We start from the raw sequence: 576716 nt of genomic DNA on the forward strand, positions 1-576716 counted from the left end.
CCAGATATGCCGCCTGCTTTCCAGAAGGGATGATTAAGTATCTACGGGGAGTCGGGCTGGGTTTATAAATAAACCTGAGCAGTGCTCACCCCACCCGAGCATTCAGCATGTAGGCATTTCCTGCTCGGCCCCAGGTCTATATGCATGAAAGAGCCAAGGACCTTTGGGATAGGGGCTGGGGGTGGGGGGCAGCTAGGGGGTAGCTTACAGGAAAAGGAAAGGAAAATTCAACTGCAACAGCCCAGCTGGGGATGGTTGTGGGGTGGGAGGGGTGGCTCAGCCATGTGGAGGACTTGTCACTTAGAATGCCTTCTGCGCCAGCCCTTGGGGACCAGGGCCTGAGCCCTGCTGGGAGTGGGCTGCTGTAGGCAAGGGGAGGGGTCAAGTCTAAGAAAACTGTTAGGATAACACCAGTGTAAGGCTCACTGTGGCTCCCTTGGTTACCAGGGGTACCTCAGTGGGGGAGAAGCCACTTTGCTGGCTTGGGGTCACATTGCCCAAGATGCAGCAAGGGGACTGGTGAGTACATTTGAGGTGCCCCTGTGATGACAGTGAACTGGGGGGCTTCGTAGGAAAAGAGGTCAGGAAAAGCAGAGGAAGCGGAGACAGAGAAGCACTGCTTTGACAACCTTTCACTGAATCCTTGTTTTAGCACCTGCACCGGGGTCATGTGGAGGCAACCCAAGTGACATGCAGACAGAATTATTGCAGCAACCAGAGACACAGAGCTCCGAGAGCTCCAGCCAAGGGCTCAGAAAGGCCTCATAGTAGGACTTTTAAGATGGGCTCAAGGGGACAGGTTTTAAACCTTAGGCGATTCCTGGCTGGAGGAAGGGGTGCATTTTGGAGCAAACTTATAATAGAGAGCACAGATTTAAAGTGCTTATATAGAGTTCCCATCATGGCTCAGTGGGAACGAACGTGACTAGTATCCATGAGGACACAGGTTCGATCCCTGGCCTCGATCAGTGGGTTAAGGATCCAGTGTTGCCGTGAGCTGTGGTGTAGGTCACAGATCTGGCGTGGCTGTGGCTGTGGCGTAGGCCGGCAACTGGAGCTCCAGTTCGACCCCTAGTCTGGAAACATCCATATGCCACAGGTGCAGCCCTAAAAAGACAATCAATAAATAAATAACATTGAAAAATTAAGTGCTTATGAATCCCCTTGGGATCTTATTATAGTACAGATTCTGATTCTGTAGGACTTGAGTGGTAGGGGTCGGCCTGAGGTGAGATCCTGTGTTTCTAACCAGCTCTGAGGTGATGCTGATGAGTCTGGTCCATGGTCCCATTAGAAGACCCTTCAAAGGGCTCAGCAGGTGTGGGAAACATGAGCAGTTCAGCTTGTGGCTCTTGGCGAGGCTTCAAGAACCATCCTGAATTGCCTGCCACATGTATGTGAGTATGTATTTTTCTGGAGAGCGGGTCCATGGGTCCATGGCTGCCATCAGATTAGCAAACACATCCGTGAGCTCCAAGCAGTCAGGTACCACTGAACTTACCCGAAGTAAAGAGGGCTGGTCTTCACCCCCGACCTGCTGAATGGCAATCTGTAATTTTAACTACGTCAAGCTGTATTTTTTTTTTTTTTTTTTTTTGTCTTTTTGTCTTTTGTTGTTGTTGTTGCTATTTCTTGGGCCGCTCCCGCGGCATATGGAAGTTCCCAGGCTAGGGGTCGAATCGGAGCTGTAGCCACCGGCCTACGCCAGAGCCACAGCAACGCGATATCCGAGCCGCGTCTGCAACCTACACCACAGCTCACGGCAACGCCGGATCCTTAACCCACTGAGCAAGGGCAGGGACCGAACCCGAAACCTCATGGTTCCTAGTCGGATTCGTTAACCACTGCGCCACGACGAGAACTTCCGTCAAGCTGTATTTTGTCTAAGCTCTCCTCCCTCCCCCAGACAATTGCCAGTCTGTGTTTGGGCACCCTTGGGCTGATGATTCGAGGGTGTGCTGGCTCGGCTGGATCACTCACAGGAGAAAGGCACAGGCAGAAAAAAGGAAAGGAAGAAAGGGAGAGAGAGAGTAAAAAAAGAGAGAGGACAAAGAAGGAAACTTGAATCACAGGAAGAACCCCACGCTGAGTTCCCGCTCTGGCACAATGGGATTGTCGGTGCTTCTGGAGTGCCAGGCCCCACACAGCCGGCTAAAGCTTCTGGTGAAGCTTGGATCTGATCCCTGGCCCAGGGTCTCCCTAGGCCACAGGGAAGCAAAAAAAAAAAAAAACCAGGCCATATCAGAACACTAGGGCCAGAGGTCTGGCTCTGTCTCCTTTTAGCTGTGTGCCTTTGTCCAAGTCACTTGACCTCTCTGGGCCTCTTCTGTAATGTGTAATTACTAAGACAGCTGTTTCTAACGTTGTCACGAGACTTGTATGAAATAATAAGCCAAAGGTGCTTCGTAAGCGACGTGTAAAGAGCTGTGTCACTCGAAGGGGCTGAGTAAGCTAGAGTGTCCAGTTTGGGGGTGCACAGCCAGTCCCAGGCAGCCCCTGGGCCCTGCCTAAGCCTCCACTCCTATTTCTTGCTAGGAAATTTGGTGGGGCACCCCTGTTGTACCATGCAGTCAAGTCTAGATTTCCCAAGCTTTTTTTTTTTCACCTCTAGCTTCTTGTCTGCCTGTGTGCAAAGAAGCTTTAGCGAGGGCTGACCAAGACCAGGGGTCAGAGAGGAACATCCCCAGGTCAAGTTAGGGTGTCATCTTCCCACACAGCATCCAGCTTTCACTGGAAGTTCATATTCTGACGGGTCCTTGTCTGCCTCAAAACCTCGTGTTGCCCCTGGACTCATTCTCTGCTTCTAGAACCTTCCCCTCCAAAGCTCCAGCCCCCCTGCAGACCCTGGCCCAGGCTGGATCCCAGCATCTGGAACAGTGTCTTTCATCTAGTGTGGGTTCTCCAGAAATATTTGAACCGATGAACAGCCCATGATTCTCAGCTCGTTTCTCACAGATATCTAATGACAGGAGGCTAGGGACATGAAAAGAGAAGGAAGACTTTTGGCTTACCGAGCTCCCCACTTCTTCTACTGGGGGCAGAGATTGTGGCCAGTCTGGGGGACCAGTGCCTGGGCTACCACCAAACAGTGGTTTTTGGGGGGCCTTGCAAATCCCTCTTTGGGGATGAGCTGTTTCTCCCTTGGGATTGCAAAACATTGCATGCCGAAAAAGGGAAACTTTGGCTGCCAAAAAAAGCTTCTTCTTGGTTCAGAGTTTCGGCTGGCTCCCTGGTGGATCCCCAGGTTGCAAAGCACTAGCTCCATTCAAAAGCGCTTCCTGTGTTTCCTGCAAAATGGGACCCCGAGAAAGAGAAAGCGGGACTGAGAATCTAAATGTATTTGTCCAGGGGAGAGAGAAAAGTTGGGGGAAGTGGTTTTGCAAAGTGCACTCGACTCTTCTGGCTTTAGAGTTAAGGACTTAAAAGACAAAACTTTATGAGATAATTCAACTCTGCAACTTATTTACTTCTCAAAAACATAGCCAAGGTAGTGAGAGAACTTTCCATTGTTCTCCTTGGCGCTATTTCTAACGTGGCAGGCACGCAGGAGGAGGCGAGGCCGTCCTGGGCAGGGACTTTTGTCCTGAATCCCCCACTTCAGCCCCTGGACAAATAAGTGATAATGAATGAATTATCACATATTCATTCACTAGGAGCTCGACAGATATGTGATAATGAATGAATGAAGGGAAATTAACTGAAAGGTGCCACAGAAATCCCAGAGTTTCAAATCCCTGCCCTGCTTATGTTAAAATAGGGAAAAGAAAGTTTGCCAGGAGTTCCCGTCGTGGCTCAGTGGTTAACGAATCTGACTAAGAACCATGAGGTTGCGGGTTTGATCCCTGGCCTTGCTCAGTGGGTTAAGGATCCGGCATTGCTGTGAGCTGTGGTGTAGGTTGCAGACGCGGCTTGGATCCTGCGTGGCTGTGGCTGTGGCACAGGCCGGTGGCTACAGCTCTGATGAGACCCCTAGCCTGGGAACCTCCATATGCTGAAGGTGCAGCCCTAGAAAAGACAAAAAAAGACACAGGCACAAAAAAAAAAGCCAAAAAAAAAAAAAAGAAAGAAAGAAAGAAATTTCCCCAGGCTTTCAGTGTGTTCATAAAATCAATGCATCCATAAGCCTCGTGTGTGTGTGTGTGTGTGTGTGTTTTGTGGGAAATGCCTGGTCGTGGATCTTAACATTTTCCATTGAGACTGCCAACTATTTTTTCTCTAGAAGAAACAGTTCTTTGTTCCCAGAAATGTTACTGAGGCAGTAGAAGTAGGCACCCATTGTAAACAGGCACTCATGCCCCGGATGAAGGGAAGAAAGAAGTTTTGGTGGCCAGAGAGATAGGCTGCCCCTCTGAACACCCCTTGTAATGCAGAGCTGGATGCAGGGAGGAAATGGACCAAACAGACATTTGCTAAAGGACCAAGAGATTGCCCAACAGAAGAGGAATTGAGACTCTTTCGAGTCCAAAAGTATTAGACACTTTCTGAGTCTGAAGAGGTTCCAAGTGGATGGGTGGCCTGAGTTCCAAGTTCACACTGAGAAGTCAGGGGGTGAGGGCTGAATGGGAAGACCTTCTAGACCACCCCCGCCCTCCATGTGGATGCAGTAGTCATGTTTTGAAAGCCATGGCCAAATCTGCCAGTTCAAACTGATGATGCTGCAACCTTGGGAGTCCAAGGGTGGCATCGTGGGCAAGACTAGAGGTGGCATCTTTAGAGCAAGGAGCAGGGAACAGCTTTGGGTCGTGGGCACTCAGCTATCCACTGTTAGTTCTCGGGGCAGTGATGGAATCAATGGCATCCAGAGCTCTGGCCACTGATGGGTCGGACAGGTCACCCAACTCTTAATTTGCTTGGAAATTGAGCAGTAGGGCTTGTCAGCTGGACCAAAGAGTTCTCCATGGTTCTTGGGAGAGGTGAAGAGGTTGGGAGGGGGCACTTCAGTGGAAACTCTAAGTTTACCTCCTAATCTGGACAATTTGGGGCTCTAGGGATTAATTGAACCAAAAGAGACCTGTACCATTTGTGCCCTGGGATGACAAAAAACACTGTATCAATCACACACACACACACACACACACACACACAAAATTTCTTTATTGTGGACAGTTAATTCCTCCAGCCCACCACGTGCCCACTTTCTTTTCCCCCCTCTACTCCCAACGCAGTTAGGATATACCTGTATTTCCAAATTACGACGCGTTTTTCTCTTATACAATTTAGATTTCCTGATGATGAGAGACATTCATCGTAAATATTTACTGAAAGCCTTCTAGAACATGTGTGGCCGTTTATGATGTGTGCTTTACGAGTCATTAAACCATGTGAGTCTTTCGAGGGGGCCGCACTGTGGGTGAGTTGGAGACCCGCATCCTCGTTTCATAGGTGGGGAGACTGAGGCTTCGAAGCTGACCTTCTCAAGGACACGGGGTCGGGCAAGCAGACGTCCAGTTCTAGCTGGGCTAGAAGTCCACACCTTCCCCGTGCAAGGTCAGTCTTCTTTACGCTCCCACCGTCCTTTCCTTCTGGTCATTTTCCTTTCCCTTCATCCTAAGGCTCCCCTTTCAAGAGCGCCTCCATCCACCGTGGATGTGGAAGGCTTGCTGGAAGGGAAGGAAACTATCAGGGGACGGAGAGCAGCTAACAGGGATGTCCTCTGATGTGCCCTGGGTCTCTCTTCCAATGACTTCATCGCCACCTCCTTTCAGCCCCTGCCCCATGGCCACTCTCTGGACTGTGTCATCTCCCTAACTTCTCCATTTCATGGTATTCATCTTAGTAATCCATTTCTTTGACCACAGCCTTCCGCTTCCTTCCCCTTCAGAGACTGTCTATCACTGTGTCAGCTCCTCACCGTCTCTTGACCCTTACCTGGCTTCCTTTCCCTCCCCAGCCCAGCCTGGGCATGGGGGGGGGGGGTGTCACACTGTCACCAGCCTACGGATCCTCTTATTTCTGCCATTCTGTCCCCCCACTTACCAGTGCCCAAGGCAGGACCATCTGATATCTAATCCCCACCATGCCCAGGCTGTCAGGCTTGCTGGAAGTCTCGTCCTCCACCATGGCCATGCCAACGATGCTTTCACGTGTCCCTGGTAGTTTCTTTCTGCTCTGCTCCGCGGTGGCGCTCTAAACCCCCACCACTCCATCATATCTCCTGCTCTAATCTCAGGCTTCAGCGCTCCCGGGAGACAAATTACTCCTCAGGGAAAGCAGAGACTGGGAGATGAGCCCTCCCTCAATTCTAGCTTCCCTGCCCCTATCAAAACCTAACTCCATCTACATTTTATTACGTCTCTTCTCTTCCACCTTAGAGGAAGAGCTGGTTCCTCTGGTTGAAATTCACCTATCAACCCACGCCCTTGATTCTCTGGCAGCTCTTTCCAGAACCCGGCACTCCCCATGAGTGCTCTGTCTCTTCCATCTCCCTCTTGGCAAGCATCCCTTCTTTTCTTCCAACTGACATGTTCAAGTCTTCTTCGTTGCTAAAAAAAAAATAAAGTACATCCCTCCTGGCACTCCCTTCCCTTCCTTGCCTTAATCCTGGAGATCTACTTGTGGCCTCTAGGGTCTCCATCAATTCTACAATGAATCCCTTAACGGTGGCCACTGGCTTTCTACATCTGTTGCCCAACTGCCATTCGGATGGTGACGACCTCCTCATTACTTAACAAAAGATTCTTCACAGCTTCGGAATCCATTGTGAAACCACCATCTACCCACTCCCTCTTTCAGGAAATCCTGCCTTCTTTTGCCTCTGGGGCTCCGTTCTTTTCTTATGTTACCTACCCTCTTGCTGCTGCTGCTGCTTTTTTTTTTTTTTTTCTTTTTTTCCACATTGCATTCATTGGTTTCCCTTCTTTGCTCATCTCTAAAGACTGTTCTTCTCTAAGAGATCGTACCTCTGTTCTCATTCTTCATGAATGTTGGAGGGTTGGTGGCCCATCGCCTGGTGCTGGCTTGGAGATTTGCCCTGTACAGTGATGCAAAGGAATCCAAGTAATTGCCAACATTTAAAAAGGAGGAGAGTTTTCATTTAAAAATGTGGATATCTGGCCTGTCTTGGTAGAATCAGAACTGGCAGCATTAAGCCCAGTGTTCCCATGGCAACACTCCAAGGGAGAAGATTGGCAGCTCTCCCTTTGAATGAAGCCTAGGTCTGCAGGTTCACCGGAGAATCCCTTTCTCTCGCTCCTACAATTTCTCTGTTACTTATTGCTTGCTTCCTTCACTCACTTATCCTATTTGCCTGGCTCCTGTCACAGTTGACTCTGGTGCCCTGGCTCTGGACACTTTTTCCCATGGACTCCCACACTTATATTTCGTAACCCAGCTAATTACTCCTTAGATCAGATCTAGACTTGTGTTTCTATCTGCCCACAGGGCATTTTCTTGGATGCCACTCAACTTCAGGAAGCTCACTTTCCCTTCTCTCCACCTCTCCTTCCCCTCCTTCTCTTCCTTTCTTTCTTTCTTTTTTTTTTTCCTTCTTTCATCCAAGATGTAGTATGTCCCTGCGTCAGATGCAGAATTTCTTCCTCCGAGGGCCTTGGGGAGTCGGTTTGGCTGGAAGATGGGGTAAAGGACTGGTGTTGAGGTTGTATTTGCATTCGAGGCACGTGGTTTTCCCTTGGTTTATTCATCAGAGGAGGCTTCAGGCAGGGAGTCTATGGAAATTTTTGAGAAAGGATTTTTTAAATTTCCCCACCTGCTCCTGGATGCCATTTCTGTGTGGCTCCTCTTCCAGGTGCCATGCTAAGTGCAAGGCAATCCTGATCTATTGTCCCTGGAATCCCCATTCTATTCCCATATCTGTTTCTCCTACCAAGAATTCCCATGCTGGAGTTCCCTGGTGGCTCAGTGGGTTAAGGATCTGGTGTTGCCACTGCTGTGGATATGGCCCTGGAATTTCCACATGCTGTGGATACAGCCAAAAAAATTTTTTAGGCGTTCCCTTTGTGGCTCAGTGGGTTAAGGACCTGACATTGTCTCCGTGAGGGTGTGGGTTTGCCCCTGGGCTTGGTCAGTGGGTTAAGGATCTGTCTTTGCCACAAGCTGTGGCATAGGTTGCAGATGTGGCTGGGATCTGACGTTGCCGTGGCTGTGGCATAGGACTCAGCTGCAGCTCCGATTCAACCTGAGCCTGGGAACTGCCTTAGGCAACAGGCGCAGCTATCAAAGGGAGGAAAAAAGAAAACAGAAGAAGAATTCCCAGGGGAACTCCCGCCTCATCCAGGGGCCCAAACTAGAAAGCAGAGACCCATTCTTAGATTTTCCTCTTTGCCCCCTTCCACATCCAGCTGGTCCCCAAGATCCATCGTTTGTGCTTCTGAAGCATCTTTTGCATTCACTTCCTCCTCTTTGTCCTAGATGACTCTGCCTCTGTCTGAGTTCTGTCAAAACAGTTTAATGTGATTTCCTGCCAAGAGAGCCTCTACCAATCCAGTCCATCCATTGCGCTGATGGCAAGTGTTTCTATCCCAAACCACCCATCCGACCTGCTGGAAACATTTCAGCAGCTCTCCCGAACTACTTGACGGCCTTAGAATGGCCATCAGGAGGCCTGACCTGGGCCTAGCGTAGCATGAGCCACACCTCTGAATCAATCTTTTCAAATACCCTAGATGGTCGGGATGCCAATTGGCTCCTCTTTCCCAGAATATGGCCCTTGCATGCATGAGTTCCTTTGCTTAGAAAGGGAGCTGGGCCTTTTCCAAGAAGTCTTTCCAGACTCATTAAGACACACAGTCCTCTGTGTTCTTTCAAAACATTACACTATCCTTTTCACAACACTTGATGGCACGGTGGTTTGTTTGTTTTTTTTTTTTTCTTTTTAGGGCCACACCCGCAGCATATGGAAATTCCCAGGCTAGAGGTCAAATCGGAGTTATAGCTGCTGACCTGTGCCACAGCCACAGCAGCTTGGGATCTGAACCGTGTCTGTGACCTACACCACACCTCACGGCAACACCAGATCCTTAACCCACTGAGCGAGGCCAGGGATCAAACCCGCATCCTCATGGATACTAGCAGGATTCCTTTCTACTGCACCACATTGGGAACTCCAGCATCCTGTATTTCAAAGGTCATTTATACGTATGTCTTCTGCACCACACTCTGAACAAGGATAGGTGGGATCTACTTTTTTTTTTTGGTCGTTTTGTCTTTTAGGGCTGCACAGTTGGCATATCGAGGTTCCCAGGCAAGGGGCAAGGGGTTGAATCAGATCTGACGCCTCTGGCCTACACCAGAGCCACAGCAACGCGGGATCTGAGCCGTGTCTGCGACCTACACCACAGCTCACGGCAACCCCAGATCCGTAACCCACTGAGCAAGATCAGGGATCGAACCCACGTCCTCGTGGATACTAGTCAGGTTAGTTAACCACTGAGCCACAATGGGAACTCCACATTTTTTTTTGACTTTATCTTAGCACTTGGAAAAAAAGGCTTGACATCTGTTCATCCATCCATTCATTCAACAACAAGCAGTAATTAAGTGCCTAGTCTGTGTTGAACACAGACTCTGTATTAGGCGCATGTTTGCTGCATGAATGGAGAGCCAGCAGATGGTTAAACCTCAACTCCATAAAAGGGTCGAGATCAGAAAAAACAAGTCTGTATTTTGATTGTATTTCGACTGGGTCTGAGCCACACTGGTCATCTACCCAGTGGATTCACCTTTCCCACCGACTCACCTTGTTGCCTTGACTGCGTGTGTAGCTATCAAGGGCCTTCATGAGCAGAAGGGAAATGACAAATCTTTGAATCTCTTTAGTGTTCTGATTTTCATTTGTGTCCGTTCCTTCTTCTCTTAGGCAGCTGCAGAGAAAGGAAACATCTCAGTTCTGGAAATTCCCCCTTGGGTGGGGGCTCCGGCTTCCTGCCCGCAGGCCCAGCATGCGCATGATTTCACTTCATACCTCTAATAACTCTGCGGGATGAGCAAATTGAGGAGGATTGACCATAACTTTATGTAGGGAGGCTGTGTGACCTGCCAAGGTGACGTGCAAGCAGGTGGAGGGACAAGGACTGCGAGGCAGGTCTTCGGTGTCTATGGCCAGCTCGGTCTGGGACTCTCCAGTACGGCTTTGCTGGGCATCTTGGCAAGAAAGTGGGTCTGGACACCCAACTTTGAAACCAGTGTGGTCTCCAGTGGGGTCTGCTCTTACATCTTGGCCAAAACCACATCCTCTTTATTCCCGTCTCTCGGATATGTTTTGCAATGGAATCCTTATCTTCTCTGCTCTGGACCAAACATGAAGACACTGGCTCCCGTTCTGGTCAACAGCTTCCGCAGCTCAGTTTTTCTGATAGTTGTTTTTTTTTCTAGTTCTCCATTTTTGTATCTCTCATTTTATTTTCATCTGTTGGGGACTTGTCATCACCCAAACCGGCAGTTTCAGTGACATCAGACGTTCCATTCTGAATGATGACCCTGATTTTTTCCAGGGGTGACATTAGTTTCTACACCTTCTAGGAAACATGAAGTCAGAAAGCCCCCTTCCCCATTATTAGCAGCCTGCTAAACAAGCAGGTCCTCTACCTTGCTGGGGGCTTCTGGGTTCTTAGCTGAGTTCTTGCAGAAATCAAAAAGCAGCTCTGGGAGTTCCCCTTGTGGCTCAGTGGGTTACAAACCAACTAGTATCCATGAGGATGCAGGTTCGATCCTCAGCCTCGCTCAGCGAGTTAAGGATCCAGCATTGCCATGAGCTGTGGTATAGGTCACAGATGTGGCTCGGAACCCACGTTGCTGTGGCTGTGGTTAGGCTGGCAGCTGCACCTCCAATTCGACCTCTGTCCTAGAAACTTCCACATGCCATGGGTACAGCCCTAAAAAGACAAAAAAGAAAAAAAAAAAAGGCAATGAGATCCTGCTGTGTGGCCCTGGGAACCATATTTGGTCACTTGTGATGGAGCCTGATGGAGGAGCATGTGAGAAAAAGAATGTCTCTATGTATGTGTGACTGGGTCGCTTTGCTGTACAGGGGAAAATGGACAGAACCCTGTAAACCATCTATAATGGAAAAAATAAAAATTACTTAAAAGAAAACCCCAAAACCCCAAAAAAGCAGCTCTGACTCTAGACCCACAACTTTGCTTGTGGCCTTTTCCCCCAGTTGACCAGCAGCGTTCAGGTTACCGACACCCTGTCAGTTCAAGAGACCATCCTGCCACCAATGGGTCCAGCCCCAGAGGAGAGGGCTGGTGGACATGAGCATGGCAAGTCTGGATTCAGAATGGAAAGACACCAAAGAGATCATGGCACCCATGCCTCTTTTGCAGACTGAGTCTCCTGAGGCACAGAGAAAGCAGTCACTTGCTCAAGGTCACACAGCACATCAATGACCAAGGCTTAGGGTGAAACTTAGGTCTCTGATCATTTTCTGGGAAGAAGTCTTTGCTCTACCACAAGGTCTTAGAGCAGCAGGGGCTTCTGGTGAGTGATTTGCAAAATCTCTAAGCATGGCTTCCTGATCAATCTCTTGTAGGCATTCCCACTTCATGCCTTTAAACTTGAACAAGTTGCCTGGAGGGGATCCGATCACTGGGTCACAGGCTGGCCCCACAGAGCCCTTTGCAGACATGGTCTTAGCTCTCCAAAGCCTTGCTGAGGGATGTTGAGGCAGGGTCTATTGGTCATTCCCCTGCCTGTCCCCCAGATTGCAGGGACCCCCCCATCCCGACATCCCTCACAAAGTGAAGAACTCTCTAAGGCGACCACATGATCTGTTCCCAAGGAAGAGCCATCTTCAAGTCCCCTTTCCCGTTGTGATTGTTGCAATGACAATTATAGCCCCTTAGAGGAAGGTTGTATTTTGTAGTTGATTAAGCTCATTTGCATATTATCTCATTTCTGGTCGAGATACCAGCCTGCTCTAAGAGACACTCTATTTTCCCAGTTTACAGCTGAGACTTTAAGGTTCAGAGAATTTGAACACCTGGGCCAGGAGTTCCTGTGGGGGCTCAGGGGGTTACGAACCCAACTAGTATCTGTGAGGATGAGGGTTCGATCCCTGGCCTTGCTCAGTGGGTTAAAGATCTGGCATTGCCACAAGCTGCACAGATGTGGCTCACATCTGGCATTGCTGTGGCTGGGAGGTAGGTCGCAGCTGCAGCTCTGATTTGATTCCTAGGCCAGGAACTTCCATATGCCACAGGAGCAGCCCTAAAAAGAAAAGAAAAAACAAAAACAAAACTCCACCTTGGCCAGGGCAGTGGAGGTAGAAAACGACAGAACCAAAGCTCTAAATCTGGGGTTTTGTTTTTGTTTTTGTTTTTTTTCTATATGGAAACAATTAAATTGATCTGTAATAGCACCTTCAACAGCTTTACCTCTTTAGATCCTTACAGCAATCCTGTGACGTCTCCTGTATTGAGGTTCAGTGCTTAAGTGGCCGGATCACCAATTCAGGGCACCTCCCACTGCCCGGCCTTGCCTCCCATGCCCAGGCCCCAGTGCCATGGACAAATTCCCAACTGTGCCCCAGGGAGCCCCACAGGCAGATGATCAAGGTCAGGCCAGCCACTGGGACCTGCTTGGCGCCCAGATCTCTCTCTCCCAACTGACGGCAGTGAAGCCTTTCAGAGGGAAGCTTGGGCTTTCCCATCTGAGCAGAGGGAAGGTTCTTATCACACTCATTTCTTCAGGGCACCCCCTGTCCCTGGAGGGAAGACAAGGCAAGAAATGAGAAGCAGTGTTGATTAGATAGCAGGGACCTTGTGAGAAGGGTTGGTGGTAGGTTTTAGTCATTCTTTCACTCACTCACTCACTCATTCCTTCCTCCTCCTTTAAAACATCGTGCTAGCTAGCTGCTCAGGATATCAGGAACTGATAAAAGGAGTTGAGTTTTGGTTCAACAGAGTGAGTCGAAAACTAGGAGGCACTCTGTGCTCTTCCATCTACTTTACCCTCTCTCCTTGTCGTCTTAATTGGCCTTGCTCTTCTTTGGCTTCTCAAGATGCTTTTCCTGGGTACCACAAGGCTCCCACCTGGGCTTTCAGTGGACAGCCTCACAGCTCTAATCCCTGTCCACCCTGATGCCAGAGCCTGAAACGCCAATCCCACTGTGTCTCTTCCCAGTTGAGAATCCTCTCAGGGCCCCCTCCTTGTCCCAAACTCCAAGTCCCACAGTGCAGTGTGCCCACCTGGAGTTTGATCACAGCTTGGTCCCTTCCTCTCTCTCCAGCTTCAACTCTCCTCCCTCACCACCTGGTTATTAGGGGACCCAGAAAGGCCAAGCAGTTTGCAGAGACCCCATCTCTCCTTCCCCCGCAACGAGAACACACTTCTGGGTCTTTGTATGAATGGTTTCCTCTTCCTGGAGGATCTTACCCTTCTACTTCCCCAAACCAACCTCTATTCATCCTGCAAAACCCAGCTCAGAGGCCCTTTCCTCCTGGAAGCCAAGGCTGGAAAAGATGCTTTACTTTGGCATTTCTAGAGCATCAGTGTTCACCCCAAATAAGAGTTCATGCCCTATTGCAATTCCTGGTTTTTCCTGTCTCCCCCATTTATCTGTGGGTTCCTGGACCCCTACACACAGAGAATGCCTAGAGCAGGAAGGCTCTTAATTACATTCTAATTCTAATGAATGAACACAGGAGACATTTCAAAGAAAGGAGCTATTTATCTTTTCTACTCCAAAGCAGCTTGCAAAATGCACCCACCCTCGTGGGTGGCTGGATTTCAGAAGGCAGGAATGTGTCTGGGTCTGTTTTTCAGAAGAACAAATGGGTCGCTTTCAAGCCCACAGAGGCTGCAAAGAGCAGGAGCAGCTTAGTCATTGTAACTGGGAAAGTCCACAAGCTTTTGTGTGGCTTTTGCCTGTAGCAAAGGTCCTTGTGTGGATTTCAAGAGGAAAACCATAAACCATTTGACCTATCCCTCTTGCTAGCCAGTGTTTCTTATTTTCTGCTCCACGGTCAAGGGTTCAGTCCAGAATCTTTCTCCTCCTCTTCCCACTCAGGGGCAGACCGCCAAAGCTGGAGCTTGGAGAAGGCGCCCTGAACACAGGTGCCTCCTTGCCCCTGGGCACTGGGATCCAGGTACCTGCCCGTGATTAAGCCCCTTGGAATCTGCAGGGAACCACTGAACTCAGCTGACTTCCCTCATTGCTGCCCTGCCATGGAGTCACTCTCATTGCAGACAAGTGTTGGTGCTAGGGGTGGAGCGAAGGAGGATGTCGTCACAGCTACTGTTTTCAAGAACCTGCAATAGGTAGGTCTTTGCTGCTGGACACTTTACATACTGATTCATGAAGCTGTCTAGAACCTCCCATGGGGCAGATACTGGGTCTGCATTAACTCCTTGGACGGGCATGGCTCCAGCCTTGGTGAAGCTCATTTTTATTTATTTATTTTTTAATTGAAGTACAGTTGACTTACAATATTGTGTTGATTTCAGGTGTACAGGAAAATGATTTGTTATATATGTAATATATATGTTATGTCTAATACATATGTACAGTTTCAAGTGTACAGCAAAATGATTGGGAGATATATATCTATATCTATATCTATATATATACCTAAATGGAAAAGAATTTGAAAAAGTGTACGTGTATGTAAATACACACACATACACACACACACACTTACACACACCCCCATAACAGTGAGAATTACAGGCCCTTTGGACTAGCTAATGGGCAAGGTGTCTGGATCCCAGATTTTTTTCTTTTTTTTAATTATTTATATATATATTTTTTTCTACTGTACAGCATAGTGACCCAGTTACACATACATGTATACATTCTTTTTTCTCACATTATGTGTTCCATCATAAGCGACTAGACAGAGTTCCCAGTGCTACCCAGCAGGATCCCATGGCTGATCCATCCCAAAGACAACATTCTGCATCTATTTACCCCAAGCTCCCAGTCTCTCCCACTCCCTCCCCTTCCCCCTTCACAATCACAAGTCTATTCTCCAAGTCCATGGTTTTCTTTTCTGTGGAAAGATTCCTTTGTGCTGTGTAGTAGATTCCAGATATAAGTGATATCATACCGTATTTGTCTTTCTCTTTCTGACTTACTTCACTCAGGATGAGAGCCCCTAGTTCCATCCATGTTGCTGCAAATGGCATTATTTTGTTCTTTTTTGTGGCCGAGTAGTATTCCATTGTGTATATATACACCACATCTTCCTAATCCAATCATCCATCAGTGGACATTTAGGTTGATTTCATGTCTTGGCTCTTGTGAATAGTGCTGCAACGAACATGTGGGTGCATGTGTCTTTTTTAAGTAGAGTTTTGTCCAGATATATGCCCAAGAGTGGGATTGCTGGGTCATACGGTAGTTCTTAGTATAGTTTTCTAAGACACCTCCATACTGTTCTCCATAGTGGTTGTACCAGCTTACATTCCCATCAACAGTGCAGGAGGGTTCCCTTTTCTCCACACCCCCTCCAGCATTTGTTATTTGTGGACTTATTAGTGATGGCCATTCTGACTGGTGTGAGGTGGTATCTCATGGTAGTTTTGACTTGCATTTCTCTAATAATCAGTCATGTTGAGCATTGTTTCAAGTGCTTGTTGGCCATCTGTACATCTTCCTGGGAGAAATGTCTGTTCAGATCCTTTGCCCACCTTTCAATTGGGTTGTTGGCTTTTTTGCTGTTGAGTTGTATAAGTTGTTTGTATATTTTAGAGATGAGGCCCTTGTCAGTTGCATCATTTGAAACTATTTTCTCCCATTCTGTAAGTTGTCTTTTTGTTTTCTTTTGGGTTTCCTTTGCTGTGCAAAAGCTTGTCAGTTTGATTAGGTCCCATTTGTTTATTTTTGCTTTTATTTCTGTTGCTTTGGGAGACTGACCTGAGAAAACATTTGAAAGGTTGATGTCAGAGAGTGTTTTGCCTATGTTCTCTTCCAGGAGTTTGATGGTGTCTTTTCTTGGGTTTAAGACTTTAAGCCATTTTGAGTTTATTTTTGTTCATGGTGTGAGGGTGTGTTCTAGTTTCATTGCTTTGCATGCAGCTGTCCAGGTTTCCCAGCAATACTTACTGAAAAGACTGTCTTTTTCCCATTTTATATTCTTGCCTCCTTTGTCAAAGATTAATTGACCAAAGGTATCTGGATTTATTTCTGGGTTCTCTATTCTTTTCCATTGGTCTGTCTGTCTGTTTTGATACCAGTACCACACTGTCTTGATGACTATGGCTTTGTAACATTGCCTGAAGTTTTGGATCCCAGACTTTCTTAATGTGTCCTTGAATCTCCGCCCTGAGGGAGAGTTTCATGCACCTAGAATGAACTCCATCTTTGTTTCTCTGTTCATCCATTCATTCAGCTAGTAGGTATATTTAAAAAAAAAAAATACATACACTCTTTCAGATTCTTTTCCATTTAGTTTATTACAAGATAGTGAATATAGGATTTCCTGCTGTGATACAGTGGAAATGAATCCAACTAGCAGCCATGAGGATGAGGGTTCGACCCCTGGCCTTGTTCGGTGGGTTATGGATCCAGCGTTGCCATGAGCTGTGGTGTAGGTTGCAGATGCAGCTTAGATCCCACATTGCTGAGACTGGGGCATGGGCCAGCAGCTACAGCTCCTATTCAGTTCCTAGCCTGGGACCTTCCATATGCTGTGGGTGCAGCCCTTAAAATAATAATTTAAAAAAAGATACTGAATATAGTTTCCTCTTGCTATCCAGTAAATTCCTTTTTTTTTTTTAATCTAAAGCTCACATTTTTTGTTTTGCTTTGTTTTGTTTTTGATGGTTTGTTTTTTGGCCTCAACTGGGGCATGCGGAAGTTCCTGGGCTGAAGATCGAACTTGAACCACAGCAGTGAAAATGCCAAGTCCTAAAACTCACTTTTAATGTTCCCTATCGCCCTATGAGCTAGGAGATAGTACTTATCCCTGCCTTTTTGCAAAGGAGAAAACTGAGGACTGAGGAGGTAAAGTGACATGTCCAAGGTCATACAGTCAGCTGAAATCAGACCCAAAGTCAGAGTTCTGGGTTTCTGACTCCTATTTGTGTCTGCAATTTACCCCACAGCTCACGGCAATGCCAGATCCTTAACCCCCTGAGCAAGGCCAGGGACCGAACCCACAGCCTCATGGTTCCTAGTCGGATTCGTTAACCACTGCACCAGGACGGGAACTCCTAAAAGAATATTATCTTTATTAAGACCAACAAAGACTCAGACTGTATAATGCCACTTATATGTGCCATCTAAAAAATAATACAAATGAATCTATATACACAACAGATACAAACTCACAGACATAGAAAAGAAATTTCTGGTGACCAAAGAGGAGAAGGAGGGATTAATTAGGAGTATGGGATGAGCAGATACAAACTATCATACAAGAAATAGATAGGCAGTGTTCCCGTTGTGGCTCAGTGGGTTAAGAACATAAAGCTATCTCTCTGAGGAGGTGGGTTCAATCCCTGACCTCTCTCAGTGGGTTAAGGACCCAGCACTGCCACGAGCTGTGGTGTAGGTCACAGATGTAGCTTGGGTCTGGCGTGGCTGTGGCTGTGACATAGGCCTGCACCTGCAGTTATGATTCGACCCCTGGCCTGGGAACTTACATAGGCTGCTTTTTATGGTGTGGCCATAAAAAGAGAAAAAAAAAAAAAAGATAAGCAACAGGGATTTACTGTATAGCACAGGGAACTATATTCAATATCTCATAATAACCTAGAATGGAATGTAATCTGAAAATATATATATAAGTGAATTACTTTACTGTGCATCTGAAACTAACACAATATTATAAATCAACTATACTTCAAAAAAAAATACAAAATGGGAATACATTTGCACGACATTGTGAATCAACTATATTTTAATAAAAACATTTTAAAAAGTAAGGGGTTCCCTTCATGAGTCAGCAGTAACAAACCCGTCTACAATCTATGAAGATGCAGGTTCGATCCCTGGCCTTGCTCAGTGGGCTAAGGATCCAGCGTTACCATGAGCTGTGGTGTAGGTCACAGACTGGGCTTGGATCTGGCCTTGCTATGGCTGTGGCGTAGGCTGGCAGCTGTAGCTCAGATTCAACCCCTAGCTGGGGAATTTCCATATGCCACATGCACAGTCCCCAAAAAGACCCAAAAAAATTCTTTTTAATTAAAAAAGAAAAAGGAATGGTTTTCCGTACTAGTGCTTCACTGTTGTTTAATGCCCAGTCTCGGATACCCATGGACTAGAGTGTTGCATCTCACACATTTCTCACTCTGGGGCTGTCAAGCAGGTGATTCTCACTTATTAACACATCATGGGGCTCCATGGAGCTGAGGCCCAACCACGAGGACAGACACATTTTGCTGAGGGCAGCTGGGGTAGAACCAGATGCCCGGGAGCCGTGCCAGGGCGAGCTGCCCAGGCAGAGCTCTGGAGAGAGTGGGCCGAGGCCGGGTGTTCTTGGGGCCCTGGAATCGCAGTGATGGGTGGTGGGGAAGCCCCAGGGAAGAGCTGGCTCCCTCCCATCTCAGAGCCTGGCTGTGGCTCTGGGCAGACCCCGGTGGGGTGGGGAAGAGAGAATGGAAGAGAGAATTGACTGCTGTCCCCGAGGAGAGAAAGCCATGCTGGTGGCCCCCCGGGGTGGTGGAACAGAGGTCCTTGTGTGAAGCTGGGCAGAGGCCTGGGGGCTGGAGGACTTCCTCTTCTGAGGGCAAGGCGGCCTCTATTTGCTGCCCTTTTCACAAAAGAGAAGGGAAACTTCTCAGGAAACCACATGAGATGTGCTGATGGTGGGCAGAGGAGGTGATGAAAGGGCCCCGGGGGTGGTGAGTGGGAGAAGGGTCAGAGTCCAGGGTAGGGACCCCACCGGCCAGGACCACGCCTCCTTTCAATCTTGCAGCTTCATCATCACTGACTGACACGTGAGGAGATGAGGCTCAGAGAAGCTAACCATCCATGGAGTTTGCACAGAGAAAGTGGGAGAACCAGAAGGCAGTCCGCATCCTCCGACTCCAAGTTGGGGGTGCAGACCTGGTCTGCCGGTGGCCCACGTGACCCGGCCCTCCCTCTGCAGGGGAGACAAGGCTGCTGCCTCCAGCAAGTCCGAGTTCACAGTCAACCGCATTCCCCAGACCTCCTGCTCTGCCCCGTTGTCTTCATCAGCCGCCTAATTCTGGGAGGGCACCCTCGTCCCTGTGAACTGGAGCTTGGCACTTGCCATCCGCCTCTGCATGGATGAAATCCTGGGCCCCTGCCGCTGCCGACCCGCAGCACCTGCTGAGCAGAGCTCAGGGTGGAGACCAGGACGGAGGCCCTCTGAGCTCTGGGTAAAGCTCTTCAGATTGTTAGAGATTTTTAGGAGAAGATTTTATGAGCCCAGTTCTTGCATCTCCTCGTATCTAGAAAAACACTAACATCCTTCGTGCTCTCGGACGCCTGTGACTAGCAGTGACCTTCATGAGACCAGCAGCAAACACCTGAGACATGTCTGCTGGCTGCGTGCCCCTCCCCCTTCCCCTTTATCTCCTATCCTGGGGCTCCCCCTTTCCTCTTTGGGGTGGCTCAGAACGCGAGGTATCTGGTTTCGTGTAAATCTGATTTGGGGTGTTGTTTTCCCGACTGCCTTCCCTTTGTGGCAAAAACTCCTGCGTGTCCTAGCTCCCCCCTCACCTCCTCGGAGCGGTTTCTCAGGGCTCCCTGGGATGCTGTCTCCCGGGCGTAAGGCCTGGTTTTGCCCCCAGTAAAACTTAACTCGCAACTTTCAGGTTGTCCTTTTTTTTTTCCTCTTAGTCGACATCCCCCTTTCAGGAAACAAAGTCTGCTCGCGGCCTGAAGTCACTTTGGCCTCCCTTGGATCCCATCCAGCATCCAGACCCTCAGAGCCCCTGCGGGGGTGGGAGTGGGGGCTTCCTGCCTTCCGCTGGGTGGGGAGCCGGCCTAAAGAGCCAGCGGGATGACTTCAGGCGGGTGGGCTCGGGGGGGAGTGGAGGGGGGCAGTGTGGCTCCCTGCCCGCTGGGCAGCTCCACGTGATGGGCTGGAAAGAGGCCTTGGCAGTGACCTTGCTTCAGGGCTGGGGGGACAGGCCTGTCAATGGGGAGCCACTCAACAGAGCTGGGACTTTCCCAGTGTCCGTGTCTGGGAGGAAATTCCAGGCTTGCTTTCTTTTTCTTTTCCTCTTTTATGTTTTCTTTTTTCTCTTTCTTTCTTTCTGTCTTTCTCCTTCTTTCTTTCTCTCTCTCTTTCTTTCCCTTCCTTCCTTCCTTTCGTTTGAAATTGCTGCTGCCTATGGGGCTCCTGGGGGCCAGGCAGGGGCTCTGGGCTGGGTGGAGCATCCCCTGACCACACACCAGCCCCCAGCCATGCAAGGGTTCAAGAGAGCCATGCAGTCTTTGGTGCTGGCAGCCTGCTCACCAGGCCAGCTGTCTCCAGGCCTTTTGGAGAGGGGCCTGCAGGGGAAGCTGGCCAGGGTGAGGGAGGAAAGGCCTGGCCTGGGCTCCAGCTTCTTTGGGGATTAGTGAGGACAGAGCCTCAGGGCAGGGAGTTTCAGGAAGGTTGTTACCCCTCGGTCACCGGCTCTGTGGCTGTGATAAGTGAGCGGATGTGTCTGGCCCTGGTGTTGCCTCACTTTATCCCCTGGGAGGTCCCCCTGCAGAGAACCTCGCTATGGAGTTTGGAATACATGACCTAAGAAGATAAAGTCCCACAGTGCTGGTCCTATGACCTCCCCCGGGGACACCCCCGATCGTATTTTGCATCCCTCTGGTGGCAGCACCCAACCCAGCCAACTACTCGGTGCACCCAGGGGCTCCAGTCGTAGAATAAAAGCATGGTCCTTTACTGACTTAGCTGTAAGCATGTTAGCACCAGCTCCTTTATTTATGGGGGAGGAAGCAGAGTCCCAGGGTGTGGGGGTGTGGGGGGCAAAGTCTCCAAGTTTGTAGGTGGCAGGGGTGGACCCCAGGACACCCTCAGTAGTGGGTCTGCTGCATGGGGAGACACGGTGCTGGAAGCCTGTGCAGGGCACCTCTAACCAGGCTGGGAAGCAGAGGGGGGAGCAGGAACCTAGGGAGGGCTGGGAAGCGGGAGCAGAACCAGAGCCCCCAGAGCCAGCAGTCCCCAGGGCCGTCGAAAGGGGAGGGCCTCGCATAGACAGAGCAGCCCCTGTGTGGGGAACTGAACAGATTCTGATTCAGATGAGGGGGCCAAGGCGCCCTTCTGGGACAGTGTGGGCCTGTTGCCACCAATCCCGCACGGAGGTCTTTCCAAGGCAGGGCTCCCCGCCCCACAGGTTGAGGGAGAATGAGCTGGACTCGGTTCCCAGTGCCGGGTACGTGGCTGAGAGAGGCAACGATACATAAGGAAGGAAAGAGACGATCACGATTTATTGATTTATTTATTTTTATGGCCGCACTTGTGGCCTATGGAAGGCCCCGGGCTAGGGGCTTGAAGCCCAACTGCATCTGCGACCTACGCCATAGCTCGTAGCAACCCCCGGATCCTTAACCCACTGAGCGAGGCGAGGGATCAAACCGGCATCCTCATGGATACTAGTCCGATTCTTAACCCACTGAGCCACAATGGGAACTCCCCAAAGATGAGCACAATGTATTAATTTATTTTACTTCTTCCAATACCTTCAAGCAATCCGCTTTGCATACTGCGAAAGCGAAGCTTGGGCAGAAAAGGTATTTGATAGCATTATTGTTCAGGTGTTTGTTATTGTTTTTGTTTGTACAAGGTAGCTTGTTGGGGGCGTGCAGATGGATCCAGGGTCATAAAGTTGTTCCCCAAGACCTGAAGTATCTGTCTTCTTCTTCTTTTTTGTTTTGTTTTGTTTTGTTTTTTAGGGCCACACGGGCAGCGTATAGCAGTTCCCAGGCTAGGGGTATAAGCTGCAGCTGCCATCCTACGCCACAGATCTGAGCCTTGTCTGTGACCCCCACCACAGCTCACGGCAACGCCGGATCCTTAATCCACTGAGCGAAGCCAGGGATCGAACCTGAATCCTCATGGATACTAGTCAGGTTCCTTTCTGATGAGCCACGACGGGACCTCCTGCTTGCATTCCGTTGGATGCATTTCAATTCAGTGTTCGTTTCGTGAGTGTCAGCAAGATGTCCCGCATGGTACTGGCCTCTGGGTAGAAGCGGGAGGGGGGGGGGTCTATTAGATAAGGAATGAAGAGAAGAAGGAACAAGGGAACTGTGGAGGCTTCAGGATGAAGAGTGGGACTCAAGTTTATCGACCTGTGTCACAGGTCTGCAGCATTTTATACTGGATATTTCATTTAATCCTTGAGAGGCCCCCATCAAATACTCTGCTGTTGTTAAAAGTACTATTGTGGATACAACTAGAGATTCTCAGACTAAGTGAAGTAAGTCAGAAAGAGAAGACAAATACCATATGATACCACGTGTATGGGGAATAGAAAATATGGCAAAAGGAGTTCCCCTTTGTGGCTCAGTGGGTTAAGAACCCGACCAGTATCCATGAGGATGCGGGGTCAATCCCTGGCCTCCCTTCATGGGTTAAAGATCCGGTGTTGCAACAACCCAGATCCTGTGCTGCTGTGGCTGTGGTGTAGGCTGGCAGTTGTAGCTCCAGTTCGGCCTCTAGCCTGGGAACTTCCATATGCCACAGGTGCCACCCAAAAAGAAATAAAATAAAATATGGCACACATTGAACCTATCTTCAAAACAGAAACAGACTCACAGGCATAGATAACAGCCTTGTGGTTGCCAAGAGGGTGGGGGGAGGGAGTGGGATGGACTGGGAATTTGGGGTTAATAGATGCAAACTATTCCATTTAGAATGGATAAGAAATGAGGTCTTACTCTACAGCACAGGGAACTCTATCCAGTCTCTTGGGATGGACCATGATGGAAAATAATATATATATTTGACTGGGTCTCCTCACTGTACAGCAGAAATTGGCCCAACATTGTAAATCAACGATACTTTAATTTAAAAAAATACTCAGACTTCCCGTCCTGGTGCAGCGGAAACGCATCCGACTAGGAAGCATGAGGTTGCAGGTTCGATCCCTGGCCTTGCTCAGTGGGTTAAGGATGCAGCAATGCCATGAGCTGCGGTGTAGGTTGCAGACACAGCTCAGATCTGGCATGGCTGTGGCTGTGGTGTAGGCCAGCAGCAGCAGCTCGGAATGGACCTGTAGCCTGGGAACTTCTGTATGCCTCGGGTACAGCCCTAAAAAGACAAAAAAGACAAAATTAATACATAAATAAATAATAAAAAATACCAGTGTGATCAGTGACATATCTGAGATATAGTCCTGGGACTGTGTGAAGGAAAATTCCAGAGCTCTCCCCGCCCCCGCCACACTCCCTCCCAGGATGTTCCACAGAAAAGCCCTTAATGGATCCCCACAGACCCCAAGGTCCATTCTCTCTCAGTGCCAGCAACCTCAAAACCACACATCGATAGCAGTCTTTCAATGGGTTGAGTATTGGCCGTGGACACAGGCACAGTGGAAGGAGCTGGACTCTACCCCAGGGAACAGAAGCCGGAGGACTGAGTGTAGGAGCACCCAGCCTCAGGCTGTGGTTTTTACGCCCAACCTCAGAAACCTGGCTTCAATTGGAATCCTAGATTTTTTCTCCCCCCTTTTGATTTTATCATGCACTTTCCAAGGCCTTAGCAACCTTTCATTCAAGACACACATCTCTTCATGCACTTTTCTGTTCCTTCCAACTTGCTGGGTGTGGCTTGGTTTGCTTAGTTTCAGATGCCTGAGACTACTTAAAATAATCAGGTCACCAGGAGTATATTCAACCTCAAACCAGATGATTGGGTCTGTAGGATGGAACCTCGTTTTTACACTGGTGATTCATGCACTTCGCTAAAACTGGGGGGTTGGGGCCTTTGGCCTCCGGTGTAATTTAGTTCCTATATTGTCTCACATCTTGGAGATCATTCGTTGCGATTGAGTTGGGTCTTATAAAAAGCAGGTGGAAAAATGAGCCCTTGATGTTGAGTCTTTCATTCACTCACTCACTTATTTGGCTGGGATTTTACTGAGTGCCTATAATGCTCTTGGCTTTACGGTGATGAATAAGGTAAGGTCCCTGGCTGCCAGGTGCTCAGGGCCCCTCCCACAACAACCTGTTATACTCCAGCATTACAGTGGCTGTGGTGAAAGTTTGTATAGCCCGGAGCGTCTGGATTTGCTTTTTCCTTCTTTTTCTTTTCCTTTTTAAGGCTGAACCTGCAGCCTTATGGAAGTCGAATCAGAGCTGAAGGTGCCATCCTACGCCACAGCCACAGCAATGAGGGATCCGAGCCACATCTGTGACCTACACTGCAGCAATGCCAGATCCTTAACCCACTGAGCTAGACCAGGGATTGAACCTATATCCTTATGAACACTATGTCGGGTTCTTAACCCACTGAGCCAGGGGATTTTCCAGGGAGGGAAACTTCAGTTTTGAATTTTCAGGATCTGGAGACTGGTTCTTCTTTGCCGTGTAAGAGGGGTTTACCTGGACATCTGCTTCTTTCTTTTGGATCCAGGAAGACCTCAGGGTATCACCATACCTCTAGCTAGCCAGAAACAGGTGGGGAGTTAGGACAGGTGTGCGTGTGAGTCAGGAGTGGGCATTGTCCTTTTTGAACTGAAATGTGACTTTGAATGTAAATCCCTTTGGCTTTAGCACAGGAGGGGGACCAGTTGCTTTCAGCACCGGGTATAGCAGACGTCCTGCTTCGGCTTTGACGGTAACCTTGGGGCTATCTGGTTCACAGTCTGCTCCAGCTGTTCGATGCTGTGATTTTAGGTCTCAGCAGGGACCCTCCTTCCCCAGCCTGCCCACCTCCTCCGCCCCCATCCCCTTCATGCCAGAGTCTGATACTCAGGAATTTCTGGAAAAAGGGTGACTCATCGTAGTGGTCATGTACCCATAACTAAGAGAAACAGTGACTGTTATTAAGGAGGAGCCCCTTACAGGTTTCATGAAGATGACAAGGCAAAAACGAATTTCTCCTCCACCCACCATCCTCAACCCAGCCAAGGGCACGCCGGCCAAATGCAGAGGGGAGGGGACTCACCCCTCCGCAGGCTCCAAGAGTACCATGTAGGTGTGTGTATGTGTGTGTCGAGGCCACGTGGAGATACCCATGACACTACTGTGGCCCTAGAGCCCCGTAGGAGGCAGAGAAACAAGAGTCCCTTAGGGGCCGGTCCTCTGGGTGGGCAGGTACCTGTTTCCAAGTACCTCGTTGACCATTGAAATGAACTTTCAGACCCACACACGCTTCTCCACTGCCTACAATGGGTTTGTCACTATTTGCTTTCCCTTTGTCCAACCCACACACTTAGTCCCCAACTGGGAAGTGACAGACAAGCTCGTGGATGGGAAAGTAAAGATGAGTCACTTTCCGAATTTTGATACATGACATACCTGGGGTGCATCCAGGCTCTGCGACTTCTGTTTTGTGTGTTTGTTTGTTTTACGGCCACGTCTGCCTCATAGGGAAGTTTCCGGGCTAGGGGTCAAATCAGAGCTGCAGCTGCCTGCCCACCCCACAGCCCCAGCAACGCCAGATCCGAGCCGCCTCTGTGAGCTACACCACAGCTCACGGCAGTGACAGATCCTTAACCCACTGAGCAGGATCAGGGATCAAACCTGCGTCCTCATAGAGACAACATCAGGTCCTTAACCTGCTGAGCCACAACGGGAATGCCTGTGACTTCTATTTTTAATCAGTTTATTAAGAGTGCTGCGAGACTGAACTTACTTTCTGGAATTTTAACCTTTTCATCTGCAAGAAAGGACCTGTCACTTTTCCGGGTGGCAAGAAAGAAGAAGAGGGGGTTCATCCTGCCTGATGGGAAAACATTATTGCGATGTGTTGCCTTTTATACAACTCGGTGCACCCCCAGAATACACTTCCATCCTGTGTCCCAAGCCTGACCCTTCCATGAAATTCCAGTTTTTCAGAATTAGCTGCAGGCTTTCTAAAAATGCAGCTTTCTGGAGTTCCCTGGTGGTACAGTGGGTTAATGATCTGGCATTGTCCTTCTGTGGCTCTGGTTACTGCTGTGGCATGAGTTTGATCCCTGGCCCTGGGAACTCTCACATGCTGTGGGCGTGGCCAAAAAATATATATATATATACAGCTTTCTGGGCTCCCCCTCCTATCACTAGATCTATGTATTGGATCTAAGATTCATTAGATCTATATATTAGTCAGGGAAGGCTAACTTTGCACCAAACCACTGGCTGAACATGATAAAAATGTGTTTTTCATGATGCAATCCAGTATGGGTCAGCAGTTCCCGTTGTGGCTCAGTGGTAATGAACCCGACTAGCATCCATGAGGACGCAGATTCCATTCCTGGCCTCACTCAGTGGGTTAAGAATCTGGTGTTGCTGTGAGCTGCGGTGTAGGTCACAGATGTGGCTCAGATACTGCATTGCTGTGGCTGTGGTGTAGGTGGGCAGCGACAGCTCTGATTTGACTCCTAGCCTGGGAACTTCCATATGCTGCCGCTGTGGCTCTAATAAGACAAAAAAAAAAAAAAAAAAAAACCCAAAAAAACAAGCAACTGCAAAGTCTGGGTCAGAGGAGGAGAGGTCTCTGTTTCACTTTGTCATTCTGGGATCACATCTAGTAGCTCCACCCTTCCCTATGACCTCGGTCCCTAAGTAGGTCTTCTGTGCTCACACCACAAAAAAGAGAATGACATGGGGGAGGGGTGGAGGTGGGGAAGGCACACTTGATCTTAACTGCTGCCACAAAGAGGTAACCATGTCACTTCCGCTCACAGCCAGCCGGCGAGAACTAGTCTCATGACCCCATACAGGGGTCTTTGAAATATAGTCCAGTCCTGTGCCCAGAAGGCAAAAGGGAACCTGGGGGAGTCTCAGTCATGACCTTGGGTGGGGACATAAAGCTGTGTTTCTTATAAGCATCCTTGGTCCCTCAGACAGAAATGGCTTGGAGCCCACTTTCATGAGAAATACCTGTCTATGGGCACCTATGCGGGTTATAGCACGTGGGTGCGGATCCACTCTCAGTGCATGAAGACTGGCTCGTAGTGGCAGAAATGTGAATCCTCGAAGCAAACAGCCATGGGTGCCCTTGTGTTTTTAGGAGGGGGGGTCTTGTCTGCAGCCATAGCGGCCCCAGTTGCCGTGCAAGCCCACAATGCCACACACCTGAGGGACTGAAAGTCCCCATACCTCTCTCTGGGACTCAGGCTCTTCATCTATAAAGTGAGAATGGGGACACGTTACAGCAAATAAGCTGGTTGAAGTGCTCAGTGCCCAGGCTGACACACAGTAGGTGCGCAACCAATGCTAAAAGTCTTCCGCAGTGTCTTTTTAAAAATAAAAAATAAATAAATAAAAGTCTTCCGTGGAGGGTGGCTAAAGGGTAAAGATTGCAGCTATAGGATTGATAATTTGTGGAGATATAATATATGCCATGGAGAGCATCAGCAGCAACGCTCTGCAGCACGCCTGAGAGTTGCTAAAAAAGCAGGTCTTCGCAGATCCAGCTGTGGTGCCGTGGGTTAAGGATCCAGAGGTGACTCTGAAGTGGTATGAGTGTTATCCTTGGCCCAGGGCTGTAGGTGAAAGATCCAGCATTGCCATAGCTGCGGTGTAGGTCACAGCGGCCCCTTGAGTTCGATCCCTGGCTTGGGAACTTCCACATGCCGCAGGTGCAGCCCCACCCGCCCCCATTTTTAAGGAGATCCTAAAAGTTCTCATGACAGAACCAAAAATACGTGTAGCTGTGTGAGGGGATGGCTGTGAACTAGACTTTGGGGATAATCACGTCACAATATACACATATATCAAAGCATGTTGTACAGCTTAAACTAGTACAAGGTTATATGACAATTATATCTCAATAAAATGGGGAGACCTTGGAGTGAAAGTTAGAATTATGGAAAACGTATATCCATCACCATGAGCCCGATAGGTTTCCAAGACTGTGCTGATGGGATTAGTGGTGGTATTAATGAATGAATATAATTGGGGACATTCTACCAGGAAACATGCCAGTATTTGGAAGATGTACATAATTCAGGGAGGAAATACTTTCCAAATGTCTAATGTTTTTTAAAAAAAATTCTACTTGGGCGTTCCCATCGTGGCTCAGCGTAAATGAACCCAACTAGCATCCATGAGGATGGGGGTTCTATCCCTAGCCTCGCTCAGTGGGTTAAGGATCCTGCGTTGCTTTGGCTGTGGCATCGGCCAGCAGCTGTAGCTCCGATGTGACCCCTAGCCTGGAAACTTCCACATGCCTTGTCCCTAAAAAACAAAATTAAACAAAATATATATTCTACTTGGTGAATGTATGGATCATAGTTAAACACATCCGGGAAAGAAGGTTTGGTCTATTCTAAACTGCGGAGATGTTTTTATTTATTTTGCTATGCCATGTTAGAAGGAAAAATGAACCAAGTTATAGACCCAGAGAAGCAGATGCTGAAAGGATCGATTTGGTCCCTAGAAACCAGATAGACATTCCTCACTCTTCAGTCTTGTTTCTAAACTAGTTCATCTCAGGACAGGAGCAGTATTGGAAACCCAGCCTTAAAATAATTACATGATACTTCCAAAATGTGGGAAAACATGTTTCATAGATAAGATTCCGGCCATCTGTCCACAAAGAAAATAAGACTACGAGTTCCCGCTGTGGCACCGTGGGTTAAGAATCTGACTGCAGTGGCTCAGGTCTCTGCAAAGGCAAGGAGACTTGAATCGCCTGCCCAGGAACATCCATAGGCTGCATGTGCAGCCTTAAAAAAAACAAAAGCAAACAAAAAAAACCAAAATGAAGTTGTTTTTTAAAGTTAATGTTAAATTTATGTTAATATTTCTTAAAAGGGTCTGTGGTAACAGGGCAGATGTCCAAAGTGTGTTTGAATTTCTTGCACTTTTTGCATTTTTTTCCATGAACACTTTTTCTTGTGTTTCTTGAATTTCTTTTATTTATTTTTTGATTATTTTGTAGCTGTTAACCCTTTGAGCTCTGGAGTCAGGCAGAGCTAGGTTCAAATCCTTACCCTACAGCTTACCAGCCTGGAAAAATAGGAAGAAAGGACGAGAAGACAGGTTACTTAACTTTTCTTGATCTCAATTTTCTTATTTTTACAGTACAAATTGGTAAGAGGTTTGCATGAGGCTCCTTTGAGGACTCCGTGAGATAAATTCTTGTAAAGCAGTTAGCACTGTGCCCGACCCCTAGGAAATACGCAATACATGTCTTATGGCTGTTTTATTAAACCATCATCACCTTTCCTCACAGGTATTCCTCCTGGTTTCTAGCTGAAGGAAGAGCTCCTCGATAATTTATTATTATTATTATTTTGCTTTTTAGGGTCACATTGGGGGCATGTGGAAATTCCCAGGCTAGGGGTCTAATCGGAGCTGTAGCCACCGGCCTACACCACAGCCACAGCAACGCCAGATCCGAGCCGCGTCTTCGACCTACACCACAGCTCAGGCAATGCCGAATCCTTAATACTGAGCAAGGCCAAGGATCGAACCTGAGTCCTCATGGGTACTAGTCAGGCTCATTACCGCTGAGCCACAATGCGAACTTCCAGATTTTGACTGCTATATTAATAGTCAAACAGCATAAAAAGACAAGAGTCATCTAAGAATAATCGAATACTTAATGTGAGAAAAAGAATATGTATTTCTATGTGTGACTGGGTCATCCTGTTCTACAATCGAAAATTGACGGAACACTGTTTACAGAAAAGACGAAGCTATCTCAAAACCTACAATAGTGCATAGTCAAGGTGTGCTATAAATAGAACTCGTCTTCTCGTCCGCATCCAAAATGCTCAATATCTCTCACTTTGTGGTATCAATTATTAAGTTGAATGATGTCATCGGAACCAAAAAAAGTCTGTACTTTAAATGTATTTTCCAAATGGATAATCAGTTTTTCCCCAGCTCTGTGTAGCTCTCATTGACAAATAAAATCATAAGAAAATTCTTATAGAACTACCATTTGACCCAGCAATCCCACTCCTGGGCATCTATCCAGAGAAAACCACGACTCTCAAAGACACAATGTACTCCAATGTTCATTGCAGCACCATTTGCAATAGCCAAGACATGGAAATAACCTAAACGTCCATTGACAGAGGAGCGGATCCAGAAGATGTGGTACATATACACAATGGACTATTACTCAGCCATCAAAAAGAACGAAATACTGGCATTTTTTGCAACATGGTTGGACCTAGAAACTATCATGCTAAGTGAAGTCAGCCATACAATGAGACACCAACATCAAACGCTTTCACTGACATGTGGAATCTGAAAAAAGGACAGACTGAACTTCTTTGCAGAACAGATGCTGACTCACAGACATTGAAAAACTTATGGTCTCCGGAGGAGACAGTTTGGGGGGTGGGGGGATGTGCCTGGGCTGTGGGATGGAAATCCTGTGAAATCAGATTGTTATGATCATTACACAACTACAGATGTGATAAATTCATCTGAGTAATAAAAAAAATGAAAAATAAATAAATAAAAATTTAAAATAAATAAATAAAAGAAAATTCTTAAAAAGTATTTAGTTGAGGACTGGACACTCAGATTCCAGGAGAATGATGGGACTCATAGACCAGGGATGGAGGAGACCTTTGCTACAGACTAGGAACTTTTCATCCCCTGGACTTTACTAGAAATGCAGACTCTCAGGCCCCACCCTAGATGTACGGACACAGAATCCACGATCTCACAAGGCCGGGGGGCAATTCCATCATTTAGTAAGATGCGGGATGAAGTCATCTCGAGCCTGCTTGGCCTGAGTCCCTGCATTTGAGAGATACAGTGAAGGCAGAGTGAGAGAGGGGTGGGAGCCAGCTCGGATGGCCTGGAAAACAGGTGATGATAGTCATACCCCGTGCCTTCATGACCCTTCTCTGCTGTCCTTGACCTCCTACTTAAGAGCCCCATTGGGAAGATCCCTCTCCTACATTCCACACCCGGGTGTTTGGACCGCATCCTGCCAGGACCTCTCTCACACTGTTTCATAGAAAAGACGCCTCCGAGTTCCCGCTGTGGCTCGGTGGTTAAGAACTCAATGAGTATCCATGAGGATGTGAACTTGATCCTGGCCTTGCTCAGTGGGTTGAGGATCTGGCGTTGCCCGGAGCTGTGGTGTAGATCTCAGAGCGGGCTCAGATCTGGCGTTGCTGTGGTTGTGGTGTAGGCCAGCAGGTGCAGCTCCGATTCAACCCCTAACCTGGGAACTTTCACATGCTGCAAGTGGGGCCATAAAAAGAAAGAATTAAAAAAAAAAAAAAAAAAAGGAAAAGATGTCTCCTCTGGGCATTTCTGAGGCTGAGGGATAGTCAAGGACAGACATGGGCTCCTAGAAGTTGGCCGTGGGGTGTTGGAACTTTTATGGCCTAATTGGTGATGCTGGGAGTTTTAGAGAAGAGGGTGGCTTAAAATTTTGTTATTATGTATAGGGGGGTGCAGGTTGTTATGGGGATGGATGATGATAAACAGATTGAAAAAAATGTTGAAATAATGGGGGAAAACCCACAGCATATATTCTTTGAGTTGTGTATGAAAAGTCACAGCTGGCAACCAGGGGGCTGGAAGATAGCATCAGTCAGCCACTGCAATAATAATACATTTATGGTCTCTCTCTCTCTCATGGCATCTAAATCCCGATCGTTAAAATAAAACCAAACAAAATAGCAAGCTTTTATTTGTTACAGAGCTTTACAATGTATATAACATTTTTAAGGCATTTGTTTATTAACAAATATTTATCGTGCATATGCTGTGTATCAGAAACTGGGCCAGAGACTGGGATGATAACGGGGAATAAAGGAGAGATAGGTGCATCTCTAGATGGAATTTACCCTGAAGTGGATTTGGGAAGTTTTATTGAGCATTTACTATGTGCCAGTCACTAGACTAACGCAAAAGCCCCGAAGAATCCTCAAAACAAGTCTCTGAAGTTGGTGCCTTAATTATCTCCTTTATACAGATAAGGTTGATGAGAACACACAAGGCTCAGAAGTTCAGATGACTTGCTCAAAGAGATTTAGGGAGTTTGTTTGTTTGGCTGCACTGGTGGCATGCAGAAACTTCCGGGCCAGGCATTGAACCCATGCCACCACCGCAACCAGAGCCAGAGCATTAATAACGCGGCATCCTTAACTGCTAGGCCACCAGGGAACTCCTTTAGGGAGTTGTTGGTGGGCCTAGTAAGAACCAGAGCTCTTGACTCTGAGATGCTCATCCATCATGAGCTTGATCTTGTACCTATTCTGATAATGGCAATAGAGCTGAGCCTTGAAGACTAAGCAGGGTTTTGGAGGCCAAGAACATTCCAAGAAGCAGAGCTTGAGTAAGTTGGAGAAAATGATGAAAAGACAGTGCCCTTTGGGGAAGGGATTGTTTCTGGGATAAAGAGCTGAGACCTGCAAGTGAAGGCTGCCTTTGGAAAATGAGGCATTGCCCTTGTTGGCCAAAGGAAGGTTGGAAAGGGATTTCAATGCCATTCTGAGGAGTTATTCCTTTATCCTTGAGGCAACAGGGGAACTCCAATACACAGGAGAGTGATGAGGCCAGAGTTCTGGTTAGATAAGGTCACCCCCCCAGGAAGATGTCATACGAATGTGGCACAGCTGGGGAGGGACGGTGAGCAATACAAAAAAAAAAACGATGAAAAAATTGTTTAGAAAGCCGTTGCTATACCCACCCACAGCCTCCCCACCCTGTTGGATAGTAAGTCCGTCACTGCTTCTCAAAGTTTAATATCATTTGAATCCCAGAAAACATGTGAAAGTGCAGATTTCAACGGAACAGTTCTGGGCTGGAGCGTAAGATTCTGCATTTCTAACAAGACTCCAGGGGAGGTAGAGGCTACTTCTCTGGGGACCACAGTGTGAAGCGAGATATACGGAATAATGACCACGTACAAGGGTCCACGGAGTCCCTACTCCATGCTGGCAGCTTTGCCGACCCCTTTGAATTATATGCTCATCATGTCCTTTTAACCAAGAGACAGGACTGTTGTCCTGACGTTACTGATAAAGGAACTGGATCACAGAGGGGGCAGGTGGCTTCTTCGATGTCACACAGACATTGTAACCTGGTCTCTCGGAATGTTTTCTGCCCTATAGAACATACACAATGCAGTCAGAGAGCCCAGAAACGTCTCATTAAATTTCGATTCTTTCTGCAGAAACCCTGTCTCCAACAGAGTAACCGCAAGAAAGAGTCAGTCATTACTCATACCCAGAAAGGAAGGAAGAAGCAGTTTTCTCTTCTTATCTTAGGAACACGAGGGATGACTTTCAGGAAGTGTCTGCCTGATATCAGGTGAGGTTAGAGACGTCCACGAGATCCTTTCCGGTGAAGCAAGCCTCTTGGTGTGATGCAGCGTCTTGGAGCAAGTGGGCTTGGGGCATGGGGAGATGCAGCCCTGATGGGCCACGGAGGGCGGAGGGACGGGGGGCCCTTTTTCTCTTGTGTAAATACTTGTGGTTGAGAACAAGGTCTGGCAGGCAGCCCGCAAACATCTCATTTTCTATTGTGGGGGAATTTCAGGATGCAGGGAGCACTCCAGTTGTGTTAAATAATCTGCTCTTGCAACATCCATGTCTGGGTTTTCCCGCTTCCTCTGGCCAGATCTGGAAAGTGAATTAAAGGATCACAGAAGGAGGCAGTATTTAGGGTCCAGGCTGAAAAATTCCGTGGAAGCAGCAAGAGGCAGCGACGGGGAAGGGTTCCAACTGCCCCCCACCCCACCCTACCCCCGTCATGATTTGTGCTGTCCTTATTTGTGCTGGCTTGGGCAGGAGGCCCACTGAAGTTGCCACAGGGAAGTGCTTGAGAATTGGCTTCGAAAGCCCAGGAGCTGGGGCGGTGGGGCGGTAGGGCAGGCCGTCCTCTGTGAACAATTAGCCTCAGCATCACCCAGTGATTCTTCTCTCTCTCTTTCTTTCGGCTGCGCCCGTGGCATATGGAAGTTCCCAGGGCAAATCACGGCCCCGCCACAGCAGCGACCCAACCCAAGGTGCTGTGCTACAGGGATAACCCCAGTTCCTTAGTCTACTGCACCACGGGGACGTGTTCAAGCCTCACGCTGGACCTGGTGAATCAGAATCTGGGGAGACAGGGTGAGTCTCATTTTTAACAAATTTTCTAGGTGACTCCTTCCCACTTTGAAGTTCGGGAACTACTCTTAAGCCCCATTAGCAAAATGGGGAATGTGGACCACATGGAAAATAATACAGGTTCCTGAGTCAGATAAACCCAGATTTGTGCCCTATCCTTGTAGCATCACTTGACCTCAGTGACTCCAGCTCTCAATGGGTTTATGGTGTCCTCCGTGGAGGGCTTGTGAGGGTCACATAAGACACTGGGGCTGCAATCGCCTGCTTTGTGTCAGGTGTCAAGTGGATACTTGTGGACTTAAATTTGGCATCTCCCAGTGCCCCCTGCCCAAGTCTTATTTCTTTCTGAAATATTCTCAGAGGTTCCTCTACCCGAGACATCTGCTGTTGGTGAGCAGAAGGCTATGCGAGGTGGGGGGACTCAGATAATGTCGTAAGATTTATTCCCATCATATTTGACAGTTAATAGGTTTTGAGATGAATGTGAAAATCAGGAAGGACCCCAGCAGCCTGGGACATCTGCTGACTCTTATAAGCATTTTAACAGGGATAGGAAAAGTAGTGACTTTACTCCATAAATTTCTTTTTCTTTCTTTTTTTTTTTTTTCTGTCTTTTTGTCTTTTTAGGGCTGTACTCACGGCATATGGAGGTTCCCAGGCTAAGGGGACTAATCAGAGCGACAGTTGCCGGCCTACACCACAGCCGCAGCAATGCCAGATCTGAGCCATGTCTGCGACTTACACCACAGCTTATGGCAACGCTGGATCCTTAACCCACAGAGTGAGGCCAGGGGTTGAACCAGAAACCTCATGTTTCCTAGTCGGATTTGTTTCCACTGCACCATGACAGGAACTTTTTTTTTTTTTTTTGTCTTTTTGTCTTTTGAGGGCCATACCCGCAGCATATGGAGGTTCCCAGGCTAGGGATCTAATTGGAGCTACAGCTGCCGGCTCTGCCACAGCCACAGCAACGCCAGATTGTACTCCATAAATTTCAATGCCAACAAAAACACCTGGATCATCCCACAATCTGACAGAACTAATAGAAAAGTGAAGGTGACCTTGGACTGCATTACTAGAAGCATAAGCTTTGGAATCAGTGAGAGGCTCAGCTGTCTCTCTCTGCTGGTCAGAACAGCCTTAAGATCTTCCCACACTGTGGGCGTGGGGGAGAGAGGGGCTTATTGTAGCCGAAATGCTGCCTTTGTCCATCGGCACCAATGACGTCTTGGAGACAGAGTTTTGGGTGAAGCAGAAAGAACAGCTTTCTTGCTTTACCAGGCAAAGGAGGCCACAGCGGTTAACACCTCATAAAACTGGGTCCTCCCTGGAGAGGGGAGAGAAGGGGGGGGGTTATAGGATTATTTTGAATAAACGGGGCTGTGGATAAGGATCAGGATGCCTGCATCCTTCTCCCTCCATAGGTCATTTCAAAGTCATCAAGGCCGGAGTCAGGTGTCCAGTGACCCTTTCTGATGGTCTTCAGGGATCTGGCACCTGGACCATCTCTCTGCAGTGCAGACGGCTCATAAAAAGAAGGAGCGTTCGGGAAGGTTCCAATTACAAAAGCAAACGCTAGGTGCAGTATAACTCGAAGTAGAAAGGAACCTTTAGTGAAAGGAAACTGAAGCAGGGGAGAAATCATTCGGGAAAAGCGGGTTAGTCGGCGGGCCAAGGCCAGGCGGGCATAGCATCGTGGAGCCTGTTTTATTTTATTTTTTTGTCTTTTTGCCTTTTCTTGGGCCGCTCCTGCGGCATATGGAGGTTCCCAGGCTAGGGGTTGAATCGGAGCTGTAGCCGCCAGCCTACGCCAGAGCCACAGCAGCGCAGGATCCGAGCCGCGTATGCGACCCACACCACAGCTCACGGCAACGCCGGATCGTTAACCCACTGAGCAAGGGCAGGGATCGAACCCGCAACCTCATGGTTCCTAGTCGGATTCGTTAACCACTGCGCCACCACAGGAACTCCGTGGAGCCTGTTTTAACTAGTGTTGAGCTGCCACACGATTTCCTCATCATCAACTCTGGAGTCAGCCTTTTGAGAGTGAGGGGAGGCCTGGGAGGCTAAAGGAGAAGCCCTTTCGTTCAAAACACAAGGACTCCGGGGCTTGGCCCCGGTTTCAGTCTCTTTAGAGGAGAGGACCTCGAATCGTGAACGGAGCCAAGACCGCGTGTTTGGGACGTTGTTTAGACCGTAGAGTGACTTCACCTAAATCAAAAACACACAGCGATTTGTTATGTCCTGAAAGGACAACTTGGAGAAGTGGGCAGAAGGCACAGAATTAGGAAAAATGGGTCGGAAACTGCCAAGACACAGACGGATTCAGCCCCTTTTACAGAAGAGCCTCGCTGCGCGCAGCGCGTCCCGAGCTCCTCCACCGCGTGAGCGGAGCCCTTTTAGATCCTCTCTCCTGCAAGTCTTGCCAAGCAGCCGTTCTTTTGGCCATTTTTTCAGAGAAGCAAACAGGTTCAGATAGAGGAAGGGACTTGGCAACGTCACCCAGAACAGAAGGGTGGAGGCGAGACCTAAACCGCCAAGCTCTGAGGACTTACTCTGCTCCGCTGTGCGGGACCGTCTCTCTGACACGCAGAGGAGCCTGAAGACGGAAGGTGTTGCCTGAAAAGTAGTGAGTTCCCCGTCATTGAAGGGGACCATCTCTCAAGGATCCTGTGGAGGAGATTCAATAAAAGCCGTGCTGTTGATTCCAGGAGTGAAGATTTTAGACTTTAGAATCCTGTGCCATCCTAGTAATTCATTTGCTATTTCCCAGACCTTCTATAGTTTAAGTGCTTATCATGGGGCCAGACATCTGTGGTGAGGGCCTAACAAGTGACAGCTTTTTTTTTTTTCCTATTTATGTATGTATGTATTTATTTACTTGCTTTTTAGGGCTGCACCTGCCACATATGGAAGTTCCGAGGCTAGGAGTCCAACTGGAGCTGCATCTGCCAGCCTACATCACAGCCACAGCAACTTGGGATCTAAGTCGCATCTGTGACCTATACCACAGTGCATGACAACGCCAGATCCTTAACCCAGTGAGCAAGGCAAGGGATTGAACCCATATCCTCATGGATACTAGTCAGGTTCATTTCCGCTGAGCCATAATGGGAACTCCTGACAGCTTTTAAAATGGGCTGGAATCCCTTTCAATGTCCTCAAAGGTTCCTAAGTAGTTGTCCCTGGCTTGTCACACATGGGTCAATCCTTCCTTCCTCCGTCCTTGGAGCTTTCTTAGAATCAGCTTTTGGTTTTAAGTATCTGCTCCCAAATGCTTTCTACCTCCCAAGAGCTCACCTTTCATTCTCAAACTTGGTACAGAGGCCTGGCCAGGATTTCCAGTGAGCATGGAAGAGGAACACCCATGGAAGCTGCATGTGTCTTTCTCTCTTGGAGCAGAAAGAGTGTAGCTTTGGGTTTGAATCTAGTGCCTTGCCCGGCTTGATGAAGATACTATCTAAATCGCTCAACCTTTTGGAGCTTTAGTTTGCCAATTATCAACACCTCACAAAACTAGGCAGAATCTGGAAGGTCTTGCATGTGCATAGGACTGCACACATGTACAGGAAAAACCTGAAAATATCCTAAGCTCTCACCTCTGGCTGACCTTCAGGCACGGAGCAAGCAGGAAGTGAAGAGTAAGGTGGAGTTGTAAACACCCTAGCTGACATTGAAGGGCACCCTGGCACACGTCCAGAGCCCTTTGGCAAAGACTGGCACACGTCCAGAGCCCTTTGGCAAAGACTGAGAGCATTGACTTCTCTGTCCAATCACTATCTAACTACTAAGCTAACGGAGAAGAGATTTCAGTGGCTGTAAATAACAAAACTGTAGGCTTTGTGAAATTAGTTTGGAAAGGTCACTAAACAAGCAAGAAAATGACATGACAACAATGCTTTGGGAGAGGGAGCACCTAATTTTCAGAGTGGCCACATTACATTATTTTAATTTGTCCATTTTCCAACAGAAAAAAAAAAGAGATATGAAAAGAAATAAGAACATGGGAGAAAAAAAAAAGAAGTCAATAAACACTGTGCTTGAGGAAGCCCAGATGTTGGATTTAGCAGACAAATACTTTAGGTATTTTAAATATGTTTTAAAAAACTAAATGAAATCATATCTAAAGAACTAAAGGAAAGTATGAGAATGGTGTCTCTAAATAGAGAATCAATGAAGATGTAGAAATTATTAGAAATAACCAAATAGAATTTCTGAAGTTGAAAACTTCAATACCTGAAACGAAAAGTTCCCTAGAGAAATTCAATGGCAAATCTGAGCAGGCTGGGGAAAGAATTAAGAAACACAAAAGTAGGTATAATTGAAATTAGCCAGTCTGAGGAACAAAAGGAAAAAAGAAAATCAACAAAGCTTTGAGACTTGTGGGACATCCCAAACTGTACCAACATATGCATAACAGGACTCACAAAGAGACTGGGCAGAGAGAATGAGAGAGGGAGGAGTGTTTTAATAAATAATGGCCTGAAAATCCCCCAATTTGATGGAAACCATTGATATACCTACAGAAAAAGCTCAACCATCTTCAAATAGAAAAAAACCGAAAGACGCATCATAAGCAAACTGTCAAAATCCAAAGACAATGAGATCATTTGAAAGCAGCAAGAAAGAAGCAACTCATCCCAGGAAAAGATCCCCAGTAAGATTAACAGCTGACAGATTATCAAAAATGACATAGACCGGAAGGTAGTGCTACGGTTTACTCAAAATCCTGAAAACAAAACCTGTCAACCAGTTCTACACTGGACAAAACTATTCTTTAAAAGTGAAGGAGAAATTAAGACATTCTCAGATAAAAACTGAGAGATTTTGCTGCTAGCAAACCTGTCTTACAAGAAATACGAAAGAGAGTCCTTCAGGCTGAAATAAGACACTAGGCAGAAACTAAAATTCACATGACAAAATAAAGAACATCGGTAAAAGTAACTACACAGATCAATAAAAAAGAGAGTAACAACATTTGTGTATGTGTGTGTGTTTTGTTTGTATTTTTCTTTTCTATTTTTCTCCCATCTGACTTAGGAGACAAACTATGTAAAGCAATTAATAAGAAATATGTGTTGGAGTTCCCATCATGGCGCAGTGGTTAACGAATCTGACTAGGAACCATGAGGTTTCGGGTTCGATCTCTGGCCTCGCTCAGTGGGTTAAGGACCTGGCATGTCCATGAGCTGTGGTGTAGATCTCAGAAGCAGGTCAGATCTGGCGTTGCTGTGGCTCTGGCGTAGGCCGGTGGCAACAGCTCCGATTCGATCCCTAGCCTGGGACCCTTCACATGCCTCAGATGCGGCCCAAGAAAAGACAAAAAGACACACACACACACAAAAAAAAGAAAGAAATATGTGTCAATGGACATATAATGCATGTAGAAGCGATTTGTTTGACAATAATAGGAAAAAAAGAAGGGTTAAAGAATGAAGTTATATAGAAAAAAATTTTTATATACTATTGAAATTAAGTTAATATTAACCCAAACTCGATTGTTATAAATTAAGATGTTAATTACAATTCCCAAAGCATGCACTAAGAAAATAAATTTTAAAAAGGATAGTGAAAGACAAGATGAGAAAATCTGAGTTACACTAGAAAATGCCCTTTGAACAGAAAGGAAGGTATAGAGGCACAGGAAAATAAAAAAGACGTGAGACATGGAAAACGAAGAACAAAATGGCAGATGTAAATCCTATCTCATCAATAATTACATTCAGGGTGGATAGAGGATACGCCCTAATTAAAAGGCTGAGTTGAGCAGCATGGATTGGAAGAACGTGACCCTCAAAGAAGATATAGAAAGAAATATGCAAAAGCTGCGGGAGCACGTGAAAGTTGCTCAGCCTCACTAGTCATCAGGGAAATGCAAATCAAAACCTCAGTGATCAACCCCTGCAGACACACAAGGATGGCGATGATCAAACAGATGGGTGATTGTGAGGGTTGGTGAGAATGTGGAGAAGTTGGAACCTTCATTTGTTACTGGCCCGATGGTGCAGCCACGAGAGAAAACACTTCCCCAGAAAGTCAGAAAGAGAGTTACTTTATGACCCTGCAAGGCTACTCTGGGGAGCTTTCCGAGACAATGGAAAGCATATGTTTAAACAGAAACTTGTACACAAATGTTCATAGCATCGCTATTCCCGTTGGCCAAAACGTAGACACAAACCACATGTTCATCCACTGAGAAACTGGAGAAACCAAATATTGCAAAGCCATTCGAAGGTTAGTGTTCTGCCGTCAAGAGGAATAAAGTACGGATACATATTCTAGGGTGGATGAATCTTGAAAACATTATGCTAACTGAGAGACGCCCATTACAAAATACCTCATATTGCACGTGAAATGCACAAAAGAGGAAAATCAATAGAGCCAGCATTTAGATTCGTGGTTGCCCCGGGCTGGGAACAGGGAGCGTATAATGGATATGGGATTACTTTTTGGAGTGATGAAAATATGCTGGAATTAAATAATGGTGGTGGTTGCGCAACTTTTAAATATACTAAAGCCATTGAATTGTACAGTTTCAAGGGGTGAACGGTATTGTGGAAATTTGATCTCAAAGTTTTTAAAAGCTTTGAGATAATGCATGTAGATCCCTGAATATCACTTGGCACACAAATGGAAGTTGGTGAACATTTTTTTTTTTTCTTGTTCTTTTTCAGCTCCCAGCGTGGTCCTGAAAAAGTCCGTCTGGACCGCTTACCACTGTGAATCTCTGCCTGGTGGTGTCAGCGTATTGGACTTGACTTCCCGGTCAAGAATGATCTCAGTTTCTGGAAAGTCTGATGTCTCTTTGAGCTCAGACTCCCTTTCATGACTTACAGGCAAATCTCAGCTCCTCTGAGCTAGAAATCATTCGAAGATTCTGTGAATAATCACCATCCCTCAACCAGCATGTCTGAGGGTACGGCACCCAGAGGAGGGGGGATGTGTCCAGGCCAGGCCCAGAACCAGGCACCCTCCTGGGCCCTGAGCCTCTGCATCAACTTCCTTGGCTGTCATTTCTCTGCCAGGATCCCTCGGGGCCCTGTCCACAGGAGATAGAGGTGGTCTGACCAGAGGCCAAGCGATGCTGCAGCAGTCCATGAGGTCTGGGCTTTGAAAATGTGTGTGTGTTGGTGCAAAAAGAGGGGGGAAATGAGTGTTACTGAAAACCGACGGGTTCCCCGGATGAGGAAGGACACCTGCTTTTCCACGTGGGAAAGGATTTTTAGGCTGCTGCTGTTGAAGAATTTCCCATCTCCAGGCCTCCCCAGGAAGGGAAGGCTTGGAAATAAAGAGCTCATTTCTTTCAGGGCCACACCAGTGGAATTTGGAGGTTACCAGGCTAGGGGTCCCGGCAACGCTGGATCCTTACCTCACCGAGCAAGGCCGGGGATCAAACCCACATCCTCCTGGATACAAGTGGGGTTCATTTCTGCTGCACCACGACAGGGACTCCAAGAGCTTGTTTCTTGATGTTAGAAAGTGGAAAGGGAACTTCCTGACTCAGCGATTACTTTTACTGGAGAAGCATTTCAGTTTCCATGAGTGGGTGTAAGGGCGGGGAAGGAAGGACCTCAAGGGACAGAGGCCCTCGGAGGCGGAGGAAGGGGCTCCGGGCACAGGATGGACCCCGTAAGGTGGGCGCAGGTGGGCTCGAGGGTGAGCGTTGACCCAAGAAAGGAGCCTGAGATTTACTGTTCAGTTGCGTGCTCTCCTGTGTGGCCATTCCTCAAACCTCGGCCCAGGTGTGGGTTAGGGAGTTGGGGATGGAGGCTGAGGGCACTTTTGGGGGTGCGGGAGAAGTGAGGAGGAGCGATCCGAGGTGAGGGAGGGAAAGCTCAGAGCAGTATTTCAGGCTGAGGAGTGAAAAAAATGTAACGGAGCCGGACCCTGAGTGGCCTTCCCAGAATGGACGCGCCCCCCCCCCCCACTCCCGTCCGCCACCTGCCTTTTTATCTATAGAAAAACCTTCGTCAAAGAACCAATTTAATCAGAAGAGTGAAAAAAAATACAGAGGAAAAAAGAAAACAGTAGGAGTAATTCAGACATTCAACAAACTCAAGGACCTTGAAGTTAGTGCTTCAAAGACTGTAGTTGCTGCGGCTCTGGCGTAGGCCGGTGGCTGCAGTTCTGATTAGACCCCTAGCCTGGGAACCTCCATGTGCTGCAGGTGCAGCCCTAAAAAAGGACAAAAGACAAAAAAAAAAAAAAATAGAGGGTAGACAGCAAACCGGGGACCACACAGCGAGGTTGCACAGAGACAGAGAGACAGAGACAGAGAGACAGGGCTCAGACCTGGGGTTCTGCCTTTTTTGGGGTGAGGGTGGGGTGCCCGGAGTTTTGCAGGTTCATCTTTATTGGTGAATTTAAAACAGAAGAGAAGGAATTAAAGCATGGAAGGGAAAAGAGGGGTCCCTAAGAGGTCAGGGAGCTAGGTCAGCCAGGACTTGCTAAAAGGGGAACTTTATCGGTGGGGTGGCCCCGCCCTTTATCTAGTTGTGTAGCTGGCCATGTGCTTATTTGAAACAGACGACTTTGAAGCGGATGCCTCAGTCATCAAAAGTTTTATGTCAACCCCTCACATTCCAGTCAAAAGCTAAGGGTCAGGTGCTCGTGCTACAATCTCCAGCTACTGGTTTAGAGACATTACATGTGGTTCGGTGTAGGTCGTGGATGGGCTCAGATCAGGTGTTGCCATGGCTGCGGTGTAGGCCGGTGGTGGCAGCTCTGATTCGGATGCCACAGGTGCGGCCATAAAAAGGAAAGAAAAAAAAAAACAAAAACGAAAGCAAGGAATTCCTGTCGTGGCTCTGTGGTTAACAAATCTGACTAGGAACCATGAGGTTCGATCCCTGGGTTAAGGATCTGGCATTGCTGCGAGCTGTGGTGTGGGTCACAGATGTGGCTCAGATCCTGCGTTGCTGTGGCTTTGGTGTATGTAGGCTGGCAACTACAGCTCTGATTTGACCCCTAGTCTGGGAACTTCCATATGCTGTGGGTGCTGCCCTAAAAAATAAAAATAAAAGAAAGGCCCTCTGCTGGGTCCTTGGAACCTTCCACAGTCTGTCCGTAACCCACTCCTCCAGCCCTATTTCCAGCCCCTCTCCCCATGCTTCATCCAGGCCAGCTGACCTCCCTCCCCATCAAAGCACCACGCTTACCCCGAGACTGGATGCTGACTTCATCATCCCTTCAAGCCTTCCTCACTCGCAAAGGCTCAAGTGGAAGAGCTTCCTCCTCCAGGAAGTCTTCCCTGACCAGGCAAAAATTCAGTGCCCCCCCACCCCGCTTCACGTGCTCATTAGTCACCCACAGAATTATCTCTCTGTGGTTCTGTTTTTGCCTGAATTTGCATATGATCTTGCCCCCAGCATGAGAGCTCTAGCGGGCAGACACTGCGTTTCCACAGTTTGTTCTTGGCATTCAGTAGCTTGAAAGGAAAAAATCAGATGTTCCTATTATGGCTCAGCGGAAACAAACCCAAGTATCCATGAGGATGTGGGTTTGATCCCTGACCTTGCTCAATGGCTTAAAGATCAGTGTTGCAGCAAGCTGTGGCATAGGTTGCAGCTGCTGCTCAGATCCTGTGTTGCTGTGGCTGTGGTGTAGGCCGGCAGCTATAGCTCCCATTCGACCCCTACCTAGCCTGGGAAATTCCATATGCTATGACCACGGTCCTTAGAAAAAAAAATAAAGAAGAAGAAAGAAAAAGAACAAGAAAGTGTGTGACTTAGAGTACTCTGTTGGCCCAGCAGGTTAAGGATTATGTTGTTAGTGCAGCAGCTCGGGTTGCTTCTGTGGCGCGGGTTCGATCCCTGGCCTGGCAATTTCCACATGCTGCAGGTGCAGCCAAATAAAAAATTGAAAGAAGACCCCAAGGGCTGGGGACACTGGGCAGAGCTAACAGTGGAGCCCTGAGTGCCTCCGGGTGCCCCCCCAGGAACACGGTGGTGGGAAAGGCCATTCTTTGCCTCCCCTGGGAGAAATGGACCAGGCCTCCCTCTACAGACAGCAGCCGCCGCCGCTCCCCACAAGGCTTGTTAACATGGTCATTTAATAAACAGTTGAGAAGTTAAGGGTCTGGGGTCCAGATCTGAATCTAGGGGTCTAGCGCTGCCTCCAGCTTTTACCAAGGGTGTGACCTCTGTACACACGTGAATTTCAGGGCCTGCTTTTCACCACAGAGCTTTAAAATAGGAGTAAAGGCAGCCCCCATCTCATCTCCTTGTGACTATTGCAGCCGAAACCCACCTCTGCACACCGGCGCCAATGACGTCTCAGAGACAGAGTTTTGGGTGAAGCAGAAAGAACAGCTTTATTGCTTTACCCGGCAAAGGAGGCCACAGCCGGCTGATGCCTCATAACTGTGTCCTCCTGGAGAGAGGAGAGCAGGAGGGGGAGGTGGTTATAGGATTATTTTGGAAAAAAAAGGCTGTGGATAAGGATCAGGGTGCCTGCATTCCTCTCACTCCATAGATCATTTCAAAGTCATCAGGGCAGGAGTCAGGTGTCCAGTGACAGTTTCTTGGTGGTCTCAGGGTTCTGGCACCTTGACCTTCTCTCTGCAGTGAAGATGGCTCACAAATGTAGGGGTGTCAGGGAGGGTTTCGATTACAAAAGCAAGCACTAGGTGCAATGTAACTCTAACTAGAAAGTAACCATTGGTCGTAAAGTCAGTGGGCCAAGTCTGGGCATAGCAGCATCCAGACTGTTTGAACTGGTTTTTAGCTGTATCAATATTTCCTAATCATTAACTCTTGAGTCAGACTTTTGAGACTGAGGGGAGGCCTGGGAGACCAAAGGAAAAGCCTGTTACTTTATTTATTTATTTATTTATTTATTTGTCTTCTTGTCTTTTTAGGGCCGCACTCACAGCATATGGAGGTTCCCAGGCTGGGGGTCGAATCGGAGCTGCATCTGCCAGTCCACATCACAGCCACAGCAACTTGGAATCCGAGCTGTGTCTGCAACCTACACCACAGCCCACGGCAATGCCGGATCCTTAACCCACTGAATAAGGCCAGGGATCGAATCCGAAACCTCATGGGTCCTAGTCGGATACCTCTCCACTGTGTCAGGACGGGAACTCCAAAAGCCAGTTACTTTAAAACACAAGGACTTGGGGGCTTGTATACCGTTTCAATATGGGCTGGGCAGCTGCAATGCTGCTCCAGTGAGCACTCAATAAGTATGAACTTTGCCTGTTAGATCCCACATTGAGCGTTTTGACCTGCAGATTCAGGCTGTGTTACGTGGAAAGAAAGATCAGACTCCAGCCCCATCTCCAGCACCTCCAGCTCAGTCCTTAGGAACTTAGTCTCCCTCTCTGGGCATCTGTTTGATCATCTTTGAAATAAAGAAAATCACAGGAGTTCCTGTTGTGGCTCAGCAGAAAAGAATCAGACTAGTGTCTATGAGGATGTGGGTTCCATCCCTGGCTTCACTCAGTAGATGGGGGATCCGGCATTGCCGTGAGCTGTGGTGTAGGCTGGCGGCTCTGATTCCACCCCTAGCCTGGGAACTTCCATATGCCACGGGTGTGGCCCTAAAATGAAAAAAAAAAAAATTCATACCCTGCATACAGGGTTAAGGTTAAGTCTGAAATGGTGCTTACGAGGTGCAGAGAACCCCTGGCATATATGGCAGTCACATATGGGGCTCATGGGGGTGTTCCTATCCTCTCCCATCTAAGTTTCCCCCCTTCTGTATGGCAGAGGGGTTGGGCAGAGATAGCGGCAACTGGAGGAAAGAAATACAGAGGGGACATGCAGGGCGTAAAGGATCCTGAAAATTCAAGTTGTGTCTTTAGAGGTTGATGTGGGGCTGCTGCTACCTGCTGCATTGAGCTGGAATGGCATCAGACAGAGCTCTGATGCCACCTTGTGTTGGAAGATGCTGGTGACAGATTCATGCCTGCTTCTGGACGCTCCTATTTCATTGATATATTTGACCATGCCGATGCCTTGTCATCTTGATTGCTGCAGTTTTATACTAAATCCTGAAATCAGGTTCTAAAAGTATCTACCTTTCATAATTGTTTCGAATGTTATAGGCGATTTTCATTTTCAAATACATTACAGTTTATCAGTTTCTACAAAAAAAGCCGGCTATAATTTTGAGTGTAATGGATTGAATTTGTACATCTATTTGGAGAGAATTAGTGTTAAAGCTTCTATTTTACACACATGGTATATCTTCTTCATTTATTTAGGTTGTTTTGCATTTCTTTTTGTAGTTTCCTGTAGTTTTCAGTGTCATTGTCTTCCATATATTTGCTAAAATTTATCATTGGGTATTTTATGCCTTTAGATGCTATTTTAAATGATTTTTCTTTTATCTCATCTTCCATGTATTTGTTGCTGGTATACAGGATCTTTACATATTAATATTTTCTCCTGAATCCTTGCTAAACTCACTTATTAATTCTCATTTTTTATAGATTCCTTAGGATTTTATATATTCAAATTATGTTATCTGAGAATAAAGCTAGCTTTGTTTCTTCCTTTTCAATCTGTATGCTTTTCGTGAGCTTATTTTGCTGTATTATTCTGGCTAGGATAGCTAATGCAACATCTTATAAAAGAACAGATATCCTTGCTCTGGTCCGAGTCCTAGTTTTTGATGGACAAACTATTTTGCTTATTACTATTATATATTTTGTGGTTTGTAGGGTGTTTTTTTTTTTGTTTGTTTGTTTGTTTGTTTTTGGCTGCTCTGCAGCATCTGGAGTTCCCTGGTCAGGGCTCAGATCCAAGCTGCCCACAGTTGTGCCTCCGGTTACTGCTGTGGCCGTGCCAGACCCTTAACCCACTGTGCTGGGCCAGGCATCAACCTTGCATTCTGGCACCACCAATCCTGTTGCGTCACAGCAGAAACTCCTACCTGTAGATTTTTAAACTATTATTACCCTTTATCAGACTGAGAGGTTCCATTTTATTCTGAGTTTATGGATACCTTTTTTTAAATCATGAATTGGTGTTGAATTCATCAAATGATTTTCCCATCTATTTTGAGGTGATCTTTCTCCTTTTTTCAATGTGGGGGAAATAATGTATTTTTATTGTATTTATTTATTTGTTTACTTACTTATTTATTAAGGCCACGTGCAGCATATGGAAGTTCCCAGACCCAGGGATTGAACCCAAGCCTCAGTTGGAACCTGCACTGCAGCTGTGGTACTGCCAGAACTCTTAACCCACCGTGCCAGGCTGTAGATTGAACCCCTGCCCCCACAGTAATCCTAGCCACTGCAGTCAGAGTCTTAACCCACTGCACCACAGCAGGAACGCCTTAATTTATTTTTAAATGTTGAAACTTGCTTGCATTACAAGGATAAATCTCACTTGATTGGGATATGGTTATCTTTTTTATATATTGCTAGATTCTATTGGTCTTTTTTGAGATTTTTGTGTCTATGTTCATGGGTAATTTTGGTCTGGAATTTTCATGGTTTATAGGATTCTTTTGCATATGGAGGGTCCCAGGCTAGAGGTCCAATTGAAGCTATAGCTTCTGGCCTACACCACAGCCACAGCAACATCGGATCCGAGATGCATCTGTGAACTACACCACAGCTCACGGCAACACCAGATCCTTAACCCACTGAGCAAGGCCAGGGATTGAACCCACAACCTTATGGTTCCAAGTCAGATTCATTTCTGCTGTGCCACGATGGGAACTCCTGGTTTATGGGATTCTTAGCAGCGTTTGGTATTAAGGTTTCAGTCAGCTCTTGAAATGAAGTGGGAATTGTTTCTCTTTATTTCCTGAAATAATCTGAGGAATATTGTGATAGAAGCTTTGGACAATTAACTTAAACTCTCTTGGGTTTTTTCTTCCCATTGTACAGTGGAGTTGATACTGTGTGGTGCGGTGAAGAATAGATGAGATGATATCTGAAAAACTGCCTCATGATGCACTTAGTATGCCCTCAACACATGATAGGTGTCTTATCAATAAATATGATTACATCACTAGGAGGACTGGAAACTTAGCACACGGTGATTCTTGAAGTCCTTTCTTCGGTGAAATTCCAACTCTTTTCTCTCGAAGGACTTAAATTTGAACCATTGTGTCGCATTGGCAGAGCTTTTCAAAATTGGTTTTAGCGGTTATCTCATTTGATGCCACCAGAGCCTCCAAAAGTAACATCATTGATCTCATTTCTCCCTTAAAGAGATTAAGAAACTGAGGTTTGAACAACTTCCCTAAAGCAACATCGTGACCGAGAACAAGCCTGACCCCCCGTTGAATCTATTCCTTGAGCCGTAAACTGTGTGCTCTGTTGCCTGTGCTTAGCCTCGCTGGCTCTGCACCTTTTGCAAAAGAAATGTTTCTTGTAGCCTGAGATGGATACAGGAGCCCATTCTCTCCCACCTTTAAAGGAACTGCTACACTTTTTTTTTTTTTTTTTTTTTTTTACAAAAGTAATGAGACCTGAGGTCCTAATTCTCAAATATGGAAAAATACTTTTCCATTAAACTGCTGCAAAATGGAGAATAACATTTGTCCTTTTGGAGGCTTGTAGGAATAGTGTGACCGGACTGGCATGGACTGCTGCAAGAACAGAGGACTCCAGCACCAAGAAAAAGTTTTATTGATTCCAGCTCCCCCCAGCCACACCCACTCCCTGTTTAGTATAAAAGAAGCCTGAATTCTAACTAGGGTCAGATGGCTCTTTGAGACAGTAGTCCACTGTCTTCTTGGGGTGCTGGCTTTTTGAATAAAGTCCTTCTTCTTTGTCCCACCACGCAGTCTCTCAATTGATTGGCCTGTCATGTGGCGCGCAGTAAGGGCTCAGACTGGGTAACATGGTGGGTTGGTGACCATCACACATTCTGCAGGATGACAACAGGGGCACCGCTCTCCCAGCTTCCTGGCCTCGCAAGGACCACTGTCACACTGCCTGGGGATCCCTTTAGGAGAAAGCACCTTCAAAGCTTTCCAATTGGTAGGGTCAAGTCAAGCGATCAGCTGGCTTCTTCATCCAGCCGTGTAGCCTTAAGGAGGTTTCTCACCTCATTGTATCTCTGACTCCCTATTTGGAAAACAAAGCTGGGAACCACAACACCAGCCATCATTTTCTGGGCCCCTAGTATGTGCCAGGGGGTGTCCTGCATAGCCGCACACACGATTGATTCAGTCCTCCTAAAAATGCCGCAAGATGGAGTTCCCATTGCGGCTCAGGTGTAATGAATCTGACTGGTATCCATGAGGATGCAGGTTCAATCCCATTCAGTGGGTTAAATGATTCAGTGTTGCTGTGAGCTGTGGGGTAGGTCACAGACATACATGGCTTGGATCTGGCATGGCTGTGGCTGTGGTGTAGGTCGGCAGCTGTAGTTCCAATTCGACACCTAGCCTGGGAACCTCCATATGCCACTGGTACGGCCCTAAAAAGACACAAACACACACACACACACAACCCACTGCAAGATAAGTATATGAGTGAGAAAACAGAGGCCAAAGAGATGAAATAATTTACCCAAGGTCAAGAAAGATCCAGATCCAGAATTCAAACCTAGGAATAACCGACCCTCCTTTTCATATTAAAAGTGATCTAACTGGTACACTTTTAAAATGTGCGGTTCATTATAAGTGAGTTGTATCGCAATAAAACTTCTTTTTTTAAGCGGCATCCAGAATTAGATATAAAAGTTTAAGAGAGGGACAACGATAACAAAAAGTAATTACATTCACAGGAATATATATATACGCCCAAATTCATCCAGCTATACACTTAGGGTTTGAGAATTTTATTGCGTATAAAATATGCCAGAGTAAAGAACTGCTACATTTTTTTTTTTACAAAAGTAATTAGACCTAAAGTCATAATTCTCAAATAGCACCTGGCTCTCTTACTGGCAGAAAAATAACACTAGACTGCATCTAAAATAAATCATTCTCTCAACTCCGTCTCACCCTTGAAAAATTGCATTTTTTTTCTTATTATAAAAGCAATACATGTTCATGGTAGGAAAATTGGAAAATACAGATGAGTAAGAAATATAAAAGTAAAAGACAGCCTTGGTGCTACATTCAGATATAACAAGATTTTATACTGTGGCATATTTCTTTCCACTACTTCTCAGGGTCTATAGGTTTATTTACATGTATATATAATTATATGATATATGGAGAGTTTCAGAAAATGGGGTCTTACTCTAAAAATTCTTTTATAACCTTTTTTAGGGTTTTTTTTTTTCCCTAGCACTGCTCTTATTTTTATGTATTTATTTTTTTATTTTTGGTTGCATCTGGGGCATGGAGAAGTTCCCAGGCCAGGAACTGAACCCAAACCATAGCATTGACAACACTAAGTCCTTAACTCCTAGGCCACCAGGGAACTCCTATAACTTGCTTTTCACATGGAAAGGCTTACTGTACCAATGAATGAATGGTCATCTAAACTAAGCGTTTTAAGAGGTCCCATCACGGCTCAGCGGTTAACGAATCCAACTGAGAACCATGAGGTTGCAGGTTCGATCCCTGGCCTTGCTCAGAGGGTTAAGGATCTGGCGTTGCCGTGAGCTGTGGTGTAGGTCGCAGACACGGCTTGGATTCCAAGTTGCTGTGGCTGTGGTGTAGGCCGGCGGCTACAGCTCCGATTGGACTCCTAGCCCGGGAACCTCCATATGCCGTGGGAGCAGCCCTAGAAAAGGCAAAAGGACGGAAAAAAAAAAAAAAAAGAAAGAAAGAAAAGAAGCGTTTTAAAATTCAGTTCCATAGTCTTGGGGTCCTTTGGGAGTGTCTCACGTGCTGGGGGCCAGGGTAGGGGAGAAGACGAGGGTCTGGGAGAGGCTGGAAGGAGACCAAGCAAGTGATGTCCCTGCATTTGCCACTTACTCGACGGAGCAGCTTTTTTTTTTTTTTTTAAGTTATTGAAATATCGCCTTCCCTCAGCATCCATGGGGGATTTGTTCTAGTACCAATAAAAAAGAAAAAAAAAAAAAACGCAGATGCTCAAGTTCCTTCGAGTTGGCCGTCTGCATCCTTGGAGTGGATGCGGAGTCTGTGAAAGCGGCAGGGCATCTGGGAGACGGCGTTCCCGTGTAAGAGCTCATTGGAAAAGGCCTTCCCTTGCCAAAAACAATGTTTGAAAAAGGAACTCACGGTTGTAACCTCATCCTTATTTCTGCTTCATTTTTTTTTTCCAAGGTGAAAATAGCTTTATTGCTTTATGATTATAAGAATAACACCTACACGTTTTATTCAAGATTCAAACAGTTCAAAAACATAGAAATAGGGGGTTATTGCTAAAATTTTCATGTTATCTACTGCATTTGTTTTTTCTTTTCTGCTTAGCACTTTTTATAACGTGCTTAGGAAATCTTTGCCTTCTTAAATATCACAAACATGTTTTCGTATAAAATCTCAGTGGCTTTAATCCTCCCATGTAGATATGCAGTCCATCTGAAATTGATTTTGTGTGCCATGCGAGATACTGGGGGACAAAATATATTTTTCAATATGGCTATCCAACTGACCCGGAATGATTCATTAAAATAATGATCTTTTCTTCACTACATTGGAAATGAACCCTGCACAAAGAAACACTGCACAGCCATGAGCATGAACAATTTCAAACTATATTCAGCAGTTTGGATGGATCTCACAAATGTAAAGTTAAATAAAACAGACACAAAAGGGGCAGACAATGTGACCCTTTGCCTGTCATAAATCAGGCACCTCAATATGTGTAGGATCATTGGTGATCTGTATTTTGTCCCATTCATCAGTTTGTGCAAATACCTCGTCTATTTTTTTTTTTTTTAAAGGCTGCACCTGCAGCTTATGGAAGTTCCTGGGGTTAGGGGTTGAAGTGGAGCTGCAGCTGCAGGCCTGCACCACAGCCACAGCAACACTGGATCTGAGCAGCATCTACAACTTATGCCACAGCTTGCAGCAACACTGGATCCTTAACCCACTGAGCAAGGCCAGGGATTGAACCTTCATCCTCACCGACACTAAGTCAGGTTCTTAACCCACTGAGCCACAACAGGGACTCCCACAATGTCTTAAGTATTCAAACTTCCAAATAGGTCCTACTACCCAATAATATACGCCCTCTTGCTTCCTTGTTCTCCAAGACTGCCTCAGAGAAGGCACTCAGTTCTTTCCACTTTCATATACGTTTTGGTATCACATTATCAATTACCACACAAAAACCTGCTGGGATTTTGTTTGAGATTGCTCTTGTCTGTTTTTTGATCTTTCAAATGAACTTCATGCTGCCAAGATTAAAAAAAAAAATCCCTTTGAAGTTTTGATTTGGATTTTATTAATCCCATAATTTAATTTGTGGTATATTGAATTCTTTTTTGATTATTTCATGGCTATGAATATTGATTTCCCCACAGACCCTTGGTAACTTTTGGAGAAGGTATCTGTCACGTCATTCCTTTGTTTTTGCGTAAGTTTAAGGCAGCCCTTAACCAAATAACATCCAATGTGTATTTCTTGACTAGGCCTCATAACCTGTTGCAAAAATGACCTTATCAGATGCTTTTCTTGAATATTCTCAGGTGAATGCTCCTTAGCTTCTGATTTAATTCATTTGAATAAATCATTCAAGTGTCTATGAATTTACCTAGCAAAGCCACTAGCATAGTCTAGACTTAAATAGGTATTGACACACTCTACAAGTGGTGGCATCTGTTCAGGATTTAGGCATCTTCCTTTTCCACGGGAAGCTTTCAGGCCAATAAAGGTAGTAAACACAAAACCAATTATTTAAAATGTTGTCTCTTTAGTGCTGTAATTTTAGAGCCATAGGAGGAATTAACTCTAGCTGAGAAACCACACTGATGCATCCTAGTGAAGTTGGCGGTGGAGCTGGGTCTTGAAGCATGAGTAGGAGTTCTCTAGGAAGTAGAGTCCAGAGTGGGGGAGATCCTAGGGAAAACTCTGGATGCAAGGGGAAAAAAGAGAACTTGGGAATTCATCCTGAGGCAGAATTCTAACTCAAGTAGTCAGTGTAGGAGCATGAAAAGATGATGTCACATAGATGTTACCGGAATCCATCCCACGTCTAAGAAGCATGAGTGGTCCAGCATGGTTGAGGCATAAAGGGATGGACTAAGAGATAGATGAAGCTGAATGTTTATGGTAGGGACAGACTATGAAAGACTTTTTAATACATACTGGCATTTTAAAAATATTTTATTTTATTTTAAAATTTTTATTTATTTATTTATTTTATGGCAGTACCCGCAGCATATGGAAGTTCCTGGGGCAGGGATTGAATCTGAGCCACAGCTATGACCCACAACGCAGCCATAACAATGCCAGACCCTTTAACCCATTGCACCAGGCTGGGTATCAAACCCACATCTCTGGGGCAACCCAAGCTGCTGCAGGTCAGATTCTTAACCCACGGTGCCATGGTGGGAACTTTAGCTAGCAATTAAAAATTTAAAGAAAAAATTTTTTCTTTTTAGGGCTGCATCTGAGGCCTGTGGAAGTTCCCAGGTTAGGAGTCAAATCAGAGCTGCAGCTGCTGGCCTGCACCACAGCCACAGCAACGCCAGATCCAAGCGGTATCTGTGACCTGCACCACAAGTCGGGCAATGCTGGGCCCTTAACCCATTAAGGAAGGCCAGGGATCGAACCTGAGTACTCAGGGACACTGTGTTAAGTTTATTACCTGGAGTTCCCGTCGTGGTGCAGTGGTTAACGAATCCAACTAAGAACCATGAGGTTGCGGGTTCGATCCGTGCCCTTGCTCAGTGGGTTAAGGATCCGGTGTTGCCGTGAGCTGTGGTGTAGGCTGCAGACGCGGCTCGGATCCCGTGTTGCTGTGGCTCTGGTGTAGGCCAGTGGCTACAGCTCCGATTCGACCCCTAGCCTGGGAACCTCCATATGCCATGGAAGCGGCCCAAGAAATGGCAAAAAGACAAAAAAAAAAAAAAGTTTATTACCTGCTGAGCCACAACAGGAAATCCCTGAATTTTATTTTTTAGGATAGTTAATTTAAGAGAGTGTCGTGATCAGATCTGTGTTTGAAAAATATTGCTCCTGTAATGTTTGTTCTTTATCCCTGACCCCAAACGTCTTTCCTCATTTCCTTCTCCCCTCTGAAACCATGTACAAGCCTCTGAATCTTTGTGCTTTAAAGTAAAAGGCTTTTCCTTGAACCTCCCAGGCTGCGCCTCAGTCTCAAAAGGCTGACTCGAGAGTTAATGATTAGGAAATACTGTGACAGCTAAAAACTGGCTAAAACGGCCTCCATGATGCTATGCCCGGCCTTGTCCTGGACTTACTCTATCCTGTTTTTCACAAATGATTTCTTCTTTGCTTCATTGCTTTCTCTTCCTAATGGTTCCTTTCTAGAGTTAATAGTGCACTGGGGTTTGCTTTTGTAATTGGAACCTTCCCGAATGCCCCTACCTTTTATGAGCCGTCTGCACTGCAGAGAGATGGTCCAGGTGCCAGATCCCCAAAGACCATCAGAAAGGGTCACTGGACACCTGACTCCGGCCTTGATGACTTTGAAATGACTTATGGAGGGAGAAGGATGCAGGCACCCCGATCCTTATCCACAGCCCCATTTATTCAAGATAATCCTATAACCCCCCTCCTCTCCCCTCTCCAGGGAGGACCCAGTTTTATGAGGCGTTAGCCGCTGTGGCCTCCTTTGCCTGGTAAAGCAAGAAAGCTGTTCTTTCTGCTTCACCCAAGACTCTGTCTCCGAGACGTTATTGGTGCCCATGGACAGATGCCAGTTTTGGGTTCCCCCTTCCCTGCCCCTCTCCTCTTCTTCATCCTTCTCTGAGAGCAACTTTTTTTATTATTAACCTTATATTGTACTGTTATTGTAAGGTGTCCATTCGCTACAAATCTAGAAATATGTGTGGCCATCCTTGCTCTTAAGGGCCCTCCATCCTCTCCTTTCCGCAAGAGGGAACTCATTCTCTTCAGCATCTGGGCATCTCTCCTGCAGTTTGGGGACAACCTGGACCCCAGACATGGACCCTCCACTCAGAGCTTCCCTGGGTATTAACATCAGGACAAGGATGCTTAACCTGGGGCAGTTCTCACCCTACCAGAGATTTGAGATGGTAAATGCGTGGTCTCCCACCCAGTTCCCGCATCTCCATCCAGAGAGTATTTGGTGGAAGGAATTAATCACGGGCTGTTTGAAGGTTTGGGGTGGTTTTCTTGCTTCAGCCATTAAAGCAACAGTTTATCTTTTTTTTTCTTTTTTTGTCTTTTTAGGGCAGCACCTTCAGCATATGGAAGTTCCCAGGCTAGGGGCTAAAGTAGAGCTGTAGCTGCCAGCCTCCGCCACAGTTCATGGCAACACTGGATCTTTAACCCACTGAGCAAGGCCAGGGATCGAACCCGAGTCCTCACGGATACTAGCAGGTTCATTATTGCTGAGCCACAAGAGGGTCTCCAATATTTTATCTGTTTCTTTTTTTTTTTGGCAGGACCTCCAGGAATAAGAGTGGAACAAAAATTTTCTGAATCTCTTCTAGGGAACCATGTGATGGGGGGAAAATACAAATGAGCTACCTAGTCAGGCATCGATTGTGAAAGCTGCAAGTCGTCTGGCTCGAATGCAGACAGACCAGCCTGATGGCTCACAGAGGCTGAACAGGACTGAAAACCAGGTCAGGAACCATCGCACGAGAAGACGGAAAGGTCAGTGACCAATGATGAAATGTCCCCGTGGCTGATAGATGCGCATCACGGAACTGGCAAGTACCAGCCCCAGGGCTCCATCCTTTCTGGAACTGCAGCATCCCATCTGTTTGCTTTTATACCTTAATGTCCCCCAAAGTGGCTCCCTCCAAATGATGGAGAACCCATATTTATTGTTTTAATTAAAGTGAATAGGTTTGAGGATTTCAAGAGAAAATTTAAGATATCCAAGGGGGTTACAAAATCAGAGCAGGAAAGCTTACACCAGAGAGAATTAGGGTCATGTAACTCATTCTATGTTCCTGAATTTATGCATTAAAACAGCACTCGAGGGCAGGGGAGGGAGGAAGGGAAAAGGGGTCCAGCAAGGGTATAAACTTGCTTGTCGATTATTTTACTTAGAGGGGGAAAAAATGGAAGCAAGAAAAGAATTAAAAAAAAAAAAAGGATGGGAGTTTCTGTGCAGTACTAAAAAGACAAAAATAAAAATGGAATTAAATTTTAAAAAAGGAAAGACGAGTTCTCCTCGTGGCTCAGCATCCAGGATGATGCAGGTTTGATCCCTGGCCTCGCTCAGTGGGTTAAGGATCCCATGTTGCCGTGAGCTGTGGTGTAGGCCACAGACATGGCTCGGATCCCCCATTGCTGTGGCTGTGGTGTAGGGTGGCAGCTGTAGCTCTGATTCCACCCCTAGCCTGGGAACCACCACATGCTGGGTGTGGCTCTAAAAAAAATTTTTTTTAAAAAAAGGACATAAAAAAAGGAAAGAAGAAACTTTGAAGCTCTTTTCTTTGTTTCCAAATGGATTCCTTTAGATGCAATATGTCATTCTAAATGCACCTGACTATAGCTGTGGATTTAGGTAACTCTCTTTTCCCTTTCTGACCTTTATCACAGGTGCAAAAATTCTGAGCGTGAGGGATAAATACGCATGCGCTCAGCCAGGAAAGGAAAGAAGACCCAAGGAAACATTGCAGAACAGAGTAAGCAACTCTTCTTTTCTCCTGTAGATTTTTACGCCTGACCCACGTCCACCTTCACCCCATCCCCTGTCCTCCCCTTCCCACCAATCAAGAAGCAGTGTGCTGAAGAGTATAGGCGTGGGGGTCAAAATTGCATTTGAAAATATTTACATCTGGGAGTTTCCGCTGTGGCTCAGCAGGTTAAGAACCTGACATAGCCTTTATGAGAGTTCATTCCCTGATCTCCCTCGGTGGGTTAAGGATCTGGCATTATTGTGACTGTGGCGTAGCCCTGCTGCTGCAGCTCCGATTCGACCCCGAGCCTGGGAACTTCCATGTGGCACAGGTGTGGCCTTAAAATGAAAAATAAGTAAAAGAAAAACACTTAAAAGTTATGCTATAGCAAATATGTGAATCAATTGTGTGATGCTGAGCGTGTCCCCTTTCTTCTCCCCACCTTGCATTTATTCCATAAAATGGGAATACTCATCTCAGGAGGCTCTGTATCAAAAGCTTCGAGGTAGAAACAAACAAAAAAAAGAGTCCTGTTGTTGGCTCAGCACTTTAAGAACCCGGTTAGTATCCATGAGGATTCGGGTTGAATCCCTGGTCTCGCTCAGTGGGTTAAGGATCCAGCTTTGCCACAAGCTGCAGCGTAGGTCACAGATGCAGCTTGGATCTGGCATTGCTGTGGCCGTGGCTGTGGCCAGCAGCTGCAGCTCCGATTTGACCCCTAGCCTGGGAACGTCCCCATGCCACAAGTTCAGCCCTAAAAAAAAAAAAAAAAAAAAAAAAAAAAAAAGGGAAGAAAAAGCTTTGGAAAGATACTAAATGACGATGCAGACAAATGAACCTTTTCAACTGCACCCTGGGGAACAAACAGAAAGAAGGTCTGTTCTGGTCAGTTGTGAGTCTTGGCATCGGGGGAAGAGCTGCAGGAGAGGCGGCATCCTCTTCGTGAGCCTAGAATGACCTTGAAGGATCATTCAGAGCCCAGAAACCCTGTCTTGGCTTTGGATCCTCCAGGCTGGCTTGCATGGCAGCAGAACACGCAAAAGGTCTCGACCATACCCTTGGAGTGAAAAGCTTGGGTTTCTTCGCACTTTTAGAAGCCAGATCCCTCTGTTTCTTTCAGTTACGATAGAAACGGAGAGAAATCAACTTGAAGTTCAAGCTAAATTCAAAGTGGGATCTTATGCAAGAGTCATTGGTATGTCCACCTGTGTGCTCATTCCTCAAGCCTCTACTTTGCGGAGGGGTGGGGACCGTGGGTTTCTTCCAGTGGGGTTTTAAATAAGATTCTCAGGGCTTGGTCCTCAAGCCTTTGCGTTAGACAAGACAAGGGGGAAAGGAATTGATGGCAGAGAAAACAGTATGGTTTGGGAGCTCATCGTCTTTGGGAGGGAGCTGGAAGTCATAACCAAAATGAAGTTTGGGAACTACTTTCTCATTTATGTGTCGCCTCCGACTCCCCAGTTAGACGCCTAATTAAGAGCTGGACAGTTAGGCCAACTGTTGAAATGTGTCATGAGGGAGTTGGGGATTAGCACACGGTGTGGGAAGAGGCACGTCTAGTCTTTAGAAAAATATGGTCAGAAGGGTCCTTGCAGCATGTCTTTTAGAGCCTAGGGCTCGGAAATGAGATCCCCAGTGCCCTCTGGGCATTTCTGACCCCCTCTGAACAGGGGGCCAGTGGGGAATGCTCCCATTTTAACGTTGTCATCTTCAGCGTTTCTGCTCCCTCGGTGCCCCAAAGGTCTTCTCTGCGATGCCCCACTTTCCTCTTAGATCTTCCTGCACCCCCTTGTGCAACTAGCTCTCAGAGCGGTGGTTCCCTCGACGGATGGTAAGTCCAGGTAGAAAGAGTTCCCATCAGCCGTCCCTCCCCGAGTGGGATTAGCTCAATCTGATGGGTTCCTAGGAGGATGGAGACATACACCCCCCCACCCCCCAATTGTAGCTATTCACCTTGGAGACCGGCCGTGGTCACGGGTAGGACATGGGTACCACCCAGCACAAGATCCACACTCTTTCCTAGAATGTGGCAGCTCCAGGTGGGCAGCAAGAAACGTCGGCCTGCGGAAAACAACTGCCTGCGGAGATGACCCACCTACAAGGATTAACCGCCCTCGGTCCTGGACTCGACCCCCTCCTCTTGACCTTCCCCGTCTCCTTCTTCATTGTTCCTGCCACACGTTCCCGCCGTGGACTCCAGCCACAGATGCCCACCACAGATCCTTTATGAGCCGAGCGTCTCCTCACAGTCGAGGCTGGCGTCATCTTGAGCTCCGCCCGTGCCCCTCTGATGCCTTCGTAAAGCGCTCTTGCTTTACCAACGTGGCCTTGAACCTTCCTCCCTCGGCAAACCTAACAGCCACCAGGGCTGCTTTAGAGCGCTATGGAAAGATGAGTAGGAAGGCACCCCTGGGAGCTCTTCCTCCATGCCCTGGGTACAGATGCCGCCTGTCAGTTTGCTGCAGATAGCAAACGCTTCTGTGTAACTGTAAGAGAATGACTCCCTTTCTTTTTTTTCTTTTTTTTTTGTCTTTTTGCTATTTCTTGGGCCGATCCTGCGGCATATGGAGGTTCCCAGGCTGGGGGTCTAATCGGAGCTGTGGCCGCCAGCCTACACCAGAGCCACAGCAACGCAGGATCCGAGCCGCGTCTGCAACCTACACCACAGCTCACGGCAACACCGGATCGTTAACCCACTGAGCAAGGGCAGGGACCGAACCCGCAACCTCATGGTTCCTAGTCGGATTCGTTAACCACTGCGCCACGACGGGAACTCCCCTGACTCCCTTTCTTGTTCCCTGTTCCAGTTTCACCACCTATTTGGGAGTGACTATCTCACGAAAGAGATCAAGCTGCAAAGGCAGACCTAGCTTGCTCTGCGCTGGGGACTTGGAACAGAGCCGGGGTGAAAGAGTCATGAGCCCGCGTGCCAGTGTGTGGATAGGGAAGATCTCAGGGCTCTTGCTGTTACCCAGAGACATCTTTGGCTCTGGATGCAAAGGGTCACTGCTGGGGGGTTGCCTGAGGAAGCTGTTATAAAAGCTTCTTCCATACTCGCTTCCTATTAGCTACATCCTTGCCATTTCCATGGCAACTAGGAAGCATCTTGGGTTTCAGTGAACTATTGCTTGAGGGGATATGGGGGGACAGCTGGACGGAACAGGTAGAGGTTGAGATGTTTAAATCTACCCATTTTATCCTTTCCCCAGGCTCTCACAGGGCTGTCCTCCAAAGCAGGTGCAGGAATGTAAGGATCATTATTCACTTCGTAGCCTTGAGGCCACAGAGGCCCATCCTCAGAGTCACAAACACCTGAGCTAGAAACATTCTGTGGCTCAGCTTCCTCTTGTGACCTAGTCTTTCCCTTCAGCTCCTCTCCTCTCTGCCCATCTTTCTTCTTTCTCCTTCTCTTCCTTTAGCTTCTTCCCCAAGCCTCTGGCGGAGACCAAGCCTCGTGCCAGAGTCAGGGGGAAGGCATCGCCGGGCGATGTGGAGGGAGGGGAAACGAAGCACAGAGGTTAAGAGCAAAGTCTGCTTTCTAGCCACATGACCTTGAACTTCAGCTTCTTCCTCAGTAAAATAGAGATAATTCCTCCTTCTTAGGAATGTCATGAAAATTATGTGGCTTAATGTACACGTGGCACTCAAACAGTGCCTGTCACACAGATGGGCCCCGGTAAGTAGGGTGACCCACACACTTCTGGGTCTAGGACAGTCTCATTTTAAGCCCACTCTGCCAGCATTGCTATTAACAGCGCCCTTTTCCCATTTCGAAAGTATCCAGGGTTTGGATGCTAAATGGGGTTCCTCTGCCTATAGCACCAGCTATTTTGCCACGGAGCAGTGACCCCTAATTTTGAGGATGTATAGGATTGGATGCCACAGGCTAGGAAGTAAGGCAGGTAAGTGCCTCCACAATTAGCCAATTCATGTTAATCCATTTTATCTATGGAGATTAAAAAAAAACTGTAACATGGCTGTTTCGCTGTTCTGCACCCCCTCCCACCTCTATGGTAAAAGATGCAAAGGACCAATAAGGATGCATTCCCTCGGGGTCCCACCGGGGATGCTCGTTCAGAAAGCAAGTTTTGAAAGCCCGACCCTGAGAGCTGCTTTCTGCTCCTTCTCTGGACAGGTAACTGAGGTCAGGGTGCCAGGATCACCAAGGGCAGCCAGCAAGGCTGTGAATTCCTTAGAGACATGAAATACGCAAACGCTATTGGGAAAATGGAGCCAACAGACCTGCTTGACATGGGGCTGGAACAAATCTTTCTGTGAAAAATGCAATTATCTGCAAAGCGCAATAAAGCAAAGGGCGAGAAAACAAAGTATGCCTATACAAAGAAAGAAAGATAGGTAGAGAGATAGGTAAGACAGACAGACAGACAATGATCTGAAGTACACAAGGACCTCAGGGCCAGGGTTTCAAGTCCTTGTTACATTTTGCTAATATTCACAGTATTTCAAACTCTCCACCAACAAAAAAAAAAGAGTATGATTTGTTGATGGCACCCATGACGGTTAGCATTTTTTTAGCAATAAAATACTTTTAATTAAGGTATGCACTTTTTTGTCTTTGAGACATCATGCTATTGCAAACTTTTTTCAATTTTACTTTCAATTTTTTTTAAATTGCTGTTTCCCCAATGTATTTTTTTTTCCTACTGTACAGCAAGGTGACCCAGTTACACAGACAAGGACACGTTCTTTTTTCTCCCATGCTCATGCTCCATCATAAGTGACTAGACAGAGTTCCCAGGGCTACACAGCAAGTATTGAAAACTTCATAGACTGTAGAATAGTGCAAACTTTTATACGCACCGGCAAACCAAAAAAATTTGCATGATCCAACTTTAGTGCAAAATTTGCTTTATTGCAGTAGTCTGGAACAGAACCCCAAATATCTCTGAGGAATACATGTCTCTATTTATCCATCTGAAACCAAGCAGGCCCCTGTGGGCTCCTGGGCACACAGCCTTTCTGGGTCCCCCCTTTCTTGTTTGGGGGAATAAACTTCAGCCTCCATGACCTTCCCTGAGTTCCCCAAGGACCAGTTCAAACAGTTGCTGATCAGGGAAGGGAGGGGAGGCAGAGACCTGAGAAGAGCAATTAAGAAACAATAGTGCAGCTTTGGGGCAGGGTCCTGGTCCCTCCTCAAGGAATATGCATAACAATATCTTTGAGTTCTTCCCCCGAACTAGAACCCCCAACAAATGGAAGATGTTAATGAAGCCTTCTTTATTCTGGAAAGAAGACCATCGGACCCCTGAGCCCCAACTTTGAAAACAATGCAAGCTTGCCTCTGCCCTGATCCTTATCTGCAGGCCTATTTTTCACTCCCCAAACTCTAAAACCACCTCCAAAATCTCTAATGAGGGTGCAGTCTTTAAGGCATTAACCTGCCGTGACCCTCCTTTGGCAAAGCCGTAAAGCTATTTTTTTCTCCCTCTGCAAAAACTCTGTCCCCCCGTGTTTCTATGAGGGACCAGTGAGCAGAAGCGGGAGTTCCGGCAATACATCCATCCATCTCTCTCCCTATGTTAACCATCAACATTAGAAATACTGCTTGTTTCAAAGCTTTGCAATAAACTACGAGGAAAAAGAATCTGAAAAAAAAAATACATATGTATGTATAACTGAATCACATTGCTATACCCCTGAAACTAAAAAACATTCTAAATAATACACTTCAAAAAAAATAATACTGCCTCTCATTCTAACAGATTGAGCCCTGGAGTCAAATTCCAGTTCCTCCACTCACTAGATGTGTAACTTTGGGCAAGTTCCTTAAATTTTCTGTGCCTTGGTCTCCTCATCTGTAAAATGGGGGTGATACTATGTTTTCTCTGTAGGTTTGTTGTAAGGATTAAAAGCATTCATCTCACCCTCAGAGCATGTGCTTGGCATACAGGGGGAGCTAGAATAATTATTGCTATTGGTTGCATATTAGTTCCTTATTTTTCTTGTGGGGAGGGGGAGGATTCTGACTTTTTCGTCCCATTCCTTTGGATGTCTTAGTGTAATTTTATATATTTTTTTATTTTTATTTTTTTGCTTTTTAGGGCTGCACCTGCAGCATATGGAAGTTTCCAGGCTAGAAGTCAAATCGGAGCTACAGCTGCTGGCCAACGCCGCAGCCTCAGCAATTTGGGCTCTAAGGTGCATTTTCAACCCATAGCACAGCTCACGGCCACGCCAGATCCTTAACCCACTGAGCAAGGTCAGGGATTGAACCTGTGTCCTCATACATACTAGTCAGATTCGTTTCCACTGCGCCACAATAGGAACTCCTAATTTTAAATTAAAAGCCACTTCTTCACAGGTTCTTTGGAAGCATCCCCTGACAGCACAGGTCCAACCAACTTGCATTCATCATGTTGTTATGTTATGGCAGCTGCCAGCAGCCCAAGGCCAGAGTGTATCAGCTCCAGCGGCTCTTTCACCCATCGAGAAACCAAGCGAGCACTCGGAGAGTTGGAGAACTCAGGTTTATTACGCCGGGGGGCTCAGAGGAGATCTCTCTCCGAAGTCTGAACCCCGAAGAGGGGTTTCACAAGGCTTTTATGGGCTAGTTCTTCCGGGTCCATGCTTGGAGGACTGGAGTGAGAACTGGCGATGTAATAGACATAGGAGTGAGTTTTACAGAAGCCAATGTGTAGGGGAGGGGTGGTTAGAGGTAGTTGATTGGTTAGGGGTAGTTTGGCTGGATTTTGCTTAGTCATCATGGCTGGGGCATCTCCTTTTGACCTTTTTGTCGGGTCATTTTCCCTCACAGTTACACAGATGGGACCGATCAGGAAAACAGAACTCAGCACAGACGAGGATGGGATGGCCCCTATTCCTGTTGCGTTCTTGGGAAAAGTGGTCATGGCACAGCTATTGGAATCTGACCATGGTTTGAATTCTGGATCTTCTGATTTTTAACCACACATCTTTGGGTAAACTTATCTAACCTCTCTGAGCTTCAGTTTACTGATACATAAAACAGGAGTTCCCCGGTAGCTCAGGGGGTTAAGGGTCTGGCTTTGTCCCTGCAGCAGCTCAGGTTGCTGCTGTGGCACAGGTTCGATTCCTGACCCTGGAATTTCTGTGTGCCACTGGCATGGCCAAAAAAATATATATAGAGAGAGAGTTGCATGGCTGGTGTTTGGGTGAATGGGGGCAAAAGCTCCTGGCACAATTTCTGGCATGCAGCAGCTCTTCCATAAGTGCTGATTCCTTTATTCAACTGTAAGCTCCTTGGAGGGAGGGAGGCTGTGTTTATTAATTGTCTTACTCCCCAGCACTCAGTGTGGTGCCTGCAACAAAGCAGTCAGTAAATAGTAAGCAAATTCAGAAAGAATAGATTTTTTCATGTGACATGCCTCCTTCGGCACAAATACATTAACTTGCTGCTTGCTTTATCATGGCTAATCACTGCTGGAGATGAAGGCTTTGGGGACTTAATGATTTTTGAAAACTATATTGAAGGTTAAATTATGAGTCAAGCCATGTCTCGAAACAGCTGGAAGCCATTTCTTCCCGTTTCAACAGTTGCTCCACCTTATCTGTCACATTTAGTCCAAGCCTGTAAAACCCACCCCCTCAAGTTCTTCCCAATCTGGGGTGTGGACCTCGTTGTGCCTTTTTACAGGAGTTCCCTGGAAAGGGAGCAAAGACAGAGAACACAGTTTAAGGCTGAAGTGACTCAGGACTTGTGTTTCAGAGGGAATTAACTAGAAGGTGGGGAGGGGGTGTCCTGGGCACCAATCCCTTCACTTCCTAAATTCTAATTTACTCACCATCAGTGAAGAATGGGAAAGGGAGACTCATCTAGAAATCAGCCCTCCATCCAGCCTATCCACTGCCTGTCTGCTCAGGAGCCCCGTCCTCCCTTAGACTCTATGAAGGGGTATCTCTTGGGGTGGGGGGGGGTGTCACTGGCACAGATGACTGCTGAGGAGGCTACAATAGTCTCCGGCTGCTCCAGGGGGCTGTTCCCTGCAAATGCCTCAGCAGCGACTTTTGTCTTCTGTTTCTTGGGCACCTAGGATGCCTGTCTCCCTTTAAGGCATTCCTGATGGGGTGGGGTTTGGTTAATGGAATTGAGCAGCAGTTCCATTATGCCCGGAGGGAGGGGTCTGGAGGTTCCCTGATGTCTTTCCTGAATTGTAAGCTCTTCAAGGGTGGGGCTTTGTTTTATGCTGTTTTACTATAATTATTCTAGTTGATTTATATACATGTTATACCCCAGGCTCTCGGACATAGTTCCCTGTGCTATACAGTAGGAGCTCGCTGCTTACCCATTCTAATTGTAATCGTTTGCATCTACTAACCCCAAACTCCCAGTCCATCCCACTCCCCGTCCCCCGCCCCGACCTGGGCAACCACAAGTCTGTTCTCCATGTCCCCGAGTGTGTTTCTGTTTTGTACAGAAGTTCTTTTGTGCCTATTTTATTTTAGGCATTTCCCGCAGCAGGTGGAAATTCCCAGGCCAGGTATTGAACCCAAACAACAGAAGTGACTCAAGCCGCTGGAGTGACAATGCCAGATCTTTAACCCGTGGCACCACAAGAAAACTCCTGTGCCTTATTTTATCTTATTTTATTGTTTAATTTATTTTTTCTTTTTCAGCTGCACCCATGGCAAATGGAAATTTCCAGGCCAGGGATCGAATCTGAGCCACAGCTACAGCAATGCTGGATGGTTAACCTGCTAAGCACATGGGAACAGTGACATGTGAAGAATTTTTTTTTTTTTTTTCTTTTTACCACGCCTGAGGCATGTGCAAGTTCCCAGGCCTGGGACTGAACCTGTGCCACAACAGTGACGGGAGCCACAGCACTGACAATGCCAGATCCTTAACCCACTTCCCTCCTTATGCTGTTTCAAATCTTTAAAAACCAAGACTAGGCCAGATCATATACAAGTGTAATTGTGTAGCCCTTCTCTGTGGAGGAGAACCCAGCAGCAAGCCTGGAGCAGACTTCTCTCACGGGAAGTGGCCACATTCCTTTGGGAAGGTTGTGACAGGACCTGGAGTGTGTGTTGTTGGAGGGGGGTCTTGTTGGAGGGCTTCTGGGGACTTTCAGAAGCCATCTCCCTCCTTGTTATGCAGGGGCCTGGAGGTGTGGACAGGTCTGTAAGGAGATCCTGCAGCCCCGCAGGGTGGATGGGGGTGGAGCTGGTCACTCTGAACCCAGAAGCCTGTGATGAAGTCAGCAGGGTGGAGCGTGGTGGCCCTCACCAAGCTCCCAGGCTGGAAGAAAGGGCCACGCGGACTGGTCAGGGAGGCCTAGATGAAGCTAGTTGAGTCTAGAAGCTTCTTAGCTCCTGACATCCCTGACAAGGTGTAACCAACCTAGGAACAGCTGTGTTTATGAACTAGCAGAACTATAGCCTTGGCCTAAGCATGGGTCCCCTTTGGCACCTGGGCAATGATCTAGGCCAGTGTGGGCAACATCATCTCTGCCAGGGCAGGTGAGAGTCTCTGGACCTACATCGAGACTATTCTTCAGCAGTGCCCCCTTGTGGTGAGGAGGAGCAATTGCACCTGTAGTCTGCACACCCCATCCATAGACTCATTAAGCTCTGGAGTTCTTGAATAAGTGGTGGGAGTGGGGAATGAGGATGAAGAAAAATGAAATACCATCAAGAAGGAGGGAGAGTCTGGACGTCATGCTGATGAGGAGACATGGATTGAGTGATTCCCTTCACAACCAAAACATGTGTCTGTCATGGTACCCCAAACTGGCAAAACAGGGCACACGTGTTACGGTGCCCAGCACTTTGCATGTGGTTGGGTTTCAGGACATGTTTGTTGAATGAAGAGGATGCATGGATGGATGGATGGATGGATGGATGGATGAGGGAATGGCATTAATGCTGGTTGAAATCCACACACTGAGAGAAACCTCAGATACTACTCCAATGCATCCCTCGTGATCTGGCCCGTAATTGTTGCCCTCCTTTCACAGATGGGCCCATATAGGGTAGCACATGATGGAAACAGTCTTTGAACTCGGACCTGACGGCCAAAGCCGTGCTGGTCCTGGGCCAGATGGGATGCTGCCGCCTCAGGCACTGAGGGGTAAAGGGATGACGTGGCTGTGAGTACAGTTCGTGGAGCCCTGGGAAAGCAACTTAATGGAAACCACGTCAACAAAGAGTCTGGACAAGTGAGAAATTCTGGTTTGCTCCTGAGAGTTACGGTCTGGTGTGAGGATTATGGAGCAAAAGCATCACCAGCAAAACCTGTGGGGGGAATAGAAGGAGGAGGGAATAAAGGAGAGAGAGCGTAAATGGAAAGGTATTTGGAAGGAGAGCTAGATAAAAAAAAGAATAGGCAGAGGTGTGGGAAAAGAAGAACCCTGGAGGAAAACAGACACATTTAGATTATTACAGAGAGAAATAGGAAGTGCATGTGGGCGCTTTTGCAACCGAGTCCTATTGAAACCACCTGCATTTCCTTCTATCACACTTGACTGAGGGTGTCCCCGGCTGGGAAGGACACCCCGGCCCTCCAGGACATGTCTACAGCAAGTAATACCTCTCCGGAGTACAACTCAAGTTCCTGGAGTACAACTGCAACGCCAGAAGCAGACCGGCTTTGCCCTAATGGCTCTGACATAATTGCTAGCAGGTTCTGGTCCATGTTGGCAAGAGATACAAGAGTGAAATTGGGAAGCTTGCCTCCCCCCCTTTTCTATCTTCCTTTCTTCCTTCCTTTTTTCTTTTCCCTCCCTCTCTCTCTCTCCCTTTCTATCTTTTTTTGGTGGGGGGGGGGGACTGAGGTCCTTTTTGCATCATCAGAGAATATGCGATTGTCGGAAACGCACTGGTGCAAAAGCACTGGTTGGACTGAGCCCAGGGAGTGTGGGGGCCAGGATGCTGGGTGTCCAGTGTAGCCAAGAGCCTGGCACCTGGGAGTCGATCAGCGGACATTTGAATAAAAGGGTGAATACAGAGCCATGAGGTTGCAGGTTCGATCCCTGGCCTTGCTCAGTGGGTTAAGGATCCAGCGTTGCCATGAGCTGTGCTGTAGGTTGCAGACACAGCTCAGATCTGGCATTGCTGTGGCTGTGCGGTAGGCCAGCGACTAGAGCCCCAGTTTAACCCCTAGCCTGGGAATTTCCATATGCCGTGGATGTGGCCCTAAAAATCAAGAAAAAAAAAAAAAGGCTGAACACTCACTGAAGCCCTGTTTCTTTGAGGACATGATTTTATTTTTCTAAATAGTTTTATTTTATTTATTTTTTGTTTTTATTTACTTATTTCCTTTTTAGGGCAACACCTGCATTACGTGGAAGTTCCCAAGCTAGGGGTTGAATCAGAGCTGCAGCTGCCAGCTGCGTGAGGTCAGGGATCAAACCTGCATCCTCATGGATGCTACATCGGATTCCTAAGCCACTGAGCCGCAATGGGAACTCCTAAATGGTTCTAACTCTATCAAACTCTCTGCTAACCCTTGAGGATCCAATGCACGACAGGACACGTTCTGTATCCCCAAAGAGCTTATAGGTAGTGGAGCAATTCTCCTGTTTGCAGAGAAGAGAAAATGACATAAAGAGGGAAGCAGACACGAGGGGCCTCCCTTTGTTACTTTTTAAAGAAATTCTTCCTCCTGGTGTTGGGTACCGTTGCTTCCGTGGAAGACCACAAGGCCCAGGGACACATTTGGAAAATCAGGAAGAATGATGGTTTCCTTTGGTTTGGTTTTTTCCTTTTTTGGCCATCATGGCTCCACCCCCTCTGCTCTTGGCATATAGAGTTCCTGGGCCAAGGATCAGATCTGAGTCGCAGCTGCAGCAACAGCAGGTCCTTTCCCGCGGTGCCAGGCCAGGGATTAAGCCTTGGTCCTAGCGCTCCCAAGATGCTGCCAATCCTGTTGTGCCACAGTAGGAACTCTGGTTTGTTTTAAGTTTCATTCATTAGTTCAACAAATAGCCATTGAATCTCTGTCACAGTTAAGGAGCTGGGTTTGTTGTCAGGAAACTGGGGTGACAAAGGCAGCCCCAAGTTGCCATCTTCCAGGGAGCTCCTATTCTAGCTGGGGAGGCAGACGCTGTAGGTGAAACCAGCCCTCTTCACACTGGCACTGGCACCGATTAAGCCTCAGAGACAAGAGTATTGGGTGAAGCAGAAATAACAGCTTTTTTGTTGTTGTTGTTGTTTTGCATTTTCTAGGGCTGCATCTGCAGCATGTGGAGGTTCCCAGGCTAGGGGTCGAATCAGAGCTGTAGCTGCCTGCCTACACCACCGCCACAGCAATGCAGGATCCAAGCAGCATCTGCAACCTACACCACAGCTCACGGCAACGCCAGATCCTTAACCCACTGAGCGAGGCCAGGGATCGAACCTGCATCCTCATAGTTCCTGGTCAGATTCATTAACCACTGAGCCATGACAGGAACTCCAGAAAGAACCGCTTTCTTGCTTTGCCCAGCAAAGGAGGCCACAGCGGGCTGATGCCTCAAAACCGTGTCCTCCCTGGAGAGGGGAGAGCAGGGGGGTTTATAGGTTTAGCTTGAATAAATAGGGCTGTGGATAAGGATCAGGGCGCCTGCATTCTTCTCCCTCCACAGATCATTTCAAAGTCATCAAGGCCAGAGTTAGGTGGTTTCTGGTGGTGACAGTTTCTGGTGGTCTTTGGGGTTCTGGCACCTTGACTGTCTCTCCTCAGTGCAGACGGCTCACGAAAGGGAAGGGCGTTAGGGGGGTTTCAAAGGAAAAGCACACAGCAGGTGCAATATTAACTCTAACTGCAGGGGAACCATTAATAAAAGGAAGCAATGAAGCAAAGAAGAAATCATTTGTGAAAAGTGGGTTAGTGTAAGTCCGTGGGCCAAGGCCGGGCATAACATCTCGGAGGCTGTTTTAACCCCTTTTTCGCTGTATCAATATTTCCCCATCATTATCTCTCGAGTCCGCCTTTTGAGACTAAAGAGAGGCCTGAGAGGCCAAAGGAAAAGGCTTTTACTTCAAAACACAAGGATTTAGGGGCTGGTACTTGGTTTCAACACAACAAGAGAGACTTAAATAATAAGAGAAATATCAGGACTTTCCACCCTGACAGGTGCAGGAACATTGACAGAGCTTTAGCGTTTGCTCAGAGGTGGGAAAGTCCATAAATCTTCTCCAGGCTGCTCTCCTTTCCTGGCCACACACTCGGATGCCCCCCAACTTCTCGGTTTCGCCCGCCGTCTTTACCACCCCTTAAGAGGCATTCTGACATAGCCCACCCGTTCTGGATGCTCAGAATTCCATCCAAATCCTGAAGAGATGAATTAACCTCCACACTCCTCAGGGGTCTCGCTGTCAGATAAACATCATAACACCTGCAGGGCTGCTGGATGTCAAGATAAAAATGGATGGGATTACTCTTTCTTCTGAAGCAAAGGAAGATGCTTTATGAGGCTCAAAGTAGACACGAGGCTTCAGTAGGCAGAGATAAAGGGCAGATCCTTGGGCTCTGGTGAACCCACAAGGTGGGGAAGCTCGGAATCCCAGCACTTTCAGGGAGACCTTCAAGCAACACAGATGAAGAGATAAATGACCCTAACAGAGGGTCCCCATGCATCTCGGGGGGAAAAGCCCTACACCCTGTCCACAGGGCCTACCTGACTCCCAGCTCATGACTATAGATGTTGCCTGGCTTGTCTGATCTCATGTTGGGTGGTTTCTTTATTTTCGCTTTTTAGGGCTGCACCCCTGGCATAAGGAAGTTCCCAGGCTAGGGACTGAATTGGAGCTGCAGCTGCCAGCCTACACCACAGCTCATGGCAACGCCGGATCCCTGACCCCCTGAGGTCAAGGATGGAACCCCCAGGCTCATGGATACGAGTCGAGTTCGTTGATCGCTGAGCCATGGCAGGAACTCAGCTCGCAGGTTGAAACCGTGATTCCCGACTGCACACTCCCCATTTTGCGTGGGGACAGAGTGGGTGGTATGGGGGCCAAAGAAAGAGTACACGTCCATAGGTCCCCTGGGTTTCCTTTTGACAAAAGTAATAATAATAATGGTGCTAATCTTGGCAACGACAGTGACTGAGCTTTTTTCTTTTTTATTTTTATTTTTGTCTTTTTTGCTATTTCTTGGGCCGCTCCCGCGGCATATGGAGGTTCCCAGGCCAGGGGCTGAATCGGAGCTGTAGCCACCGGCCTACGCCAGAGCCACAGCAACGCGGGATCCGAGCCGCGTCTGCAACCTACACCACAGCTCACGGCAACGCCGGATCGTTAACCCACTGAGCAAGGGCAGGGACCGAACCCGTAACCTCATGGTTCCTAGTCGGATTCATTAACCACTGCGCCACGACGGGAACTCCATGACTGAGCTTTTTAAAGCTCCTTCTTAGTGCTTTGCCCATTTCAATGCATCAGAGCCTCCCATCTGCCCTAGGAGGTGAGTGCTGGGCCCACCCCCATTGTACAGATGAGCAAACCAAGGTTTAGACAGGCTAAAGGCTTTGCTTTAAGTCACAGAGCTCGTGAGTGGTGGAGCCAGGATTTAAACTCACAGCTGTCTGACCCCAGAGCCTGACCCCAGGGTTCCACACCTCAGCAGGCACGTGGGTGGCAGCAGGATCCAGTAACCCTGGCCTCCCCCTGGAAGCTCATTCCCACACCACCACTGGGCCCGAGGCAACTTCCTTAACCTCTTGAAGCCTTCATCTCCCAGTCTGTGAAATGGGCAGAGTAGCCTCACTGAACGAAACGAGAGGTTGGCTCCCGGTACACGTGGATTCCCGTCCCTCCACGGACATCCCATCGGTACAGAGAACTGAGTGGGACCTTTCAATGCCGCCCCCTTGATGTTCTGAATCCAGAGCTTTCTCTGTCTTGTGCAGAGACCCCTGGCCCTGCCCACTCCCTGGGGACAACCATTCGTTCCCACACGGACCCCTGTACATGGAGGACAGGGAGGGACCCAAGAAAGCAGCAGCCGTGCAAGATGGGTCAGCGGCCAGTTTAACAAGCCAGGAATTTACAGAAGAGGCTTGTCTTGGGCGCAGCGAGAAGAGGAGATCTCTGCGCCCGCCCACCAGCATCTTCAAAGTCTATATAGAGAGGTTAACCGGGCTCCGTGGCGCACGGCATCCAGATGGTCTCAGCACCACATTACTCGCTCACGCCTGTGTCCTTAAAGCCACTCCTGCTGTGGGCGTAGAGGGCCGTATGTGGGATCCAAGGACAGGGGAGGGGTGGGGAACCTCTCCTTGCCCCGGGCCAGTTGGAGAGTCAACCCGCAGTCACATCCTGTCAATTACCTCCTCCAACAACCACACAACAATATCTGCTACTTACGGGTGTCCTCCCACATTGCTTTAGCAAAGCACCCAGACCAAATGAGCAGGCAATAAATCTTTGCGAACTGAATGCATGATCAGACCCGGAAAACGGAGACGCGTCTATATGTGTATACATTTATATTTGTATATAAAGGCAGTTACCTCTTTCAACCTCCTTCCATGGAAGATCTGGAAAACTCGGCCTCTCTGTTGGCTTCTCTGTGGCCCTTTGACTGCCCTGTGCAAGGACACACAAGGTCTGCAGGGACCTCCCCAGGGTAGCCGTCTGGCCAAATCCTGTATCTTCCTCCAGACTCCATCCCTGGCCCATCCTTTCTGGCTGCTGTCCCCAGCCCTCTTTGATTTCATTTTCCCTGGAGCCAACGATGCTTGCCATGGCCAGTCCACACGGCACTGCCACCCAGCCTCCCTGCGCCGTAGCTCCGTGAAGCATCATTGGAGGGAGCTTGGTGAGAGTAATGGCAGAGTGGAAAGCGAGGCAGAAGGTAGCTGAGCCCCTGGGCTGAGAACGTCTGGGACTTGTCAGACTGAGTAAACTGCGCCTTGTATCTCTTTATACTTCAAGGGAAAAGTTAATTGCAGGAGCCGAGCTCTGCTGGAGGAGAAAGATAAGATGGCCACTTCAATCACTCCCGGGGTCAAGGAGACCTCCCCGATGACACATGCACAGCAAGACTCCTAGGGGTCAGAAAGGGAGGGGGCGCCAGGCCATAATAAGTCCCGATACCATCCCGGCACCCTTTGCTCTGAATCCATCTTTTTTTGTTGTTGTTGTTGCTATTTCTTTGGGCTGCTCCCATGGCATATAGAGGTTCCCAGGCTAGGGGTAGAATCGGAGCTGCAGCCGCTGGCCTACGCCAGAGCCACAGCAACTCGGGATTCGAGCCGCTTCTGCGAGCGACACCACAGCTCACGGCAACCTCAGATCCCTAACCCACTGAGCAAGGGCAGGGATCCAACCCGCAACCTCATGGTTCCTAGTCAGATTCGTTAACCACTGCGCCACGACGGGAACTCCAACTCTGAATCCATCTTTGCCAAAAGATGCGCACACGTATTGGGGAGGGTCCAGTGTCCAGTCGGGTGGGAGAATTAAAACCAGATAATTGGCTAAAGGGGAACAAAGACCCAGAAGAACTGTCCTACATACATGATTGCAGTCACCTCTCTGGTGTGTCCCTCTCTCAGGGGACAACCCCCCCCCCCTTTAGGGTGTGTATTACTGCTTTGCTTCTGACTTAAACGGCTTCTCTGTGTAGTAGTACGTCTCGATTCTGCGCTCCCACATGTACTGTGACTCAATACACTTTATACCTGCTTTCACAGCCTTTGCCTCCTTCAAACAGTCTTGCTTTCAAGAGGAGGCAAGAATCAGGGCAATTCTGCTTTTAGCCTCTAGCTAGTCTAGTGGCTCAGATGCCTGGTTTTCAACAAGGCTGCCTGGGTTCAATTCCTGAGCAGAAAATTAAGATCTCCCTCCAGCCATCACTCGCTGCTCTCTCTCCGAGATCGAAAGGACGTGACATCTGGAGTCAAGAAAGTGGGATCTGAGCCCAGATCCTTCTGTTATCTTCTCAGAGTCCTTCGACTCTGACCCTCAGTTTCCTTCTTCCTCCCATGGAAACAATGACCCCTCCTCTGCTTAAAAGAAGTCAGATAGGAAGATGCCTGCATAAGAGCTTCCCATCAAAGGGTGACACAGATCTAAGACATTATTAGTGCCTGGCCCTCAAGAGGAGAAGCTCCTTGGGTGCAGGGCTATGCTTCCTACATCTTGCCTATTCCCTTGAAGCACCGAATTTGGGCTTGGAGATGTCAAAAGCTGTGTAAGGAATTGTAGGGGGACACACATGTATGCAGAGAAGATGCACATGATTATAAACATAAATGTGTTGCTTTTCTTTCTTTTTTTTTTTTTTTTTTGTCTTTTTGCCATTTCTTTGGGCCGCTCCTGCGGCATATGGAGGTTCCCAGGCTAGGGGTCCAATCAGAGCCGTAGCCCCTGGCCTACGCCAGAGCCACAGCAATGCGGGATCCGAGCTGCGTCTGCAACCTACACCACAGCTCACGGCAATGCCAGATTGTTAACCCACTGAGCAAGGCCAGGGACCGAACCTGCAACCTCATGGTTCCTAGTCGGATTCGTTAACCACTGCGCCACGACGGGAACTCTTTTTTTTTTTTTTTTTTTTTTTTTTTTTTGCTTTCTTTCCCCCCAACCCTGTTCACCTCTTTCTTATTCCTCATTCATTGCTTTTATGTCATGTTGTCTTATGAAAGGGCTAGGGAACAAATAAATGGAATTAAAGTGAATACAGGAGATACAGAAAAGTCATCAAATGCAAATAGATACCCAGGTCAAGTGTGAACCCCTTTTACAAAGAGCCGACGGATGAATAGAGAGGGGAGCAGGGTGGAGGGGTGGGTACTGATGTAAGAAGGTGGGTGGGTGGGTGAGAGGGTTGATGAGTCAAGGAGATTGTGAAATAAGCAAGTGATGAAGATATAATCGAAGATCACCACCACCCATGATAATCAGAAGCAGTTGTAACCACAAGGGGGAGAAGAAGTTCCACTCGGCAGCCAGGCAGGACCGGCTTCTTTGGCCCTGTGTTTCTTTGGCTGGTCTTGGGCAGCATGCTGGCTCACTTAAGGCCAAAGCGGTGCGAATAAAGTTTTTGTTGAAAGCGGGCCTGTGGCTTGTTGATTTCAGGGCATTTCATTGTCCTTAGGTGGGAAGCACCCTTGGCTCTGGGGAAGATGGAGAGGCAGAGAAAAACAAACAGCCATGGTTTCTTTCTACAACGTCCTCCCCCGGGGAAAGGAGGGCAGAGGGAGACTCTGAGAGGAGGCAGCGTAAAGATAATAACAGGAAATAAAGAAGACCCAGAGAAGAAAGACAGGAGGGGGGCTGGGGTGGGCTTTCACACCCGGGGGAGAAGGGAAACGACATAAAATCAGAGCAGAACTCAGGGCCTCTGCCTGCTGGGTACCTGCTTCTACCCAAGGGGTTGGTTTGAACCAGACCTGCTTCATTTACATGAGAGGAGATTTTTGTGTCTTTAAACAGGTTAAAAAATGAGCGTGCTCCGGGGAGTTCCTGTTGTGGCGCAGGGGAAACGAACCAACTAGTATCCATGAGGATGCGGGTTCGATCCCTGGCCTCGCTCAGTGGGTTAAGGATCCAGCATTGCCACAAGTTATGGTGTAGGTCACAGACACGGCTCAGATCCTGAGTTGCTGTGGCTGTGGTGTAGGCCAGCGGCTGCAGCTCTGATTTGACCCCTAGCCTGGGAACTTCCGTATGCCATGGGTGTGGCCATAAAAAGGAGGAAAAAAAAAAAAAATGAGTGTGGTCCAGGAGAATTCCTCTGCTTACCTGGAAGGGAAAGGCCATAGGTGACTAAGGGAATACAGGTAGATATGTCTCCTTGAAAGCAAACTAAAGAAGAGAAAGCAGCCCCTTTCAGGGCCAGAACTCATATTAGAAATGAATTTTTGGTTATCCAAAAATTGACTGAGGGCAAGGAAGGGTTCAGAGGCCTTCTTGTGATGGTTTTCCTTATTTGACACTGGAAAACATTTATTAAACCCCTACTGTTTTGTTATTTCCTTACGCTATCATTATCCTACCTAAATAGGAATGTGGAGAGAAGCTTATATGGGAAGTGTCAAGGTCAGCTGTCCATGCAGAGTCAGGGAGGGTGAAGATGGAATAACCTCTTACCAGGTAGGTAACTAACACGCAGTTCACACCTGACCTTGGCTTTCAAAGGTGCCCCTGTTTTTGTAGAGTATGAAGTTAAGGAGAACTTAGTCAACAGCCCTTGAAGTCAGGATTTTCCAGCCAGATCACCCCAGCTGATATTCTCTGCGTGCACAGACTCCTGAATGCATGGGCTCTGCCTCCTGTGAAGTCTCCCCTGAGTGCTGGGGACACTGCGGACGGACTTGGGAGGCAGAAGGTGCCTTCTCTGGGAACAAGGCACAGGGGAGGCCCCAGGTTCCCTGAGGTCAGAGGTGGGTCCCTGATGTTGCATCTCAGAGAAGCAGTGTCAGATTCAGAGATAAGGGAATTCATCCAGTGTTCATTTATTCACAAACTCTCAGATCACTGAGCCCCTGCCATGTCCCTCATGGTGGGGGACAACTCCAACAAACCAGGCAGCATCTCTGGGCTGGGCTGGGGGGGGGGGCAAGGTAGGGGGAGTGGTTCCAGTAGGGGCAACGCAGAATTCACAGAGACGAGATGAATTTGCAAAACAGGATTAGGGCTGAGAAGAAAAGGAAGCAGGTGAGGGCCCAGTGAGGGGGGTGGAGGGTGGACAGGGGGAGGCCAACCAAGCCCCTCTGACTGGTGATATATGAGAAGAAGCCAGCCCTGGGGAAGTCTTTCCAGGCAGAGGGACATGCAAGAGGAAAAAAAAACTCCAGCTTGACCTGCCTGATGTCTGGTGGTGCGAGAGGAGGAGCTCCCGGGACATGGCTGGTTCTGGGTGAGGTCTCTGTTCAGCCCCCTGTAACCCCCTAAAGGAGGGGAGGCTTTCAGGCCCCACCCTTAGAGATTCTGATTCAGAGGGATGTGGGGGTGGGAACAATGGAGCGGGAATCCGCAGGTTTAACAAGTGTTGGGCCATTGGAATTCACCTGGCCCTGTCATCACGCTGCTCCAGCAGATGGTGACATGGGGTTAATGACCAGAATCCCAGATTCAAACTCATTTTTATCCCATTAACTAGGCATTTATGATTTGGTCCAGGCCCATGTCAAATTGCATCAGCAGAGAAAGCCGGAGTGGGAGGAGGCCTTAGCGATGATCCAGCACAAATGAAGAACAGAGATGCTGTGTGGTTCTCCGAAGGCCACACAGCAAGCCACCTCTGCTCCAGGGCTGAGCGCGGCCTCCCTCCCCAGGTCCACTCTGGGTGCCCTGGCCTCTGTAGTTTTCTCCTGGAAGAAAACAAATAAAGCGAATCTCAATAAGTGACTTTATGTCCAGATTTACTTAATATCCCTGCCTGGACTACCTTTCCTGACCAGGCATTTGCTAAATGTACACTGAGGTTACTAAATGGGAATAATTGCTGTGTGAGGTGTTTACTTATAAATCAACCAACAGCAGAAAAAAAAAAAAAAAAGCTTTGGTTTACTATTATGGATCTTTAACCTTTCTTGAGGTCAATGTCTTGCCAGGAGAAAAAGTGGTGTACTGAGGCCCCTGTAAGTTTGAAATAATAATTAATAATGCTGTCTGCATATTAGAAAGAAATACATCATTTTTTAAATTAGGGAGCGGTGGTGGCAATAACATGTATCTAGCCCATATTAAGCAGCATTCAATTCAATTAGCATTCAAGCTGATGATAGCTCTCAGCTTCCTAACCCTCCTGCCTGTTACAATTTGCAGGAGACGGGAGGCGGGGGGGGGGGTGCGGGCGGGGGGGCGAGGGGGGCACATTTTGAACCCTCACCTTTCTCAGGCTCCAGGTTCCAGGCCCTGAACAGGCCCCAGGTTCCCCAGAAGGTCAGAAGAAGCGCCCCTTCCTTGCATCTCAGAAAAGCAGCCTCAGTGTCAAAGAAAGTGAATTCTTCCATGCATTCATTTATTCACTCATCAGTGAACAAGGTACCACAGCAAAATTCTGGGCACATTGTCTATTAGTGCTTTCAATGATTTTAGTTGCAAATGAATTTATGTGGACTTTTTTTTTAGTGTTTAACCATGCACTTAATATTTTGCCTGCATCAAAAAAGGCCATCTTTACATAAAATTAAGGCTGAACCTGAAAATCTGGACCAAATAGACCCAATCTAAACCCAATCCCCAGGAGTTCCCGTCGTGGCGCAGTGGTTAACAAATCCGACTAGGAACCATGAGGTTGCGGTTCGGTCCCTGCCCTTGCTCAGTGGGTTAACGATCCGGCGTTGCCGTGAGCTGTGGTGTAGGTTGCAGACGCGGCTTGGATCCCGCGTTGCTCTGGCTCTGGTGTAGGCCGGTGGCTACAGCTCCGATTCAACCCCTAGCCTGGGAACCTCCATATGCTGTGGGAGAGGCCCAAGAAATAGCAACAACAACAACAACAAAAGACAAAAAATAAAAAAAATAAATTAAAAAAAAAATAAATAAACCCAATCCCCAAGGACCCCTACACAGACCACAGAGCTAAGGGATTGGAACAGGTATGTAAATCTGATTGAAGAGGGAAATTCTTAACCAACTGAACACCATAAAAGCTTTTTTAAGGATCCTGGACTATCTTTTGTTTGTATATAAACCGTACTGCTAATTGCAAATGAGCCTTATCTAGTTAAAGGAGTCTTTAACAAGAGCCACGTAGCAACATTTTATTAGCCATCAGGAGTTCCCTCTGTGGCTCAGAGGTTAAAGAACCCAACTAAGATCCATGAGGATATGGGTTTGATCCCCGGCCTGACTCGGTGGGCTAAGGGCCCGGCATTGCCATGAGCTGTGAAGTAGGTCGAAGACTCGGCTTGGATCTGGTATGGCTGTGGCTGTGGTGTAGGACGGCAGCTGTAGCTCCGATTTGACCCCTAGTCTGGGAACTTCCATAGGCCTCAGCCCTAAAAAAATACATTTTTTCATGTGCAGCCCTAAAAAGCAAAAAAACCCTCCAACCCCCCAAAACCCCACAAAAAACAATTATTAGCCATCGGGTTGAAGGAAACTGAACAGCAGTACTTCTTGAAGGATAGTCTGTATCTTAGATGTTTCATAGTCAAAGCTGGGGCCCTGACAGTATGCACAATTGAGATCTGGCAGAAGCATTTGTTATTGGGATCATGGACCATATCTTCTAGACTCAAACATTCCTGGATTTGATTATCAGCTCTGGCATTTTTTAGCTGTGAGACCTAGGGCAAGGTAGCTCTCCTGTGTGGACTAAGCTTTCTCATCTGTGAAATGGGCTGGAAAGTACAACTCTCTCACTGCTACAGATGATACCCACAGAGTGTCGAGCACCGAGTAGGGTGCTCAGTGACGAAGTCCGCCATCGTGGCCATTCTCCCCTGATCCTCCCATCCGATCCCCAAATGCCCAGGCCCTTGGGGACGTGGGTCTCTCTGCCTGTGGGAGGAAGTCATTGAGAAGACATGACTGCTGGATGACTCATCAGCTGGACCCAGAAAATTAGAGACTCCATGCTCTGTCCTTGGAAGACATGTGTCACCCACATTCCCACACTAGATGCTATTTTAAGGGAGTTGATGGGAGTAAGATGGTGAGACTGAATCCATTTAAAGCCTCGACATGAAATTTGAGATTTGGCAGGGATTTGGCAGGTGGATGTGGCGATCCACTCAGCTTGCAGCCCCTCCAGACAAGCCTGGTATGCAAGTTCCCCCACTTATTAAACTGTCACCCACCCGTCAGAAGTGGCTGCCTCTTTCCTTGGTCTCTCTTTGCCATCTATGTACAGGGGCCATTTGAGAACCAACAACTGGCGAGCCAGCCAGAACGCCAGAGACATGTCTCTTGGGAACGAAATATCCGTGGGAAAAATCTGGATACCCAGGGAAATGCCAGCTGCTTTAACATGCTTGCCTGATGAACGGCATGTATGGCCATGGGCCATAGAAGAGAAATGGATGGTAGGCTGGTCCCTACTGTGGGCAGTGCGCTGGTCTCGGATGCCCAGCTAGAGGCAGAAGCTGGAAGAAGAGCTAAGGTCAGAGAAGGACATGCAAGTGTCCACGGCTCTGCTGGCTTTGGATCTGGCAGACAGGGTAGAAGAGCAGAATAATAAGCTGGAGACGCGGAGTTCCTTTTTTGGAAACCTAGGGGCGTGCAGGCTGCCACAGGTTAAGGTCTGAGCACTTGTGATAGAGTCTGATTAGGTTAAGAGGCAGATGGAAAGTGAGGACACAAAAGGGGAAGATTTACCATGATTGACAATGAACCAGAGTCCCCAGACCCCTAATGCAAAGGAAAAACTTAAATAATCATCACCCCAGATTTATGACCCTAGAGAAATGAACCCCAAAACTCCTAGGAGAAAACTTGCATTCTTTCACCGTCCCTTCAAGCTGTAAATCTCATCATGTGTAGGAAATGTAAGCACTGCCCACAACTGGCTGAGATTGGAAAAGAAAAAAAAAAAAAAAAAAAGCAGGGGGAAAGAGGCTTTCAAGAGTACCGATGGCTGTCAAAAGTCCCTTGCCCAAAATCTAGTCCACAGCCTCTGTAAGATTACTTGTCAAGGGAAAACCAATTTTAAGTCTTCTCCACAAATATTAGTAAAAAGCTTTAGCTATTTGAAAGTGTAATCTAACTTGTTCTGTCAGGATTCAACACATTTATAAACTAGTGGGTTTTATGTTGCTCTGTCATGGCCAAAGTTTTGAAATGAGAAACAAACCAAAAAAAACTATGGGGTCATACTTGTGTGTTTATGTGTATCTATGGATATAGATTATGGATACGTGATTTTTTTGGTTGTTTTTGGTACCTCAGGGTTGTATTGCCAAAATTCATTTGTAAAAGAGCCCTATTTAATTGGCTTAATGAAAAGCAGTCTTTAATAGCAATAGTACATTTATGTAAAAATTAAAACAATTTTTATTCCTCTGCTAGTTTTTTTTTTTTTTTTTTTGTCTTTTCTAGGGCTGCACTTGTGGCACATGGAGGTTCCCCCAGGCTAGGGGTCTAATCGGAGCTGTAGCTGCCAGCCACAGCCACAGCCACAGCAATGTCAGGTCTGAGCCGCATCTGAGACTTACATCCCAGCTCATGGCAGTGGAGGATCCTTAACCCACTGAGCGAGGCCAGGGATCGAACCTGCAACCTCATGGTTTGTAGTCAGATTCATTAACCACTGAGCCACGACGGGAACTCCTCATTTTGTTTTTTTCATTTCAAAATTTTCTTGGGCAAATGCAAAGATAATACTGATAAAATTGTGAGAGGTTTTCCTTTCCCTTTTAAATAATATGCCTAGTAAACAAAGATTCTGTGGTTTATCAAAATAACATCCTGGGCTTCATGTTTTTATCATGCCTTTTTTTTCTTTGTTTTGCTTTTTAGGGCCGCACCCGCAGCATGTGGAGGTTCCCAGGCTAGGGGTCTCATCAGAGCTGTAGCCACCGGCCTGCACCACAGCCACAGCAATGCCAGATCTGAGCCGCATCTGCGACCTACACCACAGGTCAAGGCAGCGCCGGATCCTTAACCCACTGAGCGAGGCCAGGGATCGAAACTGCTGAGTCACCCCGGGAAACTCCTATCATGCCTTTGATTACTTAAGAAACAGAGGCTTCTCTGTTAAAATAGCTAAGCAACTCTGTAACTTTCTGCATTTGCCTTTGAAGTCTTTGTCACTTAGAGTAAATAGATAACTAAGTATTGTTTCACAGGGGACTATGATTTTATTTAAGCCAGTGTTTTAAAACCTTTTGATATTTTTGACAAACTTTCATGAAATTCTAAATGAATTCTTATTGACCTTGAACTCACTTCAGGATTTTCCAGAGTTTCTGGAATATCTGAAAAGATGTGTTCTTTCTCTTTATAAAAGGGAGATATTAAGCTTTTAATAAAATTAGGATTTTTTTTTCTTTCTTTTTTTGCTTTTTAGGGCCGGACCCGCAGCACATGGAAGTTCCCAGGCTAGGGGTGGAATCTGAGCCACAGCTGCCAACCTACACCACAGCCACAGCAACGCCAGATCCGAGCTGCATCTGTGACCTACACCACAGCTCACGGCAACGCCGGATCCTTAACCCACTGAGCCAGGCCAGGGATTGAACCTTCGTGTTCATGGATCCTACTCAGATTCGTTTCCTCAGACCCTTACTGTTTTACTCTGATGCTTTTGCAAAAGTGTTCCTGCAAAAGTGTTTCATCTTGGAAACACTTTCATTCATGGAAAGACTGTGACAAGTACAGGTTTCTGATAAGTAAGACCGAATTGCTTTCATGCAGAAGAAGCAATAGTTGACCTTTCAAGACCTTCCCCAAGACTCCCTGCAGAGTCCCACAATATGTCACAGAGGGTCGCAGACCTGTTCCTGTTCTCCTTTCCCACATCAGCAAAAGGGACCCACTCTGTCGATGATACAATGGTAGCATGTGAAGATCTGCCTCTGCTGCCCAGCTCGCTGTAGACTAGATTTCCTGGAACATTCGTAAAGAAGAAGATGGGGTGCGTGGTGAATCCATAGAAAATTCGAGCCCCAGGAGGTCCCACTGTGGTGTAACAGGATTGGTGGCGGTGTCTCTGCAGTGCCAGGATGCAGGTTCCATCCCCAGCCTGGATCTGGTGTTGCTGCCGCTGCAACGTAGGTTGAGACTATGGCTTGGATCTGATCTAAGGCCCAGGAACCCATATACGGTGGGGGTGGCTGAAAAAAGAAAAAAAGAAAAGAAAATCAGGACCTAGGCACTGCCATGAGGTTTTTGGGAGTCATTTGGGCAAGTAAGATGTGTTACCCCAGAATTTGTGATCAATGAGGTGCAAGCCTATCCAACTGCTGGAACTCGAGCCTTTGTAGGGATCTGAGGGGTTTAGAGGACTTTTATTCCCCACCTGTGCCCTCTACTGCCTGTTGAAGTATGGGACTAAGGACCAGAGCATCAAGCCACCTTTGGGGAGATGAAAATACTAGGGAAGCAGATGAAAGGTCTGGGCATCTCCCGAGCAGGGCTGCCATCCGAGCTAGATGTGTCTGTGACTCCAGGAGGGATGGGCTGAGCACTGTGGCAAAGACAACAGAAGGAGAAAGAACCCGTAGGATTCTGGCTCCAGCTCTGGGAAGGGGCTGAACCCTGAGATACTGGGGTCTGGAGAGTGACAGCTCCTAGGAGGGTACAGGGCTCCTCCGGGGAGATGAAAGGAAGAGCAGCTCATGGTAAGAACTTCCCTTCCTATCAAGGGCCGGATGAGAATATGTTCATGTCTACGCCTCGGTCTTGGCTCAAACCCCCACTCTAAGGGACACATACATTTGGGGTGCACCCTGTCCACTCTGCCTCTTGAAAAGTGAGTGCTCCCAGGCCCTGTAGAGAATGTACATCCTCCTCCTGATGCACCTATGGCCTGGAGGGAGGGAGTGGAAGAAATTTCCCCTGTGATGCTTTGGCCCATAGATGCCTTGAAACAAGAAAGAACCACCAGAGCCCCATCCCGCCTGGGAGAGCATCACCTGTGGGATTCGCAGTGCGATGTCCCCACCCAGACAGGTGGTTGCCTGGCACTGCGGGGGAAGGGACCCTTCGGTCTCCACTGGGACCGTGTCCTCTGTGAGCTGGGCCTGTGGAAACACACTCTAACAGGAATGAACATGCACCCTTGAGGGGAGAAGGGGGGGTCCTGGTTGGGCCCATCCTGCCCCCAGTCCATCTCCTCACACCCGATAGTGCTGCCTCGCCCAGATGTATGGGGAGCACAGCCAGGTCAGGTGCCTAAAGCGGCAGCCTCCTTGCTCCTCGAGGCCACGGGACACATGCCGGTTCCCCCCGGTACCATCACTTGGCCACTGTCTTTGTCTCCTCCCTTGGCCTGGCGGACACTTACTGGCCCTCCCCAAGTTCACCCAGCAAGCCTTGAATGGGGGCCCCCAAAGCCTGTTCTTGCTGAACACCGACCCATCTCTGCGCAGAAAAGCTGTTCTCCGACACAGGATGGCCTTGGACTCCATCACTGCCTCGCCGGGAGGCACCTGTACCGGTAGCCAGACAGACTGTGTTGAGTTCATGCCTGGTGGGTCTTCTGTCTCCTAACATGCTGTCTTTAATAAATCACAGAGGACAGAAGTGCATGTCCTGAGTGTCCAACCCCCAGCCTAGGGGGTGTGCATCAGTGGTTCTGATCAGGGGGCTCTTGGTGGAAAAACTTGATTGGGCAACAATTGTCTTAACCTGTGCTTTCTCTTGGACGCGCCTGTATTGTTGCCGCAGCATCTGCCTCCAATGCAGCCAGATAGCCGTCTAATGAGCCCCGTGCTTGTGAAACCCCTGCTGGCCGCTCGGGGCACGTCTCCCTGTGAGCTTGTTAGAGTGGGTCACGAGGGGTGGCGTGCTGGGGGAGGTCAAGGAGAAGACGTAAGCAGGGCAATCAGAGTTTCCTCGTCTCTTCCTCTGTCCTTGGAATGTGCCTCCTCGAGCTAGAAGCCACCCAAGGAAGCAGACTTGAGAGAGTCAGGTGGTGTTGAGACCCTCTGGGTGGTTTAGGTGCCTGAGTCCAGTTAAAGCCTCTGTCTCTAACGTCTAAGATTTGGCGGCAGGTGCAGAGACCTCCCGCGGCGCCCAAGACAAGCCTCGTGTGTAAGTTCTCTTGTTTATTACACCTGCCCCCGACCAGCCTGGAGCGGCCGCCTCTTTCTTTGGTCTCTCCCCGGCTCTCTGCGTACAGGGCCAGTTTGTAGAGGAATGCTGCCTCCAGCTTTCTCGAACCCTGAGTTATCAAGGGTGGGAAAGCGGTTCCATTTCTCTTCATTTTCCCAAAACCAATACCGTGTCTGGTACGGAGTTAGAGATACACACACTCGTTGAGCAGGCCGAAGAGCCAAGGACAACAGAGATGCAGCAGGGAAGTTTTCCTGTACGAGGAGGGCCTGAAGCTGTGAAAAAAGTGGACCTAGGCTGTGGCTTGGTGGAGAGGAAGAAGAGGGCGGCTTCATGTTCGTGAAAGAAGGAGCTGGTACGTGTTGGTTACATGTCTGTGAGTATGTGGGCATATGTGATGGGGGAGAAGCGGGTAGAAATGCTTGTCTTCTTCCTAAATTTGGAAAGGAGTGTGTTGGCTTTTTTTTTTTTTTTAGTCTTTTTGCCATTTCTTGGGCCGCTCCCGTGGCATGTGGAGGTTCCCAGGCTAGGGGTCGAATCGGAGCTGTTGCTGCTGGCCTATGCCAGAGCCACAGCAACACGGGATCCTAGCCGCGTCTGCAACCTACACCACAGCTCACGGCAATGTTGGATCCTTAACCCACTGAGCAAGGCCAGGGATCGATCCCTCAACCTCATGGTTCCTAGTGGGATCTGTTAACCACTGTGCCATGATGGGAACTTCTGGCTTTGGTTTTGAGCCTGTATTTTGGAGGCAAATAAGGCCGAGTTCAAGTCCCAGCTCTGGCATTTATTAGCTTTGTGACTTTACTCTTGAGACCCTCCATTTCCTCATGTGTAGTGTGTATACTGGGGGTAATAACGCACACCTGTCAAGGTGCTTGCACGCATTAAATGAAATAAGACATCTTCACCAGGTCCTGACACACGATAAATTCTTAATCAATTTTGGCATCCCTGTTATGAAAATCCTGTCCCCATCTAGGCAGCCCTAAGGCAGGGGGCTGGGGCCTCTGGGATGACACATGCATGAGGTTGACTGGCCCCTGTCATGTGTGCTTATTCGGGACACTTCAGCTCTTTTAGCTCCCAGGACCAAGAAACCACCAATTTAATGCCACAGGTTGCCAGAATATGCATCTGGATGCCGTTCCCTGTTTGGATCTGATCTAGTGAGAGGGCAGATGGGATAGAGAAATATTTTAGAGAAGACACAAACCAAGAGGGACATTCCCTAGGCTGCCTGCCTCTTTCTCAACCACCTTTGAGGAGCATTATTAAAGCTGGGCATGCCCTGGGGATACCACGTTGGCTCAACAAGCCACCTTCATGTGGCTCTGCCCCAGCTTGGCAGTGTGCACAGGGTTGGCCACTGAAACTCTCTGTTCTTTTCCTCCTGAAGGGGATTTAGCATCATTCATTCTGTAGGTTCCAGCCATTTGATCCCTGGCACAGGGCAAGCCACACCCACCTGCTAGCAGGGGCTGAGCTCCAGTGGATTTTCAGGAAAAGGGAGGTAGGTGGCTGAAAGCCCAATGCTTCCTCCCACCTATAGCCCCAGCTGTGCTTCCATCTGGCAAATCCTGGGGAAGAACACACACACACACACACACAGAGCCACTGGGACACACACACACACACACACACAGAGCCACTGGGACACACACACACACACACACACACACACACACACACACACACAGCCTAAGCCCAAAGGGAAGGCAGCCAGCCCTACCTGGAACCCCAGCTGTCTTTCTCTTTCAGATGCAGAATCTCCTGATAGCTCTGTGGGGGTGGCAGCTACTTGTTGCTCTTTCTCTGGTCTCCAAGGGGGGCTGGCTCTTCTCTCTCCAAGGGGCAGGCACCTCATTCCCCGGAAAGGCCCCTTCCCGCCGGCAGCAGAGGCACGCTGGATTTCCTTGGCTCCCTTCCTTCCCCGGCTTCCAGCAGTCTCCTGACCCCAGGCTGACTCTGACCTGGGAGCAGACTTTGGTGCAGACGAATGCTGCCTCCACCCCCAGACCTGGCTCCCCGGGGGGGTGGGGGGTGGAGGCCCATCAAGGGCCTTCTTGCCATCTAGGGGCCGGGTGTCACGTCCTCACCTCCCAGGGCTGGTTCGCCACCTTGGGAGAGAAGACCCCCACCCCAGCTCCCTCCAAAAAAAGCCCAGGAAGAAACTTTTGCCGGATCCCCCGCCCCCGCCCGGCAGCCCTTCCCCTCCCCCTCCCCGCCTGCCCTCTCCCCCCGACAGCAGCCCGGTGGAGGAGCGGGTGGGGGAGGCTGGCTCGTTCGGTGCCTTCTGGATCCTCGCCGTTCCTCGGGGAGGCGGGGAGAGCCGAGTCCCGTCCGAGCCCCCAGCATCCTTCCCAGCCTCCAGGTCCTTGCCTCCGCGGCCGCGCTGCCTCCTCTCCGAGGCGAGAGAGCCGAGGCCGCCGGCATTTGGAATTCTGCCCAAAAAAAGGGGGCCTGGAGGAGGAGAAGGAGGAGGAGGAGGAGGAGAGGAGGGACGGAGGCTGGCGGCGAGAAACGGAATCCGGAGTCCAAAACAGCACGGGGAGAGGACCGGAGCGGCGGCGGCGGCGGCGGCGGCGGCTCGGAGGCTCCGCCGCTGCGCCCGCCCGCAGTGCATCAGCGCGGCTGCCCTGACATCCTCAGGATGGTTAACACGGGGCATTATGCACTGGTTAACAGGCTCCGAGCTGCCGAGCGACTTGTTTTAAGCATTTTCTCCCTCGCTCTCGCTTTTAATCTTGTCTCTAGTGGCGTGTGTAGGGGGGAGGACTTTATTTCCATTGGCTAAGCTCTCCCTTCCCACCCACATCTCTTCCACATCACCTTGGTGTCTCCCTAAATAAAACCAGCCCTCCTTATCGCCTGGAAAAAATCAGGAGCTAGAGTTTGAATGGGTTTTATATAAACACTCACCCCTGGCAGCGTGCGGCTGGGCTCTCAGGATAAACTCACGGCGGCGGCGGCGGCGCCTGGCCTGATGCTTGCTTTTCCTTCCCTCCCTTGAACGTCAAGGTTTGAGCAGAGCCCGAGGACTTGGGGACTCTTGCCTGAAATCTCATCAACCTGAAGCCCGTTGCGGAATTGCACAGGGTCCCCATGGACCTCAAGGACAGCCCCAGCGAGGGGAGTCTGCAGCCCTCCAGCCTCCAGATCTTCGCCAACACCTCCACCCTCCACGGCATCCGCCACATCTTCGTGTACGGACCGCTGACCATCCGGCGCGTGCTCTGGGCCGTGGCCTTCGTGGGCTCCCTGGGCCTGCTGCTGGTGGAGAGCTCCGAGAGGGTGTCTTACTACTTCTCCTACCAGCATGTCACCAAGGTGGACGAGGTGGTGGCGCAAAGCCTGGTCTTCCCGGCGGTGACCCTCTGTAACCTCAACGGCTTCCGCTTCTCCAGGCTCACCACCAATGACCTGTACCACGCCGGGGAGCTGCTGGCCCTGCTGGATGTCAACCTGCAGATCCCGGACCCGCACCTGGCTGACCCCACGGTGCTGGAGGCCCTGCGGCAGAAGGCCAACTTCAAGCATTATAAGCCCAAGCAGTTCAGCATGCTGGAGTTCCTGCACCGCGTGGGCCATGACCTGAAGGATATGATGCTCTACTGCAAGTTCAAAGGGCAGGAGTGTGGCCACCAGGACTTCACCACCGTGAGTACTTGGTTTTCAGTTCACTTTTGTGCTTGGTTCTTCGGCGAAGCGCCGCGCTGGTGGTCTCCGGCTTGGTTCGGGATCTCTCTGTGCTTTGGAGCAGGGGAGAGGGCAGCGCCTGCGTCGAAGGCCAAGAGGACAGTTGGCCCGAGTTGTTGGAACTGCTTGGAGAGGTCTGCCTGCTGGGATGGAGCGCTGTGGGCTGGGGGCCTGCCACCCCTCCTGTGCTGAGTTGCCTTCTGCCCTCAGGAGGGAGGAGGCCCGAGCTGCCGGTGGTCCAGGGCACTTGGTGTCTGAGCTGTGTGATTGGAACAGCTTGTCATTGACGAGGTGGCATTTTTTTCCCTTTCTCTCTCTCTGCTCGGAAGTGGCATCAGGCGCTGCATCCTGTGGGCTGGGCTGGAGCTTAGAGCTGCCAGAGAAGGGGGTGTGGGGCCCCAGCCAGCCTGGATGGTTCCAGGGGCTTTGCGAGCTTGCTGGAGCAGGTGATGCTGCAAAGGTGTGGAAGTCTCTTTGCTTCCTTCTCTTGTGTGGATTCTGAGCTCCGTGCGGGGAGAGGAGAGGCCGGGGGAACCCCGGGGGTCTGTCTGGTCTGGCTGGCAGGTCAAAAGCCAAGAGAGGTCCAGGGTGTTTGGACCAAAGAGGAGGTGGAGGCCTGTGCGTAGGATGGTCAGTGAGATGCCCGTGAGGGTGAAACGTGGCAGGCTGGCTGGTCTGGGAGTTTCAGCTGGAAACTCAAAGGCTTGGTTTGCCGTCTCTATGATGATTGCTTAACAACGTGGATGCCAGAGAAGTGGTGTGGGGAGGGGGGCAAGCAGCTGTGAGATGGGAAAGCCGCGAGGAGGAGGAGTGTGGAGCTGAGGAAAGAGGAAAAGCAGAGGGGGAGGCGGCTCTTGTTCCGGATGGGGCTTCCTGGAGGGGGCAGAGAAAGGATGGGCGGAGAGCTGTAGCTGCCAGGGTGCTGGGTCCAATTAGTGGGCTGCTGGCATAACCGGTCAGATTGTAGCTGCTGAGACCTCCACGCTTTCAAGCAGGTCTGCGTCATGAGGGGCTCAGGACCCTCCAGAGGCCCAGCGTGGCTGCTTCTCCCACGGCTGCCTTAGGGAGACTTGAGAGCTTTTGAGGCTCAGAGCCTTGAGCCAGATGGCAATTGTGTAAGTTTGATAGGGCAGGTACTGCAACTGCAAAGACACTGGACTCTGTCGTCAGCCCCTGTCTGGGGCCCTCTGCCTAATTAAGACATGCCCTGCCTTTCTCCAAGGTGCCTGCCCTCCCCGCCTGCTCTCAGATCCACTGCTTCCCAGCCTCTTGCTCTGAGTTTCTTTTAATGCTACAGCCAGTCTCTGCCCACAGCCTCTGTGCTTGCTCTTGGCTCTCTCTGATTCTGGAAGAGCCCAGATTGCCTGGGGGGTGGGGGTGGGGGGCGGTGTGTGCCTTGCCTCTCTCGGATCCTGTAGAGCTGCTTCCTGGGGGAATTGTTGTGTTTTATCTGTTTGAAACACTGTGGGAAAGAGCCCAGCAAAATCCGCGGTGGTGTAGGTTTGCTCAAGAGGAAGCAGGTCTGAACTGGGGGAAGGGACCGGCGGTCCTGGGAGCCCTTCTTCAGGGAGCAGACAGGATCCCCGAACACGTCACTCCCAGATGATGTTTTAGGTGGCTTGAGGAGAGATGGGGAAAATGCCTCCTTCTTGGAGGCTGAAACCGTCCCTGTGTTCCACCCCGTGCTTTCTAGCGCCGTGGCAACGCTCAGCTTCACCACTGCACCAAGCAGCCTGGAAACACGCTCAGCTGTTCCTGTGTCTGCCTGAACACACAGGGACACACAGACAGCAGAGAGAGGGAGGGTGGCACCAAGAGCAGCTGAGGTCGGTAGCAGACCCAGGACCGAGTTCTCAGGCATCCTCAGAAGCACATGTCCACCGAGCGGCTTCCTCTCAATTCATGACCAAGTCCCATGTCAAAGTCAAGGTTTTTGGACCCCGGGCTGCTGTTTTGTACTTAGCCCATCCTTTGGGTCTCTGGCGATTCCAAGAGGCCGAAGGTCAGGCCTTAAAACCCGTTGGCCTCTGCAGGTTGTCTGTTAAATAGCGAAGCTGCTTATGGGTACAGCTGACTCCTTAGTGTCACGTCGTCATCTGCCGCCCTCACCGAGTCCCAGACGGATGTGGCCGAATGTCCCTCCCTCGGTATGACCTCCCCGAAAACTGGAAAGGGGATGAGTCTCAGGGCTGGAGTGTCCCGCCGTTCAGGGGCGTGTCAGAAAGGGCACCCACTGCAGGGAACCTCAAGCAGCCTCCAGGTGGAGATGGAGTTTTTTCACCCATCCATCACAACGGGCAGTCATGCTGCCAGGCGGGACGGGATGCCAAGTTGGATCCAAGACCTTGCAGTGAGGGCTGATCCTTCCCACTCGCCCTTGTCTCCCTGGCCCGCTGGCCCGCCCTGCAGGTGTGTGTGTCCTTGGCCTGGGGTGTGCCGAGGAGAGCGAGCCAGAGCCTCGCAGGTGGTTATCGGAGAAGGCCGTTCACCTGCTTTCCTTCGCATTCATTCTCTCTGCCGCACAGCCTTCTCCCTTTGGCTCACTGACTGGGCCCTTCCTGGGTTTGTCCTATGCCGGGTGGCTTTTCCTATGTGCCGCAGTTGACTTATTAGAGAAGGGAGGCATCGGGGAGGGTATGGCCCAGGTGGATCCTTTTTTTCCATTTTTCTTTTTCTGTAAAGCACACTTGGCCAAGTGCCATCTCCAGGGCCAAGGCTTTTGCTTGCGCTTCCTCCGTGCCAGTCCTTAGCTGGCGGGCCGTGACGTGGAGGATCCCCTTTCATTAGGGACTGAGCCATGATGCTCGCAGAGGGAAAGGCTGCCGGTGGAGGCTAGACGTCCCAGATGCCAGATGTGGAACCTGGACCCCCATGTAAACAGGTGCGCTCCAAGCTCGGGCAGGTGCATTCTTAGCTCTCACCTGGGACCATCTGACTTCAGATGGACACAAACTTTGCCTTCCTGGGAAAGCAGAAGAGGGCTTTATTCTACCTCCGTGGACATCGCCTGGCTGCCCTCAAGTGGGAAAAAGGGAGTGGGGATGAGAGCCCTGGACAAGAGACGTGTCTCTGGCCATGACGGGATGAGCTGATGTTAATTAGGAGCAGGGAGACGTGTTTGAATTCCAGCTCCATCGTTTCCTGCCTCATTGCCTCGGTCCTCTTCTCTCCCTTCTCTCGGCGTTGACTTGCTCATGTAGTATGTGATAGGAACACGCGACTTTCTTTTTTAAGATTTTATTTTTTTCTAGTTGATACACATGACTTTCAAGGAGAATGGATCATGTGGGGCAAATATATGTGAAAGTCCTTTTGTACTTATGACAACTCTGCAGACTTAGCAGGGGTTGTTATCGAGACTAGTGGGGGAGTTCCCTTCATGGCTCAGCAGTTAACAAACCTGACTAGGATCCACGAGGATGTGGGTTCGATCCCTGGCGTCGCTCAGTGGGTTAAGGATTTGATGTTGCTGCGAGCTGTGGTGTAGGTTGCAGAGGCAGCTCCGATCCTGTGTTGCTGTGGCTGTGGCGTAGGCTAGTAGCTGTACTTCTGATTCAGCTCCTAGACCGGAAACCTCCATATGCTGAGAGTGTAGTCCTAAAAAGCAAAAAAAAACAAAACAACAACAACAAAAAAAAAAACCCAACAAACTAGTGGGAGGGTTATTATTGTCTAGCCTACCTGCCCTGCAGCCCAGCAGAAGAGTCAGTTGGCAAATGATGCTGCCAGCATAGAGCAGGGAGGGAGTGAGCTGCTGCCCTCTCTGTCTGGAGCCCAGGATTATGCAGAGATGGGCTCTCCTAGCATGGAGGTCATAGCTGGGTCCAAGAGCTAATGACTATGGACAGGTGGCAGCCGCATTGTTTGTGATGAGCACATGACTGTTTCACGTTGTTTTTCTGCTCATGGCCTTGGCGGTCATTTGCCTCCAAGTTCAAGAAGGCAAATGACCCTTTAGTTTGCATTTTTAACCTGATGGCCTTAGTTGTATGTGTGTATGTACTTTAAACTTGAGATTTCTTAGGAAAGGCATAGTTTTCTTTTCTTACTGAAAGAAAGGACTCTCTCTCCACAATGGGACTTTGTTGGAGGCAACTCTATGAATCTTGAATAATTCCAAGGATTCTAAGGGAATTCCATATCACTCACAGAGCGGTGGAGGGAAAGGTTTAGGATGCTCACCTATTTGGTGGGTCCATAGCTCGTCTTATTTTGTCTGATCACCTGAGCAGCAGGTGTGTGAAGAAGGTGGACTCTGGCGAAGAGACCTGAGTTAGAATTCTACCTGAACCCCCTCTTGGCTGTGTAATCTTGGGCAGATTTCTTAGCCTTACTTTCCCCATCTCTAAAGAGGACTGATAACACCTGCCACTCAGGGTCGTTAGACTGATCCAGGAGGCCAAGGAGGCCAAGAGCTAGTGCATGGCATATGACCTGGGGTGCAAAGGCGGGCCCCTTGGTTTGCTTCACTTCATGTCCTGAAAGTGTGTTAACTGAGCCTTGGTTAGAGTCTGTGTCCCGAGGGTGTGTTAACTGAGCCTTGCTTAGATTCTGTGTCCTGAGGGTGTGTTAACTGAGCCTTTGTTAGATTCTGTGTCCCGAGGGTGTGTTAACTGAGCCTTGCTTAGATTCTGTGTCCTGAGGGTGTGTTAACTGAGCCTTAGTTAGAGTCTGGCCCTCTTGATTCCTGGCCAGTGCTTTTCCCACGCTTCCACACATGACTCAGACTTGAGAGCTCAGACAACTGCTGTGTTGGTGGGCTTCTTAATTCTCGTGTCAGACTTTCCCTTTTCTCAGTGCTGCCATATCGGTTCAGCTGCCTGCACATCCTCTCCTTCCCCACCATCTCCGCATGTCCAGCTCAGGCTACTAACCTCCGCCCAGGAAGCTTGTGCTGTCCCCACCCTTGACAGGAGTCAAGGGGCCTGGGTCCCAGGCAGACAGCTTTTATCACTGTGCATCCTGCTGGTGTCCGCAATCCATCTCTTTGTTAATCAAACAGAACACCCACTATACAGCCGTGACCGTGACCGAGCTGGACCAGATCCTTGCCCTCAGGAAGCTCATTAACCATTTTCCACCCCTCTGGGTGGGGGCGGGAGGACTTGTTGAGAGCAGGGATCTTGTCTCATCAGACACATCCTCTGCATCAGTCATGCTGAATGCAGGACCTGCCCATAGGAAACACCCAGGAAAGACTTTTTTTTTGTCTTCTTAGGGCCACATCCGAGGCATATGGAGGTTCTCAGGCCAGGAGTCGAATCAGAGCTGTAGCTGCCGGCCTGCACCGCAGCCACAGCAATGCCAGATCCAAGCCGTGTCTGCAGCCTACACCACAGCTCACGGCAACACGGGATCCTTAACCCACTGAGCGAGGCCAGGGATCGAACCTGCGTTCTCATGGATACTAGTCAGGTTTGTTACTGCTGAGCCATGATGGGAACTCCCAGGAAAGGTTCTTTGATTAGATAGTTACTTGTTTCCTGCACAGCCCCAGCATCCCTTTGCTCATTCTTGCTTATTTCCTTACCTCTCACCACACCTCGCTCTTTATTTAAATCCTACTCATCCTTTAAAACCCGGCACTAGCATCCTTGTGGCCTTCCCTGGAAAACCACTGCCAACCCTTCTCCGCAGCCCGTAGTCGAATCCCTTCCTCCCCTGGCTTCTAAACAGCTTTCGCTTACTCCTCTGATAGAACAATCAGGACACCTTCCCCTGCATTAGAATCATGAGATGTTTAGGCTAAAGGGGAACCTAGAGATGATTTAATTCACTATCTGAATCCTTTGACCACTGATCATTTTTATATATTGCCATCTCTCCCCCCTGTAAGATACGATGTCTTCCCTAACTTGACCTTCTCAGAACTTAGAACTGCTCAGCCCATGCTAAGTTCTCGAAATGTGTCATCAGCGAGTTAAGCGGGTGTGACGTTTTTCGAATGTAAGGTGATGCTCGCGGATGTCAACGGAAACAGCCGTTTCTAGGGGCCTCCCTTTTCAGGGTGGGTACCTGGCCTTCCGCCTGCCTTGGGACGACTCGCCTCGTTATTATTATTTTCACGACACACTTTCTGATCATAGAAAACAGTCCATGATCACTGGAGAAAACTTGGGAAGGGTGGAAGAGGATAAAGAAGGAGAAATGTATGTATACATGCATGTGTGACTTGGTCCCCTTGCTGTACAGCGGGGAGAAAGAATAATAATAAAGAAAAAAAAAAGGAAATACAAGAAAAGAAAAAGAAAAATTGCCCACAATAGCATCTGAGATATAATTACGTGCATTATTTTGGTATTTGGAGAGCAGAGCCATTTGGCCACCCCGGGCTCCTGTGTTTGTACAGCTGATGCCTTGTCTGGTACACAGCACACAGTGTCAGCTTGCTGCCTCCTTCTGGAGTCCCCCTGGGTGGTGTCCAGGGTAGTAGAAATTCCCTCAAACGTCCATTTAGAGTAAACCTAACGTCCAAAGGTACGTCTCCTTGGGTCCAAGCACTACCCCTTTGGAGGGATGTATTTTGTCTCATCTGCCGGACGCATCAGGGGTAATTTGTGAGAGGCGGGTGGTAACTCCCCCCCACCCCTCCCTCGGCCTCCTTGGATTTTAGGTTCACAGTTGAACACCAGTCACTCTTTTCTGGTGGCACTTTGTTGGCAGTCCCCCTGTGCAGCAGAAGCCATCTCGGTCCTACTGCTGGTTTTAGGTTTGCTGTGATGAACCAGAGATGGGTCTGTCGACACCCAATTAGATCTTCTGACTGAGGCCTGACCCTGTTCCTGGATGGGGCCCAACCCCTCATGACCATGAGGGCTGTGGCCCATGGGTGTAGACCCCGACTCTCCCCCACCTGGGAAGTTCCTAAGCTCTATGTCAGGATGGCTCCTGGTACCAGCGTCTGGTTGGGCTCATCTAGTTTGCAGAATGTTAGGTCTTGGCTCCCGGGAGGTAAAGCTTTCAGGGATGGGTGGACCTCTCTCTGATGGGATGCAGGGCCAGGACACTGCCTGGGGCTGCCTCGCCTAGTGACCCGCACTATCTACTTGCAGAGATACCCTGAGGGAGCAGCCAGCCACGAGCTCATGCCCAGATGTCATGTGTCTGCACCTCTGTCCCTGGAAGTTCTTAGGCTTCCAAAACTGCCAAAGGAAGACATCTACAAGCTTACGGAATTGGGAATTGGTCCCCCCCACCACCACCCCTTCTCTGCAGTCGCTCCCTTTTCCCCTTGACTGAAAGCCCTTCCCATAATGAAGAAGTGAATTCTAGACACTTTTCTATAACTTTTCTGAATCCTGGTTTGCTATGGATTTCTAGAATCGGATCTGTTATGGAATCCCATCAAAAAATTCCCCAGTGGGAGTTCCCATCATGGAGCAGCATGACTAGGAACCAGGAGGTTGCAGGTTCCATCCCTGGCCTCGCTCAGTGGGTTAAGGATCCGGTGTTGCCTTGAGCTGTGGTGTAGGTCGCGGACGCCGCTTGGATCCTGCGTTGCTGTGTCTGTGGTGTAGGCCGGTGGCTTCAGCTCTGATTTGCCTGGAAACCTCCATCTGTTGTGGCTGCAGCCCTAAAAAGATGAAAACAAACAAACAGACACACAAAAAATCCCCAATGACTGAATTGGTAGCTTCTTTCTTTCTTTCTTTTCTTGAATTGGTAGCTGTTAGGACCAAGTTTGCTGTCAGAGGTGTTGTTCCCAAGGAGCAGGGTACCAAGTGTCCCATTTTCTCCATCAGAACAAAAATATGCCCCCTCGGTGCAGAGACAGCTAAAGGGCGCTGCGTGTTGTCTCTTCTGTCTGAGTGTTTACGTTTGATGGAGCCAAGTGGCCACATCAGACTTGGCCCGCAGGGCTGCTTGACCCATGATCTATTGCAACCTGAAACAAGGGCCTCCATCACCCCTGCACATTTGAAGTTCCACACCACAGATTTAAAACCAGTCTGTACAGACAGGGCTTGGCGATTGCTGGAAGCCTGTGACAGGAGCTTGTTTATCAAGATGGGCTTTATTTTGGGAACAGCATTCTGGAAAGTATCATCCTTTGGATGCTAAAGCATCTCTCTGCTTATTTTCTCATGACTCAGGTCCATTCTCTATTGATTACTTCACTGGCCATGGAAATTTATGCTCAGGAGAAAGAAACCCTAAAGGACAGAAGGAGCGTTTTAGCCAAGGGTTTATTGACTGCTGTGGAGGGACTGGCCCAACCTGGGCAAGGTGACCGGCGTCTATGGGCCTCAGTTTCTTAACTTCTAACAAGAAGGGTTGAACTCGTGATGCCCAAGGACCTGCAGTAGAACACAGACAAAATTTATTTTCTGATCTCCCATTTGTTCGCTGAAACTACAACTTCAACTTATGCTTGGGGGCAGGGAGTTGATGTTATTTTGTAACCAGCTCTATTTACTTATCTATCTGTTTGTGTTATGTAGACAGAGCTGCAGGGTGGAAGCAAAAATACCCTGATACACTGAGGGGCTGTAGTGGGATGAGGAAGGCATAGAACCCTACTGTCCAAACTCTGTCCTTGAGCCCTGTGTGTCTGGCCTCAGTTCCTCAGTTGGAATTTCCGTCGTGCTGGTCCTGCAGTTGTGAGTGGGGCAGGGTGTCGGTGTACAAAGTAGCAAGGCCGTCTGTGAAAGAGGCTGTGGCTGTTCCATCCAGACTCTCTTTCCTGCTGCTGGGGCTACAGCTCCTGATCACAGCTCACATCTGCCCTGAGAACAAGGAGGATGCCCTTGCGTCCTTCGTTGGTGGGTCCTGCCTCTCCCGGAGATACCTGAGAAGTTATGCACCTCCCCACCGCCTGGGGGCAGCCAGGAGCCTGCGGCTGACAGATGCGGGAGTCAAAATGCCAGGCGTCTTGCCTCAAGAGCCAACAAATTGTGGTATAGTTTATACTCCAGAGCTTCCCATGGGATCAGGCTGAGCCAGGCTCCTCCCGAAACCACGTCTTTGCTTCCCTTTTCTCCCTGCCCTATCCTGCGTGCCTCACTCCCTTCTAGGCTTTGCCCCAGATCAGTCCCCCAACAAATCACCTGGATGAGAGACCCCATCTCAGGCTCTCCTGGGGAACTCAACCTGTGTATGAATTTGTTTTAGTTTCTCTCTCTGTTTGATACCATGGAGCCAGGCATATGGACCTATGTCTGGCTTAGGAAGAAGGAAATAACCTGTTTCAAAGATCTTAGACGCCTCACTCTTTCTGGGTGTGCCCTCCCCTGGGGCTGGAGACGATGTCCAAGGGAGACTTTTCATAGTTCAGATGAGCAGCTCTCGGATTAAGATGTTCTCTTCCAGGCTCAGCTGGTTTGTTCCTCTTTGGCGCTTTTTTCTTTCTTTCTTTCTTTTTTTTTTTTTGGTCTTTTTTCTATTTCTTTGGGCCGCTCCCACGGCATATGGAGGTTCCCAGGCTAGGGGTCAAATCGGAGCTGTAGCTGCTGGCCTACACCAGAGCCACAGCAACGCGGGATCCGAGCCACGTCTGTGACCTACATCACAGCTCACGGCAACGCCAGATCCTTAACCCACTGAGCAAGGGCAGGGACCGAACCCGCAACCTCATGGTTCCTAGTCGGATTCGTTAACCACTGTGCCATGATGGGAACTCCTGGCGCTTTTTTCAATCCCACAAAAGTCCTTGCCCAAGTTGCCCATGTCCTGAGAGCTGAGCTAGGAATAGCTGAGCTATTTTCCCAGCTGCTGTGCCTCCCACCCCCCACCCCACCCGCCCTGGCTACTCACATTCTAGCTCATACCTTGACCAGCACCTGCCTTCTCTGGAAGCATCCTTTTCGCACCCTCCTCCCAGCCACTGCCCCTGCCATTTCTTCCTGGATGGGCCTCCGTCTGGCTTCACGCCACGGGGAGGAGGTGACTGCCTTTGATGTTGGCAGTGGCTGGGGCTCATCTATAAAGCAGGAGGCAAGTGAGAGATGTACGGCTGACCAGGGGTGATGCTCCTCATATGTCACAGAAACCATGAGTGATGAGGAGCCCAGGGACGAACTGAGACTATTTAGCCTGAAAAGGGAAGTGGGTGACTCGCGGCAGGGTGATTGCCGTCTTCACACACGAAAAGGTCTTTGCACGGAGTTCCCATCGTGGCTCAGCGGTAATAAGCCTGATTAGTATCCGTGAGGACGCAGGTTCAATCCCTGGCCTCGCTCAGTGGCTTAAGGATCTGGAGTTGCTGTAAACTGTGCTGTAGGTCGCAGATGTGGCTCAGATCCTGCACTGCTGTGGCTGTGGTGTAGGCCTGCAGCTACAGCTCTGATGTGACTCCTAGCCTTGGAAATTCCATATGCCGAGGGCGGGGCCCTAAAGAAGAAAAGGAAAGTTTTTGCAGGGGAGGTGGGGGATGAAACTTTCTCTGCACGAGGCCAGAGGGCAGCGCTGGCACCCATGGGGGGTGGAGTGGGCAGTCGTTCAGCTGTTTGGAACAAGCCAGCCTGGGAGCCCTTGTGCCCTGTCATCAGATCTAGCTGAGGCCACACAGCTGCTTATTGGCGATGCTGCGGGGGTGGATCAATGTCAGGTAAAGAGTTGGTTGTAACGACCTCTATAGTTCCTTCCAGCTCTGAGAGTCTTTGATTTATTTCCTTTTGGAACATATACTTGGGGGGCAGAGGTGAGGGCCATTGATGGATGGCATTGGAGGGAACCGGTAATAGATGCAAGCCAGCACCGGCAGCCTGCAGAACCACCCTGTCTCCCAACACCTTGTAGCCTTGAGGCCGAGCATTTCTGAAGCAGGGAATAAGACTGGTGCTGCCAGAGAATCCTTGGAGACAGAAGATCCTCAGCTCATCCAGAGAGAGTGCAGGATGCGTGTGGGTGGTGGTTGCCAGGGCGTGGAGTGGCTGTTAAATGACCTACCCTCCCCAAAGGAGGTATGCAGCTCCTTGAGAAGCCACTCCCCAAGGAATCGGTCATAAATTTGAAGCGCTTCAGTCCTAGAGAGCAAATCTTGGATGCGCTTGGACCTGGGCTGGTTCCTAATGAGGGCTGGCGAGGCTAAGCCGGTACAGGGGTTAGGGGAGGTCACTCTGGGGTGGGTGGGGCTAGAGAGAGACCCAGTTATAGGGACTGGGAAGAAGACTGATCTGGCTGGGAGAACGTCCTGCCCAGGAGCTCCAGGGCATTATAGCAGGCGTGGAGGGAACTAGAGGCTGTGGCACCAGAGCTGATTACAGAATGAGATCGTTGAGCCGGTCATGGAATTCAGTATCAGACAGGTGTACGTTCCAGCCTTGCATAACTGATTTTTTTTTTTTGATTAATAAGAAATGTGTATGTGGTCTTCATCCTTGGTTCCTGGTACAAGAGTTTGAAAAGCCCTTGGAATTTCCTGAGGGATTGGGTGAAAGAATCATCTCCTGTTATACTAACGAGGCTCTTTCAAGCAGCCCTGAGTTTATGCTAAGAAGTGACTCTTTTTATATAGTTAAATTGTGTTGATTTTAAAAATGTTATTTTTTATTGAGGGATAGCTGATTTACAATGATGTGTTATTTCGTGTGTGTGTGTGTGTGTGTGTGTGTGTGTGTTTGTTTTGGGGGGTTTTTTGGGTTGCACCTGCGGCATGCCAAAGTTCCAGGGCCAGGGATTGAACCCAAGCCACTGCAGTGACAAGGCTGGATCCTTAACCTGCTGTGCCACAAGAGAACTACTACCATGGTGTGTTAATTTCTGCTGTATAGCAAAGCGATCCGGCTCCACACACACAGACACACACACACACACGTGTGTGTGTGTCTGTGTGTGTGTATCCAATCTTTTTAGGCATATTCTTTTCCATATCCCAGGATACTGGATATAGTTTCCTGTGCTCTCCGGTAGGACTTGGTTGTTTATCCGTCCTCTGTATGATAGTTTGCATCTGCTAACCTCACACTCCCACTCCATCCCTCCCCCGCCCCCCTTGGCAGCCACAAGTCTGTCCTCTCTGTCTGCGAGTCCATCTCCGTTTCGTAGGTAAGTGCATTTGAGTCATTTCTGATAAGGAGGTGACTGTTGATGGGCCCCTGGATGGTGTCAGGATGGGGGCTGGTTGCCACCAACCACGTGATTACAGAGGGCTGGACATTGAGTTAATCACCACCAGCCATGGACGACTGAGTCCATCTTGCCTCTAGAATGGAACCTCTGCATAAGAACCTCTAAATGAAGGGATGTGGGGAAGGTCTGGGTGGGTGACCAGGTGGAGGTGCGGGGAGGCCACATACCCAAAGGAGGCGTGGAAGCTCTGTGCCCCTTACCCTAGACCTTGCCCCAAGCACCTCTTCCAGTGGCTGTTCCTGAGCTGTGTCCTTTCTAATAACCCAGCAATAGTAACAAAACGCTTCCTAAGTTCTGTGAGCCATCTAGCCAATTATCACACCCGAGGAGGGGGTCACGGGGACCCTGGGATATAGGCAGTTGGCCAGAGGAACAGGTGGCTTGGCCTTGAGATTAGTGTCTGAAATGGGGGCCAGTCTTGTGGGACTGAACCTTTAAATCTAGGGGGTCTGCGCTAACTCTGGGTAGTCAGTGTCAGAATGGCTTGGTGTGAGGGGAAAAGCCACGCGGTCGGTGTCAGAAGTGAATTGATTTTAATCATGACCTTGTGCGTATGACTTGACTCGCCCTCAGTTTCGTCGCCTATGAAGTCACAATCATACTGGTACTTACTGCGTAGGATGGGGTACAGCTGTTGAGTGAAATGGTACAGGTGAAACTTTTTTTGCCTCTGACAGATGTAGAGGGTCAGTATTTTGTTGCTGCCGTTGCTTTTCTTATTACTAAGATGAGCTGGTGATAAAAACACAGACAGGGCATCTGAGAGTGAAGGATGTTTTTGAAAATCCGTATCGACAGCAGCAAATCCCAAGAGTATGGAGATGAGGCTTCAATCAAGCCAGGCACCCAGCTCCTGCTAGAAGCTACGGTAGACACCCCAAGGATGTCAAAAAATGGAATCCCTTCCATTCGATTAAACCTGTTAATAGGAGTTCCCTTCGTGGCTCAGCGGTTAACGAACCTGACTAGGATCCATGAGGAGGCGGGTTCGATCCCTGGCATCGCTCGGCAGGTTCAGGATCCAGCATTGCCGTGAGCTGTGGGGTAGGTCGCAGACGAGGCTCAGATCCTGTGTTACTGTAGCAGTGGCCCTAGCCTGGGAACCTCCGTAGGCCACATGTGCAGCCCTAAAACAAACAAACAAACAAACAAAAAAGCAAAAACCTGTGCATAATTGCTAATGGTTTCTGAGAGCATGCTCAGATATATTTCAGGTGCTCTTTATCTGGAGTAACCCATTCAGACTCCGCAGCAGCCCTATGAAATATGAAGTATTGTGACTCTGTTTTTTGATATGGAACAAACGGAGGCTCAGGAAGCTTAAAATGACAAGCCTGACATGACTTAGCTGAGAATTGTTGGAAGTGGGATTTGAACCAGGTACTCGGGTTCTAGGTCCTCCAGGTTGTCTTTGTCAGATGCTCTTTGGTCCTCCCAGGAACTCTGAAAGCAGCCTAGGTAACCGTGTATTGGTTTCTTCGTTGAACACAGTGAAGGCTCGGAGAAGATTAGGGATGGATGCCAGGTCTCTCATCAAGAAAGTGGCACTTTGAGGATCAGAGGTCATGCTTTCTGATGCCCTTTGGAGGTTCTCTTTGAAGACAGCAAGCTTATTTGTGAAGGGCTGAGCTGAGCGAAGTCTCGTTATTCCTCAGTAAGTCTCCAGCCCAAAGGATCTGAAGTTTAGGCGGAAGGTCCCTCAATTTATCTGTATCCTTCCCTGGGAGCCAGGAGCCTGGCAGTTATCAGAGCCACACTGGCACAGGAAAATGGGCTGCTGCGGAAGCCCCGACTTGAAGCCGTGGCGCTCAGCTCTCCTGCTAGCCCTGTAGCGCACACCTGCGCCCCTCACCTTTTGCAGGTAAACAGAGACGAGGCAGAGGCAGCCCAGCTCTGTGTCTGGAGGCCGGATGAGGGTTCTATGCTGTAAGAGACTATTCCAGTTTTCCAGAATAAGATCTTCCAGCTGGAGTTCCAGCCTTAGAGACGGAAGAGCAGCACAGATGCAGTCACATGACTGGTTCCATCCCAGACTGTTTCCCCTGATAAACGTGCAGGTGGGTTCTGGGCTGATGACACGCATCTTGGTGTCGCTGGCCTTGCTGGTGGCACACCCGGGGCCTTGCGCATCAACTTTGTGAGTTCACCGTTCCCTTTTTAGGGGAAGGTGGGTTTTGCATCCCACTGCCATGGTCTCTGCCCGCCGCAAGCGCTGCAATTCTAAAAGCTGGACCTATGCCTGTGTTTGTCTTGACCTCCCAGCCCTGCAGATCTGCCTCAGGTCCTTTGCTCTCTCCTGCCCCGTCTCTGGGCTCAGGCACGCACAGGTGGAAGGGCCAAGCAATTCCATAGCACCCTCTTCGGGAAGATTGAGAAGTCTCTTCTCGCCAGGGTGACACTTGCTATCTCTCCAAATTGCCACCTGGGGTGGTCTGACATTAGGAGATGAGCATCTGTTGTCAGATATGAATGGATTCTGCCTTGCTGGCTCCTTCTGCCTCTACGTCCCTATTTTATTTTATTCTTTTTTTTTTTTTTTCTTTTAAGGGCTGCGTATGTGGCATATGGAAGTTCCTGGGCTAGGGGGTCAAATCAGAGCTGTAGCTGCTGGCCCACAGCCACGGCACCACCGGGTCCGAGTCGCCTCTTTTACTGATGCGCAGCTCTCGGCAAAGCTGGATCCTTAACCCACTGAGGGAGGCCAGGGATCGAACCTGCATCCTCACTGACGCTATGTTGGGTTCTTAACCTGCTGAGCCACAGCAGGAACTCTCGCTTCCCCATTTTAAATCCGACTCTGGGTGGCAGACACGATAACTTTATCAGAAACAGTTAGGTTGAAGCAACTGGGTGCGGAGAGCTTCAACTTCTGCCTCTGAATCAGTGACTTGAATTTGAACGTCCAGCCCACGTGTGCTCTGATCGCCACATTGACAGGGGACCTCCTAGCACTGCGGCCGAGAGCTGGGGCTCCGGCGTGAGACTCTCTCTTTTCAAACTCTGTACTCATATGCCAGTGAGATGACCTTAGACCAGATATTCAGTTCGATTTGGGGTACATTAATTTATCAACGATGTGGCCCAGGAGGACCTCAGCCTCTGTAAGTTTGTGCTTCCCCCTGTCCCTCTTGCCGTCTTCATCCACAACAACATTGAACTTTGGGCTTGTAAGTCAGCACTGCATTTCTCTGTTAACCTCTTTCTTTCTTTCTTTTTTTCTTTTTTGGTCACCCCATGACATAGGAAGTTCCCAGGCCAGGGATCAGATCCAAGCTGGAGTTGCAACCTAAGCCACAGCTGCAGCCACACCAGATCCTTAACCCACTGCACCCGGCCGGGGATTGAACCTGCACCCCAAGATGCTGCTGATCCCGGTGCGCCACAGGGGGAGCTCCTGTTTCCCCATTTCTATTCGTAGAACTGGGAGCTTTCTCTTGGGATGGTCTAGACTGCCTTCTCTTTTTGTTTTCTCCTTTCCCACCAGTTATGGAAATTGAGGGGCCTTTTTCTGGAGCAGGAGCGATGGGGAAGAGGTTTTAGCCTGACCACCACGGTGATGTAGGGAATTTCAGGTCCTGCTTTCTCCCTGGTGGCCCTGAGAGGTGTCCATCCCCCTCTTTATGGAGTGTGAGGCAGCAGCCGGTGAGAGAGAAGCTTCCCCATGAACTGGACCTAACCGTGTCTTCGAGAGTTTGGGGCCAAGGCTGCTTCTGCCTTCCCGGAATGATTTCTTAGCAGAACACCTTTCTCCCCCTGGGCCTGTCAGCTATTTCAGGGACATTCTAAGTGGCTATTAACAAATGCTGAATTATGGCTGCAAACCTCTGGGAGCTCCAGTGACATTCCCATGAATCACAAGTGAGCCGCGTGCCATCAGGGGTGCCACGATGGGCTGGGATGAAGCAAACGGGGCCCCTCCTTCTCCCTGCAACAGTGAGGCAAGAAGGCTGCCCCTTTGGAGCCTGTGGTCTCAGGCAATGTACCCCCGAGAAGCAGGACCGCTGTTCCGTTGCTGTGGGGCGGACAGATGCTCTGGCTTTATAGAGCAGCGTTATTTCAGCCTCCTGTCTGGAGGAATTTACCAACAGTCAGCCCATCCAGGGATAGGCGGGCCAAGCTCAGGGTCATGAATTGCTCGGCTCCTTGGTTCAACAGTCATCTTCGGAGTGCTGCCTGAGCTCTGGGCTAAGTGCTAAAGAAATGGAAATGAACAAGGCCCAGTTCGGGAGGTCAAGGTGCTCCCAGCCTGGAGGGGAGGCTGAGCAGTAAACAGATGACGTTGGGAAACGACCAAATTCTGCACCAGGCAACAGTGGGTTCCAGTAGTCTTCCCAAAGGACATGATATGTATACTTGTTTTTTCTTTGTTCCTTTTGATGCAATTTTAAACATATACATATTGTAAGACTAGAGCAGAGGCTTCCTCTGTAACCTTTCTCCTGTGGTCCCAGCGAAGTCGTCTTTGGCCGAAGGATCCCATCCCAGGAGCTTTTTGTTGTCCAATCTCCAGAATCTCCTTTATTTGGGAACTACTTCTTGGTTTCTGCCTGACTTTCATGACCTTGACATTTTTTTTTAGAATTCAAGGCCAGTCATTTTGCGGAATGATTTTCAGTGTGGGTTTGTCTGATGTTCTGTCTTTTTTTTTTTTTTTTGGTCTTTGTTTTGCTATTTCTTGGGCTGCTCCCGTGGCATATGGAGGTTCCCAGACTAGGGGTTGAATCGGAGCTGTAGCCACCGGCCTACGCCAGAGCCACAGCAACGCTGGATCCGAGCTGCATCTGCAACCTACACCACAGCTCACGGCAATGCTGAATCCTTAACCCACTGAGCAAGGGCAGGGACCGAACCCGCAACCTCATGCTTCCTAGTCGGATTTGTTAACCACTGCGCCACCACGGGAACTCCTGATATTCCGTGTTGATTAGACGCAGATAATGACTTTTGGGCTGAATTTCACAGAAAGGATGCAAGAATCTTCTCAGTGCGTCTATCTGGAGGCCCACGATATTTATTTGTCCTGATACCTAACGTGTGAACTTCTGTCACTTGATGAACATGGTTCTTCCAGGGAGATGCTCTGAGACCATGTAACCCCCCCCCCCCCCTTCTCATCCCTCTTTCACCCTCTGGTTTTATCGTCCACTGATGTTTCTTGCCTGAATTATGACAATGATGCTTTGCCGAATGGGGATTGTCTAATTCCATCTTTCCGCTGACATTTAGTAGCTGGTTTTCTGAAAGACAGAAGAGCTTTCTCTTTCCCCTTTTTATTAGTTTAGTTATTTATATCAGAGTAGATTCCAATGTCTGTTTTGTTCAATGGGTTATCATCTGTCGATATCATTATTTATTTGAAAACTCAAACTCCCCCGCCTTTGGAACCCCTTCAAGCTGACATTTGTGTCCTTTTGACATTTCCTGGAATCCCTTGAGCACTTTTAAAGTTTCTGGCCCAGCTAGAAGTTCACCTCCCCACCCCACCCCCTCAGTCCTGTAACTAGCTATTTCTCTAGCGAATCCTGGTTCCTTTGAGTGGGAAATGCTATTTAGTACCCAGATCTGGGTGCTAGGAGTGCTCAGTGCGACTAGGCTCTCTCTGCTCTGTGCCCTCCCAGGGGACAGGGGTAACTTATTTACGTGCATGGTCTCATTTACTTATTTGCTCCATTCTCGTGAATGGAGACCCTCCAGACTGCCGCTCTGCGTGGATGCCTCCTCACAAGAGCCCAGTCCCTAGGGGGCTGCCTTCCTGCCTCTCCCCACTGCTGTGTGCTCTGGCTGCTGCCAGGCTGCCTTCCACTCTTATTCAAATTGCCTCAATTGTTCCCCAAACATTTTAGAGCTTGCTAACTTAAAAAAATTCAGGATTCATTGATGATATAATCAAGATGCATGCTTTGCATTTTGTTATTCTGTCTCTTTAATCAAAATACTCCCTTGCAGCATAACACACACATATAGTTTTTTTTTACAGTAACTTTATTGATATACACTCCTCTTTTTTCCTTTTTTTAAATTATAGTCGATTTATAATGTGCCAATTTCTGGTGTACAGCAAAGTGACTCAGTCATATACATGTATACATTCTTTTTCTCCTGTTATCTTCCATTGTATTTTATCGCAAGAGATGGGATATCATTCCCTGTGCTATGCAGTAGGACCTCATTCTTATCCATTCTAAATGTAATAGTTTGCATCTCCTAACTCCAAACTCCCAGCCCATCCTACTCCCTCCCCTCTCCCCGTTGGTAACCACAGGTCTGTTCTTCATGACCATGGAAGCAACTTAAATGTCCATTGATGAATGAATTAAGAAGATATGGTACATATACACAGTGGAATACCACTCAGCCATAAAAAAGAACAAAATAATGCCATTTGCAGCAACATGGATGCAACTAGAGATTCTCATACTAGGTGAAGTAACTCAGAAAGAGAAAGACAAATACCATACGATATCACTCATATGTGGAATCTAAACCATGGCCCAATGAACCTATTGACAGAACAGAGATAGATTCGTAGACATGGATATACAGTTCTTATACCCTACAATTTATCCATATAAAATGTAAAAGTCGGGGAGTTCCCATTGTGGCTCAGCAGTTTATGAACCCAGTTAGTATCCATGAGAATGTGGGTTCCATCCCTGGCCTCGCTCCATGGGTTAAGGATCTGGTGTTGCCGTGAGCTGTGGTGTAGGTTGCAGACGCGGCTCGGATTCCACATGGCTGTGGCTGTGGTGTAGGCTATCGCTGCTGACACCTGGCCTGAGAAACTCCACATGCCGTGGGTGCGGCCCTAAAAAAAAGAAAAAAATCTAAAGCGTAAAAGTCAGTAGACTTAGTGCATTCACAGTGTTGTGAATTATAGAACCTTTTCATCACCCCAAAGAGACTGTATCCTGTCACCGCCCCACCCCCTATGTCGCCCAAACTCCATCAATCTAGTTTCAGGTAGTCACTATGCTACTTTGTGTCTCTATAGATTTGTTCATTCTGAACCTTTCCTACTAATGCAGTCACACACTATATGTGTGTGTGTGTGTGTGTGTGTGTGTGTGTGTGTGTGTGACAGAATTCTTTAGTTATAATGTTTTCAAGGTCCACCCATGTTGTAGCCTGGATCAGCACTTCATTTTTCTTTTATTCCCCTAAATATTCCGTTACATGGATATGTTACATTTTATTTATCTTTTCATCAGTGGATGGACATTTGAGCTCTTTCCATTTTTTGACTATGATGGATAATGCTGCTATTCACACTTCCTTTATTATTGACTTTTGGAAGAAAACAGACCCATACAAAGCAGCTCTGAACAATTATCCCACGCTATGAATCTGTCTGCCTAGTTCCTTGTGGTTTCCCTTAACCTGCTCCTCCCTCCTCTGTATTTCTTATGAACTTGGGGTTGGATTGAAAGAGCTGATGAGATTCAGGTTAATGTTTTTGGCAGGAGAACTCCATGGATGAAGCTGTGTGTACTTGGTTTTGCTTTATAGCAGGAGGGGCTGACTTTGAGACGGTCCCACTCTTAGCGATGCTAGTTTTGATCCCTTGGTTAAGGGAGCCATGCTGGGTCTCTCCATTGCCTCATCTCCCATCATCAAAGCATCCGCTGTCATCCGTGGGATGATATTTTGGTACCCTGTAAATGTTCGATTTACCGTACTATTTGAACCTGCGTTAGCAGTTTCATTAGAGTTTGCGACACTGTGATGTCTCAATTCTTTTGACATTTATTGGCTGACATTCTTTTGTAAAGAAGAGCTTTCATCAACTGGAGATCAACTGGAGTTCCTCCTGTGAAGGCGGGATAAATGCATATTCTTGTCCTTTAATTACCAGTTTCCAGAGGATAGAGTTGGTGTGATAACTGCCCTGATAACTGGGTGGGAGGGGAGAAGGCAGGTTGGTAGGACTCTATGTAGCCGTCGTCAAGGCAGCCACAGACTCCTTCCTGATCCTCTGATATCCTATGGGGATGCTCATCTTTTAGACATGGTTCTCCCTGGTCCTGGGCAGGCCTAGGGCAGAGGGAGCAGGCACGAAGGTTTGGGAAGCATGTCTGTGACAACACGGACCACATGGCATAAGGCAGATCGTAAAATGCCAACTGCAGGGAGCCTAATTATTTGGCCTGACTCTTGGTATCGCCTCAGTTCCCTGGAGCCTCCCTAGGAGACGCCCAATGCTTGTGCTGCCTTGTACCTGCCTCTGGGGAATTCACGCAGCATCACTCTTCAGTGGGACCAGAGGAGGTGGGGTGGGAAAGGGAAGGGAGTCTCATGTGTGCGTTCCGTTTAATTAAACTACCTGGATAAATGAGGAGAGCGCATCATTTGCTGAGTACTTGCTATACCAGGTGGTCCTGGAGGCACCTGCCAGGACTGCACTGCATCCTCCCAGGGATGTGATGAGGGAGGTACCCTTCCTCCTCATATTGTGTTATGAGGACTGAGGTGCACGAGATGAAAGAAATTGCCAAAGTCTCTAGGTTCCTGGTCCCGTTCATTCCCCTATTCCGCCTTCCCAGGCAGTGCATGAAGAGCTTCTGTTGGGAGGGGGCAGAATGGCCATGGGGCAGTGGAGGCAACTCTGAATTCTTCCTCCAGCCTGCATGTGCCTGGATAACTGGATAATCCCACAGCTCTCTGGCTTTGAGCCTGGACGGAGGGGCTTCTGGGTGCAAAGGGAGTAGAGCAGGGTGGGGTCTTCCAGAGGGGAGAAGCACCCAGTGAACCCAAGCACCACTGTCCCCATGAACCCTTGGCCCCATAGCTGTGTCCCCAAACCTGCACCCCTCGGCTGATGTTCCACACACCGGGGCGGCGTTTGCTCCCCACAGTCTGCTGTCTGCCTTGCCTGCCCAGGGCTGCTAGTGGTCTGGCATGGTAATGAGCCCAGAGGAATAACACAGAACATGGGTAATGATGATTTTGCTTGATGGATTTAAAGCTACCTTCCTGGGAAAACGTAATTTCAGCTGTTTGCTGGGAGAGCATCTCACGCCAAACAGCATGCAGTGACCAAGGTGTCAGTGGTGGAAGACCAAGCAAATATCCATGCCGTGTAGTTCCTTCAACCTGCTGTTGGCTATTCATTCATTCATTCATTCGGTCATTCATTTTGCCACAGGCCTGCTTGGGACCAGGATGGATAAGCATATCCCCTATTCTCAGTAGAACCTCATATTTTTTAGAGGGATGTGGATACATTAACATAGACTTTTAGTTAGAACCATCACGAGAGAATTATCTATACTGTGCATAGAGGGTGGGGGTGGAGGAGGGGGTGATTTATTCCAACTTGGGGGGACTAGGATGGCTTCATGAAGGAGGTAGCATTTTGTGTCATTTTTTAATTTTTAAGATTTTTAGTAGAGTATAGTTGATTTACAGTGTTATGTCAATTTCTGCTGTGCAGTGTAATGACCCAGTCATACATAGATATACATTCTTTTTCTCATAGTGGCTTCCATCATGGTCCATCCCAAGAGACTGGATATAGTTCCCTGTGCTGTGCAGTAGGACCTCATTGCTTATCTATTCTAAATGTAATAGTTTGCTTAAGCCAACCCCAAACTCTCCATCCATCCCACTTCCTCGCCCTCCTTCTCGGCAACCACGAGTCTGTTCTCTAAGTCTGTTAATCTGTTCTGTAGGTAGGTTCATTGGTGCCCTATTTTAGATTCTACATATGGGTGATATCATATAGTATTTGTCTTTCTCTTTTTGACTTAACTTCACTTAGTATGAGAATCTCTAGTTGCATCCATGTTGCTGCAAATGGCATTATTTTGTTCTTTTTTATGGCTGAGTAGTATTCCACTGTGTGTATGTACCATATCTTCTTAATCCACTCATCAACAGACATTTAGGTTGTTTCCATGTCTTGGCTATTGTGAATAGTGCTGCAGTGACTATAGGGATGCATGTATCTTTTTGACTTATCGTCTGGACACATGCCCAGGAGTGGGATTCCTGGATCATATGGTATTTTAGTGAGGCCCTCAAGAGGAATAAAAGGAGCAGTGAGTACATCCCAGGGCCTGGAAACTGTGCCAGTGAGATTACCTATAAAATATAAGCTTGGATAGAGTCAGGAGCAGGAGAGAATGCTGCAGAGTTGGTCCTTCACTGGCTGTGAGGGACCCCAAATGTTGTAGGTCGGGGAGCTCTTGAGAGTTCTGAGTGACATGGTCATTTTTACTTTAAAGAAAAAAAAAAGCTTGGGCCACGCCCACAGCCTGTGGAAGTTCCCAGACCAGGGATCAAACTTGCGCCCCAGCAGTGACAACGCTGGATCCTTAACCCACTGAGCCACAAGGGAACTCTACATTTTGCTTTCTTAAGAGTCATGTTTGGCAGCATCCTGGTTGAGGACGGTTTAGCGAAGAAAGATGTTGCAAAGGCATGCTTTCTGTGTAATTGTCTTGTTATTGTTGCTATTAAAAAAAAATAAGAGTCGTGGAGTTCCTGTCATGGCTCAGTGGTAATGAACCTGAGTAGGATCCATGAGGATGCGGGTTTGATCCCTGGCCTTGCTGAGTGGGTTAAGGATCTGGCATTGCGGTGAGCTGTGGTGTAGCTTGCAGCTGTGGTGTAGCTTGCAGCTGTGGCTGGGATCTGGTGTTGCTGTGGCTTTGGGGTAGGCTGGCAGCTGTAGCTCTGACTTGACCTCTAGCCTGGGAACTTCCATATGGCATGAGTGTGGCCCTAAAAAGCAAATTAAATAAACAAGTCAGGCCTTTATTGGGCTCTTATCGTTTTAATCATTCCTTCGTGGCGCTCACGTCCTTTGGTGTGAATTACTGACTGTGGCATGGAAATACTATTTCAGGCTGTGAAAAACATCCGCATCACATACTAAGAAGTATTAAGGCATTAAGGGAAGATTTAGGCCTGTGATTCACCTTGGCCGCACAGTGGAATTTCCTGCGGAGCTTTAAAACATGCCAATGTCTGGGTTCCAACTCAGAGGTGTCTGGGTTGAAGGCTGGACATCAGGATTTTTCAAAGCTCACCCGATCAATTCGAATGCTTAGCCAAGGTGAACAACTACCAGCAAGAGAAGCGACAGCCTGGGAAGCTGGCTTGCTGGTTGGTCTTCTTCCACAGAGACGCGAGCCCGAGCCTTGGTCCTTAGCCACGTTGTGTCTGCAGCTCACCGTCTGTGCCCGCCGTGTTCCTCCTGCTCGCAGTGTTCGGTGGCCAGTGGGCAGTCCTGCTTGGCCATGTGACTGCTTGGCCGTGCAAGAGCGTTCTTAGCTTAGAGCAGCCAGGCCGAGGCTCTGCTGGCCAGGACTTGAAGTTGTAAGGTTTTGCTCTTAGAATTAGGCATTGAGGGCTTTCCAACTTCCCCAGCAGGAAGAACCTTTATCTTGGGCAGCGTATCCCATTTGGCTTCCGAGCCCTGATAAGCTTATCTGTGGGGTCTTGGACTTCACTGTGGGGCTTCCCAGTCTTTCCGGGATGCCTGTGGTTGGCTAGAGCTGTCCAGTAGATTGCGATTGCCAAGTTCAGGGTGCTGATCTTTTGGTTAGAGTGAAGGGTATAGACTGGGGCTCCAGAAGGTATTGCCTGGGCGTGGGGTGGGGGTACTGGGGTTCAGAGTAAGGATGGGAGCTGGGCTTCAGCTGCCCTTTCTCAGGAATGCCTGGCTGCCCATCAGAGTGGTCAGAAGCAAGCCTTCCTTGCTGGGGTCCGACTGAATTCATCTTGTTGTCTCTGTGAGGATGTGGTGAATAAAGACGTGGCTTCTGGGGCACATGGTTCCAGCAGACACTAAGAAAAGGGTCAGGTCACTCGCTGACTGAGAACCTCCCCATGTCTCATCACAGGGCTCAGGGCAGGGTCCACCTCTTAGCTTTCATGACGGTGCCATCTCTACCGTGGCAGCGCTCACCTGCCTGTTTCTCTTTCCCTCCTTGTGCGGTTTCTGTGGCTCATGCTGTGACCTCGATTACTGTCTCGGAGGATGTCACAGCTGTCTAACCTGCCCCTAGGGATCTGATGAGAGTGTCTGATCTGATGACATGGCTGGACGGGGCCTTTTTTGGATCTGGAGGCCCTCCTTCAGGCCATTGGCACTTGGGGACCGATGTTGGCCGGGGAGTGGGGCTGGGCGGGTCACAGGAGGAACGGACCGCTTCTAAAATCCCAACTGGAAATAAATCTTCATTTGCAAGTCCCACCTCTGGCGCCAACTACAGCTGCATCCTAGGAAGCCTCAGGTCGATCCCGGCTTCCGGGAGGCCTTTCAGATGGAGCCTGGGATGCTCTGGACTCTGTCTGCTGGAAGAAGGGCAGGCCTGTCCATCATCAGTTTCCTTGACCTTGGCTGCGGTGAGTCTCCCCATCATAGATACAAAGAAGGAGCATTGGCTTCAGAATCAGAGGGTCAGCTCCTAGAAGCTGATTCCAGCACCCACCAGCTGCGTGAACTTGGTAAATTGCTCTGAGGCTCAGTGATTTCAGAGCTTCTCAATCTTGGCACTACTGATGTTTAGAGCCTGTTACTTGTTTGTGTTGGGGGCTGCCCTGCCCATCAGAGGATGTTTAGCCGTATTTCTGTCCCCTAGTACCTCTCCCGGAGTTCCCGTCATGGCTCAGTGGGTTAAGGACCTGATGTTGTCTCTGTGAGGATGCGGGTTTGATCCCTGGCCTTGCTGTGGGCTGGTGTTGCTGTGGGCTGTGGCATGGGTCACAGATGCAGCTCCCATTTGACCCCTAGCCTGGGAACTTCCATATGCTGCAAGTGCGGCTGTAAAAAGAAAAAATAAAAGCAGAAGTAATACCTCTCTCCTCCGGCCAAGTTTTGACCGCTGGAAATATCTCCAGACATTGCACAGTGTCACTGTCTCCTGTGGGGCAGAATTGTCTCTGGTTGAGAACTCCTGGTTTGGGAGTTCTCAGCGTGGCTCAGCGGTAACCAGTCTGACTAGTATCCATGAGGATGAGGGTTTGATCCCTGGCCTCACTCAGTGGGTTAAGGATCTGGTGTTGCCGTGAGCTGCGGTGCAGGTCACAGACGTGGCTCGGATCTGGCGTTGCTGTGGCTGTGCTGTCGGCCAGCATCTATAGCTCCGATTCAGCCCCTAGCCTGGCAACTTCTCTATGCTGCAGGTGTGGCCCTAAAAAGCCAAAAAAAAAAAAAAAAAAAAAAAAGAAAAAAGAGAGAGGGAGAACTCCTGGTCCTGATTTATTGGTAAATTGGGGTGAATCCCCTCTGGATCAAAGGTTTGTCCTCAGATGTAGATAAGTGTGGGTGTCAAGAGCTAGCCCTTGGCACACAGCAGGTGGCCCTTAGGGAGCATGATGAGACCCGGGAGGCTGTGGGTTCTTTTGGCCACTTTGTGGGAACAGCTTCCCTTGCTGATGCCAGGCCTTGCGAGGTTCCCCAAACCAGGTGGGCACAGGCTCACTGGCACTTCTGGTCCCCTGGCCTGTGGCCATGCATGTGGGCGTCAGCCTCCCCGGCTTCTGTCCCACAGCCCAGAGCCAGAGTTGCTCCCTGTGGCATAGATGGATATTTGGTTGCAGCCAACAGGGCTGGGCCTCCAGGGCTCGCTTTCAGGGGCCTAGGGATTCCCAGGCAAAGACTGCTCCCAGCAGGATCTTCTTTAGGAGCAGGGAGGGGAAAGAACTAACCGTTTCTGAGCATGACCATGGCATCACCCCATCTCTTCGGAGAGATTCTTCTCTCCTGCACCAGGAAGAGTAGAAAACCACCGAGAGAAAAGCAAGATCCTTAGAGACAGAGCCCTGAATTCGTGTCCTCTTGTTGCCTCTAAACTGAGAAACTATATCAGTATCTCTATTTATTTATTTATTTATTTTTTGTCTTTTTGCCATTTCTTGGGCCGCTCCCGCGGCATATGGAGGTTCCCAGGCTAGGGGTCGAATCGGAGCTGTAGCTGCCGGCCTACGCCGGAGTCACAGCAACGCAGGATCCGAGCCATGTCTGCAACCTACACCACAGCTCCCGGCAACGCCGGATCCTTAACCCACTGAGCAAGGGCAGGGACCGAACCCGCAACCTCATGGTTCCTAGTCGGATTCGTTAACCACTGCGCCACAACGGGAACTCCAGTATCTCTATTTAATATCTCTATATCTCACATACACATTTATGTCACATATATAATACATATATATATATCATATATGTGATGTATATGATAGAGTTAGCATGAACATTTAATTACATCAGATAATGGATGCCCAGCCCAGGGTCTGGCATATAATAAGTCATAACGATTTGGTGGTTCTCTTCTCCGTTTTTAAAAAAATTACACTTTGGAGTTCCCCTCGTGGCGCAGTGGTTAATGAATCCGGCTAGGAACCATGAGGTTGTGGGTTTGATCCCTGGCCTTGCTCACTGGGTTAAGGATCCAGCGTTGCTGTGAGCCGTAGTGTAGGTTGCAGACGCAGCTCGGATCTGGCACTGCTGTGGCTGTGGTGTAGGCTGGTGGCTATAGCTCTGATTCGACCCCTAGCCTGGGAACCTCCATATGCCATGGGAGCGGCCTAGAAAAGGCAAAAAGACAAAATAAATCAATAAATAAATATAAACAAACAAATATTACGCTTGTTAAACTCCAGTGAATTTACATACAATATGGTCCTCGTTTCAGGGGTACAGCTTCAGAGCCTTTTCCCTTGTAGATTCTGTGTTGTGTGTAGTGCTGTCTATCTGTTCACCCCATACTCCTAATTTATCCCCCCTCTCCCCTCCCCGCTTTGGTAACCGTAAGTTTGGTTTCTGTCTGTGAGTCTGTTTCTGTTTTGCAAGGAAGCGCATTTGTATTATTCTCTTTTCCCTTCATGTAAGTGATCTCAGTTCATTCTGTCAATGAAACAGGGAGGCAGGTATTAAATTGGGGTGGCCCCCATCAGGCCCCTGATGGCTTAGATTGGGGCCTGGGTCTAGAAACCCTGTGTTTCTAGGGTTCCCAAGGGCCCCCACCCAGCTAATGAGACCAGTGAGGCTGGGCTTCCAGGATGGGTGGGGAAGGCTTGACTGCTTTTCCTGGAGCCCTCGGAGTTTATAGAGAACATCCATGGGCACGCTCATCATCTGTGCACAGCAGCAGGGCAGGCAGGGCGGAGAGGAAAGTCAAGTTCAAGGAAGTTAAGGGGCTTTTTTCCAAAGTCACCCTCTGGCATGTTGCACAGTCAGGATCTCCACAGAGGTGGACCCGATGTGCCATTCCTCACCTGGCTTATGATGTCTGCCCCCCCTACAGAAAGTATGAGGCTCCTCCTTCCTCAGAGACCGCCCCCCAGCCTCAGGCTTCGAGGGTGCAGGGTGGGGTACTTCACATTCCAGAACAGCATCCACAGTTGGCACGAAAGTTCCCAGATGACCCCGCTGGAGAGCCAGGGGGCCTAAATCTGTCGAGAGAGGAGAGGAGAAGCTGGAGCCAAGGTAATTCACCCAAGGGCTGGCACTCAGATTCTCCGACACTCATCTCCAGATGCTCAGACTCTCGAGGGGCTTTGTCTTCACCTGGTCCCGTTGAGCAGTGGTCCTTTCATGGGAAAGGCATACAGGGCCACAGACGGAAGCATTTCTCCCTTGTTTTTTTTGGAGAGGGGAGAATATGACATATTTCTATGAGATCTAGCAACAGAATTCAGGCTTGGGAGTTGCCACTGGCTAGCAGTTCCTGCTGACCACTGCCTGTGCTGTCAGAGGCCCACAGGCTGGCTGGACCCCCAGGGACACTGGATGACCAGGCTGCGCTGAGTCAGAGCTGGCCGAGCTCGGGTCCTGGTGGCTGAGCTGGGGGCAGAGACCTTTCTGTGGCTATTTATAGGTCCTGATGTTCAAAGGGGAGGGAGCTCTATCAGTGTGAGACAGTAGAGCCAGGGGTGGGGGTGGGGGGTGGGGCTGGCGATTTATTTCTGGAAAGGACGACTGACTCAGAATGGATGTCTCTAAGCAGTGGTCCCTCCCCAGCTTCTCTCCCTCCCACCCCTATTATTTAGCACGGGTACGAGGCCCGGTCCAAAACTCCGCTCTCAGCACATCACTGCTGGGCTCTCTTCAAGGAGCGGTCCCCACTGCCCCTTCCCCACTGCCTGGGTTTCCAGGCTCAGCTTCCAAAGCTTCCGAATCCATGCCCTAAATCCTGCTCACACATGCAATCCACTCTTTCCTGAAGGCTCTCTTTCCCCACTGGCTCCTCAGCTCTGCTCATCCTGCGCCTTCTGTGCGCTTGTTCAAAGTCTGCTCATCTCCTTACATCTGATTCAATGCAACTTCCTCCCCTGAGGCTTTCCTGGCATCTCCCTTCTCCCATCTCCCCCCATTGGGTCCATGTTCTCCCTCCGTGGAACATCTTGGCACTTTTTCTTCTCCTAGCATGTGCATCAGATTGGCCTTAGAACATATTGATTTGTAAGCATCTCTTCCGCTGACACCCATCTCTTATTCCATAAAGCATTTATTTCGTTTGTTTGTTTTTTTCTTTTTAGGGCCACACACACGGCATATGGAGGTTCCCAGGCGAGGGGTCAAATCGGAGCTGTAGCTGCAGGCCCATGCCCCAGCCACAGCAACTTGGGATCTGAGCCGAGTCGGCGACCTACAGCTCACGGCAACGCCAGATCTGCAACCCCATGAGCGAGGCCAGGGATCGAACCTGCGTCCTCATGGATGCTAGTCAGATTCGTTAACCACTGACCCATGACAGGATCTCCTCGTAAAGCAGTTATTAAACATCTACCATCTGCTGGGCAGTTCTCATGCATGCACTTGTTATACAGGTAATAACCAGTAATACAGTCCCTGGCCCTCCCGGAGCTTGCGTCCTGCTGGGAAAACAAGCATTCTAGCAAGTTCATTGTGGAGTGACAGTCACCGTGGAGGGACTTCCAAAGTTTAGAGGTAATTGTTCACTCTGTTTGAGGACACGAATAGACACAAAAGCATCCCAGAGGCCAAAGGCATTTTTCGGACGGGGACTGTGTCTTTCTTGTCTGTTCCCTGCAGCATCCGGGACAGAGTTGATGCTTAGGACATGGGCGTTGCTTTGGGAAGAGGCAGGTCTAGGCTCTGGTCTCTCCAGGCTCCGTTGAGCCCTGGCTCCTACCTCCCACTGCAGTTATCCAGTTTCGTAAGGGTTTGCACGTCCATCTCCACACAAGCCGTGAGCCCCTGGGAGGGCAGTGGTTGAATCTAATTCATCCCTGCATTGTCTTCAGAGCCTGCCCGGAGGAAGGGTTTAATGGAGCTTTGCTGGATGTAGTCACAGGTAGCAATGACTGTCCCCAACGGATCCTACCTTGGAAAGAAGCGGAGAGGCTCAGGTAGATCGGTCCGTTTTCCTCAGGTCTCTAATTTGGTCCTTTTACAATGTGCGAATGACTGAATCGCCCAACCCCATAGACAGCCTGCAGGGTGCAGAGCCACCCTCAAAATGACAAGGTGCAAATTCCTACAGTGGCTTTATTATCACCCAGCTGGGCCCACCTGGCTGTTGGATGACAGAGCTTCCTGCTGCCCTGGGCCAGCTGCCTTGTTACTTGCAGTGCTCTCAGCTCCTCAGGCCCCCTTAGGAGGCAGGAAATGGTGTGTCTGGAAGGTGACAGCTAGTGTTAGCCTTCATTCTGCACTTGGTTCTCTCGTAACCCATCTTCTAGATTTCAAGGAAGCATTGATCTGGAGGTGGGGGCGGCGGGGGGGTGGGTCCAGAAAAGGTGAGTGTTGCTTTGGCTGGGTACTAGTATGCCCTGTTTTAAGTATTCAATATAGGTGTTCAATAGAAGGGTTTTGTGGCCAAGGAAACTTGAGGAAAATCTGGGTGAAACAGAACTGCCTCCATACCTTTACTGCAGGACTTATCAGCACCTTTACTGTGGCTGACATGTACTGTGAATCTCTGGTAGGATGTACAGTAAGTAGTGATATTCCCACCCAGCCAAGAACCTTTTAACACTCCAGAGCAAACTTTTGGGAATTACCCATCCCAGATTAATCATGAACCTGTTAGAACAGGTTCCCAGCCAAAGCTCCCCAGGAAGTACCAGTGAATCCCCAGACCACTCTCTCTGCTGACACATTCCCACCCCCAGCTCTCGCTTTCAGCAAAACTAGAAAGAAGCCAGGGTTCCCATTCTGGCTCAGCGAGTTAAGAATCCAACATAGTGTCCATGAAGATGCTGGTTTGATCTCTGGCTTTGATCGGTGGGTTAAGGTTCGGGCGTTGCTGCAAGCGGCAGCGTAGGTCACAGATGCGGCTCGGATCTGATGTAGCCATGACTGTGGTGTAGGCCGGCAGCTGTAGCTCTGATTCGACCCCTAGCCTGGGAACTTCCATATGCCACGGGTGCCGCCCTAAAAAGAAAATAAACAAAAGACAAGAAAGAAGCCAACTCTGACCCTTTTGCTTCTGCAGGGCATCAGGTACATGCTCCGTCCAGAGGGCTCCGGGTGCTATGAGTAATAACCTGTTATCTGGCCCTCAGTTCTAGCGCTGGAATTACCCCACTCCTGGGAGGTCGCCAGGCAGGGACTATTATCCACCCCTCCCATTTACCAGTGAGGAAACTGAGGCTCTGAGAGGGGAAGTGACTTGTCTGAGGTCCTGCAATGCACAAGCAAGCCCTTCCTCTGCTAATGGCATTGACAGCGTGTGCTTTGCAGCGACAGCGGCTGGCATGCCGTATGTGGCCATTGGCCATCACGGAGGAGGCCGAAAGAGGCTGAGCATCCCCCTGGCTCCCTTACAAGGCCAGCGCCCCCCTGCTGCTGCCAGGGCCCATGAGGCTCCCCGTGCCAGGGGTCCCTGGGAGCTAGAGAACTGGGCTTGTGGATAGGGATGAGGGGTGGTCCTTGCAGGGGGTGCTTTGATCAGACTGAGTGACTCTACCCCTCACCCCTGCACCGACTCCAACAGTTGGGATGGTTTTCATGAACTCACAGCCACAGTCTGAGCCTCTTTCCATTCATTTCCTTCTTTCCCTCCTTCTCTCTTTCTTCTGTTCTCTCTGGAACATTTACTAAACGTGTACAAGTGTGAGGCAGTGCGTGAGGCATACAGTGTGTTGCTGATCCTCTTCCTTGTAGGATCCGTTCATGGCTCAGTGTGCACTTCCTGCCTGGGGCCCTCCTTCATTTAATTCTTACAACCACCCTGTGAGCTAGTATCTAACTATAACCCTTTCTAAAGAAATCCGAGGTTCAGAGAGGTTGCGTAGCTTCCCCATGGTCACACAGCTAGAAGGAGGCAGCCGGAATGTGGATCTAGGATGGCTGGTCTCCTTTGCCCAAAGCCTGGGATGCTCAGCACAAGACCCCCTCTGAGCTTGTAGAGCCTCGGGTCTGCACTTTGCACACCCCGCCCTTCCTCCTTCAGCCTGCTCCTTTCCTTGAATGGGACAGCTTCCCGCATTCGTTCTGGAGTCCATCTGTCCCTTCACCTGGAGGACACAGGTGACATCTGACTCCTCCTTGGAGTCGTTAGCCTCGTCTAGGTAGAGAAAGAGCAGAGGAGGCAGAGGTGCCTGGCTGACCCCTGGGAGGGGAAGGAACGTATCCAGGCTGAGAAGGGTCTCTGCCCGCCCCCCCATATCTTTCTTCTTGATTCTAGCTGCTTATTTGTGGAGTGAGATTGGTTGCTATATGACTGGTTTGGGAAGGGGGTGAGTTTCACGGTCTGGAGAGAAAAAGGGGGTTGCATTCCCAACCAAACTGAAACTGCTGGCTCTGGGGACCCACGCTGGCTGGCCCTGGCAGTTCGGTTGGCTCAGAGCAAATTCGAGATGGTTCCAGCTGGAGGGGAGCCTCAGCAATCATCTCTCTCTCTTTCTTCATCTCTCTCTCTCTCTTTCTCTTTTTTTTTTTTTGTCTTTACGGAGTTCAGAATGAAGCTAAAGAGAGATAAGCAGACCTGAGAGTTAGAGACCGACTCAGTGAGACAGAGAGATGGGAGATAAGGAGATTGGGAAGCTGAGATCCTGTGATAGTCAGGCCTCATTTGGAGTCGGAGAAGCCCTGATTCTGACCCCTCTTTGATGTGCTTCTCCATCACACACCGACACCCAGCGTCTGGGGTTTTGTCTTGCACCAACCAGTCTCCCAGTCCCCGGACCCCAGCTGGGTGTCCTTCCATTCAATTCAGTTCTGACACTAACTACCAGAGAAATGCTGGACCCCCGCCTGCTGGGTTAAGGGCTGCGTCCCAGCTGTCCCCCACTTTGCATCCCAAGTCCTGGCCTTTCGTACGTCTGACCAGCTGGAAATTGGGGTTCCCCCCATCCCTTGTTTGGCTTTGCTACGTTGCTGGAGTGGCTCACAGAACTCAGGGGAGCACTTTCCTTACCATCATTGGTTAAGTATAAAGGATGCAGCTCAGGAACAGCTGGATGGGAGAGATGCACAGACCGAGGTATGGGGGGGAGGGGTGAACTGTGCCCTCCTGGGCGCCCCCCCCCGCAACGTCAACGTGTTCACCCACCCAGAAGGCTCCCACCTCTGGGTGCCGGCTCTACTGCCCGCTTACCTGAGGATGTGGGGCACCCAGTCCCAGCTGCAGCCTACTGTTGGGTGTAGGGCAGTGGGCTGCCTTCTGCATGTTTGTCTGGGGTTTGGGGGTGGCTGGCAGCTCTAACCCTGAGCCCCATGTCTCCCTGGCTAGGCTGTAACCACAGCGAACTTCATTGCTGGCTCTCATTGCCGCTGTCTGGCCAGTGCTTTGGGAACCACTGTCCTTTTGATGGTCTGGGGCCAAGGTTCTCCCCGTGGAGGGGCTCTGCCTGTCCCCAGGGCCTCCGGTCCTCCCCCAGGTCCTCCGCGTCCCTCCACGAGACAACGGAGGAGACACACACCAGCTCTCGGGTGTGCCAGTCCAGAGCTGACCCACTTCTCCTGCCTTCACACTCTGCTGAGCAGAAAACTCCAGCCCAGGGCCCCACTCTGGCACAGCGGGGCTGGGACACATGGTCCAGCTGGGAGCCCAAGAGGAAGAAATGTCCAGGGGCCGCTGACGCCTCTGTCACATCCTCCCCGCTCTTGGCAGCCAAGGGTTCCAGTATCTCAGCTCCCACCTGTCTCCTCAGCACCCAGCTGCCTCCCCGCCCTTCCCACCACATCTGGGTGCCTGTGGCCCATCGGGGACATCTAGGCGTGCGATCCCAGCTCCGCAGCCTGCTGAGTGAGGAGCCGGAAGCCAATCCCACGATCTTGCCGGCCTCAGTTTCCTGCTCGGTCAGATGGCGATAATTGTCTGTACAGATCACTTGCTCACTTATTAAATCACATGGGAGAGGAGCCGAGGTGTTGGCGGCAGAGACCCCTCGAGAGCAGCCTGGCTCTGTCACTTGAGCATCATTTCTGGCTGCTTCTCTGATCTCCTGGACGTTCCGTGAGCTACCCGATGTCCTTGAACACCTTCCTTGATGGATGACACCAGCTCGAGAGGCTTCTGCTGAGCTGGTGTTGCCCCCAGGGCTGCATTTAGACCTCTAGTTGTCTCCTGATCCAGGACAAGGTCATGGTGTTTCAGCATCCGCACCTACTGTAATTCAAAGCAAACCAATATAATGCACATCTGCTCGCACACACAACCGGGACAGGTGCTGGGCTCCTGGGATCTACTAACGGCAGGGAAGGCTGGTGCTCAGCAGACCTCGGCCGAACAGAGGAGGTAGATGAGGGCCAGACATGTGCTGTGGTGTGTCAGGCATACCGTGGTGAGGCCACATAAGGCTCCCTGGGGGCTCTGAGGAACAAGAGAGCACATCTGCTCTAGGACTCAAGGAAGGCTTCACAGAGGAAGCGACTAAAATAGGAACGGAGGGTGTTTCCCAGGACAGGGAAGGAACATCATTTAAAGCAGAGGAGGCGCCAGACGCAGATGTGGCCACGGTGCGAGGGACCAGGACATATTCCTGAAAGAACCGTGGGGGTAATGGGAGTGTAGACGGTGAGCTGGAGAGGATTTGGACCTGAGGCTGCATAGGCAGACGAAGAACAGATCAAGGCGGAGCTTTGACCACAGCGTGGAGAGGGCTGAGTTGGGAGACATGGAGAATCCATTGAAAGACGGTAACTAGGGAAGTGGTATCGCCAGACTGGGCTTTAGAAAGATCTCTCTAGCAGCACGAAGGAGTATGGATTGGAAAGGTCAACAGACCACTTATGAGACTCTTGTAGTAATCTGGATTTTTAAAATGCTGTTGTGCAGATCAATGATGCCGAGGTGCGTGAAGCAGCTTTTAAACCGCTTAGAAAGTGTTTTAAATATTAGAGTAACAGCAGGCGATCCCACCCAGTGGGCTTCTGCGAGGTTTCAGGCCTTGCAGGAAGCACTTGCCATGCGTTCTTGCTTGGACTTCACTCTGTGCCTCAACTTCCTCTCCTGCAAAATGGTGAGAAAAATAATACCAACTTCACCAAACGGTTGTGACGTCGACGTGACTTGTTATGTGGATATCATACAGAGAGCGTCTATAGAGAGCTTTGGTCAAGCCTTCTGGAAAGGCTGTGGTGACAGCCATCCTAGGAGGCTGTCCCAGGAGGTAGGCTGTCATGGTTCCATCTCACCGATGGGGGCGCCGAGGCTCGCAAGACCACGCAGGTTTGAGGGGCCAGCCCCAGGGTTCAGACCTAGACTGCCGTCGCTGCTGGCTCCAGGCTTTCAGCCCATACATGACCCGTGTGGTCCTTGTCATGGTCATGATGACTTCAGAATCTCGTGAGAAGCAGGTGCGTGACCAAGGTGACTCTCAGAGACGTCCCCATTGTTGAGCAAAGGATGCCTGCCACGAGCTGGCTGCCATTTCCACACGTCCACCCCCTCCCACTCCTGGAGGGTCAAGGGTGGGAGGTTCCCACTGGGTTTCTGGATCATGGCACCAGTTTGGCTTGAGCTCAGTAGCTCCATCTAGGTTGCAGGGCCACTGAGCCCGCCTAGAATCCCACCCAGGCAGCTGTGAGTTTTCTCTCCTTTTCCAGGGCCAGCAGGCTGTCTCTTAACAGGCAGGGTTGTCCACTCAGAGCTTCCCATCTCCCCTGGGGGGGGGGGACCGCATTCCAGGGGATTCTAGATTCTTCTCAGAGCTTGGGGGAGACATCACCTGCCAGCTTGAAGCCATGGGAACCCTGGAAGCCCAGAGAAATGTTCACTGGGGGGCAGTGAAGCCAGGCTCCATGAATTTTTGATGGATTCCCCTCCTGAAGATATCAGCGTGCCCTTGAAGGTGGATAATTGAAATTCAGATTTGGATATTCTATTACTCGGCGATATTCTTTATGAGGCTGCTTTGCGCTTCCCGGTGACTTGGTTGCAGCTTTAGTGACTCCATTATGGAGAAATATATTGATTTGTCAGGGTGGTGTCAGGGGCGCTGCTCTGATGAAAATTGATTTATCTCTCTCCGAGCAGCTTGTGTTTTTAATTCGTCTCTGCCTCCAACAAGGCGTGGGGAGGGGGGGGTGTGTATAAGGAGGGCGCCTCCCCTGTTGGGACTCTGTTTACCACGCCACACTGTAAAGAAAGCGCAGGCTGCAGCCCTGGCTCCGCTCTTATGTTCTGTGCCAAGGAGATGCAAGAGCTCCTCCTTTGCCTCGGCTGGTGCTGGAACATTTGTGTTCATTCTTCCCCTCCCATGACACCGTCGCCCCATGGTGGGGAGTGATGGATGGGGCCCGTAACTCCCCCCAGCATGGAAGAATGGCTGTCTCTCTCTCTCTAGACGAGAAGCAAGTCGATATTGAAGCAGCAAGTGGAACCTGAGAGGTTTGCATTTGCATTCCGATGAACGGCAGGGAATAACTTTTAATTGTGAGATGCTCTCTCTCTCTTTTTTCTTTTTGGTCTTTTGTCTCTTTAGGGCCGCGCCCGTGGCATATGGAGTTTCCCAGGCTAGGGGTCTAATTGGAGCTGTAACCACTGGCCTACACCACAACCACAGCCACAGCAACGCGGGATCTGAGCCGCATCTGCGACCTACACCACCGCTCACGGCAGTGTGGGATCCTTAGCCCACTGAGTGAGGCCAGGGATCAAACTCAAAAACTCATGGTTACTAGTCGTGTTCGTTAACCACTGAGCCATGACGGGAACTCCCTGGGAGACATCTCTTGATGTTCGCTGGCTCTTCCCTTCATTCATCCCAGCTGGTGTGGTGGAATCCAGATGCCTGGCTGAGGCCCTCTCCTCTCCTGCTTTCTGACTGCTTGTGCTGGGCAGTGATCTCATCTCTCTGAAAGTCGGTCTCCTTAATCATAATTAGAAGACAGTCATACTCAATGGGTAGGATTGGTGGGAGGAGGAAAGGAAATAATGCATGCAAATTCCTTGCACATTGCCTGGCCCCACATCCTAAAAGTAAGAGTTGAAAGTCAATAAGTAAAATAAATAAAATTAAATGGAATCATTATGTGTTAGGCATCTGCTCTGTGACCATGTTGAGTTTGATGAGACGGGTGGCAGATGGTTCCTGCACCAAAGGAGCTCAGTCTACTGCATTAAGAAGATGTGGCCCATATACACAATGAAATACTACTCAGCCATTAAAAGAACGAACTGATGCCATCTGTGGCAACACGGATGCAACTAGAGATTCTCATACTAATGAAGTAAATCAGAAAGAGAAAGGCAAATAGCATATGATATCACTTACCTGTGGCATCTAAAATTCGGCACCAATGAACCTATCTGCAAAACAGAGGCAGACTCACAGACAGAGAGAACAGACTTGTGGTTGCCAAGGGGGGCGGGACGATGGACGGGGAGTTTGGGGTTAGTAGACGCAAATTATTCCATTTAGAGCGGATCAGCAATGAGGTCCTGCTGGACAGCACGAGGAGCTCTATCCAGTCTTTAGGGACAGAACATGATGGAAGATCATAGAAGAACGGGAACGCGTGCGTGAGTGTGACTGGGTCACTTTGCTGTACAGCAGAAATGGGCACAACATGGTAACTCAACTCAAAACAAATTTAAGAGAATAAAACGTGAGTGTGCAGTGCTTCGAAGGGTATATGGGACATAATAGAAATTAAGTAAATGTTAAAAAAAAAAAAAAGGCAAAGAGCTCAATCTCGTGATAGAAATGTGCGGGTCGAGGTGACCTACCTCCGCGAAAGTGCGGAGAGGAACCTCACATCGAGAGGGAGAGGAGAAGGTTCGGAGGGGACTTCCTCGAGGGGGAGATAACCGAGCTCGTTTTGAGGTCGGAATAAAAGTTGGCGAAGTGAAGAAGACAACCAGGGTTGAAGGCAGGGGCAATAGGATGTGAAGAGACCCTTATCATACAAACAAGCCATTGGATGTTGGGATAGTCCAGAAGGCTTGGAACCAAGAGTACGCGAGAGTGTGGTGACAGGAGATGCCTCCAGGATGGTAATTGCAGCCTTCGTGGTAAACGGTCTTGAGCTAAGCAGAGACGCTTTGACACGTGCGTTGATGTCCCAAGGACTCGAAGGTGGCATTACAGGCGTTTCCTCAGGGAAAAGCATGATCAGATCGATACTTTGGAAAGTAGCAGCCACGTGGATGATGGATTGGAGGCTCCTTTACTTGATGGAACCTGTTACAGGAACATCTACTCGGAAGCCTCTGTAATAATCCAGGTGTGAAGAGAGGAAGGGCCACACTAAGGGTGTGATGGGTGAGAATAAGTCAGAGAAGGAGAGACAGGAGGGAGGGGGCATTGCTGGGTTGAAGCTGGTTATGGGGGCTGTCGTGAGAGCGGAAGCCAAGTCACCCTGCAGTGGCTGGCAGGACAGTGGGTGTATTAGTTTCCTGGGGGTGCCTTCACAAAGTACTGTGTACTGGGTGGCTTAAAACAACAGAAACTGGGAGTTCCCGCTGTGGCTCAGTGGGTTAAGGACCTGACTAGTATCCATGAGGATGTGGGTTTGATTCCCCCCGGCCCTCGCTCAGTGGGTTAAGGATCTGGCATTGCCATGAGCTTCAGTGTAGGTTTCAGACACAGCTCAGATCTGGTGTCTCTGTGGCTCTGGTGTAGGCCAGTGCCTACAGCTCCAATTTGACCCCTAGCCTGGAAACTTCCGTATGCCATGGGAGCAGCCCTAAAACAACGGAAATTCATTGTCTGAGTTCTAGAGGCTAGAAGTCCAAAATCAAAGGGTTGGAGGGGCCATGTGTCCTCTGTAATCTGTGGGGAAGAACCCCCCCTTTTTTTTTTTTGGTCTTTTTGCCTTTTCTAGGGCCGCTCCTGCAGCATATGGAGGTTCCCAGACTAGGGGTCTAATCAAAGCTGTAGCCACCAGCCTACACAAGAGCCATAGTAACTCGGGATCCGAGCCGCATCTGTGACCTGCACCACAGCTCACGGCAACGCCGGATCCTTAACCCACTGAGCAAGGGCAGGGACCGAACCCGCAACCTCATGGTTCCTAGTTGGATTAGTTAACCACTGCGCCATGACGGGAACTCCAGAACCCTTCCTTGTCTCTGCTAGCTTCTGGAGTTTGCCAGAAATCCTCGGCATGCCTTGGCTTGTGGGAGCATCAACACAGTCTCTGCCTCCATTGTCACATGGCCGTCTTCTCCCTGTGTATATCTCCTGTTCTTTTAAGGACATCAGCCGTATCGGACTAGGGTCCCACTCTGCTCCAGGATGACCTTGGTCTTCACTTCAACATCTGCCATGGCCCTATTTTCAAATAAAGTCACAGCTGAGGCATTGGGGTTAGAACGTGAACATATCTGGGGGGAGATGCAGTTCCGCTCATAACAGTGCACCTTCTGTCCCCCCACATTCACGTCCTTTCACGAGAAGGACATTTGCCCTCCCCCAACACCCCCCCCCCAAAGTCTTAAGCAGTCCAGCATTAACTCTAAGTCCAAAATCTCATCGAAGTGAAAAATGTATACACACACAGTTCTGTGTCAGATTCCTACCGAGCTGAAAAATGAGGAGGAGCAGGTGGCAGATAGGAGGTAGAGGAAGGAAGACCGAGGAGTTCAGTTTTGGATGTTGAGTTAATAGCTCTCCTGGGACACCAGTGGAAGCTGGGGATTGCACATTCCTATAGGTGGTTGGATTCTACCTATTTTTGCCGGTAGTTGGATACTGTATATTCTTGTGGGCAGTTGGGTATCCCATATATACATAGTTTTAATTTAGGGCTGCATCTGCAGCCATATGGAAGTTCCCAGGCTAGGGGTCAAATTGGAGCTGCAGCTGCCAGCCTACACCACAGCCACACAGGATCCAAGCAACGTCTATGACCTATGCTGCAGCTTGTGGCCATGCAGATCCTTAACCCACTGAGCGAGTCCAGGGATTGAACCCACATCTTCATGGATACTAGTCAGGTTCTTAACCCACTGGGAACTCCTCACATAATCCTCTAGGTTGTTTGGTATCACATATATATTTTTTTCTTTTCTTTTTCTTTTTTTTTAGGGCTATGGAGTTTCCCAGGCTAGGGGTCAAATTGGAGCTATAGCTGCTGGCCTATGCCACAGCCACAGCAACGCCAGATCCGAGCCGCGTCTGTCTGTGACCTACACCACAGCTCGTGGCAATGCTGGATCCTTAACCCCCCGAGCGAGGCCAGGGATCGAACCTGCATCCTCATGGATACTAGTTAGACTCATTTCCACTGAGCTGTGACGGGAACTCCTGGGTATCACATATTCTTGGAGGTAGTTGGGGGCCACATACTCCTGTAGATAGCCGGGTACCATGTATTACTGTAGGTGGTTGGGTATCACGTTGCATGAAGTTGGGTACCTCATATTTCCTGTAGGCGGGTGGGTACCATACAATATTGTAGGCAGTTGAGTATCTCACATTCTTGTAGGTGGATGGGTACTGCATGTTCTTGTAACTTCATTATCCATTTCTCCAATTATCATCTGAGAGGGCCCTAAGAAACCTTATGACAAAAACAATAATTGCTCTAGGGGCAGGAGAGCTCAGGAAATCATGTGGGGCAAAAGCACGTTCTTCTGTTCTAGGTGGATCTAGAGAAGAAAGACAGACAGGTGGAAGGCTGATGGGTCATGGCAGTGAAGGCAGGAGGCATCACTTTCCCCGTTCATTAGATATAGTTCTTTTTTTTTTTTTTTTTTTTTTTTTTTGGTCTTTTTGCCTTTTCTAGGGCTGCTCCTGCAGCATATGGAGGTTCCCAGGCTAGGGGTCGAATTGGAGCTGCAGCCACCAGCCTACGCCAGAGCCACAGCAACGCGGGATCCGAGCCGCATCTGCAACCTACACCACAGCTCACGGCAACGCCGGATCGTTAACCCACTGAGCAAGGGCAGGGACCGAACCCGCAACCTCATGGTTCCTAGTCGGATTCGTCAACCACTGCGCCACGACGGGAACTCCCTCATTAGATATAGTTCTTAGTGCTCACTTTATGCCAGGTACCCTGGGGGACTTCAGCTGCCACAAATCCCGTCCTCAAGGAGCTTCTTGTCATGATGGGATTTGTGTCCGGACAGGAACTTATGGTCCACAAACAATAGGTAAAAGGTAAAAAATATTGACCACCAGGAGGGTAATAAATTGCTGTGAAAATTCACAGAAAGTGGAAGTGATCTTTCCCAGAAGTGTGTGTGTGTGTGTGTGTAAGAGGGGAATTCAAAGAGTTACTGGTCCCAGAGCTGGGCTTTGAAGAATGGGTCATATCTGGGCATGTGGAGATGAGGTCAGGGCAGCTGCCCTTGTAGGCACACAGGAGAAAGGATAACGAGATTAGCTAAGTCTTACCCTGGGGATGTAAGACATTTAAGTATAAAAGTCGAACTGCCTATATTTTGGTATAAAAAAATCAGGCTAACAAAGCAGTGTTTTTATGTTCATTATCTTACTCGATACTCACAATAACGTTATGTAGAAGAGGCTCTGGTTACTCCCATTTTCAGATGAGAAAACAGAGGCTCCGGAGGATTGGGTAGCATGTTAAGCTCGCGCCGTTAGTGAAAGGCAGAGCTGGGACTCGAACCCATGTTCTGCGACTCCAAAGCCCCTCCTTCTGCTGTGTCTGCTTTGCTCCTTTTCTCTCTGCCTTCAAACATCCTGATTCAAACGCGCTTCCTTAGTAAAACTAGCCCAGAAGGATTTCTGCAGGGTTGATGTGGGGGCCAAGGTGAGGGATGCAGACGGGGGCAGCTTATAGGCTGAAACCTTTTCTGATTCCAAGCAAAACATCTCTCCTGCCACAGCTCCTTTGTCCCCCAATGAAAGCCATGCAATGGGCAAGAACAATTTTCTGCCTACGAAGGCAGAAGGTCAGGCCCATAGAAGGTCACCTGGCTGTCAGCACAGTGGACCCGGCCAGGGCAGCACTGATGCCTGTCCATGCTCAAGGTCACTTTCGGCTGCCCTCGAATTTGGGGCTTGGACGGCAGAGCCTTGGAGTGCCCACTCCCTGGATTGGAGCCACACAGTCTCGCCGTCTCACAAAGGACCTGCTGAGAAGACGCAGCATTCAGAGAAGGAAGCAGCTCAGATGGCTGGAGCACGGTGCCCAGGGGGCCTCAGCCTCCGGGTCAGACAGGTCTGCTCTGTTTCCCGATGCTGACCAGCATCCTCTCCGGGACAGAGGATCTGGCCTGGGACCCATGAGCAGTCATCACAAACCCTTCCCACATCCAGGAACATGGCCAGATGCGCATCCTGCTGCCAGCTGCCAGGAACCTGGTCTGTAGGTCTAAAGGGCAGGAGTGCTTTATGACTGCATTGCATCAGCCTTGATGGAATCTTCTGAAAGAAGCCGAGGTGTAGGAAGCTGTAGGAAATGGGTCCTTGTCTGCTGAAGACTTCACCATACTAAATAATAATAATAATAATAATAATAATAATTTTAAAAAGGAAAAAGAGAAAAGTATACTGCTAACAATAAAAGCATTCCTCTATGAGTTTTTACTGTGTCCCTGACCCTATCCTGAACCTCTTTATATTCATTAGCTCATTTAATTCCTTGGTCCCTTATGAAGTGGATGCTATTAGTATTCCCATCTTATAGATAGGAACTGAGGGTTAAAAGAGATTAAATAAACTGTTTGTGGTGGTGGTGGGGATTCGAACCCAGGACTGCCTGGTTGTGGGAGCGTATACTCTTTCTCACCATAACACTTGCTCAGCTTAACTCAGGGAGGCCCCAGCCTGCAGCCAAAGGAAGGGTCCCGAAGCCTGATGGGAACCCTCCCAGGTCCCGGCTAAGACGTTGTGTTGGAGGGTGTCATTCAAGGGCACTGCGGAGCTGTCTTTCCTTCCAAGGCCCAGGCAGAGTAATGGCCTTGAAGCCGATGGGAGACGTGCCCCTTGCTGTTGTTTATCTAACCTGCCCCGGAGTCTGCTCCTCCCCCTGTGTTCTCAATCTTGGTTAATGATGACGTTATCCAGTTCGATCTGATCTCCAAAACCAGAAACCTCAGAGTCATCCTTAATGCCTCCCTCTTTTGAGGGCCCCTCCCCCACGCAATCCATCACCAGTCCTGCAAATTCTAACCCTCATCTCTGGAATCCAGCCTTTCCACTGTCAGAGCACAGGACTTGAACATCTTCTGTAGAGATGATTGCAGTCACTCATCTTTAGCTAAAGCTTTTTGATTAGGGTTCTTCCCAAAGTGGATCTAAATTCCTTGGGTCTCCTCTTTGCCACTCCACGCCCCTCCCCCCAAGTTTCAGGTACTCCTGTTCCCCGAAAATGATGTGCCCTACCACAACTCTGTCTTTCACAGGCTGTTCTATGTCAAAAGTTTTTCTTCTATTGCAACACTGGGAAAACTCCTATTCATCCCTCAAAGCCCCAACCATGTGCCACTTCCTCTGGGAGCCCTCTGGATTCCTTGACTCCTGGGAAATGCTCCTCACTCCCTCCCCTGTGCTCTGACTTCTCTTACTTAGGTGTTTGGCTAACATAGACTGGGCTCTTCCAGAATATGTCTGCTGGCATCTCTCTTCCACCAGAGAAGGACGTGGGGGTCCTTATTCACAGGACCTCATTTATTTTTTTTCTCTACCACCTCTAGTTTAGTGCCTTGGCTATAACATATCTTAAGTACAGGGTTGTTGAATAAATGGATGAAAAAGCCTGATAGATTGATGGGTCACATTGTATTCAATTGAGAGAGAGAGAGAGAGACACAGACAGACACACACGCACACACTGCAAAAGGTATTAGAATAGCGTTTCCTGAAATTGGCTTAGTAAATGAAGAACGCTGGTTGCTGCCGAGGGGTCCGTGTCCCCCACCAAATCACTCCGGGGAAAATACCGCCTTGCAGGTGAGACGCATAACAGTGATCATGGGCTTGTGGGTGACGTCTTTTAAGTCCCACCGAAAGCAGGTGGTGGAGGGAGAGGGGGAGGGGGCAGAGCTATTTCAGAGCCTTCATGAAAGCTGCTTGCTAAGAAATAAAATAAAATGTCACCACCAGCATCACAGCCACCCCCCAACTGGAGCGTAAGATGCCTTAAACACCTTAGCAGACAAACTCTCCCATGGGAGCACTCATCCTGCCTTACTGGCCCACACTGGCATGTAAATCGCTGATGCAAGGCCTTTGCTCAAAACAGGCGTATCTCTAAAGAGGATAGAGAAGCCTCATGTCAGAGAGCGCAAAGCCCACCCTGAGCCCTGGTAAGCTCCCAGCTCTGAGCTAGGGCTCCTCGGGGCCTTCCTTAATCATCATAGCCACCCGAGCAGGGAGACAGTGTTGTTCCCATTATGCAGATCAGAAAACAGAGGCTCAGAGAGGGAAAGCCATTTGTCTGATGACACACAGCCTGGGAGAACAAGGATTCAAAGCCGGGTTACTGTGACTCTAGAATTGGCTTTCTACTTCATGTGCTGGATCACGTGGCAGGAAGGGGCTCAGGGCCTCCAAGTCAAACAGCTTATGCTGTGACTTTGCCAAGAGTCATCTGTTCGCTCAACACTCCCTTGTGCCAAGTGGTCTGGCACCGACCTCATGTCGCTCCACTTCCGACTTGCGGGATGTCCAGCCCTTCTTGGGTTCGTGTCTCTAGTTCTGGTCTTCAAAATCCACGTGGGATGAATCCCTTCAGCTTTCTCCCCATTGTCTCTTGCAAAATTGTTCTGTGTGCATGCAACATATTTTTTTGTGTGTGTCTTTTTGCCATTTCTTGGGCCGCTCCTGCGGCATGTGGAGGTTCCCAGGCTAGGGGTCGAATCAGAGCTGTAGCTGCCGGCCTATGCCACAGCCACAGCAACATGGGATCTGAGCCGTGTCTGCAAACTACACCACAGCTCAAGTCAATGCCGGATCGTTAACCCACTGAGCAAGGGCAGGGATTGAACCTGCAACCTCATGGTTCCTAGTCGGATTCGTTAACCACTGCACCATGACGGGAACTCCCTACAAGCAACATATTTTCATGCATTTACCTGTGTGCACTACTTGAGTGATAGTAACATAAACACAGATCCTTGAAGAAAGAGTATTGTCCCGATGACTCTGAAATACGGTATTTACAACTGTTAAATTCTGGATGTCACGTTCTGCAGGGAACACTGTCCAGATGAGAGAAACCGAGATAGCATAGGTAGGGCAGTTCTGAGAACAAAGCCGTGTGCGGACTATTTAAAGGAATCAGAAACATTCAGCCTGGAGAGACGTGCACACATCGGAGTTGCTCCAAGTGAGATCCCGTCAAAGTTAAGGAGAGAAAGATTTCTAACTGGTGGATTAATCCATTAGTGAAAAACAATTTGAGCCGTCAATGAATGGCCTTTGTATATTCCACATGTCTCAGGAATCTGCTGTTCTCTAGCCTCCGCCCTAGAGCCTTGTATGAAAGGGCTTCTTTGGGTAGCAGGAAGCTTCCAGTCACAGCAAGAGCCCAAGCAGGGGTTGCATGGTTGCCCATCATGGGCCCTGTGAAGTGGCTTTCAGTACCAAATGGATAATTGGCCAAGATGCATTCCAGTGTATTGCAATTCAGTATGCTCAAGAGAAGAGGGGTCGTCTCTTTTGAACCATTCAAAATACCCCATGTGGGAGACACTGTGTGCTGTAATTGTTGATGGATTGGCCAGTGCAGCACATGACTGCTGTCCACGAGCAGCATAGCCAGGGCGTGTACTGGGGTGGCCACGCTGGTGCCCCAAGAGAACTGAAGGCGAAGAGAGCTGCCATGAAAGTGGAATAGATTTGGCGCAAATGAATGTGCTGACCCACAAGGGGACTGGCCTCTGGAATGAGCCTGTGCGGGGACACGCTCTCTGTCCTAAGTGGCTCCTTGAAGTCTCTTAGGTGCCTGATTCTACAAGGCGATAATCACAGGGCTACGATGCGTTTATCAGACACAGCCCTGAGCTATCACTTCAGAGTTGGACAGAATTATTCAGATCGTCCTGATAACTGTTGGGTTTTGCCGTCTTCACTTGCTGTCCTTCTTCTTCTTTTTTTTCCCCCCAAGATTTTTATCTTTTTCCATTAGAGTTGATGCACAGTGTTTTGTCAATTTCTACAGAAAAGTGACCCAGTCACACACACACATACATATATTCTTTTTCTCACGCTCTCACGCTCCATCACAAGGGATTAGAAACAGTTCCTTGGGCTGTACAGCAGGATCTCACTGCGTATCCACTCCAAATGCAATCGTTTGCATGTACTTATCCCAGCCTCCCAGTCCATCCCACTCCCTCCCCCGCCTCTTCGGCAACCCTCCATGTCCATGAGTTTCTTTTCTGTGGGAAGGTTCGTGGGTGCCGCATATTAGATTCCAGATATAAGCGAAAGCATATGGTAGCTGTCCTGCTTCTTAAACCCTGTCCTCTTACTTCGGTTCATGGCTCTCAGCCATTCCCTGTGTTTCCCCATGCGCTCTGGGGAATGGTGTTGACTGGCCTTGTACCACCCCTCTTTGGATTCTAGGTGGAACATGTCACCCACTTCTGAGGATGCCGGTTTCCTGTTTGCTTTTTGTTTTTGTTTTTACTCCAATGAGCCTCACTGTCCTCAACGCAGAAACACTATTCTGGGAAAAAGAACACTGCTTATGTGCCAGGCACTGGGCTACTTGTATTCTACACTAAACACCTCACTCACTTTTAGCCCCCCACCCAAAACCTTTCCTGCATGAGAATCTAAGAACTTGGGAGAATTGCCTAAAATACACAGCAACCAGGTGTCAATGTCAGGTTCAATCTGTGTGTGTGTGTGTGTGTCCTGACTCCAAACCCCATGCTCTTCCTACTCCTTGGGAGGAAGGCACAGCCCCAGTGCAGGTGTCAATGTCAGGTTCAACCCGTGTGTGTGTGTCCTGACTCCAAACCCATGCTCTTCCTACTCCTTGGGAGGAAAGCACAGCCCCAGTGCAGGTGTCAATGTCAGGTTCAATCCGTGTATGTGTGTGTGTCTCCTGACTCCAAACCCCATGCTCTTCCTACTCCTTGGGAGGAAGGCACAGCCCCAGTGCAGCGGCAAGCCTCTCGCTGGCTGAATTTAGAGCAAACAGAACATACTCTCTTCCCAAGTGGCGAATGCCCGGTGGGCCTCCTTTTGCTGAGAGCCAAGGGCTGTTCTGAGTGCAGCCATTTAAAGCACTGTTCCCAAACCTGGCACCAGGTTTGTTTCATTCAACTTGGTGCAGGCAAGAAGGAGCAGACAGCTTGGACAGCTGCACTGCCAATTTCTTCTTGATCTGAGAGCATCTGCCCAAGGGAACAGTGTGTTCTGAGGAGCCCCACGAACAAGCATCACAGCCGAATGAGAAATTCCACTTTTAGACTATCTTTCAGTGTCTCCTCCGGGGTCCTAGTTCCTTGCCCGTAGTCAGTGCTCAACAAATAGATGACGAAGGAAAGTCTGGAGCCTCAGTCTCCTCATTTTTTTTTTTTTTTTGTCTTTTCTAGGGCTGCTCCCATGGCATATGGAGGTTCCCAGGCTAGGGGTTGAATTGGGGCTGTAGCCACGGGCCTATGCCACAGCCACAGCCACGCCAGATCCAAGCTGCATCTGCGACCTACACCACAACTCACGGCAATGCCGGATCCTTAACCCACTGAGCAAGGGCAGGGACCGAACCCGCAACCTCATGGTTCCTAGTCAGATTCGTTAACCACTGCGCCACGACGGGAACTCCTCCTCATCTTTTTAAATGATACGGAATGACATCTTACCGGCAGGTGGCGAGCGTCCAGGTGGCGAGCTTATTGTGCTCTTATGGGATGGATGCTTAGTGAATGTTTGACGATACTGTTCTGGGTTCACCCCACCACTCTTGCACCCCTCACCATGGCCAGAAGCAGGTGTGCCTGTCCTGGGGTCAGGGGAACAGATTGCTCACTCGAGCCAAGGGGTCACCAACCACTGGGCACTTAGGGCCTGTTGCTCAGAGCCCAGGTGAAGGTTGCACTGCCAAGATGCTGTGAGTCTGGGTACCACTGATGGTCAGAAAGCTATCTGGCTTGTTTAGGAAGTTTGTTTCTTTCCGATGCCTCCCACACTTTCCCCTTCCCCAGTCCCTCGACCCTGCAGCTGATGTGGGACATAGAGACAGGCTAGAACGCAACCTCACGTTTAGAGAGCACGGTTGCCCAGCCGTAACACTGCGTAGAAACATGATGAAGTCTTGTCCTGTCGAATGTCTCGTGTTCTTTCAGCAGCATTGAAGCTGGGGGTGTCTTCCCCCAGCATCCCCACAGACAAGAGCTTATGGTGTCTCATAGACTGAGGACATTGCTTTTAGGAGGCTTCAGGGAGCATTGCTTCTCAGCCTGTTACAAGGTCTTGTCTTGTAAATACCCAGAGGACCAGGGCAGGGTCATTTTCACACGCAGGCTTCACTGCCGAGTCCACGAGTTAATATATAATGCATTCAGTGTTGCGGAAGCATCGGATCTGTGGCTGGTTTGAGCTGACAATGACACTGACCAGGAGTAAATTCCTCTATTTACTCCGCTCTCTTGGCCGCCCTATGAGCACGCATGCACGTGTGGGCTGAAAGATCACTTCTTGTTCAGGGGGTGTCTTGCATCAGAAAACTTACAGGAGGAGTTCCCGTTGTGGCTCAGAGGAAATGCATCTGACTAGCATCCGCGAGATGCAGGTTCGATCCCTGGCCTCGCTCAGTGGTTAAGGATCCAGTGTTGCCGTGAGCTGTGGGGTAGGTCGCAGACATTGCTTAGATCCTGCATTGCTGTGGCTGTGGTGTAGGCTGGAGCTATAGCTCCCATTTGACCCCTAGCCTGGGACCCTCCATATGCTGCGGGTGTGGCCCTAAAAAGATTAAAAAAAAAAAAAAAAAAAAAAAAGAGAGAGAGAAAGAAAGAAAACTTACAAGAAAGTTTGGGGGAGGGGTGGAAGCTTAAAAAGGACCATCATTTTGGAGTTCCATTGTGGCTCAGTGGTTAACAAATCCAACTAGGAACCATGAGGTTGCAGGTTCGATCCCTGGCCTTGCTCAGTGGGTTAAGGACCCAGCGTTGCCGTGGGCTGTGGTGTAGGCCAGTGGCTACAGGTCCAATTCGACCCTTAGCCTGGGAACCTCCATATACCACAGGAAGCGGCCCTAGAAAAGACAAAAAAAAAAAAAAAAGACCATCATTTTAATTTATTTTTATTTTTTGTTATCGAATTTATCACGGATAATATTTTTGTTAATGGAGATAGCAGGCTGGGCTGCGTGTGTGCCCAGTGTGTTTTAATTGATCTACTTTACACTCTGACCTTGTGAGGTTAAAGTTATAGCACCATTTTAACAATGAAAAAAACCCGAGGCTCCGAGTTTATTCAGAAGTTGCTCAGTTTCACAAATTTAGACTATGGAAGAGCTGGTATTCAAATTCTGGTCTTTTCCATTCTGAATACATTATTCTTCCCACCCAAACGAGTGCCTGTCTTGAAAGGCAACTTCATAACAATAATGGTTATTTTGAGAAATTACATTTAGTTACTAATATCTTTAAGAAAGTCTTTTATTTTTTCTAGTTCCCAGGAGCAGTGTTTCCATATGGATATGCATTTTAATGGTGTTATAATCATTACATAGGAATACTTTTGTGTTCTGTTCTCTTGTCTTCATATTGCATGATATGCTTTTCCCGATGCTGCTAAATAATCTTTAAAATTAACATTTATAAACAAGCAAAATAATCCATTCAGTTAATTTCCCATCATTTACTAAAACATCCTCCTGTTATGAGCCATTTTGCCTTTGCTCACATTTTGCTTTTATGAGTAATGCTGCAGCAAAGACATTCCTGCGTCGACCGCCTCTCCAAGCACAGTATTTTGTAGAGGAAGAAACAGGGGATTGGACTCAGGCAGCCTGGGTCTGAATGCAGTTTCTCCCTCCTGATAGTGCTGTGGCATCAGATAAGTCATGAGCCCTTGTTCTGCGTTCCTCGTCTATAAAACGGGAATAAGGGTATGCGTGGAATTAGCAGCACAATGACTATAAACATTGCCCCGACTCATGGCAGATAAGTAATCATATGTCATTTTAGCCCCACTCTCCTCTTTGGAAAACTCCATGGGTAGAAGGTCAGAGTACATATGCTTTTGTGAGTTTGGGAACCTCCCTACTGCAGAATTCCTGTTCAACAGAGTTAGAAGAATTTATGCTGCCACCTGCATGTAGGAAAGTACCGTTTCACCGCAAGCTCACAAGCAATTGGTTTTATTATTTTGGGTGCCCATGGTTTTGCAAGACTAACGAGTCAGCACTAAAAATCAGCTCTGTGCTCTTTACTTGGGAAGATACCGAACTCTGTACTCAGAGTAATGAGTCCTAAAGTTTCTGAAGGGCAAAGCCTGATTCGTGACCAGCAAGGCATATATGTAAGTCCTTCATGACTAATCAAATCCTCTTGAACAAAGTGACTGAAGGGATAGGAAGAATGTATTCTTGACAGGAAACATTATCTGTCCTGAGCACGGGGGCCTGATAGGCATTGCACAAAACCTTCTTAACTGATGATTTTTTTTTTTTTTTTTTAAAGGAGGGCTTGTCATCAGATAAGGAAGCTTAGCAAGATCCTCTCCCAAATTGGATTTGACATATGCCTGGCACTCGGACAGCTGAGCTTTCCCTCCCCAGGCAGTTCTCTGCAGCGACAGCCCAGGGCACAGGGCTTTGCCCGCCCTGCTGCTGACACAGCTGCTAATCCCAGGCTAATGAGTGGTCCTCAGGCAGTGAGGCCGGGCGAGCAGGCAGGGGAGTAGCGGGCAAGCCGAGCTGCTGAAGCCATGGGCTGGGAAGAGCTGTTGTTTCCTAGGGCAGCTGGAGAATGCTGCTTTCCTGGAGATGTTCCTGGCTATGAATTGGACTCGTGCTCTGGATCCTGCCGTGTTCTGGGCGATGTCTTAGACAGGATGCTGGGGGGCGAGGGAGAAGAGGTTGCTGAGGCTGATTTGATACTATGTTCATTCGTTTAGGCGATAAACGCACATGGAAAGATAAGTCCTCTTAGGGGACTGTCTCCTAAGGATATCTCTTCAGGGTTGTTCTTGATTTTCATTCATTTTAATTTGATTTTACTCGGGCCAAAGACTGAAAAAGACTGGGGCCTAAGGGTACATTGGGGTGATTTACTTTGGATGTTATAGTTCTCCTAGGATGGCTTCGAAGACATAAGCCAACATGTAAATTAAAAAAAATACTATCTCACCCATCATACACACCATAAGCTGACACATCCTCTTAGTCTTAAATCTATATAATATCAGGATATATATAAGATAGATAGATAGATGGAATTTTTTTTTTTTTTTAATGTTGGAACATCTGGATTCCTGTCTAATCCATGGCAGTTCTGTGATCTAGGATATGCCTCTTAATGCATCTGAGTTTTCATTTCTCAACTTAAAAAATGAGAATAAAGAATAAAAGTATTTAAACATCTTGGGTCCCAAAGAGGAAGACTTAGTGGCTCGTGCACACAAGAAAAGATGCAGGTTTATAGAGCAATGAGATTCCATTTAAAACCTGTTAAATGACAGATATGGGGTGTGTGTGTGTGTGTAACATTACCAAGTGTCGGGAAGGATGTTAATCCATAAGAACTTTTATTCATTGTGGATGAAAATGTAAATTGGCAAAGCTACTTATTTTGTGGTCATGTAAATGAACAGTTACATGGTCAAGAAAGGTGATTCTCATACCCTAAGAACCGGAAGTTTGACACTTAGCTCTGTCCTGGAACTTACATGTGCATAGGAGACGTGCATAGGAATTCGTATGATGGCATTGTTTATACACATGCAAAAGTATAAACAGCCCAATGGTGATAAACAGCAGAAGGCAAAAATAATTTGGGGATATTTCTACAATGGTATAGGACCCAGAAGAGAAACTGAATGAACTGGAGCCAGCTTTGAGGAGCTCCCATTGACCACATTTGAGACAATTTGAGCAGCAAAACTTTCACAAATGGTAGTGAGTGATAAACCTTGCAAAAATAGGTGTACATGAATACATATGCATAATACATAGATGATGGATAAATCAGTTCAATACATAGATTAGGCGTATCAATACATACATACATGCATATAGGGGAAGGAGGTCCTTGTTTACATTACAACGCTGAGGGCTGCTGCTGGAGCTTGGGAATCATTGTTTTGCAATCATCATGGTAAAGATGAGTCAGAGAAGAGTCATCAGCGGTCACTAGATCTAGGAGGGCATTTGCTGAGAGCAAGATATCGACATGAGTAAGTGTCTTCCATATACTGATTATTAGTTGAAAAGGAGAAAAATACGTATATACTGAAAAAGCTGGCAGTGCCTGGACTGAATGATCAAAATTAGCAGCACCAATAAGGAACAGATGGACATTGTGTTTTTTCCAGATGTGATATCCTAAGAGAGTGTGTGGCCTTAATCTAATCAGGAAGAAATAAAACACAACCCAAATGGATAACTTTCTACACAAAGATAAAAGGGCTATCTTCTCCAAAAATAGTTTTGTCCTAGGAGTTCCTTTCGTGGCTCAGCAGTTAACGAACCTGACTAGGATCCATGAGGATGTGAGTTCAATCCCTGGCCTTGCTCAGCGGGTTAAGGATCTGGCGTTGCTGTGAGCTGTGGTGTAAGGCCACAGATGTGGCTTGGATCCCACGTTGCTGTGGCTGTGGGCTGGCAGCTGTAGCTCCAATTCAACCCCTAGCCTGGGAACTTCCATGTGCCGTGGGTGCAGCCCCAAAATAGAAAAAAAAAAAATTATTGTCCTAAAAGACAAAGAAAGGCTGTGGAAACATTCCAGATTATCTAAGACTGGAGCAACTTGACAACCAGATAAGATTTCGTAGTGGAAGAGAGAAAGATGCTATCAAGGACCTTTATAGATAAGCTGACACAATTGAAATATAAATGGTTAAAAGTAGAGCATAAATGTAAATTATGAATTCGATAATTGCAGTGATTATATAAGAAAGTATTCCTCCTCCTGGAAATACACACTTAAGTATTTAGGAGTAAAGGTCTAAGATGTATATAAGTTACTCAAATGTTTCAGAAAATAATTATACACACACACATACATGCAGAGGAAATGGGGAGAAATATTAGCAAAGGTGAATCTTTATAAAGGATATTTGGGTGTTTGTACTGTTTTATTTTTTATAACTCTTGTTATTGTATAATAATTATTGATAAATGTCCACACAAATATGTGAAAGGTGCAGCTAAACCAATATTTAAAGGGCCAAATGGTAGCTTTGAATGTTTATATTATGAAGAGAAATGTACAATTAAGATTGAAACTTCTACCATAGGAGGCCAGAAAGAAAAACAAGCAAATTAACCTAAAGCAGATGGAAGGAAATAATACAGATAAGAGCAGAAATCAAAGAAAAAATTTTTAAAAATCATAAAAAATCACACATGTTGACAAAGTCAAAGATAAAGATTAATAAATTTGATAAACTGTACAAGACTAAAAAAAAAATTACCAATAATATCATAACAGGAATTGAGTGACTGTCACTGTATATCCTATAGACTTTAAAAGGATAAGAAGGAGATATTATGAAAAACCTCATGACAACAAATGCTACCATTCAGATGAAATGGACAAATTTTTGGAAAAACTCAATTGATCAAAAAATCAAAACTAATACAAGAGGATACTAGAATTCTGAATAGCTCTGTATCTATGAAAGATTGTATTTTAAATTAAAATCTTCCAACAAACTGTAGACCTCAGCGGTTTCACAGGTGACTTTTATCAAATATTTAAGAGAGAAAGAGTATCATCTTACACAAACCCTTCCAGAAAATAGAGGAAGAAGAAACATGCCTTAACCCATTTTATGAGTTAAAACTTGCCATCGAATCATGACAAAGACATTACAAGAAAACATTCTCTCTAGCACAGTTGCAAAAATCCTTAACAAAATATTAATAAAACTTTAGAAATATATAAAAAGCACACACTATATCATGATCCGTTGACGTTTATCCCAGAAATCCAAGTTTGATGCAACATTCAAACATTAATCAGTGTAACCTACCAAATAAATAGGTTAAAGGAGAAAAACCATATGATCATCTTAATAAATAGGGAAAAAAGCATTTAACAAGTTCCAACACTCATTCAAAACAAAAATTGTCAGCAAACTAGATGAGATCATCTAGCAAATCAGAACACTCAGTCTGGTAAAGGGCATCTACCAAATACCTACGGTTAATACTTAATGGTGAAGCACTCAGTGCTTTCCCCCAAAGGTCAGAAAAGAGGCAAGAAGGCTGAATCTTCCATTAGATATCATATGAAAGCTCGTTCAATGAGGCAAGACAAATAAAATGTGTAAAGATTCAAAAGGAAGAATTTTATACTACTTGTATTTACTTATTTCTATTTGTAAACAAAAGTGTATATAATTTCTGTGAATTTAAAAAATTTGGGAGTTCCCGTCATGGCTCAGTGGTTAACGAATCTGACTAGGAACCATGAGGTTGTGGGTTCGATCCCTGGCCTCCCTCAGTGGGCTAAGGATCTGGCGTTGCCGTGAGCTATGGTGTAGATCGCAGACTCGGCTCAGATCCCGAGTTGCTGTGGCTTTGGCGTGGGCCGGCGGCTACAGCTCTGATTCGACCCCTAGCCTGGGAAGCTCCATATGCCATGGGAAGTGGCCCTAGAAAAGGCAAAAAGACCAAAAAAAAAAAAAAAATAAAGTTTTTTTGGATTCACTGGAATTCCATTGTGGCTCAGCCGGCTAAGAACCTGACTAGTATCCATGAGGATTCAGGTTTGAGCCCTGGTCTTGCTCAGTGGGTTAGGGATCTGGCATTTCTGTGAGCTGTGGTGTGGACAGGCAGCTGCAGCTCCAGTTCAACACCTAGCCTGGGAACTTCCATATACTGATGGTGTAGCCCTAAAAAGACAAAAGACAAAAAAAAATTTTTTTTGGATTCATAGATAGCATAATATTTCACAGGAAAATCATAAAGAGTTAACAAAGAAAACTCCCAGAACTACTGAAGTGGATTGACTAGTATTTCAGGATACATGGTGCATAAACAAAAATCAATTGTGCATCTATATACTGGCAGGAAAAAATTGGGAAATACAATTTTATTCACAATATCTTAACAATTATAGTTAGCAATACATTTAAGAAAAGATATATGCATTCTTTCTACTGGAAACTATACAGCATTGCTAAGAAAATTTTAAAAAGAGGTTAGAAATGGGAGGATATACTGTATCTGTGTGGTGGAAAATCCAATATTGTCAAGATGTGATCCATAGTTCAACATAATTAAAACCACAATTCCAAAAGGCTTTTTAGAAATAGAAATAGATAGGCTAATTTTAAAATTATGTGGAAATGCAAATGATCTCAAATAGCCAAAACACTCTTAAAAAGGGAGAACGAAGCTGGAAAACTCATACTACTTGCCTTCAAGATTTAATATAAAGCTACAGTAATTAACACAGTTTGATCTCAGTTTGATGTTGGCATAAGGATGGACACATAGATTAATGCAGCCTGCCTGAGAGTACATATGCATACTTGTATATGGTGAATTAATTTTTGGAAAAAAAAAACCCAACAAATTAATTCAGGGGAGAAAGGAAAGTCCTTTCAACAGATGGTGCTAAAACGACAGAATAACCTGTATGGTGAAAAAAATGAGCTCAATCCCTTACCTCACACCATACAAAATTTAATATTTGATAGATTTGAGACCTAAGTATAGAATTTAAAATTAAAAACCTTTTATCTTATTTTATTTTATTGTCTTTTTAGGGCCCCACCTGAGGCACATGGAGGTTGCCAGGCTAGGGGTCTAAATGGAGCTGTAGCTGCCGACTTACACCACAGCCACAGCAATGCCAGATCTGAGCCACGTCTGCAACCTACACCACAGCTCATGGCAATGCTGCATCCTTAACCCACTGAGCGAGGCCTGGGATCGAACCCGCAACCTCATGATTCCTAGTTGGATGCGTTTCCGCTGCGCCATGATGGGAATTCCTAAAAACCTTTTAGAGGATTTGAAGGGTAGACAAAGATTTCTAAGACAAAATTCCAAAAACATCACTCATGAAAGAAAAACAAACCAAAGCTCTGGTCAACACAATATATATCGTTATGAAAAATGAATACATAGACGTGGAGAACACTTTCCAAAGCATATTTCCGACAAAGAGCTTCTCTTCGGAATATAGAAAGAAACTCTTTCAAGTCAATAATGACATGACAACTCAATAAAAAAGACACGGTTCCTGAACCCCGAAACCCACTTCACAGCAGGGGCCGATGCGGATGGGGAGCAACCGGAATGCCTGTGCACCAGGGAGTGAGAGTGAAATGGCACAGCCACCTTGGGAACCACGGTCAGAATTTTTCATACAGTTTCATACCTCCTCCCTGACTCAGCAATTCCCCTCTTGCATCCAAGAGAAAGGCAAACAAAGATCCACGGAAAGGTGGAATAGAAATGTTCAAAGCAACTTGATTCATGATAGGCAAGAACTGCCAACAGCCCATGTGTTCACGACCAGGAGCACGAATCAACAAGCCGGGCTGTATCCATGCAATAGAATTCTCCTTCGCACTGGAAGGAAGCCATCTGTAGATGCAGCATGGGTGAATCTCAGGGGTAGGATGCTCCTTGCCCCCCAAAGGACACAAATGCCTATATACTCTATGACTGTAGACTCTTACATGCAATTATAGGAGGCGGTTGTAAACGAGGGTCAAAACAGTGGTTTTCTAGGGTGCAGGGATGATGGAAGAGAAAAAAGACTTGGGGAAAGGAGGATATTTTCTGTAGAGATGAGTGTTCTATATCTTGGTAGGAATAGTGATACATGATGGGTCTATTTTTAAAAAGTGGATGGTTACGCTTTTGCATTCAAATGTATGTAAAATTTATTTTAAAATAGCATTATAAGATATAATGGAGGGAGCCTGAGGGAAAGTGAGGTGTCAGTACAAGTGAAGCAAGAAGGACGGGATATTGATCATCGGACCTGGGTGATAGGTACATGGGAGTTCATTGTACTATTCTGTTTCCTTGTTTACATTTGAACTTTTCCAAAGCAAGCTGTGTGAGAGGCACCATGCGGTATCACTTATACTGAGCTTGAAAACATAGAAATAGAAATATACATTATTTATAGGTTCACCCTTTTGTGGTAAATGTTTTTAAAAAAGCTTGGAGATCATGACACCTGATTTGAGATTAGTGGTCACCATTAGATGTCACAAAAAGAGGGATTCAGAGACCTTTATAATATTCTGTTTAGTCATTCAGTCATCCTCTGTGCACGTGTAGACTGAAGTAGTTCATAAAAAGTGTGGGAACCAGAGTTCCCATTGTGGCTCAGTGGGTTAAGAACCCGCCATAGGATCCATGAAGATGTGGGTTCGATCCCTGGCCTCGCTCACCGGGTTAAGGACTCAGTGTTGCCTTGAGCTGTGGTGTAGGTCACAGATGCAGCTCAGATCTGGTGTGGCTGTGGCTGTGGCCTAGGCTGGCAGCTGCATCTCCAATTCGACCCCTGGCCCAGGAACTTCCCTGTGCCTCAGGTGCAGCCCTTAAAAGAAAAAAAAAAATGCAAGAACCATCAAGGACCTTTGCCACTAGGCTAATATTGAGACTGGAGAACGGGGTGCTTGTTACCGTGAAAGCTGTAATAATGATCTCTGCCCTGCTGCTCAGCTCTTGGGTGAGGACTCCATAAAATGTTAAATGGAAAAGGTGCTGTGAAAACTGTCAAGGACAGCCAGATGCAGAGACTTTGGGGGGGAAAGCTAGAGGGGCTTCCAGACCTCTGTGTAAGCACACACTTCGTTACTGGCTTGTGGGTTCCTTGAAGGAGGGGTGGTGCGTTACAGGCCTGTGAGTCTCTGGTACTTAAAATAATGCCTGGTATATTTGGGATGCTCCACCGCTATTGATGGGAGGAATGAATGGATGCGTCGCTCATCCCCTTGACCTATACAGGACTGTGGCGGACATCGAGGAGAGGTTAGGGTTGTCTTCATAAGTAATAACAAGGGCTGATGTTACTAACGTTTCAGGCGTCTTATAGGGTTTTGTTAGAATTAATGCATTTAATCCTCACAGCAGCTCTATGCAGTTGGTCCTGTTGTTATCAACTCCATTGTACCATTGATGACATGGCCAGACACAATGATTTCTTATCCAAGGTCACATGACTAGAAGACAAGGGATTTAACCCCAGAGCCCTTAGATTTGACTGGGAGACCCTTAGGCTTCTTCGGATCCATTGAGTTAGGAGGCAGAATCCCAGCTCCCAGGTGATACGGAGACAGCAGTGGGTAGAAAAGCCCAGGAGCGCTCTCTTTCAGGCAAGAGGGGCTTTCAACTTAGAGGGAAAGGTGGGCAGAGGGGCCACTCAAAAAAACAGGTGATCTTGGATTCTGGGGGCCCTCTGCCCTCTTGCGGGTGAGTCTTGCGCATGCTCTCTTCTGAGTCATGAGTTCCCATCATTGTTGAGGTGTCTTTTCGGAGTGCTCAGCCATCGTGGAGGACTGGAGCCCTTTTGGGCTGAAGCGGACCACGTCTGGAGATAACCGCTCTGGATCAACAGAGCCTGCCCTGCGCCTGTTGCCAAGCAGAATGAATACAATCAATGTGTTTTAATAATGAATGAGTGATTAATAGCAACTGCTTTGGAGACTTAGGATGCCAGGAGCCTTACCATACCATGGAGCCGAGTATAAATGATGCCGGAATGCATAATCGGGACGTTAGCATCTGTTACAAACTGCATTATAAACCAGGCTCCGTAATGCCGCTTATCCACACCTCCCTGACATGTTATTATAACACCTCTCTTGAGAATGGATTGGGGGGGAATGTAATACCTATTCATCACTGAACTGATAAAAAAAAAAAAAAAAAAAAAAGCAGCAGCAGCAGCATGTTAAACTAAGGTAATGTTATGCACGCCTTCTCCTTCTTCCTGCCCTGGCTTTGAATTTGCACTTCGGCGGCCCTGTGATGCCAGTGCTCCCTGTCCCAAGCATGAGAAAGCGTGGTCCAGCCAGAGGAACCTTGTAAGATGGGTAGCAACTATCTGGGAACTTGAATCTGCTAATGGTCCCCCCCCCCCAAATGCCGTCCAGGCCCCTCGAAGGCATGCCTGTGTGAGTTGGCTCCCACGTGCCCCACCAGCCACACGTCCCATGCATCCTACCTCCCAGTCTGCACTTCAGGTCACATTGAACTGTTTGCCATCCCTGGGAGATGCCAAGCTCTTTTTTTTTTGGCTGTAGCTGCTGCTCTTGCTATCACATCATCCTCCCGGCTCTGCCAGGCTAATCTCCTGCTCATCCTCTAAATCTCAGCTTACTGTCACTTCCTCCACCAAGCTTGCCTGCCCTCCCTTATCCCGTTTTCCCCATCAGCGCAGATATGACCCAGCAGCTATGGAAATCACTTACGCACCAAGTTCTTGGTCCACCGAGAGCTCTCAGAGAGCTTTCTTACCCACCTGTCTTCCCAGAAGTCGACTCAGGATGGGGCACGGCGTGGGCGTGTCACAAAGGAAGGATGGAGCTTTCAGCTGATGGAGGCCAAGCTTCCAGGAGCGTTTAGAGGCATCCATCTACAGTCTCACCCTTATGGGACCCTTATGAGTGCTCTGTCTACACCGCGAGCACCACTGGTGCCCTCTTCTAGGTCTTGGGGAATAGAGTAGCCATCAAAGCCACCTGAATCCTGCTTTTGTGGAGCTGCCGTTTGGGTGAGGGACTCCTGGGGGACAGACCTCACCAGCCTGTGAGCAGTTTGTCTCCCAGTGCCCTCTCCTTGGCACATCTCATCCTTCAGCTCCAGCTCAAGTACCATGATCTTTAGGGAGTTGTCCATATTGGCTCTGGGCAAAGGGAGAGTATTTCCCTGAATCGCAGATGCACCTTTCCCCACGTTTTACCCTTTCTTGTTTTCTTTCATTGGGAACTTGTGCAGCTGATGTCTGAACCGCGACGTGTTCATTTCCTGTGATCTGGTTTCCTTTTTTCTGCCAGCTGTGGTTAAGTCAGGAGGTGCCTCGGCCGGTGAGGGAGGCAGGAAGTACCTGGGGAGGAGGGGGGGCGCTCCATGTGCTTTGTTCCCCCAGCGGATACGCGGCTCCCCTCACCTCATTGTGTCTGGTCACATATTTTTCTCCCTTGCTGGACTGTGAATTCCTCAAGGGCAGCCACGTCTTATTCAACCACCATTTTTCTTTAGCTTCGAGCCTATGCCTGACACCCAGTAAGCACTCATTTCTCTTGGGGACCAAAGGCGGGCATGACATCATGGGGAGAGCGCTCCTGCTCGCCACGTGATCAGATCCGGTAACTCTTTCTTAGGTATCCTTTCAAGTTCACCTCCAGAACCACCTCTGGAGTGGAGAGCCCAGCACGGGCCCACCACGTATTAGCGAGGTGATCTGTAGGTGTTAATTCTGGGGTCTCAGATGCCTGCCCTGCAAAACGGAACTAACAGGGCCCATCTCCTGTGGTTTTTTTTTGGGGGAAGACAAAGCGAGCAAGGCCTTGTGTCATTTCCCACCAAGTGGGTGGCTTAAAAACAGCAGAAATGTATTCTTTCACAGTTCTGGAGGCCAGCAGTCAGAAATCGAGGTGTCAGCAGGGCCATGTTCCCTCCCGAGCTTCTAGAGGAGGATCGTTCATTATCTCTTGTGGCTTCTGGTAGCCCCGGATGTTTCTTGGCTTCGGATAGCGTGCCTCCAATCTCTGCCTTACCTTTTCATAGCCCTTGTCTCTCTCTCGGGAGCCCCAGTCACATTGGATTTGGGGGCTCCCCATTCCAGTTGGACCACCTTTGCTGAGCTAATTCCATCTGTAATGAGCCTACTTCTCAATAAGTTCATTCTGAGTGGGTGGAGGTTAGGACTTCACCCTATTTGGGAAACACTATTCAATCCATAACACATAGAGTATTTTCTTTTTTTTTTTTTTTGTCTTTTTGCCATTTCTTGGGCCGTTCCCACGGCATATGGAGGTTCCCGGGCTCGGGGTCGAATCAGAGCTGTAGCCGCCAGCCTATACCAGAGCCACAGCAACGCAGGATCTGAGCCGCGTCTGCAACCTACACCACAGCTCACGGCAACGCCGGAACCTTGACCCACTGAGCAAGGGCAGGGACCGAACCCGCAACCTCATAGTTCCTAGTCGGATTCGTTAACCACTGCGCCACGACGGGAACTCCTAGTATTTTCTTTTTAAAAAAGTTTTCAATTAGACTTGATGTACATTGTCCTGTCCATTTCTACTGTATGGCAAAGCGACCCAGTCATACGTCTATACACACTCTCTTTCTGGTGTTATCTTTCATCATGTTTCATCACAGGCGATTGGACATAGTTCCCTGTGTTGTACAGCAGGACAATTTTCTAGTAAATAATCACATCCCGCCACTTTCCCCTCCACCCCCAATGACGCCAGCTCAGCCTACTCTTCCTGCGTCCCACTTTGGTCCCTGCCTCTCTGAAGGGCATTGCTAGGTGTCTTTTGAGGAAAGCAGGTCCTCCTTCCTAATCAGACTGAAAGCTTTCAGCAGGTAAAAAGGTAAAAGATGTCCTTATAGCATCTTAAGGGCTGCTTGCCGTATCTTGAGGTCTCCATCAGGGTTTATGGCTGGCTTGGTGACAAGGAAGCAGAAATATCCAGAAATATCCATCACATTTTCTTCCACACTGTTCTTTCTAAAATTCTGCCTCTGGGTCCTTGGAGGGGTGTTGTCATTCTGACTTCAACTAGCCTCATCCTGCGTGCGCGCTGCCAAGAGAAAATGAGTTTAGAGAGCTTGCGTGAGCTCGGTGGTCTTTCTTCTCCAGCCTGACAACCTTCACCCTCACCAAGGCTGCCCTGATCGCTCATCTGGGCAGCGGTGCCTGTCCTGATCCCTTTAAATCCAGTCTTTGCACTGCTCTCAGGGGATCTTTTCCAAAACTGGATTTTAAAAAAATTTAAAGTATATTTGTTTTACAATACTGTAAATTAATTTCAGGCTTCCAGCCTAGCGATTCATTTATACATATCTTTTTTTTTTCAGAATCTTTACCCTCGTACATTACTGCAAAATGATGAGTATAGTTCACTCTGCTCTATAGGAGGTCCTGGTTGGTTATCTAGTTGATATATGGTAGTGTGTATATGTTAATCCCGAACTCCTAGTTTGTCTCTCCCCCACCCCTTTCCCCATCAGAAGTTTGTTTTCTGTGTCTGAGAGTCTCTTTTTGCAAGACATGAATACGATGGCGTCATTTTCATGAAGACTTGGTCAAGCATCCTTCTTGTGTTTTTTTGTTTTGTTTTTTGTCTTTTTGCCTTTTCTAGGGCTGCTCCTGCAGCATATGAAGGTTCCCAGGTTAGGGGTTGAATCGGAGCTGTAGCTGCCGGCCTATACCACAGCCACAGCAACATGGGATCCGAGCTGCCCGTCTGCAACCTGTACCACAGCTCACAGCAACACTGGATCCTTAACCCACTGAGCAAGGGCAGGGACCGAACCCGCAACCTCATGGTTCCTAGTTGGATTTGTTAACCACTGTGCCACTATGGGAACTCCCTGTTTTTGGGGGGTTTTTTGGTGTTTTTTTAGGGCTAGAGACTGCAAGTGCCTAGTATTCTTCCCAGGCACAATAATTGCTGGATAAATCCTTGTGGAATGTTGAATGGATGTAGCTGAAAGAGGTTTAGGTGTGGAGTAGAAAAACTCAAGTTCAAGGAGTTCCCGCTGGGGCATAGTGGGTTAAGAATCTGATTGCAGTGGCCTGGGTTGCTGTGGAGGCACAGGTTTGACCCCTAGCCCGACGCAGTGGGTTAAAGGATCTGGCATTGCCACAGCTGCAGGGTGGGTTGCAGCTGACTCAGATTTAGTTCCTGGCCTGGGAACTTCCATATGCTGCAGGTGTCACCATTATAAAAAAAAAAGTGAAGGAAAGAAAGAAAAAAGGAAGGAAGGAAAGAGGAAGGCAGAAAGAAAAAGAAAAACTCAGCTTCAAACCCTGGATCTTCCATGCATTCGATTTTTGACCTTGGGAAAAGCATCTAATTTTTCTGAGCTTCAGTTTGCCCATCTATAAAATAAGGGTAGCAAATGCAGATTGGATTCAGGGTGGACCAAAACAGTGCAGGCAAAGGACCTAGTACCATTTGCAACACATAGTAGATGTTTCCAAAGCATCTGCTTCCTTCCTCCCCTCCTAGCTGATGCCTCATCTCTCACGAACCACCTCTCCCCCCATCTCTAACGGCTTCCTCCCATTATCTGCACTTCTTTTCTAACTCTGTGTCTTGTTTGTCCCCTTCTCCCCAAGTCTTCCTTTGATGGGGTTCCCACCGTTTTCATTTTTTTTGTGATTAAAATAAAGCACCGAGGAAAACTAATTAATATTGCAGAGGTGAAGGATGCAGTGTTGCCAGTCCCAGCTCTCCGCTGAGTGCAAACCACTTACAATGAAACCCGCCAGCTTGGCTATTTAGAAGGAAAAGGATTTATTTATCATCAAGAGGGAATACAACCCTTTTATAATGCAACCACCAGCCTGTCTTTGATGGCACTGCCAGCTTCAAACCCCAGGTGCCTGCAAAAAGGCCAAGAGGAGAGTGGATTCGTGCTGAGAAGACTGACAGCGTAGAATCCTTTGGTCCAAGCTGGTCCTGTCCATTGTGCCGCCTGGGGCTCCGGAGCTCTGTCCACCTGGCCATATCTTGACCCTCCTCCCCCTGATGGCACCTGGGTTTGGTCACCGCCAGTAGAAAAGAGCCCTGGAGTAGGAGCCAGGGAGCGGCGGGACTGGAGGAACCCTGTGATCCGTCTATGTTATGATCCTGTTTTATATATGGTGAAACTGAGGATCCAGAGTGGGACATGAGATGAGGAGTTGTTGGAGGCTACATAGCCTGGCTTACACCCAGGACCCTGAACAAGCGGGTGTGCTTTCGTCCAGGAGATTTCTTTGTTGATCTCACTGCACAGAGCTGCTTAATCCTGCAGAGCCATGGTTGCATTGAACTGTGGGCTTTTGCATATCACGGCATGAGCATCTCCAAAGCAGGGACCCTGTGGCTTTTCATTCTCTGCACTCGCGAAGCCTAGAACAATACTTTGCACACAGCAGGGATTTAATATTTAGTAAATTAATTGACTAATGCATAGAGTCGAAGACACCCCGATTTCCTCTCGTGTGCCTTGTGGTAAAGTGGGTCCAGTGGAGGAATTCCAGTCAGATGGAACCCGGACTCATGGACTTTGGGGGTAACTTGCAAGGTTGAGCTAAAGCACCTTCCCTTTAGCAATTGCTTCATGATGCCAAGTCATGCCGAGCCCACAGTGGCACCCCTCGAACTGCAGCCGCCTGGCTGACTACAGCTGTCTGCCTTGGTTTCTCCATTTATTATTGTCGTCGGCTTGATGGGGACCTTGTGAGGATCACGCTGGATCCTGTGCCTGCGAGGAGGCAGTGCAGTGCAGTGGTTAGAGGTGTCTGTGTGGCATGCCGCCTGCCTGGCTCTGACGTCTGCGAGTTGACCCTCTGGCCAAACGTGTTACCCACTGAGGCCAAATGACAGCGAAGGTCACAGGTTAGCACGTGGCAGAGGCAGGCTTGATGGCAAGTCCCTGTTCTCCATACTCCGTTTATTTTATTTTACTTTATTGTTTCATTTTTTTTGGCTCTTTAGGGCTGTACCTTTAGCAGCTGGAAGTTCCCAAGCTAGGGGTCAAATCGGAGCTACAGCTGCCGGCCTACACCACAGCCACAGCAATGCCAGATCCGAGCTGCATCTTCGATCTACACCACAGCTCATAGCAACACCAGATCGTTAACCCACTGAGCAAGGCCAGGGATTGAACCCACAACCTCATGGTTCCTAGACAGATTCGTTAACCACTGAGCCACGACGGGAACTCCAATACTCAGTGACTTTTATTTTTGATTTTGATTTTTGTCTTTTTAGGGCTGCACCTGCGGCATATGGAGGTTCCCAGACTAGGGGTCGAGTCGGAGCCACAGCTATTGGCCTACACCACAGCCACAGCAATGCTGGATCCTTAACCCACTGAGCGAGGCCGGGAATCAAACCCACAAACTCATGCTTCCTGGTCGGATTCGTTTCTGCTGCGCCACCAGGGGAGCTCCTCCTCGGTGGTTTTTATTCCACTCCAACCCACTGTTGGAATCGAGCGCCCTCCGTTTCCCGAGGCTGCATCTCAGTCCCACCCACCTCCCAGGGAACATTCAGATTCTTCTTTCCTTCTTCCTGCTTTTTCCGAGAGCCTTCTGCGCTTTGTTCTTCTTCCTCCTGTGATACCTGCTCTGGGGAACAGCATTGCTATCATATGCTTCCACGTGTCTCATGTTTGACATCAAAAAGCGACCTTCCTGGGGAAAGGGAGGCCACCTTTGTGGTCTTGTACAGGCTGGGTGCTCCAGGGATCCACCAGCAGGGGTGCTTCAGGCTGGCCAATGGCAGGAGGTTCCCCTCACGTGCCCCAATGTCTGGAGGACCCTCAGGTTCGTCCTATGTGGGAGAGACTGCCTGACTTTGTCCCTTTGAGGAGGCTCCACTAAGTGATGGGAAGCAGCTCTCAGTCTGTAGCAGTGACAGCCTGGGACTCACTGGGATTGCCCTGAACCCAGAGGTGGCAGCTCAGAGTCCTCTAAGTCAAGGTAAATGCAGGTTAAGCACATAAAGGATCCTGGCTATCTGGCAGCCCTTCTCCATAAGGCATTAGTTCTTGCATTGACCTAGTCAACAAATATTTAAAGGACATTACGTAACGCTCCAGGTCCTGTACCCAGGATGGGGCCATAGCGTGAGCGAGACCCTCCTACCTCTGGGAGCTTAGAGTCTAGCTAGACAGGAGCAAGGGAGGAGCCGGTGCGGCCGGGGCCAGTCCCATAGGGCTCTGGGGGGCTTGAGGCAGGTCACCAACCCAGCGTTTCCTGTCTGCAGAGAGAGAGGGCAGAGGTAAGAGCTCCCAAGGGCAATGTCGAGGTGACAAGTCCTAAACCGGTTCCAGGAAATGAGGGATTGGTCAGATAGGTAACAGGAGTCGGATCACGGAGCCCAAGAAGCGTAGCTCAGGTGTGGGGCACGGGGGAAGGTGAGCCCCAGAAAACCAAGTGAAGGCGTCATGGTTGGGGTGAATGACAAGTCTGCTCATTGGTGTGTGGAGTCAGGCGGGAGAAGGCTCACAGCAGCGGTTCCTAAGAGAGAATTTATGGGACAAACATCTCTCTCTTAACAGGGCTCAACGAATAAATTGTGGTAGTCTCGGATAGCGAGAGTTTCGGCAGGGAAAAGCAATAAGCCAGAGCTGCACATGTCAAACGTGGGTGAATCATGCAAACATATGTTACACGAAAAACAGCAAGCTGCAGAAAAATATTCTTATTTTATGATACCATTTACATAAAATTTGAAAACATGCAAACTGATTCTGGATGTTGTTCAGGGATAAATAAACATGTGGTAAAAGTCTGAAGTCGTTAGTGGGGGTGATGAAGTCTAAATTCCAGATTAGGGTGACTTCGGTAGTTCGGCGGGAGGTGTGGTCCTGAACGGGCCTGCGATCTGGGGCCGAGGGGCCGGGGGGCTTCGGCTGTATTGGCAATGCCTTATTTCCTGGGTGGTAGATGCATGGCTGCTCCTCAGGTTCTGATGTATGCCTTTTTAATGTGTCTCAACTATGGCGTAATGAAGTTTATTTAAAAAGCTGAAGTGAGGCAAATGATGTGGATTAGCAAAGGAGGGTCTGCTTTCTACCCTTACTGCCTCTGGGGGGTCGGGCATCAGGCTTAGGGGTCTTCCCCAAAGTCTTGCTCAGAGGTGCAGAACCACAAAGTCAGCTACGGGTCCACGAAGCTCCGGCGCTGCCCTCCTTTGGTGCAATGCAATGACTTTGAAGGGAAAAATAGCCTTGGCACTTAATGCCCTCCTGGGTACTTAAGTTATTCTTCAGTCCCTTGATGTCCTCCCTATGGGGGAAAGCTGTCATGTGATCCCAGGAGCTGGGGCCCCATCAGTCCCCAGTGGGGCTGCTTCTCACTGCCCCTCACTGGCCACTCATCTGGCCAGTGTTCCCCTGCTTGTCCATAGACGACTCTGACCCTCCTCATTTTTTTACCTGAGACCTTCTCTGTTGTGTTGTTTCGTGGCCCCCAGACCAAAAGGTTTAACACTTTTTTTTTTTTTTTTTTTTTTTGGTCTTTTTGCCTTTTCTAGGGCTGCTCCCACGGCATATGGAGGTTCCCAGGCTAGGGGTCTAATCGGAGCTGTAGCTGCCAGCCTACACCAGAGCCACAGCAACGCGGGATCCGAGCCTCGTCTGCAACCTACACCACAGCTCACAGCAACGCCAGATCCTCAACCCACTGAGCAAGGCCAGGGACCGAACCCGCAACCTCATGGTTCCTAGTCGGGTTCGTTAACCACTGAGCCAAGACGGGAACTCCAGGTTTAACTCCTTTGCTCACTGCACAGGGCATGACCTTGTTTTGGGGTCCTGGTACCCGAGACCCACCCTCAAGCCTGGAATAGCACAGCTCCTCCCTGACTTTTCCCTTTATGTCCCCACCATCGCCCACATCGCCGCAGTGTACCGTCGAGCCGCCCGCAACCTCCTGCCCCATGGAAGGAGAGAACAGGAACCCCACATGAGCTCTCTTTTCCCTCAAAAAAGAAGTGTACCTCTGTGGTCTCTACAGATGAAGAAACAGGCCCCAATAAAAGCCTGGTTCAGGGTCACACAGCTAACAAGGGGCAGAGCTGGGATCCCAGCCTATGTTCATCGGACCCCAAAGCGCCCCCACACTCTTTCCTTTCTGTTCATAGCCTGTGGACATTGATCAGAAAGCTCTCAATGGGCTTTAACCTCTCCCACTTTGACTTAGTCATGGACTGGCTCCAGTGAACAATCTCGAGCCTGTTCTACTACACTCCTTCCCTCGTCGGCTTCTTTTGGGGACGCCTTTCACCGAGAAAGAGACGTGTGGACCTGGGATCCTTTGTCCCCCTTCCCTACAATAGCGTTTCTCAGAGCACGATTCCCCCACTCCCTGATTCTCAGCTGTGTAATCGGAGGATGCCAGACCACTTCTAACTATGGCTGCTCATCTGCAGGCTCCAGCCACAATTTTTTTTTTAATTACTCAGTAAATTTTATTACATTGAGTTGCACAGTGATCATCACAACCCGATTTTATAGCATTTCCATCCAGCAAACTGGGGGTTTGCTATATGGGGGTTTCCATATAGCAAACCCCCGGCCCATCCCCAGCCCCCACAACCTGTCTCATTTGGAAACCATAAGTTTTTCAAAGTCTGTGAGTCAGTATCTGTGCTGCGAAGAAGTTCATTGTGTCCTTTTTTAGGATTCCACATGGAAGTGATAGCATTTGATGTTGGTGTCTCACCGTCTGACTGACCTCACTTAGCATGTTCATTTCTAGGTCCATCCATGTTGCTGCAAATGCCATTGTTTCTTGCTTTTTAATGGCTGAGTAATATTCCATTGTGTATATGTACCACATCTTCCTTATCCACTCTTCTGTTGATGGACATTTAGGTTGTTTCCATGTCTTGGCTATTGTATAAAGTTCCAGCCCCAGTTCTTATACAGGCACCAGCCCTGATCCCCACCTGGCAGGGACTGAGGGGAATTGCTTGAAGCCATTTAGGTTTGGCCCACTCTGGCTCTCTCTTTACATAAACTACCTCTCCTGGATGTGGACTATCAGGTCCTCATAAAGTCTCTAAGGAGTTCAGACCTACTGCATCAGGTGAAAAGACAAACTCAAGCCAAAAGATGTCAGGTCTATTTCAAACTGCTGGCAGTTTGGGCAAGGGCTGGATGATGAATTACCAAGGCGGTCCTGATCTTCAGGATTGGGAATTGGTATCCTACTGTAGAGCATTCTTGGGTAGAACATTTGAGGGTTGAGGGGCTCGCAGGCATCTCTGCATCTGTCCTTAGTGGGGAAGACTGGGGACCAGGCTGGGAAGTATCAGGTTGGCTTCTGCAGCAAATCAAGCTCCTGGCTCTTGGCTTCTGGTCCTGTGTTCACCTATCACCTGACTGCCTTTTCTTCTCAAAGAAAATAGAGCCTGTATCCTTCCCTTTGACCTAGAGGGATGGGGAGGTAGCCAGTGCCTCCCAGCTGAGTCTGAAGGTTTTCTTGGAGCCTCTTGGAGCAAAAGTGGGCAGAAGTGGGCATGGATCAGGAAAAATCAGTTCAGAGGGCAGAGCCCTCATCAGTTTGGAGAGCCCCTGCTCTCTCAGGCTGAGTACCTGGGGTGCAGCCAGCATGGGGAATGTGCATGTGGAGAGTAGGACATCGCTCAGGCTTTGCAGGAGGTAGGAGTGTCTTAGCCCATCTCCTTTCTCCTTATCTTTGGGTCACCATATAAAGAAACAAAACAGAGACTCCTCCCAGGTGTGAGCTGGACCAGGGTATGGGAGAAAAGTGGGCACTTGGCTGCAACTCTACCCTCTTGAGCACCTCCTTGCCCCCACACCACAGGTCAGAAGGCCTGACTCTGAGTCCTTATATCCTATAGCCTCCCACCCATCAGAACACCAATTACCTTGGGCAAGTCACTTTCCCTTGGAAATAGAATGGACACTGTCCTTCTCAGCCGGCTCTCTCCTCCTAGGGGGCATTTGGGGACATGTTTGGTTGTCACAGGGATGCTAAGGCTCCTTGACAGGTAGGAGAGTCCCACACCTGGAGGAATGGGTCCCACCTAAAATGCCAGCAGAGCCCTCAGTGAGAAACACCATTTGCTTCGGTGGAGACCTTTCCAGCTATGAGCTGGTCTGTCTGTGATGCTGTGATATGGGGTGTACGCCAGTGCTGTGACATAGCTCTGGTTGGAGCTCCGCTCAAGTTCACTGTCCTGGGGGAAAGGGCAGACCTGAGAGCTACCGGATGTCAAGGGCTGAATGGCCTGGGACAGCGGCCATGACTTCTCGGCTCTTCAGGACTGAACATTAGAGAGCCATCTGGCCGGATCACCCCAGAGCTGTGAGATAAAGGTGGAGGCCACGGGGCAGCTGAGAAAGAGATGAGCAGGTCTGAAGAGCTGTAAGATCAGAGTGCGGCTGAGGGGATGAAACGAGCCATTGAAAGCGGTTTGCTGTGATCTGCTCTGCGGCAAATGGAGGCTGGGGGCCTGGGGCTGAGGAGGGAGTCAAGGGAGGCATATTTTAAGGTGTAGAATCAATACTGCATCTGTCCCTTTTAAATTCAGTTCCTTCTTCTAATAAATCAAGTGGAGCTGGGGTGTAGGGGCTTGTCGGTCTGCAAAGACCCTTTGGCTCATCAATTTCCATAGCAAAGGCAGGCGGTTTGAGGGATGCAGAAAATTACTGAGCCCTTTTTAACATCTGTACACATCTGGCTGTCACCTTGATCTTTAGAAAGCCCTGGGAATTGAGTGGGGGGAGCTACCCGTAAGGCAGTGCATGATTGCTCTGTTTGGCATGTTCGCACATGCCTTTGTGTGCCCTCCATGAGGGCAGGCGTGGTCGCTGCCCTCCTCACTGTATTTCAGCACCAAGGACAGTGCCCTGCAGCGCGCTGGTCCTTCATTTATTGGCTGTGTTGAAAGGATGTCTGCAGACGGTGTGTTTGGGCTGCTGGGAGAAGGAGAAGCATGTCCCCTTCCACTTCTGCCTTCAAACCCTTCCTGTTGGAGGAGACAGGCATGAGGAATGAGTACAGGTTTGCGGTGAAGCTGTTCTGTACGGTAAGCCCAGCTCCATCACTTTACCAACTCCGTGATCTGGGTTTAACTTTTCTAAGCCTCGTCTGAAATCTGTAGCAGTAGTGATGATGCGATGGGAGAGGATTTAGTGTGCTAACGCATGAAGCGCTTCGCACGGGGCCAGGAACACAGCAAGTGCTCAGTAAGTGGAAGCCGTAGGGGACACGGTCAGTAACATTGACAAGGTGTATTCCTGCACGGAGCTGCATGTATCCCCCAGATCAGAGACTCTCTGCCGTTTGTTCAGGAACTGGCCTGTGACAGACAGCATTTTCCTCAGTCCAAGGCAAAAGAGCAGAAGATGGATAATGCATGAAGCTGAATTTATTCCATTTAAAGGACAATCCTTTTATGTGAGATTTTCTTCTTTAGTATTTTTTTTTTTGGTGTAAAAATATCTTTGTCTTCTGATATGAGGATGAGATTAGGAGGCCAAATAAAAGTTTGGCTGATGCTGGTCCTCCACTTAAAGAAAAGATTAGGTACATGAAATCCCAGTGCCTATAGACCACCAGCATCACTGCTTCTGATGTGTGTTTTTTTTTTTTTTTTTTGTCTTTTTGCTATTTCTTGGGCCGCTCCCACGGCATATGGAGATTCCCAGGCGGGGTCTAATCAGAGCCATAGCCACTGGCCTACGCCAGAGCCACAGCAACATGGGATCCGAGCCATGTCTGCAACCTACACCACAGCTCACGGCAACACCAGATTGTCAACCCACTGAGCAAGGCCAGGGATCGAACCCACAACCTCATGGTTCCTAGTCGGATTTGTTAACCACTGAGCCATGACGGGAACTCCTGATGTTGTTTTTATCTCTAGGATGTGGAGGGGAGTGAGAATGTAGGGGGCAGGGGGAGGAGAAGGGGCAAAGGCCTTTGTTGGCTTGGGCCTTGAGAAGACTCCCTAAGGCAGCGGAAGAACTTGAACACAGCCTTAAGGATTTATGTTGGGAGATAAATGTGTGTGAACCTCTTGCGTAGAGAGTACAGTTTGAGCAAAGGCTCAGGGGCAGACATGAGCCGGGTGTGACAAGGGGTTGAAATGGAGAGTTTGGGTCATGGAGAAGCAAACAAGGACCAGAATGCCACTGGGGTTTCTTAAGTAGCAGTGTGCTATTAGGAAAGTAGTAGGCTTAAGTAGGGAAGATAACTAATTTATCGAGATCCTCTGCTTATTTCTAATATTCACTGCTACCCTGGGACTACCCCTCAATTATACAGAAAAATAAGGATGCCTATAGAGGTAAAAGAAGGCATCAGAAGTCCTATAACTAGCGAGTGGCAGAACCAAGGATGCAACATGAGTGTTCAGATTCAAGAAGTTTTGAGAACTAGTGGTTGAATTTAGGTGGAAAGGGACACAGTACATCCTGATAAGTGAAGTGTTAGGGCTTTGAGGGCTGAGAGTAGGTGCTTGAGTGGGAGTTAAATGATGCCTTCCCTCCCTACAGGAAGAACTTTGATGCAGTGAGTTCCAGATGCCATTCTTAGCCCTGGCCAATGGTTCATCTGAGGTAGAGAGATAATGGCTTGGGCATGTACCATGCCCAGCATGGAGCCTAAATACACAGACAGGAATCCCTGTCTTCCCACTGTCATAGCCGAGGATTGGCTTTCAGACTTTATTGTGTATCAATAAGGACCCCCCCCCCCAACCCCAGGATCTGATTTTGTAGGTCTGGGATACCTGGAGGAAGACTGGATTTTTAACAAGGGGCCTCAGTGCAGTTGGTCGCTGGACCACATTTAGAAAAGTTTTGCTCCTGAAGAAGGGATGCCTCTCTTACTGGGTTCAACGCCACAATTCAAGTAGCTGATGCATGGGAGGGCTAAGCAAAGCCTTCCCTAAGTACAAGACATTGAGACAATATTCTCAGAGGAGGGAAAGATGCTCACTTGGGGATGGGAGGACCTCTGGTGAACAGGAGCTACAGAGAATGTGGTTCTTCCAGTTGATTCTGAATAAAACCCTATAAAGGCTGTCAGCCAAACCCGCCCCATCACTGCCATCACCAAAAGGGAGCAGCTGCGAGGCTGAATGAGCTCTGGCCAAGCCACAAAGGACCTGCTTTGCTGCTAATGCATCTGATCTTGATAGTAAGCCAGACTCTTCCCATCGCTGCAATTCAGTCTGTGTATCTGGAAATAAGGAGTTTGGAGTCGATGAGCCCTCCAGTGCCCAGGCTCCCTGATGCACTTGCTAACCCTCAGTGTCTCCTTCTACTGCCCATGAGTAAAAGACCCTCCCAGCCTTGCTTTCAAGGGGGCTGCTTATCCTTCCCTTCATCTATACCTCTCAGGCTAATATCCTTTTAGGGGGTTAGCCTGGGACCTCACTGTCACAGAGGAGGCGGTTACAGTGATTTGACCAAGATCATCCAGTTGGAAAGTGAGAAAAGCAGGCCCTATGTGGTCTCTGGAGCCAGCTTGTCATCATTGAGTTTGTTGCCCTTTTTCTTCCCATGGGGCTGTTGGTGAGGATGTTTTTGGAGGGCTTTGGATCTTGAGCCAGGAGGGTTGGGCTGCTGTTCCATACGACGGGGGAATCACAGCACACAGGGCCATCAAGTTGCATAACTCTGGGGGCACAACTGCCATCATGCTCTATGAGAATAGCGCCCCTGGGAGTTGTGCGGTCAACAGTGGGAGCCTGATGGGGGTGCCTTCGGACAGGGATAAGCCTTCCCTACCTTGTCCTACATGCAAGAAGTTGGAGATGTCCTCGGAGATTCTGGCAGAGGGGAAGATGCTTTTCAGTTCTGTCGGGGGTCAGAGACCAGGGCCTTTCCGAAGAGTGCAGCCTCCCCCATCCCTCTCCCAAATGGATGCTGCCCTTGCTGTCACCCAGGCCTGGAAGTGACCTGACAAGCAGAAGAGCAGGGGGTGGAACACTCCATGTGTCAGTTGATGCCCAGCATGCCTTGCAGAACCCAGAGAGCATCTCCTTAAATTGTGCCATAGGTGGCTCACCCTGGTCCTGGCCCTGTGACATTGAAACAACCCATCCGGGCATCAGCTCTATGGTAGATATTGGGGTACAAAAATCAATAAAACTTGGTCTTATTTACAAGCTGGAGAGACCAACAGGAAGCTCAGTGATTCTGCTTGGTCATGAGATTTCTTCCACGGGGACACAGGAGGTCCATTGGGGCAACCGGGGAGGCATCTGGTCTACCTGGGGAGACCAGTAAGACTTCCCTGCGAAGAGGTGGTCTTGGAGTTGAGACTTAAAAGGTGAGGAGGACTTTGAAGGGGGTGAGGGAGGAAGGAAGGGGCATTCTGGGCAGTGGGGACCGCATGGACGGAGCCCCAGAGGCAAGAGAGATGAGTGTTTAGAAAAACCACCCCATGGCTTAGTAGGACCAAGATGAAAATTACATGGGCTGAGAGGAGGGGATGGAGTGGGAAGTGGCGAGAGAGCTGGGCAGGATGGAGCCTGTGTTCCATGCAAAGCGGTAAGATTTTCTGTCTTGAAAACCGTGGGGACCTGCTGAAGAATTTTGAGCAGGAAAGTGACATGAGCAGAATTGCATTTTAGCAACAGGACTCAGGTAGAAATGTGGGGAATTGACTAAAGGGAAGAGAAGGCAAGGACTGAGGGTATGGCTAGGAGGTCATGGCAAGAGTTCCGGTTCTAGGGAGGCCCTGGGATGGAAGGGAGTCCTGATGGCCTGTCCTAACTCAATTCCCTGGACCCTGGGCACGGGGAAGGGGGGGTGGAATGGCAATTGGCCTCATGCCCTTTGCATGTCTGGGTATCTCTGGCAGGCAGCCAGGGCAGCTGCCATGATTGGGGTCCAGAAGGTAGGGGGTGGGAACCTGAAGGGGACTTTTCCTGGGAGCCTCTCATAGAAGCCGGTTCTCCCCAGGATGGGAACAGAGGGTCAGGTCTGGAGCAGAGGACGGCTGCCTGGTCCACTCGGGGGAGGAGCCCAGAGGCTGCTCTGGGAACTTTCTCCCAGTACTGAGCCCCTCCAGTCCCAGGGGCTGCTCCCCCCGCCACCCTCCCCACCCTGGTTCCATAGACCCTTCCCCATGTTTCTATGGCAATCCCTTCCCTTTGCTTTCTTCTCCCGCTTCTCAGATTGTCTCCCAGCTCCTCCAGGGGTGCTAGGGAAGGGAGCTAATTATCTTACTATAAATACCAGCCAGGAGGAGCTCCTCGGGCCCCAGATCTGGCTTCTCTTTCTCAGTGCCTCTGTGGTGGGTTGGGCAGTAGTGAGGGGGAGGGGTCTACGCAGGAATCCAGCCATATGTTTCTTGGCTGTGCCTTTAATGAATGAATGGGTGGAGTAGGAAGAAGTTAACAGCAGCATCACGGGCATCCAGCAAGTGCCAGCACAGGGCTAGGCTCCGGGAAGTTGGGGCTGGATCAGAGCCTGGCTCTGCTTTCAAGGAACTCCTTGTCTAGGGAGGAAGGTCAGCCTGCAATAAATAGTGATGATGGGACATGTGTCACCGAGGCAGCAGGGAGGAGCCATAAGTCTGCCTGCGGTAGAAATGGAGGGCTTTGCAGAGGAGGGGGGCTTTGTGCTGAACCCTGAAAGAATTAGCAAGACAGAGAGGGCCAGACAGAAGGTGTGGGGCAGTAGAAACAGAGGTGTGACTGTATCCTCAGGGGAGTAGAGCTGGCCCCTAGAGGAAGGAAGGATTTGGGTCTCAAAATTCAACTGGGGAGTTCCTGCTGTGACGCAGTGGGATTGGCGGTGTCTTGGGTGTGCCATGATGCAGGTTCGATCCTTGGCCCGGCACACGGGGTTAAGGATCAGGCATTGCCACAGCTGTGGCTTAGATGGCAGCTATGGCTCTCATCTGATCCCTGTCCCAGGGAACTCCATATGCCATGGGGAGGCCAAAAAAGGAAAAAAGAAGAAGTGTATGGCTCTGTAAGTCCTTGGGCACAGTGTCCTTGGGTCTCTGGGAGCCATAGAAGGCTTTTGGGCAGCCAGATGGCCTGATCAGATGTGTGCTTAGGAAAGATCATTCCAGAGAGAGGCTGGGTTGCCTTCCCCCTGGTCACTTAGCTTCGTTATCTCAAAAAGGCATGCTTCAGGGGCTGGAGCTCAAAAGGAGGTGATGGCAGTGGGCAAGGAATTACAATGAGGACGCAATTAACATCTCACAAACAGAACTGAAAGGCAAACACCTCACTGGAAGAGCAGAATTATGCACAAGGGGGGAGGGAGAAAAAAAAAAATCCTTCCCCTAATAGCTCTCCGACTTTCATTAGTTCTGACAATGAAGGCTGCATCGCTGTGTGTTCCATGGCAACCGTTTCCAGGAAGAGCAGTGCCAAGAGCAGCGCCGGTTCTGAAGACTTTCAATCAGTCCGAAAGCCTAGCCAGACAAAACATCGCAGTGCTGGCTTCACAGCCTCCATGGGCGCCTAAGGGGAAGGGTATGACGTGGTTATAGGGTGACTTGAGTGCAGGGCATGGGAGCAAAAGACGCCTCCTTCTGGGGCTGGATCACAGGGGAGGTGCCCAGGGCCAGAGGTCTGCCAACTCTGGACTCCGGGCCAGTGGCTCCAGAAGATGGATGAGGCAGGGGTGGCAAAGCAACATTGGTGGGTTCCTCCGCTCCCGTCCTGCCACCTAAGAAATACTCAGCTCTTTCTGCAGTGTGTGCGCACTGGGTCGCGGCTGGTAGAGGGCAAGACTGAGGTTCTGGAGGCTTGGATCTAAATCCCAGCCATTCTCTTACTAGCTGGGCAGTCTCCCTTACCAGCATCCTTGGCATCTGGGGTTCGGCTCCTGCATCCCTGCCTTGTCAGAAGGATAAATGGCATAACCGTGGGAAATGCTGGCTCCAGAGTTGCTCCTCCGAGTAGGTGCCTATCTTGTACCCTCGTCCTGTTCCAGGTTCAAGGTCAAGGGGGTGCTCTGGGCAATCAAAGCAGCTGGCACACTAGACCCGAGCTGGGTCCCCTGCTCCTTCCTCCCCGACTCTCCCTGCCTGTTCAGGTTTCCCTTGGTTGCCCCTCCTACTCCGCCTCTCTCACTCTGACTGTAGTACAAGGATGGTGACAGGGTGGGAGAAAGGCAAGTGGGTTTATGCTTGGCCTCAGAGAGTCGGAAGGAGGATGAGCTGGTTTGGTGCCTTGGGCCCTGGCTCAGCCCCAGACAGAGTGTGTGGGTTGGGGACAGTGGAAGCACAAACATGGGATGACAACTTCTAAACACTGGGTGCCCTCAAAGCCTGGCAAAGCTCCGCTCTAGGCCCTTAGCATGCGTCAGTGAACAAAATAGACTCAGATCTCTGCTCTCCAGGAGATTCCCCATTCCAGGGGGTGGAGAGAGAGAGTGTGTGTGTGGGGGAACAGAATGGGACTGGCCATATGCAACAGACCCAATGAAAAGTAGAGATGAAAAGTTAGAAAGTGCTAGGAACAAAAACCAGGGGGGCAGGGAGAAGGATTGGAAGTGGTAGGGCATGAGGCAGTTGGTGATTTTAGTTTTTAATTTTTTTTTGTTTTTTAAAATTGTTTTTATTTTTTCCATTATAGTTGGTTTACAGTGTTCTGTCAATTTTCTACTGTACAGCAAAGTGACCTAGTCACACAACATATATGCATTCTTTTTCTCACATTATCATGCTCCATCATAAGTGACTAGATATAGTTCCCAGTGCTATACAGCAGAATCTCATTGCTTACCCATTCCAAAGGCTATAGTTTGCTCCCATGAACCCCAGATCCCCAGTCCATCCCACTCCCTCCCCCTCAGCAACCACAAGTCTGTTCTCCAAGTCCCTGAATTTCTTTTCTGTGAAAAGGTTTATTTGTGCCATATATTAGATTCCAGGTATAAGTGATACGGTATTTGTCTTTCTCTTTCTGACCTCACTTAGTATGAGAGTTTCTAGTTCCATCCAAGTTGCTGCAAGTAGCATTATTTTGCTCTTTTTAATGGCTGAGTAGTATTCCATTGTCTATATGTACCACATCTTCTTAATCCATTCCTCTGTTGATGGACATTCAGGTTGTTTCTACGTCTTGGCTAGTGTGAATAGTGCTGCAGTGAACATACCAGTTCATGTGTCTTTTTCAGGGAAAGTTTTGTCCAGAGGCAGGTTGTGATTTTAAATGGGGGGATGTATTAGACCTTGTTGAGTAGACGGTGTGGCATTTGAGCAAAGACTTGAGGGAGGTAAGAATGTTTCGAGGAAGAGTATACTAGGGCAGGGAACAGCCAGTGCAAAGGCTCAGAGGATGTGTGACTGGCATATTTGAGAAATGGCAAAAATACCAGTGTGGCTGAGAGGACAGGAACAAGAGATGTCACACAGCAATGAGGGCTAGAATGGGTGGCCTGGAGTGACTTCTTTCTCTGGTGCCCTGAGTATGTCAGGAGTTGGGAGGGCCTAGTGGTGACCAACCCTCTGCTCTCTCCCACTCCCTCCTCCCATCAGCCAGAATGTTTCTTTTCTTTTCTTTTTTTAGTTATTCCATGTATTGGAGTTCAGTGTAATATTTTATTCAAATAAAGGCGTTTGCAACTTACAAAGGACCCCAAACTCACTAATGGGCTCTTATACCAATGGGGAAATGGAGCCTCAGAAAGGGCAAGTAACTTGCCCAAGGCCACACAGCAAATGCAGTGGGAGAAATAGGAGTCAAACCTAGGGCATCTGGAAAAGGCACTTTGTAGTATCTGTGTCAGAGCCGTGGGGGTCTGGGGCATTGGCCGGGGCCTGAGACATGAGATCACAACACCTGGGTCCCCATGGACTCCTCTCTGGCTCTCCTGAGCCTGTGGGACTTTGCCCACGCTCTTGCCTTCTCTTTGTGCAAATACACAAGGTCCTCCCCAGTTCAGCGTCCACCTCCTCTGTAAAGCCACCCCTTGCTTTCCTGAGTTGGCAGTGCATCCTTTTGTGAAATTTGGTAGCACTCTGAACTATAGCGGCTCTGAAACGAGTCGTGCTGTCTTTTTAAGCCTGTGTTTCTTGTTGTCTAAGTACGGAGGCAAGTATCTTTTTCATAGGGTTTAGGCTCAGATGGGATCTCCTAATATATGTAATACCTTAGGACATGGGCTGGCACAGGAGAGGTGGTCAACGAATGTTTATTAAGCAAATAAATCATGACCGCCTTCGGGGAAGTCCTCGTCCATATGCACCTGCTCGCCCTCTCCCTAAAGAAAAGACACTGGCGCACAGTGATCAACAGTCTGGGCTTTGGCATAAAGAAGACCCAGGTTCAAATCAAATTGTTGAATATACTAGAACCTCAGGATCTGCATCTATTAAATGGTCACGGTGACGGCATTTGGGGATTCTTAGGGGGACTGACTTGCTTATAATGCTCTGTAGCCCACGCCTGGCCATGGAGCCCTCGTGGAGGTAGAGGGACCCCAGGCAGTGGTTCCCACACTTGAGTGTGTATCACGAGCCCTCGGAGGGCGTGTTAAAATACCGATTGCTGGTTCCCGTCCTCCAGAAGTTCTGCTTCAGTAGCTCTGGGGTGGGGCCTGAGAGACTGCGTCTCGAACAGTCCCCAGGTGACGTGATGCTCCTGGGGGGTGAGATGGTCCTCAAGAGCCAGGTCTTAGACCGAGACGAGAGCTGCGGGAAGAGAAGGGACTATGAGAGCCGGGATAGCTGCGTCGGGAAGGGAGGGGACTGAGGACCAGGTATGGGCTTGATGTGCAGACAGTCGGCTGTGTACCCAGAAGGGGGCCTCTTCTCTGGGCCGGGGAGTCAGCCGACTTCCCACACCTGCGTGACCAGCTGCTCTCCCTCGTGCTCCGTCACATGCACTGACATGCATTGTCCAATGAAGCAGCGGCCCCCTTTTCTGTCTCACTCCTACTTCTTCCAGTCGGGTAACTTCTGGCCCCCCGGATACATCAAAAAGGAGTGAGTTATAAGACGCTAATGGAAGTGAGCAAGAAAACAGAAACCCGGAGAGAGATGAAGCCAAAACCAGTGTTTCTAGGTTGGGAACTCTCCATCATTTCTCAGAGAGAGCAGTCATCCTGAGAGCATTCCAGGTCCCAAGACATACACACATATATATTTATTGTCTTATTGGCTTTTCTAGGGCTGCTCCCGTGGCATATGGAGGTTCCCAGGCTAGGGGTTGAATTGGAGCTGTAGCCTCCAGCCTACGCCAGAGCCACAGCAACGCGGGATCCGCACCGTGTCTGCAACCTACACCACAGCTCACAGCAACGCCGGATCCTTAACCCACTGAGCGAGGCCAGGGACCGAACCCGTAACCTCATGCTTCCTAGTCAGATTCATTAACCACTGAGCCACGATGGGAACTCCTCCCAAGACTTTTAAATGGTTCCATGATAATGAACAGGTTCTCTATTGGCTATACAATAAAAACCAGACTTCAGCCTGGCATTCAGACCTTATATATATGACTTGGGCCCGTCCTGTACGAATCAACCATTAAATATCTAACCTTCCCTACTCCTTGTATTTTCTTCTTTCTTATGTTTTTACTTTTCACTTTTTTTTTGAAGGGCTGCACCTGCAGTATATGGAAGTTCTCGGGCTAGGGGTTGACTTGAGCCGCAGCTGCCAGCCCACCCCACAGCCACAGCCACAGCCACACCGGGTGCTCGCTGTGTCTGAGGCCTGTGCCAAAGCTTGTGGAAATGCCAGATCCTTAACCCACTGAGTGAGGCCGCAGATCAAATCCACACCCTCACAGCCACTGTGCTGTGTTCTTAACCCGCTGAGCTGCAATAGGAACTCCTCTTCTTATGTTTTTGTTCTTCTGTTCCTTCCAGCTGAATTATCCTCCCTCCAATAAGCCCCTAACCTCTATCCCTATTTTTCTTAGTGTTTTAAATCAGGGGTCAGCACACTACAGCCTGTGGGCCACGATATAGCCCAGTGCCTGTTTTTGTCAATAAAGTTTTATTGGAACACGAGCACGCCCATTCATTTCAGTGTCGTCTGAGGCTGCTCTTGTGCCGCAAGGACAGAGCTGAGTGATTGCAACAGAGACCATCCAGTCTGCAGAGTCTAAAATATTTGCTGTCTGGCTCTTTATGGAAAAAGTGTGCTGACCCCTGTTCGAAAAGCAATGTCCTTTTCGCCATGAAACCTTAATGGATCCCTTGACCAAGTGACATTCTTCTCACTTTCCCCCCGAAGCCTCCTTGTCCTTTGCTCTGTGATTACATTGCTTATCGTAATGGTTTTCCACTTGTATTTTTTTTCATTGAATCTGTAAGTCTGCAATGCTGTGTCTTCGCCAGGGCACACAAAGCTTGCAGTCGCAGCCATTCCCTAAAATCATTTGTAAAGTCCCCAGAGTAGGAAGCCACCTAAGTGTCCCAGAGTAGAAAAAGGGCCAAATAAACTCTGGTGTAGCCACAGGAAGTGTTGCTATGTAGCAAGTGAAATCCATTTCTTTCTTTCTTTCTTTTTTTGTTTGTCTTTTTTGTCTTTTTAGGGCCACACCTGCAGCATATGGAAGTTCCCAGGCTAGGGGTCCAAGTGGAGCTACAGCTGCCGGCCTACACCGCAGCCACAGCAACAGCAATGTGGGATCTGAGCCATGTCTGCGATCTACACCACAGCTCATGGCAACGCCAGATCCTTAACCCCCTGGGTGAGACCAGGGATTGAACCTGCAACCTCATGGTTCCTAGTCGGATTGGTTTCTGCTGCACCACGACCGAAACTCCTGAAATCCATTTCTTAAGGATATATAACGGCCAGAGAGGTCCATCACATAAAAAGTTTCTAGAAGAGATTCTGACAGTATCTATAATATAATCCTAGTCTGTAAATAAGTAAATAAATATGCAGGTGAATTAATTAAAAAGGCTAGAAGGAAATACATAGCATTTTTATTCCTCTCTGGGTAGAGGATTATGGGTGACTTTCATGTTGTTATATTATTTTATATGTTTTTCATGATAAGGATGTATTACTTTTGGAGCTGGGGAAACATACACGTTATTAACACACTAGCAGCTGGCTCTCTTCTGGCTTCACCACTTTCTAACACGGTGGCCTCCAAAATTCCTCTAGCTTCAGTCCCTTCATCTCTAAAATATGGGCAAGGGTGGCTTTCTTTGCAGGGTTGTGTAATTGAATTGTTGATACAATCCAGCAGTCTCCAAAGTGCCCTTCTCCCCAGCGGGCCCCAGCAGCTGGGCCGAGGTGGGGAGTTGGGGGTGCGTGGTGGGGACTTGTCTGGGAGCTCCCACGAGTCGGAGTTGGCACCTTGAGATGGAAGTGGAGCTGTGATGGAGCAGAGCAGCGCTGAGGCTGCCTGAAAGTTCAGCAACAGCGCACACATTCGCAGCCCAGCCCCAGGATGGCTGCCGAGAAGGGGGCCTCGGCCCTGAAACCCCCAGCTCCATTTCGGCCCAATGCCACAGTGCCTTTATGGTCCCATTTGACCTTGAACTAGCCGTCCCAACCTGAGGGGCCCAGGGCCTGCCTGTCCACACCTCTTACCCTGTGCTGTTTCCTCCCGTCTCTCGTCAGTCAGTGCTTGTCATGTTCTTTTTCCTTCGAAGTCACACCTTCACACTTCCACTGAGGCTTATTACGTTTTTTTCTTAGCCCGACTCTTTCTGCTCCTTCCTTTCTCCCTGACTTGCTGAAAGATGTCTTTGCTTGAGCATACACGGAATGGCTTATCTATTCCTTTCTCCCTTGTCTCTCTCCCCTTTTTCTCGCATAGATGTTTTTATTATGATTTAACCCCCCTCTACCCCGACTCTCGAGTAAGTGAGGGGAGGCAAGAATAGATGACGGGGATGAGGTGAGAGGTGGGCGAATTGGGCTCAGGAGGTGGCAGTGAGGATGGAGGGCGGTGGATGAGTGGGGATGGAAAGAGACTCCGGAGGGGTACGGAGGGGGAAGATGAGGCCCAGAAAAGGGCCGTGACCCTCCCCAGGAGACCGAGGGACAGCTCAGGGAGTCTCGGTCTGCACTCCTGCAGTTCTAGGGTATATCCCAACACCTGGTTCTGCCCCTTGTCTGCTGTTCCCCTCCCTGCACCCCAACTCCCTACTCTATGGGCTCCCCAGGGATTTGGAGATGTTAACCTCATCTCAAGCCACCACCCAGGGTGGTGCATTTAGCGAGAGTCTCTGCACACTCAAGAAGCCAAGAGGGGACCCATGCACTTCTGGACTTGGCAGAAGTGGGTCACACCTGTCTTTGGCTTCAGAACTTGGCATTTTGAGGAGTCCACAGAGGACTGGGCCATAGGGTGGAGGGGGGTATGTTTTGGACTGGGGGCCATTGGGGTAACAGTCACTAAGTCAGTCTATTACCAGCTCTATAGAAATGAAACGGCAAATTGCCTCTGCGGTGCTGTCCCTAAGCTTTGCGGGCCGTCAGAGTCCCTAGGGTGAGAGAGGGTGCTGGGTGAGACCATGCACTAGCACAAGAGGAGATAAGAACTTCCCGAGCAGGAACCATCTCGCCTTGTGAACTGCTTGTCAGTGCTTGACTGGGGGTGTTGGGTCTCATTGACCTTGTCTCCTGTGGGATGCGAAGGTGCGTGGCCCTCTATCCTGGGAGCAGGTGTCCCAGGCCTGAAGTCACCGTGCCACATAGGACTCTGGAGTCCACATAAGACTATGGAGCTTTTCCCGAGTGCCTGCTTTCTTGCTAGAAGCTCTGCCTTGATGTGGCTGCAGAGAGCTTAAACCCTGGCTCCAATTTCTGACTTAACCTCTCTCTTTGGATCCGGTGAGTTCACCTCTGAGTTTCTAGAAGGTACCATAGGATAGGCCACTGTGACTCAAGAAGGAGGGAGAATCACACACCTGCATGAGTAGAGGCTTGAAAGGTCTCAAGCAGAAGATTCCTTGACTCTTCCCACAACCTGGTGGTCTCTCTAGGGAAGCTCCTGGCATCTCCTTGCTCGGAGTCCCATTGGGACTGAGTGAGGGCTGCTGGGAGCTGGAAGATCACCTCTCAAGGGGTCCTCCCTTTCCCCCACGGGTCAGGTTGAAGTCCACATTCACTTGTCCACCAGCTTCACGTCAGTAGGGCTTGTGAACTCTCACGGAGCAATTTATGCCAACCCCGGGTAGAAATGGCTTTGCACAGCTACCCCGTCTAAAGCTTAGCGTTTCCAAAATTATGTCCAAGGGACACAAGTGTCAGATCCCTTTTTCTGCGGCTCAGTCACCACACCTCTTGTGGGTGCAAATCCTGTTAATTAAATGTCACTCTAGCCACTGAAAAAAAAAAGCGGGAGGTTGAATCTCAGAGATTCAATAATTTTACCCACGGTCCAACAGAGGGTTGATGCCATGCTGGGCTTCCGCCTAAACCTTACTTCCAAGTCCCTGATTTTCCCTTTCTTTTTTGGTCTTTTTAGGGCCACACCCGCAGGATGTGGAAGTTCTCAGGCTAGGGGTCGAATCGGAGCTGTAGCCGCCCGCCTATGCTTCAGCCACAGCAATGCTGATCTGAGCCTTGTCTGCCATCTGCAGCACAGCTCACGGCAAGGCCAGATCCTTAACCCACGGAGCGAGGCCGGGGATCGAACCCGTGTCCTCATTGGATACGAGTCGGGTTCATTACTGCTGAGTCATGATGGGAACTCCCTGATTTCCCTACTTTTGAAGCTGCCCTGTGTCCTCATATCATTCTGCAAAATGCTCACCCAGCTTTGGCTTGAGGATCCACTATGTTGGAAAACTCCTTCCCTCCCCCGATGGCCTGAAAGTGACTGAATGAGGGGGAAAAATGTCCTGCTTCAGCCTATTAACGAGCGGCTAATTGACCTTCTTTGTCCTTCCTTTCCTCCCTTCTCTTCTCACTCGACTTTGGGTGCTTCTGCCTCGCACTGGATGGAGAGACTCCTTGGCTATACTCAGGAAGGGTCCAGCTTGAGGATGCTCCAGGCCCGCACAAAGGAGGCCTAGACTGGGAGCTCCCTTCTCCTTCCCTGAGCCAACCAGGGATATGTCCTGACAATTTATTTTTCCGAAACCAGGGTCTAGATGGTTCGCATTGGCCAGTTTCAAACGATGGGATAAACATTCCCAGCCTGGGGGATTTCAAGCTACCAAGGCGACATCACTGAAAGCAGAGTTGGAAAGAGATGAACAGAATCTGTCCCCCTGAGCCAGGAGGAGCCCGTGGCAGTCATCCCAGTGTCCTTGCCTTTGGCTCTGGGGGGCCCCCGCTGGAGCTCAGCTCACAGATCTGTTATTCACTGTTTTTGTCTCCTTCCTCTTTCGCCTGTGTGCGGAAAGACTCTGACAGTGATCAAATTCTTGCTGCCCAGCTGGACCCTGCCTGGACTTCCCAGCTCTGAGCCGTGGAAGACAATGATCTCTCGGTCCCCTGAGGACCCACCAGATAGAGAGGCAGCCCTTGGCCACACCATACCAGGCCTGGCGATGTGGGCACCGGTATGCAAAAAGGCCTAGCCTTTGCCCTTGGACAGCTAAGGGTCCATGGTCAAGCAGCAGTGAACATTCTCGTGCAAAGTCACCCTAAGAATAATGACAGAGCCCAGTTAGAGGTTTCAACCATTTGGCATCACCTCTTTATTTTATGGGAAAAAGTTAGGGCCCAGAGAGGGTTAGTAGCTTGCTGAACATCCCAAAGCTATTTAAGAGCAGGGCTGGGATTGGGATGCATCTTTCTTGCTAACTAGCGGATCGTTCTCTTGCTGAAGAATAGGGTTTGGGAAGCTCCTCTAGGTTCTCAAACCATCTCTCTCCCTCCTGCCAAGGTGACCGACACATCCCGGTTTGGTAGGGTTTTCCTAACGTTAGCGCTGCTAGTTCGTCTCGCATCCCCAGCTGGGTTTACCTGTAGCCTCTTTCTTTCTTTTTTTTTTGTCTTTTTTTGCTATTTCTTGGGCCGCTCCCGTGGCATATGGAGGTTCCCAGGCTAGGGGTCGAATTGGAGCTGCAGCTGCCAGCCTATGCCAGAGCCACAGCAACGCGGGATCCAAGCCGTGTCTGCAACCTACTCCACAGCTCACGGGCAACGCCGGATCCTTAACCCGCTGAGCAAGGGCAGGGACCGAACCCGCAACCTCATGGTTCCTAGTCGGATTCGTTAACCACTGCGCCACGACGGGAACTCCTGTAACCTCTTTCTTATTCTTCTTTTATGAATGCTTTTACTTCTTGGTCTTCTTTTTGAAACAAATAGATGTATTCCATGGTAAAAGCAAGCAATCTATGCATTTGTTAGAGAAGTGCAACAATGGAGAAGTAGGTAAGAGCGGAATGCCTTTAGGAGTTCCCGTTGTGGCTCAGGGGTAATGAACCCAACTGGTATCCATGAGGACGATGCAGGTTGGATCCCTGGCCTCGCTCAGTGGGTTAAGGATCCAGCATTGCCCTGAGCTGTGGTGTAGGTCACAGACACAGCTCGGATCTGGATTTGCTGTGGTTGTGGTGTAGGCGGGCAACTACAGATTCGATTTGACCCCTAGCCTGGGAACTTCCACATGCTGTGGGTGTGGCCCTGAAAAGACCAAAACAAAACAAAACAAACAAAAAAAGAACAAAAGAGCAGAATGTCTTCAGATACACCCACCTCTTGAACTAACAACTGACCATTCAATCTTGAAGATAATTTCATCTCTGTCTTGATATTCCTATGTCATACTGTGTATTAATTATGCATATTCTAGTAAAAATGTGACCATATCAATCATATTATTTTTTAATCTGGGTTTTCATTTGACAGCATATCACGAGCATTTCCACATTAGTCATTTCGAGATCACCTCATCCTTCATAATGGTAGCCTATAATTCTACCGTGTGGAGGTCCCCTAATTTATTTAATCAATTTGATTTTTAAGAACAGGTAGGATATATCCTTTTTTTTTTTCAAAATTGCAAACAGCACTTTATTTATCCAGGAATCTTCTTTGGCTAATTTTTAAGAAATCAATTATTAGGTCAGAGTGCATCCATCCTAACAGCTGTCACATAGTCAGCTCTCTAAAATGCCTGTTCAATTTACCTTCCCACTGACAGCCACTGAGGCTGCTAAGTTTCCACATTCCTGCTAGGCCTGCGTATAACTAATATAAATCACCTACCTACCAATCTGATGGGTCGAAAGAACACTATTTAAAAAAAAAAAAAACAGGGAGTTCCCATCTTGGTGCAGTGGAAATGAATCTAAGAACCATGAGGTTGCAGGTTCGATCCCTGGCCTCGCTCAGTGGGTTAAGGATCCGGTGTTGCCGTGAGTTGAGGTGTAGGTCACAGACGTGGCTCAGATCCCGCGTTTCTGTGGCTCTGGTGTAGGCAGGCGGCTACAGCTCCAATTAGACCCCTAGCCTGGGAACCTCCATGTGCTGTGGGTGCGGTCCTAAAAAGACCAAAAAAAAAAAAAAAAATCGTTTTCTTTAAATTTCATGCAGGGTGACAGTCTCTTCACACGTCGATTGACCATTTGTATTTCTTTTCTCACCGTCTTCTCTCTGAAGCCCATACGTGTGTTGTGTTGGCTCAGGTCTCTGTATCGCCAGTTATCACTACGAAGATCAGAGAGCAAGCGATGTTGGCTCTAGTATTTATTTTACCCGAGAAACCATCAGTAGTTTCCTACCAACTACTAGGTTTGGGGTTGTGGGGAGTTCAACATGAAGAAATCGAATGCAAAGTTCCTCCTCTGGAAGGTACTGAGAAAACGGGAGACAGATGTGCCCACCTGACGGAAAGGAAGAGAGAATGTGGCGGGTCGTTGCGGTGGCCTGAGGACGGTGCTGGCCAGCCAGCCGGTTCTAGATGGAAATGCTGGTGCTGTCACTTGTAGTTCTTTTGGCATTGAGGATAGACATCTAGCCTGTCTCAGCGCTGGGGCTTGATAAATACCTCTCCCTGTAACCGAGAAGGTGAAGACATCGTGATTGGTTTCTGGGAGATCTTGCCAACCTTCTCTCTTTCGAGTTCCCTGGAAATTTTTACCTAAGCAGGCACCAGCACCTCTACCTCCACCTGAAGGTAGAGATTTGGCCATTACCCAGACGCCTAGAATTCTGCAGACCATTGCAATGTCGCCAAGCATAATGATCAGTGGGGTACCAGCCAGCCCCCTGATTCTATGACTCAGCTGTCGCTTTCAAGAGGAGCCAGAGATGATGGCAGCATAATTGTGGGGGCCAGGGTGCCTCTCCTCCAGGTGCTTGTGGGCTGAAAAGCCTTTGTGAAAATGTCTTAGCAGCCTACAGGCAAGGATTTCACCTGCTGGGCCAGGTTGGCTCTCCACTCAGCCATGGCCCCTTCACACTTAGCTGCATCCTGGTTCCCAGTCCAGGCCGCACGTTCGAATCCCCTAGGGAGCTCTAAAAAGTTATGGATACCAGGCCCCACCCCAAGAGGTTCTGATTCAGTCAACCTGGCATGAGGCCCAGGCAACAGTGCTTGGTAAGAACTCCCTGGGCGATGCTTATGTGCAGCCAGGGCTGGGGACCGCTTGCCTGTACAAATCCCTGGGGGGCTTTTCACAGAGATGGATGACTTCATTACCTGGTGGTTCAGAACGGTGGCCTGTGTTGGTCACAGCATTGTCGCCCTGGTTTGTCATCTCCTTAACTCCTTCCAGGGTAGCGATTGGAACTTCGAACCTGAGCTGTTCATCTCCTTCAGCCAGGCTTGCTGTCGTCTTGGTCCTTCTGTGGTTAAGAGCCTGGACTGTGGTCTCAGATTTCTTGGGCTCAAACACCAGTTCTGAAATCTGGCCCCTACAGGACCATAGGGAAAATATTAACCTCTCGGTGCCTTTGTGTCCTCACCTAAAGTTGCAGGAAATACTAATTCTCTCTCAAGGGTATTGGTGGATTAGATAAGCTTCTTATATGCAAATTACTTACAAGAGCGGCTGTCAATAGCGAGCAGTCAGCAAACATTATTACTCTTACCCCTTGGGGGAGGGAACCGTAATTGCGAAGAGCAACTCCTACTCCATATTGGACCTGTTTCTTTTCCTTTAACCTTTTTTTCTTTTTTTTTTTTTTTTTTTTTTTTTTTGTCTTTTGGTCTTTTGTTGTTGTTGCTACTTCTTGGGCCGCTCCCGCGGCATATGGAGGTTCCCAGGCTAGGGGTTGAATCAGAGCTGTAGCCACCGGCCTACACCAGAGGCACAGCAACGAAGGATCCGAGCCGCGTCTGCAACCTACACCACAGCTCACGGCAACGCCGGATCGTTAACCCACTGAGCAAGGGCAGGGACCGAACCCGCAACCTCATGGTTCCTAGTCGGATTCGTTAACCACTGCGCCACGACGGGAACTCCTCCTTTAACCTTTTTATTCTATTGCTTTTGCTACAAGTTCTCGCTAAAGGGATCTTGCCTGTAAGCTTAAATTATACAAAATAGCCCATCTCTGGGAACCCTGTCTCCCATGTATTGAGCATTGAGCTAAAAGGTCTTCGTTTAGCTCCCAGGAAACATCCTGACCAGGTCCACCTGGGAATGGCTGCAGGAAGAAATGAACACATCCTCTCCAGAGTCTGGCCAGGACCAGGAAATGTTTGTCTTCACCATGCCCCCCTCCCTTAGTATAAAAAAAAAAGCCTGAATTCGGATTCAGGAAAGATGGTTCTTTGGGACACCAGTCTTCCACCTTCTCGATCTACTGGCTTCCCAAACAAAGTTGCCACTCCTTGTCCTAACGCTGCGTCTCTCAGTAGTAGAGCGGTGAGCAGTGGGAGCTTGGATTCCGTAACAGAACTTTTCAGAGTCACACCAAGCAGTTCTCTTTAGAATTCTCAATGCCAGAGTTCCCGTCGTGGCGAAGTGGTTAATGAATCCAACTAGGAACCATGAGGTTGCGGGTTTGGTCCCTGCCCTTGCTCAGTGGGTTAAGGATCCGGCATTGCCATGAGCTGTGGTGTAGGTTGCAGACGTGGCTCGGATCCCGCGTTGCTGTGGCTCTGGTGTAGGCTGGCAGCTACAGCTCCGATTCGACCCCTAGCCTGAGAACCTCCATATGCCGCAGGAGTGGCCCAAGAAATAGCTAAAAAAAAAAAAGGCAAAGAATTCTCAATGCCAACTGCCTTTTTTTCGCCTTTCACCGTATCTTTCCTCCTCTTCTTGTTCCCATTCTTTCTCTCTTAATTGCCTCCCTCCCTCTTTCTAAGCAATGATCAGGACTGCGGGTGACACCCACCTTCCAGTGACTGTGAGTAGCCTGTAAGACCAACCCCCAGAGGCTCAGGGATGCATCCCACATGGGCAGCCTCTAGAAACTCCGTCTCCCTGGAAGATGATGTGTACAGAATAGACTCAAATCTATGCTAAATATGAAAAGAAATATAAGGTCCCTATAGAGTTTAGAAAGCTATTATAGTCAGGTGAGATGTGAGAAGTCTTCCTAGACAAGAAGACAATTGAATTAGGCTTTGAGAAAAAAAATAGGGTTTGGCCATGCATAGGTGGGTAGAGGTGTACACACACCTGTGTGCGTGTGCACGTGCATGCGTGTGTAAATGTCCATAGCACCGGGGGCTTTTGTACAGGGGTTTCTCATGGCTACTGGAGGCATGGTGGGAGTGGGAGTCGTCTACCTTGACGTGTGGAAAAGTGGAAAGAGCATTGGCTTTGGAATCAGGCAGACGTTGGTTCTATGACAGGCGTTTTCAGATGACCCTCCCAAGTACCTTGTGGGGTTTCCGTTTCTAGCCATGCACATGCACGCTCACACACACACATCCACCCTCTCACTAGCCATCACATCGCTTGTCAATTCTCATTTCCAAATAGCTCCTGAATTTTTACCTTCCTCTCCCTTCCACTGCTATTGCCAGGCACTCACCCGAATGCTAACCTGCAGCCAGAGTCCATCACCACGTTGGGCTTTGTTCTGCTCGATTCCTCATCTCCAGTTGCCTCCTGCCTGCAATTTTCATTCTGTTGTGTTATTCTTCTCTTGCAGGCACTGCGTGGCCACAAGCATCTCCCTCTTTTCCTTCCTTCCTTTCTTTTTTTGTCTTTTCAGGACCACACCCGCAGCATATAGAGGTTCCCAGGCTAGGGGTCAAATCAGATCTGCAGCTGCCAGCCTACACCACAGTCACAGTAGCGTGGGATCCGAGTCGCCTCTGTGACCTACACCATAGCTCACGGCACCGCCAGATCCTTAAACTCCCCCACCCCCCGCGGCGAGGCCAGGGATCGAACCTGTGTCCTCACACATACTTGTCAGGTTCGTTACCACTGAGCCACGATAGGAACGCCTCACAAGCGTCTTTCGAAAACACATATCTAATCACAGGTTTCCCCTGCTGAAACTCCAATAATGATTTACCCTGTGGCCAGAATAGCATCACATCCAGCCACCCAACAGGTGCTGCCGACTTCTGCTGCCTCAGTCCTGTTTTCTTAATCGTCCTCTCGTTGGGATTCAGCAGCAGCCAGCTTTTTTGAAACTCCGTCCCCTGTCCAGATCTGTCCCATGCTGGCTTCTCTGCTTGCAATGCGCTTTCTTCACATTTCCTCCAGAAGAAGTTTTCATTCAATTTTCTTTCAAGACTCAGTGTCGACTTCCCATCCCCTGGGGCGTTCTCTCTGACTTGCCTTAGAATATTAACGAAGTCACATGTCCAGCCCTCCTGGGATTCAGTCACCTGTCTAGGTGAGGCTTTGTGAGGACCACGTCCGTGACCTGCCTGTCTTGCCACTTCCCGGTGGCCTCAGGTCCAGGTCCGAGGCCTGACACGAGGTGCTCAGTGGAAACTTAATGAGTCAAAGAAGGAATTGATAAGTGCATAGGTAGTTTTGCTAATAACAAGAAATTCATCCGTACCGTCTATGGAGAAGAAAAAATGAGCCAACTATTACACATTGATTATCTGCCTAATCACTCTTGGGCGTTTTCTCCCGGGGTGTTTAAATGATTCATCATTGTATTCAAAAGTTTGAAATCCTTTGGAGTAGGTTTTCACAAGGATGGGTGGTTCAAAACTCCACGACATGAGAGGATCTCAGCTGAACCTGGGAGAACCTCAGTATATGCTGCGATTTTTGCAACGTGAGGATCAGATGACAGATCAAAGACATTCGCGGGGGCCTCATAGGATGCCGAATCGGTAAGTACTTTGGTAGAGGAATTGAAATAAAGGAGTGAAAAATGTAGCTCCATTTTGGCTCGATCAATATGCTCGCACAGTCCAGGCCTTGATCTGTATGGTTAAAAAGCAAACTTCAATATAGTAAATTTGAAGAGCTAATTGGCTTTATTTGATGATTCACCAGTCGGGCGAATTCCATCTAATAGTAGAAGGATGCTTCAATGGGTTGTCGTAGGTTGGGTCGGTGGTTTTTCTCTTAAACTCTCCCCCACTCCCATTCCCCCCTTTCGTCAGACTCTCAGGCTAACTGGGGATGTGATCAAAATTTAGGGCGCTGGCTACCCGTCTGCAGCTTTGTGATCTTTGGCGTAGGATCCACGGGTCATGCTGTTTTTGCTAAAACCCTGTGCTGTTCTTAGGCCATGACTTCAGGTTCACAATTTTTAAGTCCGTCATTCTCTTTGATTCTTTTGTGACAGTCTAGTCGTGGGGAGATCATTTCCCTGACACTGGCTGCAAACACGCATTTAAAGCTTTTGAGAGGATCCAATGTGTGTGTGTGTGTGTGTTGGGGGTGGGTGTCATTGTGATAACTGTAAACAGGATGATTCTCAGAGTTGGGAGGGCACTTTGGAGCCATAATCCCCAAGATCCAAACCAGTCAAAGAAAGATCCCCTTGAGGGAGTCACCCTTTACGCCAAGTGTCTTGCTTAATGATGCTGCATAACTGAGGTTCAGCTTCTCCAGAAGTGTCAACCCAGGATTAGCAGGTGGTGTTGGCAGAAGCGCAGATACATCCTTGTGCAGCTAAAAGGTAATCACGGGCTATCCTATGATCAAGAACAACTTTGACCGGCAGTTCCTTTCGTGGCTCAGCCATAATGAACCCCACGAGTATCCACGAGGACTCGGGTTTGATCCCTGGCCTCTCTCAGTCGGTTTAGGATCCGGCGTTGCCGTGAGCTGTGGTATATAGGTCACAAACGTGGTTCGGATCCTGAGTTGCTGTGGCTCTGGCATAGGCCGGCGGCTAAAGCTCCGATTGGACTCCTAGCCTGGGAACTTCCATATGCCACAGTTGGGGCCCTAAAAAGACAAAAAAAAAAAAAAAAAAAAGCAATTTTGACCAGAGAGTCTAAAGATCTTTACTGGGTAATGAGGTCTGCTGTACGGCACAGGGAACTATATCCAATCTCTTATGACGGAACATGATGGAAGATAATATGAGATAAATTATATATATGCATGTATATGTGCATACATATACACACACACACAAACACATATATATATATATATATATGACCAGGCCACCTTGCTGCACAGCAGAAATTGACACAACATTGTAAATCAACTATAGCAGAAATTGACACAACATTGTAAATCAACTATAATTTAAAAAAAAATTAAAAAGATCTTTGCTGGGCAGCAAGCAAATGCTTTAGCAGTGGATTCTGTAATACATTCAGAAGTTAGGGAGAGACTTCGAATCCTATTTTCATTTGCATTTACCCCTAACTGGGGAAAGATGGCCTTGCCGAAGGAATCCATTCCCGAATCAGGAATGCCTTCTGGAGGGTCCTTTCTAGAACAGTTAGGGGCATAGTTATATAACCTAAGAGGTGTAGCCTGGCTGCGCCCCATCAGAGACATAGACCAGACTCACCGAGAGCACGTGGAGGTACTGTTCATAGACCCAGTCACAGGGATTGCTGTGTTTACCTGTTTGCACCCCGGGGTCCGTCAGGTTTTTCGTGCATTGCAAGGAGCATCTCCTAGCGTGAAGTCGTCCTCCTCAATTCCACACGTGACTCTTTTTAGCCAATGGCCTTGGAGATATGGATGAGGGTGTTACCATCCTAGGCCACCGTAAAGGAAGGAAGGAAAAGAAGGAAAGCTTTTAATGTTTCACCAAAGTAGGAAGTCTTGATCCATTGCTTTGGGTGGAAGCAATCCACAGCGGTATCAGCTATTTCTCCTCCTTGTCAAATTTGATTGTGAGGGCTCTTGATACAAGACCAGGTGTCGGCTGTGAGCTATGCATCCCCACTTGAAGGCACTGAGGTTTGGCTGCAGTCTGGGTGGGGCCTGGTACATTCTCCCCCAGGAGCTTTAAGGGCCTTCTTTTTTTTTTCTTCTTCTTTTTTTCTTTTTAGGGCCACACCTGCTGCAAATAGAAGTTCCCAAGCTAGGCGTTGAATCAGAGCTGTAGCCACTGGCCTACGCCACAGCACAGCAGTGCAGGATCCGAGCTTCGGCTGTGACCTACACCACAGCTCACGGCAACCCTGGATCCTTTAACCCACTGAGCGAGGCCAGGGATGGAACCCGCATCCTCAAGGAGATTAGTCAGGTTCCTTACCTCTGACCCACAATGGGAACTCCTACGGGCAGTCTTTGTTTTTAGTGATTCCAGATCAGAAAGATGGGAGACAATTGGGAATGCTCGTTTGGTGAGTCAGAGCCAGATGTTTGAGGAAACTAGAAGTATTCAGGATCTAGTCCAGTTTACACATGGATAACAAAACCTCAAAGATAATTAATGGGACAAGAATCTAATATCCACAGTGGTGCAAACATAATTTTTTTCTCTACAATTACCCTCATTTCTTACCATAGATAATCACAGTAAAGCTAATTTGTTTATATTAAATTTGGCCTGATTATTTATGTAAGCACAGCAAGAGAAGTGATTGACCATGTAAGTTCCCTTCAGGACTGCTTTGCTGAAACATTTCTTTTCTTTTCTTTTTTTTTTTTTTTTGTATTTTTGCCTCTTCTAGGGCTGCTCCTGTGGCCTATGGAGGGTCCCAGGCTAGGGGTCGAATCGGGGCTGTAGCCACCGGCCTATGCCACAGCTGCAGCAATGCCAGATCCGAGCCATGTCTGTGACCTACACCACAGCTCACGGCAACACTGGATCCTTAACCCACTGAGCAAGGCCAGGGATCGAACCCACACCCTCGTGGTTCCTAGTCAGATTTGTTAACCACTGAGCCACAACGGGAACTCCTGCTGAACATTTCATAAGGAATCTCAGACTTTACCTGCAATACTCTTTCAGTCAAAGCCTTGGCAATATAGCTAGTATTTCCAATTTTGTTCAATTACAAGGAACATGAAAATAAGAATATTCACTGAGAGCTTCTGAATTCTGGAGGGACCAAATAGGGAGAAAAAGTGAGCTTTTCATATTCACAAAAATACACCTTTTTTTTTTCCCTTTCTTTTTAGGGCAGCACCCTTGGCATATGGAGGTTCCCAGGCTAGGAGTCCAACTGGAGCTGTAGCTGCCGACCTACAGCACAGCCACAGCAACTTGAGATCCGAGCCACGTCTGTAAGCTACACCCCAGCTCATGGCAACACCAGATCCTTAACCCACTGAGCGAGGCCAGGGACCGAACCTGCGTCCTCATGGATGCTAATCAGATTCATTTCTGCTGAGCCACGACAAAAACTCCACACAAAAATATATCTTACTAGAGGGATGGAGTGGGAAGTTGGGGTTAGCAGATGAAAGCTATTATACACGGAGAAGATAAGCCACAAGGTCTTACTCTACAGCACAGAGAGCTACATTCAATCTTCTATGATAAAACCTTAATAGAAAAGAACATATATCTAAAATTCTTTTTTATATCTTCTTTCCCATTTTATATATATATATAACTGAATGACTTTGCTCTGCAGCAGAATTTAACACAACCTCTGTAAATCCCCTCTACTTCCATTAAAAAATAAAAATGAAATGAAATTTAAAAAAAATGTGTATCTTAGACTAAGTTGGTGGTGGTTTAAGAGAAAAGATTTCATTAAATCGGGGAAAAAGGCATTAGAGAACCACAAATATTTTAAACACCAAGCCATGAAAATTATAATCACCCTTATCCATCAGTGCATTCAGTCCCGTGGTATTGATTCTTATTGTGCTTGAGTCCAGTTTTTCCATCAGTTCTCTCGACCTTGCCTAAATGACCGAGGGCAGGGGGACAGTGATCATGCTAAAAAGTTGGCAAGCTATTCCTTAAGGCTTACGTGGTTTGCCCAGTGAAGTAGGTTCCGCCCTTGCTGGAGATTGTGGAATATGTGCCCCACGTGGAAAGCACATCTTCTAACAGCGTTTTTGCTGCCACAAGAGCATCGGCCTTGTGACAGGGAAGGGCTTCCACTCATGTGCAAGACATACATCCAATGTCAAAACATATTAATAACCCATCCTAAGTGGCAGTGGAGTGAATTCCAGCTACAGGTGTTCAAAGGGTCTTCAGAAGGACGCGGTCTGAGGCTTCTAGGGACAAAAGCAGTTGGTTTTATGTGCACTAAGGTGGGTGGAGGAAGGCAAGACCCAAAACATGAGGTTTGCCGGGGAGCTGGGAAGAACCAGGGAGCCAGCTCAGGCCTCCCATAGCCCCGACTGTTCATTTAGTTTATAGCCATTGTTTGTGCATCTTAATTTCTCTGATTCAAGAACAAGCGATTGCCGGAGTTCCTGCAGGGGCGCAGCAGAAACGCATCTGACTAGGAACCATGAGGTTGTGGGTTCGATCTCTGGCCTTGCTCAGTGGGTTAAGGATCCGGCGTTGCCGTGAGCTGTGGTGTAGGTCGCAGACATGGCTCGGATCTGGCGTTGCTGTGGCCATGGTGTAGGCCGGCAGCAACAGCTCCGATTAGACCCCTAGCCTGGGAACCTCCATGTACTGCGGGTGGGGCCCTAAAAAGGCCAAAAAAAAAAAAAAATAGGGCAAACTAAGAACACCAGGATGGCAAAAGACTGGCAATGAGAGTGTTTGCCTAAGCAGAATGGATTTCATCCACAGCTGCCAGGATGCTTATAGATTTTGTCGCTGCTGCTTTTGCATCAAGGTGAGCTGGGGTTTTTCCCTGGTACTCAGTTTTCATCTTTTTAATGTGACCCTCAATGTTGACAACAGCAATTTCAGAAGTAAAGGAATAGCAGTAAGAAGACTGTTTACTTATTGCTCATTTTTGACTTGGTCCCAGAGGACGTCGTACCACGTGTAAAAACAATAACTAGCATTACAAGTGATGACATGATGCCTGGACATAGCAGATTGCTAAGAATTTCTCAGAATTTCTAGAATATTTGTGTTAATAACATACCTTTATACAAATAGAATCAAAACTATATTGACAATGTTCTCATGCAATTTAACATATACCAAATAAGCCTAATTAGTTAATTACCTCCCTTCTTGTAAGGATAGAAAACAAACCTTTGCAGGAAGAGGGATCTTTTGAAATGTTCCAGGAGCCCTCGGGAACATTTCAAAGTTAGTTTGTGGTCCAAAGACTTGATTTAGAATTTGATTTTAGAAAGTTTGTCAAGGTTTTTTGTCTTTTTTTTTTTTTTTTTGCTATTTCTTTGGGCCGCTCCCTCGGCATATGGAGGTTCCCAGGCTAGGGGTTGAATCGGAGCTGCAGCCCCCGGCCTAAGCCAGAGCCACAGCAACGCGGGATCCGAGCCGCATCTGCAACCTACACAACAGCTCATGGCAACGCCGGATCATTAACCCACTGAGCAAGGGCAGGGACCGAACCCGCAACCGCATGGTTCTTAGTCGGATTCGTCAACCACTGCGCCACGACTGGAACTCCTGTCAAGGTTTTAAAACTCTTGCCTATATAGGATCATAGATCATTTTGAAACTTAATACTTAATTATCTACTAACAAAATGTAGTTCATTCAGTATTAAGAAGATTCCATATTTCTTAATTAATCGAAGACCTGATGAAATAACAAATGTAGGAAATTATTTTGATAAAACACAGAACCTGTTTTCTAGGTTAAGAGGTAAAGAAAATCTTTGTTTACAGTTTTTATTAAAAGCAGACCAGCAATCCAAAAAAAAGGTTTTGTTGTTGTTGTTTTTTTTGTTTTAGCAGATGAAAGCCAAGTTTTAGATTTACATAAGTTTATTACTGATATTTAAAAACTTATTTTTTTGTAGTTCCCATCATGGCTCAGCAGTTAACAAACCCAACTAGCATCCATGAGGACTTGGGTTCGATCCCTGGCCTTGCTCAGTGGGTTAAGGATCTGGCATTGCCGTGAGCTGTGGTGTAGGTCGAAGATGTGGCTCGGATGTCAAGTTGTTGTGGCTGTAGTCCAGAGGCTATAGCTTCAACTAGACCCCTAGCCTGGGAAAAAAATAAAAAATATGCTGCAGGTGCAGCCCTAAAAAGACAAAAAATGAAAATAATAATAATAAATAAAAGCTTATTTTTAACACCTCTGCAATGTTTATTTAGTTTAGCCATCTTGATTACATGAGATAAACTTCTCGCTTTCTCTTCTGTTTCGTATACATTTAGTTTGTCCTTCATAACCAGAAGTTCTAGTTTAAACAAAATTACTCTCATTTCCCTTAACAAAAAAGCATCCCCATACTTCATACCTCTCCTTAGCCAAAGATCTGTTCTTTCTTTGCAAACAATTGTTTACCTTACTATTTTCTAGTAGCTTTAACAGCATATATTAAACCTAAAAACTTTAATTTCTAGTAAAAAATAAAGAAGTAAATAATAATGGGCTTTTTTTATATTAGTATCGTGTGGCTTGGCAAATTTATATGTACTTGAAATAATTTTTAGAAACATGCATTCTCAGAAAAAATTTCTCAATTTTTTAACCAAATGTGTTTACTAATATATCCAACTATCTAGTTCCTCTGTATTAAGTCAAGAGTACATAACCTCTGGAGTTTCCATCGTGGCTCAGCAAAAACAATCTGACCAGCATCCATGAGGACATAGGTTTGATCCCTGACCTCATTTAGTGGCTTAAGGATCCAGCGTTGCCATGAGCTGTGGTGTAGGTCACAGATGCAGCTCAGATCCTGCATTGCTTTGGCGGGCGGCTACAGCTCCGAGTGGACCCCTAACCTGGGAACTTCCATATGCTGCAGGTGTGGACTTAAAAAGATTAAAAAAAAAAAAAGAATAGCTAATCTTTGTTCAGTAATTTATGTGCCAGCATTTTATCTTATTTGAAAATAATCTGATATTTAATAAATTCTGTCATTTAATTTAGCAAAATTCTGTAAGTCTCAGGTTACCAAAGAGACTTTGGGGACTGTTTTAAAATCCACATGTCATAAAACATAATTTGCCAAAGAGTTCACCTAAAAATTCTTGTCAATTTACATCTATCATTTGCTTTTAATAATTATGTTTAGATCACCCGTGAAAATTTCATGGGACATTACATAAAATGAGACATCATTCTAAGTTATTTTTGCCGACACATTTTGTAACAGAGATAACATAAACTTATTTGACTAATAAACAAACCCAAGTAGGAGTTCCCATCTTGTGGCGCAGTGGAAACGGATCCAACTAGGAACCATGAGGTTGCGGATTCGATCCCTGGCCTCGCTCAGTGGGTTAAGGATCCGGCGTTGCCGTGAGCTGGGGTGTAGGTCGCAGATGTGGCTCAGATCCCGCATTGCTGTGGCTGTGGTGTAGCCTGGCGGCTATAGCTCCGATTAGACCCCTAGCCTGGGTACCTCCATATGCTGTGGGTGCAGCCCTAAAAAGACAGAAACAAAAAAAACCAAAAAAAACACAAGTAGAACAAAAGGTTTTTATATGCATTATATTCAGTGCCACTAACTCTAAAGTCTGTTTTAATTAACTTAACAAATTTAACCTTACTTTTTTTATGAAAGATTATCTCAGATCACATGAACTTGAAAAACATTCTGGTTAGTTTTTTTAATGTCCAGTCTTTACAATTGCAAGCATTCAAAACAGCTAAATAGAGCTCTTTTACAAATTAATTTTAGCAGTATCATCTTAATTCTGGGGACAGAATTAAGAACTGGGGTTTTTCTACCCACACACCCCCACATGGTTACACACACACGTATGTAAATATATGTACGTGCATATGTATGTAAAGAGACACACAACATATAGACGGAATCTGAGACCTTATAGTTACTAATATTTGTGGAGAAGATTTGTAAGATCTCCATTAGCCCAATTTCTAAATACTACCTTTTTTTCAAAATTTTTCTTCTGAAGATTTTCATTTCAAAGAATGGCCCTTAGGAAGCCTCCATCTCAGAGGCACAGATTAAGTGCAAAACACTTCTGTTTCCAATGCCCCCATCTTTTCAAGCCTTTTATAAGGAATAGGCCAGGTTTGGGGACTCGGAAAAAAAAGTGAGTGAACTTTGAACGTCAAGAGACACACGTTTAGCTCTGCAGAGAACGGCAAGACCAAGAAGGGTTCCAAATCTCCCCACCCCGAACACCACATAACTGGGGGGCAGCTTTTGTTTTAGGTTACTTTTCTCTCTTTAATTTTTCAATAGCTTTTTGCAACACATCTTTCACTGCAGCTCTTGGACTTTTGAAAACTTTTGGTGGCTGCTGCCTGCTGATGAAAATATGTGTTCCATTCTGTTTGTTTGATTAGGGAGCCCTTGCTTATCTAATTGGAACATTCCTTATAATGACCATTGTAATTTTAGGTTGTTTTTAATAAAATGTGGCCATTTTGCTAGATGCCTACAGTTTCGGAGACTACGGTTCTTGAACATAAAATAAGCAGGTGTGCGGGAAAAGGGCACTGTCACCTCTTTGGTTCCCCCTTTTCTGTTAGCGAGGACGTTGGCTTTCTCAGAGCCAAACAAATGCCTAGCAGGGACTTGCCGTGGAGTTGGAAGGTAGTAGGTGCTCTAACAGCTTTTAAATGCTTGGTTCTTACCAAGCTTTTTTTTTTTTTAGCATCTGAGAAACGCAATTAGTCTTTATTTAATATCCACCTGAGGCTTCTCCTTAGACCCAATCTACTTCAAAGCAGACTCAGTCCTATCGCCGGACACAGGTTGATTCTTAAGTTGGACCCAGTCCAACATCAACTGTTAATTGCGAAGAATTCCCATGGAACGTTAGATGGGGGGAAAGGACCAAACAAGAAGACCCCAAAGAATGGAAATGCCAGACTGATTCCAAATGAGCAGAGAACTGCTGCTGGTACCAGCAATTCCCACGTGGAATGTGGGGAAGACGTCCAAGCACATGCGGGAACTACAGCCGTTCTCAAGGTGGAATCTGGGGACAGAATTAAGAACTGGGGTTTTTCTACCCAGGAAATTGTGGTCTGAAAAGTTAGGCTCTGGACAGGATCATCTACCAACTCAGGATGAACTTGCCTGTAAAGGAAAGCCAATTGGATCGGGAGCTTGAAAGCACAGAGAGCTGAGCTCCAGCAGAGAGGAACCCACCAATGACCCTCAGAAATCGAGAGAAAGACGGTGAAGGCAGAAGATTCGCAAGGCTCCACACCTGTGTTTCTTGTTGTCCCTGACTGTTGTTGGAAGTTTGCCTTGGATCCCACCACTGCCACCAAGTCTGTTTGAAAAGCAAACAAGTAAATTCCAAGATCGGATTGACTTTATTCAATGATCCATGAATGAGGCATCATCCATCTAGTACAGAGAAAGGCATTCGGAGGGGCTGTACAAATGGAAGATTTTCATAGAGTAGGGCAAGGGAGCTATTAGCAAAAGATAAGAAAGTATTATTTTTAGGCCAGTGCATCTTCATTTTGGGGGAGGGGTGGGCAGTGGGGCGTGGGGGGAAGCCGCCCCTCAACAGGCAGGGTGAGGGTTTTATCATGCAAATTGCCCCTTCTTCCTTGGGGGGAAGGAAAGGGCCTATGTGACCTATTTTAACTCATTGGAGCTGACCAGAAAATTCTAGACTTGCTGGTGAAGATTATATTCCTGGGAAAGGTCAAAACTACTATTAGATGAGGTATTAAATCTAGATTTGATATTATGGGTTTTGGCACAAGTGATGCCATTTGGGTCCTGTGGTTTTTCTTTTTAACAGTCTTATTTTTTGGCCATCCCTGCAGCCTGCAGAAGTTCCTGAGCTAGGGATAGAACCTGTGCCACAGCAGTGACAAGGCCAGATCCTTAACCCACTGAGCCACCAGGGAACTCCTCCCTTTAGCAGCATTACTGATGCTTGGTTATTCCAAAGCAAAGTCTTCACTTTGTAGACTCTTGCAGTCATGGATTTTACTTGATCACGTGTAGACACTATCTGAATTGGGTTCCACCACCTTGTGATGCCCTGCCTTTGGAAGGCATTGTTTATCAACCACATCACTCCTTCCTACCTGACACCCTGAATGTGGCTTCAGAATCTTATCTTGCATGGAATTCCAGGTAGCTAGTCCCAGTTTACCAGAGTAAATAAATTCTCATGGAATGAAATCTATTTTTCCTATCCTTCTACCAGATCTTGAGGTATTTTTAAAGAGAAGTCTGGATCTGGGAGAGATGAAAGCTTCATGCAAAGGTAACAGTGGGTCTGTTTTTTCCCTGAGGTCCAGCCTCTAAGTGCCTGCTTCAAGCTTGCTCTTGAGTGTCTCATGAATTGCAAAACGAAACCTTTGGATGCCCTCTAAATTATTTTTCTTTCTCCATCTTTACAATGCAGTAATTTCATTATGCCTCTTAGTTATGCTTCCATTTGATGCTTCCATTTCCCTTACCTGCACATTTACTTCACTGGGAAATAGCATTGATTGTAAATCAATCGATATTTGGTATATGTCCCCCTTCAATCTTACTATGATACCTTCTATCCACTCTATTCCCAATACTTAAATAAAGTATAAATTAACTGTACTCCTAGGTACTTATCCAGGGTAACAAACACACATGTCCACAGAAGGAACAGGACAACATTCATGGAAGGTTTGTTCACAGTGGCTCAACCTTGGAAATGACCCAAATGTCTATCCACAAGTTAATTGACAAACATATTGCGTATTTATACAATGGAATACTAATCAGCTAAAAAAAGAAAAGAAAAGGCAATCTACTGATACGTTAGAAATGGATGAATCTCAAAAACAATGTGTTGAGTGAAAGGAGCCAGACCCGAGAACATTGTATAGTTCTGTGGATATCAACTCTCAGAGCAATTGACTAAATAAACAAATCTAAGATGAAAAGGCAAGAACATTCTGCATCTTAGGGTGGGGAGTTGGTGGGGTTTGACTGGGAGGGGGCACGAAGGAACTTTCTAGGAATGTGGAAGTGTCTTCAGATAAGAATGTGGTTTTTGTGAGTTCCCTGGTGGTCTAGTGGTTAGGATTCAGTGCCTTCACTGCTGCAGCCAGGGTTGAATCCCAGCTCTGGGAACTGAGACTCCACATCAAGCCACTGTAGACTGTGGCCAAAAAAATAAAAAATAAAAAAAAATATGGGCTTCACTTGTCAAAGCAATACAGCTAAGATTTATACATTTCATTGTAGCACATTTTACCTTAAAAAAGGAAAATAGAACTGTAAGAATAATAAGTGGGAGAGTAGAGAGTGGGTAGAAATCTCGATGATCCAAGGGTGGCAAAGTGTTGATAACTGTTGAATCGGGGTAATGGGTACATAAGGGTTCATTATACTGCTTTGCTTCCTTTTATTTTATTATTTTATTTTTTTGTCTTTTTAGGGCCACACCCGAGGCATGTGGAGGTTCCCAGGCTAGGGGTCGAATCAGAGCTACAGCTGCCGGCCTACGCCAAAGCCACAGCAATGTCAGATCTGAGCCGTGTCTGCGATCTACACCACAGCTCATGGCAACGCCGGATCCTTAACCCACTGAGCAAGGCCAGGGATCGAACCTGTGTCCTCATGGATGCTACTCAGATTCATTTCCGCTGAGCCGCAATGGGAACTCCCTGCTTCCTTTTTATATGTTTGAAAATTTCCACAATAAAATATTATTTCAAATAAGTCAATTGATATCTCTTTGTAGCTTGAAGCCCTCTAATGACTTCTTACTGGACAGAGAAAAAAAGCCTAAGCTATATCGCTGTAGTTCCTATGGTCGTGCGCCATCTAACTGCTGATCACTTGGAATCTTCTTCCTCTTTCTTCTCTCACTGGGCTGCATTCCCCTGGACTGTCCGAGAGAAACGTAAGCAGGCTGGGATCTTCCCCGGTGCAGCCCTTTCGGAGCTCTCCTCCCAATTTTCTATGTGATTATTTCTTCTCAATCCTTTAGGTCATCAAGAGATGCTCCCAGCTGACACATTTTGCTTTCTTCTTGTTGGTCTCCTCGGTAGAAGCCTGACTCTATGAAAGCAGGCCTGATGCCTCTCTTAGCCATGGTTGTATACCGAGTTCTGAAAACAGTGCCTTATTTTCTGTTTTGTAAGTTTCTACGCACCAGTGAGCGTTGTCCTTCAATCACCTCGTCGTCTTGAAGCCCTGGAGTGAAGTATGTCCTTTCCCATTGCTCTGATTAGCACCATGGACAGCAGTAATTTACAGGCTCTGGGACTGAGGATGCGAAATTGGAGCAGATGTCAAGTAGGACATGATGGCTATTTGGGGCATGTGTGGGGGTCTCTCTGGCAAATGTGTGAACGGAAACGCTGGGCGATTTCTCAGAAAGATAAGTCCTTGTGTGAGATGCTGCTAGTGTGGGCTGAGCAGCCCCTCCTGGTGCTGAACATAATCCAGGAAGAAATGATCTCTCTTCCTACCTTCCCACGTTGCTTGGAAGGAGCACTGACTTGGGAGCCCAGGGGTGCAAATTTTGCCCAAGCTCTGCACCAACAGGCTTCATGGTTCCAGGCAAATAACAGCCCCTGATCTTCGGTACCCGCAAGCTTAAAAAGGGTACTTCGTGGGTATCAATATTCCTAAGTGCAGTCGCGCTGTAGATCATAGATGCCTTGAGCGAAGAAAATTAAGAGCAGGGGGGTAAGGGAAGAGTGAAGTGCAAACACTGTGAGAAGCAGAGGATAGAGAAGCAATGGAAATCGTTTGGCTAATCGATCCATTATCCACCATTAGGAACTGGATGGGAGAGCACCTGAGATTATTTACAGGGCTAGTATTCTGTGGCGGGAGCAACGGGTTTGCTACTTTTTCTCCTGGGCAGGGCTGCCGCATGTATCACGTTTGCTCTTCTCTGAGTCCTTTGCCCTTGTTGTCCCTGGTCTCCGAGGTGGATGAAAATAAACGCTTGAGGGATGGAGGTCTTGTAGGTTCTTGGGTCCTTGTCAGAGACTGATACAGGAGGGAGTTTTGTCTTTTTGCCATTTCTTGGGCCACACCCACGGCACATGGAGGTTCCCAGGCTAGGGCTCGAATCCGAGCTGTAGCTGCCAGCCTACACCAGAGCCACAGCAATGCGGGATCCAAGCCACGTCTGCAACCTACACCACAGCTCACGGCAACACCGGATCCTTAACCCACTGAGCAAGGGCAGGGATCGAACGTGCAACCTCACGGTTCCTAGTGGGATTCGTTAACCCCTGAGCCACGACGGGAACTCCAGGAGGGAGTTTTATAGAGAGAAGAGCACATCCACAGCATCCATTTGATCTGTTACACTTAACTTTAACTCACTTGCGTTTCTGGACCTTAAAGGTAGATCTCTTCCAGTGCTGAGGTCTGCGTATGCTTCAGCAGACAGGCTCTGGAACCCGACAGCCTGGAGTGGAATCATTCCAGTCTTCCCACCTTTATGCTCTTTGACCTTGAACCGGTTACTTAACCTCTCGTTGTCTCAATTTCCTTCTTTTATTAACTCCTTCGCAGTTAAAGGTTAGCTATTGCACAGGGCCATTGGGCAGATTGGGTGGGATGATGCATGTCAAATGTTTAGTGCACGGTCTGGCATACCGTACTCCGTACACGCCACCTATTATTAATATCGCTAATACGGTGGGATGTTGCCCAAATGGCGGTAATCAAGGCTTTGGCTCTGGCTTATAAACTGGGGAATCTTTTACTCCCCTTCAAATGCTGTGTTTATCATCCAGAGTAACACAAACCATAAGAAACCACCGCCACCCAGCTTTGCACATTTAGAGCCCATAATGGCATGATGCTCCACCCAGCTACGGCCTGGGAGGCTATTTCCACTGTCTTCAGTGAGGAGTTCTTAGAGGGCCTGGTTTTTATGAGGGTGTAAAATGCCTTGTGGACACATTAAACTTAATATATGATTATAATAACAATGGAGCCTCCCGTCTGAGATAGAGGCAGCAACCCGGGGAGAATGAAATTTGGAGGCATAAAGCATGGGAAGGAAATGTAATTTTGCAGGGGTCGAGCTGTGGTTGAGACACGAAGGGAAGGGGAATACGGGGCCGGGAGGGTGGCGAACACTCGGGAAGCGTAAGCACCACCGAGGAGTCTTACCCATCCCAGCCTGGGTCTGGGGCATGAGAACTAAGAGTAAAATTGGAATCGATGAGGGAGAGGAAGATGGAGGGAAGGAGAGGGAAGAAGAGAGAGGGGATAGGAAAGTGAGATTATACATAGGGTCATAGAGGCTTCCATGCCTGTCCGCTTGCATCTCTCACAAGCGTCCTAGCTTAATAAATCTATTTCTTGGGCGTTCCCGTCGTGGTGCAGTGGTTAACGAATCCCACTAGGAGCCATGAGGTTGCAGGTTCGGTCCCTGCCCTGGCTCAGTGGGTTAACGATCCGGCGTTGCCGTGAGCTGTGGTGTAGGTTGCAGACGCGGCTCGGATCCCGCGTTGCTGTGGCTCTGGCGTAGGCCAGTGGCTGCAGCTCCGATTCAACCCCTAGCCTGGGAACCTCCATATGCGTGAGAGCGGCCCAAGAAATGGCAAAAAGACCAAAAAAAATCTATTTCTTGCCTAAAAAACAAGACGGTGATACCAAGGGCTGGAGAAGCAGTTGTCTTGGGTATAGTCACAGAACGCATCTATAGGGATGATGGCAAGGTGTTAGGTACCTTATCCCCGTGGTCCAACGTGCGTGACATATGGTCTAAAGCTTGAATTTAGAATCCATGCAGTCACCGTTATTCTCTGTGTAGACACAGGCTTACCACGAATAGGCTTTTCAGAGACGGGATTTTTAGAGGATTCTGGTGGCAAGATACGCCAGTAGCAGGTGTATTATTAATAAGCGGGGATGTCTCAGTGTTTTGGTCCTGGCGATGATAAAAGTGGAGATAGGGGAGGGTGCTAAGTACCACATGTAGAGACAGTAGTAGGCTTTCAAATGTTCATGGCCCAGAGGCAGTGAGTTCTGGAAGGATCCGTAGGAGTTTGTCAGCCAAAAGGCTGGGTCCCGCATTTTTCCCTTGGTAATGACGCCTGGCTTTTGCACAGAAGCATTTGTTGCCAGCCAAGGAATGAATAAGTGAACGGATGAATGAATGAATGAATGATGAATGAGAACCAGAGCAGGACCTATTAGCCCAATCCTGTTCTCTTAATCCTGACAAAAATATATTCACATCACCAGGAGCCAAAAGTTTCTCAGGGCACAGTGTTATTCAAATTTAATGTAGGCTTCCAGCCATGGAAGGAATAATCAACACACACACACACACACACACACACACACACACACACACACACACACACACGTACGTTTGTGCCCACAGCCTATTTAGAAAATACTGAATATTTTAAAATTCATCGTGAGGATTCCAAACGTTCTATAGATTAAATTGCCTCTCTCATTCCTTTTAGCTTGGAAGGAAGACAGACACCTTAACCTCTAGGGAATGATCTTCCAATTTGTTCATTTATTAATTTACCAAGTATTCGCTGAGGTGCTCATTAAGTGTGAGGCATTGTGTCAGGTTCAGGAAATCTGAAAATGAAGGAGGCATGAACCTGCCCGTTCACCAGGCACCCAGCTTTTTAACAAGAGCGGAGCTGCACCATCTGAAAGCGACGGATAATCTGCCCTTACGTATACAGATCTGTGCGGCGAATAAGGTGACTTCACATATCCTGGCCACTCGGACCCTCAGATCATCAGTGCCCTTTTACAGGTGAGGAAATTGAGTCAGACAGAGGGTGGTCTTGAAAAACCCAAAGATGCACAGCTAATAAGTGGCAGAGCAAGACCCACCCAAGCGTTCCAATAGCAGATCCTGTGCGTTTCCCACTACGCCGTGAGTGCTGCCAGCTGCCAAGCTCTGGCGCCCGTGTAATGTTTGGATTCACTAGAGGGGGGATGAGCCAAGGGGATTAGAGAGAAGTCACACGTCGCCAGGTTGCTTGATGCCATGCAGCCTCTCTGAGAAAGGGATTAGTCGTGATGTTGCTAGCATGAAGCAAAATTCCTCTCCTCTGCTGTTCTTGGGAATTTGGCTTTTCTGGATAAAGTGACCTACACCGGAGAGTAGGGAGGTGATCACACATAATGAATCTGAAGTTGGGGAGCGTGTCTTTCCCCGAATCCGCAGCAGCAGAAAGAAGGCTTGCTTCCCGGGAATAGATACCCCATCTGCGAGCCCCAGTCCCATCTTATCTCAACCGGGCATCCGCGCATCTTACAGGCTACCCTCCCCTGGGAACAGTGAGGAGGAGCCGGGAGGAGGAGTACTATACGCCTTCTCGTGTACGTGACCTTGAACACAACTCCCACCTGCTCCCATGTTATCTGGAAGTTCCCTGAGGTTGAGGAGATGGCGTCTTCTCGAGACTTCTCTTCTTCTTGACCAAAGACATAGTACGTGCTCAATAAAAATATTTTATGTTTAACGTAATGGGAACTAACAATAGATTTATTTTAGGAGGATTAAAATCCCTAAGTGGGGGTTCCCATTGTGGCTCAGCAGGTTACAAACCCGACTAGTATCCATGAGGATATGGGTTTGATCCCCGGCCTCACTCAGTGGATCGTGAGCTGTGGTGTAGGTCGCAGATGTGGCTTGGATGCCACGTTGCTGTGGCTGTGGTGTAGGCGACCCCTAGCCTGGGAACGTCCATATACTACAGGTGTGGCCCTTAAAAAACAACAACCCCTAAGTGGAGAGTTCCCGCTGGGGCACAATGGGATCGGCAGTGTCTCTGGAGCCCTGGGATGCAGGTTTGTTTGACCTTTGGCCTGGAACAGTGGATTAAGCATCCTGCGTTGCTGCAGGTGTGGTGTAGGTGGCAACTACATCTGAGATCTGGTCCCTGGCCCAGGAACTCCATACGCTGCAGGGTGGCCAAAAAAAAAGCTTCCTAAGTGGGTAGAAATTTGCCAACCCAGGATAAATCCACAGGCCCCCAGCCCTCTGAGCTCTGTGGTTCTGGTATTTCGATTGGTGCAGCCGAGGAGCCTTGGGAATGACCACGTCAGCCCTCAGATCCAGGGAGGCAGGCCATCTGGCAGCTCCGCTGTATCTACATGTGCTGTAGACCTGGCCTCTTCACTGCAGCAGACCTGATCTGTGCAGGCCTCAAAAGTTGTGGAAAAATAGCTCCGTTTTCTGCCCTTTCCCGATCGGGCTACAAGTAATGTCTTGCCATTTACATGTTCCCTGCGCTTCACGTACTCTCTTGTCTCGCGAGAAGAGGAGCTGGGTTACCTGTCTCTGTTGTCTTTCTGGGTCTGGGTTTTGCTTCCCAGGGCTCAGGCACAGGGACAAGTTGCCGTGTTCCGTTTGGGGATGGGGGTCCAGCGTATAGTCACGGGGCGGCAAAATCCTTTCGGCCACTTTGGCTTCCTTGGTAGACGTCTACCGGATTCTAGTCTGGTTCAGACACTTTCCATAGGTGCTAAAGACTCGGATCGTTGGGGTCTTGACTCCGCTCGCACAGTTCAGCAGGAAACAGGCAGCCAAACAGAAAATTCACTGCATGAAAAGCGTGTGCTGTGTGCTCTTTAAAGGTTCAAAACGAACACAGAGGAGAAAATAGTTCTTTTCATGGAGCTGGTTTTCTGGAGATTATCAGCCTGGGGATCCTGGAAGAGACTCTACTGTGTTTTGAAGGGGGAGTAGAATTGATCAGATGAATAAAGGCAGAGGGAGGGGCTTCTGGTTGGGCGGAACTGTGTGTTTCATGACATTTGGGTATGACATAGGACGGCTGGGTGAAGGACGGACCGTTCGGGGTTGTGTGGCTGTCTGGTCCGACTCAGGGTCGGGGAGAAGGACAGTATTAACAAGGCACGAGTCCTGCTGGGGGGTGTGGTCTCGTCGTGCCAGGAGTGGGGGGCCAGGGAGAGGTGGGAAGCAGACAAGGATGATGGGGAGAAGGGAGGACTGGAGAAGGGTGGGATGCATAACAGCGAGAGGGTCCTCCGGCAGTGCATCTGTCTGCGGGGTGCAGAGGCCAAAAGCTCAGGCCATCTGGATCTTAGGTCCAGCCAAGGATGGCTCTCCCACCACCCTGAAGTTTCTTCTGGCCAAGGCTATTGCCAATGAAAATATTTACCCTGGCATTTCTCTAAATAGCTTTCATCTCTTGGAACGTCACAGCACACGATGCACCCATTAGAAGGGACAATTACAACCACAGAGTCTTTTTCTAGAGTTACTTAAGTTGTGTTGAGTTATTATGTAGGAATAGAGCCCCCAAGTGCATTGGAAATGGACTTTGTAAAAATGTATTGAAAAAACAGAATTGTGGGGAGTTCCCACTGTGGCTCAGTGGGTTAAGAACCTAACTACTATCCATGAGGACAGAAGTTCGATCCCTGGCCTTCCTCAGTAGGTTAAGGATCTGGTGTTGCCGTGAGCTACGTGTAGGTCACAGATGTGACTTGGCTGTGGTGTAGGCTGGCAGCTGCAGCTCTGATTTGACCGCTAGCCTGGAAACATCCATATGCGGCAGGTGCAGCCCTAAAAAAAGAAAAAAAAAAATAGAATTGTGTCCATTGTGTTGCTGGTCAAGATAGTACCAACATGCCATCTCTTCTTTTTTTCTTTTAATATTAATCCATAATTTGTTTAGGCATAGAATCCTAGACTGATTATAATTTATCTTATAATTTTGAAGACATTTTCACGTTGCTTTCTTGCTTCTGAAGGAGCAGCTGAGATATCCAAGACCATTTTTGATAGGTGATCCTTAGATGTGGCATAGATTTTAAGAGAAAAAATTATTGAGGTATAGTTTATTTGCAACATCGTGCTGCTTTTATGCATACAGCACAGCCATTCCGTTATATATATATACATATACATATATATATTTTTTTCTTTTTCAGAATCTTTTCCCTTACAGGTTATTACAAAATTGAGTGTAGTTCTCTGTGCTATGTAGTGGGTCCTTGTTGGTTATCTGTTTTATATATAGTGGTGTGTATATGCTAATCCTGACCTCCTTATTTCTCCCTCTCTCCTCCCCTCTTTCCTCTTTGGTTATGAGAAGTTTGTTTTCTATGTCTGTGAGTCTCTTTCTGTTTTGGAAATAAGTTGATTTGTGAGTGTATATACATGCATATGTATATGTAGAGGTATATATATTTTATATATGTGTGTGTGTATATATGTATGTATGTATATATTTTAGATTGCACATACAAGGGATACCATGATATTTGTCATTTAGTATGGTAATCTCTCCATCCATGTTGCCACAAATGGCATTATTTCATTCTTTTTTATGGCCGCGTCGTCCATTGTATATATATGTACCATATATTCTTTATCCATTCTTCTGTCCATAGACATTTGGGTTGCTCATGTCTTGGCTATTGTGAATTGTGCTTCAGGGATCATTGGGGTGCCTGAATCTTTCTAAATTATGGTTTTCTCTGGATGCATGTGCAGGCGTGGGATTGCTGGATCGTATGGTAGCTCTCTTCCCATCTCTTAACTGCGCAGCGTCTTGGTAGAAGAGTGCTTTCCCATACAGCATCTTCTCTTCACCCCCAGCCTCCACGACCATGCTTGTGAGCTGGAAGGAAAAGGATGGATGCTCCAGGTTTACGGATGATGGAATTGAGATGGAGCAGTTAAGCAATGTGCCCAAAGTCAGAGCTGGGACTTAGGTATAGGTCTTTGGATTTCACATCTGTGTACTTTACAAGTAAAGGGGGTTATGAGATGATGGGGGGATGGGCAGGCTTAGCAGCAGTAACTGAAGTCAGTGATGGGAAAAAGAAAAAAATCTATTGAGAATCTGGAATGTATTCCACTGCTATCTCTTCTTGGAAGCTGGTGAGGAGGCTTAAGCCTAAAGAGGAGACATAATGGGCTTGAATTCATGAACCTCGTTAAGTTTTGGGTTTACTTTTGTGACCCAAGCCAGAGAAGTATGTAGAAAAATAACATAGCAAGTTTAGGAGAGAGGATGGCAAGAGACCTCAAAATCGTGATATTGGGGAACAGCTAAGGGAACGAGGAAGATCTATCAAGGAGGAGAGCAAGCTCAGGACAGATAAATAGTTAGACACGCTGTTATGTGGCCTTGAGGAGAATCCACAGATCAAGTGTGGACACTTCTGATGGATGGAATCTGAAAAGGCTTTCTAGGAATGACAGCCACCTAAAACTGGAACTGCTGCATTGGCACATGGTGAGTTTCCTGTCTTTGGAGGGGTTCAAAGACTTAGTAGGAATACTGTATAAGATTTAAGCGTTACTTAAGGTTGAGAAATGGTTCTAGGAAGAACCTGGAAAATCCCAGATGCTCATCCATCGTTCATTGATTCCCTAGACTATAAACTCACTCCAAATCGGGACCATGCTTGTTTTTTAAACTTTATCTTCTGTACCTAGACTATTACCTGACACTTAAGAGCTTCCGACTCAGAGCAGACTTGAGATCTAAGCTCAGAAATGGGGTGTCATCACTTTTGATGCTTTCTATTGTCTGGGAAGTCAGCCAGGCCAGTCTAGATTCATAGAGGATGGGAAAATCAACCTCACTTCATTTTTTTTTTTTTTGTCTTTTTGCCATTTCTAGGGCTGCTCCTGCGGCATATAGAGGTTCCCAGGCTAGGGGTCTAATCGGAGCAGTAGCTGCCAGCCTACACCAGAGCCAAAGCAACACGGTATCCGAGCGGCATCTGCAACCTACACCACTGCTCACGGCAATGCTGGATCCTTAACCTACTGAGCAAGGCCAAGGATCGAACCTGCAACCTCATGGTTCCTAGTCGGATTCGTTAACCACTGAGCCATGCTCACCTCTTGGTTGAAAGAGCTACAAGGTCTCATTGCCAAGGTCTTGGATATAGGCAGTGGTGGGAAACTGGAGCCATTCTGACAATCTGTCTACCCAGGTCTTGCTTTAAGAGAGGCTATGAAGGTCTTCTGAGATGCTCACTTAGGCAACCAACCAATTTGCCGCAGATTGAGCAGAGGTCCTGCAGCCTGCACCTCGCGACTCCACGTTCTGTGGCCGTGCACTTTTGCAGCCAACTTCTCAGGAAAGACTGCAGCACGGTGAACCCAAGGTGGCGTTCCCGGGCCAGTCTCAGAAAATAGAAATAAGATGCGGGGGGCCTCAGGTCTCCAATAAGATTACCTCCTGGTCTTCATATAAGGGTGTTTGCTTATCTAGAATGAGTCGCTAGAGAACCTGTTTGGGCGTCTGACAGCTCAGAGCAGCTGCAGCTGATGTCCCAGTTTGCTTTGCTCTGGGCAGGGAGATGTGCTTTAGAGACAGGACTCCACGAGTGTGGTTGTGAAGAGGCAGCAGGGTGATGAGCATGGCCACACCCACTTGGAGGCTGGTTGCTGATGGTGGCTGGGACAGGGCCATGCAGGATCTCAGGTTCTTGTCTTTTATTTATTTATTTTTTGTCTTTTTATGGCCACACCCATGGCATATAGAGGTTCCTAGGTTAGGGGCCAAATCGGAGCTGTAGCCACCAGCCTATACCACAGCCACAGCAACTTGGAATCCGAGCCGTGTCTGCGACCTACACCACAGCTCATGGCAACACCGGATCCTTAACCCACTGAGCAAGGCCAAGGATCGAACCTGCAACCTCATGGTTCTTAGTCGGAGTCGTTAACCACTGAGCCACGACGGGAACTCCGGGATCTCAGGTTCGAAAAGAAAAGTGCAAAGGATGCCCGCCTGCCTTCACCCTCACCCAAGTCTCATTAACTGCTTTCCATCCAAGCGCTCGGCACCTGCGGAGACGCTTCCCCTTGTCTGACTTCCTGCCCAGCGAGGAGCTCCCTAAGGGCAGGGGCTGCCGTTATGTTCATCTTTGGACCTTACCGTGCATCGCAGAGTAGATGCTGAATAAATGAAAGAGAACGACTCCAAGTAATGGTCTCCCAGAGGCATTAGGACGGTGGGAAGACCAGAAAATGAGCAGTGGCTCAAGAGGAAGTCGGGTCTCCGTTGGCAGGACGTTCTGGTCAAGCAGGACTCACCTGCTCCCAAGTCTCCATAAAGCCACCTGGCCACCTGTGCTCCGGACAGCGTGCCTCCCACCTGGAGGCTTGCGAAAGGCCCAGCCCTCCGGGGCCTCCCCGAGGGGAAGCCACATGCGGAATCGGACAGATGGCTCCGATTTCCCTGTGTCTCTTCCAGGCTCCCCTCGGCCACAAGGTCTTGTCCTCTCCCTTCGAGGAGGTGCAGGTCAGCTGCGGGAACTGGGATCACAGCTCACCCCCCTCCCCCTTGGACCCCGTCAGGAAGGCTCGGCCCCTTTGGAAATGACCTTCTTCCCCCCACCCCCTCTCTGCCTCTGAACCCGTCACATCCTATTTGCAGCCCTGGCGGTTAAGGATGGAAATTTGACTTTTTAATTTTATTATTCTTGTTCTTCCTTCCTGCTTCATTAGAACCATGTCGTTGGCCTCAAATACTGGATGTAAACCACGCTTGGAGGCCCATCTGGAAGCCTGGATCCTCTGGGGATATAATTATGCTAAGCGACACTTAGCAGGGAGAGTGCGATTTTGTTTACCTGGGTGTCTCCGCTGGCAGCACATCCCTTGGTTCTCCCCGAGGAGGAGGACTGGCTGCTGCCGTCCCTTTAGGCTTCTCCTTCTTGGGGTGTGTGCAGATGGCCCACTTTCGTGTTGCCTGAGCTGTTGTGATAATTTATCGCATCTTTGTGTGGCTGTGGCGGGGAGGCTACGCATGCCTTTGGAATAGTAAAAGGTTACCTGTGACCAAAGAGAAAAAGCAGCCGTGGATGACGGTGAGATTTCTCGCTGTGTGCCTCTCTCCACCTGGGACTCAGAGCTTGACCCACTTTTTTTTTTCTTTTTGTCTTTTTAGGGCTGCCCTCACTGCATACGGAAGTTCCCAGGCTAGGGGTCGAATCAGAGCTGCAGCTGCCAACCTCCACCATAGCCACAGCGACACTGGACCCAAGCCACATCTGTGACCTACACTGCAGTTCTAGGCAACGCCAGATCCGTAACCTACTGAGCGAGGCTAGGGATTGAACCTGCATCCTCATGGATACTAGCTGGGTTCTTAACCCACTGAGCCACGGTGGGAACTCTAGCTTGACCCACGTTTGCTTTCACAATGGGACCGGGGAAGGAGCCACGCCTGGGGCGAGGACTTTGGGCTCTTGGTTCCACAGGGCTCCTAGCATCATGCCAGGACTCTGACTGCACTCAGGCTGTGGCCCATTCTGCTTAAAGCGTCTTAATTCTGGGGAGCCGCGCTTTTCTCTTCTGTGGAAGGAAACCAAGAGCCCTCGCCCTGCTTAGCTCCCAAATGCTTGGGAGAAATCACTGAGTGAGTGAAGGTGAAAGCATTTTGTGTTCATTCAAACCCTTGCCGGAGGCCCCCTCCGTGCATGGATTAACAGGGTTCTTATTCTTGCGGGGACTGCGACCTCGCAAACCGTAAATTATGAAGCACTCAACAAATGCAAGGCAGTAAAGTGTGTATGTTTGAATTTGCTTGGCATCTGCTGGATTGGGAAAATTCTCGCCAAGCAGAGAATGCCCAGGTATACCCTCCTGGCTGTACAGCCTCCAACTCCCCTTATCCGTGTTCCCGATCATGTTACTGCTCCCCTGCCCCCCTCCCTGAATCCTGCACCCTCCCACCCTGATCCCCAGCCCCCCTCACCTTCTGTGCTCTCCTCTGCATCCTCCCTTCAGCCCCGTCAACACTGCCTTTATCACATAGCATTATAATAACCTTCTGAAAAACAGTATTGTTTATTACAGCAAAGCACACATATAGAAAAAAAAATAGATAAACCGTAAGTCTGTAGCTTCATGCATTTTCACAAGAGAAGGTAGACACATGAACCACCCAGGTCAAGGAATCCAGTGGCACCAGCATCTCAGGAGCCCCCACCCACCCACCGCTGCCATCCATTCCCTCCCTTCTCCCAAAAAGTCACCCCTCTCCTAATTTCTACCACCATGGAGTTCTTTTTAGATTTCTTTAAGCTTTTTCTATCTGGAATTGTCTGCTCTGCAGCTCTGTGTTCTTTTGTGTTTGACCCTGGTTGCTCATCCTTGTTTGTGAGAAGGGTCCCTGTTGCTGCACATAACTGCACTTCGTTGGCATTCCCATATAGTGTTCTGTTACCTGGATGTGTTCGCATGAATTTGATCTCGTGTTGCTGGGCACTTATACTGTTTCCAGTTTGAGGCTCTTATGCTTAAAGCTGCTGTAAACATTCTGGTCCATATCTTAAAAAAAAAAAAAAAAATTTGGTGAATTCTTTTTTTTTTTTTTGTATTTTCTAGGGCTGCACCCACGGCATATGGAGGTTCCCAGGCTAGGGGTTGAACTGGAGCTGTAGCCGCTGGCCTACGCCACAGACACAGCAACTTGGGATCCAAGCTGTGTCTGTGACCTACACCACAGCTCACAGCAACGCCGGATCCTTAACCCACTGAGTGAGGCCAGGGATCGAACCCGCAACCTCATGGTTCCTAGTCAGATTCGTTAACCACTGAGCCACGATGGAAATTCCGATTTGCTGAGTTCTGATTGGTATAAATAAAGGGCACATATTTCAAGTGCACAGTTTGACGAGCGTTGACACCAATGATTCATGTATATAAATCAGCATATATATGGTGAAAACATCACTGAGCTCAGGAGAGTGGACAGATGCACAGTCCCATCCCCTCAAAGTTTCCTCATGCCCTTTTGTCATCCCTGCCTCCCGTCCATCCCAGAGACCCCTCCATGGCCAGGCAACGGCTCTTCTGCTATCTCTTTATACTAATTAGCATTTTCTTGATTGTTTTGTAGATGGAATCTGTACACTGTATACTGCTTTTTGGTTTGGGAGTCTAGACTATTGCCCTTAGCCTAATTATCTTTAGATGTATACCTGCTGATATGTGCATGTTTGTGTGTTCATAGGTGGTCCTTTTTTATTGCTGAGTAGAATTCCGTTGTCTGGATAGATCACAGTTGGCTTGCCATTCACACGTTGAAGCCTATTTGGATTATTTCCAGTTTGGGGCTGTTAAAGCCGCTATGAATATTCCTGTGCACGTCTTGCGGGGGTGCGGGGGACATACACTTCCATTTGTACTAGGTAAATACATAGGAGTGACATGGCTGGGCCATAGAATAGGTGCATGTATAAATCTTCAGAAACTCCTAATTGGTTGCAGAGTGGTTGTACCATTTTACGTGCCCATCAGCGGCATAGGGGAGTTCCAGTGGCTCCCCATCCTCCCCAACACTTGCTGTGGTTGGTCTTCCAGATTTAAGCTGTTCTGATGAGCATGCAGTCGACGCTCACTGTGATTTGACCTGATCCTTCTTTCATGCTAATAATGTTGAATACATTTTCATGCCTTTTCATGAACATTCGGACATATGTCTGTGGAGCATATGCCCAAGAGAATCATTCTTTGGTCACAAGGGACAGGATCAGATCTGTGTTGAAAAGAGATGCTCCAGAAGGTGAACTAGAGGAAGCCAGGCGACCCCTCAGGAGATTGCAGTATTTATTTATTTTTTCTTCTGCTTATTCCTTTTTGTCCTGCGTTCCAACTAAATTATAAGCTCCTAAAAAGCAATAAAAAGCCTCCTGATTCTTTATTTTCTCCCTAGTTCCTCACACTGAGTGTTTTCCCCACGTGGAGGTGAGAAGGACTCACCTGCTTTGATGATCCCCCGTGTGCTCTGGATGTCTCCACGGGTTACATGGTTTTTGTCTTTGGCACTTTAGGAGGAAAGGTAATATCTCCATGTCACAGCTGAGATGCTGAGGCTCAGGGAAATGAGCAAGTCCCCAGAGTCTCAGAGCCACGAATCAGGGGAGCAGGAGCTCATAATAGCTCTGTCTGATGTCAGAGTCCTCATTCTTTCTCGCAGGTGCCTCGTCTGCCTTTGCCTGCACTGCCTCTCAGGGCTCCGGGGAGACACAGCTGAGTGATTGAAGAGAAGTGCATCCGAGGGCTCTGCTGAGAGCCTCTCCTCCTGCGTCAGGACTGTTGGCTCCACGCTCAGAGGCTCTCCCAGGACCTCCATCCAGTCTCCTCTTGTGCCCCCGACCCATGATGCTGGGGACAGAATTTTGAATAGTCGCATTGGTACCCTAAAGTACCAATGGAACCCTAAAGGATGCCTCGTAAATGCCACTCCCCATTGCCCACGACCAGCTCTTGGGTGGTGAATGCCGTCCTTTGACTACAGAATACCTTAAGTGCCCTTCCTCACTTTGCAGCCTCCCATTCTGCCCCCTGCTCCCAATCGTCAGAGCCTAGCTTCATGCTGCACACACAGTAGCCCCACTTTTGTCCCTGTTTTGGTCTCTGATTTCCCACTTCCCCGGTAGCTCCAGCTGCCTCTTGGAAAGACCAGCATTCGAATCTCAGCCCTGCCACGTAGCAGTTATGTGCCCTTGTGCAGATTGCTTAATCTCTCGGATACTCTGTTCTATCAGAGCAAAATGATGAAAACAGTAGTAGTTGCCCACCTTGGATAATTGTGGCAATTGCACAGTGAGTAGCTGATGGTTATGTTATGTTATGTTATGTTTTGGTTCCGGTTGCTACGTCATTCGGTGGTTCGGTCCCAATCCTAGTCATCTTCCTCAGTTGTGGCAGGGATCCACTGATTCTAGAAGGATGAGGGGTGTGGGGGAGGCAGGAGGTGAGGAAATTGGATGTTATTCCTGAAGCAGATCCAGGTTCATGGTTCTCACCGGCAGCCCCATGTGATGAAAGAAACTTAGGCTGCAGATGGTGGCTCCGCACCATGCCTCTGGGCAAGTTATCTTATTCTTTTTTTTTTTTTTTCCAAGGGGAAATTTTGATGAGGTGCAACATATTTGTACAAGGCCTTTAAACATCTCCCAGATTGCTCATTAGTTACAAGAGAAAAATATGTAACTATTCAGTAGAAAAATCAGACACCTTGACTGGGTGATCAAAATGATCACTAGTGAGGGGCAGATGGAGGTTGTGTCTCTAGATGAGATGCCCTGAGAAGGATCTAGTATCACCTCTGCAGTTCTCTGGCTGGGACAATATAACCTCGATCTAATTATGAGGACACGACAGACAAACACCAAATGAGGAATATTCTATTAAAAAGCTGGGGAGGGAGTTCCCATTGTGGATCAGTGGAAACAAGTCTAACTAGCATCCATGAGGGCGTAGGTTCGATCCCTGACCTCATTCAGTGGGTTAAGGATCCTGGGATTGCTGTGAGCTGTGGTGTAGATCGCAGACCCAATTCAGATCCTGTGTTGCTATGGCTCAAGTTATCTTATTCTAAGTCTTGGGTTTCACCTTGTGATGGGTATGCTTGCTATTAAATGGGAACACAAGTTCTGGAATCAATGACAACAATCGATGCTACGTGGCTCCCCGGCAGCCCTTGACCAATGTTCGTTGGACCGCCTCTCCTTACTGGACACCCTTGGATAACATCAAATATGCATGGGTACACCAGTAGCAATGGAAATTCTTCTTCGCCAATTTGTATGGCTTTTATTTCTTTTCCTTCTCTGATTGCCATGGCTGGGACTTGAATAACAGTGGTGAAGGTAGACATCTTTGTCTTGATCCTGACAGGACTATATCCTATGGTATCTTGATCCTGTATGTGGAATCTAAAATATGGCACAAATGATCCTATCCACAAAACGAAAACATATCATGGACATGGAGAGCAGACTTGTGGTTGCCAAGGGGAAGGAAGTGGGATGGACAGGGAGTTTGGGGTTGGTGGATGTGAGCGATTACATTTAGAATGGATAAAACAATTAGGTCCTGCTGTACAGCAGAGGGAACTCTATCCAATCTCTTGGGGCAGAACATGATGGAAGATAGTATGAGAAAAAGAATGGGAGTTCCCGTCATGGCGCAGTGGTTAACGAATCCGACTAGGAACCATGAGGTTGCGGGTTCGGTCCCTGCCCTTGCTCAGTGGGTTGACAATCTGGCGTTGCCGTGAGCTGTGGTGTAGGTTGCAGACGCAGCTCAGATCTCGTGTTGCTGTGGCTCTGGTGTAGGCCGGTGGCTATGGCTCCGATTAGACCCCTAGCCTGGGACCCTCCATATGCCGCGGGAGCGGCCCAAGAAATAGCAAAAAGACAAAAAAAAAAAAAAAAAGAAAAAGAATGTATATCTATGTACGACTCAGTCCCTCTGCTGTACAGCAGAAATTGACACGGCAGTGTAAATCAACTCTACTCTAAACAAAAGAAACAGCAGGGGCAAAACAAAATACAAAAAAATAAATCTAGAAACATTCTAAAATTTTTGCATGGATAATGGTGACCCATATGCTAGGTACTCAAGGATATGGAATGGATGGATGATGGGTGGGTGAACAAAGATGGCTGCAAGTGGTGATGAAAGGGGGGCAAAGATTGTGAAGAGCAAGGCAGAAAGGTACATGAAATCCTTGTTAGCCAATTAAAACGTGAACTCTGTCTTGGGCTGGTATGCAGATGCTCGTTAGAAGCCCGCACAGCTTTCATGCCAAAGGCGATGTGTTGAAATGCTGCCGTCTTCTTTTCCAGGCTCCTTGCAGGTGGACGCTGGTGGTGGAGCATCCTTGGGGAGGGAGGGAGTAGGTGTGTGAGGCTTGGAATTTGGGGGCCAACCATGCTCTGGGCCATGCAGCCCGATGCAGTGGAACAAGAGCGTGTGTATCACTGCTTTTGTGAACGTGTGGGGAACCTTCAGTTTTTCTGGGCCTCTCCTGTTGCATCTGAAGAATGGGGTGATCAGCTCTGCCTCACAGGGTCAAATTTGTGGGGTATCTCAGTGGACTCGGGATGCCTTAACAAACAAACCGTAGACGGGATAGCTTAACAGAAATTTACCGCCCACAGTTCTAGAAGCTGGAAGCATAAGATCGAGGCTGATTCATTTTCGGGTGAGAGCCCTGTTCTGGGCTTTCAGATGGCTGTCTTTTTGCTGTGTCATCACATCGCTGGGAGAGAGAAAAAAAAAACCTCTCTCTCTAGCCTCTTCTTAACAGGCCACAGTCCCATCAAGGTTAGGGCCCCACCCTTATGACCTCACTTAACCTTAATTTCTCCCTAAAATCCCTCCCTATCTCCAGATAGAGTCAGGTTTAGGTTCTGGCTTCAGCATGTAACATTTTGGTGGGATGCAATGCAGTGCATAGCACAGGGAATAAATGGGATGATTGATACAAATAAGCTTCCTGAACTACGAGGAGGAGCTATACTCATTCGATCGTGGTAGGTGTCCCCTTTTTTAAAGTTTTGGTGTCAGGGGACCTTCCTCGGGGTACCCATTTAGTCGTGTAGCCATGGTTTCGTGAGTTCCTACTTTGGGCTGGGCCCCATTCGAGACCCAGGGTGACAGCAATAGTGAAAACAGACAAAAATCCTTATCATCATAAAGCCTACCTTCTAGAATGCAGGCAGTAGGAGTTCCCATCATAGTGCATCAGAAATGAATCCAGCTAGGAACCATGAGGTTGCGGGTTCGATCCCTGGCCTCGCTCAGTGGGTTAAGGATCTGGCATTGCTGTGAGCTGTGGTGTAGGTCACAGAAGTGGCTTGGATCCTGCATTGCTGTGGCTGTGGCGTAGGCTGGCAGCGGTAGCTCTGATTGGACCTCTAGTCTGGGAACCTCCATATGCTGCAGGCGCAGCCCTAAAAAGCAAAACAAACAAACAAACACACGGACAAGTATATAATTTAGGAGATGAGGAAGAGTAGTATGGAGAATCACAGAGCAAGGACAGGGGTTGAGCATAGTTGGGAATGGTTTATATTTTAAGTAGGGGGAGCTGCTCAGAGACTGCCTCGCTGGACCAGAGACTTTAGTGGGAGGAGGGAAGGGAGTGAGCGCGTCACTCTCTGGGAAGAGGATTCTAGGCAAAGGGCAGAGCCTGTGCAAAGTCCCCGAAGGAGGAGAGAACTGGGTGTGTTTGGGGAGGAGCCGTGAGAGCTATAGAGCCAGCACTGAGGGTGATGGAGGGAGGGAGGGAGGGAGGAGCAGGAGGAGGCGGAGGTGGAGTCAGATTCAGCCCAGGAAGACTCGCTCTCTGGTGGTGAAGACACAGGACCATGGGAGCAGTAGAAACAGGAGAACATCCTTAAGGAGCGGGGGAGACTGCCTTTATTCCCTGAAGATCTCGTCTCGCCTCTGGGAACGCCTGTGGGAGCCTGTGCTCATCCGCTCCCAAACTCCTTTCAAATTTTTTTTTTTTCTCCATTTAGGGCCGCACCCGCAGCATATGGAGGTTCCCAGGCTAGGGGTCCAATTGGAGCTGTAGCCACCGGTCTATGCCAGAGCCACAGCAATGCAGAAACCGAGCTGCATCTGCATCCTACACCACAGCTCACGGCCACGCCGGCTCCTGAACCCACTGAGCGAGGCCAGGGATCAAACCCGCAACCTCATGGTTTCTTGTTGGATTTGTTAACCACTGAGCCACAAAGGGAACTCCCTCCTTTCAATATTTTTGTGACTTCAGACATCTCCCGCACCCCAGCGTGAAGCTCTGGTTAGTGGCTGCTGGTAGAAAAATGCTCCTAGTAGCGTATGTAAATGAGAGCACATCCATGCATTATTAAAAGAACAAATCCATCGCTGGAAGCAGATGTGTGTGGAGCAAGGTTAACTCGACGCAATGCCTTCATGTACCAAGGGGACTGGACCATCCCTGAGTGCAGGGCTCCTGTTGAAGACACGTCTGTGTCGGCCACGGCTGCTAACGTAGTTCTGAGAACAGCATAGATTCTGAAAATATGTTTGCTGAAAATATAGAATTTCTCGAAGAGGCATAGATGAGGAATGCAAAGAAAGGAAAGGGGATGCTCTTGAGTGGGAGTGTGGCGGCAGGTGTCCAGCCTTGCTAAGGCACAGGGCCTGGGTCCAGCCTCGGTCCCCGTGGAGGTGGAGGGGGCTGTAGGCACCTGTGCCCAAAGGCACTCTCTCAACCGAAAAGATCCCTCATTTAATGCCGAAGGACAATAGATTCTACCATGGGAGCTTTCGTCCTTTGAATTTCTCTCCTTCTTCTATTTTGAAAGCCAACGCCCACAGGCACACCAAATTCGGCATCAGTGACCCTGCTTCGTTATTTTCAGGCTGGATCAACTCACCTCCAAATTTCATTGATGTTGTCTATAAAGTGGATTATAGTAGCCACCCCCCACCTCTCTGTTTGTAATCGTGAATGGTCTCATGGATATTAAAAAAAAAAAGGAATATACGGAATGGTAGTTTTATTATTCCCATTTTAAAGGCATGACATTAAGAGACCTGGTGTCTTGTGTCCAAAGATGCACCTGCTTTTTTTTTTTTTTGGCCTTTTTTTTTTTTTTTAGGGTTGCAGCCGAGGCATAGGGAGGTTCCCAAGCTAGGGGTTAAATCAGAGCTACAGCTGCTGGCCTGTGCCTCAGCCATAGCAACTCGAGATCTGAGCTGCATCTGCGACCTACACCACGGCTCACAGCAACACCAGATCCAAGACCCACTGAGCGATGCCAGGGATTGAACTCACATCCTCATGGATACTGGTTGGATTTGTTTCTGCTACTCCCCAATGGGCAGCCCTGCGCCTGTTTTATGAATCCAGTCAGTGAGTGACTGTCACAGGGCTGCTATGGGGGCAGGTGTAAAGGGCAGCAGCAGTGCATAGAGAGAGGCAGAGGTGGTGACAAAGTACACATCCCCCAGCAAGACAATGGCGGGTGTGGACATGACAGACCTTGAAGCTCAAACTCACGACCCCCTCTCCCCTTAAATGGAAATCAGGGGTGCCTCCCCTCTCGGCACTTGCAGTACATGGAAGAAGCAGAGGGGTCCCTAGAAGGCTACAGATAACGTGCTTGGGTTGGTCCAGGGAAGGAAAGACAGAGTCCGAATCATCGAAGTCAGGGAAGGGAGCTTCCTTCAAAGAGGTGGACTCTGAATGCACCGAGGCGGAAGGGTATCCATCTGTAAAAGCCCGGCCAGTGATGCTGTGGTACCCACAGCCATGTGACTGTGGCAAGGGGGTCTGGAAAGATGCTGAGACTCCCTGGCCTCGCTCAGTGGGTCAAGGATCTGGCATTGCTGGGAGCTGTGATATAGGTCGCAGATAACTGGGAAAGCAAGAAATGATGCTTCAAAGCATTCCTTCCATGGGAAATGTGGGTGTGTTGAGGTATTTGAGGCTGGGGGTAAATTTTGCTGATCCCTGGTTCTGTCAGGAGTGCTTTTTGGTCAATAGGAGGGGAGTAGGAAGCTGGGTGGAGGCAGGGTATAAAAATGCCCCGTTTTCCGGGGCTGGACTACAGAGTCACTGTCTATTTTTGCTTTATCATTTTCAGCACCAGGTATCGTTAATATTTTCAAGGTCCTTATTAATATTTCAGGGTAGTGCTTTCATTTACCCCCTTAAACATGTATTTAGAGGGAAGTGCCACATTCCCGGGTAATTTTATTAAATCCAGAGGCCAATTTTCTCTTCATAACAGTTGGCTGCTTTGATTTTTACGAAGAAAATCAATAGGAAGAAAGAGGTGGCTGAAATAGAAATTTGCTTTATGGCAAAACATCCAGGAACTCATCTATTCATTTTTAAATGGGAGAATAGCTCCAGCTATAAAAATAATCACCCCTTATGTATGTATAAGCACATTATCTGTTTAAATTAAAACAGAATGGCATCGGGCCTCTGCTTTTCCACTGCGGTTCTTGGAACCTGTTCTGGTGTATGTAGTCTGTGAAAAAAAAAAAAAAAACCATCAGATGGCACCTGCACCACTGAGCCTTCGCTGTCTGTGCATCCCAGCTCAACCATCAACTCGCTCCGTGACGTTGAACAGATTGCTCTCTGTCTCCAAGGCCTCAGTTTCCTCATCTGTAAATGAGGCAGATTAGCCAAAAGGATCTCTGAGATCCCATCTGCCTCTGGCATTTGAGGAGTTGATTGAAGCGGACAGACCCTTGGCTGCGAGTTGCAGGAGCCGCGGACGGAGTAAAAAGGACATTTTTATTTGGTTCACAGATAGCACATTGAGAAGCAACAACATTAATTAAAAGAACTACTTTTATTGAGTTAGCACTGAGTAGGAAAACAATGAAATGATTGTTTTTGGAAACCTTTCCAACCTAAGATGAAAACAAACCCAAGATAACAATGAGCCTCCCCGGATTCCAGCCACAGTTGCAGTAGGAGTGAAACCCCTCCGTCTGGGAGGGCTGCTCCCCACGCTCCATCATTTCCAAAGCAGAGCACGGATCATCTCTGCAGGCCAAGCCTGTCTCCTGCTCCCCAAACCGCCAGACATTTACAGAAGCTAAATTAACTTCATGCATGGCTAGCGGCTGCACCATCTAACTGCTGCAGGGCTCCTGGTTCTCATTAAGGCTTCAGGGCAGGCGTGCTGCTGTTAGGAAGACATGCCTTGATGTCCAGGCCGTGGGTGGAGGTGGCTGAGGGAAGAGGACTACCTTCCACGTCTCTGCAGAAAATTCCTGCACGCCAGGAGCCCTCACGCATCAGCCTTTGCATAGGCTGTGTCTAACCTTCAGAATTCTGTGCCATCAAGCCCGCCGTGCCCATTTCACAGATGAGGAAAGCGAGGCTGAGACGTGATGGCTCTTAGACACTGTTGTACTGATTGTATGACAGGCAGGATCCCAGTAAAGACAGCACCGGGAGTTCCCACTGTGGCTCAGTGGGTTAAGAACCTGACATTTTCTCTGTGAGGATGCGGGTACGATCCCTGGCCTCGCTCAGTGAGTTAGGGATCTGGTGTTGCTGTGAGCTGTGATATAAGTAGCAGATGAGGCTCAGATCTGGTGTGGCTGTGGCTGCAGCTCCCATTCGACCCCTGGCCCAGGAACTTCCATACGCCACAGGGGCAGCCCTGGGGAAAAAAAATGAAAAAGACAGCATCATCATTTTCTATTTATAAGAATTTGTATATGTGCCGAAGCTCTTTTAGATCCGCAGTTTCGTTTGGTCTTCACACCATCTTGTTGACATTTTTATTCACATTTTATGGATAAAGAAACTGAGAGGCTAAATGCCCAAGGCCATGGCCGAATGATTAGCAAGTCAGCCCTAAAACTGTAATCTGACTTCTCACCTCCTGCCACTTTGGCTTCATGCTGTTTCACTTACAATTAACTGTGGGGAACTAAAGGGCATTTAGGAAGAAAAGCATTTTCCTGTAACATACATTTTTAGGGTTTGGAGAGGCCCTTAGAGACCATGCAGAGGAGGGGCTCCGTGGAGCCAGGGTCCCCGCTGAATGTTTACACAAGTTTGGGTGTGAAATGTGCATGAGAGCCTCATTTTGAACCACAAAGTCCACTGGGCTGGACGATCAGTGAAGGGAGGGTTCTTGACTTGCCAGGGCCCAGGGCTAACTGGGCACTCAGCAGGGTCCCGGCACCCAGCAGGGGCTCAGTAAGTGTTGATGAAATTAATCCGATTCTCAGAAGGTTCTGTGATGCCATAGGAAACTACCAGTGCATGCAAGGGGCGGCGATGGATCTCAGAAATGTTCTATGCTGCTGTCTTGTCTTCCACAGACCGGATGGATCCCAGGGGCCCCAAAGGAGCCAAGGCACTAGCCTTGGGTGCCCTTGGGGCAGAGCAGGATCTAGGGGCTGGTCTCAGTCTCCTCTGAGAGGCTTTACCCCCTGAACAGGGCTGCCGCCTCCCAGGGTCTCCTGCAGTGAGAACCAAGTGCTGTCCACGCAGCAAGTCCCTGGAGGCCCGGCTGAGCGTGGCTTCTATTCCGAAGTCATTTTCCTCCCTGCAAAGGGAGGTGCTGAAGTGCCTGAGAACAGAGATTCTCTTAAAGTAGGTTAAACACTCCCCCACTCCCCAGCCTCATTTACCCTGTTCATTTGCTCAGCAGACTGTGGCTTCGCAGAGGGTATTCTGGTAAATCAGTAAATCGCAGCCCCAGCCAGGTGTGAATGACTCTAAACGGCAGACGACTGGGGTCTGAGCTCAAGCTCCTGGTGTATGAAGGAGGCCCTGCCTGGGTCTGGAGGGGACTCAAACCCACCCTGCACGCACCGCCCCCCTCCCTGGTTGTGAGTGGTCTCTCAGGGTCACTGCAGGTCCAGCCTGCTAGGAAACAGGCGGTGGACGCCTAGAGCAGAATTTCTGGGAAATGAGGAGTTTCTCTGCCTGCTCCAGCCATTTCTCTTCTGTCGGGAGCCCTAATGAGCTTTTCGTGCCAGGAGGGGAAAGCAAATGGAAGGAAAGCGGCCTGGAGCTGTGAATGCTGTGAACGGTCACCTGCTGCAGGAACCCCCTGCCCCTGGGCCCACCATTCCGCCCAAGGTTGGGCCCAAGAGGAAGAAAGGAAAGGAAAAAACAAAGTCCTTTTAAGTATACAGAGGGAAATGCATACAATCCGTTTGTGCCAGCATGAGGGATCCGGAATTAACCCCTTCAGCCTCATTAGCTGCTAAGTAGGGCTGAGATGACCTGCCATCGGTGGCAGGGGGAGGGGTTGGAGGCTGCTTCTGTAAGGGGGAGTCTTTGGTGCTTTGCTCCTCAGTGAAACCAGAAGAACAGCCAGTGGGTCCCGGGCAGCCCAGCGCTGCAGAATTTCCGGCTCTTGACATACCAAGCCTGAGGTCTTTGGAACCTCTCTCTAAAAGCCCATGGAGGGGCTGGCTGATTAGAGGTAAAGTTTAAGGCAGGGCTTGGGTTCAAGTCGATTAGTCTCCCTCTGCTTCAGGTTCCCTGTCTGTGGAATGAGGATAGGAGCACCTGCCTCATAGGCTGTCCTGAGGTTCAGCGAGATGCTATCTATATTACAGGGATAACATAAATTACAGGAACCGCTGTGTTTTTTGTCTTCCATCCTCCTGGACCCCTTCTGCCCATATTTACTTACTAAAGAAGTGGTCTTGGCGTTCCCGTCGTGGCTCAGTGGAAACCAACATATCTGACTAGCCTCCATGAGGACACAGGTTTGATCCCTGGCCTCAGCTCGCTCAGTGGGTTCAGGATCCAGCATTGCCGTGAGCTGTGGTGTAGGCACAGATGTGGCTCCGATCTGGCGTTGCTGTGGCTGTGGTGTAGGCCAGTGGCTACAGTTCTGATTCATCCCCTAGCCTGGGTACCTCTATGGGCCGCGAGTGTGGCCCCAAAAAGACAAAAGACAGAATAAAAAAGAAAAAGAAAAAAGAAACGGTCTTTACAATCTACCAACTCATATCGTGAAGTTTGGCAGGGGTTCAGAATTGGGGCGTGGGGGGGTGCGAAAGAGAGACGGAGACAGTATGGGATTCACATCCCCAGTAACCAAGAATGACTCAGCAAAGAGCAATAGAAGCAGAAGGGGAAGGGGGCAAGGATAGAGCAGAGGGCTCAGTCAAAGGTAGACTTTGGGCTGAGGAGCTGGCTTCAGGTGTGGACAGAGAGGCCGCAGGGAAGCTCTGAGGTGTTGCCGATGAGGGGAAGGGAAGGTAAGAAGAGATATTTAACAGGAGTCGCTGTGGATCGTTAATTCACCACGTCGCTTTATATCAAGACATCTGTAAAGATTGTCATTTTTTTTTTTTTAGTTCTGTTGGCTGCTGGGCTGGGTTTTCTCTCCTGGGATCACACACCACAGACCAGAGGATATGGAGCCCTGGGTTCCACAGAGTATCTCTCACAGTGCTTTGCACACAGATATGGAATAAATGGTAGTTATTGAAAGATACATGTGGTTGCCAAGGAGGAAGGAGGGAGGGCGAGGGATGGACTGGGAGTGTGGGGGCAGCAGATGCAGACTGTTACATTTAGAAGAGATAGACAAGGAGGTCCTACTGTACAGCACAGGGAACTCTATCCAGCCTGGGATAGACCATGACGGAGAGGAAGAGTTTGAAAAGAATGTATGTATATATATGTATAACTAAGTCACTTTGCTCTCCAGCAGAAATTAGCACCCTCTTGTAAATCAGCTATACTTCAAAACGTTACAAAAGCAAAAAGAAAACAAAAAAGATACAGACAATTTCACGGGTGGATTATCTATATCACAGAGACTAACCATTTTACTTCCTGGTAATCCCTTCCTCGGGGAGTGCTCTTGGCTCTGCGTAGGTTGTGTAGGTGGGGTGGGAGGGGATGCCTGAACTTAGGAGATTGGTGTCTGAGGTCCTGCCATGGGAGTGGCCAGTGCTGGAGGGGTGGTGACAGGGAGCAGGTCTGTTGTCCGAATGTCTCGGCTGAAGTTTGCACAGAATGCTGGGAACTTGAAGTGAGGAAGAAGCAATCCAAAAATAGGTTAGCATTGGGCACAGCGGAAACCAACCAGAGAGAGAGAGACCTCTTCCTTACGATGCCCAGAGGAAGCGGGTCTCAATCCTGGGTGCACAGTAGAACCACTTGGGGTTGTTTAAACATAGTAATACTTGCCTCCTTCCAGATCAGTTGACTTAGGAGTTTCTGGGACTGGACCTAGGCATCAGTATTTTGGAAGGATCTCCCCCCAGTAACATAATACTGTGAATCTTTGCTCTAAGGAGTTGCAAACTCAACCCTGATCCTACCTGCTACCATCCCAGGCTTCTGATCCAAGTTTAGAAGAAGGGAGAGACATGCAGAAACAGGGGCTTTAAGGAAGCAAGAATTTCTTACCTCAGGGGGACGTGGGATCCATGGCTTCAGAACGACTTACCTAGTCACCAGCAAAGCTCAATTCAGAGGAAAGGGATTGACAAGAATTAGATTAGGGGGTAGGACCTCCTTGTGTGTCTAAGCCAGATGCTGCTAGATGCAGATCTAGGGCAGAAGACTCATTGACTAGTGACTAGTGACAGACTAGACACAACTGCCGTATAAATTTTCTAAAGAGGTTGAAGTCTAGTACTTATGTAAGGGTGCAAAGCCCAAGGTGATGGGGTGGATGTGGTGGGGTGGAGGTGAGTGGGGTAAAGGTGATTGGGGGAGGTGATGAAGAGGAATGATAGGGTAGAGATAGTGGTGTCTGGATGGTGGGGTGAAGTGATGGGGTAGAGGTGGTGAGGGGAGGCCGATGGCAACCATAGGGGTGTTGATGAAGATGGTGGATGTGGTAGGGAGTGAGTGGGGAAGGTGGCCTTGATATTTGTGTTGGGGACAATAATGGGTAGGCGTGAAGGTGATGATGGCGCTACTGGGGGATAATAGTTTGCTGGTGATGGTATTGGTAGTAGAGTGATGACAACTCTGTTAGTTTTCTACTGCTATGTAACAAATTCCCACGACTTAGAGACTTAACGTAATGCCCACTTTGTATCAGTTTCTGTGGTCCCGGAGTCTCAGTGGGCCCCACTGTGTCCTCTGCTAAGCATCTCGCAGTGCAGAAATCAAGGTGCCAGGAGAGCTTCATCTGTCCTGGGACTCTAGGGAAGAGCGTATGTCTAAGTGTCTTTGATTCGTGGGCCAATTTCAGTTGCTTAAGGATGTCGGACTGTGGTCCCATTTCCTGCTGGCCCCTGGCCAAGACTGCTGTTTGCTCCCAGACGCCCTAGGCTCCCCTTCTCATGCTTTCCATGGCATCCCCTCCAGTAACAGCAGGCTGAGGTCCTCTCTTGCTTCCAGTCTCTCTGACTATCTCTCTGCCTCCAGCTGGACAAAGTTCTCTGCTTTTAAGCGTGCTTGGAATTTGAGTGGGTGGTCCTGGATGCTCTCCTACATTGAGGGCTGTAACCCTCCTTGCATCAGCAAGACCCCCTTTGCCAAGTAACATGTGCATAGGCTCTGGGAATCAGAACCCGGACTCATGGGCGGAGTGTTCTGTGGTGATGGTGATGCTGGTGAGTGTGGTGACGTCGTGCAGTGGCCCTCTCTCACTGCTGACAAAGCTGTCCCCACCCCACAGCTCGATCACGTTCTCATGGGCTCAGGGGCTTGGCCGGCCTGCACCTGCAGGTGGCACAGCGCTAGAGGATGTGACTCACTACGGAGGACGGGGCTACGGGGTGTTGGGTAGGGAAACCCTGCGGGAAGGGCTGAGCATGGTGGCCCGGCCGTACCTTTGACCTTTACGAATCTTCTTGTCCTTGACCTTGACCCCCAAAGGTTGTTTGTTATACATCCCCCCCCCAAATATTCTGTAAAAGGCAGAGATTGCTTTCATTCTATCGTTTGTCCCAGCTCTGAGCTAAGAGCTTGCTCTTAGCAGAGGTAAGAGGATGGGAAAGTTATAGTGTTGCGGGCTGCTATGCCCCAGGCGTTTTTATATTTGTCATCTAAATAAAATAAATACAAGCAGTGCAGCAGTGTGCCTACTTTACCTCTGGGGAAACTGAGTCACAGATAGGTTTGGTTACTTGGAAAGTGTACCCGGCGAGCGAGCTGCCAAGCCAAGTTATAAGCCCAGGGCAGGGTGCTGGCTTCCACTGTCCGTCCTCAGGGAGCCCAGCCCCAGCCGACTGCTGGAGAAAGAGACCTGTGTTTGCGGAGGGTCCCCTCATCCCCTGACTTTTCCCAGTGCCCATCTGGGGCTGAAAGGTGGGCAGCAGGCTCCAAGAGAGCTTTGTTCCTCTGTAACCAGGTCTGTCAGGGCATGTATTTGTTTTAGCCTGCTTCAGATAAGCTGTCTCCAGGTTTAATACATGAAACCAACATCGTGTTTAGCTGGGGGTCCTGGGAGGGAGGTGGAAGGGAGGCTTAATCACTCAATCTGATTCCCGCAGAAGGCTCTGTGTGTACGTGAGAGACCCTGCCTCTGGCAGTTGCCACTGCTGCAGCTGCCACTCAGAGGGCCAGCCTCCCCTCGTCGCCGGAGGGCATGCCAAACAGTTGATTCCTCTCTGAGGCTCTGGCACCCCTCCCCTATCCACAGGATCCAGTCTAGCTCCTGTGTCCAGTGTGCTCCCCATTTCCCCCCCACCCCCCGCCATCACCTTCAGGCATCAAACAGACCCCCCCCCCCATATGTCACAGCTAAAAGGTATGTTAAAACTGTCTTTTCTAGGGAGTTTCCTGGTGGCTCAGGGGGCTAAGGATCCAGCTTTGTCACCGCTATGACAATCCCTGGTGGGTTCAACCCTTGGCCCAGGAACTTCTGCTTGCTGTGGGTGTGGCCACCCCCCTCCCATTCAAAAACAGCCACAAACCAAAATAAAAACAGAAACAAAACTGTCTTTTCTAGTGAGTGGCTTAAAATCTGTTAAACATTATTATTATGGTCATATTGTTAAATAAAGCCTGAGCCTGGACCCGAAGGCTTCCCTCCTGACTCCCGGTATGCTGCTCTTTGCTTTAAGTGGGGTGACTTCCCTGATAAGGGGGGAGGGACAGGGGTGGCCAGTTGAACCTGGAGAAACCTAGAGAGGAGGCGAAAGGGAGGCAATGTGAAGAACTCATGGCCTTGGGGACATCGCAACGGATGCTCCATAGGCTGAGCCCAAGGCCCAGAGCTCGTAAAGTGATTCTGTGCAGCTTGGGTGGGAGGGCAGGTGGGGATAAGGTCTATGGAAGCTACTTCCCTACCTCACCCATCCCAGAGGCCAGCTCAGCCACACTCTTGAATGAGCATCCAGGGCCGTGGTTCTCCAGGGCAGCCTGATCCAGAGCTGATGACACTTGAAGATCTAGAATGTCAAAGCAGTTAGAGCAAAGAGGCCGTCAGGGAGACCGAAGCCATCCACTCACTCATTCATTCAACAACTATTTCACAAGCCAGGTGTACCTTGTCTCTTGGCCCCGGACCCCTGGACACTGGCAAATAGGGCAAAATACACTGATAAAAATAATGCCCTTGGTGGAGTTCCAGTCGTGGCTCAGCGGAAACGAATCTGACGGGTATCCAAGAGGACGTGGGTTTGATCCCTGGCCTCGCTCAGTGGGTTGAGGATCTGGCGTTGCCGTGAGCTGGGGTGGGGGTTGTGGGCATGGGGCTCAGATCTGGTGTTGCTGTGGCTGTGATGTAGGATGGCAGCTGCGGCTCCAGTTGGACCCCGAGCCTGGGAATTTCCATGTGCCGTGGCCCTAAAAAAAAGACAAAAAAATAATGACCTTGGTCACGAGAACGGCAATGATGCTGATATCATTAATGCAGTAGATTAAATGTGACCACAAACTCTTTGCAACATTCTCCCCCCCATCCCTGGCTTTGCGACTAGCTTGTTTTGACCAAAGCAGGTGGCAGGAGTGACACATTCTGGAAATGAGGTCTTAACTGTCCTTGTGACTTCCGGTTCACCCTTTTGCTACCTGGAGACCATACCATCAAGAAGATGGAAATGAATGATCACAGCGGGGGGGGGGGGGGCAGCCGTTCCAACTGAGCCCAGACCCCAGGTAACCCTCAGTTGAATGCAGGACCTAGAACAAGACTAGGTTAGCACTGCCTAGCCGGTCTGCAGAGTCATGACAAATAATGAACCGCCGTTTCCTTAAGCCACGGTGTTTTGAGGCGGTTTATGGCACAGCAGTAGATAACTGAGACAATGAGGTGCATTTCAGGTTTTCCTTTTTTTCTGATAAACTTCTTGATAAGTGTCTCAGGCTCTGTAACTGCAGAAAAGCACTTCCAATTTTTACATGCCCCTGGTCCAATCTTCCATTCATTTAAAAGTAATTTATAGGCACGCTGCAAATATTCCAACACTCAGGAAGATAGAAAGCAGAAGTCAACGTTGTCTTCCACACCTGGGTCCCCAATCTGTTTCCTCAAAGGTAAAAAGCTGTTTCTTCTAGATCCTTCCAGCAAAGATAGATTAGCTATCTCCTTGCAGAGTAATAGTTACGCTAGTATAGTTAACGCCTAGCTCCCTTTTTGTTTGCAGCAACTGTATCATATGCACTATTTTGCACTTTGGTGCATTTTGTCTGTTTTTGGAGCTTTTTGCTTGTGATTTATCTCAATCACCTTCCCGTCACCTGGTACCTGTTTCACAGTGTCTCCCTGTAAAGATGAATTTACGATGCATTGCTCCCAGTTTTGAATGCACACATAAACACATCTTGATGTACTTTTGCTTAAATATCCACAGATACGGCTTACATATTCTAGATCAATGGCATGCTCATTTTACATTTTGATAGAACTCCATTTACTTCAGAACTCTAAGGTGGAAAGGGTTTTTGTGCCCATTTATAACAATATCTGCCTTTGTGTATGCTTACAAATGCATTCTCTCACTGGAGCCCCACGCTAGCATGTGAGTTGGTCATCTTTCCATTTTCTGGAAAGAGAAACCGGGGAGTTCCCATTGTGACTCAGTGGTTAACGAACCTGACTAGTACCCATGAGAACTCGGGTTCGATCCCTGGCCTCGCTCAGTAGGTTAAGGATCAGTCATTGCTGTGAGCTGTGGTGTAGGTTGCAGACGTGGCTTGGATCTGGCATTGCTGTGGCTGTGGTGTAGGCCAGCAGCTGTAGCTCCGATTTGACCCCCTAGCCTGGGAACTTCCATATGCTGTGGGTGCAGCCCTAAAAAAGACCAAAAAAAGAAAAAAAAAGTGAAACTGAATCTTAGAGAGGTTGAGCACATACCCAAGGTCACACAAGTACTAAAAAAAATTCTTTTAAACTTAAAAGCATTAACCTGGAGTTCCCATCGTGGCGCAGTGGAAACAAATCCAACTAGGAACCATGAGGTTGCGGGTTCGATCCCTGGCCTTGCTCAGTGGGTTAAGGATCCGGTGTTGCCGTGATCTGCGGTGTAGGTCGCAGACATGGCTCGGATCCCGCATTGCTGTGGCTGTGGCGTAGGCCGGCAGCTACAGCTCCGATTAGACCACTAGCCTGGGGACCTCCATATGCTGCGAGTGTGGCCCTAAAAAGGACAAAAGACAAAAAAAAAAAAAAAAAAGAAAGAAAGAAAGAAAAAGAAAAAGAAAAAGCGTTAACCTTCCCTAGGTTGGGGAAAGGTTGGCAGAACCCACACCGAACTGGGAAAACCTCATTACCGAGGAGTACAGAGCGTTACTTGTCTCGTCCATTTGGTCCTCTGATGATGGAGAGCTGATCAGTCCAAAACCTGAGATTCTGACACCACGAAGATGGGGGCTCCTTGCAGGCGGGTGGGAGCAGCAGGCTCTCAGAGGCAGGGAGAGGATGCTTCATTGAAGAGCCCTGCCCCTAGGCCCCCAGAAGGGGAGATGAGCCATGCGTGTCTGGCCAGATGGCGCCCCACCGGGACCACGTGATGTTCCTTGGCCTGGATGCTGGCTGGGGCTGTGGAAGGTGCTTCCCCTGAGAGATGCGACTGGGAGCTCAGGTCGTCCATAGCGGACAGGACTGTGATAAAGGTTTAAACTGGAGTTTCTGTCACCTTCCCCTTTGGGAATCAGAGCCTTCCTGTCACCCCAGCTCCAGCCCTGCTTTAACTGGGTAAAGAACAGCAGTATTCTTTCCAGGGGGATCCAGGGTGGAGGGGATGGCTGTGGGGATATGAAAATTCCTAATGCTGAGTACCTGCCTGGTGCCCAGCATTCTATACCCATCGTCCCCCTGAAGCCTCACATCAAGCATAAGGAGCCATTCTCATCCCATTTCAGAGGCAGGGAAGCTGAGGCTCAAGGTCTGGACCAGTTGGCAGCTGGGTTGTTGTATTGTCAGCCCCGGCTGCTCTAATAGATGCCCGAGACCTGATGACCTAAACAACACACATCAGCTTCTCACAGCTCTGTTTTTTTTTTTTTTTTTTTTTTTTTTGTCTTTTCTAGGGCCGCATCCACAGCATATGGAGGCTAGGGGTCGAATCAGAGCTGTAGCCACTGGCCTACACCAGAGCCACAGCAATGCGGGATCCGAGCCGTGTTTGCGACCCACACCACAGCTCACGGCAACACCGGATCCTTAACCCACTGAGCGAGGCCAGGGATCGAACCTGCAACCTCATGGTTCCTAGTCAGATTCGTTAACCACTGAGCCACGACGGGAACTCCAGCTTCTCACAGTTCTGGAGGCTGGGAAGTCCAGGATCAAGGGGTTGGCAGATTCAGTGTCTGGGGAGGGTCTGCTTCTTGGCTTTTGATGACCTTTTTCTCCCATGTCCTCACACGGGGGAGACCTCACCTCTCTGTGTCTCTTGTATACGGACACCAATCCCACCCTGAGGGCTCCGCCCTCATGACCTCATGACCCCCCCAAAGGCTCCATCTCCAAATCATTACCTTGGGGATGAGGCTTCAACAGGTGAATTCGGGGGGATACAAGCATTCAGTCCAGAGCAGGCGTCCTGGGACTCTGGGCTTGAAATTGTTAACCCCTGCCTGCCTGGGGCCATATTTGGTGCTGAGGAGCAGAGCAGACCAGAGCCTGTACCTGAGTATCTTTGGACCGGAAAACAGCCAACACCTGACAAAAGGTGGCCATATTTAGGGCATCCTTCCTTGCCCCACCCACCACCCTCCTTCTGCTCAGAGAGGTTAGGTCACATATCTGATGTCTCTAGCTTTGGGGGTTAGAGGCCAAAATTGGATCCAAAGCCTGAAATGTTCTGCCTGATGAGCCGAGCAGAGCGGCGTGCTGCCGGAGCTCCGCCTCTGGCTGGACGCCCTCCGCTCACACCTGGGGCTTTGCCACTTGATAGCCGTAGTGACCTTGGCCAAACTAACCCCCCTGTTCTTGGAAAGAGGATAAGGACAGTACCTACCTCGTTGGATTATTGAGAGCAGAGCATAGGTTAATTCACATGAAGAGCCAAGAACAGTGCTTGGCACAGGTGGGACCCCGATAAATGGAGATTCCTTTCACAACGCCATCGCGCCTGGCAGGGGTGAAGCAAGACCAGCTCTGGCAGGGGAGACAGGGAGGGAAGAGCACCTTCAGGTCACGGATTCTTCTCTCTGAGTGACGACTGTCCCAAGTGCCATAAGTGGAGAGCTGGCATTTTCTCCACGATGAACCTGCCTAGGGTCCCTCTGGCAATAATGCCCTCAGCTCCGCTTATTCAGCAGGGCCAGACGCTGAGGGTGACAAGGACAAAGAGAGCAATAAGCCCTCTACCCTGGAGGATTTCTGATCTCTGGGAGTAAACAGGGGTTAGACACTCCCTGCCTGGACAGTACGTGGGCTGGGGGTGGCAGCAGGTGGCAGTGGGACAGAGACACCAGGGGCCACAAGGTGTGAAGCCCAGTTTTGCTCCAGTGGCTCTGGATTGGGGTAGAGCCATGTGCACAGGCTTTGCAGCCAGAGAGGCCTCCTCAAATCCTGACACATGTGACCTTGGCAGGTGCGTGACTAGGCCTTGGGGAGCCCCCGTTTTCTCTTCTTCCATAAAGAGGTCCCTCCTTGCAGAGCAGCTGGCTCAGAATAGGCCCTGGGTGGCATCTCCTCCTGCCCTGGGACTGTCCTCTCCTCGTCCCAGCACAGCTTTTCATTCCCTCCTAACCTCCGTGCTGCTCCATGGGGCAGCCGGGTGCCAGGCACTGGGAGGCACTGGGGATGTGGTAATGATTCAAATAGACACAGCTTCTCTCTTCAGGGATCATCCTGACATTGAACTTGAAGTCCAAGGGTGGTGATTTACAGAGAGCGGTGTTAGGAACACAGCGGCGTACGTGGCCCAAGAAGGGTAGCCAAGGCCTGGCATGGTCCTTGAAGAGAGTGGACTGGCGGGGGGGGGGGCGGCAAACATTCTGGCTCTATAGTTTGTGTTCTGATGGAACCCTGAGGCCAACTCTCTCCTCGCCCCAGGGCAGCTTCTCCATCCCAGCTCCTGGTTGAACAGAGACCCCTCTAATAAGCTTTCCCTCTGGTTACCCCCAGGGTCCCACTGCCAGTTGGCCCAGTCTGTCGCGCCTCCTGCATCTCCAAGCTCATCTGATTCCATCAAATCCGATTTTCTCCCTTTCCATCAGAACCCCTGCCCCCTCGGGTTTTGAGCCAGGTTGTCACATGATCAGTTGTTTCCAGGAGGGCGCCCCCTCCCACTGCTTCCAGAAACAGGAGGGCTGCTTCCTCTCTTCTGCCGAGCCAGGTGGGGGAAAGGCAGCAGGGAGGAAGGATTGCCCTGGGAAAATGGTGCCATTTCGTTGCCATGGCAACGGTTGCTAGGTGTCACCAGGAAGCAGCACTAGAGGTTGACCATCCGGGAGAAGCCTAGGCTCTGAGCAGGACCTATACTCTTTCTCTGCGCTGAGTTCGTCTGCCTCAGTCACTCCTTTCTTCATTCATTCATTCAATAAACATTTGTTGATTACCTTTAAGACTAGGAACTTTCCAAGTCTGGGAATTCATAAATTAGTCCCCGAGGAGCTCAGACAGTGGGGGAGAAAAATGCAAATAGAGGATAATATTGGACTGCGTAAGGGCTTTATTGAAAGTGTATACAGGCCAGTTCCCGTTGTGGCTCAGCAGTAATGACTCCAACTAGTATCCATGAAGTTGATGGTTCAATTCCTGGCCTCCCTCAGAGGGTGGGTTAAGGATCTGGCATTGCTGTGAGCTGTGGTGTAGACAGATCGCAGATATGGCTTGGATCTGATGTTGCTGTGGCTGTGGCGTAGGCCGGCAGCTGCAGTTCCGATTTGACCCCTAGCCTGGGAACATCTGTATGCCACAGGTACGGTCCTAAAACAGATGAAAAAAAAGTGTATACAGGGCACTAAGACAGCTGGGGCAGGGCACCAAATCCTCCTGGAAGCTGAGTGGGCTCATCAGGCCAAGGTCCGTAACGGAGTCGACACTGGTGCCAACTCGTTAAGGAGGGTCGGTAACCAGGGGAGGGCTGCTCTGCCTCCGGAAATACCTGTCCTGGGATGTGCCACAGCACGGGAATCTGGGGGCAAGAGTCGTCTCGAATATCTGTGGTTTGGGGCCTGCACGAGGGAGGCGCAGGAGGGAAGGCTGGGCGTGCTCAGCGGGGGTTGGGTTACCAGGTGTCTAAGCCAGGGGAACCGCATCCTTCAGACTGGGAGGGATACCGCTGTGGGAATTGAAGGGAGCAAACAGCAGGTGACACTGGAGGCAGAGAGGTACAGTGGGAGGGGGCCACGTGGACGGGTGGGGCCTGCAGGCTGTCCTTGGTACAGTGCTCAGGTTTTTGCCATCGCTTGAATGCAATGGGTTGAAGGAAATGAGAGGAAAAGTCTGGACTGAATTCCAGATTCCTGGCTTGGGGCTGGGCTGGTGCAAACACCTGACATAAGGGGAGAGAGCCAAGTGGGAGGTGGGAGGCCCAGCAGAGCAGAGGTGGGGCGTTGGGTATCAACTCATACTGGTGTCTGCGGGATGCACGGCGGAAGATGCTGGCAGATGGCTTCCGACCTGCGATGGCTGAGCTCGGCCCAGGTGTGCACGAGGCCTGGGGCCAGGACCTTGGGCCACAGAGCTTGTCAGGAGTCAGAGGATGGAGACTGAGAGAAGGGCTCAGAGAAGGGGAGTGGTGTCATAGGAGCCAGGCGGAAGTGAGCCGTGGGGTCAGCTGCCGAAAAGGCTGGTAACAGGAGGACTAAAAGGAGGGCATTTAATTTGGTGATCAGAGAGCCCCTGGGCGACGGCTGCCAGCTGGCGAGGTTTCAGGGAAGCCCTGGAGGCAGAGGCTGGAGTGGGGCCACCGTGGTGTTAACCTCTCTTTGGAGGAGCTGACCACAAAGGGAAGGAGGGCCGGTCTCGGGAGGAGGGCAGGGCAAGAGGATTTCTGATCTGCGGGAAACTATAATAGGTTTGTGGGTGCGAGCGGAGCCTGCGCTGGAGGGGAGGTTAAAACACAGGGCTGCGGATAAGGGTGGAGAAGTGGCAGTGCTGCCTGCCACCCAGGTGCCATGCTGTGAGTTCACATGCCGCGCAGAGCAGAGGGAGTCAGTCTTGCCTTGGAGAGGGATCCGGGGCACTGGGTATGGATCCTGGGAGGGGGATGGAAGGGGAACAGGTATGAGGGGACAGTGAGTGTGAAAACAGAAGGGACTCCGGGGTGTGTGTGTGTGTGTGTGTCCCTGTGTGTGTGTATCTGTTTGTGTGCGTGTAAGTGCCTAACAGGAAGCGTCACGATATCCCTCTGGGACTAGATTATGGTGAATTGTTGGAGCTCAGATTGTTTCAAAATGTTCAGGTTTGGACTGAGCGTTGTGGATGAGCGGCAACAAATTCAACTAGTATCCGTGAGAACGAGGGTTCGATCCCTGGCCTTGCTCAGTGGATTAAGGATCTGGTGTTGCCGTGAGCTCTGGTTCAGGTTGCAGATGTGCCTGGATCCCAGGTTGCTGTGGCTGTGGTGTAGGCCAGATTGGACCCCTAGCCTGGGACTTTCCATATGCCATGTGTGTGGCCCTCAAAAGCCAAAAAAAAAAAAAAAAAAAAATTCAGGTTTTTGGAATCACTTGAATAAAGTGAGTTATGTGGGGTGGTGTGTGTGTGTGCGTGTGTTTATGCTCCAGTCCACTGGTGTGTGTCTGGGTGTCTCTATGTGTATCTGTGTATGTGTGTTTGTATTTGTGGAGGTGTGTGTGTGTGTATGCATGTGTCTGTGTGTTGTATGTGCTGTGGAGGTGTGTGTTGTGTTTCTGTGGGTGTGTTTATGCATGTGTTTGTGCCTGAGTCCTTGTGTGTTTATATGTGTCTATGTGTATATCCATGTGTCTTGGCGTGTCTGCATCCGTGTGAGTGTGTGTCTGTAGTAGTGTGTCTGTGTGTATATATATCCTTGTGTGTCTGCTGGTCTGTGAGGGTGTGTCTGTGTGTGTCTTCTTTTATGTATACATCTAATTGTGTATGCGCTTGTGCATGTGTCTCGCTGCAGGTGTGTCACTCTGTGTCTCTCTGTGTGTTTGTATGGGTCTCTGTGTGTTGGAATGAGGTCACAGTTAGAAAGACACTAAGATATTATCAAGGCCAGTGTCACCCCAGTTATTCAAAAAGAGGGACTAGTTCCAGAGACATGGAGAAACATCCTCCAGGTCACAGAGAGCAAAAGTCACGGTTGGATCTTGGTCTGCGGATGAATTTTGCACATCTTAAGCTCACCGGTTAGGGACCCAGGGCTGAGGTCATGGGAAAGGGAGGCCCCCAGAGGCCCTGCAGCCTCCTGGCACCACAGGGGCTGTGCCTTTCTCTCTTAGGGCTTACTCGAATTATAGAATAAATTGTCCCCGAGTCTGAACCTGTGTCACCTGGGGACCATTCTCATCTGGCCTGGGAAATGCCCGTCCCAAAAGGAATGACCAATTGATCAGTGCCCCAGAGCCTGGCCCTCTGCCCTCTAGCCCAGCAGCTGAGGGCTACCTCCCGCCTGCCCACCTGCCCAAGGAACAAATCAGGTACCTGGAGCCTCCTCGAAACGGTGCTCAAAGCTCCTGGGAGCCAAGCCCTCTCCAGCCAGCCAGTCAGCCACAGTGGGTTTACGATGCTGCTGCCGCCGCCGGACTTTCATTTCCGCCTGGATGTTTCATTTGCCATCTAATTTGGTGTCAAATCAAGGTGATTTATAGGGAGCGAGCCTGCATTTCGTGTGACATTCTCATCAAGAACGCTAGCTGCTTGTGTACCTCCCATTACCGCCTTAACCTCACTCAGCGGATAGCTGTGGATTCAGAAATACGGCTGAGGCATCTGAAAGCCCTCGCCCACCCTAGCCCCTGCATTCGGGTCATGTCCATGGCCAGGGGCAAGAGCAGATCTAAAATCCTCAAGGCTGTTTCTAAACATCTAGCAGGGAGGTCCCCTGCTGCACTGGAAGCCAGCTTGTACTTGGGGTAAATGGTATTTACTTCCCTAGGGGAGCACCGTCAGCCCATAGAAATATAACGGGAGCCTTGTGTGTAATTTACAATTTCCTAATAGCTGCATTTAAAAGAATGAAAGGGACAGGTAGAACTAGTTTTAATAATGCATTTTAGTTAGCCATTGTATCCAAAATATGATCATTTCGACTTGTAATAAATATAGAAATTATGAGTGAGATGTTTGAGATATTGAACGTTCTTTTTGTGTGAAAGCCTTGGAAAATGTATTTGACCTTCACGCCCTTTCACACCAGCCACATCACAAGTGCTCAACAGCCTCATGTGGCTGGCAGCTCACAGTTTGGAGCGCCCAGCCCTGGTGAGTCTTTCTGGGGCAGCCGGCCATGGGGAACGAGGTTGTTCTGGATGATTCTGCGCTGGGGGCGCTGGATCTCAGTATTTCCCTCTGTGGATCGGGGAGTGTGGGGGGGCGGGTACTCCATCTTCTTGGGACTTCCAAGGGCTGTCTTCAGGGTCTCTCAAAGACAAGTGCCCGAACACTCCTAGCTTTAGAGTCTTCTGCTGAGAAATCATAAAACACGGTTACAGGAGTGTAGACGGTGTTAACTATTTGCATGTAGTGAGTTACTGTGTCAAACACCCTCAAATAGTACCGTGCGTTTATGTAACCTCATTGGAAATCAAGAGCCTAAATCTGCATAGGAGGCCCCACCCTAAGGTCCCTCCTACTCGTCTTCTGCCCTGTCCACTACGGACAGGCTCTTAATTTATGGAAAAGAGATAGGTCTGTTCTTTGCAAACTGTAAAGGGTAGTACACAGGCTTGGGGTGGGGCTGGGGGCTTCACATTTGGCTAAGATAGAACCCAGGGTGCTGGAGGTTTGCTTCTGGGCTGATAATGAGGCCAGGTCAGTGCCGCCGTGCTCCTAGAGCCCTCGGGGGTTTCTGGAACTCTCGAAGCGTGGAGGAATGGACAGAGGGGCCTCCAAAACGGGGACTGAGTGCAGGTGTGCAGGGAGGGGAAGTCGTCCACTTGTCGCCAGAGCAAATTTCTAACTCGCTGTGGTTCCTCAGGTCCATTCTTCCACACTTTGGAGGAACCATCAAGGCAGCCAGGGTCTAAGCCCCAGCTTGGCTGAGTCTCTCTGTCTCTCTGTCTCTGTCTGTCTGTCTGTCTGTCTGTCTCTTTCTCTCTCTCTCTCACACACACACACTTCAGCTTGTTGATCCTTCCCCCCTTCCCACCTGATCACCGTGTGGTTTATGGAGAGCTGCTGCCTGCGAGTCACTTACAAGGCGAGACGACCCTCTTGTCCTAGAATCACCGTAAGATTCAGAGGGACAGAGAGGACAAACGAATTTCTTCTCGGGGGATCTTCTTGTCTTGGCTTCAGTCTTTATTCTTGACAAGATGCCAGTTGGTGCCACAGGAAGATTATGAGATTGGGCAGAAAGAGTCTCCGGTTCAAGGCTTGGCTTCCTATTGAACTTCTACTTTATGGTTCTCAGTCTCTCTGTTCTGATGCCGTGTCAGCTCCATGGGGAGAGGAGCCCTGCCAAGCACGGTGCCTGGCACGTATTCGTGGCATAAACCTGGGAGGATCATGAAATGTATGTGTCTGTAAAATGGACAGAGTGATAACACCAGCCTCATTTGATTGTCCCGAGAGCTGAATGAGGAAACATCACACACACACACACACACTCTCTCTCTCTCTCTCTCTCTCTCTCTCTCTCTCTCTCTCTCTCTCTCTCTCTCTCTCTCTCTCCCCCCATCCCCGCTTCTCCAGCCCCATCCAGCTAAAAGAAGAATGAATAGATTGACTATTTAGAAACTTCAGTTCAAAGGAATAGGGTGGTTGAAACTGAACCAAGGTCACGGAGCGTGGTAAATACAGACGTGGGAGAAGAATTTAGGTCTTAGACCATGTGGTCTCATCTTTCTTATCCTGTCTTTCAGTTCACTAACTGTTTTCGTGTGTGTGCGCGTGTGCGCGCATGCACATGCATTGGGAGGTTTCCTACGTGAGACACAGCAATTACCTTTTCAGTGGGCATTTATCCAGGCGTTACCATCGGGCGTTTCAGCATCCACAGACTCTCTGTGGGTACTTTTGGCAGCAGCCCCTGAAGAGGGGAAGGAAGGAAAAGATAGAGAAGCAGCGATGCCGGCCCTCAGACAGGCGTGGTCTAGAAGGAGGTCAGGATGCAGTTTCAAAGTCCCCCCTTTGGGGAAGAGGAGCTGGTGCAGCATGTGGCAAAGTGTACTGGGCTCTGGTTCCAGCTCTGCCATGGATTCCCCTCTCTCTGGGCCTGAGTGTCCTTCTGTGTGAAGGTTGACCCTGGATGCCAGAAGACATCTCCAGGCCCTTGAAGCACTACCTGGAGTTTAAGTGGAAACAACCGCATCCCAGGACTTTCCAGCCTAGAACATGGCTACCTGCTGTTTCTGCCGGAGTGCGCGGTGTTGCGCGCTGGGCTAGCAGTCGAGGGCAGGGAACGCGTGTCCGCTTCATAAGCACATCCACCGCCCCCAGGACGAGTCATTTAGCAGCAGCAAAGATGCTGAAGCTTGAGTTTGGCTTCAGCCCCGATGGGGCTCCTCTTCCAAACTTGGAGCTGCCCTTTTTGATGAAGGTGTGGGAGAAGGAGCTCCGGGCTTAGGTCAGGAATCTGGAGCGCCAAGGCTGGTCTTGGAGCTGATTACTCTGATTTTTGTCTGGGCTCCAGTTTCCTTCCCATGAGACAATGCCATTTGCTTTATCTCTGAGTCCTTAGCCCAGTGGCCTTCTGTATCCTCTCCCTTCAGGAAGGCAAGTTCAAACCAGCTGGGGGGTATCAGGCTGGAGGCCCACTTCCATGGGCAGCCTGTTTACCTCTGCAAAACATCAGCACCCACTGGTCAGGCTTTTTTTAGCTGCTGGCAATAAGTAGAGATCCCTCCTATAGGGCAGACCTTGGGCAAATCACAAGCTATTCAGACATGTATTTGTAGAGCAAACAAAAATGATGAAAGAAAAGCAACCAAGCAAAAACGCACTTATTGAGTTGCTATTATATGCTGAGTTCTAAAAGCTTGCCCTTGGTGATCTCCACGGGGCTATCTTCTTTTAACTTTTAGTTCCTGGCTCAGAAGTGAATATATATGGCTTTTTATAGCTGCACCTGCAGCATATGGAGGTTCCCAGGCTAGGGGCTGAAGCGGAGCTGCAGCTGCCAGCCTACACCACAGCCACAGCAATGCAGGATCTGAGCCATGTCTGCAACCTATACCACAGCTCATGGCAACACCGGATCCTTAACCCACTGGGTGAGGCCAGGGATCGAACCCACATCCTCATGGATACTCATCAGGTCTGCAACCAACTGAGCCACAGTGGGAACTCCCACAGGACGAATACCTTAAGAAGGGCTCCCATCTATGAAAAAACCTAAAAAGATGATTTTTAGCCCCATTGTCAAATGAGAAGCCTGAAGGTCAGGGTCAGAATTTAAAACTCAAATTCAATGATGTCATTTCCCAGCTTAAAACATATCAGCGCCCTCCCGCTGAGCCTCAGGTGAATCTACGCTCTGTGTCACCTTCGCTCCTGCCCTCAGCCCTGCCCGCAGCCTTGCTTTCTGCACCGCAGACACCCTGGCTTCTGCCAGAGCTGCACACATGCCACGTTCGTTCTGTCTCATGAACCCTATACGTGCTGAGTCTTCCTCCGGGAAAGCTCTCTCCAGCTCTTCAGCTGCATGGCTCCTTCAGATCCGGAGGATTTCAGCTTAAATGCCATCTCCTCCCAGAAGCCTCTTAGGAGACTCCTAAGTAATCCCCTCCTATCAATTGGTCTTTATCAAAGCATCATTTGCATCCCTCAAACAAATTTCATGATTTAAATTTCTTATGCAGTTGCTTTCATTTTTTTTCTTTTTATTTATTTAGTCTTTTTAGGGCCACACCTATGGAAGTTCCCAGGCCAGGGGTCAAATCAGAGCTGTAGCTGCCAGCCTACACCACCGCCACAGCAATGCCCAATCCTTAACCCACTGAGTGAAGCCAGGGATCAAACCCGCATCCTCGGGGATACTAGTCGGGTTCGTGACCACTGAGCCATGATGGGAACCCCCATTTTTTTTCTTTTTAAAAGTGTCTGTCTATCCCACTTGACTGTAAGCTCCAGGAGGGCAGAGCTGTAATTTATTCATCTGGAGATGCAGAGGTTAACACAGTGCATGCACGTGTGGAAAACCGGCATGTTTGAAGGGCCCCAGTGATGTCAAGATGACTAAGAGGAAGGTGGTTGATTCGAAAATCTCATGATCTGGAGTTCCCGTGGTGGCGCAGGGGTTAACGAATCCGACTAGGAACCATGAGGTTGCGGGTTCGGTCCCTGCCCTTGCTCAGTGGGTTAAGGATCCGGCGTTGCCGTGAGCTGTGGTGTAGGTCGCAGAGGTGGCTCGGATCCCGCTTTGCTGTGGCTGTGGTGTAGGCTGGCAGCTACAGCTCTGATTCGACCCCTAGCCTGGGAACCTCCATATGCCGAGGCAGTGGCCCAAGAAATGGCAAAAAGACAAAACAAAAACAAAACAAAACAAACAAAGGAAAATCTCATGATCTAGTCCCAGAGGGATGCACACAGAGATGAGCACAGTTGTGGTCCAGCTTTTCTCTAGCAGATGTGCATGGGCGATGCTCCAGGATCAGAAGACACAGTGGCTGACTCTAGATGTGGGCCAAAGTCAGGGAAGCCTTCCCAAGGGAGCTGATGTTTTAGGAGCACCTTGAAGGCTAAGCAGGGATTTATCAGGTCAAGTCTTTCTAGGCAGGGGGTCAGGATGAACGATGACCCAAGGCTGCTGTGGGCAAGCAAAAAAGAGGCATTTAGAGTGAAGTGAGTGTCTGCATCTGACACGTGCACAGGAGCTCTTCGGGGCAACTTCAGGAGACGAGGCCGAAGAAGTGGCTTTTCCTGAGCTCGGAAGACTCACTGTCATCTTGAAGGTAGTTGGGAAAGAGTAAAGGGTGTAACAGGAAGAAATGATGGGCTTTGAATGTAACATTAGGGATAAATTAGGAGTTTGGGATTAGCATGTCCGCACTGCTATATATAAAACAGGTAATTGGAATTTCCGTTGTGATTCAGCGGATTAAAGACTCCGTGTGGTCTCCGTGAGGATGTGGTTCGATCCCCGGCCTCACTGAGTGGGTTAAGAATCCGGTGTTGCCACGAGCTGCAGCGTAGGTTGCAGACGTGGCTTGCATCCAGTGTTGCTGTGGCTGTGGTGCAGGCCTGCAGCTCCAGCTGCCCTGATGGGATCCCTAGCCAGGGAACTTCCATATGCCGCAGGTGCAGGTGTAAAAAGAAAAAAAAAAAAAGATAATCAACAAGAATCTATTGTATAGCACAGGGAATTCTACTCAATATTCTGTAGTAACCTATATGGGAAAAGAATCGGGAAAAGAATGGATCTGTGTGTATGTATAGATGAATCACTTTCTCATATAACTGAAACTAACACAACTAAGTCAACTATACTCCAATAAAGTTCAATAAAATTAAAAAAATTAAAAAACATACAAATATTAAAAACACTTTAAAATGATAAAAATAACACCTAGCCACTGTAGAAGAATTTGAAGATAATAAAAAACATCAAGAAATAGGCGAGCTAGGAGTTTCCGTCGTGGCGCAGTGGTTAATGAATCCGACTAGGAACCATGAGGTTGCGGGTTCGGTCCCTGCCCTTGCTCAGTGGGTTAACGATCGGTGTTGCTGTGAGCTGTGGTGTAGGTTGCAGACGCGGCTCGGATCCCACATTGCTGTGGCTCTGGCGTAGGCCAGTGGCTACAGCTCCGACTCGACCCCTAGCCTGGGAACCTCCGTATGCCACGGGACCGGCCCAAGAAATGGCAAAAAGTCAAAAAAAAAAAAAAAAGAAAAGAAAAAAAAGAAAAGAAAAAGAAATAGGCGAGCTATAGCCTGCGTGCCGGGGGGGTACACAGGCAGTGCTGGGGGAAGGGTTGGAGCTGGCTGGGGAGGCAGAGGAGCCCTTTAAGAGGGAAGAGGGAGGGGTGATGAGGGCTGACCCTGGACAGAACAGGTGGCGGTTGAAAGGAGGCAACCAGTGGAAGATGAAGGGGGCCGATGTGGGGACCAGTTGGAGGTAGGTCTTGGGGAGAGGAAGGGATTGAATGATGAACCTGTTTTTGACCTGATTGTGTAAATAAATGATGGACCCTATCATAAAGGCAAGTCCCTTAGGCGAGAATGGGAAGGGGGTTGTGGGAGAGGTGAGGGGGCCCTTGTTACGCACCCCGTCCCCTGAAAAGGGAGTGAGCATCATATTTTTCGGCATCATTCGCGGACATGGATATGTGATGCCTCCTCCAGACACCTGCTGTGGTCCAATAGCATATCATGGGGACGTAATTCCTGGTAGAAGGGTGACCTGGGAACTCTGCCTTCCTAACCCCCTTCCTTCTCTGTGCTGCCAAACTTAGGGTTAGCTGCAAAGCAAGGGGTCAGTCTTATGTGGAGACATGTGCCAAATGCCACAGGGACCTGACAGGCCATCCATGTGATCAGAAGGGACCCCAGCAATCACCTAGCCCCCTCCCCGTATCCAGGAAGATGCAGGAAGCTCATGCCTTCCCTAGGTCTGGCACTCAATTAGTCTTCATTGCAACCCCAATGTGACAGGTATTCCTCCTTTTCCCACTTTCCAGAGGAGGTAACAGAGCCTAGGAGAGATGAAGTATTTTGTGGAAGTTCACGGAAAAGACCATGACTGGATTCAAAGTTGATCTTTCTGACTCTCCGGGTCATGTCCAGTCTCCCCCAGGACACTAGCTCTCCCTCAGAGGAGGGAACCAAAGTCAAGAGAGATGGATAATGGCTCGTCTGAAGCAATTCAAGGCAGGACAGACCAGATCTCTTAACTCCCCCTGCTTCCTGGGCTTTCAATGTCTATTATGTGTCTGCTTCTTCGCTGAATGAGTTGGTAGGAGGGAGTGGTGGCTGCAGAACCCTAAGAGCCGGTGACTCTATCCATGGAGAGCTATTCCCCTGCCCCCCCCCTTGGGAGGTGGCTTTGAAGATGGTGACAAAATGACAGGCAGAGACGGGCATCTTCCTTCCTTTCTTGTCTGCCTTCTCCCACACTGCGGTTCTCCTCTTAGCCGGGCATCTGGGCTGAGAGTGAGAGAAAATGGGCTCAGTGAACGTTCACACAGAGTTCTGCCTCAATTATTAACCTGAGCGGGAAGGCTCGGGAGAAGGTGGTCTTTCAGGAGGGTGCATGTTCGCGCCCCGAGACCACAATTGCTAGCTTCTCTCTGTCTCCCACCGGGTCAGGCGGGAGGTGGGCAGTTGCATCTTGACTGCAGGGAGATGCGGTTGCCATGGATATGGGCAGGAAAAGGGAGGCCAAGGAGGGCTGCCAGTTGGGCCAGGTGCCAGTGATACAGAAACAAAACCCACAGGCTTTGGGGCCAATGGCTGCTTAAGGCGAGGATGCATTAATTCTGGGGGAGTCTGACTCTCGGTGACAGAGATCAGACGGCCGTGCAAGGGAAGAGCCGGGTTCTTGGACCCAGAGGGGTGTGGATTCAGCCTACAGCACTGATTACGTCCAGCCGTGGGAACCCTGTGCAGTAACGTAAGCTCTGGAAGCTTCCTCACCTGTAGATGCTGAGGAAGATGGGGTCAGAAGAGTAAATAAAGGAAACAGGCAAAGCATCGTGCTTTGCTTGAGTTTTCACTTAAGGGGGATGATGGTGCTGCTGATGCTGATGCGGATGATGGTGAAGAAGACGCCCGTGAATTCGGATCACAGCCTGCCTTTCTCTTGGGTGTCTTTGGAAAATCACATCTCTTTGATTCTCCCTAAAGCTTTCGGCAGCGGTAGTCGAGAGCTGGGTGGGGAAGAGGAAGACGAATGACACACACGCTTAGCTCCCATTCTGCGCCACCTACTACACTGGGCTCACTGGCAGACGTTTTTCTTCATTTGATTCTCAGAAGAATCGTTTGAAATGTGTCTTAAAGTCCATATCTTATAAATGAGAAAAACGAAGGTCAGAGCAGTTAGCTTGCATGCTCACAATCTTACAGTGATGACCTGGAAGAGAGAGCTAGAATCTGATCCCAGGGCTCCAGGGCTGATTCGTTTTATCCATTGTTTCTCATGAACTCATTGGGGGCAGTGGTTCAAGTCCTGTCAACGTCTTTTGCACTGGAATACTCTCGGATGACACCTGCCCTTCTACCATCCCAGCAAGCGGGCCTGAGCAGAAGACCCAACCATCATCTCATCTTGAACTGGATTGACTGCCGTAGGCGTCATTCATTCCTTTATTTATTGTTATTCGCAAATGCACCACTGCTCATTGAACCAGACACAACTTTTGACCCTGAGGCTGGGAAGAAGGAAGAAGCAGTGAGACGAATGATACTTAACAGCAGCCTGTCGGAGTGTGCTTTGATAGTTGCACGTCACGTAGGCTGTATGTAGACGTGTCTCTCCATGTCCAGTAGGAGAAAGAAACTGTATCAGTTTTTAAAAACCAATAGACTCACAACCAAAGAATTATTAAATGGGGGTAACTTAAAAAGGCAGATAGAGAGTCAGAAGTTATCACAGGCAGACCAATTACAGGAAGCAGCCGCCACCCCTAGGACTAGGGGAGGAAAATGAAGGTGTTGGAATAATTCAAACTTAGCTTGGAGAGGGGATCCTTCAGAGCTGAGACTCAGCCCTCTGAGAAGGGAGACCTTCCCGCCTGGTGCTGGTGGCTCTGAGCATGAAAGAAGGGACACACATGTTGGGACTTCTGGGGAGGGACCACTGTCCAGCTGGTGCTGGTGCTTCTGAGGGAAGCACAACGAAGCCTGTTCTGAAATTTCGGGGAGGAACTGAAACCTGGACGACAAGCCAGACTGGGATGCTCCTGATAGGAAGAGAAAGCAGACAGGACCCCTAGAGGCTGCTCCTTCCCCCTCCCACCCGGCAGCCTGTCTCTAGTTCCCCGTTTGGGCAAAATCCAACAGGGATCCAGCTTGCAAGGCAGAAATGGGGTTTGGAGCCTCCTGTCATAAGGCGATGTGCGGAAGGGTGGATGTGAAGGTGAGAGAGAGTCATGCACAAGAGCAGAGACCCAGAAGCTTGCGAAGGCTTCCTGGAGGGTGTGACGTCATTGTCAGGAGAGAGTGCGCCTTTTAAAGAATGGGAGTGGGACTGAGCTAGAGAGCCAGGGTACATGCCAGGCAGAGGGGAGGAGGTGGGAGCGGTGGACGAGGAGCGTGCCGTGGGGAGTCTCATTCTGCTGCTCTCTGGGTCTCAAGCTTTGGAGGTTAGGACGTCAGGGTTGGACTTTGAGTTAAAGATAGAGAAAATGGCCTAATTCATCCTTTTGCCCAGTTTTATCCTCCCAGCAGTCCTGTGATTGAGACTATTGTCTCCATGTTACAAATGAGGAAATTAAGACTCAGAGAAAATTTCCCTGCCAGGCTGCGCAGCCGCAGAGGTATGAGCATAGTGCATCCTGGCGGTGTCAGAGGTCTCACCTGCATGGCCACAGGGGGCAGCCCTACACCGAGATCCCCCAGCTAGTAGGCAGGCTGGTTACGGGAAGTGTGGGGTCCTTGTACTCATCCAGGGCCTCTTTTATTCCTCTCCTGCTAGAAAAAGTCTGTATACTAAAAGTTGAAATTACACATACAGATCAACTCCTCCAGGGAGCAATATTTGACATCGCATCTCAAGAAGCCCCATTTCTTTTGTTTGGCCCTATTCCTTTGGGAAGCGTGGATCAAATGGGCCCATGTCAGCATCAATAAAACTTTCCAGTAGTTAGAGAACCACCGGCTTCCCAACTCCAAAATCAGCGGGTGCCTGGAACCAGAATATTACCCAGCTCCTTCTCAGTGGGTTCAGGGGCAAGGAGACCACGAGATGCCCCTGGATCTTATGGGGCCAGCTACGGATTTCTCAGCTTGCCTGGGAGTTTACAACATTCGGTCATTGGTGCTTGTTATAGCTAATTTCACACTTTGCTGTCACTTGTTATTAGGTGAGAAAAAAATACAGGCCTGCTGGCAAATCCTCATTTAAGGAGAGAGAGAACACACACTGGCTCTGGCATCATTTGGGGAAAGAAGCAATTATTGAGTCCAGGTTGCTGCATGTTAACTCATGACTTAGGGGTCCAAGGAGGAATGGGGCAGAGTGGCTGGGAAATTGCTTTGGCCCCAAAGCATGGTGTGACTTCCCGTGGTTTCCTTTGATTCTATCGAGGTGGCACCACCCAGGGTCCTTTAGAGATCGTTACAAGTGGGTAACACCAGAAAGAGCATTATCCAAATTCCTTGATGAATCGGTGGATAATTTACCACACAGCTCTCCTTATACTTTGGGAAACTTACCCACAGATCCTTCCTGGAAGTTGATACTAGAAAGCCGTCTACAAGTCGCTAGAGCAGTTTGAGCCCTGCAGTTGTGCTGAACTCTGAGGCTGCCGCGTCGGCCGGCTCTGTAATAAACTCACGGTCATAGGATGAAGGATTCACAATGCAGGAAGGAGCTAAGGTGATGAGAGCCTCGTGTGATAAATGCCTTGAGTTTAGGCCCCTGTTCTGGGCTCTAGAGATACACAGACATATAAGGAACACTCGCTGTTCTCTGGGGTCCCCTCATCTGGTTGGGAATCAGGTTGCACATCGAAAAAGATCAGTCACCATGGAAAGCAGATAAATGCTCAGGGAGAGGCAGAGACACGAAATCCCTCTGGAACGGAAGAGGCCCTTCCAAAGCATCTAGTCAGACTCGATTCTTTTCAGAGGCGGGAAACTGAGGATCAGAGAGCGGTGTGACCACACAAATGGCCAGGGAGGGGCAGAACGGGCTGGACTGAAATAGCACGCTTCCTGCTCCCCTGTTTCCGGTACGCAATGCCAAACACATCCAGACGCCTCCTCTCAATGGATCTGTGTCGTCAAGCTCATTTTACACGGGCAGAGCCCGTAGCTCAGAGATGGGAAAGGGCGTGATGAATTTTCACCTCGGGTAAGCAGGACTGGAGCTTGAACTCAGAGTCTGGGTGACCCTAAAACCATGTTTTTGCCCCTGTGTCTGGCTGATGGCTCCAGAAATCAAGGACAGCCCCCGAAGAAGAGGTGATGCTTGTACTGTCCTTTGAAGGAGACGTAATAACAGACAGGGGGCCACGGGAGCGGGGAGGAAGTGGCGGTGGCATTCAAGGGTGGGGCGTGGGGGCAGTTGGCATGCGCTAGGGACTCGCGGGGAGAGTCTTGAGTCTGTGGGTGTCAGGACCTTGGACCGAGTTGAGACATTTTTTTCTCAAAGGGCCACCTACTTCAATCATCATGTTGGACAGGAGCCAGAGAGTCCCAACCTCCCCAAGTAGGGAGGGAGCGCCTCCTGTAACCCAGCCCCTTGGTACCGGATTGGCCGCTAGCCTATGAGTGAAATTTCATCCCCTAACTCCCTGCATTACCATGGTGGGTAGTGGTAGATCTTTGGGGTGCTTGAAGATGGGTAGCATGATGGGCTAAGATTAGGGATTTTATCCAGATCCTCAAACTTGGCTATATTTTGACATCATATGAGGATATTTCGAAAAATCCCGATGTCCTAGACCCACCCCAGGGAGTCAGGACAAGGATTTGCCTTGGTATCAGGTGATTTTAATGTACAGCTAAGGTTTCAATCCACTGCTTGTTTATCCCCCCTCCCGTAAGCTCCTTGGGCATCATTCTTTTTTTTCTCTTTCTTTCTTTCTTTTTTTTTGTCTTTTTAGGGCCACACCTGCAGCATATGGAAGTTCCCAGGCTAAGGGTCGAATTGGAGCTGCAGCCGCCAGCCTATGCCACAGCCACGGCAACATGGGATCCGAGCTGCATCTGTTACCTACACAGCATCTTGCAGCAATGCTGGATCCTTAACCCACTGAGCGAGGCCGGGGATTGAACCCACATCTTCGTGGATACTGTGTCGGGTTCTTAACTTGCTGAGCCACGACAGGATCCCACATCTTTCTGTCTCATACACAGAGCTCACCCCCCTTGAGGCCTGTCTGTCCCCAGGTTTGCCACCTCCAATTATGTGTTTATTCACGACAATTCAACCATGTGGCCATCAATACCCTAAAGGCTAAGCATAGGGATGTCGCCAGTCATGTGCCGGTAGATATTTAACCAGCTTTCTGGAAGGAAACAAAGGCCCGATTTGTGGTGGTTTTCCATTTTTCTGTTCTAAGTACTCCCCCTGTGACCCATTTTGTGGTCACTGAATTGGAGTTGGGAATGATACATGCAGCTGGCTCTTTTAGACCAGTGTGGGCTGGCTTCAGCACAGCCCTGGGTAGAGCAATAAGTGGGATTCACCCCACATCCTTAAGGTAGGCAGAGCCTAGCTGGGAGAAGAGGCACACCCCGCATGCGGAGGGCTGGGCGGACAGAGGAGAATTCTTCTGGGGAGTCGGTGAAGCTGAGCTTCAACGAATGAATAGGTGACCCGAGACAGACTTTAGAAATCAATTTCCCCAGTGGTCCCCACTTTAGTTTTTCTCTGAAGCCCCACAACGTCATTGACCGTCGATCAGAGCCTCTGACCAGGCTGAGCTAACTGATGTTTCACGTTGAGGAAGACTCACGCTGCCCAAGGGACGTCACTATTCATTTAGTCTGCGGGGCATGAGATCAGTAATATACACAGTTCCATTTGCCTTCCTAAAGTTCTGCGGAGAGCTCGTGGGCCCCTAATTCAGAACCCCTGGCCTGGTCCACCCGGATCCCAGGAGATCATGAGAAACTGCATCCCAGAGACCCAGAGGGCCTGGTGCTCGGGGGCTCGGGGCTGGAAGGAGAAGCCTGGCTGCTTTCCTCCCAGAGCTGTGTTCTTACGACTCCGCCGCGAGGCAGATCTTAAAAGATCGGACACCTCCCGGACAACATTTTATTAATACACTAATATGAGGAACATCAGTTCATTTGCTTCGAACAAAAGGTTCCGTGCAGAAAGGAAATCCAATCTCGCGTCTAAATTGCTCCTAATAAGCCCACAATTGGCAGCCCCAGCAATGATCCTCTCAGGCTGTAATTGTGTGAAAAAATGGATGCATTCCCATAACTGAGAGGAAAGACCAAATCTGCCCCCACTGGGTCGTGGTTAATAATCTCATTAAGTTATTAGTGAAATTAGCAGAGCTTCCTTCCTTGGTTGGCAGGGACTATCAGGTCGGGGGGTGGCTTTGGGGAACATCGGGGAAGCCAGGGGCCCAATGCCTTAGAGAATTCTTCCCTGCAGGATGACTGTCCCCTGAAGGCCAGACCCCAGGGAATGGCTCTGAGCACCCCCACTTGTGCTAACTCTTATTCCACACAGAGGAGGAGGCAGCCCACTTAGGATCACTTAGGAATGTGTGTGTGTGTGTGTGTGTGTGTGTGTGTGTGTGTACATACGTGTAGCCTGGTGGCAGTATGGACTGGAAAATCTGGAGCTGATGATTCCTTTGAGAGGCAGGGTGGTGTCTTGAGAGGAAAGAGTACCGGGCTGGGAGTTAGGAACTCTGAGACTCTGTCCTGGATGACCCTGCGTGAATTGCTTTCCCTCTCTGATGTCTTGTCTTTGTCAGGAGAGCAGAGGCGGGATTTGAGTAAGCTGAACCTGTGAGGGTCCTTCCAGCTCCATCTTTCTGGTCTTTGCAGTGGCTACTTGAGAATTCAATCAAGAGGAAAAAAAATGTATTTTTTTTTCCGCCCTGTAGCAACACCAAGCTTTGCACTGTTAACTCAGGAAAACACAGAAAACTGTTTCCAGGATAGTGGCCAACCTAGTTAACCCATCACACATCAGCCATGTGGCTTAGAAGCTATTTGAGTTGAAATCTAGTGAATCCTACACTTCCAGAAGAACGTTCCTTTTTTAAAAAAAAAATAGTGAGTAGTAGTTGATTTACAATATTGTGTTAGTTTCTGCTGTGTGTGTGTGTGTGTATAAATATAATTTTGCATATTCTTTTCCATAATGGTTTGTCACAGGATGTTGAATGTAGTTCCCTGTGCCCTATAGTAGGGCTTGTTGTTTCTCCATTCTGTATACACTAGTTTGCATCTGCTAATCTCAAACTCTCAGCAGAACTACATTCTTTTTCCCCACTCTGTTTTTCCATAATGACCTAGAAATTTGGGCTTAGGATTTTGGATAGAGTTCTTGTCTTTGAACTAATAATTAAGCGAGGACTATTATTCCTTGTTCATTTACCTGAAGAAGGATTATGTGTATTTAACGCTTTGAGCGAGATCTTCCTGTTCCAGCTATTTGCTCCTAAAATTCTCCAGGTAAGACGAATCACTCCCTCCTTGGTAAACCCAAAGCTCTTGGACCAGGCTTCTCCTATGTTTTTGTCCACATGGCACTTTATTTGGTTTCCTATATGTCTGTCCCCTCCAAGAAATGGTGAGCCCTTCCAGGGCAGGGACTGATGCTTGTTTATCTCAGGGCTCCCCTTTCCATTGTGTGTGGCTCACAAAGGTGTGAACAACTCAACTGAGTCATGCTCCTTATGGGAAAACAGAAGCAGCCAGCTAAGGTAAAATTTACCTTTAGTGCTCGTTGGTCTTTTTTTTCCCATTCTTTTTCTTTTCTAAGAAACTTTTTATTATAGTTGACTTGTGTTGATTTCTGCTGTACAGCAAAGTGACCCAGTTATACATACAGATACAGTCTTTTTCTCACGCTCTCATGCTCTCACGCTCCATCACAAGGGATTGGATACAGTTCCTTGGGCTGTACAGCAGGATCTCACTGCGTATCCACTCCAAATGCAATCGTTTGCGTGTACTCACCCCAGCCTCCCAGTCCATCCCACTCCCTCCCCCGCCGCTTCGGCAACCACAAGTCTGTTCTCCATGTCCATGAGTTTGTTTCCTTTCTGTGGAAAGGTTCATTTGTGCCATATATTAGATTCCAGATAAAAGTGATATCACATAGTATTTGTCTTTCTCCTTCGGACTTACTTCACTTCATATGAGAGTCTCTAGTTCCATCCTTGTTGCTGCAGATGGCATTGTTTTGTTCTTTTTATGGCTAAATGGTATTCCATTGTGTGTATGTGCCACATCTTCTTCTTCTTCTTCTTTTCTTTTTTTTTGGTCTTTTTAGGGCCGCACCCATGGCACATGGAGGTTTCCAGGCTAGGGGTCAAATAGGAGCTGCAGCCGCTGGCCTACACCACAGGCACAGCAACTCGGGATCCGAGCCGCATCTGTGACCTATACCACAGCTCATGGCAATGCCAGATCCTTAACCCACAAGCGAGGCCAGGGCTCGAAACTTCATCCTCATGAATACTGGTCAGACTCATTTCTGCTGAGCCACGATGGGAACTTCTGTGCCACATCTTCTTTTGATGGACATTTAGGTTGTTTCCACATCTTGGCTATTGTGAACAGCGCTGCAATGAACATAGAGGTGTGTGTATCTTTGTCAATGAAAGTTTTGTCCAGATATGGGCTCAGGAGTGGGATTGCTGGGTCATATGGTAGTTCTGTATTTAGTTTTCTGAGGTCCATCCATACTGGTTTCCATAGTGGTTGTACCAATTTACTTTCCGACCAACAGTGCTGGAGGGTTCCCTCTTCTCCACATCCTCTCCAGCATTTGTTATTTGTAGACTTAACTAAAGATGGCCATTCTGACTGCTGCAAAGTACCTCATTGCAGTTTTGATTTGCATTTCTCTAATAACTAGTGATGCTGAGCATCTTTTCATGTGCCTCTTGGCCATCTGTATGTCTTCTTTGGAGAAGCTCGCTAGTCTTTGATAGGACATTTTTCCTCCAAAAGGTAATTGATCTCAACTTCTCTCATGCTTCAGCCATCTCTTCTAGTCCAAAGTATTCCAAATCAACAATATCAGCTCTGAGGCCAACCCCAAGACTCAATCCCAATTGCCCAAGGAACATTAAAAATAAAAATCCTAACATTTGGTGAACATCTATCCATTTATCCATCGCCAGACAATGTCATATGCCTCAATCCTTAGAGCAACTTGCATTCATTTTCTCTTTTTTTGCAGGTGAGGAAACAAAGGCTCAGAGAGGTCAAAAACTTTAGTTTGTCACACAGCTAGTAAGTGGCAGAGCTGGGATTGGAACCCAGGTCTGTCTGGCTCTTTTGACCATAGGCTGTTGCTTCTCTGGACATCCAGACATAACTTCAAGCTCAGCAGCCATCAAATCAAACTCTCCACCTTCACCCACAAACCAGTGCCTCTGGTCTCATTCCTGATCATTCAGACACGAAGTCAAAATCTCCCAGACGGTTTAGGCTCCTGGCTCTCCTTCAAGTCACGCACTCATCAGTGGTCCTCGCCAGTATCTCTGAAGAGGCTCTTTGCTTTGATACCCACTCCCCTTCCCAGGTTGCGTTGAATTGCCAAACACAAAGGTTTCCTGCGGACTTCTCCTCCTTGGTTAAGATCTCCCACCTGTATGTTTAGTTTGGCCTGCCCTCCGCTGTGATGCAAGTTTGTCTAAAATGTTTTCCTGAATATATCATTTTCTTGATCAAAATCTCTGCCACGACTCCTCTTACAGAATTGAGCCCAAACTCTGAGAATGAGAAGCAAAAGCATCCTTTGACTGTCTAGTAATGGGCCAGGGATTTTCCTTGTGCGATTCTTATTTAATTTTCAAAATAAACATCCAGAGAAGGTTCTTTCATTTCAGTCCACCATCTCATACCCCTCCTTGGCCTGATACTGAAGAAAGCTTCCAGTCTGGCCCGGATCCCCGTTCCCCCGCACTGTTTCCCATCCTTCCACTCAGATGGCCCAGTTTCCTCTGTTCTTTGTACCTTTGTCACCCTTGTAATGTCATTCTTTGTAACGTCATACCTCCCCAGCCTAGATGCCTGCTGGGCTGGCCATCTACCCATCCACTGGTGCTTACCTGGTATTCCTCTAGCCATCAGAGACCTTCCTCTTCCTCCCTAAGCTCAAAGAAACCGCTCCCTGCCCTTGAATTTCTTATCATTACTACTCACTGTCTCTTAACTGGTGTCGCTCTGTTTAATCATCATGTCTCACTAGCAAGAGAAAGGGCTTCGCATTGAGACTGGGTGGATTACGATTCAGGTGTGGTTCCTTAGAAGCAGTGTCTGAGGTGAGAATTCCTGTCTGAGTGATTTATTAAGAAGGGATCCCAGGAGAAAGCATAAGGCAAGGGGGGGGGGGGGAGGCGGGATGGAGAAGGGGACGAAGCCGAGGCAAGGGAGCAATTTGGGAGGCTAAGTCCCGGCTTAGCCTCACCCCACAGAGGAGCCCTGGAGTGCGGGTTATACCTTAGAGCTTGTCCTTGCTGTAGGCAAGGTTGCTGGGCTTTCGTGCTCCCGGGCATCATTGTCTAAGGATCATTCTGGGGAAGTCTAACTCTCAGGCCCTCGCAGGTCTCTTGAAGAAATGGCAAAGTGGGCCCCACTCTGGGGCTCTGTGAGGGAATCGTAGGAGCAGGTTATTGGAAGCAAAACGACCCACAACAGGTGGAGAACCGGCACCCAGAAATGGTAGAGGAAGGCGTGTGTCAGCTCGGGCTGGCACGCCTGGTGTGTAAGTGTCTTAAGCCTTTGGCGTTTCAGTCTCTCCAACTGTAAAAATGGTACATGTTCGGTGCCAGAAGAAAGCCCCTGACACATACTAGTCAATCGTAAATGTTCATTGCTCTCCTTGCAAAGACACTTCTATTTAATGTCTATAGTTCATACCTTGCTGTGCGAAATGGGCTCTGTTCCTTCTGCCGCTGGACCTTCCTTCACACACGCCTCCATCGCCTCCGTGCTTCATGGACTCTTACTAGGCTTGAAATCTCACCTCACGTGCCACTTCCTCCAGGAAGTTTTCAATAAGTTTTCTCAATGAAGCTGGGAAACTAAACCGATCAACTAAAAATAAGTCTCCTTGCAAGCGATTGCCTTGTCATCATTTTATTTCAGGCGCCTCAAGCTGTAATGAGTGAAGAGAGAAATGAAAGTAGGCGTGAACACAGTGATAAGCCCATTGAAGGTGGAGCAGAATCCCCTGGGTGGCTGATTGGCACTTGTAGGTAGCAGGTGCCGAGTCCGTGCTTTCCGATTGGTTGGTAAATGGAAATTGGATGGTAAATGGATGAGGATTCCCAGACCTGCATCCTCATCCAGGTTCATTATGCACTGTGTGTGCTCTTAGGCATGTCAGCAGCTTCTCTGGGATTCAGGTGCCCCAGAGGTCAAATGGTGGTCTCCCATGGCTTCTGGGAAGGCCACACGAGAGAGGGATGCTGGGGGTTGCAGAGACAGAAGGTTGTATGTTGCACTCACATCATAGGAGAATTCTCCTGCCAGAAGAAAGGAGGTGCGTAGGAGAGCTGGGAAGTGGACCTAAGGCTGGGGCCTGATTGGCACGCAGCCCCAGAAGGACTTGAGAGAAGAAAGAAAGAGGCGCTCCAGTTGGCACTCAGAGCCCCAAAGCATGGTACCGTGATCCCAGGAGCAACAGCTTGGTTCAGGACTGCGTCTTGCCTGGCTCTTCTTTGCGCCTGATTCTGGCACAAGTGACGCTGCCATTCCGTAGCTGCGTGACTTAGGACAAGTGAATACACTGTATCGTTTTTCGATTGCCTGATCTTTAAAGTGAGGTCCATAGGGTGAAAGGAATTAAAAGACTTATTACATGTAAAGTGCTTAGAATAGTACTCGGCAAACAGTAGACGCTCAAGGAGCACTCACCATTGTTGCCGCTATGTGGCTGCTGCTTTCGCTCATCAGGACAGCACTCTGGACAGCTCCCCCAGCTCTGCTTCCACGCAGTTTGGCTTCCTCCTGACCCTGCTGGCCACATGGGAGTGGTGGAGCGTGCATGAGCTTTAAGGTGTGGCAGACCTTTCTCTGAATCCTAGTTTCACAGCTACCTAATCTCTTTGAGACTCTCATTCTTATTTGTATAATGAGGGATTAAGACTCACCTTGGAGGATTACTTTGCGGGTTAAATATGTATCTGTGAAGCATCTATTGCTTCAAAGGTCTGCTGTGAACCCCACCAGCAGCCCCCGGGGGCTTTAGAGGAGCGTGAGCAGTGACGTCCCTCCCATGGCATTGTTCTCGGAGATTTAAAGATAAATTTATACTATGGGTAATAAACTGATGGAACTCATCACCCTGGGACCTGGCAGGGGATGAATACAAATCGGCCCAGAAGGATTTAGGAAAATGGATGGAGGCTGGGTCCTCGATGAGTTATGACAGCTGCATTTCCTAGAAAATGTGCATTTAGGAAGAGTGGTCATGCTGAGACGCTCTGTGGGAAAAGAAATAAGAAAGAAATAGCTTCTGTGTTTAGAAACCTTTGGGGAATCGTGCTTCTTATATTCCACTTTTCCTAGCATCTGTGATTCACGGTTGTTCTATTGCTGATTCAGCATTTATTTAGAATGCCTCCCATACCCCACCCCCTTCCCTTGGAGTTTCAGTTATTTGCTAAACTTAATATAGCACTTCCCCAAATGGTTCACCACTGGAATCTATTTGTTTTCCTTAAAGACCTATTAAGACCTTCTTTAACCAGGATTCTAAAGTCTTTCAGGAGTTCCTGTTGTGGTGCAGTGGAAGTGAATCTGACTAGGAACCATGAGGTTGCGGGTTTGATCTCTGGCCTCGCCCAGTGGGTTAAGGATTTGGCATTGCCATGAGCTGTGGTGTAGGTCACAGACGCAGCTCGGATCTGACGTGGCTGTGTCTGTGGCATAGGCCAGCAGCTACAGCTCCGATTAGACCCCTCGCCTGGGAACCTCCATGTGCCACGAGTGTGGCCCTAAAAAGCAAAAATAAAAATGAAGTATGGCCTGTGGCCTGGCAGCAGCATCACCTGGGAGCTGGTTAGAAATGCAGACTGGCAGGCCTCCCTTGGAACCCTAAGTTGGCACCTACAGTTCCCATGCACACTGAAGTCCCAAAGTGCTCCTCTCAGAGACCCGTGCTGAGAAATGCTGGCTTAGCCAGAAAGAGTGAGAGGGATGAGGGCACTTGGGTGGATGGCTTCCTGCGTGCCCACTTGCAGTCTGGACTGGCCAGGTGTTCGTGGAGCTGAGTGAGCTGGGATGACTTACTCATATCCCGGCATGCCTTTAATAACACATCGCGGCTCGAGGCCTTTATTAAAATCCTCCCAACACCTGCTCAGAAGAAGCCTCGGCCTCCTCTTGAAGCAAAGAACCCCATATGTTTATCACCCACATCTATCTTTGTACTGTCTATTGCCGGCCCCCAAACAGCTTGTTCCTTCTGCCTCTTAGAATGTGTCTTCCTGCAGTGTCCAGAGTTCCTGGTACCCTGTAGGAAGACATGCAGATGTTAGGGACCAGGTTGGTGTTTATGGTGGAAGTCAGGGTTAGAGAGGTGATCCACGCCTTTCCCCCCATCCTCCACTTTTGTAAAGCCCCCAAATGTCCCTTTCTGTACCTGCCACAGCCGCAGCCACAGCCACGCCAGATCAGAGCTGAATCTTCAACCTACATCACAGCTCATGGCAACGCCAGATCTTTAACCCACGGAGCGAGGCCAGGGATCGAACCTGCGTCTTCAGGGATTACTAGTCAGATTCATTTCTGCTGAGCCATGACGGGAACTCCCCTTTCTATTCTTTGTGTCTCTTTCATTCATCTCTTTTCAGCCGCTGGCTGTCATGACAAGAACAGGTGCCTTGGGCTCGAAAGGACTGGTGTTTCCATGTCAGTCTTATTTCCTGGTTGTGTTACCTTGAGGCCTTCAGTTCCTCTAAGGCCTTTTCCCTGCTGGGAAGGGATGTTTAGCTATTGGCCTTGTAGAGTGGTTGTGAAAATGCCGTGAGAATGTTAGGAATATTCCTCTTGGGCCTTTTATGTACCAAGAACTTTTGGATCCTAGACAAGAGACTCAAATCCTAGAAGCTATAGGCTAACAATTGCTTGGATGATGTCGGTGTGTTTAATGACTTGGGATGGAATAGAGTGAAATTGCTGGGCACCGTAGAGGTGCCTGGTAAGATACTAGAGACATAGTGATTCCTTGGTGTGTTTTCTTTTTTCTTTTTTTTTTTTTTTTTTTTTTTTTTTGTCTTTTTAGGGCCACACCCATGGCCTATGGAAGTTCCCAGGCTAAGGGTCAAATCAGAGCTGTAGCTGCTGGGCCTACATCACAACCAGCAGCACCAGATCCGAGCCACGTCTGCGTCCCACACCACAGCGCACGGCAATGCTGGATCCTTAACCCACTGAGCGAGGCCAGGGATCCAACCTGCATCCTCATGGATACTAGTCGGATTCCTTACCGCTAAGCCACAATGGGAATTCCCAGAAACACAGTGATTCCTGGTCATTTCGCTGACAGGAGATGCACTGGGCCTCCTGCCTAGGTCAGCCTGATGGACAGCAGCAAGCTCCCTAGCCTTACCGCCTTTGCTGTGCCTGCTGGGCCCATGAGAGAAGCATGGTACCTTCCTCAAGAGAAAGGAAAGAGCCAGCCACCCGCAGGTGCCTGTGGGCCATCAGAGCATCCCCTTCACTGTGCAGACCAAGTAATTTTCAGTGAGTGTGACTGTAGCCAAAGAGTCATGGGGGTTACAGTGAAGGAAGCCTGTGTGTTTGTTCTGAGCATGGGTGTGCCTGGAGGTTCCTTTTCGTTAGAAACCCCAAGAGCAAAGATATGTTCATTAAAAAGTCTGAAAACAGTGGCCTCAGTCAGTAATAGGATGGAGACACCCAGCCCCAAGCCCTGTTGACATTTGGGGCTGCATGACATTTGGTTGTGGGGGGGTCCGTCCTGTGCATTGCATGATGTTTAGCAACGTCCCTGGCCCCCGACACAGTAGAAACCAGTAGTGTCCCTTCCAAGCTGTGATGACCCCCAAGTCTCCAGACCTTGTCACATGTCCCCCAGGGAAAGTTCACGCCCAGTTGGGAACCCCTGACCTGGAGGGCGTGCAGCACATGGTCCCTGTCTTCGCAATCCAGAAACCAAGCACAACGCTGAAAGAAGGGCTTCGCGGTTTTCATGCCCAGCCTCCTTCCCCTGTCGCCTCATGGGCAATTGGCAGCGAGTGGTACCCCGCAGGAGCTCCGGCTGACCCTCATCAGGCTCAGAGGCAGCCTCGGTGGCCAGACTCAGATACTGCCCTGCTCTCGTGCTGCTTTTTTGGCCCCGACTCTGGTCTCTAAAGCCCAAACATAGAACAAGTGCCAGCCTGGCTCCCTGGGGCTCTCGCTGATTGAAAACTTTCCTGGGCATTTTTGGCTGTTGGGAACCTTCCATTTCACATTGATTTATTATTATATTTTTAAAGACGCTGAGATTTAAGACTCATCCAGGAGCCTCTGCTTGCCAAGACATAATTAGGAGAAAATGACAGAGGTAGTAAATATATAATTAACTCTTTTCTTAATGCCTTTTGCTGGCATTCTTAATCTAGCCGCCCAGCCTGAGAAACGAGTTCCCCCGAATCTCCAGGCAACTAGAAACCAATTACCATCGTGTTTGCATATCATGTTTCTGAATACCATGTATACATGTTTGTGTGTAGGGAGTTAAGTGGGGAGCCACAAAGATAAACTTGGGTGCACACGTAGTCTCAGCTCCTGGTGGGCTTTTGATTGATGGGTCGATGTTCTCATTGGTTCCTTGAGTCAACAAAGATTTTGTGTTTACCCACTGTGTATCAGTCACCCCGCTATTTCCATCCTGCCAAAATCTGCCCTTAATATAAGACATTGAATTCTTGTGTCTATAGACACATAATGCATATGCATGAGGTATCCGGGAGTTTTGCACATCTGTGGACATATACACGTTCGTAATGGGATTCAGAGAGGTCAAGCAACTTGCCAAAAGTCATGTAGCTATTAGTAATGAAATACATTTGATCCCAGATCTCTCTGCGTTTCACTACCCTATAAACCTTCTGACAAACAGTGCTTCCCAAAGGAGGTGATAGTTGAGCTGAATCTTGAGATGTAACCAGGAAGTTACCAGATGAGCATGGCAGGGAATAGCTCACTCATCCAAAGGCTGGTAGGGTGATGATTTAGAAATTCTGAAAATGAAATACAGGGAGATCACTAGGTGCTTTGAGGGGAGCTGGAGGAGACCAGGTGGGCACAACCTGGCTTGAGGAGCGTCTTTCGTATATGCCAGGCCCCCCTGCACGATGCATGGCAACGTCTGGCTCAGGTCTGCCCTGGTCGCAAGCTCCTTCCCACAGGACCTGGGACAGGCCCCCACTCCGCTAGGCCTCCAGCCAGGCCCGACAGCACGCGTTACAAGGTGACCCGCGAGCCCATTAAGAAACCAGGCGGCACTTGATTTCATCCAGTAACTGTCTCCAGCCTTCTCTTGCCCAGGAAGCTGGGACCAGTTAATTGCAGGGTGATCGCCATGTTCTTGCGGAGCATTTAATGTAGCATGTAATTGCAGGGTAAATAAATACAGAGCTATTTCCAGCTCTCAGCCCAGTGCTATGAGCGTGGTGGTAATTACGGCTGGGGATTGGCTTGGTGCAATTGCTAAGCAATGGCTCCAGGCCTGAACTGGGTCAGTCCTCCAGCAGGAGGCCCTGCCTGCTCCCGGGAGAAACAGGGTGCTGCTCTCTCCAAGCTTCCCTTTAACTCAGGGGCCCAGTTAGCTGCCCTGGACACCCTCCCCCCCGCCGCCGCCCCCCGTAATCTAACCCATGCCTGCATCTCGGGGTCCCTCAGCCTTGTCGTTAGCCCTAACTCTCCCTCATGGCAGTGATGAAGATGTCCAAGCTTGGAATCGGACAGCGTGGGGTTTGTATCGAGGTTCTGCCACTTCCTGCCTGTGGGATCATGGACAATTTTTGCTCCTCTCTGAGCCAAATTCTTGATCCACAGCCTGTAGATAACAATAATATATGCCCTCAGGTTGGGTGGGTTAGATCCGATGAAGCATGTTAAAGGTTGAGTGTGTGGCCTGGCTCAGAGTAAGAGCCACATGTTAGGTAATTTTCCTTCTTTCCTTTCCTTTCCCTTTCATCCCCTTCCTTCTTTTCCTCCCTCCTCCCCTCCCTTCCTTTCCAAGGCAGTTATATAAGAGAGCAGGGGACACGAGAGAGCAGGTTGGAGCACAACAGACCTGGACTTCAGTCCTGGCTGCACCCATGACTTGCTGTTTTGGCCTGAGAACAGTCCTTTCACTTGTGTGGGCCTCTGTTTTCTCATCTGTTAGGTGGGAGCAGTAGCACCCCTTGACCAAGTTATTGGGAAGATCCGAGGGGTCGAAGCCCTGAATGGTCTTTGTAAACTGCAGCCGGGCAAGAAGGCAGTTTCCTGCTCAGGGTTTAAGCCTGTGTCCCAGGTTGGGTCCCCCAGGAGGGAGACTCTGAAAGGAGATGGCTTTGCCGTAGGTTTATTAGGGCACGTTCTTAAGGTAACGCTTGTGGAAAGGGCGGGGAGAAAGCAGGATGGGTGGAGGGAGATGCCGAGATGTGATGCAGGCTCAGTGGACTTCAGCGGATGCTCTGGAGAGAGGTGAATATGGAATGAGCCTTCTGAGTGGTCCAGTGTAAGGCAAAGACTGCAGACCTCAGCATCTCCCCATCTGCTGGGTCCTGGATATGGATTGCCCTTGGGAAGGGGCTTGATCTTGGACAAAGCAGCTCTGTGCAGCCCAGGCCAGCCAGCCCCACTGGGGAACTGGCGGCTGAAGGCTATCTGTAGGCAGAGCCCCCAGCATCTGGGAGTTAAGTCCCTCCATCCCCGAAGAGGGACCTGGGAAGAGCCTGACTATATCCTCGCAACCTGTGGCCTCACCTCCCCAACTCTCAGAAAAGCCCCTCCCCATTCCTGAGTTCCTCCACCCCCTCCTCCTGCCACTCTCATCTCCGTAGTTTTTGAGGCTCATTATTCTTCTCTTGTCTCATCTCTGCTTTTCTTCGGATGCACTGAGTCATTTCTGGGTATTCTCATCTCCGCTGAGAAACTTCCCTATTGTGTAAAAGCTGACCTTGGCCAAGTGGCTGGGATGGAGGTCAAGACCAGCCCTCATTCCATCCGCCTCCAACTTCCGCCTTCCCCACTCAGAGCCTTGCTGAGCTCTGTCTGTCCTTGGGTTCTTGTCCTGAAAATATGTGGCTGTGGGTACAGGTGTGTCTTTCCATCCCCGCTCTGGCACCTGGCTGCCTCTGCAACTAGGGATCTAACCTCTAATGCTTGTCCCAGCGTCCTTGTGTTTTGTGTCTCTTTTGATGATTTTTTTTTTTCATGTTATCTGACTTGGCTTCAAGCCCACACCTCTTGCTGCTGCTGTCTGAGAATCTGCAAGGCTCACTGTGGCTGGGGCTCAGCACAGAGTCCCAAGAATACTAAGAGGCTTGGACACCTATGGTTGGGACCTTATAAGTCACGGGTTGGCCGTTTATGCTATGTCACCTTGAGAAATGACCTTGGCACCCCTGAGCTTCCGCTCTCACATTGGCCAATATGACTGGCCCTTGGGCTGTAGAAGTGCTGTTGGGAGGAACAGGTGGGGGAGTTTTTGTCGGAAGGGTGGGTGTTTGCAGCTTTTCTTCTGACGTGTGGGGTCTTTCTGTCTCCTCTTACTCGGAGGGGATCAGGTAGGACCCACGCTGGGACCTAAGGTCGTGGCAGAGAGGGGCTGGTACTGGGTTCCGCTTGGCTTGGAGCCATTGGGCTGTGATGATGCACCTTGGCTCCCCGGGGAGCTCTGTGTGTGCAGGGGTGCCTCGGTCAGGGGTGCCCTGGGCTTGCTGAAGTGCGGCTGGGTAGAGGTGAGGAAGGCAGGGTCTCTGCCAGCCCCTGATGACCAGCTGCCCCAGGGAAGCCGTGAGCTCCACTGCCAGGCACAGAGCAGTGGCTGCACCAGGCCTCCTCATGTGGACGAGAAGGGCGGGGAGAGGCAGGCCAGCAGCATGAACGGTCACTCTCGCGTCCCTAAGAAAGCACCCATCCAGGGTGCCCTCTGATGGACTGACGGGAGGCCTGGGTCCTGACCTTTACAGGGGGTCTTGCATTCATGTCACTGCTACCCGCCTTGGTCACAAAGTTGGTCCCTGGGGAAGCCGCTGCTGGAGGAAATCAAGGGGTACCAGCTAAGCGTGTTTTTTCTATGTGATTTGATATAAGACACATGCAGGGGAGTTCCCTTCCTGGCTCAGTGGTTAACGAGCCTGGCTAGGGTCCATGAGGTTGCAGGTTCGATCCCTGGCCTTGCTCAGTGGGTGAAGGATCCGGCGTTGCCGTGAGCTGTGGTATAGTTCGCAGATATGGCTTGGATCCTGCATAGCTGTGGCTGCGGCATAGGCCGGCAGCTGCAGCTCCCCTTCAACCCCTAGCCTGGGAACTTCTATGGGTGCGGCCCGCAAAAAAGCAAAAAAAAAAAAAAAAAAAAAAAAAAAAAATCCCGCAGCTGGGGAGGGGCGTGGGAGCCCCTCAGGTGTGTCACCTTCCTGGCAACACTCGCCAGAATTCACTGGTGGGGTCAGAACTCTTGCTGCTCTTTCCCATCCAAACCCCTGTCCCTCCTTGTCACACACCACACCTCCCCTCCTCTCCCCCTCCAAGGCAGGGTTTATGGCATCTGAGAGGGGCCAGCCCAGCACTGACCCCAGAGTCCTCCTGTGGTGGCCTTCCTCTCCCAGCACGCTGGGAGCACAGGTATTTGACACAGGTGTCATCGGAGAAGTAAAACCATGAACTAGGACTGGCCCTGCTCTCCCACCCCGCCCCTCCCCGTCGCTGTGAACGGGAACTCGGGCGGGCACGGTTCCAGGTGCTTCATAAGGAGCCCATCTCATCATCACAGCGAATGTGTGAGTCAGAGACAACCATTGTCCTTATTTCAAAGCAGAGGAAGCCGATGTCTAGAGACAGAGCAGGGCCTCCTGGTCACACGGCCAGTAAGAGGCAGGCTGGTCCTGGCCACGGTCCAGGACGGTGCTGTGAGCAGTTCCCGGCCATCTGCTCCGTGTGGCCCTCGGCTCCCATTTCTCTGACTCTGCAGCAGGCCCTGTCTCTGTCTTTATGCCTGTGTGTGTTTGGCTGACAGTGTGTGTGCCTCCTTGTCCGTCTGTCCCCCAGGGTCTCATCTGTGTGTCTGTGCACCTGCCTCCCCCACTGTCATTGTTGGGTTTTTTGGTTTTTTCTTTTTTTTTTTTTAAGGGCTGCACCCGTGGCATATGGAGGTTCCCAGGCTAGGGGTCTAATCAGAGCTGAAGCCGCTGGCTACACCACAGGCACAGCAACCCCAGATCCAAGCCACTTCTGTGACCTACACCACAGCTCATGGCAACACCGGATCCTTAACCCACTGAGCGAGGCCAGGGATCGAACCCACGTCCTCGTGGTTACTAGTTGGATTTCCACTAAGCCATGACAGGAACTCCCCCCTTTTTTTTTTTTTTTTTTTGGTCTGCTGTCATTATTGACCCTGCTGTTCATCCGTCCCTCTGTGCCTTCCTCACCTCTTGAAATCTCGTTATTGCTCCCAGATACTTGCAGCTTTAAAAACCTGCCCTGCTTTGTGGAGAACTTTCATGGTTGAAATAAAAGAGGTTGGCGGGAGAGAACTTTCTGGGTCATACTAGATTCTAGAAACTTCTCCCACGCCAGCTGAATACCTGATATCCATAGCCTGAACATCTTCCTGAAAAGCTGGGGAAACACTGGGGCAGAACTCAAGCAGTCCAGGCTTCTTCGAGCTGTAGCCCAGGCAGCACAGCGTGGCCACATCTGGCAGGGAAGCCCCCAGCCCTGGCCACTGGCACATCCCAGCACCCAGCCTGGGAAAGATCTGGGCTCACTGGGATCTCAGCTCAGAACCCACTCCCATGCCTACCCGCCTTCCCAATTCCATCTTTCAGGGGCCGATGCCAAGAGGGTGCCAGAACTCTGCCTCCCCAACACTCACAGACATGGCAGGATCATGGTCCAGGATTTCCATGCCATGCAGTGTTGCCAAGGGCCATCAAAGAGTCCACAGGCCAGGCAGGCAGCTGCTGATTCTGTGGTTCCAGGGCCAAGATGGTCCACTGACCCCACATGCTCTCCATCCTGCTCTCGGAGGTGCAGGAATCCGGTTACAGGATGGGGCTTCCCTTTTCCAGGAGGGATCAGTGTCCCAAGGCCCCTGCTGGGGTAGGGAAACCTGAGTTCCCTCAACTGTAACTGAGGGGCCTCCCAGCCTCCCCTGAGCATAGATTCTGATGTGGCCAGAGGGGCAAAGGGGGACCGAGAGAGGACCCCCCAAGGGGAAGATCCTGGGGACAAATGCCTCAGATAGAAGAGATGGAGAAACCACATCCTCTCCTGTGCCTGGCTCATACTAGGTGCTCAATAAATGTTTGTTGATGAATAAAAGAATGAGTGCTGGAGTTCCTGCTGTGGCTCAGCAAATACAAACCCGACTCGTATCCATGAAGATGCGGGTTTGATCCCTGGCTCCGCTTCATGGGTTAAGGATCTGGCATCACCCTGAGCTGTGGTGTAGGTTGCAGACACGGCTCGGATTTGGCGTGGCTATGGCTGTGGCGTAGGCCAGTAGCTACAGCTCTGATTCGACTCCTAGCCTGGGAACCTCCATATACCGTGAGTGTGGCCCTAAAAATAAGATGAGATAAGATAAATACGAGGCTAGAATAAATAAAATAAAACAAGTCGCAAAATCTGGACACAGACTGTGTGCCTTTGGGTTTCTCTAGTTCAGTGAGCTTGAGATCATTTCCCTCTGCAGGGTTTAATGTCATTTTATGAAGCGGGCACACCACCAGCAACCCCGCCTGCATCACTGGCCCATGGCAGCGACGCTGGCAGAGGTGCTTTGAAAGCAGCAGGTACAGGGAAGTTTCATCGTTGGCCACTTTCCCTCCAGCCACCCCTAGTGTAGGACCCCCAGATCCATCATCCATGTCTAATGCTTTGCAGCAGTGCCTCTGGGGTAATTGGCTCAGGCAGAGTGTCCATAGGAGATGCCCCTGGCAGAAGCCACAAGCCCTTTTCTGGGTGTTCAGAATATCGCCCGGATTAAGTGTGCCTCACGCTGCCGTTTGCTGGGTGGGGGATAAAGACAGCAGGGCCAGAATGCAGCTGCACATCATTTGTATCCAAAATACCAGGGCCAGCTGCCGTGCTGTAATGAAATTCCAGCAAGGCTTGTTGACATTCCGGAGGCATCGCCACAACGAGGTTAAATTATAAGTTGATGATGACAAGCAAACGCACAGGAAAATGTCAAAATTAGCATGACCGAGCATGGGCACCCTCCTCCCTCCACCCGTTCTTTGGCACAGACGGTGCCTGTCCCTCCCCAGCCCACTGCTGCCCCCAGCACCACCTAATCTCACCCTTTGGCTTTTAGGGATGTTGTAGCAAAAGTAGGTTGGTCCTGGGGGCTGCCAGTGTCTTACGCTTCTTCTCAGGCCGCCTGATGGAGGGAGAACAAAGCAGCCTTCTGACGAGGCCATGACCTTGGACGTGTCACTGACCTTGGAGCCTCCATGTGGTCATCTGTCATGGAGGACAATGCCACTTTCCTCCCAGAACCCCCGGGGATTGGACCGGCTGACACTTGAACATCACCAGGCACAGGGTTCAGCAGCGCCACACCCCTTCCCTGCCACCACCATCCTCCTTGGGCCCACCCTGGGCTCTCCCATCAGAAGAGGGCAGTGGGAAGATGCCACACAGCTGAGGAGGGGAGAGCAGGTTGGGTTTCATGCGCAATGAAAACCAAGGGCTGGAGCGTGGGGCCCGGGCCTGGAAAGGCTACTGGCGGAGTGGAGACACATGGGTGTGATTCTGAATGTGCAGCTGGACCCACTGCATGAAGTCGTGGAAATAAAACACAGGCATTTCCCAGCCAGCGGCTGAATTAGACCAAGTAACGTCGGTGCCATTTACAAAGCACCTTTAGCGGAATTATATGGTTAGACCCCCTGAACAATTATTTCAGCAAGGGATGAATGGCCCCGTTTTACAGATGGCCCAAGAGGGACCATCCGGTTTGGCATGCCAAGAAGTTAAGGAGGCGGGTGGGGGGAGTCAAGATTGGCAGAGGGCCAAGGGGATTTCACATAGAGGGGCCCATGAGATAGGTAAAGATTGGGGGGTTGGAGAGAAAAATTTGGAGAAATCTTCAGCTTGATTAACATCCAGGGAGAGGATGGAGTGAGTGAGAAGGGAGAGTGGGAAGCCCCAGAGGGCTAAGGACAGGCTCTGGAGGATGCAAGGCCATGAGCTGCTGGGAAGGAAGCGTCAGAGATGCGGAGACGGCTTGAGAGGGCAGTGGTGTGCCACCCAAGCCGAAGAGGTGGAGGTGAAACGATTGATGGGACCAGAGCAGAGAGCTGGGACCCAGGCCTCCAGCTGAGTCACGCGGATTTTGGTGGGCTTGCTTGGAAGTCTCTTTACTCTTTGTGACCTTGACTCCTTCCGCAGGAGCATGAGTTATTAAATCTGAAAAATTGGTGTATCAAATTGATTTTCAAGTTCTGGCCCACTGAGACCTGTCTGTCCTTTTTTTTTTTTTTTTTTCCCTTTTCTCTTCTTTGGCTCTGACTTTCTTAGCAAGCAGATCAGGACTTTGAAGTATTTTGAGTGAGAGTGGTTCAGATTCCAGAGGCTGGTCTAGGACACGGGGTTGAAAGGGGAGATGAGGAAGCTGGGGAGTTATTAGGGAGCTACTACTGCCTGGGAGAGTTCGGGCCGGGGTCTCCCCTAGGATGCCCTCCTGTGTGGATTGTGGCCCCTGATTTTGTTCAGGCTTCACGATCCCCATCAGCAAAGGGCTTTCCAGACAATATTCGGGTTAGGACCAAAACTGACTGTGGTTAACTTTCAGGAAGCAATTCATAATTCATTCATTGACCCGGTGTTCAGTGAGTACCTGCCATGGGCCAGGCACTGTTCAGAGCACTGAGAATGCAGCGGGGAGCAAAGCAGACACAAGTGCTTGCCTTCATGGAGCTTATGCTCTAGTGAGCAGAGATGGCTGTGCACAATATATAAAAGTGAGTTAGACAATCCAGTGAAAAGGAGATAAAGACCAATGGAGAAAAAGTGAAGCCAGACAGGAGGATAGGAGCTGCTGGTGGGCGTGCATGTAGAATTGGGCAAGCCAGGAGTTCCTGTTGTGGTACAACAGAAACAAATCCGACTAGTATCCATGAGCATGTGGGTTCGATCCCTGGCCTCGCTCAGTGGGTGGGGGATCAGGCGTTGCCGTGAGCTGCGGTGTAGGTCGCAGACTTGGTTCGGACCCCATGTTGCTGTGGCTGTGGTGTAGGCCAGTGGCTACAGCTCCAATTCAACCCCTAGCCTGGGAACTTCCATATGCCATGGGCGCGGAGCTAAAAAAGAAAAAAGAAAAAAAAGAAAAAGAAAAAGAAAGAAAGAAACAGGGAATCCAGGAAAGGATTCTTTGAGATGACATTTGAGCAGAAGAACTTGTAGGAATTGGGTACAAGAATGATATGAGGCACCGCACACAAAGTCAGAACTAAGGCTAAAAACGGTGATCTCAGGAAGGAGAAGGATCTAGAAGGAGAAAGTCATGGGCAGACAGACCTTCAGGGCTGGACTCTGGAGGGGTGGCCTCAATCTCTCTAACATCGAGGCCCTCAATTCTAGCCAGTTTCTAGAAAAAGAAAGCTGGCTGGGCTTGCACAAGCCTCCTGCCCACCTGCCAGGAGGCACACATCAATGGACACTCCCACCAGATGACATGTCACAGGAGCTGAGTCCCCAGGGGGACGGGATTTGCAGGCAGGCAACGACAACTGAGGTTGCTAACACACTCTCTCTCACACACACACACACACACACACACACACACACACACACACACACACACACAGAAACAGAGAAGCATGTGAGACAAGGAAGCTCAGAGACCATTGAATTTTGAATTTGTCTCCTTGCTTTACTTCTGGAGATACTAAGACCCGGAATTAGGAAGGAACTCCTCAAGGTCACTCACTAAGGAAAGGGGACATTTGGGACTGGGCTGCTGAGCCCCTGAGTCCCAGCCCCAAAGGCTCTCCACCTCCCAGTGCTTCCCAGGGAGCCCAGGATGTCTGAGGAGGAGTGGCCTTCGAACGCATCCATGGAATCTGCCCATTTTCAGGATGGGGAAGCTGAAGGCAGGAAGGAGCGAGTTGGGGAGTAGATGTCTATAAAAGGCAGTACCAGTCTCTGCAGGTACTTCCCTTCCCTGGACCATATAGCAGGATGATACATGGGGAATATTCTTTGACTTAAGCAAATATTTATGGATCTCTGGGGCCAGGGCCTGGCAAGGCGTCCCTGATGTTTAAAGGCCCTATTTTGGTGGCACGTGCTCTGTAGGAAACGCCCCATGCTCACAGCAAATGCACTTACCTGAAGGAGGGCTTGTTTGCAAGCTAGGCCAAATCCTATTTGCTTTAATAAGCTCTGTGTAAACACGGGGCCGCGGCTCACGCCCCGTGGCGGCCTGGTCGGATGAGCGAGCAGGGGCCGAGCCCCTGCACTGTGTCTATATGTTCAGGAGGCCGCGTGATGCAAAGTCAAATATGCCCCCGGGGTGGAGGAAGAGCTGCCGAGCTCCATTTGGTGCGAGCACAGTAATTGAAAATGAGAGCACTCCCGCCTGCCCCATCTTCACTCTAGAATTTGCATCCCTGTCCTGCCAGACAGCACAGAAAAGCACCCCGTGGCCCTGGGTCTGAGCCTGCACCTACAGCGAGTGACCATTCGGCCAGGACTCTTTAAACACAGCCAGCCACTCTCCCCGCCCCCACCCCCACGTGGCAGCTCCAAAGCCTGGGACAGAGCCTCTGAGTTGATGACTTGACCGGCTGGTGCTTGTCCCCTTCCCTGGGTCCTGGCATTGAGTTATTTGCGTCTGACCCCTTTGATTTACCAACCTCTGGCCTTCCTTTGGAAGCTTCTGGACCTTGGGCTTCAAGCCACCCCTGAGCTCTGTGTGTTCTACCTCTGTCTGTCTCTGCTGGGAAGGTCTCTGCTCCAGCTTCAAGCCCAGCGACTCCACTAGTTCAGCCAGAGAGGGGGTGGCAGAGATTCAGAGCATCCTCCCTCGGGAATGAAAGGCCCGCTCTCTCTGGGTGGGCCGTGTCCGGGGCTGACCCCTTGACCTGGCTGAGTTCTGCTGGCCCATCCCTCTCCAAGCTCAACACCTAATTTGTGCAGAAGGAAACCCTGACTCTGAGAGGGAAGAAGCTTCCTAAGTCTTGCTTGCATTCTTCTTTTCTTTGGCTCTAGCTGGCTAGGAGCCTTTGACTGTCTGTGGGGGTGCCCAGTCCCCCACAGAGTGTTCTGGTACCTAAAGCTTTCCATGGTTAACGCGCTTACCCCTTATCAAAACTGACCTGTGTTCTCTTCTTTGGAATCAGCTGTGAGGCAGCAGCCAGTCTTATACACTAATCCTTGGTAAAGTGTCGTGGGCAAGTCACAGGCATCAAATGGAACTTTTTACTGCCTTTGCTTGATGGAGTGGAAGGTGCAAATTTCAGACCATAAAGGAGATTCTTTTGTTCAGAAAGGGACTGATTTCTAGTGCTCACGAACTCCTGCTGTCTAGTTGGGAACCACGAGGCCTGGACCAGTCCTGTGTAAAGGACTCGGAGGGTGTTATTCTGAGCCTGGGATCACTGGAGCTCGATCTTGCAGTATGCTCTGGCTCGCTTTGTTTTGTTTTTAAAGAATGAGAAACTTGGAGTTCCCATTGTGGCTCAGTAGGGTACGAACCCTACATAGTGTTCTGGAGAATGCGGGTTTGATCCCTGGCCTTGCTCAGTGGGTTAAGGATCTGGCGGGGCTGCAAGCTTCAGAGGAGGTGGCAGCTGTGGCTTGGATCTGGTGTGGCCGTGGCCGCGGCAGAGGCTGGCAGTTACAGCTCTGATTCAGCCCCCAGCCTAGGAGCTTCCATATGCTGCGGGTGCGGCCCTAAAAAGAAAAAAAAAATAAGAGAAACTCCTCTTTCAGAGTTTAGAGCCCTTGATGGTACTGGATGGGAGTATTTTCCCTCCATCCTGCTCGCTGGGTTTTTACCGTGTGAGTGAACCCACCAGCAAGTGTGCATCACTCTCCTATATGCCGAGGTGTGGCGTGGGACCAGTGGGGGAGTCACACGTGGACGAGGCATGGCTTTCTGCCCTTAGGATGTCTTGAACCGCGGGTGACAGATACGCTGTAGAGGGCTCATGACAACGAGGATGATATTATCAACATTTGTAAATCTGTGGTTTGAAGCTTATCATTTCTCATATCACTCAACCCTTCTGATCCCCGTTCCCTGGTCTGTACTCTCCCCGTGAACTGATGGGTGTGGAAGCCTTTGGTGACTCTGAGTGCCCCGAGGCTGGTTATTATTATCCCCTCTCTTGTTTTGCTGAGCCTTGGAGCAGAATCAGTACCCGAGTCGGTGGGATCGCAGCTCCCAGTTACACGAAGACCGGCCAGGAACTCCCCTCCCTTCCCCGTCTCTGAACTCAACTGCGGCTGCAGATTGTTCTAAATCCATAGCAAGCTCTGGGGCCGAAGGCCCACCTTGGAGTTCCTGCACCGTGTTGGGCTAGCAGAGCCCCTGCACCACCTTAGACTATGAGGCTGTCATTAATGCGGATGAGACAGGGAGAGTCATCCATAGACAGCTTCTGAATTCTCGGTGTTTGTGTGGCCTCACATCCTTATAGGCCTGTCTCAGCGCAGTCCTGCGTTTCTAGACAGTTAACGCCAGCCCGTGTAGTCCCTGCCTTCCTCCTTGTGCCTCTTATCTCCCAGGGGAAGTTTCATTTTATTTATTTTGCTTTTTAGGGCTGCACATGGGGCATATGGAAGTGCCCAGGCTAGGGGTCCAATCGGAGCTACAGCTGCCGGCCTCCACCACAGCCACAGCTACGCCAGTTCCAAGCTGCGGCTGAGACCTACACCACAGCTCAGGGCAACGCCGGATCCTTAACCCACTGAGTGAGGCCAGGGTATGAACCCACATCCTCATGGATCCTAGTTGGGTTTGCTAACCGCTGAGCCATGAAGGCAACTCCCCCAGGGCAATTTTAATAATACAGGGCAGGCCAGGGGCAGGGATGCACAAAACTGCCACTTTCTGGAGCTGGGTGAATGTGTGTGCATGTGTATGTGATGAGTGTGTGTGTGTGTGTGTGTGTACACAAGTACATATGTATGAAATGTGCTCCTTGCAACCTGTGGACTTGCCAGAGCTCTTTCCCAGGTACCAGACATCCCAGCTCAGGCCCCCTGAAGACGGCAGTCAGGGCCAGTCCCAGGGACAGAGGTTCATCTGCCCCCGCGTGGTGCTTCATCCTGTTTAGACCAGCTGGCCACTGCATGGGCGGCCCAGGAAGCAAAGGCAGGTGGTGGGGATGCTGATGGCACAGCAGCTTGGAGCCCCGCCACCCATCTTTGGATTCTCTGCTCAGCCAGCTCCTGGGTTTGGCTCTGAACCATTCCTGCCAGGGCACTGATGGCTGGTGTGTGCCCTTTAAGTGGCATGAGCATTGCACAGGCATCCTGGGGGGAAGCATAAAGGAAAGGGAGTGGAGCGGGCAGGCCAGGGGAGAAGCAATGCCCTCCACGCCCAAGCTTGGCTTCTCACACTTGATGGACAGTAGGTGAACCGGGGGGAACTGGCTTCATCCTTGGAGGACTGCGGGCCAGTGAGTCAGCTGTCAGCATCACTGACTCAGGATGCCTGGGTTTATTCTGAGCATCACTCCTGGCCTATTGGGTGAGGGGGTCTCAGGAGGCTCCCTGGTGTAAGGGAAAGATCCAGCAGTGTGGAGTCAGCCTGCCTGGGCTCCTTTTCTGTCTGGCTCTGTTCTTGCTCCGTGTCTAACTTCAAGAGAATTGCACAGCCTCCCTGAGCACTTAGAACCCTTTACCAATACGCCTGGTCAGGTCGGCTTTACATCTGCCAGGAGGTTGTCTCCAGGCTGGTCCGATGATGTAGCATCCTCAGCCTCTGAGACTGATGGCTGCGTGGGCTGCTCAGCCAGAAGCTGCCCGTGTGGTCCCTGCCTGTGTGCTCCCTGCAGCCCCACTGTGATGCTGATTCCATCATTGCAGCTTCCTTTTCCCAACCTGGGACTCAGAGCTCAGCAGGGGGCAGCCTGTTTCACAGCTGGGGTCTGGCCCCCCCTGTCTCTGAGATATGCTTTCAACACTGCAGCCCTCTGAACAGAGGCCAAGCAGACCCAGAGGCTGGTCAGGTGAAACCGGAGCTCAGAAAATCCGAGGAAGGAATGATAAGGAATTCTCAGGGATAAGAAAAAGGCACCCAGGTACCCCAGTGGTTCTCAGCTTTACCACCCACAGGGCATTTGACAATATCTGCAGACAAGTTTGGTTGTCACGATGGTATACTGTTCGGGAGTTTTCTTTTGGCTCAGCGGGTTAATGATCCAGTGCCGTCACTGCAGCGGGTTGGGTTGCTGCTGTGGTGCAGGTGCAGTCCCTGGCCCAGGAACTTCTTTTTATTATTTTTACTATTGTTATTATTATTTATTATAGTTGATTTACAGGGTTGTGTTGATTTCTGCTGTACAGCAAAGTGACCCAGTCATACATATATATACATTCTTTTCCTCACATTATCCTCCGTCATGTTCCATCACAAATGACTAGATATAGTTCCCTGAGCTACACAGCAGGATCTCATTGCTTATCCACTCCAAATGCTATAGTTTGCATCTATAACCCCAGACTCACAGCCCATCCCCCTCCCTCCCTCTCCCCCTTGGCAACCACAAGTCTGTTCTCCAAGTCCATGAGTTCGTAGAAAGGTTCATTTGTGCCGTATATTAGATTCCAGATATAAGTGATATCATATGGTATTTGTCTTTCTCTTTCTGACGTACTTCACTTAATATGAGAGTCTCTAGTTCCATCCATGTTGCTGCAAATGGCATGATTTTGCTCTTCTTTATGGCTGAGTAGTATTTCATTGTGTATATATACCACATCTTCTTAATCCATTCATCTGTTGATGGGTATTTAGGTTGCTTCCATGTCTTGGCCATTGTGAATAGCGCTGCAGTGAACATAGGGGTGCATGTATCTTTTTCAATGGAAGTTTCGTCTGGATAGGTGCCCAGGAGTGGGATTGCTGGATCATATGGTAGTTCTATATTTAGTTTTCTGAGGTCCCTCCATACTGTTTTCCATAGTGGTTGTACTGGAAACTTCTATATGCTGTGGACATGGCCAAAAAAATGGGGGGACCCTGTTAAACACCCTATGATCCACAGAGCAGCCTCCCACCAGGAATTAAGCAGCCCAAAATGTCAACAGTGCCAAAGCTGAGAAACAGTCATCTATCCTCGACTGTCTGAGGAAACAGGCAAGGTTAAGAGCAACAGGACTTGGCATTGCTAGACCCTCATGGTGCTGGCATCTGTGTGGTACAAGGGAGCTTGGATCTAGTCGCCAGTGGGTCTTTCCCTCCCTGCCTCCCTCCCATCTCCAGCTCAGTGAAGAAGCTGCTTCTCAGTGGATCAGAGGGACATGCCTTTGGTACCTCACTCCCGTCCCTTTGGCACCCACCATGGCACTAGCCGCCAGTGGCATCCTATAGCAGACACCTGTGGCTCTCCAGCTCTCTGCTGAGGGCTTTCTCTCAGCCCACAAGCAGGACAGGGTCGAAGGAGCTCAGAGCACACGTCCCTGGGAGCAGATGATGAGAGTCTGGGGTAAATACCCCAGCATGGTCTCACGGTTTTCCAGAGGTCTCAGTGGGACTGAGCCTCAGTTGTCCACAGTGGTAACGGGCTCATTAATGCACCTGCTATTGCTTCCTTCCCCTCTGGTTCTCACCTCCCAGCTCCTCTTCTGATGCTTCTCAGGACCACCTCCCAAACAGACTACTTCATTCCTGTGTCAGACTTTGCTTCTGGGGCAGCCCAGCCTGGGATAAGCAGAGCTATCAGCGTGTCTGCAGGAATGAACCTGCTGCTTGCTGATGCACTTAGCCACCTCCTTACAGCATCCATCCACCCAGCCATCCGTCCCTGCATCCATTGTCAGCTCACATTTATCCGGCAGTGACTATTTCATATTCATACTATTGCGCAGCACCAGGCACTGAGGATGTCACACCCATTTATGCATGGAGAAACCAAGGCTCCAAGATACACTAAACATCCTCCCAAAAGTAAAGGACTCACGCTAGACTAGAACATAGAGCCAGAACTCCCAAATGCATTTCATGCCCATTATGCCTGCCAGTTGTTTTTCAGCCGGCTGTGCTCAGAATGACCGGGAGAGCTTTACGTGAACACAGGTGGTTGAACCCCGCTCCGGAATGACTCACCTTCTCTAGGAGAGGAGCCCTGGCTTCTGCATTTGTAAAAGCCCTTTTTAAAGCACACGTGCACCCGGGGAGGATGTCTGTGCACTTCCAAGGCTGGCCACTTCCTCATCATCACCCATCACGCCTCCCCGTAACCCCTGAGCGAGGTTGGTACCCTGTGGGCCAGGCCAGCTCCCCGTTGTTGACCTACCATCCCGGCAGAATCTGCTTGCCAGATCTCACCTATTCAGGCTGTCCTGTGATGTGCACGGCTTGCTTTCCGGTTGGGGTTTCCTGTCCTGCCATATGGTGAGCCCCTGTCAGGCTTGGAGCTGATGGGGCGGCTCCCTGGCAGACAGGTGCTTCCTGGCACAGAAGCCGGATGGTGCCGACACCCCCAACTCGGCTCTCACCTCTGCCTGCCCCCTGGAAAGGTTAGAGATTAAGGTTTTTTCAGGCTAAATATAGAGGCAGGTCATTAAGAAACGGCATCTCCTCCCCCTCCCCAATCTCTCTGGGCTTCCCATGTGATATTTAATTGCTCTAGCAATCTGTTCTGTTTCTCCCTTGCAGCGCATGGAGAAGCAGCAGCCCCAGCCCGTGGTGTGAGGCTGCTTTTGGAGATGGGAACAGCTTTTAAGATGAGGAAGGAGGCTTCAGCAGGGCTCAGAACGCAGTGCAGTCAGGCTTTATTTTCAGAGGTCTCCGTGGAGGGTCTGTCCCCTGTTCAGTGCGCACCAGTTGCCAGAACCAGCTCTGGAAGGGCGAGGCCACCGTTTTTCTTCTGAATGGCAGAGCAGGAAGGGCCCTGGGCTTGAAGTCAGGCCCAAGACCTAGAGTCTGTTTCCTGGCTTTGCGCGTGTGAGGAAGCCAGGATGTGCCGTCCACTTCTGCAAAGCGGCTGTGAGGTTGGAGGGAGGGGTTTTGAATGCATAGCACATGATAAGCACTTAGGATGGATCGGTCACATAGTAGGTCCTCAGTACCATATGGCTTTTGGCAAGAACTCCTGAGCTTATGTGCTGTGCGACCTTAGGTTTCACATTTGTAAACTGGAGATAGAATAGTGCTTGCTTTCAGAACCAGCTACACCGTTTGCAGGGCTCAGGGGACAATGACAAGAGGAGACCCTCTATTAAAAAATAGTAATAATAATAATAATAATAATTATTATTATTATTATTATTTTGGCCATGCCTGCAGCATGTGGATGCTCCTGGGCCAGGGATCAAACCTTCACCGCAGCAGCAACAATGCAGAGTCCTTAAGCTGCCGAGCCACAGAGTACTCCTCAAAAATTATTAAAAATTTCAATAGAGCGATAGCAAAGCATTAAACAAGGCAGAGGACCTTTCTGAGCCCAGGGCCCTGGACGACTATATAGGAATTAATAAGACAATGTATATAAAGTGCTTATTACGTATAAGATAGCTCATGGGGGCAGTAAGCTATCCATTTTGCAATGTGACACATTATAAGGCTACGGAAATAGATTGAGCTTAGATTCGCTAAGCTTCCAACAGCAAGCTCCAGCACGGAGACCTTTGGGGCGACAGGAGGGTGTGGCTGAAGACAGACGGGTCTTGTTCGAAGTGTGTTGAAGAGTTCTCATTGTGTGGAGAAGGAATGGAAGCACGTCCAGGGAGAGGAAAGAATCAGACACCCAAGACATGATGCTGGGTGACCAGCAGGAGACATTCATTCACAGAGACCGGGAACCAGAAAGGGGAGACTTAGGGGTGGAGTGAGTTGCTTTTGGCCACATAGCATCCGAGATGTCTGCGGGGCCACCAGGGTGGATATAAAACTGGTCTTTGGAAATGGGAATGGGGCTCAGATCGTGACTGTGTGGTGGGGAGTGGGAGGGGCTGTCACGGAGACCCACGTGGCAGTGGCTGATGTATCAGAGCAGAGGAACTTGTCAGAGCGCGTTTCCCGAGTGCAGGGACTGGGATAATATAGAGCCGGAAATCGACTCCGTGCAGAATTAGCAGGTGCAGCAGAGGGGCTTTGAACTGATCTAAGGAAAGGAGGCGGAGCGGAGAAAGTGCCGTTGCTGTCGGGGAAGATCCTGCACAGCTGAGGTCTTTAGTTCCTTCGTCTGTACAATGGGGATGCGGTCGCTCATTGCCGAAAAGGTAAAATGAGAAAAGGCCTCTAAACCGTGTTTTATAAAATCAGGCATGTGTTAGCGAGCAACACAATTTTGTTCCTTTTCCACTTTAACATCTGGGATCTTGCTAGTGAGCTACATTCTATTGTATTATTGATTTTTTTTTTTTTTTTTTTTGGTCTTTTTAGGGCTGTACCCACGGCATATGGAAGTTCCCAGGCTAGGGGTCAAATCAGAGCTGTAGCTGCTGGCCTAGGCCACAGCCACAGCAACGCCAAAGCTGAGCCGTGTTTGCAGCCTACCCCACAGCTCACAGCAATGCCGGATCGTTTGACCCACTGAGTGAGGCCAGGGATGGAACCTGCATCCTCATGGATTACTAGTCAGGTTCATTCCCGCTGAGCCACAGTGGGAACTCCGTATTACTGATTTTTGTGGTGATCGAGATATGTTTGTTTTCAGAGCCATCCTGGTGTTATACAAGCCACTTTACACTCACTAGCTCTGATCCTCAGGATTCTGCGTGGACTCTTGGTGCCCCACTTTATGGGTGGGATGCTCAGAGACGTTAGGTATCTACCCAAGGTCACACAGCTACCGAACGGTGTGCTGGGACTCCAGTCCAGGGCTGCCTCGTTCCAAAGCTCACACTGTCTTTATTAGTCAGTGGGAGCAGGGCAGACAGGACTACGACCTGCAAGACCTCACCCTCCAAAGCTTGGCTCCTCTCCAGACCACCTGCTAGCAATACCATCTGCACAGGTACACAGATGGAGACCAGTGAAAGCCTTGTTCTACAGAGCTGCTCATCATAGGTAATTTGCTATCCCCATGTCACTGAAGGGCCTTGAGCAATGGGCCACTCCCAGGGGCTGAGGTTCTGCTCTCTGCAAAGTCTGCACCCGGACGGACTGGCAGCCCTGGCATCTCACCAGCATCACGAGAGGATGGGCAGCAGGCGAGTGGCCTGAGCGGGGAGGAGGGTTGGACTCTGTTCCTCCAGACTGTCCACTCCTCCTGGTCTGGTCACCTCCCCGTTAAGAGAGGAGGGTGACCCAGCTGCTTTCCTGTGATTCTCAAAGTCTCCTGCCACTTCCTCAGGTGGCAGTCAGTGGGAGGACCTGCTGTGGGAAGTGGCAGAGTGAGGTGATTAAAAGTAAGAACTCCGGAGCCAGCCTTCCTGAGAATTAATCCAGGCTCTGCCACGTCTAAGCTGTGTGACCTTGGGCATGTTACTTAGCCTCTCTGTGCTTCGGTAGCCTCTTCTTTAAAATGGTGATAAGAGGAGTACCTAATCTCATAGGTGAGTGAATAGCACAAGTAAATGTTTATCATTATTATTATTCACTGTTGTCGGGGAGGCCTGACCATCCTGAAAATTGGCCACTTCTCCCATGAAGTCAGATCTGATCCATGCCTCTTGGATTGCCCCCATTCTTTTGGTGATTGGCCTTGAGCACAACTGTTTGAGCGTCTGGCATGTTTCCCTGATAGCCTGGGGAATCTCTGAGGCACGGACGGTGTTTCATACTGTGTGACTAGCTCCACAGTGGAGTGTAAGGGCGTGAGCTGTAGAGGCAGAAATATTCGGTTTGACTCCCATCCCTGCCATTCACCAGCTGTGTGATCCGAGGCAAGTTGCTTAACCTCTCTGAACCTTGACTCCCTCATCTGTCAGCGGTGTGCTGGCACTTTCTCCACGAGCCAGCATCTGGGCGTGCCTGACACTGCTGGACCCAGGATCAGCACTCAGGGAAAGCCACTGGCCTTCCTTTGCCCTTTCTCTCTCTCCACTTCCCCAGAGCTCGCCAATCACAATCTGTGCATTTCAGGCGGAGTTTGGGAAGCGGAAGGCAGAGGCTCCTGGAACCTGTGTTCTCTCGATGCCCACTCGACCACCAGCAAAGGGATGACATCCGTCAGCATGGAATCCCTTTAGCCAAAGAACCAAAATTTCTCTCTTGGAAATCACAAGCAGGTGGTCATAGTAGGTCCAGCGGGAAGGGAAACCGAGGCCCAGGGGACAACACTTCCCCCGAGGGCACAGCAGCAGCAGCAGCATCAGCAGCAGGATAGGACGGCTGTGTTCGGACCCCAGTCTTAGTCCTCTTCCCACCCTGCCAGGCGGCTGCCTGGATGGAATGAGGTCTCGCTCGAAGCTGTTATCAGTAAGCTCCCCTTTCCAACAGCTGGGTCTGGAAATGACCTGCGGAGGGTTGTGTGATGCGAGGGAGGCTGGAGGCTGATAAACAGGGTCAAGGGAGCTGCAGTCCTAAGGAGGGGAAGAGGGAGGGAAAGGCATCGGAAACTCATCCCCTTCCTGGTTTTGCAGGGTGGTCCCCCTGGTCCGCAGGGGAGGGTCTCACTTGGCCGCCTTGGGAGAATGGCATTCCAGTTATCACCTCATCTGACCCTGGTCACTGACGGAGAAACTGGGAGTCCTTCCCAGCTGGGGGGGGTGTGGAATATCCCCGCCAGGCCAGTTCAGAGAGGTCAAGTGTCTGATCCCACCACTGCTCACCACATGTCTCAACTGGAACTTGTCTGACCTCTGATGGCTCATTGTGTGGGAGGGGGAGGGGCAACACCTGCCCTGCCAGCCTCACCGGGTGGTTGTGTCAGTGTGTAGACTGATGCAATCAGAAGTTCAGAGCTGGAGTGACTTCTCGAAGCATCTGCTCCAACCCTGTTAATTGGTTTCATCTGACATGTTTGCTCTAGCCACTGGGTGGTGGCTGCCATGGGCAGTGTTCCGAGGCCTCAGCTGGGCACAGCACAGAGAGGACGGAGATTGATTAGTCATGGCTGCCACGGGCACAAGAATGGGGAGCTGGGGCCTGTGTGCTGTGTAATTTTCTCAGTCGATCTCACTGCTTCATTTTGCAAGGCAGGAGCTTCATTTCTTGCAGCTCAACGAAAACAAGTGATTTAGTCAAAATCACCCAGTTATTGAGTGACAGGAAGGGGCTGAGTGCCAGATTTCCCAGTGCCAAATTCATCCTTCCATTAAGAAAGTTGTCAATTACAAAACCGTTCACAAATGTCACAACGTCATATTGTCTCTTCCTGTTGGCCTCTCTTTGCCTGGAAGTCAGTCATTTGCAGTCGTTCTGATTAGCTCCAGAGACTCAACATTTGTGAAATCCTCAGAATCCCCCATTACCAAGATGTGCTGTGTTAATCCTCTCATTTCGACTCTGAAACATGATGACGATGGTGATACAGTCTATATTTCATATAACATTACATGCCATATAGAGTTAGGGATACTATGCCTATTTATTACATATAAACATAATATAACACTAACATAATGAGCACCTATTATGCCTTCAGTCCAATGGCCACACCAGCCTACCTCCTGCTCATGTCCATGCGATGTCTGTTTGTCACTTTCCGTCTCTCGGCTTCACTTTTCTCATCTGAGTATTGAAAGCACAGAGCAGATGCTGCTCTGGGCTGACATTTTCCTCTCTGTGTTTCGTGTTGTCAGCACTACTCTGTGCCCAGAAATTGGGGAAACGGCACAGGACAAAGACCAAAATGTGAGCTCTCGGCTCTGTGCTCTTAAGGCACCAAATCAGGCGGTGCGAGCGAAAATGCACCCAGAAAGCAGTGCTGTCATCTAGAGAGAGGGCCCAGAAATGAGACAGGCATGGGGGGCGGGCAGGTGGAAGTGTGGTGGGGGGGCAGAGGTTTGGCCATCAGTTCAGTCTTGAAGCCTGACTCTCCCACTTCCTAGGAGTGCACCCTGGCGGTGTGTGTGGGGGGGGGGGCGCAGTCGTCCCTGATGCACCCTGCCCCCAAGGCCTCAGCTCTCTTACCTGTAAAACCGAGCTGTTATTACAGATGCCGCAGGGCATCTTGGAGGCTGAAGAGGGCACAGACGTGCAGGCTCAGGGAGCAGTGTCATAACTGGCACCCCAGGTCCAGATATGGCGAGGGGTGCAGTGCAAAGCCATTTGGGGAGGGCGGGGAAAGGAATCGCATAGGTGAGGAAGGAGTATCTTAGTTGGGGTTGGGAGATGTGAAATGACACGAGTCATTTTTACCCCAAATGGTTCTCTCCTCTTTTGCCCCCATCCGTGCCTCTTTGGAATGGAGCATGAATATTAAGCACATTTTTCACACACACTGAAGAAAGCCAGACAGTGCTGGCAGTGCCCCGGTGAATCGCTTACATATTTAAAGAGCATCCTGTTGATGTGAGGGCGAGGCAGCCGCGCCTCAGTTTTTCTCTCTCGGTAGCCCCCGCTGCAAACTGACACGAGCACTTTATTCCTGACCCAGAGGACTTACCCTGGGTTCTACACACCCTGGAAAAATGCTGTGCAGTTTACAGGGCACTGGGAAAGCTCCAGAGTGTACTGTGACTCCAGGATGAAGGACAGACTGAAGCATCTCTTTCCTCTCCCTGGGACACAGCCACCCCACCGCCTCCATCCTTCCATTAGGTCATTCATTCCCTGGTGCTTGAGCATCTACTGTGTACCAGGCGCTACACTCCTACAAGACGCTACTTGAATGTCACCTCCTCCAGGCAGCCCTCCTTGATATCCAACCCCCTCAAAGACCCTCCTCCGTATTCCCAAAACATCCCATGCTTTTTTACCTGCCTTGCCTGTTCGGTTTCTGCGCTGTGCCTTCTTATTTGACTGTGGGCGCCCTGATTTCTTTCACGAACAAATGGTAGGTGCTTAAGAGGTGTTTGAAAGGCCCCCAGAACTGGACTGTTACCTAAGTTGGCTTCTCCCTGGCTGCTTCTGACCCCTTCCCAGATGTGGAGGCTGGAAAGCAGATGTGGAGAAAGGCTTTGGGCTTGAGGTTCCGTGACTCCTCCCTATGAAGGGGCCGCAGGGGGCTACCCAGCTCACTTTGACTGAGGCCTGTCCTCCCTCCCGAATATGCCCTTACACTGTGTCACAATCTCGGGAGGGTGGGCTTTATGAAACTCTGCAAAGGGCTCAGCAGGCAATTATGCAAACCACCTAGTGATCTTCTCAGAATCGCAAGCCTGCTTCAGAGGAGAAATGCCAAACACTAAACATCCATTTGGCTGCAAGGGTGAAGATGATGAGGGCACTTTGTTTGCAGAGACCCCATTACTATGCCGCTCAGCCTCAGCCAGGTGACGTTGGAGGGCGGAATTTCCCATCATGCCTCCCCTCCCCATCCTCCCATCATGCCTCCCCTCCCCATTAGCAGAGACACCAGCCAATGAGCTCCTTGCTCTAGCTTGGCCTCCACTACTGTCTGGTTGCTGTATCTGCCCTCCAGAGGAACTGCCCTCGGCCCCTGCCATCTCTGCCGGGCCCCGAACAATGCAGAGGCTCCTTCCACCCTTCCACATTGCTGGGTGACAGAATACCCTCTTAGCAATGACCTCACCCCTTGCCGATGGCTACAAGTTCCCCGCATCCACGTGGCTCCTGGTCTGGGTGTCTCTTTAAAGATTCTTTTTTAGCTGTCATCAAAGCTGATCGAATCGTTCTGGCACTTCTGTTCCCACTTTTCTCACAGTCTTTTCTTCTTTTCCCTTCCCCTGTCCTTTCTCTTGCTGGGGTCACGGCCTTGGCCTGGCTTTGGTCACCTCTTACTGAGATCGCTGACCCCGCAGGTCTCTGCAGCGCTGGTTTGGAGGTCCTGCCCTGGCTTGTCCTCGTGGCTGCCTGCATGACTGATCTCATTCAGATATTCAGCTAATGGTACTTAAGGCCCATCTGTTCTGGCTCTGGCGATGGGGTGGGTCTCACTGTCAGGGAGCTTTATAGTCTTTATAGTGGGGAAGGCATTTAACAACTACCCCCCAGTTGTGCTGAGTATTACAAGAAAGAATGCCTGTGAGAGGCCCTCAAGGTGGGCAGGAAGCCTCTCAGGGGTTACGGAATGCCCCCCTGGAGACGTGAGTTTGAACTTGATGTTGGAAGGCAGGAGGTAGGCAGGAGAAACCTGTTCAAAGAAGAGGGCAGTGTGTATGGAAGCCCAAAGCAAGAGGCCATGGGTCCTTCCAGAAACTTGAAGCCCAGTACAGTCAGAAGACAGAGAAATCCTGTGTGTCATGGGGCCAGAGACATCAGCAAGGGCCTGGTCATCGAAGGGTCTGAAATGACAGTTAAGGAATTGGGATTTTATCCTCAGAACAGATGGCATGTAAAGGGCTTTAACAGAGATTGTGTCTCTCCATCGGTCTAAGGATCCAGCGTAGAGCCCTGGTTAAGCATCGAAGAAGGTAACACATTCATCCCACTCTGTGTGTTGGTCAGGACCCCTTTAGTCTCAAGGGATGGAAACCCAACCTAAAGGGGTTTGAGAAAAAAGGAATTAGTTCAAGGATTGATGCCTTCAGGCAGGGCTGGATCTAGGGGCTCAAATGTCCTTCTCCATCTCTTGGTTCTGAGTGTCCTGTATTAGCTCCATTCTCAGACCCTCCTCATTAAGTGGCAGAGATGGGTGCCAGCAGCTGCAGGCAAGTGCTGCACTGCCTTGGTTTCCACGGCAGAAAGAAAGTGCCTTTTCCCCAGTGACTTTATTACAAGCCATAGGATTTGGGCTTTGAATTCATCCTGCTTCTGTGTAGTTGTTCCATCCTGAACGAAAGACTGGAGCCAGGAGGTGAAGCGGCTGATGGATTAGGCTGGGTAATATACCAGCCCCCGGATCAGCTCAGGCAGAACCCAGGGACCAAGAATGGAAGAGTGGTGCTTCTCCAAAGGACATGTTGCATCCATCATTAGAAAGATGAAAGATGCATGCTGGGCACACAGAGCAGCGGGAGTCCACTGCACTGTAAGTGGTTTCTCCTGATTCCTCAGCAGAGACCTTTAACTCCAGCCAGAGTCTCTAAGCCTGTATCCTTGAGGTCGCCTGGCCAGAACGTACTTGGATTGGAGGAGACAGTCTTAGCATCCAGGTGGATCAAATTCAGAGCTTTAGGGACAAATGGATGCATGAACAGGGGTGTGGTGAAAGTTCTGGGACAGTGGCTTCATTCCCAGGAGATCATTCCAGAATCCAAGCTAGCTTCGGGATGTTTGTGCTAAATTTTCCAGATGCTCGTTCTTTCTTTCCGGGATTGGCAGAGAGAGGGGGACCGCAGATTCCCATTAATTTGGTTGCTGCATCCAAATAATCAGGGAAGCAGCAGCTAGGCCCATGACAAAGTGGTCACAGGTACAGGTGGCCCCTTCCTCTCTCTGGAAGCCTCTCTACTTGCAGGGGGCAGCAGCCATCCCATGGCAGTCCCCTCAAGCTGTAGGGTGCATGAGGTGTAGGCTTTGGGACCAAGATGGCTGGCAGTAGGTCAAGGTCTGCTGTGATGTCTATACGCTGGAATCTTGGATGCCTCTGACCAAGGAAGAGGCTAAAAGTTCTGCCACCAGCCCAGCCTGGCCCTGGGCCAGCCTTCCTGGGGCAACTCCTGGCACGCTGCTCACCGCTCACATTTAATCCTCATTGTCCAAATGGCTGAAACGAAAAGCCCTTTTCTAAGACTCCCTCTGTGATCGCCTCTCCTTCTTGGGCCTCTGCCTAAGCTTTGCTTCAACATCAGGTCTTCCTGCCTATAAGTGTTCTTTATTTTTTTCTTGCTGCTCGCATTCCAGAGCTCCTTCTTGAGGCCCTACTATGTGCTGGGCTCTGTGATTTGTTTCTACCTCGTTTCTTGGGCCCATGGCTCACTGACAACGTCATGACAGCCCCTCAATTATAGTCTTTGGCTCAGCGGCCACACAGGAGATGGGAACTGTATCTGTCATTTTTGAACAGAGAGAACTTAGAAGAAAATTTGATTTAGATATAAGTTTGTTAGGGAGGTAACCAGGGAAAGAGTGAAATAGGACACTCAGGTAGAAAGGAGGTAGCTGCTGCAGGACGTCACCACCAGCCCTTGGGCTGAGGGAGAAAGAGGAATAGTTGGAATCGCTAAAATGAAGAAACTTGGAGGTAGGACACTGTGCATCTAGACCTTAAATATCCAGGGAGAGGAGTTCCCTTTGTGGCTCAGCGGTTAATGAACCCGACTAGTATCCATGAGGATGCGGGTTTGATCCCTGGCCTCTCTCAGGGGGTTAAGGATCTGGCTTTGCTGCAAGCTCTAGTATAGGTCACAGACGTGGCTCGGATCGCACGTTGCTGTGGCTTTGGCGTAGGCCAGCAGCTATAGCTCCATTTCTACCCCTAGCCCGGGAACCTCCATGGGCTGTGGGTGTGGCCCTAAAAAAAAAAAAAAAAAAAAAAAAAAAGAGACAAAAGATGAAAAAAATGTATATATCCAGGGGGAGATGCTGCTTGGCTAGTACTGTTGCCTCTAAGCTCAGGCCATGAGGCTGGACCCAGACCACTGAGAAGGGGGAGCCTGCAGGCCGGTTCTGTATGTACTGGGGAAACGGTACACCGGGCTTAGTTGCTGCTTTAGGAAGGAACTGCCTCTTCTACAAGGAGGAAATGCTGCTGGGGTGATGTTTGCAGGAACAGAAGTAAGCAGGAAGCTGCTGAGAAACAACGGAAAGCAAAAGACGTTCCCTTCCTCTAGCGCCCCCTATTGGCAGCACCTCACATGGACCCAGCTGGCAAAGCAGAAATAGAATTTGCAGCCCGAGCAAGACAGAGCAGCACAGAGATGGGCAGGTTTGAAACTTAGAGATAGTAACTTCATAACTGGCTCTTGGGGGACCCATGATTTCCCATTGACTGTGGTCCTCCTAGTGCCGAGAGCAGGGCTGGCCAGAGGGTGGTATTGGAAAGATACTGGCTTTGGAGTCAGTAGACACAGATCTACTGCTTTAAAAAAAAAAAAAAAAAAGTAGTTGATTTACAGTGTTGTGCCAATTTCCGCTCTACAGCCAAGTGACCCAATCCTACACACACACACACACACACACACAGGTACATACACATGTACAAATATATGTTTTTTTCCTCTTATCATCCCCCGTTGTGTTTTATCCCAAGAGATTGGATCCAGTTCCCTGTGCAGGACCTCGTTGCCCATCCATTCGAAATGTACTAGTTTGCATTTACTAACCCCAAGTTCCAGTCCACCCCACTCCCTCCCCAGATCTACTGCTTCATGGTGCTGTGACTTATTGATCAAGTTGGCAAAATCTCTGAGCTTCTATCTGCTCATCTGTGACGTGGGACGATAACGCTTGACCTTTGATGGGAGGTGGGCAATCGGCGTCATAGCACATGTGGCCAGACCTTGTTCCTTGAGCCGACTTTCAAGTACCCAGTACTGAATTAGGGCTCGATAAATACTTCCCCGCGGAAGAAAGTTGCAGTCTATTTAGGGCTTTGAACATCTTCTGAAAGCATGCATCCCTTGGAGCCTTCAAGGTCCTTATAAGCAAGAAAGGCACAAACGAGGCTTCATGTCAGGGAAACTTCCCTGACAATGAGAGCGCCGTATGACATAAAGCCAATCGTCTCTTCTCGGGGATGAGGTGCTGTTGCATAAGACACCTCAAATAGACTCAGACAAAACACTCTCGGAGCTTCATGGCAGAGCTGGGGGTGGGAAGTCGGAGGGAATCAGGCTGCCCTCGTCCTTGGGGATGAGCAGCCACAGCCAGCGGAGCTTTTCCCACGTCTCATTTGGAGGCACACTTTACAGCTCCACCGGCACCTCGTGGGCGTTCGAGATGTTGCCTCTTCTCATCTTAATGATGTTTTGCTTGAACAGAGGTGTTTCTGCTCCTTGGAGTTCTGCTCACTGCTGCGAGGTGAGCCTCCTGGGATAGCCCTGGGGGAGATTGAGAGCTTGCTCCCAGCTTTGGATGCAGTGGCAGTTGTGGAGCAGCAGGCAAAAGCGGGGAGGGTCCCAAGTGTACGGTCCTGCGCACTCTAGGGTGGTGACACGGGGGTCCTGGTGCCAGGTGCCTATGGACTTCAGGCATGGCACGTGGGCAGAAGCCTTCTCCCCCTCCCCATCTCAGGGCCCAGGGTCAGCCCTGCACTGCATTTCATGGACCACTGCTGCATCCTACCTCCCCAGATTCAGCGGGGCAGTTGGACTGGGATTTAACGAGTCTCAGCTCTTTCCTGATCATGTGACTTCAGACAATTCATTTAAAACTCTGTACGTCCGTATCCCCCAAAGAAGTAAAGTATTCAAAAAAAAAAAAAAAAACCAAAAAACACAAAGAAGTAGTATATGTGAACAGACTTAGCTCAGGGCCTTCCAAATGTCCCCACGCCTGCCTCTTGGGTCCGCATCCCCTAATTCACCCTTATGTCGCTGCCTAAATACTCTTGGCAAAGCACATGACGCATAAGCCCATCCCCCACTCGGTGTGCACTAAAGAAGGGTCAGTGGTCCTCCACTGCCCAGCAGGTAAGATTTAAATTCCAGGAGTTCCCGTCGTGGCGCAGTGGTTAACGAATCCAACTAGGAACCATGAGGTTGTGGGTTCGATCCCTGGCCTTGCTCAGTGGGTTAAGGATCCGGTGTTGCTGTGAGCTGGGGTGTAGGTCGAAGACGCAGCTCAGATCCCGAGTTGCTGTGGCTGTGGTATAGGCCGGCGGCTACAGCTCCTATTGGACCCCTAGCCCGGGAACCTCCATATGCGGGGGGAGTGGCCCTAGAAATGGCAAAAAGACAAAAAAAAAAAAAAAAAAAGATTTAAATCCCAAACCTTGGCATCCAGGGCCCTCCACATCCAAGGGTTGCCCTATATTTTTGCTCCTTCCTCCAAACCCCTTTATTTACCGCCATGAACACCAGCTTCGTTGTTGGTCCCCAGAAATGGACGGCACCTCCCCACATCCAGGCCACTGTCCACTGCGTTCGCTCTATGCCGAAGGCTGGTCTTCCCCTCCCCATTCTCGCTTGAATGCTCAGCCCGTGGCCGCCTCCTTTTTGAAACTTTCCTGGGTCTCATCCATCAGCCGGATGGTATTTCTTCCTTCTCTGAGCCTCCTTGGGATTTTTGACTTTTGAGCAGGATTTATATATTGCTGTGATTTATATTTCATTTACTACAGAAAGGGGAGGGTGAGCACACAAGGAAATACAACAGGCTGGGGTTTGAATCCAGTTCTATCATCAGCAAGCCGTGGCCTTGGACCAATGTGATTCAACTCCTTCAGTGCTTTATGGGGCTGTGGAATGGATTACAGATAATGTCTACGAACTTGTAATCACAGGGTCTAATAAGAGGTGGTCATAATGATTGTTATTACATGGTATTAAGTACATGTTAAGTGCTCAGTAAAAAATCCATTGAATTGATTGAAGGACCAGATATGGGGTCTGAAAGGCAATGATATTGCAAATAGGTGTTATTAAATTTGTATTTATAAGAACAGGATTTATTGTTTCAAATAACAATGGAACTATTATATACTCATTGTAAAAAGTGTATAACGTGTGTGTGTGTGTAAAAAGGTAGAAAATAAAATCACCCATCATTTCCCAACTCAGTGGTAATGACTCTTAAGATGTTACACTTTGTGCCAGTTTGGGAAGCAATTGATACAGTTGATCTCATGCATAGTTTTATTTCTAACATTTGCAGGTGTCACAAATATAGGTTAGAAAGCTGCTGTTTATTGTTATAAAAATAATCTATAACGGCATTTTATTTTATTTTATTTTTTCGTCTTTTTGCTATTTCTTTGTGCCGCTTCTGCGGCATATGGAGGTTCCCAGGCTAGGGGTCGAATCGGAGCTGGAGCCACTGGCCTATGCCAGAGCCACAGCAACGCGGGATCTGAGCCGCGTCTGCAACGTACACCACAGCTCATGGCAACGCCGGATTGTTAACCCACTGAGCAAGGGCAGGGACCGAACCCGCAACCTCCTGGTTCCTAGTCGGATTCGTTAACCAATGCGCCACGGCGGGAACTCCTTTAACGGCATTTTAAATACAGAAGATATTGAAGCATTTACTGAAATACTGAAATCCAGCTGAAATTTGGCGGTATTTTCTTCCAACCTTGTACATTTGCATTTTTGCATATTTCGGGTATCAGTATTAGATGAAATGCATTTTCCTAGGCCATGAAGTAATTTTCGGGCCTCAACTGTTGGGATCTACGTAAATATTCTCTCCTATAGATATACCAGTCTATTTAATTCTGTCCCTATTTCTACATAATTAGGGTGTTAAAAATATTTTTCCCATTATGAATCCATTTTTGTCTGAGTTTCAATTTATTTCCTTAGGAAAGGGGGAGTGTAGTTTTATCAGGGATTCAAAAAAGTCCATATTATAGTGGCTTATAAGGAGGTGTGTTATTTCACACGATGGAAAGGCTGCAGGTGGAGCCATTTCTGGGCTCGTTGGTTCAGGAGCTCAATGACCTCAGCAAAGAGCCAGTGGGTTCCATTATTTTGCGCCCCTGTTTTCTCTAATGCACACTGTGACTAGGAAGCGAGGCAAGTTATTTATATTTATTATCTTCTTTCGTCTTCACAGCAACCCGTGGAAGGTGGGTCCTATTATCATTCCTATTGTACAGATGAGGACAGGGAGGCTCAGTGAGGTACTTGGCCTCAGATCACACAGCACGTGAGAGGTGAGAACACAGACACCCAAGAGAAGAAGGATCTATGGCACTTTAATAAGTGACAGAGCCAAGACCCATAACTGGGTTTTTCTAACACTAAACTTGTTGCCTCCCCAGAAACTGATCAGACCCGGACAGGTGGGAGACCAAATCATACTTCAGCAGATCAATTTGTTAACTGATAGTTGTTTTTTTTTGGTTTGTTTGTTTTTTGGGTTTTTCTGTTTTTGCATTTTAGGGCCACACCCGTGTGGCATATGGACGTTCCTGGGCTAGGGGTCAAGTCGGAGCTGCAGCTGCCGGCCTGTGCCACAGCCACAGCAGCGCCAGATCCAAGCCATGTCTGCGACCTACATCCCAGCTCATGGCAATGCCGGTTCCTTAACCCACTGAGTGAGGCCAGGGATCGAACCCACATCCTCATGGATACTGGTCAGACTCATTTCCACTGCGACCCAACAGGAACCCCCTGGCAGTCTTATGATAGGAGATGTAATGGCCAAGCAGCCAGCGAGCTGGTGCCAGCAGGCCAGCATTTTTTTCTCTCCAACAAGAAAGTGCAAAAGGACCCAAGCCTCCTTTGGGGCCACCCTGGGCCCCAGCCCTTGCAGACACCCCGGAAAGCACCATTCCCAGAGGAGGGGCATTGGGTCTCATCAAGGCTTGGTTCCTATCCTGCCTTGTGGTCTTTGTCCCTCCCTTCCTCCCTCTGGGCTGGAGGCCTGTGCAGTGGAAGCAGTGGGGGTGGGCAGTGACCACAGGGGTGTGGCCTGAGGACCCCTCTGGCTTCTGCCACCGGAAGCCCCTGCTCATTGCTGCCCAGCCCCCACCCCTCCTTCCCTTCAGCAATTAGGAGCTGGGCTTCGCTGTTCGGGTTTTTTTTTTTTTTTTTTTGTATATATAACTTACTCCACTCTTACTTTATTACTTTCAAGTGACAGGCAGCAGAATAGACTTTGTCTCGATATTGACAGAGAGAGCGTGGTCTGCATTTGTGAGAGCATCGGGATTTCATCTATGTGTCTTTTCATGCACCGGGAGGATGAGGTTGGTCCCGCTGGAGGTCAGTTTCAGCGGGAGGAATCGGCCCAGTTTCCTGGCAACCCCCAGCTCGGCATTGGCAGCAGGGAGGCCCTACCTTTGCATCAACTTCCAGGGGTACTTAGGCTGAGAGGGAAATTGCAGTTCCCTAAAAGGCATGCAGCCAACGCATCGCTTTAAGAAAGATGACCCCAGTTGTAAGTGATATCATATGGTATTTGTCTTTCTCTTTCTGACTTATTTCACTCAGTATGAGAGTCTCTAGTTCCATCCATGTTGCTACAAAGGGTAATACGTCGTTCTTTTTTATGGCTGAGTAGTATTCCATTGTGTATATATACCACATCTTCCTAACCCAATCATCTGTCGATGGACATTTAGGTTGTTTCCATGTCTTGGCTGTTGTGAGTATACATGTAAGTGTGTCTTGGCCCCCAAGGTGTACAGCAGAAAAATAAATAAATGAATTAAAAAAAAAAAAAAAGAAAGATGACCCCAAGTATCTCCCTGATGTGCCTTCTGAGGTAGCTGCTTCCTGCTGGGTTTTAACCCTGGCAGCCTTGGGTCTCTCCTCCGAGACCCAGGCAACTTGTGGGAGGCAGAGTCAGGCCTGGCTTGAGTTGGGATTCAGCCACTGACCAAGGAGCAGGGCCTGGGCTTGCCCACAGCGGAGTTCAGACACGGGTGCTCTGATTTCAAGGCACATTCCTAGCCTCTCTGAGGCTCCATTTTCTACAGGAAAATGGGGACAGTTGTTTCTCTCTTGGAGAATCATAAAAGAATCACTGATTCTCACCTTTACTAAGTGCCAGGCCGTGCACTAAGTATTTATGTGACTCTCTCTTCCAATTCACGCAAGAACTAGACACAGTTGGCACAAATACGACCTCTCATTTATAGATGAGAAAACTGAGGCTCAGATCTGCCTAGAATTTTGAATTTATGTCAAGAAAGCTAAAGGAGGAGATGATGCATAGTTTGCAGAAATCCAGCTAACGCGTATTTGGAAATAACCTCATTCATCCTTTGGGTTTCTTGGACTAGAATACGAAATCGCAGGCATCTGGGGCAGCTTAGGAAGGGTGTTATAGTACCTTTAATGCTTTCCAAAATTTAATTTAGAAATTTGCAAAAGCATGCATTCACCACGGGCGCACTGGGTGGACGTCTGTGTCCTGCACGGGGCCAGGCTCTGCAGACGTGAAATGGACAAGCCGGGGTCTGGTCCTGGGCAAGCTCCTGGCCTGTGGCTGGCAAACAGCCACTGTGCATTGGGGCACCTCTTCTGACCAGGGTCACAGAGGAGGGACAGGCCTATGGGAGCCAGGAAGGGGCGCCAAGGAGATTCTCCCAGAGGAAGCAGCACGTGGATGTTCAGATTATTACAGAGCCCTCACCCCAGCCCAGCAGGGCTTCCTGTAATGCTGAAGAACAGCCCCACCGGTCAGGAGAAGTCGAGCAGTCTTGCCCACTACCTGGTTTTGCACAGCCCACCAGCTAAGAATGGTTCTTGCAGGTTGAAATTCCTGAAAAAAAATCAAAAGGAGAATGCTGTTAAGTGATACCTGAAAACGACATGAAATTCACATGGGAGTGTCCTTTAATTCAGATGTATTGGCTTAAAGCCACGCTGATTTATTTATCTATTGTCGGTGGCTGCTATTCTGCTACAGTGGCAGGGAGTGGTTAAGACAGAGGCCTTTGGCTCACAAACCTAAAATACTTTCTCTCGGGCCCTTTACAGATAAACTTTCCCAGCCTCTAAGTCGTCAGATGCATCATGGTCTTTTACCTTAGTGTACATATGTGTACACACACACACACACACACACACATACATACATACACACATATACACACACATACATACACACATGCATACACACATACACGCATACATACACACATACACATACATAACACACACAATACACACACATGCATATATATATGCACACATATACACACATACATAACACAAACACATATACACACATATACACACACACACCCATACATAACACACACACACATACACGCATACATACACACATATATACACACATACACATACATAACACACATAATACACACACATACACATGCATATATATACGCACACATATACACACATACATAACACAAACACATATACACACATATACACACACACTCATACATAACACACACACACACATGTATATCTATATAATATGTTTGTTAAATGTGCAATTTGTACTTGCTCCCCTTCGTTTCTTTGTCTTCTCCTCCCCATCATCTCCATGTGGCCTAGGCACTAACAATCTCTCTCTCCCTGTGCCAGGCTGAGCATCCAAGAGGCTCTAGGTCACTGTCCCAATGCACAGCGAGTCAGCAGGGGAGCCGCCCAAGTCCCCCGACTGCAGGTTTTCTAAAGTGAGGCCTGCCGCCCCGCCTCCCCGCGCACATCGTGTCTGTGTGGCCCAGGCAGTGTGTTGAGGCCACGGCACCACGTGGTCAGAGGTCAGTTGGCCTTTGAGGTGTGAGCCTGTGATCCCGGCGGGGGCGGGCATCACGGGGCAGGAGCCTTCCATCTGAGGGACGAGGCGACCTTTAAGGTCCCTTTCAACTCTCTGAGCCACAGCTGGGTGGTTTCTGGCCGGTGCTGCCGAGGGCTGGACCACACGCCGTCTCCAAAGGCTGCAGCAACAAGACGAGCCTCTGGAGGGGGCCTCCCTCCCCACCAGGCGCCGGCCTGGCTCTCTGTAGCTCTGTAGTTCCAAGCGGGGACTCAGAGGGTTGAATCTGTTTCTCCAGACTGAAGTAAAGCCACCCAGAGAGAGCAAAGGTCCAGATCAGCTTAAAGGGGACCTGCCACCTCTGTTCTTCTCCCTATGGTCCCTACGTCCCTGTGGTCCCACCAGAGTCCAGCCTTAGTGCCCACCCAGCACGGGGCGGGGGGAGGGGCATGGGCTTTGGAGTCAGATGCATCCAGATTCAAATCCTGATTCTGCCACTTAGTGTCTGCGAGACTGGGGCAAGGGGACCTCAGTTTATTCAGCCCCCATGTCCCGTTCTGCGAAAGGAAAATAGCAGTAATACTTGCCACTTAGGGTCAAGAGGTGACATGGGATAGATCATCAACTGGCACATGGCAGTGTCCTCTTCATACTAAGTATAACCTTAACTCACATTTAAAGCCATGGGAAACCAAAAATATTTGAGTGGTAAAAACAAGTCCCATCTGAACAAACAAAGAAAAAATACGTGTATGTATCAGCCCCTGATGGTCCCCTTTGCCTAGAAAATAAATCTTACACAGCACCTTATCTTTGTGTTTAAAGCCTTCTAGATTTTTTTTTTTTTTTTTTTTTTTTTTTTTTGTCTTTTTAGGGCTGCACCTGTGGCATGTGGAAGTTCCCAGGCTAGGGGTTGAATTGGAGCTGCAGCTGCTGGCCTCCGCTACAGCCACAGCAACACCAGATCCAAGCCACATCTGTGACCTACACCACAGCTCATAGCAACACTGGATCCTTAACCCACCGAGCAAGGCCTGGGTTTGCACCCATGTCTTCATGGATGCTAGTCAGATTCGTTACCACTGAGCCACAATGAGAACTCCTTAAATATTTTCAAAATTCATCTCTTTGAGGGATGAGTGGAAAATCCATGCCTGTCCAGTTTCAGTGGATCCTGAGCAACTGAGCCACCACCAGGTCTAGGCTACACCTTCATTCTGTGTGACTTTTGCCTGAGGGGCCCTTCTCAGCTGCCCTGTTTCCTGAACTTCTATTCCTCCTTCAAAACCCAGCTCAAATATAGCCACTTCTATGAGGGGTTCCCTTATACTCTCATCAATTCCTCTTCCATGTCCCACAACGCTTTGTGTATAAGCTTTATTAGAACATTTAGTCCACTGTAATTTGGCGCAGTGTTGATGTTGAGACTTTTTTTTTTTTTCCTGGTTTTTTTAGGGCCGCACATCGGCATATGGAGGTTCCCAGGCTAGGGGTGTAATCAGAGCTGTAGCTGCCAGCCTACACCACAGCCACTGCAACACTAGATCTGAGCCGCATCTATGACCTACATCACAGCTCATGGTAATGCCGGATCCTTAACCCACTGATCGAGGCCAGGGATCGAACCCGCAACCTCAAGGTTCCTAGCTGGATTCATTTCCGCTGCGCCATGACGGGAACTCTTGATGTTGGGACTTTTAAGGGCTGAGTAGAGATCCACTCAGAACAGTAATCAGAGTAAAAGACCAATGGAACAGTGCCTTTTGCCCAGGGAATCTGCCTGTGCCTCTACAGACAGGCAATGCCCTCAGTACTTATGCCAGAGGGGAGGGAGGCACAGGGAAAGTGGCAATGATGGGTCTTCCCATAGATGGTACTCTTAGTGTTCCTTTGATTTTATTTTCCATCTTGATTAAAAATATGCGATGTTTACATTGCTGTGGGGCAGATAAAACTGTGAATTGCTTTCCAATCTACACATCAGATTTCACATCCTCTCCTGCTTCATGTTTCAGCAGCCGTCTGAAACTTCCTGTTTTCCTCCTCCCCTCAGTAGCAGTCAGAAAAAAATTTTTTTCTGCTTTTTATGGCTGGCTTCATGGCAGATGGAAGTTCCCAGGCTAGGGGTCGAGTCAGGGTTGCAGCTGCCAGCCTATGCCACAGCCACAGCAACACCAGATGCGAGCTGCATCTGTGACCTACACACCACAGTTCACTGCAATGCTGGATCCTTAACCCACTGAGCGAGGCTAGGGATTGAACCTGCGTCCTCATGGATCCTAGTCATGTTCATTACCACTGAGCCGCAATGGGAACTTTTTTACCATAATCTTTGGGGTGCAGGTGTAGGGGAAGATGGGTCTCTGGGCATAGTGATGGGCACGGAGAGGGCACCTAAGCCCCATCTCTTTCTCTCCTCACAAACTACTGCTCTCATGCCATCCATCCTTCTGTGCTCTCTCCAGTCTGAGTTTGTGTCTGGTTACCTGGCTCTCTCTCTGCCCCCAGCTCCTCTGTGTAGGCTCATCCCTGCCAGCTGCATCTCTGTAACTGGTCCCCTGGCTCAGTCTTCCCAGTGGCCCCACGAGGAACTGCCTGTTTCTAGCGAGATTTGCCCTCTGTTGGCTCTTCATTTACACACCCAGGATGGGAAGTCTTTCTTCGTCTCTCCTCACTCAGTCCTCTGCCAGAGCGGGGCTGTGACCCCTCTGGACTGTGCATTCCTAGAAGTCAGTGCATTGTCTTGTCCATTTTTCTATGATGTCGTGGTTTGGGGAACTCTGCCTGGCACATAGCAGATACACTGATGGTTAAATAAATGAATGAATATCTTTTTTTTTCTTTTTTCATTTTAGGGCCACACTTGCAGCATATGGAAATCCCCAGGCTAAGGGTCGAATCAGAGCTGCAGCTGCCACCTATGCCACAGCAACGCAGGATCTGAGTTGCATCTGCAACCTTTGCTGCAACTTGTGGCTATGCCAGATCCTTAATCCACTGACCAAGCCCGGGGTTCAAACCCACATCCTCATGAATATTCGTCAGGGTTCTTAACCCGCTGAACTACAACGGGAACTCCTGAGTGAACATTCTTGAGGACCCATCCTTATCATAGGTCTAGATCTGCTGAGAAGAGGGCTGATGCAAGGCCTGGCTAATCAGTTTCCACCTCTGCTGGGATTCAAAGAGACACCAGCACCTCGACTATGGCTGGGGACACCTTGAATGTCTGATGACCCGTGACTTCCCTCCAGCCTTGGGTTCCCCTGTTCCCTCATCCCACACCCATGGCAAGGTGGCAAGGGTAGATGCTCTTGAGTGACAGATAGATGGCAACATGGCCAGCCCTCTGACTATCTCTAAGCGTCCATGTAATTGTGTGGGTTTGTGTGCCCGAGCCTGGGCTGGAGCATCCACCCAGCTGTGACACGTGGAGACTAAGAGGACCGGTAATAGGATCCGGTTCCTTCCTCCCACTCACCACTTAGAAGGCGTGTAGCGCCATAATCACAGTCCATGATCCTCATGCCTGGTGGCATGTATTTGCTGAGGTCTGAGGATCTCCAACTTTCATCGTCACTGCTGGGAGGATGCCTCCCAGGCTCCATGAGCAGGATTTCCCTGTCAGAATCTAATTAGGTGTCTTTATGCTCGAATCTCATTGTCTCGTCCGCTCCGAGACTTCCAGCCAGGGGGGCATGCATCCCGCGATTCAAGAGGACCTGCTTTTGCGAATGCTCTGCTTGCTGCTCAGGGCCAGGGGCCGACTCTGCAAACAAGTAGATCCCTGAAAGGCACATCAGGTTATTATTATTATTATTATTATTATTTTATGGGGAGCTGAGTTGGATCGGGGAGCTTCTTGTTGCTAAAGTTGCAGGGAGACCTAAACAGACCCGGAGAAGCTCCAAGGGATTCAATAGGGCCCTGGTGGCTTCCTGCCATGCCAGCCACGTGTGGTTTAATGTGGAAGCTGGAGGCTGGGGTGGCATCGTCCCGCTTTGTTCCACGTTGCTCTGTTAGCATCTCTTCCCCATGCCTGACCCTGCTGGTGTGGGCCCTCTTGGTTGGTAACTTGGCTGCCCTTTTGCTCCCATTGTCATTGTCTCTTGCCTTGCGCATTTATGCCCTGATACCATTTTCCTGGCACTGAACTTGTCTTCTTCCAAAACAGTGACACTTCGATGGGGCCTCTGGTTGCCCTCAGCCCACAGCCCACAGCCCTCCAGCTCCACTCCCCCAGTGCCGCCTCGTGCCAGCGAGCCCACCAGCCCTAAGTCCAAGAATGATGGTACACCCTCCCACCTCAGCTGAGCTAGGCTACGAATCTCTTACCCTTTCATGCTTCCAGTGATTCTGGGCCATAGACATCCTGATGCCCTGTGGCTCTGGGAGATTAAGTGACTTGAGATCAAGACCCCATTGGTGGGGGAGTTCCAAGAGTGACCCAGCAGGTTAAGGACCTGACGTAGTCTCTGTGAGGATGGGGGTTTGATCCCTGGTCTTGCTCAGTGGGGTTAAGGATAAGGTGGTGCCCCCAAGCCAGGGCTTAGGTTGCAGATGCAGTTCAGATCTGGTGTTGCTGAGACTGTGGCATAGGTCTCAGCTGCAGCTCTGATTCAGTTCCTAGGAGGAACTTCCATATGCTGTGGGTGAGACCATACAAAGGAAGAAAGAAGGGGGGGAAAAAAAAGAAAAAAAAAAGCCCAGGGGGGTCAGCAACACGAGCAAGCTTCAAAGCCAAGCTCCCAGCCCCAATGCTGGCTTCTGTCCTCCCCAGAGTTGCCCCATCTTAGGCAGTGGCGGTCAAACATGCTTCAAAGAATAGGGATCTGCCCAGCCCTTGAGAGCTGGCAGAGAGATTCAAAGGGACCCTCAGCCACCCTCGATAGGGCGGCGGTCTCGTTCTGTTGGGGAACCCAGATGTTCACCTCAGGAGAGATGCCTGGTGGAGCGAGGGCAGCAGAAGGAGGGCCACCAGCCTGTCCATCTGATGGGTGCCGGAAGTCATCACCACATCTGCCTCGTCCCTCTGCCCTGAAGGGATGGATGGTGGCTCAGAAGGCCGAGGGTGGGGTGGGGGGGTGTAACCGTGACCCTAGCCTTGGGTCTGAAGAGCACTTTCTAGTGTGCAAAAGACCTCTGTCGCTATGGGGGTCCTCTCATTCTCAGGAAGTGTCTCCTGCAGGCACCCCTGGGGAGCAGGCGGGGCAGAAACAACTGGCACAAGAAGAAAGGGTGGTTCAGCGAGCGAGGGTGGGGGGTGGCCACGGTCAACACCTGCTGGAACCCAGAGCTCTTCGTGTTCCTTCCTCTCCGATCCAGTCCTACCAGCTGTTGTGGGCGTGCCTCCTTATCTGCTCCTCCAGCTCTGCTCTATCTGCCTCTTTTTCTGAGCATCAGTGCCCTCTCTGTCAAATAGCTATTTCAGGGCATTCCTAATCATCAGCCTTCTCCTTGAGTCTAATGGAATGTGGACATGAACTTCTGGCTAAGCCAATGCTGCTTCCTTCTCTGATGACTGCTGTCAGTCATGAAGCTGAGCTCAGGGACGGAGGGGGGGGGGTTGTCTCTTAGGTGTTGCTCTCCCCATAAGCTCAGACTCTAAAGGGCCCCACCTGCAGGGTAGGGATGAACCAGGTATTAAGCCCCCAGGGAGGAACAAGGAAAATAAACAATCTTAAGCATCAGCACTGAGCGGAAGGGGTCGATAAATTGCCGCTGAAAATTTAGAACCATGAGCATGTCCTTATCTAGGTTTTCAGATTGAATGTATACCGCCTGGGTGAGCTGAAAACGTCAAGACAAGGATTTCATTCAGAGTTAACACCGATTGTCAGAAGTGAACACAAACCCGGTCTCGAACTCGCCTTTGTTCTAGGATGTGAACAAATAAAAATCCAAGACAAGAAACAACCTACGGTTAAAAAGAACCGAGTTACCAGGACCCAAGACACCCGAGAGAGAGAGAGAGAGTCAGAGGAAACCGCTGGGAAGGACGTAAGGTCTTGAACCTTCGTTTCCCTTCAACTTCGTTGAGACTTAGTTTCAAACTTCTTGAACCTTAGTTTCCCCAGTAAAGGGGGCTCATCCGGCCAGCCTCGCCCAGGCAGTGTGCAGAGGAAGTGAGTGAGTGTGGGCAGCGTGCTTGAGCACAGGGCCTGGTGTGTGTGGCGGGTGCTCAGTGGGGTGACAGCTGTGGTGGTGGTCTCTGTCTAATGCGATCATTCAACGAATGTTGGCTCCCCCCCTCCCAAATTTTCATTCACGTCCAGACAAGAGGAAGGCAATGTACATAGAAAATCACAGGATGTGGTGTCAAAAGGTTTAGATCTGCATCCAAGTCCATTAACCTCTGGGCTCTGCAGCCTCGTCTGTCCATCAGGGCGCTGGTGTTTTCACATCCTCCGACGGCGCACGGCTGTCTGCGGAGGACGTGGCATGAGGGCTGCGAGGGCATTTTGCAAACTGTTAAGTGCTCCCCTTGTGTTGACTCATTTCTTCTGTCTTTAAATTAACCTCATTATGTTCCCTTCCTTCCTGTCCGTCCGTCTGTCTTTTTAGGGCTGCACCTGCAGCACATGGAGGTTCCCAGGCTAGGAGTCAAATCAGAGCTGCAGCTGCTGGCCTACCCCACAGCCACAGCAACGCCAGATCCGAGCTGCATCTGTGACCTACACCACAGCTCACAGCAACGCCGGATCCTTAACCCACTGAGCAAGGCCAGGGATCGAATCCGCAACCTCATGGATCCTAGTCAGATTTGTTTCTGCTGCGCCACCATGGAACCTCCTAACCTCATTAGGCTTCTGTCCTGACACTGGCGTCTGGAGTGTCAGCGACGAGGTGGGGAGATGAGGGTGCATGTAGAGGGTGACCTCTGCTTCATTCCGTGGTTTCCACGTCGTGATGGCAGCCTTCTTCCCCGGACTTTACCTCCCTTGGGATGGGCGGGCGCGGGCTGGAACTTTCGTTTTTACTCCTCTGGCTGGTAGAGGCATCCAGGCGTGGGCTGGAGTTGAGAAGCTCTGGCTTTGAGATGCCCGCTGTCATGTCCCCATGGTATGAACCTAGCTCTTATTCCCCTTTCTCGACCTCCGTTTTCTCGGGTATAAGAGGAGGGGGTGAGAATTCGGTGGGATTTGGTTTGAAAGATAAAAAGGTGGGAAGTCTACCCTCTAAGATCTCTTGCTTAGGTACCATCCTGAGACTTTGGGAGAGAGAAATGCTTCTGGAATGGCGATGCCCAACCATTACTGGGGAGAGCCCAGGTCTGGAAGCAGCGAGAGTGAGCCCTCCGTGGTGCTTTGAGGTCAGCCCCGTGACATGGGACATGGGTTCTAAAACTTTGGTGGCAGTTTGGCCTCCTCGGCTTCTGTTGATGAAGCAGAGAAGAGCCCTTGGCCTCCAGAGCTGTCCGCCCTGAAACACGTCTCAGCACACACACCGTCTTCCTCTGGCAAGTGTGAATTTGGGCAAAAAACAAAGCCTGACCCTGGACTTCGGGGCCCCGATCTGTCTCTGCCTCTTGTTTCCATAGTGATCATCACTGAGGGATGACCTGCCACTCCCTCATCTGTGACTCTGTGTCCCCCACACAACTCCTGCCTTCAGCACACACTTGCACCGCCCAGTCAGATAGAGGATGGACCCCGTAAAGCAGACAAAGAACGAAGAGGCAGAAGACCTGGGTCCTTACCCCTGGCTCTTTCACTGGCTGCTGGGTGACCTTGAGTGAGACCCAGTTCTTCTCCTGGGCCTCAGTTTCCTGATCTGTGAAATGGGCTCTCCATCCCAAGGTGGCTTCTAGGGGCTCTGAGACATTGAGGGATCAAAGGCAGGTCCCTGCTCTGGTTGGGGGGAGCTGAGTCCCTCCTCCACAGCCTGCAGGATGGAAGTGGCAGTGCTGCTCTTCAGGTTTATGCCTATCAGGCTGGGCCCATAGCCCTTGGCATCCTGTCCCCGCCCGTGGGGTTTCCCATCCCCTGGAGCCTCCCAGCCCTGCTGCTCTCCTTATTCTGTGCAGTTCCCGCCTTTGCTCAGGCTGCTCCTCCCGCCTCTGGTACGTTTCCTGCTGTCTCCCCTCCCCCATTGGTACCTTCCATCCAGCTTTAAACACTTGATCCAGCTGTCATCTCCTCATGCAGGCTTCTTCAAGCTCTCTCCTGCGCCACCCCAGCCGGCATGGAAAGCTCCTTTATTTATTCCCAAGTCCACTTGTAATAAAGCCTTGGTGATGCCCAGTGGGAACAACCCATCTGGACATTTCCCCAGCCACACACCCATTCTCAACCTGCCTTGCCCTGTGCTCACAGGGACAGCCGCAAAATGGCCTTTCTCTGACTCAAGGCAGAAGCTGCAGCATCTACAGCCTCTTTCTTCTGCCCAGACATCAGCTCAGAGGCTGCTCCCCTCCAGGACTCCCTCCTGCATCCTCCGCATTCCTTCTGCTCCGTTTCTCTGCTCTGAGCCAACAGAGAAACAACTGCTGCTCTGTGAGTTGGCATCTCTTTGGGCCACTGCCGCTGCCCTAGTGTCTTTGCCCATCATGGAGGGGACACTGATCCAGAACCCCCCAACTGCACCACAACGCACGACCCGGAGGTAGCTGCATCTCTAAGCTCAGGGCTGAAAGCGCAGGTGGTCTCTGTTGACCTTTCTCATGCAGTCCCATGTAGGATGAGTGACCTGGTTCCGGGGAGCTGCTGTGGGTAGAGTGGGGATCCCATTCAGCCCTGGGGGGGGGGCGCCTAGGGCAGCCACCCTTCCATGCCTGCATCCTTCATGCTGCTGCTCTGGGCGGATCCTGTAGGGCTCCCTTCTGGGGTGGGCAGACCTGTTGCTTTTCTTCCAAGAGAATCTGGTAGCAGAGTGAGTCAAAGAACCTCCTCTCTGCATTGGCTGCAGGGGACTTCCAGCGCATCCCTGAGCCTCTCCCTGGGGCTCCCTCCCGGCCCAGGTGGGGGGTCCCACCCCTTGGGTTCTTCCTGGATTCCTGCCGTTAGCTTCCTACATCCGTTCTCCCCCCCACGCTCTCTGCTCTCTATAGACTCCAGAGCGGATGAGTATCGTGTGCTCCTCTGATGCTGCCTCTCCTGGGCTGAGAGCGTCAACGTCAGCCGCTCTTCACTGCACTGAGAATGAATCGCAAACACCTCAATCTGGTCCACGGGCCCTGCAAGATCCTTCCCTCCCCTCTCTCGCCAGCCCTCCTGCCCGCGACGCCCCCAGCATTTCCTCTGGGCTCTGGCTGCACTGCTTTCTTTCTGATTTTCTGGGGAAAAGGCCCCTGGGCCTTCACACAGGGCCTGCCATGCGCTCCTCCTGACCCCGTCATCATCAGATTTCAGGTCCAGCATCACCCTTTCCTTGACCACCCTCATCCAGCCTTGATGAAGCGCCTCCGTGGTGTTTCTTTAAAATGCCCTGGAATTTGCCTTCACCGTCTTACACGCACGTGCAGTGATTGTGTTGCGATGATTTGAGAAAGAACTGTGTTGTTGCCATCTGGGTTGGAAAAGAATTCCCAGACTCGGAGCAGGGTGAAGAAAAGACAAGTTTATTGAGGCAAGAAATGCTGCTAACCCAGCCAGCTGCCTTCATGCGGATCAGGGGCTGCTGACCCCTGGTGCCTGGCTGTGTCTGTGTTTTTAGCCCGGGGACAAAGGAGAGGGAGGAGAGGTTGGACCACCCTCCTGCTGGCCCGTGATTGGTTAGAGAAAAAGGGATCTTCCGATACGCTTGCTTGCTGGTTGGTTGGGGGGTGTACAAGGCCCCTATAGGGGCGGGGTGAGGAGGGGGCCACTTACCCTTCCTAGTAGGGGCAGGAAGGAGCAGGCCAGGCTCCTGGGGACTGAGGGTGGGGGACTCGGGAACTTCGTAACAATTACAGTGAGAAGGTGAGAAGATAAGGGTCTGGTAATTCTTACTCCAGCTGGAGGCTGTTTTTGGTTTTGTCTTGTTGGAGAGGCCTTGAAGTCCCCACGTGCATGTGCATCTGTCACTAGACTCTAAGCTGTGTGAAGGCAGGCACTATAATCTTGTTGAGAGTTTTACCCCCAGCCCTGCACCTGCCATCGTGCATTGCGTTCAGTTTAATGTTTGTTGGAAGGAAGGAAGAAAGGGGGGCTGGAGGGTGAAGGAGGGAGGAGGGAAGCTTGGAGGCTGTGTCCTGCTCAGCTCTGTGGCCACAGTGCCCAGCTCTGTGCTGGCAAATGATTGATATAAAGAGGGGAGCGGCTGGCCGGACCCGAGGTGACCCCTGATTCAAGGAGACACCGAGCACACAATTCATCGCTATGGAGATCTTGCTGGAGCGTGATCCACGCTCTGCCTTTGGGTCGGGACTTGGAGTTCCCTATCCTGAAACGTGCTCAGAGAAGAGGCTCCAGATGGCAGAGATGCTTCAGGGGTGACCCCTTGGGGCTGCTGCTCTTGCAGCTGCGTGATGGCACAGGCTGGCCAACCGGCTTCTATATAGAGGCCAGAATGTGTTAGAGGCGCCCCCTGAGATGAGGGAGTAAACCAGCCTGAAATCCTCAGTGACCGACACTCCTCAGCAGCATCCTGACGGACTAGGAGGGGACGGGCAGTTGAGTGGAAACCTCGTGGTCCTTGGAGTCTGGCCCACCATCAGTCCATCCTGGTTGCCCCTGTGTGACCTTGGACAGTGGTCCTGCCATGCACAGCATCTCTCTCCCGGAGTAGAGCAAGGGATTCCAGGAGCGAAGGCACGAGTGCGGGGTAGGCACTCCCCGCTTCATCCCTGACATTACTTATGTCAAGGCAGGAGGATCCCCCTGATGGAACGATTGCTACCTTGACCTTCTTTGGACAAATGAGATCCCTGGTCTCCACAGGGGTGAACGGCAGTTCCAGCTACTCCTCCAGCCCCATTGGTAGCCTGCTCGTTTCTTGAGTCAGGCTCAGATGGGGGCACAGCTGACCACACCCCCTGCTCTGGGCGGTGGTGAGGTGGACACTTCTTTAAACCACAGTGCTGGAGTTCCCATTGTGGCTCAGCAGGTTAAGAACCTGACATAGGGTCCTTGAGGACGCAGGTTCGATCCCCAGCCTCATTCAGTGGGTTAAGAATCTGGTGTTTCCACAAGCTGTGGTGCAGGTCGCTGATATGGCTTGGATCTGGCATGGCTGTGGCTGTGGCATAGGCTGGCAGCTGCAGCTCCTATTTGACCCCTAGCCCAGAAACTTCCATATACTGCAGATGTGGCCCCAAAAAGGAATAAAATAAAATAAAATAAAATAAACCACCGTGCTCTGGCTCCCACTGCCACTAGCCATCCCTTTGGCCTTCATTCCAGCCCTGGCATTCCCACTGGGTCTCACCAGCTCTGTGGCATTTACCCACCTCTGTCGGAATCCAGCACGCAGAGCCATCTCAGCTGTAGGACCCAGGCAGAGCCATCTCAGCTGTAGGACCCAGAGGGACCCTCACGCTGGAACAGGCATCGACTTGACTCGTTCACGCTCTGTCTGCTTTTCATGGAGGGACGCCAGGGACGAGGAGGAGTCAGGTTTGGCCCCGGCCCGTCTCAGCTGACATGCCGTGTGACCTTAAATAGCCTCTTCACTCCTCTGGACTTCCATTGTCTCATCTAAAAAGCAAGCGATTGAACCAATGCAGCATCCCTGGGCTTAGAGCCAACAGACACTGCTTCTGGGCCTGATTCAGTGACTAATGGGCTGTGTAGCCTTGAGAAGGTTACTGGACCTCTCTGATTCCTTCTGCTGCTGCACAGGCCTATTGGGAGGATAAATGAGGTAATCCTAGGATGATTTTGTATAAACGGCAAGGCATTCGACACTCAGGAGTGAAGGCGTCCTGGCCATATCCAAGGAACCTTCTTGTTCTACCATCTCATGTTGGCGGGCCTGGAGGACAGCAAACCAGCATGTCCCCTGCTGTCCTGAGACAGTAAGAAGGGCTGAGGACCCAGCAATGGGCTGGCAAGGATGGCAGAAGGCGTGTGTCCAATGAGCAGCAGGAATGGCCGGGGCGGGGGGCCGGCCCCCGGTGATGCCACAGAGAAGATGACAAAAGTAGCGCTGCTCTGGCTGATGAGGACCCCAGACGGGGGGAGGGATTGTAGACCAGGGTCTCGCTCGGATCACATCCCACCTTCATCCTTCGTTAACTGCGGCCATCGCAAATGACTCTCCTTCGGCAAGGCGTTCATTTCTCCATCGGCAAAAAGGGGGTTAATCAGAGGGGACGCCGTGAGGGTGACAGAGATGATGCAGGGCGAGTCCATCACTGTATTAGGACAGGAGGGGGCTTTATCCATCTCCCGAGCTGCGCAGGTTCAAGGTCCTCACCGGCGAAGCGGCCGGTCGGTCTCCAGGCTCCCACGTGGTGGCCACAGCCATAGGTGCCCAGGGCAGGGGCGGAGCGAGCCAGGAGGCTGACCAAGGGAGTGACCCAGCTAACGAAGGCGAAGACGCTGTCCCCCGACCCATCCAGGTCCTGGTTGGGACACCACGTCCCCCGTCCTGGCCGCCAGCCCCTGCAGCCCCCAGAAAAGCCCATTTTCTCCCTTTTCAGGGCACCCTTCCAAACTCCCACACCTTGGCAGTAGCAGAAGAAGGAAAATATTTATAGGATTCAGCATGGGAAGCCCCAGGCAGATACTTCAAGTGCAGGTAGCTCTCGGAAACCCATCTGCCCCGGGGGTCTATTCAAACTAGGACAGAAAAGGAAGAAACTTCAACCAGCAAAGGCTTTCAGTGATGACTCCCCAGGGATGTGGGCTGAGCCTGAGGCCCAGTTCCCTAGGAAACCCTTTTCTTTCTGGTCCTTGATGCTCAGATATCCCAAATCACCAGCAAGGTGAGGCAGGCCTAAATGTCAGCCTGAGCTCTGTACCCACAAGTTCGCTTCCGGTAGTCTGTTAAAAAAAAAAAAATCCTTGAGTTCCCATCATGGCACAGCAGAAACAAATCCGATTAGGAACCAAGAGGTTGTGGGTTCGATCCCTGGCCTTGCTCAGTGGGTTAAGGATCCGGCGTTGCTGTGAGCTGTGGTGTAGGTCACAGATGCGTCTCGGATCTCGCATGGCTGTGGCTGTGGCGTAGGCCAGCAGCTGTAGCTCTGATTCCACCCCTAGCCTGGGAACCTCCATGTGCTGCAGGTGCAGCCCTAGAAAGGACAAAAGGCAAAAAATAATAATAATAATAATAATAATAAAATCCCAAAAGACAAATTTTTAAAAGGTCTTTTATGAATTCAATAGCCAGGGCCCTTTGATTTAGAAGAGTGGGTGTTTGGAAACATCACGAATGCCTGACCGTGTGACGAGATGGCTTCGGTCAATCACAGCATCGCCATTAACCGTGTCGACCCCGAGATGGGAAGTTTTGTTCTAACCCCAAGGAGAGGGAGGCAGGAAGCCGCACTGTACAGAGGCGGTAACCTCCCCTCGACAGTCCTCCCCCTAGAAGAGGAAGGCAAGGAAGTGCCTGAGAGGCTTTTGGACTAGAGAATCCCGAGTGATGTCTTTCCCTCTCTTCTTTTCAAGTCGCTTCAAGATTCTTTGTTATGTGTACGTTGCCTTCTGGCAAAACCAAAAACAAAACGCAAGCTCTGGTGGAAAAGAAGTGTTTGCCAACAGCACAGATGGACCAATAACCAGGGTGCCACCTGGTGAAGGGGGTCGAGGACCCAGCATCTCAGAGTCACAGAGGTGAGAAGAGGGCCAGGCGGGAGGCCCCCCCGTGTCCCCCACCCCCAGCGGAAAGGGGTGGTGAGGATTAATCGGGCCCCCTCCTAAGCTAAGCACTCTGGGTGCCCTGCACCTGTCTACGCAGTAACCTCAATGGACAGGCGAACAAAGGCTCAGAGGGATGTGATAAGGCCGCCTCCTCGCAGCTTTAGAGAATGACGTTGATGGATAGAGGAGCCATCCCGGAGTTCACGCCTTTCTCCTAGAGTGGAGGAGATAAGGCCCAGAGAGGTCCAGAACATTTTTCAAAGTCACCCAGCAGGAACCTGGGGTTCCGAGGGAATGCAGCTCACCACGTGGCTCTTGGGCTCCTCTCTGTCCTCCCAGGCTCAGTGCCTGGTAACTTCCACCCCGCACCCCCTGCCCTTGCCAGCCGCAGTCTGGCTTCCACCGCCCCTACCCCGGCCCCTCTGCAAGCCCTCTGTCCTGCCTTCCAGCACAGCCTCCGGTGGGCAACCTTGGCCCCTGCCTGGTGACCACTTACTCGCAGGGGCCACTCCCACAGCAGCTCCACCAACACCTTGGAGGCCCCCCGGGTGCAGCCTTAGAAGAAAGTTTTAAAAGAGGGGAGCAGAGACATTCCCATGGTGGCGCAGCAGAAACGAACCTGACCAGTATCCATGAGGCTGCAGGTTTGATCCTTGCTCTCGCTCAATGGGTTAAGGATCCGGCTGTGAGCTGTGGTGTAGGTTGCAGGCTTGGCTCGGATCTGGTGTTGCTGTGGCTGTGGCGTATGTAGGCTGGCAGCTACAGCGCCCATCGGACCCCTAGCCTGGGAACCTCCATGTGCCCCAGGTGCGGCCCTAAAAATAAAAAAATAAAATAAAAAGGAGAAGGAGAACATCCCAGCCCAGGGAGAGGTGAGGGTGAGGTCAGCCTGCCTCTGTCCGCTGCCTTGGGCCTGATGACCAGGAGGCCAGACTTTTGGGGGCATCGCCAGCTGAGATGGGGCTCTTGAAGCCATGTGCTCACCTGTGGAGTCCTGACCCCCTTCGGCCTGGTGGAGCACGGACTCCCCCACAGCCGCCTCTGATCCCCAGCTCAGCTTGTGTTTCCCAGCCTGACCCGGGGTCTGCTTCCGGGAGGGTTTTTTCCCAGCCTGGGCCCGGAGGAGCTTCCTCTAGAGAGCCTGCTTCTGGCGTGGTCACGCTCCTCTCCTGCTGCTGCTCCCAGCACCCCCCAAGCCCCACCCCACCCTCTTACTCAGGGCTTTTCGCCTAGGAAGGAGAGTTGACTCAGGACAGTAGCCTTCTTCAGTTTATTAGGGCCTGGGGTGCTAGGATATCGGCAGTGACGTCAGAAGGTATCAGGTATTGAATATTGATAACGTGCTCTCTTCCTGTTCCACCTGCTCTGCCTGTGTTACGACGTCCTGTCGCCCTGCAGTGGCCCTGTACGTAAGGGCCTGTCATGTCCCCATTTTACAGATGAGGCGCCTGAGGCACAGGGAGGTGAATCACCTGCCCAGGACCACACACAGCCTGTGATTGGCAGAGCCTAGCCTCAGTGATCCGTGGTCTTAGGGAACTGGGCTCTTGTGTCACTTCCCTGGACACAGGATGCAGCTAAAGACTTGGAGTTTACACTGGAAGGTCACAGGGAGTGTGGCAGGTGAGGGATGCTGAGGGGCTGGTTCCCTGGCACCTGTAAGTTAACTGACTCAATGCCTTATCTGGTCCCAGCATAGTGCGGTGGGTAAGACTACAGGTGTGGGGGTCGGACGTGGCTTCAGATCCCCTCCTGCTACTTACTAGATGGGTGACCTCAGAAAAGGTACTTAGACTTTCTGTACTGCATTTTCCTGATCTATAAAGGAGGAATAAAATTTTATAAGATGCTGGGAGATTGGATAAAATCTTGGTTATCGAGTGCCTAGTACAGGCTTGGCAAAGTAAGTGACTATTTTGGCATCACTGGTGCTGTTTATTTCCATTCTTATTCATAACTATTGTTATTCATTACTATTATGGGTGATATCCATTATTGATATATGATAGCATTTGTTATTAATGCTATTGCTTCTACGTCACATGCTGGGATCGAAGATGAATTATATACCACGCCGCACTTCACTCAGGACCCCAGTCTGGAGTTTGGTAGAAACATCCAGCAAGTTGTGGGAGCGCTATCACGGGATAGAAGTGCTGTAACAATGGTTTTTTTTTTGCGTGTGGGGGGGTGGAGAGCAACTAACTGCCCCAATGGAGGTTAGATAGAGGAGGTGACATTTGAGTGGGTTTTAAAGGATGCATAGGAGTTTGTGGGGCTGAGAAGAAAGGCCAGGGGGACATGTATGAGAGAATCCATGGAACATGAGGGTTTGGAGAAGGGCAAGCAAGCCAGCGTGGCTGGAACTTGGGGTTTGTAGGTGAGGATTCATGGGGACCAGGCTGTGATATGCTTCCCACAGTAGGCAGATGAAGTCTTGCCTTTAAGCACTAAGGTTCTGTTTTCATTTGTGGTCCCATAACTGCTAGGACCCTTCTATCACTGCTGAGGGTGGGGTGGCAGAGGGACAGAAGGATAGGGAATGCCTAAGAAAATGAGGAAGGCAAAGGCTTGAGAGACGAATAAAGCAGCAGAAGTGACTCTGTGCTTGTGTGTGTGTGTGGTGTGTGTATAGAGTGTAGGTTGAAATGGAAAAAAACCTGTGAGATGAAGATTTCAAATGTTCTTGCTTACGAAGGCCGTTGAGTGGGTTCTACTAGAAGCGTCTGTGGGACTTACAGCCTGAGTTTCCCAGGAGGCAACTGGAAATCGACAGCAGAAGCATCCCCTCCTCCAGATGGCCTCCCTGCGTCCCCTCCGAGGGTCAGGTCCTCTGTGCCCATAGCCCGTGCCCTTGGCACTCACCTCCATCACAGCCCTGAGCCTCTGGCTTTGAATGCCCTGTGAACTTGGCAGCCTTTCCATGGGGCAGGGGCTGGGTCTTCTCCATCGCTCTGTCCCCAGGGGGTAGCCCCGTGCCTGTGCATATGCACCCTTGAATCAGCGTTGCTAAAGTGAGAAACAAAAGCGCTTTGGGGTCTAGAAGTTAGAGGAGAAGGCAGGTTGGCTGAGGTGAGATGGGGTTATTCCGGGTGAGCAAGGAGGAGGCGGTGTCCTCAGAGAGCCGCTCCAGGGAATGAGTCACCGTGTTTGTTTGCTGAGTCCCAGCCTGGGGGTCAGATCACAGCCTGGCCGAGAGTGCGCTTCCTGGGCGGTTCTGCATCTCAAGCTGCCGTGACCTCCCATCTCAGAAGGCGATGGTCAGCGGAGCAGGGATTCATCTTGCTCGGGGCAGCTGCGGAGCATCCGAGCTAGAACAAGGGGCAGAACAGCATCAACTATAAGGAAGCAGCTGTTGACCTGAGAGCCTCAAGTGTTTTCTGTTGATTCATCCAAACACAGAAACAACCATCTCGACTGCCCTGGGAGTGATGAGCCCCTGGTCACAGAAGGTGCCCGAGCAGAGTGGGGTCCCGTTGAAGGAGGGGAGGGGACAGCACGAAGGCTCTCAGGCCTGTTTCCAGCATCCAGAAGGACCTTTATTCTTTTTTCTTTTCAATGATTTTTAGGTTTTTCCATTATAGCTGGTTGACAGTGTTCTGTCCATTTTCTCCTGTACAGCAAAGTGACCCGGTCACACATACATAGAGACATTCTTTTTCTCCCATGCTCCTCCATCAGGCTCCATCACAAGGGACCAGATAGAGTTCCCAGTGCTATATGGCAGGATCTCATGGCTTATCCACTCCAAATACAATAGTTTGCATCTCTTAACCCCAGATTCCCAGTCCACCCCACTCCCTCCCCCTCCCCCTTGGCAACCCCAAGTCTGTTCTCCGAGTCCATGATTTTCTTTTCTGTGGAAAGGTTCGTTTGTGCCCTATTTCAGATTCCAGATGTAAGTGATATTGTGTGGTATTTGTCTTTCTCTTTCTGTCTGACTTCACTTCGGATGAGAGTCTCTAGTTCCGTCCACGTTGCTGCAAATGGCATTATTTTGTTCTTTTTTATGGCTGAGTAGTAGTCCATTATGTATGTATACCACCTCTTCTTAATTCATTCATCTGTGGATGGACGTTTAGGTTGTTTCCATGTCTTGGCTGCTGTGAATAGTGCTGCAATGCACATACAGGTGCATGTGTCTTTTTCAAGGAAAGTTTTGTCTGGATACATGCAGAAGGGCCTTTATTCTTAATAGTCTGTGTAGTTACCCCCAGGTGCCTTCTCTGTGAAGCCAGCGTGTGTCCTGGCCAGCAGGTAGGACCTCAGACCTCTTCTCTCCTTTTGCCTCTGATGTCTGTTTCCCAGAGGAACTCTCCAGAACACAGCAGGGTGATCTCGCAGTCCCTGTCCCGTTTTCCTCTCTAAGGAAAGTCCTAAGTTGGCTCTAGCCCCTTGGGCGGGGGCAGATTCCCTGGTGCGTGAGACTCGGGAGAAGGTGACACTCCAAGTTGTCAAAACACGGTCCCCTCAAAGCCCCGTGCAGTCAATGAATCCAACCCCTGCTGTGTCCTTTACTAACCTCGTTCCAAGTCTGAGTTTACTCATCTGAACACTGGCCGGATCTCATTGACCTTGGGGGCTGTTGTTATGAGTTCATTGATCAAACATCCGTTGGGTGTGCCAAGTGCTGTGACAGACAAAAGGGACAGAGGCCTGGGTCTAGAGGGACAGAAAGCAAAGGTAGGATTTCATGTCCGGCAGTGATAACAGCTTCGAAACAAAGGGAAGTAGCGTCCAAGGGGGGAGTGTGACTGGTTCTGATTGAGATTTGGGGGAGTCAGTCAGGGGTGGCCTCCTTGAGGAGGTGACTTTCCAGTGGAAGACTGAATGAAGAGAGAGGGAACAGGGCAAAGGTTGGGGGCAGAACATTCGAGGCAGGGGGAACAGCCCATGCGAAGGCTCTGCCATGAGGCTGTGTCGATGGAAGGCAGGGCTGGGCTGGCTGGGCTGGAGGGAGGGCAGGCAGCAGCTGAAGGAGGTGAGGTGGGGCAGGAGGACGCTGGCCAGCCTGTGCAGGGCCTTGGAGGGGGGAGTCAGGAGGAGCCTTTAAAGCATTTTGAGCAGAGAAGTGGTGGCAGAACAGTCACCTCGTTGATCTTTCCTCCTCCCTCTCCTCCCGTAGAGCCTCTGATGACCTCTTCTGTCCTGCGTGTCTCTGCAACAGCATTTTCCACTAGGAACAAAGCCATAAATGCACTCAGAAATGTTCTAGTAGCCGTATTTAAAAAGTATAACGGAGTTCCCGTTGCAGCTCAGCGGTAATGAACCCGACTAGTATCCATAAGGATGCAGGTTTGATCCCTGGCCTCGCTCAGTGGGTTAAGGATCTGGCGTTGCTCTGCGCTGTGGTGTAGACCGGCAGCTGCAGCTCCCAATGGACCCCTAGCCTGGGAACTTCCATATGCGGCCCTATTAAAAAAAAAAAAAAAAAGGAAACAAAACAGGGGAAATGAATTTTCACACTATGCTACTGGATCCCCTATATCCGAAATATTATCATTGCAGCAGGCAATCCATATAAAAATATGAATGGGCTAGATTACCTTTTACTTGACAGGAAGCACATTTCGTTCAGACCAGCCACATTTCAAGCACTCAAGAGCCACAAGTGCCCAGTATGGGAGAGTGAGGCTCCGATGGAGCCCTGACACCCCAGGTGGGCAGAGCGCTGCTCTGCAGGGTGACCTGGTGGAGGGAGGGAGGGGAAGAGCTTATTCGGGGTCACCTAGGAAAGGTGGCCTTGGAATTGATCCCTGCCTATTCCAGGGAAAGCTGTCTGCGTGGCTCAGCTCCTTTTGGGGAAGCAGCGAGGATATAAATTGAGCCCGACAGACCCAGCATGACTTGTGTCTAATCGGTTCTGAGACTTTAATAAAGTGCCTTTTTAAAGGTCTACTGGAATCAGCGCCGGCATCACTTTCTTAAGGGGGACGTGGGGGATGCCCAGCAGTGGTGTTCCTGTGTCGTCTGTAGCAGGTACCCTCCACGGCCTTCCCCTCTGAACTTGATGGAGACCGGCCCCCCTTCAGAGGTCCTGCCTTGGTTAATGAACAATCCATCCAAGTGTTCCTTTTCCCAAGCTGCGCCAGCTGCCTGGCTCGGGGTGTGGAGACACCCAAGGACCCTCCCTGTTGACAAGACACAGAACGAGACTCTGATCAGCGCCCGGCATCAGCTCCCCAGGAGAGCTTGCTGGGCTGGAGGGGCCCTCTGGTTTGCCACATGGGACTCCTTAGAGCTGGACCAGACCTCGAACGCATCAGGCCAGAGCAAGCAATATGAAGCCTCATTGGAGAGGGCAGCTGAAATGAACAGGAACTGCAAAGGAGCCAGGCAGGGCTCAGGTTTGGGCAGAGTGGGTGGTAAGAGGAGGAACTGGCAGTGCTTCTTAGCACCTCTGCCTCCCTGGCCATGGGAGAGTGATGCTTCCGTACGCAGTAAACTGGACTCCGGGACTTACAGCATTGCCCGTGCTCACAGGCAGAGGTGTGAGTTGGGGTTCTGTTCCACCCCCCTATCCTAACACCCTGAGGTCCTTAGGGATCTGTATCTCAGCCCACTGGGATACTAGATCGAAATTCTGAAGCAGGCTGAGTCAGGGTTGGAAAAGGAAGGCCTACTATATGAGCGACAGGTGGATTTCTGGAACTATTTCTGGAAAGCTGGCCTTTTGCAGTGACATCCCTTTTATGTGCAGCCCTTGGGGCTCAAGTGAAACACGAAAGGAACGGGGCCAGACAATTCCTTTCCAATAAGTCCTAAGATATGACAAATGCAGAGGAAACTTGTAAGGGCTAAAATCCAGTCTTCACTGCTTTGGGGGTAAAGAAGAGATTACTGACAAATTTGCAACGTCTGCTACTTAACGGAATTGCAGACTTTAATCACTTACTTGCTGCAAGTTTTCCTGAACTCGATTGGAGCAGAGCAGACGGCCTGAAACAAAAAGTTGATTATATGCAGCACCCATGACAGTGGGGCCCGATAGGATGGTCTAAGAGTCATGCCTCTAGGAGGCCCACTTCTAGAACAAGCTACTTAGAGATGGAGATGGAGATGAAGATGGGGGTGGAGATAGAAATGGGGGTGGGGGTGGAGATGGAGAAGGAAATGGAGACGGAGATGGAGATGGAGACGGAGATGGAGATGGAGATAGAGGCAGAGATGGAGATAGAGATGGAGATGGAAATGGAGATGGAAACAGAGAAGGAGAAGGAGATGGAGACAGAGATGGAGATGGAGACAGAGACAGAGATGGAGATGGAGACAGAGATGGAGATGGAGATGGAGACCGAGATGGAGATGGAGATGGAGACAGAGATGGAGACAGACACAGAGCCCAAGATGGAGATGGAGACAGAGACAGAGATGGACATAGAGGTGGAGAGGGAGAAGGAGAGAGAGATGGTGATGAAGTACCTGCATTGCCTTTAGCTTTTTATGACCCAAGGTTTCTCTGCGGCTGTGTCCGAAAGCCACCACCCCTTTTCCATTGTGATTTCTTGAAGTATTTTATTTCAATTTTTGCTTCCCAAACCTTGTAATCATATAGGCACTAGGCAGCGCCCCTGAAGCTTAAGCTATTTTAGGCTAAGGTGAAGGAAATGCTTTGCACAGCAGGCAGTAAACCTAGAGATGGATGCACACTGAATCATTACCAGGCAGGAAGGCGCAGCCTGGTGCTGCCTCCCAGGGCAAAGCAGGCTGGGCAGAGAGCACTGCCTGCCCTCCAGGGACTTGACCTCCCCAGACTGATGCCAGAGGAGGCAGCCAGCCGAGCTGACCCTGCGCCAGGATCTTTGCTCCCAGCCTGTGAGCTGCGTCGTTGTCTTTGCTTAAGTGGGGATCTCGGCAGGGAAGCCACCCTTCAGAGCCCTGGAGGTGATGAATGCAAATGCGATCCAGGGCTACTTGGTGAACATTGAATTAACTGTAGAAAATTAACTAAATGAGGTTGGTGAGTGAAATGTAAATGAGCCCCGGCTCAGCAGGAGCCAGGGAAAGAATCACAGTGGGAGACAAGTGAGAGTCAAGTAGGAGGCTGGGAACTTGGGAGTGAGCAGTAAGCAAGTGTACAAAGCCTTGTAAACAGCTCGCCCGAGGAGCCAGGGCTGGGACGCCAAGGAGCTAATGAGGGAAGCGGTGGGACCGCTCCTGCAGGTTCTGGGGTTTCTTGATGACCCAGGGAGGGGATCTGGGGGAGAGGCAGGAATGCACTTCACAAGGCACTTCAGGTCCCAGGAACCCAAGCCTGTTCTCGGGGACCTCGTTGAAGGCAGTGCTCTTTGGTTGCAGAGAGCGGAGTTTCTTTTTATTTATTTCTTTTTATTTTTTTTATTTTTATTTTTTATCTTTTCTAAGGCCGCACCCGCTACATATGGAGGTTCTCAGGCTAGGGGGTCGAATCCGAGCTGTAGCTGCCAGCCTTCCCCATAGCCACAGCAACGCCGGATCCAAGCTGCGTCTGCAACCTACACCCCAGCTCATGGCAATGCCGGATCCTTAACCCACTGAGCCAGGCCAGGGATTGAACCTGCAACCTCATGGTTCCTAGTCGGATTCGTTAACCTCTGCGCCACGATGAGCAGAATTCTCCAGAGAGCAGAATTTCACTCGGGCTGCCTGGAGGAAAAGTGTGGGTGCGGCTGGGTTGTGATAGAGTTACTCAGAAAGCCGAGGAGGGATGTGTGCAAATCCAGGAAGGAGCAGTCACACCTCAGACACTGGGGCCAGGAGCAGCACAGGCAGTTGGGAGCCTAGGAGCTGGTCCTTTAGGGGCTCATCTTTCTCCCAGAGTCCCCTCCTCTCTCTGGGAATCTGCTCCGTTTTCCTGCTTGCACCTCCCGAGCTCCCTGTTCGCACTTCTAGTTGCGGCCACCATCCAGCTCATCCCCGGGGCACCTCGCAGTGCCAACTCCCCTTCTGGAGCCCTGAGCCTGTGGTCCAGGAGACATCTGACAATGGAGTTTCTCTTTCAGAGTGAGGCTCAAAGCCCTTGTTTTCGGTCTAGTCTACGGTTTGGCTGCACTTGGGCCAAGTGCTCAATTTCATCCAATCAGAGAGCGGGCGGGGTGGGTGGTCCTGAAACCCAAACATCTCTGACTCGACCCCAACCTAAACACAGAGTGGGCCCGGAACCCATGTGCCAGGGCTCGAGACAAAGTGAGAGGCAAGAAATAGATGTATGAAAATGGGACACTTGCAGGGGATACAAGCAGGCAGGCGAGGAGGCTCTGCGCCGAGGATTAGGTGGGCTGCAGTCTTCTAATCGGGGGAAAGTGGGGCGTAGGAAGAGACCCCCTTCTTCCTCATTCTTTCAGTAGACATCAGGCTTGCATCTCTAGCACCTGCTATATTTTTATAATAGAAGGAAAGTGGGGACTGGGAAAAGACCGCCGCTTCCTCTTTCTTTGAGTAGATGTCAGGCTGACATTCCTAGCTCCTCCTTCTTAGCAGATAAGCGAGTATTTGATTCTGAGGTCAAACGAGAATGGTCACGGTCACATCAGCAGCAGGGGGGGTAACAGAGGCTAAGACGTGTGTCCTGTAAAAAGGTCCTCCTGCCATGGAATGTCATTTTTACTTTAAATTCCTCTCCTTGCTCCTAAGGATCCTTATCTTGCTGAACTTGAATGCAGGACCCGGTTTATCTTTCACTTTAATGACCTGAGGCATCTCTTGTGCTTTTACTGATGGTTTTATAGTGAAGCAAGCCTGTTCCATGACCTTCCGAGGGCTTTCTTGAGCGATTATTAACTTCCAGTGACCTCCCACAATCCTTCTCCGTCCCTATCGGTCATGTGTCCTAGGGCATAAGGAGGTGATACTGGAGAGAAGCACAGGTCACCTTGGCACCGCCATTCATTCCATGAGGGCGGGAAGCACATCAAAACCGCCCGGTCCCCCACCCCTAAGCTTCCACCTTGCTAAGAATCTCTGCAGCTCTGGGCCACTGGTGCTGGTGAGGAGGGGTGAGAAGGGGTGTGCCCCTCCAGAATGGTGGGTTAGAACACCAGGAGGGAACCCAGGAAGGGTCGCCCGTGGGCAGGCAGAGATGGACATTCTCAAGTGACCCAGATCACCAGGCTTCTTCTGTCTCTGATACACAACAGTGGCGGCTTTTTCCAATTGGCGGCTGGTGGGGGGGATAGGCTGAGACAGTGAAATGCCTCCTAAGGAAGCTTTTGCCCCATATATATACATTTTTGTCCCCCTTGGTGTCTCCTACTGTTTGCCTGCTGTCACTCACTAGCGGATGACGAATGCACAATTAGCAAAATTAGTAGACAAAATTAGTATCAAACAGCTGATAACTCAGGCTTGGGTTTGTTACCGGGTTGATGTGTGAGTCAGCCCTTGTGTTCACAGAGAGCAGAGTCACATCTACCAGGTGACACTGTCTCTGAGTCCTGGGGTTGGGGTGGGAGGGCAGGCATAAAGAAGCGATTTAACTTTCTGGATTGATTCACTGACTCCCACTGTGCTGAGTGACATTGGACAGGTGTCCTCCCCTCTCTGAGCCTCAACTTGCTCATCTGTGAAATGGCAGTAAATATGCACAGCAGTAACTCCTCCAGCCTTTTTGTGAGGATTGAGTGAACTGTCCCGTGTAAAGCACTTCGCTTAGTGCTTAAAGCCTAATAATGGACAGGAGCGACTTACATGCGTGTTTTTGCAACTCTCAATTGCCTTAAACAACAGAATTTTGCTTCTGGAAAGAGAGGGAAAAAACCCTTTCATATACTCAACTACCTAAACAAGTTTGAGGACCTCTTATATAAGTGAGAATGTTATCTCTGGGGCTCCCCAAACATCATTGCAAGAGATCAACCAATATTCAAATGTATTTTTCTCCCTATTTGGGAAATAATCCAGGGGAATTTGAGCCTCTTGCCTCTCAAGAATCTCCTGATTTGGGGGCACATAAACATTTTGAGACTTCTTAAGATTTTTTAAATATAGATATAAGTCCTTTTTTTTTTTTTTTTTCTTTTTTTTTAGGACTGCACCTGCGGCACATGGAAGTTCCCAGGCTAGGAGTCAAATCAGAGCTGCAGCTGCCAGCCTATGTCACAGCCACAGCAACGCCAGATCCTATCCTTGTCTGTGACCTACACCACAACTCACAGCAATGCTGGACCCTTAACTCACTGAGCAAGGCCAGGGATCGAACCTGCATCCTCATGGGTACTAGTCAGGTTCATTACTGCTGAGCCACAATGCGAGCTCCAGAAATAAGTCTTACATAGAGAAGTAAGTCAGATCTTACCCTGGCCAGGGTAGTATTCTGAAATCCAGAAGGGCACCCACACAGCCTCAGGTGGGTGTCAGGTGGGAGAAACAGGAGGAGACTGTTGTGAATGGATCGAGGCCTCCACGCCAGGCTCCCAAGGTGGCCCGGGGAGGGGAGGGGGGTGGGTTAAAGCAGAGCCCAACCCAGGAGCACCTGGGCAGATGGCCTGTCCCCTAGATTTGGAGGAAACGCTAAAGGTTTCTGGGCCATGGGAGCAGTGCTGCAACAGCCACAAGAATGATAAGGTGCCTGTCCCAGCACGTGGGGCTGGGGCTCCTCCAGCCAGCCTGTGGAATGTGACAGTGAGGCTTGGAGGTCAAGGTGAGGCTAGGCTACAGAGGAGGCCAAGTGGTCCAGCTCCGCGGAGAGGAGGCTACTGTGACCAGCAGCCGCTCCCCCGAGAGGCCCCGCTCCCACTCTGCAGTCCTGGAGACAGACGTCTCCGTGGCCTTCTCCTTTGTTCTATGAGCCAGAATAGGCGCTTGCTGGTTATGTGGATGCTGTGGTCCAGCGGTGCCTGGGGTACCACTTGCCTTCCCTGGAGGAGGGAGGGGAAGTGTCTCGCGTGGAGTCCCTGTGTTATATTACGTGCTCACATCCTTCCCCTCGTGCCGTGCTCCACACAAGTTGCCCGGTGGTGTGACAGCCCGGTGCCGAGGAAGAACGGGGCTTCGCAAGGGTCAGGGAATGGCACAAAGGTCACACGGCTGGGCTTGCAAACCTGAGCTTGGTTTCTAGAAAGGCCCGAGGTGCCACTCCTGCAGCACGTGGCCAGAGAAGCAGGAAAGGCCGAGCAAGCCCAGCCCTGGGAGCCCTGACCTTAAGTCCTTCTGCCCAGCCAAAGGCAGAGAGCAGGAAGCTGGGAGGCTGCGCCGGGGCGGGGAGGGGAGGGCACCGCAGGAGGCATGACTCTCATGCTGTGTGTGTGCGCGCGTGGTTGTCACAGGCTGGCCCTTTCTCCCTTCGCTGCCCTCTATTTCCCCGCAGGGTCTGAGCTCTGGCTGAGGATAACTTAGAATGACAGGGTGCTCCCTGGCCCAAGGCAGCGGCAGCGGTGAATTGAACAGCCCGAGAGCGCGGGCAGCTTTGTCCAACGCACATGCCCAGCTGGCACTGGTGTCCTCTCGCTGCTGCTCCCTGCAGGTCCGCAACCTGGACCAACTCAAAGAGCCTTCTAAGAAGGAGAGAGAAAGGGAAGGAGGGGAGACGACACCCATCCCTGCAGTCTTTCTCCTCACATGAGGCCTGGTCCTGGTCCTTTACAGGGAAACGGAATTTGGGCAAAAGGAAATTGTGCTTTCGATGCTCTGGGGAGGCTCCCAAGGAAAGGACGTGTGTGTCGTGAATCCTTCTGTAGCGGGACTGCCTGTCCTCCGCTCTCTGATTCCTCTGCTCTGTGATGCCGAGATGTTGTCGGCGTAGTTCCAGCTACACCAGGACTGGAGAGGTTCTGTTCCAAACGCCATCCTGAACCAAAGGGACGGACGCAGTTGCGGCTCCTCCTTCAGTTGGCAGAGCTCGAGGCACCAGAGCTGCAGGAGCTGCCCTGTGAGCCTGACCCCTGGGCTGGGGCTGAGGGGGGGGGGGGGGTCTAGGGGTGGGAGATGGGGTGAGGAGTGGCTTGAGGGGCGCCGCCAACTGGCTGCTGTTCACAACGCAGTCCAGGAGGCAGGTATCAAAACGTTCCCCCCCCCCCCGACAGCGGGTGACACCATGGGGACAACTGCGTTTTATCCGGGGCTTTCCAGGCCAGGCCCTGTGATTAGCGTTTTTATAAGCATGCTCTCTGTTGAGCTTTTTAACAGATGAAGGACTGGATTGAGGGGGTGGGGGGTAGGGGGAGGGCATTCCCTTGCTCAAGGTCATGTGGCAGGTGGTAGTAGAGCCGGGAGCCGACTCTGCCTGTGAACCCTGGGCCCTTCCCCACCGCCTCTGCCGTATGCATGCTGGGCAGGCACAGCCTCTGGGAGACGGATGCTGATGAAATAGTTGTCAAGCTCGCCCTGGTCCCGCCTGAGCCAAGAACCCGCGGACAGCCTCTCCTCTCTCTGGTTCTGCACTGACCGTCTTCCTGTTGGCCTCTCGCTTTCCTCCTCCTCCTCCTCCTCCCTTCTTTCTTCCCACCACACGTCTTGTGTCAAGAACGTTTTTGAGGAGTTCCCATCGTGGCGCAGTGGTTAACGAATCCGACTAGGGACCATGAGGTTGCGGGTTCGGTCCCTGCCCTTGCTCAGTGGGTTAACGATCCGGCGTTGCCGTGAGCTGTGGTGTAGGTTGCAGACGCGGCTCGGATCCAGCGTTGCTGTGGCTCTGGCGTAGGCCGGGGCTACAGCTCCGATTCAACCCCTAGCCTGGGAACCTCCATATGCCGCGGGAGCGGCCCAAGAAATAGCAACAACAACAACAACAACAAAACAACAACAAAAAAGACAAAAGACAAAAAAAAAAAAAAAAAAAAGAACGTTTTTGACCTGTTTGGATCACATCGAGCCAGAACTTTTCATGCTCCCAGTTGAAGCTCCCTGGTGACCCATAGACTTTGAGCCCTACTCTTCCGCCTCGAAGATTCCTTTACAGAGAAGTGAAGTGTAGAAAGCGGAGTCCTGTCCCCCATAAATTGTTTTATTTTATTTGGGGTAATACTTAAACGTCAGAAACATTTCTTAGTGGTATAATTTATTCTAATTTTTTTTTTTTGGCCTTTTTAGGGCCACACCTGCAGCATATGGAAATTCCCAGGCTAGGGGTCCAATTGGAGCTGCCTACACCACAGGCACAGCAACTCAGGATCTGAACCGCATCTTCGACCTACACCTCAGCTCGCGGCAATACCAGATCCTTAACCCACTGAGCAAGGCCAGGGATCCAACCCGTGTCCTCATGGTTCTTAGTCGGGTTCCTTACTCCTGAGTCACAATGGAGCTCCCCCATAAATAATTTTAGTGCTCAGCCATGGGGAGGAGACGTGCATTTTTGCAGATGGGCATCTGGAGTCCGGTGTCTTGGGGCTTAGAATTGTCTTTTCCTCGGTATCTTGTTGAGGAGTCATTTTTTCCCACGCTGGGCCTTGATTCCCTCATCTCCAAAGTGAGGCCCTTGGACTGACTGATGGATAAAGTCCAACAGTCCCAGTCTGGACGTTTCCTATAAATGTGCATGGGTAGATGGATAGACCAGTCAGCCCTGGAAACTGGAAATATCCTTCAGGCACAGTCCTCATTCATCAGCCTGTCATCTGCCAGGGAACCCGAAGGTCCGAGAGAAATGGGTTCCATTTCCTCTCTTGGCACAGAGCTCTGGCCAGCACTGGGACGTCACCCATTTTCCATCTCCTGGTAGATGCTTCTGGTCCCAAATTCCGCAAAGCCAGCAGACTCCCAACCCCCAGGAAGCCTGCAGGCTCTGTCCCCTCATGCTTTTTCCTGTTCCCAGGGTCACTTGGGTGGTGGCCAGGCTCTCTGCCCCCAGTGATGCAGGAGAGAGCTCCGCCCCCTAGAGGCGGGGACAGGACTGTGAGGAAGGGCTGGGTGCTTAGAGCTGGAGCATGTGCAGATCCCACACCAGCTGGGAAGGGAAAGCAAACACAACCCTCGCAGGAGCCTGTGGAATAGGGGACTCTCCCTGCGGGCTCCCTCTGTCGAAATCCTATATTTGCATTTTAAGAGGTGTCAGGCGCATGGGCAGAACTCCAGGGTTTAAATGCTGACTTGACTTTTCACTCTGGGTGCGATTTTAGGGAAGTTAATTCCTAAAGCAAAATCTTGTCTCATGATGGAAGGGGAGTACTGATATTTTCTTCCCACTCTTGAGTTTACAGTGATACAATACGTGTAACATAGGTAGTATAGAGCGGGAACACGTGGTTTCAAGTGCGCTGGATGTGGGTTATCTTACGACCATATCAAGGTATCCATGTCTGCCTTCCCCTGACAGAATGAGCCTGTTAACCCCTGGAGAAGAGGGGGCTGCTCTGTTCCAGCCCCCGGAACCGAGTCGGACAATATTGAACAAAGAGCTAAGCTTTGCCAGACACGAGGTGGCTTCCTGGATTGCTGGGCTTTTGGTGCTGAAACCAAGAAAGTCTTGGGAGAACAGGATGTGTTGGTCACAAGACAAAAAAAAATAAATAAAAATAAAAATAAGAGGACGAAGAGAAGGAGGAAGGAGGGAGCAAGGGAGGGAGAAAAGGAAGGAAGAAAATCCCTACTTTATGAATGAGAAAACCAAAGCCAGAGAGTTTATCGCATTCATCCCGTACCCACCATTAGCAAGTAGCAGAGTACTCGCCAAGCCACATGGAAGCTGTAGAAGGCAGCAGGTGCCTTAACCCTTGCTGTGTGATTTTCAGCCAACCTGGCCTCAATTTCCCCACATGCGAGATGAGCATCTTGGGCAGCGCTCAGGAGCTGTCCTCCAGCCTCAGGGAGCTCCATCAGTCACGACAAGGGGCGTGTGCCTGAGGATGTTTCCAGACGCAGCAGCAGCTCTGAGCTAACCCCGAGCACCAACTGCACTTTGTCATTTTCAGCACCACTCTTGGGTGGGGGGGTGCAGAGACGGGCTGCTTCGGGGGAGGCGGGGGATGGAGGCAGAGCTGGGTTAAGAACACTCCTGTCTCCCTCTCTCCCTTGAAGGTTCTCCGTAATTAGCTTGGTTTGAGCCATTTATCTTGCAGACTCTCCGTTTTGTCAGAGATATATGCTGGGCCATCAGGACTGATCACGCTGTGGCAATAATTCCCCATCCAAACTCCAAAGCCCATTTTGCACAGGGCCTTTAAGATAATTAAAAGCAGCTCTATCATCTTTCCTCCTTAAATACAAGAGCGTTTCCCAAGTGAGCCGGTTCCAGGTCCTCTGCTTGGAATTCTCCCCATGGACCTCCCCTCCCCTCTGCTGTCTCCATCCTGCCCACACCCATCTCTCCAGGAAGCCTTACCTGCCTCCTCTTGCCTGGAAACTCCGTGAGCACATAGAGTCTGTAGCACTGATTTGGGCTTCCTTATACATCGCCCCATCGCCTAACCATAGGATACCTCCTGCAGAAATACTACTTGGATGGGAGTTCCTGCTGTGGCTCAGTGGGTTAAGAATCTGTCTAGTATCCATGAAGATGCAGCTTTGATCCCTTGCCATGCTCAGTGTTGATTAAGGACCTGGCATTGCCCAAGCTGCAGCATTGTTTGCAGATGTGGCTTGGAGCCCAGGTGGCAGTGGCTGTGGCGTAGGCCAGCAGCTGCAGCTCCAATTTGACCCCTAGCCTGGGAACTTCCATATGCCACAGGCATGGGCTTAAAAAAAAAAAAATACTCCTTGGTTAACAATGGTTGATATTTTAATATTATCATCGATATCATTTTATCACTCAGGAGATATGCTAGGAGCTCTGCTTGCATTATTGTATTGAATGTGCACATCAGTATGTCAAGGTTGATACTATTACACTAGATACTATTACAGATGAGGCTCAGAGAAGTTAAGAAACTTGCTGCAAGTCACACAGCAACTGGATAAAAGAGTCTGGACTCAAACCCAGGACTCTGACTTCACGTTCTCAACTGCTATACTTCCTTAACCTCTCTGGGGAGGTCACTGTAATTCCCAGCACAATGACTATGGGAGGTGGCTAATTAAATAAATAATGAATGGACCAATAACATTAGCTAACATTCATGGAAGGCTTGTGTTAAGTCAGGTACTACTGTAAGAGTACCCAATTCCTCCCATGCACTTTATGAGTTAGGAACGTAATCTTGGAGTTCCTGTCGTGGCTCAGTGGTTAACGAATCTGACTAGGAACCATGAGGTTGCAGGTTCGATCCCTGGACTTGCTCAGTGGGTTAAGGTTCTGGTGTTGCCGTGAGCTTCGGTGTAGGTCTCAGACTCAGCTCGGATCCTGAGTTGCTGTGGCTGTGGCATAGGCCGGCGGCTCCAGCTCCAATTAGACCCCTAGCCTGGGAACCTCCACATGCCACAAGTGTGGCCCTAGAAAAGGCAAAAAGACAAAAAAAAAAAAAAAAAAAAAAAAAAAAAGGAACATAGTCTTCCGACTGTTCTAGGCTGGACATCTGGGGCTGGAACTAAGCTGATGATTGGGTTCCTGCAAGGTCCCTGGTGATGTGTGAGGTTGAACCAATGTCTGGAGGATGGTGGTGGGTGAAGGGGGCACCTGGAGATCTCAGTACATCCCACTGCATCTGGACCTGCATCAGGGCAGGGCAACCACGATGCCTCTGAACAACTCCTGCAGCTCGGAAGGCTGTTTTCACGAGCAGCGAACAGCGTGTGATTTCAGGGCTACAGAGCTGACATTTCATATCCTGATTATTCATCATCCTGTTTTTGGGAGCTGGGCCCAGTCAGGAATCCCGATCCCGGGAATGTCATTGGCCAGCTGACACCTTTCCAAGACCACCTGCATCCAAATCTGCACCTTGTTTGTAGCCGTGGGAGGAACCCAGGTCTTGGCTGAAGGTGTCACGTGGCCTGCTGTTCCTTTCTCTTGCCCCTTCTGCACTCATGCTGCCCAGGGACCCAGGTGGCCAGCCCCCAGCCCCAGCCCTGCTCAGGAATTCTGCTGACGGTGATCATGGCACATCTCCATCCCACCTGGCATCATCGCAAAACAGCAGGGCCAGCAGGTCCACCAGGTCCCTGGACAGAGAATGTCTGTTGAGTTATGCTTATTGCAATTGAAAGCCAGGGTCCCAGGGCTCCAGGAATTCCCAGAAGACCGAAGTCCCCTCCAGTGTGACTCCCATGTGAAATCACATCTTTCTGAGTGTTTTCTGCTAATAAAACCAGCTTCTCCACATCAAGCCCTTACTTCCAGTACAGGTTTTGGAAAGTTAAATAGTATGGTTTAATCCCCTGTCTGAAGACCGAATCCTATTTTCTAAACAGCTCCCATAGTCAGCAAAGGTCTATTCTCCTCTCCTTTCTAGGAAATCATTAACGGGCAGTGGTGTCTAACAATCTTACTTTGCTTGTTCGATTTCTCCCAAGCCACCATTCTCCTCCAGGCTAATAGTTGATAATCCATAGACAAGTTCAAATGAATCTGAAGATTTATTTTTAAAAACCTGTGGGAACTCTTTTAAAATTTTATTTTTGGTAAGGAATTCGTCTTTAGTGCAAAAAAGAGCTGGTTCTAAATGATGCACATGCTTGGTATAGGTAAGTGCATATTTAGCGCCCACTGAAAAACACCTTCCTGGTTGTAGAAGATGCAAAGATATTAAAAAAAAGTCTACCCTTAATGAATTTGCCATCTAACTGAGAAGATGAGTTAGTTACGTGAATACCTTTTTTCTTCCCCCAAAGTGGAAACTGCAGGGTGAAACATCATATAAAGTGCTTCGGGAGATAAGAGGAGAAAAAGGTTACAACTGACCAGGGCCATCAGCCAAAGAGGAATGGGAGGGTATCATTTGACAAGCTCTATCTGGGGACAAACAAGGTTTGACCGAGCAGAGTTGGAAGGAAGGATATTTCAGGGAGGGAAACAGCACAAGCAAAGTCAAGGAGGTGGAAGAAGATGGAAAGACAGGGTAGTTCAGCAGAAGGTGCAAAAAAGTAATGATGGACGATATTATGAGAAGAAGAAGGTATGTCTACATGTATCTATATGTAAAACTGTGTCCCTTTGCTGTACAGCAGAAAGTGACAGAGCATTGTAAATCAACCATGATAAAAAATTAAAAAATAAATACAACTGGATTGGGAAGACAGGTGGGAATGAATGGAAAAAGCTTACATTATTCAGGTGTGTGTGTGTGTGTGTGTGTGTGTGTGTGTGTGCGCGCGCGCGCATGCGCGCGCTCGCGCGTACGTACCAGGCTTTGGGGTCTGGTCACCTAAATCACTAGATCGTAAAGCCCCTGGAGGGTCAAGGACTGTATCTGTCTTCATTGGTCTTCCTCACAATTCCTAGCACAGTGCCTGACACAGAGGCGATGCTTAGTGAATGTCTGTTGAGTTATGCTTATTGCAATTGAAAGGCAGTGGGAAATCATGGCAGCTAGGACCTTGGCATTCACAAGAGCCATTCAGAAGTCGAACGGACAGGAGGAGGTGCTCCCGGGGTCTGGGAGAACTTTTAAGAGCCCATCAGAAGGCTGTTGGGCTTTCCCCATCCCCATCCCCACCTCCAGGGGTGACAGGAGGTGGAGTGGTGGCCTGGAGAAGGGAGAGGAAGTGGGGGAGGCGTTCAGAGATGGGGAAGAAAGAGGATGGAGGGTGATGGAACTTGGAAATGGATTGAGGAGCAAAGGCTGGGGAGGAGTTGTAAGGAGGTCAAGGTTTTAAGCCTTAAGGACTGAGAGGAAAGAGGTACCATTAATGAAAGAATACAAGTCACGAGGAGAAGCAAGTTTGGAATGGAGGATGCTGGGGAAGAAGCAGCACCTGGGGGAGCTGAGGAGGTTTGGGCCTCAGGATGGTACCAGGAGGCAGTGGGGCAGGGAAAGCCAGAATCCCTAAAGGAGAGAGGATCAATGCAGAATACAAGAGACTCAGGCCAGAACTTTGGAAAATACCTATATTTTGGAAGAGGAAGAGGAGGCAGAACATGTCTGAAAAAGTGCTCCTGAGAAGGGTTTGGGATGAAATACAGAAGGACACAGGGAAGCTCATGGTGGATGAGGGGCTTTCTTTTTTTTTTTTTTTTGTCTTTTTGTCTTTTTGCTATTTCTTTGGGCCGCTCCCGCAGCATATGGAGGTTCCCAGGCTAGGGGTCGAATCGGAGCTGTAGCCACTGGCCTACACCAGAGCCACAGCAACGCTGGATCCGAGCCACGTCTGCAACCTACACCACAGCTCACGGCAACGCCAGATCGTTAACCCACTGAGCAAGGGCAGGGACCGAACCCGCAACCTCATGGTCCCTAGTCAGATTCGTTAACCACTGCGCCGCGACGGGAACTCCGAGGGGCTTTCTTAATGCCGGGCACTGCTGCGAGCGTGAGCATCTTCTCCAACAGAGGACTCAACTTGGCACAGTCTCTGAGCCTCACTTCTCGGATCCCTGGTCTTGTTCCCAAGCATTTCCCCAAACGGTTTCCTGTGAAACAGGTGACCGTTCCTCTTCCCGCTTCGAGGAAATGGACCGACTCCATTTCATCACTGATCCCCTTGACATCTGGCAGGCGGGGTGAGGGCCGAGCGCTGGCCATTCTTTACGCTGCCCGCCTGTGCGAGCGTCTTTGGTGCTAACTCCGTGGGTTGAGTTAAGCAGCCACAGCAGATTGTGTCAAGAGTTCTAACCACGGTGGCTCATGCCCTCTGGAGGTGTCTGTTCCTAGGATACAGAAAAGGGCGACATAAGCCGATGGGCATTCTTGTTGACAGATCACCCATGACTACTTGATAAATATTTATCTGCTCATAGCCATGAACCAGACGGCTCCGAAAACCTTGTCTTCCTGTCTCAGCTACTCAAAATCTCAGCAGAGCAGGACATCTCGATGTCGTGGAAAGATGAAAAGTGTTGTGGAATCGGACTGGCCTGGCTTTGAATGCTGGCTGCCATGGCTGCGTAACCTCTGGCAAGTTACTGCCGCTCTCTGGACGCACTGGGTGCCCCCTGTATGCCACCCACATCCATTATGTTCCTCGTTCTCCATCACTTATGGAGTCATGCTTCTCTCTTAGAAGCATCTTCCCGATCACTTAACCCAATGTGCCGGTTGCCACCAGCATCCCCTGATTTCCTAATACCGAGACAGACTGATCCTTCCCTGGGACTGAGAGGTGTGCTTTGTTGGGGAGTCTCTAGACATCCAGGATCCAGGTCCAACTTCCCTGGACCCACGGAGGCTCTGGCCTCCCACTGGCTGCCCAGAGGCGTTAACACCCCGTGGGGCCAACTTTGAGAGCAATAGGAGAACAGGAGTCTGAACTAAGTCCACTACTAGCTGCTCGCTGTCTTGCCCACGTGCAGAGGTCACACAGAGCCTCTCCAGAGCCGCCTCGTGTGGGGGATCAAGCAGCTGTGTTTCCTTGTGATGTTTTGGCAGCTCAGTTGGGTACCACGTTGGACCTTCCCCTCTCCACCCTCCCCACTTTCCTTCTCCCTCATCCGTGGCTCCCTGGGCTTGTGCTCCCCACCCAAGACAGTGTTAGCAAGTGGGTGAGGGGGCTAGTTAGCAAGTGGCTTTGCCTCGGGCTCCATTTGCTAGAAAACCCGAGCCTGTCTCTGAGCTTTAGTTCCCTGGTTTGTAAAATCAAGCTCATGGCATCCATCGCAAGGGATTGTTGGCAGAATTAAATGACATAATGTGTATTAAACACCAAGCCTAGAGTGGCACGTGGTAGGTGCTCAGTAAGTATAAAAGGTGCCATAATCGGCAAATTACAACATGATGATGAGACTTGCCATTTTGGGGGTGTCTGATCTCTACCTACCATTTAATTGTTTTATTTATAGCGTTGTTGGCATCAAGAACGTCTTAAGCTCGGGGAATAAGACTAAGTGCAATTTTTATGACAACTAGGAAGTGGGATCTACACGTAGCTTACTTGGGAAGCTTGCCTAATAATTAAGAAGGAAGGAAATGCTATCTCAGCTTTGGTATATAGACAGAATTTGGTGGCTGGGGCTGATGCTAGCAATATCCTAGAATTCAGTTTATCACAGAAAAAGATTCAGGAGGATCAGACTGGGGTAAAAGGGAGAGCTTTCTCCCCTTTGGTACCATCATAAACAGAAGAGTAGAAGTGAAGGATCAAGCAAAGTCGCTCGGTGAAGAATTTAAAAACAAACACATTTTAGGGCGTTCCCATTGCGGTGCAGTGGAAATAAATCCAACTAATATCCATGAGGATGCAGGTTTGATCCCTGCCTTTCCCACGTGGGTGAGGGATATAGTGTTGCTGTGAGCTGTGGTATAGATCGAAGGCGAGGCTGGGATGGATCCCACGTGGCTGTGGCATAGGCTGGAAGCCACAGCTCTGATCCGGCCCCGAGCCTGGGAACTTCCATGAGGGGGTGCAGCCCTAAAAAGCAAAAAAAAAAAAAAAAAAAAAAAAAAACGATAAAATAAAAAATAAAAACAAAGCCTATTTTATTGGTCACAAACTGGGGATTGCTGTTGGATAGACACAATTTGATCATTGGCCATTTCAGTTCAAGTGTATGTCAAAAGTTGCATTGCTACCTGAACAGAATAAATTTAGAGAAATGATAGTAATAGTTAACATTTTTGTGAGAACTTAACCACGTGCCAGAAGCTGTGCTAAGCTCTTTACACACCATCTCCTTTCATCCTTTGCAAACCCTTAAGGTGCCAAGTTGTCTTGGCATCCCACGAATCCCAGTAAAGAAGCTCAGAAATCTGTGAGAAGGGGCAAAAATGGGGGACGGGGCTTCTGATTAGACAAGTGATAAGCTCGACGTACTGCTGAAAACGTAGAGCGATTAGAATGTGGTTTTAAAAGTACTGCAGACAGTCTGTAGTTTCTCTGATGAGCTGCCTTAAGCCAGAGGTTTTCACATTGTTCTTCCAGAGCCCGGACGGAGGCTGCTGTCCAGGCAGGGGGCTGTTAGGTGGTACTGCAGCCCCCCTACCTCGAATCTATGGTTCAGGCACATAGCATAATGGAAATGCATGTCAAGTTTATTGGAAGACAGCTTTCGCTCTTGGAATTGATGAGCATGGCATGGTCTTCTACTGATAAGTGTGAACATTAGCTGGTCTGAGCATAGATCAGGGGTGTATGATCTCTTGCATACATTAAAATGACATTTCTCAGCCTCCTTTTGTAGACAGGTATGGCTGTATGCCTAGGTCTAGCCACAGGGATGTAAGCAGAGGGGTTCCAGAAGCTGCTTTCTCCCCCTACCCCCTTCGCCTTGCTTCTTGGAACATTGGAGCAATGACCAGGGCACATCCTGGACCATGAGGACACAGGTGGTGCCCTCGAGATGCTGAAGCAGGAAACCAGCAGCTGCCTGGGCCCGGGGGACTTGTGGTGCAGTGCTGCCCACCCCTGAGCTTGGGCAGGAGGGAGCCAAGGTCCATTCTGTTTCAACACCCATACGTGTGGGGTTTTCTTCTTCTTTCAGCCAACTGAATTCTTCTTCTTTTTTTTGTTTTTTTTTTTTTTTTATGCCACACCCACAGCATACCACACCCACAGCATATGGAGGTTCCCAGGCTAGGGGGCCAAATCAGAGCTGCAGTTGCCAGCCTACACCACAGCCACAGTAAAGCAGGATCTGAGCCACCTCTGCGTCCTACGCCACAGCTCACGGCAATGCCGGATCCTTCACCCACTGAGCGAGGCCAGGGATCGAACCTGTGTCCTCATGGATGCTAGTCAGATTTGTTACCCACTGCGCTACGATGGGAACTCCCTGAATTCTAAATAGTTTGCTCACTTGTAGATTAAACAGGATTTCCTAATCAAAGCGTTAGCCTCTCTCTCTCTGGATGGTAAGGAAAGGCATCTTCATGTTTTCACTCTCCATCCGAGAGATCCTCAAAGGGCATTTTGCAGCGTGGAAACTCAGCCTCACATGGGGATTGCATTATCACCTTACCTACAGGCTCTCCTTCGGGGTGTTACTGGATGGATAGCACGGATGCCAAGACACTGGTGGCATCTGCTCTTCCCTCAGCCGGGCTTTCTTGGCTTTCTGTGATTTTGCCCATGGACGTGCTTTTGTAGGTGCTTGAAGGCTCCAGTCCCTCTGCACCTGGCCCACTTGCCCTCACCCTTCTCCATCCTGTCTCTAGATCAGAGGAGCCTTCCTTGATGCCCTGAAGGGAAAGCCCACGTGTTTTCTTCCTATCCTCATAGTATCTAGGGAGATAGTACCCCTTCATGTTTCCTTTCAGAGAGGCAGTCTGTCAGAATGGATTATCCGGCGGTATTTATGGGGTGCCTGCTGCTTGTCAGGCCACGTGCTGGTTGCTCGACAGGCAATGATGAAACCAATAGGTGATCTGCCCCCTGCTCTCTTGGAACTTAGAGTCTAGGGGAAAGCCAACTGATAAAAATGCAAATAAAGGACTTCCTACTGTGGTGCAGGAGCTTAAGGACCTAACATAATCTCTCTGAGGATGCAGGTTTGATCCCTGTCCTCCTTCAGGGGGTTAAGGATCTGGTGTTGCCGTGAGCTGTCGTGTAGGTCACAGATGCGCCTCGGATCCCTTGTGGCTGTGGCTGTGGTGTAGGTCTCAGCGGCAGCTCCCATCCACCCCTAGCTCCGGAAGGTCTGTATGCCACAGGTGTGGCCATACAAAAAATGCAATTCAAAATCGTCATCCGTTTTCTGGAGGAAAAGAGAATGGAATTCTATGAGGAAGAAGAGCCAGCTCAGGGATGAAATGGGATAGTTGAGTCATCTGAGTGGAAGAGGGATGCAAATTCTCTCGGAGGAAGTGGCAGACGTGCTAAGAATCAGCAATTTGGAGGCCTGATGATGGGATCCGACAGGTTTGAATTTACACCCGTGCTGTACCACTTCTTCTTCTTAGCTGTGTGACTTTGGGCCAGTCGTTTAACCTCTCTGGGCCTGAAAGGTACGGGAACCTGTCTCATTAAGTCCAATGCACAGTGCCTGGCCTATGCTCAATCAATGTGGTCTCTTGTGCTGTTTGAGTGTCTAACAGCCATCTAGCCGTGGATGCTCTGAGGGCAGGTTCTTTTCTTTATTCCTCTTTGTATCCCAGTCGGAGGATATTAGTTGTCAACCCTAAAAGTTATTCGAATAATGCTAATCAACCTTGCCGGGACTCTCTTAGGTGCCAGACAGCACTCTTTTTTTTTTTTTTTTTTTTTTTAAACTCGTGATTTTATTCTTTTATTTTATTTATTTATTTATTTATTTTTATTTTTTTCCTGGACGGTACTCTTAGCACTTCATCAACTCACTGAACGTTCATAACTGATCTGTGAGGCTGATGCCATGGTCAGACCTGGAAGGAACTGAGATCCAGAGAGGTGGCATCATCCGCTCAGGGTCATATGCTCAGCCCGTGGGCGAACTAAGGTTTCCTCCCAAGCAGCCACCACATCAGGTTGATGCTGCCAAGGATGAAAGTAATCTCTCCCTCATTTCAAAGAAATGCCGCCTCCTTTTGGCCATGTCCTTGTTAGGGTGTAGGTTCTCCCAAGGTATGCTAATCTGGGAAATGCATTCCCCTCGAAGAGTGTAATAATCACGCCTCTACTCTCTTAGTTACTGTGATGAATACAAAAGTGAAGCAAATAGAATTATATCCTTCCCCTCTGGCTTGTCAGTAATGGGGGTCTCCTGGGGGCTTTGGGGGACATGGAACGTGTCTGCACCGAAACGAGACATCCCTCCCCCGGCGCCTCTGACCACGCTCGCTCCCGTCCCCCTCACCCGCCTCTTCCAGCCCGCGGGCTCCGCACCCCTTGCTCCGCGGTCCCTCCCTGCCTCTGGCGAGTTCCGCTGTCTTCTTCCCACTTTCTCTCTTATTAAAACGCCTTTACCCGAGGCGTCTGCGAGATGAGGCGTGTGCCTGCCAGCTCACTCTGGGAAGCCAAACTGCTTAAATTGCTTCTTTTATTTTCAAAAAAGTGTATGTTATTTGGAAGCGAGGATGGCCTCACCTGTCCTTGGGGGCCTGCTGTTCTGGGATATTTTGTTGGAAACGGCGGGAGCAGATAAAGCCTCACCGACGCGCAGCTCCTCTGGTTGCGGGCGTTGTCATCAACTGCCAAGAGTGCGGTGCCACCGCTGTTCTCTTGATTAATGTTTTCCGAGGTGTGGGGATACATCTGCCTTTAGCTGCCTGTCCCAATTAGCCAATTATGTGAGGAGGGCATCGGGGGAAATGGTTGGAAACAAACCGCTGGCCAACCCCAAGTGGCACTGTCAGAGGGACGTGATCTCCAGCCCCTCATTCAACAGCCCATGGCTGTGCTTTGTTTGGGGCTCAAAGCTGATCCTGAGCGGAGCAAATGACAAGGGGGACAGGCAGGGGACACTGGGGAAGCAGTGAGAGAAGGACGGAAGGAATGGGGGCTGGGCTAGAGTGAGCAAGACCATTTCGCTAGAGAATTTCACAGCCCAGTCATTTAGTAAGTGTTCCCCGGAGGTCCTCCTAGAGGTTTAACTCTGGGTTAAGTTTTGAACATGAGACTGTATTAGAATCTAAAGACCTGGTTTCAGTTTCTAGTTCCAACTGTGTACTAAAGACAGAGGGATTCTCTGAGATGTAGCTGCTTCTTGTTTGTTTGTTTGTTTGTTTTTGGCCACAGTCACAACATGCAGAATTTCCCAGGCCAGGAGTTCCTGTGGGGTGCAGCGGAAATGAATCTGAGTAGGAACCCAAGAGATTGCGGGTTTGATCCCTGGCCTTGCTCACTGGGTTAAGGATCCAGTGTTCCTGGGAGCTGTGGTGTAAGTCGAAGAAGTGGCTTGGATCTAGCGTTGCTGTGGCTCTGGTGAAGGCCGGCGACTCCAGCTCCGATTCAACCCCTAGCCTGGGAACCTCCATATGCCGTGGATTCGGCCCTAAAAAGCAAAAAAAAAAAAAAAAGTTCCCAGGCCAGGGTTTGAACTCATGTCATAGCAGTGACCTGAGCCACAGTAGTGACAATGCCAGATCCTTCACCTGCTAAGCCACAGGGGAACTCTTGAGACTTAGTTATTTCATCCGTGAAATGGAATGGTCATATTTCTCATAGCGCATCTTAAGCCAGTACGTGTGGTTGCTCGTCATAGTAACCCATTTAAGCCAACTTCATTAAGTCAGAAACTGTTGGAAGGATGTATGTGTCTCAAGGGACACAAGGGCAGGAATGAGGGCTGGTCTCATGGGGCTTGGAATCAGGAACTGAGATGCTATTCAGAATGGAGTTTGCTACTCTCTCTCTCTATTTCTCTCTCTTGCTTTCTTTCTCTCTGCTTTTCTCCATGCATTTTCTTCTTCTTTTTTTTTTTTTTTTTTTTTTTTTCTTTTTAGTGCCGCACCTGCAGCATATGGAGCTTCCCAGGCTAGGGATCAAATCAGAGCTGTAGCTGCTGGCCTACACCACAGCCACAGCAACTCGGGATCTGAGCCGCATCTGTGGGCTACACCACAGTTCATGGCAACACCAGATCCTTAATCTCCTGAATGAGGCCAGGGATCGAACCTGTGTCCTCATGGATGCTCGTCAGACTCGTTTCCGCTGAGCCACGACAGGAACTCCCTCTGTGCCTTTTCTTAATTCACATCTCTCTGTCTCTGCCTCTCTGCCTCTGTATTTCTGTCTCTCTCTTCATACAGGTCAGAACATAGATGCACCTGGTACTCTGGGGCTCTGGATCTATAGCCTCACAAGTCCCACAGTCACTGAATTTCTTGAGTCCAAATCACACATACCAGCAAAAGAGGACCTGGTTGGCTCTGCTTTGGTCAGGGACTTGGACAAACTGGGTGGCATTCTGCCCAATCCGTGTGGCGGTGGAGTCGTGCTTAGGAGAAGGGAGTGTGGGCAGACTTTCTAAGAAGAGGTATCAGGGCAGAGAGTGACGGAAGAGAGCTCCGCACACTGGGCCCCTGTAAAGAAGCAGCAGGATGATGGAAAATTCCTCAGCAGAACCACTGAGAGCTCAGTGTTGAGTGTATGTCAGCAAAACTTACTGCAAACGCAGCTTACAATTCAGGGTGGGGGCAAGACTCAAGCACACAGGGTCTAATCCTGCCCAGTCCCTGTGTCAAGAAAACAGGAGCCCAAGGAATGCCCATCGTGGCTCAGTGGTAACGAACCTGACTGGTATCCATGAGGAACAGGTTCGATCCCTGGCCTCACTCAGTGGGGTAAGGATCCAGCATTGCTGTGAGCTGGGGTGTAGGTTGCAGACATGGTTTGGATCTAGTGTGGCTGTGGCTGTGGCTGGCAGCTATAGCTCTGATTTGATCCCTAGCCTGGGAACTTTCGTATGGCTCAGGTGCCCTTAAAAAAAAAAAAAAAAAAAAAAAAAGGCAAAAAAGAAGAAAGAAAACCCAAGGCCAAGCAGCCTATCAGGAGGAGAAGCTTGGGGTCAGTCTTGCTGCCTGAACCCCAGTAGCCCTGTGCCCACTGAGCTGGGGACAGCCTGTACGTGGAAAGGGTATAAACAGGGTCTCTGCTTCTGAGGTTCCTGACTCGCCCCCGCCTCCCCCACCATTCCCATTGCCCTGAATCCTAGCCTATTGGGTCAAGAATCTGATTCCCTCCCTCATCTAAGGCAGCCCTTCTCCCAAGAACCAGATCTTAGCTCGATGACCCCAATTCCTGGTAGGGGCTTATGTTATCCTTGATAGAACCTAAAACCAAGGGAGCCTGCCCAAAACATCAAACACCCCCAAACATCACAGGCCAGTGGTACCCCAACTCAGGCATGCCTCTTGGACTCGGCAATTTAGGATGCAGAGTCTGCTGTCCAGGAAGTCCCTCTATGCACAGCCCCACTCAGTGCCAAAGGACCTTCCTGTCCCTAGCAACCTCCCCCTAGCAAATCTTGAAGCCAGGGCCCTAAAGCTGATCACAGACATGTTCATCTAAATGATGCAAAGTCCTGGAGAGAAAGTCCTGAAAGATGCTTCCACTCCAGCAGCCCCATAGGAGAGGGTGAGTGAAACCAGTCGTCTAGGGAGGGGTTGGGCGGTGTATTATTTTGCCAACAGCATGATCTGATATACCCCCAGGTATTTATAGAACACACAGTGAGGGGAGGGTTTTGTGCCTCCGTTCCAATAATAACAGGTTTCGCCTAAGTGGAGAAGGACACCGAGGCAGCCTCAGAGCAGGTGGATCTCCAGCACGGCCATGCCTTGCCTCAGGTTGCTGAGGCTCACAAAGAGGACGTATTTGAACAGCATGCCTGGAGGGCCCCAACTTTCCTGGGTGAAGCTGGCAGGAAATGACAGGTCTCTTGGATGGAAAGACCTCTCAGGTGCCTGACAAGGGAGCCGATGTCAGTCAAGCATCAGCCTCTCTTAAGAGCATCGGCACATGTCCACCCTCTCTGACCTGTCCTGGGTCACGTCCCCCATTGTCTGATGGCAGACCCGCTCCTTTCCCTACCCCATCAGGGTGGGGACTGGTTCCAGAATACATCAGTGACAACCGCCTTTCTCCCATGTGCTGTTGCAGGTGATGGAGGGTTGACTGAATCCTGTAGTTACAAGTTCAATCCCCACTCTCTCCAGGGTCCCTGCTTTGCATATCATCTGTCCCCACCCGTCGCTCTGCTGGAGTACAGGTCCCTGCTGCTTCTTATCTGTGTCAGCATGCATCTCTGAAGCAAGGAGCAGAGGAGGAGCTATGATACAGGAAAGAACATAGTGAGGGTGAGTGGGTGACTCTAGCCTCTGAGGAAGGAGCATTTTCTCCGTGCCCACCATCAGAATTTCCAGTGCGATGTGGAATCAGTCACGGCTGCCTTGGGTCTGAACCAGGCTTGGTCTGAGTGTCTGTTAGGGACAGTGCTTTCCGAATGCCCGGGTCAGCGGTGCAGTAGAAAAGGCAGGGCCTTTAGAATCAGCCAACCCCAGCACTACCAGTTAATTGTTAGGAAAACATGTACCTTCTGGGAGTCTTGTTACCTCCTGGTGAAAAAACACTCAAAAGCAGACAGCTCGAGCAAATGGCCTGGCAATTAGAATTAGTGTTTAAGAAAGGTGTTTAACTGTTTTCATTCCCATAAAAAACATGTGTATCGGGATGGGACTCTTTTTTTCTTTTTCTTTTGTCTTTTTAGGGCCATGTCCATGACATAAGGAGGTTCCCAGGCTAGGAGTCTAATCAGAGCGGTAGCTGCCAGCCTACACCAGAGCCACAGCAACTCGGGATCCGAGCCGCACCTGTGACTTACACCACAGCTCAAGGCAACGCCGGATCCTTAACCCACTGAGTGAGGCCAGGGAGCGAACCTGCATCCTCATGGATCCTAGTCAGATTCGTTTCCACTGAGCCACGAACTCGGATTCCTCTTTCTGAAGTTCTCTGTCCAACCCAAGATTCTCTACCCGGTTAACGAGCTCAGGATGACATCTTCCAGCTCCTAGGGGAAGAACACTTTGTCGTGGGGGCCACTAGCCTTCTCTTCATGTGCCCGGCTGGACGGATATTGCCCTGACGCAGTGCCGTGACCCGGAGAAGATGCAGTGACGCAGCTCCTGAGACACTTTGGGCAGAACTCACCATAGTACCAAGTCTGGAAGGGTAGCACAGCTTTTGCATCTGAGAGCATCTGGGCCGAGATCTCCCTCCCTGAAGGCTGTGGAATGTTCTTTAGGTGATTCTAACTCATCATGGGGAACCATGCCACTCATCTACCCAATGAGAGGGGGTTCGGGAAAGGCAGAAGGTGCGGGTCCTTGGGGTATTTCCTGGGGCTCCTAAACTTGTTCCCGTCTCCCGCAGCCCTCCTCTGGGTGGGAACGGTGGCCCTCATTTTGGCTGTCTGGTAGGGAGATTTAGAAAACGCTGCTGCCCTAGCCCTACCTCAGAACATTTGAATCAGAGCCTGGGGATGGACCCATATTTTAAAGCGTCCCAGGTGATTCTAAGATGCAGGCAGGATGGAAAACCGTAGCTTAACACTGGTGCTTTGTAATGTGCATGCAAATTGCTTGGGGAGCTTGTTAAATTGCAGATCCTGGAGTTCCCATCGGGGCACAGTAGAAGTGAATCCGACTAGGAACCACGAGGTTGCGGGTTCGATCCCTGGCCTCACTCAGTAGGTTAAGGATCCGACGTTGCCTTGAGCTGTGGTGTAGGTCACAGATGAGGCTCGGATCTGGCATTGCTGTGGCTGTGGTGTACGCCGGTGGCTACAGCTCCAATTTGACCCCTAGCCTGGGAACCTCCATGTGCCTCAGGTGCAGCCCTAAAAAGCAAAAAAAAAAAAAAAAGGACAAAAGACAAAAAAAAAAAAAATTGCAGATTCTGATTTGGTATGGCTGGGGTAGGCCCGAGACTCTGCATTTTTTTACCGCCACACCTGTGGCCTATAGAGGTTCCTAGGCTAGGGGTCAAATCAGAGCTGCAGCTGCCGGCCTACGCCAGAGCCACAGCAAGGCGGGATCCAAACCGAGTCTGCAACCTACACCACAGCTCACAACAACGCTGGATCCTTAACCCACTGAGTGAGGCCAGGGATAGAACCCACATCCTCAAAGAAACAACATCGTGTTCTCAACTGGCTGAGCCATGATGGGAACTCTGAGACTCTGCGTTTCTAGTGATTCTGATCTGGGAGCACTCTTGAGTAGCCATGTCTGCAGCTTTCTTCATCATCATAGCTGAAGTCATTGAAAATGTAGCCACAGATTCCGCCTGACACTTCTTTCTCAGGACCACTATGAGCAGGAGAAACCTACCCAACTCGAGCCCCTCTCTTGAGCTCAGGGTCCAGCCCCCTGGCTGAGTCGCACCCATGAGCAGCAGGGAAATTGGACTCTCACTTTATGTCCTACCCCCTGGTTGTAAAATTCACCTTTCTATTCCCAAATGCCATCATTTACCCCAACCAGTACCCCTAGAACACTGTGGCGGAGAATTTTAAAAACTGGGAAGCAAATATAACCCTCGCTCATGTTTAAATAAACTGGAAAATTCGGGGCCAACCCGATTTGAAATGTGCATAGTTTTCTTTACCATAGGATTGAGCGGACCCTTCGATATGCAAATATGTATCTGAAATCAAAAGCAGTCAGGGCTCCCCACACTTGTTCTACTACAAAATACTTCCTTTGTGGGACACCTTAATAACATTTCGGAGACCTGGTGAGCTCCAAAACCTATTTTGCAAAATGCTGCTTTAGATTTATTTCTACAGACTTGAAATACGCGTAGGGATAGATTAGTATGGAGATGGCTGGTTAGGATTTGCTATCGGCATGCAAGAAAGGAGATCCCTCCATGGACCATAAATTGTTCATGCGTCTGCAACCACGAGAGAGAAAGACAGGGCCTGAGAAAAAGATGGTCAAAGGTGCTAATTTGCCATGATTTTGAGAAATAAGGGGGATAATTTTTATGGCTGCTGGAAGGAATAAATTGCTGCTGCCATGTTTATGGCACCAAGGAGAAAGGTTGAAACTAAAATATTCTTGCAAAGTCAAAGGTCTCGGAAGATGGGCCAAGGGAGGGGAGGCTGCTCTGTTGAGGATATCATTTCCTCTCTTCTTATTTATTATTTTTGAAAGATAAAAGACTCCTGGGCTAGTGGGTGGGGGGGATGCAAGCAGGGCAGCCCCGACGCATGTGGGCAAACATCCTGTGTGGCATGTGGCAGCATGCTTGCCGTGATGTTTGTTTCTTCATACGGATTGACGTTACTCTCCTGGAAATTAATGAATTTTGGGGAAATGCAGCATCTTAACAGGCTGAATTTCTGCTCTTATATTCTACTCCTTAAAGAACTGCGATCTTAAGGGTCTTTGTTTTACCCTCCAAACATGGGTTCCTGGGGAATTCTGGCCAGTGATTGGGAACCTGTTACCCACCGCTAAAAAGCTCAGCTGGGGAGTTCCCGTCGTGGCACAGTGGTTAATGAATCCGACTAGGAACCATGAGGTTGCAGGTTCGATCCCTGGCCTTGCTCAGTGGGTTAAGGATCCGGCATTGCCGTGAGCTGTGGTGTAGGTTGCAGACTCCGTTTGGATCCCGTCTTGCTGTGGCTCTGAAATAGGCCGGTGACTACAGCTCCGATTCGACCCCCTAGCCTGGGAACCTCCATCTGCCTTGGGAAGCGGCCCTAGAAAAGGCAAAAAGACAAAATAAATAAATAAATAAATAAAAGCTCAGATGGGTTTTTCTCATGTTGACAGTTGGAGCCCTGCTTTTACCCACTAGTCTGGGGCTGGACAATCCTGGTATCCCCAACCCCCACTCACTGCTGCCCAGCAAGGATGCTTCCTTGGAATCCTGATGTCTACTTTGCAACAGAGACATCTTCCAAATTAGGAGCCTCTGGCATTACGTACATGGGAATATGTCTATTTCAGGTTGCATCTGAGTTTACTTTCGTGTCAACTGGATGCCACACTGTCGTGCTAGATTTATTTCCCTTCCAGGTGCTGTGTTGGTTAAGGCTTAGTTGCACTCCGTACAAACAACTCTGAGTAATTGAAGGGAAACGGACTTAGTAGTAGTTCTTGGGTAGCTTACACAATAATTGGCACGGCTGAAGGAATAGGATAAGCTCTCAGCAGTGATTCCCAGTCTTCAGAACTAGACCTCCTGCTGCAGTCAATTTCCCCTGCCTCTTCCCCCAGAACTCAGATTCCAACTGAGGTCTTGTACGAGTGCATCTGATTGAGAGAACTTGGATCACCGTCAGATCCCCAGGCACTAGAGAGTCTAGGAAATGTCACGTTTAACTTCCGTAGTTTCTGCAGTCGTGAAAGATACACCGAAGGAAAGTCAGAGCAGTTGCCAAGTGAGCCAATCTCCTGTACCCATCCCGGGAGTGAGAGCCTAGTCACAGTACCATTATCCTTGAACAGCAGATGAAACCTAATATAATCACAAGGCAAACGTCATACTATGGATTGGAAATGCAGAACCGCTGTTGGGAACAAAGCTGCCAAGACAATTTCGCAGAGTCCCGGAAACCAGGTCAATGTCACTGCCCTTCTGTTTACCAACATTGCGGTATCTTCTGTTACATCATCAAAACAGGACCTCATTGGAGTGCTGGGACATCAGGGGACTCTGGGGATGAGCCTGTTCAGACCTCTCATTTCATAGAGCTTATCACATAGTTCTCTAAGACTGCATCTTCGATTGTGTCTTCCCAGCTAAAATGGGCATTTGCAGGAACTGTATCTTAGTCATCTTTTGATCCCTGGTGCTGAGCTTGATTCCAGGCATGTGTGGTGGGTGCTACCTAATCCAAGAATGGGGGGAGAGGGGGGAAATGGAAGAAGGAAGCCGAGGTGCATATAGGAGAATCCGCCTGACCAGAGCCTGATCCATAGACTTTGGGAAGAAACAGGTGAGGAGTTCCCGTCATGGCACAGCGAAAACGAATCGGACTAGGAACCATGAGGTTGCGGGTTCGAACCCTGGCCTTGCTCAATGGGTTAAGGATCTGGCAGTGCCGTGAGCTGTGGTGTAGGTCACAGACGCAGCTCGGATTCCGAGTTGCTGTGGCTCTGGCGTAGGCCGGCGGCTACAGCTCCGATTCGACCCCCAGCCTGGGAACCTCCATATGCTGCAGGTATGGCCCTAAAAAGACAAAAGACAAAATAATAATAATAATAATAATAATAAATACATAAACAGGTGAAAGGCCAGATGCCTTATCCTGTATGGCATCTTCCCTCTCTAGGTGGGATGTCAGGGTCAGGAGAAGTGGCCATGGTGATGAGGCTGCTGAAAGGATGTTCCTTTTTCCAGAGCCTTCTGTGGGCACCATTGCTGGTGCAGTCCCAGACATATGGCAAGTTAGGAGGGAGTGAGGCTAGGAAGAGGCATGAGTGAGCCAGAGAGAGGCGTTTACTGTGAAAAAGAGACATCCTCTCCTTTCAGCCCCAAAGGTGCAGAGACCGAGGTATAAAACAGGGTCTCTGGAGCCAGAGAGGAGAGGGAAAGGGGCAGGAGATCAGAGGGACGGCAGAGAAGGCTGGGTCCTGGTGGCACCTTGAAAAGGTCACTCTCAGCTGGATGTTTTCTGGGTTTGTTGGCACCTGATGCATCAAGTGGGTACCTCAATGCAAAGAGCCAGCCCTGGGACTGGGAACCAGGAGGCTGGGAGCCCATCTCCCTGTCTCTCCAGCCCCCTTCTGCTCTCCGTAGCCCAGCCTGGTTAGAGCAGCAGACTTGGTGCTCACAAGCAGAGATGTGCAGCCTCCTGCCCACGAGTCTGCACTGGCCCCCGGCACAGCCCATAAGACAGTTAAATGGCTCCAGGGGCAGCTCATCCTCTAAATCCCTGCCCCCGCCCCAACAATCTTCTCCAACATATTAGGGGCTGCCTTACTCTTCATTGGGTGTGGATAAAACTGTCCGTTCATCACTATTGCACTTTGGTAAGGAAATTGTATGCAAATAGACCAGGCATTGCTGTTCTGAGGTTAAATATTTTTCACTAGGCTGATGAATAACCTAATAGGGATTTTTTTTTTTTTTTTTTTTTTTGTCTTTTTGCCATTTCTAGGGCCGCTCCCGTGGCACATGGAGGTTCCCAGGCTAGGGGTCTAATCAGAGCTGTAGCCGCCGGCCTACGCCAGAGCCACAGCAACGCGGGATCCGAGCCACGTCTGCAGCCTACACCACAGCTCATAGCAACGCTGGATCCTTAACCCGCTGAGCAAGGGCAGGGTCCGAACCCGCAACCCCACAGTTCCCAATCGGACCTGTTAACCACTGCGCCACGACGGGAACGCCGGGATTTTTTTTTTTTTCTTTTTAATGAGTCAAAATAATACAGTTAGGGGTTTTCTGCTGAGGCTTAGAAGATTAAGTACCCGACTAGTATCCATGAGGTTGCGGGTTCGATCCCTGGCCTTGCTCAGTGGGTTAAGGATCTGGCGTTGCCGTGAACTGTGGTGTAGGTCGCAGGTGTGGCTCGGATCTGGCGTTGCTGTTTCTATGGCTGTGGTGTAGGCCGGCAGCTGCAGCTCCGATTTGACTCCTTGCCTGGGAACCATATGCCACAGGTGCAGCCCTAAAAAGAAAACAAACAAAAACAATAATACAGTTAGTATTTGAATTGTCCTTCCCAGTCCAGCAGTATATTTATTATAATGAGCATGTACAGGCTCTCTGTGTTGGGAGGGACCTGGATGAGTGTTTACTAGACATTCATTCTTATGATCACATGCTCCATGGGGGCATGGGTATCCCAGGAGAGTCCTCTGGAGCAATATTCAGCACAAATAACCAAAACCCCCAATAATGTCCCTTTGCCGATCCAGTGAGAGTAGCTTCTACCTGGGGGATGGTAATAGCTGCTTTCCTCCCCAGGCTGGATTGGCTGGTAAACACACACTGGCTTCGTTTCCCTCCTATGCTTGAAGAATGTGCATGGGTATTATTAATGTGTGGTGAGGATGGTATGGAGAGGAAATACAGCTTTGCTAGTGTCTACTGTGTGTTGAGTACTGTGTGTTACCCAGGGGAACTGTTTGAAATGCATAATAACCCTAAGGAAAAGGAGTTGCCACACTTATGTGATTAGACATCTAGAAATGAAGGTAGGCTACTCCCCCCTCTGCCATAAGGTATTGCGCCATTTACTCATTCAGTCACCTGTGAAGGCTGCCTGGTACAGCGGTTCAGGTTGTGCACTGCACAATCTAAAGAGCTCAATTCCTACAGACAACATTGAAACTTTGAGGTTTATAACCTGCACAATTGTGTGAAATACATTAAGTCCTGGGGTTGGGGACAGGAAAGCAGGAAGATACAACCCTATGTACATAACGTAAAGATATCTGCATATAAAGTGATATTGTACAATACCACTCTCACTGAATTTTGAGCACAACTTTTATGACTTGAAATTTGAGTGTGACAGTCATCTTCTGGATCTGATGCTGGGTCACCCAGGTCTTCTTGTAGAGGAGAGACTTAGACTTCTTCTCCGTAGAATTATATCTCCAGCTTTATCTTACTTCTGGCTCCTTCCTGTAGGTGCTGACTTTCCCGTATGCATTACTCAGATCTAGTATCTCTCCTGCTTTGTCTGTGGCAGAGCCTGGCCGTCCCCTGGCTTCAGCCATGCTAGCTTGGTTCACATGCTCTTCCTGAGGCTCACTCCAGGGGTCTACCCCTCATTTCAGCTTCATTACTCCTGCCTGGATGCTGACAGCTGGCAGCGGTCTCGCCCCATTATGTGGCAGAGCGAGGATGTGAAAAGGTTAAATACTTGGATGATGCCGCCTCGGCTGAAAAGTTTTCCACATCTTCTCTTTGGAGAGTTACTTTAGAGCTTGGATTCAGCCTTCTGTTGTTTCTTCAAGCCTGAGACCCTTCCCCTTTGGGGAATCAATATGAATTTGGGAAACAGACAAAGATCACCGGAAGAAGGGGTGTAGTCAATCAGAGTATGGTGTGGCTGTAGAAATGGAAGCTGGTATTTTATTTTCATATGCCCCGTAACCTGTCAGAAATTATGTATTTTCTCCATTTAGAATGGAGACAAAACCGAGAGCCCCGCTTCAAAATACCTGACCACCTCTTATCACAATGGCCAAGATCATGCAAGGAGGAGTTCTAGATTGAAGAAACAAAAGAGATAAGACAACTAAATGCCCTGGTGGGATCTTAGATTGGATCCTGAGGCAGAAAGAGGAGGCTAGAGAAAAACTGACAAAAGTCAAATGATAGCTAGCCTTTGGGGAATAGCCTTGTTCTAACGTTAAATTCCTGGTTTTGATCCTTGTACTGTGGTTCTGTGTGTCGTTAACATCAGGGGAAGCTGGCTGAAGGGTATGGATGAATGCTGTAGGATTTTTGCAGCTTCTCTGCAAGCCTAATAGATGTTCAACTAAAAAGTTAGAAGAAACAAAGAAATGTGGGCAGGGCACCCCACCTGGGAAAAAATGAAATACAGTGTCCTCTCATGTGAAATCCCTTTGCCTGCCAGTGTCTTGTACATTTGCAGGGACAATGTGTCACCATCTCGTGAACCCAGAGCATTTTGCTGCCACTGACTCCTCTGGTTTGAGAAGAACTAGTCCACGTGATGGAATCTGTCCCAATAACCTATATTCATCCTCTGTTTTCATTTTCCACCGTGGCATCTCTGGTGTCAATACACTTCCACTGCCCGACCTCACTGTCAGACTTGTTTTCCTGGTTTCCCACGATGGGCCACTCAATAGACCCCTTTCCTCCCAGAAGCCCTCGCACAGTGGCCCTGCTGGGACCAGCTTCCAGCCATGGGTGGGTACCCCGGTCCATAGGCTCCAGCCCAGTCTGCCCTCAGCCCAGCCCATCAGCTAGCAGACAGCAGCTGGGAAACTAGAATTTCAGATGCATGCTCGTGAAAAGCGATATTGCTGGATGGAGTGTGTAACTTTCCAAGGAGGTGGTTTCGAAACGCAATATGCTTTATTTAACACGTGTGGGTGTACCTATTGCAAACACAATTTTCCCACACCATGGTTTTGTGTGATGTCAGTGGCATCAAACTTGATTTCTGGTTAAAGTCAATATAACCCCGTTAAAAGAGCTGGATAAAGACACATTTTATTCAACTCAAAGCCATTTGTGAAATACCACCATGCTAGGTAGTGGTGGCACAAAGCTGATAAAGAGATGGTCTGTGTCCTTGAGCAGCCCAGCATGTGGCATGATGAGATGCCACACCACGAAGTTTAATGTGAAAGCAGGAAGGAGGGAGGGAAGGAGGGAGGGAGAGGTTTTTGGGCAAGATCACCTTTTTTTTTTCTCCTGGCACAACAAAAGGGCATTTGATAGATGCTGGGCTGAAAATCAGTGACGTTGGAAGGAGGAAATTGTCTCTGCATCTCTCTTCCTGACACGCAGTACTTGGAATAGCAGCTCCCATTTCTCTCTACAGTTCCTCCTTTTCAAAGTCCTTCTGCTGGCCACGCATGCAGGTCACCTGCTGAGTGATACACTCCCCTGGACATGACAGGACACTGACTCTGCTATATGCTTGCCTGTCGTCTGGGGCACTTCGGTCAAACTTCCCAACCCCAAAGCCTCCACCTGTCCATCCTGAGATCCCAATTCGGTAGGACGAGGGGGCAAGCCCTTCTCAGCCTCCGATTCATTTCAGGATTGGACGTTCTCCAGTCACCCTTTTCGCCGGAAGGTGTGTGTTGCTCCGGGCACTTCCCGAGAGCAAAATGGAGTGGGCAATAGATAGGACCAGTGCCACCCTGTTGTACAACCCCGGGGGGCGCCAGGCTCTCAGAATACAATGTGAGCATTGCCTTCTATGCTGAAGCCTCATAGACCTGGGTCGTAGTGACAGGGTAGATTACAATCTAGGGGGTGACCTGTGTCCGATGTCATACCTGGTACCCATTAGGCCTGATTAGTAAGATGCTCAGGGAGCTGAGATTCTGTTGCAGGGATGTTGGAACCACTCCAGAAGCTAGAGGAGCTCCCAGAGCCCCCCAAGCCACAGAGAGCCCCCAACAGGAGCTGGGCCATTGGGCTGAGGCGTCACCTGGGAGCTCTAAGCCCCTGCAGGCCAACCGCTCAGACCTTGCTCATCCTCCTCTGTCAGCATTTTGTGTCCACTGCGCAGCTGAGGAGTGATGATGAATATTCATCCCCGGGCTGTGCCAGAGTCACTTGACTCTCTGCATATGCAAAATCAGAACTTAGTTGGACGGGCTGGGAGGGACGTTTCCCCCAAAGCAAACATCCAATAGAGGAGGTTGAATGGGTGGGGAAAATAAAGCTGGTGATGGAAAATGGGAGGAATGTGGCCGACATGGCTTCCATTTCTGCAGCCGCTTGCAAGAGGCCATCCCAGGGGAAGGAACCTTTGGACCAAGAGAGGAACACAGTCTTGGCCTGGAGACGGGTCACGTAGAGCTCCTGCTCACTCATTCCTTTGCCCTCTACCCTCTCCCATCAGGCAGAACGAGAAAAGGAGAACAAAGAGCCCCCCTGCCTAGAGGCGATTCCAAGTGGGCTGGATAACTCCATGCATACAGCAGCACATCCACCCTTGAACCGCATGGGTCCTCACTGAGTCCCTACTCTAGGCTAAATGCCTTGCGTTTTTTATCTCCTGCAGTCCTCACAATGACCCTGCCAGGGCAGCTACTCTTGTCTCCATTTTACAGATGAAGACACTGAGGCTCGGGGAATTCCCTTGTGGCACAGTGGGTTAAGGCTCCAGCCTCGTCATTGCAGCGATGCAGGTGGTTGCTATGGCACAGGGTCGATTCCTGGCCTGGGAACTTCCACACATGGCTGCGGGTGTGGCCAAAAAGAAAAAATAAAAAAAATAAAAAAAAAAGAATTTCAGCTCTGAGAGGTTGTGTTTTTTGCTGCAAAGTCATGCATCGAGAAAGAGATGGATTCGGGATCTGAAATCAGGTTTTTGGGGGTCTAAAATCCATGTTCTCTCTCTAGCCCTTTTCTGCCCTTTATGAGATGATTTTAAAAGAATCCCAATATTTTAGGGTAGGTGGGCTGGACATTGGTTCACAGCATCATGGAGGGTAACCAGGGAAGAATCCCCATCAGGACCAGCTCAGCCTGGGAAGATCGCCAGGCAGCTCCCAGGCCTGAATTGTGAAGGCTTTTAAAGAACTCTTTGCCTGTTGACACTAACTAAAGCAGGCAGCCTGTTTGGGCTCCATCTTTTTTTTCTTTTTAGGGCCGCACCCATGTCGTGTGGAGGTTCCCAGACTAGGAGTCCATTCAGAGCTATAGCTGCCAGCCTACACCACAGCCACAGCAGCAGGGGATCTGAGCCATACCTGCGACCTACACCACAGCTCATGGCAATGCCGGATCCTTAACCCACTGAGCCAGGCCGGGGCTCGAACCTGCATCCTCATGGATACCAGTTGGATTCCTAACTGCTGAGCCACAATGGGAACTCCTGGCTCCATCTTTTCTTAAGAGAAGCCCAGTCTCACCTGACTGGGGATCTTTCCTACACATAGTGCCCACTGCTTCAGTACTTCACTGGCCAGGCAAGGGGCAGGCGCACAGCTTGGAGAAAATATTCAGTGCCCTCTGTAATACTGCCACGAACACACACTTACTCAGATGGGGACATAGAGGAATAGAGGATTTCAATGGCTTGCTCAAATTCATGCATTTATTTTTTAAAAATTTTAAATTTTTTTATATTTTTAGGGCTGCACCCATGGCATATGGAAGTTCCCAGACTAAGGGGCACATCAGAGCTGGAGCTGCCAGCCTATGCCACAGCCGCAGCATTGCGGGATCTGAGCTGTGTCTGTGACCTACACCACAGCTCACGGCAATGCTGGATCCTTTAACCCACCGAGTGAGGCCAGGGATTGAACCCATGTCGTCATGGATGCTAGTCAGTTTCATTACCGCTGAGCCACAACAGGAACTACTCAAAGTCATGCATTGAGAAAGCCCAGAGCTTGCATGTAAAACCCAGGAGTCAACACGAAAGTGTGGCCTTTCAGAATATGGTTAGAATTACAGGATGGGTGGTGGGAAGCATTATCCCAGTGCTCCATGCTTTCCAGGAGTTTGGACGATGGTTACCATCAAGCCAAAGCCAGAGCTGGAAGGGCTGGGAGTTTATCCAGTCCTCCTCCCTTGTGAACTGCAGGGGAGACGGAGGCCCATCAAGGGCCAGCGTCCTGTGCATCATCATGCAGTGACTTACGACGACGCTGACCCCAAGTCAATAACTGGCGGTCTTGAATAAAGCACGTCTCACCCACTCAGGTGCCGTACGTTGATTGATCCACTATGATCAGCCCCATTTCACGGATGAGGAAACTGAGGCCCATTGAAGTTAAGGGACTTGCCCAGGTTCACACACCTAGTGAGTGTTGAAGCTTGGATTTGAACTCAGGTCTGAATAAGTCCCAATGTGGCCTCCTAACCATGAAGTGATGTTAACGTGACTTTCCTAGAGGTGGCACCGAGGGAGAGGTGAGAGCAGCCAGGAAGACACAGATCACTCAGCTGCTATCTGTTCTTTACTCGGAAATATGTAATAGTGAACATCATGAGGCTCCGTGTGTGTGTGTGTGTGTGTGTGTGTGCGCGCGTGTGCGCACATGCACGCACACACACATGGCTTCTCTTGGTCTTCCTTCTTCTCCGCCTCCAGAGCCCCAGCAGGCTTTGCCCATTATCCAAATGTACTCTGGGTTTGTACCCAGAAGCTCAATTTCACATCTGGCAGGAAGCAATTGCACAAAGTTGCTGAATCCTCTTCTCCACCCCCCTTGGGGGGGTCCCATCAAACCCCATCATCCCAGAAGTGTCAAAATATTTTCCATTCCCCAGCAAAAACAAAAGTAGCACAGAGGTGGAAAGTCCATAACAATAAAAACCTCAAGTCGAGCAGCTTTAAGACAAAATTCTCCTTCAGGAAGCTGTGAGGCTGCAGGTTTTGCCCAAAGGGATGTAGCTGGAAACAAACAAACAAACAAACAAAAAACCCACCATGTACCTGACATTGACTAAGGTGAGGCTGTGGAAGAGGAGGCTCTCCAAAACCCACACCCAGTGGAGAAGGCCATCAGTCGGCATGTTTTTATGAGCTCAGGGCAAGATGGAGATGCAGAAGGATGGGAAAAGAGTTGTTGACTGTTTCCTGCTGCAAAATGCAGGATCATACGTAGCATCACCGAAACGTTACAACTCCGTAAAGTGTGACCCATTTGACCTATTTTGTAGATAAGGATTCTGGACTAAGAACCCAGAGTCCTAAAATTTTTGTCCTGGGTCTGTTACTAACTGGCTACACAGCCTTAAATTACAATGCACAAATCTAGAAAGGGCTTTGAGATCTTTGGCCGTTCCCTGAAATAGGAAATGCCCAGCCTATGTCCGTCCACCCTCCTGGATTTTTGCCCCTGGCTGATATCGCTAATTGATCATACTGCGCTTTCCCAGGAATCCAGGATAAAATTTCAGAATCCTTCTCCAGGATTCTGGTCAGAATCCGGTAGGTGACCACATCATAGACTTTGGAATTGGCACAAGAGATAAATTCCAGTTGCCATACCTGACCTAGGTCCAATCTGTACTTTTAAGATGAGCCTATCAAACCTCAGAGAGGAGCAGTAACCTACTTAAGATCACACAGCGTGTCAGAGACAGATGGGCCACCACTCAGAGCTTAGGGTCTGAAGTACATTATCCATCACAGATCCTCATTAAAAAGAGTGATCCCGCAAGCCCTCCTGCAGCAGCCCAGCTCATTTCCATTGTTTTTGACCAAGTGGAATTAAGTTCTGGAAAGAGCTCCTCAGGCTCTTCCTTCCAAAATGCCCCTTCCAGCTGAGCAGCCAAAATGAACACGGTACCCAGTCGGTTAATGTGTGCCTGGCATTAGCACAAAACTAACATTTTATTTCCCTTCCATAGTATGTAATTTCTTTGGAAGTTGAAGTGTAATGAAATTGGTGTTTATTATAATTAATAAAAGCCCCATCACTTTAAATTGGGTCATAAATCTTGCAGGGAAATCCAATCCTTCCGTAAGAGTCATTCCTTTCCCGGAAGGGGCTCTTCGGAGGAAAGAGGCAGCACGTTCCCTCCTCCCGGAGGCTGGCTGTGCGCGCTGGCATGGCTGGTTCTCTGCTGCCCATCTATTCAGGTCGCAAGCAGCTCGTGGCTCTGCAAGTGGGGAAAGAATGTACCTTAGAGCAGTGCCTGTAGATAGGGCTCGAGTGTGAGCATTCACCTGCATTGTCAACTTGGCAGAGGCTTATCTTGAGAAAGAAAACCATGTGCTTTCTATGTGCCGGGACTGTTCTGGAGAGAAGAAAGATGCTTCTTCCTTCCTCCTCAATGACCCCTTAGGCGCTCAGGGTCTGGTGAGGAAGGCATGCTTGAGAGCACACGGGTGCAATTCCGTGTGGGTGGCACAGATGGAGGAGTATAGGCATAAAGTGGTTGCCCTTGTCTTTGGAGCATGTCGAGAAGGATGGCGATGACTTAAATGAGAAAGGAGACAGTGGTGAGAAGGGTTTTAAAAGCCGATTCGAAGTTACCAGGTAGGCGCATGGGTCCATTCTTCCAACACATCTTGCTCCTTACTGCCTCAGGGCCTTTGCTCTTGCTGATAGTACTGCCCAGAATACTCATCCCAGATCCTCGAGTGGCAGGCATCTCCAGCATCAGAGTTCCGTTCAAATACCTCCTTGAAGGGCCTTTCACCCACCCTACCTTGTGTTTCTCCTTCCTACACTTGGGCTATCATATCCCTTTTCTATTTCCTTTATCAAGCTGGCTGCTCTGCGAAGTTACATTATGTTCTTTTTCCCTGCTTTGTTTCTGTTTCCCAAATGGCCAGTACAATGTGAAGGCTGTTACAAGAAACTTGTCTAGTTTATTCAGTTTCACTGTACCCATATCTAGAACAATCCCAGGCACCTAATGGACAATTATTAACTATTTTAGGCAAAGAGTCATGAAATTGCATGGCTCATTAAAACAAACAAACACTAGTTTTGAGGCAGATTACAAAATTGCATGCAATAGAAGATGGGAAATGGTACATGAAGATGCCAAAGTGAAAGAAAAATAAGGCAGAGGAGTTCCCGTCGTGGCACAGTGTTAACGAATCCGACTAGGAACCATGAGGTTGCAGGTTCTGTCCCTGCCCTTGCTCAGTGGGTTAACGATCCGGCGTTGCCCTGAGCTGTGGTGTAGGTTGCAGACGCGGCTCGGATCTCGCATTGCTGTGGCTCTGGCGTAGGCCGGTGGCTACAGCTCCGATTCGACCCCTAGCCTGGGAACCTCCATATGCCTCGGAAGCGGCCCAAGAAATAGCAACAACAACAACAACAACAAAAAAGACAAAAAGACAAAAGAAAAAAAAAAAAAAAGAAAAAGAAGGCAGAAAAATAAAATCACCACCAAATAGCTCCAGGGAGGGACATGGGAAGAGAGAAATGCCTAAGAAAGAAGTTGTAATTTGTTGTGGGATGTGGACTGCAAACGCCTTCCTTACCTTCCCCCTCGACTTCTTTAGTGACATCTTCATAGCTCATTAAAATAAATAAGCAAGTGGGAGTTCCCGTCGTGGCGCAGTGGTTAACAAATCCGATTTAGGAACCATGAGGTTGCGGGTTCGATCCCTGCCCTTGCTCAGTGGATCCGGCGTTGCCGTGAGCTGTGGTGTAGGTTGCAGACGCGGCTCAGATCCCCGAGTTGCTGTGGCTGTCGTACAGGCCAGTGGCTACAGCTCCAATTCGACCCCTAGCCTGGGAACCTCCAAATGCCACAGGAGTGGCCCAAGAAATGGCAAAAAGACAAAGACAAAAAAGATAAAAAAAAAAAAAGCAAGGAAATTAAAACCTTCCAAGCCAGGAGTTGGGGTTAGTTGTATGGATTTTGTAGGTGTTAACGCCTTGCTGAAGGTGGGTAGAAAATTTCGTCTTGAGCTTCTTAATAGCCAAAATGAGGGAAAACTGTAATTGACAACTTTCAAAACTTTGTGTCTATGAGATAAACCCAAGGTCATTGCTCAAAATGGACCTGAAACCTGAGAGGAATTTCCTCCGTTGGTCCTCAGAAAGGGACAATGTTATAGGATAGTGTACTCAATAGCATCCCTTAAATATATCCAAAAGAGAGTATCACTGTAGTATCGTTTTCTATAGCAGGCCAGTGACCCAATGCCAAAGTGAAATTTAGTAAAAACCTTTCCACAAGCCGTCAAAACCTTGCCATTTAAGCTCATCGCTGATGGACTGACCAGGATGAGAAGGAGAATGTCTCAGAGAATGAAAGATAGTTAGGTGCTCCAATGTTGGACGCGTATATATTTACAATTATGGTATCTTCTTGATGAGTTGACTCCTTTTTCATTAAATAATTATCTTTCTCTCTTGTTAGAGTTTTTGACATAAAGTCCATTTTGTTTGATGTAAGTATAGACAGGCCTGCTCTCTTTTGGTTTTTATTTCCACTGAAGATCTTTTTAATCCCTTCGCCTTGAGTCTATTTGTGTCCTTAAAGCTGATGGGTGAACCTCTTGTAGTCTACACCTTCAGCCATGGGATGCCTTTTGATTGAGGAATTTAATCCGTTTACATTTAGAGTAAAAGTTGATAGGTAGGGGCATATTAATGTCATTTTATTAGGTTTTTTAAAAATTATTTTATAGTTTGCTTGTTGCTTTCTGCATCTTCTGCTGTCTTCCTTTGTGATTTGATGATTTTCCCTAGTGGCGTGCTTTGATTCTCCTCTCTTTATCTTTCGTGTGTCTTCTGTAAGTTTTTGCTTTGTGGTTACCATGAGGTTTACATAACACACCTTACAGATTAACAGCCTAGTTTGAGTTGATAACAACTTCGATTACGTGCAAAAACTCTACCCTTTAACACCCCACCACATTTTATGCTTTTGATGTCAAAATTTACCTTTTTAAATTATGTATCCATTAATAAATTATTATAGTTATAGCTATTTTTCATACTTTTGTCCTTTAATCTTTATATTATTCTAGAGTTATGTAGTTAATATACCACTATCTTACAGTATTAGAGTATTCTGGATTTGACTATATACTTACTTTCACCTATGCGTTTTATATTGTCATGTTATTAATCAGCTTGAAGAACCATATTCAGTATTTCTTTTTTTCTTTCTTTCTTTTTTTTGTCTTTTTAGGGCTGCACCCAGGGCACCTGGAGGTTCCCAGGCTAGAGGTTGAATAGGAGCTGAAGCCGCTGGCCTACACCACATCAGTGTGGGATCTGAGCCTCATCTGTGACCTACACCACAACCCATGGCAACGTCAGATCCTCAACCCACTGAGTGAGGCCAGGGATCAAACCTGCAACCTCATGGCTCCTAGTCAGATTCGTTTCTGCTGCACCACGATGGGAACTCCTTTATTTATTTATTTAGCTCTCTCTCTTTATCTTCTCTTCTTCTGGGACTCAATAATGCCTAGATTACTTCTCTTAATGGCATCTCATAATTCAAGAAGACTTTCTTCATTCATTCTTTCATTCCTTTTTTTCTTTTTTCTTTTTCTCTTCTGAATGGATAATTGCAAATGACCTGCCTTCTAGTTCAGTATTTTTTTTCTTCTGTTTGATTGAATTTGCTCTTGAAGCTCTCTAGTAAATTCTTTTTGTTTTGTTTTGTTTTTTGTTTTTTTAGGGCCATACCCTGACATACGGAGGTTCCCAGGCTAGGGGTCTGATTGGAGTTGTTGCTGCCAGCCTACGCCAGAGCCACAGCAACACCAGGGCCACAGCAATGCCAGATCCAAGCTGCGTCTGCAACTACACCACAGCTCATGGCAATGCCAGATCCTTAACCCAGTGAGTGAGGCCAAGGATCGAACTCGCAATCTCATGGTTCCTAGTTGGATTCATTTTTTCTGTGCCGTGATGGGAACTCCCTCTAGTAAATTCTTCAGTTTCATCATTGTATTCTTCAACTCCAAGATTTATGTATTTTTAATGGCTTCTGTTTCTTTGTTGAACTTATCAATTTGACCCGCATTTTGTAACCTTGTTTAGTTGTCTATTGTATTTTCTTGTAGTTATAGAACTTCTTTAAGAGAAGTATTTTGAATGCTTTGTCAGAGAGTTCATAGATTTCAACTTCTTTAAGGTCAGTCATGGGAATTTTATTAGTTTCTTTTGGTGATGTGTTTCCTCTATTATTTATGATACTTGTGGCCCTTGGTCAGGGCACCTAAATATAGTAAGAAAATACTAACAAATATGAAATAGACAGCAATATAATAATAATATAATAATTATAATATGCAATAATATGATAACATATGAATAGGGACTTCAACAATGGATAGATCATTCAAAAAGAAAATAAACGAGGAAGCATTGGACTTGTACTAAGATCAAATGAACCTAACAGATGTATATAGAACATGCCATCCACCAGCAGCAAATGCATGTTCTTCTCAAGCACACAGAGAACATTCTCCATTATAGACCATATGTAGGTCACGAAATAAGCTTTACGATGAATAGAGAGTCAAAGATTTGCAACAAAATATCTGCAAAACAAAATCAACATCGTCTTAAAAGGGTTATACACCATGATCAAGTGGAACTAATTCCTAGGAAGTAGAGAAGGTTCAACATGTGGAAACTGACAAACATGACATTCCCCGTTAATAGAAAGAAAGATTGAAAATCACAGTCATCTTAATCAATACAGAAAAACCATTTGATAAAATTCAGCATCTTTTCACAATAACCACTCAATAAATTAGGCATAGAAGAAAAATACCCCAATATAATAAAGGCCATAGATGATAAGCCCACAACTAGCATCTCACTCAAATGTGAAACTTTGAGAGCTTTTCCTCTAAGAGCAGAAGCAAGGGTGCCTCCTCTCACCACTCTTTTTAACATAGTCCTAAAAGTCCTTGCCAAAGCAATTAGGAAGGAAAGAAGTCCAAATAGGAAAGGAAAAAGTAAAATTGTCTCTGTAGATGATATAATCTCATAGATAAAACTTTAAGGATATCACCGAAAAGCTGTTAGAATGAACAAATTCAGCAAAGTTGCAGAATGCAAAATCCAAATACAAAGATCAGTTGTGTTTCTATACATTAACAACAAAAACCTCTCTGATAAAGAAATAAGCAAACCCATCTACAGTAGCATTAAAAACAGTAAAATACTTGGAATAAATTTCAGCAAGGATGTGAGAGATCTGTGCATTGAAAGTAATGACATTGATGAAAGAATTTGAAGAAGATATAAATAAATGGAAAGATATCCTGCGTCTATGGATTAGAAGAATTAATATTGTTAAAATACCCATTCTACTGAAAGCCATCTATAGACATGTGGAATTCCTATCAAAATTCCAATGACATTTTTCACAGAAATAGAAAAAAGTCCTAAAATTTGTATGGAACCACAAAACACCCTGAATAGCCAAATGGTCCTGATAAAGAAGAAGAAAGCTGGAAGCAGTCACATTTCCTGATTTCAAACTTCATTACAAAGCTATAATATCACAACAGTATGGGACTAGCATAAAAACAGACAGAAGACCAAGGGAACAGAATTGAGAGCCCAGAAATAAATCTTTGCTTCTATAGTCGACTAATATTTTGCAAAGAAGCCAGTAATACAATGGAGAAAAGATAGTCTCTTCAATAAATGGTATTACGGAAAATTGATATTCACAATCAATTTGAATGCAAAAGAATGACATCGAATTACAATCTTCTATCCACTCCCCCCAAAATTAACCTGAAATGGATTAAAGACTTAAATGTAAGACCTGTAACTATGAAACTTGTAGAAGGAAACAAAGAAAAGCCCCTTGTTATTAGTGTTTGCAGTGATTTTTTTGGAAATGACACCAAAAGCACAAACAACAAAAGCAGAAATATATAAGTGGGACCACCTCAATCTAGAAAGCTTCTGTAAGCAAGAAAAGCAATCAACAAAATGAAATGGCAAACTCTGGAATGGGGAAAAAATCTGCAAAGTACCTATCTGTAAGAGTTAATATATATCCATAATGTATAAGGAACTCGTAGAACTCAATAGCAAAAACAGAGACAAAAGCAACTAATCCAGTTGAAAAATGAGCGGCGGAACTGGATAGACATTTTCCCCAGGGAATACATGCAGATGACCAACAGGCACATGAAAAGATGCTCAACATGACTAATCACCAGGAAAATACTCATCAGAATCACCTGTTAGAATAACTATTATCAAAAAGACTATCTGTGAGTTCCCGTTGTGGCTCGGCGGTTAACAAACCCCACTAGGATCCATGAGGATGCGGGTTTGATCCCTGGCCTCACTCAGTGGGTTAAGGATCGGGCATTGCCGTGAGCTGTGGTGTAGGTCACAGACGTGACTCGGATCCCGCGTTGCTGTGACTGTGATGTAGGCCTGCAGCTGTAGCTCCAGTTGGACCCCTAGCTTGGGCATCTCCATATGCCATGAGTGCGGCCCTAAAAAGCAAAAATAAAATAAAATAAAATAAAAAATGAAAAAAGACTCTGATAAAGAAATAAGGAAACATGTGTTGGTGAAGATACGGAGTTAAGGGAGCTCTGTGCACCATTGGTGGGAATATAAATTGGTACAGTGTGGCAGGTCCTCAAAAAGTTAGAAATGGATCTACCATATGATCCAGCAATCCCACCTCTGAAAGTATATACAGAGGAAGTGAAATCACTATCACGAAGAGATGAATGCACCCCCGTGTTCATTGCAACATTATTCAAATAGCCAAAACATGGAAACCAGCAAATGTCCATTGATATATGAATATATATATATAGAGAGAGAGACTGATATATATCATTGATATATGAATATATATATATAGACTGATGTATATCATTGATATATGAATATATATATCTCCACAAAAAGAAGGGAATCCTGTCCTTTGTGACAGCATGGATAGACCCTGAAGGCATTACACTAAGTGAAATAAGTCAGACAGAGACTTATATGTGAAATGTAAAAAAGTTAAATTCATAGAAACAGACAGAGAAGTGGGGGTTGCCAGGGGCTGGGGCTTGGTGGAGATGGGAGAGACTTTGGTCCAGGGGTACAAAACCTACATGTAAGATGATTAAGGTCTGGGGCTCTCATGTATCGTATGGTAACCAGGGCTAACAACACTATTGCTGTAAAAAAGAAAAAAAAATACGGTATTATATATTTGAAAGTTGCTAAGAAGTGCAGTGTTTTCACCACACACAAAACAGTAATTATGTACAGTGACGAGGGTGTAAACAAACCGTATTGTAGTCAGCTCACAAGTATGTGTACCACAGCATCACCTTGCATACCTTAAACGTATACAATGTTAGATAGCTCAGTAAAGCTGGGAGAAAAAAGAAATGGAAAGGCCATGTATCTTTGAACCAGTCTTTCCGTTTCTCCCAGCTGAGTTCCCTGTTAGACTTGGACCATGAGGGGAGCAGACTGGGCTTCTCCTCTGTAAGTGCCAGGGGATGCCCCCTGGTACCCATTGGGAGCAATTCCCTCTGTTCAGCCCTGGGCAGGATAGGATGGGCACCTGCCTTTGAAAATTAAGGATTATGAAGGAATCTGGAGAGCCGGCCACCTCACGTCTCCGCTAGACAGGACAGAGGTTCTCCATGAAAAGTTTCTGTTTTGCTCCGGCCCACGTGTATATGGATCATCAGAGCCCCAAAGCTGGAGACTTAAAATCAATATTTTCTGAGGGAGCCTGAGGATCCCCTCATCACACCGCCTGAAGCATTGTTACAAGTGAAGAACCCGAGCTCTTGTCGTGGCTCAGTGGTTAACGAACCCGACTAGGATCCATGAGGATGCGAGTTCGATCCCTGGCCTTGCTCAGTGGGTGGGGGATCCGGCATTGCTGTGAGCTGTGGTGTAGGTCACAGAGGTGGCTCAGATCCCATATTGCTGTGGCTGTGGTGTCGGCTGGCAGCTACAGTTCCGGATCAACCCCTAGCCTGGGAACCTCCATATACCATTGGTGCGGCCCCTAAATAGACAAAAAAAAAAAAAAAATCAATTGAAGACCCTACGTCCTAGACATACACTGTCTGAACTGCTTGGGGGTAGGGCAAAGACACTGCATCTCCAACAAGCTCTTCAGCCACAATCAGGTTTTGCTCCCCCGTTATGGTCCCTGACACTGGGACGGGGATTGGAGGTTCAAAAAGCGCTTTCTCACCAAACCCTTTCATCCAACCCTCAGAAAGTCCCTGCGTGCAGTGGAAAGTAGCTTATCCCATCGGATGTGTGGCTAAGCGAAAATTAATGTTTAAATATCTTGCCTCCAGGAAATACTGAGCAAGGGGTAGGGCCGGGGCCAGGGCCATCTCCCAGAAAACAGCGCAGATGGTGATTCAGATTCAGGTTCTAGAGCAGACTGGCCCGGTCCCGTTCCTGACTCCTCACTCATTGGCTGGTGAAGGTGGGCAGGGTCTTTACGGGGCCTGCACCAGCACATCTGCACACGGTGAGCACAGGCCTCTTGAGGAGCAAGTGGAGGATGCTTCGAAAGCACTTAGTAGCACCGCGTAGCATATGGTAGGCACACGACGAATGTTGCTTGGCACCATTATCTCACATGCTGGGTACTGCAAAGAATTCAGCTGTGATAGAAGACATCGGCAAGGCTTTTGAGGAAATGCAGACGACACACACAGTTTGGGGGTTTATCCCAAGATCACCTGGGGACATGCAGTCAGCCTGGGGACCAGTGGATTTATCCTAGACACTGGGGTCAGCCAATGGAAAGCTGCCCTGGCCTATCCTGTTTCCAGCAGAAGCTGTTCTAGTACCTAAATCTCTCTCTCTCTCTCTTTTCTCCTTTTTTCTTTTTTTTTCTTTGTCTTTTTTTAGGGCCATACCCTCGGCATATGAAAATTCCCAGGCTAGGGCTTGAATGGGAGCTGAGCTGCCGGCCTGCACCACAGCCACAGCAATGCAGGGTCCGAGCCCTGTCTGCGACCTACACCACAGCTCACGACAATGCTGGATCCTTAACCCACTGAGCGAGGCCAGGGATCGAACCCGCAACCTCATGGTTCCTAGTCAGATTTGCTAACCACTGAACCACGAGGGGAACTCCTGCCTGAACCGCTTGACCTCTTTCTCACATCTCTTAGGTAGAAGGATATCTACCTGGAAAAGAGAGAACTACTCAGACCCAGCCAGGCTTTTGGCCGGCCGTGTCCAGCAGCACCTTTCGCGATGACGGAAATGTTCTAAACCCACACTGTCCAATGTGGTGGCCACTAGCCACAGGTGGCTCCTGGACATTGGAAGCAGAGCCAATGAGACCGAGGACCTGAATTTTGTTTTTAAAATATTAATCAATTTAAATTTAAATAGCCCCCAGGGTGTTCCCGTGGTGGCGCCGTGGTTAATGAATCCGACTAGGAACCATGAGGTTGTGGGTTCGATCCCTGCCCTTGCTCAGTGGGTTAGGGATCCAGCGTTGCCGTGAGCTGTGGTGTAGGTCGCAGACGCGGCTCGGATCCCGCGTTGCTGTGGCTCTGGTGGAGGCTGGCGGCTACAGCTCCGATTCGACCCCTAGCCTGGGAACCTCCATATGCCATGGGAGCAGCCCAAGAAATGGCAAAAAGACAAAAAAATAAATAAATAAATAAATAAATAAATAGCCCCCAGTGGCTAGGACCCACCATATTCGACAGGTCCCCTTTAGAAGGAGAAATCGGAGCTCCATCCTAGGGTCGTGGCATGTGGCCTCACCCTGGGCTGCGTTCAGCTCTAGAAAAATGCGAGAAGGTTCATTTGTTCAGGGGAACGTTACCTTTCTCCGTCCCCTTTTTCTGATGTGCATTAAGGCGGCCAGCCCTAGGGAGGGCCTGAGTCCTTGGAGGACTGGGTCCTGGTGGTTTAATTCTGACCTTTGGATCTTCAGGGTTTAGCATAGTACCCAGGACCTGAAGTTCATTACCTCAGGTTGAGTCTAGCTAACTCTACTTTCAGCTGCTGGGCTTGTCACATCTGTGCTGCAGCGAAACCTGTTTACCTGTCCCAAGGTGCCCAGCCGAACAATGGGCGCTAACGAAGATTTGAAGGACAGGTGTGAATATCTGATTGAAAAGGCAGATGTAGGCAAAGAATTGCAACACACATTAATATCATCTCTGTAAGAAGGCAGGCTGCCTTCTCATTTTGGAAAGGAGACTTTTTTTTTTTTTTTTAACTGAGAGAATTGTTTGTCGTGGGTTAAATTAAACCCATGTTCCAATATAAAATGCAACATAGTTCAAGTCAATGTTAATAATGATGGGAACTCTTAAGAATTATCTTTCACGGTAAATTACCTCTGAGACGGCAGGTACTCCTTATCAAAAGTAAATGCAATATAAAGAGCACGAAACATGCAGCAGTGATAAGTTATGGAAAGAATGTACCTTCTTCCATCATTTGGTGCTTCTTCGTTTTGAGTTTCAAGTGGCAACTGTGACTTTAGGGACGTTATTTCCCATCTCTGGGCGGCAGGTTCTTCATCTGAAAAATGAGAGGGGTTGGACCAGATGCTCTCCAAGGAGCCTTCCAGCTCTGAAAATTTATCAGTCACAGATTCCACGAAACGGATCCATTTGGCATTTCATTCTCCAGTGCCCTCGCCGCAAGAGAGGAACCTGCTAATTTAATCAACTGAGTGGGCCCCTTAGGAGGCAGCTGTCACGAGTGGGTCCCCTTCCACCTCCACTAGGGAAGCATTTTGACTCGGCAGCAGGAATTCACAGCTGCTGCATCTATTCCTGAGACCAGGCTTTGGCGGGAGGGGTTGGAGGAGTGGGGCAAAGACTCCCCGTGTCCTCCTGCTTCCCCCACTCTGTGGTCTCTGTGGTCTCCTGTGGTCCCACGCTGGGGACTGATGGTGACAGAGGACCCCCAAAAGATAGCTGATGGCTTGAGAGAAAGGATTTTCTCCTTCCGCCCTCACCCTGCAGCCTCCCCCCCCCCCATGTTTAATGATCTCCATATCTCTATCTGACGTGCACTCAGAACCACAGTTCAGGGAGGTTAATTGCACTTTAATTGCCTTCTTATCCAGGGGCATCTACGTTGTCGCTTGTGACTAGGAGGCTTGAGGACAGATGACTAACTCCTCGGGCCCCTCGGTGCTCCCAGAGCTTTCCCATCTGCACGTCTGCCCCAGCATCACACTTCAACAGCTCTCTCCCCCGCTGGTCCATGCAGTCCTGATGCTCGGTGTGGCCAGCGATGCTCTTTTGGTCCTTGCCCCTGAGGATTACAGGGTCTGGAGCCTTAACAGGGAAAGAGAATGGGTGAGGTAGGGTTAGAAGGGAGAATGGATTTCATGGCTTGGAGCTGAGAAGGTCATGGGATCTTATGAGGCACAGGAACCACGCCGTCCTTCCTCCGACTTCATACTCTGGCCATACGGGCTTGCAGCCCCCACACTTGCTATGAGGGGCTGTCCCTGACCTGTCGGGCCCTCTACCTTGACCTCCACCCCTAGTTTTTCCATCCCCTCCTTCTTCTTCATCCAGTTAACCTTTATTCCTTTATAATTCAGCTCACTTACCATGTCTTCCTGTGGTCCTTCCCTGACCTCCCAGTAGTACCTTCTGTTTAATCATTTTATTTCTCTATATATCTACATTGACATTAAATTAAAATTACATTACGTTGAAATGCTCTGTTTATTTAAATACTCTACATTAAAAGAATCGAGTTTTATGTCCCACCTGTCTGCTCTGGATTAGCTCTAAAACAGGGTGGGGTCTGAGTCTGCAGCCGGTCCAAACCAAGAAGCCCAGAGGGGGCTGACCCAGTGCTTCCCTCCTGCCCGGAGCCTATCTCTTTGCACCCTCCTGCGGCCCAGCCCACCAGGCTCTGACACTGAGGCCTTCGAGAAATGACAGCTGTGAACAGTGACGTCCTCACCATCTCTGTTCCATCAACCCCTGAGCACCAGCCACATTGACTATTTCTTTGCTGCCTCAGTGGTCTGCAAACTGCTAGTCACTGCCTGAAAGCTACCAGGCTCTCTGGGGTCCCTGCACAGTGACTTCTTGTTCACATCTTTTTTTTTTATGTGTATATATTTTCCCACTTTGTGTCTTGCCCTTTTACTTTCTTATTTTACTTATTTATTTGTCTTTTTGCCATTTCTTGGGCCGCTCCCTCGGCATATGGAGGCTCCCAGGCTAGGGGTCCAATCGGAGCTGTAGCCGCTTGCCTAAGCCAGGGCCAAGGCAATGCGGGATCCGAGCTGCGTCTGGGACCTACACCACAGCTCACGGCAACGCCGGGTCCCAACCCACTGAGCAAGGGCAGGGGTCGAACCCGCAACCTCATGGTTCCTAGTCGGATTCGTCAACCACTGAGCCATGACGGGAACTCCTTGCTCACATCTTAAAGACTGCCTCCTCCATGAAGCCTTCCCTGATGCCCCAAGACAATTGGTAGTGCCTTTTTCCGGGATCTCAACACACAGTTTATACTTGGGTGAACCCCAATTTCACCGCACAGTCAGTGTCTATTTGCATGTCTGTCTCCTTCCACTAAACAATAAGACACCTGTAGGTAGGACCCTTGTCACGTTCCAGTGTTTACTTCCTGGTACATAGCAGGCACACAAAGAAGGTTTGCTGACTTCATTAATGAACAGATAAATAGTGAGAGGAGTGTTGCAAGGTTCAGAGAAGGTCATGGGCTTTCAGCAGTGTCTGTTAACGCCGCTCCCCCGTGGGTACAAGATTGGAGGTTCCCTGCCATTTTCTCCTGTTTCTGCAAAATTAACATGATGAGGCTTTCAAGAGTGGATAACACCACGGTCAGCTCCTCACCCACCCCCCACCCCTTCCAGTAGAAACAGAAAAAAAAAAATGCCTTCTTTTTCCTTTGGTAACTACATCAGTGCTTCTCAAATGGGACCATGCCTTCAGATCACCTGAGCATCTTGTTATAATGCAGATTCTGATGCCGAAGTTCTGGGGTGGCTCCTGAGAGTCTGCATGTCCAGATGGTGATTCGCTGTCACTCTGTCAGGGGTGACACTTCAGGTATAAAGAATTTACGCCCTCTCTTGTGGAAAGAGCAATCTTTTCTAGGACATCACTAGAAGCCTCAAAACCCAAAGAGAACAGTACAATAGAATAGGTGCTTTGAAGTGAGACCCAAATCAGGTCTGGGTCCTACTATATTACTCTCTGCATGATCTTCATGTATTTTTCTTAACGTCTCAAAGCCTTGGATTCTGTGTCTGTAAAACTAAAGCCGCGTTGTTCACCTGCACGGACGTGTGCGTGTGTGCCTGTGAATGAGGATTCCCTGCTGTGCATAAGATACTTCCAGACCCGCATAATGTCTTCAGTAATTAGCTCTTTGCTCCTTTCTGAATGGAGCTGGTTTCCAGGTTCACTGTTTGCTCTGTCTGATAAGTCAGACTTCTGTTCCTCCATAATCAGAACCCCTCTTTGGAAGACAATTGCCTTCCTGCCCCTGCCACCAGCAGTGTTTATGTGTCTTGCGTGACCACACTAAGATGTGGATGGAAGCATGTGTATCACTTCCAAGCTTTAAGACACCAGTGTGTCTTCTGCCACCTTCTCTTTGTCCATCTTCCTGGTCAATAATGAACAAGGCAGGGGCTGCTCCTTCAGCCAGGGTCACAAAGTAAAGGTGACATGGAACCAAGCTCTAATCAACTGTCCAGGAGAAAATTAAATGAGTGAGAAGCAAATCTCTGATTTTGAAAGAACCACTAAAATTTGATGTGTGTGTGTGTGGGGGGGGGTATTGGTTACTGCCACATAACGAGTTTCCCCTAACTGATAACTCCTGCTGCACATTTATTGCCTTCCTGTCTACTTCGTGCAAGGGGCTGAAATGGTCACTGAGGTTGCACTGTGGATTTGACAGCAGTCGCATCCTCAGAGCACACAGAGTTTAGTGAAGGAGCCAGAAATGTGCATTTCCAAGGATAACACACAACTAAATTCAGTTGACCTGAGTAGGTCTGTGAGGGGGGCACGTCTAGACTGCAGAAGAGGGATTGGTGAATTCTTCCCAAGGGGTTAAGGAAGAGTTCATAGAGGGTGCAGAATCTGAGCTCCGCCTTCTTTTTTTTTTTTTTTTTTTTTTTTGGTCTTTTTGCCATTTCTTGGGCTGCTCCTGAGGCATATGGAGCTTCCCAGGCTAGGGGTCTAATCAGAGCTCTAGCCGCTGGCCTATGCCAGAGCCAGAGCAACTCGGGATAGGAGCCGCGTCTGCGAGCTACACCACAGCTCACGGCAACACCGGATCCTTAACCCACTGAGCAAGGCCAGGGATTGAACCCACAACCTCATGGTTCCTAGTCAGATTCGTTAACCACTGCGCCACGACGGGAACTCCTGAGCTCGGCTTTGATAAAGGAGCTGACTTTTGATTAGACATCATCGTACATAGAACAGTGTATTTCTGAATCAGATATGTGAATGCCAGTCTTTCCTGGAATTTGCTGTGTGACCTCAAGCGAGACACATCCCCTCTCTGCTTGTTTCTTTTCTCTTTTGCAATATAAGGCTAATGATGCATCTCAGCATTGGGAAGGCTTAAATAAAAGAGTCTGCATATACACACTGCTCTAAGCACATAGTTTATACAATCGACACAGAACTGTGTAAATAGCATAAGCCGGCTGGTAATACCTGCTTATGTTTTTGAGGGCTCACTTTGTTCTTAGTACCCTGCTTCATACTTTATAAGTATCATGACATTTAATCCCCTGAAAATCCTGTGCAGTAGCTCCTACTGTTATCCCTCTTTTAGAAAATAGACTTCGAGTGATCTGGGAATCTGCTTAAGTACACACAGAGAGCGGGAGCTGGGCATAGGGAGCTTGAGTCCAGCCCACGTTCCTGACCATTTCACAGTCCTGCCCCCGCTGCATGGAGAGGGAGATCTGAAACTCTGCTGGGTGCCCAGGTGGCTGGAGCTCTTAAGTTGGGAGCAAGGGCACAACGGATGGGACAGGAAAGAGTTTTTGAAGCCGCTCATGCTGGGATTACAACCCCGATTGAGCTGATAAATCTTTGAGCTTGTTCTCACCACAGCCCCGTGTTTCTGTGCTGTACGCCTTTTGCAACTACACAAGTAATGATAATACTCTCTTCACTCCACACAACATATATTGAATATGGGCAAGGCCCTCAGAGAAATAAAAAAAAACCGAACAAGATGTGCGCTAGCTTCAGCATTTGATTGTATTCTTTGAGCTTTAGGGAACCACTGAAGGGTTTTGAAGAGGCAAGGAGAAGAGCGAATCTTGGCTTTGAGGGGAGGGCTCTCCCTGTTGGGGAAGAGCCTGCATGCAGGGAGGCGGAGTAGGCAGCTAACAGGATGGTTGGTCTAAGAGAGATCAGTAGGAATAGAGAGGCAGAGCCAAATGCTGGAGGCATCCGAGGGAGCAATTCATAGGGCTTCGTAATGCTGGGAAAGGGGAGGAGGGGAGGAAGAGGCTAGAGGTGACATTGAGGTTTTGAATTGGATGCTGGCGGGAAGGAAGGCATTTACAGAGGGGTGAGCAGGGGTAAGGGATGCAGCCACTATAGAGGAGCCTCCCAGGGACAAACCACAGTAGGGGAGTTGTTACTACGCCTGGGCCCACAGGAGCAAGGTGAGGGTATGGTGTTATCAGACCCAGGGGGAGTTGTCACCTTAGATCCCCTGCTGGTACAGAGAGAGGCTGGGAGGAAGCAGTTAGGCTATGGGCGTAAATCTCCCGACCTTTCTTCCTTCCAACCTTCTACTCTTCCCTTGGCCAGAGGGCAGGGGAGCCCGAATAGCATGGTGCATAGGGGTCAGCCTTCTAAAGCTCAGAGCCGGGCCGTAGAGGCAGAGCAGGGACTGGCATGGAGTTGCAAACAAAGAACGTGCAGTTGGGTGTCTGAGCGGTGGGCTCATCCCATGGTTACTCCTTGGCTCTGGAGCTAGACTGCCTGGATTTGCATCCTAACTCGTGCACATATTGATGGTGTGACGGAGGGCAGGTTACGTCTGTTTTCTCATCTGTAAAAAAGAAATTTGGCAATTGCAAGATCGAGCATGGATCCCAAGAGCCACATACATATAAGTGTTCTTTTGTTTTTCGTTCTCTGCTTTACAGAAATGATGACCCACCTGCTACGGAATGCAGAAAGAGAGGCTGGTTGCACAGTGGAGGTGCTGTCTTAAGTCTTGAGTGTGGTTCTTACGGAGTCTGTGGTTCTTGTGGATTGTTCACGGGAAGATGGCCAGCAGGCAGGCTGACTTGTGTCCAGGGGCTGAGAAGGTTATAGGGCTCAAACAGATTTGGGGCTCATCTGTGTAGAGGGGAGGGTTCTTAAGACAGGGCAATAGAGGGGACTGTCCAGGGACAATCTGTGGAAGGGAAGTCATTCTGTACTTTGTGAGGCTACTGATCTATTTGCTCTGACTTAATCCTCCCTTGGCCATGAAACATCTGCATAATCCTCTATTTCGTTCTTCCTGGGTGCGAATTCAGGGATGTATTAAATGGCTAGATGGAGCCAGAAGCAAAGTCTGCCGTCTTTGTATAGCGCTAATAAGCCAATTGGCCCACTTGTTTCATTCAATCATTCATTCATTCATTCATCAGAATTGTATTGAGTATGCAAATGCGGGGCACGGTGCGAGAAGGTGGGGAATGGAGTAAAAATAAGAAATAAATGCCCTTGACCTTCCCAGCAGCTATTACCTATTTTAACATGTTGAGATATGCTTTACCATTTACAGTGCAAAGCACACATTCTCGGGCTTTTGTGAGCTAAGAAATAATGTAGAACTTAGCTCCTTGGCTCAGAAAAGCAAAAGGAACATACATTTGCTGGGAAACTCAGATTCCAACCCCAAGACGTGAACTACTGGATAAGATCTCAGCTAGATGCATAGAGTGTCAGTTCTGGAGAAGTCCTTGAATCCATGGACTTTGAATGTTGCCATTTACCAGTGGGACTGGACTGGGCTGCACCCCACTTCTTGCCTGTCTAACTGAGTGTGAGAAGCAGACCTGGTTCAAATTCCAAGTTCAATGACAGCTGGACCATGAGCTCTGCTCTGGCGAGGACCGTGTGTTTCACATGCCCCACGCCGCCACCGGGTTCCCTGTGCCTAGCACAGCATGATCGGACAAATAGGCGCTCAGCAAATAATTGCTGAATGAATGAAGATACAGGGAATTCAAGAAAGGGTGTTTAAGAAAATATAGTATTTATTAGAAAACAGGCTTTACCATTCATGGAGATATGAGGCCTTGGGCATCTTACTTAACTTCCCTGTGTTTTCCCACCCGCATCTCTAAAATGGGGATAGTAATTACTCTCCTCACAGAGCTTTTAATAGGGTTGAAATAATACACTAAAGTGCTAGTCCTTGTTAAGTGGTGAGTAGACAGGAAGTTTGCAAATATAACTTACTGGAGTTCCCATTGTAGTGGAAACAAACCCAACTAGCATCCATGAGGACAGAGGTTTGATCCCTGGCCTCGCTCAGTGGGTTAAGGATCCGGTGTTGCCGTGAGCTGTGGTGCAGGTTGCAGACGTGGCTCACATCCCATGTTGCTATGGCTGTGGCTCTGGGGTAGGCTGGTGGCTAGAGCTCTGATTCGACCCCTAGCTGGGGAACTTCTATATGTAACAGGTGCAGCAAAAAAAATAAAAAAATAAAAAAAAAAGAGAGAGAGAGAGAAAAGAAATTACTTCATTATTAGTATTCTTATCATTGTCTGCTGGGTTTATTTTTAAAGCATTTGGTTGGTGGCAGATGTCCTAGTTTGAAAGGGACCATCCAAGTCTTGTTTCCCAACCACATGTCAGATACAATTAACCACATGTCGGATGCGACAGGACCAGGTGTCCTCGGCACCCACAGCGCCCGTGTCCCGAGGGCTTTTCCAGGCGGAGATCCCATGTGGGGGAGACTGACCCCCTTCCCTCTGTGCATGACTCCTCAGGGAGTGGAGGGAATGCACCTCCTGCTGTATTTCACTCTCACCACGACGGGATGCCCTTCTTCTCACATTATTGATGAAAACAAAGGTACAAAGATGTAAAGATAACAGACCGGTAAAGTGCCAAGGAGAGACCTTGAATCAATGTCTGTGGGATCTTGGTCCCACATCTCTTGAATCCAGTGTTCCTGCTGCTCATGTAAAGCCCATTTTTTGTTCTTTATTTTTATTTTAAATGTATCTGATCTGAAATGCCCCGCTCTTTTCTTTTTTTTTTTTGCTATTTCTTTGGGCCGCTCCCGCGCATGTGGACGTTCCCAGGCTAGGGGTCGAATCGGAGCTGTAGCCACCAGCCTACACCAGAGCCACAGCAACGCAGGATCCGAGCCGCGTCTGCGACCTACACCACAGCTCACGGCAACGCCAGATCGTTAACCCACTGAGCAAGGGCAGGGACCGAACCTGCAACCTCATGGTTCTTAGTCGGATTCGTTAACCACTGCGCCACGACGGGAACTCCCCCGCTCTTTTCTTAAAAACAGTCTCACAATTGAGATGTCTTCCTAATTTAAGCATTTTCCTCCCCCTCCCCTGGTTGGTGATAATTAATAGGATTTCCTTGCTCTTCATTGGAATTAAGAGACCTCCACTGAGAGAGGGTGGATGTGTGTGTATGTATGACTGGCTCACTTTGCGGTACAGCAGAAACCACCACCACCTTATAAATTAACTATACTTTGATAAAACGTTGAAAAAGAGAGTGAGACCGCCATTGAGTGGTTTATGAAAACTGGGATTAAACCACTCACTCCTGGGCTGTTTGCCCTTTCCAGGGGATTATTCTCAAAAATAAAAAAAGAAAGAAAGAAAAAAGAAAGACAAGAAAAGAAAGAGAAAAACTCCATCTAGTTAATCCCTTTCCTGTGGGCTGGTTCCTTCCCCTGGAATGAATCGGGACAGCCAAGAGCTAAAATTCAGCCTCATTCATTAAGCATCTTCTTGGTGCACAGCCGAGAAACGGAGAGGACAGGGCCAAGGTAGGAAGAGGCTCTGGGGGGGAAGAGCCAGAAAATGACTAACCCAGGTCAGCTCCCTCCAGGTCTCGGTGCAAGAGCGCTTGTTAAGTAAAAGAGACAAAATCTCTTCAAAGCCAAGCATTCTGCTGGGAGGGGGCCGCCCAGATCATCTCAGTACCTTCTTTCCTCCTTCACCCATTTCTCTCTCTTTTGAGGTGTCTCTCACCTTGACCCCCCATTGCCCAAGGAACCGTGTCCTTCATACATGCTCATGTGTGTGGTTATGAAAACTACTTGCGGTGCCACAACCACGGAATGGGGATCCAGGTGAAATTGGCCCTGGAAATCTCATTTGTCCCTCAGGGCAATTTCTACTTGTAATAATATTAATCATTGAAAGTCCAAATATCCTCAGAGCCCTAGTTTTCATTTACTCAGCAAATATGGACCAAGCACAGGACTGGTGAGTGATGGAGATTAGAGTAGATATTGGCTCCAAAATGTGTTCCTTGCCCTCTTGGAGCTTAGAGATTGATGGTCACTAGGGCTTGGCGTAGGTCAAGGGGAAGGAGGGCAATTGTTGCTTTAATTGAAGTATATAGTCGATTTTTAAGTATAGTCGATTTACAATGTTTCAGATGTGCAGCAAAGCGATTCAGTTATTATATATATATATATGCATATATATATATAAAAATACACATTACTGTGCATCTGAAACATTGTGAATATTTTTCGGGTTGTGTTACGTTACAGGTTATTACAAGGTAGTGAATATAGTTTCTTGTGCTAGGCAGTCGATCTCTGTGGTTTATCTGTTTTATATACGGTGGCGTGTATCTGTTAATCCCAAACTCCTAATTTCTCTCTTCCCCCCTGTTCCCTTTGGTAACTAAGTTTTCTATGTCTGTGAGTCTGCTTCTGTTCTGTAAATGAGTTCGTTTGTACTATGTTTTAGATTCCACACGTAAGTGATATGATACCTGTCTTTATCTGGCTTCCTTCACTTAGTGTGGGTACCTCTAGGTCCATCCCTGTGGCTGCAGATGGCACTCCTTCGTTCCTTGGTGTGGGTGAGTAGTATTCCATTGTATATATGAACCACATCTTCTTTATCCATTCATCTGTCGATGGACATTGGAGTTGCTTCCGTGTCTTGGCTGTTGTCAATAGCGCTGCTGTGAACGTTGGGCTGCATATATATTTTTAAATTAGATGTAGTTTTCTCTGGATATTTGCCCTGGAGTGGGATTGCCGGACCATATGGTAACACTATGTCTAGTTCTCTAAGGAGCCTCCATACTGTTTTCCATAGAGGAGGACAGCTATTTTTTATAGGGGTACTGCTGGGAAGGAGGGGCAACCTAGTCATAGGTTTGCTCCCTGGTAAGATGGGAGAACGAGCTGTCTGCAGAGCATAAGCTGACCAGCAGGGGGTGAATTTCACCAAAAGGAACTTAAGGCAGGGGGAGCAGGATGCTGGAACCCCTCATATTCAGAAGCGCTGGCCAGCAGAAGGTTGGCCTGAGGGAAGTCTGTGGCCAGCAAAGTGGTGGAAGAAGACTCCAGCAAAGCCAGCAGGACAGCAGTCAAATTAGGGAGTTAAGGTGCCCGGGACACCAGGAAAGAGCTTATCAGATGGAAGGTCAGTGGTAGCGAACAGAGACACATCTATCAGATCTGAATACAAGGCTGAGTCCCACAGCAGGTTTAGCCATTAGCAGAAGTGAGGCTCCAGGTGACAGGGACATGGTCAGAAAAAGAGTTGGCTGGAGGCTAGGGTCACTTAGCAAATAAAAATGGAGAGCACCCTAAACTATGGCACAAACGAGCCCATCTCCAACACAGAAACCGATCAAGGACATGCAAAGCAGACTTGTGGTTGCCAGGGGGAGAGGGAGGGAGTGATAGATGAGGGGTTTGGGTTGATAGAGGCAAACTGTCCGTTCCTTTGCATTTCGAGTGGCAAAGCAATGGGGTCCTCCTGCACAGCACAGGGAACTCTGTCCAATCTCTTGGGTTAGAACATGATGGAAGACATGAAAAAAAGAAGGTATGTGTGTGTGTGGGAAAGAGAGAGAGACTAGGTCGCTTTGCTTTAGGACAGAAATTGGAAGAACACTGTAAATCAGCTAACCTTAATAAAAACATTTTAAATGGAGAAATCCAGTTTAAATATAAATGTCAGGAGTTCCCGTTGTGGTTCAGCAGAAACGAATCTGACTAGTATTCAGGAGGATTCCGCTCTGATCCCCAGCCTTGCTCAGTGGGTTAAGGATCCTGCATTACCATGAGCTGTGGTGTAGGTTGCAGATGTGGCTCAGATTTGGCATGGCCGTGGCTGTGGCAAAGGCCAGTGGCTACAGCTCCAATTTGACCCCTAGCCTGGGAACCTCCATATGCTGCAGGTGCAGCCCTAAAAAGACAAAAGTAAAATAAATTTCAGATAAACAATGGATTAATTTTTAGTATAAGTAGACTCCCTGCAATATGTGGGATATACTTAGACTAAAAAGGTATTGCTTCTCTGGAATTCAAATTTAATGGTGGTAAGCTCTCTTTTATCTGGCAAGTCTACTGAAGCATAAACCTAAGGTCCCTCCATTCCTCATTCTTCGGGGACAACTCACAGAAGGATATGGCGTGCGTTGTGAGGGGTTCTGAGAGCAAGTGGGACCCAGCCAACTCTGGCAGGACAATAGCCTCTCCTGTCGTCTAGGCATCTTTAGGTGTTTCCATCCATCAAATCCTGGGGGGGGGGGGCAAAGTCAAGAACAGTGTGACAGATGTTAGAACCTAGATGACGCCAAACGAAAGACGTGGAGCTAGAGCCCTGGTCTCCAGACCAGCATCTGGGAGATCTTAGGAGGTGAGGAAGTCTGAAAGCAGAATCATCCCGGAAGAGGAAGGCAAGTTCAGCTACATGGCTAAGATAAAGGTCTGAAGCTCTGCCTCCCAGGGTCAGAGGCCAGAGTCTTGTGGGGGCAGGGGCGGGGGTCACAGCCCCAGACGACCTTCCCCCTAAAGGAGAGCCTGAGGCATCTGCTTCCACTGCTGTCATGGGCCTACAGAATTCTCCGCCTCTGGAAGCATTGGTGCCTGGCTCTGCATCCTGGCTCTGTTTGAGGCTTCAAAGCACAGCATCCAGGAGTTCCCCTCGTGGCTCAGTGGCTAGCGAATCTGACTAGGAACCATGAGGTTGCGGGTTCAATCCCTGGCCTTGCGGGTTAAGGATCCTGTGATGCTGTGGCTCTGGTGTAGGCTGGCAGCTGCAGCTCCGATTCGACCCCTAGCCTGGGAACCTCCATATGCCGCAAGAGCGGCCCTAGAAAAGACAGGAAAAAAAAAGCACAGCATCCGATGTTTTTGCAAATGGTATTACTCCTTTTGATCTTTACTGACGTCCTTTATAAGACTAGAATCGACCCTAATACCTTATTTTACAGGTAAGGATCCCGAGGCCCAGTGAAGTGAGGGCATCGATCCAAGGTCACATATAAGTGATGACCTGGGAAGGATCTCACATCCTCCCTTTTCTGCTACCCACCATGTCTGTCAAGGGCATAGCTGGCAAGCCCCTCCCCTCAGGTCAGAGGGTCTCAGGCTTTGGCCTGGCTCTACTTGACCCCATCTGGCTTTATGATCATGGCCTAGCCTCTTTGTCACAGGTCAGATGCTCAGGTTGAAATGCAAGACTTTAACTCTGACTTCCAGGTCTTTCCAGGGGGGAGAGGGAAGATCACGGACTCTGGGGAGTTCCCGTTACAGCTCAGCAGGTTAGGAACCTGACTGGTATCCATGAGGATATAGGTTCCATCCCTGGCCACTCTCAGTGGGTTAAAGGATCCAGCATTGGAGCCACCTGTGGCATATGTCACAGATGCGCCTCAGATCTGACATTGCTGTGGTTGTGGTTTAGGCTGGCTGCTTCAGCTTTGATTCGACCCCTAGCCTGGGCACTTCCATATGCTGCAGATGTGGCCCTAAAATAAAAAGATCATGCACTCTGGGTCAGAGATCAAATCCTGCCACTTCCTGGATAGACTTGTTTTTTTTTTTACCTCTGAATTCTATTTATCTCAACTGTGAGGAGAATTTTTATAAAAAATAGAAGGGACCATGTGGGTGAATCTGCAACATATGAATGGTGCTTCTTAAATGTCCCTTTTGTCCTTTGCCTTCAAGTGTTTGGATGTCCCTACAACTTGGAGGCTAGCCCGCAGGCTCTGGGTCAGAGCACCTGCTGTCGGTGACAAAGCATTGCGCCTCCAGCCTTGAGCGAGGGCCGGCCCTGAATCCCAAAGCAGAGTGACAAAGGCGTCCAGGGCAGCCACTTTCCTGGGATTTACCTTCACAAACGAGCACTTCCGCCCCTTGAGAAAGCATCCACAGCTTTGCATGGCCCTGGAAATCCCATCTTTTCTGTCCCAGGCCCTGCATGATCTGGCCCCTTCTGGCTCCCACCCCCTCTCCTGCTCGCTCGTTATTCAGGCCACACCAGACTTCCCCGTGTGTGACTGTGCAAAGCTCTTCCCTGCCCCGGGGCTCTCTCTCCCTGTGCACTTGGCTCCTGGTTCCCATGTCCGAGTACAAACTTCAGTTTCTCCCACCCAAGGTGATCGCCCCACGTGACCATATGTTCTGTAAGGCCTCTCACCAGTCAATCATCCCCTGCCCATTCTAGTTCCTTCTAAGCACTTAGCACGATCTGGAATTTCCTTGTGTGTTCTTGCTTGCTTGCATTCTATCTCCCACTGTCCTGTTCCATGAGAATGTGTATCTTGACCGTCTTGGTGATCCTTCTATTCCCAACATACAGCGAGGATTGCCTGGGACACAGTAGTGCTCCCTGAGCGTGTGCCAGTTAATGAATGAATGAACCAACCCATCCATGCATCCGTTTTGATGTCTCTGGATGCTGTCTCATCTCCGCTGGCATCTCCCTGCCAGGCTTGCTCAGACTACCCCTTGGTTCAGGCTGCCTGGGGCGGGGGGGGTCCCGGCTTTCCTCCCTCTCAGACATCCATGGCCGTATCCTCTGTGTGGCGCTGTCAATATGTCCCGCTGCTGACTTGGGGCCTTTCGGGGGTCCAGGCTTCTCTCTCTCCCTCTGCAGCTCATCAGAGCCATCCAGCTCCAAGATTCCCAGGCTGGGCTTCAGGGTGTCCCTGAAATAAGTCAGACACGCATGAGGCAAGAAGAGGACTCGCATCCTCTCCTGGCTGAGGGGAGACAAGTCCCAGTCTCTCCTGGCTGAGATCTGGCTGAGATCCGGGGGGTTGGTAACTGCAGGGGGGCCGGGGAGGGGGATGGCGCCTGTAGGCAGGAGGCGCGAAGGGCTCTCTGAACAGCATGGCTCATCGGAGACACGCGTTCCCTCCCTGGCCCTTTCGGGGGTCCAGGCTTCTCTCTCTCCCTCTGCAGAATGTGACTCAGCCGCAAAGCTTGCCCCACTCAGAGGTGGGTACGGTTGACAGACTAATCACCCCCTTCGCTGTGACTCAGCGTCCCGCTCCCCCTTGCCGCCCGCCCGTCTGCCGTCAGCTCATCAGAGCCATCCAGGGATGTTTACCATCATACCATCACCTCCAGCCATGCATAATTCATCAGCCTCCCGCTTTCCCGAGGCCATCTTTTCTTGCCTCCCCCCATCAGCCAGGCAGCCGCATCCTCCGCCTTGAGGGCTCTGAGAACACAGAAGCCCCTTGCTTACTGAGAAGGCTGCCTTGTGAGAAGACACCCCCAGATGAGGATGGGGGTGGGGAGGAGGAGGACGTGTCCGGATCCTGAGTGAGACAAGTGCGTCTGTGCACCTGCGGGGGGGGGGGGAGCATCGCTCCTCACTCCTCCCTCCTTCCCAGCCCCTCCCTGCCCATGGGGGGCTTCTCTGCTCTGTCCATCCTGAAAACTGGGAAAGTCACCAAGTCAGGTTCAGCAAGCGGGGAGGAGGCTGGGTTGACGCTGGGGAGAAGCTGGAAGGGGTGCGACAGGGCACCCTGCTGCCTGGCGGCCGTCAATTAGCATCCACTAGTGTTCTTTCATCAAGTGCTGCCCAGAATAGTTTCTATGTTTAGTGCGCTTTTAATTATCCCTAGGTGGTGACTTGCTGCAGTCTGACCCCGGCCCCTCCCTGTCCCTGTCCCTCTCCCAGCGGAGCTGACTGAGATTGAGACCCTTAAGAAGGATCCCAGTCCCGCCCAGACCTGGAGGCCCTCCAGCCAGAGCCCTGGGGACTCAGTCCTCCCAGGGGGCAGAGCTAGAACTCACCTTGAGCTGCAGACCAGGGTGAATCTGGGAGCTCATGAGGGGAGCCAGGGTGCCCTTGTGCCTCTGGGAAGGAAGGTGGGGGAGACTACCACCGCACTTTATCTTGGACTCACACAGGAGGAAACCCAGCTCCCGCAGGTGCAACGACTCCCCCAAGGAGCCCTCGCCTGTCAGCCACACAGCACTGTGACTCCTGCCCGCCTTTAGTGAGGACGAGCCCGAATCCCTAAGCCGAGTGACAGTCCTGCTCTGAGAACTTTGCACGTGCTGACTCACTGAATCTCACCATGACATACATACAGTTCTGCTCATTTTAGAGGGGAGGAAACTGAGGCACAACTGAGCCGTTGGGTAGCTTGCCGAGGGTCACACAGCTGGAAGGAAGCATGGCTGGGATGAAATCAGGAGGCTCAGCTCCAGGAATGTGCTGTCGTCGACGGTGGCATCCCCACCGCCCCTCACCCACGGTGGCCAAAGGCCAAGGCACCCACACCTTGTACTGGCATCTCATGGGGGTTGGATGGCAGTCAGCACCCTTTGCATGAGGAGGGTCTTGCCTCTCTTAACTCCTCTTTCCCTCCGCCCCCTGCCGCACCCTACCCCATGCAGACTCTTTACAGCCCTTGACTATCAGAATGTATTTTTTTAGCCTTTATATTGAGCTTACATATGCTTTTCCAGGAGCTTCCCAAATATTAGCTCATTTAACCTTCACGACAACCCAACAAGGTATTATTCTTGCAAATGTGCGAATGAAGAAAGTCAGTTTCTGAGCCTTGCCGACCCTTGGCTCTTCCTCGTGGCTCTCAGATGTCTGAGAATTGATAAATTGGGCCCTCCTTTTCCCTATTCCTGACAGGTTCAGCCTGGGATTCTCTCCCGCCCCGCCCATCACTGGCCCCAACAAATTCCTTCAAAATCATACTGCTTTCCGTCAGCTGCTTAAGCCAAACGCCTAAGGAAGCATCCTGCTCCCCCACTCCCTCTAAATCCAATCCATCTGCATGACCTCTTGTCCAAATCTTTCCTAGGTCTCTCTCATTCCCGCCACCGCCTTGCTTGTTGATTTCCATTCTCACCTCCTCCCAACCCATTTATTTTTCCAAAGAGCAGCCAGAGTGAGGCTTTGATAAAACACGTAGGAAAAAACCCAGAATTCCTCGCTGTGGCCCACAGGCTTTGCTCGACCTCTCTCTTCTCTCTCCTGCATTTTTCCCCCCCTTTGGAGCACCTGTTAGAGTTTCTAATTGTAAACCAATTAGAAATGGTTCTGCAATCGCCCCCCGTCTCTGCCATTAGGCTGTGTGCTCCATGACAACAGTGGTGGGGTTCGTTTTCTCTGCTGTGTTCTCTACGCTGGCAAGGTATCTGGCATCCTGCAAATTAGGGATCGGTCAACTAGGGCCCTTGGGCCAAAGATAACCTGCCATCTGATTTCTGGGTTGTTTGTCGTACGGCCATTTTATAGAACTGTAGTACACATTACCCCATAATTCACTATTTTATTTATTGAGCAATTTTATTGGAGTATAGTTAACAATGTAGTCATTCCAGGTGTCCAGCCAAGTGAATCGGATATATGTATATATCAAGTGTACAATTCAGTGGTTTTTAGCGTCATCACAGAGTCGTACAGCTATCACCACACTCAGGTTTAGAATATTCCCATCACCGCCCCCCACCCCACATCCCTTCACGGTCACTCCCTTTTTCCCTCTGACCCCTCACCCACAGCTCTAGGTCACTGCTAATCTAATTTCTGGCGGTATAGATTTGCCTAATCCTGTGATTTCATGTAAATGAAATCACACCATATAGCTGGATTCTTTCACTCGACACACTGATTCCAAGGTACACCTATGTTATAACATGTGTCTCTACTTCATTCCTTTTTAGGGCTAAATAGTATTCCCTCGTGTAGCCATGCCACACTTCATTCATCTTTTCATGAGCTAATGGACATTTGGGTGGCTTCCAATTTGGGGCTATCATGAATAATGCTACTATGTGCATTCGTGTATAAGTTTTATGTTGATATATGTCTTTATTTCTCTTGGAAAGATATCTGGAAATGGATTTGGGGGGGGGTCAGAGAATAACTCTGCGTTTAATCTTTTGATGAAGCATCCGACTGCTTTCCAAAGCAACTGCACCGTTTTGCATTCCAACCAGCAGCACCAGTATGAGAGCCTCCCTGGAGGGTGCCAGAGATGCTCTTGCATCCTCACCACCACTCACTCTTCTTCGCTTTATTGTCACCATCTCATTGTGAAGTTTATCTCCTCGTGGGGTGGGTTTTGATCGGCATTTCCCGAACGGCTAGTGATCTCGAGCATCTTTTCATGTATATCTTCTTTGAGGAAATGTTTCCTCAGATGCTTTGTTCACTTTTTCATTGGGTGACTTGTCTCTTTATTAACATCTTGTAAGAGTGCTTTATATATTTTGGATACAAGCCCCTTATCAGATACGTGGATTGGAAACATTTTCTCCTATTCTGTGGATTCTTTTCACTCCCCTGATGGTGTTCTTTGGAACATAAAAAAAAATTAATTTTGATTAATTTAAATTTATAAATTTTATAGAGTTATACGTTATAAAGAATTATTTTTTATAAAAAATTTTGATAACATCTGATTTATCTATTTTTTTCTTTTGTTTCTTGTGCATTTGATGTCACATCTAAAAAAACAATGTATGGTTTAATGTTGTAAAGATTTATGCCTTTTTTGCTAGAATTTTATAGTCTCAGCTGTTATATTTAAGCCATTGATCCATTTTGAGATAATTTTTTTAGGTAGGGGTCCAATGGAATTCTTTTGCAAGTAGTCTTTTTTTTTGGTTGTTGTTGTTGTCTTTTTGCTATTTCTTTGGGCCGCTCCCGCGGCATATGGAGGTTCCCAGGCTAGGGGTCGAATCGGAGCTGTAGCCACTGGCCTACGCCAGAGCCACAGCAACTTGGGATCCAAGCTGCGTCTGCAACCTACACCACAGCTCACGGCAACGCTGGATCGTTAACCCACTGAGCAAGGGCAGGGACCGAACCCGCAACCTCATGGTTCCTAGTCGGATTCGTTAACCACTGCGCCACGACGGGAACTCCCGCAAGTAGTCTTTTTTAAGTAAAGTTTTATTGGGACAGAGAGGTGCCCACGCACTGACATGCCCCCTAAGGCTGCTTTCATGATGATATCGTGGCAGAGTTGAGTAGCTGGTACAGAATCCATAAGGTTCATAATCTTGAAATATTTACTGTGTCTACATTCACTTAAGTAAATGAATAAAAATTTGAAAATTGCTGGCCCCTACTCTAAATATTTGCCAAATAAGTAAGTAAATGTATAAATAAAAATTAATTAGTAGGTAAATGTGTAACTAACAATAGTCCTTTCATAGCTCAGAGAAAATCCTGTTCCTAGCTCTTGCCAAGAGCACACAGCTTCACTGATTTACAGTAGAGCAACCATCTCATAGGGAAGCCATAGGCTGAGAGATGTGAGTTCGAGTCTCGGCTTTGCCCCTTATATAAATCTCCTTGGGAAGAAGCCATGGAGTGTCATTCTCCCTAAATCCCGTGTCGCACTCTGCCTTCAGAAGATGCTGGCCATGCCAGATCTCCAAGGCAACTGGGGTGTTCACACACCTCTTTGTACTTGCCTGACTCCCTTGTCAAGGTTCCTGAATGCCCTGAGTATAAAGACGTGCAGGTGAGCACAGCCTCCAGGGCGTCTACCTGTGGCAGCAGAAGCCCCTCCCTCTCCACGAGGCTCCAGAATACCACTGTGCCCTCTAACAGCCGCTAAGAGCCATCTCCCCAGGGGAACCTCAGCTCCCCTCGTGGAGACCCGTCCCCCTTCTCTGCATCCACGATAATCCTTGAAACCTCTCTAAGTAGGCTTTTGCTTTGCTCTTTGTTAAAATGTCCTGTGGCTGCAAAAAGAGGAGCTTGGTTTTTGGAATTGGATGGTGGCAGCTTCCAATCTTCTTGACTAGATCTGCAAGCTTGGCGAGTTCATTCTCTCGGAGCCTCCAGTTTGTCATCGGCGAAATGGGGGACAGCGATCCACCTATAAGGTCGTTGTAAACGTTTACAGAGATAGCTTAAATAAAACATCACCACACACACCCCGGTGCATTGGAGGGGATCAGGAAAAAGAAATTATTGACAGTATTCTTATTCCTCTTAAACCTGGGTAATCCTCAGCCAACCTGAACAAGATCTGGCCCCAAATACTTTTCTGTCTCTTCCTTTTTATTATTATTTTTTTTAATCTTTAAAGTTTTTGTCTTTTTAGGGCCACCCCCTGGCATATGGAGGTTCCCAGGCTAGGAGTCGAATCGGAGCTGTAGCTGCCGGCCTATACCACAGCCACAACGCCGGATCCTTAACCCACTGAGTGAGGCCAGGGATCCAGCCTGCGTCCTCTTGGATGCTAGTCGGATTCGTTTCCGCTGAGCCACCACGGAAACTCCCTTTCCCGTCGCTTCTGATTCCTCTTCTGGGCTCACATAATAGGTCAAATCTCCGTGACAGAATTTGTGCCCTGTGTTTCTTCCCCCAGATATTAATTGTCTTTGGATAATCAATAACTAGAAAAGTAGCTGGCACATTAGGCTCTCAAAAAATGAATGAATGGCAGCATCCACATGGCGTGTCCTTTTCTTCCCAAACGACTCACGTGTCCAAAGGACCACGTGTCCGGAAGACACCAGGATCCAAATGCATGATGTTCTTTGGATCCTAGATTGTTCACTCTAAGCTCTTGGGAGCTTCTGACCACATTCAACAAGCACGTGTCAGAGACTGGCTCCTTCTTAAGACTCGGCGTAGATTCCTCTGTGATGTTCCTATCTAGGTCCATGGCATTTCCAGACCCCACTTTTTTACCTAATTCATTCAAGGCTTCCTTGAGGCGGTAGAGAGCCTCCCTGGGACCTACGTTTTATGGGACAATTGGTAATTAGAGACTGTTCGAGAAAGCAAACAGAGGGAGTTCCCATCGTGGCTCAGCGGAAACACATCTGACTGGCATCCGTGAGGACGCAGGTTCGATCTCTGGCCTCGCTCAGTGGGTTAAGGATCTGGCATTGCGGTGAGCTGTGGTGTAGGTTGCAGATGTGGCTCGGATCCGGCGTCACTGTGGTTGTGGCGTCAGATTCGACTCCTAGCCTGGGAACCTCCATATGCCATGGGTGTGCCCCCAAAAAGACAAAAAAAGCAAGCAAGCAAGCAAGCAAGCAGACAGAAAGACGAAATTCAGGAACAGCCAAAAGGAACACGAGATTGCAAGAAATTAGAAAGGAAACTCGAGAAACCTGGAAAAATGAACATTTAAAACACACATACTCTTTGATCACCCAAATCTCACTCCTAGGAATGCATTCTAAGGAATAATCATGCAAATGCTCAAAAATATATGTAAAAGGATTTTTATGGGAACATTTTTTATTTTTAAATATTTATGTAGAATTGGAAACAATCAAATTTCTATCCAAAGAAAACCGTGCCAGTATCCATACAATAAAACATAAAGCAGACATTAAAAGGCATAAACTTGGAGTTCCCATCGTGGTGCAGCAGAAACGAATCCAACTAGGAACCATGAGGTTTCAGGTTCCATCTCTGGCCTTGCTCAGTGGGTTAAGGATCTGGCGTTGCCATGAGCTGTGGTGTAGGTTGCAGTTGTGGCCTGAATCTGGCATTGCAGTGGCTGTGGCGTAGGCCGGTGGCTACAGCTCCGATTCGACCCCCAGCCAGGGAACCTCCATATGCCGTGGGTGCGGCCCTAAAATGGCCAAAGACAAAAAAAAAAGCATGAACTTAACTTCCATAAACTGATGTTGGGCATGCGGGTTTGTGCTGATGTTTTAGAAAAGTGGCAATTTCACTCCTAGATATTTACCCAAGAGAAAGATCTTTATACACGTACCAAGAGGAATGCACCAAGCATCTCTGTTTATAATGGCCTCAAACTGCAGACAGCCTGGCAGTTTATCAACACTGAAATGGACAAATCAATTATATGTCGCCACACATTGAAGTACTATATAAATAGAAATAAAGGGTAGGAGTTACTATTGTGGCTCAGGGGAAACGAATCTGACTAGCATCCATGAGGACACAGGTTCGATCCCTGGCCTCGCAGTGGGTTGGGGATCCAGTGTTGTGGTGAGTTGTGGTAAAGGTCGAAGACGCGGCTCGGATCTGGCGTTACTGTGGCTGTGGCGTGGGCTGGTAGCTACAGCTCCAGTTGGACCCCCAAGCCTGGAAACTTACATGTGCCATGGGTGGGGCCCTAAAAATACAAAAAAAAGAAAAAAAAAGGTTTGTTACACAGAACTACATAAATGAGTCTCACAAAGTATTGGGCAAATAAGCCAGACATGGAAGAATCCATAGTGTGTGATTCCTTCTATATGAAGTTCAAAATCAGGTCAAACTAATGTTTGTTTGAATTCAGGCGAATGATTACCCTTGGGGAGAGGGAAGCAGGTAGCGATGGGTGGGGGCGGGTATAGGGAATCGGGTGGGAGGGAGGGAAGCTGGCCTGGGTCTATGTATTATTCTCAATGGTGGTTCCATTACGTGTGGATTTTTCTATATGTTTGTTGTACTTCAATTAAAAACAAAAGTTAAGAAAAAAATTGAGGGAGTTCCTGTTGTGGCTCAAAGGGTTATGAATCTGACTCGTATCCATGAAGATGCGGATTTGATCCCTGGCCTCGATCAGTGGACTAAGGATCTGGTGTTGCTGTTAGGTGTGGTGTAGGTCACAGACACAGCTTGGATTCCCGTCTTGCTGTGGTTGTGGTGTAGGCCGACAGATATAGCTTTGATTCGACCCCTCGCCTGGGAACCTCCATATGCCACAAGTGCAGCCCTAAAAAACAAACAAACAAAAAATTGGAGTTCCCACTGTGGCTCAGTGGTAATAAACCCGACTATTATACATGAGGATGGGGGTTTGGTCCTTGGCCCTGATCAGTGGGTTAAGGATCTGGCGTTGCCGTGAGCTGTTGGTGTAGGTCACACATGCAGCCCAGAGCCTGCATTGCTGTGGCTGTGGTGTAGGCCAGCTGCTGCAGCTCTGATTCAGCCCCTATCCTGGGAACCTCCATATGTCACCAGGGCGGCCCTAAAAAGAAAAAAAAAAGTTTAAAAAAATTGACTATCTATTAGAGGAAAGAAAGTAGACTATAAAACAATCCATAGTAACAGTTAGAAAGGGAGAGGTGAACTCTAAGTGGAAAATTCTGGACATATATGCACCACGATGTGAAGAGTGGCTCTAGTAGGAAGGGGAGTTTTCACTTGCTGCCTTGTCCATCTCTATGCTGTTGAATTTCCAGCACACTCTATCACTTTATTACAAATGTAGAGGATGCTTCCACTGTGAAAAATGAAGAAAGCAGGCTCCTAATTCTGCCAGGTTGCTGGGCTGGCCAGCCCAAGGGACACGGCAGAATGAAGCTTATAATTCACAGAACTGAAGCCACCTCCCATAGCTCCTGACCACCGCCTGGCGCCAATGTGCGCTCTGCAACCTGGGGCATCCACATCTTTAATGCCTCACCCCAGGTCCCCCAACTTTCTTCCTGCTCATCTCTTCAGTTGCTAGGCAATATGTAATTAAATTTTGGAACGCCTCCTCTACCCTGGATATATTATCCTGGAAATTGGACTTTGCATCTGGCAGTCTTAGAAAGCAAAATTCCACTCCCCTCAGCCCCCCGCCCTCTGGCTGGCAATTGACTCACAATTTAATTAAAAAGATTCCAGGGACATCTGGTCTCCTTTTCGAGGAGTGCATTTGCAGTTGGTTTTTCTGGCGTGGTTTTGTTTGCAAGCCGTGGATTTATTTACAGGGGCAGAGAGACTCATTTTCCTCTCTTAGGTATCTCTTTGTGGCCTTCATTAACGCGGCGTTTTCTAAGCTGTGAGCGCGTTCTGCACAGTACGCTCCTAATGGGCTGTTTCCCCCTGTGCTCTGAGTGCTCACGGAGTGAGCAGTGACACCACCTAGGGATCTGCTGTCCTGCCGACCCCACCCAGAGCCTAGGGCGTCTGTTCCCTGTGGGGAAATTGAGAACACAGCCCCCAGCCCCACTCTCCACCCATCCCCAGCCCCCAGGCCCTCGACCAGCAACAGAACTCCTTGGTTGGCCATTTTCTTTAATAGTCATAAAATAAATTTTGAAAGAGCATTTAGAGGGGTATGCATAGCCGAGGAACATGGCGAAAACCCCACCAGAAGCCAGCTGGGTGATCTCTGGCAAACCCCTTGCCCTTTCTGAGCCTCTGTTCCACCTGCACGATAGGTGGTTGGACTTAACTCGTATTTCCCAAGCATGGTTTATCTCTTCCCCCAGACTTGCATGATTTGTTCTGTATCTGCATGTCTCCTATACTATTGTTTACAACATATTTTCTTTAAATTGACTCCCTTTTCTCCCCTCAACATGTGTATTTAGAATAGGGACTTTAAATCACTATATAAATGGTAAAATACTATCATTCCCCATGAATAGAAGGTAACTGTAAAAAAAAAAAAAAACCATAATAATGCAGACAAAACAGGGCTGCTAGCTTGTAGCTAGATGTTGTTTTCTGCCAAGGCTCTGTGCCCAACACTTGTTCTCTCTTCGTTAAAAAGGAAAATTAGCAAATGTTTAGGGACGTGTAAGAGGCACATGAATACCACGTTGAGACTTTTCTCCTTAGGCAATACCAGCAGCAGGGCTGAAAGGGAGCTGAGAAGGCAATCAACACCTGATTACAGGATAACGTCCTAGGAGCGGTGACCTCCATCATCTCGAAAGTTCTTTCTGGTTCTGGCAATCATGGGGGAATAGACCAGAGCAGGAGCCGATTATCGACTCTGGGCATTGATGTTGAGTCTGTTTCCTCCAGGCTTCTTCTCTCATCCCACAATCTGTGGGCACGGGTGCTCAGGGAGGGGCTGCAGTTAAGGGCTATCTTTGATCAGTCGATCACTCACACACTCATTCATTCATTCATTCATTTGGCTGCGGACGACCTGGTTGGGTACTCTAGGGGAATGACCTGGGACAGCTAATTAGATGTGAGTTCAAACACAGGCCTGCCACTTACTAGCCCTTTTACCCTACATACGTATGTGTACCTATTTCTCAGCTACACAATGGGGATTTAAAAAAAAAAAAAAAAAAAAAAAAAAAAAAAAAAAAAAAAAAAACCTTGGATCAGAGATGCTTTTGTAAGGATTGAGCGGAATTCTGTCTTCTCTGTTCCTGAGCCTTCGCTGTCTTGTAAGAAAGATTGAAATACAAAACCAGATCAGAATACAATGCACACCAAATAGTATGAGAGGCTGTTACACGTGTTTGGACAGCTCTGAGAGGGAGCAGCTGAAATGCCACAGGGGAGGCTTCGTCGCAGTGACCTTAATTAAAGGGAGGGGCCTCTTTCAAGGCAGAGATCACAGAATTGAGATCCTGGGCAGAGGGGAAGCTTGAGAAGGGCTGAAGAGGTGGGACGTGAGGTAAATCCAGGGAGCAAGAAGCAGGCTGGTACAGCCCAGCCATAGAGCTCATGGGACCGGCTAATGCAGGAGAGACCAGAGAGGTGGGGAGGGGCTGCTTGTACAAAGAGTTAAATGCTACCTTGCTTATGCCACTGTCTCCACCTGCCCCTGGTCAATTTGCCATTGAGCCTTGAATCAGAGAGCATTGTCACCCAGGGTCCCTGTGCAGTACCTGAGTGAATGAGCAGAACTTCGCTGCAGAGTTAAGTGGTGATGGAAGCCTACCAGGACAACTGTGGAAACTTAGGACTTTCACCCACTCAGTGGTGAAATCAGAGTTTCTCCCTCGTCGAGCAGGCAGAGAGGATGGAAGGGAAGAGGCAGGCTGCTCAGAGTGCCTGAATAAAGAAAAGACGTGTTTTATAAAGTTTTCATATTGATTCTCTTGTACTCTCCAGAGCATTTCTAATGCGAGTGAAATTCTTGGTTATTAGATGCATAAACCTCAGTAAACCTCCGTCTCCTCCCGTTTAGAACGAGAGTAATCTCTGCATGGATTCTATGAAAGGGCTGCCATGGACCTCAAAATTAAGTAATACCTGGGAAACTACTTTGAAGGCTGTAAAATACCATATCCATGTGAAAAGGAGTATTCCACAGCCAGCATAGTGCTGCGTACACAATTGGGAATCCTGCAGTTTTCATTTTAATATTGTGCCTTAATAAATAGGTCCCATGTTGCTGAAAACTCTATACAGTACTATCTTTTTAATGACTTCCTTCCACCCCATAAATTGGTTATGGTCTGAATTAAACAGTGCCTAAGATTGGACATGAAGGTTGTTTTCAACTTTGCGCTCTTAAGACTAACATAAAACTACCCTCCTTTGTACATACAGGATTTTTTCCCCCTTGTTTTGACTATCTCGCATGATTTTCTTGGCATAGAAGAATTACTATGGTAAAAAGGAGTTAATAGTTTGCAGACTCCGTATACATATGGAAAGATCGCTTTTCAAAAGGATGGTGCAAGTTCATGCTCCCTCTGGTACTACGTGAACGTGGACACTGAATCCTTGGTGACCGAGACTGTAAACCCCTGAGGGTAGGGACCCCACCTTAATGGCTCATGCTTGTACCCCTGATGTCCAAGGCAGTGTGGGGAATGTCACTGGGATGCAGTTATTTCTGCTGATGGAATAAATGGTCACCTGGGAACTACCTATCATGCACGTACCTGTATACAGCACCGACTTTGAACTTGGCAATGACAGCGAGAGGTGTATCCTGAAAGAATGAACTCATGCTATGGAAATAAAACTAAATACAAACTGAGTATAGCAAGAAGTCTTAGAAAGTGCCGCTATGGCTACAGCATTCTGGTATTAGCTGCCAATTCATTCTACTTGGAGAATTACTCCACCCATGGTCTGGCTTCTTAGATAGAAGCAAGACCCTTCCATATTGTACACGGTATAGAAAAGTTTACCATCGGGAGGTAAATGATTGCTCAGCCCAAGCTTTTTAATAATTCCAACATTTTTTTTTTTTCTTTTTATGGCTGCACCTGTTGCATTCGACAGTTCCCGGGCTAGGGGTTGAATGGGAGCTGCAGCTGAAGCCTACGATACAGCCACAGCAGCGTCAGATCTGAGCTGCCTCTGTGTCCTATGCCACAGCTTGCAACAATCATCTGCAAGATCCTTAACCCACTGAGCAAGGCCAGGGATCGAACCTGCATCCTCATGGATACTAGTCAGGTTTGTTACCACTGAGCCATGACGGGAACTCCCATCATTACTTCTTGTGTTGAGGTGAAAGTCACATAATGTAGCATTATTATTTCCACACCTCCTTTGCTTCTTACCCCATGCTGTGTAAAATGGTTAGGCGTATTTGTGCATGTGGCCACGGTGACTCCTGCAGCCCTAAAACTTGGCACCGTGGATGACATAATAAGTCACTGATGAATGCACATTCCATGAATGAATGTTTCATCCTTCCAATGATAGTTTCAGTTCCTGGACAGGCTGGGCCGCGGTAGTATCAGAGCTGGAAGGAACCCCGATAAACTGGGGAGTCAACCCATTCATGTGGCTCAAAGGTCACACACACTGTAGTGACAGGACTCGGTCTCCCTATGACCACAGTGTGCCTCCCCTCCTTGTACCCAGGCTGGGGCAGTGGTTGCCACTACCTTCAACAACCCATCTGTGCTGGACCTGGGTGAGGCCAACATAATTGCATTTCATCCCCAGAGATTGCCAGAGGGAGCCCGGAGGTCTCATGGGCTGAGTTCTTCCTCCTTCTCTTCCACGATCCAAACCCTGGGCAAAGGCACCTGAGGCCCTGGTGCTGGCTGCAGAGCACCTGGGAGGTAATAGAGCAGCACAGATGCCCCCGCCGAGCAGCTTGGCCCCTGGCCGCGCAGGGGGCTCCGCTGTCTTTGATTCCTGAGGATGAATTGGCTGTGAAGCTGCTTCCACTAACCCCGGAGTTAATGAGGTCTTTGAACTAAACAAAATTCCTATCTGTAGCGGAGAGCACAGAGGGGATCGCTCCTAGGCTCACAGCCCAGAGCCCTTCATTAGCTGTTTCTCTGAAACCAGCCGGCCGGACCCTGCAGAGCGACTTCGCAGGGGGGTGGGCATCCTAGGTGTTACTCGTTTCCCAGCACCGGTGTGGTTCCCTCATCTCTCCCTTGTAGGTTGGTTGCTCAGTTGCACAAATGAATACATGCAAAGCGTGGGCTCCAGTGTCTTCCTCTGAGTAGGCGGCCTAAGAATGAGGAAGACGTGTGGACAGATGTGGAGGTCGGGGCCAGCCCAGAGAGGAGAGTGGTCCTAGGCGGGGTGTCTAGCCACCTGTCTGGGGGAATTCTGCTGCGGACCAGAGCCCAGAGTCCTCCCAGGACCGGTACCCCTGCAGGTGTTACCTGAATTGTCCTTGATCCCCCCTCCCCGGGTCAGTAGCCTGAAGAGCTGGTCAGCACTTTAGCTGTTGAGACTACTGACCTGGAACAAGCGCTTGCTAAGTTGGGGCTCGGTTCTAGGTAATCCCATGTACCATAGCGGAAGCAGAGTCAGAACTCTAAAGCCCAGAAAGGGTAAATGACTAACCCTAGGTGACAGAGCCATCCAGGAGCAGACCAGGGTCTCTGGTCTGGGGTTGGCTAACTCTTGGCTCTTTCCCTGCAATGCAAGGACTCCGTGATGCTCACGTGTGGAGGGGATCTCACAGCACCCATCCCTCCCTCCTCCCATCATCCATCTACCTTCCCAAGCACTTGCCTTGCCCAGCTAGTCACCCACAAATGTCTCTCCTTTGCCTGGTCGTTCTGCTGCCTGCATCCCCTTTCCACGCCCTGCCCCCATCGCAGAGGAAAAACACTCGTTGCTTCTCGGGTTGCCTCCTTCAACGGTCTTCTCAGCAGGAGCTCACATCCTTCTGCTTCAGTTCCTGCCCAGCGAGGGAGGGCAGTGGGGGAGGAGCAGCCCCGCCCCGCCCTGGAGGCAGCACAGAGCTTTCTGAACCTAAACAAGCCTCTGCTAACACACCCACCCAGGAAAGGACAAGCCCATTAGGGGAAAGCTCATCCCAGGCCGATGACAGATGGGAGCTGGCCATTTGTGTGACAGAGGTCCCCAGATCTCAGCCCCGGCTGACTCAGCTGTGCCCACAACGTCATTGGGACCCCCCATGGGGGACGCCTGGCTGTCCCCTGGCCGAGCGTCTGCAGGCCGGCGCATCTGGACAGCCTGTGCCTCCACGTTGCTCACGCTGCAGCTTCTCCTGAAAAGAAACCACTCCCCCCACCCCACTGGCCCATGCACCGTGCAGTCCCGGGGCCCGATTCCTAGGTTCCGAGTCCTGCTGTCCTCCACACCACAGAGTCAGGCAAATAGGCGCATGTCCCATGCCTGTGCATTAGACACAGGTGCACACACGCGCCAGGTACACGGGCTCACCGCAGAATCATATCGCTGCACGGTGTGCTCACACGTGTGCACACAGATCTACACATATATGGCTGCACACACAACGCACACCTGTACCAGTCCGTGCCACACCAGGCACCTCAACCAGTGATAAAGACAACTGGCTTTGTCGAATGAACCTCTTAGACGAGCCCCACTGAAGAGCTCTGTGAATCTGGAGAAGTTGTTTCTCTTTGGAGGCACAGGGAAGGCGGCAGGGATAGAGAAAGGAAGGTGACTTTGCAGTCACATGGCCCTGAGTTGCAATGCCGACTCCCTGAGCATCCTGGGCAGGTCACTGAACCTTTCTGTATTTCGGTTCCCAGGCGGTAAAATCGAAGTTATTAATATCCATTGGACTTGGGTGTGGATTGAGGTAACATGTAAAATCCGGCAGGGTGCCTTCATGTAGGAGGTGCTCAGACCCCAGGTCCCTTTGGTCACCCCTACCCGACCTAGATTACGTGGTCAACAGTCTCTGATCCCCAAGAGAGAGGGGAGACACGGGCCATCCTGAGGCCCAGGGGAAGGTTAAGCTAATGTCCGCCTGTCCCCTTGCCCATCCTGTGGATCCTCTTAGCCGCTCCAGCCCACGCATGACTCCAGTCCACAGTGACCAGTGATAAAGATACCAAAGAAAAATCCCTGCACCACTCACTTCCAGGGCCTCTGGTATCTGGAAGCTTCGAGGACTGAACTGCTTTGGCAGAGGGCCTCGCGGCGCTCCTGGAAGGAAGATGAGCTCTCCCTGTTTTCCTTATTAAAAGCAGCCATGCTGGGTGATGGATGGAGGCAGGGCTCCTCTCTCTGTTTGCACGGCCTGCTGGCTGACTAGCATCCTTTCTCTGTCTGACACTCAGAAGAGAAGCTGGGATGGTTTGGTCCAACTGGTGCAGGGCAGGCCTGAGTCACTGGTGCAGGCTGGGGGCTGCGTCCCAGTGCAAGGACAACTAGTTGCTGGGTGGTGTCTCTTAACTGATCCCTGGAGGTGGACACCCTGGCGTCAGTCACGAGAAGGGCAGCAGGACTTCTCCTTGTGTGGTTTCTTTCAATTTTCCACAATAAGCCTGTGAACTGAAAAAATCACGTATTATCCCATTCGGGAGATGAGCAAACGGAGGTTCCTGAAAGTCTGGTCATGCTCTTCGAGAAGAGGTTCTCAACTGTGGGTGACTTTGCCTCCCCCAGGGGACGTATGGTGATGCCTGGAAACATTGTCGCAACTGGGGATGATGCTGGCATCTACTGCGCAGAGGCCAGGGATGCTGCTAAACATCCTACAAGATGCAGTATAAGCCTCACGACAAAGAAGTATCCAGTCTGAAAAGTCAGCAGTGCTGAGGTTGAGAACCCTGCTTTAGATCTTTCAACACGCCCTCAATTCTGCATCTTCTACAATAAGAGGCACTCAGATTAGTGAGAAAGACCTTTCATTTTCTGTTGCACGTTTTGTTTTTGGAACCTAGGCGCTAAATTGGACAGGACCGTCTTCCTTCCTTTTCATGCTGGATGCCCAGCTAGTAGAGCTGACCCCCCCTTGGTTTCTCTGCGAAGGGTCCCCCAAGCCTCATTGTCTCTGCAGCAGCAGCCCCACCTTCTTGAGCGGTGGCAGTGCAGGAGGGAGCCCTCCACTTCCGAGGGTCCTCTCTAGTGATACCCGATTCTAAGGGACTGTTCTTCTTGGTACTAAGGACCACATTGCATGCTTGTCCCCCACGGGAGGCGGTTCCTTCCAACACCTTCAAGTTCTGCAAGAGAACTTTGAAACCATTTGGTTCCCAGCACCCCTTTTGCAATCTCTGCCTCTTAGAGATGAGGAAAATGAGGTTCAAGGTCATTTGGTAGCAACAGAGCCTTCTCTCTTAACTCCCTCACCAGGGACCTTTCTGTGGCATCCTCTGCCCACAGTTCTCCAGACCCTCCGGCGCTGACTGGTGGCGGGTGTGGGGTGTGGTATTCCCAACTCTGCCCGAGGGTCAATGGGCTGGAACAGCCAGGTCCAAGTCCTTTTGCTGGGATTGGATATCTGGGCTTAGGTAATGGCACCGAGATGCTGCCTGCCCTGAATGCCAGAAAATAATGTGATTCACTGACCAGAACAGGAAGCCCAGACTCGCCCTGGCAAGGGCTGCTCTGGATGCCTGGGGCTCAGTGCAGAGCGCCTGCAACTTTTGATAGATTCCATTCTGTCATGAGAACCAGCAACAATTTTCCCTGCAGAAAATATGACTCTATTACATGTGTACGCTCTAATCACAACCCAAAGGAAACATGCCTGGAACAAGCCCCCCCACTCCCCATCCCCGAAAACAAAGCCCAGCAACAGGCTGTCAGGCTAATCAGATCCACGGTTTTCAAGTTCTTCCCTTAATATCTATTTGCTATTGTTCGCTCTCTTTGTCATCAGCAGGTACGCGCTAGCAGACAAGTGGTAATTGCTGCCAGGGGCTTAAGGAAATTTATGCGAGAAGGACTAAACGGGGGGAGAAAATGGTATTCATTAACTGCCTTTCTGGATGTTGGGGAAATGAGAGCAAATAGGGGATGGAGCACGAGAGACTTTGGTCCAGGTTATAGCACTTTGATCTTTGTCTCACTTTATTTTTTATTTGATGGATGCACGGAAGTTATCATGAAACATACAGTTTAATGGGATGAAGTGGCTACGGCACAGGTGCATTTGCCTGTATGCTTTGCTTCCCTGCCACTCCCCTTTCACCTCAACACTGAGTCCCACCCTCCCCCCCAACCCCGTGTGCCATAATCCCTGCTTTTTGGTCGGGACTGTCTTGCTGGAGGTGTTTCTTGCCAGCAACAACACACCTTTAACAAATCAGAATTCAAAACATGCTCCATGTCCCTGCTGCCTCTGACGTTGTAATTGCTCAGGACTGTAACAGCATCTGCTGATTTCTCTGCCTCCAGCTTTCCCTCAGCCCAATCGGGGCTGCAGCAATAGTGACTTTCCTAAAATGCTAATCAGATCAGCTCCCTCTTTGAATGATATCCTTCTTGGCTCCCTACTGCCTTTGAGATACACTCCAGCCCCTTTTTCACCACATGAAACATTTTCTTTGCCCGAATTCTGCTTCCTTCTACAGCCTCCGAGATTGCTCTTTCCCTTCTCCAGTCTCTGGTTCAATCTTGCAAGAATGTTGGACGTTGCTCTTGCTTCCTTGGGTTGCCTCTGAATCAGCCTGCCACACTCAGCTGAGAGCACCTGCCTAGGGAAGCCGTCTGGGCATCCCATCCACCCCTGACTCTGGGAGGCACAGAACCTGGTTTTTAAGAAAACAGACTCTGGTGTCAGACAGACCTGGGCTCGGATCCGGGTTTCATTGTTTACTGACATGTGACCATGAGCAAGTTGCAAGGCATCTCCGATTCGTCAATGTCCTCAGCTGCAAAGTGCATGTGATAAAGATCTATGCCTGCTGAGGCCACGTGAGGGGCAGTTGAGAGTGTGAACAGAGAGCTGGCTCCCAGGCGTGTCCTCTTAGGTGGACAGCAGGTCACTCACACGTGCTCCTCCTCTGCCTCCAGATTGGGTTTTTGAACCTCAGAGCTTCTGGTGGGCGGGGAATACCACCAGGATCCGGCCCAGAGCCCCCTGGGGACAAGTTTGTAATATGGGCACACTTATTCACTGATCTGGAAAAGTGAGGGATCCAGGGCTACTTCTGACTCGAATACAAATTAGTTGTAAAGATGAGGCCAATCTTTAGAAATATGAAGGCGGAAATTGTTCAGGAATCAACCAATGAGCAGGTCTTCCAAGAAGCATTACTTCGGCATAAGAGTTAGTTAGCATCTCCTGACATCTAGATTCCTGAGCTGCAGATTCCTTAGAACAGCGTCTCCCGGTCCTGCAGATGAGATACATAAAGTGCCTAGAATGTGCTTAACATACCACTTTCCCACCCCCACCCCTTCCTGCGCTTTCCTGTTTGCTTGGCCGAACCCCCCCCCCCCCCCGCCCTGAGCTGAGCTCCCACGCTGCGCCTGGGCGCGGGACTAGAGCTGTGTACCTTCCCCAGCTCTCTGCATGCCTCACCGGAACCAGCCACTGCCCGGAATGCCCTGGGGAGGGGGGGCATTGGGAATAACTATGTACCTGAAATGCTGACGTTATTATTTCTGCTCTCTTATCAAGGCATGAGGCAAGTCAACTCTGCAGAATGTTGTATAAATATCCAGATAAAAAGATTAGTGAGAAATCCCTGAGAGCATCAGAGCTTCTAAAGCATGGTGCGCTTTGAGGCAGGGAGGGGGCGGTCGCTCCCCGCCAGCCTCTGTAGCTTTCAGGTTCTGACATCCCTGGTCCACAGGGAAATAGGAGCTGATGTTCCCACCTCTCCCAAGGCGAGGCCAGTGGCTAAGTGAGAGGACAGCAGAGGAAAAAGAGGAGCAGGACTTCAGGGGCCAAGTGCATAAGAAGGAAAAGTGGGGGGAACCCTCTTCCCACTGGGTAGCCTAAGTTGGCTGCCTTTTAGTTGACACTGGGGTTTTTTTGTTTGTTTGTTTGTTTGTTTTATAGCTGTACCTGCAGCATGTGGAAGTTCCCAGGCGAGGGGTCGAATCAGAGCTGCAGCTGCCAGCCTACGCCACAGGCACAGCAACGGTGGATCTGAGCCATGTCTGCAGCCTACACTACAGCTTGCAGCAACACTGGATCTTTAACCTATTAAGCCAGGCCAGGGATGGAACCCGCATCCTCAGGGAGACAATGTCAGGTCCTTAACGCACTGAGCCACAACGGAAACTCCTAGTTGGCACTTTTTGATTGTTGGGAATGGAATATAAACCCCATGGTGCTGCAGGCTTGTTTTGCCTCTGGTTCTTGTTCTCTTTCCCCAGAGTTCCCACACCCAGTTCACTCATCTGACCCCCAATCTAATGGGCTTTCTGGCAAAGGTGGCAGTGATTTCTGCTTTACTTTAGTAACTGCACCCCTGGTGGTGACCCCCCTTTCTTGGAAAGGCAGGTGGGCGACTGGAAGGAGCCCTGGCCGCACCTGCTGGCTGAAGGCCAGACAGGTCTTCACCTCCCAGTATATGCATTTATGTCTCCTCCCTGGAATGCTTCCCCCACAAATCCCTTTTTGCCCAAAGACTCCTGCTCAAAGCCTCCCAGACCCCCGACTCTGGGCTCCCATCCCATCCCATCTCATCCCATGAGATGCCGACACGCATCTCAGGGCTTCATCTGTCCCTGTTGGCCCATCTGCCTCACTTTCCAGGCTGTCCTCAAGAGCAGGGACTGTCTCTCTCTCCCCTCTGCCCCCTGGCACCCAGGAGGATGCTTAAGGAATGCTGGTTGATAAATTCACTGGGAGAATGGAGTCCTGTTTACCAGTGCAAACGGAAGGCAGCGTAGACCCTAGATACCGCCTAGAGTAGAGGGGAAGGGCTCGTGCACCCAGGGAGCAAGACCAGGCTCAGGCCTGGTGTTACATGGGTCTGGCCATGACAGGAAGAGAGGCGGAGACCAGGAGCCAAGGATTCTAGGTCAAAAATGGAGAGCTTCCTCAAAAAAACTAAAAACAGAACTACCATCTTATCCAGAAATCCCTTTCCTGGGCACCTAGCTGGAAAAAACATGATTCAAAAAGATACATGCAGGAGTTCCCGTCATGGTGCAGTGGTTAACGAATCCAACTAGGGACCATGAGGTTGCGGGTTCGGTCCCTGCCCTTGCTCAGTGGGTTAACGATCCGGTGTTGGTGTGAGCTGTGGTGTAGGTCGCAGATGCGGCTCGGATCCCGCGTTGCTGTGGCTCTGGCGTAGGCCAGTGGCTACAGCTCCGATTTGACCCCTAGCCTGGGAACCTCCATATGCCGCGGGAGCGGCCCAAGAAATAGCAAAAAAAAAAAAAAAAAAAAAAGATACATACACCGCAGTGTTAATTGCAGCACTATTCACAATATCCAAGACATGGAAGCAACCTATGTCCATCAACAGGTGAATGGATAAAGAAGATGTGGTATATGTGTACAGTGGAATACTACTCAGCCATAAAAAAGAATGAAATAGTGCCATATACAGGGACCTAGAAATGACCACGCTAAGTGATGTTGTCAGACAATGAAAGACACACATCATATGATACCCTTATATGTGGAATCTAAAAAAAGGACACAAGAACTCACTTTCATAACATAAACAGACTCACAGACTTTGAAAAACTTATGGTTGCCAAAGAGGCAGGTGGAGGGGAGAGATGGGCTGGGGGGTTGGGGTTGGCATATGCACACTGAGGTACAGGGAATGATGGGCCCACAGGGACCTGCTGTACGGCACAAGGAGCTCTTACCCGATATTCTGTGATGATCTATATGGAAAAGGAATCTGAAAGAGAATGGATGCGCGTACATGAATAACGGAATCCCTTTGCTGTACAGCAGAAATTGTCAGCTAGAATTCAATAAAACTTCCAAACAAATGAAGCATCCGGCCAGAGAATGGAGAGTGTTGGTGATGTGAGACCTTCACAAGCCCATTGACCCCGTGCTTACTTTTGCTAGGTGGTAACCCGGTTGCAGAGAACTGGGCCAGATGGATAAGGCAGGTTAACTCTCCCCACTTGATAGAAGAGAAAGTGGAGGCTCAGGGAGAGCAGGTGGGGTTTTCCAGAACCGGCGGCAGTGGCGAAGCTTGAAGCTAATAGACTTTTTCTGCTTTGAGGCTCCTCTTTCTGCCCCATCAGGTGCCTCCCAGGGGTCTCTGTTTCTGGGAGATTGTGGAAAGTTCGTTGGCGCTGGTCCCAAATCTTCTAGGTGCCTGGTTTAGATGTGCCTGGTGATAGTGGGGACTCGTCCCCGCTCCCAGCCCCAGGAGGGCTCTCCTGGGAAAAACCCCACTCAACTGAGGGAGCAGAGATGTATTTGCCTGGGGTGGGAGGTGATGCCATGGATGGGTTTGAACAAGGGTACTTTCCTTGTCCTCCGGGCTCTGCCTTGGGCAGAAGGAAACCGTGGACCCTAAAGGTTACCCCCAGGTATCCCAGCGGCTCCCAGGTGTAGGCAGTGGAAGAAGGAGTGTCTTGTTGGGTGTGGGTGGGGACGCATGTATGTTTCCCAGAAAACATCCTGCTTTGAAAGGAATCGGATTGGAAACGTCCGTTCAGCTGGCTGAAAAATACTCTTTAGAGTGGGGGGGGGGGCGTCAGTCTTTCATTTACCTGCTGTATTTAGAACTAACTCATTCATCATCGATGGTTCTGCACGTGAGATTCACCAGGACAAGGATGGCTCTTAGTGGGGTCACCCCAGCAGGGGACACACCCTTGGGAAGAAGGGCTAGCTCATGAGGTCGAGCCCCGCAGGACGGGGCAGATGTAACAAGTGGACCTCAGTAGAGACCAGGGCAAGTGCTCTAGCCAAGCTCGGGCACTGGCCCCAAAGGCTCTTGTTTCCCGCTGGCATCTGCTGAGTTTGCTCCCATGGATCCCATCACGGAAACGCTGACTCCCAGAACTCGCACCTTGTCTGGCCCAGGAGAAGGTTCCCAAGGCCAGAGCTTTTCTGAACAGCCTCTCACTGGGCCCAGATATGGAAGGTTTTTTTTTTTTTTTTTCCTATTTCTTGGGCCGCTCCCGCAGCATATGGAGGTTCCCAGGCTAGGGGTCGAATCGGAGCTGTAGCCACCGGCCTATGCCAGAGCCACAGCAACACGGGATCCGAGCCTCGTCTGCAACCTAAACCACAGCTCACGGGCAACGCCGGATCGTTAACCCACTGAGCAAGGGCAGGGACCGAACCCGCAACCTCATGGTTCCTAGTCGGATTTGTTAACCACTGCGCCACGACGGGAACTCCCGGAGGGTTTTTTTAATGCTCTTTCGACTTGGCACTTTGTCATTTTGCTTATGTCCAGGGTCCCTGTCTGTCCTCTCTGGCGTTTGGAATCTTAGAAAACAATAGGGGTAGACTTGGCATGAATCCTCTAGAATCACAAGTCATGAAAGGAAGAAAAGGTCCATCCTTGCTCAACAGCAGTGATTCTGTTTGCCCTTTGGCATACATGATAAATTTGGAAGTAAGTTTCCGTGAACAGGAAAAAGATCTCACCACAGGCTGTGATAACAACTGAGTCCCAATTGATATAACTACACACTAAACAAATAATTGAATTACATACCTATGGTATGGTGCTAACTTGGGCTTTTGCAAATTTTACCAAATTTGGGGGATTTATGTTAACTCTGAAATTTTTTCTAAAGCCTCGGGCATACTAAGATTGAACGCTTTATCTCCTGCACTTATTTTTAACCCCCAGGGCCTGTTCATATTTTTAAAGTGGTTAAGTTTTGAGCTTTGGGACCAACCTGTAAGGATCTGAATCATGGCTTCATTGCATGCTAGCTGGGTGCTTCAGTTTCCTGCTTTGGAAAATGGGGCTACGTAAAAGGGAAATTCTGAGTTTGCTAGAAAGAATATTATATGTGATGAAGATTATCCATTATGAAGCTATATAGCGCACAGTAGGTACGTAATAAATGTTGATAGTCGGGGAGTTCCCTGGTGGTCTAGTGGTTAGGATTTGGTACATTCACCACTGTAGCTTGTGTTCAGTCCCTGGTCTGGGAACTAAAATCCCATGTTAAGCCAAAAAAAAAAAAAAAAGTTGGTAGCTATTATAACCTGATATTTGACAATCACTAATAGATTTAAACAACAGGATGACAGTTTATATTTGACAACTGGGTTGTTCCTAAAATTTGCTGAGGGAAGTGGTTTCGTCCTTTTCTGATATATAAAAATGAAGGCCACTGTCATCCCTGTGAAGTGAAGGTTTGGTGGCTAGTGACACTCCATCCTCAGTTGGTCCTCATCTCCAGATGTGTACATCCAGCTGTCATCTCCGTTACGGTGGAAGCATCTCTGCCACACCACAACATCTGGGGTAGAGAAGCTGGGGGTCATGGTTCTTGTTTGCTCGGTGGCCTGTACCAGCCAATCTCACATTGAAGCCCATACCGAGGCCCTCCTTTCTGCTGTCTGGTCCTCCCACGTGGCATGACGCTTATGACCACATCCCAGCCAGTCAGGGAGAACCTCAGATTCTCAAGGAATCCTTATATTTGGCTTGAGCTAGCAATGCTTAAGCTCAATCGCAGCAGGAGTCTTGCACATTTTTTAATTCAACTTTTATTTCCATATTATTTAATTCATAAAGTTGATCTAAGAGTTCCCTTGTAGCTCATCTGGTTAAGGATCTAGCATTATCACTGCAGTGGGTCGGGTCACTGCTGTGGTGTGGGTTCGATCCCTAGCCTGGGAACCTCCACATACACAGCATCGCCCCCCCACAAAATCTCGGAGTGCCTGTCATGGCTCAGTGGTTAGTGAACCTCACTAGGAACCATGAGGTTTCAGGTTTGATCCCTGGCCTCACTCAGTGGGTTAAGGGTCCAGCATTGCTGTGAGCTGTGGTGTAGGTCACAGATGTGGCTTGGATCCCACATTGCTATGGCTGTTGTATAAGCCGGCAGCTACAGCTCTGATTCGACCCCTAACCTGGGAACCACCATATGCCCCGAATTCAGCCCTAAAAATACAAAACAAACAAACAAAAAAATCAACAAAAAAAATCCCATTAAGTGCTTCTGCACATTAAAAAAAGTTCATTTGAAAGAATACCATGCAATTTAAATATGTCGTATCTCAAATTTGAACTACAAATACCTTAACTTGTATCACCAGATCACTTTTATCCAGTTCTTGAAACTCTTCTTCCCGTAGCTATACATCCGTATCAGAGCTTACTGAAAACGAGTTGTTGGTTATGAAGGTTGCATCTTACCACCGATTGTTTTTTTTTAAGAGACAAATTCATGCCTGAGCATCTATGCCTGGGGAATTACTGTTCCATAGCACAGAAGCAGAGTCTCATGTTCAATTAAGAGCCAGGCAAGGAGAAGGTACTTGACTCCTACCATGGCCTGATGGTTGGTTGTGCAATTAGAAGCAATTACAGAACTCATCAGAGCCCCGATAATGTCACACATCAAAACAAAGTTGGCACTCCCTGGAAGCTTCGCCACTTCTTGTCTGACATTTTGAATGCGTGATAGGAGGCACAACTTACTATGACGAACTGTAAGAGATTCGACTTCCAAGCTCAATTTCCCAACTACTCCCTTTTCAAGCGCTCACATCCGTTTAATTGAAGAATTATCCCGAGATTGCCAGATGAGCTATTGGAAACTAGAATCGTTCACAACGACTTCTCTGCATGAGTCAGGGTTTTCTCAGTGCTCTGCAAAGTCAAAGAAATCGGAGGCATAAATTACATTCGCAGTCTTCCTGTAGCCTGATTTCAAAGGTTTTATTATGTTTATCAAAACAATCTCGTAGTCCTCGGTAATTCTTATAAAGAAAGCTAAGTGGTTGCCATTGGGACTTACGACATAAATGCGTGCAATTAAAATACCGCATGAATCTGTTTTATATATCGGGATCCCGCATAAGATTCCATTCAAGAAAACCATGTTTTGTTTTGTTTTTATTAAAGTACAGTTGAGTTACAATGTTGTGCCAAATTCTGCTGTACAGCAAAGTGAGCCAGGCATGGATATATATACACACACACACACAGTCTTTTTCTCATAATCATGTTCTAACCCGAGAGATTGGATACAGTTCCCTGTGCTGTGCAGTAGGACCTCATTGCTTATCCACTCCAGATGCAAACGCCCCGTCCATCCCACTCCCTGCCCCCTCCCCCTTGGCACCCACAAGTTTGTTCTCTCCGTCTGTGGGTCTGTTCTGTTCATGACATGTATGTTTTTTAAGGTTTTAGAGGTAATGCTAAGAACTACCATTCAAACAGTGATGAAGTCTCATCCTTCCCTTACTTTGTACTAATATTCATTGACCACCTGCCATGTGCCAGGCACTGTTCTGTGTTTTAGGGACACTGCAAGAAACAAGACCCGATTCTTCTAGAGTTCTGATTCTTCTGGAGTTTACCTTCTCCTAGAAAAGAAACTCTGAACCAGTCAACAGATAAACAAACAAGGCCCCTCTGCAGGATACGTGTCACAAAGAAAGTGACGTGAACAGGGTCATGTGACGGGGGTCACCTTGCTCTTCAGTAAAAAATTGACAAAACGCTGTAAACCAGCTACGGTGGAAAAAATTAAAATCATTAAAAAAAAAAAAAAAAAGGAGGGTAAGGGTCATTGCATCTGTGAGAATGTGGGCAGAGGAATGATTTTTTTTTTTTTTTTTGTCTTTTTGCCATTTCTAGGGCCGCTCCCTCGGCATATGGAGGTTCCCAGGCTAGGCGTCGAATCGGAGCTGCAGCCACCGGCCTACGCCAGAGCCACAGCAATGCGGGATCTGAACTGCCTCTGCGACCCACACGGCAGCTGGATCCTTAGCCCACTGAGCAAGGCCAGGGACCAAACCCGAATCCTCATGGTTCCTAGTCGGATTCGTTAACCACTGAGCCACGATGGGAACTCCAGGACTGATTTTTTTTTTTTCCCTGTTGAACACCTTTTGGATTCATTGAGTCCAAGGCAGCCAAACCCATAGTTGGAAAGCTCAGCTCTCGCTGCTTCAAATGTTTTCCTTTCATCACACTGAAATCTGTCTCCACTCATCTCCTCCGCTCCTCTTCTCGGGGGCCTTTCTCAACAAGTCTGATTTATGCACAAGACTCTGATTTATGCACAAGACAGCACATGTAGATGCACAGAGATGGAAGCTCCTGGGCCATTTCTCTCTCAGTCTGAACACACCCACTGCTGCCCGGGGTCTCTGCACGCCTGGCCAGTGCTCTGGGTCATCACCATCCCTCTAAAAGTGTCGTGTCAGGTCTGAAGCCACTGTACGTGGCAAGACAGTCCCCTCCCGCTTCTTAATTCTGCCTTTCTCCGCTCTCAAGCTCGAATCCATGTTGTTCTCTGCTTCCGTAGTGCCGTAGCCTCCTCCCTGGCTTACCGTCAACTGAATTTCCCCAGAGTTGTCTCAGATGCCCACCTATCTCTCCATCTCCTGGACGTTCACGGTGTTGTACTGAAACCTCGGCGCAGATGTTGCAGGATCGTCTCAGTTATTTCCCACTGTGAGGACCAGCGCATCATCAGTAATGACCGCTCAGCAAAACCGAGGCCCGTAACGTGGCCCTTGGAGCCTGTCAACACTGCTGATGCTGCCTGCACCCTCCCTGGGGCCAGTGCATCCCCAATCCCTACCTTTCACTGTGTCACGTGACATTTTCTTGGATGGGTTTTAAAATGTGCTCTTCTGGCATCAAGCAGGCCCTGGTGGTCCAGATGTTCTGAATCTGGGCCCTGCCTTCATGGTAACACTGCAACCTGGGACTACCTGTCGTTAACTGCCTTTTCTCGGGTGGCTAGCGACTTCCAGCACCTTAGCCTTATAGGCTGGCTTTCGGACTTTAACCGAAAGAAAAAATTTTTTAAGGTCCATTTAAGTGGCCTCTCACTAGCTTTGCATTCCCTCCCAGCATTTCCCCCAAACCACCAGAAATTCTGATTGCAAGGACCTCTGGAGCCTGTGTCACACCTTTCTCCACCTGCCGGAGAATTTTCTCTCTGCCTCAGTTGCCGGTGCATTTCAAGGTGTTAACTACCCTTACCCATGAAACTCACCTGTGAACTCAGGCGTCTTCCCTGTCCAGGTGGCTTCTGGGTCCCCCAAATTAAGGGGGGATTAAGGATTGAGAAGAATCTTACTTGAGTCTGAATTCTAACAAATGTCAACTCTCGGAATTCCAGCTGTGGCTCAGTGATAACAAACTCGACTAGCAGCCATGAGGATGCAGGTTCCATCTCTGGCCCTGCTCAGTAAGTTAAGGATCTGGCCCTTCTGTGAGCTGTGGTATAGGTTGAAGATGTGGCTCAGATTCCACATTGTTGTGGCTGTGGTGCAGGCCAGCAGCTACAGCTCTGATGCTGCCTGCACTCTCCCTGGGGACGTGCGTCCCCAGGTAACACTGCAACCTGGGCCTACCTGTCGTTAGCTGCCTTTTCTCGGGTGGCTAACGACTTCCAGCACCTTAGCCTTATAGGCTGGCTTTCGGACTTTAACCGAAAGTTAGGAACTTCCGTGTGCCGCAGGTGCGGCTCTAAAAAGCAAAGCAAAAAAAAGGCAACTGTCCTTCTCAATTTCCCACCTGGCTGCCCTGGGAGCCAACTGTAGACGTGATATCGTGGCATCTTTCAAAAATGGCTTATTAATAGCTTAAAGGTTCCAGGGAGTTCCCGTCGTGGCACAGTGGAAATGAATCTGACCAGCATCTGTGAGGATGCAGGTTCGATCCCTGGCCTTGCTCAGGGGGTTAAGGATCCGGCGTTGCCGTGACCTGTGGTGTAGGTCGCAGATGCGGCTCGGATCTGGCATTGCTGTGGCTGTCGTGTAGTAGCTCCAATTTGACCCCTAGCCTGGGAACCTCCATGTGCTGCGGGTGTGGCCCTAAAAAGACAAAAAGACAGGGGAAAAAAAAAAAAAAAAAAAAAAAAGGCTTGAAGATTCCAGGATAAATTAGGAACATCTGAACCCTGAAGTTCTGCAACAGGCCGAATGTTTTTGCTACCCCTAAACTCATACATCCAAGCCCTAACCCCCAAGGTGGTAAAAAAATTAGCAAGTGAGGCCTTTGGGAGATAATTAGGTTGTTTATTTATTCACTTTGGTGTATTAGGGTTTTTTTTTTCCTAAGATTTAAATTTTTTTTTCTATTATAGTTGATTTCCAGTGTTCTGTCAATTTCTGCTGTACCTCAAAGTGACCCAGCCATCACACACACACACACACTCTTTTTCTCACATTATGGGAGGTAATTAATTAGCTTTAGATGAGGTCATGAGGGTGGAGGGTGGAGCCCCTGTGATGGGATTAGTGCCCTTGTAAGAAAAGAGAGAGACACCAGAGCAAAGAGAGAGACACCAGAGCTGCTTCTCTTTGCCGTGTGAAAACCCAGCAAAAAAATAAAAAGGCAAGCTGTCTGCAAGCCAGGAAGTGTGCTCTCTCTGGGAACCGAATCAGCCCGTACCTTCATCTTGGCTTTTCCAGCCCCTAGAACTGTGAGAAATAAATTTCTATTGTTTAAGCTGCCCGGCCTATGGTATTTTATGATAGCAGCCTGAGCAGTCTAAGACAAGTATGAACTGGACTGTCTGCTACTTCCCAGCCCATCATTCTCATTCTGGCCATGCTGAGTTACTCCTAGAGCACGCTAAGCTCTTATACATCTTCGGGCCTTGGCCTTACCTGAAATGCCATCACTTTTTTGATTTTATTAAAGCCCCAGTTGAAATCCATCTCAACTAGCACTTCCCCCAGAGAGCTTCCCGTGAGCCTCTGGGGAGGGGTACTGCCCAGCTTCCTTGGCATCTGAGTGGAGCAAGAAAGCTGGATCTGGAGAGCTAGAAAGAGCAGGAGGCTGGGACCAACTGCTGCTGGTACCTGTCACCAGTGGGGTGGTGATGACAGGAACGGCAAGCACACTGAGAAAGAAGACAGCTCTTATCCCGCCTTCCCAGTCTTCCCTTAGTGCCGCCTATTTGTAGAACCTAACAGCAAGCCACCTAGAAGAATAAACCACCGTGGTTTATCCCAAACTAAGGGGCTCCCTGGGATGGGGAGCTTTTGATGCAACAGGGGGGCCAGATGTAGGCAAAATAGGACAGTTGGTTCCCTTAGAGCCAGCAAGCAAAAGAGAAATACCATTTGCAGGGTTTTGGTCCCAGAATTATATAGCATGGAGTTCCCATCGTGGCTCAGCAGAAATGAATCTGACTACTATCCATGAGGACGCAGGTTCAATCCCTGGCCTTGCTCAGTGGGTTAAGGAGCTGGCATTGTTATGAGCTGTGGTGCAGATCAAAGCTGCAGCTCGGATCCAGCGTTGCTGTGGCTGTGGTGTAGGCCAGCAGCTAGAGCTCTGATTCAGCCCCTAGCTTGGGAGCCTCCATATGCCATGGGTGTGACCCTAAAAAGACAAAAAAAAGTTCAGAATTATATAGCAGAGTGTAGAAGGGTGCATTTGGGGGTGGGAGGCAATGAATAAATGACAGCCTCCATGGAAGGTCCATTAGTGTTGTTTGAATTAATTGCTGCCCTGTCTGGATGAGGTGGGGGAATGTGAGAAACTGTGAGACTCTGAGTATTGGGAAAGCAATGGCAAGTTTATGACTGAAGGCCCTCCGCTAGCCTTCACCCCATGTTTCTGGGTACCCAGCACAGTCTCTTAAACATCTCTTGCTGTTGTAGCTCTGCTGAGACCTATTGTCTCCACTGCCTTCCGGAGCATTTCCTAAGTTCTGCTGAAGTTAGACGCGCTCTGTTCCTCCCCAGAGTCTGAAGACTAGCCAGCCCCTGAATCTCGGAGGCACCTATTCAGCCTCGTAATGCAGCCCATAGGCAGTTACGCGACTCTTTCCGGGAACAGCTCTTCAAGGAATGTATGCGGAACCAAATGAGTCTTGCTCTTTAAAGTGTGGTCCACTGACATCTCTTGGGAGCTTATTAAACATGTCAAATCGCAGGCCCCTTCTCAGACCTGAGGCATCAGACTCTGCAAAGGTCCCGACATGAACATCTGGAAAGCATCCGTCTAGGGGAGAGATTTTCAACCTCGGCTGCCCTTTGGCATGACTGGGGGAGCTTAAAGATGTTCTGATGCCGGGGTGATAACCTCTGAGATCATCCCGTGGTGGGGGAGGAGGCAGACAATAGTATTTTTAAAGACCCCCAGGTGATTTTAATGGGCAGCCAGGATGGCAGACCACTGATCCAGCGCCTGAATGAGATCCTAAGGCACCATACCGTTAGCTATCCAATTATCGCACTTTTGCTGCGTAGAGAGGCCCGAAAAGGAAATCGCAGAGGTCCAATAGCCTTGTTCTACAGCCATTTGATGATCTTTCTGAGGCTGCAATCGAGGTCTCCCAACTCTTCCTGATTCAAGTCCTGACATATAGCTACCACAGAGTGTCTGTTGACATTTATATTTATATTCGAGAAGATATTTTAAGGATGTGTCCCCAGATATTTGATCAAGACTTAGGGATGTTACGGAGTAACTAGAGGACTCTCAAGGGGTAAAGCACGCGATCTGGGTGAATCACGAATGCAGAAACTCAGCTGGGCATTCATTCAAGCAGGACGAATACTCTCGAACACGGGAGGAATGGTATGACCGGCCACTACGGGTTTTTGTCTCTTAAAGAGCCCCTTCTACTTCCTATCATTTCAATCCAACTTTAAGGAATTCAATAATCGCGTATTAAGCATCCATGTGCAAATGGCTATGAAAATACAGAGGTAAAAACGCAGCACAGCTGCCTCAGATCTTTATTAGAGTCAAATAGTGGAAGAAGTGAAAGATATATAAATATACATGTATATGTACACACACACACACACACACACACACACACACACACACACAAATTCCATTAGAGAAGAATAGATGAATCAATATGGGTTTAAAGGGAAGTATGCCACATCCGAGTGCAAGCAGATAAGTTACCAAATGTTTTGGTGAAGGCTTAAGAATAGTCTTGGAGGATGGAGGTTCAGTGGAAACAAATCTGACCAGCATCTCTGAGGACACAGGTTCGATCCCTGGCCTCACTCAGTGGGTTAAAGGTCTGGCGTTGCCATGAGCTGTGGTGTAGGTCACAGATGCGGCTCAGATCTGGCGTTGCTGTGGCTGTGGTATAGGTTGGCAGCTGTCACTCTGATTCGACCCCTACCCTGGTAACATCTATATGCTTCTGTGCTGCCCTAAAATAAAATGCCAAAAAAAAAAAAAAAAAAAAAGAAGAAGAAGAAGAACGGTCTTGAAGGAAAGGTTGGGTTTTCATGTGCACATATGGCGGGAAGCGTAGTTCAAAAAGAGGGAACCGCGTAAACAAAGATGTGGACCTGGAAGTGCTTGGGTGTGGGGATGCTGGAGCAAAGCAGAGGGTGAGGCTGGATGGGCTGGCTGGAGGTCCTGTCGTGGAAGAACGTGCATGCTGGGGCCAGGGGTTTGATGCAGGTAGTTAAACAGGATGGGCCGCTGAAGGGTTTTGAATTGATTTAAGTCCTGTGGAAGGTGAATGCAGGTACTTAGGGCAGCATTGGAGGCAGGCCACAGACCACTGTGCCAATGATCTGGGTAAGAGTGAGGCGATGCTCAAGAAGAGCAGTGTTTGGGGAAAACGAAGCAGTTTGCATCATACGAAACTCATTGGCTCGAAGTCTTAATGAGTACATTTAGGGGAACATTTATGGGGTAAGTAGACATTGTGTTTACATTGGTTAATTGAAAATACATTTCCCTGGAGCTAAATTACAGCGAACACTATTAAATCACAATTAAGGTCTATCTAAATATCTACATCATTACGGATTTTGTGGGTGTTAATGTATTGCTGGACAGCATTATTTTTCAAATTTCCCAATATTTGCAATACTCACTCGAAACAGAATCTCAGGGCCAACTTGAGGCTACTGACTGAGCAAGACCCCAACTTCTTAGCCCTTCAGGACAGCCTCGGCCACCAGTGAGTCACGAGGAAAGTTCAGGGTCTAGTTCAGCAACACTTGTCACCACTTGGGTATTTGACAGACTCAACGAGAGATGGAAACTTCTTATCAAATGAAGGCTGACATCACACACCACAGAAGCACCTAGAAGGCCAGAAAACCCACAGTGAGCTAAAGGCCATTGAACTTTCAGATCAGCACATCGGTGCAGAGAACGTCCAAGAGCTGGAGGAACAAAGATGTAATTTCTTGATGCCTTCGGCTAAAGTTTATTTTGCCTTAATCATTGAGCCCTGGAGGTAGTAAGTACAAACAATGGGAAAGATATAGATGAGCAGATTCAGGTTCAAATTCCATCTTGTTTTCATTGTGTGACCTTGGGAAGTCTGATTAACATCTCTGAACCTTAGCTTCCTCTGCTATCAAATGGACATAATAATAATGCCTGCCTATCAAAACTGTTTAAGGGTTAAAGAAGTAGTTCTATATACATATACATACTTACATTATATACGTATAAGTATACTAAATATAATTATTAATAAGAATATATGATATAATATATGATTGTTTATTAATGATTATATAAAATAATTGTATTTATTAATCATTATATAATATGTGATCGTTTATGTCTATAAATTGCTCAAAGAGCTCAAATCTTGCCAACTATAAGAAATCTTAATAAAGCACAGGTCTATATATGTGTGCGTGCATACATATATATATATCTACATATATATATCTATCATGACCTGGTTTATATAAGTATTATATATAGCACATATATAATATGTGTTATCCATATACTCCATATATGTGTGTATATATCATATATATTTATATTATATATATATACACACATATTTAAGAGTATCTGGAACATAGTGAACATTCAGTAAAATGACAGTACTTGAAGTAGCATTTGTATTAGAATCCTTTACAACGTGTGGAAATCAGAATAGCATGGTAAATAGTCCTAGCATTTGAAATTCAGCACTAGAATTTGCATCCCAGCTCTAGCAGCACAAGGCAGCTGCACGCTCTTCTACAAGTCACTTGCCTTCTCTGTACCCAGCTGTGACAACCTAGATCTGAGTATGAGCCAGCATGATATCGTGTCAAGCTAAGTGTTGATGAAACAGAACTTCCGGGTAGGACAAGGAGGGGGCAAGGAACAATTAAAATGACCTGGGGCTTATCAGAAAAGACTTCTTAGGGTTGACATTGACAGGATTTGAGCTTCAAGCAATTTACAGACATAAATTAATCAAGAAGAAATAGAAATATGTATAAAGGACTAATGCCTGGAATTAGCAATTCATGTGCGAGAGAGATAAAACACATTTACTTAGAAGTGGAAGAGTCTTGCTCAAATGTAATTAGGGGGAAAAAAACCACCTTAAGTGTTTACTATGTGCCTGCCGTAGTTCTAAGTGTGTTAGGTATTCCCATGTGTTTTATCATCAAAGCAAGCCTATGAGATGAGTATGCAACTCGCCCCCTTTAACAGGTAAGATAACTGTCTCGGATCACGTGGCCCATAACTGGTCCATCCAGGACTAGAAACCAAGTAGTCTGGGCCCAGAGCACACATCCTTAACCATTATACTACATTGCCGCTGAGGGTAGGTCAGGAAGATGGGATCTCTCTTTTTTCCCTCTCTCTCTCTCTCTCTTTTTTTTTTTTTTATTACTCAATGAATTTATCACATCTGTAGTTGTATAATGATCATCACAATCCAATTTCACAGGATTTCCATCCCACAGCCCAAGCACATCCCCCCACCCCCCCAAACTGTCTCCTCCGGAGACCATAAGGTTTTCAAAGTCTGTGAGTCAGCATCTGTTCTGCAAAGAAGTTCCGCCTGTCCTTTTTTCAGATTCCACATGTCAGTGAAAGCATTGGATGTTGGTGTCTCATTGTATGGCTGACTTCACTTAGCATGATAGTTTCTAGGTCCATCCATGTTGCAAAAAATGCCGGTATTTCATTCTTTTTGATGGCTGAGTAATAGTCCATTGTGTATATGTACCACATCTTCTGGATCCACTCCTCTGTCGATGGACATTTAGGTTGTGTCCATGCCTTGGCTATTGAAAAGAGTGCCGCAATGAACATCAGAGTACATAGGAAGATGGGATCTCTTGAATTACAGTCTCACAACATCAAAATTCCATGAGAACAGAGATCTCACTTGTCATAATCATTATTACACCTACAGTGCCTGGCACATGGTGGAAATGCAATACGTATTTGTTGGAAACATGAACAGGAGCACCTCGTAGAGCTCTTTCTTCTCTTTTTTTGGAAGACTGCCCCGGACAAGATCTTCCAGAGCTCTACAGCCTGGCCAGTGTGATGGACAGAACACTGCTTGGGCCAGAGCAGGACCCCCAGGAACTTCTTAAATCTCTGGGAAGGTGGTAACTTAGTCCTCCTGGGAGATAATGACGGGGCAAAGATAAACTTGCTGTAATGAGAAAGAATAGAAATGGCGTCACCTTATATCTTCCTAAAATAGCACATAGGTATTCCGTTGGTTACCCGATGGCTGGGAACACCCATAGGTTAAGGGCTTTGGAGCTTCACTCCCTGTTCCCTTCTGCCGAGTTAAATCTGCATGCATTTATTCAGTCATCACAGGCAAGAGAAACTGTCCTTCCCCCACTAAATAGCCCTTCATATCCCCGCTAGTGATGAGAAGACTATGGCTGAGCTGGCATCTGTCTTGCTTTACATGAGACAAGAACGATCTGTAACAGAAACTATCAAAAATGAAAAACAAGGGTTGGACCTTGTGGGCTTCTAGAGACCTCCAAGGGAAGATGAGGCATCTATAAAAGAACCTGCCTAGAAGGTATTCAGAGCAGGAAGTTCATGCTCTCAGGAGTACAGTGCGGTCTTCACTGCTAGCTATTAAAACACTACGCTCTGGTTCTGTCATAAAGTCCCCTCTACCTCGAGGGGGTGTGGAAAGAAAGGACTGGTGCCTGGGATAGGGACAGGGTAGAAAGCGATGCTGCCAGCGGACTGGTCCACTTTAGCAAGAATGAGAATGGCTTATGCTGGTGTGGCAAACAAGTCAAATTCCCTACCTGTGTCTGTGTGTAATAGTTTATTTCAAACCACCAATACACCTGGGAAGCAGTACTGGGATCTTCATTTCAGAGAGGGAGAAACCAAGGCTCAGAGAGAAAAAGCCAAAACTAACTCCAGCTCTGGGTCTCTTCTATCTTTCTTTGTGCTTCTTCTACCTGAAACCATTACCATGACATTTGATGGAGGACACAGAGTTCCTGCTACTTCAACCCTTGGCTTTCACACAGAGAGAGAGAGAGACACGTTATACATATATGTTAGATTCTTCCAACGAATACGTGATATTTCTTAATATCTGTTTACCATATTTTACTTGTCCATATTTCTTAATATCTATTTGTCATATTATATTAATGGTGGATTCCTTTGTTGGCTCCAATTCCCCACTGTAACAATCAAACACCCTCCAGAGAAAGTGTTCTGCATGCCTTTCTCTGCACAAGCATTTCTCTGAAATATATTTTACATATTGACCTAGACTTAATATATCCTGAAGTTGAGACTAGTGAGTCCTGTGGCAAAAACATACTTGATTTCAACAATGGATATGTTTAAGGAGGAGATGCCAACATAACAATTTTTAAAGGTGACAGGTGTTTGTGGTCATGCCTGGAAGGTGCTAAAGTTTTGGGACTTTGCAGCTGCAGCAGCCTACAGGTTGCCTCCAGACTCCTTAGCTGGGTATAAATAAAGGAGGATTTTAAGGCATTTAGCCCCTGGTGTGGAGTTTCCATCTTGCTGCCATTGGCGCTCTCCCATGTCTTGAACTGCTGTTGTCTAGAGGGTGGCATGTGAAGCATTTCATTAGGCTTTCTGGTCAACCAGGGGCTTCATCTTGAGCTTTGTGTTTTTAGCATACCAAGATCCCGGCCTCCTACTGACGATTCAGGACACCCTGGTTCTGTGTGTGGCCAGATTTCCTGGGATGGTGTGAGAGGTCAAGAACAGTGCCTCCATCTCTCCCACCACTCCCCAAACCAGCTCTATTTGGATACCACTTTGCTGGTGTGTCTGGGTCAAAACTTGACTATGTTGTTTCCACATCTGGGGAGAACAAAAGACCAAAACTCTTAGCCCACCATGTAGATCCTCCTTCCTCTTTTGCACCAGAAGCAGGTATCTGGAGAGGAGTTGAGAGGATGATTAAGAAGGAACTTCAGTGACCCCTTTCGGTTGATTGCAATGGCCAATGATGTGTTTTGTCTCCTTTCCCCCTTCTTCCACAATAAAGCTGTGAGGACGAGCAAAGCAAGGGCAAAATGGAAAAAGACAGAAAACAAGAGGCTGGAAAGGGACTTGAGGGGGGGTTGCAGCTGCTCTGAAGAGGAGGGGTCCCAAGTCAACAGCACAGGGAGACTCGTTCTCCTCCTTCCTTTTCCCCCTCCCCTCTTCAACCTTGTTTCTGGGCCTTTTCTCTTTTCTCAAGCAAAATCCTGACAGTGTGCCATGTACTTACGAAAGGATAATTACATCTGTATCCCTGGGAGAGACAGGCCCTGTGGCAGCAGGGAGGAGTCTGATGTGGATGCAAATGGAGCTAAGTGCCTGCATACATGAAACACTGACAGCTCTTGAATTCAACCAGCGACTAGACATTTCTCTGACCAAAACTTTCCCCAGAACTCTTCTTTACCTTGGGTCAGAGAAAGGTTTTAAAACCAACCACTTTACCAATCTGCCCAGCTCTGTTCTCTGTCAAAGGAAGAAAAATGACAGGATGCTCCCAATGAGAAGGGAAGGTGTCTTTGTTTTCAGGGTGGTCCAGAACCTAGCCCCAGGCCTGACCCAAGGTAGGGGTCCAGGGGATATGGTGGTATGTTCCCTGTGCTGTGCTCAAAGGGACACTGAATCCACAAGAGAGCCAGCAGGGCTCGTCAGGCAGTGCTTTCACACCTATTTCCATTTCATGTTTTTTTTGGGGGGGTTCTCTTACCTAGTGGTCATTGAGCAGGTCCCCTAAACCCCAGATGAGGGAGGAGACAGGGTACACAACATAGTATATGCTCTAACGTAAACACAAGATGCTCAGTATTTTCTTAAAAGGACAACCAAATTTCTAAGCACTTACTTTTGAAATGCAAATATGTTTTATAAATCAGGGAGATGCTGTAAGAAAAGATGAGAGTAATAGATGCTTAGCTGTTGGAGATGGGAAGGGTGATGTGATTGCCTTCGGGCCCAACTGGGACTCATCTCCCCATCACACTCATGCCAAGAACAGATGAAAGGCCTTGTTTTGCTTTAGAAGGAAAAGGGCAAAAGCAAGAACTGGAAATCGATGCTTGGGAAAGAAGGCTACCCTGCCTCCTCTTGCCTTAAAACAAGACTCAAGAGAAGCAATTAGAACAAGTTACAAAGGAAATGATAAGATGGAAGCTGTGTAGGTCTAGACAAGCCATCATGTGGTAGAGACCTTAGCTATAAGCCAAGAAAAATCTGAAGAGGTAGAATTTCAGTGTCACAGAAGGAAGAGATTTTGAGCAAGTGAAATGGAGTTCCTTTGTGGCTCAGTGGATTAGGGATCCAGCGTCATCACTGCCATGGCTCGGGTTGCTGCACTAGCCTGGGTTCAATCCCTGACCCAGGAACTTCCACATGCCACTGGCATATCAAACAAACCAACAAAATACAAATGAGATGAGATTTTTAATTAGTTAAAGAAAGAGCTGTCTGTGGATGTGCTGACATCCTCTTTGAAGCAAAACCCTCCTCCCTTTCAGTGATTCTAAAGATCATATTTCTGCTTTCAGGTAAGAGATTGATGCTGCATGATACCTACGTGTTCTAAAGTGATCATGTTCATATGGATTTTAAAATTCCGTAAGAGCTTCTGAGTAAAAATGTTTAACATGATGTCCTGCCTTGAAGCAATTACACAACCTTCTGTTCCTATCTCGCCAGTGACCCCAGGGATTCCAACTGCTTTCTCTCCTCTGCATGTTTGGAGTTTTTCTCCTCCAGACAATTGTAAGGCAGGATGGACACAGCCCTACAAAGTTATTTTCCCATCCAACTATCTCTGAAAATAAACAAAGGGGACCTTCTTATTTGGGGAATTTTCCCCTATTTTTCGTGGTGCAGAGACAGCAAGTATCCAAGCTAACCAGGAAGAAAGTCAAAGTTTCCAGAATCCTGCTATGGACTCATATTCCATGTACCTGACTCCGTTTCTTACAGGATTTGCCATGAAGTCAGACATTCCTAACCTTCACTTTTATAACCACGGGTAGATCTGATCAACTCTCTTCTTGCCCTCTAACCCCATCCTTTTGTTGACCAGGCAGAATCTCTTTCTCAGGGAAGACCTTTCTCTTCAGTGCATAGCCCCGAAGTCACAGGCAGGGTCAAACTCTCAATAGAACTTGGTAGTTGTTGCGGTTCATCCTGGTTGCAAGTACATCATACCCCACTGAGAAATCTCCAGTCTGAAGAAGGGAATGCCCATTTGGGACAGACCCACAGTCTTCCAGGTGCTAAGACAGACACCCCGATTTCATTTATCCTCACAATGACTCTAAAAGCAGGTGCTTCCTCTACTAGAATCTTTCTCCCTTAATTTTAGTAGCCAATGCCCCTTGGGAGCCCTGAGTTATGAGCAGACCAAGACTGGTCTGATAATTAGAATCTTTGGAACCTTTGTTTTCTGCACTGTCTTCACTTTCCTCGTGGGGGTGGGCAGCGAACATCACAGGTGGGACTAAAAGGAATATATCGAATCAGTGTATAATTCACATTATAATGGAGCACCCTCTGGTCCCGCTTATGCTCTCTGATGGTATCATTGCATAGGTCATTCCAAGGTCACCTTCACATTTACATTCACTGCTAAGAGGCAGCAGGAGAGAAGGAATGACTGAGGCTGCCAGGTTCATTGGTTATTCATATGTTCTTCTTCTTGGAGGTTGCATCCAACCATCATAACTCTTCCTTACATACTTTAGTCATAGTAGAGCACCTTCTCAAGAGCCTGGTTTCCAGCTGGAGTTGAGCTCTTTTCATCTTATGGCACAAATGATACCATTTGAATCCACCCCCCACCTGCCTCCTAAGGTGAGCCTAAATGGATCAAAGGCACATCAAAGTTACATAATCATATATATAGATAAGGGGGCAGGTGAGCACTAAATAAAAAAGATATATTCTACAGTAAGTTATTATGCAGTGGTTCTTGCTTAATTGATAAGGGTGTTTGAGCTGCAAGAGGACCAAGTTTTACGGGACTAAAGTAAAATAGAGGAGCTCCCTGGTAGCCTAGTGGTTAAAGGATCTGGTGGCGGTCACTACTGTGGCTCTGTCACTGCTGTGGTGCAGGTTCAATCCCTGGCCCAGGAACTTCCACATCCAGTGGGTGTGGCCAAATAAATAAATAAAATAAATAAATGAAAAGTAGGTACTAGCAAAACATGCAATCATTGACTCCCTGTCCTATGTTCCTTATGCAAGGAGCTTAGCTCCTCCAACTGTGTTATCTACTTTTAGGCAAATGCACACCCAAGAATAGCATTTTATTCCCACTTTATTGTTAAAGAAACTGCGGCTTATAGAGTTTCACTAAGTTTGTCAGGGCTGTGTGACTCCAGGGCCACATTCCATGTTCAAGCTGTTTATGACACATCGAAAAAGAACCCCCATCCCTTCAATAATCCACACGCTATCAAGATCCAAAGCCACTTGTGTGTCTGGACCCCTTCCACAAAGACTGCCAGGCTCCTGCAACCCATAGAGCTTTCTCCATTCTCTGTGCCACAGAAACCTACTTATTAATCATCTTACAACATTCTCCTAATTGCTTCCAGTGCTTTTATTCTGCTTCTCCATTAGGTTTCTCACTGGGATTCTCGAGGGTAGAAGTTTCCTTTTACGTCTCTCTTTTTCTACCCTCTCCGTTTGCCATGCCACCCCTAGAGCATAGGAGTCACATTATAAGGGCTGGTTCAGTCTGCATCGTCCTTGGTGCTGAGGGACCGGGCAGTGGTACAGTACGCTAGAAGGGCTCTTGAGAAATAGGGCAACTGTGTCTCAGTCCTTCCTTTCCTATAGCTGGATCTGTAACACTGAGAAAGCCGTGCTGGGCCTGTTTCATGGGTGAGGAAATGAAGACCTTGAGCTGGATGATCCTCAGGGTGCCTCCAGCCCCAGGAACCTCTCTCTGTTAAAGGAAAAGGGGACCCTCATGCGGAAACCCACGCTGAGATGCTGGACCACATGTAGGGTTGGTGGACAGGTGGTGGGAGATGGATGCTATAGCCCTGCTTTTGAAGCAGACTAAGATTTCCTCCCGTGGCACAATGAGATTGGCAACTTCTCTGGAGCCCTTGGGATGCTGGTTTGATCCCCAGCCAGGCACAGTGGGTTAAGGATCCAGCATTGCTGCAGCTGCAGCATAGATCTCAACTACAGCTTGGATCTGATCCCTGGCCTGGGAACACCATATGCTGCAGGGTGGCCAAAAAAAAAGAGAGAAAGAGGAAAAAAAAAGAAGAAGAAAAAGAAGCAGCAGCAGACAAGAAGCAGTTCCCAATCATACCTCACTCCCAGAGGCATCTCTTTGCCCTCCATCCCATGCCATGAAAGTGGCAAATGCATGAACCCATTGGGAGGTTCTAAGAAGAGTCACAACTGTGTAAGCTCTGTAGGACCCCTGCCTTTCCAGGGAAGGCCAGAGGCAATGTTATTTTCCTGAGGAGTGAATTATAAAAGGTAACCTTGATAACTGCATTGTATCAATCTAATCAACGGAACTGATCATTAAAAGCTAAAAGCTTGAATTCCCCAAAAGGGAATTGGTAGACTGCGTAGGTATCTCTACAGAGACCCATCATAATTCAGCATTCGTTAATGTACCATTAAAGGATCCACATAGTTAATGGAATTTCATTGGGGTTTGAGGTTTTTTTTTTTTCTGAGTTGTTTAAATTGCCTCTATCATGAATGACTTCTCGAGTTAAAATTAAATGGACTTTCAAGTATTTAATTAGATACATCTATTATTGAAGGGGAGAAACCCACTGAAATTCACCTTAGAAATCTTTTATTTAAGGGAATACAGTGCATCTTCAAGATTACAAACATTTTGTTGATAGATGTAGATGCCATCGCCTTTAGGGATAAAATAGGAGCTAGACTTTTCTTTCTTGGTTCTTTCCTTAGATTTGACCATCTTAAAGGCACCTTAGCCTTTCATCCTTTTGAGGTATTTAAATGCTTGCGAATCTCACAAAAACCCATTATGAGATTATGACACTGATGTAGAATGAGGGTAGGTGATAGTGAGCTGACAGAGCAAGTTGAGAAGCTTCTGGAGGAGGGCAGAGCTTTTTCCTACCCTAACTAGCTATGAGACAGGGTAGAAAGTGTGCGTAGATGCATGAAGTGCTGCAGGAGACCCAAGGAACAGCTCCCTCCATCAAGGCTACCTTTAGGGAGGGAGCAATAGTTAGGCCCATAAGACTCCTTGTCTAGCTCAGAGGGGATCCCAGGTGTCTTTTCTCTTCCATCTACTGTGCCCAAGGATCACTCTCTTTTAAGATAACTCTCACAAGTCACCTATTGCTTTGAGTTCCATTTCTCCCATCTTTCCTGCTCAAGGGCCATATCCATCTCTCCATCTTGCTACCTCTAGAGTCAAGACTCGGTCAAGACTTGTATAGGTTTTACTGCCTTCATTTTCAGGGAAGTTAGCAAGGGAGGAAGGAGGGGAATGAAAAAAGAAATAGAACACATGGTAAATTTAGCTCAGTTCCAGAATGACCTCATGACAATAGCAAGTATTTCTGAAGGTCTCACTATATGCTGGGGATTGTGTTCCTTTGTCTGTGTATATCCCCTTGTTCAGTGTTGTGCATAACCCCGTGAGGTGTCGTTACGATCCTCATCTACCAGTAGAGAGACAGAGGCTCGAGGAGGCCATGTGATTTGTCCAATGTCAGAGAGCAAGGAAGTGGCAGAATTGGTCTTTGAATCGGATTATGTAGCCCATGACATTTCACTACCTTCCTGGCTCAGTAGACATTTATTCCTATTACTGTGATGTCTTATAACCTCAGAGCTGAAAGCAGCTCACTCTTTAACCTGCAGGCCTTGGGGTCCCCCACTGAGCAATCCAGTGGTTGGATTAATGACCTCTAAGGATCGTTCTTTCTCCTTGACACGAAGAACACGCATGAACTCAGTCGGAGCTGCCATTGCATTTCAGTAAACAAGAAGAACAGTTGCTGGTAATCCTGGGGAGGAAGTGAGTTTACTGATCTATCTGTTTCAGACCTGACTTGGGGATAAATGGGGGAAATCTTAATCTCTTTCCACATTTGGTTAAATATCACTAAGCCTTGTGTGAATTAGACCTGGCGGTTCTGTTTGTCTGACTTGACGTAGCACCTGCTCTCTGCCCTTCTCATTCCCTGCACAGGCTTTTCCCAGGAATGCCCATATGCTCAGGCCCAAGCATGCCTTCTGGGGCTTGTCTGGATGCCCCAGAAGGCCTGAGATTGCAATGAACAGAGCCCTAACTCTGCAAAGGGCTGAGAGGTTGGAGTCAACTCAGCAAAGACTGGCTCTCCAAATCTGGCAGTACTTGGACAAGGAAGCCCCCTGTGTATCTTGAAGGAGATCCATTTTAAACCAGTAAGATGGAGAACTTGTTTTCTCTGTAGGCAATGAACTAATTGAGCTTGATATATGAGAGGGCATAGAGATATCTGAGAGATGGGACAGCGGGAGGATAGAGACACATTCAGGAAAGGAAAAGTCAGGTGCATAAAAGGATGGAGAACTTTTATTTATTTTTTTTATTTTATAATGATTTTTATTTTTTCCATTATAGCTGGTTTACAGTGTTTTGTTAATATTCTCCTGTACAGTAAGGTGACCCAGTCACATATATATGTATACACTCTTTTTTTCTCACATTATTATGCTCCATCACAAGTGACTAGATAGAGTTCCCAGTGCTATACAGCAGGCTCTCATTGCTTATCCATTCCAAGTTTGCATCTATTAACCCCAAGCTCCCAGTCTATCCCACTCCCTCCCCCCTCCCCCTTGGCAACCACAAGTCTGTTCTCCATGTCCATGATTTTCTTTTTGGTGGAAAGGTTCATTTGTGCCATATATCAGATTCCAGATATAAGTGATATCATATGGTATTTGTCTTTCTCTTTCTGACTGACTTCCCTTAGTATGAGCATCTCTAGTTCGAATGGAGAACTTTTAAAGGACAGATATTAAGATGGCATTTGACTAAGAGATGCAGGACCATCCAAATTCCACCGAGACCCACCCAGTCAGACCTTCCCAAGAGGTCCTCATGGGAAATGCACAACAAGTGGCAAGGCACAAGGGCTAGAAAAAGGACGTGCTTTGCTAATCAGAAGTTTCGGTTCGAAACCCCAACTCAGAACTCCAGACAGAGCTGTTTGTACCTTGATTGGAGGCAGCCTGGAATCTAGATTTAAAGCCATCTGGGTTTAAATCTAGCACTGGACAATAGAAATATAATGCAAGCCATACATGTGATCTTACATTTTCCAATAGCCACATTTCAAAGCAGTAAAGAGAGAAAGTTCCCTGGTGGCTCAATGGGTTAAGGATCCAGCATTGTCACTGATGTAGCTCAGGTTGCTACTGCAGTGCGGGTTTGATCCCTAGCCCCAAACTTCGGCATGCTGCCAGTACAGCCAAAAATAAAAATAAAAGATGTAAAAAGAGACATGTGAGGAGTTCCTGTTGCGGCACAGTGGTTAACAAATCCGGCTAGGAACCATGAGGTTGCAGGTTCGATCCCTGGCCTTGCTCAGTGGGTTAAGGATCCGGTGTTGCTGTGAGCTGTGGTGTGGGTCGCAGACGCGGCTTGGATCCTGCGTCCCTGTGGCTCTGGCGTAGGCAAGTGGCTACAGCTCCAATTAGACCCCTAGCCTGGGAACCTCCATATGCCGAGGGAGTGGCTCCGGAAAAGGCAAAAAGACAAAAAAAAAAAAAAAAAAAAAAAAGACGTGTGAAATTTATTTGAATAATATATTTTCTTTAACCCAAAATATCCAAACAATTTCAACATGTAATCAATTAAAAAGTACTGAAGAACTAGTTTTATATTCTTTTTTGTACTAAGTCTTCAAAATCTGGTGTGTTTTATACTTACAGCCATCTAAGTTTTCAGTGGAAATACTTGATCTGCATTTAGTTTTCATGAAAGTCACAGTTGAAAAACAAGGTTCCGATACCCACTTGTTTCAAACCTATTTAAAAGTCTTCCAATAACTGAATCTAGTAACCATTTTTTCATTTAAATGTAAGTTAATTAAAATTAATTAAAATTTAAAATTCAGATACTCTGTCACATCAATCATATTTCAAGTTCTCTTAAAAGCCCCTGTGGCCAGTGGCTACCATCTTGGGCGGCTCAGATCTATGTTATTGCCTCATGTCTGACCACAGCCCCCATAGGGATCTCGGAGGTCTCAGGTTTGCAGCCTCTGGAGAGTAGCCAGCCAGGGCAGTTCAGAGGCAGAGTGCTGAGCCTCAGGTGACATACAGATTCCCAAATCCCAACCCTAAGAATTTTAGTAGTTTCTTTCCAGATCAGACTTGTAACTTTTGCAGGACTGGATTAAGAATATATATTGGAGGAGTTCCCGTCGTGGCGCAGTGGTTAACGAATCCGACTAGGAACCTCGAGGTTGCGGGTTCAATCCCCGGCCTTGCTCGGTGGGTTAAGGATCCGACGTTGCCATGAGCTGTGGTGTAGGTCGCAGATGCAGCTCGGATCCCGAGTTGCTGTGGCTCTGGCGTAGGCCAGTGGCCACAACTCTGATTTGATCCCTAGCCTGGGAACCTCCATATGCCGTGGGAGCGGCCCTAGAAATGGCAAAAAGACAAAAAAAAAAAAAAAAAGAATATATATTGGAGTTGCCATCATGGCACAGCAGAAGTGAATCCGACTAGGAACCATGAGGTGGCGGGTTTGATCCCCGGCCTCGCTCAGTGGGTTAAGGATCCAGTGTTGCCCTAAGGATGTGTGAGCTGTGGTGTAGATTGCAGACTCAGATCAGGCATTGCTGTGCCTGTGGTGTAGGCCAGCAGCTGTAGCTCCGATTAGATCCCTAGCCTGGGTACTTCCATATGCCATGAGTGTGGCCCTAAAAAAAAAAAAAAAAAAAAAAAAAAAAAGAATATATATATATATATATATATATATATATATATATATATATATATAATAGCAATGCTTCTATATTGAGTTTCTATTGAGTTTCTATTCTGTGTCATTACATTTGATGCTTTTTTGTTGTTGTTGCTCAGAGAGGCTAAATGACTTGCCCAAGGTCACTCAGCAGGTCCTGGATTCAAAGCCAAGTTTGATTGAATGGTGCCTCCAACACGGAGGTACCATAGCAGCCTTGCCTCCCCTGGCACAGCCAAGGCCACAGTCCCAGTATTAGAATTTCACAAAACTGCAGTAATGCCTGAGCTTGCAATTAGTCCGCCTCTCATGGTTATGGCCACATTAAAAGAAGACTTAATTCTGGAGGGTGCCCTTGGCATACCAGGCCTTGACCACACCAGAATTAATGGAGTTCTCAGTGAAGAGCGTAAATGCAATTATTGTCTTGGAATGAATGGATCTCCTCTCCCATTGTCACAGTTTCCTAGCTCTCCCTAAAAGCCTTCAAAAGCTGACTTCATGCTGGACCCAGCATCTGCCCAGCCTCTAATGGATCTAAGCTGTGTTCATTAGGCGGCTTGCCCATGAGTGGGTGAGAGAGAAGGAGAGGGCACCAAAAGCATATCTTTAAGCTAAAGGTTAACTTGGAGTGCTTTAAAAAAAAGATCCTACTACAGACAGAATAGTACAAACCTTGATGCAAATGTGAAAAAAGGCTGTTGCCCAGCTCCACCCCCCTGCTTCCTTCCCAGAGCTGGAGGTGGATCTCGTGCTCCCTCTATGAAGAGCTCTTAAGGAAGGAGTAACTCTTAGGCCACAGGCTTCAAAAATGCATTTTCTCTGGTCTTTTCTTAAGTGGCAAGTGATTCCTAACCTAACCAGCTCCCACCCCACCAGCCTGATGCTTTGTCTCCCAGCACAGCTGAACCTGGCCTTGTAGACCCCGAGTGATGAGGCAGCCTTAGATTACCCACCACGAGAGCAGGATGTGACCCCCGTGAGCAAAATGGGGCTTTGCAGGGCATGCCTGGTTTTAGGGGCTGTAAATAAGTCCAAACCCAGCAGAAGAAACATCAGGCAAAGGCTAGTCTAGGAAAGAAGGTGGAGCAGAACAGCAGGAGGAATTGGGAGGCAGCCACTGACATGAAGAAATGCCAGCCACAAGGTAATGCTGGACATCTCTCTAGATTAGGGTTTCTCAGCCTCAGCACTGCTGACCCGTTAGGCTGGATAATTCCTATGGGACAGGGGACTATCCAGGGCCTTATAGGATGTCTAGCCACATCCCTGACCTCTCCCCGCTAGAGGTCCATGGCAATCCCCCAATCCCAACTTGTGACAACAACAAAAAATGGCTCCAAAAATACACACACCACAATGGTCATTGCAGCACTATTCACAATAGCCAAGACATGGAAGCAACTTAAATGTCCATCAAGAGAGGAGTGGATAATGTAGGAAAAGAATGTGAAAGAGAATGGATGTGTGTACATGTATAACTGAATCTCTTTGTTGTACAGCAGAAATTATCACAACCTTGTAAATCAACTATACTTCAATAAATTAAAAAAAAAGACAGGAGTGGATAAAGAAGATGCGGTACATAGATATAATGGAATACTACACAGCCATAAAAAAGAATGGAATAATGCCATTTGCAGCAACATGAATGCAACTAGAGATTCTCATACTAAGTGAACTCGGGCAGAGAAAAACAAATATCCTATGAGATCACTTATATGTAGAATCTAATGAAAATGATACAGAAGAACATATTTATAAAATAGAAACAAATTCAACAGATTTCAAAATCGAACTTATGGTTACCAAAGGGGAAACTTTGGAAGGGTAGGGATATGTAAGGAGGTTGGAATGAACACAAAGACACTACCATATATAAAAGAAGTAACTAACAAGGACCTAATGTATAGCCCAGGGAAATCAACTCAAGATTCTGTAATAACCTATGAGGGGGAAAAAATGGATATATGTATTTGTATAACTGATTGACCTGGCTGTACACCTGAAACTAACACAAAATTGTTAAGTCAACTATACTCCAATTAAAAAAATTAAATGGCTCCAGAAATTGTCCTGAAGGACAAATCATCTCTGGTTGAGAACTGTTGCTCTGGAGCCAGTTTCCAAGTCGAAACAACCTACCTCTCATGATGGGTGTCCTGGACTGGTCCCCTAACCCCATGAACCACAAGTCTTACTTCCGTAAAGTGGGGAGCAGAACACCTGCTTCCTAGAGGTGCTGTGAGATGGCAGGAAGATGATCTCTGCAAGGGCCTTGGTAACAGCAAAGGCTAGGGCATTTAGCTGAAGAGTCGAGGATGCACTGTTTAATCACCGCAGTAAGACTACTTTACAGCAGAGCATTATTCCCCTTGTAGAAGATGGCATTGTCCCAAAGTGACTGTGACGATGCTTTCCACATGCTCTTCCCAAACCTTGCTACACTCCCATGAAGGCGGAGTGTCTATTTCCTCCCCTCTTGAATCCAGGGGTACCTTTGTGTCTACCTTGATGGAGAAAAGGAGGGGTAGAGATGTCATGTGACTTCCGAGGCTGGGTCATTGAAGATGCAGCTTCACCAGGCTCTCTCTTGGACACAAGCTCTGAGCCAACACATAAAAAAACCAGATAACCCAGGAACCACCTGTTGGGCAGACCACGTAGGGAGACCACATGGAGATGGAGAGAAGTGAGCTTCAGTGCCCAGCTCTAGCTGTTCGAGACTTCCCAGCCCAGATTCCACGCATGTGGGTGAACTAGCCTTCAGGTGACTCCAGCCCCAGCCTTCAAGCTGCTCCCAGGTTGGTGCTGAGTAGAGCAGAGATGAGCTCTTGCTGCTGAGCCCTGCCGAGGTGTGGCATCTCGAGCAAAATAGACATGGCTGCTCAAACCCTCAAAGTTTGGGGTTGGTTGATTGCACAAAGACAGATAACTTCAGCTGCTATTTGACAGGTGAGAAAACCACCTATTGGGAGGTTACATAGCTAGTGATTATCCTGGCTAGAATTTGAACCAAGGATCTTCTGCCTCCCAAAAGGTACCATTTCCCTTTAGGAACCATTACCCCAAGATGGCAGGGGACTAACCTGATACTGGGAATTAAGGACTCAGCAGAAGATAGCAGCAGTAAGGTGGGTGAGCAGGTTGTACCCAGCCCATCTGTACGCAGAGGATGGGACCATAGCAAGAATAAGGCAAGCTTTGGCCCTAGGGAGTCTGGGACAGTAGAGTGAACTCTGAAGCAGAAGAGAAGACTCATTTTCAAAACAGAAGTGGGGCTCAAGGCAGGCCAATATCAGGAGCGTGTTTCACAGCATGAGGCTGTTTAAATCCCAAGTGCCTCAGAGAAAGATGCATCCTGAGCTAGTGGTTCTCAGCCTTGGCCGCTTGAGTCCCCCGGAGAACCTCTAAGAGTTTCTGTGATCCATGACACAAAATCCTCCAGGGGGAACCCAGGCATTGGCATTCTAAGGCTCCTCCAGGTGACCCTAGGGTACAGCCAAGTTATAGCTCTGCTGCTCTGGGTGGGGGCGTGTATGTGAGATGAAACTATAGGTCCATTCAGCAGAGCCTGCCCGGGGCAGATGGATGGCGGAACCTGGAAGAGAGTCAAGGGTTGAGCCTTCGCTGCACTTGCTGGTTTGCTTTATGACTCTGCGAGGTGAATTAAAAATCAAACTTCATCTGGCTCAGCAGGTTCAGGGAGTGGTAAAAGGCCCCATTAATATGCTTCCTGGCAGAGACGCCATCGGATTCACTGACTCGAATTTAGATGGGTGGGAGTGTGTTGCCTTTGCTGCAGGAAAGTGGGCAGAAGGAGACTCTTTCCCTCTCTGTGGCTGGACCACCCTCCCTTCTGATGCCAAGATAGGAGAGTTGGTGAAATACTACCCTTTGGCTTTTCTTACCTGATGTCTGAAGTCAGTGGGCAACAGTTAACAGCAGGGTGGGGTGGAAAGTCCAGTGGCAGAGCCGGGCAGACCTGGGTTAGAATTCTGCTTCCCTCTATCTCCAGGACAGGAGAGACTGTTCTCTCTCTCCAAGTCTCAGTTGCCTCCTCTGTTAAACCATCATAACACGGTCAGGATGAAGAGCACACGCGTACGCTCTGCCAGCCCTGGGTGGACACTGACAACGAGGGTGGCATCCATTCATTCACACGTGCATTCATTCATGTGTCTCCTTGTTTACTATTCCTCTTATTTACCTCCACTCTGCTCCACCTCCTCCTTTTTGAAACGTTAAGAATGAGAAGCAGGTGCCCTGGAAAGGAGCCCGTAGCCACGCATTAGATAAGAAGCTTCTCCATCTGTCCAAACTCCCCCGCCCCCTTCACTGGGTGAGCTCCTCCTTTGGAATAATGCACAGGTTACCTGCTTTGGAAGCCCCCACACCCATCTCCTCCATCTCTGTAGGGGGCCCTCTTCTTTGTCCCTGAACCCCTGTGCTTCCCTGTGTAGTAACAGCCATCATGCTGGATTAGAATGGTCCACCTGCCTCTCCATCCTCCCCATGGACCGTGAGCCTAATCCTGGATGGGACACTTCATAAACACTCAATATAGTGCTTGTGCCATAGCTTATTCAATAGACCAATGTCACTTCCCCTTTCTGGGGCTCCGTTTCCTCATCTATAAAATAACAGGGTTGACATGGCTGTATTCTAGGAAAAAGTTCTCGTGTTCTAGCTCTATGGAGCTGAGGAGCAAGGAGAGGCAAGAGAGGAAATGGAGACAAATCCTTTAATTTAGGACATGGTAATGAACTGACCCCAAGTCATCCCTGAAGGATGCAAGTTCACACGACATGGGCATCATCAGAAGCTCCCCAGGCAGCAGAAGATGAGGTGGTCCAAGGACTCACAGGTGGGTCCCAGGAATTTGGGTTTTTCAAAGAGGGGCAGGTGAAGTCAAGACCTTTTCAGGAACTAGGACAAAGAGCCAGGACATCTAGCCAGGTGGGCTGGGACAGCTTTAAGCTGGTGAGTCACGTTCTAGGACTTTCATAAGCAAAGCTGACTCGGGGAACAGAGTGATGTCTGGCAGCAGCCTGCAGGGACCATGCCCCAACGGGGACCAACCCAGAAGCTGAAGTTCTGTAGGGTGCCATAGGAGCTGAAGACAGAATCCAGGCAGCAAAGGAAGCCTCTTAGGGCCGGGAACCTCTGTGGGGACACTGGGAAGTTAGGAAAACTGAGGACCTGGATGGTCAGCATTTCTGGGGCGCACACTCAATTCACACTCTTGCAAAAACCTTCTCTGAGAAGCATGCCCAGAGCACACCTACACTGTCTGACATCCAAGCATGGCCCCCACACCAACTCCTAACCTAATACCCAGCAAGGCTGGCCTCCGAGATGCACAGACAGATGCAAATATACTTCTTTCCATTCGGGTTGATGTTTACGAACCATCTATGTGCTAGGCATCGGAGCCCATAGAGGAAGGAACCACAGACTCTGACCCCAAGGAGCTCAGAGTACACCTTCACATCAGAATACAAATACACTAACCCAGAGGTGGCAGAATGTGTGTGTACCCACAGCTGGTTGCGAATCCTCACAGATTCCTAGACAGACGCACACAGGTGATCTTGAATGGTTATGCGCACACGTATCTATCCACACACGGGTGCCCCTCAGGAAAAATCCCGATAGACAAGCAAATAGAGCCCCCCGAGGCCCCATCCACCTTGGCTTTGTCAGCCGGGTGTGGGATTCATTAACCCTTTTCCCATGGGGGCGCCCACCACAGAAGCAGTCCTCTGCCTTCATTCCCACAAGAAAAGCCTCCTGGATCTTTTATAAGGACATTATTTTATGGCCACATTGTCAGCTGACATTTATGGGGATTCCATCAATAAATTAGATATTGCTTGTAATGATGCATGACTGACTCACATTCGCTTGAGAGCCCTAAGGACTCAAACCCCAAATTGGAAGTTTGAGATCTCTGCCTCTTTCCTTCCACCACGCCTGTTGTGTGCACACCTGCAGACACGCTATGGCATAAAATGTGGTTTTAATCATGCTGGGAAGTAGTCTACTGCTTATATCTTTATTTGGAGGAATCTGGATGTATGGTGGGGTTAGAGGGCCTTAAAAGGTGGTATCTCCTCGGAGGAAAGAATGGGACAGCCATTGGGGCGAAACTCCCATCCAGCTGCTGTCCTCTAGGTAGAGGAGAGAAAAGTCTGGCTTTGGAGATTGAAAACTTTAATTTCTCCACTCAAGTCCCCCCTCCTCGTCAGCCGCAGCCCCCCTTGCGCATGCTCTGTGAATCCCACCGCATCCGAGTCAAAGACGAGGCTAGGATTACGAGTGGGAGGGAGGCTGAGCTAATGCTCCGGAGAGACCACTGTTGTTCTCCCCCGACGATGCCCCGCCGTCCATTCAACCCTAGAGACCAATGGCTTCACTGGAAACTGTGGTCCTAGAGCAAAGCAGCGGTTCCCAGGCGATGACACAGACCGTGAAGCCAGCCGATGTCAAGTGTCAAATCATCTTTCCCCTCTATCACCTTATCACTGGCAAGGAGGACTACCTTTTCTTTTCTTCTCTCTCTTTTTTTTTTTTTTTTTTTTTTAACTAGGATTAATGTTGGCATTCTGGGTTTTTTTTTTTTTTTCTTCCAGTGAGGGGGCTGAGGACCATTTGCGGGTGATGGATGTCACCCCGTGTGTTGCAGCTGAGTGGTTCAGGCTGACTTTCCCTTTGAGGAAATCTAAGGTCCCTCCATCCTGGCAAACGTCATTACCACCCCCAGTCTGGGCTGTTTGCTGTGCAGGAGAAGGAACAACACACACAGCAAATGTTTAGCACGTGTGGGTTTGTGACTAATAGGGACTAAATATTAGCACACGGGGCTTCAGTGAATCTGGCTGTACAAACATTCCCACAGTGCCTGGCACACGGAGGAAGGCGATGCACCTGAATCCTTTCCTCTCTAGGAGTTGTTTGTTTATGATTTTCTTGGGAATCCTTGTGGTCTGCCTGGATCCAGGGCCCTACCTCTCCCCACTGGCTCCACGTGCAGACTGAAGAGGAGGAGGGGGTGTGATAGTCCAGAGGAGAGGGGCCGAGGCAGACAGACTGAGGAGCCAGGCAGTGGGGCTGCAATGGTCTCTAATTGGTTTTCCAGTTGGCCTTCAGGTTGGAATACTCTCATTATGGGAGCTACTGAACCTGGTGACTCAGCCTGAGAAAACCGTGGGCTGGGATCTTTTCCCGCTTCTAAAGGCTGGTGGTGCAGTTTACACACACAACCCCATTGATGCCTTCCTACCAAGGGACCCTGGCTTCCTGGGCCACCTTTAGGCTGGGACAGGAGAGTGAGTGGGACAGGGGAGTCACTGATTGGAAAAATCAGTTCAAAAAGGGAACTTTTTTTTTGTTCCTTTAGTTGCTGCACTGGAGTGTGTGTGTGTATGTGTGTGTGTGTGTGTGTGTGTGTGTGTGTGTGTGTGTGTGTGTGTGTGTGTGTGTGTGTGTGTGTGGCTTGTTTTGGAAATTGTCCCTCCAAGGTGGGACTCCTGTTTAAGGGTCCGCCCATGAATCCGTCAGTGTGTACCCTGCTAACTGCTTTCTGTGAAAACATCCCTCTTTCTCCTGTTCTGTTATATACCAGCATAGTAATATCTCCGCTGAAAGAGACAATCTCAAGACTTGGCCACTAACTCATGTCCTTTGACCTTAGAGAAACCGCTTTGCTTGTCTGTGGGTGAATCCCCAGTCTGTCCCATTGGGTTATGGCCCCTGTTCGAGTGGCCTCATGGGACTGTCGTGAGAATCAAAGGCCTTCTGAACACATCTTGGAGGAGAAGGGAGGTGGGTAACGCTAGAGCAGTATGGTACCCAGAGCAGTGACTCCCAAATTTGGCTGCAAACTTGGGATCTTCAAAAGCCACTGCTGCCTGGCACCCATCCCCAGATATGATGACATAATTGGTACAGGATATGACCTGGGCATTAGGATGTTTAAAAGCTCTGTAAGTGATTCTAATGTGCAGCCAGGTTTGCAAACCACCAGGACAGACTGAGACCTTCGCTTGCCCTCCACACGAGCGCCTCCTCCATGTTCCCCGAAATGCCAAGAGATGCCCCTGTCAGAAACATCCCAAGACACTGTCTGGCCCACTGCCAAGAACTTCCTCAGCCCTTTGCCCCATCATCTGCCTCCTAATGAACCATGAATGAGCTTAAAAAATATCTCACAACCCAGACTGTACAAGTGATTTTTTCTTTTCTTTTTTTTTTTGTCCGAAATGCATAGATTGAGTTCACCTGCAGGAAATGGAAAAGCAGAAGGTTAATGTCTGTGCTGGAGGAAGATAAATCTGAAGCCCTTTCTCATTCAGGGCTGCCCTCCAACCCCTACCCCCACTGCCAGGAGTGTAAGATCAGCACAAGGGGCTCAGTTCTTAAGTGGATGGGAAGGCAGTCTTGCTTTACTGAGAATGCCAAGAGCTCATTCAGGTTCAGTAAGAATGTGTCTGTGATCTGTTAGTGATGTCTGCACATATGCAGGAAGGGGGAGGGACACCATGCATGTCAACTCCAGCACTAAATGGGAGTCTATGGCCAACCTCCCGCTATCATGTGGCAGCTGCTGTTTCTCCCTCAAGGCAAACTTGTCATGCAAGTGATTTTGGGACCAGGTTCCCTGTTGTGTTACGTCAGCTTCTAGGGATTCTGGTCCTTAGTATTTGGGTCTTTCATACTCATGTCAGCTCATGAGATCTATGTGCACGTTGGGTGCATAAATGACCTTACACACGAGAGAGGGAAGGAGAGAAACTACAAGCTCATCGCCTTTTATATTCAAGCCTTCTTGCCCTTTCCTCCCTTTGTCAAAAGCCAGCCATTACTTTGTAGGGTGTTTTAGGTAATGCTCTCCCAGGTGTGCGCATGAGATGCCTGGGAAAGATGCTTGTCCTCACCTGTGGAACCACACTCCCGGGACCTTCCTCCATCCAGGCAGTTACCCCAGCAGTGAACATCTCCTGGTGTCCTTTTCCTCCCAGTTTTTTCAGCTCTGAGCACACACCCTCCTGTGGGGTCCAGGCAGAGAGAAAGGATGAAACACCAGCTTTGGAGAGCAGCCTGGTTGCCTGCGGGTTTTCGGGACTGGGCTGGGAGGCAGAGCGTTCCAGCAGGCGAAGCCAGCGCAGGAGGGAGGGCGCAGGTGTGGCTGCCACTCAGACCCAGAGGTCCCTCTGAGAGGTTCTCAGTTCCAAGTGTGATGATAAGAAAATAAACACAGGACTTTGGCTGCCATCAGCCAGCTACTGGATCCTGGGGTAGGAGTCAGTGACTGGAGTTCCCATTGTGGCACAGCGGAAATGAATCCGACTAGGAACCATGAGGTTGTGGGTTCGATTCCTGGCCTCACTCAGTGGGTTAAGGATCTGGCATGGCTGTGAGCTGTGGTGTAGGTCACAGATGCAGCTCGGATCTGGCATTGCTGTGGCTCTGATTAGACCCCTAGCCTGGGAACCGCCATATGCCACCGGTGCGGCCCTAAAAAGACAGAAAAGAAAGGGAGTCAGTGACTTAGTTCATCACCCTCCTGGGCAGAATAGAATAGTGTTGCGGAGGTATCAGGCAAGTCAAACCTGGCATAGAAAAAAAAAAATGAATGAATGAATGAATTTTGTTTTGGCTGCACCTGTGGTATATGGAAGTTCCTGGGCCCAGGATCAAACCCGTGCTGTGGCAGTGACCCAAGCCACAGCAGTGGCTCCTTGACCACTAGGCCACCAGGGGACTCCGAATGAATGACTATTTTGAAAAGTAAAACTTAAAAAAAAAAAAAAAAAAAGGCTAATTCAGAATCTGAGCAGACCTGGATCTTCAGACGGGACATCGGAGCGCAGGGCCAGGGAAGAGGGAATAAGGGCGGGGGAGGTGGTCCTTACTATGGACACCGCTCCGTCCGTGTCTGGTGCCAGCAGGCACTGTGTGGCACCCCCTCTGCATGTCATCTCCGTAGTGCCCCCACCTCAAGGGTGATGACAAGGTGAGGGAGTCCATTGGTATCGTCCGTATTTTACAGATGAGGAAACAGAGGCCCCAAGAGGTCAGCCAGGTGCTCACCTCCATGCAGACACAGTGGCAGCTGATGAAGGGCGGGTATCCCGCTCACCCCAGTTCTCACTCCTACCAGCTGCTGCTCATGGCTCCCCACGGGTTTTCTCTGCGCCGCCCTGGCCCCAGCTTCTCCCTCCCCCTGGAATCCCCTCTCCCCACCACCCCCGCCTCTCCACCCACCTGGAAGCTCCTGTCGACATTTGCAAAAACCACCTCAGAGTCATTCCCTCTAGGAGGAATTTCCTTGGCCTGTCCTTTTCCTTCATTCATCTATTCAGCAGTCTTTTATTTAATGCCTGTCATGTACCAGGCACATCGCTAAACACAGAGACACAGCTGGAAGCCAAGTAGACATGGACTCAGCCCCTACAGAACTGAGAGGGCAATGAGAAGTCAGATATTAAACCAAGAGCCAGGCGCATAGTGATATGATGGCCATTTATAGAAAGCGCATAAAAAGGCTACTTTATCACATCATATCAAGGAAGACTTCTCTGAGGAAGTGGCGTTCGAGTTCCAAGCTGAAGGATGAGGCATGCAGATGACAGTGGCCTTGACCGATATTCTTGTGTGCCTCCTCCATGCCAGGCACTTTCCAAGTGCTTCGTGTACGTTCACTCATTTCCTCTTCACAACGACCCTAGGAGGTGGTACTATTATTATGCCCATTTAACAGAGGAGGAAACTGAGGCAATGAGAGGGGAACTAACTTGCCCCAAATCATTCACCCCAAATGACTCAGTTCATCAGTAGGGGAGTCAGTATGTGGATACAGACAGTCGTCTGATTCCGGACCCCTTGCACTTAGAAGGAGGAGAAGAAGAAAGAGCATGTGTGAAGGTTCTGGAAAAATCATAATTAATTAGCACGGTGGAGAGGATAGGGCTGGGGGCAGAGATGCTGGCCCCCAGGGCCCTGGAAGGGCTGTAGATTTTGTTCTAAGTGTAGCAGCCCTCCAGCCACTAAAGGGGTGCAAGGAAGGGACTTAGACACGCAGGTTAAATAGTGTAATGTTAAGTGATGACTGTGGGTCGAGCCAGTGATGAAGATGTGTTTTGTTTTGACTGATTTAGAAAATTGTAAGTTTGAAGAAAAGGATAAGTCTGGGGTTAATAGATGCAACCTATTGCATTTGGAGTGGATAAGCAATGAGATCCCGCTTATAGCACAGGGAGCTGTATCAAATCACTTGTGATGGAGTATGATGGAGGATAATGTGAGAAAAAGAATATGTATGTGTATGTGTGTGTGTGACTGGGTCACTTTGCTGTACAGTAGAAATTGACAGAATACTGTAAATCAACTATAATGAAAAAAATAAACATCATTAAAAAAAGATACACCAGGGAGTTCCCGTCATGGTGCAATGGTTAACGAATCCGACTAGGAACCATGAGGTTGCGGGTTCGGTTCCTGCCCTTGCTCAGTGGGTTAAGGATCCGGTGTTGGTGTGAGCTGTGGTGTAGGTCGCAGACGCAGCTTGGATCCCGCATTGCTGTGGCTCTGGCGTAGGCCGGTGGCTACAGCTCCGATTCGACCCCTAGCCTGGGAACCTCCATATGCCGAGGGAGAGGCCCAAGAAATAGCAAAAAATAAAAAAATAAAAATAAAAAAGAGGATAAGGTTGCTTCAGTGAACAGATTTGTGTGAGGAGAGTGGGGAGCTAATTAGAAGTCAGCTTCAGTAATTTAGGAAAAAAGGAGGGACAAAAAAAGGGGGGGGGGAGAAGCTGAATCACTCCCTCTGGTTGGGCAGGCACCTTGGCCAGGTGTTTTGAGTTGTACTTGGTGGATTAGGTCCTTGTCTTTCCCACTGGGCAGGGAGCTTCAGGAGAGGGTGGTTTTGTGTTCCTCATCCACCCACATCTGTATCAGCAGCAGCTGGCATGGGACCTGCCCCCAAACAGCCAATATTTGTTGATTGTCTAAAGGAATTATGAATAAAAAGCCTTGGTGACAAGAAGCCCCTCTCTTGGGCTAAACAGAATCTATTTCTAAATCCTACCACCTGCTCGGTACCCAGAAGCTTCCTCAGAAAGCGCACCAAACCGGTGTCTGCTCCCCACCCAAACAATGGGGGGAAGTAGCTCTTACGCTGGGCGCGTGGCATCCTGTAGGGAAAATAACCGGCTGATTGAGCATCACTGCATTTTTCCGGAGGGCAGGGGGGATTCTGTCTGTGGCTGTCTTGGTTGGCAGTGGTTCCCTTCTGCCTCTGAGCTAATGGGGAAGCAGATGTGCAGGCAAGGCGGCCAGCTTTGTCTTTCAGGTGGAGAGGGAGGGTCGCCTTGTCAGTAAATCAAATCGGTTCTCAGATTTGAGATGCAATATTTGTCAGGATGGTGACAGCATGCAAACATGAGGCTGGCTTCTTGGGTGTTCTGCAGACGCTGTCATTGTTGTTACAACATTCAACCTCCTGAGCACAACTGTGGTCAGAAAGCTTCCAAGTGGAACCGGCTCAGAGGCCAAATCTCTGACAGCCAGAGAGAGCTGCTGGGGCTCCTGTTGGCAAAGGAGAGAGGCTCCTTTGGCATGAGACCCCATCTGGGGCACAGGAAAACCAGAAAGCCAGCTTCTATGCAGAGGTTCAATATGGCACAATGAACCTATCTACAAAGCAGAAACAGACTCACAGACATGGAGAAGAGTCTTGTGGTTGCCAAGGGGGGGAGGGGAGTTGGGATGGACGGGGAGTTTGGGGTGGGCAGATGCAAACTGTTACACTTAGAATGGATAGGCTGTGAGGCTCTACTACGGAGCATGGGGAGCTCTATCCAATCTCTTGGGATGGACCATGAAGGAAGATTCTATAAGAAAGGGAATGTATATATATGTATCAATGGGTCACTTGGCTGCACCGCAGAAATTGGCACCACATTGTAAATCAACCACACTTTAACAACCGCAAAATGATGGCAGAAGAGCATATAATTGTTCAGCAGGCCTCTGCCTGACATCAGAGGTGGGAATTGAGAGGTCTGCATTGCTGAAGTCATCACAATATCCTTTAAGGAGTAGGCTCCGTACATATGTCACACTAGGATGCAGTGGGCACCAATCACGTGATTTTCACAAATCTATTAATGGTATTTTAAAGTCGGAGTTGGCAAACTCTGGCCCACTGGCCAAATTGGCTTGCTACCTCTTTTTGCTATGGCCTGTGAGCTAAGAACGTTGCTTATGTTTTTAAACAGTTGAAACCAAATCCAAAGAAGAGTAATGTTTTGTAGCATGAGAATGCTCTCCAGTTCAAATGTTGAGATCACAGATAAGTCTGGTTGGAACATAGTCACACTCATTTGCTTAGGTCTCATAAGCAAAGGGACAGAGTTGAGTGGTAGCAGTAGGGAGATTCCTAGTGGTCTGCAGATTCTAAAACATATACTCCCTGGCCCTTTTCGGAGAACATTTGCAGGCCCCTGATTTGCATGCTCAATTCCTGTGTCTGTGAATATGAGCGCTTCTCTGTGTTTCAGCAGGGCTGGGGGCCCTGGGGGTGGTCCCTGGGGAAGGGAGAATGGAGAGAAAGGCTGTGTGTCTAGAGGAGAGCATGGGTCTATGAAGAAGCTGGTTGGGATGGAGAATGATGTCTGTACGGTGGTTCTCTTGACTGCTAAGTGTGTGCAAGTGTATGTATCTGTGTGTGTGTTCACCCGATGGAACAGAAAAAGGGAGCAGCAGTGGTTAACAGATCCGACTAGGAACCATGAGGTCGCGGGTTCGATCCCTGCCCCTGCTCAGTGGGTTAAGGATCCGGCGTTGCCGTGACTTGTGGTGTAGGTCGCAGATGCGGCCCTGGATCCTGCATTGCTGTGGCTGTGGCATAGCCCGGCGGCTATGGCTCTGATTAGGCCCCTAGCCTGGGAATCTCTATACGCTGTGGGAGCGGCCCTAGAAAAGGCAGAAAGACCAAAAAAAAAAAGGGGGGGGGGAGCAAGATCAATATTTGTGCCAAGTGTGTTCTGGATAATACCAGCTCCAGGATGTTGTAGGTGTGACATCATAAGAATGGATTTGGCAGTCAAATAAGCATGCAAAGTTTCAGGGGTGCAAAGCAAGGCAGGTGTCTTCTCTATAAGCCTTGTGAGGACTTTTGTATGCTTATGTCCATCATGATTTTCTGAAAGGGAGATTTCAGAAATAGAATTCTCCCACCTATTTGATTGCAGAGAAGATTTAATATTCCATGATCCAGTGATACCAAGTGGCATCCAGGTGCTGTATTCACTGTGGACCACCTGTGCCGGGTCCTTTACTTACCATAAAAGAGCTGGAAGATAATTGCAAGAGGGATTCCAGTCATTTGGTCCACTAGTCAGTTGGCCACACTGATATTCATTGTGTCCTAAGACCTATCTCAGGTCCTATGACCTCAAGGAGACGTTTCACTGTTGAAGCATTTGAAAACTGGCCGGTGTCAGGCGTAGCAGATGTGAACCTTTGCTGAGAAAATCAGACTATCCCAATACCCTCCAAAGGGAGACCCAATTCCCTTCTGTGAGAAGCAGGCTTTCATCTGTACCAGGATTCTGAGACCCTGGTCAATCAGAGGGCATGGCAGCACTGCCCACCATCTACAGAGGTTTCCTGGGCCAAAGTCAATGTCACGAATCAGAAACATAGACCCACTGGAACACTAATCTGAAGGAGTTAGACAAAGAGGAATAACTGAAAAAAAATAAGTCCAGAGAAACAGGGATCAGAAAAAAAGCTCCAAAGACCATTGAGGGAATCAACGCAAGATTAGGTCCCAGGATCCAGAACTTAATCTGATAAACTAAGGACCTGAGATTGATGGGGGTGGGGGGAGAGAAGGAGTGCAAAGGTGAATGCAAAGTTATATCTGAGAAGGAGTGTGGAGAGCCAAAGTGAATGTTGTCAGGTCTCAGAGACTGATGCAAAGCCAAAAGGAAGAGCCCCCTCCCCCCGAATCTAGGAGACTGATAGAGAAAGAACAGATCAGAGGGTAAGGAGCAAAGCTCAGATTCAATAGCATTGCCATGACACCCAGAGCACCCCTCTTTGAGGCTCCTGCTTCCATGATGGCCTGATTTAAAGTTGAAGAGTTCTTGTGACCCTAGAATGATGCCCAGCCTTTTAAAGCATGGCTCCTCCATCCTCTACACCAGCAAAACGCTGGTCATGAGCGAAAACTTTTGCTTTCGGAGTCTTGACCTTGATCTCCGTACATTCTACCCAGAGCATCTTTCCCTCTTCGGCCCCCTCCCCCAACTTGTTCATTTGTTCCTTTATGGATGCACTGCATACTTACTCTGGGCAAAGCAATATGCCAAGTGGGTAGTGCACCCAAGTGGTGAGTCCCTACCATGTGTAAAAAAAACTTACCCTAATCCTAGACTTGGAGACTCAACTCTGGGAGAGGGCTGGGCTGCAGGAGCAAGGTTTTAAATATCTGTCTCATCTCAGCTACAGAGTTACCTTCCCCCAAGGGTTCCCTTTGTGTTTACAATGGTGCAATTAAATGTCTGGATAAATAACAGTTATTAAATGGGTAAATATATTCCTAATGCTAAGTAGAGCTGGAGCCTCCTGACACATTTGCTGGACTCGTTTGTTTATTTAGATCTTAGAGGAAACTGGGACATGAGTGTAATAACAGGCGACTTCTGACACATCTTTCTGGTTATTTAAATAGGGAAAGTCTGGGGCCGACTTCGAGGGGAGAGGACAGGGAGGGAGGCTGCTGTGAATATTTTTAGATCTTTTCCTCACAAAAATCACTTGCACGCAAATACCGGGATCTCTTTCAAAGCTTCTCTTTGGGCTATTAAAGCTGTGGCAATCACACAATTGAGCTACCTTTCCACCTCACACTGGCAATCTTCAAATAAAAGGCTCCTGGGCTGTAGTTTAATCTGAATAGCTGGTTTGCCAAATAAAAAAAAAGAATGCCTGTTACGATAATTAGGAGAATGTGCTTGTGGAGTTTCCGAGCCTTTCTCTTTATCACTGCTGGTGAATTGGAGAACGCATTTATCTTGCGGGGCGAGTCTGAATGGAAAGCAGGCGAGGGAAATATGGGTTTTGTGGGTGAAATGAATTTTCTGTCAGAGAAAACAGATTTCGGTGCTTGTGATAAATTTGAAACCAAAGCCTTTAAAACAAAACAAAAAAAATATGTCAGCCTTGGCCAGGGCTTTCATGTCCTTATTTCCATGATTTCATCTTCTAGGAGTACAATTAGGTATCCGTCTCATCAACCACAGTGGACCGCCACGCCCTGGGGTCCATACTCTCTAGCCATGCGTTATACTGCAAAGGCATCCCCACTGAGGACGTTCTAAGAGGTGGAAACTCGTATTTAAGCAGACCCACCCACCTTCCCTCCTTCTACCATGCACACATACACAGAGGGAAACTCCCTGGCTTTACCTATGCATGTCAAGCTGGAATTGTGTCTCTGTCTAATTTTCAGTCACACAGGTTTCCTGTCTTTACCCTGATGTTTTTCGGGTAAGGGTGAGGGTTAAAAATAGAGGTCAGAGATGTGGAGTGCTTAGAAATTCCCCACGCGTTACCAACCAGAGTTCCACTGTTAGCCAAGCTGAAGGGCTCTAGATCTGCAGGAACACTTCCTTCTCCTTCAGCATTTCCCCATCGCTGAGAACAGAGGACCAGCTTGTGTAGATGAGCAGACGAGAGAGAGAGAGGTTGACCAGTTATCCAAAGGCAGTGCTTACATTGTGGACTTCTTTTACGGTCAAGATGTCCTCTGATCTTGACTTTAAGAACAAGGTCAAGGAAGACGCATGAGGCTGTTCTGTTCATTGCTGGATTTTCTTTACGGGGCTGGAGATCCATCATGGAGTTGGCTGCCCTTCTCTCTCAGCTCTCATGGAAGAGCCCAGGACAAGAGAGGAAGTTGCCAGAAGAGTCAACAGCTGTATGTCCGTGACCAAAGGCAGACAAGAGCTAAGTTTTCATTGAACTTTCCTAGCATGGTCTATCCCAGGATATTGGCTACAGTTCCCTGTGCTATACAGTAGGACCTTGTTATTTATCCATTATAAATGTAAGAGTTTGCATCCACTAACCCCAAACTTAACCTTCTCCTTTGACTAAATCTCCCACCGGGCCTGTATTTCCGTTATCTTGATTTTTATATAATCAGGCCTTTTCGTTGTGTTTTTATATTTGCATGATCAGCTTCAAATCTTTGTGCAGTGTACTGGTCTAGAAAGCTCAGACTTGTGAGCCCATGCTGGGCAGAAGAGCTCAACCTCATCTTTGACGAGGATGGAATAACCCAAATCCCCTAAAGCCAATGTGTTTGATTCATAGAGCTGTGACCATGTCTCCTTCACGGGGAAGATTTAGGAAGAGGGAAGGCAGAGAAAGAGTCACTATTTGGTGCCAGAAAAGGTGCTGTACAGATACCATCTTTGGCTTGAAAAGACAGAGGATGGGATTAAGCAGACAGGGTGTAAATGGTGGTATACAAACTGGCTCTCAGAATTTGAGACAATGAACGGCAGGCGTAGCTACCGTTCTGTGACTCTCCATTATAACCAGTCTCCAGGGCGGGGTTTGAATAGACTCCGGAACTTGATTAATCCAGCTAGAAGTTTCCCGATTCATCATCTACATCCAGCGGTGGTGTCAGACCTGGGGAATCATTTAAGGACCAACAGAGGCCAAACAAGTCCAGCATCCCCAGATCTATCAGGGAAGACAAGATGGCAGCCATTCAGCTGAAGAGGGTGGGGATTGCTTTCAACCAAAAGAGGCAGAGCATATATTAAAAAAAATAAATAAATCCAGTGGAAGCACTTTTCTTTATCTCACACAGTGGATATGCTGGTAGGAGAATGAATATTTGAAGGGCAGAAATGTGGGAGGGGGTGTGATGACAGATACCGTCATAATATAAACGGGTAAGACCATGAGGCGAACCGGGACTGCAGGGTGTTTCCATGAATGAATTAAATTGAATCGAATTGAATCAAAGCACGTTTAGTGCTTTTAAATCAGTGCCCAGTCCCTATAAGAACATTGACTTGGGTAACCTGGCTCAATTCAAACACAAAGAGAGCATCTCAGAAGAAATCAAGCCAGCCCCCAATTCTTTCCTTCTGCGCTGTCAGGTCAGCCAGAAGCAGCACCTGGAAGAGAAGGAAGGTGATCATTTAAAGCCGTGCTACTCAGCGTGGTCCTGAACCAGCAGCTTCAGCATCACCTGAGAGCTTGCTAGAGGTACAGCCTCTTCAGCCACCCACCCCCAGACCTTCTGAGCCAGGACTGACATTTTAACCACATCCCCAGCTCATGCCTTTGCATATTAAATTTTGAGAAGCCCTTACTCAGGACTCTGAAGTCTGTCAAGTTATCTTAGGGCATCCCAGCCACCCGAAACTAATTATAGTTCTCATTATGAAATATATGTATTCATTTGCAAAACATTTACCAAGCCTCTTCCAGGAACAAGAAATGTTCTGAGCACCCTGGGGATGCAATGAGACACAACTTTGTCTCAGTCTTGAGGGAGTTTACAGTCTGATGAGTGAGTGGGGTGGTGGGAACAAAACACATGCATACATGGAAACTAATGGAAGAAGTAAGTGACATAAAAAGCAGTAAGACAGGGTTGGGGGACGTTTGCACTGTGTAGGATCAGAGAGTCAAGTAGCGTATTTAGGAGCTGGAGCTGCAGAGAACGGAGCCAGGGGGACCAGAGCAGAACCAGAGGGTCCACTGTATTCCGGGCTCCTCTCCCTGAAACACCTGAAATGGTGCATGTTTTCCCACTGGAAGGCTACCTCTTCCACCTACCAGGTGGCAGATCCTCATTTTTCTTCTCTCTTTTTTTTCCCCTCTAAGAAAATTTGTCACTAACGCTTTCCTTCATCATATCGTAAATGAATGATATCAGTTTCAAGTGGAGTCCTTTGGGCCGGATTTTGATGGACATCAAAGCTTTCTGATGAAGTAGAATTCTAAGCCACTGGTAGTGTATTGCAAATTTCCTTTTCCCAAAGGATTTTTCATCTCACCCCTTAGGCTATTGCTCATTCTTTCCGTGTATGAAGTTGACAGAGAGCTCCTTTTCTTGGAGAGGTAGCCCGGCGTGGTAGTTACAGGGCAGGTTCTGGAGTCAGACCAAGTTAGCTGGGTAACCTTGAGGACGTTTCTTCACTGCTCTGTGCTTCCTTTTGCCACCCATACAGTGGGAATAATAATACCTATCTCAAGAAGGTGTTGGCAGGATTTTAAAAATATATGGGGAAAGCGCTTGGAAGAGCTCTTGGCATGAGGGTAAATGTTCAGTCATGTCTGCCATTGTTAGTATCCTCTCTCCAAAACGTCCTAGAATTTCATGAGAACAAGAGTCATGGGGCATGTGGGGGGTTTCTGTTTCTTTTTTTAATTTTATGGGATTGTCATTGACTTCCAAAGTTGTATTAGTTCTAGGTGTACAGCAAAGTGCATCAATTATGCATATAAATATATCCACTCTTTTTCCCCATAGAGATTACAGACAATCGAGGAGATTTTCCTGTGCTGTACAGTCAGTTCTTATCATGGGATGTGTTTTAAGTATATCACTTCCCAGGGTTGTCCCCCCAAAATTCTGATACTTGGGATGTGAGCAGTCCGTGCAATTTACATGTGTAACAAATACCCCTTATAATTCTTATTGTCAGAGAAGCTGGAGAAATACCTTTCCTACTATGCACGCCACCCCTCCCCCGCCCCTGGAAGGTGGAAGGAGTTGTTTCCCATTTTTTCTGTAGGGAACCTGTGTCTATTTCTTGTTCAGGCTGTGCTGGGAATCTGTTCACACCAAAGGAGGCAGTGATGCAAGTGGAAAAGCCCATAAGCGTTGGAGTCAGATTGGCTTCGGTCCTCTCTCCTCTTAGAGGTGTGATGGATGCTGTGTGGACAAGAGCTGATACCCTGCAAGTCCCAGTGGGCAAAGGGAGCGGTGTGCTCTGAACGGAGCCTTCCCAGAGCATGGCAGCAGCAAGAACAAGCTGACCAAACGTCTCAGTCTAGGAGCTTGAGAGAGTCTGGTCAGCAAGCAATGAAGCAGGGGTCAAGGCCTGAGATGCAAATGAGGTCATGGAGTCTGGCATGGGCAAAAGAGCACGGAGGGCCAGCTGAGGTCAGAAGGGACAGGCCTGTCTCAAAGGTCTTCATGGGTGTGGATCAGAGTCTAGGACATCTGAGTGGGGAGAACAAGTGACACCAGCCATTGGGACGCACTGGTGACAGCCAGCTCTAGGGTAGAAGCTCTTTGCTCAAAGGCCTCTTTCTACTGGGTCCAACCACAGTGTGGCCACCCAGTGTTTGTGCGGACTCAGATAGGCTGTACTCAGATAGGTGACCGGCTGTCCAGGTTGTATACTGCCCAACCGCGGGGATCACCATTCACATTACATTCTGTGCAGAGAGCATCCTTTGAATTGTCCACTACGCAACCTCTACCCTCATATATGGTGGCCATGGTCACCCTGAGACTAGCGGGATGGCTTGCTTTTGATTCATCCAGAGCAGAGGTGTCAGAGCACCTCACTCAGTGGTCCCTCAGGACCCCTCCTATAGGGCAGCAGCTTAGAGGGGGCCAAAAGCAGAGAACAAAATATTGCAGGAGTTTGTGGATGGCCAGTGTGACACCGTCAGATCCAGACAGAGCCATATCCAAGAGGTCCAGCCTGCAGGAAGGGTCCATTATTTCTCTGTGCCCTTGGGGATTTTTATAGTGTAGACCTGTCCATACACACACGGAGCCTTCTTATCCTCTTTCATTTTCCTCCTTGACATCTGTCACCGTCTAATATTCTATGTGTTGTATTTTTTAAAGCTGTTTCCCCCAACTGTAATGAAAGGCCAACTAGGACCCGGCACACAGTTTGCATTAATTGTGTCCTATGGAAAGAAGCAAGGCAGGAAGAAGGGAGGGAGGGAGGGAGGAAGGAATCCACAGGTGTGTCTCTGAGTTAAACAAAGACTCTAACCTTGGCCTGGGGTACAGGGAACAAGTCCACCTACAAAGAATAAAGAACAGAAAAAACTAGGTGGGTCAAGGTGTTTGCCACATGTGTTGGGGTTCAGGGCAGAACTCCTGCCCCACTGGGACCTCTAGGTAGAAATCCAGGCACAAACCCTGGAAGAAAGGAAGCAGTTTCAGGGGCACAGAGTTTCTGGGTCCCACTGAGAACCAACCCCCCGCCACCAACGCCCCCAGCCCCAGCTCCCTCCCGCTGCGATGCATCTGCTCAGGAACCAGCCTGATGACGTCTTCAGGACCCACAGCCATACCAGGCTCAGAAGTCTCAGCCCAGGGCTGGCTTCCTCCCAGCCTTTGCAGACAGCAGGGAGAGCCGGTGGCTGGAGTCCCTGATCCGCTTTGTAAGGAGCATCATGGGTTGGCTGCCTAAACGGAGCCTCGGAACGAGCTCTTTTTATGCCTGTTGAAAGCCAGGGATGTGGTGACCTTTAAGCAGAGCCCGCAGCACATTCCTGAGGAGGATTTTATCCGCCGCCAACGGAGCACACAGGCAGACGAGTGAACACGCAAACAAAGCCAACCTCGCTGCCTGTCAGGATGCCGGGTGCTGGATGTGTGTTAATTGGATGAACAGTCTCATCTGCTTGATGGCTTTGATTTGTGCTTTGGGGTGTTCCCTCAAGATTTCTTAAACACAAATTGATCTCTGCTAATTCAGGCGTCACCACTGAATATTTTGACATGCGACACCTCCTCACTTCGGAGAACCTCAGATGATCTCTTTCTTCTCTGCAATGATCCCTGAGCCCAGAATTCCTGAAAAGCCCCCTCCTCGGGGGGGGGGGGTTCTTTCTACACTATTCTCTTAGCCCATTTTTCTTGGCTCCTTCTCCCTCCTCCAACTTTCTTGCCCTCTTCAATTTTTGTTCCAAGACCTAGATCTTCCTCTCACCTCCTCATCCCTCATCCTTCAGTCTCCCTCATGCTTTGCCCGTTTCATTTTCTTCCCTCCTTGCATTGATAAAGCCTGCATCTGGTCTTCCCACCCAGCCATCCTCATGCCCCTTGAAGCGCTGCCACCCACCCTCAGCCGCCACCTTCACCTCTGCTTCTTCTCCTTTGCACACCGCGATTTCCCCGTCCTTGGGGTTTTCTCTCTCCCTGGCCTCTACACCCCTACTCGGCCAGCCCCATGGGTGAAAGAGGCTCCCCCTGTGAGTGCTGAGAAGGGGGAGGCCGCTTTCAAAGTGTGATTGAGAAACCTTGACCTCCTTCCTTGTTGCAAGCCCTCCACAGTGTCCCCAGAGGCCAGAAACACAAACTTGGTCCAAGCAGAAAAAAAGCATACCCAAATCCCAGCATCCCAAGCAGCCTCCTGTCTGCAGGCAAGTAGAACCAGGGAAGCGAGAACCCCTGCCTCAGCAAATTACCGTGGTCAGGCGCCCTGAGCGGCAATTAGCATTTATCAGGATGAAATATCTGTTGGGCGAATGAATGACTCCATCCATAGCGAGGTACACAGAACCGAGCGTCACATCAACATGCATACTTGTTTAATGATCAATCATGGAGCAACACAATTAGACATAAATCTAAAGTCATAGCAGCAATTATAAGATCAATCTATAGCATATATACATCAAGGTAGCAAGACACAAATGGACCTCCTAAGCTTTTCCCCAGGCGATTTTGCATTGCTATCTCATTTCATTCTCTCCAAGCCCCCAAGGGACCTCATCCTGCCCTCCGCATGTTCTGTGCTCGTCATGCCAGGCGTTTCCCCCATCATCTCGGAGGCTTTCTCTGCTCCAAGCCTTCGAGTTTGCTGTTCTGTCTGCCTGGAGGCTCCATTCCTATCACCTCTTCTTCCTGTTCATCCTTGAAGACCAGCTCAAATGTTATGTCCACTGTAAAGCTTTTCCCACCTACGAAGCAGAATTTCTCATTCATTTCTTTGTTGAGTATTCTGATAGGCTGGGTGCTGGGGCTACAGCCCTGACTGACAAAGGGGTAACTAGTCCAGCCCTCGTGGCCCGCACTTGGCCCTATAGCATACATTCAGCCTTTCAGCCTTTGGCTTGCTTGTGACTTACCCACCGTGTTGTTCTTGCTTGGGTCATCTGTGTATAATATCATTTGAATGAACGAATGAATGAATGAATGAGGAAACTGAGTCCTGGGAGATTAAATGATTTGTCCAAGATCACACTCTTGGTTCAAGACTGAGGCAAGCTTAGAGTTCAAGGTTCTCACCCCTTCATCCCTGCCAGCCCAGAGTTTCCCCATATGTCAGAAGCACTTGTGTCCCTCCATACTGGCAGCTCAGGCCAAGCTTTGCCCAGGCAGTGGGTGAAGCCCAACAATTAAAGAAAAAAATATAGCACTAATGATTCAGTTAGCATCATCCTCCAGTATCAGATAGACAATGGGAGTGTTCATTTTTACATAATCTTTAAATTTGACAATCCAGTGGACTCAGCGTTTAGTCTAGTTTTAACCTCTGCATTATTCCAGTTAGCTAATGTTCACTTTCGTCGTAGTATCGGTATTCTCTAGATGTTATTATTATTACTAGTAATAGGAACCAGCTTTGAGGGTCAAGTTACTGTTGAGCATGTAATATGATTTCTTGTTCTAACACAATTCCTGAGAGTTAAGGATTAGCCTTATCTTACTGGTAAACAAACAGGAATTTTGAGATGTGAACTTGTCCAGGCACCAGATTTGGGATCTGAATCACTGCACGCTTTCCACTCTCCTGTGCTGTGGTGGGTACACCACATGTCCTGAGGAGCCTTAAACACGACCATGACTTTCCCAAAGTATGAAAAAACACATCGGTGGTCTAGGAGGAAGGCAGGGAGTCTGTTATCTGGCACCAACATGGTTTTCTGAACCCACTGCAATGGCGCCACTCTTCCCACTGAGTGGATGGAAGATGCCCTAGTGGTGTGGGGATTTTTGTAGGGAAGTCACGCCCCTCCAGCTCCTCGCAGAGCCTCCTAACAGCTCTGATATTCTGTTAGAATTCTCCCAGATTCTATCAGTGTCCATGAGTTTTACCATGTGTTCAATCCAGACTTTTTATTTTTAACTTCAGGGGGAAGAGTTAGGCTTCTGGTTACCTGGATAAGTCAGGCTAGAAGAGTTTGCTCCCATCCCTGAGCTACTGACTACTGTTCTTTGATGCTAAGGGAGCAAGAACTTGGGTTTTCTTTCTTTCCCTTTCAAAAGAAAGAAACATATTCACCAGGTCCCTGGACCATTTTCGGGGGAGTCTTTTATCACTCCAGGGACCACCAAATCCACATCCCTGAAACCGTAGGAAGTCCTCGTGTGTCTGCATCCCGGGGAATGGATGGGAACCCAGTATGTGCATCCACTCTGGAGCCCCCTTTCCCAAAGCCCATGGGACTTCATGGCAATGTTTGAGTTTTCTTGGGAACAGACTCTGAGACAGATATTTGCACGCAGGAGGTTTGAAGGCTGTGCTGTCAGGAACACTACCTGTGATGGAGCAAAAGTGTTAAAAGGTGATGCCCTTCACCTTGGCATTGAAGTAGCCCTGGGAGGCTGTCCCTCACTCAAGGAAAGGGTGAGCCTCTGGACTCAGCATCACCCACTCCAGGGCAGAGCAGGTAACTTCGAGTAAGGCAGCTTCCTTTTTTTTTTTTTTTTTTTTTTTTGGTCTTTTTGCCTTTTCTAGGGCCACTCCCATGGCAGCATATGGAGGTTCTAGGCTAGGGGTCTAATTGGAGCTCTAGCCACCGGCCTATGCCAGAGCCATAGCAATGCGGGGTCCGAGCTTCATCTGCAACCTACACCACAGCTCATGGCCACGCCGGATCCTTAACCCACTGAGCAAGGGTAGGGATCAAACCTGCAACCTCATGGTTCCTAGTCGGATTCGTTAGCTACTGAGCCACGATAGGAACTCCTGGGTAAGGCAGCTTCCTTAACTAGTGGACGAGTGCCTTAGACTTGAGGAGGGGTCTCAGGCACTCACTACAGAGGGTTTCATGCTTCACCTGTAATGTAGAGAAGCCTGTTGCCTTAGCACAGAAGCGAGCTCCTCCCACTATCTCCAGCTGCACCCCGATCACTACAGTTCAATGCTGGACACAAGTGGACCCCCAATAAATGTCTGCAGGATTGAACTGCATCCCAGAATATTCATGGCTCTTGCAGACCCTCTGGTTCATTTCCTTAAGATGAAGAACCCAGAGAGGCCAAGTGTCTTCATCTTAGATGCACAGCTTGTTAGAGCCAATGACTAGGTCCAGGCCCTGGGACCAGTGTTTTCTCTCCCCAGCCCTGCTCCCTGCCCCTGGTCTTTTTAGATTCCATCTCAAAGGTAACAATGAGCTGATGTTCACATTTGAATGAACACACTCCACAAATTGATCTGGCCTGGATGTCACAGAGGGCCTTCTTATCTCCTTGCAGGATGCTGGAATTGAATGGTCTCTGAGGGCTCACCCTATATTGTCTGGAAAATGTTGTTTTTCACCGTGAACTTTCCATCGAGTCGTCTAGATGAGTATTTCCCACCCTTGTGCATCTGGGGCATAGCATCCCATTTCCGAAACTAAAGGACAGATCAGAGGAGCTTACATCCCTCCCTAAGCCCTCATCTTTGGGGGCTGTGATGGTGTGAACCCCACCCCAATACACACGTTTACACCTGCAGCACCTCACCCGCTCTCAGTGCTCACCAGCCCCATCTGAGCATCATTCTCATCTCCATCCTTCTAGGAAAATGTGAGGTCACTTGGGCCACTTTACACCCTGGGGAGCCTTCCAGACACACAGGACACCTGAACTGAAGGGCTGCAGCCCAGCATCTTGGAAACACCCGCAGGAACTGTTGCACCTGCTCTTGCTGTAGGACCACCCAAGCCTCACTGCCACGTGACTCCAGTTTAGGGTGGGAGAAGCCTTGCCCTTGTCATAGGAGTGATTATAAAATCACCCAGGGCATAGCACTTGGGAGCCCCAATCTCCCGGGCAGACTGGGGCTCCCAGGAGGTGGCTCAGTGGAGCAGATGAGTGGGGACTTGGAGGTGAATCTCAACAAACCACCCTAGCCCTTCTCATCAACTTCCTCAGCTGGAGAGTGGGGATTAAGAACAGCTCTAACGCGGAGTTCCCGTCATGGTGCAGCAGAAACAAATCTGAGTAGGAACCACGAGGTTGCAGGTTCGGTCCCTGGTCTTGCTCAGTGGGGTAAGGATCGGGCATTGCCGTGAGCTGTGGTGTAGATCACAGACGCAGCTCAGATCCTCTGATGCTGTGGCTCTGGCGTAGGCTGCCAGCTACAGCTCCGATTGGACCCCTAGCCTGGGAACCTCCATAAGACAAAAAGACACATACACACACACAGAACACCTCCAACAAAGCGCATGTGGGACTTAATGCTTTTAAGTGTCATTGTCTTTATTTGTTTAAGAAAAAAATCAAACCATATGAAAATGACGAGGGAGAAAATAACAGCAGTAATAATAATAATCTGAAATCCTACCCCCGTGAGATAACGGCCTTTTACCTTTTGGATATTGAGCCCTTTTAAGCCTCTTTTTTATGAGCACAAGTATCGTTGTGTTGGGGGGCAGATGGAATGATAAAGTTTATTAGATGCTTAGCACATGCTTGGCAGACAGAAGGATTCAGTAAAGGCAGACTAACTATGGCCTCCATCTCGCCATCACCAGATCGGGAGAAAGTTATGTCCTGAAAGCGGCTTAGAATTTGGACCCATGGATTTGAGTCCAGATTCTATCCCTTATGAGACGTGTCATTGGAACAAGTCCAGCAGTGTCTCTTGGTGTGTCTCTTCATCTGGATAATGAGATAATGACACTTGTTTTGTGTCAGTGGCTGCAGTCAGGCCAGCCCCGGTTGTGAACCTCGGCTCTGTTTATGTAACTTTGGGGCAAGCATTTTTTGTTTGTTTGGTTTCTTACTCTCTTAGCTTGGGTTTTCTTACACTTAAAATGCTGCTAATAGCCTATGGCACAGCCATTCTCCAGGGATGAAGTTTGCACGGCTCTCATTACAGAGATCGGGCCACAGCAGAGACCCAATAAATGCAAACAGGCAGCAGAGTAGAAGCAGCAGGAGCAGCAATGATGGAATCCGCACTTGGCTGCATTATTGCAAAAATAAAACGAAACAACGCCAACAAAAATTCCAAAAAGCGCTTTACACAGATTTGTCATCATTATTCCTATCAACGGATGGAGTATGTGTGTGGCAACTTTATTAGAAAATCTATGAATCATACAGATATCTCTTGCCCAGCTAAATGTATAAAACAGGCTGCAGAGATTTTCAGGGTCACCATCAGGATAAGAGTATTAACATCTCAATTTAGGGCTCCTCCTCATTTGTTATCCGTTCTTTCCACAGACACCCATGTAACAGTTGCTGTTCTGAAAGCACTTGGTGGTTTGCTGCAAAGGCGGTGGGTAGACCCTTACCTCTTGGGCAAGCCCTGTTCTGGGCAGTTCATGAATATGTCCCAACAGCTAGGAGAGGTGGTTGATCCAGATTCCATCTTGCAGTTGAAGAAACAGGTGCGTGGGGACAAATTTGCCCAGGGGCACAGAGCTGGGAAGAGGAGGACCTTGGAGTCCTGTCTTTGAGCCCCTGACCTCTGCCCTCTATTGCATAGACGTTCCCAACAGAGTTGCCTTTGCCTCTCTGTGTGTCACCTGCCAAACAGCCTGACCCATGGCATCCACAGAGTTCAAACCCACAACAGGGCACAGGAGTTTCCTAAGCCACTTTTTAAAGACAGGTATTTTCTTCTCTCCAAATGAAAAATAAAAGGTGTTACAAAGCACCCGAGATATCTATGAAATCAAAACACCAGCTGTGACATTTTCCAATTTCTGACTTCAAAATATTTCCTTCTGACTGACAGCCCCTACAAGCCCACTTCTTGGGTTGAGTGTAATTAATCTCTGTTATTTTGACCGCCACGGGTGCAAACTCATCACCATCTCTCAGCCTGGAAGCCGGCCAGTCGTCTAGCCGCTCCCCACCTCTGCATCCTGGTGTTTTCAAAGCCAAGTGGAAGCAGACAGCGAAGGGAATGGGGACTGTTACCCATGCCCAAAGACCTGTGTGTAGCACTCAGAAGCAGGAGACATCATAGGACAATGAGAGATGGAGTCAAGGGAGATCTGAGACCCACGGCCAGTCCCACCACTACTGGCCATGTGACCTACAGCCCATTGCTTATCCGCCCTTCATTTTCCCATTTGTGAAGTGGGAATAAATGAAGCAATGAGGAGGTCCCGTGGTGGCGCAGCTGTTAACGAATCCGACTAGGAACCATGAGGTTGCGGGTTCAATCCCTGTTCCTTGCTCAATGGGTTAAGGATCCGGCGTTGCTGTGAGCTGTGGTGTAGGTCGCAGGCGTGGCTCAGATCCCACGTTGCTGTGGCTCTGGTGTAGGCTGGAGGCTATAGCTCCAATTGGACCCCTAGCCTGGGAATCTCCATATGCTGATGGTGGGGCCCTCGAAAAGACAAAAAGGCCAAAAAAAAAAAAAAAAGCGATGAAAGAGGTCCTGTGAAATATTTAAGTATGTAAACAAATCATGTGTAAACTCAGAAGGATTATTATTACATCAGCCTCCTCGTCATTACTAGGATTAATCTTACTATTATCTGCGTGGATGCCATGACTGCGTCTTTGCCACTGACCCAGTTAAGCACACATGTGGAGCCAAATGGCAAAGCTACCCCCTCAGCCTTGTGGTAACTGTGTTGTTATATACAAGGTTTGGAGAACCTTCAAACCTTCAAAGGAGAACCACTCCTTCCTGCCTGGGAAATCCCAAATATTTAACCATCAATTTTGTCCCCTCTCCAAACCCTTGGGTACACTACTGATTTTTTGAGTGGGCAGGACCTTGTGGGAACCCACCGGAGGTTCTTGGTTCCTGACATAACAAGATCTCCCAAGGAGAATCTCCCTGGTTTGTGGAGGGCAGGGTCCTGCATCCAAAGGATTCTGCATTGAAAGGAACCTGCTCCATGTGTCATTACCAACATGATGGGCTGCTTATACCCTGCTGGTCCTCATACCTTTGCAGGGCCTCAGTGTGCCCATCTGTCCAATGGGAAATGGACTAGCTGATCTCGGGGTGCCTTCCTCCTGACATCCTATGTTCTCTGTTCTGTATATGAGGATTCTTATCCACCTACTCCACTCCCAAGGGGGAAAGAGGCTGGCACCCTGGGCAGACATCCTACTGAAATCCTAGAGCTTCTCCTTTCTCCTTGCTCATCACTCCCCACTCTAAACAGCAAATGGAGGGGACTGATTTTTCCCCTCACGTGACGTGCAGCCCAGGGAGATGGATGACAGTCCTGGCTCAGGTACCCAACCTTTCTGTGCCTTGGTTTCTGCATCTATCAAAAGGGATAACAATAGCCCTATCTCATGGATTTCTTGAGCAGAATAAGTGAGAATAATGCCAGAGAAGTGGAAGCGTCATGTCTGGTACATGAAAAATTCTTAATCTGTATGAGCTGCTGATGTTATTAGCGTCTCCTCTTCCTCCTCATCATCATAATCATCATTGTCTTATCAGTCAGGGTTTAAAGGAGAACTAAATAGGAGAGATAGATAATAGATTTATTATCTGTATATGGACTTATTATAATAGACCAATTTATGCACATGTAGGGGCTAAGTAAATGCAAGCTCTATAGGGTGGGCAAGCAAAGATCATGAGCAGGCCGGAATCCCCCAGACATGAGCTGAAATTTGTTGTCCAGAAGTAACAGTCAGCAAGGAAGGTGGGCAAAGAGGGAAGCTGGAGGAAGAATTGCAGACCCAGGGGTCGTTGGGAGTCTCTGAGCTCAAGGAAGGCCAAATCCTTTTTGAAAATGCTTTTCTGACTAGACGTACCCAGCATAATCTCCCTTTTGCTTAAAGTCGACTGATTAGGGACTGTAATCACATTTGGAAAATCCCTTCAGAGTGGTACCTAGATTAGAGTTTGATTGAGAAACCGAGATCCCACCAATGGCCACCTTCTCTCCCCTGACTTCTAAGACCCAGGTCAGGTGTAACTTCTCCCAGGAGGCCTTCCTTGACCTCTCAGGTTGAGTACAGGGCACTTCTTTGGGCTCAGCCCCTTTGTCACAGTATAAGGACATGGGCTTCTCCCCACCAGACTTAAAGCTGTGGGTTTGACTCATCTCTGAGTTCCAAGGTTTCGCTGAGTGCTTGGCACAGAGAGGCACTTAATCTACCTTTACTAAACAAACAAACCCAGGAGTTGTCACCAAGGCCCAAGAAGACTGGCTTTCTCTTCCTTCCCCTTAAGAAGCAAACATGCAGTGTCAGGGTGAAGTCTAGGATAAAGAATTGTATGACAATATTTCAGCATGGCGGTGCACGAGACTTCTCAGCTCCTTCACGGGGTGGGGTGACAAAACAGGAGTGATGAGGGGGATACCCAGTTTCTTGGGCTGATCCACTGTTCATTGTGTCTGGAGAGTAATTGTCAAATCTGTGTCTCATGACTGGGGAGATGCTAGTTCAAAGGCCACTAGTCTTAAGGGAGAGGTGCAAAGTGGAGTTGTTAGCGTTGAGCAGATTTTTGTCACCGGAGGAATGCCGGAGAGCTCACAAGAGTCTAAGGTGTCAATGGCATGGGGGACAGACACCAGAAGAACACTTTCCCTGAGCAGGTGCAGATGAGTCTGAAACATGTCCTTCTGGGGCCTCCCATTAAGTAAGAAAAAGAATACAAAGTAACAAATACAAAATAAAGTACAAATATGAGAAAGAATGATTTGAATGAGAAATGACTACAACAGACTCTAAATTTAAAAACAGCTGACACATATTGCAAACACAATATCCAGAAAAATATGAATGTGTTTATTAATGAGCTGCTGGACCCACCTCTCTAATACTTTCTTCCTACCTCTTCTGCCTTCATAGTCTGTGACTGCATCTTCATAGGATAATCATTTTGTGATATCGTTTTCTAAAGCATGGAATAGAAATGTCATTCAGCTCTTTGTCTCACCCTGTTGAACAAAAAAGATATTATTGAGAGCTGGGGTGCATCAAACACAGATGGACCCACTGTGTGCACTGCTGTTACACGCGTGTGCCTTACAAATTCGGGAATTCTGATAAATTCTACTTTGATAAATTCTATTCTGCTAGACTCCATTTAGAAAACGAAAGAAGCCTATGGTCCCTAATGGTACAGATGTATCAATGTACACACTAACCATTTCTGCAAGGAGGAGAGGTCTGTTTTGACCAGGGATCGGCAGAGACTGAATCTTCTTCTGTAATGCTACATGCCTCGAGACTGGGAGAACTGTCCACAGACTAGCTTCCAGCTCTGTACATTTCACACCTTGTTTCTCCTCTGTGACCCACATGGGCATTAGATGCTGCAGAACCTGTTCATCTTCCTGTATGACCCAGCTCTGCCCATCACAGTGCCACACCCGTGGGCTGGTATGGTGGGCGGAGGGATATTCCTGGAGGCTGTTTCTACACCAGCATGGCTAGCGGTAACTTAACTATACACAAACGTGACTGCCATCCCTCTAGACTATCCCTCTAAACCCCAAATAAATGTGTCCAAAATGCCACCTCCCCTGAACCAGATGCCACAACTGTCCAAACCACTCAGCACCCTCAATATGAAGGGAGGTGTGATGCAGGAAAAGTCAGAGAGGGGAGGGGCCACAGTCCTAATGGATCAACCCTAGGATAGGTTGTTAATTTTGTAAACTTTATCAAAATATATAACTACATTGCTAGGGCCTTCCAGGAGTTTGGAGGGAGCCCGTAGGATAAGGAATCCCCCTGGGCGGCTGAAATGCTGTACATCCATATACGCACGCCTGTGTGTGTGTGTGTGTGTGTGTGTGTGTGTGTGTATACACACTTAGTGTAGGACCGCAGTCCTCTGCTAAATCTCACAAATACAGCCTATTTCCATGTCTATAAAGTGTGGATAATAGTATGTTGTTGGGAGCATTTAGCAACCGTGCTGACTTGGATGCCTGGACCACAAGAGTGATGGGTAAATGCCATTTTTTAAAGTATAGTTGATTTACAGAGTTGTGTCAATTTCTGCTGTACAGCATAGTGACCCAGTCAGACATAGTGATAGACACACATTCTTAGTCTCTTACCATCGTCCATCATGGTCTATCCCAAGAGACTGGATGTAGTTCCCTGTGATGTACAGCAGGACCTCATCGCCCATCCACTCTAAATGTAATGGTTTGTATCTACCAACCCCAAATAGCCCGTCCATCCCACTTCCTCCCTCTTCCCCCTTGGCAACCACAGGTCTGTTCTCTATGTGTGTGGGTCTGTTTCTGTTTTGTAGAGCGATTCATTGGTGCCATACTTTAGAGTCTACATGTAAGTGATATCATGTGGCGTTGGTCTTTTTCTGACTTACTTCCCGTAGTATGATCATCTCCAGTTGCAGCCATGGTGATGCAAATGCCATCACTCTGTTCTCTTTTATGGCTGAGTAGTATTCCATGGTATGTATGTCCTACATCTTGTTAAAAAAAGATACATGCACACCTGTGTTCATTGCTGCAATATTCACAATAGCCAAGACATGGAAACAGCCTAAAGGTCATTATTATTATTATTGCATCATTTTAGAGCCACACCTGTGGCATATGGAGGTTTCCAGGCTAGGGGTTGAATCGGAGCTGTAGCTGTCAGCCTACACCACAGCCACAGCAACACCAGATCCGAGCTGTGTCTGCAACCTACACCACAGCTCACGGCCACGCCGGATCCTTAACCCATTGGGCAAGGCCAGGGATCAAGCCTGCGTGTTCATAGATCCTAGTCAGATTCGTTTCCGCTGAGCCATGGCAGGAACTTCCCAAACGTCATTATTAAGAGTCACTTCTATGAGATGCCCCTACCTCCCACACACTCAGTAGCACTCCTCCTGCCACCACCGCTTCACCTGGCATCTCCATCTTGCCACTGTCGTATTTATCACTGTCCCCCTCCCCAGGTGGGATCCGTCCTGAGAGCTCTGGCTTTGTTCCTTTATCTCTGAATCCTGGTACCTGTCCCAGGGTGGAGCATCTTACAGAAGCTCAGGAATGTTTATTGGCAGCTTCTCTTCCTTGGACCCAAAAAGTGTGTTGAATCTTTTTGCGACATGTAGCACCACCTGCTAATTAGCCTTTTTATGACATGCGAATACTCTTCCATTACTCTCTCTGGAGGGGGCACCAAAACACCCATCTCCCTTCCTGCTATAGATGCCAGCACTGGGGTGCACACTTTTTTCTGCAGGGGGGCGCTCCCTGTGCACAGAGAGCACTTAGCCAGAAACAAATGCTGCTTCCAAGAAGGTGAGACTAGCCCCGGACCTCTGGGTCCTGGTAGAACCAGCTCAGTCCTTCACCCAGGCAACTCTGGGAATCATTGCTGCAATGGGACAGAGCGCACGTTTTAAGGGGGAAGCTTGCTTTTGTGAGCGCAGTCTGTGAGCTGTGGCTGCTCCCTGCTGTTGGCACGTCCCCTCCTGGACTTTCTTCACAAGCACCTTGGAAGTGCCCATGGGCAGGCCTGCAGTGAGAATGCTATCTGCAAATCAGTCACGGTCCATCCAAGAAACCCAATTTTCCAAAGATGTCTAATTAGCAACTCTTTGCTAAATTTGTTCCCATCGCAGTATGAAAGCACGTGTTTGCAAAGAGGAAACTTAACCCACCTTTGACAGTAGGCTGCAGTTCACACTTCTCACTACTTCACACTGAGTTGGTGTAAAATGAGCCTGATCCATTTTTGCCCCAGTTTGGAGTTCCCACTGTGACTCAGCAGGTTAAGAACCGACATAGTGTCCATGCGGATGTGGGTTCCATCCTTGGCCTCGCTCAGTGGGTTAAGGATCCAGCGTTGCGGCAAGCTGCAGCATAGGTTGCAGATGTGGCTCAGGTCCCATGTTGCTGTGGCTGTGGCATAGGCTGGCAGCTGCAGGTCTGATTCAACCCCTAGCCTGGGAACCTCCATATGCCGCGGGTGCAGCCGTAAAAAGAAAAAATAAAACTTGCCCCAATTTTCTGTTAGGCCTGAAGGGTGACTTGTCTACTTAAGGGAGATAAGCCATCAACCCCCCAGCCCCCAGACCCCTTCTTTCTCTCCCACCTCAGCCAAATGCCCTCAGAGCTTGGCACACAGATGGGGTGGCGCGAGACCAGGATTCCCAAGAAGTGCTGACAGTGAGTAATGAAGGTTTCCTTTGACAGCAGCAAAATGGAAAAAATAAAGAGTCACGAATTTTCATAAAATGGAATTTATGAAATTTGAAGGACCATTCTTTTTATGAGATTAAAATCTTATTATTTAGCTGTGTATTAAAATGTCCTTTTTAGGTGAAATGATGGTGATAGCTGATAGTAAGTTCTCTAAGTGCAAAATAAAAAAGCTGGTCTCCAAATTCACATTTGACTTTTTATGATTATCGTGTTCTTAGTTCTTGACAGCCAGAAGCCTGGGAGTCTCAGTTTGAACCTGGAGTTCAAAGCCACCCTTCCCTGCTCCACGTGGGAATCCTAGAGAAAAGAGGCTGAGAAATCAGCCCGTGCTCTGGGTCCCTAAGTCAGATTTATGGCCCTTCCACCTGCCAGTGAGTCAAACAGGTGTTTCCATGGCCTGGTACTGGGCCTGGTCTATCCATGATGGTCAAGGTGGTGCAGGCTGGGGTCCAAATGCAGCCTCTTCTCTTACTTCCAACCGTGTGATCTCAACCAAGCCCCTTAACCTTTCTGGGACTGTTTCCACACCCAGAAAGTTGAACATAACAACTGCCTGGCTTGAGATGCTACAGCTGACAGCAGTCAGCTGCATGCAGCAGTCATGCAGTCTCAGCTGACAGCAGTGACCCGGGACGGCAGGTGTAGAGTTCCCCTCTCAAGGAGCCCTATGCGTAATTCAAATCCTCTTTCTTTCTTTTTTTTTTTTCTGCTTTTTTTTTTTTTTTTTTTTTTTTTTTTTTTTTTTAAGGGCTGCACGCACAGCATATGGAAGTTCCCAGGCTATGGGTCCAATCAGAGCTACAGCCACAGCAATGTGGGATCCCCACTGACTGAGGCCAGGGATCGAACCCGCATCCTCAGGGATACCAGTCGGATTCATTTCCACTGCACCACAACAGGAATTCCAAATGCTCTTTCTGGAGTGGTAGAATCTTCCACCTCCTCCGGTGTCTTGCCATCTTCTTAAGGGCCTGGTTTGTGCTGTTAGATTCCTCATGCCCTTTAGAACCTGCAATTTAGAATTTCACAGAGAAAAGCCACTTGAGAGGATTTTAGTGACCACTGGACCATTGGTCTAATGACCATCCCCACCCAACTCCAGTCTCCTAATTCCAAACTTTGGACCCCCCACCCCCCAGCCACACCACAGGTGGAACGATGCTTTTGGTACCCTGGGCTCTCACACGGAGGGTTCCTGCTGCATTCCTGCCAAGGGCATCTCTGGAGATAGCACGACACAGAGAGTCGGATACACTTACGATGATTGAATAACCTTCTCATGGAGCATCATAAGTGGAAGGGATGGTGTGTTGACGGGGCTGGTTCCTGTGTTCTTGCTGTTTCCCCTAATGTCGTCACATTGTGGTTTAATAACCCTCATGTCTATACATTATCGTCACCAAAAGCTTGTCGGCCCAGCGCCACGTTTGGTGCGCGGGCTCAAAGCGGCTGACTGCCTTCCTGGGCCCCACCCTCTTGACTTACACCCTTGCCCTCCGTGCCTGCCTCCCTCATCCAATTCCACGGCCCTGCCCTGTCTTCAGCTTCTTCCAAGACCAACGCTTGAGAAGGAGATTCCAAGAAATGCATCCACAGACCCCTGAGTGAAGCAAGGAGCCAGCCAGTCAGGGGTGCTGGGGAGAGGAGCCTTGGCTCCTAATCAGACGGTGAGGATTAGAAGGAATGATTGATGGCAAACTCGGAACATGGGCAGTTTGGGAAATAGGTCTGGGAGCAAAGGTTTAGGATGATGGAGTCCCCCCGAACCCCCAATGATGGGTGGTCTCTGCGCCCTCAGATTCCTCTGGAGAAAGTGTTTGCCTGTCCTGTAAGGCTGCTTATTGCCCCATCTTTACTTACCCTGTGCCTTCACATATATTAATTATTATACCCATTTTACAGATGAGAGAACTGAGGCTCAGAGCCATTAAATAACTGGGGCTGGGCCACATGGCCAAGCCCAAGAGTCAAGTCAAGGCTCCTTGGCACCAAAGCTCTAAACTGTTCAGGAGATGGCCCCCCAGAACAGCAGGATTTGCTTGCCCTCCTGCCCTGCCGCGCCCAGAGCACCCTGGGCTTTGTGAGCAGAGCCTGAGCTGGTCCCTGAGCACCAGGGTTCTGTGGGCAGTGCCTACCGCTTCCTGGTTCCTGAGGGTTTGCAACTGCCTAGCTCCCCCCCCCAACCCCCACCCCCACTGGACCACACTCTCCACTTGTAATTGGCTGAGCTTGGATTCATCAGGTCTCTCTGGCTCTAAACCTAATGGGTTTTTACAGCCACCTGTAGTTTCTCTACTATATCACCTGCCCGAGTGATGGCTGAGTGCTTGGCACTACTGTCTCCATGTCTGGGAATAGGTTTGCACTGGGCTTTTGCCATTTCCCTTCTTGGTCTCACTTGTGAGCTGGGACACATTCTGGCCACGTGGAACCCGGCAGTTAAGGGTGTGACTGCTAAGGCCGGGTCCCAGCCCAGATACCTGCTCTGTCATCCCTAGAGTGGGATGTTGTATGAGTCACTCCTTCTAGGGACCTTAGTTTCTTGTCTATAAAACTAAGGTAAGGAGAGTCATGCTTCCTAGGATTGTGTGGGGATTAAATGAGTTGGAAAAGGGGGGCATGTGAAGGGTGCTTGGCATGCAGTAGGCACTCAGTAAATATTCATTACTAGTAGTAGCCTCATTCCATTAAAAACGCTTTTGCTGGAGAATCCCTCTGACATTCTTACTTCAGAGTGCAGAACTTTCTGCGTCGGCTTATTGCCCCCACACGCTTGCCACCCCCTCCAGTGCAAAGATCCTGGGGCAAAGTTAAGGCTCAGGCTGTCTGCCAGGAAAACCGAAACCGCTGGGGTGGGGGTGGGGGTGGGGGGGTTCCCATTCTGAGCGCTAGACAGAGGCCCCAGCTGGCTTTATATGTAATCGAACTGATTAAGCTGCACGTTAGCCGGGGATAAAGCTTCTTACCAAATAACTAGGCTTTTACTGAGCCAGGATGATAAATGCAATCTTAATACATTGGTAATAAAAAGAGATTCCCCCCCCCCCCCCCCCGCCGCCCCATTCTGAGTTTCCAAAGGCTTTCGGGCTTTATCTGTGTTCAACACCGCCATCTAGAGGCTCTCTGGAGAATAGCACCAAGGCAGAACTGATCCCTTTTTAAGAAACAATTGGAATGTCAGCAATCGGTAAGAGGTTCAAAGCAGACACTCTGGGAAGCCAAAGGTGTTTGCGAAATGACTGCTAGCAGTTACTTATTGCCCTGAAAATGGCATCTTTCTCTGATTGCATGGCCCTGCTGCATGGCTCAGTGGTTGTTCCTGTGACTCTTATCAGAAGTGGCTTCAGCACCTGTGGCATATGTGGCTTGTTGAAATAGGCTTTGTCTCTTTTTTTTTTTTTTTTTTTTTTGAGTACTTCCTATGTGCATATACCACACCGGCACTGGAAGGAATATAGATAGAAACGAGTAAGCACGAACGGGCACTTAAAATGGCAGTGTGGAAATAAGGATGAGCTGACTTCTAAATACTATGTCAGAGTAACTTAGGTGCCAATGGAGGCAGAGCTCGGTGGCGTTCAGAGGAAGGGGTAAAAGGGAGGGGCTGACACTTCATGAGCATCCACCTTGCTGTCTGGACCTTATCTCACGTAATGTGCACTCTGACCCTGTGAGATGCCAGGCGAGTTCCCATCTTCCAGAGGCGAACCTGGGGGCTCAGAGAGGTTAGGTCACTGGCTCAGTGCTATCCAGCTGAGAGGTGAAGAAGCTAGAAGTCCAGGCTCCACCTGCCTGGCTCTAAAACTCTTTCTATGATGCCGAGCTGCCTGTTGAGGAAGAAGAAGGGATTTGTGGGGAAATCGACTCTTGAATTATCTCAGTGGTGGCGAGGGTTTATCCCCAGGAGGTGAATTTGATTTTTAGAAATTGTCGAAAATCTCTCTAGGCCGAGTCATTCAATGGATAATGGGATTTGAGGGGGGGTTTGGGGTTTTTTTTAAGTGGGACTGCAAGGCAGGAAAATTGTTTTATGCCTGTCTGCTGATAAACTCACTGGGAGGTGTTTCTCGAAGTCTGGTAGACAAACAACAGCGCGGGCGTGAGGTGTGGCTGGCACAGGGGTGTTTTGATGAGAGCCACGCCCTTTGCGGTGTCCGCTTCCCATGTGCTCAGCATCTATGTTTTCCTGAGTTATACTCATGCTTCTGGTTCTGAGGCAAGAGCTCATTTCATAGGAACTCCTGGAGGGTCTCCCAACTCGTTTCGATCCCTGTCCCAGATCCCCCATAGGAGCCCTTCATCTCCGTTTGAGGAAGGAGGGAACAGGCTGAGATGAGTGACCCCCCTACTAGGTGGCTCCATGATTTAGCAGTGAGGCCAGTGGGACCTTAGGGACACACAGCCTTGGACTCCCGCCCCTCCCCCTTTCTGGGGAGGGACTTAACAGAGGGAGGAAATTGTTTGCCATCCAGGGAAGTCCCACATGGGCACAAACCCCACCATAGGAATGAGAGTCAATGGGGCAGAGCAGAGTCAGTATAGGATGGTGGGAAGAAAAGAGGCAATCCTGGAAGGCTTCCTGTAAGAAGTGATGCCAAGAACCACTTTAGGGAAAGAAAAGGGAAGTTGGTACCCCTCAGTTGTCTTGATATCACAGTACCCCCAAACCTGGTTTCTAGGAGGACTTCTGATAATGTCACAAAGGGTATATCTGTGGGCCATGGATGATATTTTTCCCAGTTTTTACCTAATCTGGCTCTTCCTTCTCCAGACAAAGGTAGCAGGCTAGGAACTCTCCCTCCCACTGTTGTACAGCAGTCAGAACTCAGATTTTCAAGGGGCAAGTTATAAAAGCTCTCTCTGTGTAAGAGAGCCAGGATCTCTGCCTAAGAGATCGGTGATTGGCCTCAGGCTGCAGCCCAGTTTTTCACACGGGTGTATCATAATGGGCAGGTGGAGTGGGAGAGAGGTGGGAATTTTCCTTGGCTGCCACAGTTCCAGGGACCATTGATAGCATGCTTGCCATGATAAGCCCCAGATTCAGTCTCCCCTTATTCAGTCTCACTTTCCGCCAGAACCCAAGATACTCTCAGCTCCCTTCATCCCGACATGGAGCACGGACAAAGTCACTGAATGATGGTGGGTGATGACGGTGGTTTTGGAAACCATTCTGGCTTATACACACAGCCCTTTCTCCATCCATCCATCCATCCATCCATCCATCCATCCATCCATCTATCCATCCATCCATCCATCCATCCATCCCTCATTCATTCAGTAATTCAGGCAGGGGGGCTACAGAGGGGGCAGTTGATCATTCTGAGAAACTCCAGTAATTCAGGATGGTTAGAAGATAGAAAGGGAGGCAGGTGGTGACAGATGGCTGCCCAAAGGGGCCAGCAGGAGCCCGCTCACAAAGGACAGACATGGACCCGCTGGTCATGAGCCATTGCAAGGCTCTCTGAAGGGGAGCCACGTGGTTCTATTCATGCTTAGGAAAGATCCCTCGGGCTTCTGCGTGGACGATGGTGTGGAGGAAGGAAGTCACCCAGGGAGAGATGTAAAGGCTGATCTGAGCCGGAGGCCTTGGGCATTGTTGTTATTATTATTATTTATTAAAAGGTTGGCCCTGGGCTGCAAGAATAAAATGGAGGACCTCACTAAACTGATTCCATCACAAGACGGAAGCTCAGAAAATTGCTTTGCCTGAAGTCACAGAGTAGGTGTATGAAAAAGCTTCAAATAGGAGTTCCTGTTGTGGCTCAGTGGGTTAAGGACCTGACTAGTATCCATGAGGATGCAGGTTCGATCCCTGGCCTCGCTCGGTGGGTTAAGGATCCAGGGTTGCTGCAAGCTGCAGCGTAGGTCACAGATGAGGCTTGGATCTGGCGTGGCTGGGCTGTGGTGTGGGCCAGCAGCTGCAGCTCTGATGTGACCCCTAGCCTGGGAACCTCCATATGCTACAGGCGTAACCTCCCCCCTCCAAAAAGAAAGAAAGAAAGAAAAAGAGAAAGCTTCAAATAGTGCCAGGTCCTTAATTCCTAACCAGGACTCATGGATCCTCTAGCCTCTGCACGCTTGCTTCTCCCTCCTTCCCAGCAGGCCAGGGCTGCTCCTTGGCCCTCTTCATCCGATGAGAACAGAGACCCAGAGGTGGGGGCGTTCCAGGCTCAGTGCTGGCAGCCCGTCCCTGAAGCGGATGTCTATCTGAATTGCAAATTGAGCTGCATATCCTATATTTACCTGGCAGCCTGGTCCTATGGGAATCACCAAAGGCCCAGCCAAGGACACCGCCCAAAGGCACACACACCCCCCCCCCCCACACACACACACGACTGGACTCTGTAGATACCTACCTAACTCAGCCTCACATTTTAGATCTCAGCTCAATGTTCACACAAGAACCTGTTATTTGCTCACATTTCTTATATTATCTTCCATCACGTTCTGTCCCAAGCGATTGGATAGCGTTCCCTGGGCTGTACAGTAGGACTTCACGGCTTGTCCATTCTAAGTGTAATAGTTTGCATTGATTCACCCCACACTCCCAGTCCATCCCACTCCCTTCCCCTGCCCCCTTGGCAACCAGTCTGTTCTCTATAGGAGACCGACTTCGACTCCAGTTCTGCCCTGACCTGGCCCCTCTCCTTGTTACCCCGCTGCCATCTCACCCAGGCCTGGGTGGGATCACTGCCAATCCTTGAACTCTAGGCCAAGGTCACTCCATGGTTTTTTGAGTGCTGATCATGGAGATGCATCTCCTGTGGATTCTCTGTCCTCCGGGATCAAACTACCAGGGACTGTCCCACTGGTGTGGATTCCCTCACACTGAACATCTACGAAAGGCCCTGATGAGCAGAGGGGCTGCATTTTCACTGAAGGAAATATCATTGCACCCAAGAAGACCTAAATCTGCCAGGTCATCAGATGGCGGGTGGGGCTGGAGGGGACCGTGGCAATGTCCAGTCCAGGGATGGTGCCCATGGCAGACCCTGTAGGTTTCCAGTCCAACATCCAGTTTCCATTTCTTTACTACCAGAATCCTAATCTTTTTTCAAGGGGCAGAAAGGGACCCAGGCAAAATGCTTACTTCCCCAAACTCCCACTCACGCCCAGCTAGGGTCACCATGTCCTACTGTTTTGCCTCATGATACGTAAACAGAAGTCTGCTAGCAGATTTCCAGCATTAGCAGGAAATGCTTTGCTTTATGGATACAGGTATGTTTCTTTTCCCCTTTCTCTCTCTCTCTCTCTTTGCTTAAAAATGGACGTGGAGGGTGGCGGGCTGAAGAGGAGCAGCTCTCTTGCAATGATCTATAGGAATAAGATAACGATCGCAGCACTTTTGGCAAACATTCCCAGCCATCTACAGATACGCCCAAGGCAGACATCACAAATCAATCACAGCCCTCTTCCTAATGAGCCCAGACATAGCTGCTTCAGAATCTCATTCAACCAGAGCTTCAAGCAGCCCCTACCAATTGATCACAGCTGGCCTCTGTGTGAAATCCATTAGTCATATCTGAGCTAACCCAAACTTTCCTTTGAACCATCATTTTGAATAGAAATGAGCCTCCAGAGAAACAAAGAAATCTCCTGACACAAGGAGTTAACATCTCGGCTGGCCCTGGAAGCCAGTTCCCTCCCTCCTGATAAGCCTGACCCAGTGGGAAGAATATGCGTTTGGGGGCTGGAGAGCCCTCAGATCTTATCCAGACTGTTCCACTTACACACTCTCTATGTGCCGTTGAAAAGGCCATGTCACCTCTCTCTGGTTTTCTTCACTGGGACCTGGAGTTAACCAGCAGACCTCCCAGGCTGGTTGCGAAGCCCAGCTCTGTGGCCGAGGCATTGCACTTACAGGGCACTCAGTCCCTTCCCCGTGACTTTCTTCTCCCTTTCCTCCCCCTCCCCAGTCTGCAGGTCCACAGAAAGTGGCCAAAATTAGAGAGCACAACTGAGAAAACAGGGAACAAGATGGGTCTGATTTTCTCAAAATGAATTCGGCTCACTCCCAACCTGCCGCCCCCATGTATGAATTTGTGACTTTGCCAGAAGCGAGAAGGAGCTAATCCCCTGCTCAGCTGGGCAGCGGGCTCCCTGCCTTTGGCAGTTTTCATGGCAAGCTGGGGCGTGAAAAGTTATTAGGAAAGAAACAGCTCTTCCTTTCTTGCTATCACTTTCCTTCTGACCCCTGCATCTTTTAGAGAGATTACAAAGGGTACCTAACTGTATGCTTAAAAAAAAAAGAAAAAGAAAAAAAGAGTTAAATTGTCAGAATTATTGCCTGAAAGAGTTTCAACTCCTAGGCAATTTAAACTTATCCCATATGTTATAAATTTTTTTTAACAGAAAAGATGATCTGGCATAATGTGTTGGGGCTTAGATGCATCTGGCTGCATATAAAGCCCTTGAACATGGAACTCGAGCCCTTCATAGTGAACTTGAACCCTTCCCAGTGTTCTCATCGGCCACGGGGATGCTCTTGCTTACACACTTGCTCGTATTGGCCAAGGTTCTTGTACTTCTCCCTCAGTAGAAATGGAGAAGAGGCCAGACAAGAAATACATATAATTCTTTAAAAATAGAGAATGAATGATACCCTACCGTACAGCACAGGAAAATCTACTCAATAGCTTGTAATAACCTACGTGGGAAAAAAGGGTGGATATAGGTATATGTATGACTGATTCACTTTTCTGTACACCTGAAACTAACACAATATTGTAAATCAGCTATACTCCAAAAAAGTTAAATTTATAAAAAAGAAGGAAAATTTTGCCAGGCTTTATGAGGGCTCCTGTTGCAGCAGGAAGGAGTAAAGATAAGTAACAGTTTCCCTTGCCTGCTCCCCTGAGGGCACAAGAGCTGGTTCCTTGTATGGGTGAGGGTAGAGGCGGGTCCAGGGGTGGGGTATAGGTGGTTTTGCTCCTGGCACCCTGTTTTTATGCCTGTATCCTCAGAAGTAGAAGTTGGGTTTGTAGTCTTTTTTTTTTTTTAATGTATTATAGTTGTTTTACAGTGTTCTATCAATTTCTGCTGTACATCAAAGGAACCCAGTTACACACAGAGATAACATTCTTTTTTTCACACTATCCTCCATCAGTTTCCGTCACAAGTGACTCGATAGTTCCGTGCGCTATACAGCAGAATCTCAGTGCCTATCCACTCCAAATGCAATAGTTTGCATGTCCTAACTCCAAATTCCCAGGCCCGCCTACTCCTTCCCCCTCGGCAACCACAGGTCTGTTCTCCAAGTCCATGAGTATGTTTCTTTTCTGTAGATAGGGTCCTTTGTGCCGTATATTAGATTCCAGATATAAGTGATATCATATGGTGTTTGTCTTTCTCCTTCTGACTTCACTTAGTACGAGCGTCTCTAGTTCCATCTGTGTTGGTGCAAATGGCATTACTGTGTTGGGTTTGTAGTCTTTTGCGTCTTGTCCGTACTGTGCCCAACTGCAAATGCACACAGCTGTTTAGTCCCTTAGAGTTTCTTTGTGTTTTGTTGCTCGAGGGGACACTTGCCCAGGTATAAGCACTGCAGCCAAGGTCCCAGGTCCCAGCCTGTCTCATCGCCATGTGCCGGGTGCCATGCTAAACATTTCAGATGCCTTGTTTCTCTTCATCCACCCTTACCCCCACCAACTACTTCATTAGTTAGGAAGTATTACTATCGCTCTCGCCACTGAAAAAGAAGCTAAATAACTCCAACAAGACCGCACAGCTAGTAAGTGTCTGAACTGGAAATTGCATCTCAGCCTCACTGATCAAGAACCAGGGTCCCTCCAGCCTCCTTCACAAGATGGGTTTCAGATTCAGGGTGATAAAGTGCCTGAGACACTGTTGGAGTCCAGGAAATATTGGTTCTCTTTCTTCATCCCCCTTCTCAAGTCAGATTTCAGGTGGTGTGGGTATGAATGCATGAAAGTCCTGTCTACTGCCCAGGGGCTGACAGTTCCCAAGAACCTCTGCTGGGCTGTGCAAAGAAAGGAGAATGGTCCCGGCAGGCCTGGGCCAGAAACTCCAAAAAAGCTCAGCCCTCAGGCAAAACCTAGCTCCGTGGCACCTTGAAAAATGCTAATGGAAGTTCGAGTGGGGCCTCGGCTTGGATTCAATTTCTACCCACAGTCGTGGGCGGAGAGAACATCCCTACAAAAGCAGGGAGAATGAGATGGAAACAAGATACGTTATGTAAGTGCCACGTCTCGGAAAGTAAATGCAGGGTGACAGAGAAAGCCGTGCAAGTGGTGGGGGTGGGGGCGGTACAGATCCGACCGGGGCTGCATTTGCCTTTGACACTTACTTGGTGACGTTGGATGAGTTATTTCCCCTCGCTGGTCCTCAGTTCCATGTCGGTCAGTTGAGGAATAGGGAGGGGCGGTGGCAATTCCCTCGTCATCAGCGCTGGTCACCCAGAACATTCTGGAAGGAGCCACTGGTCAGCATCCATTCTGAATACTTACTCCCATGACTGCCATAACCAGTTAGGGGGTATTTTTCCTCTTACTCCGCATCCCAGAGTTGTTTGGGGGCAGAGCTCTTGGCTCCGTGCCTGGCACCTAGCAAGCGATAAATGTGAGAACACTGCTGGCCCCCTTTGAGCAGCCACCTCTCTCCAGCTGATGGCCCATCACCCCCAGGTGACCAAATCCTGCCCCCATAACTGATGCTTCTCCAGCCAGCCAGTCGCATCTAGGGCCTTGACAGAGACCTCGCAACCAGCTTGTCTTCCGGAAGACAAGTTCTGCTGTGGTCTCAGGGGGGAAATTGGGAAGCCAGCCCTGCAGGTTTCAATCTGAAAAGCATTAGTGCTCTGAACGACTTCAATTCTAACCAAGGAGACTGATAAAGCTGCGAGTACCCAGCAGACCCGGGGATGGGGAATTGCTGTCTCCACAGGCTCGATTACGGAGAATTGGTTCTCATTCAAGAGGCAGCTGGCTACGAGGGTGAGAAGCAGATTTATAACCTGGAAAGAGTGGTGGGGTGCCTGGGAAAGAAATTAGCATCATCAAACCTTAGTAAAAACCAGCCCGGAGTGAGCTGCTAAGACATGCCCAGAATTGTAGCAGGTGCCTTATTGTCAGAGACTTGTACGTAGTAATAGCATCAGCTACAACGGTAACGGTGGCAGAGACGGAGCTCGGCTTTGTGCCAGCCCCTGTCTAGAGGCCTTACTCATACTTTCTTCCACTTAATTTTTACATCAATGGTGTGAGGCCAGCATTCATTTCCCAGAGGAAGACTCTGGGGCCCCAGTGTTGCCGAATCTGGGCCTCTGTCCACCGACACTGAACTGAGTCACGGAGAACAGCGTTTGGGATGAAGTAGAAAAGAGTAGGTTTGTCGCCTTGACAGGCAAAGGGGGCCACAGCAGGCTAGAAACTGCGTCCAGCCCTGGAGGGAGTGGCGAGGAGGTTCAAGGAGCAGGGCGGGGTCAGCTCGGGGACCTTCTTCTGATTGGCTGATGGTAAAGGCATTGAAAGTCCATTCCATCATCCTCTGGCTCCAGGGGGTCTGGGGTCTACGCGCTTGTGGGCAGCATACAATTCCTCTCTTCTACCTGGTGGAGGTTTCCGTATCTGTAAAGCAGCTCAAAAGACATGGCTCAGAGTAGTGTCTCTCATCCTGGAGGAGGAAGTAAAGGTCCTGGACTTTGTCGAATGGCTAAAGTGTTATTATTTTGTCTCGCTTGACTGTTTTCCTTTCAGCATTTTCTCACTTCTCTGATTAAATTTATTCCTTATTATATTTCTATTCAATTACAGCTGATTTACAATGTTGTGCCAATTTCTGCCGTACCGCAAAGTAAATTTATTCTTTGAATTTTTTTCCTCAGACAAAAGGCAGACAGATCACTTTGCTGTACAGCCGAAATTATCACCACATGGTAAATCAACTATACTTCAATAAAACCTTAAAAATGGGGAAAAACAACAACAGTGTCGTATGGTCAGAGAAATAATTCAAAATAATTCCATTTGGCTGGAGCAGTGGGTAGGGAGGATGCAGTGAGGGATATGTTTGGAGAAATATATATTTTATTAAGGATAGCATGTGCAGAAGTTCTCATCATGGCTCAGTGGAAACGGATTTAATATCTGTGAGGACACAGGTTCGATCCCTGGCCTCGCTCAGTGGGTTAAGGATCTGGCGTTACCATGAGCTGTGGTGTAGGTTGCAGAGGTGGCTCCAATCCCAAGTTGTTGTGGCTGTGGCGTAGGCTGGCAGCTGTAGCTCTGATTTGACCCCCTAGCCTGGGAACCTCAATATGCCATGGATGTGGCCCTTGGGGGAAAAAAAAAAAAAAGAATAGCATGTGCTTATACTTTCCAGTAGGAAATGAGGACATATCTAAAGGAATTTTAAATAAGGTTAAAATTATATATGAATTGATGTTTTAGAACAAGAGCCAGCAAACTATAGCCTGTGGGCCAAGTGTGGCCCACCGGTTGGCCTTGCGAATAAAGTTTTATTACAACAACAACCACAACAAAAAGGCAGGTGAAGGACATGGGTGGGGGTCTGCTCTGGAAAGGTCCCACAGGGTCCTGCTCAGTCACACAGGGAAGTGAACAGTGACTCTGCAGGGCTGGAGCAGGGCATCTGGTCAACCCGATACCAAGCACTTGCTTGCTCTTAATTTCTTGAGAGATAAAGCTTCCATCATGCTATATTTAGTGGGGTGAAAACTAAGCTTAGGAAGAGGTGGGTGAAAGGAAGAAGAACCCAGGTCGCTGGTTTTGAAGAAGCCCAGCCAATCAGCTGTGCCATTTCATAAACTCCTACGTAAGGTCTCGGGTCATCCAGGGACCTTGCGGCCACCCAGTCCTATCATCTGACAGATGAGGAAACTGAGCCCTAGAAGGGGAAAGTGACGTGTCCGAAGCCACCTAGAAAATCAGTGCCAGGCGTAAGTCTGAAGCGTCGGCTTTCTGCCCCGGGGATGGCACACAGAAACTCCCCTCACCTCTCTGCCCACCATTTCTCATTCCACTCACAAAACAAAAACTTCTCTTGGATAGCAAACCATCTCTCGTTCAAACTCAAAGTTCTTTAGCCAGGAAAGATCCATAAATTTGCCACATCTCTCTGGATAGGTGAGGGTGGTCCATGGATCCCGAACATTGCATGCAAATGTGTGTGTCTGAATGAAGGCTCTGTGAATAAAGGCGTTCCCGCTTCAGAAAGGAAGGGCACTGCCACGCATCTCTGGTCCCCGTGTTCGTTTGGGGGCCCAGAGCAGTAAGACTTCAGTGCATGTTGTTCAATTGGAGGGGACTTCAAAGCAGCAGAAAGCTCGCCTGTCTGGAAGCGGGTTTCCCTTCCCAGCATCTTTGCGAATTCCAGGGAAAAGCAGCAAGTGTAAATGTGTGTTATCATGAGTCTCTTTTGAAGTATTTTGCCCTGAAGCTCTGAGATTCGAGATCACTTTCAGGATGAAAACCAGAACTCCGCATTGTGTTCTAAATTAAACTGTTGGAGTCACTTTTAAAAAGTCTGTGTAACTTTTTACAATAAAGAACGCCTTTAGCTATGACCTCACTTCTAAGAGAATCTATACAGATGTTACGCTGTTGGAGTTAATTAGAACTAAATCACCGAAGCTAAGGTCCATGGGTTAATTATCTCAAGATTGGCGAAGAAAATTCTACCACCTATGGCAAAGGTTACAATCTCGAGTAAATGAACAGTTTTCAGAACAAATATTCTAATAAAGTAGTGTCTTAAAATGAATATGTATAGTCTCAAAGTTACAAGTCAGTTGGCTTTAGAACTTCTATTTACTTATTTTTTGTCTTATTGCCATGTCTAGGGCCACTTATGCGGCATATGGAGGTTCCCAGGCTAGGGGTCTAATCCTAATCAGAGCTATAGTCACTGCCCTACACCACAGCCACAGCAATGAAGGATCCAAGCTGCATCTGCAACCTACACCACAGCTCACGGCAACAGCGGATCCTTAACCCCCTGAGCAAGGGCAGGGATCAAACCTGCGACGTCATGGTTCCTAGTCAGATTCGTTAACCACTGCACCACAATGGGAACTCCTAGCGCTTTCACATGTGTGCCTTGAACCCAAAGTCAGAGACAGGCACTCTGCGTCACACCCCACGACTGGCTCTCATGCTGATTCTTGGATGGATGAGTCTGGCAGCCTGCTCCAGGGTAAATAGCAGCAAGGATTTGTTGTTATTGAACAATGATTAATAACCATCATAAGCAAAGCTGGCCAGGCCTCTGCAGACTTAGGTCTGTCTCCGTCAGTGTCTCTACCCATGGATATTTAGAGTTTATGACCATGAAAATCAGCGGAGCAGTAGCAGACGGCGTGGCAGACTGGGGAGGAGAGGCTGGCTTTTTATATTAACACCAGGAATGGGAGTTGCCATCGTGGCTCAGTGGAAACGAATCTGACTAGCATCCATGAGGATACAGGTTCCATCCCTGGCCTCGCTCAGCGGGTTAAAGATCTGGCGTTGCCGTGAGTTGCAGTGTGTGGTCGAAGATGCGGCTCAGATCCCGCGTGGCTGTGGCTCTGATGTAGGCTGGCAGCAACAGCTCCGATGTGACCCTTAGCCTGGGAACCTCCATATGCTGAGGGTGCGGGCCTAAAAGACCAAACAAAACAAAACATCAGGAATGAGCCAACACTGTTCAGACTTTTGACTCATCTCATCATCGGGGCTCAAATGGGAAACACAGAGCTTAACGCTCAACATATAACCTCATTTTGATGAACGCTTACTTTTCATCAGACTTGGCTGAGAACCATTCTCTCCCCCGAGGGGAGAAAAATACTGGTGCATTTCAGAGCAAAATTCTCCATTGCCCCTGTCAGACAGACAGAGGAGGCCCCCAGGAAGGAGGTCAACCCTTCGCTTGACACCCAAGTTTGGGTATAAAGAGCGGAGACTGAAAGGTCAAGAAAATTCTGAATTCTGCAGAGATGTTAGCTGCTGTCATTGCCTCTCACCTTGTGCCTAGTGGGAGGGGCCTCACGGAGACCACTTGGAAAGTGGTCCTGAGGGAGCCCCCTGTGGCAGGGGGGCAGACCCCCCCCTCCCGAAGGGCCCCTGCCTAGAGAGTGGCCCTCGGGAGTGTAAGACCCCTCCCCAGCAGCTCTGCCAGGGAGGAGCCAAGATGGGATGCTCACAGGGCCCACGTGGGAAATGCATCATCCACATCAGAGAACCACGGGGTCGGGGGGCACCCCGGGACCTCAGCAGTGTGCCTACAGGGAAGTCCTGTCTTGACTCGCCTCCGACCCCGTCTTACTCCAAAGCAAATCTTGACAGTACACCACACCAGGCAGAAATGTCCTCGTCCCTAACCCATTCTCCCAAAATGTGCTCTTTCTGGCTGGACCAGGGGTCATCTGGAGAGGCAGAAATAGAGAGGGGCCCAGGCACCACCCCAGGGTTCCGGGGAGGCTAGTGAGAAGCTTCAAGGTCAAAGTTTTAAGAATTACAGGGGATTAGACAGTTTATCACTGGAATCGAACCTATTTTGAGACTCGCCGAGACCAAAGGACTTTTCATTTCCTGAAAGTGACAGGAAATTGAGGGACCTGCCCGGGATATCATCTCGGGGTGGGGAGAAAGGGGTGATAAGGAGTTGGCCAGACAGCCCTGAGAGGGAAAGAGAGAAAGTCGTTTTATAATCGCGCCCTGTCGAGCTCCACTCTGTCAGCATCGTGGTTACTCTCTTCTGCCGCTCTCTGTCCCCCAGGAAGCGGGTGTATCTTCGTGAGGGGTGGGGGTGAGGGTGGGGAGTGCCAACACTGGTGCTGGTTGATACCAGTTTGATAGGCAGGCAGTTTTATAGGTCAGTGTCCGATGATGCTGAGACCAATGAGCAGAAGAGAGAGTAAAGGTCAGAAACAGTGGATGGAGGAGTTCCCGTCGTGGCGCAGAGGATAACGAATCTGACTAGGAACCATGAGGTTGTGGGTTCGATCCCTGGCCTCGCTCAGTGGGTTAAGGATCCGCCATTGCCATGAGCTGTGGTGTAGGTTGCAGACGCGGCTCGGATCTAGCGTTGCTGTGGCTCTAGTGTAGGCCGGCGGCTGCAGCTCTGATTCGACCCCTAGCCTGGGAACCTCCACATGCTGCAGGTGCAGCCCTAAAAAGACACAAAGAAAAAGAAACGGTGGATGGAGATGGGAAGGGGAAACTTCCGGCCTGCAAGGGCACCGATGGAAGCGACAGTTGGGTTCCATCACACACACTGCTGAGACTCGGGCTGCTCTGGGATGGTTTTTGTTTTGTTTTGACTTTTTTTTTTTTTTTTTCTCTTTTTATGGCCACAACTGCAGCATATGGAAGTTCCCAGACTAGGAGTCGAATCAGAGCTGCAGCCACCAGCCGACACCACAGCCATGCTGGACCCATTAATTCATTGAGCGAGGCCAGGGCTCGAACCTGCGTCCTTGTGGATACCCACTGAGCCACAATGGGAACTTCCAGGATGGTGCTTTCTCTAAAGAGAGACTCTTCACCTAGCAAAGGCTTGAGAAGAGGGGAGAGGCGCCATCCTCGGGGTGGAACTGATGCAAGAGAAATCTTCCAGCACAAAACGATGAGCAGAGCGGCTGCCGGGAGGGGGGTGGGGCTGAAGGGCCCTGGCGAGAGAGGCGGAGGGGCTGGGGAACTGCAGTTGGCCTGAGATGTGTCCTCCACAGGCTGGCCGGGGCTTCTGCTCTACGCTGTCCTCACAAGGCAGGGGGGGCGGGGGGGGGGATGCAGGAGCAGCTACGATTTGGGATGTGTTCCATGACTGTGGCAGAGCGAAAAGGTGTCCCACACCGGCTCCTAAAACTCCCACCCTAAGGGACACCTCTCTCTCGGACTTGGAGACGGAGAACTGGGAGACCTCAGGGCTACGGATGGGAGCTCGCATCCCAGGGGAGAACACGCTGACCTGTGCGCCCTGAGCCACCCTGAACTCAATGAGAGTTCTGCAGACATTTATTGAACACATGTATGCATCCGGCAGGCGAGAGAATGATCAACAAATTACATGGTTTCTGACCTCCGAGCAACCACAGTCAGAGAGACATGGACCCTGAAAACTCCTTCAGATAAATTGAAACTGAGGGGTTGCGTGATTGAGAGGAAAGAGCTCCTGAATGTGAAATCAGAGAGCCTGATTCTGGGTCCAACCTGATTGGGTGACGTTGGCCAAGATTATTCCTCTCTGTTGGCTTCTCTTTCTCTGTTTGCTCATGGATCTTGTCATTGCAAAGTCCAGAGCCCAGTGCCCCGGCTTAGTTAAATCAGAGAAAGGCAGTGGAGGGACAGGAAGATATCTGATGGAAGCTGAGGCCCCACAGGGGAGTAGATGTCACAGCCTCAGTCTCTGCTGCTCCCATCCCTCATCCCTGCTTCTCTGTCCCACCCGCAACTTTCTTTCCCCACTGACAGGGCTCCCCTACCAGCTTCAGGGTCTTTACCCCAACCGGGGCTGCTCCAAACGGGACCCCAGAGGCCTCCTTGGCACAAATCTGGTACCTCTAAGACCAACGCCCACAGCTCACAAACCCCAGGGAGGGAGAATGTGATTGGCCCAGACGGAGCCACGTTTCTGTGGCTGGTCCAATCAGCTCTGGTCGGGGGAGGTTCTATCCCTGGCCTCCCTCAGTGGGTTAAGGATCCAGCGTTGCTGTGAGCTGTGGTGTAGGTTGCAGATGCAGCTTGGATCCCGAGTTACTGTGGCTGTGGTGCAGGCTGGCAGCGGCAGCTCCAATTTAACCCCTAGCCTGGGAACTCCATATGCCACAGGTGCGGCCCTAAAAAGACAAAAAGAAAAAAAAAACTGGGCAAAAGACCTGAATAGTCACCTCACCAAAGAAGATATATGTGCATCCACGGTCTCTTTGTGTCTCGTGGTGGCTTGGTAGCCTGCTGCTTTTTGTCGTTGCGTAATAGATCAGTGTAGCTGATGAAAAAGCTCATGAACAGATGCTGAACATCCTATTAGGGAGGTGCAAGTTAAAACAAGAAGGCGATACCCCTACACCCGTTAGAAGGGCTAAAATCCCGAACGCTGACCTCAGTCACCTAGTGCTGGTGACACGGTGGAGCAACAGGAACTCTCATTGCTTGCTGTTAGGAATGCGAAATAGTGCAGCCACTTGGGAACACCCTTTGATGGTTTCTTACAAAATTCTGCACTTTCCGTGTCCCCCGGGAGCTGTGCTCTGTGGTGTTTACTCAAATGAGCTGAAAACTTATATCCACATAGAAACCCACACACACATGTTTATATCAATTTGACTCATCATTGCCCCAAACGGGAAGCAACCAAGATACCCTTCAACAGGTGAATGGATAAACTGTGGTACAGCCCGTACAATTGAATGTTATTCAGAGACACAAAGAAATGAACTCTCAAGCCAGGAAAAGACATGAAGGAACCCTCAATGCCGATGGCTAAGGCTAGGAAGCTAATCTGAAAAGGCTACATAGTGTATGATTTCCAACTATAGGACATTCTGGAGAAAGCAAAGCTATGGAGACATCGAAAGCTCCATGACTGCTAGAGGTTCTGGGCAGAGAAGTGAGTAGGTGGAGTAAGACGGGAGCTGTGGGGTCAGGGAGACTGTTCTGTATGATATAACGGTGGATACATGTCATGACACATTTATCAAAACCCAGAGACTGTCCTGCACAGAGGAAACCTTGATATAAGCTGTGGACCCTAGTTCGTCATAATGTCTCAGAGCCGCATAAATTCACCACTTGAAGGTTTGCAGCACCTGACTCTGCTGGAAAAGGAGGAGGAGCCTGAGGTCTACCCATTCTGCAAAGCAGTTCATGCTGCCCTTTGCAGCTCCTCTACTACGCCCTCTGCTGGTGGAATTGTTTCTCACCTGCCCTCAAGTCATTCTGTACAGGAACAAAGGGAAACTAAAAATCACACAAATTCAGAACCTGAATCCTAAATAAACACAAACATTATATGAAAGAGTTGAAAAGCAGAAAAGATGGAGGAGTAAGGGTTGGAGAAATGTGTGTGTTTATATTTTAGGAAATCAATGGCTTTAAAAACACTGATGTCAGCCCCAAACTCCGTCCTTGGGCAAATTACTCCCTCAAACCTCAGATTCAGTAACAGTGAAAAGGGGCAGCCTGGCTACTCGATTTTCAAAAACCTCTCCACAGCTAACCTTTTTGGAAATGGCGATAGTTTCTGCTCCTTCTCGAAGGTGGCTGAAAAAAAAAATTTTTTTTTCCCCAAAAGAAATCCAAATGTTTCATTTCTCCCTACACCTAGTTTCCCCCAGGCAATTCCTGGAGTTGCCACTAGATGGCGGAAAGAGACCACTATGGTGCTAGATCAGGGCGCCTGCAGATCTGTCTGCAGCCAAGGCAGCGGCAGGCTAGCAAGCCACCTCCTGCAGGCATCTGATTAATAACAGGGCGGTAATTATCTTTACACAATCCCGACTGCAGCCCTGTTGTAGCCTAGCTGTTAAATTAAACTGCACAAATAAATATGCTGGGCAACACAGCCTCCCCAGCAGTCCCCACCCATGTGGCTTCCAACCTCATATACATATCAAAACACAAACTCCACCCTCCCACTTGCCTTCATTTTCATAACAAAAGCCCCCCCCCCCCTCCCCAGCAACCCAGACTGTATTTAAGTAGCTCTGTGAAGACTGATAACGCTATTACTTTATTTCCCCTAGTCTGGCTCTGGGGATATCTCCAATCTGTTTCCTCTAGAAACTGGATGGATGGGTTTTATTAGGAAGAGGAATCAGCCCATTCCCTACTACTACCCCTGCCCTCCACCAGCTGCTCTAAGCTATGGAGACGGGGAGGAGAAACCTGTCCGAAGACTCCAGAAATTGACCATCAGTCCTGCAGTGTTGTTAGGCCAATGGAGCAGTGCCCGATGTCTCAGTGGCCTTGGGTCAAAATGAAGCACACAAGAAAATGTAAAAGCCACGCAAACAACCCTGACATCAGATGGATGCATTTGGAGAGGGTGATGTCACCGGCTGCAGTTAGCAACTGTAGGGCACTGGGGCACTAAGTCATTTTGGTGGTGGGGTGGCCTCCGGAGACCGTCTTGCCCCAGGTTTCAGGGCCAACTGAGTGCCTGCCATTTATTTTGCAAAACGCCTCAGGTGGTGTTGCCGAAACTTGGCCACCTTGGCCACCGATGCCAAATAGAAACGTGGAGATGAGTGGTTTGGGTGAAGGAGAAAAAGAAGCTTTTATTGCTGTGCCAGGCAAAGGGGGCCCCAGCAGGCTAATGCCTTAAAGACTGTGCCCTCGGGTGGGAAGAATTGCAGACAGTTTTATAGTAAAAAGTTGACAAACGGGCTTTCAGATGGGAATCAGGATTGGGGCAGACATGCCTCCTTCTTTCTTTGGGGGAATCTCAGTCATCAAAGCGGGAGTCAGATCTCGGGGTGATCATGACAGCAGTCTTCTGAGTTATTGCCCAGAGTAACAGTAACTCGTGAAAAGGGCATATGGATCAGGGATTAGAACAAACTGGGAAAGTTCCTGAAAAGCATCTTGTGCTAATAATCTTTAACCCACAGGCAGTTGTGCTCAGGGAGCCTCATCTTTAGCTTACGGGTGATTGGGTTTAGGGAGCAACGAAGCCCAGGAAAAGGACAAGGAAGGACTCGAAGATGCTCAGTTTTAAAGTATTCATCTTGGGAGTTCCTGTCGTGGCGCAGTGGTCGATGGATCCGACTAGGAACCATGAGGTTGCGGGTTCGATCCCGGGCCTCGCTCAGTGGGTTAAGGATCCGGCGTTGCCGTGAGCTGGGGTGTAGGTCGCAGACAGGGCTCGGATCCCGCGTTGCTGTGGCTGTGGTGTAGGCCAGTGGCTATAGCTCTGATTAGGATTAGACCCCTAGCCTGGGAACCTCCATATGCTGCGGGAGCGGCCATAGAAAAGGCAAAAAATAAAATAAAATAAAGACCAATAAAGTATTCATCTTGTGACCTGAAGCTTCGCCCTTGCTTGCCATCAGCCTCTACTGCAGCTGCAGAGTTCAGGGCGAAGGCCAGGAGGGAGGCTCTCCCCACTCTGGGAAAACTAGAAGAACAGGTCTTCAGACAGATATTTTTAGCTGAAGATTTTTTGAGCCCAAGTCTTGCATCTCCTCATATCTAGAAAACCTAAAACTCGTCCCTGATACTGATGTCTGTGACTCGCAGCAACCTTCGCCAGGCCAGCAGCAAACTTGGTAAAACACGTGCCTGGGCTGCGTGCCCCTCCCCCTTCCCTTTGAGGACTCAGATCTTGAGTAGATCTTTGTAGTGGACAAAACAAAAGGTGTCATCTGAGCACAGCCACTCCCACTCCCAAGGGTGGGCCAGTGAGCCCCGACGGACCTCAGGAAAGAAACAAAGACTAGGCAGGAGCAGCCGAGGGGCTTATCCAGCCCGCCCAGACCTTTGCATCGTCCCCTAGAAACTGCTTTTCTATAAATCTTCTCCTGTAAATCCGGTTCTTTGTAGATCGTTTGTTTCTGCTACCTTCCCTTTGTGGCAAAAAAACCTCGTCTATCCTAGCGTCCCTGCCTCGCCGCCTCAGAGTGATTTCTCAGGGCTCCCTGAGATGCTGTCTCCTGGGCTGAGGTCCTAATTCCACCCCAAATAAAACCAAACTCTCAACTCTCAGGTTGTATTTTTTTTTGCAGTCGACCATTTCTTTTGTGTGTGTGTCTTTTTAGGGCGCACCTGTGGCATATGGAGGCTCCCAGGCTAGGGGGCCAACCGGAGCTGTAGCTGCTGGCCTACACCATAGCTCACAGCTACACCGGATCCTTAACCCACTGAGCAAGGCCAGGGATCGAACCTGCGTCCTCATGGATGTGAGTCAGATTCGTTTCCGCTAAACCATGATGGGAACTACAATTGACAATTTCTAAAAGGAGCATAGCTTTGCTCTTAGGTGTATAGTCTGTTTACATCGTTATGGGTAATCCCTTGAGAGGGAACCAGGACCCCACCTGGCCCCAGGCTGTGCTGTTGTTCCTTGACTGGTCCTCTCTCTTCTTTGCATCTCCTTCCTTCCCTGATCAGCCACGGTCTGAACCCTGTCCCTTGGAACGCAGGGACGGTCACAGAGGCTGAATGAAGTCCATTTCCCAAAAACAAGAGATGGGGGACACAGGAGGCGGTTGTGCCCTGGAGCCCCACGGGCCCTGCTCAGTTGCAGGAGGGATACATCTGAATTTGGGGGAAGGGATCCACTGCCTTCATCAGGCTCTTGAGCTGGGAGACCTGTCATCTCGTTCAGTCGTTTAAGGATGAGGAACCAAAGTCTGGGGTTGGAGGGGGGGGGTGCCCTGGGGGCTGGGAGCCCCCTGCAGAGTGGGACGGACTCTCTGGATCTCCTGATCCCACCGCATCTGTCTGCCGCCTTTCGTTTGACCTCCTGAGCCTCAGTTTCCCCCTCAGGAGCCACCCAGAGACACACATCACAGCCTCATCCTCCAGTCCTGGCGCTGGGCCCCGCCGCAAACAGGTGTTAACAAACAGAAGTTAAGAGAACAGGTGAGGAACATAGAAAAACAGGAAAGGGGGTGCTTAGAGCAAAGAGAGAGGCGGGGCCCTAACTGAGGTGGGGGAATGGGGACAAGTCCTGCCCGAGGAGGGGGGAGCTCCTGGCAAGTCTCACCTTCAGTTCAGCCTTGCCCTCGGCAATACTGAAGATTCCAGGGAGCACGCGGCTGAGACCCGGATCCTGTTCGCCACTAGACGTCTGTCTTTAATCCACACTGGCTTGGGATGGGCCAAGAAATCAGGACAGCCTGAGCGGAGCTAAGGAGGCTGGGGACGAGGGTGGAGAAAGAGGGGAGGGGTTGACCTCTGGCTTCCTGCTGTGGAGCAGGGGCTGTGATCCTCCCGGCCACACTGTAGAGAGATGCCAGGCACCCTGCGCCTCCCCACTGAGCTCTGTGGAGTGGGAGGAAGCCCTGGACGTGGGCGGAGGGGAGCCTGAGTGTGGTCCAACTGCTGGCAGCCCGCTGCCTTCCACTCCCCGCAGAGGAAGTGGGCTGGACTAAGCAAGGATGGGGGAGGGAGAGAGCCCCCCTTGAGGGGGGTGGAGAGGAGGAGGGAGGGATGGGGAGCTGTCGGAAAAAGAATTTGCCAGATTCAGAGCAGGAAAAGAAAACTGTATTGAGGCAAGAGGAGCTGTTTACACAGCCGCAGGTGGACTTCCGGAGGATCAGGGAGAGCTGAGCTCTGGTCTGCGGTCCTGTCTACTTTTATAGCCCAGGGAGAGGCGAGGTCTCGCGATACGCCTGCTGACCTGCTGATTGGTTGGGGAAAGAGGGCTCGTCCCTTTCACTTGCTGGTTGGTTGTAGCATAGAAGGCTCCCATAGGGGCAGGGTGAGCAGTGGGCTACTTAGCTTCCCGCGTAGAAGGCAGGAAGGAGTAAGCCAGGTTCCTGGGGGTGAGGGAGGGGCATTATAAGGAGTCGGCTGGGGCCATGGTAAGGGTTTGGTAATTTTTATCTTGGCCTGACGTTTGGAGTTCTGTCTCCTTGAAGGGGCCTCGAGGTCCCACAGGAGCCTGGCGGAAAGGTCTCCCCAGGAAGGAGAATGGAGCCCCTCCTCCTGCTTTGAGTTCCAGAAGGACGCTTCAGTCTTGCAGCCCAACCCTGGGGTTCCTTCTGCCTCCCCCCTCCCGGAAGCAAAAGAAGAGACGTGTGGAGGGGGCTTCAGCCTCCTCTCTCCTTCCAAGCACCAAGGCTGCGCCAAGGGCTCCCTCTGTGCCTGGGCGCCAGGCACTCTGCTGCCACTGGCCTGTTTTTCCTGTGAAGCCCACGGTGGAGGGAGGCCCCTGGGGGCTCTGGGGACTGTTGTCACACAGCACTGCAATCCCTCCCCGTCCAGATCCCCCCGGGGTTCATGCATTTATGCATTCCACAAATATTCATTAAAATTCTGCTGTGTACACAGCATTACACTAATCACTTAAGAGACACAGAAAAGAGGAAAAGGACATCACTAAGCCTTGTGTTTACCATCCTGGAGCCCCAAGGCAACTCGCAGATCAGGAGGCAGCTGCTGTTTCATCATCAAGCTGGAAGAGACCCCAGGGGGTCGGTCCCGCTGACTCCTGGCACCCAAGACTGGTGGGGACGAGGAGACCACAAAGGGCAGTGTCTTGCCAGCCCTCCACCCCCATGCCCAGATCAGGTCATGAACTTGGGTCCAATTTTTCTTTCCTTTTATATCAGGAAGGCTTGCTTTAAAATACATGCTGCCGAACCTCAGGCTCTGTCCACCGGTGCTGAATAGAAATGTGGAGACAGAGTTTTGGGTGAAGGAGAAAAAAAATAGCTCTATTGCTTTGCCAGGCAAGGAAGGTTCACAGCAGGCTAGTGCCTTAAAGACTGTGCCCCTCTTGGGAGAGATTGGGAGGTGGTTTTATGGTTTGGGGAGTGGAAAATAGGGCTCCAGATGAGGATCAGGGTAGAGGCAGGCTGGCATTGTTTTTCAAAGCTGATGTTAGGTGTCGCAGGACTGGTTCTGGTGGTCCTTCTTTCCTGAATGGAGAAGGCTTCTTTAACATCTCCTATTTGTTGGGGGTTTAGTTCTGCAGAAGAGCTCAAAGCTACTGTTCTGTGTATCCCTTGAGGAGGGGCCAGGACCCTCCCCCAGGCTGCGCTACTGTTTCCTGACGATGCTTCCTGCCTGGTCTCTGCATCCCCTTCCTTCCCTGATTAGCAAAGGTTTGAACCTGCTCTTTAGAACTCAGGGAGGTCATGGAGTCTGAAGCTTATTCCCTAAAAATAAGAAATGGGGGGACACAGAAAGGCTTGTGTGCCCAGGAGCCCCACAGGGCCCTCCTCCGTTGCATAAGAAGTGTGTTTCCCTTTCTCGGGATCCTCCCCCAGCCCTATGCGTTAGGACAGGGGCCGTGTCCCCTCTTGCAGAGGCTCAGCCAGAGGCCAAGAGACTCCCCTGAATGGCTCAGGGGGAGACAGCTTCCCTGCATGAAGATGGGGAGGGGGAGGGAGGGCCGGAGCTTGGGACCTGAGATTATAGGGCTCCAGACCTCGCAAGTGGTGGTTTGAAGGGGCGAAGCCCAAGATGAGTCCTTGGGGAGGCTGCGGTGGGCAGGCCCAAGGCTCTGGGAGCTGAGGAGGCCCATGGCTAGAAGGGAGAGAGAGGAGGGGAGTGGCCCCGGGGGCTCGGTGGTCTGAAGGCTGGGCTGTGCTGTCAGAGGGAGCGGGTTCAAAGCCCAGCTCTGGTGGTGTGCAGGGTGTGTGCCCTCGGGCAGGTGGCTTCCCCTTGCTGAGGCTGCACTAGCCATCTCTGAGATGGGACCGAGGGCCACACCGCCCTCCCCTAATGGTGGCTGGGGGTCATGTGCGAACGCAGGGTGTCCGGCTCAATTTAAACACTCAGGAACACGGGCTTCTTTCACTGAAATGGAAGTGACCAGAGGACGTGAACAATGATGTCCAGCAAGACCCACCTGTCAGAGGCTGGCTTCAGGGACCACAGGGCAGGTGTGTTCAGAGAAGCCTGTAGTCATGACTCTGGTACCTTCTGGGCCTGTGACCTTGGAGAAGTCACTCCCTGGGCTTCTCTTTCTTCATCTCCAGGTGAGGGGTTGGCCCAGATCCCTCCCCAGGATCAGACAAAATGCAGGGTACGTGCACATGTTACTGTGAGTCTGGAAGGGGCGGGTGGCGTGCCATGTGGCCTGCGGGAGAGCAGAGTCCTAAGACTGGACACCTCTGAGACTGAGTAAGACTCTATATCCGTAATAGGTTCACAATTCCTGTGATCTATGCAAGGAGCCTAAGAGAGAGGCCAGACGGGGATTAGTTTACCCTCTGCCCAGAGAAGGACATGTCATCAGAGAGATCCGGGAACTTGGCCAAGGTTGCAAACCAGGGCTTGAACGCTGAGCCCGTGACTCTAAGTCCAGGGTGTTCTGTTGTTTCTTTAAACACCTTTATGGAGAGAAAAAGTCCACACCACACATGGACAGTTCACCCGTTCAAAGAGTATACAGTTCAGGAATTCCCGCTGTGGCTCAGGGGTAACAAACCTGACCAGCGTCCATGAGGATGTAGGTTCAATCTCTGGCCTCACTGAGTGGGTTCAGGAGCCGGCGTTGCCGTAAGCTGTGGTGTGGGTCGCCGATGAGGCTCGGATCCCGTGTTGCTGTGGCTGTGGGGTAGGACAGCAGCTGCAGCTCTGATTGGACCCCTAGCCTGGAAATGTCCATATGCTGCAGGTGCAGCCCCCCTCAAATAAAAAATAAATAAAATAAAGAGTACAATCCAGTGGCGTCAGTATCCTCAGAGTTGCACAACCATCAATCTGGGACTCTTCATTACCCCAGGAATTGCTATTCCCCTTAGTTACTATGTCGCATTTTTCTTCCCCCCGAGCCCCGGGCAGCTACGGGTCTATTTTCCATCTCTGCAGATTTGTCCCTTCTGGGCACTGCATATAAACGGAGACGTACACTACGTGATCCTTGGTGACCGTCTCCCTTCACTTAGTGCCATGTGATCATCAAGGCACATCCAGGCGTCACCGGTGTCAGAACCACATCTCCTTTCTTGCTGAATCGTCCTCAATGTATGGATCGGCCACACTTTCTCTCTCCTTTCGTCTCTCTCCTTTCGGACATGTGGCTTGTCTCCATTTGGGGCTGTGACGAATACCGCTGCTGTGAGCCTTCAGGTATGAGTTTTTGCGGGGCCGTCTTTTCCGTTCCCTCAGAGATCCCTCGAGGGGAAATGCTGGTTGGATAAATCCATGTTCAACCTTTGGAGGGCCTGCCAGATGTTCTCCAAAGGGGCTGCACCATTTTGATGCCCACCAGTAGCGTGGCGAACGCTCCAGGTTCGCCACGTCCTCACCGACGCGTCTTAGGATCTTCTTGATTGCAGCTCTGCTAGTGGGTGTAGAAGGGCCTCTGATGGCCCTTTCCCTGATGGCTAATGACACTGAGCATCTTTTCAGGTGTTGGTTGGTTATTCGCATATCTTATTACATCTGTCTATTCAGATCCTTTGCACATTTTACTTTTCAAGATTTTTTTTCTATTATAGTGGGTTTACAAGAGTCTGTCAATTTCTGCTGTACAGCAAAGTGACCCCATCATATATATATATGATGAAAAGAATATATATATATTCCTTTGCTCACATTATCTGCCATTATGTTCCATCACAAGGGACTAGATGCAGTTCCCTTTGCTAATCATATGTTTACGTTTTATTGAGGTAGAGTTGATTTACAGTGTCGTGATAAATTTCTGCTGTTCAGCAAAGTGTTTCAGTTATCCATGGACACACATCCATTCTCCATCAGATTCTTTCCCCACGTAGATTATCGCAGAATATTGGGTAGAGTTCTCTGTGCCTTTGCCCATTTTAAAATTGGGTTATTTCTTTATCCTCTTGCTTATATGTTTATACCGTCTCTCTACATATCAGTACCTATAAATATCTATCTATAGAATGTATAAGACATAGGTATCATTAAAAAAAAAAAACTATGTATACTCTAAGCCTCTCTTTATGCCAGAATCACACTATCTTGATGACTGCAAGTTTGTAGTAAGTTTTGGAGTAAATCAGGAGGTTTGAGCCTCTGATACTGGGCTCACGGCAGTTGTGTCTGACCAGATCGGGAGAAAACGGCATTGTCTATCACTGTCAGTGTTGTCAATAGCAACACAAATATTCTAGAAGCCAAGGTAGATAGCTCAAACTCCCAGCAGTGCCCAGGAAGACTGTTCAGTGCTGGCTCCGGGTCCTAAGGACTCTTGATCACCCAGCATCATCGCTATCTTATCTTTATATCCCTTCTCAAACTCTTCAGAATCTTGAGTTTTGAATCCACCATTATTCTGCAGCTCAGCCTGCAGATCAGCAGATCAAGTCAGCAGGCTCGGGAGTCCCCATTGTGGCTCAGGCTCCTCGGGTTAAGAACCCAGTGTAGTGTCCATGAGGATGCAGGTTCGATTCCTGGCCTGGCTCAGTGTGTTAAGGATCCAGGGTTGCTGCAAGTTGTGTGGCTTGGCTCTAGTGTTACTGTGGCTGTGGCTGGCAGCTGTAGCTCTGATTCGACCCCTAGCCCGGGAACTTCCATATGCTGCGAGTACAGCCTTAATAAGAGGAAAAACAAAACAAAACAAAAGCAGCAGGCTCACATGCATAAAGCCTGTTAGTGTCCACACCGCCTTCAACCCCCATCGTCCGATGTGATTTTCCTCTCAGCCCTGTGTGTCAGACATGGTGAATGTCGGAATGCCCATTTCACAGAAGAGGAAAATCATGCCCAGAGACGGTCCGCGTGCAGCCATTAGAGGAAGAACTGAGAAATGGAACTAGATATTCTGACTCCAAGAAGAAAATGCTTTCTAACCTACCAGTGCCTCTTGGTCCGAAAAGGGGAGGCAAGATCAAAAAATCTCAGGGGCCTGGATCCCCTGGGTAGACACGGTTTGTGCCTCTCCCCCCATGCCCCTGGTCTGCCTGGGACAGGTCCATGAACTCCGGGGGCTTCCAGGTCTGCCTGGGCAGGTGGCTTGCACACAGGCGACGTAGCCAGGAGAGGGAGGGGTCCACGTTCAGACAGTGAGGGGTGTTATCTCCTTCTTGTCACAGTAACCCCATGGAAGGGACATGAAGCATATTGGTCAGAGAAGCTTCCAGAGATGGATTCAGTTGCCCGCATCATCAGGCCCGTGGGGTCCCAAAGCCACGCCCACACTCTGCGGCACAGGCTAAATCACGCACGTTGCGTTTCCAAGGGAGCATTTGGTGGGTTACTTGATAGTCATCCTTGGAATGATGCTGTGCAAAGCCTCTCATCCTCCTTCTGCCCTGAGGGAGGCGGGGAGGCCCGTTCCCAGCCCACCTCCCCTGACCGATGTCCAGTGTCCTTGCTGTTGGCTCTGGCTGTAGCCAAACTCTATGTCCTGAGATTCGGATCCTTGGGTGATGGGCTCCTTCCATCTCAGACGTGCTCTGCTCTCCTGTCTCTACTTATCCTAAGTCCATTCTTCAAGGTTTTCATTGAACTTGGCTGCCACCTGGAAACCCTTGTTTGCCCCCCTGTCTTGGCCTCCCAAGGCTATTTTCCAACTGACCCTCTCTTTGCCTTTTTTTGCGTTCATTCTCTCTCCTGTTAAGGTGACGACACAGATGTCTTATCCCCTCTCCTACCCTGAGGGTCTCAGGCAGTCTGGTCACTTTGGTGGCCACTTCAGTGTCTGCCACAGGGACACTCCCTGAACGCCCCTCAGGAGAAGGTCAAGGGCAGCCTTTGACCTTTGTTAGGGACATCTGTATTGCAACTCTGGGCTTGGCTTAGAACGCTGGAGGAAGTTGATGGTCCTAGAATGAGTCAACTTTGTTGACTCCTCCTTTGGGCAACGGCTGCTCTGGTGGCCATCACATACTTTGAATCTGCCAGGAGCTGTGGTCAGCTGTGCCAAGTGTTTTAAGGACATTGCATCTCATCTTCTCCACTGTCTAGACCAAGTTTATGGGTGGAGGAGCCAAGGCACAGGGGATCTTCCTAAGGTCACATCTGGTGGTGCCAGAGCCAAGACTTGAATTGAGACTCTTGGCTTCGAATCCTATGCTCTGAGCATCCCCCTTTGAAAGATACCGATTATCACGGCTGACTCTGAGCCCCTCCCCCTGGCTTAACCAATGGACCCCTCCGGGAACAGACACGTGAACAGAAGCATAGTGGTGGGACTGTCCTTTTCTGCCACAGACCTCCGTCTCCACTCATTCATTTTGGCATATGAACTTGGACCTCTGTCTAACCCTTTGCTCCCCCCAAGATGAAGTGAGCAGCCTCTCATCTTGCAAGTTGTCTTCTCTGTACTGTAATTCACTCAACTGTACAGCTTTCTGCCAAAACCGGGAGTTGTAATTCCCACCCTGGACATAGACAAACCAGGACCCGAGGAAGCTAATAGGTAATGAATGCTTTAGTCTGTCCCTTCCTGGAACCCTCAGGAGCATCCCAGGACGGGGACCAGCCTGCCCACCTGTATCACGTCAAGGAAATGGAGATGCTGAGCCGAAGGAGGAGGAAAACTCAAGAGCTGACTCTTGCCACCCAGAGAATGGCCCTGTGAAGACTCTGGAGCCCACACGCACCAGAGCCAGATGGTGTAAATTACAGAGAGCGTGGGCATTGTCTGAACTGGGTCCTCTGGTACCTCCCTGCACTAGAAGCAGACCCAAGACGGGGTCTGAGCGTGTGCAGTTTGTGTGGGAGGTTTGGGGCTGGCAGAAGGAGGGCAGGGAGGTGGTACAGAGGAGGGGAGGCAGCTAGTAAGAAGTGAGATATTAAACCAGCTACTGCCGTGCGTGTCCCAGGGAAACTCTAGGAATTGGTATAAAACACACCCCCACCTTGAGGGGTAAGGTGCTGGCCATTCATTTATTTCCCAGGCATTTCTGTGTTAGTGGGTAAAGTAGATTCCAGCAGCCCAAGAGCAAACCAGAAGATGCAGGTGCCCGCCTTTGGAGGTGGATAGACGTATAAGGGGATCCTGAGGTTTCGGGGGCAGAACGGCAGCATCTGCTGTAAGCACCGCGTAAAGGCAGAGGAGCGGGCTCGCTTGTGGGTGGTGAGTTCTCCACCATAGGTCAAGTCCAAGAGACCAAATGCACAAAACCTGGGTTCCTGCCTTGGGTAAGAACATGCATCAGAGGTTCTCTCAAGCAGAGACTAGAAGTGAGGTCCTGGAGTTCCCATCATGGCTCAGCGGTTAATGAACCTGACTACCATCCATGAGGAGGTGGGTTCAATCCCTGGCCTCGATCAGTGGGTTAAGGATCTGGCATTGCTGTGAGCTGTGGCGTAGGTCGCAGATGCAGCTAGGATCCCAAGTGGCTTGTGGCTGTGGTGTAGGTCAGCAGCTACAGCTCCGATTGGACCCCTAGCCTGGGATCCTCCATACGCTGCAGGTGTGGCCCTAAAAAACAAAAAGACAAAAAAAAAAAAAAAAAAGAAGAAGAAGAAGAAAAAGTGAGGTCCCCACGTTGCTGACGCCTGAGAAGGTCTCCCCGGTGTGAGACAGAATGCATGCCCTTCCTTTTGGTCCTAGAGATTAATAACGTCAGCTTCCTAGGTATCTGCTCTTATGCACAACCAGGCTGAATTATCAGCAACTGAACCAGTGAGCTCTTCAAGTTTACCAACAGTTTGGTTCCATGTCCTCTGTTTGGCTCCTCTCTATTTTTTTTTTTTTTTTTAACTGAGTTCTTTGTTTTTCCTTCTGGGAAGTTGCAATGCGTAGAAGTGGGCCAAAGGGCATGGGCTGTATTCCCATTGGACTGCCTTCTACAAAGGGTGCAAATTCCCCCTAAGTTTTTTTCACTTCTAACTGGGATTCTTGTGCAGTTTCAAAGCAAAAGATGCCTTCCCTGACCTGGGTGGAGTGGGCCTGGCATTGCAGGTAAATGCTCTCCCGTTGATCTAGAAAATCTACTCATTTATGGAGCAAACACTGTATTTGATGCACTGTTTGAGGTGTTTCACATATTGACTTTCTTTGCATTCTCAGAACCCAAAGAGTGAAGCACTCTTTATAGACCCATTTTATTTTATTTTATTTTATTTTATTTTAATTTGTCTTTTTAGGGCCATCCCCACAGCATATGGAGGTTCCCAGGCTAGGGGTCTAATTGGAGCTGTAGCTGCAGGCCTACACCACAGCCACAGCAATGCAGGATCTGAGCTGAGTCTTCAACCTACACCACAGGTCACGGCAACGCCGGATCCTTAACCCACTGAGCGAGGCAGGGGATCGAACCTGCAACCTTCTGGTTCCTAGTCGTATTCATTAACCATTGTGCCACGACAGGAACTCCTTGATCAACAGGCTTACTGTTAGTAGTCTACCCTACAGAAACCAAGTCTCTGTTACATGCAAGTGTGTGTGTGTGTGTGTGTGTGTGTGTGTGTGTGTGTGTGTGTGTGTGTGTTTGCATTATCTTTTTGTATCAGCAAAAAAATTGGGAACAATTTCAATATCTACCCATAGAGAAATAGATGGATAGATTCTGCAGCATCCAAACAGTAGAATATTGTGCAACGTGAAAAGACTGTGTAACAGGAGTTTCCCCCCATTGCGGCTCCATGGCTTAAGAACCCAAAATAGGATCCATGAGGATGCAGGTTTGATCTCTAGCTTCTCTCAGCGGGTTAAGGATCTGACGTTGCCGAAAGCTGAGGTGTAGGTCCCAGACGTGGCTCGGGGCCGTGGCTGTGGCGTAGGCCTGCAGCTGTAGCTCCTATTCAACCCCTAGCCTGGGAATTTCCGTATGCCATGGGCGCAGCCCTAAAAAGAAAAGAAAAAGGAAAAAGAAAGACTGTGTTACAAAGGCCAAAACTTATCAAATCATGCACAATAAACCCATGCAGCTTATTGTTTCTCTGTTCTATTTCAACAAAGCTGTTAAAAAATGCTAGTATTAGATGCATGTATATTGACCCCAAAGATGTCCATGATAGATGCTGTAATGAATACAAGGCAGTTTCAGTGTACAGCCTGTGGTACAATCACGTCTGGCTTCAAAAACTGGAGAGCAGTGAGCCAGCATCCACACGAGGCGTTGCAGTGAGCACAGGGAAAGTATGAAAGGTCATTCCTTAATGGTCTTGGTGCAGAAGGTACAATTCACAGAAAAAAAATGGGACCGCTATTACATTTTTCTTTATATAGTTCTCCATGCCTGGACTGTTTATAGCAAGCTTGTATTACCTTTGTAATAAAAAAAAAAACAACAAACAAAATAGAGTTTGTGAATCACCACTGAAGTCCCTGTAGTAGGGCTTGTCTACCGCACCAAGGAAAATCATTTGTTTCAAAGGAAATGTGTTCCCAGGGCCTCACTGTCCCTTCAAGCTGGCAGGGGACCCCCTGGGAAGGGGCTGACAGGTGGCAGTTGTGGGGGCAGCCGACGTTTGGAATAGGAGCACCAAGATCAGTGGCCATGGAAAATGTATTTCCTTTCCAAAATGTCTGCATGATAAAATGTAGGATTTTAATAAATTCCCAGAGTGGGAATTATTAGCAGTCTGAGCTTTTATCGCTGCCTCCGGCATTGCACTGACCCCACCAAGACCCCACTTTCCTCAGCGACAGCAGGATGAGTTTCTGTTTCATAAGCTTTTCTCTCCCTGTGGGAGGAAAAATAAACTCCCCGGGTGGCCTCTCCGGGGGCCTCAGCCCCCCACACCTAACAAGAGCAGGATTTGTCCATTCCTTCGGCAGGTAGGCATTGATCGAGCCGTTTCCCCATCTCTAGGATTTTGCTTGCAGTCTGAGGAGACAAGGATTCTAAGAAACGTTCTGGGCAACAGACTTCAAAGCGAGGGTACATCAAAGCACCAGGGCGGGTGATTGAGATGCTGGGGGATTCAAAACTGTTCATTCCTTCATGCGTTCGTTGATGCCAAAGAGAAGTTTCTCAAGCCTAGAGATGAAGTTTCCGGTGGAAGAAGAAGAGAAGGCTAGTTTACTGGGGCTGGGGAGAGCAAGGTGAAGGGGGCAGGGTTGGGCACCATGTTAAGAAAACATTTCTAGGAATTCCCATCCTGGCTCAGCGGGCTACAAACCCAACTAGTATCCATGAGGATGTGGGTTTGATCCCTGGCCTCACTTGGTGGGTTGAGGATCCAGTCTTGCCATGAGCTGTAGTGTATGTTGCAGACACGGCTTGAATCTGGCGTGGTTGTGGCTGTGGCTGGCAGCTGCAGCTCTGATTCAACCCCTAGCCTGGGAACTTCCATACGCTGTGGGTATGGTCCTAAAAAGAAAGAAAAAAAAAAATTAGAGAAGACACTTGTAATCATTAGAACGGGGCAGCGAGAACACTTCCCCCGGGAATGTTAGATGGTGTTGGGGATGCAGTGGAGAGGCTTCACCAGATACCATGAGGCATCTTTGCAGCCGTGACCTTCTAAGACCCTCTGGGTCATTCCCTGATGGAATGACGTCATCCAGGACTGACCTATGGCGCTTCCCAGCCACCTCCATCCTCACTTCGGGGCACCAAGCGAAGGGTCTCTGTCCCCCTCCTCTCCACCTTTCACAAGCACCTTTCCTTGATTTCACCCTAAGGGACCCTGCCACTTCTGAGGTCACCGGGGCATGTCCCTGGGTCACTGTGCTGAAGAGCAGTCGGGAATAATACAGTGATTCTTCACGAGGACTCGAGGACCTGCATGTGTCCCTTGACTCATTTTGGAAAGGCTCTCTAGACCTTCCACTGGGGGCTTTGTTCTGATGCTCTTACCAAGTCCAGGCTGGCATTGCTTGCATGGTCAGTAAATCAAGAGATGAGTTGTTGGGGCAAGGAATAGCAACTTTATTCAGAAAGCCCGCGGAGCAGGAAGACGTGGATGCGTGCCCTGAAGAACCACCTTTCCTGAGTTAGAATTCAGGCTTCATTTATGCTAAAAGGGGAGGGGGTCCAGTCGGGGTTCCCGTCAGATTCTGGAGAGGATGTGTTCATTTCTTGCAGCCTGCAGCCATTCACAGGCGTTTCCCAGGAGTTAACAAAAGTATTTTAGCTTACTAGCCATTACCTGGGAGGCGGGGTTCCCCGAGATGGGCCATTATGTATCGTTGAAGTGTACAGGCAACACCCCTTTAGGGATTAACGTGTAATACAGCACAAAGATTCTGCCCTTTCCTGGTGCCTGGACTAGAGCAGAGTCCCCAGCAGGATTCTTCCTAGAGATGCTCTGATTCCAGGGAGGGAGACAGAAACTAAGCAAGTGCCTCAGGCAGAGGCAGGCCCTAGGAAGAAGAATGAGATAAGAGGTCAGGGGTTCTTGGGGGCTACATTAGCTAGGATGGAGGGGAAACCTCTGCAGGAGCAGAGATCTGACTGATTCAGAGACAGGCAGGAGAGAGCCACGTGGGCTGTCAGAAGAGCATCCCAGCCGCGAGGATGGCACCTTGCAGTTCCTGAGCAGGCATATGCTTGAGTTTTTAAGAAAAGCCAGGAGGGTGGTGTGGCTGGAACCCAGAGAGTGTATTAGTCAGCGCGGGCTGTCATAACCAAATACCACAGACTGGGGGGCAATTGATTTTGTCACAGTTCTGAAGGCTGGAAGTCCAAGGTCATGTCTTGGACTTGATGAGAGCTCTCTTGTTGGCTCGTAGGGGCTGGCTTCCTGCCGTGTCCCCACTTAGCCTTTTCTCTGTGCTGCTCCCTCTTCTCACGAGGGCTCCTGTCTTATCAGATCAGGGCTCCACCCTAGAACTTCATCTAAACTTAATCAACGCCTCAAAGCCTCTCCCTCCAAATGCAGGCACTTTGGGGATGAGGGTCTCAACATATGCATTTGGTAGGGAGGGAAGGGGTTGGAGCATGAGATGGATACAGCCTATCCATGAGCAGATGGCAGGGATGCAGGAGTGAGGGGCAGTGAAGGATGACAGAGGGAAATGACCATTTCGGGGGCTGTGATGCTGAGCGGGGGAGAGGAATGGAAGCCGGGGCACGAGAAGGCTGGACTCAGATGAGCGTGCAGCCGGTCCATCCTCCGTAACAGGAGGGGAGGCGGGGAATACGGGTACAGATGCAGGCTGCGCTGGTGGGGGCGGGAGGTCTGGTGACAGGAGGACGATAGATTTCTTCTTCGGTTGTTTCTATTTTCTCAGTACAATAAAACTCGAGGGCATCACCCAAGACCGAAGGGTGGGGGTTGTGTTGGAGGTTTGCGGGGAGAGGAAAGAGTGTGAGATGATCATCTTGGAAAATAGCAGATGCACCGAAGAGGGACCCAGGACAGTGCTGTCGAACAGCCTGTGGCCCCTGGAGGTCTGTGGTCCTGATTTATGCTGAGGCTGGTCAGCACGACGGTGTGTGTCTCTCCAGTTACATTCCTTTCTCAGGTTCAGGGAAGGAGCAGGAAGATGACTGGACTTAGCCAGGCAAATAAATACAAGAGAGGGACAGAGGGACCAGAAGCAGCTCTGCTGGGTAAGGGACTGGACGCTGGTGATCAGGAAGAGGGGATAGGTCCTTAGCAATGCCAGGAGGGGAAGTTTGTTAGACTGTTAGCCCCATTTTATTGATAAATAAACTGAGGCTCAGAAAGGCAAGTCATGGATGTCATCAGTAGAGGGGTCATGTTTCAAGGACTTTGGAATATGAGCCCCGAGAAAGTGAGGAACTCAGAGCAGAAGGCTTTACGTCAGTGATGACACTCTTCCCTCTTGTATCCTCCGTTCCCTCCCTCTTGCCATCGCATCCCTTCCGCAGGTAGGCTGGTCAGCTCCCTGAGGGGTGTTCTAGGACATGGGGCTTTTAGCGCTAGAACTGAGAAAGCTCCAGGCAAGCAAGGTTGGTTAGTTACCCCCCCACACACACACCCACACACACACACACAATGGGGAGGGGACGGAAAGAACTATAATTGGTTAGTCCTACCGTCTGCAGACAAAGCCAACAGAGGATCCGTCTCTCTTGGATAGGATGTGTCTCCCATCTAGGGATCTCTGCTGGGCAGAGGCGGTCCAAAGATAGGAGCTGGATACTCCAGCCAAACCGCACACAGCAGATTCTGCTGCCCTCGTCCGCTCTTCTCAGCAGATCTCCAACCCCCTCTCCAGCCCCACGGACACCTGTGTAGCCAAGGGAAGCATCTGAGCAAAAGGTAACTGCAGCCTCATTGCATTTGGAAAGCAGCAAAGGAGCAACAGAGAGGAAGAGGGTGTGAGTGAGAGGAAGAAAGCCAGATAGCAGAAGGGAAACGGACCTCGAACCCACCTCTGCAGCCCAGATAATCACATTGTGATCCGAAGTCCTTCCCGCAGAGGTTAGAGTTGGAAGTGAGGGGACAGAATCAGGGCCAACGATTACCTCCTGTGCTACCTTTTAATGAAAAATTAGAAATCGTATCTTTTGATAGGTCACCTATTTGGAATAGATCACCTCCAAAGGTCAGATTCAAAGGATATCAGTGAGAAAACAGAAAATTTCCTGTCCTCCAGCCAGAGGCCACCTCGTTTTCAGTTTCTTGTATGTCTTTCCAAAGATGTTCGATGCATATATTGCCATTTGCCTGTAAAGCCTCTATCTGGCTTATTTCATGAAACGCACAGGTCAAGGGGATTATTTTGTATTAGTATAAAGAGAAGCCTCTTCTGTCAGAATGTAAGCTCTGGGGAGTTTCCGTTGTGGCTTTGTGGGTTAAAAACCCAACTAGTATCCACGAGGATGTGGGTTCAGTCCCTGGCCTCACTCAATGGGTTAAGATCGGCATCGGTCAAGGTCGAGGATGTGGCTCAGAACTGGCACTGCTGTGGCTGTCATGTAGGCCAGTGAACTTCCTAGCCTGGGAACTTCCATATAACAAGGCCCCCCCCCCCCAAAAAAAAAGAGTAAGCTTTGAAGGGCAGGGATTTAAAAAAAAATTTTTTTCACCATTATATCTTCAGCTCCGGGCACAAAGGAGGAATTTAGTAAATGTTGAATTCATTGATGAATCCTTTGTTCTTCAAGGCATTCCATTGAACACAGGTGCCACAATTTATGTAATTGTACCTTTTAGTGTATTTGTACACTTTTCGATCACTTCATTCATGCCACAGTGAATAAGTGGGTACGCCCCTGCCACTTCTTATGTGTGTGAGCCTCTTTGCAGGAGAAGTTCCTAGACGTGCGATTCCTAAATCAAGGGAGTGTGCTTTTGTAATTTTGATGGATAGGGCCAAATGATCCCCTGTAGAAATTTCCCGTAATTTCATGAGTTACTCTGTGCCTCTGCTGTACATTTTGTGTGTCATCATTTTTTTGAACGTCACCTTCCAGTGCTCTGTGCATCCCTGATGCGTACACATAGGAATATACATACAGCGGTGTTTCTCTCCAGTTTGTGACCATTCCTTGTTTTCTGAGCTCTTTGGAGCATTGTCTCTGCCCCAAGGCCCAGCCTTCCCAAGGGCTGTGGGCACAGACCTGCGTGCAAGGATTCCAGACTCCTGAAGTGCTGGAAGGAAGGGAGGACAGAGAAAGACCCTCAGCCAAGGCACTGGTGTCTTAGGGATGAGTCGGGGATGTCTAAAGGAGATTAGCTCAGCCTTTCTCAGGAGAGTCCCCTAAAGTCCTCAGGGGACCCCTCCATTGACCACTATATAGATTCTTCCTATCAATCTCTCTGTATATTAAATTTCAAGTTTTTCTAATTACTTATTGATTAGCCCCCAGGGAATGCTAGCATAGATGGGAGCAGCAAAGATATTTCTTTTTGAAACTCAGTGAAAGAAAAAAAAAAATGGCTCCAACTTTGCAAAGTCTTGCTCTCCACGGATTTGTCTCCCAACCCCACTTCCCCATCTTCTTCTGACACTTGGTCTCCTTCCAACACTCAGTGATGTTTGAATTCCCTCTAACAGCACCATTGTTGCAAAGTCTGGCTTGGCAGCAAGAGAGTCTTATAAACTTCCAAATGTCTGCTTCCCAGGGGACATTTGAGAAAAGAGCAACAGGTTGTTTTGTCCCCCCCCCCTTGGGCGGCCCCCCCCCCGGACACACCCATAAATCTCCACTAGACATTTCCCACACATGCAGCCATGGCGATGGAGTCTGCAGGTGTGGGAATGGAAACAAGTACCGGTGCCCTTGAACTTTCAGTCTTTGGTTTAGACGCGTCCGTTCATTCATGTGCCCACTGTGTCCGTTCATTCTGTCCACTCTGTGGGGCATTTGAGCATCCACTCTGAGGCAGACTTCAAGTAGGTGCAGGGAGAGGGGAGCACCTGGTGGGAACCAGATGAATACCGACGATCTAGAACCCTGCCCTCATCGCCCCCACTGTGAAGAAATGCCGTCTACAAAAGAGACCAATTTCAGGTTTAGGAGAACACATCGGACCTCTCCCTATCCAGAAACAGAAGGCGGAGGTGTTATTTTTCAGTTTTGGTATTTGGTCCCCATTTCTGAATCTTTACTTTCCCCTCAAACCACAGTAACCCCATAGAGACATATGAGGTGCAAATTACCATGCCAGTTGCAGCGGGAGAGAAGGGACTGTTTCGTTTATCATGCTATCTTCAGTACCTAGAACAGCGCCCGGTACAAAGGAATTCTGTAAATATATTGAATGAATTGAATGAGTTCATGGCTCTTCCTGGTGTTCCATTGAGCACCTGTGCCACAATCTCCTGAATGTACCTTTTTAGAAAGAGGTTAAAGACAGGGAATAAGGGAACTGGGGATTTTGCAGATACAGGAAGCTGAGTTCAAATCCTGGCTAGTTCAGGACAAAGCCAGCTTGAGGTGTTCCTTGCAACATCTCAAGGAAGGGATTATGAAATAAATTAACAAGGTAAGCAAGGCTTGGGAGAGAATTTTATTTTATTTTTGTCTTTTGTGTGTATGTGTGTCATTTTAGGGCTACACCCGCTGCATATAGAGGTTCCCAGGCTAGGGGTCTAATTAGAGCTGTGGTTGCAGCCTATGCCACAGCCACAGCAATGCGGGATCCGAGCCGCTTCTGCAGCCTACACCACAGCTCACGGCAATGCCGGATCCTTAACCCACTGAGCAAGGACAGGGATCAAACCCATGTCCTCACGGTTGCTGGTCGGGTTCATTAACCGCTGAGCCACAAGGGGAACTCCCAAGAAGCTCATTTTAGATTATTGACATCTATTCCTGAAACCTGAGGACTTTGGAATGAATAAGTGGACAGACGCGTTTGGTGAGCCAAGTTGACATGATTGTGTATGTTTGCAAAGTGACAAAGTGGTGCCGCAGATTTTTCCGTTCTGACTTTTCATGAACTCAGCCTCATCCTCCCACAATTAGTTCTCATTAATGAGTCCTCACTGTCGTGGCAGGAATTTGAGCTCTGCGGTCCCTGGAGCCGCGCCTGTTCTGATTTACCTCCCCCTGTGCTCAGAATCAAAGGGAAGAATTCATTAAGCAAATTAATAGAAGAGAGCAATTTCAAAAGAGATATTTAGCCAATCAAAGGAGGTAGGAACGATGTTTTAACACATATTTAATGTCATTCATTCACAGGTAAACTCTCCCTGTGCTAATTAGAAGGCATTCTTTGAAATCAGAAAGTCCATTCCCACGGGACCTGTGTTTGACAGGCGGGGATACTCACCACTACACTAACGAGGATGGCTGGGCCTGTATTTGAATCTTTCTTAGATGACCTGCAATCGCTGCATGTCACCTGCTATAATCACATAATTAAGGGGACTCTCCCACATTTTCTTCTCGCACAAAGCAGCGAGGTGTGAAAAGAACACGGGCTCTTTGCTTAAATGGCAGTTTTTACCATTTTCTAGCAAGACTGCATCGAGTGTTAAGGCGTGCTTCTCAAACAGCCCCGGCGGTACTATTTGGGGCAACTTTCATAATCTCTGAGCCTCAGTTTCCTTACCTATAAAATTGGACCAATAAGAGGGGAAAAAATGAAGGCAAAGGCGGGTTAGGGGGATTTTCCCAGCTCACCTTGCTCAGAGAGCAGATGCAAGGTTTAACCCTCTCAACTCTGGCTCCCCGCCTGAGTGTGACTCTTACCCTGCACCCCCTCTCACGTGAACCATTTATAAGAGCCTCGAGCCTCAATTGGTCTAGTGAGTCAACATTGAGTCAATTTACTGTTTGCCATTTCTCAAGAGTTAGGCACACAAACTTGAATTTGTGTCATTTGTGTTGTTAGGAGTGGGGGAGGGCACTGCGAAGGGCCAGGAGGCGCCAGTGGGAATCCCGCCTTTCGTCACCCTTAGTCTCTTTCTCTCTCTTTTTATTTTAGGGGCGCACCTGTGGCACATGGAGGTTCCCAGGCTAGGGGTCGAATTGGAACTGTAGCTGCTGGCCTACCCCACAGCCACAGCAACACCAGATCTGAGCTGCATCTGCGACCTACACCCCAACTCACAGCAACGCCGGATCCTTAACCCACTGGGCGGGGCCAGGGATTTGAACTTGGGTCCTCTTGGATACTAATGAGGTTCATTACCGCTGAGCCACGATGGGAACTCCAGTCCTTAGCAGTTCTGATGGCACCTCTGACGTCTCTTCCCAGCACCTCCCCTCTTTAGTAGATCTGATGTCCTCGTGCACAGACTCTGGAGCCCTGCTTCGCCAGTCTTCCTCAAAGCTCTTCCTCTGCCTTTCCAGCTCCCCAGGATCTGCCCTGAAAACCCATCCCCCTAACTCACATCTTCCCGGCAGTAACTCCTTCCCCTGATGCACTCTGGAGCTGTCCCCTGGGGGCCCCAGACCCTCTTCCTCTAGACAGACCCTGTGCGCTGTCAAATATGCCTCATCACAGCCTGGGGTGGCCACAGTTTTCATCTTAGGTACAGTGAGAGAAAACCAATTTCCTTCCCTGATAAGGCCTCTGGGGAAAGGCCAGGCAGATAAATGATTCTGCGGAGAAAACGATGTTGTCCCAACAGCACAGGACCAGGAAGGAGGGGACCTGGAAGATGGGGCTTTCTCTTTGCCCCGTGAAAACAAAGCCACAGGGGTCAACCCTCAGAAGAGCAGGGTAGGGAAGGGGACATGGCCAAACCAGGGTAAGGTTTTAGGTGAAGCCCCAGCCTCAGTCTGATCCTGCCGGGAGCTCTGGAGTGTCCATCACACCACGGAATTTGTTCCCCCTGGAGGCCAGCAAGTCATGGGCTTCAGGTCCCTAGTGGGGTGGAAACCCCTATGGACTTTGGCTCCTTGTGGAGGACAAAGTGGCTCCAGGAGCCTGAAAGTAGACCCCGAAGAAGGCTGCAGATGTGAGCCAATAGGAGCAAAGTATGCAGAAGTGGGGGGCAGAAGGAGGGGCTGTGTGATGCACAGAACAGATAAAGGGAATCTAGGCATGGGGTCTAGACAGCACTCCAGAGCAGCTGGCTCTCTCCCTCTGTAATCTCCAGAGGCTTCTTAATCTCCAGAAGGGTTGGCCATTTTCTTCCCCGGAGGCTCCGGCTTCCTCAGTTCCAAATGTAGGTAAAAGGCCCAGGAGGGGCACAGCCTCCACCTTCTCTCAATTCAGCCGCTTACAGAAGCTTTACAGCCCAGCTTCAGTGCGGAAGGGGGTTACACCAGGGTGTGAGCCCTGAGAAGTGTGGCTCAGGGCATCACATGGAGCGGGGAGGGTGTGGGCGCCCCAGTGTGGGGGTACCCAGGAGAATGCCGCCTGGCCTAAAAAGGAATACACTCCCTTCCCGCACAGGAAGCTGTGACACTGGTGAGGTGCTGCCCTCGTGTGGCTGTCCAGAGTCAATGCAGGCACAGAGCACACGCTCGTGCTACCATGTCCATAGTGCCTTGGAGAGACAATGACTGCAGACAGGGTCCTGTGGCTCAGTGGGTGAAGAGCCCAACTAATATCCATGAGGATGCATGTTCGATCCCTGGCCTCACTCAGTGGGTTAAGGATCCAGCATGGCTGTGAGCTGCGGTGTAGGTTGAAGATGCAGCTAGCCTCTGGTGTGGCTGTGGCTGTGGCTGTGGTGTAGGCTGGCAACTGCAGCTCCAATTCTACCCCTAGCCTGGGAACGTTCACATGCTGCAGGTGCGGCTCTAGGAAGGGGAAGGCAGGGAGGGAGGGCAAAAGCAAAGAATAAAAAAAGGTGCTTTCTTAATATTCATGTGATGCGATGGCATCCATACGTCCAGGAAGCTTGGGTTAAGTTACAATGCTCCACTCGAGAACAGGGTGGAAAGAGTGAGAAGGGTGCAGGTCTCTGCGTGTTTACCGAAGCTTGAATCTTGGAAGGCTCCAGCTGTATCTCACTGGATTCTCACTGGATCTCCCCAGGATCCTACCTTATTTTGAAGGCTATTTATAAATGGAGACACTGAGGCTTAGGGAAATGAATTAACTTCTGGAAGCCTCCTCAGCTAGCAAGTGGCAGAGCTGGGATTGAAAATGAAGCTGGTCTGATTCTTTTTTACCTTCTACCTCTCCAAGCTGCCCCTCCTACTTCCACAGGACTTGACAGCTCTGTCTGCTTCTGTGCCCCTAGAAAACCTTCTAATAGGCCTGAAACCTGAATATTGAATGTTGTGGCTCAGGCTTTTCTTCCTTTTAATTGATGCCTTTACCAGAATGTCATTTTCCCCCTCCTCCCCGTTACCATCCCCAGCTGCCTAATGCCGTGTTTATTCAATGCAGGGCATGGAGGCTGTTCTGACGGCCCTCACACCTGCAGGGGGCTCCCCCCCTCAGCACATGAGAGGGTGCGGGGAGCAGAGCAGCATCAACCCACAGCTGAAAGCAGAGGTGAGCCAAGAGCAGGGGGAAGGCCCCATGTGTGTGACACCAGGACAGAAGGAGGACCCAGAATGGGGGTTGTGACAAGCCCAGGGTGCCAGCTTGCCTTCACATCTCAGCTGTGTTTTCCAGCTGGCAGATTCAGTCCAAAAAAAGTTAGTGAATGGAGTTCCTATTGTGGCTTAGCAGTAAAGAACCCAACTCGTACCCATGAGGACACAGGTTCGATCCCTGACCTTGCTCAGTGGGTTATTGCCGTGAGCTGTAGTGTAGGTCACAGATACGGCTCAGATATGGTGTTGCTGTGGCTGTGACTGGCAATTCGAGCCCTAGCCTGGGAACTTCCAAATGCCTCAAATGTGGACCCCCCCCCCAAAAAAAAATGTTAGTGAAGATGATTATGGCTAAAACAGATCAAAGGCACCTTTAAGATTCATTTCTTCCTTTTATAGGAGAAAACCAAGGGGAAGGAGTCTGCGTTTTATTTAAGGCAGTGTGAGTCTGTGATGGGGGGCAGCTGTTGGTATTTGCAATTTCTTCATCCAAACTCGACGAGTCAACACCCTCCTCAGCACTCCCTTGGGTGTCTGATAGGCATCTCAAACTTGTCATGTTCAAAGTAAATTCTCGGCTCTCTCCATCATCCCCAACTGCTCACCTGGGTCCTTCTCATCCCAGGCGTGGGCAGCTGCATTCTGCCAGGTGCACAGGCCAAGGTCAGTGTTAGATTGCAGCCCTTGTCTTCGATTTCCCATCCAGTGCATCATCATCAAACCGTGGCTTCAGGACCTCGGACATTCACCCAGGCCCTGGGCTCTATCACTGCCCAGCCCCACTTGCTTCCTCTCCACTCAGGGTACAGACCTGCTCTTGCAAGTCTTTCACTCACAGACTTCGCCACCACCTATTTGGATCCCACTGGTGTCTAAACTTCACCCCACAGACAAAATCATCCTTTTTGGTTGTGGTTGCCTTTTTTTTTTTTTTTTGGTCTTTTTAGAGCCACATCTTTGGCATATGGAGGTTCCCAGGCTAGAAGTTGAATCGGAGCTGTAGCTGCTGACCTACGCCACAGCCACAGCCACATCAGATCCAAGCCGCATCTGTGACCTACACCATAGCCCAGGGTAATGACAGATCCTTAACCCACTGAGTGAGGCCAGGGATCGAACCTGTGTCCTCATGGATGCTAGTCAGATGTGTTTCTGCTGAGCCATGTCGGGCGCTCCCAGCATCATCCTTTTAAGATCTAAGTCTGATCAGGTCCCATCTCTGCTCAGAACCTTCTCTGTAAGGCTTCCCATCTCTTGCAGAGAGAAATCCAGTCTCCTCAACATGGTCCTAAGGTCTTTTGTGATCTTCCTGCCTCCAACTTCCTCTCTTCTTTCTTTCTTTCTGTGGTCCTTTTTTTTTGTCTTTTTGCCTTTTCTAGGGCTGCTCCTGTGGCATATGGAGGTTCCCAGGCTAGGGGTGTAATCGGAGCTGTAGCCGCCAGCCTACGCCAGAGCCACAGCAACGCTGGATCCTTAACCCACTGAGTGAGGCCAGGGATTGAACTCACAACCTCATGGTTCCTCGTCGGATTCGTTAACCACTGCGCCACGACGAGAACTCCACTTTCTGTGGTTCTTGTCCACTGAAGTGCCATTGACATATGGTAAGGTGCACAGAACCTAAGTCAACAGCTCGAGCGAGTTTTGTGTCTGTACACATCCAGGGGCCGTCACCCAGGTCAAGGCGCGGAATATTTCCATCACCAGGAGAAGCTCCCTTCTCTCTCCTTCCAGTTCATACCTATCCTCACTCACAGTAACCACCAGTGTTTTTTATCACCATAGTTCATCACACCTGTTCTTAAACCTCATTTGTATAGAATAATAGATGATGGACAATTCTGTATCTGGGTCCTTTCCATCTCAATTTTGAGACTGAGCCCATGCTCTTGTATCAGCGCTCTGTTCTTTTGTATTGCTGTCCAGTTTCCTATTGTACGACTATACAGTGTTTTACTGTTGATGGACATTTGCAAGTACCGGGGGTGGTTTAGTCATTCTAGCCATTGCTGCCATGTCGGGGAATGTCTCGTTTTGCTTCACCCTTTCCCTTCCCTCGGGGGGTAATGAAGTTGAACATCCTCTCATTGGCTGATGGGCAATGCGGATATCTTCTTTTGTAAGTTACCTGGTCAAAGCTCTGGCCCATTAAAGAGAAAGAGGTTGTTTGGCTTTTTCTCCTAGATGTGTCGGAAGTTCTTTAAAAATATTCCAGATCGGAGTCCTTGGTTAAATACGCATCATAACTATTTCCCTCCTGACTGTGTTTGCTTTATGAACCTTCTCAGTGGTGTTCTTTGACGTGACCTCATCTTTTGCCCTCTTTCTCATGCACTTCTTCTGTCTCAGCCACACTGGCCTTCTTGCTGCTTCTGCCACGTGCCAGGTGTGATCTGACCTTCGTGCTTTGGTGTCCCCTCTTCCCTCGCTCCAGAAGGTTTCCCTCCCAGATCCTGGGAGGCTTTCACTCCCTTGCTTTACCTGGGTTTCTGCTCAGATGGCATCTTCTCAGAGGACCTTCTCCCACCACTGCAACCCAAGCCATTTCCCCCCAAGCCTTTTACCCTGTCTTAGCATCTACAACCAAATATATATGTTTATTTCCTCATTTGCTTGTGACTCCCACACTTGACTTTGTGAAAGCAGGAACTGGGTCTCTTTGGTTTCCTATAAGCCCTCAGCACCTAGACGGTGTCCAGTTAGGTGCCCAGTCTCTTTTGTTAGGTATTCAAAAAATGTTAAATAAATGAAAAGTTCAGTGAATGTATCAGTCAGAATAAGTATGAGTATGGCAGAGTAACAAATAACCCCCAGTCTCAGTATGCAAAGTTTCCAAAGGTTCATTGCTCATGCATGCTTTATTTCTAAGGTGAGTCAGAGGGGGGCTTGTAGTAACTCATTAGCTACTCAGGGATCCAGGTGGACCACTCAATTTTCAGAGGCCACTTTCTCGAACACAGGATTTGGAGTTTTCTGTGGGGAGAGAACAGAGAGTGTAGAATAGACTGACCCTTAAATGATTCCACCCAGAAGTCACACACAGCCCTTCTGCTCACATTTCATTGTCCAAAGCAAGGCACACGGACAGAGAGGTGGGCTCAGAAAGAGAGGAGGGCTGAAGACACTGGCGAGCTCCAAGGATGTCTACAGAGTGAGTGAGAGCATGAGTGAACGAGTGAATGAATGAACAAGTTCAGGAAGTGAAACCCAATAGATGAGGCCAGGTAAGCAGGAGAGGTTGGGCAGCTAATCCTTTACGCTTCTCCATACCTGGCTTCTACGCTACATCATGCGACCAATTCATCTTCCCCTGAGAAATGTCTGGGCTGAATAATGCCTTTAACTGTGTTTTGAGGAGTGAAGGACCAGCAATGGAGATTTGCTGAGTTTTCATTATGTTCCAGGACCACATGCCTAGGGTTGCACAAATTACTAAAGGTGATAGGATTTGCCTCCTTTAATGGTTGGGCCAATAAGACCCAGAGAGATGAGATAGATGGTCCTATGTCTTGTATCTCCCTGGACCAGACCGTGACTCTAAGACGAGTGCTCTTTATAGCACAGTGAAGTACAGACAGACATGGTCCCCGTCTTACTCTGTGAGCCCTGATCTTTCCGCTTGGACTACGGCTGGAGCCACAAGCATCCCTTCATCCCTGGACGCTGGTGGATGCTTACTACCACCCAGCGATGCTCAAGTTATCCCACCTGCTGGTCAGCCTGGCCAACTGGTTCATCCATCAGTGCTATAACCTAACAGCTTGTCCGTTCCTCCCTGTTTCTTCATGTTTTCATTCAGTGACTCTTTGGTACCCACAGCGTGGCCCAGTCCTCAGATTACCACGTCTCTGTGTTCACGAATCCCTGAATAAAGGCATGGCATTAGGATAAGTCATAAAACCTCACGGTGCAATTCCCTCATCTGCAAAATGAGGATAATCCCCACTCTGCCTTTCTCAGAGAAGCAGTCTGTGGATAAAATAATACGGTGACTATTAAGGCATTTTGGAAACTGGAGAGAGACATAGAAATCAATTGTTTTGTAACCATGTTTACTGACAGGAAAGAAAACTCAGAGCCTCAGGTCTTCTTAATTCTATTGCTCCTGGAGACCCCACTTACTGTTTCAGAGTCTTCTTTTTCTTTCTCTTTTCTTTTTAAGGCCACATGTTCAGTATATGGACGTTCCCAGGCTGTGGGTAAAATCAGAACTTTAGCTGTTGGCCTACGCCACAGCCATAGCAACGTGGGATCTGAGCTGCATCCGCAACCTGCACGGAAGCTCCTGGCAACCCTGGATCCTTAACCCACTGAGCGAGGCCAGGGATCAAACCCACATCCTCATGGGGAGTATGTCAGGTTCTTAACCCACTGAGCCACAGGGGGAACTCCTGTTTTAGATTCTTTAAGTATGAACACAGACAGGGCTGGGCAAGTGCTCTGTTGCTAAACATCTCCCTTGGCTTAGCTGGGTGATGAGCGTTCCTCTGGGCTCTGCAGTGGACATGGGATGGTTGAGGAGTGAGTTTGAAGTTGGGGTTAGGAAAGAGCATAGGCCTGAAGCCCCCCAGCCTTGAGCTTCTCTGAGGAGCCAGATCTCTTGCCCCATCACCCCACAGGGGACAAATCTTGGTGCCTTATCACAACCCTCATGAAATCAAGCTCGAGACATTAACTGAAGCCTCCCCGCCCCCACGGTTTGTGCACCGTGTGTGGACGTTGTGCTAAAGCCAGCCCCTCCCATTTTGCTGACATCCTGGACTTGTGTATTTATTTATTTAATTTATGTACGCATCTATTTTTTTTTGGCCTCAGCCTACAGTGGCGTCATTGGGGGGGGGGGGGTGTCTCGGTTCCTAGGCCAGGGATTGAACTTGGGCCGCAGCAGTGAAAGCACCGAATCCCAACCATGAGAACCGCCGACTTGTGTGTCTGTTGCCATAATTTTCCATCAGGTGGTGGTGACATTTCTTGCACTAACAAAAGCAGTATGTTGTGACAAGTTCCTGACAGAGGCGAAGTAAGCATCCTGAGAAGCGGCAATTTCTCCCAATCTGCACCCGAGAACCTGGTTTGTCAGCAGCGGCTGCCATACTGCTGGGTAGGGGGTCAGGGCAGAGGAGCCCTTTGGGGTGCTCAGCAGGGCAGAACTGAATTCAATCCCCTCCAAGCCTCCTGGGCCCTGGCTTTCTCAGGCTGTGCCCTGATCGCCCCATCACCAAGTCCTCTCCTGCACGCACACGTCGCCTGTAAAAAGTCTGTGGTCTGTCATCCTTCAGTTGTGAACGGAAGGCATGAGGGCACGAGAACTGGGTCCTTCCTCACCCCTCTGAGGATCTGGTTTCCACTCCGGCAAATTGCACTCCCGGGACCCTTCCCGTCACTCTCAGCAGGGTCTCAATGGTGGACTCGGCCCACCCCCAGTGAGCCTGGGGCTTGGCGCTGGTGATCAGCATGGTTTCGTTGTCCTGGGTGGCTGAGCAGGCTTGGTTTTGCACGGCTTCTGACAAGCTTCTGCCTCTGGGTTTCTGCTGGTGCCCTGACGTCAGGGATGGAGGCCATGGGCTGTAGCTGGCATGCCTGGAGATCCCTGTTTCTGGCTCTGGGGGCCCCTCCCCTCTTATCACCAGAGAGCAGCTGGCTGACTCCTCCTTGGGGCTCTCAGGGATGCTTTGGCAAGGCAGGAAAAGAAGGGGTCTGAGCCCCACACGTCCTGTGAGCTGAACAGACCCTCGTGTTCCCTCCCTGTTTCTCTGCCCCGATCTCCTGCCTCCCTGGGGGGAGAGCACAAGCCCCTGGGCTTTCCTCATCCCTGCTCTCCTCAGGAGGGAGCCAGTTCACTTCTGCTCACAGGGACATTTCGTGTTGATCTAACCTATGTCAGACTGTCCCCCCATCTCTGTACCGCATGGGGGTGGAGCAGGATTTTGAAATTATTTGGGTGGATGCTAGGAACTGATGGTTTATGCTCCCCCCCCAAAAAAATCTATATGTTGATACCTAACTTCCATTGTGATGATATTTGGAGATGGAGCCTCCGGGGAGGTGATTAGGTCATGAGGGTGGGGCCCTCGTGAATGGGATTAGTGCCCTTTATCAGAGAGGTCCCAGAGGAAGTTCCCATTGGGGCGCAGCAGAAACAATCTGACTAGTATCCATGAGGATGCAGGGTCAATCCCTGGCCTCGCTCAGTGGGTCAGGGACTCAGCATTGCCGTGAGCTGTTGTGCAGGTCCTGGACGCCGCTCAGACCCCAAGTTGCTGTGGCTGTGGCGTAGGCCAGCAGCTGTAGGTCTGATTTCAGCCCCTCGCCTGGGAAATTCCATATGCCATGGGCGTGGCCCTAAAAAGCAAAATAAATAAATAAATAAATAAATAAATAAAAGTAAAAAGAGAGAGAGAGTGCTCCCTGGCCCTTGCACCAGGTGAGAACACAGGGAGAGGGCAGCTGCCTATGAACCAAGGTATAGGTCCTCACTAGATACCAAATCTGTTGATGCAGTTGCACAGTTGGACTTCCCAGACTCCAGAACTGGGAGAAATGATTTTCTGTTGCTCATAACCACAGTCTATGGTGTCCTGCTGTGGCAGCCGATGTGGCTCATGGCAGTGGGGCAGGGGCATCTATTTCAAGGGCATCTTCTTGCACTTCGAGATCACCCAGATACCCTGCAGGTGAGGGAGAGCCATCCCTCTCCCGGCTTCTCCCAGGTGTGACCCACAGCCTGCCCAGGGGCCCGGAGAGGCGTGGCTGCACCACGCTCTTCCCAGGCGCAGAGGCTCCTCCTGAAAGGGTAGAAGAAACTTTGAGCGCATCTCAAAGTCTCTGGGTGGTTTCTTAAGACTTGAGTCCCCTTATCTCTCCCTCTGATGATTCTTTTTAATCAGCTTACTCTGTAGGATAATCAGATGATGATATAATAATAAGCATCTGGAGAACTACCGTTTCAAGCCTTCTCACCAAGCTGAGCCTGTTAGAGTCACACCCCCCTTTTAAGTCTCACAACATCCCTGCTTTGAAGAGGAGGAATTACCTGCATCCTAGAAGGGAGGTGGCCGAGGTGCCTGGATGAGGGATTGAGAGCTCACGCCTTCTCAGCCTGGAGAGGAGAGTCCGTGGTGTCCTCTAAGCCTTGGGCAGGGGTGCCGCTCTTCTCATTGGAGGTCAGATGCAGCCTTTTATGAGCCCATCAAGGATGCTCTGGATAGAAAGGAGCTGGCAGCCTTGGAGGCCCCAGGGATCCAGATAAGGTACATCAGCTCCATCCTTATAGGGCAGTTGGCTTTTCCCATCGCCATCTGCTCAGAATGGTCCCACCTTACCGTGGACTTTTAATACACCCAAAGGATAGGGAGCAGCCCAGACAGGCTCCTCCGTGCTGACAACATTATCTCAATGGCACTGTCAGCCACTCAAAACCTTCGCCACCCCAGCCCTGCCCCCCTTAACATCAGACCCCTACTCTAGTTGTCTCTGCTCCCCTACCTATATTTTAAGTGGGAAGAAGAGGGTATTCCCCCTCCTCCCCCGTAATATCCATTTTCCAACCATTTGGTGGCAGGGCTGAGAGCTGTCAGAGCCGTAATGCATTGCATCAAATTAACATATTTTCCTGAAATGGTAATTGCACCCTTTTTGTGCGCCTCTGAATACACTTTTTTTTTGAAGGGTGAATGAGGCGCTGACATCAAAGTCTCGTTTTAAATCATCGTTATTAGTGCATCTGTCCAAATGATTCAAGGAAAATGGCTGGCAGAGGTTTTCGAGTTTAGAGGAATTTAAAGGTGAGCCACAGAGCCTCTTAAGAAAAGTTGGGACACCTGGCGCCTTTAATACCATTCATTCCTTCATACTCGAGAGCTATTTCCAGTCCATCAACACCTTTAAATTCAATTTCACCCTGCTTTATTGAGCACCTACTATATTGAAATGCCTTGCTTGGTTACTGATTCAGAGCCAGACGTTGTTCTTACCTTCTGTCCCAGAAGGAAGGACAAACAGATGGCTTAAAGAGGAAGAATCAATGAACTAACACTTGGATACAGAAGACAGAGAATAATTCTGAGTGTGTGTGTGGGGGGGCAGGAAATGCAATCACAGAGGGCATCTTCAGAAGGTGGCATTTGAGCTGGACCTCAAAGGGCGGCAAAGCTGGAGTCAACACATTCCAAGTTCAGAGAGAGACAACGATGAGTTTGGCAATGGCAAGAACCCAGCTTTCAGTGCCTAGCATCACAGGGAGGGATCAGGTACTCAGGGACCTGTCCTCCCATCAGAGGCCCTTTAAAGGGGACCCTTCAATTGCAGCGTGGCTAGAACACAGAGAGGGAGGTGGAGCAGCAGTGTGGCTAACGCAGAAGGCATCATAAGCCATTAAAGGTCTGCATCTTAATCTGAGAGAATCAGAGAAGCCATTGAGAGTTTGAAGGGATGGAAGGACCTGAGCAGATTTGTTTGTGAACCATCCCTCTGGCTCTTAAGTAGGTAACGGATGGAACGCAGGGAGGTGGCAGAAAGAACCAGTTAGGAAACTGTTACTAGAGCCCAAGTGTAAGTAATCCAGGCCTGGGCTGAGACAGTGGCCAGAGGGGATAAAACAAGTGAGTGATGGCTTTGATGTGTGTGTAGCAGGAAGACTGGGCTGCCCTTTGTGGTCAAGTAAGGAAGCGTATGTAACACAGGAGAAAGAGGAGTTAATCATGATTCTTGGGTCTCTGGCTTGAGCCGTCAAGCAGATGAAGGTGCTATGACAGGACTTGGAGAAATGGGATGGAGGCCCAGGGGCTGGAGAGGATGGACCCGATCAGGACAAGCTGAGTCCTAGACCCTCCCAGCCACTTTGTTTCTGTATCTGGATGATGTCTCTGTAATTTCAATGACTTGCTTTAGTTCTTCTTGTGACACTGGCTCACAGGGACCTGCTCCTATTCTGGACATGGACAAGGGTTGGAAGCCATGTCCCCTGAGCTGGCTCCTCAGAGATGCCATGGAACAGATGCAGGGACGCCCCACAGGAATCCAAGAACAGTGACTCAAATTTGGACAGGCTTCCAAATGAGAAAGTTTTCAGGTCAGGATCACTCTTTGCCTCTTGCTCCAGGTCTAAGGATTTTCTGCCATCGTGATGCCCCAGCAGAAATTTCATGAGCAACCTCACAATGAAAATGTGGGTGATCCTTAGCTTAGCTGTAACCCGGCACCTGGAGTGACTCCACCAGCTCTGTTCATCCCCTTTGCACTTGTCTCAGGGGCCAGAGCATCACAGTCCTTCCCAAGGTCATACAAGGTCATGCCCTGCACAACCCCGGGAGACCACATTCTCCTGGGAATCCAGTCTTTGCAAATCAGAGCCTCATCATTATGTATCTTTCTTATTTATTTTTAAAAATGTAAAAAGTTGGACCATTGCTAATAATAATATAACAAACACTAGTAAAACAATGTTTGGTTGTTTTGTGTTAGGCTTCTAAATATATACATATATAAAAGAAACAAGATGGTTTATATAAAGTTAAAACTCTCTTTATTCCCCCTTTCGGTCTCATTCTCCTTCTTCCAAGCCTAAAGGCAATCAGGATCCATGCAGTTGGTTGATTTCCTTCCTCTTCATGGCTTTTAAACATTTGCTGCACATATATATGTGCATGAACATAATGTGGTATTGCTTGGTGTGGTTTTTATTTAATATAAATGGTGTCATTCCATATGTAATGCTTTACAGTTTGCTTTTTCCCCCACTTGATTTTGTTTTCAAGATCTATTTTTATACATTCATACAGATCTCATTGGTTTAATTTCTGCATAATATTCCATTTTCGGAATATACCACCATTTGCTTATCTGTTCTCCTGCTGAAGGCCATTTGTGTGGCTTCCAAAATTTTGCCATTACAAACGAGGCTACAATGAATCTCCTTTTACATGCTCCATTATGTGTGCTTTTGCCTAAGTTTCTCTAGGGTGAGCTGAGTATATTAAGTGTAGCTGTAGAAGTGGAATTGTTGTGAATTGCTGGTTTAATGATCGTGTGTTTTTGTTTTTGTTTTGTTTTGTTTTGTTGCTTTTTAGGGCTGCACCCATGGCATATGGAGGTTCCCAGGCTAGGGGTCAAATCAGAGCTGTAGCTGGTGGCCTACATCACAGCCACAGCAATGTGGGATCCAAACCACAGCTCACAGCAACACCAGACCCTTAACCCACTGAGAGAGGCTAGGAATCGAACCTGCAACATCATGGCTCCTAGTGAGATTCGTTTTCACTGCGCCACAACAGGAACTCTTGATTGTGTTCATTTTTAATTTGCATTATTGCCCAATATTTTCTGGTGCAGAGTCAGGTGGTGAAAGAGTCAATATCAGAATCACCTTCAAACAACATGTCATCCATCTAGAAATGCTTTTTTTTAATTTTATTAAAGAAATTTTTACTATAGTTGATTTACAATGTTCTGTCAATTTCTGCTGTACAGCAAAGTGACCCCATCATATCTATATATGCATTCTTTTTCTCACACTATCCTCCATCATGTTCCATCACGAGTGATTAGATATAGCTCCCTGGGCTCTACAGCAGGATCTCATTGCTTATCCACTCCAAAGGCAGTAGTTTGCAACCGCTAACTCCAAACTCCCAATCCATCCCACTCCCTCCTCCTCCCCCTCGGCAACCACAAGTCTGTTCTCCAGGTCCATGAGTTTGTTTCTTTTCTGTGGAAAGGTTCATTTGTGCCATATATTAGATTCCAGATATGTGATATCATATGGTGATTGTCTTTCTCTTTCTGACGTATTTCACTTAGTATGAGAGTCTCTAGTTCCATCCATGTTGCTGCAAATGGCATGATTTTGCTCTTTTTATGGCTGGGTAGTATTCCATATGTACCACATCTTAACCCATCTGTCGATGGACATTTAGGTTGTTTCCATGTCTTGGCTATTGTGAATAGTGCTGCAATGAATGTAGGGGTGCACACATCTTTTTCAAGGCAAGTTTTGCCCAGATATGTGCCCAGGAGTGGGATTGCTGGGTCATACGGTAGTTCTATATTTAGGTTTCTGAGGTCCCTCCATACTGTTTTCCATGGCAGTTGTGCCAGTTTACATTCCCTCCACCTTTTCTCCACACCCAGAAAATTTTATACACTCCCCACCAGCCACTTTTCCTTGCCAAGGAAGCATGGACTCCCAGTAAAAACCACTGCTTTAATGAGATGCACTCCTAGAAGGGGACATGTCACAGGTTCAGGTATATATTGAAAGAGAAAAGGGACTGAATGAAAACGATGACTTTAAGATCACAGAGCGTGGCCAGTTGACTTTGATGTCTTCACCCCAGTTACGCAATCCCTCCAGGTCTTGTTCTCCGTGGAAATATGATCCAGTTCCCAAAGGGTGACAGCAGACACATGTATACACTGCTTTGTTACTGAAAATCCCCAGGTTGGCCTCAGGCTAGGATGGTCCTAAAGCTGCTCTGATCCTCTAAGAGGCACAGGCACCAGACTGTGAATAACCAAATCATTCTCAAGGAGTTGTAGCCTGTGCATCGGGACCATGTTTGTTTGGGCTGAACAGCGATGAGGGGACAGAAAAGGGAGAGTGACGTGAGGCCACCGCTGGGGGAGTGGAAGCGGCGGATCAAGGTTGCAAGTAGACAGCTGTCCTGGGTTACACTGTCCCCCCAAATCCAAATCTACATGGAACCCGTGAGTAGGACCTCGTTTAGAAATAGGGTCCAAGCGACCCTATCTTAATGAGATACCATTACATTAAGTTGAACTCCTCCTGGATTAAGGTGTGTCTAAAACCGACATGACCAGTGGCTGATAAGAGGGACCCTGGGACATAGAGACACAGACACACAGAGAGAGGAGAACACCTTCCCTGCCACTGAAGCCGTAAATCACTGTTCTAGGAGGTGTCACTTGGGCCTCTTCATTGTCTTGGTGGCAAAAGCAGAATTATTCTCTTCTATCGTCACTGATTTTTATCATCCTGAAGTCAGCAGGGTGCATGGGCATGATTGTGAATTCTCCTACCTGTATGGCACTTTTTGAAATTTGGTATTTAACTAATACTACGCCAGTCTGGGATATAAACTGAAAACAAGCAAAGAGAATGACGGGGATACACAGGGAACATGCCAGGTGAGGATGCAAGAGGGGTTGGACGTAAGCGGTGACAAGCCAAAGAACGCCCAGGGATGCTGGCAACCACCAGGAGAGCTGGGAAGAGGCAAAGGAGTCATCCTCTCTGGAGCCTTCAGAGGGAGCGTGGTGCTGTTGACACCTTGACTTTGGACCCAGAGCCTCCAGAACTGTGGGAGAATACATTTTTGCATTCCAAGTTACCCAGTCTGTGATGAGGCAACCCTAGGAAACCCACAGAGCAGCTTTCAAGATGCCTCAAGGACCAGCCTCCTGGTATTCACGCCTTCGTGTGACACCTCCTCTTCTGCAGACAGGACCTGGGAACCTGTTCCAGCAAACATGGCAAACGTGATGAACTGTCATTTCCAAAATTAGGTTAGGGAAGACTGAATGCCATCTTGCATGCTCTGCCTTGCCCTCTCACATGCTCTGATAAATCTTGTCACATCAGAGCTTCTTTTTGGAGAGGCCCACATGGCAAGGAACCAAGGAAATTTCCAGCTGATGGAGAACAGAATCCTGCCAACAGCCACATCACCCAGCTTGAAGTGGAGTCCCCCCAGTTTGAGCCCCCAGTTTGATTGCGTCCTGAGAAGCCCAGAGGCAGAAGGACCAGGAAACTCTGCTTGGATTTTCCACCTGCAGAAACTATGGAATGATAAACTGAGTTTGTTGTTTGAAGCTACTGAGTCTTGGGTAATTTGTTATGCAGCAGTGGGTAACTAACAGACATGAAGAGAAGATCAAGGTAGGTGCTTGGGAACAAAATCCCAGAAGAGCCTCAGCTGGAGCCCCTTGTGGTTCAGTGTGTGCTCTGTGCTGCAGCGGGAGGATGGTGGCAGAGCTCCCAGAGAGGTGGGCAGACAACCATCCCCTACATCACGCACACAGTTCTGTTGCCAGCCTAGGGGGCTGCATGTCACAACTCAGAGTTAGGGAGTCGTCCTTGGAGGCCTAGTGCTTTGGCAGAACCTCCCTGAAGGAAGCTAAGGAATCCTATTTCTACAGACCGTTTCAGATGCACTGGGGAACTTTCCCAAAAGTGATCCTTTATTTACTGCTAGGACTTCCCTTCTGCATCCAGGGTTGCATGGAAGGAAGTATAGAGAAAAGGGGAAAGGTGACTGGATTAAGATTCAGGAGGTCTCACTTCTGAAACTGGGTGTCACTCACCACCCTAGGGACCTTGGGGTTTGAGGAAGGTTGGAGGCTAATTTCCTAGTTCTGAAGTCACAATGAAGAGGAGGTTCTTACACAAAGAGCGAGGGGTGACGAGCTGGAGAAAACAAAAGTGAGCATCCCTGTTCCTCCTCCCTCCCTTAGACCCAGTGTGGATGAGGGGGGAGGTCCCTGCGGTTGGAGCAGGTGGTTCTAACTCTGTTCATGCATTGGGAGGGGGAGGGGTGGAATGGAGGCTCATGGGCCCCTGAAAAGTCCTGGGAGAGAGAGGAAGAGAGGAAGACATTCTAGCAGGTATAGCAGCTCATCACAGACCAGCCTTGGTGATTTGTCCTGCCAGGTGTTTCTGAAGACAGAATGCCAGGCTCCTGGGTGCATCGTACTGTTTCTGAAAGCCCAGGTGGGGCTGCAGAGGCTTCAATGGCACACGTGCCCCCATGGAGCCTTTACACTGTGTTATTAGACGTCAGCGATGCTCCCACAATCCAAACCAGCACTGTGCCTAAATTCAAACTAATACATTTTTTAAAAGTGGCATCTTCTTATTTATAACCCAGGGCCCAAAGCCTTCAAGTAATTTGGAGGACAATTTGGTGACCCAGGACATTTTGGTAACATGATCGCTTTTGCTAGAAGGACCCAAATTGTACAAGTAGGATTTCCTCAGGCATCCCTACCAGTGTGCTTGGATATGCCCTAACCTTTCTTTTGCCTCTCTTTCCATGTTTTTAAAATCAGGAGTTAGTTGATATAATCCTTAAGGGTCTCTTTGGCACTCATATGTAATCACTCCTTCTTTAATAACTAGAAGGACTAGAAAGGAAGTAGATGCAAATGAGCATTCGTGGGGCTCATCCTTCAGAATGCAGGCATCACCTCCTCTGGGAAGGCCTCCATGACCTCACCAGATTGCAGAACTGATTGAAGTGCCCCTCTTGTGCACAAGCAGGCATACATCCATCCAGTGCAACTCACACAGTGATGGTTGATTTATGGATCTGTTTCCTCCACTATCTAGTCTGCCCTTGTGGCAGAGACTGGCTTGTGTCTTATTCTTCCTTGTGTGCTCAGGAGCTAATAGAGAACTGGCACATGATAGATGTCCAGCAACTATTTGCTGAATTAATGGGTGGCTATATGGATGAATGAATAAATGGCTCCTCTACCCATGATGAGAATCCTGTTAATCGAGGACACAGCCTGGGAAGTTGTGTCTCTCTCTTGACACATGGCATGCTGGTGACAGTGGTGTGATATGGTGAGAGAAGGGCGTTAAATGGTATAGAAAGTCAGATCTCAGGATCATCGCAGACCCATGAGGTTGAGTAGAAGCTCATCTTCTTTCTGCTCTAACACTCTATGGAGCTTGGAGGCAGAGATAATGAATTCATGGCATATGTGGAGACAGATGTTAGGGAAGTGGGACAAAGATAACAAGGTCAATACAAAAAGAAAGAAGGGGATGTGAACACTGAGTGATGGAGAGGGTAGCCCTATAAAGTCCTGAACACTTATGTAACTAAAAATGCCCCAACAGAAGATCAAACTCAAACATAAAGTAACAGATGTTTAGAAGACTAAGAGGTTTGTCCAAGGGCACAAAGTAAGTGACTTGAACTTAGACTATCTCTTTGCATATTAAAGACTTTACCTGATGCAAAGGATATTGCAAAGGAATCTCTCTCTCTCTCTTTTTTTTAATAGAAGTTTGTTTTTGTTTTTGTTTTTGTTTTTGTTTTGTCTTTTTGCCACTTCTTTGGGCCGCTCCCGCAGCATATGGAGGTTCCCAGGCTAGGGGTCAAATCGGAGCTATAGCTGCCAGCCTATGCCAGAGCCACAGCAACGCAGGATCCGAGCCATGTCTGCAACCTACACCACAGCTCACGGCAATGCCAGATCGTTAACCCACTGAGTAAGGGCAGGGATCGAACCTGCAACCTCATGGTTCCTAGTTAGATTTGTTAACCACTGCGCCACAATGGGAACTCCACAAAGGAATCTCTTAACTGAGAATCTTTGATTCCAAGCCATTGTGCAGACCAGAAGGTGAGACATGAACACAACCAAGGGTAGATAGGGCAGGAATTGGGGGTGGGGGGGGTGTCTCTGATATTGCCACAGAGTAGCAGATGTCAGAGTAGTTAAGATAGGGGTGTGACAGAAAATGCTGATTTGGTTTTGAATTGCAGCTCTATCACTTACTAGCTCTGTGCCTTTGCCTGGATGTGTGACACATCATTCTTAGTCTCGATTTCTTTATTCATGCCATGGTAAAAATAACGCCTCCTATATGGAATTGTTGTAAAGATGTTAAAAGATGTGCTTGTGGAAGCACCTAGCATGGGGTCTAGGTTCTGCTTATAGGGCTGGAGCAATCAGGTGAGATGCCTCAGCCACAGAAATTGCTCCAACATGGGATCTTTTAAAGGAGGTTTAAAGGACGGGATGGTTGGTGCAAAATGGCAGGGAGGGAGAATGTAGCATGGCAGATGGGGCTTTCTCTGCTCCACAACCAATACGGAATAGAGGTAACCACCTACCTGCAGTTGGAAAGTCTTGGCACAAGTTCATCCAAGGAAAGAGATTTTGGCTTCAGAACTAGAAGAGAAGAGGAAGGGAGAAGAGGAGATAGGTTCTTTAAAAATGTGGATGACAGAACTCGGGTGTTTTCCTGTGCTCTGACCCAAGGCTCCACTACCACGAGTGTTTTAAAAACAGGCATGTCCTCCTGAAGACAGACTAGGAAAGGAACAAAGAAAACAGGGAAACATCAATAGAACTTTGGATGCTAGAAAGCAGATGGATACATAAAATTTAACTTTGCAAAGCTGAAATAAAATGCCCACAAGGTTCTTGGGTGGGTAATCAAGAAGTCAACTTCCTATTCTTCTGGAACCCTGCAAATACTCTAGACTTTAAGGCCATAGGTGTCTTTAAACATGGAGCTAAGGTTGGGGTTGCAAAGCAAACAATTGGTTGAAAGTCTGTAAAGGAAGAATTGAGACCACCTACATTCCTTACTCTGCCCTAGACAACCAGACAAATCTCTTCCCCCACCAAGCAGGAGACTGGAGGGTTTTCTCTTTGGAAAGTGGTGTACCAGAGGTCATTAGAACTCAAGAATACCATAAACAGCTTGGGTAGAATGGGAGGTGCTGCTTGTTGTACTGAAAACTGGAAATTAGGGATAGAAAACCTCTTGTCCGGGAGTTCCCGTCGTGGCGCAGTGGTTAACGAATCTGACTAGGAACCATGAGGTTGCGGGTTCGATCCCTGGCCTCGCTCAGTGGGTTAAGGATCTGGCAATGCCGTGAGCTGTGGTGTAGGTTGCAGACGCAGCTCGGATCCCACATTGCTGTGGCTCTGGCGTAGGCTGGCAGCTATAGCTCCGATTAGCCCCCTAGCCTGGGAACATCCCATATGCCGCAGGAGTGGCCCAAGAAATGGCAAAAAAAAGACCAAAAAAAAATTAAGAAAAAAAAAAAAAAAAACTCTTGTCCTTTGAATTGAGAATTGTAGGATAGAGAAGCTGACCTCAAGAGAGAAGAGTCTTATAGATATTGAGGTTGAGGTTCTCTTAGCAAAATGGCTTGATATGTTCAGAAGCATCCTAATGGGAGCCCAGCATGGTATAAGAACAGCCTATGCACACAAAGCTAACAAATGTAAAAGGATACCAGACACTTGAAACATTTGGATAACACTTTTAAATGGAAAATAGACCAATAGAATAAAGGAACTTGAAGAAAACAACCTTCTAGCATATGTCCTCAGAGAGATGAAAAAAATATTGATGGTCTTCAAAAAATTCTTTCAAAATAACAAATAAAATTTATCTTGAAAATTAAAATTATGAGAGCCAAAATCCAAAGTTTGATAGAATGAACAAAATATGTATTTGAAAAAAATTCCAGGCAGTGGAATAAAAAGACAAAATGATGGGAAAGAGTAGGGAAAAAATAAGAACCTTATGAAATTAGTGCAGAAAGTTCAAAATCTGAGAAAATTTCCAGAAAGTGAAGAAAGTGGGCTAGAGAAAAGGATTCAAAAACTTGTAAGAGAAATTTTTCCACAATTGAAGGGTTTCCAGATTTAAAAGGCTCACTTTATGCTCAGAACAATAAAAAAAAAACTCATTATAAAATTTCAGAGTAATAGGAGTTAAGTCAAAAATTTAAAGACTCCCAGAGCAAAAAATGAGATCACATTCACAATTTTAGAAATGAGATTTGAATTAAAACTCTCAATGACAATATCAGAAGCCAGAAGGTATTTCCCTACCATAGGGAAATACCTTCAAAACTCTTAGGGAAAATGATTCTTCTAGATTGCTATACAGAGCCAAGATAAAGTTATGCAATGGAATTTTCATGACATGCACCCTTTCTCCAGAAGCTACTAAAATATTAATAATTCATTTTGATGAGGCCCAATGAAGAAAGAGAAAGACAAAGAAAACAGAAAACAGGGAAAAGAATTTCAAAGATGACAGCAAAGGTGCAGATGTAGAAAGCAACCAATTCTGAATGATCAGGAAGATGGGAGAGATCCAGGTAGGGTGTTTCCAAGGTGGGGGATGGGGAGTAAAAATCACAGATTAGCTCATGCACTGGAATGTATGTATCAAGAGAAGCCTTCTAGTTCTGGCAGAGTTTGGGGGTGAAGGTATAGTGATATGTGTATAAATGGAGTGGACAAGTAAAAACTTGAAGCAATTATTAACTACTTGAAAAACAAAAAGTTGTTCAAGAAGAGAAATGTAATATTATACCACATGGAACAGTTATGAATACAATGTATATCAATGTAAATAATAAATATTAGCTCTAGATGTGTCCAAAAGTTGTATAATAGTTATTTTGGAAGTTGACAGCATGATGAGAAGTGTGTGTACACACATGTATGTGTGTATAGGTGCATATGTTTAGGAGGCATGAAAATTTTAAATCCCTTTTAAAAAAATAGAAAGTCAACAGATAATATATAAAAAATGTATATGTATCCTGCTTGGTAATATGGGGTAAATTTCCAGAAAAGCAACAGAAATAAAAACAAAAATAAACCAATGGGACCTAATCAAACTGACAAGCTTTTGCACAGCAAGAGAAACCCTAAAAAACAAACAAATAAAAGACAACTTACAGAATGGGAGAAAATACTTTCAAATGATGCAACTGACAAGGGCCTAATCTCTAAAATATACAAACAACATATACAACTCAACAGCAAAAAAGCCAACAACCCAATGGAAAAATGGGCAAATGACCTGAAGAGACATTTCTCCAAGGAAGATATACAGATGGTTAAAAAGCACAGGAAAAAAATCCTCAGCATCACTGATTAATAGAGAAATGAAAATCAAACTGCTATTAGGTACAAACTCACACCTGTCAGAATGACCATCATTAATGAGTACACAAAGAACAAATGCCAGAGAGGGTATGGAGAAAAGGGAACCCTCCTGCACTGTTGGTGGGAATATAAATTGGTACAACTGCTATGGAGAACAGTATGGAGGTACCTTAGAAATCTATACATAGAACTACCATATGACCCAACAATCCCACTCCTGGGCATATATCCTGACAAAACTTTCCTTGAAAAAGACACATGCACCTGCATGCCAATTGCAGCACTATTCACAATAGTGAAGACATGGAAACAAGGTAAATGTTCACTGACAGATGAATGCATTAAGCAGGTGTAGTATATATACACAATGGAATACTACTCAGCCATAAAAAGAACAAAATGCCATTTGCAACAACATGGATGGAACTAGAGACTAATATTAAGTGAAGTAAGTCAGAAAGACAAAGACAAAAACCATGTGATATCACATATCTGGAATCTAAAAATAGCACAAATGAACCTTTCCACAGAAAAGAAAATCATGGATGTGGAGAACAGACTTGTAGTTGCCATGGGGGAGGGAGAGGGAGAGGGAGTGGGATAGATTGGGAGCTTGGGGTTAATAGATGCAGACTATTGCCTTTGGAATGTATAAGCAATGAGATCTTGCTCCATAGAACCGGGAACTGTATCTAGTCACTTATGATGGAGCATGATAATGTGAGAAAAAGGAATGTATACATGTATGTGTGACTAGGTCAACTTGCTGTAAAGTAGAAACTTGACAGAACACTGTAATCCAGCTACAATGGAAAAAAAACCAAAAATCATTAAATTAAAAAAAAAAAGAGGAGTTCCCGTCGTGGCGCAGTGGTTAACGAATCCGACTAGGAACCATGAGGTTGCGGATTCGGTCCCTGCCCTTGCTCAGTGGGTTAAGGATCCGGCGTTGCCATGAGCTGTGGTGTAGGTCGCAGACACGGCTCGGATCCCGCGTTGCTGTGGCTCTGATGTAGGCTGGCAGCTACAGCTCCAATTAGACCCCTAGCCTGGGAACCTCCATATGCCGCGGGAGCAGCCCAAGAAATGGCAAAAAAAAAAAAAAAGAATTTTCTATGAAATTTAAACTATTTGCCTCTAGGTAGCAAAACAGGGTTTTGGAGGGATGGAGGACTGCTGTTTTCCATTTTAAGTCTTGAGCATTGTATTAGTTTTCTGTGGCTGCTATAGCAGTTAACACAGACTGGGTAGCTTAAAACAACAGAAATTTATTCTAGAGTTCTGGAGATTAGAAGTCCAAAATGAGCTTCCTGGAATAAAGGGGTCAGCAGGACTGTGCTCCTTCCAGTGGTTCTAGGTGAGAATCTCTCCCAGCTTCTGGTAACTCCTGGAATTCTTTGGCTTGTGGCTTCATTTCTCCAGCCTTTAAAGCCAGCATCTTTAAATCTTTAAAGCCCGTCTCTATTCTCCCTTCACATAGCCTCCTCTCAATGTATAAAATCTCCCCCTCCTTTCCTCTTATAAGGATATGTGTGACTGCATTTAGGGCCTAACTGGGGGCGTCTGGCTAATCTTTTTATGCAAGACCCTCAACTTAATCACATTACAAAGACTCTTTTTTCAAATAAGGTAAGAGTCACAGGTTTTGGAGATTAGGATAGGGATATATTTGGGGGGGGTCGTTGTTTAGGCTACCACAAACATTAAAAAAAATTTTAGTACATTTATATATGATGCATATGTACATACATAAATTCATAAATTAAAAAAATCTACTTTTTTATTTTTTTTACCGTGGTCATTACTGCAATGTTACAGCTGACTTTGAACTCCTCATCATATATCTCTATAGCAGTTCTTGAATAATAAATACATAATACTCATGTAAGATGTTAATATGTGAGAAAAAAAAGTCAGGGAGAAAGATTTCGTACTTTGGCTGATGTACATTTGAGACCCACTAGTTCCAAGTCTTTCATTTCAAATATAAACACCAGGCACCTCTCCAATTAAATGACACCAACATTTATGTTGTTTCCTGGAAGACATATGTGTGCTGCAAATATGCGGCTACCCGGAGCCAAAAGCTCAGGGGCTGGAGAGAGGTTTTGCCGGGTTCCACAGCAACGAGGAATGGTGTTAAACCCAACCTCAAGAACCATTTTTTCTCAATCATGTGGCATATCTATTCTTCCCTTCTGGCTTTTTTATTTTACTCAGATTCCTGGATATGACTATACGCTAGATTAGGACACAACAGTTAAATGGGATATTAAAGACCATTGGGTCCAACCCCAGTCTGATACAGCTTAGGGCATCCAAAAGGACCGAACAGGTGATGATGATTCTCAAGGCAGCTGAGGCAAGACTTGACCCCGGAGCTCCTGACCCCTGATATCTAGAGCATTCTACACTATTCTTTAACCCACAAATCTCTGCCCCTCAATACTCTATACTTTGGGAAATCCCGGCAGCAGCAATGTTCGAGAAGCAGGAAAAATAGGGTGATTGAAACACAGAGGAAAGTAAAAAATGAGTTGGAGAGCTGGTGATACCAAAGCCTCATTCTGAGTGAGGCATCAAGTGTTGTCAAAGGAAAACTCTGAGCCAGAGAGACAGACAGAGTCGTGGGTTAAAGGTCAGTGATAGGAGGAGCACTGGCCTGGCCCCCCTCTCTGTGTGTGTGGTGGGGTGGGGGCAGGAAGAGGGCAATGTTGCCTTCAGGGGCACCTGGGGGCTGAATCTTGGAGCAGAATGTGGGAGCTTATGCCAGTGAGGCCAAGGGCAGGCTCAAGGTCCTAGTCACTGGAAGGTACCTTCCCCTGCTTGAAGACTTCCAAAGAGTCCCCATTTCAATGAATCAAAATTAATTAATCTGACACTTTGCCACAATACAAATATGGCTCCTTCCTCTCTAACCTCAGCTCTTAGTACTACCCAGCCCACCCCATCTATCCCCCCACCCTGTTCTAGACACCCTGGCCTTCTTTCCATCCCTCAAGAAAACCAAGGTCATTCCTTACCCAGGGGCTTTGAGTTTTGCTATTCCTTCTTCCCGGAACAGTCTTTTCCCAGATCCTTTTCATTCTCAGGTCCTATTTATCTTTCATTTCTCTTCTTTTTTTTTAAAAAAATTACTTATTTATTTATTTTATTAAAGTGTCATTGTGCCAATTTATGTTATATAGCATAGTGACCCAATATTTATATATATTCTTTTCCTCATACTACTTTCTATCATGTTTTATCCAAAGAGATTGGATATAGGACAGTGTGCTGGACAGTAGGACCTCATCGCCCATCCATTCTAAATGTAATAGTTTACATCTACCAACCCCAAACTCCCCATCCATCCACTCCCTTCCCCCATCCCCTTGGCAACCACAAGTCCATTCTCTATATCTATGAGTCTGTTTCCATTTTGTATATAGGTTCATTTGTGCCATGTTTTAGATTCTACATATAAGTGATATCATATGACATTTGTCTTTCTATTTCTGACTTCACACAGTATGATCATCTCTAGTTGCATCCATGTTGCTGCAAATGCCATTATTTTGTTCTTCTTTATGGCTGAGTAGTATTCCATCATATATATGTACCACATCTTCTTAGTCCATTCATCTGTCAATAAGACATTTAGGTTGTTTCCATGTCTTGGCTATTGTGAATAGTGCTGCAGTGACCATAGGGGTGCATGTATCTTTTTGATCATTCCTCTTCTTAACCAACACAGAAAGGCCCTCCCAGGGCATTCAATCAAAATTGACCCCCTCCTTCTCCTGGTTATAATCCAAAACCCTGTTTATTTTCTTCGTGGCACTTACCACCATCCATTATTATGCAGTTAGGTTTTTTTTTTCCCTATTAAACTGTAAGCTCCATGAGAACAGAAACTTTATTCTCCTCATTGTCCCAAATCCTAGAGCATTGCCTGACATAGTAATTGATGTATTCAACAAATATTTACTCAGCACCCACTCTAAGTCTCCCAGATTCATTTCCAGGGCAGGCAACATATGACACTTGGGCTGATGTCCGCAGCCACTGAATGGATGAATCAATGTAGCTGTTGGAGTGTCTCTAAAAAGTCGATCACAGTCACAGGAAATTGTGTGTGTGTGTCCCAGCTACCCAATTCCCAACCCCACTGGACCTTTGGGATTTCTGCACTGTCCTATAGAGGTCACTTGCTCACAGGGATCTCTCTGATTCCTCCCTCAGGACAAGGGGCCTCTCCTTTGGACAGAGTTACAGAGGGTTGGTGTATATTGGCTCTTACAGAAGCTGAAGGGCCCCCTCTGGCTCTGCTCCTTCAAAGGGTTGCCCAGATTGCAAGTTCTAATGGACTATCCTGGTTGGGAATTAAGAAATGCAGTTTTTTGCTTGTTTGTTTTAAATCTGTTCTCCCTGCCCAAGAATCCTCCTCCTGCCTTGGAACCTTGTTCCTCTGTGTGTTTAATGGTTAAATGAGTGCCCTCTCACCCCCTGCCCGGAGGTAGGTGCTAGCCGTGGCTGAATACCTATAGCTCTCAGACATACGTGAGGTGCTTAAACAACATGAAATTACTTGATCCTTACAGAATTTGGAAAAGGTGGACATCACCATTTTATAGATGAGAAAACTGAGATGGGGTTGCCCAAGCTATCAAGCTAGGATATTTTAAAGTCAAGGCATAAACGTACATCTTCCTGATCCCGAAACCAGAACGCTGTCCATGGTGCCATGTTGGAATGAAATGAGAGGAAAGAACTGCCACCTTCCAGAATAAGCCCTGTTATTCACCAGGCCAACAGGAACACCCTGCCCAGATGGCCCCGCAGAGCTCAACCGTCGCGCCGCCGCCTGCAGATCTCCAGCTGTCACTTAGACAAATTGGCTACTGGGTCAGGAGTATTGGCAGTGAACGCCCCCATCTCATGACAATCCTTAGACGAACACAGATTGATGTGGGGAGGCGGGCTGGACTGTTCCTAGTGAGAGAACACTGATGGGGGATGGCTGATTGCCATCTTAATCCAAAGGCTTTCTAGCCAGTTAAGTGACTTGCAAATACTTCACTCTGACAATCCTTCATGATCGAGTTGGTTCAAATCTATTAGCCAGAGTAGGGCTGCAAAGAATATATCGGCATAGAGTGATGGCTGACCCTGACCAGGTGGGCCTCTCTACTGTGTCAAGGTGCTCAAACTCCACATTGAACTCATTTCTAACCACGATAGACCCCAGAACCAACACCTTGCTGTTCAGCCTATAGTTCTGGAGATAGATTCAGACCTATTTCCTTTTTCTCCAGGGGAGTGAATTGGGCTGAGCAGGATGACAAAAAAAAAAAAAAGAGTTTCTCTTTCATCTTTGCATTCCATAGAAGACAATCGTCTCCCTATTTACTTTGCTGTTTAGTTATTCATTTATTGACTACGTTTGGGGTTGGGGGGTGCTGTAAACAGTATTGATTCAAGGCTTGGCCAATCAGATACTTTATGCAGAATTTAAATATTGAGCAGAGAGACAAGAGACAGAACGGAGTTCCACTTTACTCCGGCATGGAGTGTCCTTATACTCCACTTCTCCGGGCATCCCTGGCTCTCCATCTGAGGAATCCCAGGTTCTTTGCTGTCCCCTGATATGTTGCGATTTTATCTAAAGCAGTGTGTTCTAAAGCCAGAACAGATCAACCTCTTGGAGACCTGGACAGCGAAATGATAGCTCCACTCTATGATGTCAGTGACAAGAGTCCTCCCTCTCTCTGGCATCTGCTTTTTAAAAATCATTATTCTGGAATAATTAATTTTAAAGTAAGCCTTAACACAAATGCTGCCAAACTCTACTCTTCAAATTAGTCTTACCAACTCCAGGGGTCAAGGGGAATTTAACACAAAAAGAAAAGAACATCAAAACTATTTACGAACACTCTCCGAAGCTAAAACACCCATATGTTGTTTTTATTTCTGTTCCATTAGGATTTATTCCAGAATGTTGCATGGAGTTCCCTGTGCTATACAGTGGGACCTTGTTTATCCATTTTATATATAGCAATTTGCATATGTTAATATCAAACTCCTAATTTATCCCTCCTCTACCCCCTTCCCCTTTTGGGAACATCAGTTTGTTTCTATGTCTATAAATCTGTTTCTCTTTGGCAAGTATGTTCATTTGTATCCTATTTTAGATTGCACATTGAAGTGATATCATATGATACTTGTCTTTCTCTTTCTGACTTATTTCATTTAGGATGATGATCTCTATGTCCATGCATGTTGCTGCAAATGGCATGATTTAATTCTTTTTTATGGCTGAGTAGTATTCCATCGTATGTATGTATCACAGCTTCTTTATCCATTCATCTGTCAATGGACATTTTGTTGCATCCATGTCTTGGCTATTGTATACAGTGCTGCAATGAACATTGGGCTGCATGTATCTTTTTTTTGTTTGTTTGTTTGTATGTATGTTTTTGGTCTTTTTGCCTTTTCTAGGGCCACTTCTGCAGCATAGGGAGATTTCCGGGCTAGGGGTCGATTCAGAGCTGTAGCCACCAGCCCACACCACACCACAGCAACGCCAGATCCGAGCCGCTTCTGTGACCTTCACCACAGCTCATGGCAATGCCAGATCTTTAACCCACTGAGTGAGGCCAGGGATCGAACCCGCAACCTCATGGTTCCTAGTCGGATGCGTTAACCACTGAGCCATGACAAGAATTCCTGTATCTTTTTGAATTGAAGTCAAACTCCCATGTGTTGATGCCTTCATATTTATGAAGGAAGATGACTTGCAATCTAGAATCTTTGCCAAAGCAAGAGCTGATCAAATATAAAGGTAAACTGAAGTTGTTTGCAGGTGTCCAAGGGCTTAAATCCTTCACATGTATTCTTTCTTAGAAAGCACCCCTGTGCTGGGGGAGGGGGGTTAATCTGGGAGCAAGGAGAACATGGAGTCTGGAGAAAAGGGAGCTCAACAGACAGAAGTGGCAAAAGGAGTTCCCAAGGAAATAGCAAGCAGAAGTCCCAGAATGTGAATCAGGCAGCATTCTTGACCCAATTAGAATATAGGATGCTCCAGAAATGAGGTCTCCAGTTTAAATACTGCTACTACTATTACTACTGCTACAGTTGATAGGCAGTAGGTTATCATATGAAAAATGAATTTCAGAATGCTGAAGAGGTATTGGGATATAATCAGATTCCTATATCAAAATCGAGCGTTTAAAATTTATTTATTATTTATTTACTTAGAGTTTATGTGTTTATTCATTTAACATACAATATTAAATGTTACAGGTGTACAGTTTAGCAATTCACAATTTTTAAAGGTTGTTCTCCATTTATAGTTATTATAAAGTATTGGCTATATTCCCTGTGTTGCACCCTGTATCCTTGTAGCTTATTTTATGTGTAATAGTTTGTCATCTTCACTAGTTGGTTGTATTTTTTAGATTCCACATATAAGTGATGACACACAGTGTTTGTCCTTTTCTGACTTATTTCTCTTAACATAATTCGCCTCCAGCTCCATTCATGTTGTTGCAATGGCAACATTTCATTCTTTTTTATGGCTGAGAAGTATTCCATTGTGTGTACATTATGTGTGTATGTATATCACATCTTCTTTATCTATTCAACTCTTTTTTTTTTTTTTTTTTTTGTCTTTTTGCTATTTCTTTGGGCCGCTCCCACGGCATATGGAGGTTCCCAGGCTAGGGGTTGAATCGGAGCTGTAGCCACTGGCCTACACCAGAGCCTCAGCAACTCGGGATCTGAGCCGCGTCTGTGACCTACACCACAGCTCACGGCAATGCCGGATCCTTAACCCACTGAGCAAGACCAGGGATCGAACCCGCAACCTCATGGTTCCTAGTCGGATTCATTAACCACTGTGCCACGACGGGAACTCCTATCTATTCAACTCTTGATGGACACATAGGTTGCTTCCATATCTTGGCAATTGTAAATCATGCCACTATAAGCTGAGTATTTTTTTTAAAGGCAATTAGTTATTAACCCCCCAAAACAAGATCATATGAGAAAGGAAATAAACCACAATACGCAGTATTAGCTGTGAACAGTACGTATATAGCTAAATAATGTAGGAGTTCCCGCTGTGGAACCACAGGATCAGCGGTGTTTCTGCAGCACCAGGATGCAGGTTTGATCCCCAGCCTGGCACAGTGGGTTAAAGGATCTAGCATTGCTATAGCCGCGGCATAGGTCACAGCTGTGGCTCAGATCTGATCCCTGGCCCAGGAACTGCATATGCTGCAGGGCGTCTCCTCTCCACTCCGTCCAAAAAAGGAAAAAAGAAAAGAAAAGAAAAGAAAAAGAAAGAATGTCAACACTGTCTTGGTTTAATACAAAATTGAGATAAAATGATACTAGGAAACAGGAGAAGACCTGAGGGACTGGTGACAGGTGTGAGTTATATACTTCTTGGCGACAACAGGAAGTTCCTGTCTAACTCAGAACATCCAGAAAGACCTATCTAACATACGATTTAAAAACTTGGAGGTGGAGTTCCCATCAAGGCTCAGTGGTTAACAAGTCCGACTAGGAACAATGAGGTTGCGGGTTCGATCCCTGGCCTCGCACAGTGGGTTAAGGATCCAGCGTTGCTGTGGCTGTGCTGTAGGCCAGTGGCTATAGCTCCCATTAGACCCCTAGCCCGGGAACCTCCACATGCCACAGATGTGGCCCCAGAAAAGACAAAAAAAAAAAAAAAAAAAAAAACCAAACCAACACAAACAAAAAAACAAACTTGGAGGTAACTCCAGAAAAAGCAGCTAGAAATGTTGAAATAAGTTGTTATGGGGGTAGGGTGGTTTAGGGGTGGGGGAAGGATGTGCCAGCAGCTAATGTATTTATTATAAGCCGTTTAGTACTTTTTTATTTATTTTTTTAATGCATGCATTATCACTGTGAAAAGATTGCTTTTAAAAATAGTCATGAAATAATATCAAGAATTTACATATTTTTAAAGAAGCTTTAGTTCTTAATGAGATGAGCTCTGAGAAGTCTGGCAAGCTGAGCTGTCCAGAAGGACCCATTTCCTGAGGCTTCCCAGGGGGTAGTGTTTTCACTGGACACTTAAGCAGATGAAAAGTTTTGCTTGTTTTGGCTTCAGATATATTTTACATAAACACACATGCACACACATGCACAATATAGCCTTACAAATAACGTTAAAGACAATTGTCCCTCCATTTCAGTCTCTATACACTCCATCCCCCAAAGCAATTAGGATTATAAATATATGTCATTCTTTCTGGTCTGAGCTTTATATATATATATATATATATATATATATATATATATATATATATATATATTTTACTAAGCAATTGGAATTATAAATGTAATGTCATTCTTTCCGGTCTATGCTTTTCTAAGTGTATTTTTAGTACACATAACAACATATCTGTCAAAATATAGTTGTTTTTCATGTTTTGAAATTTTCACGTAAATGCTACCATCACACAAGCATTATTCTGCCACTTGCTTTATGCATCCAATATGTTGAGACCCATCCGTGTCGATGCATGGAGCTAGTTCATTCATTTTAATCAGTCCTATGACTACACCAGAATTTATTTTCCTTCCATCTCGTTCATGCTTATAACTGCAACAATATGGCAGTGTATCTCCTTAAACATGCTTCCAGCCAAACACGAGCACCAGTTTCTTCAGGATCTGTCCTTTGAGCAGCGTGGCCGGGTCACAGGGTTTGCAGCACATCTTCCACGTTACTAGCTCTACTGGGTCCGCGTTGTTTTTAAACACAGTTAAACAGCCACAGACTCAAGCGTCTGGGTGACTGGCTTGTATAGGCTGGGCCCTGGCTGCGGGGGTGGAGGGCATATCTGAACTACCATCTGTGTCACTGTCACAACAGTGCTGCATTCCCTGTCCTCAGAGATGCCACTTTAGGACCAGACCAGAAATGTGTTTATTCATGTTCTTTCTAACAAGCTGGTACCTGGCCTTTAAGGGGCTGCTGAGGTTCTTTTCCCTTTAGACATATGAGGGGAAAGTGCTACTTAGCATTCTACTGAGAGCACGGAGTGAGGCTGACTGTGTGATCCAGACAAAGAATGGGTCGGACATGGGTGGGCACAGTCTTCTCTTTATTCAGTAGATCCATATTTACTGAGGATGTGTCAGACCTGGAACCAGACACTGGGATGGAAAATACCATAAGAAAGGGACAGTTCTCTTCTGACTGGGCATGGAACATGTGATCTGGGAAGACCTTCCATCTACATTCTTTTCCAAAGAAACAACCCCCGGGAGTTCCCTGGTGGCTTAGTGGGTTAAGGACCTGGCATTGCCCCTGCAGTGGCTTGGGTCACCACTGTGACGTGGGTTTGAGCCCTGGCCCGGAAACTTTCACATGCTGCAGGCATGGCCATAAAAACAAAGAATGTAAAACAAAGAAACAGCCCCTGAAGTGGGGTGAGGAGCCTCCTTCTAAACCATTGTATTAGCTTCCCTTGCCTCTCAACCTTGAAAACTGTCTCAGCTGGTTGGACCAGGGATGGTCACTTGACTCAAAGGACCACTAATCCTAAAACTACTCAGTAGGTATGATTCATACTCCTCATCAAGATGAGTGGCATCGATCATATTTGCTTAGGATGCTCTAAACTGCCAGTAGCAGAGTCCATCCTCAAACTGGCTTCAGTAGTAAAGAGTGTTTTCTTGTGACAGTCAGGCCTGTGGTAGAGCAAGTTCTGGGTGTGGTGCCGGTTCAGTGGTGTGTCCCCGTAATTCATGATGTCCACTCTGTCCTGACCAGCTCTCTAATGGTCAGACGAGGGACACAGTAGGAAGAAGAGGTAGTGTGCTACCTAGTCTATAACTTGTGGGACCCATGGGATAAAGCATGAGTCTGATTGGACAAGATGAAGTCACATGCCAACTGTGGACCAATCGCATTCATCAGGAGAATGCTGCATGCTGATTGGTGAAGCCCGGATTCTGAAGCCCTCAGTAAAAAAGCAGAGGTATAACTATAACTGGTTTATACCCGTGACAGTCCACTCCATGGTCTGGAGATGGTCCACTCCTACAAGTTACATGAGCTCCATTAGGGAGGAGGAAGAGAGGAAAGGATACCGTTTAGGAAACCAACAGTGCCTGCTTCTATAATAATCATATCTTAGAGAGGTAGCCGATTGTATAATAACCAAGTACCAGGAGTTCCCGCTGTATCACAAGGGAATCCTCTGCATCTTCAGAGCACAGAGACTCAGGTTGGATCGCCCACTGGCACAGTGCGTTAAGAGTCTGGTGTTGCCGCAGCTGAGGCTCAGATCTGATCCCTGGCCTGGGAACTCCATATGCCGCAGGGCGACAAAAAAAAAAAAAAAAAAAAAAAAAAAAACAGACAACAAAAAAACTTGGTAGCGTTAGTTCCCTTTGCCTCACCTTTAAACCCAGCTGCCACAGTCAGTAATCAAGGGAAAAGACAAGCAAGCAAATGCAAGTACAGATTTTTTTTTTCGTTTGTGTTTCTGTTTATGCAGAGGGTCTCAGCCAGCATCCTTGTTTGGCACCTAAAACGGCTTTTCTTTGCACTCCAAGATCGCTCTCTCTAGGACAGTGTTCCATGCCTGTGCAGTCAGATCCACATGGATGATGAGTGGGGGCAGGCAGATGTTTCAGCCCCACTGCTTTTATATTATCTCTGCACGTATGGGGACAGCTGTGCTCAGCGAGTGCCAGACCACAGCGTCCCACACTCCATGAAGTCACTCACTGCCCTTCCAACTGCCTTAGCCGCTCACTGTGCTCCCCGCGGAGACACCTGGGAAGGTACAGGCCATTCAGAGGGACATGCAACGCCCCAGCTTCTCTAGCTAAGAACTGGGGATGACGGCCCCCTAGCAGTTTAGGGTGGGGGTGGGGGAATAATCCCTATAGAATGATGTACACATGAGCAATACTGTCGTTAGGTGAATGTCCTCTGATTTGGACATAGCCTCTGGCAGTGGGATGGGAGGGTTGGGGAATCAGGATACCTTTTCAGAATTATCCAATCGAAAATCATTTTATCATATAAATAACTACGAACAGTAGGAGAGCGGCTGCTGTTCCTTGGGGGAGTGTGCAGTGTGGATGCGACAGGCGTGGCTGCAGTGCCATTTCTAGGACTTGGCTCTGAGGCCAACCGGTAATTTCTCATACATTAGGCACCTCGCAGGTGAGCGGGTGTAATAACACTATTAGGATGACTTTCATTCCGCTGGAATCTATCTCTTTGAGTAAATTATTCACAACTCTCGGTGTTTTTCCTGTTAGTAGAAAAAATTGTCTTGTCACACACCTCACAAGCAATTCCCGCACACCAGTGGGCCACAACAGCCACCCCGTTTCCTTTGGATCTTTGACAGAAACGCTCACAAATTCACCAAGCCAACAAGGAGTCCCAGAGCCAGAATGCAGCTCAGCTGGACAAGATGAGACCATTTGAACTAATAGGCCAGCGGGCTGCCTCACCTTTGATAAAGGTGGTTTGCAGAATTTTCCAGTTAACACTCATGCCTCCAAGCACACGTGAACACACACACACACACACACACACACTCTCTCTCTCTCTCTCTCTCTCTCTCTCTCTCTCTCTCTCCCCTCTCCCTGCACCTGCGAGGGGCCACATAGGCTATAAATTGAACCTGAATCAAAAGCAAGTATGGTGGAGGGGGCACTGAGAGAAATGCTGTGTGTCGACTCCTCTGGGCATTCTCAGGTTGGTGTAATGGTTTTGGACCTCAGATACCAGGAACTGTCTTTCCTGAAGCAGCAAAATTACAGGTAATTGCTTTTGGGAAGAGCCAAATAGCGGATGGCTTCTCCTCTGACCAGATTTATTTTAATTCTCAATAAACAGAATAATTGCATCCTTTGCTCTGCTCTCCAGGTCATTAGGGAGGCTAGGGCTGTGACCATCCCTGGGCACAGGACCTGCAACCAAATGCAATGCGGTAAACTACATCCAATTGCTAATTATCCTCTGTTATTGTTCAGCTGCAGAGGAAATGGCCCATAAACTATCTGGATTCTTCTTTTGGCACCTGCCACCCAGAGCCGTGTTGGAGGGGAAAAGCACAGCGCAGAGGGCCTGGGGGCTTCGGGCAACAAGAGGGAGAAGAGGTTTCTCTAAGAGGCCCTGGCCTCTTCCACAAGACAGGGCTGCCAGCCCTTGTGGCAAGAAGGGGAGAGGGGCCCAACTGCCTCCAGTAATGAGGCAGAGACAGGACTCAGAGCTGTGGTGAGAGCCTGTCCCAATGCGTGAGAAGCATTCTGGTACACCTCCTGGTGGCTTGCCCTGTCTGTGCCTTCTCTCCTTGTAGCCCTCCTTACAACTAAGCCCCACCTCTCGCTCAGGGGGTGACCCAGCTCCCATCTAAACCTCTCCCTCCAGACACCAACTCCCTAGGCCACTGCTATAACTCTCTGGCACTGACCCCCTGTGCTTATGGCCTGGGAGAGTGAAGAAAGGACTGATTAGGCACCTACTGAATGCCAGGCACAGTACCAAGTGTTCTCGCTGCTACCCTACTCAATCTTCACAGTAATCCTATGAAGAAAGCCAGCCTTGCTGTATATGAGACAGTGGAGGCCCAGAGAGGTTAAGCAACTCACATAAGAACACACAGTAAGTGAGAGAACCAAGATTGAAACCTGGATCTGTGTGACCTCCAAACCTGCTCACATTCCCCTCAGTCTCTCATGCAAGTCTCAACTGGACTGCATGTAGGTGTCTTTTCCCAACCCCTGCCTTTCCCTGGTCCAACTCTACGTGACTCTAATAGTGCCTCCCCGCCACCCAACCCCACTCCCAAGTCCAATTATAGCTGGCAGCTCTGGCTGCCCAGGCCTAATCCACCATTGGGAACTGACCTCAGATCTGCTTTCAAGGAGTCAGGCAATGCAGAGAGAGAGAGAGACCCACACACACAGGTCGGAGACTGGAGAGGGCACAGCTAATCCCTGGTGGGCAGGTGATCCCAGCCTCTAACACTAGCCAGGTGTTGTGGCTCCAGGGCCAGAGCCAGGCTCTTCCTACAACATAACCCTCCCTGCAGAGAACTCCCAGAGAGCTCTCCTGCCTTCTTTTCAGGAAGTCAGTGGACCAAGAGAATAGGGAATCTGAAGGGCTTCCCACCAATTTCTGCCAGCCTGGGGGTGGGCTGACAGGGAAAACAGGGTGAGGAGGCTGACGGGGCAGGTCCCAGAAGGGAAGCATCTGCATCTGTTGGGCTTGTGCCAGGCTACTGTGAGGCTGAGAAGGGCAGAGTAGCAGGTTAAATAGTGTCTCCCTCATTCATGTCCACCTCGATCCTCAGAATGTGGCCTTATTTGGAAGGAAAAAAGGATATTTGCATATGCATTTAGTTAAAGATCTCAAGAGGAAGTTCTTCTGAGTTAGGATGGGCCCTAAATCCAAGGACTGGTGTCTTTATCGAAAGAGGACACAGAGCGGGAGATGATGTGAAGATGGAAGCAGAGATAGTGATGTTGCCACCAACCAAGGCCACCAGGGCCACCAAGGTTGTCCCCCAGAGCCTGTGGAGAGCACAGGGCCCTGCTGGCGTCTTGATTTTGGTCTTCCAGCCTCCAGAGAGGCAAGAGAATACATTTTGTGGTTCGAAGCCAGCAACCATGGGGTAATATGTCCCACTAACCCTAAGAAACAGAGAGGGACAGGAATTTTGTCACTCAGTAAATCTAGCAGCCCCCAGGGATGGTTGTGCTGAGCAGCTGGCTTGGGGGGAGGGAGGGCACAGAAAGGAAGGGAGCCAGTCTAGCCCCTGTCATGGTCTGTGCACGCGGATCAGAAAGAAGAATTTCCAGATTCAGAGCAAGGTAAAGAAGGATAAGTTTATTGAGGCAAGAGGCGTTATTAGCACACTGGGCTGACTTCCTGATAATCAGGGAGAGCTGGCTCCAGGCACGTGGTCTTGTCTGTTTTTATAGCCCAGGGACAAAGGAGAGAGAGGAGGGGTCTTACCACACACGTGCCGACCTGCTGATTGGTTGAGGATAGATGGGGTCTTCCCATACACTTGCTGGTTGATTGGGGACTTATAAGGCACCTTATGGGGAGGTGAGGAGTGGGCCACATACCCTTCCTAGTAGGGGGCAGGAAGGAGTAGGCCAGATTGCTCAAGGTGCGGAAGGAGGGGCATTACAGTGAGAGGAATGAGGCAATGATAAGGGTCTGGGAATTCTTATCTTGACCGGAAGCTTTGCGTTCAATCTCCTTGAAGTGGCCTTGATGTCCAATAGCCCCTAGTGTAGGTGTCTGCTGACCTCGGCTCCAGGCCTCAGTCCCCACCTGGACCTTCGCTGCCCTCTGTCCCTGCTCCTTCTACCACCCCTGGTGCCATTACCCCAGCCCCTGCTCTTTCATCCATATGTCTTTTTGGCTTTGGCTTCTGTTGGGCTAAGGAGTCTGCCACCTCAAGATCCTGCTGCTGCCCGTCATCTCTGCATGTCATTTGCCTTCTCTGTCCATGATTGAATCTTCCTATGTATTCTTCTTTTTTGCTTCTCAACTCCCCCAGCCCCCAAATGAGTTTCTGATTGATCCAGATAAATACTACCCCAGTTTGCCCAGAGTTCTAGGTCAGACTATTTAATGTTTGCTGCCTTTCATTCTGATCCAGTCCACTGTGGCCAAGATTAGGGCGGGGGTGGCTGTCCTCATGTAGAGAATGAAGCCATCCCTGTGTAAGCAACTGACCACTCAGTTCCACATCCCCAGAGAGGGAATCCTGCTGGTGGCAGTGTCCTGGAGAGGAATAGATTCTACTCCAGGAAGAATGCCCCCACTGCCCACCCTCAGCAGGGTGACCAGGCACTGGAGTGGTGCCCCAGATCCCCCACTGTCTGGCCCCAGCTGCCTCTTTCTGCCCCATGAATCCCATTCACTCTCTAGCCTCTGTCCATAGCTTCTTGGATTTAAAATGCTCTCCTTGCTCTCCACCTGAACCCGACTCAGTCCTTCCCATCTCTAGTTTGGGCATTCTAATGCTTCCATTGCTGCATCACACATCACCACAAACCCAGTGGCTACAAACAATATACATTTATGATCTCCATTTCCACAGAGCAGGAGTCTGGGATGGCTTAGACTCAGTCTAAGGCTGCAGTCAAGGTGATGGCCAGGCTGTGTTCTCATCTGAAGGCTCGTTGAGGGAAGAATCGACTCCCAAGCTTCCTTAGCTGTCGGCGGAATTCATCTCTTTACCACTATAGGACCGAGGTCCTGTTTTCTTGTTGGCTGTCAGCTTCTGCAGTTCCCTGCTGTGTGACTGTCTGCACAGCAGGACAGTTTCAAAAGCAGAAGAGAGCATCTCTGACTTCAGGGCAGGTTAATGCCCCTCCCCCTTTAAGTGGGGTTCCAACTGATTATGTCAGGCCCACCCAAGGCAATCTTCCTTTCAGTGAACTTAAAGTCAATTGATTTAGGACCTTAGTTAGGACTGAAATCTCTTTGCCCTCACCACATACTATAACCTCATCAGGGCAGTGACATCTATTATCTTTGCCACATATTGTAACCTAGTCACAGGCATAACACCAGGGGCAGGAGACCATGGAGCCACAGCATTTTTTTCCTTCAAGAAGCCTTCTTTGGTATCCAAAGACTAGTGTGACATCCTTCTGCCTCTCTCCAGCTCTAGCATCTTTATGAAATTTTCTGTGTCTGTCTCGCACACTGGAATAGGAGCTCATCAAATATAAGGGTGGGGTGGCATTCTGTTTATTTCTCTACTCCAGGGATGGACCTCCTTGTTTAGCATGTGAAGAAACTCCATAAATACATTCAAGGGAATTGGATGGGAACTGTAAATGTGAGCCTATCGTCTTGGCCAGGGACGGCAGTTAACACCTAATGTGTGTGTCCCTTCTCCACATGGTGTCCGTGGCAGACATCACTAGTTGATCACCGTTCTCCTGACCCCTGAGTGACCTGAGAGGCCTTCTCAGGACAAAGGTACAGGCAGTACCAATACACTTAGAGCCAGTGAGAGAGATGAAACCCCTCTTTGTGTTATACTAGACACTACTCTAGCAGAGCTCTACCTTTTTAGTTGTTTTCATCTCCCTGCTTTATAACCTTCTCTATCTCCTAAGAGAAGACAAAGGCAGCATTTAAGAGAGAGGACACTCCATCTGTCCTAAATGTTGTCACCGTCCTTCTTCCCATCCAGGCATTGTGGACCTTGACCCTCCTGCCTGGCTTCACCTTTGCTCACTCCTCCAGCCCCAGGAGGTACCACTGTAGGATGCTCTGTTGCAGCCACAAGACCTCAGAAGCCCACTTCTGCCCAGCCCAGCCCAGGACTGGGGTCTCCTCCTTCGGACGGGGACTAACCCTAACCAGACTATCAAAGTAGTCACGTGAGAAGAGAGCTTTGACCCAGCCTATTCAGGAGACTAACTTGCAAGCATCGTGAGGAAGTCCCACAGCACCAAGGGTGCCAACCACCCTGATGGAGAGTGGCAGTTGCTCAGTTGAGGACAGGTGTGCCCACACAGCCTCCAGATTGCCTGGTCCTTCTGTGACCTCACAGGAACGGGGGGAAGTGGGCATGTATCAGACACCGTGGCCCTTTGACAGCTGATGAGAATCATGTTTCAGTGCTGTCTTTACACCTCCATCTCCTCCCCTGGCAAATGGGGCTTCGCCACCCATGTGCTCTGCTGCCTGAAAGCCTGAGAAGCCCTTCTCCATATGGTGTCCGTGGCAGACATCACCAGTTGATCACCATTCTCCTGACCCCCGGGTGACCTGAGAGTCCTCAGGACAAGGGTACAGGCAACGCCAATACACTTAGAGCCAGAGAGAGAGATGAAGTGCTAAGGGGGATGAAATACTCTCTTTAAATGGATAAAATAATCGAGCCTGCTGGATTCCTCTCTTAGAATTCAGGCCCTATCCAGCTGGTTAGGCTCCCTCCTTGTTTTCTAAGAGACAGCCCGCACTTTGGGGACATGGACTGCGCATTTCACAGCTAGTCAACCCCTGATCAGAAACATAATCCTCCGTCGTTCCTTATCAAGGACGAGCTGTCAGAGTAATTTAGAGCTCAGGCGAGAGAAGCGCATTGGAGGGGGTCCCTGAGCACGTGGTGGAGAAGGCTGGAGACTCTGGTGCGGCTACAGGCAGGCAGCGTGTGATGGATGGAGCAGTGGGAGGTGGGCTGGGGGGAAGTCATTCATCTTCATGCACAGGGTCCTGCATGATGTGGGAGGAGCTGTGGATCAAAAGCTCCCTTGGGACGAAGCCAGGAAGGCAGGATGGGTTTCTATCTACCGAGACGGTGGCAGGTGCCCTCTTCTGCCTTTGGAGGAGGAAGAAAGCCTGACCTCCATATGCATGTATGTGATGCCTCGCCCCCTTAAAGACCAAGACTATGAAAAAGTCCATGGTCATGCAGCTGATAGGCTTTCTTGCTCCAAGAGCTTGCCTTGACGCTGGAACAAAGGCTCGAGGAGACAGACAATCTGGGTGCTGCTGTTCCAGCTTCGGTAGGACAGTTCTACTTGTACTGTCTCATGCTCTAGACTTCCACGGAATTATCTGGCTTCGCAACAGGGTCCTGCTGTTTTATTTTATTTTTTATTTTGTTTTGTCTTTCGTCTTTTTAGGACCATACCCGCGGCATATGGAGGTTCCCAGGCTAGGGGTCGAATCGGAGCTGGGGCTGCCAGCCTGCACCACAGCCCCTGCGACGCTGGATCCAAGCCTCGTCTGCAACCTACACCATAGCTCACGGCAACGCCAGATCCTTAACCCACTGAGCAAGGCCAGGGATCAAACCCACGTCCTCATGGATCCTAGTCGGGTTCTTTGCCGCGGAGCCATGACGGGAACGCCGGGATCCTGCTGTTTTAAATCGTTTCCCAACTTGGTCCAGGGCAGCGCTGCATTCCTGTGAGATGCCGCGCCTCCTGACTTGGACCCTTTTGTTCTTCTTCTGAAATCTGATCATGGGCATCTTTTCAACAATTAAATATAAAAGACATGAATATAATTTCCTCAATTTTAAGATTTTTCCCCCCCTGAAAGCATGGGCGCCTGCTGCTTCCTGTCCACACCAGAATCTTGAAAATATAATGACCAATTTAGCAGGCAATTATGCATTTATTATATTCATTTGGCTTAACATATCCATATTTCGCAATGTTCTGCAAAGAGGAGCTGTCATTTCTGGACACGTTAGAAAAGTTGTTTCTTGCTGCACTTGAGCAGTGCTTTGGCTAGCTCCAAAGTGTGCGGCTATGAAGCGGCCTCCCAGGGAGGCAGGGCGAAGTGGCAGGGCTGGACTCCAGACATCCATGGCAGCCACCCACTTGGCAGCTTTTCCGACATTCTTGCATTTTTCTGCATATTCATGCATTTTATTGTGATCTGCTTTTGAAGATGCTGAGCGGTATGCTCTCAGGTTAATTGAGGCTAGAGCCTTTTATGGTAGACTCTTAGAAGACTGCGTGCAGAAAGGGGACGGAAAGTTATTAGCAAAAACATCTTAAAAACCATTAGCTAGCTTCATGGAAAGAACCAAAAGCAAAGCCTAGATGACTGAATATTCAGATATTTTTCCATCCAGATGACTGCTATGGCTTGAATTATATCTCCTGGATCGCCTTTGTGGCACAGCAGGTTAAGGATCCGGCATTGTCACTGCAGTGGCTTGGGTCCCTGCTGAGGCATGCGTTTGATCCCTGGCCTGGGAATGCCTACATGCTGCAGGTACAGACAGAAAAAATAAATGAATGGTATCTCCCCACCCCCTTGGATTCCTACTTTGAAGTTCTGACCCCCAGGACCTCAGAATATCACCTTATTTAGAAACTGGGTCTTTGCAGATGTAGTTAGTTAAAATGAGGTCTTAAGAAAGCCCCAATCTGGAGTTCCTGTCATGGCGCAGTGGAAATGAATCTGACTAGGAACCGTGAGGTTGTGGGTTCTATCCCTGGCCTCTCTCAGCAGGTTAAGGATCTGGCATTGCCGTGAGCTGTGGCATAGGTTGAAAATATGGCTCAGATCTGGCATTGCTGTGACACTGGCATAGGCCAGCCACTACAGCTCCTATTAGACCCCTAGCCTGGGAATCTCCGTATGCCATAGGTATGGTCCTAAAAAGACAAAAGATTAAAAAAAAAAAAAATCAAGAAAGCCCCAATCCCAGATGACTGGTATTCTTATAAAAAGGGGAAATTTGGACCCTGACAGGTACACAGAGAATCCCATGTGAAGCCTGGAGTGATGCTGCCGTAAGCCAAGGAACTGCCAGAAGGTAGAAGAGAGGCCTGGAACAGATCCTCCCTTAGCGCCTTCTAGGGACCACGGCCCTGCCAACACCTTGATCTTCAACTTCCAGCCTCCAGAACAGACAGACAATCAATTGCTCTTGCTTGAGCCCTTCCGTTTGTGGTTCTTTGTTACCCCAGCAGACTCGTACTCTGACTGTCATATCTCTTGCAGTGGGCGGGGGCTCTGGGATGATGCTGAGGTGCTCTGGCTTTGCCCTTATGGCTTCCTCCATTGGTTGCTAGTATGAAAACTCTCTCCGCTTCAGACAGGGAAGCACTATTTTCTGAGGTTGCACCAGCTGCAAATAACCTTGGCAGGCTAGAGAGCCTGGAAGTTGGCTGTGATTAGAAGACTTTCTTATTTTATTTTTTAATATCCCAAGCAAGGCATACTTAACTCCTAATTCCGCTTCTTGATTAAACATTCAGGGTTTGCTCTGGCTCAGCAGAACATGGAGTTATCTGTTAACTTGCAATCATGCTAAATTCATAAACCTAATTTGGCTCTGGCATTAAGCCAAGAACAAATGCAGGAGATTAACTTTTTTTGAACTATCGGGACTGAAAATGAAAATTATTCTGTTATTTTTTTAATTGATTGAGTTAATGTGATTTCTAGAGGCCACACACAGCTCTCCTGCATGTGGAGAGCATAGGAAATGGAAAAAAGAAGTTCATCCCCGGATATATGCCTAGGAGTGGGATTGGTGGATCATATGGTATCTCTATATTTAGTTTTCTGAGCTACTTCCATACTGTTTTCCACAATGGATCCAGCAGTCCCACTCCTGGGCATCTATGCAGACAAAAATCACATTCAGAAAGATACCTACACCCCTGTGTTCATTGCAGCACTATTCACAATAGCCAAGACGTGGAAACAACCCAAATGTCCAACAACAGATAAGTGGATTAAGAAGATGTGATACATACATACAATGGAATACTATGCAGCCATTAAAAAGAATGGAATAATGGCATTTGCAGCAACATGGATGCAAATAGAAATGATCATACTAAGTGAAGTAAGTCAGAATGAAAAAGACAAATACCATATGATATCACTTATATATGGAATCTAAAATATGGCACAAATGATCTTATCTACAGAACAGAAACAGATCATGGGCATGGAGAGCAGGCTTGTGTTTGCCAGTGGGAGGGAGGAGGGAGTGGAATAGATGGGGAGTTTGGGGTTAATAGATGCAAACTATTACATTTAGAATAGATAAGTAATGGAGTCCTACTGTACAGCACAGGGAACCATATCCAATATCTTGAGATAGAACATGATGGAAGATAGCATGAAAAAAAATATTGATATATAAATATATATCATATATATATGTGATATATTGTGATATATAAATCATATATGCTATATATGTGATGTATATATGACTGGGTCACTTTACTGTATAGCAGAAATTGAAGGACCATTGTAAATCAACTATACTATATTAAATTTTTTTAAAAAGAAGTTCATCCCCTTCCAGCCACTTGACTGCAAAAATTCAGTCAAGAAAGGTGTTGCTGATGTAATCACGTGTCAAGCTGGCACCTCAGTTATGGAATCACAGAGACCTGCAGAGGTTACCTTGTATAAGCTTCACTTCGGATGGACCAGAAAGTGAGGGTCAGAAGGTTAATGCAGGTCAAGATCATGTGCTGAGGTTCTACCGTGCTCCAGCAACCAAGATGGCACTAGGGGTGTCAGCATGAATCCTATTCCCAACCTCGAGGATGGTCCAGCCTAATGGGGGACAGGGGACAGTGAAGGGCATGTGCCCAGGACATCAGCATGGACGAGGAATGCGGGGGCCTTTAGAACAGGGATCAAAGCTGGTTTTCCGTGGTTGAGTCTGGAAGGGTGACAAGAGCTAAGCAGATGAAGGAAGTGATAGACCATGTTCCAGGAAGCGGGGACCCCGTGAGTAACAGCCGGAAACAGAGACAGTCTCATCCTTCAGCAGTGTGGGGCCTCACCTACTGTTCTAAGGAGGAAGGCATCACTAGAAAATAATGGGAAATCCTGGCAGTGCTTTGGGGAGAGCCTGGCTGACCTGTGCCTGTGTTGAGATAGCTCTGTCTGGTGGGAAAGAGAAGGCTGGTTTGGAGGGAGCTGGTCTGGGGGAGGCCATGCCAACAGTTCAGGTGAGAGATGCTGACAGTCTGGACCAGGGCAATAGCCACAGTGATGGAGGCAAAAGGATGGGGGTTGAGAAACCCTGAAAAGTGCCTGGACCTGGAGATCGAAAGGATGTGTCATGAAGGAGATGGAGGTGAGAAGAAGGGCTGCAAGGTTCCTAGTCTGAGGTCAGATTGGGTGGTTGCAAGTGACAGAAACTCAGCTGAGTCTACTTCCATCCCTGGACGTCCTGGGGCTGTCTTCTTCAGGGACTAGGGGATGTGCACAGCTTGCTTCTCCTGCCCTCCTCTCCACAGTCTGTCTCAGCATCCATGTGTGCTCACCCTTGCTCTCTGTAGGCAGTGGGAGGGCTCCCAGCTGGGGGCAGCTCAGGGCTCATGTCATCCCAGCCCAGAGACCCAAGGGCCAGGAGAGGCCTCCCTCAGCAAGGGTCTACTCATGCGGCCACAGGAGATCCTCAGTTTACTGGTCCCAGGGATATGCCGAACCCTGGACCAGTCACCATGGCTGGAGGTCAGAGTTCAGTGATTGTCAGCAACAGGAACCCCACGGAGAGAAGGAAGTGTGGTTTCCCCAAAGGAGAGAAGTCAGTGCTGTTAATGAAAAAGGCAGGGAAAGTCCCTTAGCTGACCTTCACCTTCCTGGTGTCACTTCCTGGCAGAGAGAAGGACAAGGTCCTGGGCTTGAGACAGTGCCGTCTGCATAGGCTGAGTCCAGGGGCACAGGGATGCCCAGTAAATGGCTGAACACATAGAAGCCTAAAGATGCCAACCTGAACTAGAGCCCACAGCAGACCAAGCTGGCCCTGGAGCCCAACTTCCTGGGTTGAACTCCACTCTTGGACTTACTAACTGGGTGGACTTGGGCAGGTTTCTTAACCTCTCTGTCCTCAGTTTCCTCATCTATAGAAATAGGGTTCATACTGCATTCACCTTAAAGGGTCGTCATGGTGATTAAAGAATTGAACTCATGATGGGTGATTAGAGTGAAGCTGACAGGTAACGGTGTAGACATGTGAGCTGATATGATCAAGGGGGTCCGTCAAGGTGCCTTTGTCCCTGGGAGCCAGGAAAGGAGAGCAGGTCAGCCAAAGGGAGGGTCACAAGTGGCAGAGGCAGCAGACTTCAGGGCCCAGCTGAAGCTGAGACCCCATGGGAAACCCTTTTTAAAAAATACAAAACTAGACAAAAGCTACAGTGTGTTTATTTTATTTTTTTTTAATTTTTTTAATCCAAAAAGTGTTTATTGGGATGGTTTCCCACTCATCTTGATTCCGGGTGCTTTTGGCGCTGCTCTGGTCTGAGGGAGCATCCTCTGTAAGCCCTGCCTTCCCTCCTGTGGGCTGGCAGAGAACAGTCGAGCAGCCAACACACAAAAGTACTGTTTGCGCATGGCTAAAGCAGGTGGTGGTTTTATAGCATCCTGGGCATTTCACATCCAGGAAAAAGGAACTGAGACTCCGCACCAGGAGCTCCCTCTTGTGTTTCCTCTTCTCTTCTGGAGAGGGATGAAGGCGATCCTTTGTCAGAGGCATGTTCTGTGGGGACATCATCACCGCCGGAAAGGCTACAATATGTTTGAAAGGGGAAAAACAAATCCAAACACATTAACATTTAAATAAACCAGGACTTCCCATTATGACTCAGCGGGTGAAGAACCAGACCAGTACCCACGAGGATGTGGGTTTTTCCCTGGCCTCACTCAGTGAGTTAAGGATCCGGCATTGCTCTGAGCTATGGTGTAGGTCGAAGGTGTGGCTTGGATCTGGCGTTGCTGCAGCTGTGGCTTCGTCGGCTCCTAGCCTGGGAACTTCCTTATGCAGCAGGTGCAGCCCTAAAGAGACAATCAATCAACCAACCAACCAACCAACCAACAAGGACCACAGCTGGAAGGGGCAGAGTCCATGCGGCATCTTTGTCTCTCCGGTGAAAGTGCATCATGAGGGGAGTGGGTGCAGGGGAGGATGAGGGCCCGGGTGTGCCCAGGCCCTGTGGGCGATGATGTCTTTCCCACTCGCATCCCAGAGGGGAAATTCAATCACAGCTTCCTTGGCACCTCTGCCTTCATTCTTCATCCTCAAGGGGAGGGAAAAATCCTCTGGATGCTTCTTCAAAGGAGCAAGCATGAGGGGTCTGCAGCCCGCCCAGCGCCAGCCCTCTGCCCCTCCTTGGGGAGGCGGCCCCCTCTGTCCTGAATGCATTTCTGGGCACCTGGACAGCCCCCACAAGAGTCTCACCAGCTCAGAGATGAACCTCCATCCTGGATCCAGGGCATCAGGACTCACTCACAGTAGGGCCTGCAGGTACCGTATCCCTTCGGCTCGGGCAGCTGGAGAGCAGGTGAGAACTTTAGATGTGGCTCAGTGACCTGCCAGCCACCCCCCCTGGTGGCCCCACAGTGGGGACCATCTTGATAATCACCTCCTTTCCTACCTCTTCCAACCACTTCCAAGAGACCCTGGGAGAGAAGGCAGGGGAGGGGCTCCCCACCGCTCAGCCTCCGGCCTGGCCCTGACCTTGCCCTGCCATCAGGTGGCATCTGGGGGAATTCCGCTGCCTGCCTCCATCCTCACCCCCACTTTTTTTTTTCCTTGAACATTCTGTTTAATATATGCAATTATGAAAATACTATGACGAATATTCTTTTTTATAACCTTTTTTTTATTACTCAAATGAATTTATCACATCTGTAGTTGTATAATGATCATAACAATCCAATTTCACAGGGTTTCCATCCCACAGCCCAGGCACATCCCCCCACCCCCCAAACTGTCTCCTTTGGAGATGATAAGTTTTTCAATGTCTGTGAGTCAGCATCTGTTCTGCAAAGAAGTTCCGTCTGTCCTTTTTTCAGATTCCACATGTCAGTGAAAGCATTGGATGTTGGTGTCTCATTGTATGGCTGACTTCACTTAGCATGATAGTTTCTAGGTCCATCCATGTTGCAAAAAATGCTGGTATTTCATTCTTTTTGATGGCTGAGTAATATTCCATTGTATATATGTACCACATCTTCTGGATCCACTCCTCTGTCAATGGACATTTAGGTTGTTTCCATGTCTTGGCTATTGTAAATAGTGCTGCAATGAACATTGGAATACATGTGTCTTTGTGAGTCGTGGTTTTCTCTGTGTAGATGCCCAGGAGTGGGATTGCTGGATCAAATGGTAGTTCTATGTTTAGTTTTCTGAAGAAGCTCCATACTGTTTTCCACAGTGGTTGAAAATTTACAATCCCACCAACAGTGTACTAGGGTTCCTTTTTCTCCACCCCCTCTCCAGCACTTATTGTTTGTAGACTTCCGGATGATGGCCATTCTGGCTGGTGTAAGGTGGTACCTCAGAGTGGTTTTGATTTGCATTTCTCTAAGAATGAGTGATGTTGAACATCTTTTCATGTGTTTCTTGGCCATTTGTATGTCTTCTTTGGAGAACTGTCTGTTTAGATCTTCTGCCCATTTTTTGACGGTTTTTTGTTTTTTTTTTTTTTTTTTTTTGGTATGGAGCTGCAGAAGTTGTTTGTAAATTTTGGAGATTAATTCCTTGTCAGTCGATTCACTTGCAAAGATTTTCTCCCATTCTGTGGGTTGTCTTTTTGTGTTGTTTAGGGTTTCCTTTGCTGTGCAGAAACTTTGAAGTTTGATTAGGTCCCATTTGTTTATTTTTGTTTTCGTTGTTAATACTCTGATAGGTGGATCTGAGAAGATGTTGCTGTCGTTTATGTCAGAGAGTGTTTGGCCTATGTTTTCCTCTAGGAGTTTGATAGTGTCTGGTCTTATATCTAGGTCTTTAATCCATTTGGAGTTTATTTTTGTGTATGGTGTTAGGGAGTGTTCTAATTTCATTCTTTTCCATGTGGCTGTCCAGTTTTCCCAGCACCACTTATTGAACAAGCTGTCCTTTCTCCATTGTATATTCTTGCCTCCTTTGTCATAGATTAGTTGGCTGTAGGTGCGTGGGACCTCACCCCCACTTCTGACCATCATGGGGGTACCCTCCAAACAGCAACCCACCCAAACTCAGAACTCCCCAATATTCTGTGCTGTCTTCTGTTTCTTTAACTGTAAAATGGGAGCAGAAGTAAGAATGCAGCAGAAATGAATCTGACTGGTATCCATGAGGATGCAGGTTTGACCCCTGGCCTCCCTCAGTGGGTTAAGGATCTGGTGTTGCTGTGAGCTGTGTTGTGTGTCTCAGATGCAGCTGGGGATCTGGCGTTGCTATGACTGTGGTATAGGCCAGCAGTACAGCCCCGATTCAACCCCGAGTCTGGGAACCTCCATGTGCTGTGCGTGGGCACTCCTCTCCTCCCCCCCAAAGAATGCAAACCTCACCACGTCATTGCAAAAACTCCAGGTTCTTTTCTGGAGCCCACAGGCCCCTTGCCTTCCCCCTTTCCTCTCTCTTCGTATGTCCTGCTGCTCTGCACTGGGGGCCTCCTTCCTGCTCCGCATCTAGACCAAGTCTTGCCTCACCTCAGGCTTTTTGCATGTGCTGTTCCCTCTAACTGGAAGGCTGTCCCCTCTGCCTTCACCCAGCCTGTTCCTTCTCAGTCCTCTTAGCTCATTGTAAAGGGTCCTCTCGGGATGCCTTCAGGCTTCTCCATCCCATGGAGGTCCCCCGCCCCGGTCCTCCCCCCACCATCCTTCTCCACCCAGAATCCTGTTGGTCCCCCTCTATTGGTTTTGGTCCCTGCTGTCCATCTGTCTGTCTGGCTAGAAGACTTCCTTCACGAGGGAGGCCATGGCTATCCACTGCTGCATCCCAGGACCACAGAGCCTGGGACAGAGTGGCCCTCCAGACATCTGTGCTGAATGAAGGCATGGATTCACTGACAATGGAACAAGGTAACTCAAGTGAAAGTCCTTAGGACATCAAAGTGCTTCATAAATTGTACTTCCTTCCCTTCTTTTACTTTCAAAAGTGGGTTTGCATGTTTTGTTCGATCACCTGTAGGGTAAGAAAAGGGTCGGAGACAGTTGAGAGAAATCCTGAGCCAGGGATTAGGGGTTAGTGCCAGTGAGACGCTTGAACTCTCTGCAGGAAGGCTATTTCCCAGTCCTCGTATGTGTAGGAGATAACACGAGCTCACGTGGAACTGAAACATGTGTTATTTATTTTTGTACTACCTTGTTTGAGATATTTATGGAAAGGCTGATTGCAAAGATACTATTCAGCAGAGGTGATAGATATCTGACCCTTGAACATACATTCTTGCTGAAACATGAACCCATTAAACCCAGAGCCAGCTTGGATAGAGACAAAAAACATGGAGCTGAAGGACTGGCCATTTAGTTGTGAGTCTGAGCAAGTTACCTCGTCTTTCAGGGCTTCAGTTTCCCCATCTGTGAAATGGGGAGATAGGTGTTTGCTCCAGCCATCTCTTGAGGTGGCTGTGTGTCATAAGGGAGGCTTTAAGAAGCTAAGAGCAGCCCCTAGGGTGCCCACTGGCCCCATGCCCCCTTGAATGTGGGCACTCTTAGCTCAGGCCAGTTCTGTGGGACCAGCTGGACAGAGCAGTCCCTTTATGCTGGTATATTGCTCTCTGAGCAAAGCCAAGTCTCTTATCCAGCCTCCAGGAGACATAACCTCTGGGATAGAGTGGAAAATTGGCCTCTTTTTGCAAAGGACGGGCTTGGGAGAGTGTGGGTTTTGGTTTGCTATGGACCAGGTACCAAGAGCTGCTGTAAAGTCCCACTGACCCACGCAGATCTTCTGTCCAATTTGGGGCCAATCCCTTCCCCTTCTGGGCTGTGACACCCTCACCTCTAAGGGGTGTGTGTGTGTGTGTGTGTGTGTGTGTGTGTGTGTGTGTGTAGGGATTAAATAGGCACCGTGGTTGATAACTTGGAGATCTGAATCAAAACTCTTCCCCATCCCAGAGACTAGAGATAAGCCCAAGCAAGTAAAACTGAGATGCTCTGAAACTCATCCAGGAACCCCAGTCAAAAACCCTGGACAGGAGGGTCTTCAAGAGACCTCCAAACTCTGTTTGAGCTCATATCCTCTTAGGACAAACTCAGATGGAGCTAACCAAGGGACCTTGCTGAGTCCAAGGACAGGAATGCCCCTGGGGAATCCAGATGCCAGGGCAGCTGGGCATCTAGCACATTTCCACAGCTCACGGCAGACCACTCTGAGCCTGTGGCCAAACCTGGCCTGTGGAGAGACGTGCTGGACAAAAGGAAGATCCCAGGTAGAAGGAGGATGACTGATGCAACAAAGAGGGGATTAAAACCCAAGTAGGGCTCAGACCCTTCTAAAGAAGCCAGACTTGCTCTGTGCTCTTCCCAGTAGGCCAGCAGAGGGCAGAAGAGAGCAACCATGCTCTTTTTTTCCCGGGCCCGCCGGTGGCGGCACTAGTCCTGCCAAGGGCACAGGACAGGTGACATCATCATCCATTCTCTGGGTTTTCTTAAAAGTGTGTCAACTTACAGCTTGTTCAAACTAGGACAAGTCACTTCATCTTTCCGAGCCTTCGTTCCTATACTATACAATGAGAGAGTAGTACTTGCCTCCTAGGGGTACAAGGTTTAGATGGCAACACAGAGCCGGCACTAAAAATAGTAGCTACTACTCTGGCTGTTATTCACGGGGTTCACGAAATACTTCATTCATTTGTCCCATCGTTGTAATTCATCAAACATTTATTCATTTAGTATCTGTTATGTAAAAAACAAACAAACAAACAAACAAACAAAAACAGCCCTAGTGGCTAGGAGGGTGGGGGTGAGTTTCAAGGATGACTTAGATACGGTCTCCCAAGACAGGGAGAGGAAACGTTGCAAAGTAACTCCAATACGCCGCCATGGGAGACTGAAAGGGCATCTTCTTGGAAGGCTGAACCTTTGAAATAAATAGTTTGTTGAAAACACAGATGCACGGGCCTCAGTACAGAAACCCCGACTCCAAGGATGGCGCCGGCTTGCCTGCATCTTTGCAAAGCTTCACGGGTGATTCTGATCATTACCTAGGTTCAGGCACCCTCTTAGCTGGAGGTTGAAATAGGCATAGGATGGAATCCTCTGTAGATGGGGACCACCAGGGCCCTCTTCTTCCTGAGGAGGGGCTTTCTACCACGGTGGGTGCAGGGGACCGGCTCAGGATGGCAGAGGCTCGAAATGAGAGGGACCCAGGACCTCGTCCCCCAGTGTAGGAAGCTTCTCCTGCTCTCCATTGGCATGTGGTCCTGGAGCCTTTGCTTGACCCTCTCTCCTCCCCATCCTTCAAAAAGGGGGACTGTGGAGAGGAGTTCTCACTGTGCACATGGGGATCAGCCGTGTCTTGGGAGTGCCGTCACACAGGTTCGATCCCCGGCCAGGCACGGTGGGTTAAGGATCTGGCTGTTAGGTCTCAACTACGCCTGGGATCTGTTCCCTGGCTTGGGAACTCCGTATGCCAAGGGGAGGCCAAAAAGGCGAGGCGGGGGTTCGCATCAAACATTTTCAGATGTCTTTGGTGTTACATGGCGTTTATAGGGCCATCATCGCTTCTGTAAGGCAACGTGTTAAATAAGAGCGTGAACTTCAAAAGAAATCTACTCCATGCCTCCTGGCAGTTTCCTGGGACCCACAGAGAAAAATCCAAGCCCTTTCTTCCGGGGCGTGGCTTCCTCTTGGATGCCCACCCATCTCCTCCTCTGTGCATCTCATCTCCTTCATGCTTCAGTTAAAACGAAGGACCTGCTCACTCTTCCGCAGGGACGTTGGGCATATCCTCTACCATCCTGAAACTCTCTCCCTCCCTTGAGCCTTCTCCCCCTTCCACCCCTGAATCTAAGCCTCTCAAACCCTATAGACTTTGTTCAAATGCTGCCTTGCCTGTGAGGTGATCCCTGATTTCTCCCGGATCGAGTGACTTCTCTCTTCCGCGTCTCGGTGGCAAACTTTACATTGTTATTCTTGTTGTCACTGTCCGCTAACATTTACAGAGTGCGTCTCATGTGCCAGGCATTACGTGTGCTTTATTTTATAGAGTCCTTTTACCAGCCTATGCAATTGCTCCCACTGGCGTTCCAATTTTATAGGTGAAGAAACTGAGACCCAGGCGCTTAAATAACTTGCCCACGGAGACTCTGCTGTCTATTCTGGTAGTTTCCGCAGGTGTCTCATTGCAGGGCTAGACTGAAGACTCCATCTGGCAACCCTGAATGCTGCCAGTTGTACTTTTCAGGTCCTATAAGGAGAACTTGAAAACCTGCATTTCAGAATGTAGCATTTCTAGGAAGATAACATTGACAGGACAGGTCAGATGGAGTCTAGAGTCAGTTGGGACACTTAAAAATTGGGACACTTAAAAATTGAAACATCACTAAGAAACAAAAAATCAGGATCAACTCCACCCTAGCCCAAGGCAATGAACTCTAGCTGTGCCTAGCAGGCTATACATCCACATTGAAGGCTCTGGGTTTGGACCCAAATCTTGTACAACATTCTAGGAAAGGTTTAGATAATGCAATATATTAAAATGAAAACTTCAGGAGTTCCCATCATGGCTCAGCCGTTAACGAACCCAACTAGTATCCATGAGGACGAGGGTTTGATCCCTGGCCTTGCTCAGTGGGTTAAAGATCCAGTGTTGCCGTGAGTTGTAGTATAGGTCGAAGATGCAGCTCGCATCCCGAGTTGCTGTGTCTATGGTGTAGGCTGGCAGCTATAGCTCTGATTTGACCCCTAGTCTGGGAACCTCCATGTGCCATGCATGTGGCCCTAAAAAGCAAAATATAAAAAAATAAAGTTGCTTAGATGGGATAATTGGCCTGTCTGTAATTGTCCCAGTGGCAGCCAGCGTTAATGGAGTGTATAAAACTGGCCTCCGGGGACCAGGTATTTGAAAAACTGACCACCAAGGGTTAAGAACCAGGAGGTTTATTTCTCCTTTGTGCAGCCGTGAGTCCCAGATCCTTTTTATTCCGGGACTTTTCTTTTTTCTCTTGGCTTTTCAAATCCCCATATGAATAGGGGAAGCAAAAAAAAAAAAGGAACCAAAATGGTTCCCATGTGCAACACGAGGGCCATTTCAGTGATTTAAAGTGGGGAGCAACACAGGTAATGATCACGGAAAGAGGTTGGAATTAGTCAATAAATAAGGTTCGAGGTTTCAAGCCTGACTCCTCTTTCGTTGGGCTTTAAGGGATGAGCATAAAAAGATAGGTGGTTTCATCAATCAGGCTCCTAAAGGAAAGCAGGAAGGGGCGCATCCCACAGTGCCGGGACCCGGACCGGATCATGGCCAGTGCTAAGACGTCGTCTGGGATGCACCCTGCAACGGTGTGATTGCCTCCTAGGGAGGCGCTTATGAAGTGCAGCCTTCCCCAGAGCTTTGGCTGTTCCCAACTGGATGATCTTATTGTTTGAGACACCAGATGCTTGTGTTTTTTTCATGACCTGGGGCCACACCAGATGTTGCCAGAGCAGTACATCCAATAAGCCCCCTCTCCAGCCTTGGTCCCCCTCTTCCCTGTACTCCATCCTGTCCTGGCTCTTCGCCAGAGGAGACTGCATCCTTTCCTTCTGTGTCTAGCCCTGGACAGCTCACCATCCAGTGGGGCGTGTCATGGGGATGGTGCAGGTTGATGTGCTCAGAACTGATCCTGCCGCATGGCTCACACTCAGTAAGTGTTAGTTTTCGATGCTGTACTTATTTTTTTCTGATCTTTCCACAGAGGGATAAGTGCTACGCTGGGTGGTGTGTGTATATGTGTGTGTGTTGTTGAAGAGAAGGGGCATTTAGCACACTGTGCCATGTGAGTCTAAGAAGGGAGGTCAAGGAAGGCATGGGATGTGAGCTAATGTGACATGCACTGGCAGCACGGGTGTCAGAGTTTATATTCCTGAGAGCAGGGTATGTCCTTGGGATAACTGATGAAGGAGGTGTAGAGTCAGGGCATCCCCACCCCTGGAATTGGCAGTTCTGTCCATAGAGTCTGCAGACTTTCCATATCTTAAAAGCAGAGATAAAGGAAAAAAGGATTCTAGGGGATCTAGGCAGGAAACCCAAGGATTTTTCCAGGATTGGCATTTTGGAGGGAGTCTCCTCTTTTATCTTTCAAACCTATTCAAAGTTTGGGTTCTTCTCTATAGCAAACTCTGATACATAACCAGAGATGATGGAACCCTAGCCAGAGTCCACTGTTTACCTGAGGGATTTTCCTGCATCCCAGAAACCTGTAGGCCCAGGATGAGGAAGAACACTGTCGGTGATGGATGGAAACATCAGGGAGGATTTCAAGGAGGAAAGAGGTGTGCTTAAGTTTGCGATGCGGAAAGATGGATGGGTAGATTGGAAGGAGTGGGTCAGGTGGCTGAGACGTGGGTCCAAAAATAGCTGCCAGAGTTCACTATCTGATTGAAGGAGGGGACAGGGCAGGGGGCTCAGCTTGGTGCTGCCCTTGGCCACTTCCCAGGTTCCAGGAAGCCTTCCTTGCCCTTGAGAAGAGTAGCCACATTTTGCAGTTATTCGCAACTCTTATATTTCCTTCTTTGATTCCTTCATTTAAAGGTCCTTGGTTCTGGAGATCCACCATTCCTAGGTAACGTGTCTGATTCAGCCTTGACAGATGTCTCTCTATTAGTTGACACCTTGGCAAGCCCCAGCCAGTATGGCCGGAGGTGGCAGGTCACTCAGCCTGTCTGGGAGGTCTCCTGTGCTGTGCAGAATGCTTCTGGAACACCCTTTGGTCTACAGTCCACACTAGTCAGGGATGACCTGCCTACTGCTCAGAGCTGCCAGTGTCTGATTTGGTCAAGTTTGGACTCTGTGGTCTGTGCTTGGGGGTAGGGTGTTGTGGTACCCACATCCTTTCTTTGTGCCCGTCCTAGCATTGCATGGGCTCCAAGTTCTCCCGGAACTCATCAGCCCCCACCCCCACATCATGGTTGGGGGAAACGCTCTCCCCCGCCCCCTGAGCCTGCTCCCTTCTCCAACCCTCCACCTCCTTCAGCTTTCTTACCCTTCTGTGTGTTGTTTGTCTTGTGAGTGCCTGACAAAATCGTCTGGCGGAAAAAAATAAGAAATGTATCTATAGCAGCGAGGACCAAACATAGATTAAATCTCTCCAATTTATTCTGCTGCTCAGGTCTTTGTCACTGCCCACCCCCCCACCCCCCCGCCGCTGCACTGTCCCAGCTAAGTATCAGTACTTGTTCTCTGAACTGAATGCAGGGGTTTAATAACACCTGCTCATGGCGTAGACCTGGGAGATGGGAGATGCTAAATAGGTTATAAAATGAGCCGTGAATGATGATGATCCTGAAGGTGGATCCCTTCTATGTCTGTCTGTCTGTCTATCTGGATAGGTACACACACCTAGCTCATTTACATATAAGCACATTTATGAGCACGTACTTTTGGGCTCTTCTCACTTAGACTTTATTTATGTGAAAGTGAGCAGAAGTAGGTGCTGCTATGGTTCTATGTTACTCCTTTCAAATAGCATCTTGACATCTTGCAGAGAGATGCTGCTTTATTCCAATTAAGTGATGTCAGGTACCTGGGGAGATTGCTGGGGCACCTTGGGGCAGGCATCAAGCTTTCCAAGTTCACAGCAGGCACCTTGGGGGCAGGCATCAAGCTTTCCAAATTCATGGCTATGAAATTTGGTCACTTTCTCAGGAATGACTCTCTGGGAGGTGGACCTCCACTGACCAGGTGCTAAAAAGATGAATCCAAACCCCCAAATTCCAATACTGAAATTTATCTTCAGAGAGGAGGACGCTGGGGTTAATTGCCTGGGCCGCCTCTTTCTGGTGCTGTCTATTCCAAGGACCACATTCAATCCAGAAGGCTGTCTGGTGAGCATAGATTCAAGAAAGGGAAATACAGTACTGTCAAGAAGCCTTCTGCTAGACCAGCAGTGTGTAGAAGGTTGTGAGGAATTGATCTTTGCATCCGCTTCTGCCCCAAGCACAGCCCTGGCTCAGGAGAGGCGGTCATGATGAGCACTTACTGTATCCCAGACTGTGGTCCAAATGGTTCACCTGTGTGAACTCGCTTAATCTTCACAACCACCCTCTGGGGCAGGTTCTATTATTATCTCCAAGTAATGCATAAGGAAAAGGGGGCTGTGGTGGGTAGAACAGTGACCCTACTACCACCAAAAATATCCGTGACCTAATCCTGGGAACCTATGACTATGTTACCTTACATGGCAAAAGAGATTCTGCAGCTCTGATGAAGTTAAGGACCTTGAGATGTGGAGATTATCCTGGATTATCCTAATCATGTGAGTCCTTGGCATCGGAGACCCGATTCTAGCTACAGAGGACCAGAGAGCTGGCAGGATGATTGCCATCTTGCCCTGGTGCTGACTTAGAAGGTGAAGGAAGGGGCCGGGATCCCAGGAATATGGGCAGCCTCTAGAAGCTGGAAAAGGCAAGGAAATTGAGTCTCCCCTAGAGCCTCCCCTGCTGACACCTTGATTTCAGCCCAGTTGAGACATGTGTGGGATTTCTAGCCCGCAGACCGGGAAGAGAATACATTTGTGTTGTTTTAAGCTATTAAGTTTGTGGCGATGTGTTAGGAGTCAAGAATTCATAGAGATTTTCAGAAAGGTGACACAACATAGGTAATAAGTGGTAGAGCCAAAGAGAACACCCAAGCAGTCAGGTACCCAAACTCATTGCAGCATGGCCAATGTCACCACCATCATCCACTGGATAGATGAATAAAGAGCAGAGGAAGGAAAGAGAGAAAACATTTGTATGAGGTTGATGCAGCCTTGAGGTCTATCCATTTCCATTCGGATGCTCTTTCTGCCCACTTAACAGTAACCAGAGAGCATCCTTTGAATCAGGGCATGGTCAGATTTGCAGGATGCCAGGATCCACATGTACGCATTGTGTCAAATTCCAATGGGTGGCTTTGGGGCTGAGACTGAGGAGGTGTTTTATCTCTTCATGGTTCTAGACACCATCTCACCCACTTTAAGTGGATTTCACCTCCTGTTAAGGTCACAGCCAGTGGTGCCAAATTTAGCAGATAAGCCAGGATACTCAGTTAAATCTGAACCTCAGAGAAACGCATACATTTCAGTATGTCTCAAATATTGCGAGGGATATACTTGTACTAAAAATTATGGTCTGTTGATATGAAATTCACATCTAACTGGACATCCTGTATTTGATCTGACTGCTTCACCCACAGCACAGGGAAAACATTCTGAGGCAGGAGACCTGTTGTGGTCCCTTGAACCACGCTGGAGAGGGCTCGCCATTCCAAGCCAGCATGGAGACAAGGATTTTCTGCTCCTTCTGTGTGGACCTACTGAACAGATGGCACATTCCTGGCACAGGGGTAGAGCAGTCTGGGGAGGATAAGGAGGGAGGAGGAGGTGGGCTGGAACAGACAAGGCATCCTCTGGCCAGTCCTCATACTTAGAAGATGCTGCCCAGTCCCCTTTGGCCTTCCAGGTGATTCCTCCAGGGGTTCTAGAACGAGGTGGTCAAGCTGGCCTGGGACGGTGGGAAAAGGCAGAGGGTAAGGGGGTGAGTCACCTTTCCAGGCCTTTGGGTCTCTTGGCTCTCACAGTAGTTTGCTTGTAGGGTAGAAGAACCCCAGGTCCAGAATGCCTAGACCTGGTGGCATACCAGCTATGCCATTTGCATACCAGCTGCACTATTTTGGTTTTGGTTGCATACAAGCTATACTGTGAACCCTAACCCAATAATACCCTCCACCCCTACACACCCAGAATCCCCCAACCCACCCAATTCCGAATCTCATCTCTTACTTTTACCTTTCTGCCAACCACTGTATTGGTTGTTGGGAAGTCAGTCCTCCCTCAATCCATCAATCAACGGATAAGCAGGTGGTTATTGAGTGCCTACTGTGTACAAAGCAGGATGCTCATCCCCCTAGTAAAGACAAACATCTGTCCCTCAGGAACTTCCAGTCAAACTAAACAAAGAAGATTTGATTATGGGGGAAAAAATGAGCAAATGACAAGATGGTTCCATTAGTGATGAAATAACCATTAGTCAGCTCTCACCTTTTTGGGTACCAGAGACGGGCAAAAGCAAGTGGAGAGCTCACTTTGGCTGAGCAGAGTCCAGAAATAAACAGTTGCTGGCTTGCTCAGAGAAGCAGCCCCTACCCCAGCCTGCAGACTTAGGAGAAGGTTTCGCTGAGGTGGTGAAGCCCAGTCTCTAGAAAGATAAGTAGGAGTCAGTTAGGTGAACAGAGGTCCTTGGGTTGGTCAGAGATAGAGGGTAAAGGCTGCTTCCTGCAGAAGGAAGAGCAAACACCAGGGCCCGTCATGCGTGAAAGTACGTGATATAGGAGTTCCCGTCATGCGTGAAAATACGTGATACAGGAGTTCCCGTCATGGCTCAGTGGTTAATGAATCTGACTAGGAACCTTGAGTTTGTGGGTTCGATCCCTGGCCTCGCTTAGTGGGTTAAGGATCTGCTGTTGCCATGAGCTGTGGTGCAGGCCGGCAGCTACAACTCCGATTAGATCCCTAGCCTGGGGACCTCCATATGCCGTGGGTGCGGCCCTAGAAAAGACAAAAGACAAAAACAAACAAACAAACAAAAAAGTACGTGATGTCTTGTGCCAACTTCGTGTTCCAATGTGGCAAGGAAGGAAGCAAGGTGGGGAGATGGGGCTGCAAGCTGCTGGGAGGACCTGGATATGGATTCAACATCTGATTCTAAAGGAGAGGATGAGATCACTGTGAAAGGGTGTAGCCATGCAGGGTGTGACCTGAGCTGGTTGGACTTGTCCTAATGGAAGTTCAGTGCTCCTTGGGGGCCAGCAGAGATGGTGTCGCTAGACAGACCCATGGGGCTGGGCCTGGGGGAGGTGGGGGGACCCACTGGGGCTCGTGGAAGAATCCAGCAGCCACCAGTATGAGGAATGTCCTGTAGGACGTGGGAAGAATGTGATAACATGAGTTTGGGGAGGGGGGAGATTATATTTCTTGAGTCAGTCACTGTCCTGGGACCATCCTACCGGTTTTCTCCTTTGCTTGTCATAACAACCCAGCAAGTTGCATATTATCCGTATGATTGGTGCAAGGAAACTCAGTTGCAGAAATGTTAAATAATTTCCCCAAGGTCGTCTGGGAAGAGCCTGGATCAGTAGCGAGGTCTGTCTGAATTCTAAGCCACGAAGGAGGTGCCCTCCACCCCCACTTCCCTTTGAGATCTTGAATATTTAATCCTGCCTCCTCTATTCATTGTGTAATTAGATGGAGAAAAATGTATTCGCCAGAATCCCTCCTGGGGAGTGACCAGTGAACTTGTCTGGAAAATATACTTGGATAAGCTGTTTTGGCATGGAGGGTGGAGAGAGAGTCTGAGAGCCTATTCAAGCCGCAAAAGATGGTCTCCCAGCTGCAGTGTTTGAGTCAACAGTGTTGGGGGATGTTGGCTTTGCATTCGAACCTTGGTTTTCCTTAAAAGGTTGTTAATTGGTTCACCATCTGGCCTCAGCATCTCCTGTAGCCTCAAGTAGAAACACCAGCTCTGAAGAACCTAAATCCTGATCCTCGGCTCTTGGACGAGGCCAGCCTGTCACTCATCTACTCTACGTGGGCATGGCAGTCGCGTCCAGCTGGGCATTTATCTGTGCCAAGTCATAAGTAGAAAGTTATGCTCTTTTCTCTCGGTGGCTTTATAGCATGGTGCCATTATCCACAGAATCTGCATTGGAGACCAGCTCATAATTTTGAGCATACCTTCCCCACATGAGCCTATGCATTTCTTTATATCATATATAACATAAATCATATACATGAACCACTGCCGTGGATGAAATATTTGGGTCCTTCCAAAATCCGTCTGTTGAAACCCTAACCCCCTAAAGTGATGGTATTAGGAAGTAGGACCTTGAAGAGGTAACTGGGTCTTGAGGGTGGCGCCCTCGTGGTGGGATTAGTGTTGTTTCAAAAAGAGGTAAGAGGAGTTTAAGAGGAGTTCCCATTGGGGCTTAGCAGTGATGAACCCAACTAGTATCCATGAGGACACAGGTTTGATCCCTGCCCTCGCTCAATGGGTTAAGGATCCCACATGGCCATGGCTGTGGCGTAAGCTGGCAGCTGCGGCTCCTATTCGACCCTAACCTGGAAACTTCAATATGCCATGGGTGTGGCCCTAAAAAAAAAAATATAAGAGACGGATGTCCTCTTGGCCCTGTGAAGACATAGCGCAAAGGCAGCTGTCTGCAAAGTGGGACGCAGGCACTCCTCAGACACCGAATCAGGTGATACCTTGATCTTGGACTTCTCAGTGCCTAGAATTATAAGAAATAAACGTTTGTTGTTTAAACTCCTCAGTCTATGGTATTTGGTAATAACAGCCAGAATGGAGACAACTACTGTTCCAATACTTGTGAAAACAGTGAAACGTCCACAAAATAGAAGCTCTGAAACAATGAGACGTAGGTGAAACAAACAGTATTAATTTAACGTTTTTATTAAAAGCATCATGAACGATTCTCCATGCACTTGGGTATTTCAAGTAATGTTGGCAAGTACAGGCTTTGGGGCTGACTTTTCTTTGCAGACCTGATTAGCTTGGCGTTGTTTTCAGCCTAGCAGTCAGGCTGACAGGGAACTGGCAGAAGAGGACCAGCTCGCTCGCGTTGCTAGCATCGTTTGCCACCCTGGGTTTCTGTGTGGGAATCTTTTGAAGCTGCTTGTCTGTTTTGTAAGGGTTGGTTTCGTTATAGCTGAAGAAACATTCTCTTAGCTGGGCACACACACTGGACTCCTTGCAATGTGAAAGGAGGGGGACTTGGCTTTGTCAACCCTCCACTCCTTCACTTTGACCTTGAGCTGAGTCAGGCTGTGTGTCAATGTATTTAAGAAACCTGAGTAAGGCTCAGTTCATGTTCTCAGATAAAGATCGGTGGACATTCTCATTTTACCTTCTCAGCACTCCCTGGATCACCTTGCACAGCCTACTTTGGAAACTGCCCCTCTGTAGGGTGGAGCAAATGGATAGGAGTCAAAGAATCCCATTGATGAATGTTTGGGTATGAATTCTGACATGTGCAATGGAGAAAAATCTGGGCTGCTGAGAAAGAGCACAGAAGAGAAGGTCTCGTCTGTGTCTCAGTGATCAGGGAACCTCTCTCTTGAGAATGCCGACTGAGGGCGTTCCCGTTGTGGCTCAGTGGGTTACGAACCCAACTAGTAACCATAAGGCTGTGGGTTCGATCCCTGGCCTTGCTCAGTGGGTTAAGGATCTAGCATTGCCATGAACTGTGGTGTAGGTTGCAGATGAGGCGTGGATCCTGTGTGGCTGTGGCGTAGGTTGGCGACTATAGCTCCGATTCGACCCCTAGAACTTCCATACACCACAGGTATATGGCCCTCAAAAGCATAAATAAAAACATAAATAAATAAATAACAGAAATTCATTGTCTGAGTTCTAGAGGCTGGAAGTCTAAAACCAAAGCAACAACAACAAAAAAAGAATATCAACTGAGCTGAGCTCCAAAGGCAAAATATAGTTTCTGAGAGTCAAGAACAGACATGCAGATAATGGAAACATTTGCAAAGGCCCCGAGGGCAAAGGAAGCAGAATCCAGGAGGGGAATCCACGAGGGGGAGGCTGCTGTGGCCGGTACACAGAAAATCAGGGGGAAGGTGGCATGAGATAAACCCTGACATCTCTTTGACACTAGGGACCCTGTAGGACACATGTCAAAGGAGCTGCCGAGAAAATGTGTTGGGATAAATAGAGACTGAGAGGTCAGGAACAGTAATGGTAAGAAGAGGCTCACTCCATCCCTAGGTAAGAAGTCTGGGGCCACTCAGAGCAGGCGGGGACCCAAGGACTCTGAGGAGGGCTGTCCTGAGCCCATTGAGATTCAGCCGAGAACATGCCGGAAACAAAAGAGATTAATAATGGCAGAGGCCGTGATGCGTGCAGGGAAGGGCCATGGATGCATTGACAGCATCACAGCTCCTGATTAAAACTCAAACACACCTTCCAGTGGCAAGTCTTTCCCTCATTTTAAGATTTCACTCTGTGTCCCCCTGGCCCCACTGCAGTGTTAAATTATACATTAGTTCCCCTGCCACATGGTACAGCTAAACTTGGCTCTGCCTAGAGTCTCCAGGCACAGAGAAGACTTTCCAAATGAAATATAAATTGTCTTATAACCTGGTTTTAATTTATGCCCCCTTACACTTAAGATCTAAAAAGAAGACTCTACAGACATGCATTAGCATGCACGCACGTCCTGCAAAGTCTAAAGGAAGGAAAAAAAAAACTATGCATTAATCTCAGTTACATTCAAAGAGCAAAACACACTTCTTTACTCTGGGTAAATATCTTAGAATCCACTGGAAGCCATTCCAAAGCTCATACTGAGAAACTAATATTTACCCTGAGAAATATTTGTGCTCTGGAGAGGCAGCATTGTGAAGGCAAAAGAACGAGGATTTGGGGAAATTCCCGTTGTAGCGCAGAGGAAAAATATCCGACTAGTGTTCATGAGGATGCAGGTTCGATCCCTGGCCTCGCTCAGTGGGTTAAGGATCCAGCATTGCCGTGAGCCATGGTGTAAGTTGCAGATTCGGCTCAGATCCTGCATTGCTTTGCCTGTGGCGTAGGCTGGCAGCCGTAGCTCCGATTAGACCCCTAGCCTGGAAACTTCGATATGCCGCAGATGTGGCCCTAAAAAGCAAAAACAAACAAAAAGAACAAGGATTTTGGAATCAGGCAGATATGAGTTTGAATCTGGGATCCCTCAGTTATCTGCTATGTAAACCTGGAAAATTTACAGTCTCCAAAGTCCCCAAGATCTGTTTCCTCCCCCCACTTTGCAAAATGGGGATGTGTATTTATTTACCTCTCAAGATTATTATAAAGAGTAAATGAGATAGTGAGCATAAATGATATACCTTTAGCGCCTATGAGCTTCCCCATCTGTCTGTGTGTGTGTGTGTGTGTGTGTGTGTGAGCACACCTATTCCATGACAACATCTAAGAAGAGTTATCCAAGCGGCTGCGATCACCAGGTCTTCACCCACTTGCATGTCACGACTAGCCCAGGACAAGCATTAAGCCTTTCGGAAAATTTGGAACATTTTTAAAAATTTCCAAGTGCTTTTATTTTTGTGACCTACTAGCTGGCATTTGACCTTGGCCAAGTCACTTAAAGACTTCTTATGGTATCTAATATGTTCTGAGATGTACCCTTCAATTCTAGGAAGAAAAGAGAAAGAAAGGTAGGATGAAAGAGGAGGGAGCAAAAGAGAAAGAGGGAGAGAGAAGGATGGAAGGAGAGGAGAGGGGAAAGAAAACAGTAGAAGGAGGAGCTTTGAAGATGGAAAGACTCTTGTGAGTCTTGAGCTGTGTAGAGGGAAGAGGGACAGTGAAGTCTAATCCTTGCAGGGTCCTGAGGCTCCCAGGGCAGATGCCAAGATAAGTCCTGGGGTGGTTTTACGTCTGCCCAGCAGTCCTCAAAGTATTTCCCCAAATCGGGTCTCCATGACAGATGGGCATAAAGCAGTGCTTGGCTAACCGTCAAGGTTTTGGCAGAAGCTTCTGGGCCATCTCCCTGGAAAGCGCCTATGAAACAAGCATTGTGGTTTCTAAAGAGCCTCTCTCCCGAGCATGAGGTGCATCCATTTGGTGACACACAGTCAGGGTGCTCTGTTTTTATTTATTCTGTAACATCGGGGATCTTCGGAGTTGCACAATGGGACAGCCCTGAATGAGGCAGCCAGGCTTGGATCCAGGTCTTTCAGCCCCCAGCCTAGGGCCCCTTCCTCCATCCTAAAGGACCAAGTCTGACTTTTGAAGCACTTAACGCGCAGCAGCGTAGGAACGATTTTCTGAGCTTCAGCTTCCAAAGACGAGTGCGTAGCTTGCCAGACCTGCGCTCAAGTTAGCACAAGGGACTTGCTCTTGGAAGCCGATGCTAAATGAGCTTTACTTTAGCATCAGCTGAGGAAGAGCGTTCGGGAAAGGAAGGTACAGTTGCATCAGAGAACAGCATGGGTGAAGGAATGTTTGGGAGTTTAGTTGGATTCGCTCCTGGAGTTAAGTCAAGCCGAGTCAGAGTGCAGGTTGCAGAGGATCCGGCTGGAAAATCCAGAGGAGGCCTGGCAGTAAAGGGTGGCCTGGTGAAGGGTTAGGATGGAGGCTGAGGTCAAGGTTAAGAGGCTAGAAGCGCTGTTGAAGGTGGGGCAAGCTTTGCACATTAAGGGTGGGCTTGTCGGCTGGAAAGGGTCGCGTAGCTTTGTGTGGCTGTGATATGAGAGTGAAGCGGAGGAAGTGACGTGGAAGATCACAGGCTGGGGTAGAGTGGGGTGTCTGGGGTCTTGAGTATCAAGCAGAGGAACCCTATTGTAATGAGATGCCCCTGGAATCATAAAAGGTAAAAAGTGGGATGCAAAGTGTGGCCGGCCACACTCTCTGCGGTGTCCACACTAGGACCCTGTGCCATGGAGCCTTCCCCGCCTTTCCAGAACACAGCTGCCTTACGTGGGGTAGCAGAAAAGGAGAGCCAGTATCTGACAGGCTCCTTTAAACCACACCCCCAGACAGCACGTAGTCCTCCTTGCTCTATTGGCCCAAGGAAATTTGGGTTCTATCCTTTGCTTTGCTATCCTGGTCTGTTCAAGATCATCTGGACTTTCTGGCCAGGGTGGGGCTCTTCTCTTCCCCTTGTTTTTGTATTTGTTCTTTTTAGGGCCATACCTGCGGCGTAGGGAAGTTTCCAGGCTAGGGGTTGAATTGGAGCTATAGCTGCCGGCCTACGCCACCGTCACAGTAAACACGTGATCCGAACCCATCCGTGACCAACACCACAGCTCACAGCAATGCCAGATCCTTAACCCACTGAGCAAGGCCAGGGATTGAACCTGCATCCTCATGGATACTAGCTGGTTTCTCAACCCATTGAGCCACAACAGGAACTCCCATACTCATCTTTGTTTAAAAACCTCTTGGTCTTGTCTCTTGCTCTGCACTGGGCTGACCACTTCTAAAGAACAACACGCTGGTCTGAGCCCACCTCAAAGCCCAGGCTTTGGGTGGTGTTTAGGAGCGGGACAAGCGGGCTCACATGAGGACTGTGCCAGCATTCAGCCCCGGGACCTCCGTGCCACAGTGGTTGACACGCTCTTGCTTGCCTGGACCAGCTTACTGCAGCAGGCACAGGGCAAGTATCCCAAGTGGTAAGAGCTAATTATGTCCCCAAGGAGTAGTGAGAAGACAGCCAACCCCACACCTCCCCAGGGCTCTGATGAGCTGCTGCACCCTCCACATCTTCCGATCATGCCCTTTATTAGATCGCTGTTGGCTTCCAACTAAGTTTAATTCAGCGTGTGTGTCTCTAAACATCCTGGATGATGCAGCAGACCTTTTCTAGAAACTGTGAGAGGTTTCTGAGGTCACCAGCTCAGGGGCTCTGAAAACCATGATGCTTGTTTCATCGGAGCTTTCTGGGGAACTGGCCCAGAAGCTTCTGCCAAAATCTTTGCAGACCGCTCCCTCTTTCTGTTCCCCAAGCGCCTCGTTTAGTTAAGTGGTTTTGTCTCCTTTGTGTTGCTTTGTAATTGGGGTGATTACTCATTCCTGTCATAAGATGCTGGCTCAGGACCCCAAGTACACTGTCCTGCAGGCTGATGCCTTGCATCCTCTCTCTCTCTCTCTCTCTCTGTCTTTTTAGGGCCACATCTGTGACATTTGAGAGTTGCCAGGCCAGGGGTCCAATCAGAGCTGTAGCTGCTGGCCTACACCACAGCCACAGCAACATGGGATCCGAGCCACATCTGTGACCTACACCGCAGCTCATGGCAAAGCCAGATCCTTAACTCGCTGAGCAAGGCCAGGGATCGAACCCATGTCCTCATGGATGCTAGTCAGGTTCATTACCACTGAGCCATAACAGGAATACCCATCCTTTCTTTTAGATTCTGTCTGAGTGCTTGACTTCTGAGATTTGAGAAGCCGGGTCAAGGTCAGCCAGTCCCAGCTGCCTCCTGGCCACTGTTCAGAAGTAATAGGCTCATTGTCATAATAGGGTCAGGCTTGGGGGGAAAGGCAGAGGGGGCTTTGCTTGCCAGCCAGGAGGAGGATGTAGCCAATCTGTGTACAGCACTTTCTAAGCAAAGCAGCCTTGGGCAGGGTGTTCTGTCTGGGTTCCTTTCAGACCAGCAGAGGTCATCTGAGATTGTGGCTCTTAAGAAGAGGGTCTGGGACCTGTGTGTCCAAGTAGGTGATGATTGGTGCTGGGGAAACACGGGGCCACTCGTGGCCCTGTCACACAGCATGCGGAGGCCCCCACATGTCACCAGAGGGGACATCCCCTACAAGGAAGCCACGGCTTCCTCTCTCCGCACAACACTGCTGACACTGAACCGTGGAGGTTTTTCCCTAAATCAACCAACACTCCAACACCAGCTGGGTGTCCTCCAGTTCATTTAATCTAACACCATCCACCTCTCCGTGGAGTTGGCCTCAGGTTCCACAAGTGAAGGGCTCGGTCCCACAGCTCCTGCTTCCGATGTTAATCACAGGCCCGAGACTGCCCTGCTTCTGCCCAATCGGTTATAAGTGGGGCCCCACCCAGCACTTTCCTCAAGTTCGATCATTTGCTCCAACGGCTCATAGAACTCAGGAAAGTGCATTACTTACTATTTCCCGTGTATTATAAAAGACGGCAGCTGAAAAACAACCAGATGATGGAGTTCCCATTGTGGCGTAGCAGAAACGAATCCAACTAGGAACCATGAGGTTGCAGGTTCGATCCCTGGCCTCGCTCGGTGTTGGGGATCCAGCATTGCCCGTGAGCTGCGTCGTGGTTTGCAGACGCAGTTCGGGTCTGATGTTGCTATGGCTGTGGTGTAGGCTGGCAGCTGTAGCTCCGATTTGACCCCTAGCCTGGGAACCTCCATATGCTGAGAGTGTGGCCCCCAAAAGACAACAACAACAAAAAAGAATAACCAGATGGAAGGAATGTACAGGGCAAGGTAAAGGGGTGGAGCCTCCACACGCTCTCCAAATGTGCCACCTCACCCCGCCCCCAGCACCTCTATGTGTTCCCCAGCCTGGAAACTTGTCAAACCCCGTACTCCGGGGATTTGGGTGGAATCCTCATCATATAGCATGACTCAGTCTCCAGGTTCTCTCCTCTGCCCAGAGGATGGTGGGTGGGACTAACATTTCCAAGCATCTAATCATGGCCTGGGCTTTCGGGTGACCAGCCCCACCCTGAAGCCACCCAGGAGCCCACTCAGAGTCACCTCATTAGAACAAAAGTCCCGTATCAGCCATGAACATCCAAGGGATTTAAGAGATCCGTATCAGGAACTGGGGTCAAAGATCAAATGTTGGCGTGAAAGATGCTCATAGCGTCCTTAGAGATTAGTACATGACAAAGGTTTTGGAGCTCCGGTCAGGATCTGAGGATGGAGACAAAATACGCATTTTTTTTTTGTATATGCTTTTTATATTTTTCCTTTATAGCTGGTTTACAGTGTTCTGTCAGTTTTCTGCTGTACAGCAAGGTGACCCAGTCACACATACGTATAGACATTCTTTTTTCTCACATTATCATGCTCTATCATAAGTGACTAGATACAGTTCCCAGTGCTACACAGCAGGATCTCATTGCTTATCCATTCCAAAGGCAAGAATTTGCATCTATTAACCCCAAATTCCCAGTCCATCCCACTCCCTCCCCCTGCCTCTTGGCAACCACAAGTCTGTTCTCCGAGTCCAAAATATGCATTTCTTATCCTATCACAACGTGTCATCTCCCATCTCAGTTGTTCACCCAAGCCCTCCTCTCCTCGTTGCCCTGCTCATCCTCTCCTTTCTCATCATTCTGGCTCAGTCATCTTGCTCCCAACATCTGCTTTAGGCTCCCAGCTAACGTTTGGATGAACCATCAGGACACTCCACTCATCTGAACAACCCCCTTTTCCCACAACACCTTCACTCAACTCCTGCCTCTGCGCATCCTCAATTTCAGCAACGCTCAGGGTTACTGGTTAGAGAACCTGCCTATAGATTCTCACACATGAAACAGACCTGTTAGAGAGACAAGGAAGTAAACCGTTATGACATGGGCTGATAAGATCCTTGATGGGGGAGCTATGGAAACACAAAAGAAGAACGTGACACCCAGACTTGGCGATTCGAGGAAGCCTTCCTGAAGGAAGAGGGAACTAATGTGAGATCTGAGAAAGGAGACCGCCCCAGGCAGAGGGAGCAGCGTATGAAAAGACACAGACCCGGAAAAAACAGGTGGGATTAGAGAGGTGCAATATGCAGGAAGGGCAGTGGCAAGATCAGCCCTGCCTGGGAGGATCCAAGGAGACGGGCTTGAGTTTTGGTCCAGAAATGGGAATAAATTAGTCCCCCACCATTCACAATCTGGGGGGGGCAGCAAGAACATACTTACAGATAATGACAAAACCAAGAAGCGAATGACTTAATGTGAGAATTGAGCCTGTGATCTTACTTCTGTTAACATAAACCTCTTATCACGAGAAACCTCATGTCAGTCTGATTCTCCTTTTTTTGGAAATTGTATGTCCTTTACTTAACTATTATCCCATTGTTGAAGACTTAAGTCATTTCTATATTTTTCTGCTGTAATTTTGTAACATTATGATGAACGTCTCTGAGCATAAAGCCTTCTTTTTTCTTCTTCGCCTTCCTTTTCAAGTTCAGTTTCTAGAAAAGAATCCCATGACTGGGATTGCTGGGTCAAATCCTACAAACATCCTAAGGGCCCTTTCTATTTTTACTATGCCATGCTGCTTCTAAAAACAAACAACAAAAAAATAGAAATTATAATACCCTCTCCTCCCTCAAAAACAAAAGTCCTAACACGGTTTGAATCAGGAATCAGAACCACTGAGTTGGGAGTTCCCATCGTGGCTCAGGGGTTAACGAATCCAACTAGGAACCATGAGGTTTTCGGGTTCAATCCCTGGCCTTGCTCAGTGGGTTAAGGATCCGGTGTTGCCATGAGCTGTGTTGTAAATTGCAGACACAGCTCGGATCTGGCGTTGCTGTGGCTGTGGTGAGGCCGGCAGCTGTAGCTCTGATCAGACCCCTTGCCTGGGTACCTCCATATGCCGTGGGTGTGGCCCTAAAAAGACAAAAGACAAACAAAAAAACAACACTGAGTTTAACATCCATTTCAACTTGAGAAAAAAATTTTAATTATCTCTTCATTACACACAGAGAACACGCTGAGATTTCTTCTACATGTGGAGTGACTAGACCATTCACCACTCGATACACTGCGTGATGATTAATTATTGCCCTACTGTGTTGGACAGGAGAAATAGAATCAACCCTCATAGCAGTAATCCTCTCCAACATAGAGGTGCAACCTTGCTGAGTCACACCTAGATTTGAACGGGATGGGCCAGACAGGAAAAGTAAGGAAGAGGGCTTCCTGGCAGAGCTGTGCAACTGAGCAAAGGCGGGATGTGCATTCAAGAACGCTCAGGCAGAATCGTCAACCAAGCAGACCAGGAATGTGAAACCCAAGAGTGAATTAGACGGAGACGTATGTGCATGGTGTTGTGCTGGGCAGGACATCAGCATATGTTACGTGCATGGCTGCTAGAAGCAATCCAGTGTCCACAGAGCCATTTCTTGACGTCTAGGAAGGCAGGTGAATCTGCATGAGAGCAATCATCCAGACATTTCTGGCATCAGGAATTGAAAACTGGAGGAAAAATTGGAGGGGAGAGAGAAAGCCAGGACCATATGTCAGACAATGTGCCAAGTGCTTGGTGTCTTCCTAACTCGCATAGGGATGCTCTAAGCCAGGCAGAATTATTCCAGTTTCACAGGTAGGGCCAAGCGAGGTCCTAGAGCAGAAAGACCTTTCCCGAGGTGCCAGGTCTATCTGTTCCTTTGTTTAACCTTGTGCTGGAAGTGGACTTCCCCTCGAGGCTCAGCGCTTAACGAACCCGACTAGTATCCATGAGGACCCGGGTTTGATCGCTGGCCTCGCTCGGTGGGTTAAGAATCCGGCATTGCTGTGAGATGTGGTGTAGGTTGCAGATGTGGCTCGGATCTAGCATTGCTGTGGCTGTGGTGTAGGCCGGTGGCTACAGCTCTGATTCGACCCCTAGCCTGGGAACGTCCATATGCCAAGGGTATGGCCCTAAAATAGCACAAACAAACAAAGAAATGAACAAAAAATGAAAACACAATGCTGAAAGTGAAATTAGGATGGAGCTAGAACACTGCTTGAAAGGGTTATAAACTGTCGCAGTATACAGGGTACAGCTGCCCCAGTGAAATGAATGATTGGGGAGCAGAGAGGAGCTCAGGCAAGTGCGTGCTCGACTCTTTTCCTAAGACTTGGGAAATCTTTTTAACCAAGAAAAATTCATCCCACGGAGTGCTTACCATGTTGAAGATCTCTCAGGCGCCTGCTTTATCAGTTTTTTTGTTTTTTCTTAAGGCTGCTTTATTTGGTGTGGACTTACTTTCAGTTTAAACTGGTCTGAGAGCCCCGGACTCCAAACCCAAACCAGCAGCTGACTGTACCCAGTGTCTTGGCTTTGGGATTCTGGAGGCGCAAAGACATTATAAACGGTGGCTCCTCTAAATAATTTCCTACCTGTTCTGACATCACACTGCTGGATTCTGGTGACCACGATGGAGAAGAAGAGCATGTCAGTCCTTGCAATTTTTTTTTTTCCAGGCCAGCAGATTCTTGATGAAGGCCTAGAGCCAGAACCCAAGCACAAAGGTACAAAGGCTTCCTGGCCTTTCCTGTTACCCAATGTGCATGGGAAAGAAGTAGCCGTTCAGGGTTCACCATTGACGAGAAAACAAAATTGGGTTTTACTTCAGCCTGTGTAAGTTCTTAGTTTCCTCTGAACTTGCATACCCTCAGCTAGAGCCAGAGCCAACTCTTGCAGGCTCTGATGAGCCCGTGGACCTGGAGGGAGGGGAAAGAGATTGCATGGATCAAGCCCCTGCTAAGTATGCTGTCCTTCCCAGCTGGTGCCTTATTCTGTCTTCAAATCATTCAGACAGATATGATGCTGTCAGACAGATATGTACAAGCCCATTTTGTAGATGTAAAAACTGAGGCTCAAAAAAAAAAAAAAAAACAAAACCCTGCTGGAATAGTATAGATAGAAGGACATCTATGGAGTTTGGTGGACCTAAGAACCAGTTCCAACTCTTTCACTCTCTAAACTTCAACATTCTCATGTGCAAAAGGGGTCTTAAGGTTTGTCTTTCTGCACTGATTTAAGGAACCGTGAAATTATGTGCACAGATTGTTCTGTGTCCGGCCTGTGTGTGTGTGTGTGGGGGAGCACCACAATCCCTAGTTCTTCCTTTTGTCAATAATGCGTACAGAGCGTAGGTGGTAGAGGTGAGTCCTGACCTCCACGCTAGACGGCTCCAGATTCCATTTCTTTTTTTCTTCTACACCGCAGGTTCTGAAATTAAGCTGATCACATCTAATTAGAAGACTGGGAGGGTGGCCAGGGCCATCCGTGGCCTCCTTAAACTTCTGGGAAACTTGAATTCTAGAAACAAATAAAAGAGCAATTCCAAATACTTGAGATGGAGAGATTTGTTGGCAGGCTTGGAGCCAGGCAAGTGAGGTGTAATTGACCCAGCTTCTGTTCTGTGAAGTTGGGGTCAAAATACTCATTCCAGAAGACTGCACCAGCTGAACATTTTTATAATTACACGGAAGAAGGGCTCCCTGCACCCCAGAAAATAGCCATGCGCTGAACTAATATTTTTAGGTGTATCACACGTTATTTTATGTAACCAACTCAAAAAATCTGTTAAGTTAAATGATCGGAAGTGTGATGATGGGAAGAAGGGAGATGGGGAGACCTGGCATCACCCGGGGAGGGTGATGCTCTTTGGGATGCCATGGTTAGGGAAGCTGCACTGGTTGGAGGGGAGGTGTAAAGACAGCCCCTTCGCTGATAATGATAGAACAGGAGGAAGGCTGGCAACCTCTTCTCCGTCATCTGAACCTCTGGCTTCCTCTACCCCTGGGAATAACAGCAGTGGTCCCGTCCATTTGAATAAAGCTTAAGGTCTAAGCTCTTTTTGTGGTCTGTTGCTTTATTCTCACAGCACCCTTAGGGTCAGACAGAGACAGCATTCCCTTTTGCAGAAGATGCTGTGGGGGCACAAAGAGGGCCAAAACCCGACAAGGTCACATTGCCAGGAGGTGGCAGAATTGGCATTTGATTCCTAATCTCTTGATTCCCAGCCTCGGTCCTCTTTCAACTTTATCAGGTGGGTTGTGCCTGCCAGGTGTGTCCCAGCCCTTGGCTTTTGGTCCTTGAGGCTCTGGCAGCCGAGACCAGCGTCTCCAGTCAATCGCTGGCATTGCTGTAGGCATACACGGGAGAATTTATGAATTCTACACTTGCTACATGAATTTGTGGTCCCCTCACTGTCCACATGGCAGCATCCCTGAGATGAGAGAAGTTTCTTCTCCCATCAGTGTCATACCTCGGACCAGCAATAGGCTTGATAATGCTAGGACCTACTGCATAGGGTTTGTTGTGAAGATTACACGAGACAGTGCTTTGAGAAGTCTGGCACACCACTGCTGCTCCATGCATGTGGACTCTTGTCAATACCTCCTGCATCAGAGTTTGAGGTGTGTCAGAGGAGCCTCCAGTGTCCTGCTGTCATTCAGCCAGAGTCCCAAGGCCGTCCCCAGGACCTGAGTCTCTCCTGTCTTAGATTAGGCTCTGTCCACCTGGGGCATTTTTGGAAAGCCTGGGAACAACCCCTGTTCCTCTGCATATCTCTGAGGCTTGATCCTTTTTCTTTTTGCCCCAGGACCAAAATATCAACCCCAATATCCCACTTCCCAATTATTCCTGGGAGCCTATTAGAACCTAAGGAGACAGTGATTCTGGCAGCCTCTCCGTTTCCCAGATGGGCAAACAGATGAGCCCCTTCTGTGACAGCAGCACCACTCACACACACACACACACACACACACTCACACATGCACGCAATTCTGGGATGACCACACCCAGATGATGCGTCAGCCTCAGAGCACAGTCCTTCTCAGAGCAGTCTGCCTAAGAGTGAGGAAGCTGTATTCTTCATGTCAGTCTCCTTCACTGCATCCTTTTCATTTCTTTGACACCTGATTGGTCTGAGGGAGCAGTCTGCAGCTAGGAACTGAGTCAAGTTAACTGGTCCATGGCTACAATTAGACCATCTGTTTTGTTTCCCCTCCCAATCCCCTCAATAGACTGGGGGCTTCTTGAGGACAGGGGTCTGCCTTTCTCAGCCCTGCCATACGTTCTAAAGAGTGAGCCTGGGCTCTAGAGGAGGCAGGTTCAAACCCTAGCTCTCCCAATGGATGCGTGATCTGAGGTGAGTGGTGTAAGTGCGCTGAGGCTGCAGAGAGGAAGTGGCATTTCAGCTCCCCTTGGTGAGTCCTGATTGGTTGAATTTTCAGTTGCCACCCCTTGCCAGGCTGTGTAAGAACATGCTGTAAGGGTTCTCACAGCACTGCAAGTATTGGGATTTTGCTCTCAGTACTTCTTTTAGAAAACACATCTTTTTTGTCTTCATACTTAAGTTTTTATTTAGTTTTGAAATAATTACAGACTCACAAGAAGTTGCACATTTAATAGAGAGGGACAACATACCTATTACTCACCCAGATCCCCCAACATTTTACATAAATACTATATTACCAAAACCAGGACATTGACAGTGACAGTGCATTTAACTAGACCCATACATTTTTAATTTAAATCTTTACAATTGAAATATCATTGATGTACAGTGTTGTGTTCATTTCAGATGGACAACAAAGTGAATAAATATATCCTCTTTCAGATTATTTTCCATTATAAGTTATTGCAAGATGCTGAGTGTTGTTCTCTGTGCCTTATAGCAGGTCCTTGTTAGTTACCTATTTTATATATAGTGGTGTATATCTGTTAATCCCAAGCTCCTAATTTATCCTTCCGCTTTCTCTTTTGGTAACCGTAAGGTTGTTGTCTAGATTATTGACTTTATTTGGATCTCTCCAGTTTTGTACATGTGTGTTCTATGACATTTTATCTTATCTATAGTTTTCGTCCGCCTTGACTCTTGAAACTTTTCACTTCAAGATACTTTTAGATTCACAAGAAATTATACAGAAAAGTCCTGCGTGCTCTTAACCTGTTTCTCCCAATGGTAACATCTTGCAACTGTGATTTCACAATCAGAATATTTTCTTGGGCACAGTCAAGACGCAGAACACTTGTATCCCACAAGGATGTCCTCATGTTGCCATTGTACAGACACATGTCCACTTCCCTTCAGCCCTCAACCACCCTGAAACCCTTGGGAATCATTCATCTTTTCTCCATTTCTGTAGCCTCAGCATTTTAGGAATGCTACAAGAATGGAATCACCTTTGGAGATTGGCTTTTTTTTTTTCATCCCCACTTGTCATAATTCTCTGGCTATTTATTGAGGTTGTTCATAAGTGAATAGTTCTTTTTTATTGCCAAGTAGTACTCCATGACATGGAGGGTCCATGGTTTATTTGTCCATTCGAGGACGTATGAGTTGCTTCCAGTGTGTATTGTTATGGATAAAGCTGCTAGAAACATCTGTGTATAGGTGTTTGTATCAACATAACTCTTCATTTCTTTGGAATAAATACCCAGGAGTACAATGTCTGGGTCATATGGTAGTTGCATGATTAGTTTTTTGGTTTTTTTTTTTTTTTTTTGTCTTTTTAGGGCTGCACCTGTGATATATGGAGGTTCCCAGGCTAGGGGTAGAATCAGAGCTCTAGTCTATACCACAGCCACAGTAACTTGGGATCCGAGCCACGTCTGCAACCTACACCACAGCTCATGGCAACGCCAGATCCCTAACCCACTGAGCGAGGCCAGGGATCAAACCTGCGTCCTCATGGATGCTAGTTGGATTGTTTCCGCTGAGCCACGAAGGGAACTCTGCATGATTAGTTTTTTAAAGAAATTGCCAACTTTCTGGCATGGCTACACCATTTTACCGCCCGCCAGCATGTAGGAGTGATTCAGTTACTCTTATCCCCACCAGCATTTGGAATTCTCCCTCTTTTATTTTATTGATTCTGATAGGTGTACAGTGATGACTCACTGTGATTTTAATTTGTGTTTTCCTAATAGCCAATAATGTTAAACATCTTTTCTCATGCTCATTGTAATCTGCTATCTTCTTCAGTAAAATGTTTCTTTATGTCTTTTGTCCCTTTTTGAATGGAATTGTTTTTTTACTATTGAGTTTGAGAGGTCTTTATATATCCCAAATGCTAGCCCTTTGTCTGATATGTAATTTGAAAATACTTCCTCCCACTCTGCAGCTTGTATTTTCATTCTCTTAACAGTCTTTCAAAGGGCAAAAGCTTTTCATTTTGATGAAGTCCAATGAATAATTTCTCCTGCTATAAATCATGCTTTTCCATGTCAAGTCTAAACATTCTTTGCCTAAACCTGAATCCTAAAGAATGTCTCCTATTTTTCCCTAAAAGTTGTATAGTTTTACCTTTATGCCTAAGTCCGTCATCCATTTTGAGTTAATTTTTATATAAAGTATGACATTTAGGTACGGATTCATCTTTAAATTTTTTATTAAAGTATAGTTGATTTACAATATTCTGTCAACTTCTGCTATACAGCAAAGTGACCCAGTCATACATGTATATACGTTTTTTTCTCATGTTATCTTCTATCATGGTCTATCACAAGTGATCGGGTATAGGTCCCTGTGCTATACAGTAGGACCTCATTGCTTATCAATTCTAAGTGTAATAGTTAGCATCCTCCACTAACCCCAAAGTTCCAGTCCACCCTACTCCCTCCCCCTCCCCCTTGGCAACCACAAGTCTGTTCTCATCTGTGAGTGGTTCAGATTCATCTTTTTGCCTATGGGTATCCACTCCCTCCATTGAGTTACTTCTGCAACTTTGTCATGAATCCATTGGGCATGTTTGTGTGGGGCTATTTCTTGGTTCTTTGTTCAGTTTCAAGATTTATGTGTCTTTCCTTCCACCAACACCACAGTTTTAATTAATTTGGCTATATAATGTCTTGAAATTGAGTAGACTGATCCCTGCCACTTTATTTCTTCTTTTCAAAACTGTTCATTTGCCTCTTTATGTGCATTTTAGGATAATCTTCTCCATACCTACAAAATACATCTTGTAATTTTGATAAGAACTGCTTTAAACCTGTATGTCAGTTTGGGGAGAATTGATACAGTGAATCTTCCAATCCATAAATAAGCTGTTTCTCCATTTATTTACATCTTTAATTTCCTTCTTTAGCACATGTAGTTTGTGGGGGGGGGTTGTCTTTTTTTTCAGGGCTGCACCCATGGCCCATGGAGGTTCCCAGGTTAGGGGTCCAATTGGAGCCTTAGCCGCCGGCCTCCACCACAGCCACAGCAACGCTGGATCCAAGCCACATCTGTGACCTACACCACAGCTCACAGCAACACCAGATCCTTAACCCACTGAACAAGGCCAGGGATTGAACCCGCATCCTCAAGGATGCTAGTCGGGTTCATTCACTGCTGAGCCGTGACGGGAAGTCCCAGTACATGTAAGTCCTATACATATTTCAAGTGTAATATTTAATTTTTTGAGCAATTATAAATGTACTATATTTTTAAGTTCAGTGTCCATGGATTTATTGCTATATATAAAAATACAGTTGATTGTTGTATGTTGATCTTGTATCCTGAAACATAGCCGAACTCACTTACTAGTTCTAGGGGGTTATTTTTGTAAATTCTCTGGAACTTTATATGTAAACGATCCTGTCATTTGCAAATAAGGATAATTATATCCCTTCCTACCTAATCTTTATGCATTTTGTTGCCTTGCCTTGTAGCCCTGGCAAGAGTAAGACTGGTGAGCCTGGACATCCTTGCTTTGTTCCAGATGTTTGGGGAGAAGCATCAGGTCTTTTACCAATAAGTATGTTAGCTGTAGATTTTTGAACATATGTTCTTCATCAAGTTGAGGAAACGTCTTTCTATGTCTATTTTTATAAGAGTTTTTTATTATGATGGGTTCTCAGGAGAATTTCAACAGCGGGGTTTCACAGTGCCTAAAGATGCAATTCCTTCCAATGTATTTTCCCCTAAAAGTGTACATCTATATTGAATAGCTTACACGACCATAGTTGTAGAAATGAATCAAGCGCACACTTACACATAGAGATGGAGAGGTCTCCGTTCCACAGAGGTCTGGTTAAGGCTCCATATGGCAGTCTCAGGGGCACAGTGCCCACTGTATTCTTACAGCTGGGCCCCCTGGAGTCCTATGCAGTCCAGTGCAGGTGTCTGTATGGAAGGATGTCCCCTTTGGGCCACTAGGCAACCCTGGCTTAGAACATCCCTTGTTCCCATAAGACATTTGCAGATCCAGTCCCCAGACAGTTACCTGCTTGCCTTTCACTTATTTATTCAATATATAGTTACTGAGCACTTCCTATATACTAGGTACTGCTAGAGGCATTGGGGTTACTGCAGTGAGCAACAATCTTTCCACTTTATTTTATTTTAATTTTTTAATTTTTTCCTTTTTAGGGCCACACCCGTGGCATATGGAGGTTCCCAGGCTATGGGTCGCATTGGAGCTGTAGCTACTGGCCGACACCACAGCCACAGCAACGCTGGATCCGAGCCGCATCTGCGACCTCCACCACAGCTCATGGCAATGCCAGATCCTTAACCCACTGAGCAAGGCCAGGGATGGAACCCGTGTCCTCATAGATACTAGTCAGGTTCGTTAACAACTGAGCCGTGACGGGAACTCCATGCAACAACCTTTTAATAACCCAGGCTGGGTATGATGTTCTCTGGCCAGAACAATGCAGTGGAGCAGACAGGGGATGATTAGATCTTATCATAGCTCTGCCTCTGCTCAGAGAGACCAAGTGAGCTGCCCAAAGTCACATAGCTGGCTGATGGGTCTGGTTCTCAAGTCTGGTCCCTGCAACTGCACATGGCTGCCATTAGATGGAGCCTCTCTCTCCAGGCTCATCCTGCTGTATACTCCCCTCACCTTCAGTCACAGGCAAACAGGGTGGGGGCAGTCAGGAAATACAGCAGGGGGGTGATGTGTGCTCACATGTCCAGCCCAGAGATGAAACAGTGAGGTCAGTACTGACTAACTGGCTGCAGGGCGTGGTGGGGACCCCCAGCCCCAGTGCCAGGGATCCATCGGGGTGGAATCAGGAAGTGGTCTCTGCCAGCAAACCTGGGCGATCCACAGGACACCTTGACAAGAGTAGAACATCCCTCGCCCCTCTGCGTCAGCAGCCAATCACGCTCACTGCTCTAATTGGGTGTCTTCAGGCCATTAACCAGATCGATCAACGACAATTACCTTGGCTTTAATTTTCCTTGCCCCTTCTCTGCCTGTCCTTCTCTAGGCTTTAGAGCTACTGAAAAGGATGCACATATATACGTATGAGCATAAACACATGTGCACGCGTGGTCCACCGTGAGTGTTTTCAACACACACGCACACACACACATGCAGGGGCAGAAATCATCGGAGTGAGTGGCCTGGGGCATCTTCAAGTTCCAGGTCTCTCTATGCTGCAAGCTATGGTGGGGAGAGAAGCAGCCAGAGCCACGCGCGATGCTTGGCACACCCTGCCTGACTCTCAGGAAGGGCTGGGACGGAGACTTTAGGGTGCCTCAAGGAGGGGCTCCGAGGTCCCTCTTAAGGCCCACTTAGTGTTTAAAAGGGGAGCCCCAGGGTCTGCTTTCTGCCTATTTGGATGAGCAACGCAAGTGACCATTCACAGAGCATTTCTTTTATGTCAAGTGGTGGGTGGCCCTTGACACATACTAGTTCTTCCAATACTCCAGACATCACCGTAGAACAGGGATTGCTCCCCCCACATTGCAGATTAGGCAACAGAGGTAGCCAGGGGTTATGGCCACCCCATGCAGGTGCTTTTTGTGGCATTCTTCCACCTCATCTTCATATGCCATTCCAGGCAGCCCTCCACACCAGCCAAAGCCATCGCTCAGGGGCTGTGGGCTCTGTCCTCAGCACCATTTCCAAGCAGGGATACCCCCCCCCCCAGCACTGTCCCTCTCCTGCCTGGATGTCACACCTACCTTATCTTCTAAGACTCAAAATAGGTCCACAAGGAGCCATCTCTGACTCTGCCACTTCCCTCGTCGTCGTCTTTGCCCACTGCTCTAATCACGGTCACCCTCCCAGCACAGCTCCCTCTGGCTGGTCGTCACCTTCCTGCCTACATTGCTCTGACACTCTGCCCTTTCCTGGCTGCTTGCTGATTATAAAGACTTTAGGGGCAGGAAACACCCAGCCCCCTCCTCTGAGCCCCTTGCCTCCCACCCTCAGAAGCTGACATTGCAGGGGCTGTCCCCTCCCCAACAGTCCCATCTCTGCCTCTCAAAGGATCTGGTTTTCAGGAGACCTGAACTTGTGGACACATTTTTATTATTTCTGTTTCCAGCACTTGGAATTCAAGGAAACCAGGGTCTGGACAAAATTCGTCCTCTGCAAACCACAGAAGCAGAAGGGGTCTCCAAGGGGCTCTCCTTCCTCCCACGGTGTCTCCATTCCTGCAGCCCCCAGGAGCATCCCCTAAAGCCTCAGTTTCTTTCTTCCACTCTCTTGCACCACCCAGGTGCAGGAGGAGGGCTGGGTGTGCCCTCCTTCCTCTCTTTCCTCCTCCCCTCCTTTGCCTAGTCCAAGCCCTCCTCCACCCCCACGCTAGCATCTGGGGATCTGGCCAGTGGCTGGAGAGTCTCTTCCTTAATTTGCATAAGGTCATTTCTCACTACAATGCAGTCTTTTCCTTATCAAGTCTTTCACCCATAATCCATAATATACACGCCTCTTATCTTCCCTCTGATCCTGATCTGTATCAGGCTTCAGAGAACTCTGTGCCATGGATACTAAAATTTCTCATGTTGCTTAGAATCTTTGTTCATGGTCGGAAGAACCGACTTAGAAGAGAGTGTTTCTTTAAAGTGCAGCATCTAAATCTCTAGTGGGCTGGAGGTCTGAAAGCAGAGCCCTCAGGTGCCTAATGATGAGAAACTGAATGTCACTAGTCTTTATATAGGACAAATAGAGTGACTTTGGCACCAGGCAGAAGTGACGTTGAATCCCAGCTCTGCTGTGAACTAGTTGTTTACCACTGATGGGTTTGCTTAGCCTTCTTGAGCCTCAGTTTTCTTGTCTATAAAATGGGAATCACAGCAATCTCATTGGCTTAATTATGAGAATTATGATTATATAGTAGGGAATGCTGACATGTACCAGATATATAATAAAATTATCCAATTAACTGAGCAAGGCTGCCCTATTCCTGAGAGAATGGAGTTGCATTCAAACAGTCGAGGATTGAGGACTTCCCATTGTGGCTCAGCAGGTTAAGAACCTGACATAGTGCCCGTGAGGATGTGGATTTGATCTCTGGCCTCCATCAGTGGGTTAAGGATCCAGCATTGCTACATGCGATGGCATAGTTCACAGATATGGCTCGGATCCGGTGTTGCAGTGGCTGTGGCATAGGATTCAGCTGCAGCTCTGATTTGATCCCTAGCCTGGGGAACATCCATATGCTGCAGGTGCAGCTGTGAAAAGAAAAAATTTTAAGAAGTCAAGGATTGAATAAGACGGTCTCAGTGCCCAATGGAGGATGGTCACAAGGAGATGAGAAACAAATAGTGCGTATGGGTTAACTTTATCAGAAGTCTCAGGAATTGGCCCGTTGGCCTATATAGTTCATATCTCAGGTGTCAGATACCTGTAAGAAGTAGAGATCCTTTCTTGTCATCAGGGCATCTCCAGTTCTTAGCTCAGGGTGTTCACTCACAAGAAAGAGAAGGCTCAAGGCTTTAGGAGAGCTGGTCAAGAAAACTGGAAAATAAGATTTTCTGCCTCACAAGCTTGCCTAGGCCTGAGGCTGACCACTGAGCAAGGGGTGGTCTAAGGCGGTTTTGTTTTAAGGTTGCTTTCTGAGATGGCCAGAGAGGCTGGGGCCAAGGACATGACTCCTTCTAGAGCATTCTCTGTTCTCAATGGATTGGAATCATCCTGCGCAGAAAGAATGGCAGAGCAGTCCTGCCTTTGCTGTTTCCAGCCTTCCCTTTTGTCACCCCTGCCCACCTGCTGCAATAGGAAGAGCACTGAACTAGGAAGCCCAGGGTTGAGTTCCAGATGTGCTATTTATTTGTGCCATGACATCGGATGCAGTCCCTTCATCTCTCTCCAATCCCATGTCCCCCTCTGTCAAATGGGAATCTTTGCTGTGTTCCTATTACAGAGCCCTTGGGAGATGATGAGGGTGAATGCTGGGAAAAGGTGAACTGAGGCACATTAGGATTTTCAGGGGTCTACTTGGGCATACGTCGATTCAAAGTGGGGAGTGCCAGAGCAAAAGTGGTCAGGAACCCCCCCCACCACCAGCAGGTGCTAGGAGACAGATTTTTATAGAGAAGAAAGCAAGCAAGGCAAGGAAATGATGTGATGGGCTATAGCTGAAGCGGTTGCAGTATTTGCGAAAGCCCAGGTGGCTGTGTGGGATTCCTGGTCCTTATTCTCAGACCTGAGTGCACTGACTCTGGCTTAGGTTTGGGTTTGCTACTGTAGGCTCCCAAGATGCTAGTGCCACCTCGGTCGAATGGCCTCTGAGTTTGATTCCTTTAAGAAGGCTCATTGCAAATGAAAACTCCTATGAGGCATGCACTGGGTTATGGTAATATTTCACAGAGCTAATTCTGAAAACCAGAGCAGAATAGCAATGATAATGGCGATCCCTATTAGCAGTCTTTGAATTTTTTCCATCATCTGTCTAGCCTCCTATCTACCTTCCTAACTTCCTACCTACCTATATAGTTGTCTTTCAACCACTCACCTTTCTAATTTTCTGTCTTCCTCCTTATTTACATCCATCCATATTCCCACATATCTAGCTTACCGACTACCTACATATATATCTGCTTTCTTATCTGCCTTCCTACGAGCCTACCTTCCTTCCTACCCAACTTCCTTCCTACTTACTTACCTTCCTATTTTCCTACCTTCCTACCTTTGTGCCTTCCTACCTATCTACCCACCTACCTTCTTAATTCTTAGCTAAAAATGCCCCGGTGTGCATCACACATTCGCTGAACCCAATGAACACACAGGCACCCAGGATTCACTATAAAATCATGCTCGTTAATTTATAAACATTGACAAAGATAGGGGAGAGAAAGCATCTGTTTATTAGAATTACATGCATCTCTGAGCATTTGCTTACTTAATAACTTTGAAGTTAAACTTAGAATTTTTTCTACAGGTAATGTTAAGCAGACCTCACTGATTTTGAACTTAATAGGTGCATTCAAGTATTCCTGATAACTGAATACATTTCCAAGGGTTAATTTATGTAATCAAAAAAGGACATGCTTCTGTGAGCAATTCATTCAGTTATTCAAAGGTTTAAAAGTTTTAGGAAGGGAATAATGGCTGAATCATGGGCATAATCCTGAGAAATGATAGAAGAAATGCAGATGAAACATCAGAAGGGAGATCAAATAGACGATGAGCCCAAAATGAATATCTAGGCTGGCAAAGACTGACAGAGACCACTGATAAAAGAGAACAATTGGACATAAAAAGGAGTGAAACTGTAGGGCTGAGTGATTAAAAGTACTGGGTTCAAATGGTCAACAAGCTGTACTCATCAATGAGGGAGGGCAGGATGTAGGAAAAATGCGTCCCCACAGTGAGCTAGCAAAGCAATTCATTGGAGGCACCTGTTAGCACAGAGAATGTAAGATTAATGTGGTCATGCTGGAAAGGTTTGGTTGAGTCCATGGTCTGGGACATTTATACTCTCTGAGAGGTTCAGCCAGGAGCTGGAGAACCTGCCCAGGAGGATGACCCAACAATGGTGCTCCCGTCAGTGGGGACCCCATGTGGTTCTTACTGTAGATGCCTTCAGGAGACTCACCAAGGATTGAATCAGACGAGCATCAGGATTTTAGTTGTCGTGACAAGGACATATATTATTAAATGAATGAAATAGACCACAATTTCCTTGATAATCATCAAAATCATTACATCCGCTGATGTCACATTGGATACCACTCTTTTTACTGCTTTTTAATAATAGCAGCTGCTATTTATTGAGCTACTTCCTTACTTGTCCCTGTCGTTACTAGTAACCTGATTGTCATCATTTAGGATTTCAACCTATGGATTTTGAGGGAACACAGGCATTCAGTCTGTAACAATCTCTCTGTCCGTGTGTCGAAAACAGCAGATTGAGACCCCTTTAGAAGGTGATGAAGTTGACTATATGGGGAGTAGGGACCAGCTTCAAAAGGCAATGAGAAGCAGCAGCATAGCACATAGAGAACATCAGAGGGCATCATGTAATAAGATTAGAGGTATTTTCATCAGAGTTTCCTGGGGGTCTAGTGGTTAGGATTCCGTGCTTTCACTGACATGGCCCAGATTCAGTCCTGGGTCTGGGAAATGAGATCCCACACAAAACCACTGTTCATGGTTCTCAATTATACACATGCCATATTTCACTGCATCCAAGTTATAATCTATTGGAAGACACAAAATTTTATGTACCACTCAGAAAGAGAAATTGCTGCCAATTAATGGCAGGTTGTCAGAGTTTATAAGACTCGTCCAAATTTCCAAGAGGTTAAAATGTGGGGAAAAAAACAAAACAAAACAAAACTGCTGTCAGAAGACGGTGGAGTACAGTGTGTGCATATCCTCACTGGGTCGCTCTGTAAAATATATTTCCTGCTGTGGGTCATGGCCAACAGAGTTTGAAAACCTTCATCCTTTTTGACAGAGCAGGTGACTAGGGCATCCACACAGTGACCGGAGTGGCCAAAAGCACCTGGTGTGTCCAACCAATTAGTGTGCTCAGCCATGAGCAGTCCGGGCTGCAAGGTGCCCTGTGACTTGGCCGTTGGACAGCCACCCTCTAACAAGGCTTGGGGTGATCCACCTCAGGCCAGGACCGAGCATTAATGAAGGTGCCTGGCATTTCAAAGAAGCAGCCCGGGGATGTGCCTTTCTCAGGTTCATAATATGGGGAGAGAAGGTCCTGACCGGACAGCATCAGGTAATTAATTGAGGTGTGTGGGAGAAAATCAAATGGAAATTGCGATTTCCCAGGCCATACTCCAAAGGCTCAGAGCTGGAGGCTGTAGCAGATAACTGAAAGGCCAGCCCAAGGTATTGCCAGGAAATTCTGGTTTGTGATAGGAAGCTGGATGGGTAGAAAGTGAGAGGATAAAGGCTTTAGAACTTTGGGTTCTAATTTGACCTCAGTCTGTATTAGTGATTAATTCATACATCCGGCCGGTATTTACAGAGCACCCAAGAAGGTCAGGCATTGCCCCAAGCTGCTGGAGATCACAAGCAGCAGGTCGGGTCAGAACTGACTTGAGTGAGCCTCTTGCCGTCTGTAGTTTTGTACCTGGTTTCCCCATTTCTATCGTCTCCAGAGCTGCACAGTATCCCTGAGGGCCCCTTGCTGCCAGCACAGACCCGTGCCAGGTCCCAAGCCACTCCAGACTGATGCCAGGTGGCATCAGAGTGTTCTTTGCTCCCTGCCTGGTAGAGCTTGGCATCAAGTCCCAAGGTTCACTGCATGGAGACCACCTGGGCAGCTGTCACTGATGGGGTCCTTCCTGTTGCTCCAGGAGCCTGAGTTACAACACCGCCTACCTCCTGCTTGAAGTAGTTGATGAGCCTTAAGCTCGGCTCATGCTGTGAGGCCCTATCACGGTGGATCGGTTGTCCTGCCTAAGGTTTCAGTGCCCTCTCATAACAACCAAAGCTAATTTATTGGCCCCCTACTAAGATATGCATGATCTTAGAGCTCCTTTCCACAGTCCTGTGCCATAGTGCGTGTTATACACCCATCTTACAGGTGAAGACACTGAGGCTTAGACTCTCTCTTGCCAGTCCCTTTTGCATGTACAACTTAACTGGTGCTAGCAATGTTTCTGCCTGGTGTTTTAATCTCACCTGCCCCAAGGGCCCAACCAGGAAAGGGTGAGGTTTTGGTAAGTTCATGTTTTCCTACATCCTAGAGCGATTCCATTCAGTTGCAAAACAGAGGAGCATCTGGGTTGATAAAACGACGCCTGCTCTCCCTCTAGGTGCTCTGAGCAGGTGGAGTAGTGGACAAAGAGGCTGAGATCCTAGTTCACATCCTGGGTCAGCCATCACCTGCTGTGTAGTCTTGAGCCAGTTCTTGAACTTCCCTGGATTCAGTCTCTTCATCTGTCAAATCTCTAAGGCTCTTCCAGCGCCAACATCTGAGGATCTATGAAGGCAGTGTTATTGTTCAGGGGTGTGTGTGTGTGTGTGTGTGTGTGTGTGTGTGTGTGTGCGAGCGCACATGCAGAATGAGAACAGAGCTTGTGTTACATGCTGAGCATTGTGTGTGGGGCATCATGCTGCATGCTGATATTCTGTAAAACAGCAGAGAGGGTTTTGTTTTTCTTTCTTTTTGTCCCCCCACTTTTTCAGTCTGTTCAGAATTGCTCTCTGAGCCCCGTCCATAGGCAGATGTTGCACAGAGAAACAGAAATCTCTACATGTTTGGCTGAAAATGGGGCTGGAGGCAAGGAGATTCTGTGAAGAATCCAGGAAATTGCTCTTTTGGTCCAAGGGAAGAACTATCTGATGGAGAGAGGAGAGGGGACTGGACCATCCTTACCTGGAGGGAAACGGGCAGCTCAGCCCAGTCAGATGTAATTTCAGCATCAAACTGACTTACTCCACGGAGAACCTCCTTTCTCCTGGGATCCATGCTGCCTGTCCCTCCTTTAGCCAGGAATGGCATTTTCACTCTTCTAAAGGAGGGATTCAAGTACAAGTGCAGTGTGTAGCAAGCCCAGCGTTAAACATGCTTCCGGAATATCACATCCTGTCATAGGCTGGGCTTCATGGAGCTGCCTGCCTTCAGCAGCTGAAACCTGACTCTCTCAGGTACCTGTCTCTTTATCCAGCAATACCTACAGGGGCTCTGTAGATAACCAGGACACCCGTGCTTAGTGCCTGACTCCAGGCTCCAAAGTGGGAACCACATGCAGTTCGCTACGTTATTAACACTGGACCCCATGCAGTTCTCTGTGTAATTAACATTGATACCTGTAGATACAGTAAGCTCCCAACATGACTCAGAGGCCCTTGAAGTATCTATTCTCCAGGCTTTGTTGATCCTCGTGTGTAGCCTGTGCCTCCTAGGGTCTCTCCTCTCTGTTGCGGGATTGATTGTGGAATCCAGGTAGATCCTCTGTGATCCAGGCATATCATTGTGGTTTCCGTTTCAAAGGAACAGAACCTGGCAGCCAAACAGTAATTAAACGTGTTTCAGTGCCTTACTTGTCTTTTAATGAAATGAAAAGGCGAGTGTGTGCCTTTGTATTTCCACACACATCTCTTAAAAGTCTCTTCCTCTCTTGTTGTTCTTCTGAATAATCTCCTCCTAGATGTCAGGCACACCCCAGATTATCTCCCTCAACCCTTAGCACTTACGGCAGGCTCCCTCCCCACCCCCCTTCTCTTTCTCTCCTACATCTTTATTATCAAAAATATCCTTGACTTCCTTAGCATTCTCTCCACTGCTCCCCTTACCTGAAATCTCAGCAAGAAAAAGGGGCCATGCAAAGGAAATTGCTGACTCAGCAAACACACACAATTCTGGTGGGGACGGGGGAGTTCAGGAACACTCACGCAAGGATAATCTTTTTCTCTGTTACTTTCATGTCCTTCTCTTGGACCCTTGTCACTATTTGCACTCTTCTCCATCTCTGCTAATACACGTGCTCGAAGGGCACTTTAAGTATAATCATTACCCATTGATTTTTTCCCCCCTGGAGGCTTTTATTCCCTCCAATAAGCTCTGCCAAATGCTGGTTGTTGGCTCTATTTGTTAAACAAGAGAGAGCTTTGTTCTCTGGCTTGTCTCTTAACCTGAGTTTTCTCTCCATCCCCAGCATGGGGCAAAGGGGACGATTTCTGCCTCCCCTTGTGATGAGAATAGTCACTACTCTAGCGGGATGTGAGCTGAAAAGGGGTCTCTATTGGGAAGAAACACGAATGGTCTGGCACTTCCTGTGTCGCACCAGCAACCAGCCCTTGCCCCCTCCCCAGGAGCCAGCTGCTCAAGGCAGTATCTTTTTGGGAGTCTCACTGTCAGTGATGCATAGGCTCCTCAAGGTACCAGAGAGAGAACCTTTGACCTAAAAATCACCCTTTTGGTATAGGATAAACATCAGAGACTTTTTTTTTTTAGAGCAGATTTAAAAAGAGGTAAGAAAGCAAAAGGTTCACAAGGGGGTAAGACCATGGAGTTCTGGAAAAGGGCCCAGGAGAAGCTGTGGCTTTGAAGATAAACTGCCCGATTTTGTACTTCTGCGGAGTCCAGACTCGGGAGAGGGGATGAAGTCAGAGCTTTGTCTGCTCACGTTTCTTCGTAATGATTTTTCACGCCGTACAAGGCTTGGCTGTTTACCACGTGCTCCCACTTGCATTACTTCATTGTGTGTCTCTTAGGCAGATGGACCCCTCTGAAGGTGGCCGGGGGAGGCGCGCGTCCAAGTTCATGGCCGGCATCCTCACCCCTTCCTGTCACCATGCAGCCCAGCATCCCTTCCTCCAGACAGTCTTCCTCAGCAGCCCATATTCTGGGTGACATCTCTTCACTACGTGTTCCCAGGGCATCTTCTCCTCAACTTCATAGTGATAGGGATGGAGTGGGACAGTGACACAGATAGTTGCTAGAAGTCCCATATTAGAGAGGGAAACCCAGGGCTCTTTGGGGGACCACAGCAACGTAAAGGTCGCTCATGAAAGCCATCAGAACATCATGGAACCAAGCAGCTTGCTTAACTATCAAACCATCAATAAAAGCACGAGACATCTCAGGTCCTTAAGTGAAAGATAAATGGGACCTCTGTTCAAGTTCAGCAAGATAATGATCCTTAGGACCAAGGAGGGGAATTTAAAGGAAAAATGACACTCCAAAGCAGGAGACCCTTTTTACAGGAAACCTGAGATGATTCAACATATCTTAGCCTCTGTTACCCCCCTTCCCCCCCGCTGCTAATTTGAATAAGCACCTGACAGTCCTGGTTTGACCTCATAGGGTCAAATAAGCTCTTACCTGATACGAAGGAGGAGCTAGGGATGTCAGCCTGATGTCTCCTGGAAGAATGAGGAAGAAGGTGGTCTTTTCCCAGTCTCTACTTTCCTTGGATTATAAAAATGTAGACCTCAATCCTCAGGCAGAGCTTCTTTGCCTGCCCAGTTGTGTCATTCACAAGCATCCTATCGTAATAAATCTATTTCTTGCCTCTCATTGTCCCTCTCTGAATTCCTTCTCTGCTGAGACATAAAGAACCTGAGTCTCAGTAAGTCCAGATACCAGGTGAGTGATTCCCCTTTTCAAAATGTGAGTTCAAGTCCCAATCTGCGTTCTGGCTGGGGTCAAGTCAGAGATGTTGTCAGTTTCAATATCACTTATTAGATGCTGGGAGAGGGCTCTGTTCATTCTCTTGCCTTGGGGAAAGGGAGCAGAGAAGAGAAGAAAGCCCTAAATGGCACAATATTAAGCCTGTTACTATTGGGACCTCTGGAGCGCAATCCCACTGGGGAACTCTTTGAAACATGCCTTGGAGTTTTTGCAACTGAAGGGCAAGGCAGCTGGGAAATACCCACTAAGTACATACCCATCCTTGATTGAGGACAGTTCCAGGGCTACTAATCCTGGGGACCTTTTGGCTTGTTCTGTGCAGAAAGCGGGGCAGGGGGCACTCTCAGGCAGCCACAGTGGTTCTCTGTAAGCAGTCTTCTGGTAGCGAGGCGCTGGCCGGATCTACCACACCCATCTTCCTGTTCAACTCTGACTCTTAGAGCACAGGTCCCACCTAACTCTCAACCCCGTGTCTAGCAGTCTCAGTAAGGGTGGCTGTGTGCCTGCAAACTAGGCATGCATGCCTGCCAGTAGTGGGCATGTGTAGTTCTGCTTCTCCATCTAACATCCTTGGCTCCTTGGCAGAAAATGCTCATCAATCAAAGCCTCTTCGTGCTGCTGACAAAGGCATGGCTCTTAATAGCCACTAGTGTGGGAAGTGAAAAGATCCCTTATTAGCCCAGACACCCTTCATTAGAACTTGTGAACAAAAGATGTGGAAAAAAAGAATCTTCCCACCTACCCCAGCAAAAATATGCCTTCCGTGTGTGTCCTCTCCTGATCTAAAGGTCTCTTCCTCGGCCCCTCATCCTCTTCTCTAAGCCCCTCCTTTGTATATGGAAGGGATGTGGGGAAGGGGACCCTCGGAGGTGGCCACAGCAGCTAGAGGGGACAGCTGCATGAAAGAAGAAGGAGTAGGAGTAGGACTGGGAGAGAGAGACCTTGGGGTGACCTGCTTGCTGAGAAAGGGCACTTTGTTGCTCTGGAGGGACAGTAGCAGAACTGACAGACAGACAGACAGACTGACTGAGGGTTGAAACAAATAACCCATGAAAAACCTGCTCTTTGCTGCCCAGACAGCTTTTAATTGGTGATCTGGCTCCGGCTTCTATCTATGCATCAGTTAGCCTCTAGCACTATGAAGAAAAGAGAGCTTTAAAAAAGAGCTTGGGGGAAGTTCCCATTGTGGTGTAGTAGAAACAAATCAAACTAGGGACCATGAGGTTGCGGGTTCGATCCCTGGCCTCCATCAGCGGGTTAAGGATCCGGCGTTGCCATGACCTGTGGTGTAGGTCACAGACCTGGCTCCGATCTGGCATTGCTGTGGCTGTGGTATAGGCCGATGGCAACAGCTCTGATTAGACCCCTAGCCTGGGAACCCCATAT

At 48.6% G+C, this 576716-nt stretch overlaps 1 protein-coding gene, 2 long non-coding RNA genes and 1 pseudogene across 13 annotated transcripts; 2 read left to right on the top strand and 2 right to left on the bottom strand.

The window, feature by feature from the left end:
* Positions 1 to 31600: 31600 nt before the first annotated feature.
* Positions 31601 to 72538, bottom strand: LOC146398251 (uncharacterized). 2 transcript variants are annotated; one of them, XR_014820454.1, is made up of 3 exons: positions 72107 to 72538; positions 36612 to 36726; positions 31601 to 33570 (listed from the first exon to the last, which is right to left on the bottom strand). It is a non-coding gene; the product is annotated as an uncharacterized LOC146398251 (long non-coding RNA). The 2 variants fall into 2 exon arrangements; XR_014820453.1 differs by lacking the exon at positions 72107 to 72538 and adding an exon at positions 41426 to 41877.
* On the top strand, positions 33566 to 48788 carry LOC146398252 (uncharacterized). 2 transcript variants are annotated; one of them, XR_014820456.1, is made up of 3 exons: positions 33566 to 34059; positions 40731 to 40775; positions 47903 to 48788. It is a non-coding gene; the product is annotated as an uncharacterized LOC146398252 (long non-coding RNA). The 2 variants fall into 2 exon arrangements; XR_014820455.1 differs by lacking the exon at positions 47903 to 48788 and having other exon boundaries at positions 40731 to 41968.
* An 11723-nt stretch (positions 72539 to 84261) lies between the features above and the next one.
* Positions 84262 to 475581, top strand: LOC100627824 (acid-sensing ion channel 2). Of its 9 annotated transcripts, XM_084985230.1 has the most exons (4): positions 84262 to 84621; positions 87291 to 87929; positions 95021 to 95229; positions 474669 to 475581. In XM_084985230.1, exons 2-3 carry the CDS (start codon positions 87375 to 87377, stop codon positions 95201 to 95203), a joined length of 738 nt encoding a protein of 245 aa, XP_084841356.1. In that variant the 5' UTR covers positions 84262 to 84621; positions 87291 to 87374; the 3' UTR covers positions 95204 to 95229; positions 474669 to 475581. The 9 variants fall into 9 exon arrangements, 3 of the variants coding, with proteins under 3 accessions (XP_084841356.1, XP_020923100.1, XP_084841357.1); XR_014821424.1 differs by lacking the exons at positions 95021 to 95229; positions 474669 to 475581 and adding an exon at positions 93400 to 94221 and having other exon boundaries at positions 87291 to 91330; XR_014821425.1 differs by lacking the exons at positions 95021 to 95229; positions 474669 to 475581 and adding an exon at positions 93384 to 94221 and having other exon boundaries at positions 87291 to 91314.
* A 56564-nt stretch (positions 475582 to 532145) lies between these two features.
* Positions 532146 to 532417, bottom strand: LOC146398253 (small ribosomal subunit protein eS27 pseudogene; annotated as a pseudogene).
* Positions 532418 to 576716: the final 44299 nt, after the last annotated feature.

Source organism: Sus scrofa, chromosome 12 (genome assembly GCF_054392235.1).
Source record: "Sus scrofa isolate SSC_HxYL_T2T_F1_AM1 chromosome 12, Sscrofa_HxYL_maternal_Yorkshire_Landrace_v2.0, whole genome shotgun sequence".
NCBI classification, from domain to species: domain Eukaryota; kingdom Metazoa; phylum Chordata; class Mammalia; order Artiodactyla; family Suidae; genus Sus; species Sus scrofa.

Bases quoted from the DNA above. Each gene is read 5' to 3' on its own strand.
- LOC100627824 (XM_084985230.1), top strand. From the start codon at position 87,375: ATGGACCTCAAGGACAGCCCCAGCGAGGGGAGTCTGCAGCCCTCCAGC. The intron at 87,930-95,020 runs GTGAGTACTTGG...ATCTACTTGCAG, and splicing joins GCCACCAGGACTTCACCACC to AGATACCCTGAGGGAGCAGC.